This window comes from Oncorhynchus nerka, linkage group LG22 (assembly GCF_034236695.1).
Source record: "Oncorhynchus nerka isolate Pitt River linkage group LG22, Oner_Uvic_2.0, whole genome shotgun sequence".
Lineage (NCBI taxonomy): Eukaryota > Metazoa > Chordata > Actinopteri > Salmoniformes > Salmonidae > Oncorhynchus > Oncorhynchus nerka.
The window spans coordinates 17,285,245-17,861,960 of NC_088417.1; the positions used below are offsets into that span (position 1 = coordinate 17,285,245).

The 576,716-nt window shown below is 43.6% G+C and overlaps 15 protein-coding genes, 2 long non-coding RNA genes and 2 pseudogenes across 34 annotated transcripts; 13 read left to right on the plus strand and 6 right to left on the minus strand.

The window, feature by feature from the left end:
- The first annotated feature begins 4,524 nt into the window (after nucleotides 1-4,524).
- Nucleotides 4,525-10,458, plus strand: LOC115104491 (ranBP-type and C3HC4-type zinc finger-containing protein 1-like; annotated as a pseudogene).
- Nucleotides 10,459-11,195: 737 nt separating this feature from the next.
- Nucleotides 11,196-13,638, plus strand: LOC115104915 (uncharacterized). The gene is made up of 2 exons (XR_003859824.1): nucleotides 11,196-11,572; nucleotides 12,124-13,638. It is a non-coding gene; the product is annotated as an uncharacterized LOC115104915 (long non-coding RNA).
- A 9,590-nt stretch (nucleotides 13,639-23,228) lies between these two features.
- oplah (5-oxoprolinase, ATP-hydrolysing) lies at nucleotides 23,229-46,664 on the plus strand. Its single transcript, XM_065006984.1, is given in 28 exon segments — nucleotides 23,229-23,375; nucleotides 25,451-25,622; nucleotides 25,853-26,044; nucleotides 27,310-27,424; nucleotides 28,241-28,364; nucleotides 30,313-30,508; nucleotides 30,703-30,797; nucleotides 30,799-30,866; nucleotides 34,661-34,799; nucleotides 35,357-35,424; nucleotides 35,957-36,273; nucleotides 36,831-36,943; nucleotides 38,257-38,427; nucleotides 38,865-39,002; nucleotides 39,144-39,282; nucleotides 39,493-39,605; nucleotides 40,042-40,193; nucleotides 41,974-42,134; nucleotides 42,311-42,412; nucleotides 42,530-42,704; nucleotides 43,047-43,231; nucleotides 43,395-43,541; nucleotides 44,348-44,482; nucleotides 44,762-44,911; nucleotides 45,040-45,197; nucleotides 45,336-45,496; nucleotides 45,645-45,742; nucleotides 45,901-46,664. Coding segments are annotated over 27 exon segments (3,945 nt in total). The 5' UTR covers nucleotides 23,229-23,375; nucleotide 25,451; the 3' UTR covers nucleotides 46,063-46,664.
- Nucleotides 46,665-47,921: 1,257 nt separating this feature from the next.
- LOC115104916 (forkhead box protein H1-like) lies at nucleotides 47,922-53,534 on the minus strand. 5 transcript variants are annotated; one of them, XM_029626325.2, is made up of 5 exons: nucleotides 53,443-53,486; nucleotides 52,942-53,001; nucleotides 51,325-51,859; nucleotides 50,607-50,711; nucleotides 47,922-49,533 (listed from the first exon to the last, which is right to left on the minus strand). In XM_029626325.2, the coding sequence occupies exons 3-5, from the start codon at nucleotides 51,751-51,753 to the stop codon at nucleotides 48,544-48,546; spliced, it is 1,524 nt and encodes a 507-aa protein (XP_029482185.2). In that variant the 5' UTR covers nucleotides 51,754-51,859; nucleotides 52,942-53,001; nucleotides 53,443-53,486; the 3' UTR covers nucleotides 47,922-48,543. The 5 variants fall into 5 exon arrangements, with proteins under 5 accessions (XP_029482185.2, XP_029482182.2, XP_029482184.2 ...); XM_029626322.2 differs by lacking the exon at nucleotides 53,443-53,486 and adding an exon at nucleotides 53,311-53,329 and having other exon boundaries at nucleotides 52,942-52,998; XM_029626324.2 differs by lacking the exon at nucleotides 53,443-53,486 and adding an exon at nucleotides 53,311-53,326.
- A 4,604-nt stretch (nucleotides 53,535-58,138) lies between these two features.
- LOC115104917 (protein phosphatase 1 regulatory subunit 16A-like) lies at nucleotides 58,139-82,713 on the plus strand. Its single transcript, XM_029626327.2, has 11 exons — nucleotides 58,139-58,411; nucleotides 68,494-69,517; nucleotides 70,519-70,589; nucleotides 72,720-72,865; nucleotides 73,106-73,209; nucleotides 74,582-74,706; nucleotides 75,001-75,126; nucleotides 75,231-75,306; nucleotides 76,293-76,422; nucleotides 76,579-76,741; nucleotides 76,884-82,713. Exons 2-11 carry the CDS (start codon nucleotides 69,268-69,270, stop codon nucleotides 77,373-77,375), a joined length of 1,683 nt encoding a protein of 560 aa, XP_029482187.1. The 5' UTR covers nucleotides 58,139-58,411; nucleotides 68,494-69,267; the 3' UTR covers nucleotides 77,376-82,713.
- A 1,073-nt stretch (nucleotides 82,714-83,786) lies between these two features.
- si:ch211-217a12.1 (alanine aminotransferase 2-like) lies at nucleotides 83,787-98,694 on the plus strand. 4 transcript variants are annotated; one of them, XM_029626329.2, is made up of 13 exons: nucleotides 83,787-83,939; nucleotides 84,544-84,614; nucleotides 86,559-86,741; nucleotides 94,142-94,231; nucleotides 94,352-94,460; nucleotides 94,544-94,677; nucleotides 94,862-95,105; nucleotides 95,198-95,277; nucleotides 95,397-95,533; nucleotides 95,687-95,861; nucleotides 96,005-96,160; nucleotides 96,306-96,418; nucleotides 96,612-98,694. In XM_029626329.2, exons 2-13 carry the CDS (start codon nucleotides 84,567-84,569, stop codon nucleotides 96,700-96,702), a joined length of 1,560 nt encoding a protein of 519 aa, XP_029482189.2. In that variant the 5' UTR covers nucleotides 83,787-83,939; nucleotides 84,544-84,566; the 3' UTR covers nucleotides 96,703-98,694. The 4 variants fall into 4 exon arrangements, with proteins under 4 accessions (XP_029482189.2, XP_064863058.1, XP_029482190.2 ...); XM_065006986.1 differs by lacking the exon at nucleotides 84,544-84,614 and adding an exon at nucleotides 84,650-84,738 and having other exon boundaries at nucleotides 83,788-83,939; XM_029626330.2 differs by lacking the exon at nucleotides 84,544-84,614 and having other exon boundaries at nucleotides 83,788-83,939.
- A 4,111-nt stretch (nucleotides 98,695-102,805) lies between these two features.
- emc9 (ER membrane protein complex subunit 9) lies at nucleotides 102,806-114,615 on the plus strand. Of its 2 annotated transcripts, XM_029626335.2 has the most exons (7): nucleotides 102,806-103,000; nucleotides 106,281-106,348; nucleotides 110,431-110,627; nucleotides 110,806-110,882; nucleotides 111,036-111,105; nucleotides 111,256-111,350; nucleotides 113,981-114,615. In XM_029626335.2, exons 3-7 carry the CDS (start codon nucleotides 110,433-110,435, stop codon nucleotides 114,159-114,161), a joined length of 618 nt encoding a protein of 205 aa, XP_029482195.1. In that variant the 5' UTR covers nucleotides 102,806-103,000; nucleotides 106,281-106,348; nucleotides 110,431-110,432; the 3' UTR covers nucleotides 114,162-114,615. The 2 variants fall into 2 exon arrangements, with proteins under 2 accessions (XP_029482195.1, XP_029482194.1); XM_029626334.2 differs by lacking the exon at nucleotides 106,281-106,348.
- On the minus strand, nucleotides 114,325-122,307 carry irf9 (interferon regulatory factor 9). Of its 2 annotated transcripts, none has more exons than XM_029626333.2 (10): nucleotides 122,146-122,307; nucleotides 121,326-121,384; nucleotides 120,842-120,964; nucleotides 120,526-120,706; nucleotides 118,417-118,565; nucleotides 118,240-118,324; nucleotides 118,024-118,077; nucleotides 116,295-116,690; nucleotides 116,064-116,179; nucleotides 114,325-115,685 (listed from the first exon to the last, which is right to left on the minus strand). In XM_029626333.2, the coding sequence occupies exons 2-10, from the start codon at nucleotides 121,380-121,382 to the stop codon at nucleotides 115,554-115,556; spliced, it is 1,293 nt and encodes a 430-aa protein (XP_029482193.2). In that variant the 5' UTR covers nucleotides 121,383-121,384; nucleotides 122,146-122,307; the 3' UTR covers nucleotides 114,325-115,553. The 2 variants fall into 2 exon arrangements, with proteins under 2 accessions (XP_029482193.2, XP_064863059.1); XM_065006987.1 differs by lacking the exon at nucleotides 122,146-122,307 and adding an exon at nucleotides 121,478-122,126.
- Nucleotides 122,308-122,409: 102 nt separating this feature from the next.
- On the minus strand, nucleotides 122,410-135,752 carry LOC115104920 (E3 ubiquitin-protein ligase RNF31-like; annotated as a pseudogene).
- A 14,606-nt stretch (nucleotides 135,753-150,358) lies between these two features.
- LOC115104923 (carboxypeptidase A6) lies at nucleotides 150,359-191,034 on the plus strand. The gene is made up of 11 exons (XM_029626336.2): nucleotides 150,359-150,804; nucleotides 166,638-166,713; nucleotides 172,492-172,616; nucleotides 178,107-178,221; nucleotides 183,824-183,925; nucleotides 184,003-184,107; nucleotides 186,473-186,583; nucleotides 186,788-186,878; nucleotides 188,879-189,081; nucleotides 189,192-189,276; nucleotides 189,463-191,034. The coding sequence occupies exons 1-11, from the start codon at nucleotides 150,689-150,691 to the stop codon at nucleotides 189,690-189,692; spliced, it is 1,359 nt and encodes a 452-aa protein (XP_029482196.1). The 5' UTR covers nucleotides 150,359-150,688; the 3' UTR covers nucleotides 189,693-191,034.
- Nucleotides 191,035-194,442: 3,408 nt separating this feature from the next.
- On the plus strand, nucleotides 194,443-302,565 carry LOC115104924 (brefeldin A-inhibited guanine nucleotide-exchange protein 1-like). The gene is made up of 38 exons (XM_065006989.1): nucleotides 194,443-194,802; nucleotides 233,183-233,213; nucleotides 242,215-242,368; nucleotides 243,006-243,152; nucleotides 248,566-248,745; nucleotides 257,650-257,941; nucleotides 259,573-259,689; nucleotides 259,927-260,153; nucleotides 261,455-261,588; nucleotides 265,335-265,569; nucleotides 266,307-266,406; nucleotides 266,512-266,651; nucleotides 266,749-266,857; nucleotides 273,891-274,092; nucleotides 277,269-277,380; nucleotides 278,275-278,480; nucleotides 278,745-278,829; nucleotides 279,476-279,641; nucleotides 280,400-280,680; nucleotides 282,633-282,791; nucleotides 283,043-283,187; nucleotides 284,118-284,208; nucleotides 284,345-284,385; nucleotides 284,515-284,684; nucleotides 285,432-285,583; nucleotides 289,212-289,384; nucleotides 289,637-289,797; nucleotides 290,902-291,032; nucleotides 291,132-291,261; nucleotides 291,480-291,615; nucleotides 291,937-292,075; nucleotides 292,607-292,679; nucleotides 292,786-292,939; nucleotides 293,049-293,188; nucleotides 293,801-293,972; nucleotides 294,206-294,344; nucleotides 300,602-300,719; nucleotides 300,865-302,565. Exons 1-38 carry the CDS (start codon nucleotides 194,679-194,681, stop codon nucleotides 301,090-301,092), a joined length of 5,694 nt encoding a protein of 1,897 aa, XP_064863061.1. The 5' UTR covers nucleotides 194,443-194,678; the 3' UTR covers nucleotides 301,093-302,565.
- Nucleotides 302,566-303,242: 677 nt separating this feature from the next.
- On the minus strand, nucleotides 303,243-327,977 carry LOC115104925 (centrosome and spindle pole-associated protein 1). Of its 2 annotated transcripts, XM_029626341.2 has the most exons (30): nucleotides 327,822-327,921; nucleotides 327,498-327,598; nucleotides 327,240-327,330; nucleotides 326,972-327,075; nucleotides 326,545-326,625; nucleotides 326,053-326,145; nucleotides 325,473-325,867; nucleotides 323,789-323,887; nucleotides 323,021-323,112; nucleotides 322,318-322,414; nucleotides 322,107-322,164; nucleotides 321,194-321,561; nucleotides 320,966-321,084; nucleotides 319,954-320,041; nucleotides 319,569-319,689; nucleotides 318,416-318,563; nucleotides 316,135-316,266; nucleotides 315,912-316,024; nucleotides 315,547-315,696; nucleotides 315,305-315,448; nucleotides 315,098-315,211; nucleotides 314,685-314,751; nucleotides 314,354-314,483; nucleotides 313,640-313,788; nucleotides 308,357-308,494; nucleotides 308,229-308,272; nucleotides 308,026-308,089; nucleotides 307,396-307,517; nucleotides 306,709-306,865; nucleotides 303,243-305,311 (listed from the first exon to the last, which is right to left on the minus strand). In XM_029626341.2, the coding sequence occupies exons 1-30, from the start codon at nucleotides 327,865-327,867 to the stop codon at nucleotides 305,094-305,096; spliced, it is 3,843 nt and encodes a 1,280-aa protein (XP_029482201.2). In that variant the 5' UTR covers nucleotides 327,868-327,921; the 3' UTR covers nucleotides 303,243-305,093. The 2 variants fall into 2 exon arrangements, with proteins under 2 accessions (XP_029482201.2, XP_029482202.2); XM_029626342.2 differs by lacking the exons at nucleotides 308,026-308,089; nucleotides 308,229-308,272 and having other exon boundaries at nucleotides 327,822-327,977.
- Nucleotides 327,978-328,330: 353 nt separating this feature from the next.
- On the plus strand, nucleotides 328,331-332,765 carry LOC115104928 (COP9 signalosome complex subunit 5). Its single transcript, XM_029626344.2, has 8 exons — nucleotides 328,331-328,656; nucleotides 328,891-329,125; nucleotides 329,319-329,447; nucleotides 329,895-329,960; nucleotides 330,330-330,415; nucleotides 330,684-330,795; nucleotides 331,653-331,801; nucleotides 332,494-332,765. The coding sequence occupies exons 1-8, from the start codon at nucleotides 328,520-328,522 to the stop codon at nucleotides 332,582-332,584; spliced, it is 1,005 nt and encodes a 334-aa protein (XP_029482204.1). The 5' UTR covers nucleotides 328,331-328,519; the 3' UTR covers nucleotides 332,585-332,765.
- Nucleotides 332,766-335,802: 3,037 nt separating this feature from the next.
- ppp1r42 (protein phosphatase 1, regulatory subunit 42) lies at nucleotides 335,803-347,968 on the plus strand. 4 transcript variants are annotated; one of them, XM_029626346.2, is made up of 9 exons: nucleotides 335,803-335,904; nucleotides 338,673-338,911; nucleotides 341,038-341,204; nucleotides 341,805-341,943; nucleotides 343,114-343,230; nucleotides 345,100-345,217; nucleotides 345,401-345,532; nucleotides 345,794-345,932; nucleotides 346,540-347,968. In XM_029626346.2, exons 2-9 carry the CDS (start codon nucleotides 338,780-338,782, stop codon nucleotides 346,616-346,618), a joined length of 1,023 nt encoding a protein of 340 aa, XP_029482206.2. In that variant the 5' UTR covers nucleotides 335,803-335,904; nucleotides 338,673-338,779; the 3' UTR covers nucleotides 346,619-347,968. The 4 variants fall into 4 exon arrangements, with proteins under 4 accessions (XP_029482206.2, XP_029482209.2, XP_029482208.2 ...); XM_029626349.2 differs by having other exon boundaries at nucleotides 345,797-345,932; XM_029626348.2 differs by having other exon boundaries at nucleotides 338,699-338,911.
- A 1,821-nt stretch (nucleotides 347,969-349,789) lies between these two features.
- Nucleotides 349,790-352,009, plus strand: LOC115104555 (transcription factor 24). Its single transcript, XM_029625911.1, has 2 exons — nucleotides 349,790-350,541; nucleotides 351,100-352,009. Exons 1-2 carry the CDS (start codon nucleotides 350,104-350,106, stop codon nucleotides 351,205-351,207), a joined length of 546 nt encoding a protein of 181 aa, XP_029481771.1. The 5' UTR covers nucleotides 349,790-350,103; the 3' UTR covers nucleotides 351,208-352,009.
- Nucleotides 352,010-354,444: 2,435 nt separating this feature from the next.
- Nucleotides 354,445-357,939, plus strand: LOC115104556 (uncharacterized). The gene is made up of 7 exons (XR_003859769.2): nucleotides 354,445-354,556; nucleotides 355,906-355,961; nucleotides 356,180-356,228; nucleotides 356,455-356,510; nucleotides 357,030-357,085; nucleotides 357,300-357,348; nucleotides 357,572-357,939. It is a non-coding gene; the product is annotated as an uncharacterized LOC115104556 (long non-coding RNA).
- A 4,457-nt stretch (nucleotides 357,940-362,396) lies between these two features.
- On the minus strand, nucleotides 362,397-382,849 carry LOC115104930 (serine/threonine-protein kinase Sgk3-like). Of its 5 annotated transcripts, XR_010460460.1 has the most exons (18): nucleotides 382,674-382,849; nucleotides 379,151-379,430; nucleotides 375,554-375,637; nucleotides 374,986-375,058; nucleotides 374,612-374,687; nucleotides 374,223-374,298; nucleotides 373,802-373,851; nucleotides 373,553-373,610; nucleotides 372,797-372,880; nucleotides 372,563-372,694; nucleotides 369,931-370,043; nucleotides 369,204-369,240; nucleotides 368,521-368,607; nucleotides 366,741-366,836; nucleotides 366,464-366,619; nucleotides 366,154-366,243; nucleotides 363,195-366,038; nucleotides 362,397-363,086 (listed from the first exon to the last, which is right to left on the minus strand). XR_010460460.1 is itself a non-coding variant. In XM_029626350.2 (17 exons), exons 2-17 carry the CDS (start codon nucleotides 379,298-379,300, stop codon nucleotides 365,871-365,873), a joined length of 1,530 nt encoding a protein of 509 aa, XP_029482210.1. In that variant the 5' UTR covers nucleotides 379,301-379,430; nucleotides 382,674-382,849; the 3' UTR covers nucleotides 362,397-365,870. The 5 variants fall into 5 exon arrangements, 4 of the variants coding, with proteins under 4 accessions (XP_029482210.1, XP_029482211.1, XP_029482212.1 ...); XM_029626350.2 differs by having other exon boundaries at nucleotides 362,397-366,038; XM_029626351.2 differs by lacking the exons at nucleotides 379,151-379,430; nucleotides 382,674-382,849 and adding an exon at nucleotides 375,891-375,978 and having other exon boundaries at nucleotides 362,397-366,038.
- A 2,960-nt stretch (nucleotides 382,850-385,809) lies between these two features.
- mybl1 (v-myb avian myeloblastosis viral oncogene homolog-like 1) lies at nucleotides 385,810-403,341 on the plus strand. Its single transcript, XM_029626355.2, is given in 16 exon segments — nucleotides 385,810-386,253; nucleotides 391,502-391,601; nucleotides 391,809-391,880; nucleotides 392,331-392,423; nucleotides 394,312-394,532; nucleotides 394,758-394,956; nucleotides 395,067-395,141; nucleotides 396,565-396,909; nucleotides 397,011-397,376; nucleotides 397,529-397,668; nucleotides 397,799-397,913; nucleotides 398,031-398,144; nucleotides 400,199-400,303; nucleotides 400,426-400,502; nucleotides 400,504-400,615; nucleotides 400,857-403,341. Coding segments are annotated over 16 exon segments (2,289 nt in total). The 5' UTR covers nucleotides 385,810-386,230; the 3' UTR covers nucleotides 400,989-403,341.
- Nucleotides 403,342-419,073: 15,732 nt separating this feature from the next.
- Nucleotides 419,074-420,686, minus strand: LOC115104558 (ribosome biogenesis regulatory protein homolog). Its single transcript, XM_029625913.2, has one exon. It carries the CDS (start codon nucleotides 420,677-420,679, stop codon nucleotides 419,597-419,599), a length of 1,083 nt encoding a protein of 360 aa, XP_029481773.1. The 5' UTR covers nucleotides 420,680-420,686; the 3' UTR covers nucleotides 419,074-419,596.
- Nucleotides 420,687-576,716: the final 156,030 nt, after the last annotated feature.

A 576,716-nucleotide genomic window follows, 5' to 3' on the forward strand; every position in this document is an offset into this window, starting at 1 on the left:
ATTCACAAAATGGGACAAACACCAAATGGAGACTCTGCATGCAGAATTCTGCAAAAATATCCTCCGTGTACAACGTAGAACACCAAATAAAGCATTCAGAGCAGAATTAGGCCGATACCCGCTAATTATCAAAATCCATAAAAGAGCCGTTAAATTCTACAACCACCTCAAAGGAAACAATTCCCAAACCTTCCATAACTAAGCCATCACCTATAGATAAATGAACCTAGAGAAGAGCCTCCTAAGCAAGCTGGTCCTGGGGCTCTGTTCACAAACACAAAAAACCCCACAGAGCCCCAGGACAGCAACACAATTAGACCCAACCAAATCATTAGAAAGCAAAAAGATAATTACTTGACACATTGGAAAGAATTTTAAAAAACAACTGAGCAAACTAGAATGCTATTTGGCCCTAAACAGAGAGTACACAGTGGCGGAATACCTGACCACTGTGACTGACAGGAAATTAAGGAAATCTTTGACTATGTACAGAGTCAGTGAGCATAGCCTTGCTATTGAGAAAGGCCGCCGTAGGCAGACATGGCTCTCAAGAGAAGACAGGCTATGTGCTCACTGCCCACAAAATGAGGTGGAAACTGGCTTCCTAACCTCGAAGCCAAATGTATGACTGTATTAGAGACACATATTTCCCTCAGATTACACAGACCCACAAAGAATTTGAAAACAAATCCAATTTTGACAAACTATACATATCTATTGGGTGAAATACCAGTGTGCCATCACAGCAGCAATATTTGTGAACTGTTGCCAGAAGAAAAGGGCAACCAGTGGAGAACAAACACTATGGTAAATACAACCTATATTTATGTTTATTTATTTTCCCTTTTGTACTTTAACTATTTGCACATCATTACAACACTGTATTTAGACATAATATGACATTTGAAATGTCTTTATTATTTTGGAACTTTTGTAAGTGTAATGTTTACTGTTAATTTTGTATTGTTTATTTCACTAAATGTTTATTATCTATTTCACTTGCTTTGACAATGTAAACATATGTTTCCCATGCCAAAAATCCCTTAAATTGAAATTAAATTGAGAGAGAGAGAGAGAGACAGAGAGAGAGAGGGAGAGAGAGAGAGAGAGAGAATGTGACTAATTTCACTTCTCTGTTCTCCGATATCAATGGTTCTCTATTGGCATAGACAACTACCGTTATGAGCTTGTACAGAATACACATAATAGAAATACTCCTTTGACTGATCTGATTGATTATTTAGCATCTTATAGCATCTAGCATGAACAATTACTCACTTAACATGTACTGACTTTCTAATTATTGAACATACAATGCACTATACTGCATTTTCACGCTCTCTGCTAAAGTCTTTCATTTGCACACTCTCTACTAAAGTCTTTCATTTGCACGCTCTCTGCTAAAGTCTTTCATTTGCACACTCTCTGCTAAAGTCTTTCATTTGCACACTCTCTGCTAAAGTCTTTCATTTGCACACCCTCTGCTAGTCTTTCATTTGCACGCTCTCTGCTAAAGTCTTTCATTTGCACGCTCTCTGCTAGTCTTTCATTTGCACACTCTCTGCTAAAGTCTTTCATTTGCACACTCTCTGCTAAAGTCTTTCATTTGCACTCTCTCTTCTAAAGTCTTTCATTTGCACACTCTCTGCTAAAGTCTTTCATTTGCACACTCTTTGCTAAAGTCTTTCATTTGCACACTCTCTGCTAAAGTCTTTCATTTGCACACTCTGCTAAAGTCTTTCATTTGCACACTCTCTGCTAGTCTTTCATTTGCACACTCTCTGCTAGTCTTTCATTTGCACGCTCTCTGCTAGTCTTTCATTTGCACACTCTCTGCTAAAGTCTTTCATTTGCACACTCTGCTAGTCTTTCATTTGCACACTCTCTGCTAGTCTTTCATTTGCACGCTCTCTGCTAGTCTTTCATTTGCACACTCTCTGCTAGTCTTTCATTTGCACACTCTCTGCTAGTCTTTCATTTGCACGCTCTCTGCTAAAGTCTTTCATTTGCACACTCTCTGCTAAAGTCTTTCATTTGCACACTCTCTGCTAAAGTATTTCATTTGCACACTCTCTGCTAGTCTTTCATTTGCACACTCTCTGCTAAAGTCTTTCATTTGCACGCTCTCTGCTAGTCTTTCATTTGCACACTCTCTGCTAGTCTTTCATTTGCACGCTCTCTGCTAAAGTCTTTCATTTCATTTGCTAGTCTTTCATTTGCACACTCTCTGCTAGTCTTTCATTTGCACACTCTCTGCTAAAGTCTTTCATTTGCACACTCTCTGCTAAAGTCTTTCATTTGCACACTCTCTGCTAGTCTTTCATTTGCACACTCTCTGCTAAAGTCTTTCATTTGCACGCTCTCTGCTAGTCTTTCATTTGCACACTCTCTGCTAGTCTTTCATTTGCACGCTCTCTGCTAAAGTCTTTCATTTGCATGCTCTCTGCTAGTCTTTCATTTGCACACTCTCTGCTAGTCTTTCATTTGCACACTCTCTGCTAAAGTCTTTCATTTGCACACTCTCTGCTAAAGTATTTCATTTGCACACTCTCTGCTAGTCTTTCATTTGCACACTCTCTGCTAAAGTCTTTCATTTGCACGCTCTCTGCTAGTCTTTCATTTGCACACTCTCTGCTAGTCTTTCATTTGCACGCTCTCTGCTAAAGTCTTTCATTTGCACGCTCTCTGCTAGTCTTTCATTTGCACACTCTCTGCTAGTCTTTCATTTGCACACTCTCTGCTAAAGTCTTTCATTTGCACACTCTCTGCTAAAGTCTTTCATTTGCACACTCTCTGCTAGTCTTTCATTTGCACACTCTCTGCTAAAGTCTTTCATTTGCACGCTCTCTGCTAGTCTTTCATTTGCACACTCTCTGCTAGTCTTTCATTTGCACACTCTCTGCTAAAGTCTTTCATTTGCACACTCTCTGCTAAAGTCTTTCATTTGCACGCTCTCTGCTAGTCTTTCATTTGCACACTCTCTGCTAAAGTCTTTCATTTGCACGCTCTCTGCTAAAGTCTTTCATTTGCACGCTCTCTGCTAGTCTTTCATTTGCACACTCTCTGCTAGTCTTTCATTTGCACACTCTCTGCTAAAGTCTTTCATTTGCACACTCTCTGCTAAAGTCTTTCATTTGCACACTCTCTGCTAGTCTTTCATTTGCACACTCTCTGCTAAAGTCTTTCATTTGCACGCTCTCTGCTAGTCTTTCATTTGCACACTCTCTGCTAGTCTTTCATTTGCACACTCTCTGCTAAAGTCTTTCATTTGCACACTCTCTGCTAAAGTCTTTCATTTGCACACTCTCTGCTAAAGTCTTACATTTGCACACTCTCTGCTAGTCTTTCAATGTTAGGCTATCTGTCCACCAATTGAAGCTCAACAGAAGTTGGGTGATGCAACAGGACAATGGCCCAAAACACAGAAGTAAGTCAACAACCGAATGGCTTCAACAGAAGAAAATATGCCTTCTGGAGTGGCCCAGTCCTAGTCCTGACCTCAACCCGATTGATATGCTGTGGCATGACCTCAAGAGAGCAGTTCACACCAGACATCCCAAGAATATTGTTGAACTGAAACAGTTTTGTAAAGAGGAATGGTCCAAAATTCCTCCTGACCATTGATTGTGCAGGTCTGATCCGCAAACCTCGTTTGGTTGAGGTTATTGCTCCCAAAGGAGGGTCAACCAATTATTTAATTCTAGGGTTCACATACTTTTCCCACCCCACTGTGAATATTTACACGGTGTGTTAAAAAAAGACATGAAAATGTATAATTGTTTGTGTGTTATTAGTTTAAGCAGACTATTTGTCTATTGTGACCTAGATGAGGATCAGATCAAATTTTATGACCAATTTATGCAGAAATCCAGTTATTTCCAAAGGGTTCACATACTTTTTTTGCCACTGTACCTCTATTCTCTCTGACCTGTTTGTCCACTGAATTCTCTTCCTAGCCTTCCTGTGCCCTAATAACCCTAATAACCCGAGTCCTCGTCTCCTGACCCCTCAGTGGCAGCCAGCCCTCCCACCGATGACAGACAGCTGCCTCTGGAGGCCTTACCAAGCCCTACACAATATGGTTGCATTATAGGAATTAAGCTGAGAATCAGATTTTTCACTTTAAAATGTATGCCAAATGAAAAGCTATGATTGCAAAGTTAAACTATACAACTTTATATGATGGAACAAAAAGCACTGCCCGTCATTCTGTTACCAAACTTTGCATCTGTACTGTTCTTCAAGTAAATGCGTCTTTGTAACATTTTCTGTGGAAATTGTTAAAAGTAGTCCTTGTGCATATTGTATAGTTTGTTTGACTTTTCAATCATTGGTTTTCGTTTGGCATACATTTTAAAGTGACATCGGAGTGTAGGCATAATTTCGAATTGCCCTTGTGCTTCATGTGAATACTTAATAGCGGTTGTGTGTACATTAGTAGATAGGCCTAGTTTCTCCCCTTTTCAATGGCTCACTGTCCCTGCCTCTTGGTTTCTTCCTTGTCTCCACTGGTCTATAGAGGAGATGTGTGCTGACCTGACCAGGGTCATCGAGGCTGGTGACATCCAGGCGGCCTCCATCTACGCTGCCGCCCTAGCTCATCAGCAGGCAGGGCTGAAGATCCAGCCCTCTGAGAGGAGCTACGGAGAAACAGAGCTTATGGAGAGAGTTAAGAGCACTAGAGCTCCTGGGTAGAAGAAGAGAAAGTTATTGAAGAATTCAGAATATAACTTTGTAAGACAGGAAATGCATATTTTAGGAGTTGATGACGATTGTATATTTTTGTGAAATCTTGGCTGTAGTGGTCGAGGATTCTTCATCTTCCTGTTGTGTCACGGTGAAAGTGTTCCCCCACACGACCATTGACCTGCTGCTTGAGTATTGCAGTCTGAACAGCTTAAACAACGTCTATACATTTTTTTAAAGTTAAAATTTAAATACAGTCCTCTATAAAATGTATTTAGCTATAAAATAGTTTTAACATGAGAACCTTTCTGTCAACGTTTATTTGTCTTTCTGTCTGTCCCTCTGTCTCCTAGGTATTCCTGGAGTATGGCTTCCATCCGCGGGTGCAGCGCTGGGTCATCGGCCAGTGTCTGTGTGCCGAGCAGCGCTCTCTGGCATCATATTGGGTGCGCAGGGATGGAGACACGGCCTTCCTGTACCTCCTCTCCGCCTGCCAGGCCCGTCTCACATGGCAGCTGCTCCAGCAGGCCCAGGAGAGTACCCTCCTCACCCGTGCTACCCCACCTCACGGGCCCCCCAGCAACTGCCCCACATCCCAGGACTGGAGGGGTTACAGCACCCTATCACACAGACTGAGCCACAGCAGCAAGGGTGAGACTGCTAAACACGCACACAACATTGACATAAGGACCCATTGTTGGCACCCTCCTGACCAAGCGTTGTTCCTGTCCCTGTAGGTTCAAATGGAGCAGGGCCAAATGGAGCAGGGGCAAATGGAACAGGGGCAAATGGAACAGGGCCAAATGGAGCAGGGGCAAATGGAGCAGGGGCAAATGGAACAGGGGCAAATGGAACAGGGCCAAATGGAACAGGGCCAAATGGAACAGGGCCAAATGGAACAGGGACAAATGGAGCAGGGCCAAATGGAACAGGGCCAAATGGAACAGGGCCAAATGGAACAGGGGCAAATGGAGCAGGGCCAAATGGAACAGGGCCAAATGGAACAGGGCCAAATGGAGCAGGGGCAGAGAGGCTGAACATCAGTGAAATCAAAGACCTCGTCAACCTGGAGATGCCACAACTCAATGACGCACTTAGTCCCAAGAAATCAGGCCCTCAGGTACACACAAGCTCAGTACAATACCCCTTGGTAATAATTGAATAACTATTTGACTCGGCTTAATGGATTTTACCCTCAACATAACTGATACATACCTAGATGCTGTAAGTTGACATACAGTAGATATCCATCTACACACCTGCAAAGACGCTCTTGCTGTGTCTCGGGGTTGGGCCTGCCCCTCTTGTGCGTACATAAACAAGCCCATGCGGCCTGGCTGTGAGATCTGCAGTACAGCGTCCAGAGTTCTACTGTTCCTGGAAGCCACAAACCAGACCCTCTGGAGTCCACCGCATACAGCAGGAAGAAGAAACTGTCCAACAGTACCAGCAGGAAGGATGGTTTTAAGCTCATACAGATCCACACACTCCCTCACTCACTCACTCGTACACGTAAACACATTCAAATAGTGCTGATGCAAGCTGTCAGACCGTGCCTGTCACGCCCTGGTCTAAGTATTTTGTGTTTTCTTCATGTATTGGGTCAGGCCAGGGTGTGGCATAGAGTTTTTGTATTGTGGTGTGTTTTGTCTTGGGATTTTGGTATGTGTGTATAGTGGGATTGTAGCTTAGTGGAGTGTTCTAGGAGAGTCTATGGCTGTCTGAAGTGGTTCTCAATCAGAGGCAGGTGTTTACCGTTGTCTCTGATTGGGAACCATATTTAGGCAGCCATATTCTTTGGTTGTATTGTGGGTGATTGTCCTGTGTGTCTTGATGTCCTGGTTAGAGGTTAGTAGACACTTGTATAGGCTGTTTTCGGTTTTCGTTTTGTAGTGTTAGTGTTTTGTTGTGTGTTACGTTTGTTTATTAAAGATGAATCGCAATAGACACGCTGCAGTTTGGTCCGACTCTCCTTCACCATTAGAAAGCCGTTACAGTGCCGAACAGGACAGGTAGGACTCTCTGATGTAGACACACACATGCACACTCTTGCACGTAAACAGTTGAAAGTGAATGACTGTAGTTGAAAGGTTTATTAAGGGAAAGGCTTAGTAGGATAATGTAAGGGTTGAGATGACATGGGAAGGTAGGATGGGCTCTCAAAGGCTGACTCTTTTCTGTCTCTCTGTATTTTTAAGGGAGATGAGAGCTGGGGGGGCGCGGGTGCTCAAAACGAGTCCCTACTGGAAAACTTGGACCAGGACTACTGACTCACACGCTCCACGTATCATCACAGAAAGAGACTCGCACGCTCCACGTATCATCACAGAAAGAGACTCGCACGCTCCACGTATCATCACAGAAAGAGACTCGCACGCTCCACGTATCATCACAGAAAGAGACTAGCACGCTCCACATATCATCACAGAAAGAGACTCTCACGCTCCACGTATCATCACAGAAAGAGACTCGCACGCTCCACGTATCATCACAGAAAGAGACTCTCACGCTCCACGTATCATCACAGAAAGAGACTCGCACGCTCCACTTATCATCACAGAAAGAGACTCGCACGCTCCACTTATCATCACAGAAAGAGACTCGCACGCGCCACGTATCATCACAGAAAGAGACTAGCACGCTCCACATATCATCACAGAAAGAGACTCGCACGCGCCACGTATCATCACAGAAAGAGACTCGCACGCGCCACGTATCATCACAGAAAGAGACTCGTACTCTCCACTTATCATCACAGAAAGAGACTCGCACGCTCCACGTATCATCACAGAAAGAGACTCGCACGCGCCACGTATCATCACAGAAAGAGACTCGCACGCTCCACGTATCATCACAGAAAGAGACTCGCACGCTCCACGTATCATCACAGAAAGAGACTGACACACACTTTCTATATTTTTCAGCTGTAACACGATATACCCTTCTCTTCAACCCATGCAGTCTCTCTCAAGCTACTGAGCAATAGTCATTTGTCTTACGACACAACCTCAGTGACTACATTACATAGGACAGAATTGTGGCTACCTACCCTCTGACCTTGTTTGAAACAAATACTGTATGTCTAAGCAAATGAAAGCATTTTATGTTCATCTTTTTATATAGGACATTGTTAAAGGTGCTATTTTTGCATGTTTATAATAAATATTGTAACTACTGCAAGTCCATGTAGGCCATTTTTGCAGTGTGTCAACCACTTGAAACCTGTTTCAGAGGGGGGAAACAACTCTGCTGTGTTGCCCACTCTGTTCCTGTTTGTTTCAGTCTGGGTCATGAAGTTCAAAACACATTGAAAACAAACAGCAATTAAAGTTAACTCTCAATGCACAATTTCATTAATAATGAATGCATTTTGACTGAAAGTAGAACAAAAAAACATCTTATTGAATTTAAAACGTGTATTTAACTAATTAAGCAAGTAAAATGCTGTTTTGAATAAAATGAATGCCTGTGTGTTAATTGTTGTGTTTTTGTGGATCCTCACCTCCCCAGGCTACAGAAGCAGAGTAGAGAGAGAACTTTGCCCTGCTGATGATGCTAGATGGGAAGGACCCGGTGCCCAACCCAGAGGCTGTGGACTGTATGATCTGTTATCTGGACTTACAGCCTGGGGAAGGAGTCCTGCTCAGAGAGCCTCTCCACTGTTTCTGTGGGTAACACACAACATAGTGACCCCACCCCTAGTGACTCTATTGAATATACCCCTATTGACCCTACCCCTAGTGAGCATAGTGACCCCTAGTGACCCAACCCCTAGTGACTCTACCCCTAGTGAACCTACCCCTAGTGACTCTACCCCTAGTGACCCAACCCCTAGTGACTCTACCCCTAGTGACTCTACCCCTAGTGACTCTACCCCTAGTGAACCTACCCCTAGTGACTCTACCCCTAGTGAACCTACCCCTAGTGAACCTACCCCTAGTGACTCTACCCCTAGTGACCCAACCCCTAGTGACCCAACCCCTAGTGACTCTACCCCTAGTGACTCTACCCCTAGTGAACCTAGTGACTCTACCCCTAGTGAACCTGGTGACCCTACCCCTATTGAACCAACCCCTGGTGACCCTACCCCTAGTGAACCTACCCCTAGTGACCTTACCCCTAGTGAACCTAGTGACCCTACCCCTAGTGACCCTACCCCTAGGAGTGACCCTACTCCTAGTGACTCTACCCTTAGTGAACCTAGTGACCCTACCCCCAGTGACCCTAACCCTAGTGACTCTACTGAATATACCCCTATTGACCCGACCCCGAGTGACCGCCTAGTGACCCGAGTGACCCCCTACATGTCAATTGCACGCTCCCTAAAAACTTGAGACATCTGTGGCGTTGTGTGACACAACTGCTTATTTTAGTGGCCTTTTATTGTCCCCAGCACAAGGTGCACCTGTGTAATGATCAGTACCAGGATGACATGACAGCCCATTCTGTTTAATCAGCTTCTTGCTATGCCACACCTGTCAGGTGGATTATCTTGGCAAAGGAGAAATGCTCACTAACAGGGATTCAAACAAATTTGTGCACAACATTTAGCGAGAAATAAGATTTTTGTACAAATGGAATATTTCTGAGATCTTTTATTTCAGCTCATGGGAACAACACTTCACATGTTGCCTTTATATTTTTGTTCAGTATACTTAAACATACTAGCTACTTAAGCTGGTACATTGGATATTATAGACATTCTGTATAACACACTGGCTAATGCAGACCAGAAAACTCCGGACGGTGTGTCTACGAGGACACAGTCAACGTGTTCCACTGCCCCATCTGCAACAAGCACAACTGCCTGCTCTGCAAGGTACACACATCACATTTACATTCACCAATGATTTGAAAAGACCACCTCCTCTACTTTCCCCTCTCTCTCGCAGGCGATCCATGAAGAGATGGACTGTAAACAGTACCAGGATGACCTAACAGCCATGCGGAGAATGACTCAGCAGCCTGCAGAACCAGAGATCTGCTCAAGGTGACACACAATCAGACACTTTTACATGTACTTTATACCTGTAGATTGATTTCAACAAGCATTGAAGACAAGTAGAAGGAATGTTAGGGTTTTCAGGTAGTTAGACATTGCTCATATCATATTCACAGAAAACAACCCTCTCTCTCAGACCCTGGTCCTCTCCGGGGAGGCCTTGCACTGCCCTCAGTGCATTATCATTGTGCAGAAAAATGAGGGCTGTGATTGGCTGCGTTGCACTGTCTGTCACACCGAGATCTCCTCGGTCACCAGAGGGTGTCCCTGGGGGCCAGGGGTAAGAGCCTGCCTCTCCTGTCTCTCTCTGCTACATTCAGTCAAGCTCTGCTTGGTTGTGCTCTACTGCTCACCTCTAATGCAGAGATTTCCCATCTGTGTCTGCTACCGGTCTGTGTTTCTGTTCCCCCTAAGGGTCCGGGTGACACCAGCAAGGGCTGCAACATCAACAACCAAAAGTGTCAGAACTGTCACTGAGAAAGACAATAAAGGATGTGTGTTGTGAGAGTCAGATAGCTAGCAAGTTAGAATGGTAGGAACCAGAAGCCAATGTTGACCATGCAGGACAAATGTGTATGTCACTCAAAGGATTGAGGATCTCACTGCATGTTCAGCTCTGCACATTTCCTGTTTGTTTTTGATCTCTCTATAAAGTCATGCAATACTTTTCAGGGACACATTAAACTAAGTGTCATTCACCTTTTCAGCACTCAAAGCTAAAGTCTAATGCCAATGACACAGCGTTCTGTGGTTGAAACAGAGCGTACTGTGTTCTGACCGGAAATAATGCAATGTTTCTGCTTAGAAACATAATAAAAATTATCTGTTTCAAACTACATTGCGCTGTGTGTCAATTAATAGCCATTTTGGAAGTACATGAGTGTTCATGTGAAATGAATACTTTGGCATGTTCTGTTTTTGTCCTGAATGAATAAGGCTCTGTCACATAGACCGGATGTGAATACTAAAGGTTCTGTTTATTACTCACTGGCTCCTATTACAAACTCATTATGAAGGCAGAGAAAACACTGTCTGTTTTCATGGAAGAATCTGTGGAATTGCTCAGGAACTGCTGGTGTGACATTGTGCCTTAAAACAGTTTGTCAAAGCTACTAAACACGAGGCCTCACAAGACTCATCTGAAGGTCCCTGGTACCAGTTGAAAAAAATGAATGGAAGTGTGTATATATATATATATGGAGACTTGTTTTTTAATGCCAAAAATATGGGGTAAAATCAATCAATTCTTGATCTCCTTATCTCTCAGATTTAGGAGAAACACAAGAACAATGTAGGGAATGTTATTAAATGCGTTTGTATGGGCTAATAGCAGTATAGTTCAAGGGGTTTAAAATTCAAAATCAAATAGCTAAAGGATCCTTATCAGTAGCTAGTAAAAAAATGGGATTACATAATAAAAATAGTTTGATTGCATCATTTTTTACATAATTTATTTTATAAGTAGCGTACATATTATTTATTCGATGACACCTAAAAATCTATTGTGCGAGCCTATAATATATTTGACCTCAAATGCATAGTTTTGGCGCGAAATGCAATAATACAAATTCAAGATAGCAGAGAGTCGGCTCTTTCGACAATGTGACCCACGTTGAAGGGGATTTTTATCGCGCTGTTGGGCTGGGAGTAGCCCCGCCGAAAGCGCAGGTCTGTGTGGGTCCAGAGATGGTTGAAGTCCCGAAAGCATGCAGGGGAGTTCCACCGTTTCGTTTAAGAGCTTCGAATATTTTGAGAGGAATTTCGAAGTTGATTTCGTCTGAACCGAAGCGAGTTGAATCACCTGCTCCAGATAGTTGGAGCCAGGATCGCCCGGATGGGTACCAACTACCGGGAGTTAGTTGAACGCGTGGCGATTTGTCTCCGGTAAGCTAAATTCTAGTAAATGTTTAAAGCCTTTGATACCGTAAAGATATATTTTATGTGCAACCAAGCTCGCCAAAGGGCTCTGTAGTTAAAAGCCCCTATGTGACATATGTATTTTTACAGAATGTTTATTAGGACTATAGCTTTTCCCAAAGTTGGTTTAAAATCATTTTTAATAATGCAATGTTACCAAATGAAAATAACGTCCGGGTGCCTTCTGCCCTGATGAAGGTAGGCTAGTCTTCTCCAGGACCCATTGTTGTTCAAGACAGTAAGTCATTCATCAGAACCCTTTGGGGAAAAGGTTCTTCAAAGGGTTCTCCCATGGGGACAGCTGGAGAACCCTTTTAGGTACTAGATAGAAAAAACGGTGGTAAGAGTTAGGCTGGGATACAGTTTATTGATAGTCGTAGATTGAATTGTACTGTTTCAGGGCATTGTTAATGATGGTTTATGAGTATTACAATATAATTAGTAGAGCATAATAAACTAATGTAGTGGAATATGTGGGTGGAATTTCAAGTTACACACAATTTTTAATTATATTTCAGATTATTGGTGACAGGAGACTCCTACAGGACCATTGGATTCAGCTTCGGAGTTGGACGGTCCACGGTGGCAGGCATTGTCTCCTCTGTGGCACAAGCCATTTGGGACTGTCTGGTTGGTGAATACATGCCTGTCCCCAAGGAGGAAGACTGGAGGGCCATCGCTGACTAGTTCCTGGAAAGGTGGAATTTACCCAACTGTCTTGGCTCCATTGCTGGGAAATGTAGTAATCCAGGCTCCACCGTACTTGGGTTCGCAAGTCTACAACTACAAGGGTACATATTCAGTTGTACTCTTGGCTGTTGTAGATGCCTTCTACTGTTTCCGTGTCGTCGATGTTGGTGCTTACGGCAAGGGAAGTGATGGCGGGTCCCTCCGGGACTCTGCCTTTGGCCAGGCACTTCAGGATGGCACCCTGGAGATTCTACCACCTGCATCACTCCCTGGGGCTGAAGACCTGGGACCTGTTCCCCACGTCTTCGTCGATGACGAGGCCTTCCTTCCCTTTGAGACCCAACCTCGTGATAGCCCTACATCTTCACTGCTCTGACAAAATGCAGGTGGAGAAAAAAAACAATTAAGGAAGAGAATGTGTTTTTACTTTCATCTTGTCTTAGATCTGTAAAGGTGTCGGGAAGAAATAAGCAGATTAAGTCTAAATGAGATATTAATAAACAAATGAAACAACTGACTATAAAAACACAATATAAGTATTCAAGTACAGGAAAGAACGTGACAGGTATGTATGTGTGTGGTAAAAATGTAGAATTTTTTTTTTTAACTATTGAAAGAGTTGTGTATGTGTGTGTAAAAATGGCACAACTGCAGACAGATACAGGCACTACTCATAAAGCCTAGACATACTAGGGGAACTTCAGACATGGTCATAAAGAGAGAGAGGCCAGGGAACTGGAGACCTGAGGGACAGAGAGGAGTGGAGGAGAGTGAATGTGTAGCCACAATACAGGTAAACACACATTTCACCTTTAGTCTTGTAAAAGAACAACAAGAGCATCTGAATTCTCTGGTGTGTCAGCTTCAATTCAGTCAATTTTCATGCAATCTATGTACAACTAATAATGAATGCTATCCTAAGTATTGAGAAACTACTAACAAGGACATAGTAAGCGGAATAAAATTGGAAAATCTCAATAGAGGACAGTTGGAAAATCTCAGTTGCATTTCCTTGATTCCTCGCATCCTCTGTCATGTTCTGACCTTAGTTCCTTTATTATGTCTTTGTGTTTGTTTGGTCAAGGTGTGAGTTGGGGTGGGTAGTCTATGTTCTTTTTTCTATGTTGTATTTCTGTTTTTGGCCTGGTATGAGGCAGCTGTCGATCGTTGTCTCTGATTGAGAATCATACTTAGGTAGCCTGTTTTCCCCATTTTGGTTGTGGGTGATTGTTTTCTGTTTAGTGCGTATTCCTTACAGAACTTTTTCTATCTCGCTCGTTATTATTTTTGTCATTTCAGTGTTCAGTTTATTTTGTGTATTAAAATGAACACTTACCACGCTGCACCTTGGTCCTCTTCTCCTTCCACCAACGAGAAGCGTTACATCCTCTCACCTCCCGCTCAAAACCCATTGGAGGACAACCAGACAAGTCTCCTCTTCCTGTCCTTCCTTTGAGCTGATTGGCTAAATTGACTCCATCTCTGGAAGGGAAGAGAAAAACAACACATACATGCATCACATAATATGACACCATAAAAGGTGAGATTTATGTTAACTAAATACTGCTTGTATACTGTAGTTAGTGACATAAATATTGGAACAGTGTGGTAAAGTTGGTAATTCTTGCTGTTTACTCATGGAATTTGTATTTCAGATCAAAAGATGAATATGACGGGCAAATATTTAGACAGCAAACTGTTTTAGGATATTTTCTAACCCAGAAACAACAGCTATACATTTGCCTCATATTAATCCTTTGATCTGAAATACCAATTAGCCTACATAAAAATGACCTTCACTGTCGCAATACTTATAACACTACTTGTGTTGTGGAGGGAAAAAAAGTACCATTGAACTCGGCATCGAAAGCAGCTGATGAATTTGAACCTTTTCTTTGCTGAGACAGTCTCTTCAGGGTTGGCACCAGACTCATGTCAAAGAGGGTATCTTCATCCTCCTTCCTGTGAGTATCAGGTTGGGCTGCACCCCCCTCGACGGCCTTGTTTGTCTCCACGGCCACATCCTGTTCAACAAGGTCCTCAGTGACTTCCGTGAGGGTCATAATAATCTCAGGTGGTCATAGATCCAGAGATGCTTCCTCCATTTCATCATCTTCCATGGCTGCACCGGTGGTGGTCATACTTGTGGATGATGTAGACGTTGTAGAGGGTCTCGCTGCACCGGTGGTGGTCATACTTGTGGATGATGTAGACATTGTAGAGGGTCTCGCTGCACCGGTGGTGGTCATACTTGTGGATGATGTAGACGTAGAGGGTCTCGCTGCACCGGTGGTGGTCATACTTGTGGATGATGTAGACATTGTAGAGTGTCTCGCTGCACCGGTGGTGGTCATACTTGTGGATGATGTCGCTGCACGTTGTAGACTTGTGGTCTCGTCTGCTGCACCGGTGGTGGTCATACTTGTGGATGATGTAGACGTTGTAGAGTGTCTCGCTGCACCGGTGGTGGTCATACTTGTGGATGATGTAGACGTTGTAGAGGGTCTCGCTGCACCGGTGGTGGTCATACTTGTGGATGATGTAGACGTTGTAGAGGGTCTCTGCTGTCATACCGAGGGTGGTGGTCATACTTGTGGATGATGTAGACATTGTAGAGGGGGTCTCGCTGCACCGGTAGAGGCGTGGGTCTCACTTGTAAATGACGTAGAGGGTCTTGATGCACCGGTGGTGGTCATACTTGTGGATGATGTAGACGTTGTAGAGGGTCTCGCTGCACCGGTGGTGGTCATACTTGTGGATGATGTAGACGTTGTAGAGGGTCTCGCTGCACCGGTGGTGGTCATACTTGTGGATGATGTAGACATTGTAGAGGGTCTCGCTGCACCGGTAGAGGCGTGGGTCTCACTTGTAAATGACGTAGAGGGTCTTGATGCACCGGTGGTGGTCATACTTGTGGATGATGTAGACGTTGTAGAGGGTCTCGCTGCACCGGTGGTGGTCATACTTGTGGATGATGTAGACGTTGTAGAGGGTCTCGCTGCACCGGTAGAGGCGTGGGTCTCACTTGTAAATGACGTAGAGGGTCTTGATGCACCGGTGGTGGTCATACTTGTGGATGATGTAGACGTTGTAGAGGGTCTCGCTGCACCGGTGGTGGTCAAACTTGTGGATGATGTAGACGTTGTAGAGGGTCTCGCTGCACCGGTGGTGGTCATACTTGTGGATGATGTAGACGTTGTAGAGGGTCTCGCTGCACCGGTAGAGGCGTGGGTCTCACTTGTAAATGACATAGAGGGTCTTGATGCACCGGTGGTGGTCATACTTGTGGATGATGTAGACGTTGTAGAGGGTCTCGCTGCACCGGTGGTGGTCATACTTGTGGATGATGTAGATGTTGTAGAGGGTCTCGCTGCACCGGTAGAGGCGTGGGTCTCACTTGTAAATGACGTAGAGGGTCTTGATGCACCGGTGGTGGTCATACTTGTGGATGATGTAGACGTTGTAGAGGGTCTCGCTGCACCGGTGGTGGTCATACTTGTAGACGTTGTAGAGGGTCTCGCTGCACCGGTAGAGGCGTGGGTCTCACTTGTAAATGACGTAGAGGATCTTGATGCACCGGTGGTGCCCACACTTGTGTATGACGTAGAGCAGGGGTGTCAAAGTCAAATGGACGGAGGGCCAAATAAAAAAATCAGCTACAAGACGAGGGCCGGACTGTTCGAATGTTCATTGAAAAATTTTTAAATGACGCATATAGTCTAGTGAACCTAATTGAACCTACTGAAAACCTAACAAATATATTACAATATGATCAGATAAATAAAGCAATATTTTCTTATGGCTCTGTCAGTAATCTTTAATTTTCAACAGACACAAAAGACAAATTTCCTTTATATAAATATCCCCATAACATGAACATTAAATGAAAGAAACCGGTATTCAAGGCACCATCAGTAGACTATATTTTATAAAAACAATAATAGCAATTTTCTATCATCCACTCAACTGAAATATTTTTTAAATATAATTGGATTGAAATACAAAAAAATAAAGTGCAAAAATCTATTAATCAAAAACAACACTTTGTTTAAGGAGAAGTAACATGCAGTGAAAACAAATATTAAATTTTAACTTTTAAACTTGAACTGAGTAAAAACTCTAAATATGTGATTGCACAGTAATGTTCACTTGTTTGAGGTTGAGGGTGATACTTGGTGGTGTCCCATCTTTTCCACAAGTTCATCAATGTTCGGGGTAAGGCTCTGAGCTGAAGAAATCCTCAGAATTGAGTGGAGGTGTTCAGCAGTAAGTCGACTTCTGTGTGATGTTTTGTTCAGGTTCATCAAAGAAAACAGTTGTTCACACAGGTATGTGCTGCCAAACATAGACAACGTTTGAGCAGCCTGGATGCGCAGCTGGGGCATTGTGCCGGGGAGGAAACGGGCGAACTCCGCAGCACCCACTGCCGCATATTTTGCCCTCAGTGCATCATTGCATTGGAGGTCAATCAACTCCATTTGGAGGTTTGGTGGTGAGCTTTCCACGTCAACAGCAAATGGGTTACCGAGCAGTTCCAACCTGCTTTTTGTGCTTCAAAGTCAGCAAATCGGCGTCGAAAGTCAGCGGCAAGCATACCTATTTTATCAGCCAACTGTGTGCTCGGGAACGCACTGGTAGAGAGCTTCTCTTTCATGGTCTGGCAGCTGGGAAAGTGGCTCAAATTTTCTTTCCGCATCTGCGTCTCCCACAGAGTCAGTTTGGTTTTAAATGCCTTCACTGTACTGTACATATCAGAGATGACACGATCCCGACCCTGCAGCTGCAAGTTTATTGCATTCAGATGACTCGTAATGTCACACAGAAAAGCCATTTCACACAGAAACATTTCGTCTCGGAGTTGTGTTGTGTCTTTCCCTTTGCTGTCCAAGAACAGACAAATCTCCTCACGAAGCTCGAAACATCTTTGAAGCACCTTTCCTGGCTTAGCCATCGCACCTCTGTGTGATAAGGCAAATCACCATGCTCCGTTTCTAACTCCGTCAGAAATGCCTTGAACTGGCGGTGATTCAAACCTTTGGCTCTGATAAAGTTAACTGTGCGCGTGATGATGCTCATTACATGCTCCATTTTCAAGGCTTTACCGCACAACGCTTCCTGGTGTATGATACAATGATAAGCTGTCAGCTCACCTGTCGCGTTTTCCTCTTGCATCTTTTCCCGTATCTTCGCCACCAGTCCGCTCCTGTGTCCACACATCGCAGGTGCTCCGTCGGTTGTCAAACCCACGAGTTTTTCCCAAGGCAGCTCCATCTCATTTACACATCTTGACACCTCTTCATACAAATCATGCCCCGTAGTTGTGCCATGCATAGGACGTAAAGCCAAAAACTCCTCTGTCACGCTTAGGTTGGAGTCCACTCCGCGGATGAAAATTGACAACTGGGCAATGTCAGAAATGTCGGTGCTCTCATCCACAGCCAAGGAATATGCAATAAAATCTTTTCCCTTTTTCACAAGCTGCTCTTTTAGATTGATGGACAACTGGTCTACTCTCTCGGCAATGGTGTTTCTGCTCAGACTCACATTTAAAAAGAGTTGCCTTTTTTCTGGGCAAACTTCGTCACAAACTTTAATCATGCAGTTTTTGATGAAATCCCCCTCCGTAAATGGCCGGGCTGATTTAGCGATCTCTTCTGCCAAAATAAAACTGGCCTTGACAGCAGCCTGGCCTTGTGATTTGGCTTTTTTGAACAGAGCCTGTCGAGATTTGAGGCCTCGTTTTAATTCCTCTGCCTTTTGTAGCCTTTGTTCCATGTCCATATTCTTGTTTTTGTCCGCGTGTTTCGTTTCATAATGTCGTCTCAGATTATACTCTTTCAGTACCGCCACACTTTCTCCACACAGAAGACACACAGGTTTTCCAGCTACCTTCGTGAACATATACTCCGACTCCCACCTTGTTTGAAACCCCGGTTCTCAGTATCCACCTTCCGTTTTGCCATTTTTGATGGGTATCTGAAAGTTAATTTTACTGTGATGCTGACGACTGCTGTGCCAATAAATATTGAAATGAAGCAGCCTACTGCTCGGTGCGTCACCTTTGCATTGTGGGAAATGTAGTATTGGTGCGTGTAAAAGATCTGCGGGCTGCCGGCTTGCTGCGGGCCGGTTCTAATAATAAATCAAGATCATCCCAGGGGCCGTAAAAAACCTTCTTGCGGGCCGGATGTGGCCCGCGGGCCTTGACTCTGACATATGTGACGTAGAGGGTCTGGCTGTAAAATTGCCACTCGTTGCCCGAGGCACAATAAATGGATCCAGAAAAGAAAGAATGTGGCAGAAGCGCCAAGGCTGCTGGCCTGAAGCTGCTGACCCAGACCTCTTCTTCTTTTTCTCTGCCCTTCTCTCTCTCTGATACCTGTCTCTGAGTCCTCTCCACTTCCTCCTACAGTCTTCTTCTACATAGACATGAACATGATAAGCCAAACCATTACCTAGCATAACTATAGTTTTTAGAAAGCTATCATGGACATGCAGACAGGTTTGACAGAAATGGTAGCAGAATCCAGATGATGCTGCATATTTTTTTGCGCAAGGACGTTGTCGGTGTGTTCGAAGCTTCACACAGCAGCTCTATATCTTCGTAATCTACACAGGAAGGCTGTCAGATCCTAGTGCAGTTATAAGCAATGATTCGAAAACACAGAGAGTGTCATTGCGCAAGATAGTATGCATCATCATCTGGATATGTATGCAACAAAAGTTCAACATTCACCTTCTGCTACCATTTCTGGCATACATAACACAAGGTATGCACCACACCGAACGCAATGTAATTCTGGTGTACCAAAATGCAATACACTGTCGTTGTGTTCGAAGCCTGAGTGGGTCGGAACTGCTAGTTTGGTGCTCTGCAGCCAGGGTTTTCGGATTTCTAGCCTAATGACCTCTCAAAACTGTCCACAAGGTCTGAAATCTAGCCCAATATCTTTTGGGGCAGAAAGAGAGGAGTTGCCACATTTATCCAATAAACCCTTTTTCCATAACGTTATCGAGTGAATAAAGAAGGAATATCGACATAATTTGTAATGACGGAGGCTAAGAAGTTAAATGTGGTTTTCCATCAAAATATTTCTTATTTTGTGTTTAAGAATATGTCCCAAGAGAAAATATAGAGAACTCGCCAGATCATTTTCCATCAATGGATGTCGATTTAACTTGTTTGACTACTATGATTAAGCAATAAGGCCCAAGGAGGTGTGGTACGCTATAGGACCAACATACCATGGCTAAGGGCTGTTCTTAGGACACAATCCTTAGCTGTAGTATATTGTAAGAACAGTCCTTAGCCGTGGTATATTGGCCATATACAACAAATCCCAGAGGTGCCTTATTGCTTAATTATAAACTGGGTGGTTTGAGCCCTGAATTCTCATTGGCTGAAAGCTGTGGTATATCAGACCTATGACACAACGTTCATTTTTACTGCTGTAATTATGTTAGTAACCAGTTTATAATAGCAATAAGGCACCTTGGGGTTTGTGATCTATGGCCAATATACCATGGCTGAGGTTTGTGCATAAGAACAGCCCTTTGCCGTGGTAAATTGGCCATATACCACACCTCCTTGGGCCTTATTGCTTAAATACATCTGCATGCGCATAACTATAGATAAATCTGACAGGAGAGTTTGAGTGATGAGAGTTGGACAGAGGATCTCAAAATCTCTTTGCAAGGAACACTTGGCCGAAATTCAAAAAACTAATGTTAGGCTATTTTCTGGCAACTGTGCCATTGTTATGTGTCAGATGTTAAGACTACAAACCGTTATAAATGCCCTGTTTGCGAGATTGACTTATTATTTCAATAGGCATAGGCTACTGACTAAAATCTGGTGTATAATTGCAATGTAATGTTGCCTTTGTTTGCTGAGCTACATGCAGGTAGCCCACAGTAGCCTCTGATAGACCAACATCTAATTTCAGGGAAAAGTCCACAATGACTCATACATTTGTGATAGAGCTGTGACCATGATCACAATTGATAACTTCCCATTTAATTAACTAAACATGGGCATTAATAATTGCATAATAACACCGGGCTAAAACAACAATAAACGGAAGTTATAGACAATATTTTGAATAGGCTACACAAGTGGCACAAAACTCCAGAGATTGTAATTTCAACATATGTATTGTATCAAATGGTATGCTACTAGTTGCCTACAATGGCATATAAATGAATTGGCAAAAGTTGCAAGTGTATCATTCTCCACATTTAATGTCAGTTTCATTGTGGACCTTTTCCCCATAAAAGAAGCATGCAAGGGAGTTCCATAACTTCCATTTCAAATCTGAATTTGCGCAGAGCTCGAGAGCCACGAACTAAGCATGCTTTTATAAAACCCTTTGCTTCATACATTTTTCCACAAAAATCGACATTGGAATGCAGTTTACTTTAAACGTCCTCTGAGCGAATGTATCTAACCCGATCTAGTGCCCTACAGTGCATTTTACAGTGCTTTGTCGCCACTATATCAGTTCTAGCGCATTAATGTTTTATGGGAAAGAAGTTTGTCATTATCTAGACACCTATTTCTATCTAAATGGCCTACCTACAACTGGTAAAACAGTTGTCACGACATGCGAGCGTACTTCTCTGACTCAGTTGCCTGCTGTAGCGCCTACAATCTATGTGCAGCGCTCTCTCAACACACACACACGCTCCTCCGGGCCTCCACCCCAGTCACTCAGTAACACACTCAGTAACAGCCTGCTCACTACCGGATAGTCAGCAACAGCAGGTCACAGTGAAGTCGTTTTTGTTGTTGAGTAATGCCATGGCGGCCACGGGGAAATTTAGAAGTAGCCCAAAAACCGGCAACCAATACATTTTCACCCACAACATAATTTTCAAAGGTGCCCAATTTCTGAGAAAGCCATGGGGAAAATAACGGACATGGCAACTTTTCCTGCAGCTTGTGAACACACGGAGATGGCAACCCTGCCTGCAGCTCGAGAACACATGGAGATGGCTACCCTGCCTGCAGCTCGAGAACACACGGAGATGGCTACCCAGCCTGCAGCTTGTGAACACACGGAGATGGCTACCCTGCCTGCAGCTTGTGAACACACGGAGATGGCTACCCTGCCTGCAGCTTGTGAACACACGGAGATGGCTACCCTGACTGCAGCTTGTGAACACACGGAGATGGCTACCCTGCCTGCAGCTTGTGAACACACGGAGATGGCTACCCTGCCTGCAGCTTGTGAACACACGGAGATGGCTACCCTGCCTGCAGCTTGTGAACACACGGAGATGGCTACCCTGCCTGCAGCTTGTGAACATCTCCTCCAGAGCCTGAAAGATTCTGCAAATGGAAAAGCTTAATTGGAAGAAGATTAAAACCCCTGGTGATTATGCAGGTTGAGAGGAGTCATCACTGGGGTCCGATATCTATGTCCACAGATGATATTAAAAACCATGTCCCTGGTGATTATGCAGGTTGAGAGGAGTCATCACTGGGGTCCGATATCTATGTCCACAGATGATATTAAAAACCATGTCCCTGGTGATTATGCAGGTTGAGAGGAGTCATCACTGGGGTCCGATATCTATGTCCACAGATGATATTAAAAACCATGTCCCTGGTGATTATGCAGGTTGAGAGGAGTCATCACTGGGGTCCGATATCTATGTCCACAGATGATATTAAAGAACATGTGAAGGGAGGAAGAGTGATTGAGGCCAAAAGGTTGATCAGTAGGAAACGGTTAAAGAGTAATAGTTTGTGTGGAGGTGCTGACTAACGGACAATAAACTATAAAATATCAAAATAAAGAAAGTCGCACACTCCATGTGTAATCTCCCAGCAATTTAATGGGTATTTACCAACGTTTTGGCACCACTGTGCCTTCCTCAGGGTCACTGCCTTCCTCAGGGTCACTGCCTTCCTCAGGGTCACTGTGTCTTCCTCAGGGTCACTGTGCCTTCCTCAGGGTCACTGTGCCTTCCTCAGGGTGCAGCACAGTGATGCGAAACGTTGGTAAATACCCATTAAATTGCTGGGAGATTACACATGGAGTGTGCGACTATTTATTTTGATAGTTCCAAGTGTGGAGGGGAACATGATTCAGTTGAATGTGGGAGCAATGTCTTAACTCTCTTATCTTACCTCATTTGCACTCACTGTATATAGACTTTTTGTTTTCTTTTTTTCTACTGTATTATTGACTGTATGTTTTGTCTATTCCATGTGTAACTATGTGTTGTTGTATGTGTCGAGTTGCTTTGCTTTATCTTGGCCAGGTCGCAGTTGTAAATGAAAACTTGTTCTCAACTAGCCTACCTGGTAAAATAAAAAAAGGTTAAGTGATGTAATTGGGGGGGGGGGGACATAGTGCATCATTTGGTGGATGTCAGGTGCAGAGAGCAGCTTGAAAGGTTCATAGATATAAAATGAGTCTTATGCATAGGGTGTAAGACAGATGGGTGGAAGTACAGAGTGGAATGATGGAGCTTCCACAGCTGCTCCTCAACTAAGTGAACCTAATGTCGGGCTGGTGTTTTTGCTGGTCCTGGCATGGTTCTGAGGCCTGTTCAGAAATCTTGCGCCCATGAACGCGCGGTGTCAAAGGACACTTTGATAATGACTCGGGTCGTGGGAAGCAGAAATAACATGTTGACGGTTATTGTGGAGACTGAGGGTAACATATGTTACAGTAGAAATGGTTGTTGACATGCTGAATAATCTGAAGGGTGGAATCTTTCAGCATGAAATATATCAAGTTTAATGGGGTAGGGGGTTAATTTTATTTGAATGGTAGTACAGAATTGGGCAGATCACAATTGATCGTATATTCCAGCACAGTAGGTGGCGTCATGCACGTAGCCTAAACGTTTGTTTGCGGACAGCCATGTCGAAGAAGTAGAGCCCAAAGGCAAAGGGGTGGAGTGTAGTCTTTAGTAAATTAGAAACCATACTTACTTTGGTAACCAGAGCAGAGATCTCCAGCATTGAGGTGAGAGTGAGGAAGGAGAACGGCAAAGGACGATAGACGACTGGCAAGGATTTGCGACACATCGGATCATCAGTGATAAACCCAGAGCAAGAAGACTCGTAAGTAGCCCTAAAGATCGGAAAATTACCCACTCAACTTTTGAAAACTGACCGAGAAAAATGTATTAAAGCCATGCCAACCTACCACTACACCCGCAGTACAAAGTGGTCGCTCGTGGATCAGTGACTTATGAACGACCTACATAAATGGGGCAATCCGTCATTTATGACCAAAGCAATTAGGATAATAATATAGTAATTGCTGCATTGATTTATCGAATGTATTGCTCATGACAGTTTTCTGTATGAATAGAATAGTGCACAATATTGCCGATTGATAAAGACTGCATGCCTGCGATACAAACTGCATCCGTCCTCACCAGACTGCTCTCCAGTTAGCGCTTCCTCGGCGTAGTCTAGTAAACACATAATATACATAATGGGCTATAATATTGTAATATGTGCAAAACCACTATTAAGTGCACTTATTTCTTCAAATCTTCTGGTAGCATATGGTATATATTTGCTGTGGCACATGCAGTAGTGGAACCACTGAAGACATCAAAACCATGAAATAACACACATGGAATCATGTAGTAACCAAAAAAGTGTTAAACAAATAAAAATATATTTTAGGTTCTTCAAAGTAGCCACCCTTTGTCTTGATAACAGCTTTGCACACTCTTGGCATTCTCTCAACCAGCTTCACTTGGAATGCTTTTCCAACTGTCTTGAAGGAGTAACCACATGCTGAGCACCTGTAGGCTGCTTTTCCTTCACTCTGTGGTCCCACTCATCCCAAACCATCTCAATTGGGTTGAGGCCAGGTCATCTGATGCAGCTCTCCATCACTCTCCTTCTTGGTCAAATAGCCCATACACAGCCTGGAGGAGTGTTTTGGGTCATTGTCCTGTCGAAAACAAAGCGCAAACCAGATGGGATGGCGTATCACTACAGAATGCTGTGGTAGCCATTCTGGTTAAGTGCGCCATAAATTCTAAATAGTTCACAGACAGTGTCACCAACAAAGCTCCATCACACCTCCTCCTCCATGCTTCACAGTGGGAACCACACATGCAGAAATCATCCGTTCACCTACTCTGCGTCTCACAAAGACACGGCAGTTGGAACCAAAAATCAAAAATTTGGACTCATCACACCAAAGGATAGACTTCAACTGGTCTAATGTCCATTGCTCGTATTTCTTGGCCCAAGCACGTCTCTTCTTATTAGTGTCCATTAGTAGTGGTTTCTTTGCAGCAATTCAGCCATGAAGGCCTGATTCACACAGTCTCCTCTGAACAGTTGATGTTGGGATGTGTCTTACTTGAACTCTGTGAAGCATTTATTTGGGCTGCAATCTGAGGTGCAGTTAACTCTAATGAACATATCCTCTGCAGTAGAGGTAACTCTGTGTCTTCCTTCCCTTCCTTTCAGTCCTCATGAGAGCCAGTTTCATCATAGCGCTTGATGGTTTTTGCAAATGTACTTGATAAAACTTTCAAAGTTCTTGAAATGTTCCGCATTGACTGACCTTCATGTCTTAAAGTAATGATGGACTGTCATTTCTCTTTACTTATTTGAGCTGTCCTTGCCGTAATATGGACTTGGTCTTTTACTAAATAGGGCTATCTTCTTTATACCACCCTTACCTTGTCACAACACAACTGATTGGCTCAAACGCATTAAGAAGGAAAGAAATTCCACAAATTAACTTCTTAACAAGGCACACCTGTTAATTGAAATTCATTCCAGGTGACTACCTCATGAAGCTGGTTGAGAGAATTCCAAGAGTGTGAAAAGCTGTCATCAAGGCAAAAGGTGGCTACTTTGAAGAATCTAATATATAAAATAGATTTTGATTTAACATATAAAATAGATTTTGATTTAACACTTTTTTAACTACATGATTCTACATGTGTTATCACATAGTTATGATGTCTTCACTATTATTAAACCATGTAGAAAATAGTAGAAAATAATAATAATAATTGAATGTGTAGGTGTGTCCAAACTTTTGACTGGTACTGTAAATATCTCTATCTCTCCAGAAACCAGATTACTGCATCTTGAGTGAGTAGTTTTGTCCAGAATTTCAGGAGCAGCAGTTCTCTGTCCATCCTTAATTTCTTCAGGATGACAGAGACTGAAGGGAAGTTTGACTTTGCTATCGACCGTGGTGGTACTTTCACCGACGTCTTTGCCCGATTACCTGACGGCCGGGAGAGGGTCCTGAAACTGCTGTCCCACGACCCCCAGAACTACAAAGACGCTCCAACTGAGGGGATCCGCAGGGTTCTGGAGGAGGTGAGACGGAACTCTGGAGAGACGGGGAGAGGAATTAAAGGACTAAGGAATAGACAGATGAGAGAGAGGTAGTTTATGGAGAAATTAAGAGAGCCGGAAGAGTAGTTTTAGTTAAAGCTTGTGACAAGCTGAGATCAGACATGACGTCAGCAGACAAGAGGTAAACCAGTGCTTAATGTGTGATCCTCTCTAACCCCCCCTCCCCCGACTACATCCTGCTATGTTCACAGGAGACTGGGCAGGCATTTCCCAGGGAACAGACTGTGGAGACATCCCTGATTGGCTGGATCAGGATGGGCACCACAGTGGCGACCAATGCCCTACTGGAGAGGCAGGGAGAGCGGACTGCCCTCCTGGTCACAAAGGGGTTCAAGGATCTGTTGCATATTGGCACCCAGGCCCGGCCAAAGCTCTTCGATTTGGTTAGTGCTTCTCTATGGAATGGAGACTGGGTTGATGCTACAGCACAATAGAGTTTTTGCTTTGAGGGCCCTTTGTTTGGGGTGGTGAGGTGGGGGTCATGTCCTGCCTTGTCGGAGACTGACACTAATGTATTGATGAATGAATGAATGCTCACTTGAACAATTCCATACCGGCCGTGCTAATGGGACGGTTAACTGAGAGCTGATTATACTATACGCAAGTGGCAGTCGGCACTTTTCCACTATGTTGCTTGGTAATGGAATAATGTACTCTTATCATTGAAGCGTTTCAAATGATTCAGTAATGTTTAGGTAGACTCTTTCACAACAAGTTTATACTAAGCCTACAAAGTTAGTAAGTGATTCTTTAAATTAGGATCTAATACTGCTTCAGATAAAGTCCCCAATTTATTGCATCAAGGGTTTGAGAGGCAGAGCTCACAATTGTCTCTGTTTCTTAAATGAATACTTTGACATTGTTCTACTGTGTATACGTGTTTAGTTGTGTTGTAATGGGAGTGTAAGGTTGCACATCTGGAGTGTATCACTGCTCCTCAGTAGGTCTGTGTGAGACCTGTTGGAACTACAGCTGCACCCTCCCATCTCCTGCTGGGCTCACAGTACAGACATGATCTACATTCTGTTAGCAGGGACAGGTGGGCCTGTCAGGGAGCGCTAAGGGGTTGGGAGGGACGTAACAGGGACTGAATGAATACACCTTGTGCTTACTGGAAGATGTGTGGCAGCATAGAATGAAAAACACACATAGATACATGTGCATAAACAAACACTCTGTGCAGACACGGAACATGCAGCTGTCTCAGAAAAACGGTTCCATGGGCAGGTAATGGGAGGATAGGTACACGCATGGGGGTTGGTCTTGGAGTTTGTCCCCAGACCTGTGTTCTACTGTTGGTCCGAGTGAACTTTGACTGTCGAAAAGGTCACTGTGGTGACATACTGACCTAGCATATATCCAATGATATTGCAACAGCTTTGTGCTGTCCGCTGCACCTTTGGGACCAGACCCTGCCCTCTGATCATTTTTAGTTGGAGGTCCTAAGGTTTATATGTAAGTGATGACTAATACCATTTCCCAACTTTTCCTTTTCTAGGACAGCCAGCTCTTACCCAATATCAACTTCCATCATGGATAGTCAATACTGAGTTGTTTTATTAAAAGTATAAAGTTGGGAGTCTAGATTATTTGCAAGTTAGAGTAACTTAACGCTCTTTGTGTGTGTGTGTGTGTGTGTGTGAGACAGGAGGTGGCTGTTCCAGACGTGCTGTATGAAGAGGTCATTGAGGTTGATGAGAGGGTTGTCCTTAGACAAGATGGCTGCCAGCTACCCAGGAAAGAACCCAAGCGTATTGTCACAGGTAACAGCACTACACAGGAGTAACTCAATAACATCCAGGCCTTCAGCTACACAGACTCCACTACACAGTGCATTCAGAAAGTATTCAGGTCCCCTGACTTTTTCCACATTTTGTTACATTACAGCCTAATTCTAAAGTTGATGAAATAATATTTCCCCCTCAATCTACACACAATACCCCATAATGACAAAGTGAAAACCGGTTGGAATATGAGGTTGGAATAATACTGTGAAAAGGAAGATTTAGTGTAAGAGCTGTTTGAAAAGACCGCCTGAAATGTTTGCCTGTTTGGGTGGGATGGAATTGTGGCCTGCCTGGTGACATCACCTCTCTGCCAATATCAGCACATTTTCAGTTTTCCCTCCCCACTCAAACCACTCCCAGATAGTCTTAGTAAAATTCTTTCATGAGAAATTGTTCTATGCTAAGAAGCTATTTTTGTTTATTTTTTTACTATTGAGATAAAAACAGCTGCATTGGGTCTTTTACCATTTAGTCTATTACAATACCCATTTTACAATAAACTAATTATTACACAAATTTAAACACAGAGAGTGCAGTATTCTTGACCATATCCTGCAAGATATGGAAATGATATGGATATGTTTCCTGCTCCTACTGAGGCACAGACAATGACTGACAAGGAGAGCTTTTTCAACATATACAATTTTCAGATGCAAATTTCCCACAGGACTATTGCCTCCTGTATGTCAAGTTTATGACAGGTTTGAGTGGTAACTGCTTGGGTTAATAATTTGCATCCACACATACACATATACCTGTCCCTTACCTCTGCCCTGTGTCTCTGTCCTCCAGGCAGTACAGGGGACTCCCTGGAGGTGTGGCGTGAGCTGGACATGCAGCGTGTGGAGGACGACCTGAGAGGAGTCCTGTCCCGGGGGATCCACAGCCTGGCTGTTCTGCTGCTACACTCCTACACGTCAGTATACTTGCCAACCCAGACAGCAAGAGTTTCTCCCAGTTTACTATCTTTAAAGATTGTCGTTGTGTGTGTCTAGTGCCTGGTGTCAGATTACCTGTTTTTTTTGTTGTTAGATCACTGTAGTAGATGTGGAAGGTCATGAACAGTCAGTCTGAGAAGGGTAAAGGAAGACTGGCCCTCTTCTCCTTCACTGCGCTTTTTCTCCTGCCATCTCGAAAGTTGAGTTTCTCTCCGTTGTTACATGCATTCTGGGAGTTCTCATTTATTGATTTACAGGGTTCTTTCTACTCCGTTTCAAACTGTAAAGTAATTTAAAGTCGCTGGATGTAAGTACATTGTAAAGGCACCTTCAGAACTGTCCGGCTTAATGCCAGGTCTGATGACCACACAACCTTTCAACAGGATGGAGAACACTGAAAGGCTTTTCAAGAAAACACTGTACGAGTTAGTGAGTCAACTTTGCAGTTTGCCTCACAGTACTAAACTCAGCAAAAACAGAAACGTCCTCTCACTGTCAACTGCGTTTATTTTCAGCAAACTTAACATGTGTAAATATTTGTATGAACATAACAAGATTCAACAACTGAGCCATAAACTGAACAACTTCCACAGACATGTGAATAACAGAAATTGAATAATGTGTCCCTGAACAAAGGGGGGTTCAAAATCAAAAGTAACAGTCAGTATCTGGTGTGGCCACCAGCTGCATTAAGTACCGCAGTGCATCTCCTCTTCATGGACTGCACCAGATTTGCCAGTTCTTGCTGTGAGATATTACCTCACTCTTCCAACAAGGCACCTGCAAGTTCCTGGACATTTCCTGGGGGAATGGCCCTAGCCCTCACCCTCCAATCCAACAGGTCTCACCAGACGTGCTCAATGGGATTGAGATCCGGGTTCTTCGCTGGCCATGGCAGAACACTGACATTCCTGTCTTGCAGGATATCACGCACAGAATGAGCAGTATGGCTGGTAGCATTGTCATGCTGGAGGGTCATGTCAGGATGAGCCTGTAGGAAGGGTACCACATGAGGGAGGAGGATGTCTTCCCTGTAACGTATGGCGTTGAGATTGCCTGCAATGACAACAAGCTCAGTCCGATGATGCTGTGACACACCGCCCCAGACCATGATGGACCCTCCACCTCCAAATCAATCCCGTTCCAGAGTAAAGGCCTCGGTGTAACGCTCATTCCTTCGACGATAAACGCAAATCCGACCATCACCCCTGGTGAGACAAAACCGCGACTCGTCAGTGAAGAGCACTTTTTGCCAGTCCTGTCTGGTCCAGCGACAGTGGGTTTGTGCCCATAGGCAACGTTGTTGCCGGTGGTGTCTGGTGAGGACCTGCCTTATAGCATACCTACAAGCCCTCAGTCCAGCCTCTCAGCCTATTGCAGACTGTCTGAGCACCGATGGAGGGATTGTGAGTTCCTGGTGTAACTCGGGCAGTTGCTATTCTGTACCTGTCCCGCAGGTGTGATGTTCGGATGTACCAATACTGTGCAGGTGTTTTTATACGTGGTCTGCCACTGTGAGGATGATCAGCTGTCCGTCCTGTCTCCCTGTAGAGCTGTCTTAGGCGTCTCACAGTATGGACATTGCAATTTATTGCCCTGGCCACATCTGCAGTCCTCATGCCTCCTTACAGCATACCTAAGGCACATTCACTCAGATGAGCAGGGACCCTGGGAATCTTTCTTTTGGTGTTTTTCAGAGTCAGTAGAAAGGGCTCTTTAGTGTCCTAAGTTTTCATAACTGTGACCTTAATTGCCTACCGTCTGTAAGCTGTTAGTGTCTTAATGACCTTTCCACAGGTGCGTGTTCATTAATTGTTTATGGTTCATTGAATAAGGGATGTTTCTTTTTTTGCTGAGTTCATATGTTGGACAGGAACATAATGGAATGAATCTGATGTGAGAAGTCTCTCTCTCTCTGTATGTCAGGTGGTCTGCCCATGAGAAGGCTGTTGGGTCATTGGCGCGCAGGCTGGGTTTCACCCAAGTGTCCCTGTCCAGTGAGGTCATGCCCATGGTGAGGGCAGTGCCACGCGGGTACACCGTATGCGCCGATGCCTACCTCACACCTAAAATCCGCCAGTACTTGAAAGGCTTCACCTCTGGCTTCAGAGGTGGACTGGAGGTTAGTCAGTGTTTTTGTAAATAAATGTGTTTTGTTATGTTAACATAATGTTGTGTAGCTGTATTTACTGAGCACTCATAGGTGTGCAGAGAGATCATACTCTTGTGTAGCTTTACATTCTGTATAGCTACACACCTTGAAAAGACTGCCTCTCTCAACCTCCTGTACTCCCTCCGCCTCTCTCTCAACTGTAGGGTGTGAGTGTTCTCTTCATGCAGTCTGATGGCGGCCTCACTCCCATGGAGCAGTTCTGTGGGTCCCGGGCTGTGCTGTCTGGGCCCGCGGGGGGTGGTGGGCTACGCCGTCACCTCCTACAGCCAGACAGAGAACAAGCCTGTCATTGGGTTCGACATGGGGGGTGAGGAGGAGCACAGGATGTAGTGGGGGGCACAATGGAAAAGAAGGAAACGGCTAAAGGGGGAGGGGCCATATGCAGCCTATATAGCATGAGGACAAGGGAAGAGTGTAAAGGGGGGAGGGGCCATATGCAGCCTATATAGCATGAGGACAGGGGAAGAGGGTAAAGGGGGGAGGGGCCATATGCAGCCTATATAGCATGAGGACAAGGGAAGAGGGTAAAGGGGGGGAGGGGCCATATGCAGCCTATATAGCATGAGGACAAGGGAAGAGGGTAAAGGGGGGAGGGGCCATATGCAGCCTATATAGCATGAGGACAAGGGAAGAGGGTAAAGGGGGGGAGGGGCCATATGCAGCCTATATAGCATGAGGATAGGGGAAGAGGCTAAAGGGGGAGGGGCCATATGCAGCCTATATAGCATGAGGACAGGGGAAGAGGCTAAAGGGGGAGGGGCCATATGCAGCCTATATAGCATGAGGACAAGGGAAGAGGGTAAAGGGGGGAGGGGCCATATGCAGCCTATATAGCATGAGAATAGGGGAAGAGTGTAAAGGGGGGAGGGGCCATATGCAGCCTATATAGCATGAGGACAGGGGAAGAGGCTAAAGGGGGGGGGGGCATATGCAGCCTATATAGCATGAGGACAGGGGAAGTGGGTAAAGGGGGAGGGGCCATATGCAGCCTATATATCACGAGGACAGGGAAGTGGGTAAAGGGGGAGGGGCCATATGCAGCCTATATAGCATGAGGACAGGGGAAGAGGGTAAAGGGGGGAGGGGCCATATGCAGCCTATATAGCATGAGGACAAGGGAAGAGGGTAAAAGGGGGAGGGGCCATATGCAGCCTATATAGCATGAGGACAAGGGAAGAGGGTAAGGGGGAGGGGCCATATGCAGCCTATATAGCATGAGGGCAAGGGAAGAGGGTAAAGGGGGAGGGGCCATATGCAGCCTATATAGCATGAGGACAAGGGAAGAGGGTAAAGGGGGAGGGGCCATATGCAGCCTATATAGCATGAGGACAGGGGAAGAGGGTAAAGGGGGAGGGGCCATATGCAGCCTATATAGCATGAGGACAAGGGAAGAGGGTAAAGGGGGGAGGGGCCATATGCAGCCTATATAGCATGAGGACAGGGGAAGAGGGTAAAGGGGGGAGGGGCCATATGCAGCCTATATAGCGTGAGGACAGGGGAAGAGGCTAAAGGGGGAGGGGCCATATGCAGCCTATATAGCGTGAGGACAGGGGAAGAGGGTAAAGGGGGGAGGGGCCATATGCAGCCTATATAGCATGAGGACATAAAGGGGGAGGGGAGGCCTATATAGCATGAGGGGAAGAGGGTAAAGGGGGGAGGGGCCATATGCAGCCTATATAGCATGAGGACAGGGAAGAGGGTAAAGGGGGGAGGGGCCATATGCAGCCTATATAGCATGAGGACAGGGGAAGAGGGTAAAGGGGGAGGGGCCATATGCAGCCTATATAGCATGAGGACAAGGGAAGAGGGTAAAGGGGGGGAGGGGCCATATGCAGCCTATATAGCATGAGGACAAGGGAAGAGGGTAAAGGGGGAGGGGCCATATGCAGCCTATATAGCATGAGGACAGGGGAAGAGGGTAAAGGGGGGAGGGGCCATATGCAGCCTATATAGCATGAGGACAGGGGAAGAGGGTAAAGGGAGGGAGGGGCCATATGCAGCCTATATAGCATGAGGACAAGGAAGAGGGTAAAGGGGGAGGGGCCATATGCAGCCTATTATAGCATGAGGACAGGGAAGAGGGTAAAGGGGGAGGGGCCATATGCAGCCTATATAGCATGAGGACAGGGGAAGAGGCTAAAGGGGGGAGGGGCCATATGCAGCCTATATAGCATGAGGACAGGGAAGAGGGTAAAGGGGGAGGGGCCATATGCAGCCTATATAGCATGAGGACAGGGGAAGAGGGTAAAGGGGGGAGGGGCCATATGCAGCCTATATAGCATGAGGACAAGGAAAGAGGGTAAAGGGGGGAGGGGCCATATGCAGCCTATATAGCATGAGGACAGGGGAAGAGGGTAAAGGGGGAGGGGCCATATGCAGCCTATATAGCATGAGGACAGGGGAAGAGGGTAAAGGGAGGGAGGGGCCATATGCAGCCTATATAGCATGAGGACAAGGGAAGAGGGTAAAGGGGGAGGGGCCATATGCAGCCTATATAGCATGAGGACAGGGGAAGAGGGTAAAGGGGGGGGAGGGGCCATATGCAGCCTATATAGCATGAGGACAGGGGAAGAGGGTAAAGGGGGGGAGGGGCCATATGCAGCCTATATAGCATGAGGACAGGGGAAGTGGGTAAAGGCGTCAGCATGCTTCTGTTCAGTTGGCGGCTAGCTGAAGTTGTCTAGATGAACTGAACGAGTGTACTCACATAATCCCTTAAAAGACCTTCGCATGAAAAATGAGAAAAAAGCACAAATACTACTGTTTGTCCATGTTGAGACTCCGTAGCCAGTATACACTTCCTAGCAAAGAGTCAGAATTTTTCGAAGATGACTCACAAAATCGGTGATAAATTTTGACCTTTTTGCCGAGGATCTTAGTCGCGCATTTTTACATCTAAAATGTTTGTTGCAGTATTTCTCAATGAAAACATTTGCATGAAAATGAGTTGAATGACAACAAAGACTTTATTGAAGAATCCCTACTGAACAGGCAGTTAACCCACTGTTCCTAGGCCGTCATTGAAAATAAGAATTTGTTCTTAACTGACTTGCCTAGTTAAATAAAGGTAAAATAAATTTTTTTAAAAACTGTTGACCAATCATCAACAGATAGACTTTGACTACCTATCACGAGAATTTAGCTATCTCAATGGTTATACTCAACTATCACTCAAGCTTTGTAAGGCTCTGGTTAATGAAGAATTAGACAAAGTCCCAGTCTGCAATAGATCAGTCCTTTATTCAGAGAGCGCTCTGTCTTCAAAATGAGAACATAATCTTTTTGTAGCACACACACACAAATGAACTCCCATCAGTAGAATCTCCACCTCTCTTTAGGTGGGCTGTATTTTTCCAAAGTTCACATACATTGTTTATCACACTTCTGCAACATGTTTCATCATCTTCTGCAAGCCTAGCCATTTCTAACAGTTTTTCACCTCCCTAGTGTGGGGAGGCCTCTTTCCAGTTATTAGTTTCACCGTTATCACAAGTCGACAGTTCAGTTGTCCTTGAATGTCTCAACTATACCCTGCCCACACTGAGAAAATAGTAACACAATGGCCTAGTCTTAAAAAGTCTAGTCACACACATTATTGGATTATGACTCTAACACATTTCATACAATTATATGGTTTCAGGGTGGAATACTTTAGTCATTATCTTAAACATACAAATTCTTCTATCACTACTGACTTCGGCTTGCCTCCCGGGAAAAAAATTGTGTGGTTGAACAGCTGAAAAAACCCTTACCGAAGTCAAACAAACGAAAACATCACAAAATGTTGTCATAATATATGCACAAACTCTTCCAAACTGTTTCGGCTGGGAAGCATGCGGACGCCTTAAAGGGTGGCTGACTTTGAGAAGAGAGAGAGGTGTGAACTAAAGGGTTTAAAAGGAAACGATCATAGCAGGAAGCAGGAATGGTACTGATGGATGTTAGACAAAGGCTTCTTTGAAGCCCTTGATGACTAAATCTCACATTATTCACTAATACTGGGCTGAGGAAGTCCTAGCGTTCCATCATTTAGGGAAACTTGGGCTCTTTTACACTTCATGCCCCTAACAGCTACTCTGGGCCACTCTGTGCCCCCTTCAGGCACGTCTACAGATGTGAGTCGCTACGCGGGTCACTATGAGCACGTGTTTGAGGCCACCACGGCTGGCGTCACCCTGCAGGCCCCACAGCTAGACATCAACACCGTAGCAGCAGGCGGTGGCTCCCGCCTCTTCTTCAGGTCAGTCAGGACAACAGGTTCACACATAGTATGAATATGGACTTTCGGCATACTTTCAGCATGCGGCGGCAGGGTAGCCTAGTGGTTAGAGCGGTGGACTAGTAACCGCAAGGTTACAAGTTCAAACCCCCGAGCTGACAAGGTACAAATCTGTCGTTCTGCCCCTGAACAGGCAGTTAACCCACTGTTCCTAGGACGTCATTGAAAATAAGAATTTGTTCTTAACTGACTTGCCTAGTTAAATAAAGGTAAAAAATAAAAATACTTTCAGCATACTGTATGTTTACATAGACTTCACTGTACACAGTCTGTTGCTGGGAAGTATAATATCTATTTTCTCGTGTTTGTGATTTATGCTCAGACTGTTCTGCAATAGCTAAACCATTAACCCACAGTTACTACCTAGGAACTCATTAGACAAACATTGGATGGCAATGTATAACTTCCTCAGGGAATGACTGTGTATGTGGTGGAAGTCAATCTAGTCCAGTAAGTCCACAGGGAGGGAAATGTGACATTATAGTCATGACCCCTCATTCTCCCCTCTTTGTTCCCAGGTCAGGGCTGTTTGTTGTGGGTCCAGAGTCAGCTGGTGCCCATCCAGGACCAGCCTGCTACAGAAAGGGTAGGAATACTGCCCCCCACCCCGTCCCTCTCTCTGTCCCTCTCTCTGTCTCACACACATGCTCCTCTTCTTTCCTCTCCTTTTCTCTGTTGAATAGAGCTGTTACCCTTTTTCTCCCGGGTACAGATTTCTATCCTTAATCCTTTCCACTCAGTTAAATTAAAATGTACAGACATTTTAACATCTGTACGGCCGAAGCTTTTTCCTCCCTGGTCCCTTTTCCCTACCCCATCTGTAGAAAGATGGTGTGGCTGAGGGGGAAGGCTTAAAAAAGTTGGAATAACTCCCAAATTCCAACAGAAATGTGAGATTATGTAACAGCTCTGGATACAGCTCAAGTGAAGTACTGTAGTAACCTACAAAAGCATTTAGTTTTCTCCTGCTACTGTTGGTATGGTATGCTATTTATAGCATTGCCTATATTCTGAACACTTATGGTTTGGTAATACTACAGAGAAGACATCAATCTGTGAGTTGTAGTGTGGTCAAAGGCCTGATGTAATGTCCAGGTATTCCTATATGATCTTCATAGGTGGTCCTCTGACTGTGACGGATGCCAACCTGGCTCTGGGCCGCCTGCTCCCCTCCTACTTCCCCAGGATCTTTGGTCCTGGAGAGGACGAGCCTCTGTCCAACGAGGAAACCATGGAGCACTTCCAACAGCTCACCCACGAGATTAACCACTTCCTCTACACCAACCAATCCCAGAGCAGCGCCGACGGAAGCGCCCATTCAAACAACAGCAGGGTCATGAGCAGCAAATCAGAGATGAGCATGGAGGAGGTTGCTATGGGTTTTATCAGAGTGGCCAACGAGGCCATGTGTCGTCCCATCAGAGCACTGACACAGGTATTGATGGGAGGGATTATATTGATGTTTTTTTTGTGTAGTATGGTGTTTCACTAGAGACATTAGTTGAAATACTTGAATTAGTCCCATTTTCACATACAAAATAAGCAGCGGAGTTTGTTGTTAGACTACAGCAGCGGAGTTTGTTGTTAGACTACAGCAGCGGAGTTTGTTGTTAGACTACAGCAGCGGAGTTTGTTGTTAGACTACAGCAGCGGAGTTTGTTGTTAGACTACAGCAGCGGAGTTTGTTGTTAGACTACAGCAGCGGAGTTTGTTGTTAGACTACAGCAGCGGAGTTTTTTGTTAGACTACAGCAGCGGAGTTTTTTGTTAGACTACAGCAGCGGAGTTTGTTGTTAGACTACAGCAGCGGAGTTTGTTGTTAGACTACAGCAGCGGAGTTTGTTGTTAGACTACAGCAGCGGAGTTTGTTGTTAGACTACAGCAGTGCTCTGATGTTGCTGATAATTCCATGTTGAACAGAAGTTTCTGCTGCCTTTTCCAAAGACTCTCCCTCTCTCCCCCTGTCGCTTGCCCTCTCTGTCTTTCTGTGTAGGCTAAGGGTCATGACACCTCTCAGCATGTGTTGGCATGTTTCGGTGGAGCAGGTGGGCAACATGCGTGTGCCATCGCACAAGCTTTAGGTATGAAGACCGTCTTCATTCACAAGTGAGTCTTGTTTCCTGTCTACACATGTCTGAGTAGGGAGTCCTGTTTCCTGTCTACACATGTCTGAGTAGGGAGTCCTGTTTCCTGTCTACACATGTCTGAGTAGGGAGTCCTGTTTCCTGTCTACACATGTCTGAGTAGGGAGTCCTGTTTCCTGTCTACACATGTCTGAGTAGGGAGTCCTGTTTCCTGTCTACACATGTCTGAGTAGGGAGTCCTGTTTCCTGTCTACACATGTCTGAGTCCTGTATGGGAGTCCTGTTTCCTGTCTACACATGTCTGAGTAGGGAGTCCTGTTTCCTGTCTACACATGTCTGAGTAGGGAGTCCTGTTTCCTGTCTACACATGTCTGAGTAGGGAGTCCTGTTTCCTGTCTACACATGTGGTTGTGTATTCCAAGGAGGGACAGATAGAGAAAGTGAGGGTGAGCAAGAGAGGCTGGCATGAAAATGCTAGGCTTGTTGTTGGTTCCTTTCACGATGTCATTTGACAGTTTGATTCGTTACTGTACATTTTACATTTACATTTTAGTAATTTAGCAGACGCTCTTATCCAGAGAGATTTAGGGCATTCAGCTAGGTGGGACAACCTCAGTCATAATAAGTACATTTTCCTCAATAAAGTAGCTAACAGTCAGTGCTAGTAAGGGGAAAAGTTGAGTGCGAGTGAATCTTATTCAATTATTCACAGCTGTAATGGCTGCCAACGGTGCTTTCACCTAGTGTTAGCTCTGGGCTGTGAAGACCTACACAATCAAAACATCTTTGTTTCTTTATTGTTTGTTATCTATAACTTTCTTTCACTTTGTAAATGTGTAGTAGGTTGTGTATATCTCTCTAGAAAAAAAAATGTAATCGAATTCCTTTGTAGATAAGGCAGCAAAATGTGAAGACTGCAAGGAGTGTGTATACTTTCACTAGACGCTGTGTATTATAGTGTAGAAGTTGGCGTTAGGTACATTTCCCTTCTGCTGAGAGATTAGTGCTTTTTAAAGTCTGTTCGAAGAAAAAAAACATCACTTTTCGACTTCAGTTTCAATAAAACGTAAAAAAAAGATATATTGTGAATGATTTGATTTCTCTCTAGAGAAGCGGCATGTTGGGCTCACAAAAAACCCAAACTAAATTGAATTCAAGTAATTGAAACGACGTCGGTCAGTTAGTTGTTTAATAACAAAAAAGAAATACATTGGTTAATCCCTCAGCACTAGATTAAATAAAACTCAATCAATGTTCCTCCTTCTCTTTAGGTGTTACACAAGTTTATTGAAAAATAAAATAGTACATCTCTCCATCCGTCTCTCTCTCTCCCAGGTACAGTGGTGTGTTGTCGGCCTACGGCCTGGCGCTGGCTGATGTGGTGGAGGAGGTCCAAGAGCCGTGCTCTCTGCAGTACAACCCTCGCTCCTTCTCTGAGCTGGACCACAGGGTGGAGCAGCTGACCCAGCGTTGTACAGAGACCCTGAGAGACCGCGGCTTCAGCAGGTCAGACACATGAGCACTCACACACACACACACACACTCTTTTCAATCGTCTGGGTTCTATAATTAAGAAATACTGCCCGAGGAGGTGTGGTCGCTCTGGATAAGAGCGTCTGCTAAATGACTTAAATGTCAAATGTAAATGTATATGGCCAATATACCACGGTTAAGGGCTGTTCTTATGCACAACGCTATGCAGAGTGCCTTGATACAGCCTTTAGCCGTGGTATATTGGCCATATACCACAAACCCCTGAGATGCCTTATTGCTATTATAAACTGGTTACCAACATAATTAAAACAGTGAAAAGTCATTTTGGGTCATAACGGTGGTATACAGTCTGATATACCACAGCTTTAAGCCAATCAGCATTCAGGGCTCAAACCACCGGTTATAATTAAGAAGGAACCAATGCTTTCTTGTCTCTCTTTCTCTCTCAGCTCTCAGATAACCACTGAGGTTTTCCTCCACCTGCGTTACGAGAAAACAGACTGTGCTCTTATGGTGACAGCCACAGGTTACCCCGGCAACTCTCGGTCTTGTAAGTCAGGGGACTTCCGTAGTGCCTTCACTAAGCGGTGAGCACATGAACCTTTCCCCTCACTCCTTAATGTTCCTTCATGATAACAACCAATGATCTTACATCTACAACCATCTCACGGAGCCCTCATGTTCCCTCTCTACCCCTCCCTCCCTCTCTCCCTCTCTCTCCTTCCCAGCTACCTGCAGGAGTTTGGCTTCACCATCCCAGACCGGCCAATCATTGTGGATGACATCAGAGTCAGGGGCTCTGGGAAGTCCGGAATCAAATCTGTGACCAACACCAAGATGGGATCTGGAATTCTCAAAGCCACTACGGTAAAGAGATTAGTATTTGGAGGGTCACAAATCATCACAAGCACAGTTTCCTTACTGTACATCTCAAAGTAATGTCAATTTTTTCACCTGTGTTTACGGGGCTGTGAATACAGTCTCCTTTTATGTGAGTACCAAGTAGTATTACAGTATATTTAATGTATGGCTCCATCCTGGGATCCTCACAAATATATCCTCATTTCCATCCCTAAGATAACCAAGTGTTACTTTGAGGATGGTTACCTGGATACAAGTGTTTACCTGTGGGAGGAGTTGCCATGTGACCACAATATCCCCGGTCCAGCCATCATCATAGACAAGAACAGGTGTGTATTTGTCATGCTGTATCATTTAAGTGTCAGGAAGGGAGAAGGGACAAGGCTACCTTGGAGTATTTACAAATAATGACATTGCAAATACTAAATTCAGATTAGTTTTCAAGCCTAAAATAGCCACTGAATTACACCCGTTGGGTTAGATGATGCTGGCATTCTATAGCCCGGTGGTTCTCAATCCTGGTCCTGGGGACCTAAAGGGGTGACCATTTTTGTTTTTGCCCTGGGCACTACACACCTGATTCAAATCATCAACTCTTCATCAGGCTTTGATGATTTGAATCAGGTAGGTAGTGCTAGAGCAAAAATACATTTTGTTTGCCCCTTTGGGTCCTCAGGACCAGGATTGAGAACCACTGCTATAGACCAGAGTAATGTCCTCTGTAAGTACTGTTTTAGACGCTGTCATTGGGTTGTTTCCTCCCAGCACCATCCTGGTGGAGCCCAGCTGTGTGGCCCATCTGACAGAAGGGGGTGATGTGTGCATCGCCGTGGGCTCCGACCCCCACTGCCTCCTGGGAACTGAACTCAACACTGTGCAGCTGTCCATCTTCTCCCATCGCTTCATGAGCATCGCAGGTACGTTAGTACCCAGGGAGGAGGGACCGAGGGAGGGGGATGGGAAAGATGGGGAGGATAGTGTGAAAACGGATAGAGGATAACCGGTGGATAGCTGAGAGGGAAATGGATGGGAGTCGAGGATGCAGAAGAATGAGGGTTAGGGAGTGTCAAACTTGTCATGGAGAAAATCATTGCCATTTACAGTTGAAGTTGGAAGTTTATACACCTTAGCCAAATACATTTAAACTCAGTTTGTCACAATTCCTGACATTTAATCAAAATCCCCTGTCTTAGGTCAGTTAGGATCACCACTTTATTTTAAGAATGTGAAATGTCGGAATAATAGTAGAGAGAATGATTTGTTTCAGAAAGGGAATTCATCAGAGAAAATTACTTTACCCCAGTCCTCAGCAGTCCAATCGCTGTACCTTTTGCAGTCTGTCCCTGATGTTTTTCCTGGAGAGAAGTGGCTTCTTTGCTGCCCTTCTTGACACCAGGCCATCATCCAAAAGTCTTTGCCTCACTGTGCGTGCAGATGCACTCACACCTGCCTGCTGCCATTCCTGGTGCAAGCTCTGTACTGGAGGTGCCCCGATCCCACAGCTGAATCAACTTTAGGAGACGGTCCTGGCGCTTGCTGGACTTTCTTGGGCGCCCTGAAGCCTTCTTCACAACAATTGAACCGCTTTCTTTGAAGTTCTTGATGATCCGATAAATGGTTGATTTAGTTGCAGTCTTACTGGCAGCAATATCCTTGCCTGTGAAGCCCTTTTTGTGCAAAGCAATGATGACGACACGTGTTTCCTTGCAGGTAACCATGGTTGACAGACGAAGAACAATGATTCCAAGCACTACCCTCCTTTTTGAAGATTCCAGTCTGTTATTCGAACTCAATCAGCATGACAGAGTGATCTCCAGCCTTGTCCTCGGCAACACTGACACCTGTGTTAGCAAGAGAATCACTGACATGATGTCAGCTGGTCCTTTTGTGGCAGGGCTGAAATGCAGTGGAAATATTTTTGTGGGATTCAGTTCATTTGCATGGCAAAGAGGGACTTTGTAATTAACTGCAATTCATCTGATCACTCTTCATAACATTCTGGAGTATATGCAAATATCATACAAACTGAGGCAGCAGACTTTGTGAAAAGTAATATTTGTGTCATTCTCAAAACTCTTGGCCACGACTGTACAGATAAACGTTGTACCTTCAGACGTTTGGAAATTGCTCCCAAGGATGAACCAGACTTGTGGAGGTCTACAATTTTTTTTTCTGAGGTCTTGGCTGATTTCTTTTGATTTCCCCATGATGTCAAGCAAAGAGGCACTGAGTTTGAAGGTAGGCCTTGAAATGCATCTACAGGTACACCTCCAATTGACTCAAATTATGTCAATTAGCCTATCAGAAGCTTCTAAATCCATGACATCATTTGCTGGAATTTCCCAAGCTGTTTAAGTCACAGTCAACTTAGTGTATGTAAACTTCTGACCCACTAGAATTGTGATACCGTGAATTATAAGTGAAATAATCTGTCTGTAAACAATTGTTGTAGAAATGACTTGTGTCATGCACAAAGTAGATGTCCTAACCGTCTTGCCAGAACTATAGTTTGTTAACAAGAAATTTGTGGAGTGGTTGATACACTTAGGTCATTAAAACCTGTTTATGTAAACTTCCAACTTCAACTGTACCATTGCCATTTAAGTAACAGAAAGGTAACTAACTGAAAACAGCAAACCACCACTAAGTTTTCCCTGAAATCTCCATTAAATGCCCCATTGTCTCATGCATCTACAGAACAGATGGGCAGAGTGCTCCAGAGAACCTCCATCTCCACCAACATCAAGGAGCGTCTGGACTTTTCCTGCGCTGTGTTTGGTCCTGACGGAGGCCTGGTGTCCAACGCACCACACATCCCTGTTCACCTGGGAGCCATGCAGGAGACCGTCCAATACCAGGTCTGGACGATCACTGCAAGCATGACAATTCACTGCTTTAACAATCTATTCAAAGTCTGCAAAACATACTAAGCAAGTATTTGGGGAATTGGAGACATTCTCACACTAAGCCAGGAAGAGTATATTGTCATGTCTCTCTGTCCCGCTTTCCTTATTTCTATCCTTGTCATCTACAGATCAAATCCATAGGGAGCATCATGAAAGAAGGTGATGTGATTCTGAGTAATCATCCATGTGCAGGAGGCAGTCACCTCCCTGACCTCACTGTCATCACTCCGGTGAGTTTCACTGATAATAGTCCCTAGAAACATGAGGTGGAGTCGGGGGCCTGGAGCCCGGGGTGGGGGGGCCTGGAGCCCCTTATCACTATATATCGCGCTCTCTGTCCCTCTCAGGTGTTCAGGAGTGGTGTGAGTGGGCCAGTGTTCTTTGTGGCCAGTAGGGGGCACCATGCAGACATCGGGGGGATTACCCCGGGCTCCATGCCCCCCCACTCCACCTCCCTGCAGCAGGAGGGTGCTGTCTTCACCTCATTCAAACTGGTCACTGCTGGAGTCTTCCAGGAGGAGGGTGAGGAAATTCTACGGAGAGGAACCCTTATGAAAGGGAGAGCCAATATGTTGTAATATCTGCTTGGCACTGGCAGTCATTGAGATTGTGTGTTGTTATCAGTTGGCTGTATAATGTGTTGTAGCCAGGAGATGTTGGTAGCAGTGGCTTTCAGTGTAAAGCTATAGTCACAATAGGATATGTTGAGATTCACTAAACACACCATGAGACTTGTCTGACTGGCTTAAATCCTAGGAATTCAAAGCACTCCAGGAATCTGTTTTGAAATAACGTTTCCATGGCATTGTACTGATCTTTCCTTCTCTCTCTCTCTCGCTTTATTTCTTTCTCCTCCTTTGTCAGCTGTAACTGAAGCCCTCATGGCTCCGGCTCAGTACCCAGACTGCTCTGGGACTCGCAATCTCCATGACAACCTGTCAGACCTGCGAGCTCAAGTGGCAGCCAATCAGCGAGGGAGCACGCTGGTGGGGGAGTTGATTGACAGCTATGGGCTGGCTGTGGTGCAGGCCTACATGGGGTACATCCAGGTGAGGAGGACGTCACTGTGAGATTGCTTCTTTCAGTTGGGCTGTATTGTATTAGCTTTATTTGGATTCTAAGGTCATATCACATTATAAACGGAGTGGTCAGCATTCCTGTTCAGGTGTTTGTCTTTGTGTAATGTGTGTGTGTGGGTGTGTGTGATTCCAGACCAATGCAGAGCTGGCGGTGAGAGACATGCTGAAAGAGTTTGCCCGTTGCTGGCAGAAACAGACGGGCTCCTTGGAGGTGGAGGCAGAGGACTTCATGGACGATGGAACACCAATCAGATTGCGGGTCCAGATTAATGAGAACGAGGTGGGTGGAGATCTAATACTACCCATCTAGCATGGCTGGGGCACCAGATTTGTTTGTACTGGAGCAAACTCCTCTTGCTCTTTCGTGTTTGTCAGGCCTACGAATACGAGAGAAGTGTTGGTAGAAATAGACAGATCTGGCAACCAGTGTGCTACCCACCATCAAAGACTGGGCAACAACTACTGTTAATGTTAATCAACATTACTGCTCCTTTCTCGTTCCCTCTATTCCTCTCTCTCGTTCTCTCTCAATTCAATTTCAATTTCAATTCAATTCAAGGGCTTTATTGGCATGGGAAACATGTGTTAACATTGCCAAAGCAAGTGAGGTAGACAACATACAAAGTGAATATATAAAGTGAAAAACAACAAAAATTAACAGTAAACATTACACATACAGAAGTTTCAAAACAGTAAAGACATTACAAATGTCATATTATATATATATATACAATGTACAAATAGTTAAAGGACACAAGATAAAATGAATAAGCATAAATATGGGTTGTATTTACAATGGTGTTTGTTCTTCACTGGTTGCCCTTTTCTCGTGGCAACAGGTCACAAATATTGCTGCTGTGATGGCACACTGTGGAATTTCACCCAAAAGATATGGGAGTTTTTCAAAATTGGATTTGTTTTCGAATTCTTTGTGGATCTGTGTAATCTGGGGGAAATATGTCTCTCTAATATGGTCATACATTGGGCAGTCTCTCTCTCATTCTCTTTATCCCTCGTTCTCTATCCCTTGATCCCTCTCTCTCTCTCGTTCTCTCTATCCCTGTATCTCGCTATCGTACCTCCCAGGGCAGTGCAGTATTTGACTTCACAGGGACGGGGACAGAGGTGTGGGGGAACTGCAACGCCCCTCGTGCCATCACCTTCTCTGCCCTCATCTACTGCTTGCGCTGCATGGTGGGCCAAGACATCCCCCTCAACCAGGTCAGACACCGTTCACAATCTCAATCTACCACAGAACAAAGTCAGTAATGGGAAACATATGCTGGGATCATGGATACTGCAACGTTGAAGTTTGGGCTCAGTATACCAACAGCTTTAGGTTTCTTTTGTATGGAAGAGTTGCCCTTTAGGTGATATGATCACTTCTAATGACATGTCTGCACTGAATGTAGAATGAGGCAACATAATAATAATATTATTATGATATGTGAAACAGTCTCTCTATATGGAGAATGTATTAATTAAACCACTGTCTCTCAGGGCTGTCTCACTCCAATCAAGGTCATCATTCCCAGCGGCTCCATTCTCCAGCCTTCCCAGAATGCCGCTGTCGTGGGGGGGAATGTGTTGACGTCACAGCGGGTGGTTGATGTCATCTTCCGTGCCTTCGAGGTCTGCGCTGCCTCACAGGTAGGAGAGAGAGCTGCTACTGGAGAGTCCTGCTACAGTTCCAGATGGAGCAATAGTCTTGATGTTTGAGTGTTACCAGCCCTCCCTCTCTCGTTTCTTCTCTCTCACTCACTCACTCACTCACTCAGGGCTGCATGAACAATGTGACTTTCGGCAGCGAGGGGAGCGGTTACTACGAGACGGTTGCCGGGGGAGCAGGTGCTGGTCCAGGCTGGACTGGGCGGAGTGGTGTCCACAGTCACATGACTAACACACGCATCACCGACCCAGAGATTCTGGAGAAGAGGTGGGTGGAGGATTTATAATAGAGGCTTTAACCTTCTACAGTGAGAAAGGCAATGCCTTAACATTCAGTTCCATTGTAGTTGTCTTTAACCTAGTTGGCTAGCAATCATTTATTCTGTCCTGTTGATCTGATTCTCAGGTACCCTGTGGTTCTGGAGCACTTCTCCCTGCGGCCCGGCTCGGGGGGGGCAGGGGAGTACCGTGGGGGCGACGGGGTGATCCGGAAGCTCCTGTTCAGGAATAAGGTGGTCCTGTCAGTTCTGACAGAGAGGCGCTCCACCCGACCCTATGGTCTCCATGGTAATCTCTCACCTATGACCTCTCCAATGACCTTTATTAGTATGATAATGTCTGTGTAGTTTTGATTGAGTAGCTGTCTTGTAGCATGTCTTCTAGTCATAACATCTTCTATGGTTTGTTGTTCATTGTATTCTGTTCTCTCTCTTAGGGGGTGACTGTGGGGCATCAGGCCTGAACCAGCTCCACAGAGCAGATGGAAGGGTTCTCAACCTGGGGGCCAAGACCACTGTGAGCCTGGAACCTGGGGTGAGACTATACTACTGTCATGGCTGTCAGAGTTTGTCTGTGTGGCACATCTGTATGGGACTGTTGGTGTGGTGTACTGCCCACTATGGGCCTGTTAGTGTTCTTGCATTGTACTCATCTTGTCTTTTGTTCTGAGTATGTGTGTTTCTGTGTTGCAGGATATGTTTTGCCTGTACACACCTGGTGGAGGTGGATATGGTGAGGAGGACAAGCAAACAGCTGGGGATGGAAGACTCCTTAAAAAGCGCAGGCGCTTCAATGACAACTTCTCTGAGAGGGGCAGTGTGTTTGAGTATCGCATGGCACAGGAGGGTGTATGAGGACAGGCCAGGGCTGGAGGGGAAAGAGACCTAGAAAAACAGTTCCACTAAGATGAGATGTGCTGAGAGACTCTGCCAAAGATGGAGACAACATTTAAAATGCTAATGCATTCATGTCCCGTTTTTAGGCCTTGAACAATGCCTTTTTTTCCATGTCTGTAGTCAACAACCCATACTACGGTGTTTATAGGATGCTAGTGGTATGTCCTTTACAGTACTTTTGAGTTTGCACAGAGACAAACATGGAAATTGTTTCACCGGTAGGGGAGTTAATGAAACAAGTTTAATCCTCTGAAGACAGTAAACCTTTAGGCCTAGATTCATTCAGGTCAAGGGTTAACCTGACCTGTGTCAACAGTATCGTTTGTTGTATTTTCCTTTAAGCTTAGGCAGTGTGTTAAAGCTATCTGTAGACATCTAGTCTACTGCCTCTCACCACAACTGATTAGAAACAGGATGTAAAAGCAACACTAGATTATACAGTTGTATGGCTTCAAGGGTGTTAACTAACTAGACTTGAAACATTACTCTTCAAATCTGTTGATGTAACGAAGATTAGCCGACCTTTGGATCAGATGGATACAGTAAATTGCTGCATTGGATTTGTTGTGTGGAACTTTGACTTTCATTCCATTATTATACAACTAGTTTGGAGCTGGATACATGCAGATGTGATCCCAATTGAACACATTTGAAAGCTTGCCATTTATTTATTGAAAAATGACACCATTTAAAACATTCAGGAGGTTTTACAGTAGCAGTTCGAGCACAGCCCTGACATCAGGGAGCATCCCAATTGCATACTCTCCTTCTCAAAACTCATTGCTCATCCAATGCGTTGAGGCAGCAAGGAGTATGCAATTGAGTCTCCCAGAGAACCAAGGAAAGTAGTTATCAAAATTCACACACACGCCAAAATGACTGACCCCTCTAGTTTGCTGTTCTTGCACTGCCACCTTGTGTTCAGAGCACCACATGACATGTTACACAAAATAACCCGTGTCATGACGGGTCTGTGAGCTATGGGAATGAGTACATTGATTGTGCTCACAGGCCTCAGTTACAACACTAACCCCTGCATGGTGCCTAGGTTTACAGTATCCCCTCAAACTAAAGCCCAGACCCCAATATGAATTACAGGGTGTTCTGGGAGATAAGGAGACAGCAGGAGGGTTTGGGTGCGGTGAGGCTGAGAGGTCCGGGGGGGGTTCCAGGGGAAGGGGTACAGGCTCTGGGCAAGCATGCATGGAGACTAGATTGAGAGATAGTGAGCATTGCTGTTCCAGCCGCAGGAGGTTGGTTGGAGTGGGACCGCGGATCAAAGACAAGAAAAATCACAATTCCTGTGGTAAAAATGTTGGTCACACCCAAAGAGCAAGTCTGCCTCTCCTTGTCACCACTGAGCACTCACCCACACTGTATTGACTGATACAGTGGCTGGTAGCTACAGCCCTGACTGACATAGGGCATCAGGAATGACTACTCAAGCACCAGTTTTGTATACTGTTTACCTTTTTAATAGCTCTTTTAAAAATGGGTGAATTAGATCAAATTGTAGACATGACTCCAGTCTAGAAGTTATCCTTCACAGTATACAAATAAGCCCTTTAGAGCTGGCTGGGGGATTGAAGCTCAACTTTTGTCAACTGCAAATAGAGACGAGAAGGTAAGATCCAATTGTCTTGTAACACTGGCACAGCTCTAAAGGACAAAGAATACAAGGTATTTGACAAGGAACGCTGAACCCATTAACGCTAACAACTTTACTCAAGTCAGGAACAAACACTTAATTTAGGTTGCACCATCTGAACAAACAACTTCACTGGAGTAAAAAAGGGGGGTGATCCACTGGTCTCTAAACCAATGAGACAAGATGACCAACACACCACGCACACACACACAAATACAAACAGCGCACTCTTCACTTTGAGGTTTTCTAAACCTCACTTTGTTTTCCTACTTGAGGCTCTCGGCATTGGATGAGCAATGAACAGCACCCTGCCTCTTCCTACATTGACACTCAAGACTGGGAAAAAAGTCATACCCTGTAAAAGACAAGTCAACTTTTTCAATAATGCCCTTTCCATAACCTGGCTTGATGTGCAGTTTTACAATTACATCTTAAATACAACCATAAAGACAGGAGGGGAAAAAAATGACATTTTCCACTGAAAAACATTGAATAGTTGAGGTAGGCAACAAAGAGAATTCTTAAAAGAAAATGTATATATACAATAGTGAAAATAAATCCCTGTATTAAGACTGAGGTAAACAGTGGTTGTATGGTCGAGTTAGATGTTAGCAGCACATTTGAATGTACAATTGTCTTCTGTAAACATTTAATCCTATGACCTGTCAATTAGAAGTGACCAATTGATAGAGTGGACACATTTCTAGCCACGGGTTAAGCTTGTACGAATAGGTCAGTAGTATCCTTGCATTGCACTTACAATATATTTGGTGCTGGTTTGACAGTCATAGTCAATAATGGGGATGACACCTGAGAGGGGTCCCACTCTGTAGGGTATACTGACCAGCAGGCTGGTGAGACGACTGATTGGGTGGACCCAGCACATCAAACACACTCTTATTGGGCGGTACTGACTGGAGCATAGCGTCCAAGTCCATAATGAGGGGAGGGCGACCGCTGGGTAAGAGGGGCCAGTAGGCATGACCTACAAAATGACTGGATGTGACAGGAGACCCCCCATAGCCATACAGAGGCATCCCTAGTGGAATCAGAGGGCCCCCATTAAACCGCATGCTGGGCGGGGCCACGGCGTTGGGCGGTGTGTACTTGGCATACGAGGTGGGCAGCTCCCAGGGAGGGGCGGAGACTCTGCGGGCAGACTTGTGTGGAGGGAGTCTGCAGTCCTCGTACCCATCTGATCCCGCTTCTCCCTCAGGCACCCGCTTCCCTCCCTGCGACACGCCCCTCCAGTCCTCATCGGAGGAGGAGGAGGCGGGGCTGGCTGAGGCGCTGCAGGCAGTGGAGGAGTGGCGAGGGTGTGGACGAGTGTGGAGCTCCACCCCCCAGCAGTCCCTGCCAGGCTCTCCTGCAGCGCTGGCCGGCCTCAGGCTGTGAAGGAGGGAGTCAATGGCAAAGGATGAGTCCAGCTTGGGCCGGTACAGCTCCTCCTGAAGGGAGGAGTGTTGTCTGGTGGGAAAGGAGAGTAGAGCAGTGACAGGTGGGCCTGGGGGTAGAGCAGTGACAGGTGGGCCTGGGGGTAGAGCAGTGACAGGTGGGCCTGGGGGTAGAGCAGTGACTGGTGGCGGTGGGGCCGGGGGCTCTGCATCTGGCTTATGTTGGTGCCCATGCAGGATGTAAGGGGCGAGGTCCTGGGCGAAGATGGTCTCATCCTGGCGCGACACGGCAGTGTTCTGTCTCTTGAGGAGCTCCAGGGGCACAAGGCTCTCCTCCACAGCCCAGAAGTTGCCCTTCCCCTGGGGCTTACCAGGATCCTTCAATACCTACAGGGACCAGGAGTGACAGACAGCAGTGAGATCAAGAGTATAGTACAACCTGAAAACCAGTCAGACAGGATTGCCCCAGTTTCACAAAACTCAGAATAGCTAGAATGATTTACTTGATCTAAAGATTCATGAAGCACTGCAGTGACCCTTGGTAGGCTACAAATAAAATCTATTCTGTATTTATTTGGACAGTGAAGCTCAAACTTAATTTCTCTCAATACTCCAGCATTTGTGATCAAACGTTTTATATACAGTATGAGGCGACAGAGCGTCACCCTTTATTTTTGAGGGTATTTTAAAATATTTTTACTGTTTAGAAATAAAAAGCACTTTTTGTATTGAAGTCCCCCCCATTTGAAGGGGTCATAAATATTTGGACAAATGGTCAAAAGTGTAATATTTGGTCCCATATTCCAAGCACGCAATGACTACATCAAGCTTGTGACTCTACAAACTTGTTGGCTGCATTTGAAGTTCGTTTTGGTTGTGTTTTTTGGAATATGTTTTGTGTGCACAAAGATCATGCCCCCAAAACATGCTAACCTCTCACCATTGCCAATAACAGGGGATGCTAGCATTTTTTTTGGGGGGGGGGGGTGGTATGATATTTGCCTCCAACTTTCTCATTCATCATTATTTATGATTAATTCACGCTAATCTGTAATCATGGTAGCATCCATCAAGAAGTGTTCAGAAACATTCCTATTTACAATAAAAGTGACTACAAAACATTATTTTACCATTCATTAATTACACATTTCTAGAGAGTCACAAGCTTGATGTAGTCATTGCATGCTAGGAATTTGGGACCAAATACTGGCCTTTTGACTACTTTAATACATGGCAGCAAAACAGGTATGAGGAAAAACCCTCAAAAAAGGATATAAAACATTTGATCTCAAATCAAAAATGCTGGAGTATAGAGCTGAATTAAAGGTGTTTGCTTCATTGTCTAAAGACATACAGATGGGAGAGTATACTTACTTGTAGGTTGTTTGGATTTTAGAATCAAAAGTGCCTTTTTGAGCCCACTGATTGACAAACCAATAAAGACACGTAATAAGACACACCTTAACAAAGCAGTCGTAGGAAGAGAGGTTGTGTCTCACTGAGTCCCGCCAGCCCTTGTATTTCCCTTCAAAAAAAGGGAAAAGTGTACTAATCTCCTTTAGAATCTGGGGAGAGAGAAGGGAGTCCATTTACTTCAATTGGTGTCTGCATTAAAACAGACACATTATCAGACTATATTAAGATATATACGATTTAACACACCACATGATTGTAGGCATACATTGAACTTATTTACATTAATCATTCACTGTCATCATGCAGCATTTTCATAGGCCTAGAATAAATAACCTAAGATACACTGTAGGACTGCACAATCCTTGACTATACTTCTTATCAACTCAACCCACCCCAGCTGATACATCAGTGTCTGGTTTCACTGTATGCTGCTATCCTTAACAAAACAAACCAAGAAAAGCATGGCAGTGTTACTACTCTGTTAAGCGTCAAAGGATTGTCCTGTTGGTTTACTGCAATAGAACTGCATATCCCTAACCCAACAGTTTAAAAAAAAACGTATCATAAGAGAACATCCCCGATTAGACATGGTTTTAAAATAATTCAAACCCATGTAACCTTTATTTTCGGAAAAAGAACCACGATTTAAGACAAAACTGACACATAACCATGCATAATTTGGCCAAAATTGACACAACCGTTCGTATTTTGGCCAAAATGTACCATTCTAAACTCGCATGTCCACACACAAACTCACTTTACCTCAGACAAAGTAAGCTTCTTCTCTGGAGAGTTTTGGATGACCATGGTAATCATTGCGAGGTAGGAGTAGGGTGGTTTGGGGTAGCGCTGATAGTTTTTTTTCTTTCCACTTTTCGCATTTTTCTTTCCACTTTTCGCATTTTTCTCCTCGTCCCAAGATTGCTCCTGGTCTAGCGGCGTCGCTTTATCCATGGGCGCTGAGGCCAGGCTGAATTGGTCAGGGGCAGGCTTCTCGAGCCGTGGAGACTGTTGGACTGACGCCTGGATTGGGAAGTAGGGCCAGTGTTGGGCTGGAGAGCTCCGCGCTGTGTTGCTCAGAGGATGGATCTGGAAGTCAAGTTGATGATCTTGGTGGCCTTCCAGGCTAGGCGAGCGCAGGTAGAGAGCGGGTGGTGCCAGCATGCTCTGACCCCCCCGGTGCTTTGTCATGCTGATCAACCTGGGGACAGATCGGGCTGCACGATCGGACAGGAGAGGGAGGGAGTCGGCCCTTAACCCCTGGCAGACTGCTGGCTCCAGGCCGCTGGCTGGCTGCCTATTTGAAGAGCAAACAATTAACAGTTTCATGTAAATCCCGCTGTGTAATCGATGAGAGAATGGAGCGCTATCTGCGGGCAGAATGAATGATCGCCCCGGGCGGCTAGGGAGGGTCTGTGTGTGAGAAAGAGACAGTAAAACCTGTAAATAACCCCTCGGACAAACATGCCTCTTTACCACACAACGTTAATTTTGGTAATCCGCTCCAAAACTTTTACGCATCAGGTGCGCACAGGAGTGAACTTCTTATATCCGCAGAGAGAAACATCCAAATGTATTTATTTATCAGTCCACTGGAATGAATTGAATCATTAGCCCCACTTACACAAGGTGTTGGGGATCCCAGTGAGGAAGGTACCCCCCGACTTCCTCTCTTTCCTTCATTTTTAAAACTTGCTTACAGTAAGCACAGATTGTGATGTTCCAATGCCACTACATCAGTCGCCAACGTGCCCCATATAAAGGGGACAATTGAGAGCGGGGAGAAGTAGAACGAGAGGGTCCCACAAAGCAGATTGAAAAATAAACCAATAGGTATTTTTATTGAGGCTTTCATTTCATTCAATATACATAGGACCGCTAATATACAAACATTGAGGGATTAAATGGCCTGGCCCACTAAAACACATACTGACAGAAGACAGAAAATGTCAACTGAAAGATTACCTCATTGTGTTGCTGATTTCTTCATTGTTACAAATTGTCAACACCGGACAAAATCTAATCGATCACATTAGTCAATGGTAACTGCCCGATTAAGGTCCTGTATACCATATTTATTAGAAGGATAATATAATCGTATTATTTAAATATGGTAGATATTGCATAATCGGAGAAAACAAACAGGCAGACTAGGCACTGGTATAGCCTGCGTGGTTTCACCAGAATTAGGATCGATGTTCGTATTCAAGAGCAAATACACATTTTTGAGAGTTCTCAAAAACCCAGGGACCGTGCAGGAGCACACCGAGTTGAGGGTGCAGGAGCGCACAGTAGGAAGTCCCTTGAGAACATGCAGTGCACGTCCAAAGACAGTTTCTTTTGTGTAAATTAATGTAGTGCTAATGCCATAGCCCTTACCTCTCAGCAAAACAAGTTGGATTAGCCAGATTGACCCCGTCTCGTTCCTGGGATTGCCTACTATTCAGCATGTGAGGAAAACACAATGGAGGGTTGAACACCATCCATGATCGCCAAGTGATGGGGACATTCGCACCTTGTAAATACGAGCTATTGTCCGATTTATGCACAGGTTCAATTTAAATATAGGCTATGCAGAAGCCGTTACATGACATTATTATGAAGGCTGTCTAACCAAGGGAACATTTCAATTCATTAACTCTGACAGTTAGGCAGACCAATATGAGGAGAAATTTGCACGTAATAAATACATGTTTCCTACAATATGTGAAAGTGGAAAAACGCGTTTTAGCCTGTTGAGTGTATCACCTAGGCCTGACTTTTTTATGTCTTCGATTTTACCATGTAGAAATGAGCAGTCAAATGTTTCAGATCAGATATTGGAGTGAAGATAATATCGAAAAGGTACAGGAGACCGTCGTGCATTCATGCTGTCCTCACCTGGCTAGCAATCGGCTGGTACACGGTCTAATTGCTCCAATGTGACCTCTCGTTTCCAATTAGTTGTAATCAACCAACTCTTCCTGCTTCCTATTATGAATTGTGTTTTGACAGGAATTCCATGCTAAACACAATTTCAGAGTACTATGAAACTAAATATTTTAGTTTATTTGGGTATTTATAGAAGAACAACGTGATATAGTTTATAAAGACCAACTAATATTTTGTAGTCTGCTGTTCAGAAACTTGTTAGGATATGTATGTACATTTGAGTAGACATGTTCAGGTCAAAATAAATACTTCAGTACTGCTCCTTGATGACTATTAAAATTAGAAAATTAAGGGTAATAGATTATACAGTGCCCTACTTAATTAATGGGACAGTGAAGCAGTTTTTCTTATTTTGGCGCTATACTCCAAAAGTGTAGATTTGAAATGACTATGAGGTTAAATGGCATACTGTCAGCTTTAATTGGATGATATTTTCATCCATATCACGTGAACTGTTTAAGAAATCACAGCATATTTTGTACATAGTCCCGCCAATTTAGGGGACCAAAAGTATTGGGACAAATTCACTTGTACTCATATTAAAGTAGTAAAAATATAAGTATTTGGTGCCATATTCATAGCATGCAATGACATCATCCAGCTTGTAACTCTACACATTTGTTGGATTCACCTTGTTTGGTTGTGTTTGAGATGATTTGATGCCCAATAGAAATTAATGGTAAATAGTGTATTGTGTTATTTTGGAGTCAGTAAAGAACAAATTATTATTTACAATGATGCCCAACACCGGCCAAACCCAGACGATGCTGGGCCAATTGTGCGCTGCTCTATGGGACTCCAAATCATGGCCGGTTGTGATACAGCCTGGATTCGAACCAGGGTGTCTGTAGTGACGCCTCAAGCACTGAGATGCAGTGCCTTAAACCGCTGCTTTCACTCTGGAGAACATGCATCCTGTTTGCAACAACACACTAAAGTAATACTGCAAAAAATGTGTTAAAGCAATTCATTTTTTGTCCTGAATGCAAAATGTTATGTTTGGGGCAAATAAATGGATTGGAGCTAAGCACAGGCTAAATCCTAGAGGAAACCTGCTTCAGTCTGCTTTCCACCAGACACTGGGAGATTAATTCACCTTTCAGCAGGACAATAATTTAAAATACAAGACCAAATCTAAACTGGAGTTGCTTACCAAGAAGACAGTGAACGTTCCTGAGTGGCCAGTTTTGACTTATATCTGCTCGAAAATCTATGGCAAGACCTGAAAATGGTTGTTTAGCAATGATCAACAACCAATTTGACAGAGCTTGAAGAATTTGAGAAGAATAATGGGCAAATGATGCACAATCCATGTGTGGAAAGCTCTTAGAGACTTACCCAGAAAGACTTACAGCTGTTATCGTTGCCAAAGGTTATTCTAACATGTATTGACTCAGGGGGTAATGGAATTGAATTTATTAAATCAAGATATATTAGCGTCGTATTTTTCACATTTTTTATAAATGTTTGAATGTTTCTTCCACCTTGACAGTAGAGTATTTTGTGTAGATCATTGACAAAAAATTACAATTAAATCCATTTTAATCCCACTTTGTATGACAACAAAATGGGGGAAAAGTCTCGGGGTGTGAATACTTTCTGAAGCCACTGTAATCCTTTTAAGCTTCTCTGAGATACTCCCCGATACTGAGATGGACTAAAGAGAGTAGGTTTAGTCCTGCTGGGAGAGAGGAGTCGCTGTCTTTGTCCCACTGAAGCTTTCCAATAAGGGACAAATTCCATGTCTGAATCATCTACAGACCTTTCAAATACATTCTCAGTCAGGATGCACAATCCTCTGGTTTGGATAAGACTAAGACAAAATCTTTAGTTTGAGAAACAGAAATGGAGGGGACTGCACAGCATGGATGATCCACATGAACAATAACCATGCAATCCCAACATCCTATTTAAGTTATCTTGAATCGGTACACATCATGAGATGATGGCAAATCTTTCTTTTCCTGAGCCTCCTCTAGACAATGTTGCTTCAACAAGCACAGTCAATAAAATATAATTTCCCTACCGATCACAGAACAATTGAGAAAAAACATAATTCAGGATGCATCATTCCTAAAAAACAACAAGAGAAGCATCCCATTCTCTGTTCTGCTACCATGTTGTGTTTCTTTAAAAAAAAACATGTTGCTACCATGTTGTTGTCATGTTGTGCTGCTACCATGCTGTGTCTACATGTGTTGCTGCCTTGCTATGTTGTTGTCTTAGGTCTCTCTTTATGTAGTGTGGTGTTGTCTCTCTTGTCGTGATGTGTGTTTTGTCCTATAATATATATATATATATATATATATATATATATATATATATATATATATATATATATCAGTTAAGAACATGTCAGTTAAGAACAAATTCTTATTTACAATTACGGCCTACCAAAAGGCAAAAGGCCTAATGCGGGGACAGGGGCTGGGATAAAAAATGTTTAAAATATATATATTATTATTATTTATTTTTTATCCCAGCCCCTGTCCCCGCAGGAGGCCTTTTGCCTTTTGGTAGGCCGTAATTGTAAATAAGAATTTGTTCTTAACTGACTTGCCTAGTTAAATAAAGGTTAAATGTAAATCAAATAAAAAAATCTGTGTCCAAATCACTGCAGAATGTTACTCCAGTGTTGACCAGGGAGGTCAGCAGAGGTCAACAGATTACTGAGTCATCATTGTCTGCGGGTCTCAGCAGCAGATCGTCTTGGCCTGGGAGTTTTCCCAGGATTATCTATCAGTCCAACCAACCCCGAGCTGTCAGTGGAACCGTCACATAAACAGAATAGGCCTACTACATTTTAAACACATTTCTAGCACATGTTAGCTAGATCACTTCAGGTGTGTTATCTTCATTCTCTGATAGATACAATACCCTCCCCTTTCACTATTATAAAATATAACACACCTATATATTTTTTCTAGAGGTTAGAGCCTTGGGCCAGTAACTGAGAGGTTGCTGGATCGAATCCCCGAGCTGACAAGGTAAAAATCTGTCGTTCTGCCCTTGAGCAAGGCAGTTAACCCACTGTTCCCCGCACCAAAGACGTGGATTCAGAGTGGTTGGGTTAAATGCACATTTCAGCTGAATGCATTCAGTTGTACAACTGACTAGTTATCCCTCTTTCCCCTTTCTATGAAGCAAGAGAAGGGGTGGACTAGTTATTTTCATACAGCTGTTCTTTTGAATGATTTTAAAGGGAAATGTCAGAAAATGTGAGACTAAGTTTAGGTAGCTAGGATTTTGTTGTCAAATAGTTTGGTGAAGGTCATTTTACTGTATAGTTACAGTTGATATGCACTGTATGTTACATAATAAATATTGCACTAAGCGCACAGTATTTTAATTTACAGGGTTTGGTCTGAGCAATGTCGTCCTCTTGTGGCACCTTTCAATGACAACAGCCGATGTTATGTTTGAATCAGATGGCGTGTCAAGTGGAGATGAGAGTGAGAAGAATTGGATTACAGTGGAAAATGCAAAAGGAAATAAGAGAAGTAAATTGCTAGTGGACTCGAGTAAATCCAAGCGTAGTTATGACAATTTTTAGGTCGGAGTAAAGGTTTTGGATCGACGTTGTTACCTGGGAGATCCGATTGAAGTCTATAGAAATTGTGGTTTGAGGTGGCGTAGATGAGAGTAGCGAGAGGTGCGCACTTTCTTTGTGGTGTGTATTTTTGGAACAGAAGGAGCGTGCTCTGCGCCTCAAGAAGATATCGGATTGGAATGTGACGTGTGTGGCTTTTCGAAGCAGAGCGCATATCAAGGGTGTTATCTCTGGGGTGGCACTAGAAGTGAAATCAAAGGATATATGTGAAGAATTGGATCAAGTGGTTGGTGCACTCCGACTGACCCGCGTAGTAGAAGGCGCGAAGAAGCCCACTCCATCCATTCTATAGTTTAAAAAATATATATATATGAAGTCTCTTCTCCATTCACCTGTGTATTTTGATTTTATGTGATACCATGTGAGAGCCTTCATGCCCAAAACCCACGCAGTGTGATAAATGCAAAGTATTTGGTCACGTGTATGTAGATGAGCGGGGTATCGTATGCCAGCTGAGCCACATGTTTATTTTACCTTTATTTAACTAGGCAAGTCAGCGAATAATAAATTCTTATTTACAATGACGGCCTTCCCCGGCCAAACCCTAACACGCTGGGCCAATTGTGCGGCACACTATGGGACTCCCAATTACGGCCAGTTGGGATACAGCCTGGAATCAAACCAGGGACTGTAGTGACGCCTCTAGCACTGCGATGCATTTCCTTAGACCACTGCGTCACTCGGGAGGCTTCTGTAATTGCGTTGGTGAATATGCACCCGAATTTCTGAAGTGTCCTGTTCGGGTGAAGGAGACTGAGGCGGTAAGAATATGGACTGTCCAGCATGTCCTATCCGGAGGCGGTGAGAAGAGTGGAATAAATTAGTGAAGTTTAAGAAATAATGGTAATAGGAGCTGAGCATTTTGTTGGGATTTGTGGGATTAAAAAATAAATAATGTTTTTACAGCAGAGGCATTACAAGGAATGCTGTCGATGAATGCTCCATCTTTACATGCACCGGAGCCTGTTTATGGATGGGATTTGAACTGTGACTGAAGGAGTGAGATGTTTTTTTAACATTTTGTATAGCCTCGTGTTCCCACCCCATCCCGCAATGAAATATATTTTGTTTCAATACCCGGTGCAGTAGATGGCGGCAATAGACCTACACCAATAGGTGTATTCTGCCAAACAACCTTAAAAAGAAGAAGAAGAATATGACAGCGCAGCGGTTGTTATGGAGAAGCATTTCCCCGGAGGGCTGGAGAAACATTGGGGAGCTGGCGTTGGGGACAGAAAGCAGCTGATCGGTTTCAGACGGCCTGAGAACACGAGCTCGCGCTTCTGTCAGACTGAATGAACTCCATAGGTAAGCAACATGCTTTGTGTTTCATCGCCAATACATTTGAAAGTCGACATTTGAGCTACGCAAAGCAAACTTTTACCGCGACTGAATGAGGTTAGGTAAGTGAGTTGTGTTAGCAGCCTAGCGATAGCTTGGTTTCCTAATTAATTTGCATGGAAGGCATTACAAAATGGCAATGACGCACAGGTTGGCCACGGAGAGCGAGCGGTATGTTTGATGTAGCAGGTCGTTTATGATAAGCGATGTAGAAACGTTTGCCGATGACCAAGTTTAATTTAGTACGTCAGCTAACCAGCTGCATAGTTTTATGTGACTGGAGGATTAGATTTAGACTTTTGGCTGAACTAGACAGCTACCTAGCTACTTACTGCGTGTAGTGTAACCTGGCACCTAGCATGCTAGTCTCTTACCTGTAGCGTGCTAATTAAATCTGCTAACATCTACCCACAGTGAAACAGATTTTTCATAATGATTCTGCTTGCTTACTATTCAAAGTTTTTAATGTATTGGTCAGTCATCAGACATTTCCTGTTATTTTAGGAGGATAACTTGTTACATGATTGTAGACAGTTGTTAACATGTTCTATTCATGCAACAAGTTACTTGCATTTTTCAGTAGGCTAGCACTGTAAGACTGTTGTTTTGCCAGGTACCAAGTAAATAAGCATAGATAATGTATACATTTTAATGCCTTACTTTAGAATAGAAATTCAAGTCTATTGCATTTATGTATCTTGTCCATGCGTTCTTTTCCAGGTCTGACTGTATGAAATTTTGGTGTATTATATTTGTGTGTCAAGGACCAACAGGATATCAGGCCTAGAATTTATGTTATAAGAATTAAAATGACAATCGCACTTTGCACCTTATGTTGGCTGTCCCTACAGTTAATGTCCGTGCAGCAAACATTTATGATACTGGTCATAGTGGTTCCTATTTCCCTGGATTTGCATAAATTAGCATTTGATTTTGTTTTCATGAAGAAACAGTCTATTGAAAGAGAGGAAGCAGTTCACATTTCTTATTGTACTTTAGAGAGATCTGGCAGACGAGAGGTAGAGGTTACACCTACTGCATGAACTTGAGTAGTGCACACTGCTGCACTCACATGTGTACACTATCAAAGATTCTGGAGATTAACACAATAGTTTAGGCCACATTGCAACATGGTACACACACTGGCCTACGTAAACTTCTGCTCTGTGGCTGACTGGTTTTTGGTTGACTTTAAATCTTGCTAACTCTTTTGAAAGAGGGTCTTGCCACTCTAAGGTCGTTATGTTGTCTGAACAATACAGACTTCATACAGCAAGGAGAGGGAACCATACCTAACCAAACGTCTTATCCAACCATAGGATAAACAATACTAGCTCCGCTTTTCTCTGCCTATCGATGTAGACCTAACTGCTGGGGACAATGTTCAGTTTTCACAAATCTGGCTGTCACTTATCTATCTCTAACTACTGTATAGCCTAATGATAAGACAGTGAGACGGTTGGGCTGATAAGCCTTGAAGGAGTTTATAACTACTGCACCCTGACTTTGACATTTCCTCTTCCTTTTTTGCCACCTACTGAACGAAACCCATTAAAATATTGCCTTTGGGTTTGTCTCCCTCCCTCCCTCCTGCCTTCCCATTCCTCTTTACCTCCTTCACTGTCTTTCCTCCACATCCTCTTGCCTTAATTTCCCTCTGCTCTCCCGTCTGTCTTCCTCCGTCTGTCTTCCCCTGTAGCCTCGGAAGGCTGAGTGATTGTGTCTAACATGGCTAAAGGTCACTCCAGTCCACACATGACAGGACTTCTGAAGTGTCATGTGTTAGTTGCTCATTTAACCATTTTAAAGCTGGGGATGGGGGGGCCTTTAGGAAAATTGACCAGGAGATTAGACAACTGGGCAGTAGTTCAGGTGGCAGGATCATTCCAGAACACCATTGATTCAGCATTGTTAGCCTATATAAAAGCCAGGGATACAATGTACATGGGTTTGGTTCTTCCTGTCCTCTGATGGGACAGGAATGCTATTTAGGCCCAAGCTAAATCTAGCCAACATGTATGGTCAACTACCACTACCAATTGATATGTTGCTGGATTTATCATTATCGCCTATAAGGCTGCTTTAATCAGATTTCAAACTCATTTTTAGATTAAATTTGTCTCCCTAACCAATACTTAGGCCTGTTTGTTACTAAGCCTAGGCCTATGTGGAACACAGGTTCACTGTAATCCCTGTTTTTGGCCTATAAAGTCCCTTTGAATACCTTACTCTATAGGCCTTACTCTGTAACTCATGTATGCACAAATGTGTAAGTCATTTGCCTTTTCTCTTGGGGACTAAACCACACCAAACAAATATGTGTGTGAGTATTCATAGTGAGGGCCAGTCACTGAGTGATTTGTTCCACAGAACCACCGGCCCTCCCTGTCCAGGCTGAGTCATTGACAAGGTGGCTCATGTTAAGTTCCAAGCATTCACCGACCAAACTCAAAGTACACTGATGATACATGAATGCAGATGAGCAAACTAGGCCACCCAGAAGCCTATAAGCTGGTAGTGTGTACTACTGAGGTAGAGAAGAGATTCAGCAACACATGGAGGACAATGGAATCAAATAAAAAGCTTATTTATTTAAAAAAAAGTAGAACCAACGCATGTCCATTTTTGGCCTCCAGGGGTTTTTTCCACTCCTGCCGGTGATACCCAACCTGACGCATTCCTATACTAACTTGAATACTTACTGGGTAGAGTTAGGGAGTGACATGTCAAACTTTCAGTAGGCCTACCTAGTGGCACCCATTTTTAAAAGGTATGATAAACTGTCATCTGCTTGCTGCCAGAAGACAGTTTGTTTTACTATCTGGAAGTATGCCTGGTTGCATATATGAACTGAGATACAGTGGGGCAAAAAAGTATTTAGTCAGCCACCAATTGTGCAAGTTCTCCCACTTAAAAAGATGAGAGGCCTGTCATTTTCATCATAGGTACACTTCAACTATGACAGACAAAATTAGAAAGTAAAATCCAGAAAATCACATTGTAGGATTTTTAATGAATTTATTTGCAAATTATGGTGGAAAATAAGTATTTGGTCAATAACAAAAGTGTATCTCAATACTTTGTTATATACCCTTTGTTGGCAATGACAGAGGTCAAATGTTTTCTGTAAGTCTTCACAAGGTTTTCACACACTGTTGTTGGTATTTTGGCCCATTCCTCCATGCAGATCTCCTCTAGAGCAGTGATGTTTTGGGGCTGTTGCTGGGCAACACGGACTTTCAACTCCCTCCAAAGATTTTCTATGGGGTTGAGATCTGGAGACTGGCTAGGCCACTCCAGGACCTTGAAATGCTTCTTACGAAGCCACTCCTTCGTTGCCCGGGCGGTGTGTTTGGGATCATTGTCATGCTGAAAGACCCAGCCACGCTTCATCTTCAATGCCCTTGCTGATGGAAGGAGGTTTTCACTCAAAATCTCACGATACATGGCCCCGTTCATTCTTTCCTTTACACGGATCAGTCATCCTGGTCCCTTTGCAGAAAAACAGCCCCAAAGCATGATGTTTCCACCCCCATGCTTCACAGTAGGTATGGTGTTCTTTGGATGCAACTCAGCATTCTTTGTCCTCCAAACACGACGAGTTGAGTTTTTACCAAAAAGTTATATTTTGTTTTCATCTGACCATATGACATTCTTCCAATCTTCTTCTGGATCATCCAAATGCTCTCTAGCAAACTTCAGACGGGCATGGACATGTACTGGCTTAAGCAGGGGGACACGTCTGGCACTGCAGGATTTGAGTCCCTGGCGGTGTAGTGCGTTACTCCCGGGGCGGCAGGGTAGCCTAGTGGTTAAAGTGTTGGACTGACAAAGTGAGCTGACAAGGTACAAATCTGTCGTTCTGCCCCTGAACAGACAGTTAGCCTAGGAACAGTGGGTTGTCATTGAAAATAAGAATTTGTTCTTAACTGACTTGCCTAGTTAAATAAAGGTAAAAAAAAAAAAAAAATGGTAGGCTTTGTTACTTTGGTCCCAGCTCTCGGCATGTCATTCACTATCCCGTGTGGTTCTGGGATATTTGCTCACCGTTCTTGTGATCATTTTGACCCCACGGGGTGAGATCTTGCGTGGAGCCCCAGATCGAGGGAGATTATCGGTGGTCTTGTATGTCTTCCATTTCCTAATAATTGCTCCCACAGTTGATTTATTTAAACCAAGCTGCTTACCTATTGCAGATTCAGTCTTCCAAGCCTGGTGCAGGTCTACAATTTTGTTTCTGGTGTCCTTTGACAGCTCTTTGGTCTTGGCCATAGTGGAGTTTGGAGTGTGACTGTTTGAGGTTGTGGACAGGTGTCTTTTCTACTGATAACAAGAAGAGGACAGAGGGACCTCTTAAAGAAGAAGTGACAGGTCTGTGAGAGCCAGAAAGCTTGTTTGTAGGTGAACAAATACTTATTTTCCACCATCATTTGCAAATAAATTCATAAAAAAATCCTACAATGTGATTGTCTGGATTTATTTTCTCATTTTGTCTGTCATAGTTGAAGTGTATCTATGATGAACATTACAGGCCTCATCTTTTTAAGTGGGAGAACTTGCACAATTGGTGGCTGACTAAATACTTTTTTGCCCCACTGTATACCTCATCAAGACCATAAGTGAACATGAAGCTTAGCCTATATAATCACACTTGTTCAATTTCCATGAAACCTACACAAAGTGTCTAATTTCACCCTGGATAGCCAGTAGAATAGTCCTAGATATCAACTGATCAAATCAAATCTGACAAGGATAGGAAGAGATCATGCTCATATTTCTGTGAATATAACAACCTGGTGGCTCATAAGTCATTTTGAAAGGGATAGTTGAAATACATAACAAACCATAGATATGATCTCTCAAGCCTCTCCCGGGGACAGGAAACATGTAGGCACATATCGCTGAACTTTGACCCTGTGTGTACACACAGTCCTTTATAGAGTTAGTTGCAGAGTGAGCTTTTAGGACGGAAGGACATCATTGCTCATCTGTTGTAGTTCAAATGCGACAAATAAAACAAACCAAGTCGCAGCCAGTCAGTCGAACAGCGAGCAAGTCTGAGACAGACAGAACAGTATATTTACAGTACTTTAGCCGAGCAGACAGGCCCACAGGAGATTCAGTTCAATAACAGCCACGGTGTCTTCTAAACTCAGAGAATATTTTAAAAAGCAGTGAGAATGCACTCCTCGCTCTACTCCACCCAGAACCTCCCACCTCTGAACCTCACAGCTTGTTCTTGCCGAAGACTGGCTCCACCCCAACCCTACACAGAAATTACTACCTGCAAGAAAGAGTGTGTGAGGGATGAGTGGCTATTAAAAGTCCCCACACAGCAGTTTTATATCAACATCAAATTATTTCTGGGTAACAGTTAAGAGCTTTACTTCAATAGATTTCCATTAAAATGGGCAAAAATGGCTTTTTAGCTAAAAAATATTTCTCAAGCAAGTATTTTGCCAGGACTGTCTGGGAGTGGTGTTAGTGGGGAAAACTGAAAACAAGTTGTTACTGGCAGAGGGGTTTGGAACTCGTTATTGGTCTATTAGCCAATTTAATGTATGGTGATGTCACCATGGAAACCTGCTGATTTGAAGTTCCTGTGTAGATTGTGTTTTCAACCAGCAACTATCAGGAAATAACACTGAACTAATGTACAGTGGGGCAAAAAAGTATTTAGTCAGCCACCAATTGTGCAAGTTCTCCCACGTAAAAAGATGAGAGGCCTGTAATTTTCATCATAGGTACACTTCAACTATGACAGACAAATGAGAGAAAAAATCCAGAAAATCACATTGTAGGATCTTTTTATGAATTTATTTTCAAATTATGGTGGAAAATAAGTATTTGGTCACCTACAAACAAGCAAGATTTCTGTCTCTCACAGACCTGTAACTTCTTCTTTAAGAGGCTCCTCTGTCCTCCACTCGTTACCTGTATTAATGGCACCTGTTTGAACTTGTTATCAGTATAAAAGACACCTGTCCACAACTTCAAACAGTCACACTCCAAACTCCACTATGGCCAAGACCAAAGAGCTGTCAAAGGACACCAGAAACAAAATTGTAGACCTGCACCAGGCTGGGAAGACTGAATCTGCAATAGGTAAGCAGCTTGGTTTGAAGAAATCAACTGTGGGAGCAATTATTAGGAAATGGAAGACATACAAGACCACCGATAATCTCCCTCGATCTGGGGCTCCACGCAAGATCTCACCCCGTGGGGTCAAAATGATCACAAGAACGGTGAGCAAAAATCCCAGAACCACACGGGGGGACCTAGTGAATGACCTGCAGAGAGCTGGGACCAAAGTAACAAAGCCTACCATCAGTAACACACTACGCCGCCAGGGACTCAAATCCTGCAGTGCCAGACGTGTCCCCCTGCTTAAGCCAGTACATGTCCATGCCTATCTGAAGTTTGCTAGAATGCATTTGGATGATCCAGAAGAAGATTGGCAGAATGTCATATGGTCAGATGAAACCAAAATAGAACTTTTTGGTAAAAACTCAACTCGTTGTGTTTGGAGGACAAAGAATGCTGAGTTGCATCCAAAGAACACCATACCTACTGTGAAGCATGGGGGTGGAAACATCATGCTTTGGGGCTGTTTTTCTGCAAAGGGACCAGGATGACTGATCCGTGTAAAGGAAAGAATGAACGGGGCCATGTATCGTGAGATTTTGAGTGAAAACCTCCTTCCATCAGCAAGGGCATTGAAGATGAAGCGTGGCTGGGTCTTTCAGCATGACAATGATCCCAAACACACCGCCCGGGCAACGAAGGAGTGGCTTCGTAAGAAGCATTTCAAGGTCCTGGAGTGGCCTAGCCAGTCTCCAGATCTCAACCCCATAGAACATCTTTGGAGGGAGATGAAAGTCTGTGTTGCCCAGCAACAGCCCCAAAACATCACTGCTCTAGAGGAGATCTGCATGGAGGAATGGGCCAAAATACCAGCAACAGTGTGTGAAAACCTTGTGAATACTTACAGAAAACATTTGACCTCTGTCATTGCCAACAAAGGGTATATAACAAAGTATTGAGAAACTTTTGTTATTGACCAAATACTTATTTTCCACCATAATTTGCAAATAAATTCATTAAAAATCCTACAATGTGATTTTCTGGATTTTTTCCTCATTTGTCTGTCATAGTTGAAGTGTACCTATGATGAAAATTACAGGCCTCTCATCTTAAGTGGGAGAACTTGCACAATTGGTGGCTGACTAAATACTTTTTTGCCCCACTGTAATGATAACCCCCTTCACCTCTTATCTCCATGTTGATTGACAGCATTACTGGGAGAACTGTCAGCCAAAAACCGTGAGATTAGGCAGGAAGGGGAAGTTAGCGGTTTTGTGATTTAGGCCAACATAACGTGCAAAGATGTAGACATGCAGACACATGCACTTCTGTCATGCTCACACAGATCAGTGTTCACTCTGCAACTGAACAGGCTCGTGACTTTCAGCAGTACAGAGGGGCAAAAAGATGGGTGATGACACACATGCATAGAAAGTTATTAAATCCCTGGTTCACATGGTGTGTGTTCCTAGTGCGAACAGCAAACACAGGAAACCGGTTTTATGAACAAGGTTGTGGGATTGAGGACAAACACATAGACATGAAGACCAGTAGTTCTCATGTCTACATCACTGTTTTCAATGCAAAAAGTTCATTTAAAATATAGGCATACAACTGGTGTGGTGCTGTATTTTGTAAATGCTGATTGCAGTTTTATTTCGGTGGCATTGCGGTTTGTTTTTAAATAGTTTATAGTGCTTTCTTCTGCTCCTGAAGTAAAGTCCCTAAAGGGATTGTGGGGGACATGGCCTCTATCCATTCCTCTTCCAAATCTCCTTAAGTGTCTGTAAAGGATGAGTCTTCTCTCTCCGTGTTCACTGTGGTGGGGAAGTAGGCCTTGAAGGGTTACGCTACTTAATGCTCACTGATTACAAACTGTTCTGTGGTGTGTGGACACTAGACCGCCACAGTTGACTGGTTTACCATGGTGATTTAGCCTATAGCCTGTTAGCCTATGCGTCAGCAGCTGGTTTGTGTGTGTATACGGCTGCTTAGTCAGGGGAGGGGGGGGGCTGGCCCTGGCCTGTATGCTGCAGTAAATATATTTGAATAGGAATACCTGTATGCTGTGTGTTTCATGTGCCCTGACGGGGACACTTTATTAGTGTGTGAGGGTGAGTAAACATTCTGAATCCAAGGAAATCATTACACTGTGGTCTGGGCGCTGACAATGGCCAGGTCATCCTAAATATAGTTTGTGGCCACAGTGACAAAAGTGTCCCTAAAGCAAGTCTACTTATTATGAAGTGTCTTGTCATCTGCAGAGGAGGGTGTCAGGAACAGCTTGTCTTCATACTGCCAGATCTTTGATGTATTGTCCTCGTCCACCCCTCAGGTAGACCTCAGTTTGGTGTTGTTTCCCTGGTCCTGCCAGATCTTTGATGTATTGTCCTCGTCCACCCCTCAGGTAGACCTCAGTTTGGTGTTGTTTCCCTGGTCCTGCCAGATCTTTGATGTATTGTCCTCGTCCACCCCTCAGGTAGACCTCAGTTTGGTGTTGTTTCCCTGGTCCTGCCAGATCTTTGATGTATTGTCCTCGTCCACCCCTCAGGTAGACCTCAGTTTGGTGTTGTTTCCCTGGTCCTGCCAGATCTTTGATGTATTGTCCTCGTCCACCCCTCAGGTAGACCTCAGTTTGGTGTTGTTTCCCTGGTCCTGCCAGATCTTTGATGTATTGTCCTCGTCCACCCCTCAGGTAGACCTCAGTTTGGTGTTGTTTCCTGGTCCTGCCAGATCTTTGATGTATTGTCCTCGTCCACCCCTCAGGTAGACCTCAGTTTGGTGTTGTTTCCCTGGTCCTGCCAGATCTTTGATGTATTGTCCTCGTCCACCCCTCAGGTAGACCTCAGTTTGGTGTTGTTTCCCTGGTCCTGCCAGATCTTTGATGTATTGTCCTCGTCCACCCCTCAGGTAGACCTCAGTTTGGTGTTGTTTCCCTGGTCCTGCCAGATCTTTGATGTATTGTCCTCGTCCACCCCTCAGGTAGACCTCAGTTTGGTGTTGTTTCCCTGGTCCTGCCAGATCTTTGATGTATTGTCCTCGTCCACCCCTCAGGTAGACCTCAGTTTGGTGTTGTTTCCCTGGTCCTGCCTGCTATCTCGGTCTCCCTGAGTGCGTCTAGTTGACCTTCCTCTCAGCGACTCACAGGCCAGGCTAAATAATGGATGAGATGCCTGGAAAGAGCGGCTGGCGTGTATGGCCGAGACGATACCAGTATCGCGATACGACTTAGTATCGTGGCAAGGAAACAAAAAAACAAAGCTGATTTAACGTCTTTAGGAGAACAGCCCTAACATTGGAAACAAACATCATTATGTAGTCATCCAGAGTCACATGTATTTATTTTCTAAACTACAGCACAATATGTTAAATACAGTAGGTTATTAAAGGGACCTTGAGTGAGGTCTGCTTCATGTTTACATTTTTGCCACTGAAAACTATTGTGATACTGGTATCATCACATCTCTACTAATTCATTAATTTAATATGTTATACTGCGTGTGTGAAATTAGTTATGGTTCAGTTTCGAGGCAATTATCAACTGGGCAGGGCAGCAGGCCCTACCAGTCGGGGCGGCAGCAGGGGAAAAGCATTAAAAAAATGACATGTCCTCCTAATACAGAAAATATTGCGAAACTGGTGTGAGATGATACATACCTGGATAAACAGGGAGGACAGCCAGAAGGGCCACTGCTAGCCTAGCACTTAGCACCCAAACAAGTGTCAAGTACTACAACCCAACTAATTACCACCCTACAACATCCCTCCCTGATCCGTCCTCTCACACTAACCAACCACAGAGCGTGCTGTGCTGAAGCCGAGGTGGTGCTGCGCAGGGCAGGCAGGGTGTGTCAATCATTAATGAATGGCGTCCCATCTCCGGTTTCCTCAGGCAGGGAGGGAGAGTGGGACTGGTTCAAGATTGTGTACATTACGGTAACAGTGAACTCTCTCTCTGTCTCCAGGTGTCAGGGGAGGGAGGTAGAATGTTATGTATTCTCAGCAGCACAATGGATCCTTGACACGCCTTGATGCCGGACTCTTCCTGGTTTCTGAAGCACCACCTGCACTGGCCTATTACAGGACTAGAAGACTGACAAGTGATCCAATCCCATGCAGCCCCCACCTCTGACCAACCTCTGCCCTTCCATTCTCTCATACTATTGCACTCTGAATTAAGGTTCTGTGCAGTATTAGTTCAAATGTCTTTATTTTAAAAATGTTTTTACCTCGTTGATATTTTTATTTGTATTTTTTATATACCGGGACCTCACGATACAATACTTAGGTGCCGATATGTATTGTGTTTCTCATGATTCTATAGTTATTGTGATTTGATACTGTGATTTTATTTGCATTTGATGTTCCAAACATATTGCTCACCACATGTCGGCTGCAGAGAGTCTAGAGAAAGCATGATAAAATGAGTTTTGATCATTCATGGAAATAAGTGCTGAGAACATGTTGGCTCATTATTTAAGAAGAAGATGGAGAACAAGTGGTAGGATGGCGAGTACCAGTTAACGCTTCCTAGCAAGAAAATACATTACAAATCAAAAGTGGCGATTTATAATGGAACTATATAGATTTATAATAATTTTTTTAGCGGCGATATGGATTTAAGGACTGAAATATGGTTCAAAGTTATTTTTCTTCACTTTCTACTGCTAAAATCCAGAACCAGATCAGACCAGTGAAACAGGACAACAGAGGGGGGAGGGGGTGGGCATTGGCGTGGCATGGCGGAGCACGGTGAGCTGCTCTGTGAGATGGCCACGATTGGGCGTCTGAGCGCCACGGAGCGCTTGAAGCATGCCCAGAAGCGGCGTGCCCAGCAGCTAAAAGGCTGGGCCCAGATGGACAAGGACATGGCCCGCGGCGCGGGCAAGGCCGGACAGAAAAGCAACAAGAAGGGGCGCACGCGCAGGGTGGTTTTCCCCAACAACATCACTCTGCTGGAGGCTGCAGCCCGCAATGACCTGGAGGAGGGTGAGTCAGTCAGCACACGACTATGGGACGGTTTCAGAAACTGATTTTTAAGCCTAGTCTTGGGTTAAAAAAGCATGCTCAATGGAGAATCTCTTCATTAAAAGTGCTTTTAAATCCAGGATTAGGTTTAGGATAATCCATGTCTGGGAAACGGGCCATAGAGGTTTTATTCTACCAAAGGAATTCCCACTACCCCTTAGAAAAGCCTGTAGTTAACACTCACTGTTTTTCATGGCTGCTGTTCTTCAAAGTAACATGACTAGGTGGCAGGGCAGTTGCACAGCACGACCGCTCTATAAACACAAGTTACACAAGAAATCATTCATGCATATTTTACGTGAGACGCATCACACTTTTAGGCTTATCAGAACGGGCGTTTGGTTTCAATGGTGCTATTGTTAGCACACCTGATTATGGCTAATTATAGCGGAAACTTAAACTTTTGATTGCGTTGCAAGAGCAGAGGTTATCTGAAATTTATACAACAGGTGGGTCAAATCCTGCATTCTGATTGGTTAAAACCACATTCCAGACGATTCCACTGGCTAAAGCTATGACTCTTAACACATTAGTGTTCCATATCACTGTGAAATCCACTGTCTCATCAGCCCAGCCAGAGACAGGCAATGCCTAAAAGTTGATCTCCACTGTAAAACTCATCTAGACATTATTTCCTCTTTTTTTAAGACATGTATATTGTGTGGATTGTTTATTGTTAGATGTTACTGCACTGTTGGCGCTAGGGGCACAAGCGTTTCGCTACACCCGCAATAACATCTGCTAAATATGTGTATGCGACCAATCAAATTTGATTTGAAGACTAGTATTTGGTTTCCAACTGCAGAGATTTGCATAAACCTTGCTGTGTCTCTCGACTCGGTCCTAACAACACCGTTCCAATATCCTCCAAACACCGGCTTCTTGGGCAATATCACTTAACTAAGATTCATAGTGTGACTTACTGGAGTTCTAGTGAATAATGGCAATGTGTTTCTCTGCAGTGAGGGAGCTGCTGAACGGTGGAGTCAGTCCAGATCTGTACAACGAGGACGGACTCACTGCCCTTCACCAGGTACACACACACACACACACACACACACACAGTCCGACGTCTGCCCGCTTGGTCACCCTGTGTGTGTGTTTTATGTTTAGTGTGGTTCTCAACACTGTAAGTACTGTCTGTCTGTGTGTGTGTTTTATGTTTAGTGTGGTTCTCAACACTGTAAGTACTGTCTGTCTGTGTGTGTGTTTTATGTTTAGTGTGGTTCTCAACACTGTAAGGTCTGTCTGTCTGTGTGTGTGTTTTATGTTTAGTGTGGTTCTCAACACTGTAAGTACTGTCTGTGTGTGTGTTTTATGTTTAGTGTGGTTCTCAACACTGTAAGTACTGTCTGTCTGTGTGGGGTGTCGATCTAAAATCACAGTTTATGTAAACACTGTAGAATGTTTTCACACTGCTTCTAGAGCTACACATGTAACTGCTGCTCTGCTTTGGGCTGGCTCTTACATTCCTAGACCGTTGGGAAGGATAGATTGCCCTTCATAGCACTACTGGGATGTTTGGAAACGTCTACCAACACACCAACAAGAAAAGACACTGCTCTCCTTAGAAGTAAAACACACACCCTACATGTTAGCCCCCCCCCCCCCCCACACACACACACACACTGTAAATGTGTAAGAGTGGCACTAGAGAGCACAGTGCTCTCTTTATAGTCATGAAGTATTTCTTCCCTCCAGACAAAATGTCATGTGTTTACTTAGTAAAAGGCTGGAGGCCTGAACCTGTGCAAATTCAGTTTACTCGGCAGTTGACCGTAAACCTGTGTGTGTGTGTTATGCCCGTTGTGTGTGTGTTATGCCCGTTGTGTGTGTTATGCCCGTTGTGCGTGTGTGTGTTATGCCCGTTGGGCGTGTGTGTGTGTGTGATGCGTTATCCCCGTTGGGCGTGTGTGTGTGTGATGCGTTATGCCCGTTGTGTGTGTGTGTGTGTGATGCGTTATGCCCGTTGTGTGTGTGTGTGTGTTATGCCCGTTGTTGTGTGTGTGTGTGTTATGCCCGTTGTGTGTGTGTGTGTTATGCCCGTTGTGTGTGTGTGTGTGTGTGTGTTATGCCCGTTGTGTGTGTGTTATGCCCGTTGTGTGTGTGTTATGCCCGTTGTGTGTGTTATGCCCGTTGTGTGTGTTATGCCCGTTGTGTGTGTTATGCCCATTGTGTGTGTGTGTGTGTTATGCCCATTGTGTGTGTGTATGTGTGTGTTATGCCCGTTTGTGTGTGTGTGTGTGTGCGTTATCCCCGTTGTGTGTGTGTGATGCGTTATGCCCGTTGTGTGTGTGTGTTATGCCCGTTGTGTGTGTGTGTTATGCCCGTTGTGTGTGTGTGTGTGTGTGTGTGTGTGTGTGTTATGCCCGTTGTGTGTGTGTGTGTGTTATGCCCGTTGTGTGTTATGCCCGTTGTGTGTTATGCCCGTTGTGTGTGTTATGCCCGTTGTGTGTGTGTGTGTTATGCCCGTTGTGTGTGTGTGTGTTATGCCCGTTGTGTGTGTGTATGTGTGTGTTATGCCCGTTTGTGTGTGTGTGTGTGTGTGTGTGTGTGCGTTATCCCCGTTGTGTGTGTGTGTGATGCGTTATGCCCGTTGTGTGTGTGTGTTATGCCCGTTGTGTGTGTGTGTGTGTGTTATGCCCGTTGTGTGTGTGTGTGTGTGTGTGTGTGTGTGTGTGTTATGCCCGTTGTGTGTGTGTGTGTGTGTGTGTGTTATGCCCGTTGTGTGTTATGCCCGTTGTGTGTGTTATGCCCGTTGTGTGTGTTATGCCCGTTGTGTGTGTTATGCCCGTTGTGTGTGTTATGCCCGTTGTGTGTGTTATGCCCGTTGTGTGTGTGTGTGTTATGCCCGTTGTGTGTGTGTATGTGTGTGTTATGCCCGTTTGTGTGTGTGTATGTGTGTGTTATGCCCGTTTGTGTGTGTGTGTGTGTGTTATGCCCGTTGTGTGTGTGTATGTGTGTGTTATGCCCGTTTGTGTGTGTGTGTGTGTGTTATGCCCGTGTGTGTGTGTGTGTTATGCCCGTTTGTGTGTGTGTGTGTGTGTTATGCCCGTTGTGTGTGTGTGTTATGCCCGTTGTGTGTGTGTGTGTGTGTGTTATGCCCGTTTGTGTGTGTGTGTGTGTGTTATGCCCGTTGTGTGTGTCTGCGTTCCCCCTGCAGTGCTGCATTGATGACTTTGTGGAGCTGGTACAGTGTCTTTTGGATGCCGGGGCCAGTGTGAACGCCTGTGACAGTGAGCTGTGGACGCCACTTCACGCTGCTGCCACCTGTGGACACACAGACCTGGTGCAGCTCCTCGTGCAGTCGTGAGTCACATAAACACCTCAACACGACACACTAATCTACACAGTTCCAATGTACTGTGCAGAATGCGGAGGGCTTTAAAATGGACAAATAGTTTTGATCCATTCCTCTGGGTGAAGTTCAACCACTTCTTCCCTTTCTTCAGACACTATTGTAGAGTTCAGACATCCTTATCATTTCCAAGTAGGCTGTGATAACGATGTGTGTGCTTCTGGTGTAACGTTCTCCTTGTCTGTGTGCAGTGGAGCAGAGATGCTGGCTGTCAACGCTGATGGCAACATGCCCTATGACCTTTGCGAGGACGAGGCCACTCTGGAGCTGCTTGAGATGGTCATGGCAGAGCAGGGTCAGTAGGGAGACTAAAAACCAACCAGACTCAACCTCTCTTTACATTTCTAACCATACACTCACCCTCTCACCATGGCTACAGCCCTTAGCCACAACCCTGTAACCATAGCTACAGTTGAAGTTGTAAATTTACATACATCTTAGCCAAATACATTTAAACTCAGTTTTTTCACAATTTCTGACATTTAATCCTAGTAAAAATTCCATGTTTTAGGCCAGTTAGGATCCCCATTTATTTGAGCTTTTATTTATTTCATCACATTCCCAGTGGGACAGAAGTTTACATACTAATTGAGTATTTGGTAGCATTGCCTTTAAATTGTTTAACTTGGGTCAAACATTTCGGTTAGCCTTCCACAAGCTTCCCACGATAATTTTGGCCCATTCCTCCTGACAGAGCTGGTGTAACTGAGTCAGTTTGTAGGCCTCCTTGCTCGCACACGCTTTTTCAGTTCTGCCCACAAATTTTCTATAGGATTGAGGTCAGGGCTTTGTGATGGCCACTCCAATACCTTGACTTTGTTGTCCTTAAGCCATTTTGCCACAACTTTGGAAGTATGCTTGTTCATTTGGAAGACCCATTTGCGACCAAGCTTTAACTTCCTGACTGATGTCTTGAGACATTGCTTCAATATATCCACATAATTTTCCATCCTCATGATGCCATCGATTTTTCTTTTGTGAGGTGCAGCAGTTCCTCCAGCAGCAAAGCACCCCCACAACATGATGCTTCCACCCGCGTGCTTCACAGTTGGGATGGTGTTCTTCGGCTTGCAAGCCTCCCCCGTTTGTACAGATGAACGTGGTACCTTCATGCATTTGGAAATTGCTCCCAAAGATTAACCAGACTTGTGGAGGTCTACAATTATTCTTTGCTGATTTTCTTTTGATTTTTCCATGATGTCAAGCAAAGAGGCACGTAGTTTGAAGGTAGGCCATGAAATACATCCACAGGTACACCTCCAATTGACTCAAATGATGTCAATTAGCCTATCAGAAGCTTCTAAAGCCATAACATTTCCCAAGCTGTTTAAGTCACAGTCAACTTAGTGTATGTAAACTTCTGACTCACTGAAATGGTGATACAGTGAATTATAAGAGAAACAATCTGTCTGTAAACAATTGCTGTAAATATTACTTGTCACGCACAAAGTAGATGTCCTAACCGACTTGCCAAAACTATAGTTTGTTAACAAGTGGTTGAAGTGGTTGAAAAACAAATTTTAGTGACTCCAACCTAAGTGTATGTAAACTTCCGACTTCAACTGTACCTGGAAGTTGCAATCCCCTCTGAGCCTTACTGAAACCCAGTCCATGTCAAATCAACAATGGTCTGTGTGGAAGAACTCTGACTTGCTGTGTGTCTGCAGGTATAACCCAGGACCGTATAAACCGGTGTCGTGGGGCTAAGGAGATGAATATGCTCACAGATCTTCGAGTGCTGGTTCAGAATGGAGCGGACCTGAACGCTCAGGATGACAACGGGGCCACGCTGGTGAGACACTCACATTCAAATAGATGTTTTTAATTTTTTTTATTCTTCCCCTCTAATCAGGGACTGATTTTAGATTTGGGCACCAGGTGGGTACAATTCATTATCAGGTAGAACAGAAAACCAGCGGTACTCTGAACCTCGTGGTTTTGGATTTGAATACCCCTGCTGTAACCCTGAAAATATACCTGGCTGGGGAGAAAACATACCTGGCTGGGGAGATTTTCTAGTCCTGTATTATGATCATATCTTCACTTCACCACTGGGATGAAAGGTTGACTAACAATTCCCCTCCAGCTGCACATAGCGGCGGCTAACGGCTACTTGTTGGTGGGGGAGCTGCTACTGGAGCACCGGGCCAAGGTGGAGCAGAAGGACACGGACGGCTGGACACCACTCCACGCCGCCTCCTGCTGGGGACAGGTCAGTATTGTAGCACTCTGAGAACAGCCCCCTTTCTCAACGGTCATGTTATGCTAAATGGCTGGCTCACTGACCTGAACGTACTGGCGTGTCTGTTTCCCTAGATTCTGATGGTGGAGCAGCTGGTGGCTCATGGGGCCAGTCTCAACACCAAGTCTGTCCTGGAAGAGACGCCGTTGGGTAACAACATCACATGTTTACATTTGAGTCATTTAGCAGACGTTCTTAACCAGAGAGACTTCAGATAGCTAGGTGGGACAACCACATATCACAGGCAGAGAAAGTAGACCTTTCCTCAATAACGTAGCTGTCAGTAGTCAGAGCTAGAAGTGGGGGTCAAGTGCTGGTAATTTAGATGATTTTATTTTTTACATCCTGTAGTTAGACTGTGGGGATGTGATGGGCAATGACACAGAACCCTTGTATAGGTTGACTTATTACCTGTTATCTTGATAGATAATAGTCCTCAAATCAAATGTTACACACAGCATCACCATGTATCAAAATGTAAGCCTGAATGGGGAAGGATTCGACAGAAATGTCTTCTGCATTTACCCCTCTGAATCAGAGGGGTGCGGGGAGCTGCCTTAATGGACGTCATCGGCACCCAGGGAGCAGTTGTGGTTGGGGGTTAACTGTATGGGGAGGACATGTCCTGACTCCGTTGTGTTTTCTGTCTGTGGTAGATGTGTGCTGACGAGGAGGTGGGGGTTAACTGTATGGGGAGGACATGTCCTGACTCCGTTGTGTTTTCTGTCTGTGGTAGATGTGTGCTGACGAGGAGGTGGGGGTTAACTGTATGGGGAGGACATGTCCTGACTCCGTTGTGTTTTCTGTCTGTGGTAGATGTGTGCTGACGAGGAGGTGGGGGTTAACTGTATGGGGAGGACATGTCCTGACTCCGTTGTGTTTTCTGTCTGTGGTAGATGTGTGCTGACGAGGAGGTGGGGGTTAACTGTATGGGGAGGACATGTCCTGACTCCGTTGTGTTTTCTGTCTGTGGTAGATGTGTGCTGACGAGGAGGTGGGGGTTAACTGTATGGGGAGGACATGTCCTGACTCTGTTGTGTTTTCTGTCTGTGGTAGATGTGTGCTGATGAGGAGGTGGGGGTTAACTGTATGGGGAGGACATGTCCTGACTCCGTTGTGTTTTCTGTCTGTGGTAGATGTGTGTGCTGACGAGGAGGTGAGAGTCAAGCTGATGGAGCTGAAGCACAAACACGATGCCATCATGAAGAGTCATGACCGACACAAGGGCACCTTGCAGAGACGAGCCTCCAGCACTGGCAGCAGAGGGTGAGGGGGGGTTGAACAATAGAGAGAATTAGTTCAAGGTTTAAAGATGGAAGGTTAAGAGCAGATGAGGGTTTTGTTAAGACACAGGCAAAGCCTCAGCCTCTTGTCAGTTTGTAGCTGTGTCTACAGTGTGTTTGTCGCCCCCTGTCTGAGCAGTAAGGTGGTGCGGCGTGTGAGCGTCAATGAGCGTTCCAGCCTGTACCGGCGGGAGCACCACAAGGAGGCCATGGTGTGGCAGGAGAGAGGCCGGCAGGCCGAGCCGCAGGACGACGACGAGGACAGACAGACGGACAACGAGCTCCACCATCACGTTGCCATGGTGCGTTGTACTGTTACTTCTGTCATAGCAACAACACCAGGACAAACTGCTACCATGTTCAGTCGACATTGAGAATAGAGGATATGATTCAGAGTTGATAGGTGAATGTGTCATATTAATTCTGTTGCTCTGGCTTTCTCAGGCTGCAGGTACCATGTCGAGCCTGGAGAATGAGGAGGGAGCGGAGAGGAAGTCTAGTCTGGGGAACGGTGGGACGCCCCTTGCCCTCTCGGCGTCTGTCCCAGGGGAGCAGTGGAGTAGAGGCCGAAGGGACCACAGTGCCTCCTACCAGCTGAGCCCTGCCTCAGGGTCTGGGGGGGAAAGGGACAACATGACCCTGGAGAAATCCCACCAGACTCTAGCGGACCTGAAACGCCAGCGGGCTGCGGCCAAGCTCAACAAGTACCCCGCCCCACCTCTACTCCCTCCCTCAGAGGAGGAGCCTCCCTCTCCCACCCCTCTGCAGGAGGTGACCCCCTCCCGAGCCGCCCAGGAGACCCCCAGCACAGAGGTGGCATTTCCCAGCACTGTGTACTTCACTCCAGCCAGTGGGGACCCTCCCCTGCTCAAACTACGAGCCCCAGAGGAGGACACGTCCAACAACACCAAGGAGCCCTGCTGTGGAATCATGTAGAGACATACAAACACTCCCAAGCCACAATGTAGAGACACACAAACACTCCCAAGCACCCACTGCCTGACTGGAAATGAGGGGATGTGTAACACTCCTATGTGGCAAACCGATTTCAAGTCAAAACACTACGGTGACCACCAGATATACTTTTTAAGGATTCATTGCAGTTTGATTCATTCTAAGCATATTATTTGGTTCCGTCAATATGCCGTTGAATGTTTGGTCTTAACTCCATTTTAGTAAATGTAGTAGTACATTTTATCTTCTTGCACAGATTTATTTTAAACCCTCCTTCCTGAAAAATGTCAAACATTTAATATATGAGCACTTAACGTAATGTTCCTCATTGCTCCTCTGAGGGTGTGGCCAGAGGGGTCTATTTGGATCTCAGGAGACCTTATGTGGCCACCTGGTGGCTTTTTAGGCTGTGTGTAGAGACTTACAGATACCAGTATTACTCTTGCAATAGCACTGAGTACTTTCCTCTTAAGTCCCTTTTTTCATGTGTGTTTGGGGCAGTTCAATAAGAGTTCTCACACAGGATGTAGCAAGCACATACTATATGAATTGGTCATCTGACTTCAGTGAGTAAGATGTCCCTTTTCTGCTTTGAATAAGCACAAGAGCAGAATGAACCAAACCTGATTATTATGCTTTTTTTCAAGCTGATATTTGGACCAATGAATGATTTTTCCTACTTATGATTGACTGAACATGATTTGAGATGTGCACTGTAACTTGATGTGCACTATTGATTGAAGGGAAGCACGGATTATGATCGAGAGTGAGGCGATTTCCTAAAGTGATTGATACAAAAGGGTACGTGATAGCATTTATTGATCTGACAGTGCATCCTGAAAGTATTCAGACCCCTTGACTTTTTTCCAAATTTTGTTTCATTACAGCCTTATTCTAGTTTTTTTTTTTCTCAATCTACACACAATACCCCATAATGACAAAGCAAATTTATTACAAATAAAAAACATAATTATCACTTTTACACAAGTAATCAGACCCTTTACGCAGTTCTTTTTTTGAAGCACCTTTGGCAGGGATTACAGCTTCGAGTCTTGGGTAAGACGCTACAATGTCATGCTTCAACATAAGGAAGGTATTGGCCAGGTGTTGAGCAGTGCCTGGTTTCCTCCAGATGTGACGCTTGGCTTTCAGGCCAAAAGTTCAATCTTGTTTTCTTTCTTTCCTTTAAGTGCCTTTTGGCAAACTCCAAGCGGGCTGTCATGTGCCTTTTACTAAGGATTGGCTTCCGTCTGGATACTCTACCATAAAGGCCATAATTGGCAGAGTGCTGCAGAGCTGGTTGTCCTTCTGGAAGGTTCTCCCATCTCCATAGAGGAACTCTGGAGCTCTGTCAGAGTGATCATCATCAGGTTCTTGGTCACGTCTTTGACCAAGGCCCTTCTCCCCTTGATTGCTCAGTTTGGCAGGGCGGCCAGCACTACGAAGAGTGTTGGTGGTTCCAAACTTCTTCCATTTTAAGCGTGATTGAGCCCACTGTGTTCTTGGGGACCTTCAACGCTGTGGAAATGTTTTTGTACCCTTCCCAGATTTGTGCCTTGACCCAATCCTGTCTACTGACAATGCATTCGACCTCATGGCTTGATTTTTGCTCTGACATGCACTGTCAACTGTGGGACCTTAGACAGCTGTGTGTGCTTTTCCAAGTCATGTCCAATTAATTGAATTTACCACAGGTAAACTCGAAAAACCTGTTTTCGCTTTGTCATTATGGGGTATTGTGTGTAGATTGACGAGGGAAATGTTTACATAATAAGGCTGTAACAAAATATACAAAGTTAAGGGGTCTGAATTCTTTCCGAATTCACTATTTGTTTTCCAGACACACCAGTCTGTCTGACAGGGTACAGAATTGGGATTGTTTTTGAGAAGTTTATTTTTCTCATTGGTTTAAATTTGTATCACATTTAAGTGTAGACAAGTGCTTATTGCCCTACCTTTCTCCTGATCAGCATTCATCACTGTTATTAAAATGATTTAATGAACAAAAAAATAATCTGTTCAAGTGCACTAAGAAAATTGTACATTTTAATAAGTCTAAGATGCAATTTGTTAACGAGTTGTTGTTTTTTGTTTTTTCCTAAATGATTGTAAGAGATTCTTCTATTTAAATGAAGGTGTTTTTGTCATGATGTTCAATGTTCCTCCTCAGGATGACAACTTTCTCTATTTGAACACTCTGAATAGTGATGTATATGTCGTGCTCAGTGGCTACAGTAGGTTGTCCTTAACCATTCCTTCACAACAAACCTTTCCTTCCTAGAAACCAGGATCTACCTTGTTTTCTATACATTTCTGTCAGGGGCGGCAGGGAAGCCTAGTGGTTAGAGCGTTGTACTAGTAACCGCAAGGTTGCAAGTTCAAACCCCCGAGCTGACAAGGTACAAATCTGTCGTTCTGCCCCTGAACAGTCAGTTAACCCACTGTTCCTAGGCCGTCATTGAAAATAAGAATTTGTTCTTAACTGACTTGCCTGGTTAAATAAAGGTAAAATAAAATAAAAGGTGCTGTGATGACCCCGTCATTTAATTTAGACTATCTTGTTTAACCTCGTCAGTGTGATGGTTTATCAACAGTAAGTGCCTTCTGTAGCACAGGAGGTTTGAGGCACAGGCTCGTGGTAATGGCTGGAGTGGAATGGTATCAATGGTTTCTATGTGTTTGATGGTATTCCATTCGCTCTGTTCCAGCCATTATTATGAGCCGTTCTCACCTCCGCAGCCTCCACTGTTCTGTAGGGTTGGCGAAGTGAAAAATATACCGAACAAAAATATAAATGCAACATGTAAAGTGTTGGTCCCATGTTCATAAAAGATTCCAGAAATAAATGATTCCAGAAATGTTCCATATGCAAGAAAAAAGTGTATTTCTCGCTAAATGTTGTGCACAAATTTGTTTACATCGCTGTTAGTGAGCTTTTCTCCTATGCCAAGATAATCCATCCACCTGACAGGTGTGGCATATCAAGAAGCTGATTAAACGGCATGATCATGACACAGGTGCACCTTGTGCTGGGCACATTTAAAGGATGTCTCAAGTTTGTGGGAATGTGCAATTGGCATGTTGACTGCAGAAAATGACTACCAGAGCTGTTGCCAGAGAATTTCATGTTAATTTCTCTACCATAAGCCACCTCCAACGTTATTTTAGAGAACTTGTTAGTACGTCCAACCGGCCATTTTAATTATTTTTTTGTATGAGACATGGGCTTAAGAATACTTGTGTAGACATTGTCACTTATTTGTATACGTTGGGAGTCAGGTGGACAGTCATGCTTGCTCTCTTAAAGCGGCAATCCTTAACTGAAGTTTTAAGTGTTCTCACTGCCACCGTTTCAGTAACAAGCTGAGGGATGAGGCTGGAGAAATGCAACCACTCTCAAACCATCGACTACGCTATGGATGCAAGGACCATCCGTGATATCAAAATGATCGTTTTAACCACATTTTTTGGGCTATACAGTGGTTCTTTACATTTACTTTGTTTACAAACATTGGAGTAAAACAAGCTTATATTTTGGGTTCTGATGGGGTATGATAGTTGAACTAAGCTCACGAGGAATTTATACATTATATTCTTCAAGAATCAATGGGTACTTATTCATCAGTCCAAAAAATGTATGTAGTAACTAAGGAATGCCTCCAATAGATATACCGTTGAAGTTGGAAGTTTACATACACCTTAGCCAAATAGATTTAAACTCAGTTTTTCACAATTCCTTACATTTAATCCAAGTAAAACAATTCTGTCTTAGTTAGCATCACCACTTTATTTTAAGAATGTGAAATGTCAGAATAATAGTGATTTATTTCAGCTTTTTTTATCATATTCCCAGTGGGACAGAAGTTGACATGCACTCAATTAGTATTTGGTAGCATTGCCTTAAAATTGTTTAACTTGGGTCAAACATTTCGGGTACCTTCCACAAGCTTCTGACAATAAGTTGGGTGAATTTTGGCCCATTACTCCTGATAGAGCTGGTGTAACTGAGTCAGGTTTGTAGGCCTCCTTGCTCGCACATGCTTTTTCAGTTCTGCCCACAAATTTGTCCGGGCTTTGTGATGGCCACTCTAATACCTTGACTTTGTTGTCCTTAAGCCATTTTGCCACAACTTTGGAAGTATGCTTGGGTTCATTGTCCATTTGGAAGACTCATTTGCGACCACACTTTAACTTCCTGTCTGATGTCTTGAGATGTTGCTTCAATATAACCACACAATTTTCCCTCATGATGCCATCTATTTTGTGAAGTGCACCAGTCCCTCCTGCAGCAAAGCACCCCCAAAACATGATGCTGCCACCCCCGTGCTTCACGGTTGGGATGATGTTCTTCGGCTTGCAAGCCTCCGCCTTTTTCCTCCAAAAATAACGATGATAATTTTAGCCAAACAGTTCTATTTTTGTTTCATCAGACCAGAGGACATTTCTACAAAAAGTATGATCTTTGTCCCCATGTGCAGTTGCAAACCGTAGTCTGTCTTTTTATGGCGGTTTTGGAGCAGTGGCTTCTTCCTTGCTGAGCGGCCTTTCAGGTTATGTCGATATAGGAATTGTTTTACTGTGGATATAGATACTTTTGTACCTGTTTCCTCCAGCATCTTCACAAGGTCCTTTGCTGTTGTTCTGGGATTGATTTGCAGTTCTGCACCAAAGTACGTTCATCTCTAGGAGACAGAATGAATCTCCTTCCTGAGCGGTATGACAGCTGCGTGGTCCATGGTGTTTATACTTGCGTACTATTGTTTGATGAACGTGGTACCTTCAGGCATTTGGAAATTGCTCCCAGGGATGAAACAGACTTGTAGAGTCTGCAGTTTTTTTTTTCTGAGGTCTTTGCTGATCTCTTTTAATTTTGCCATGACGTCAAGCAGAGGCACTGAGTTTGAAGATAGGCCTTGAAATACATCCACAGGTACACCTCCAATTGACTCAAATGATGTCAATTAGATTATCAGAATCTTCTAAAGCCATGACATTTTCTGGAAATTTCCAAGCTGTTTAAAGGCACAGTCAACTTAGTGTATGTAAACTTCTGACCCACTGGAATTGTGATACATTGAAATATAAGTTAAATAATATGTAAACAATCCATGTCCCATTTTTGTGTGATTTTGTTGTCAGCACATTCAACTATGTAAAGAAAAAAGTATTTAATAAGAATATTTCATTTATTCAGATCTAGGATGTGTTATTTTAGTGTTCCCTTAATTTTTTTGATTAGTTGTTTTGTGTATATTGTCATGTGTTCAATGTGTTTTTACTACGTGCCCCCAGGGGAGAATAAAGACTGCTCTACTACTGCTCTCAAGCTTGTGTGAGGGAAACCCAGTGAAGAATATACTAAGGGTTTATGACAACCTAGGCCAGAGGTCGGCATTAGGCAGCCTGCAGGCCAAAACCGTTATTTCTTTTGTCTCCCCAAAGTTTTTTGCAAAAAATATTTTTGTTTTTGATTTAAAAAAAGAAGAAGATTATATTAACAATGAATAAAAAATACAAAAAATTATTCAGGAAATCTGTTCCAAGTATTGCCATGAATAACAAAAGAGACTTGATGGTGTCTCAATGTAATCAAGGTATGAAATGATTGTTATGTTCAAGTACAGTCTATTTCTGTATTTAGTTGTGGTCAATTTGCAGTGTACAAATTATTATAATTATGTTCTGGCCCCCGACCATCCTGTCCGATAAAAATTGTCCCGTGACTGAATCTAGTTGCCTACCCCTGACCTTTTGAGATTTAGATTTGAGCTATGCAAGTCAACAAATTGGAGGGATGCATATGTGCTGATTGGAGTCCCCATGGCCCATATGGAGAATACGAGTAGTAGTAGCAGTAGTAGTAGTAGTAGTAAGTAGTAAGTAGTAAGTAGTAGTAGTAGTAGTAGTAGTAGTAGTAGTAGTAGTAGTAGCAGTAGTAGCCTACTGACATAGTTTGAGAACAGTATGTTGTATGACCAACTGTAAACTGTGTGGTACATGAACGTCACTGGGCCTGGGAGAATCACATGGTTGCGTGCCCCCCATGTGAGGAGGGATCAAATGTCTTTTCCACCCACAGAGACACACACATACATTCCATCTCCTTGGACTGTATGTTCCACCTCTGCCACTCCCCTCGTAGAATGCTTGCTGATCCTAGACCATATAGGGCATATAATAAGACAGTGAAAACTGAGCACAGAACAGTCCAAACTGTGGCTGCTGGTTTTGAAATACAGCCCAGTTCATCCACTCTCGTGCGGGTCAAAGGCCAGGCAGAGTGGTTCTTATTTCGCTCCTCAGTTTTAACAGCCGCTGTTCTTGAATAGGCCAGAATTGGCCACTGGGGGCGGGGAGAAGATGTGACATCACAGACTAAGTCCAGTTCTGTCCTATGTCCTGGTTGTCAGGGTAAGGTGGAGACAAAACAACCAAAGACAGACTGACTGACTGACAGGAATATACAGAGAGAACCCTTGTGCTTTTACTGACCACTGATTGACCATTGGCTAGTGGCTACATTCACAGAGAGGATACAGTTCTCTGGTGAGTGTTGAGTTGTTTCACTGTGATTTAATTGTAGGAGCGAAGGTCTCATAGGAAAGGCATGGACTAGACTGGAGGGTTACAGAGGTTATGCAGTGTGCTGTCATGTCTCTGGTCAGACCAGAGCACTGTTAGGCATGCTGAAAATGTCTGATTTCAGCAAACCAACACATGTAACACAGGGTAACAGAGGACTGGGCCTGTAACTAATGCAAACACAATTGTTATAAAGGATATGCCTTATTTATACCAGAGGACCAGTGGAATAATCTATGTAATGTAGCATGTAAATACACACAGTTACCCTGGAGTAGTAACTATGCAATGTTACATTTTTCTTAGGACTGTTTAAATCGAATGCATTGGACGATCAGTCAAATATTTTCAGAGGAGTATTGTACTACTGACGGGTGACCTGAATATTTGCAAACTTGTCATAATCCGCAGTGTTTCTCACAGGAGTTATTTAGGACAAGGAGGAGTCAGGTTAGGATGTTGACATTGAAGGGAATGCTTTGATATTGATGTGTGCAGGGGGGTGGGTGGGAGTGTTGTTGTGGTACCAAAGTTGAAGAACATACGCATATCTAGGTACTTTCCGCAGGTCCTGGAATTGTAGGCGAACTCATGGAAAACAGAAAGGAAAGTGCTGCACACTGTTGCTCATTCTCCCAGGTGATATTTATTTACAACAACGTTTCGACCCCTAGGTCTTCATCAGGCATCCATATCCCAGGTGGGGGTGGAAGGTCCTATATATAGGAGCAGTACTCAGTGACATCCCTGCCTGAAATAGGAGGTAAAAAATGTATAACAGTTTCACAATAAACATTCAATGTATCAGAATATATGATCATATACAGGGAATGTGATCAATATTTACAGTAATATGCATACACATACAATATTCAATTAGGATGAAAAAAAAACAACACAATTCTGACATTGAAACTATAAAAACCTTTAAAAAGAAAAAGTGGGACATGACCCTGGAGTGGGGTGTGGCATCATTGTGTGTACATTTGGCCAGACAGTAAGAGTAACACTACACTCCTGGGTGGGAAGAGGAGGGCTGGGATGTCCCAGTTGAGAGCACACAGCGTGCTGTGCCACAGAGGAATTTGTAGCCCTTTCGGGGCTGTGCAATTCTGGAAAGCAATGTAAAGAGCAAAAATAGAATGTCTGCCAACACTCCTCTCCTTTTCAGTCTCCATGGCAATAATATTAATCCTTCAATGAAATTGTAATGTTTTTAACCTTTGAGCATTGAAAATCACTTCCCTAAAGGTTTTCTTATTATCTATAATTATCTTTTACAAATAATTTGTGTCACAAGAGTTCTTTAAATCCACCCCAGCTATTTGGTCAGAGTATTCTATGTAAATAAGAGCCTATGTAAGTACCTAGCTACTTAGAAAACAACAGCCCCAGAATTCCCATGTGAATCAATTACTAGAATAGTATGAAAACTGGTTTAGTTTAAACACTTCTCTGTCCATCATCTCAGGCACCCAGAACCAAATCCCACATCCATTAGTCTGTTACGAGAGACCATCATCTAGGGTCGGGGAAGTAAATAACAGAATAAGAATTAAAAGGGCATATTTGTAAACAATGGAGGAAAGTTTATATTTTGTTTTCTGATTGACAGTCGAACTAACCACATGAGACATTTATAAGTTTGATTCTTTAAGAATCAATTGCTATATCATTAGTTGAAAAGTACAGGAATGGATGTAGGCCTACAAATCCCAGATTGCCCATTGTTTACATTTTTTTTCTCTCACAGGCCTCATGCTCAGAAGCTAGCTAAAGTGAAGGGCTGGAATTTTATTTTTATTTCACCTTTATTTAACCAGGTAGGCAAGTTGAGAACAAGTTCTCATTTACAATTGCGACCTGGCCAAGATAAAGCAATGGCATTGAATAAATAGAAGGGTATCAAACATATGGAAACCACACGTTTGACTCAGCTCCATTTATTCCATTCCAACCATTACAATGAGTCCGTCCTGGTGGCTTCGCCTCTCCCTGTCTGGTATTAAATACCACAAGTCTAAACGAGGCGTGAAAACCTCCTTGTAAAAACACTGACTGTTGTAGCCAAACCGGCCGCCAGAAAGCGCTATTATTCCATAAACCACGTAAAATGAATAATAGTGCCAGCTCCCGGCAGGTTGGGCAATGACCGTTGGAGGGGGGAGTTTGTCTCTGACTGTGGCCATCCATAATCTATGTGGCCGAAAAGTTGTTTGAGAAACTCACAGCCTGTTGAAGACCTGGAACTGACGAAACGACGGTTTGGGCGCGCGTTTTGGGTGGTTATGGTAAGACATGATGACAAACACGTTTTGAATCCAGTTTATGTCACTGAAAGAAAGTTTGACTAATAGTGTAACGGATTTTACTCCGAGCCTTTCACTTGCGCACACATGTATGTAATGTGTCTTCTCCAGTGCAACGATGTTCGGATACCGCGCGCGTGCGCTCTGTTGCAACAATAATACTGGCTTTGGCAAGTACTGTACATGCTCGTGTGGTGTGCATTGGTGGGTTCACACTTCAAACTAACCAACCACTCTTCGTTATTTTCCCTCTGCACTCTCTCAAATTTCACAGAATATTTCGTGGGCTATCAGCGGAACAGAGTGTGAGCTCCAGAAACCGAACATGACTGAAAACGGACTTGGGAACCGGGTGCTTAACATGGACACCATGAACCCGAATGTAAAGCGGGTTGAGTATGCTGTCCGTGGTCCAATCGTGCAACGCGCATTGCAGATTGAAAATGAGCTCAAAGAGGTACAGTGTGTACTGTTGGACAGAGATCGAGATTTGCATGTGGCTGGCCTTTTTCTTGTGAAATAGCCCAGGTGACATGGTGCAAATTACCAGATGTACGTGGGAAGTTGCCCATTATCCAACCTAATGCAGCAGTAGTAAAATAAACTTTGCCGTAAACCATGATCGGACTGGGATGAGTAAAGACTCAAATGTAAAACCCACTGGGTTCCTCAGAAGCGTCACTTACACGCAGAATGAGTTGGGACATAGGCGATGTCAGACTTTCAGTCAACCTATTTACTAACTTTCCATGCATTGAGTGTGCACAAACACTGTCAAACAGTATAGAGCCGTGTGATGATAGTGCACTCTGGTGACATTGGCACGTAATCATAGGATCACCATTCTTTCCTTAGAGAACACACAAATATGCAAAGGATACTGATCTTTATGAGGGACTGCCCTGAAACTAATGCTCACTCTTTTGGAGAAGCTGACCCTGAACCACAACATTGTTTTAAAGGCAGTAGTCTCCTAAAGCAGTGGCTTCCAACTTTTTTCTGGTACTGTACCACCAACTGCTTTTTGCTTTGCCCGGAGTATCCCGGAAGTATGAGTGATGATTAGCTGAGAGAAATATATTATAAAAAAATTGTGGTACTGTTTTTTTGGACTTCAGTGCGGCTTTTAACTTTATCGACCATAGTCTGCTGCTGGAAAAACGTATGTGTTATGGCTTTACACCCCCTGCTATTTTGTGGATAAAGAGTTACCGGTCTAACAGAACACAGAGGGTGTTCTTTAATGGAAACCTCTCCAACATAATCCAGGTAGAATCAGGAATTCCCCAGGGCAGCTGTCTAGGTCTCTTACTTTTTTCAATCTTTACTAATTACATTTGAGTAAAGCCAGTGTCTATGCATGCGGACGGCTCAACACTATCCACGTCCACTACTACAGTGAGTGAAATCAATGCACCACTTAACAAAGAGCTGCAATTAGTTTCAGAATGGGTGGCAAGGAATAAGTTAGTCCTAAATATAAAAAATATATAAAAGCATTGTATTTGGGACAAATCATTCACTAAACCCTAAACCTAAATATTGTAATAAATAATGTTTGGAGTAACCCTGGATTATAAACAGTCATGGTCAAAACATGTTAATACAACAGTAGCTAAGATGGGGAGAAGTCTGTCCATAATTAAAGTGCTGCTCTGCCTTTTTAACAACACTATCAACAAGGCAGGTCCTACAGGCCCTAGTTTTGTCGCACCTGGACTACTTTTCAATGGTGTGGTCTGGTGCCACAAAGAGGGACCTCGGAAAATTACAATTGGCTCCGAATAGGGCAGCATGGCTGGCACTTAAATATACACAAGAGAGTTAAAATTAGTGGAGGAGAGATTGACTTCATCACCACTTGTTTTTGTAAGAAGTGTTGACATTCTGAATGCACCGAGGTGTCTGTTTAAACTACTAGCACACAGCTCAGACACCCATGCATACACCACATGACATTCCACCAGAGGTCTCTTTACAACCCCCAAATCAAGAACAGACTATGGGAGGTGCACAGTACTACATAGAGCCATGACTACATGGAACTCTATTCTAAATCAGGTAACTGATGCAAGTAGATTCAGATTTTTTTTAAACAGATAAAAAAATACACCTTATGGAACAGCGGGGACTGTGAAGAGTCACACACACACACACACACACACACACACACACACACATGGATGTTGTATTGTAGATATGTGGCAGTCGAGTAGTGGCCTGAGGGAACACACTTATTGTGTTGTGAAAAGTGTTATGTAATGTAATGTTTTAAATTGTATATAGTTGCCTTAATGTTGCTGGACTCCAGGAAGAGTAGCTGCTGACTTGGCAGAAACTAATGGACCCCAGAAAGAGTAGCTGCTGCCTTGGCAGGAACTAATTGACCCCAGGAAGATTAGCTTGTGCCTTGACAGAAACTAATGGGGATCCTTAATAAATACAAATACCCCTGAAGTACCCCCTCATGTACATTTTACCAGAAGGTATATTGTCTCAGAAGTCTTCTCAAGTACCTTCCTGGATAGGCCATGTACCCCAGGGGTCTTAGTCGTTCACTCCTAAGGCCTGAGGTGGGGATGGTTACCAAACTAGAGTAGATTGATTCAGAGTACAATTGAGTATACACTCTCCCTCTCTTTTGTCTGTGAATTGGCTCCTTCACTTGGCTACTCTGAAGCCATGTGGAGCAGTTCTCTGGGCACTGTGCCAACAGCTAAACCTTGTCGAGCAGGTGCCCATTGAGGAGGCCATGTAGGGTGCTTAGGTTTAGCAGAAAGTAAAGTTATGTCTAAAGTTCAACACCACAATATCCCCACCTGTGTTCTCCCTCCCTCCAGCCATAAAGTATGTGTAATATAGTAATATCCTTTCCATGTTTCAGTTATAACATGGTTCAAAGAATACAATGATTGCCTAATTTTAAAATTATGTTGAGATTCAACTTGACAAATGTTATTGGATATGTTATAGAAGCTTACTAGCATTCACATGGAGTGGGATATGCCCATTGCATTGGCTGGTATGCTGAGAGACTTCCTGTCAGGGCACTGGGCAGTGACACTTACTGATAACTCAGCAAAACAGATGGGACTAAGGTCAGTCTGGTTTGAAGTGGAATGGCTGATACATTCACCTCAGACTGGTCAGTCATTTATTCCTAGGCTGCATCCAAAGACTAGCATACAGTGAATGGGTTTGGAATTTTATAGCCGACTTTCCAGTGACTTTTTCCAGAAAAAAAATGCAAATTTCATAAACTGAAGTATTAGGTCAATATAATTGGGCCAATTTGTTTTGGTCAGTGCTATCCGGAATCCTTGGTACATTCCTACCTTAACCCCAACCCTTACCAAACCTTAACCCCTACCATTAGCCTAACCCTTACCAAACCTTAACCCCTACCATTAGCCTAACACTTACCAAACCTTAACCCCTACCATTAGCCTAACCCTTACCGAACCTTAACCCCTACTATTAGCCTAACCCTTACCAAACCTTAACCCCTACCATTAGCCTAACACTTACCGAACCTTAACCCCTACCATTAGCCTAACCCTTACCGAACCTTAACCCTACCATTACCATTAGAACCTAACCCTACCATTAGCCTAACCCTTAACCCTTACCATTAGCCTAACACTTACCGAACCTTAACCCTTACCATTAGCCTAACCCTTACCGAACCTTAACCCTTACCATTAGCCTAACACTTACCGAACCTTAACCCTTACCATTAGCCTAACCCTTACCGACCCTTAACCCCTACCATTAGCCTAACCCTTACCGAACCTTAACCCTTACCATTAGCCTAACCCTTACCGAACCTTAACCCCTACTATTAGCCTAACTCTTACCGAACCTTAACCCTACCATTACCTTTAACCCCTACCATTAGCCTAACACTTAACCCTACCATTAGCCTAACCCTTACCGAACCTTAACCCTTACCATTAGCCTAACACTTACCGAACCTTAACCCTTACCATTAGCCTAACCCTTACCGAACCCTTAACCCCTACCATTAGCCTAACACTTACCGAATTAACCCTTAACCCCTACTATTAGCCTAACCCTAACCCTTACCATTAGCCTAAACCTTAACCCCTACTATTAGCCTAACCCTTACCGAACCTTAACCCCTACCATTAGCCTAACACTTACCGAACCTTAACCCTTACCATTAGCCTAACCCTTACCGACCATTAACCCCTACTATTAGCCTAACCCTTACCGAACCTTAACCCCTACTATTAGCCTAACTCTTACCGAACCTTAACCCCTACCATTAGCCTAACACTTACCGAACCTTAACCCTTACCATTAGCCTAACCCTTACCATTAGCCTAACCCTTACCGAACCTTAACCCCTACTATTAGCCTAACCCTTAACCCCTACCATTAGCCTAACCTTAACTTAACCCTACCATTAGCCTAACCCTTACCGAACCTTAACCCTACCATTAGCCTAACCCTTACCGAACCCTTAACCCCTACCATTAGCCTAACACTTACCGAACCTTAACCCTTACCATTTAAGCCGACCCTTAACCCTTACCCCTAACACTTACCGAACCTTAACCCTTACCATTAGCCTAACACCCTTACCATTAGCCTAACACTTACCGAACCTTAACCCTTACCATTAGCCTAACCCTTACCGACCCTTAACCCCTACCATTAGCCTAACCCTTACCGAACCTTCACACTTACCTTAACCATTTTAAATTTCAACTTCAATGGGGTAGTGTCTCAAGGATTCCGAATAGCATGGACCAATTTGTTTTGGTGCAAGCTAGTAGCTCTGCCTGTGTGTCTGGTTGGCACAACAAGGGTCTTTTCATGATGGTGATCAATGAGAGAGTGCTTAGTTTAGCCTCAATGGGGTTTCTATGGCGACCTACCTCAATTCCCAGGCTTTGCTGTGAAGAACTGAAAATAACATTTGATCAAATGCCCTTATCCAGAGTGTCTCACAGCAAGAGCAGATAACAAGGGGATCAAAGGACATCATACAAATGTCTGGCACGGGTGTATGTCACTTTTGATACATTTGTCCAGAACTTGCAATTCATGAATTTCACTGATAAAACTATAGTGAATAGAGTTGTGTCCTGGTCTCAATTGGCCGGTCCAGAGCCCTGTTGTCAGTGCCTGGTGCTGAACAGGAGAACACAGAGCTGACCAGTGGGAGAGGGGGCAGTTCTCACACGGCGAACAGCACACTCATTGTTCCACTCAAGCGAGGGATAAGACCAAGAAGGGAAGAGCTTTGCGTCCCTTCTCGGACCTTCCCGATCAGATCTGTATGGTAGTTAGAATGAGGTGAATCACAGTAGGTTAACATAATAGGGATGTTGACTCAGTAAAATTATTCAATAGAAAGAGACCAGAGACAATGAACAGCCAGATAACAGCCAGTTTCTGTTACTTAACTGAAACAATGGAAATTAAAAATATATTTTTTACATACCGTGGTTGCCATAACATTGAAGAACTCCAACGGCGCATGATTAATTCTGAGAATCGCCCCTCACCAAAATATAACTTTCTATCCTCTGTAGTCTACCCAGGTCCTGATCTCCCCTCTGTATCTCCTGTGCCAGGCTGACTCTGTGCCAGGCTGACTCTGTGCCAGGCCTAATCTATACAGAACCTGGGGGCACAGGGCTGCTAATGAGAGAGGAGGACTGGCATGGGGGATTGGGACTGTGCGATGAGGGAATGAACCAGTCTGATTTGATTTTACATGCAGCCAATGTCAGCTGATCTGAAAGGAATGAACAGCTGATCTTTCATTATGCATGTGCCATGTGTCCCGTTCTAAGAATCCTGAGAAGTGTTTTGGGCGTGAAACTGAAGTTATTTAAAGGGCCAATTAATAACAAAGTGTGTTTTGGTAAAAATCTGAGGGATGGGCTTGGAGAAATGGAACCACTCTCAAATGTATAGACAGAGCTATGGATGCAAGGACTAACCGTTGATGATAACAACATTAGTGTTTAACCATGTTTTGAGGCTATACACTGTTTACATTTTACAATGTTTACAAACATTGGCGTAAAACAGGCTTCTATTTTGGGTTCTGATGGGGTACAACAGTTGAACTAAGCTCAGTAGGCAAGTCCAAAAATGTATGTAGCTACAGATTGCACCTTTAAATTATTATTACTGGTGGTTTTGGATAGTTGTTGTGAGGCATTCAGCTCCGGTGTCGTTCTCTGTTTGTAAAATGGAATACCTGCCGTCCCTGCCTGAACACACTGATGTCCCAGCAGTACAAACACAGCTGGGTGTCCCCCTCTCCCTTCCATTTTGATTGGCAGAAATCATGAGACACCCCCTGATATTGACCTACAGGAGGAAAGCAGGAAGGTATCATGTGGGTTTAGGTTTCAGTTGGGGGAATGAACAGAGTGCCTGTTTAGCTACACAACAAGGAAAGCAGTGTCATCTACAGTATAGACATTCCCATACCAAGATGGCTGATGTGAAGACGGAGCACTCAGACAGTCTACCACGACTACTAGGTCTACCACGACTACTAGGTCTACCACGTCTACTAGGTCTACCAAGACTACTAGGTCTACCACGACTACTAGGTCTACCACGACTACTAGATCTACCACGACTACTAGGTCTACCACGACTACTAGGTCTACCACGTCTACTAGGTCTACCACATCTACCACGACTACTAGGTCTACCACGACTACTAGGTCTACCACGACTACTAGGTCTACCACAACTACAAGGTCTACCAAGACTACTAGATCTACCACGACTACTAGGTCTACTACGACTACTAGGTCTACCACGACTACTAGGTCTACCACAACTACAAGGTCTACCAAGACTACTAGATCTACCACGACTACTAGGTCTACCACGACTACTAGGTCTACCACGACTACTAGGTCTACCACGACTACTAGGTCTACCACGACTACAAGGTCTACCAAGACTACTAGATCTACCACGACTACTAGGTCTACTACGACTACTAGGTCTACCACGACTACTAGGTCTACCACGACTACTAGGTCTACCAAGACTACTAGGTCTACCACGACTACTAGGTCTACCACGACTACAAGGTCTACCAAGACTACTAGATCTACCACGACTACTAGGTCTACCACGACTACTAGGTCTACCACGACTACTAGGTCTACCACGACTACTAGATCTACCACGACTACTAGGTCTACCACGACTACTAGGTCTACCACGACTCCTAGGTCTACCACGACTACTAGGTCTACCAAGACTACTAGGTCTACCACATCTATCAGGCTACGCAAAGAACATGTTGTCATTGTCGCGTTACACTGTTTCCACTCTAGGTCTTGTCCATCTAGTTTCTTGTATTGGCTACAAGCCTGAATGTTGTTTATCAAGCCTCTGCATTGCAGATGATATGCTCCCTGTTGTATTTTGTTTTGACCAGTATCGTGAGTTGGAATGAAATTCTGATGATAAGAATTGGAGAGGGCTATGGAGTAGGCTTGAGCAGGGACAGAATGACAGGGAGAAAAGAGAGAGAGTGAGAGGCATTGGCACAGCAACAGCCCTATTGTTTTACCCAGATCTCTCCTGCCCTCCCCAGTCTACACACAGTGGGAGTATCACAGCTGTCCCCAGTCCCTCTGTTTAACATGCTGTTGGCTTCCAGGATTATACCAAGTCCAATGGTTGAATAGGCAGGGATTTTAAACCGAGTGTAGAGTTATCATACTCATAGAGGTTGGCGAGTAAGTATTACTATTGGGGATTGTCATGCACTAAATGTGACTTCTGTTTAATTATCACAATAACCATATCTGTGTAATAACTGCGACTTTCTCTGTTTCGCAGGGGGTTGAGAAGCCTTTTACAGAGGTCATCAAGGCCAACATTGGTGATGCGCATGCTATGGGCCAGAAACCAATCACATTTCTCCGACAGGTCCGTTAATTGTTGTTCTAAAGCTGTGGTGTATTTTATATGGAAGTGTCCCATTATTATTATAGATGACTATTTACTATATATTACTACACATTACTACAACTTCTCTGTTCCCGTCAGGTTGTAGCGCTCTGCGCCTACCCAGATCTCCTAGAAGACGACAAGTTTCCAGAGGACGCTAAAAATAGAGCACGGCGCATCCTTCAGGCCTGTGGAGGGGGAAGTATAGGTGAAATAACTTACTGTAGGCAAGCAGTGTGTAAAAAACAAACACCTTTTGTTAAATATCCATTGAACTTTTATCTATTTCAGGTGCATACAGTGCTAGTCCAGGCATTGAGATCATACGACAGGATGTGGCTAAATATATTGAGAAGCGGGACGGTGGCATCCCCAGTGACCCCGACAGCATCTACCTCTCCACCGGGGCCAGTGATGCCATAGTGGTAAGACTGATGATGGCAGTAGTACTGAGTTCTTGACTTGTGCTCGCGTGACTAAAATGTTGATTACAACCAACACTTAACTATTTACTGGATCAGTAAATCATCTCTCAATGCTGAATCGGATCTTACGGCACATGACTCTCCCCTTCCGTCCTTTCTACCTCCCTCACATCTCTCTCTATAGACCATGCTAAAGTTGTTGACGTCAGGCGAGGGGAAGAACCGTACAGGGGTGATGATCTCCATCCCTCAGTACCCCCTCTACTCTGCTGCTCTGGCTGAGCTGGCGGCTGTCCAGATCAGCTACTACCTGGACGAGGACAAGTGTTGGAGCCTGGACGTTGGTGAGCTGAGGAGGGCTGTGAAGGCAGCCAGGGAGCACTGTAACCCCCGCGCCCTCTGTATTATCAACCCTGGCAACCCCACAGGTATGTGGACACAAGTTTAGGGATCTGACTCTCTTATTTTTAGACCATCTCTGTTCTGTTTAGAGAACTCTTGTCACCCATCACTGTGATAGGTCAGGTCCAGAGCAGGCAGTGCATTGAAGATGTGATCCGATTCGCTGCTGAGGAGCACCTTTTCCTGATGGCTGATGAGGTAATTTAGTAATAATACAATCTCTTCTACCTGATCTTACCCTTTCTCCCCCTTCTCTAAGGTTTTTCTTCCAGACAAGATATTCAATACATATCACTCCCTCCCTCTGTGGCTACCAGGTGTACCAGGATAATGTGTATGCGGAGGGTTGCCAGTTCCACTCCTTTAAGAAGGTTCTGTTTGAGATGGGACCAGAGTACTCCAGTGTTGTGGAGCTGGTCTCTTTCCACTCCACCTCCAAATGCTTCATGGGAGAGTAAGTCTGTAGCTACACACCCACGTATTCTCACAGATGGTGACTGACATAACTTGGCTTTATTGGGAAAAACTAACTTGACACGTCGTACAGTATGTGAATCAAGTATGCCAGTTACTGTACCATATGAATGTGTGTGTTCCTGTCATACAGGTGTGGTTTCAGAGGAGGGTACATGGAGGTGGTTAACATGGACCCTGAGGTGAAGTTGCAGCTGACTAAGCTGGTGTCTGTGCGGCTGTGCCCCCCCATCCCTGGGCAGGCCCTACTGGACCTGGTGGTCAATCCCCCTCAGCCTGACGAGCCTTCCTATGCCACCTTCATCAAGGTCAGCATACACATGATGTGGATGTTAGGATTCAGCCCTAAATGTCACATTAATATTATTACAGTGTAACAGGTGCTGTTCAGTAAAAATGTACATTGTGTCACAATTTGTTAGTATTATCCTGACCTCTGACCACTTAACAGGAGCGTACTGCCAACCTGGATATCCTGGCTGAGAAGGCCAAGATGACAGAGCAGGTCCTCAACACGGTCCCAGGGATCCACTGTAACCCTGTCCAGGGAGCCATGTACACCTTCCCCCGCCTATCACTGCCAGAGAAAGCCATCAATGCGGCAAAGGTATGTCTTTCCATCCCCCTCTTTCACCCTCCCTCTCTGTTAATTGATCTCTCCTTTCCCTGCCTGTTTCTGATGCTCAGTTGTCTGATTCTTCCTATTCCAATCCCTTCTGTGTTGTTATTCAACCTTCTTTACCTCTGTGTAGGAGAAAGGCCAGGCTCCAGACATGTTCTACTGTATGAAGCTGCTGGAGGAGACTGGTATCTGCCTGGTTCCAGGTAGTGGCTTCGGGCAGAGAGATGGAACCTACCATTTCAGGTTAGACCAGTCGCCTGTCTAGCCTGGGTACCAGTCTGTTTAGCTATCATTCCACTCCTTGTCATGTCAAATGTTTTTCATGGCAAAGAGTGGAATGATAGCTAAACAGACTGGTACCCTACCCCCAGTGATGTTCATGCTAAGAAAACATAATTTTTTATCTCTATCACACTCTCTTTCTTTCTCTGTGTAGGATGACCATCTTACCTGCAACTGAAAAGCTGAAGGTTGTATTGGAAAAGATCAGGGAGTTTCATAAGCGTTTCACAGAGGAGTTCTCATAACCCCACTCCTCTTCCCAGTCTGGTCTGTAACAAAACCCCACTCCTCTTCCCAGTCTGGTCTGTAACAAAACCCCACTCCTCTACCCAGTCCAGTCTGTAACAAAACCCCACTCCTCTTCCCAGTCTGGTCTGTAACAAAACCCCACTCCTCTTCCCAGTCTGGTCTGTAACAAAACCCCACTCCTCTTTCCAGTCCGGTCTGTAACAAAACCCCACTCCTCTTCCCAGTCCGGTCTGTAACAAAACCCCACTCCTCTTCCCAGTCTGGTCTGTAACAAAACCCCACTCCTCTTCCCAGTCCGGTCTTTAACAAAACCCCACTCCTCTTCCCAGTCTGGTCTTTAACAAAACCCCACTCCTCTTCCCAGTCCGGTCTGTAACAAAACCCCACTCCTCTTCCCAGTCCGGTCTGTAACAAAACCCCACTCCTCTTCCCAGTCTGGTCTGTAACAAAACCCCACTCCTCTTCCCAGTCCGGTCTTTAACAAAACCCCACTCCTCTTCCCAGTCCGGTCTTTAACAAAACCCCACTCCTCTTCCCAGTCTGGTCTGTAACAAAACCACACTCCTCTTCCCAGTCTGGTCTGTAACAAAACTACACTCCTCTTCCCAGTCCGGTCATTAACAAAACCCCACTCCTCTTCCCAGTCCGGTCTGTAACAAAACCCCACCCCTCTTCCCAGTCCGGTCTGTAACAAAACCTCACCCCTCTTCCTAGTCCGGTCCGGTCTGTAAGAAAACCCCACCCATCTTCCCAGTCCGGTCTGTAACAAAACCTCACCCCTCTTCCCAGTCCGGTCCGGTCTGTAAGAAAACCCCACCCATCTTCCCAGTCCGGTCTGTAAGAAAACCCCACCCCTCTTCCCAGTCCGGTCTGTAACAAAACCTCACCCCTCTTCCCAGTCCGGTCCGGTCTGTAAGAAAACCCCACCCATCTTCCCAGTCCGGTCTGTAAGAAAACCTCACCCCTCTTCCCAGTCCGGTCCGGTCTGTAAGAAAACCCCTCCCATCTTCCCAGTCCGGTCTGTAAGAAAACCCCACCCATCTTCCTAGTCCGGTCCGGTCTGTAAGAAAACCCCACCCATCTTCCCAGTCCGGTCTGTAAGAAAACCCCACCCATCTTCCCAGTCCGGTCTGTAAGAAAACCTCACCCCTCTTCCCAGTCCGGTCTGTAACAAAATCCCACCCATCTTCCCAGTCCGGTCTGTAACAAAATCCCACCCATCTTCCCAGTCCGGTCTGTAACAAAATCCCACCCCTATTCCCAGTCTGGTCCAGTATGTAACAAGACCCCACCCCTCTTCCCAGTCCTGTCCAGTCTGTAACAAAACCCCACCCCTCTTCCCAGTCCGGTCTGTAACAAAACCCCACTCCTCTTCCCAGTCCTGTCCAGTCTGTAACAAAACCCCACCCCTCTTCCCAGTCCGGTCTGTAACAAAACCCCACCCTTCCTCCTCAGAAACTGGTTGGAGAGATGGTGAAAATATCTAACTGAAAGAGTGCCAGTGTGTTACCAACACACCCCCTGTTCGAGACTCTCCCCTCTAGTGTCCTAGACTTGACATTAAAAGAGGAGCAATGTGTTAAGAAACTGTACTTTTTAGCATGGTACCTGGCATGCTGTTCTGTTTCAGCTAATTGTTTAAATTGTGTGTCAGACAGCATCTACACAGTGTACATATGTGATAATGTTTTAGTCATTTTCAGTTCATGACTATAACTGATTGTGTCAGTTGAGGGTTTTACTTGTTTTGCCTATCTAGTTTTATAGGTTATACAGCTACATTATGATCAGTCGTACTATTATCAGTAAATAGTTGGCAGAGGTGTGCTTTTATTGCATGCCAGAGGGAGTGCAATGGCTGTTGCGTTGAAAAGGATACTGTGAACTACTGTGTGTACGATGAACAGTCTGAATGTAGTTACAGTATTTAATAACCATGTTGATTTTTATCTTGAATTGTAAAAATATAAATGAAAGTGTAATTTCTATGTCTTGGTTTGCTCATGCCCTGTCTGTGCACCACATCAGTGTGGGAAGCTGAAAGTACTTCTACAAAAAAAGAGATGCTCTGGAAATGTTTATGGCAATGTCACCTACTATATTTTTTTATTTCACCTTTATTTAAACAGGTAGGCAAGTTTAGAACAAGTTCTCATTTACAATTGCGACCTGGTCAAGATAAAGCAAAGCAGTTCGACAGGTACAACAACAAAGAGTTACACATGGAGTAAAACAAAATACAGTAGAAAAATAAGTCTATATACAATGTGAGAAAATGAGGTGAGATAAGGGAGGTAAAGGCAAAAAAGGCCATGGTGGCGAAGTAAATACAATATAGCAAGTTAAAAATGAATAAATAAATAAACACTGGAATGGTAGATTTGCAGTGGAAGCATGTGCAAAGTAGAGATAGAAATAATGGGGTGCAAAGGAGCAAAATAAATAAATACAGTAGGGGGAGAGGTAGTTGTTTGGGCTAAATTATAGATGGGCTATGTACAGGTGCAGTAATCTGTGAGCTGCTCTGACAGCTGGTGCTTAAAGCTAGTGAGGGGGATAAGTGTTTCCAGTTTCAGAGATTTTTGCAGTTCGTTCCAGTCATTGGCAGCAGAGAACTGGAAGGAGAGGCGGCCAAAGGAAGAATTGGTTATGGGGGTGACCAGAAAGATATACCTGCTGGAGCGCGTGCTACAGGTGGGTGCTGCTATGGTGACCAGCGAGGTGAGATAAGGGGGGACTTTACCTAGCAGGGTCTTGTAGATGACCTGGAGCCAGTGGGTTTGGCGATGAGTATGAAGCGAGGGCCTGCCAACGAGAGCGTACAGGTCGCAGTGGTGGGTAGTATATGGGGCTTTGGTGAGCAAACGGATGGCACTGTGATAGACTGCATCCAATTTATTAAGTAGGGTATTGGAGGCTATTTTGTAAATGACGTCGAGGATCGGTAGGATGGTCAGTTTTACAAGGGTATGTTTGGCAGCAGAGGCTTTGTTACGTTTGATGTGTTTGATGTGGGTCTGGAAGGAGAGTTTACAGTCTAACCAGACACCTAGGTATTTGTAGTTGTCCACATATTCTAAGTCAGAACCGTCCAGAGTAGTGATGTTGGACGGGTGGGCAGGTGCAGGCAGCGATCGGTTGAAGAGCATGCATTTAGTTTTACTTGTATTTAAGAGCAATTGGAGGCCACGGAAGGAGAGTTGTATGGCATTGAAGCTCGTCTGGAGTGTTGTTAACAGAGTCCAAAGACGGGCCAGAAGTATACAGAATGGTGTCATCTGCGTAGAGGTGGATCAGAGACTCACCAGCAGCAAGAGCGACGTCATTGATGTATACAGAGAAGAGAGTCGGTCCAAGAATTGAACCCTGTGGTACCCCCATAGAAACTGCCAGAGGCCCAGACAACAGGCCCTCTGATTTGACACACTGAACTCTATCAGAGAAATAGTTGGTGAACCAGGCGAGGCAATCATTTGAGAAACCAAGGCTATCGAGTCTGCTGATGAGGATGTGGTGATTGACAGTCGAAAGCCTTTGCCAGGTCAATGAATACGGCTGCACAGTATTGTTTCTTATCGATGGCGGTTAAGATATCTTTTAGGACCTTGAGTGTGGCTGAGGTGCACACATGACCAGCTCTGAAACCAGATGGCATAGCGGAGAAGGTATGGTGGGATTCGAAATGGTCGGTTATCTGTTTGTAGACTTGGCTTTCGAAGACCTTAGAAAAGCAGGGTAGAATAGATATAGGTCTGTAGCCGTTTGGGTCAAGAGTGTCCCCCCCCTTTGAAGAGGGGGATGACCGCAGCTGCTTTCCAATCTTTGGGAATCTCAGACGACTCGAAAGAGCGGTTGAACAGTCTAGTAATAGGGGTTGCAACAATTTCGGCAGAATTTTAGAAAGAAAGATTGTCTAGCCCGGCTGATTTGTAGGGGTCCAGATTTTGCAGCTCTTTCAGAACATCAGCTGACTGGATTTGGGAGAAGGAGAAATGGGGAAGGCTTGGACGAGTTGCTGTGGGGGGTGCAGTGCTGTTGCCCGGTGTAGGGGTAGCCAGGTGAAAAGCATGGCCAGCCGTAGAAAAATGCTTATTGAAATTCTCCATTATAGTGGATTTATCGGTGGTGACAGTGTTTCCTATCCTCAGAGCAGTGGGCAGCTGGGAGGAGGTGTTCTTATTCTCCATGGACTTTATAGTGTCCCATAACTTTTTTGAGTTTGTGTTGCAGGAAGCAAATTTCTGCTTGAAATAGCTAGCCTTGGCTTTTCTAACTGCCTGTGTGTATTGGTTTCTAGCTTCCCTGAAAAGCTGCATATCACGGGGGCTGTTCGATGCTAATGCAGAACGCCACAGGATGTTTTTGTGTTGGTTAAGGGCAGTCAGGTCTGGAGAGAACCAAGGGCTATATCTGTTCCTGGTTCTAAATTTCTTGAAAGGGGCATGCTTATTTAAGATGGTGAGGAAGGCTTTTTTATTTTATTTTTTATAACCAGGCATCCTCTACTGACGGGATGAGGTCAATGTCCTTCCAGGATACCCCGGCCAGGTCGATTAGAAAGGCCTGCTTGCTGAAGTGTTTCAGGGAGCTTTTGACAGTGATGAGTGGAGGTCGTTTGACTGCAGACCCATTACGGATGCAGGCAATGAGGCAGTGATCGCTGAGATCTTGGTTGAAAACAGCAGAGGTGTATTTAGAGGGCAGGTTGGTTAGGATGATATCTATGAGGGTGCCCATGTTTACGGCTTTGGGGTGGTATCTGGTAGGTTAATTGATCATTTGTGTGAGATTGAGGGCATCAAGCTTTATAGGATTGTAGGATGGCTGGTGTGTTAAGCATGTTCCAGAGTAGGTCGCCTAGCAGCACAAGCTCTGAAGATAGATGTGCGGCAATCAGTTCCCATATGGTGTCCAGAGCACAGCTGAGGGCGGAGGGTGGTCTATAGCAGGTGGCAACAGTGAGAGACTTGTTTTTAGAGAGGTGGATTTTTTTTAAAGTAGAAGTTCAAATTGTTTGGGTACAGACCTGGATAGTAGGACAGAACTCTGCAGGCTATCTCTGCAGTAGATTGCAACACCGCCCCCTTTGGCCGTTCTATCTTGTCTGAAAATGTTGTAGTTAGGGATGGAGATTTCAGAATTTTTGGTGGTCTTCCTAAGCCAGGATTCAGACACGGCTAGAACATCCGGGTTGGCAGATTGTGCTAAAGCAGTGAATAAAACAAGCTTAGGGAGGAGGCTTCTAATGTTAACATGCATGAAACCAAGGCTATTACGGTTACAGAAGTCATCAAAAGAGAGCACCTCGGGAATAGGAGTGGAGCTAGGCACTGCAGGGCCTGGATTCACCTCTATATCACCAGAGGAACAGAGGAGGAGTAGGATAAGGGTATGGCTAAAAGCTATGAGAATTGGTCGTTTAGAACGTCCGGAATAGAGAGTAAAAGGAGGTTTCTGGGGGCGATAAAATAGCTTCAAGGTATAATGTACAGACAAAGGTTTGGTAGGATGTGAATACAGTGGAGGTAAACCTAGGTATTGAGTGATGATGAGAGAAATATTGTCTCTAGAAACATCATTGACACCTGGTGATGTCATCGCATGTGTGGGTGGTGGAACTGAAAGGTTAGATAAGGTATAATGGGGCGGCAGGGTAGCCTAGTGGTAGCCTAATCCCCAAGCTGACAAGGTACAAATATGTCGTTCTGCCCCTGAACAGGCAGTTAACCCACTGTTCCTAGGCCGTCATTGAAAATAAGAATCTGTTCTTAACTTACTTGCCTAGTTAAATAAAGGTTAAATAAATAAAAAATAATGAGCAGGGCTAGAGGCTCTACAGTTGTCTATATGAGTTCACAAGACGGCACAAACAGATGTGGGAGCAGGCTGTACTACAATTTACTATTTTGTACATTTTTCAAAACCATGTAAAAATGCATTATGAGGTTACAATGTATGTCAAACAATGTCCACAAGGAGGAGACGCCTCACTGCTTGAACGAATGGGGTCTAGTAACAAATGATTGGCATAATACAGAGACGCCAGTAGACTTTGACAGTCACTATTGCAACCAATCCCAAATGCAGATACTGTAGGTGGGCGGGCACTAAAACAGGAAATGTGCTCAATCGATGCAGCTTCTGCTCCATAGTGCACAATGTTTGTAAATTATCCATGTATTCAATATTTTGTTATCTTTATTAATATGCAATATTAGACAGTTGAGTTTGAATCCGGACGCTTGCTTTACTGGTCTTCTGAAATCTCATCCCAAGAAATAATATCCTTTGACGGTAAGTTGTTAGCTAGGTAGTAGCCAACTGTTAGCTATACTAGCTAGCTATCATAACATGTTTTTTTTCTCCAATATATATATAACGTTAGCTAGTATATACTTTCCCAGATCTATTTGAACTGCTACTGGCCATAACTAGCTACGTAGGCAGGCCTTTTGATCATTGATGTTGGCAAGCTAGCTTGCTGAGTACTAACAAAGACCGGCTGAAACCGAAGAGTATGAAGATGGGATAGAACTGCTTCTCCAATAGAAATTCCCGATCACACTTGTGGGCGATGTCATGGCGACGTTGGCTAGTTAAGCTCATGCGTGTGAGTGCAGGCCGTCGAATCAAAGCCATTCCGATATGAAGTCGTTTTTTACTCAATTCAAATGTAATTTCGTCACTTTCACGAGGTTGGAGTATTAACATGTTAAACTATTTAATACATTGGCTCGAATCTAGATTGTGCGCTCAGATTTCGAGAAAATTAACTAAGGAATAATTTTTCACTTCTCAAACCTTTGCCCGGTCTGTTCAGCCTCGCGACCTTGCTTGCCCCTCTGGGTTGGTAGCAGTGTTGCCAACTCGTTTTCAGGGCAAGTTGCTAGAGGCAGGTTGATTTGTTGCTAAAAGTTGTTAAATGACGTTACTCAAATTGACCGGCCATCTCGGCCAAAAATATGATTTGACATTTGTTCAGGTACAGACTCCCACTCTTTTCTGTACTTCTGGCCGTACAATTTTGATTGAGACATGTTAATTGATGTTGTAAGTTCTGTTCAAGATCAAACATTCGTCACCAACTATATTTATTGGGTTTGGCTCGTCGACTGACTACTATTCCGCCAACAATGATTTGCAATTTGCTGCTGCCTGTGCACCGGCTGAGCGCCTGCTGCTGACGTCACTCACAATGCACTTTTGCAGCCAGGCACGTGTGTTGTGACAGAGAAACGTTTTTGTGTCATTTAGATGGAAAATGCGTGCATTTTAGCGTTTGAGTCACTTTTCAGAAGTTGCTAAAAGTTCCAAATACATTTTTAAATTTAGCTAAATTTGTTGCTAGGTGCTGTTTGAAAAAAAGTTGCCAGGGTAGTCTGAAAAGTTGCCAAATCTAGCAACAAAATTGCTAAATTGGCATCACTAGTTCGCGAACGAGTTTAGAACCGGCTCTTGTAGGTGAACGTTGGGAGCCGGCTCGAATATCAGAAGAGCCGAATCTATTTCTAAAAGGAAATACAAAATTAAAATATGAATAATCAAAATAGTTAAATGAATGGAATTAACTAATTCAAAGAACGAAAAAAGAAATAAAATAATATAGGCCTAAATGCTCAAGCGCACAAACATTCGTTCTGTCTGCTCAGACTAACAGCCTCACCTGTTGTTCCTGTCAATCAGACACGCAGTGTCAACCAATGATCCAAAGATGCGCGAGGGAGGGCCGAGCCAAATCACAGTCACACACTTAGCAGCGGAGGAGAGGGGGGAAGTGAAAAAATGAGTCGAAAACACAGCAATTGGATGCGTTTTTAATAATGTAGACAATGTTAGAGCACTGTGTAGAATTTGCCAAAACAAAATATCATATAAGGCCGGTTCTACGCACAACCTACACCGGCGTATGCGAACTGTGCACCTGTTGATAATGGGATATGTAGAAGGGTGAGCCGGTCAAGGATTGATGCAGACAAGGTGGTAGATTGTACAACAAGCGACAGTTTATTACATTTACATTTAAGTCATTTAGCAGACGCTCTTATCCAGAGCGACTTACAAATTGGTGCTTTCACCTTATGACATCCAGTGGAACAGCCACTTTACAATAGTGCATCTAGGTCTTTTAGGGGGGAAGGATTACTTTATCCTATCCTAGGTATTCCTTAAAGAGGTGGGGTTTCAGGTGTCTCCGGAAGGTGGTGATTGACTCCGCTGTCCTGGCGTCGTGAGGGAGTTTGTTCCACCATTGGGGGGCCAGAGCAGCGAACAGTTTTGACTGGGCTGAGCGGGAACTGTACTTCCTCAGTGGTAGGGAGGCGAGCAGGCCAGAGGTGGATGAACGCAGTGCCCTTGTTTGGGTGTAGGGCCTGATCAGAGCCTGGAGGTACTGAGGTGCCGTTCCCCTCACAGCTCCGTAGGCAAGCACCATGGTCTTGTAGCGGATGCGAGCTTCAACTGGAAGCCAGTGGAGAGAGCGGAGGAGCGGGGTGACGTGAGAGAACTTGGGAAGGTTGAACACCAAACGGGCTGCGGCGTTCTGGATGAGTTGTAGGGGTTTAATGGCACAGGCAGGAGCCCAGCCAACAGTGAGTTGCAGTAATCCAGACGGGAGATGACAAGTGCCTGGATTAGGACCTGCGCCGCTTCCTGTGTGAGGCAGGGTCGTACTCTGCGGATGTTGTAGAGCATGAACCTACAGGAACGGGCCACCGCCTTGATGTTATTTGAGAACGACAGGGTGTTGTCCAGGATCACGCCAAGGTTCTTAGCGCTCTGGGAGGAGGACACAATGGAGTTGTCAACCGTGATGGCGAGATCATGGAACGGGCAGTCCTTCCCCGGGAGGAAGAGCAGCTCCGTCTTGCCGAGGTTCAGCTTGAGGTGATGATCCGTCATCCACACTGATATGTCTGCCAGACATGCAGAGATGCGATTCGCCACCTGGTCGTCAGAAGGGGGAAAGGAGAAGATTCAGAGTAAAGATATCTGGTACAGCGTATATACGGGCCCTTCTGTTAGCTCATGAGGAACCAGCAAAAAGAAGCCCTGCTAACTGTGCACAAGCTTTAAATACAGAACAGAAAGTAGTTTGATTCTGGAAGATCGGTTCTTCGGATTGGTTCAGGCTGGGGTGTAGTCTTTCGGCATTGGCTCAGTTGTCTGTCCGTCATCGTAGAATCCTCTTCGGGCCTGTTCTTGGTCACACAATGTTCAGCTAAAGAAGGAGATTAGGTGTGTGCGCTGTCCTCAGTCAAGGCTGCCTCTTCCTGGCTATGTGTGGGTGTCTTATCTGTGTGTCCTCGGCAGTTAGTGTGTAATGTGTGTGCGTTCCTGTCTTCACGGGATGTTGTGGCCGAACTGACGGCTAGCACCTGTGGCTAGGATGTATCCTGTTTTGACAGTGTTGTGGATGATTTAAGTGAGTGTGTGTGTGAGAGATATCCTGTATGAGTCCTAACATGTTTTACTGTGAAAATACGTTGTCTCAGTTATAGCAATGTAATAGCAGTAGGCTGGTCACCTGCATAAGAAATAGCACTTCCTTACAAATCCCTCTCTTCACATCTCCTAGGAGACGTGACACAACCTAACTTGATCCAGACACAGAAAGAAAGCTCTCTCAAAGGGACTATGAAAAAGGCACGGTATTTAAACAGAAATAGATGTATATGTATTACCACCATGTTCTCCACTCAATCCCACTATGTACTAAGTTGGCTACCAGCCACCTAGGAACTTACAACCCTCATTTAACAGAGCGGAGAACAGCAGCTCAAAATAAAAGTAAAATGATTATCCACACAAGCCAACTTTTTCCAGCGGGAAAAAGTTGTGATTCCCTCTCTTCACATCTCCAAAGAGATGTGACACAACCTAATGGGTATTCTCCTCCTCATTCTCAAAGTCTGGCAGGTCATTAGCAAGCAGAGGATACATCTGGGAAGGGGAGGAAGGGTCAATAGCTCTAGAGATAACCCTAGTGGTAAGGGAACAGATACATGGAATGCAACAGCATCCACAGAGAACTAAAATGGCAGCGAACACCGAAATGGAAACCAAAATGGAGGAAACCAGGGTTTTATATTTACCAAACGCACTCATCCAGGAGTCCCACATCGAGGTATCTATCCCAGAATGAGATTTCATTTTACCATTAAGCGTCCGCAGACCCTCCAAAGCGACCGTCAAACTACCATCCGAGGCTGTGTTATTGGGGATGAAAGTACAACACTGGTCACCGAACATAGAGCAAACTCCGCCCTTCTCAGAGAGTAACATATCAATGGCAATACGATTTTGGAAAGCCATCAGGCTGGTTGCAGCCAGTTGACCATGTACCGCTTCAAAACTCTGCTGAGTCCAATTGCCTAGTCTTTGGACGTTGTAATGTATATAGTTAATACGATCAACATTTTTGTTTACTGTGCACCACCAACAGATGGATGATTCAAACCCTGCAGCTACCTGATCTATTAACTTATACTCATCAGGCACTCCCCTAGGGATTCCAATAGCGTCTATGTAGGTGGGGTCTCCACTAGATGGGGTGGTGGCTCGCCTGGCACGTCCCCAATATCCGGGGTTCACTCTCTGGATCCGCAGGACGAGGTCCTCGGCTCCTATAGGGTAGATAGAAACAGGCAACAAGAGAGTAACAAGTGCACAGCGTCCAGTACTGTTGGAAGGTAACTTATCAAACAGGACCGTACTACCACACCACCACCACACATCTGCTCTGGATATTGGCCTGAAGCTCCCCTTAATATTAACTGTATCCAGACACCAATCCGCAGGAATCCATCCCACTTTAGTTCCTCCTCCCGTCATATTGACACAAGTAAAATTTGCCCTTGCTACCTGGTTGTATCAGGACTACTTCACCCGTTTCTGCTGCCCACTGTGGACAAAGCGAAAGCAGCTGTGGAATACTTCCACAGGAGCACAGTAGCTGCCCAGATGGGGATGCCTGAGCTGAGGCCTAAACAAGACTGCTCTACAAGGTGGAATTAAACATTTTATATGTTGAAGTGGTTTCTTGAGGCAAAGGATGTCATCATCTCTACCCTGGCCATTGTCAATGCACCTGTTGATGCTCAGACCCAAGAGGAATGGGAGGTGGTGGTGGTCACTGTGGAGATCAGTGGAGAGAGGTACAGTAAGCAGTTATTACTACATTATTTAATCCAGTATTATATATGTATATGAGCAGTAGATGAGAATGTAGTATCAGTTGACAAAACATGAACCTGAACTAATAAGTTACTGTTCTCTTCAGCTATGTGATAGCCTCAAAAATGATACTCTTGTGTCAGGGTCTGCAGCGAATCACAGCCAGCCGCCAGAGAGAAGAAAATGTAACCACAGGACATGTGAGAGTTGATGGACAGAAACCGCTGCACTTGAACCCAGGTTTAAGTTAGCCTTCAGTGATTCCAGAGCGATTGATGAGGCTCTTTAAAGAATAACCTCAGCAGTAGGGAGGGACAGCCCCATCAGTCAGCTGGCTCAGGCACCAGGGCAACAGGAAGAAGAGGGATCAGATGGAGCAGAAGCACCAGCAGTAGTGCCACAAACGTCTGCTGTTTGGGTGTTGTTCGACGAGAGCGAAACTGGGGATGCAGCAGGAAGGAATCTCAGCAGATGCCATAATGAAGGAGCCCCTCCTCCAAAGATCTGCAGATTCTCTGAGCTGGTGGAAGAACAAGGCCTCTGTCTACCCACGACTTGCTAAAGTCATGAAAGGGAGACTCTGCATAATGGCCACATCTGTTCCCTCAGAGGGTCTTCTCAAAAACGGGACAAATAATAACTGAGAGAAAAAAACGCATCAGCCCCCTGAAAGTGAGGCAGCTTGCATTTCTGAATGCAAATTTCTCATAAAAGCAAAATATGTTCCGTGTGTGTGCTGTGTGCTGCTGGTTATAACATGGCAATAAAGAAGAGAGAAAAGAGGGACCAGTTTAATGTTTTATGTGGGATGTTGCAGTTTTGCACCTTGATATTTATTTTTCTTTGATATGGTGCAATGTTCTATTATGTTGTTCAGATTGTATTAGTTTTGAATTGTTACATTTATATGCACTTTTTAATATACATTAAAAAAGTTATACTTTAAATGCAAATGTTTAATATTATTTTTCATAACAAACCAATGCATTTTTAAATACATTGTTGTTAAGGTAGTGTACGACTTCATTTAATAATTTAATTAGAATTGTTTTAACTCAATCATAGTCAAACTATCACAAACTGTTTGAATTTAAAAAATACAAAACATATATTTTTTTAAAGAGCCGTTTGGGAGCCAAAAGAGCAGTCTCTTTTTGGTGAGCTGAGCCGGCTAAATGAAAAGAGCCGGAATGCCCATCACTACTCTGTGGTGGTACTTCTTCAATGACGTATAACGGAGGTTGGCTTCCAATAAATGTTGCATTACTGCCACCACCATTACTCCACTATTTAAATACCCTACCATCTAACCCTGCACTCACTAAAACCCACCACTATTTAAATACCCTACCATCTAACCCTGCACTCACTAAAACCCACCACCATTACCCCACTATTTAAATCTATCTAGTCCTACCTCAGGCCAACAGCCTGAAAGGATGGGATTACCACCACTCAACACACCCTACCCTGTAACTCTTCTGATGTCAAGTCTCATACACCCAAATACCTCTGTAGCTGTCACCAGAACCTCAACCTGCCTCTCTTGCACTGGACACTTCTGATTCCCAGCCCCATGGGCACTCCTACAATTATACAATTAACACAGACCACTACTTTCCCCAATGCTACACATTCCTTTGTCTCATGCCCTTAGGTACACTTGTCACTTCCTAGGAACCTCCCTCCTACACACTGCTGCCAAAAGCCCATAAGCTTGACACTAATAACGTAATGTATTTCGGCACAAAAGCTTGTACAGGATAACTTACATATCCTAATCACTTTGTCGGCAAAGACTCAACATCAAAACTCAAAAGAACAAGGGAATCTTCCTCTTCAGTTGGTCAACTTTAACATTTACCGCTACCCAGTAATCACGCCTTTCACTGGCACCCTTTTCTCGAGAGCAAAACAATTCACATCTCTTGTCCCCATTAGTTTAACGCGGAGCTCCTGCTCCCTCCGACCAGCAGAAACTGGTTCCACAGCACCCAACTGTTTTCACCCTCTCTGAAACCACAAATGGATCAGCCAAAAGGCAATGGTCCACTTAAAAAAAAAAAATGTCACTCTTACTGTCACGGACTCATCTTTATCCTGACCCTCAGTGCAAGGCTCCGGCTCCGAGAACTTCACCACACCTACCCCCTCTGATACTTCGCCCTCACTCACTTCCATTTCTCCTGCTGTCTTTGACCCGGCTTATCCTTTCTACTTCTTTAACAAGGGGGCGACAAGCTAGCTAGCTAGAGCAGTCAATCGATGTCCAAAACAATGGTTTGCTGTGTGGCTTTTGATCGAACTGCTTGGGCATTCCTCCCTGGCTCTAACAATATTGGTTGGATGTATTAGTGCAGTTAAAGGGTCCTTATTGTGTCATCCAGCGAGTTTGTAATGCAAGGATTTATTACTAAATCTTATTTATTCTGTCAGCATTCATGTCATTACATCTTCTGTCATCAATTTGCTCAAATCAAGCCCTGGCTAGTGTTTTTGGCCTGGTGTTTTGCTGCATGTTCTCAGATCTGTGTATCCTTTTCTGTCTACAGTCATGGGGGAGGTTGAGTTGTCCTGTCTCGCCTATGTGAAGATGTACCTGCACGCCTGTCTGTTTCCACGGTGCAGTGTCAATGGGCTGTTGTTGTCATCCAGCCCAGCAGGTGGCGCTGTGTGTGTGACAGACTGCGTTCCCTTGCTTCACACTCACCTACCATTGGCTCCCATCACCCAGCTGGCTCTCACACAGGTAACCACCTAATAACCTGTGGTCTTTGCTGTCCAACATACAGTATGTCAGAAATGATCAAACACAAGTAGCCTAACTACTCGTTCTTACCTGGCAGTGGTGCATGTACAGTGTGGATCAGTCTTTTGGCTTGTCATGTATTTATGTGCTGTAATGTATCATACCTTCTTTGCTTCAGGTGGATGTATGGTGTGCACAGACACAGCAGAGGATTGTAGGTTACTACCAAGCCAATGCCTGTGTGTCAGACAGCAGGTGTGTGTCCCACTGTGGTTCAGCTTCACTATTGACTCTGTAGATGTTAATTTCTCTATCATGTGGTTTCAGCGGCCTGTTAGCCTGCTTATCACATGCTAATCACCTGTGTTAAACAATAACCGCTCCTTCTCTCTCCCCTTCGCTGGGCAGCCCTACGCCGTGTGCGTTGAAGATTGCAGACAAGATCGCAGAGCAGTGTAACAATGCAGTTTTGTTAATGGTAGGCATCCACTGTGGTTTTATTATCTGTAATTCCTTATTGTGTGTGTGTGTGTGTGTCCAAGCTCACAATGCAGCAGCTTTTTGGTAAATCTTTCTGATGTGTGTCTGCATCCCCTTCTCTCTAACTGTGACCTGTGTGGCTTGTCAGATTGATGGTGGAAAGATGTCTCCTGACTACAGGGTGCCTCCCATCGTGATGTATGAGCGAAAAGATACCCGCTGGACCCTCAAAGACAAACACACGTAAGATCTGGACATCTCTGCTATCCTTCTTTCAAGATAGTTAATTACCATTTGCTTTTCTGTTGATAGCACACCTCTATCAAGTACATTCACAGTAGCTGTGGCTGTAGCAGCTGTGTAGGACTACATTGTATTGAAGAGGAAGCTCGGGAGAGGGGGTGTGTGTTTCTTAACAACAGCTCGTGTGCAATCTCTAATATTAAGGAAGTCTGCTCGCTTGAGTTAGAATACCTCATGATAAGCTGTAGACCATACATTTTACCAAGAGAGTTTATCTATATTAATCGTAGCCATCTATTTAGCACCACAAAACTAATGCTGGCACTAAGACCGCCCTCAACGAGCTGTATAGAGCCAGAAGTAAAAAAGAAAATACTCACCCAGAGGCGGTGCTCCAAGTGGCTGGTGACTGATGCAGGAAAACTTAAATCCATTTTACCTCATTTCTACAAGCATGTCACCTGTGCAACTAGAGGCATAAAAAACCTCTAGATCACCTTTACTCCACACACAGAGATGCATACAAAGCTCTCCCTTGTCCTCCATTTGGCAAATCTGACTATAACTCTATCCTCCTGATTCTTGCTTACAAGCAAAGACTCAAACAGGAAGCACCAGTGACTTGCTCAATAAGTGGTCCGATGAAGCGGATGTTCAGTTAGACTGTTCCGGGATTCATCCGATGGCACTGAGGAGTTCACCAGATCAGTCACCGGCTTCATTAATAAGTGCCTCAACGATGTCGTCCCCACAATTACCGTACGTACATATCCCAACCAGAAGCCATGGATTACAGGCAACATCCTCACTGACCTAAAGGCTAGAGCTGCCGCTTTCAAGGTGCAGGAGACTAATCCGGGCGTTTATAAGAAATCCTGCTACACCCTCTGAGGAACCATCAAACAGGCAAAGGGTCAATACAGGACCAAGATCGAATCCTACTACACCGGTTCTAATGCTCGTCAGATGTGGCAGGGCTTGCAAACTATCATGGATTACAAAGAGAAACCCAGCCGCGAGCTGTCCCGTGTCATGAGCCTACCAGATGAGCTAAATACTTTCTATGCTCGCTTCGAGGCTAGCAACACTGGACCATGCATGAGAGCACCAGCTATTCCGGACGACTGTGTGATCACGCTCTCCGTAGCCGATGTGAGAAAGAACTTTAAACAAGTTAACATTCACAAGGCCGCAGGACCAGATGAATTACCAGGATGCGTCCTCAGAGCATGCGCTGACCAGCTGGCAAGTGTCTTCACTGACATTTTCAACCTCTCCCTGACCCAGTCTGTAATACCTACATGTTTCAAGCAGACCACCATAGTCCCTGTGCCCAAGGAAGCGAAGGTAACCATCGTTGGACTCCCATCTGTAGAGATTAAATGCTTTGAAAAGCTGGTCATGGCTCACATCAACACCATCATCCCAGACACCCTGGACCCACTCCAATTCGCATACCGCCCCAACAGATCCAATCTCTATTGCACCCCACACTGCCCCCTCTCACCTGGACAAAAGGAACACCTACGTGAGAATGCTGTTCACTGAATACAGCTCAGTGTTCAACACCATAGTGCCCTCCAAGGTCATCACTAAACGAAGGACCCTGGGATTAAACACCTCCCTCTGCAACTGGATCCTGGACTTCCTAACGGGACGCCCTCGGGTAGTGAGGGTAGGTAACAACACATCCGCCACAGGGGAGCGTGCTTGGTCTGTGTGGCCGCGAACGTCTCCAACACCATCAATAAGTTTGCAGAGGACACGACGGTGGTAGGCCTTCAAGTTCCTCTGTGTCCACATCACTAAGGAATTATCATGGTCCACACACACCAAAGCAGTCATTAAGAGGGCAACAACAACACCTCTTCCCCCTCAGGAGGATGAAAATATCTGCAAAAGGTTCTACAGCTGCACCATTGAAAGCATATTGACTTGCTGCACCACCACTTGTTTATGGCAACTGCTTGGCATCCGACCACAAGGCTCTACAGAGGGTAGTGCGTATGATCCGGTACTTCACTGGGGCCGAGCTCCCTGCCACCCAGGAACTCTATACCAGGTGGTGTCAGAGGAAGGCCCTAAAAATTGTCAAAGACTCCAGCCATCCAAGTCATAGACTGTTCTCTCTGATACCACACGGCAAGCGGTACCAATGCACCAAGTCTGGAACCAACAGGACCCTGAACAGCTTCTACCCCCAAGACATAAGACTGCTAAATAATTAGCCCGGGTAGCTATTTGTTAACTAACTATCGGCATTGACCCTTTTTGTCTCGATTCATCACATATGCTGCTTTTACTGTTTATCTATCCTGTTACCTAGTAACTTTATCCCTACCTATAAATACACATATCTACCTCAGTTAACTCGTACCCCGGGGAAATCGACTCGGTACTGGTACAATGTGTATATAGTCAAGTTATCGTTACTTATTGTCTATTTATTCCTCGTGTAATTATTTTTCTATTAATTCTCTTTTGTCTCACTGCATTGTTGGGAGACATTTCATTTCACTGTTAGTCTACACCTGCTGTTTACGAAGCATGTGACAAATACAATTATTTGTTAGAAAAATATAAATTTATTTGAAGTATACATTCATTAAAGATTCCTTTTCTTTCCCCAGGATAATGCTGCGGCAGTGGGAGGAGACTCGGGACATAGCCAGTCAGCTGCTGGACTCTGGAGATCACTCGTTATTAGTTGATTTTGACAGCCATTTGGACGACATCACTAGGGACTGGACAAATCAGAAACTGAATGCCAAAATAGCAGAGCTTGCCTCACCAGCCAATGGTAATGTTTGAAATAAGCTTGTAGATAACTAACTTTTGAGTAACATCTTTCAAATTTAAATAGTTGGAATTATATACAGTATGTCTTAAACCTGCTGAAACTACACATATTTAGTTAAGAATCTTATTTTTATTATTACCATCTAACAGCCAAATAAGCACATCATCCACGATATTTTCTAAATATGAAATAGATTTAATAGGATCAGGCAGAACACTGACAACACATGCATAAATAACTGAAATATTGACAGATCTGTGCAGTCTTCCACCTAACAACATTCTCAGTCCAGAGTGTGCCTTGTGTCAAACCCAGCAGCCATGTTGTTAACCCACTTACAACCATTAACAAAGCTGTGCTCATAGTTCAATGGCTGCCAATGGCATCACAACATTACGTACATCCTGACCCACTGCTTTCAGAGTGTGTAAGCTTATCAACCCATTAAACTACATCTACAAACTATTTAAAGTGATATTGTGTTCATATAAACATCGGTTCATAAGAGAAAGGAGCCCCCCCTGGATTCATTTCTATATGACGAAGAGATAAAGTATACGAATATTGTTTTTTCTCAATATAAATGTGCTGAACAAGCATTACCACTTTCAGAAACCAAAACCGCAGACAGACAAGTTGGTTTCCTGCCTTGAACAGTTGACATGGTGATGATCAAATAACTGAACTTTGGCCCTAATATGTCTTTCTGAGCCTGTTTTGGGAGAATCTCATACACTACTTACAACAGCTTTGTCAACAGTTCCGCTATCACAGACTATGTAAACAACATGAGGAGGATCCTGAAAGGGATCTGAAGCAGTACCACAGTCAGCATTCATAAAGACAGCAATAAGGAGTAAAAGTCTCTGACTCCCTATAAAAAGGCCCAATTGTGATATGTTTTTCCACTAATTGGTCTTTTGACCAATCACATCTCTTTTCACATCATCTCTTTTTCATAGCTGATCTGATTGGTCAGTAGAAAAAGATCAGAATTGGGCTGCCTATGTAAACACAGCCAAAGTGGGTTGGAAATCATTTGGACCAATAGTATAACACCAGGTGATTGGGTTGGTAAAGGGCAATCCTGAAGGCTAAACCAAAGTGATGTCTCCATTCCATGTAGTGCTATTCAGTCTAGTGGTTCATGTCTGAGGCTTGGGACTCCGTTAAATCCGTATCATGGATGTTCAGTGCGATTGAAATGTAAAACTCAATTCCGACTGAGCCGACTTATGCAGCGTTTAACCGTGAATGCAGTCTCCGCAAACGCAGGAACATTGCCTTTAAATTGCGCTGAATTTCCGCGACACGGATTGAATTGAGCCCTTGGTATCAGATCAGATAGTGCTTCAATATTGTTTTCACTCTTAATTTATACAAGATGTCCTGTGATCAGATGCTCAGGGGTAAGGCACTGGTACCAGGTTGATGGTGACATCTCCTGATTGGCTGGCTATGTCGCGGAGGTAGGTCATTGACTCCCGGAAGTCTTCAGCTTCTTTGACCTGCTGCTGAGCCCAGGGTAGGGTTATCTGGAGAAGAGGGGGTGCGTGGTTTAGTCCCTCTTTAATTCACAGTGAAACGTGTAGTTATCCTGTACTTACATAAACCTTAGTTTAAGGCAGGGATCATCAACTAGATCCAATCATTTCAAACCTTGCTTACAGTTGTATACGATCACATATCTCTTTATTACATGTGGGAATATTTTGGGAACAGACGTCCCAAATTAAAATCAGTTGGAGCTGATTTGCTGGTGTTTTTACAGTGTTTTATGTCCAACAGACAATTTGGGGGGCCGCCAGTTGGGAAACCCTGTTCTAAGGTATGCATTTACTGCACCTTTTGTTTACATTTGAACAGGTGTTACAGTTATTTATGAGTAAGTGAGGAAAAGCTTTCAGCTGTACCTGTGTGATGATGAGTTTGCTGGATGGGTCCTCTGTGGCACTGAACTCTTCTCCGAAACACAAGGTGATGCCACACTGAGGAGGGTCTCCCCCGTAACTGCGGAAGTGGTCCAGCTCTAAGGAAACACGCAGTCAGTAAATGCACATGGACTGCTGAGATATCCAATAAGGGGCCAACAAAGTAGTGGGTTATCCTCACCAAGAGAGAGTGAGCAGCACCATGTCACTCACCCATTTTGAAAGCCTCTCTGTCAAAGAGCAGCACGGGTTCCACAGCACGGTTCATCTTGTGGGGTCCCGTCGTGGTTGAATGTGGCCCTGTCCAGAACACCCGGCCCTGGCAGTAGCGCTTAGCATAGATCCCTGCCCCCGTGGAGGTCAGGATCACCCCTTTCTCCATGAAGGGCAACAGTGTGGAGAGGGCCTGGAGCTGAGGCCCGATGCCAGGGCTGGAGGTCAGGGTGGAGGGGGACTCTGGGAGGGGGATGCGTGGGAACCCACCCATCATCAGGGTGGGTGGAACAGGTGATGAGGGCAGGTAGGCGATTCGGACATCGCTGCCTATGACCTCACGTTTAAGCACCTCCTGTCCTATGTATTTCACTAAGACATGGAACGAGTCCCGTGCTGGAGTGGGAGAGAGAGAGAGAGAAGGGATGAGAGTGAATGAGAGACCGAGCAGGAATAGTTCATGTAGTATGGGCCGATTCCAGTTTAGGAAATTACGCCTTTCTTACGCACTTCTCAATAGTTGCTATTCAGACTTGCCTCACGAAGGTGCGTAACAGGCTTTGCAGGCGGGCGCGTTCTTAATAAATGTAATTCAACAGCTGAAAACCCTCCCACTTGCTGGCCAACAGATTATTTCATGGAGTTTAAATTAAATAGGGTCTCCAGTACATTTAACTTAAGCCATCCCTTTAAATACGGTGTACCTTTTTAGTTAGAATTTTGTTGACAGACTCACTAGAATATTTTGAGAGAACACATTCAGAATATTAGGGATCAATGAAAGAAAGCCATCTAGATATATGCTTATTTGTCTCCGTTTCAGTACAAATTGGTAGATCTTGTAGATTATTTAGGGTTAGGAAACTACAGTATATCTAAAACAAGTCATTTATATTTATAATTCTCTTGTCCAAACGGATTACTCATTTACCTAGCTTTTATAAAGTTGTAAATTAAAATACATGAAGAATGGTGTTATTTCTATCTGAAAAAATAAAGTAGATGTTTTTCCACTTGATTCATGGTTTCCTAGCTCCTAAAGGTGATGGAATTATGAGGGAATTAAGTCACGGTCAGAACAAGGCGTATCAGGCCTCCTTAGTGGCTCAGTGGTCTAAGACACTGCATCGCTCTGCCACTAGAGATCCTGGTTAGAGTCCAGGTTCTGTCGCAGCCGGCCGCGACCGGGAGACCAATGGGGCGGCACACAATTGGCCCAGTGTCATCTGGGTTAGGGGAGGGTTTGGCTGGCAGGGATGTTCATGTCCCATCACCACTCCTGTAGCGGGCCGGGTGCAGTAACACACTGGCACGGTCGCCAGGTGTATGGTGTTTCCTCCGACACTTTGGTGCGGCTGGCTTCCGGGTTAAGCGGGCATTGTGTCAAGAAGCAGTGCGACTTGGTTGGGTTGTGTTTCAGAGGACGCACAGCTCTCGACCTTCGCCTCTCCAGAGTACGTACGGGAGTTACAGCGATGTGACAATTAGATAACACGAAATTGGGGCAACATTTTTTTATACACACCTACATTTATTCAATCTCCACCCCAGAGAAATAGCAGGTGAATAAGCATGCTATTCTCATGCTTAAGTTTAAGGTCAAAATACGAGTAGAGAGAAAAGTGCATAAAAATGGAAATGCATTCCATTTACGTGCACTTAACTCAGGTCAGAATCGGCCCCCATGTGATTGAGAAGCTGATTTGACTTCCTTTCTGCATAGCATTACCTCCAGGGGGAGGGACGGTCTCAATCGTGACGTTCACCTGGAGCTCATCGACCGCTAGAGGAAGACAACAGAATATCAACAGCATGTCAATCAACCACATGCTATTGGAGAACTCCCAAGAGTGGAGAAACAGTTGCTGAGAGATCCAACATAAATTAACACAGAGATTCAGTGTTTGACAGACATGACATTGAGTTAGTAAGACATAAGACTTACTCCCATCGCTCTTCAGGATGACCAAGGGCTGATTGAACTGGTCTTGTTGGATGGTAAGAACACTTTCATCAATCTCCTGAACAGACTGATAAAAACACACACAAATTGACATAAACAATAGAGATACATCCCAAATGTTTCTAGAACTTGTTTCTGTCTTTAAAATGCCAGACCTACCATGGTGATTGGGGCGGTGATGATCTCCTCTTTCATCTGTTTGACCACAACCTCCTCCTCCTTCACCTCCTCCTCGCTATCTGAATCGCTGCTCCTTCTCTTCCTCCCTCCTGCTCTGGCTCGACCCTTTATTTTAACATTCCCCAACACTGAAGAGAAAAGGCACCATATGTTAGCAATTTGTTTACTGCAATTTAGCCTGCTTTGAAGTTGTCTCAACAGCTACAAAAAACTATGTGGAGTTATTGCTGCTCTGATAAAATTTGCACCGCTGACCCCTGTATGACTGTATGTCCCTTTGGACTGACTGAGGGAACTATAGTAGAGTACAGTTGTGGCCAAAAGTTTTGAGAATGACACAAATATTAATTTTCACAGTCTGCTGCCTCAGTGTCTTTAGATATTTTTGTCAGATGTTACTATGGAATACTGAAGTATAATTATAAGCATTTCATAAGCGTCAAAGGCTTTTATTGACAATTATATCAAGTTTATGCAAAGAGTCAATATCTGCAGTTTTGACCCTTCTTTTTCAAGACCTCTGCAATCCTCCCTGGCATGCTGTCAATTAACTTCTGGGCCACATCCTGACTGATGGCAGCCCATTCTTGCATAATCAATGCTTGGAGTTTGTCAGAATTTGTGGGTTTTGTTTGTCCACCCGCCTCTTGAGGATTGACCACAAGTTCTCAATGGGATTAAGGTCTGGGGAGTTTCCATGCCATGGACCCAAAATATCGATGTTTTGTTTCCCGAACCACTTAGTTATCACTTTTGCCTTATTGCAAGGTGCTCCATCATGCTGGAAAAGACATTGTTTGTCACCAAACTGTTCCTGGATGGTTGGGAGAAGTTGCTCTCGGAGAATGTGTTCTTTATTCATGGCTGTGTTCTTAGGCAAAATTGTGAGTGAGCCCACTCCCTTGGCTGAGAAGCAACCCCACACATGAATGGTCTCAGGATGCTTTACTGTTGGCATGACACAGGACTGATGGTAGCGCTCACCTTGTCTTCTCCGGACAAGCTTTTTTCTGGATGCCCCAAACAATCGGAAAGGGGATTCATCAGAGAAAATGACTTTACCCCAGTCCTTAGCAGTCCAATCCCTTTAACTTTTGCAGAATATCAGTCTGTCCCTGATGTTTTTCCTGTAGAGAAGTGGCTTCTTTGCTGCCCTTCTTGACACCAAGCCATCCTCCAAAAGTCTTCACCTCACTGTGCGTGCAGATGCATTCACACCTGCCTGCTGCCATTCCTGAGCAAGCTCTGTACTGGTGGTGCCCCGATCCCGCAGCTGAATCAACTTTAGGAGACGGTCCTGGCGCTTGCTGGACTTTCTTGGGCGCCCTGAATCCTTCTTCACAACAATTGAACCGCTCTCCTTGAAGTTCTTGATGATCCGATAAATGGTTGATTTAGGTACAATCTTACTGACAGCAATATCCTTGCCTGTGAAGCCCTTCTTGTGCAAAGCAATAATGACTGCACGTGTTTCCTTGCAGGTAACCATGGTTGACAGAGGAAGAACAATGATTTCAAGCACCACCCTCCTTTTGAAGCTTCCAGTCTATTCGAATTCAATCAGCATGACAGAGTGATCTCCAGCCTTGTCCTTGTCAACACTCACACCTGTGTTAACGAGAGAATCACTGACATGATGTCAGCTGGTCATTTTGTGGCAGGGCTGAAATGCAGTGGAAATGTTTTTTTGGGACTCATTTGCATGGTAAAGAGAGACTTTGCAATTAATTGCAATTCATCTGATCACTCTTCATAACATTCTGGAGTATATGCAAATGGCCATCATACAAACTGAGGCAGCAGACTTTGTGAAAATTGATATTTGTGTCATTCTCAACTTTTGGCCACAACTGTAGAGTGCTGCATGCATGTGGTCATGGAGTTGGCCAGTATTAAAAATCTAAATCTTCTCAACCTCGAGTGTAACTTCCTCAAACCTAAAGAATGTACATTGCTACACCCGGTCTATTCCCAGATAGTGGATATGAGGATGTGGTTATACTGTAGATTCCTACACAAGATCAAAAGATAATGGCTGGAACATCGTAAAAGAGGGGTAGAAATAAACATTGCATAACTAACTCTCACCTTGTTCATTCATCGGTACAAGGCAGTAAACTTTGTATGGTTCGGAGATGTCTAGCTGGGACCTCTCGGGGACCTCTTTGAACTCCGGGCTCTTATTGAGAGCACAGCGCAGCCGGGTCTTCCAGGAGGCAGGGTCCACACGACCCCCATCGGACAACTTCCCCTTAAACACCGCCCATGCCTATGGATGAGGCATTTAGACTCACACCTCAGGAAATAATGCCTACTGTATGTTTTAATAGATGATAAATAACAAGGGGCTACTGTAAAATGACGACTTAACGAACTAGGGATAGTACTGATAAAGTGTCAGGACCTTGAAGATGGCACCATCCTCTTCACTGCGGAAGTCCTGTTTCCCGGCGTGTTTCCAGGGGATACGAAACATGGTCTTGGCGTCATCGTCCCATATCAGGCCAGGGTACTTCCCACTGCTGACCTGCACAAGACACGGTGGGGGTGAGACCAGGACAACACTCACTCAACCCATGTCCCAGACAGACAGTACACTAACTGTGGTGGCAGATAGCCTAGCGGTTAAGAATGTTGGCCCTATAACTGAAAGGTCACTGGTTTGAATCCCTGAGCCGACTAGGTATAAAAAATACAAATCAATGGATGGGCCTTTGAGAAAGGCAGTTAACCCTAATTTCTCTGGATAAGAGCATCAGTTAAATGACTCAAATATACAGGTCACTATGGTGTACCAGCTCAGACACATCCACTGCAAACAGCTGTTAGTGCACACACATTCATTTGCTCAAAAGGAACTATTGAACAAATCATCCTCAAACACTCACCTGGTCTACCATCCAGGAGCGTAGTCTGCGGGTTGAGCGAATTCTCCCAGATGCCATAGCTGTGAAAACAGTAGAACTTTATTTCCATCTAGTCTGGCAAAAAAATATATATAATTGTGTCATACAAACTATACACATAGTATTAGGCCTACCTCAGTGGAGGCTGCTGAGGGGAGGACGGCTCATAATAATGGCTGGAACAGAGCTAATGGAATGGTATTAACCCATGTGTTTGATATCATTCCAGCCATTACCACGAGCCCGTCTTCCCCAATTAAGGTGCCACCAACCTCCTGCTGCCTACATAGGCTGATACTGTATTATATTGAGTTTGTTTGTAAGAGCAGTGCTAGCAAGATAACGAATATTGTGAGTACATGACTGATTATGTATGCGTGACGTGTGTGTAGTTCAGCTGAGGACATTCACACGGGCAAACTGCTATGTATGTTTGCACAAATAGCTACTTAAAGGCGCAGTAGTAAAGGCTAGGTTCTCATTTAATGCATATATGAGAAGCGGTAGAGCCGTTCTATGAGAGCCATTTCTATGCTTCCAGTTGCGTTTTTTTGCTCTTTTTACTTTCGGCTTTTTACATCAGCTTCAAACAGCTGAAATAACAATATTTATATGTTTTATTTATGAATGTAAGCAACTATTATGCTTAGAGCCGATACTATAATCAAATCAACTACTGAAGTCCCCATCTAAATATATCAAACTAATAAATAAACAAAATGCTAATGAAGTGTAACTCTTTTGCATAAACCTTTTCCACATATTTAGAAAGAGTGTGATGAAGGTGAATAGTTTCATTTACCTTAGGTTGCGTTTCCTCGGATTCTTCAATAGAGCGGATTATGAGCGCATAGTACTGTACTTTTGACTGGAAAATCCAGAGGCTGTTCGCCTGCCTCCCGCAGAGCAGAGGCAGGCGCTCCCTTTCCCCGAAATCACGTGACTTTAGAGAACTACAGCAGGTTACTGTTTAGACAACTGGGGGCGACATTTCACTCAAATATTGGATATTTTCTCAGAGCATATCCTGCAACTGATGAGACTAAATTGAGAACGGTCACAAAAGTAATTTTTAAATGAATAAAATACTTTATTGCATGGTATACCCTAATGTTACACTCTGTATAGTATGTGCTATTGATCTCACAATATTGACTGCCATTTTGAAGATGACAGACACCTTCCCCTTATGAGTTCTAAAGTTGTTTAGTGCTGTATTTTAAACTCATATATTTAATCCAAATAAACCAGAAAGAGATCATGTATTTCTTGTAAGTCTTCCTTTGCAGCTTTGTCCTTGTACAGAGAGGAAATTGAGATACTTACTACCTGTAGATGTGTAATTGTGAACAAAATTATTTCAGAAATCTAACGAACCATATAACAAAGCATGTTAAACTTCAATGAGATGTAATATAACAGCTAGGTTGGTAATGCTATGTGGTGGGGGGTTTGAAACCCGATGTTGTTTGCAAATAGGATACCTGTACTTTCCTTAAAATGGATAATAAATTCTTTAAAATCAATTTTCATCTCATCCGATTCATCTCATCCGAGGAACCTTTTCTCCAAGTGGAACTTCCATCAGTTTCTGTAAAGAAAGAGTCAATTACACTTTCACACAATCTGAACCACAACAAAAACACTACATCAAAATGAACATAGAAACGATTTAGTGCAAACTTCCAGTGAGGACACAAGCCTAACTGAGTGATGACTGACCTTCAGCAGTCGAGCCTTGTACACCCTGTCGTCCTCCCCCTCCCCTTGTTGCTCCTCCACCTGGTACCTCTTGCTGGCAACTGTCACCTCTTGTTGGTCGTAGAGAATAGCGGGGTCCAGGGTGTGTCCGTTGATGAGACTAACCAGATACTCTCTGTAGTGTTTACTACAATGGCACAGACAGAGACAGACAGAGTGAGAACAGCCTAACAGCCAGAAACGGTGGTTTAAAATTGATTATAGCCTGGGTGGTTCGAGTCCTGAAAGCTGTTTGGCTGACAGCCGTGATATATCAGACCGTATACCACTGGTATGACAAAACATTACTTTTTACTGCTCCAATTACATTGGTAACCAGTTTATAATAGCAATAAGGCACCTCAGGGGTTTGTGGCATATGGCCAATATACCACGGCTAAGGGCTGTATCCAGGCACTCCGCGTTGCATCATGCATAAGAACAGCCCTTAGCCGTGGTATATTGGCCATATACCACACCACCTCAGGCTTTACTGCATAAATATAATTTCATGACATATCTTCAATAGGGGAGAGTGGGGTAAGTTGAGCCACCCTTATTTCTAAGAAACCGAACACAAAATATATCATTTGGCCAACTATTTAGGAAGAGGTCATCATTTCATGGAGTCTGTGAAGGAAGAAATCACATGGAAAAAGTAGAAAGCAAGTTAGGTCCAAAAAATGGATTTTCACCAAGTCAAATTAGTTTATTGTGTTAAAGGTTTCATGATGCTTGTATCTAAACCAAAGTAGGTCATTTTAAGATTGTTCTATACATCAGTTGTGTCTCTATGAGCTTCAGTATTGGGTCCTAAACCTAGCATGAAAATGCATCCTTGTAGCTGTGTGGGATTATATCGTCAAAATGTTTGCCACGGGGTAAATTGAGCCAATGGTTGAACCAACGGCAAGTTGACGTTTTCTTCCAAGGAATAATGCAAGGCAAAGTGTTTGTTAGGTGTTAAACCTGTTAAAAGATGATTCAAATTATTAAAAGACAAAAAAGCGATTGTGATTGTGTTGAATTGTGTTTGGGAAATGAAAATACATGGTTTTGAAAAGGTAGTGGTGATATTTCATTCAGTATAGACGTTTGTAGGCGACTTAACAAGACCTGGGGTAAGTTGTGCCAAGAGGCAACTTTTTTTGGACAAATCATTTCATTTATTTTTTTACCACTATTTCTCCCCAATTGGTAGTTACAGTCTTGTCCCATCGCTGCAACTCCCGTACGAACTTGGGAGAGGCGAAGGTCGAGAGCCGTGTGTCTTCCGAAAGACGACCCCGCCAAGCCGCACTGCTTCTTGACACAATGCCCACTTAACCCGGAAGCCAGCCGCACCAATGTGTCGGAGGAAACACCGTACGCCTGACGACCGTGTCAGTGTGCATTGTGCCCGGCCCACCACAGGAGTCGATAGAGTGCAATGGGATAAGGACAACCTAGCCAGCCAAACCTGGACGACACTGGGCCAATTGTGCGCCGTCTCATGGGTCTCCCGGTCGCAGCCGGCTGCAACACAGCCTGGGATCGAACCAGGATCTGTAGTGATGCAGCTAGCACTGTAGTGCCTTAGACGGCTGCACCCCTCAGGAGGCTTTTTTGGACAATTCTGATTATTTCCAGGGATACACAACATCCTGAAATATATGTAGATATCTTTATTAGAAAGAATACTGTATTTCCCTTGAACCCCCTGAATGTAAAAAATGGCTCAATTTACCCCACTCTCCTCTACAATGAAATACAATTCAATTGTGTGTTTTGTGTGCGTGTGGGTGTAGTGCACAAACAAACAATAAGGTATTTTCAACTATGTGTGTGTGTGACTCACTTGCAGAGTCCAGCTTGTCCTGGCTGAGTTTGGACTCCACAGGGTGAGTCAATCTGCTGACCCCCCTCGTCCTTCTGCTCCATCACTCCACATGCGTCTGAGTCACACAGAAAGGAGTCAGACAGAAAGAGAAAATCAAAGTATGGGCAGAAAGAGAGAAAAAAATAGAGTAAAGTTCTCACAGATCTGGGATCTAAGAGAGGATAAACAAGAGGTCACTCTCACCAGTCTGTGTCCCATTAGGGGGGTCTGTGTTGAACTCAACAGCATTCCTCTATGGACAAAATACAAACAACTCAGCTCAGAAACACAACATTGAAATGACAACCCTTTAACGTTACCAGAACATTCCCAAAACATCCCCCCTGAAATATTCCCTGAACATTCCCAGAACATTCCCTCTGTAATGTTCCCAGAACATTCCCTCTGTAACGTTCCCAGAACATTCCCTCTAACGTTTCCCCCCTGTAACATTCCCAGGACATTCCCCCCTGTAACGTTCCCAGAACATTCCCAGGACATTCCCCCCTGTAATGTTCTCAGAACATCCCTCATCTCTGTACCTGCAGCAGGGCCTGTAGTCTGGCAGGCTCCCAGTCCCTGAGGTAGAAGAGACAGTCTCGTGGGTGATGAGCATGGAGACCTGTGATCTTACACTGGACAGTTTTACAAGCCGTCTGAGAGAGAGGGAGGGGGAGGGAAATGGGTGAAGAAGGGAAAGTGAAAAAGGAAGCAGACATGAGGATGGGAATGTATGATAAGAAAGCCCTGGGGGAAAGGGAGATCCTTCTCTCTGACAATCCATTTAGTGACAAATATGGTACTCCATGCAGTCCCTTTTATGTGACTTACAGTGTGGAAGGGATTGTTGCAGCCGCTGCAGAACTGGTATCTGCATTGGGAGCAGCTGAAGTGCATGCAGCCACCTTTGGTCAAGGCATACTGGAACCTGCAGTGAGGACAGGCTACGTAGAGAGATGAGAAGGGCCACATCATTGTGTTATAACAATTATGATGATGGTGATGAGATGGCATTGTGTGCCAGGAGTCAAGAGTCTCAAAGTAGAAGTGCTGATCTAGGACCAGGCCCTATCTGTCCAGATAATCATATTTATCATTATATAAAAAAGGAAATCTGATCGTATATCAGCAATCATACTCTTTGTGAATATGGGCCAATAACTGCAGAATGTCTAGGCTGACTGACTCACTGATGCCGTTGTCCCGCAGGAACCCGGCCAGTCCCTGTCTCTGGTAGTCAGGGTCATTCTCCCTCTTCCACAACTGGAACTGCTCACAGGATACATCCTGGTGCTGAGCTTCCCACTGACACAGAGAGGGAGAGAGGGAGAGAGGGAGAGAGATAGAGAGGGAGGAGAGAGAGATATAGGGAGAGCGAGAGAGATAGAGAAAGAGAGACAGGCATCATTATTTGGGTCCCACATACACGTGGCTATGAAATGACACTACATGGTAGGCAAGGTAACAACAGGTAACTTTTGTACTTACAGGCTTTTTGCATTGGTTACAAAAGCTCTTCATACATGTGGGGCAGGTGACTTTGAATTGGTTTCCATCATAGATAAAGCCAAAGGTGCACTGAGAAGGGAAGAGGAGGGAGGAGAGAGTGGTGAGAGTGGCGGCAGGCAGCCTGTTCCCCTGAGCGCTGAAGACATGGATGTCGATTAAGGCAGCCCCCCCCTCTCTGCACCTCTCTGATGCAGAAGACACATTTCAGTTGAATACGTTCAGGTTGGACAACTGACTAGAAATCCCCCTTTCCCTGAATGAAAAGGGAAATACAATAGAGACGTAACTGTTGATGTGATGTTGCTGGTTAGAAACCCACTCACGTGACAACACCACAGGAACATGGGATCCTTCATCAGAGCATGTTCCATCAGCTTCTTGTGGAAGAGCTCGTACACCTCACGATCCAGACAGTCTCTCAGCTAAACACACGACATCAATAACGATGTTATAAACATGAAACACAACCAGCAGCAGCTCATGATCGTCCCATTTCAATCTACCTATAGCCCTCCAAGGGACACAAAATTGTAGACGTTTTCCAAAAATGCTCAAATTGGAATTTCTGAAAAAAGAAAACAGGTAACTGCTAACTGGATCTCTCACTTCTATCTCCATATCTTCCATTCTTCTTCATCTTCTCACCTGAATGTCCAGAGTAAAGAAGTAGCTGTCCAGGTGCTCAGGGTCGTTGATGTCTGGTCCTGCACACACAGGACACACCATGTCTCTGATGTGTTTGTCTCTCACAGCGATGGTGAAGTGCTGTGTGAAACACTCGTGGCACACCGAGCACTGACACGAGGTCAGGGACTGCATCTGAGATGTACAGAGAATATATAGCATTAATCCAATAACTCACATACCGGTATTAACATCTTATAGGAAATTATATCTGAGAGAGGAGGGCACCAAAGTGAAAGTTACAGTATGTCAATTGTACTAAAGAATGACAAAACAACACGCAGTGTAATGTAGCTACACCATTCCACGCAAACTCAACCAAACCCCCAGCAGCCCACCTTGCTGTGGGGGAAGATGCTGAGGCAGCAGGGGCACTCGTTGTTGAGGAGGCGGCGGAGGAACTCCCTGTCCTGGGACTCTCTGACGGCCTGGATGACGTCCTCCAGGGAGTACTGGGCATCAGGCTCCTGGAGTAGAGACAGGGCCAGCTCACAGCGCCCCCAGCTGGGCAGCTCGTACAATGCCAGCAGGCGCCTGCACATCCTCTGAGAGGACAGTGGAGGGTAATGATGATGATGATGATGATGAACAACAATCAGATGATTTGTGTTATCTATGGCCTTGGAAAATGCAGTTTAGTTGACTTGTGCATGCTCTCTCTGTCTCTCTCAGACACACACTCTCTGCAGTACCTGCTTGTCAGGGTTCTTGGCATCAATGGGGGCCTCTGGCTGGTCGCTCCAGATGCGCTGGTGGAAGGGCTCCAGGAGGGGCCGCTGCAGCAGGAGACAGAGCCCCCCGCACCTCTCCTCCACTCAGACGCAGAGCCTCCTCACACTGCGATGCCTCCCGGAAGCCCAGAGAACGCAGCTCCCGCATCTACACAGTCAGAGTGCAAACAGCTCTTTTATATCTCTTAGTATTATGGCATTGTTGAGGGGCTTGCATTTCACTGGACGTTTACACCTGCTGTATCCTGTGCACGTAACAAATAAACGTTGGTTTGGTGCAGGTAGCCTAGCGGTTAGGATCGCTGGGCCATTAACTGAATGGTCGCTGGTTTGAATCCCTGAGCCGACTAGATTCAACATTTGTTGATGTGCCCATGAGCAAGGCATTTAAACCTAATTGCTCCTCTAAGTCTCTTTGGATAAGAGCCTCTGCTACCTGACAAAAAAATGTAACTTCAGTATACTTTGCATATAGGCTTAATTGTGACACAGACTAGCTCAGTAAGTAGCCTTGCACAAGTTGGAATGGCTCATAGGAGCACGAGACTATCTGTGTCAAGCAGAGTCACCTCTGGTCCCATTTTTACAGTCTTTGGTATGACTCGGCCTGGAATCAAACTCCCAAACTTCCAACCTCAGGGCTGACAATCTAACCACAAGGCCACAGATGGGTCTAGTGAACGCTTGGTTATTTGAGTGGATATCTAAAGTGATTAGCCATATCAGTTTTGAGTGACCATTAGGGTCAGGTGAACTGTCTGGTTCTCACCTTGGCCTGTCTGTCTCGGAGCAGCTGACGGACTGCTCTCTCAGTGTTGCCTCCTGCTGCCAGCCATGCCTGCTTGGCCTCAACCCTGGACAGCTGCACTCCCTCACCCAGCAGCACACTGGGACTCTGTTGCTCTGTCGACCCCTTATCTGTGTTATCCTGCGGCCCAGAAACCCTTGCTTTGAAGTTCTGCAAAGCTGCCGAAGCTGCCATGGCACAGATCTCATCCAGTAGGTGAGGCAGCTCTGATTTCAGCCAATCACAGGGGTTGACGTTGCTGCCCCTGGAAACGCAGAGGGCTGCGTAAACCTCCTCAGGGCCCACTCCCTTCTTCTCTCCCTTCTGAGGAAGAACATCAATTTAGAAGTTAGAATAATACCAGTTAATGTGGTTTTAATTCACATTTTGAGTGAGTTCAAAAGCCACCTACTCGTATTTGATGGATAAGCTTCAGTCCTTCATCCCTCATCAGGTTCTGTCTCTTAATGTCGATGTTTACCCTGGAAGAGATCTCCGGAGGGACCTGGAGCATCACAGGAGGCGGGACAAAGTCTTTGACTGGAGACTGCAGGAGGAGGGACTTGGGACTGGTGACTGGAGGATCTTTGCACGGCAGGTTGCACACCTCACAAACCACTGCAGGAGGAGAGTTCACATAGGTGCAGAACTGACACATCCACTACAGAGAGAGAAATAGCATGGGAGAGAGGCAGGGACGGGGAGAGATTGTGAAAGATTAAAACCAAAAAGATACGCTTGAATGATTAGATCTCACAGAACATTCCAACTCTAGAGAGTATTTAAACCACTGGGGGGGGGGTGTAACCTTTGTTTCCTTGTCTGCCGTGGGTCCTGGCGTGGGGAGTACTGGAGTACTGGGGAGTACTGGCGTGATAGAGGGACGGGTGGCCAGACGGGGGCGCTCACACACCTCACACAGTATACTGCTGCCTTGGTTCACCACCGTACAGCTCTTACACTGCCACTCTATGAAAGAGGTCAGAGAGGGTAGATAAACAGACAGCCTTATATTGATCTTAGCTTCTAGTAATGCGTGATTATTATTACTGATATAGAGGCACAGGTGACGTGAACACCTCAAACAGGACAGGTGACTGATGTGTTGTTCAAATGAACGTCACATGAAAACTACTCAACAGTTGAGACGTGTATATGAATGTGACCTGGGTTGGGTGGCGGCTGCCCCGGGTCCTCCAGATCTATAAGGGAAGCGATGGCCAGACGGGGTCGTTCACAGGTCACACACAGCGCGGCTTTCACCTCGTTGACTGTAGTGCACTGAGCACACTCCCATGAGGAAAGAGAGAGGCTAGAAAAGAGAAGAAACAAGTGAGAGGAAAGAGAGAGGCTATAAAAGAGAAGAAACAAGTGAGAGGAAAGAGAGAGGCTAGAAAAGAGAAGAAACACAAGTGAGAGGAAAGAGAGAGACTAGAAAAGAGAAGAAACACAAGTGAGAGGAAAGAGAGAGACTAGAAAAGAGAAGAAACACAAGTGAGAGGAAAGAGAGAGGGTAGAAAAGAGAAGAAACACAAGTGAGAGGAAAGAGAGAGGCTAGAAAAGAGAAACACAAGTGAGAGAGACTAGAAAGAGAAGGCTAGAGGAAAAAGAGAGAAGAAACACAAGTGAGAGGAAAGAGAGAGGCTAGAAAAGAGAAGAAACACAAGTGAGAGGAAAGAGAGAGACTAGAAAAGAGAAGAAACACAAGTGAGAGGAAAGAGAGAGGGTAGAAAAGAGAAGAAACACAAGTGAGAGGAAAGAGAGAGGCTAGAAAAGAAGAAACACAAGTGAGAGGAAAGAGAGAGGCTAGAAAAGAAGAAACACAAGTGAGAGGAAAGAGAGAGGCTAGAAAAGAGAAGAAACAAGTGAGAGGAAAGAGAGAGGCTAGAAAAGAGAAGAAACAAGTGAGAAGAAGGCTAGAAAGAGAAGAAACACAAGTGAGAGGAAAGAGAGAGGCTAGAAAAGAGAAGAAACACAAATGAGAGGAAAGAGAGAGACTAGAAAAGAGAAGAAACACAAGTGAGGAAAAGAGAGAAGAAAAGAGAAGAAACACTGAGAGGAAAAAAGACTAGAAAAGAAACACAAGTGAGAGGAAAGAGAGAGGCTAGAAAAGAGAAGAAACACAAGTGAGAGGAAAGAGAGAGGCTAGAAAAGAGAAGAAACACAAGTGCTGCGCTAGGTTGGGATACTAGGTGCGTCCTGTGTACCACATGAGTTCAATATTTTCAACTTGTGCATTGCAAAACGGTGCACTGGTACAAACGGAGGTTCATAAAAGGCAGTGCACCCTGATAGTTTTCAGGAAACCAGCCAACAGAATGACGTGCAAAATGAATATCCACAGAAGTGTTCTGTGCGTAATTTAGCGTGCCATCATGCAGGACTAGTGATTTGAAATCAGTAGCCTACTCTATATGGGAACAACCAGTTCAATGTATTGATGTCGCTCGAGATGAATGTGCCAGAAGGTTAGAAACAAACTAGATGAATTCCTGTAATGCGGCCTTGTGTGCAGCCGATGAAACCAGTAGGTCCATATGAGAATAACTTTCATCTGTTTTAATTATTAGCTTTGGTTGAACAGGTCAATAATGATCTTCTCCATGCTGCAAACTGTACTGCAGCCTTGCGAAGCAGATGTGCATCGAGTATGGAAAATGTAGTCTAGACATCTGGCAAAAACAACATAGGGCAAAACGCGTCTGGTGGACATATGGTGGAAGAAGTGAGTGATCAGGTTTGTGTGTGTAGAGTCGATTATAACACATCCTCATTTCTAACCTAAAAGCTCTTGTTAGTTTGGCGGGGGTAACCAGTGTCCTGTTGTGACCCCCGCGGTCAGGGTGAGAATGGTACAGTCTGTCACATTCCAGACACAGCCTCTGAGAACAGGTGGAGCAAGGGGCGTAGACTTGGGACATACCACAGATGGTACAGGTCTCTAAGGGGGGGTTTAAAGATGATAAGTGTTAGTTTACATATTCATGGGTAAGAATATTTAAATAAATATTGGATTAAAAGTGAGATTTGAGCTGAAATGGTCAAAGCTATGACCCATATCTTACCCTGTATTCTATCTCTCCTGTGATTGGCTCTGGACGGGTGGCGGTGGTAGATGAGGTCACATGACTGACAGAAAGGAAGAGAACCACAGGGTGGGCAGAGGAGAGAGGGAGTGGCACCGCACAGATTACACCCCCCATCTGAGAGAGAGAGAGAGAGAGAGAGAGAGAGAGAGAGAGAGAGAAAGAAAGAGGGAAAGCGGGAGAGGGAGAGAGGGAGAGAGAGAGAGGGAGAGAGAGAGAGAGAGATGGAGAGAGAGGGAGAGAAGCGCAATAAGCAATACGCAATAAGTTTGTCATCCAATGACAGTACAACAGACAGGCAGATGACATATGCCAGTGGGGTTGGAAGTGGGCAGGTTGCCAGGTAACAGACAGGTAAACTCGTACAGAGAGTGGGTGTCTGTCTCACCTGTGGGAGTGGTCGAGGCGTGTCTTAGTCCAGGACTAGCAGCCGGTTTGGGTGGAGGAGATAGCGGCTGAAGGTCTTTCCCCCTGTCCCCATGCTCCTCTCCTGGTGGGATGACCACTGCATCAGACATCAGCTCTGGTTTCTCCTGAAGAGAGCAGAATAGCCCTAATTACAACAGTAATCATAGAAACAGGTAGAAGTAGAAACAGACAAACCGATTAACCACTCGACTGTACGTTGTTACACAGACCTGATTTGTCTTCGGGAGACTAAGGGATGGGATTATATTGCTGTAGATTTCTGGGTGAGCATGTGTACCCTGACAGACAACAACAACACAGTAACACATAAGAGTTAGCAAGAGATCAAACATGGAAACTCATCTTTGTGGTTATCCTCAAATTGAGAATTAGAACAATTTAAAAAATTTAATTAGATAATAACACTCTTAGACTCTCATATGAACGTTCACCTTGATAAGCATGTCCAGTTCCATGCGCAAGGTCATGACCTCAATGGTCACTGCAGCAACCTTCCCGACGTCTGGATCTGTGACATCATCGGGGAAGCTGAGGCCGTCTGGCTGTTGATTGGTGTAACCGTAGAGAAACAGGACTGACCTGCCACCCTGTAGAAAAGATAGCAGACAGTAGAATAAACCACCGTTGACTCAAATTAGTGAAAAAGTCAACTAAAAATGCTTTAAAAATCACTGGGTACCCATGTCACGTTCTGACCTTTATTTCCTTTGTTTTGTCATTATTTAGTATGAGTTGGGGTGGACAGTCTATGTTTGTTTTTCTATGATTTGGGTATTTCTATGTTTCGGCCTAGTATGGTTCTCAATCAGAGGCAGGTGTCATTAGTTGTCTCTGATTGAGAATCATACTTAGGTAGCCTGGGTTTCACTGTGTTTGTGGGTGATTGTTCCTGTCTCTGTGTTTGCACCAGATAGAGCTGTTTTAGGTTTTCACGTTTCTTGTTTTGTTAGTCTGTTCATGTATAGTTGTCTTTATTAAAGAACCATGAATAGAAACCACGCTGCGTTTTGGTCCACCTCTCCTTCAACTCAAGAAAACCATTACAACCCACTGCTCTAGGTCTATGTCTATGACCCATAAGGCACATTAAACATTGCTCATTGATCCACTCCCTATTTGAACAATCTGACTATTTGTAGTGAAAACAATAGACTCTAATCTGTCCTATGCACAAGGAAGTCAATAATGATCCTGTAATAATAAGGAAAGGGCAGTAAGTTCCTGATAGGAACTTAGGAACTGTGTTAACTAACCTCCAGACGAGCTTCAATGCCATACAACTCTCCTTCCGTTGCCTCCAACTGCTCTTAAATGCAAGTAAAACCAAATGCACGCTCTTCAACCGATCACTGCCCGCACCTGCCCGCCCGCCCAGCATCACTACTCTGGACGGTTCTGACTTAGAATATGTGGACAACTACAAATACCTAGGTGTCTGGTTAGACTGTAAACTCTCCTTCCAGACTCATTTTAAGCATCTCCTATCCAAAATGAAATCTAGAATCGGCTTCCTATTTCGCAACAAAGCATCCTTCACTCATGCTGCCAAACATACCCTTGTAAAACTGACCATCCTACCGATCCTTGACTTTGGCGATGGCATTTATAAAATAGCCTCCAACACTCTACTCAGCAAATTGGATGCAGTCTATCACAGTGCCATCCGTTTCATCACCGAAGCCCCATACACTACCCACCACTGCGACCTGTATGCTCTCGTTGGCTGGTCCTCGCTACATATTCGTCGCCAAACCCACTGGCTCCAGGTCATCTATAAGTCTTTGCTAGGTAAAGCCCCGCCTTATCTCAGCTCACTGGTCACCATAGCAGCACCCACCCGTAGCACGTGCTCCAGCAGGTATATTTCACTGGTCACCCCCAAAGCCAATTCCTCCTTTGGCTGCCTTTCCTTACAGTTCTCTGTTGCCAATGACTGGAACCAATTAAAAAAATTACTGAAGCTGGAGACTCATATCTCCCTCACTAACTTTAAGCATCAGCTATCAGAGCAGCTTACAGATCATTGCACCTGTACATAGCCCATCTGTAAATAGCCCACCCAACTACCTCATCCCCATATTGTTATTTATTTTGTTTTATTTATATTTTGCTCCTTTGCACCCCAGTTTCTCTACTTGCACATTCATTTTCTGCACATCTATCACTCCAGTGTTTATTAGCGAAATTGTAATTATTTCGCCACTACAGCCTATTTATTGCCTTACCTCCCTAATCTTACTTAATTTGCACACACTGTATATAGACTTTTCTATTGTGTTATTGACTGTACGTTTGTTTGTTCTTTGTGTTGTTGTTTTTGTCGCACTGCTTCGCTTTATCTTGGCCGGGTCGCAGTTGTAAATGAGAACCTGTTCTCAACTGGCCTACCTGGTTAAATAAAGGTGAGAAAAAAAAGAAAATAATTGGGTTTAAAGAGGCCTGTCTCCCTCCTTTACCTTGATGGCGTCCACGGTAGCCCTGAAGACTGGGTTGTTGTGCTTGACGCTGCGCCAGTACCTGGGCCTGCTGGGGCTGGTCAGGTTACAGCCATACTTTTCCAGGATGCTCAAGGCTTTAAACAGCCGTCCAACAGACTCTAGGACCTGATGGAGGGAGGAGAGGTGGGGGAGAGGGGATCAGGAGGGCAGAGGGGTTAACAAGAATATCTGAAGGTGCAAGGCGTACAGTAAAGACAAAAATACATTTAGGGGGCAACTGGATTGGACTGAATATAAAACCTCACCTCCTCCCTGCTCTGCCCTGCTATGTTCTGTGTCACCATGGTCTGTGCTGTGATGTGGTGAAACTTGTCAGACAGGGACAGGGGAACATTGGCCATGAACTGGACATCAGTCTTCAATGCCTGGGCAGAGCCTGAATAGGACAGGAGGGACTCAGCTCTCCTCCGCACCTCCTCGAAAGGGACAGGCTGGGTACTCATCATTCACACACTGGGGGGATAGAGATATAAAATGACAGTAGGTCAACTCAGGGATGGGACTGTTGACTGATGTGCAGTAGGTAGGCCTACCGTCATTTCTTATGTATCTGGGTGTACCGTCTAGCTACTGTGAACATGGATATCTCCAAGGTAGCTCAAATGGTAGAGCGCTCGCCAAGGTAACGTTTCTAATATAAATAGTTCTGTCTGGATAACAGCTTCTGCTAAATGGCTCAAATGTTAAGTGTAAGTACATTGAAGTTTCAACTTTTGTCTCAAAATGACACGTGACACTAGATAGCTGTAAACTTTACAGTTAGCTAGCTGTAGTAGTGCATGTTCTGAAATTTAAGTGGCACATTGAGCTGGCTGGCAAGTCAATTTGTAATTATGCTCTAGCTAATGTATGACTGGCTAGCAAGGCGACATCGAAAGTTTATGATGAGAGCCAGATCAGTGCCACTTTACCTTTATCTTCTGCGTTTCCAGATGTATTTCGTGATCCAAGTCCTTTATGAATCCAACTGACTGTTATATCAAGGCAAAATGTAGCTACATTTCTAGTATCACGTCGGTCTTCTGAAGCATGTCTTCAAAAGCACAGCTAGCTAAAGTCACAACAACAGTGAAAATGTAGTTGACGCGGAAGTTGTTATCGAGAGGGGCGATGTAGAATAAACCTTGATGTACACTACCCTCTAGCGGTATTATAAATAATAGCAGTTACTGTAGTTACATTGTTATTATTTCATTATTTTAAATCAATCACTCACTCAATCATGAAAGCCACAAACTGCAGTTCACGTGTCTTCTTGGAACTGACCACAGAACACTGTGTTGGAAACATTACTTTTCATGGTTGGACTGCTTTCATTCATTATTCATAGTATTAGAAATAACTTAAATACCAGTTCAACTCTTCTGTGTGTAAGCTTTTTTAATCATCTAAGCACAATATTTGCCCGATGTACAACGTTCAAAGATTGTACTTTCTCTGTTTTACCACTAGAGGAGGCAACTGCTATTTTAATCATTACAGTTTTTTCCAACTGCTTACACAAGTTTTCAAAACTGTCTCCTTTTTTTCAAAACTCTACACAACAATTCCCAAAACTGCACACACAAAATGCAAAATGCCTCACATCTCCTTCAAAATGTAACACTGCATTCAAAATGCCATAAACACATGTCAGAATGAAGCATTTGCATCAAATGGCAAACACTGCTTTCATAATAGTACATTTTGGATATACCATGTAAACACTGTTGTTCTAAATCTAAAGCTCTTTGGTCTTTCATAGGCTTATATCTATATTTCAATACAATGTTCTACAGTGAAAGTAATGTGCTGAGAGGGGTAACAAGTACACTGTAAACACCAATGCAATGTAGAAACAGAAAATATTTATTAGGCCAAACATTACTGTTGTATACAGTAGCATACAACAAAACCATAAACATATGTAAACCAAAAGTATATTCTTTAGAATACAGTAAAGAACACAGTTTGTGTGTGTGGGGTCCCGGGGGGGTCAGTCCAGGAATTGGTAGGGGGGCAATTACATTGCTGTAATGCTAAAATAGTCATTAGATAGTTGCATACCTGTTCTCATTTCTGAAGGTTCAAATTATGGACGCCACTGTAAATCGACTCAAGTTGGGCTGGACTCTTAGTCCAGCCTCTCTCATGGTCAAACCGTGGTTGATCACATGATCAACAAGTTTTGCCCTAATCTCATCAGAGATGGCTCTCCTTCCTTCTCTTCTTTGCCCTCGTCCTCTTCCTCTCCCTCCTACTCCTTTTGCTCTCTGTCCATTGTTGGCATCCATTGTTCGAAACAGGTAATCTGACCTTTGACCTATTTATAGGCCTATACTACAGTAAAGCAGTGATTGGTTAGTGATCAGTTAAGCTATTAGTGTTTGCACATGTGAGGAGTGTGTGTGTGACCTGGTGAATAAGTGTAACATTTTGATTGGTTGTGTTTGGAAAAGGAAAGCAAGTCACTTCCTGTTCGATCTTTGTGTTTTAGGTAGATAATTGTGTGTAGTGTTTTGAAAAAAGTGTTTTATGCAATTGACAACTGAGTCAAACGCTGAGAAATAGCTTATGGTTTTAGATATTTGGTGTTTAGTTTTGCACTTTGAGTGAGAGGTTTCAAAAATCGTGTGACATGAAAAGATTTTGTGTGTAAGCAGTTGGAAAAAACTGTAATAGTGCCTTTTCATCGTGATCTGGCAAAAAGAACTCACAAGACACAAGAGTGTGATTTAAGTTTTTGCAATGACAATGATATGGTCACTGACTTGGTGACCCATATGGCAGTGGTCAGTATTAGGGCTTGAGCCATAACAACAAAATTACCTTTCTTCAGGGAAGGGCCTTTATGTGATATCTAATATCTAACTCAGGCTTGTACTGACATACACCATATGACCAAAAGTATGTGGACAACTGCTAATCGAACATCTCATTCCAATATTTGGTCCCCCCTTTTCTGCTATAACAGCCTCTACTCTTCTGGGAAGGCTTTCCACCAGATGTTGGAACATTGCTGCTATAACAGCCTCCACTCTTCTGGGAAGGCTTTCCACCAGATGTTGGAACATTGCTGCTATAACAGCCTCCACTCTTCTGGGAAGGCTTTCCACCAGATGTTGAAACATTGCTGCTATAACAGCCTCTACTCTTCTGGGAAGGCTTTCCACCAGATGTTGGAACATTGCTGCTATAACAGCCTCCACTCTTCTGGGAAGGCTTTCCACCAGATGTTGAAACATTGCTGCTATAACAGCCTCCACTCTTCTGGGAAGGCTTTCCACCAGATGTTGGAACAATTGCTGCGGGGACTTGCTTCCATTCAAGAACATGAGTGAGGTTGGGCACTGATGTTGGGCGATTAGGCCTGGCTCGCAGTCGGCGGTCCAATTAATCCCGAAGGTGTTTGATTTGTGCATGGGGGCATTGTAATGCTGAAACTGTTGCCACAAAGTTGGAAACACAGAATCGTCTAGAATGTTATTGTACACTGTAGCATTAAGATTTCCCTTCACCGGAACTAATGGACCTGAACCATGAAAAACAGCCCCAGACCATTATTCCTCCTCCAACAAACTTTATAGTTGGCACTACGCATTGGGGCAGGTAGCGTTCTCCTGGCATCCGCAAACACAGATTTGTCCATTGAACTGCCAGATGGTGAAGAGTGATTCATCACGCCAGAGAACGCGTTTCCACTGCACCAGAGTCCAATGGCAGCAAGCTTTACACCACTCCAACTGATGCTTGGCATTGCACATGGTGATCTTAGGCTTGTGTGCGGCTGCTCGGCCATGGAAACCCATTTCATGAAGCTCCCGACAAACAGTTATTGTGCTGACGTTGCTTCCAGAGGCAGTTTGGAACTCGGTTAGTGAGAGTTGCAACTGCGGGCAGACGGTTTCTACATGCTAGTCGCTTCAAAACTCGGCGGTCCCGTTCTGTGAGCTTGTGTGGCCTAATCACTTCGCGGCTGAGCTATTATTTCTTCTAGACATTTCCACTTCACAATAGCAGCACTTACAGTTGACCAGGGCAGCTCTAGCTGCGCAGAAATTTGACGAACTGACTTGTTGGAAAGGTGGCATCCTATGATGGTGCCACGTTGAAAGTCACTGAGCTGTTCAGTAAGGGCATTCTACTGACAATGTTGTCTATGGAGACAACATTGGAGAGAGAGAGAGAGAGAGAGGGAGAGAGAGGGAGAGAGAGAGAGAGAGAGAGAGTGAGAGAGAGTAGAACTAATGCGAATGCAGGTCAATTTCAGAATCCAGGCAGTTCCTCTCCTATGACTTTTCACTCTTGTTATCATAAAGTATTAATCGTGTGTTGATGCTGCTGGCGACTTGCCAAAAAGTGCCAGTAGAGCCATTGAAGATAAGATGCCTATCAATTCAATTCACTTCAATTCAAGGGGCTTTATTGGCATGGGAAAGCAAGTGAGGTAGTTAATATACAAAAGTTAAATAAACAATCAAAATTAACAGTTAACATTGCACTCACAGAAGTTCCAAAATAATAAAGACATTACAAATGTCATATTATGTATATATACAGTGTTGTAACAATTTACAAATGGTTGAAGTACAAATGGGAAAATAAATAAGCATAAATATGGGTTGTATTTACAATGGTGTTTGTTCTTCACTGGTTCGCCTTTTCTTGTGGCAACAGGTCACAAATCTTGCTGCTGTGATGGAACACTGTGGAATTTCACCCAGTAGATATGGGAGTTTATCAAAATCGGGTTTGTTTTCGAATTCTTTGTGGATCTGTGTAACCTGAGGGAAATATGTGTTTCCAATATGGTTTTACATTGGGCAGAGGGTTGCTAAGTGCAGCTCAGTTTCCACCTCATTTTGTGGGCAGTGTGCACATAGCCTGTCTTCTCTTGAGAGCCATGTCTGCCTACGGCGGTCTTTCTCAATAGCAGGGCTATGCTGACTGAGTCTGTACATAGTCAAAGCTTTCCTTAAGTTTGGGTCAGTCACAGTGGTCAGGTATTCTGCCACTGTGTACTCTCTGTTTAGGGCCAAATAGCATTCTAGTTTGTGCTGTTTTTTTGTTAATTATTTTCAATGTGTCAAGTAATTATCTTTTTGTTTTCTCATGATTTGGTTGGGTCTAATTGTGTTGCTGTCCTGGTGCTCTGTGGGGTGTGTTTGTGTTTGTGAACAGAGCCCCAGGACCAGCTTGCTTAGGGGACTCTTCTCCAGGTTCATCTCTCTGTAGGTGATGGCTTTGTTATGGAAGGTTTGGGAATCGCTTCCTTTTAGGTGGCTGTATAATTTAACGGCTCTTTTCTGGATTTTGATAATTAGTGGGTATCGGCATAATTCTGCTCTGCATGCATTATTTGGTGTTTTACGTTGTACACAGAGGATATCTTTGCAGAATTCTGCATGCAGAGTCTCAATTTGGTGTTTGTCCCATTTTGTGAATTCTTGGTTGGTGAGCGGACCCCAGACCTCACAACCTTAAAGGGCAATGGGTTCTATAACTGATTGAAGTATTTTTAGCCAGATCCTAATTGGTATGTCGAATTTTATGTTCCTTTTGATGGCATAGAATGCCCTTCTTGCCTTGTCTCTCAGATCGTTCACAGCTTTGTGGAAGTTACCTGTGGCGCTGATGTTTTTTTTTTGTGTGTGTGCTCTAGGGCAACAGCGTCTAGATGGAATTTGTATTTGTGGTCCTGGCGACTGGACCTTTTTTGGAACACCATAATTTTGGTCTTACTGAGATTTACTGTCAGGGCCCAGGTCTGGCAGAAACTGTGCAGATGATCTAGGTGCTGCTGTAGGCCCTCCTTGGTTGGTGGCAGAAGCATCAGATCATCAGCAAACAGTAGACATTTGACTTCAGATTCTAGTAGGGTGAGGCCGGGTGCTGCAGACTGTTCTAGTGCCCTCAGCAATTCGTTGATATATATGTTGAAGAGGGTGGGGCTTAAGCTGCATCTCTGTCTCTCCCCATGGCACTTGGGAAGAAACATATGTGTTTTTTGCCTATTTTAACTGCACACTTGTTGTTTGTGTACATGGATTTTATCATGTCGTATGTTGTTCCTCCAACACCACTTTCCATCAATTTGTATAGCAGACCCTCATGCCAAATTGAGTTGAAGGCTTTTTTGAAATCAACAAAGCATGAGAAGACTTTGCCTTTGTTTTGGTCTGTTTGTTTGTCAATTAGGGTGTGAAGGGTGAATACATGGTCTGTCGTATGATAATTTGGTAAAAAGACAATTTGACATTTGCTCAATACATTGTTTTCACTGAGGAAATACAAGTACAAGTCTGCTAAGAATGATAATGCAGAGGATCTTCCCAAGGTTGCTGTTGACGCATATCCCACGGTAGTTATTGGGGTCAAATTTGTCTCCACTTTTGTGGATTGGGGTGATCAGTTCTTGGTTCCAAATATTGGGGAAGATGCCAGAGCTAAGGATGATGCTAAAGAGTTTTAGTATAGCCAATTGGAATTTTTTGTCTGTATATTTTATCATTTCATTGAGGATACCATCAACACCACAGGCCTTTTTGGGTTGGAGGGTTTTTATTTTGTCCTGTAGTTCATTCCAGGTAATTGGAGAATCCAGTGGGTTCTCGTAGTCTTTAATAGTTGATTCTAAGATGTGTATTTGATTATATATATGTTTTTGCTGTTTGTTCTTTGTTATAGAGTCAAAAAGATTGGATAAGTGGTTTTCCCATACATCTCCATTTTGGATAGATAATTATTTGTGTTGTTGTTTGTTTAGTGTTTTCCAATTTTCCCAGGAGTGGTTAGAGTCTATGGATTCTTCAATTACATTGAGCTGATTTCTGTTAGGTCTGCTCTATACCAAATTAGCATACCCCCTGAGTCCCTTCCCTGTTTCACATCTGGTAGTTTAGTGGATGGGACTACCAGCTCTCTGTAACCTAGAGGGCAACCAGTGGGTCCGTCTCCTCTATACCAGGATTCTTGTAGGATGACATTTACATTACATTTAAGTCATTTAGCAGACGCTCTTATCCAGAGCGACTTACAAATTGGTGCGTTCACCTTAAGACATCCAGTGGAACAGCCACTTTACAATAGTGCATCTAAATCTTTTAAGGGGGTGAGAAGGATTACTTTATCCTATCCTAGGTATTCCTGAAAGAGGTGGGGTTTCAGGTGTCTCCGGAAGGTGGTGATTGACTCCGCTGTCCTGGCGTCGTGAGGGAGTTTGTTCCACCATTGGGGGGCCAGAGCAGCGAACAGTTTTGACTGGGCTGCGCGGGAACTGTACTTCCTCAGTGGTAGGGAGGCAAGCAGGCCAGAGGTGGATGAACGCAGTGCCCTTGTTTGGGTGTAGGGCCTGATCAGAGCCTGGAGGTACTGAGGTGCCGTTCCCCTCACAGCTCCGTAGGCAAGCACCATGGTCTTGTAGCGGATGCGAGCTTCAACTGGAAGCCAGTGGAGAGAGCGAAGGAGCGGGGTGACGTGAGAGAACTTGGGAAGGTTGAACACCAGACGACGATGACAATGTCTGTATTTCCGATTTCTTTGATGGAGTCCAGGTTCCTGATCTTTATGCCAAAGGAAGATGACCTCAGTTCTTGGATATTACAGGATGAGATAGTGAAGGCTTTGTGTTCCATAAAGTGTCCAATTTTGTTGGTTGTGTGGTTTGGCCTCAGACCAGTAAGTGAGCAGCCTATCCCCCTTATACCATTCACACATATAAATTAGGTTTGTGCCAAGCACAACAGACCTCCATCTCGCATCACTTAGATGGGTCTCAAATTCATAATCCGATACCCATTTATCAGACTAGTCACAGCTTCAGATCAGGACCCACATACGGGATGTTAAAGGAATATTACCCACTGTGACACCTTTAAAAGGTTGAGGATATGTTATCCTTGAGATGCATCAAAGTAGCTTTGAAAGGATAGCAACACCACATTTTTTTCACTCAATGATGGAAGTACAGCCCTCTTATGGAAATACAGAGATGGCTTTGTGTCCCACCTCCACCTTCAGTGTAATACAATATCTGTGCTAAGTTCCTATATCTGTGTTTAGTGTTGTGTGATGTAGCTACCATTGCAGGATGAATCATTCTCAGAATGGTGGGTGAATGTCCAAACATGTTGCTCTTGACAACATCACACCAACCCTGGGTGAGCTAACCTCAACCATCTATCTTTGTGTTCATCATCTCAATGTCTGAGTAGACAGACCTCAGCTGTTACTCTCCTCCCTCTCTCATCCCACTCGCTAAACTCATACTATGTTTCAGAATCCCACACAATAAGTGACTGTGGGTAACAGCCATGAAGGGCAACCATGAAGGTTTGAGTCCTTTTGAGTTCTGCCTTTTATATCTGACACTTCAAAAAAAAAACGATGGTCTTTTATGCTGCCCTTTCATATTTTTAATACTAGTGACAGACTCACTGGTTTCTATTACCAGAGAGCTTCATTGTGTGTGGAGATGGAAGGCAGGGGATGGCAGATGTCTTTATGCTAACACCTCTTTTCCTGTCAAACCCCTCTGACTCTCTCTCTCTCCTTTCCCCAAGCTGTTGTGTTATGTACCCCCTACATCTCTATATCCAGGATCAGGGTGAAACAACTTCTCTAACCACTGAGTGAATCTCTGGATCTAGTCTAGTGTGTTTCCAATCAACTCTGATGTCCCTAATGTTGAGAGAATATTTCAGGACCTCAAAAGGGCTTCAGAATTCAGGCCCCTAGCTAGCGCAACTAAAGCAAGCCCTGTAAATCCCCATGAAACCCTGAGTAACGACATTGCTGAATTTCATCACATTTAGGGATGAATTTCTTCTACCCTTCCTCCTTCAACAATGACCATGACGGATTTTTCGCACAATCAATCCTTACACTCACTCACTCACTCACTCACTCACTCACTCACTCACTCACTCACTCACTCACTCACTCACTCACCAAACCCTCCCCCCAAAAGGTCAAAGGTTGTAGATGTGTACTCACAGTCCGGCTCAGACTTAATCTCTGACCCAGCAGAGCAACAGGGGGTTTGGACATAAAGAACTGCAGTCACCCCCAGAGCATAGCAGAGTCAGTCTGACCAGAGGCCCCCTCAGCGCATGCCCACAGCCCCAGGCCAACAGAGACATATTAAAGAACTCATTCACACCCTAGTTTCCACTCACAACACACTGTCCGCCTGAGAGAGAAAACACTCTAATTTACTGGCCCCCAGTGCCAGCAGTGACATTTTATCCGTACCAGGTTGTATAGAACCTGGCTCTGTGAGAGCCAGAGTGAGTGGATCCTCCACATATCCCACAAACCACAGGAAGAGCTCAACTGTACACCGGAGCACTGCGTTCCTGTGCTTCAAAAACAACATGGAAACCACAGTGACTCCCAGAGAGGTAGCAGTGACCTCCCTCTACATCTCAAGAGTCTTTGACTGACCAACAAGTCACGGCTCAGTTTTACTGCCAGTCCGCCAAGCAAGCAACACAGTCTTCATATATGCAACATATTTGTGTCCTCCCACAACCCAGAACATGATATATACACACTAATAGTCTTATGAATATGCTACTGTATGTGTGGCTGTCAAGGTACTCAAAAACACTTCCGCTGGGGTTTTCTGTTATTTTGTAAACTGGCTATGGGGTATGTCACTGGCCCTTTGCATTGACCATATTGCTCTACTAAATGTACCTGTGAAGATCACAAAAGTAGGAGGATTTCAATGATGTATTTTCAATGGACGTCCGCTAAAACACATACCACTCTGCCTTTTATACCTGTCCAAACTGACCAGTTCACATTTTGATTCAATGCTTCTGACAGGCAAAAATGACTCTTCTGTTTCTCATGAACGTGTTTTTCTCTTTGAATGTGGCGGACATATTTTGTTCAAATAGGCCGGTGGAATGTGCCAAAGCATGTATGTACCAAATGCAGAGCATGCTACACATCGGTGTCAGACGGGCTGAGTTCCAATTATGATTCCATGATCACATTATATCTTCAGGAGGAAGAACGCCCAGCACCCACACTCATTCATGCACCCTAAAAATCGATGTTTTATTTTACAGTGAGCATAGCTGTCAGTCACTCTAATAGTATTTTATTATTCAGCACCTGAGAGATAATGGATGTTCACACTCAACTATCAGATTCTGACCCCATTCTTTTTTGGAGGTATGATTTGCAGTCAACTCGGTGAGGAGTGGTACTCACAGAATGATTGATTGAAAAACCATTACATTTCACAACAAGCACACCAGGGGCATCATCCCCAAACGGTGTCTTGTGGAATCACTTTTTCTGGAGATATATTTCAGTTATATCCAATTGTAATTGCTGCATGGGAAGAAGTTCTCCATAAGTTACTTTACACTAAAAATGAATATATAGACACCAACTTTTGCCACGATAATTATTTTAATTTTTTATTTTACCTTTATTTAACTAGGCAAGTCAGTTAAGAACAAATTCTTATTTTCAATGACAGCCTAGGAACAATATTATGAATATTAAGGTAGTAGAACGATGCCTTCTACCAATGTAGAGAAGCCATACCGTTTTCTATTACATGTACAAAGCTTCTCTCCTTCAGCTCACTGTCTGGGCAGGAACCAGAGCATTCCTGTCTGTATCTGTTTGGGGTGAATAAAGTGTTGTACAGTAATCAGGTGTAAAACAGGTGGAGCAGTGTTGACATAGGAGAGAAGCATGTGAGAAATGTGCTGCTGCCATGCAATCACAAAGGGAAAAGCCAGGCGGTTGATTTAGACCTTTAATCACAGTGCTGGATGATAAGTATAGGATCAAACGAAGGCACGCGATGCCTGGAATAACTGGGAGAGCCACCTAAAGCCTACATAGGGATTCCTGGTGGAAACATGCCAACGCAGTAGCAGTAGGCTGGGATGGATGCCCCAATCATCAGGCCAGACAGAACTGTATCATCTTCAATGGGTCTGGCGATTTGATGGATCGCTGGGTAGCTACTATGCATTCGTAAAGTATTCACACTCCTTGACTTTTTCCACGTTTTATGTAAATGTGATATTTTCATTTTTATTTGTAATACATTTGCAAAATTTTCAAAAATAAATATGTTTTCGTTTTGTCGTTATGGGGTATTGTGTATAGTGTGATGAGCAAAAAAGTACGATTTAATCCATTTTAGAACAAGGCTGTAACGTAACAAAATGTGGAAAAAGTCAAGTGGTCAGAATACTTTCACTGTAAGTTATTTCACAACAATCTAGTATTTCTAGCTCTATCTGAACATTTGGGGAGATATTCTGTTCTCGTCCCAGTTCTAACATAGGGTCTGGCTTCACTCATTCCCCCATAGTCTGGGGCACACATTGACTGACTGATGGACTGATTAAATGGAACAGATCTCTATTGAACTCAGGGCTGGGGACAATTACATTATTCCAGTCCAGTCAAGGATTGAAACCCCACAGATCTCTGTTTCCATTGAGACATGTTTATAATGTGTAGAACTGCAGAAAATTAGCTTTAAAGCTGCAATTTTCTCTCTCTGGCAACAAGAGGGGTGTGAACAGTTTCTGGTTACATGGGTTGTGACGTTGGTGTTTGTTACTATAAATTACATTATCCAGCCCGTCCTTTGCCACCTAGGAAATTTGTGTATGAAACCTTCTCAAATAGTATATGAATACCCTTGTAGGGTCTATGATTTCCGGTCTTAATTAGGGTATATTAATATATAGACTTAACAGTCTTAATTAGGGCTCCTAAGGGGCGTAGCGGTCTAAGGCACTGCATCTCAGTGCTAGAGGCGCCATCACAGACCCTGGCTCGATTCCAGGCTGTATCACAACTTGCCGTGATTGGGAGTCCCATAGGGTGGCGCACAACTGGCCCAGCATGGATAGGGTTTGGCTGGGGCAGGCCGTCATTGTAAATAAGAATTTGTTCTTAACTGACTTGCCTAGTTAAATAAAGGTTACAAAATATAAATATTTCAGTGTGCAGGAGCTCAGCAAACACTGAGTGGATTCATTTTTTAATTTAAAAAAGTGTTTTACAGAGTAGGCCTACAGAAAGGACATATGAAGGTTACCACTTCAGCTGTGCTTTATAAATATGCGTAAGGCTATGCTGTCAAAATAGTTGCTTACTAAAACTGATAAACAACTTATATATTTTTTAAATTGGCTACTGTATGGATAAACATTCTAAGGGTGAAATTGGGGTGTCAATATTGGGAGGGGGAAGAACAGTAGACGGGGGTCCTCCCCCTGATCTATATACAGTGCCATTCAAAAATTTGGACACACCTACTCATTCAAGGGTTTTTCTTTATTTTTACTATTGTCCACATTGTAGAATAATAGTGAAAACATCAAACTTATGAAATAGCACATATGGAATCATGTAGTAACCAATAAAGTGTTAACCAAATCAAAATATATTTTATATTTCAGTTTCTTCAACGTAGCCACTGTTTGCCTTGATGACAGCTTTGCATACGCTTGGCATTCTCTCAACCAGCTTCATGAGGTAGTCACCTGGAATGCATTTCAATAAACAGGTGTGCCTTGATAAAAGTTCATTTGTGGAATTTCTTTCCTTCTTAATGTGTTTGAGTCAATCACTTGTGTTGTGACAAGGTAGGGGTGGTATACAGAAGATAGCCCTATTTGGTAAAATACCAAGTCCATATTATGGCAAGAACAGCTCAAATAAGCAAAGAGAAACAATAGTCCATCATTACTTTAAGACATGAAGGTCAGTCAATCTGGAACGTTTCAAGAACTTGCAGTCACAAAAACCATCAAGCGCTAAGATGAAACTGGCTCTCATGAGGACTGCCACAGGAAAGGAAGACCCAGAGTTACCTCTACTGCAAAGGATAAGTGTGTTAGAGTTAAGTGCACCTCAGATTGCAACCCAAATAAATGATTCAAAGAGTTCAAGTAACAGACACATCTCAACATCATCTGTTCAGTAGAGAATGCGTGAATCAGGACTTCATGGTTGAATTGCTGCAAATAAACCACTACTAAAGGACACCAATAATAAGAAGAGACTTTGCTTGGGCCAAGAAACACGAGCAATGGACATTAGACTGGTGAAAATCTGTCCTTTGGACTGATGAGTCCAAATTTGAGATTTTCGTTCCAACCGCCGTGGCTTTGTGAGACGCAGAGTAGGTGAACGGATGATCTCCACATGTGTGGTTCCCACCGTGAAGCATGGAGGAGGAGGTGTAATGATGTGGGGGTGCTTTGCTGGTGACGATGTCAGGGATTTATTTAAAATTCAAGGCACACTTAGCCAGCATGGCTACCACAGCATTCTGCAGTGATACTGCAGACATCTGGTTTGTGCTTAGTGGGACTATCGTTTGTTTTTCAACAGGACAATGACCCAACACAACTCCAGGCTGTGTAAGGGCTATTTGACAAAGAAGGATAGTGATGGAGCACTGCATCAGATGACCTGGCCTCCACAATCACCCGACCTTAACCCAACTGAGATGGTTTGGGATGACTTGGACCGCAGAGTGAAGGAAAAGCAGCCAACAAGTGCTCAGAATATGTGGGATCTCCTTCAAAACTGTTGGAAAAGCATTCCAAGTGAAACTGGTTGAGAGAATGCCAAGACCGTGCAAAGCTGTCGTCAAGGCAAAGGGTGGCTATTTTGAAGAATCTAAAATATATTTTGATTTGTTTAACACTTTTTTGGTTACTGCACAATTCCATATGTGTTGTTTCATAGTGTTGATGTCGTAACTATTGTTCTACAATGTAGAAAATAGTACAAATAAAGAGCAACCCTTGAATGAGTAGGTGTGCCCAAACTTTTGACTAGTACTGTAGATATATATATATATATAGTTTTAAACGCATTTCCTGCAATTCTACACAGTTTGACATGACTTATTATCCCTCTCTTGAGGTTTATTTTGAGGGGTATATGGAGGGGGATTTTGAAAATACAGTATAAGTGAAAGGATAAGTGTAAATATTTATTTTAGGAATAAACAAACTTCCTGCATTTCAACACATTTTGCCATGGTGCAGAGAGAAAAATGTGCGGTTTTATAATGCTATTCTATACATTTTGTCATGAGTCTGAGATAAAATGTTGCAGTTTTAAAGCTAATTTCCTGCAATTTGACACATTTTGCCATGAGGCAGAGAGAAACATTATCTGTTTTAAAGTAACTGCCCTGGAAACATCTCACTTTTAACAGTTAACATTCTGTTAACTGATACCCAAATCATGTTGATGACTTATCCTATACTCTTATTTGTGGCCAATGCATAACCACCTCAAGCTTCTATCTCAAACAGACCATTTAAAAAATGCTTGCTATTTCCTCGTAGAGGATGATGCCATTGCATGAATATGTTTTATGACAGGTATACGCCCACACCATACCAACACAGAAAAGCTGCTTTTTAAAATACTTGATTAACATTTTTTGGAAGGAAACTATTTCACTCATATTGTAACCACAGTGCCTTCAGACTGTATTCATACCCCTTGATTTATTCCACATGTTGTTGTGTTGCAACCTGATTAAATAAATACCATTTCTCACCCATCTACACACAATACGCCATAATGACAAAGTGAAAATATGTTTTTAGACATTTTAACAAATGTATTGAAAATAAAATACAGAAATATTTTACATTTACATTTAAGTCATTTAGCAGACGCTCTTATCCAGAGCAATATCTCATTTACATAAGTTTTCCCACCTCGGAGTCAATACCTTGTAGAAGCATCTGTTTTCACTTCATTATGGGTTATTGTGTGTAGATGGGTCAGAAAAAAAACATTGAATCCATTTTGAGTTCAGCCTACAACACAAGAAAATGTGGAATAAGTCAAGGGGCATGAATACATTCTGAAGGCACCAGAATTATAGATCATATTTCATAGACATATGGAAACAGTGGAAAGTTAAATTGTATTTATTTATTTTACCTTTATTTTACTAGGCAAGTCAGTTAAGAACAAATTCTTATTTTCCATGACGGCCTAGGAACAGTGGGTTAACTGCCTGTTCAGGGGCAGAACGACTGATTTGTACCTTGTCAGCTCGGGGATTCGAACTTGCAACCTTTCGGTTACTAGTCCAACGCTAGGCTACCCTGCCGGTCGACTTTGTGCATGAATGCAAAAAATAATGTCTATTATTATATCAATGCACCATCATACCAGGTAATTTAATACTTACATTTTTTATTTTTTATAAATGGAATAATATCTGTTCTCCAAAATGTATTTAAAGACCCCAATAGTTATTTTTTTGTTAGAGTTAGTTCTTTGTCAGGCATGCCCATCCACACTGCTCTGGCCAAACTGACGTTTCTTCTCCGATAGAGCACCGCCAGGCAAAGCCTATTTTGCAAGAAGCATATGGTCCTGTTCACAGTGTAACTAAACGATGCTATCGATTTAAATAACTCGCTTCGGTAACACGCTATTTGGGATAATCGGGAAGTCCCTACCCCATTGAAGTTGACATTTCAAATGGTTAAGGTATCGGTTAATGTTAGGGTTAGGTAGTAAGGGTTAAGGTTAGGGTTAGGGTTAAGCTAGGTGTTACGGTTAAGGTTAGGGGGGTTCAGTGTATAAACGTCCCAAGAATACAGCATAGCACTATTCGTATCCAAACGGGATAGGGATCCATTTACCGACCTCCTTGACACACACCGGGTCACGTGACAGATCCTGCACATTTAAAAAAGAACGGGATATCCTTCAATTCACACCAGGGCTTCACCGAGGTGGTTAAATGACTCCCCGGTGCCAGTTGACCGACTTTCGCACCTCCGCAGCCCTTTTGTGCAATTGTCAGAGGAGCGTCAATGGAACAACGCGCTGAACGCACCAACGACATATGAGACTTCATAATCAAACCTGTTGACTGGGGCCCCGTCCTAATTTTTGTCCCCGTTTATATTCTTATACGAAGTTGATCTACAGTCTGCAGAGAAATCAAATTGGAGGGCGAAAAGTGGGGCTAACCTCTGTCATTATTAATATTTGCTCGGGATGGCAGTTAACTTTAGATGCGCAGTTCAAGCCTTAGTTTTACTGGGCTGTGTGATTATCCTCAGTAACGTGCTATGTCCCGTTGGTGCGTACCTCTACAACAACCGCTATGCAGGGTAAGTGAGGATTCTCATTCATTTCTGTGCTTTGTGACTGGAAGATAAAGTTGAATCCTGAGCTCTCATTCGTGTTGAAGACTTGAAGTTGAACACCTATGAGGTAAAAAAAGAAGAAGGGTAAAACATAAAAGGAATTATCTGTATTTTAAAGGGGCAATCAGCAGTTGCTACATCCATTTTTGGATTCATTCATTCATTAAATATAGCCTACCCATTGATTCTGGAAGATTATAACATAGGCTATAAATGAGTCATGAACTTAGTTAAACTGTCATATCCCATCAGAACTCAAAATATAACCTTTTTTTTCTCCAATGTTGGTAAACAAAGTAAATGTCAACAACCACTAAAAACATAGTGAAAACAATGCATTTGATATCATGGATGGTAGCCATCCATAGCTTCTTCTACGAAGAGTGGTTAGGCCTACATTTCTCTAGCCCCATCCCTCAGCTTTTTACCGAAACAGAGGCGGGGAGTACGCTTTGTTATCGTTTCTACTTTACTGATTTAAGTTGGTCTACTGAAAGTAATTCTATCCTCAGATTAAGCATGGGGTTTACTTCCCCTCATCTCCTGTTGAAAAGAGATGGATGTTCCAAAGCAACTTTGTATGTGTGACTGCACGTTTTTCTCTCCTATGGATAGTAAATCATCCTCGCTGGAGACACGTGTTTTCTACTTGGTCTATTCGAGACATATGGGACACCAAAATGTTATGATGGATGTAAGATAAGCCTATAGTTGTCACGTTTTGGCCCCACAGCTCTTATGATAAGTGCTGGCTAGTTAGAGATGCAGCAATTGCAGTTGATACCAGACAGATCAGGGAAAATGGAACATTGGGAGACAGCCTCTTTTGGGACAGAGAACCTCAGCAGAGAACCTAGCTGTGTTGAAGTTCTGGAATTCACAGAGTTCCGTCAAGGTGCATGGGGCACACCGAGGGGGCACAGTGGGAACATTTTGGGCGCCTGAAGCACATTGGGGAACTGAGGGATAGTTTAGAGTACACTTTTGGCAATTTTGGAGGGTATTCCTGAGCAAGTAATTGCTCTCCTCTAGGCATAATTTCAGGGAGCTTTGGGGTAGTTTTGGGAGGCACAGCAGGATCCCATCTGTCCTTCGATAGCCCCACCCCCCTCTTTCCCCTGCATCCTGGACTTGTTCCAAAAGCCCCGGTAACCCACCCAAACCCTAGCTGCTCAGCACAGACCATCCCACTTTATCAAGGTAGGAAAACCAGGGCAAGGAAACAAGACTCCCGACGCTGACACTGTAGGGAACTCTGTGCCGTTCTGTTCAGAATTCCTTATACTGTATGATAGTGGGTGTTGTCCCACTTAGTTTTAATCTGTTGAAGGATTGCACAATGAGCCTTTAGTCTTAAGGACTAAATGGTCACTATTGTTGTTAAATCTTTGTGATTATATGAGTTTACTTTCGGTAATTATCATGTCTCCTGTTGGTTGAGCATGGTCTAATACCAGTGTTTCCCCTAGGATTTTTTTCAGCAGAGGTGGTAAAGTTAGCATGGGGGGGGGTAGTGAGCGTGGCCAATTGCACGGTTTTAAAGCTAATTCCCTGCTAATTCTACCCGTTTTGCTCTGCAGCGGAGAGAACATTTTACAGTTTTAAAGCTAGTTTCCTGCAATGCAATGTAATGCAATGTGTAATAGGGGTTTTCTATTCCAAATGACAGCGTGCCGTGTAAAGGCACGGGGACGAAGACCAAACAAACACGTAACAAAACACAGGGTTGAAACCCAAACTAAAGAGCGAGGAGCACCTCCAATAAATACACAATCGCACATTGATTATCACATGGGACGAGACCTGTAATCATCTGCACCATATACGTGGCACGAAAGCCAAAACAACATAGCACAGGTTCTCACACGACCAATGGACATAGCAACAATAATCAACAGGACAATGGTGAACAAAGGCCACACTCATACAATTACTAATCAATGGGAATAGGGACCAGGTGTGCGTAATGACAGTTCCGGAGGGATCCATGACAGTACTCTGCATTTTTGGACACTGATTATGGCCGATTACATTGCACTCCACAAGGAGACTGCGTGGCAGGCTCACTACCTGTTAAGCGAGTGCAGCAAGGAGCCATGGTAAGTTGCTAGCTAGCATTAAACATATCTTGTAAAAAACAATCAATCTTAACATAATCACTAGTTAACTACACATGGGTGATGATATTACTAGTTTATCTAGCTTGTCCTGCGTTGCACATAATCAATGCGGTGCCTGTAAATTTATCATTGAACCACAGCCTACTCCAAACGGGTGATTTAATAAGCACATTTGCGAAAAAAGCACTGTCGTTGCATCAATGTGTACCTAACCATAAACATCAATGCCTTTCTTAAAATCAATACACAAGTATATATTTTTTAAACCTGCATATTTAGTTAATATTGCCTGCTTACATACATTTATTTTAACTAGGGAAACTGTGTCCCTTCTCTTGCATTCTGTGCAAGTCAGGGTATATGCAGCAGTTTGGGCCGCCTGGCTCATTGCGAACTGTGAACTGTGACCATTTCTTCCTAACAAAGACCGTAATTAATTTGCCAGAATTGTACAAAATTATGACATAACATTGAAGGTTGTGCAATGTAACAGCAATATTTAGACTTAGGGATGCCACCCGTTAGATAAAATACGAATGGTTCCATATTTCACTGAAAGAATAAACATTTTGTTTTCGAAATGATTGTTTCCGGATTTGACCATATTAATGACCTAAGGCTCGTATTTCTGTGTGTTATTATATTATAATTAAGTCTATGATTTGATAGAGCAGTCTGACTGAGCGGTGGTAGGCAGCAGCAGGCTCGTAAGCATTCATTCAAACAGCACTTTCCTGCATTTGCCAGCAGCTCTTCGCTGTGCTTCAAGCATTGCTCTGTTTATGACTTCAAGCCTATCAACTCCCGAGATTAGGCTGGCAATACTAAAATACCTATTAGAACATCCAATAGTCAAAGGTATATGACATACAAATGGTATAGAGAGAAATAGTCCTATAATAACTACAACCTAAAACTTCTTACCTGGGAATATTGAAGACTAGTGTTAAAAGGAACCACCAGCTTTCATATGTTCTGAGCAAGGAACTTAAAACGTTAGCTTTATTACATGGCACATATTGCACTTTTACTTTCTTCTCCAACACTGTTTTTGCATTATTTAAACCAAATTGAACATGTTTCATTATTTATTTGAGACTAAATTGATTTTATTAATGTATTATATTAAGTTAAAATAAGTGTTCATTCAGTACTGTTGTAATTGTCATTATTACAAATATATATAAAAATCGTCCGGTTAATCGGTATCGGCTTTTTTTTGGTCCTCCAATAATCGGTATCGGTGTTGAAAAATCATATTCGGTCGACCTCTAGTTGAAACCCAAACAAAAGAGCGAGGAGTACCTCGAATAAATACACAATCACACAATGATTATCACACGGGACAAGACCCCTAATCATCTGCATGATATACGTGACACGAAAGCCAAAACAACATAGCACAGGTTCTCACACGACCAATGGACATAGCAACAATAATCAACAGGACAATGGTGAACAAAGGGCACACTTATACAATTACTAATCAATGGGAATAGGGACCAGGTGTCACGCCCTGACCTTAGAGAGCCTTTTTATTTCTCTATTTGGTAAAGGTCGGGGTGTGATTTGGGTGGGCATTCTAGTTTTTCCATTTTTTTGTTGGCTGGGTATGGTTCCCAATCAGAGGCAGGTGTCTATCGTTGTCTCTGATTGGGGATCATACTTTTACCTTTTTTCCCACCTTAGTTTGTGGGATCTTGTTTTCGTGTAGTGCCTGTGAGCACTCCAGTCGTTACGTCTCGTTTGCTGTTTATTGTTTTTGTTGGTGAGTTTCTTTATTAAACATGTGGAACTCTATGCACGCTGCGCCTTGGTCCGATCCATCATTAAACGATCGTGGCACCAGGTGTGCATAATGACTGTTACGGAGCGATCCGTGACACTTATGCTGTGTTCTTATGCTATCTGAGTGATTCAAACATTATAACAAAATCCATCGAGGCCCCATACCATGCCATTTTCTTTCTACGTACTTTATATCTGGTTTTAGTTGTTTAAGTTTACACTGAAAATGATCAAAATCATGACATTACCCTGAGGAAGGCACAGTGACCCTGGGGAAGGCACAGTGACCCTGGGGAAGGCACAGTGACCCTGAGGAAGGCACAGTGGTGCCAAAACGTTGGTAAATACCCATTAAATTGCTGGGAGATTACACATGGAGTGTGCGACTTTCTTTCTTTTGGTATTTTATAGTTTATTGGCCGTTAGTCAGCACCTCCACACAAACTATTACTCTGGGTGTGCGCCAGCTCACGTTCTTTTTATGTAAGTTTACACTGAACACATTTTACCATTCCGAAACAAAATATTATTATTATTAATATATATTTTAGTTTTTTTGCAGTGGCAGCCACAATTTGTGTGCTGAGGCTAAATGCATAAAGGGGAAACCCTGAATACAGTACACTTGTCAGATCTTGATATTGTGATACAGAAGGACTATGTGCCCCTATTCCCTCAACAATGGGGCATACAGAGTTGGGTATATTGAAGGTGGGCCTACAGTACAGAGTGGAGCGATAATAGAATTTCTCCCGGTATCCAAAAGGACTACAGAGAAGTACCTTCTGTCTTAGTGCCAAGGGCTCAGTTAAAAGGTTACTGCCATAGAGAGAGCTGAGTGAAATGTCAGATTGACAGCTTAAAAGACAGCTTTAGCCTAGAAAGAAATGCTACCAGTGCACAGCAGGCTTTAAAGACACACTGAGTGCCAGCATTTTGACAGAGAGTCTATGATCCATGGGGATCGCTATGACAAGGAAAAGATGGGTCAATTTGGGTGACGATAAAACACATTTCAGGAGTAGAACTAGACTGCAGCCTTGGTGGATTGTTTTGAATTCTATAGGGTGCACTTTGTCATATGATGTCATTGTGGCTAAAATCTGACTAAGAAGTCGTTATTATTCAAAATGCCATTGATAATGTATCACAGGGAAACAAAAGAGAAAGCCACTATCTGTTGTTTCAGAAGCAGCATGTATGGGCATAGAAACATAGAAATGAAATGGTGTATTGGACATTGCATGAGCTACACAGTTTTCAAGTTTGGGGTGGAAAGGGATTTTGCCCTGCTCTAACCTGTAGGCAATGAGGCTGCGTGTAGCATTGGGGACAGGCTGTTGGTGGCATTTCTTGTGGCCGCTGGAGTGGGGTGTAATGCCCCTTTGTTCCTTCTCTCCCTCATCCCTATAAGCGGCCCTGGGCCACCTTTGTTTAAGGGGGCCACAACACCATGTGTCACAGTGTGAAAGACCTGGTGGAAAATGGAAACATGATAGAGAAAGGCATAAATAGACAGAGGGAGAGAGAGAGTGCTATATGGAGTGAGGAAGAGAAATAGAGAGAGAGAGAGAGCGAGAGAGAGAGAGAGCTATAGGGAGTGAGGAAGAGAAATAGAGAGAGAGAGCTATAGGGAGTGAGGAAGAGAAATAGAAATAGAGAGAGAGAGCTATAGGGAGTGAGGAAGAGAAAGAGAGAGAGAGAGCTATAGGGAGTGAGGAAGAGAAAGAGAGAGAGAGAGCTATAGGGAGTGGGGAAGAGAAAAAGAGAGAGAGAGCGAGAGAGAGAGAGCTATAGGGAGTGAGGAAGAGAAATAGAGAGAGCGAGAGAGAGAGAGAGCTATAGGGAGTGAGGAAGAGAAATAGAGAGAGAGAGCTATAGGGAGTGAGGAAGAGAAATAGAGAGTGAGAGAGAGAGCGTTGTAGGGAGTGAGGAAGAGAAATAGAGAGGGAGAGAGAGAGAGAGCTATAGGGAGTGAGGAAGAGAAATAGAGAGAGAGAGAGAGAGAGAGAGAGAGAGAGAGCTATAGGGAGTGAGGAAGAGAAATAGAGAGAGAGAGCGAGCTATAGGGAGTGAGGAAGAGAAATAGAGAGAGAGAGAGCTATAGGGAGTGAGGAAGAGAAATAGAGAAAGAGAGAGAGAGAGAGCTATAGGGAGTGAGGAGGAGAAATAGAGAGAGAGAGCTATAGGGAGTGAGGAAGAGAAATAGAGAGGGAGAGAGAGAGAGCTATAGGGAGTGAGGAAGAGAAATAGAGAGAGAGAGAGAGCTATAGGGAGTGAGGAAGAGAAATAGAGAGAGAGAGAGAGAGAGCTATAGGGAGTGAGGAAGAGAAATAGAGAGAGAGCTATAGGGAGTGAGGAAGAGAAATAGAGAGAGAGAGAGAGAGAGAGAGAGAGAGAGCTATAGGGAGTGAGGAAGAGAAATAGAGAGCGAGAGAGAGCGCTATAGGGAGTGAGGAAGAGAAATAGAGAGAGAGAGAGAGCGAGAGGGAGAGAGAGAGAGAGAGAGAGAGAGCTATAGGGAGTGAGGAAGCGAAAAAGAGAGGGAGAGAGAGAGAGAGCTATAGGGAGTGAGGAAGAGAAATAGAGAGAGAGAGAGCTATAGGGAGTGAGGAAGAGAAATAGAGAGGAAGAGAAAGAGAGAGAGAGAGAGAGAGAGAGAGAGCTATAGGGAGTGAGGAAGAGGAAAGAGAGAGAGAGAGAGCTATAGGGAGTGAGGAAGAGAAATAGAGAGAGAGAGAGAGAGAGAGCTATAGGGAGTGAGGAAGAGAAATAGAGAGAGAGAGCGCTGTAGGGAGTGAGGAAGAGAAATAGAGAGAGCGCTGTAGGGAGTGAGGAAGAGAAATAGAGAGAGAGAGAGAGAGAGAGAGAGAGAGAGCTATAGGGAGTGAGGAAGAGAAATAGAGAGAGAGAGAGAGAGAGAGAGAGAGAGAGAGAGCTATAGGGAGTGAGGAAGAGAAATAGAGAGCGAGAGAGAGCGCTATAGGGAGTGAGGAAGAGAAATAGAGAGAGAGAGAGAGAGAGAGCGAGAGGGAGAGAGAGAGAGAGAGAGAGAGAGCTATAGGGAGTGAGGAAGCAAAAAAGAGAGGGGGAGAGAGAGAGCTATAGGGAGTGAGGAAGAGAAATAGAGAGAGAGAGCGCTGTAGGGAGTGAGGAAGAGAAAGAGAGAGAGAGAGAGAGAGAGAGAGCTATAGGGAGTGAGGAAGAGGAATAGAGAGAGAGAGAGAGCTATAGGGAGTGAGGAAGAGAAATAGAGAGAGAGAGAGAGAGAGAGCTATAGGGAGTGAGGAAGAGAAATAGAGAGAGAGAGCGTTGTAGGGAGTGAGGAAGAGAAATATATATATATATAGAGAGAGAGCTATAAGGAGTGAGGAAGAGAAATAGAGAGAGAGAGAGAGCTATAGGGAGTGAGTGTAACCGATGTTAAATGGCTAGCTAGTTTGCAGTGGTGCGCGCTAATAGCGTTTCAATCGGTGACTTCACTAGCTCTGAGACCTTGAAGTAGTTTTTCCTCTTGCTCTGCAAGGGCAATGGCTTTTGTGGCGCGATGGTTAACGATGCTTCGAGGGTGGCTGTTGTCTATGTGTTCAGAGGGTCCCTGGTTCGAGTCCAGGTAGGGGCGAGGAGAGGGACGGAAGCTATACGGTTACAAAGTTCATATTATGAGTTCCCACAGGAATGTAAACATTGATTCCAAGAGCTTGGATATAGCCTAATGAGAGCTGTCTGTGACAGGTACTGAACTATGCCAAGTCCCATTTGTGACACGGCTTCATTAAGAGTTTATAGGGAACAGTTGTTTCCGTTTAGTTGAAATACCACACTTATACATCCATACAGTTAATAGTTTCATTTAAAATGTAATTTAAACCGGACGGGAAATGGATTCCTATGCAAAGCTTTACAGTACAGTATGAATCTGGTCGCTGACTTGATTTACTCTGTGGATAAATATGAAAGCCAATCCATGAAAGCTTAGGTGGTTGATATGGTTTCAGTTAGTCAAACACAAGGGATAGATGTGGGACTAGCAGACTGGATTCCTTCTTATGATGTTGTTGTCTTTATGACGGTATCGTTAGTGTAGATACATTCTCAGTGTGTCTAGGGATTGCCTTTATATCCTATGAAGACAGGAGATTCAGATGCAGTGTTAGACAAATGAGAATAAGAATTGACTGCTAGCCCCAATGGAACATCAGAATCAGATGAAGTGTTTTTCATTCATCTGTTTCCCATGTTTACACCTGAAAGGAATTGCCAGGGCTTCAAACAGTCATATGATTGACGTTGTTTGCTACTGAATCTAATAATGTGTTATGGATTTTGAGGTTATTTTCACCAATGTGTTTCATAGTCAGGGTCAGGGCTCTAAATTGCGACCCTATTGGTCGTACATCCTCCTAACTATTTTGCTGTGTGACCTGGAATTTAGATTTAGCACCATTGCGCCTAGAGAAATATCCACCCAGATAATAAGCTCCACTGAATGGGAAAATGATATGTGCCGTTGGGAGCAAAGTTGATATATTTGTATTGTCCGGTGTGTGCAAAGTCAATAGGCTAGACTACATTGTATAATTTCACCTCACCTGTGAGAGTAAACAGAACATTCAGGAACTCTTGGAGGACAGTGGATTGGAAGTTGATGAAGGTGCTTCTTCTTTGTTAAAAAAAAGTATGTGTTTCAGCTCTCAGCCACAGTTTTCAAACCTATAGTTTTATAGGCTTTAGGCTCTTTTCCTCAGTCTAACAGGTGGGAAAGTTAAGAAGGGTTTTATATATTTCTACATTGTCTTTATGGGTCCAGGGACCAATCAAAATAGGAATAGAAAAACAAAACATGATGTGATTGGTAAATTAGTATAAAACATTTGACCAATAGCAGGCCAATTTGAAATATATAAAAACCCACTTCATTTGCCGCTCTGTAAACCCTTTCTTACCTGGAAAGTCCGGTAGCCCCAGTGCTCACTTCCCTTTGCACCTCACCTGTGAGAAGTATGATGCACACGGGCAAGTCTGATTAGGCTTCACTGTACCAACTGTGAGCAGGGCCTACTATATAGCCCAGCCCCTAAACCGTCATGCTTCACCCCTTTACACTTGTCTCTAGCCCAAACCAGTTGTCTCTAGTCTAAACTGCTAGTCTCTAGCCCAAACCACTTGTCTCTAGCCCAAACCACTTGTCTCTAGCCCAAACCACTTGTCTGTAGCCCAAACCACTTGTCTCTAGCCCAAACCACTTGTCTGTAGCCCAAACCACTTGTCTCTAGCCCAAACCACTTGTCTCTAGTCCAAACCACTTGTCTGTAGCCCAAACCACTTGTCTGTAGCCCAAACCACTTGTCTCTAGCCCAAACCACTTGTCTCTAGTCCAAACCACTTGTCTCTAGTCTAAACTGCTAGTCTCTAGCCCAAACCACTTGTCTCTATCCCAAACCACTTGTCTGTAGCCCAAACCGCTTGTCTCTAGCCCAAACCACTTGTCTGTAGCCCAAACCACTTGTCTCTATCCCAAACCACTTGTCTGTAGCCCAAACCACTTGTCTCTATCCCAAACCGCTTGTCTGTAGCCCAAACCACTTGTCTCTATCCCAAACCACTTGTCTGTAGCCCAAACCACTTGTCTCTAGCCCAAACCACTTGTCTCTAGTCCAAACCACTTGTCTGTAGCCCAAACCACTTGTCTGTAGCCCAAACCACTTGTCTCTAGCCCAAACCACTTGTCTCTAGTCCAAACCACTTGTCTCTAGTCTAAACTGCTAGTCTCTAGCCCAAACCACTTGTCTCTATCCCAAACCACTTGTCTGTAGCCCAAACCACTTGTCTCTATCCCAAACCACTTGTCTGTAGCCCAAACCACTTGTCTCTATCCCAAACCGCTTGTCTGTAGCCCAAACCACTTGTCTCTATCCCAAACCACTTGTCTCTATCCCAAACCACTTGTCTCTATCCCAAACCACTTGTCTCTATCCCAAACCACTTGTCTCTATCCCAAACCACTTGTCTCTATCCCAAACCACTTGTCTGTAGCCCAAACCACTTGTCTCTATCCCAAACCCTTGTCTGTAGCCCAAACCACTTGTCTCTATCCCAAACCACTTGTCTCTATCCCAAACCACTTGTCTCTATCCCAAACCACTTGTCTCTATCCCAAACCACTTGTCTCTATCCCAAACCACTTGTCTCTATCCCAAACCACTTGTCTCTATCCCAAACCACTTGTCTCTATCCCAAACCACTTGTCTCTATCCCAAACCACTTGTCTCTATCCCAAACCACTTGTCTGTAGCCCAAACCACTTGTCTCTATCCCAAACCGCTTGTCTGTAGCCCAAACCACTTGTCTCTATCCCAAACCACTTGTCTCTATCCCAAACCACTTGTCTCTATCCCAAACCACTTGTCTCTATCCCAAACCACTTGTCTCTATCCCAAACCACTTGTCTCTATCCCAAACCACTTGTCTCTATCCCAATTCTATTTATTATTATTTTTTTATTTTTTTTCACCTTTATTTAACCAGGTAGGCTAGTTGAGAACAAGTTCTCATTTGCAACTGCGTCCTGGCCAAGATAAAGCATAGCAGTGTGAACAGACAACACAGAGTTACACATGGAGTAAACAATTACAGTTTTTCTCATTTGCTTTGGTGCATTTTTCACATCATCCCTAACATGTGCAAAATAATAAGTGCATTTCTCAGAACAATTTGTACAAACTGCAATATACAATAGATATGTTTCTAAAGCTAGTCAGTCACTAAAAATCCTTAGTACATCTCTCAAAAGTAAATATTCATGCCAATGATCATGTCAGGGTCATCAGAATGATAAGTCATTCAGTCATTGTTCACGAACAAGGTCGTCAAAATGTTTAGGCATGTTGTCAATGTAACTGTGTACTTTGACAGTATTACCTGATGTAAACTTAGGCTACAGTTTGGATGACCGTTACTGTATTGAAAATGCACAAGGCTGCACTTCTATGGCATATATCAATTTCAACAGTACTATTTACATATTACTGTATGTGGGTTATTGATTGAAAAAGACTGGACAACCCAAGGGGCACAAAGGAAAAACAACTAAATTAGAAAGAAACACAGGAAACCACCCCTAAGGCACAACTTTGCCCGCAGCACTGTTGTGCTGTCTCTACACATCCAGACGTTCCTGTCTGTCGGCCCACATATTCTCATCCACATCACACCGGATATTTTCCCTTCCAATGCAACGTGGAAAGAATCTTTTGGAATGCCTTATCCATCCTCTGCAGGCGTCTACTGTGATGTCCTCACATGCTGCATCCATTGCAGCCAGCAGGGTCATCTGTGTGTGTGGCTGACGATCGTACACCTTCCACCTCCATGCTGAAAATAACTCCTCAATTGGGTTAAGGAATGGTGAATAAGGTGGGAGGAATTCTATGAGCATCCTCGGGTGGGTCACAAACCATTGCCTTATGATGTTTGATCGATGGAAACTCACATTATCACAAATGACCACGTACTTTGGCAAATCCTCTCTAAACAGACCCCTCTCATCATCAGAGATGAGAGCCCTGTAGAGAGTCTCTAAAAGGTTGAGTAGATGCTGGGTGTTGTATGGCCCTATAAGGGGGATATGGGTTAGGACACCATGCTCCGAAATAGCAGCACACATGGTGATATTTCCTCCCCGTTGGCCTGGCAAATCCACAGTAGCTCTGTGACCGATGATATTCCGACCCCGCCTTCTGCATTTGGTCAGGTTGAAGCCAGCCTCATCCACGTATACAAAGTTGTGAGAGGGTTCACTTGATTCCAACTCCATTATACACTATATCCCAGAACACACAGTTGAATTTGTTTTGGTAAGGAAGAGTGACATAAAATGTACATATATTGCATGTTCCTTCCACAGCAATGGAAATGTGTGCAGTTTATGCTTACTGTACTATGTATCACTATAAAATGTTGCTGTAAAGTAGTTCCATAGATATATGTTTTACCTGTACATACTGGTACCGTAGCTCCTTAACTCTGTCCTCATTCATGCTGTTCATTGGGGCTCCTAACCAGTGCTACCAATGAACAAAGTTCAAAGGGAAATTCAGTACAATGATATACAGTAGTAGGCTAAACAATATGTTTGGTTTTATATATTTATATTTTTTACAATGATATACAGTAGTAGGCTAAACAATATGTTTGGTTTTATATATTTATATTTTTTACAATGATATACAGTAGTAGGCTAAACAATATGTTTGGTTTTATATATTTATATTTTATTACAATGATATACAGTAGTAGGCTAAACAATATTTTGGTTTTATATATTTATATTTTATTACAATGATATACAGTAGTAGGCTAAACAATATGTTTGGTTTTATATATTTATATTTTATTACAATGATATACAGTAGTAGGCTAAACAATATGTTTGGTTTTACATTTTCTCATCAGAGTTGTGAATCACAGCTAAGGCTTACTACTGGCATTCTTTATTTTCCTGAAATCTCACCAGGTATGTAAAGGTTATGTTAAGTTCACCTTGTCTACATTTAGATGTTTTCAAATGATGTAAATGTGTGTGGTATGTCTTTAGTTTAATGCTTGGATCTTAATGTACATTCATGTTATTTAAGACCCCTGATTCTCAAATGTCTCAATTGAATCTGTGTTGTAAAAACAAATCTCTGCCCCATCACATCACCTGTGTGTGGGAACACAAGATGCTGTAACACGATCCTATAATGATCTGTCAGCGAAATTGTTTGGCACTGGTATGACCCTGTCATCTATCCCAGATCTTACACTCAAACAGGACCCAGCCCTTCCCTTAACCCTCTCTCTCGCAATGAAGTGTCATTCTCCAGTCGTGTGAAAAGGGAGAATGCATTAACTCTGACACTATGGCTGAGAAATGTCATAGAGTGATGTGCTCTTAGTGAAGTAATTTATAATCTGACTGAATTCATGAAACTCTTTCATCCTGACTGTGGTTTGTATAGGGGACAGATGACTTCCAGACACAGATAGGTGGGCCTTATGAGGTAGTTAGTAGCTCCAGTACCACACCCTCCACCTACTCTAGGGAGTCCTCAGCCGCACAAAGATCCTCTCACCTCACTAGGGAATTAAAGATGCCTTATAAAGATTTTGTATAATTTCCGACAGTAGTTTTGAAAGTAACCCTCAGGAGCCCAAACCGGTCCCCGAAAATGTTGCACAATTGTTCACAACGTCACCAATTTCTTGTGATATGTTCTGTGCTGAAAAAAAAAGATAAATACAAATAAATAAATCAAATCCTGAAATTCGTAAACAATGTTACGAATTTGTAAGTGCTTAAGATCCTGTTCAATCTCTTTAGAAATGGAAAGGAGAACGATAGGAGCGACGCTATCATACTGTACTGTGTAGTACAGTGTTCCCAAACTAGGGATTGTGACCCCATGTGGGGTCGCCTGATATGAAAGTGGGGTCGTGGGAGAATTTCCCAAATCCTAAAGAAAGAAATATACACTACCATTCAAAAGTTTGGGGTCACTTAGAAATCTCCTTGTTTTCCATGAAAACATAAATGAAATGAGTTACAAAATGAATTGGAAATATAGTCAAGACATTGACAAGGTTATAAATAGTGATTTTTTATTGAAATAATAATTTGAACTTTGCTACCGTCAAAGAATCCTCCATTTGCAGCAATTACAGCCTTGCAGACCGTTGTCATTCTAGTTGTTAATTGGTTGAGGTAATCTGAAGAGATTTCACCCCATGCTTCCTGAAGCACCTCCCACAAGTTGGATTGGCTTGATGGGCACTTCTTACGTACCATACGGTCAAGCTGCTCCCACAACAGCTCAATAGGGTTGAGATCTGGTGACCGTGCTGGCCACTCCATTATAGACAGAATACCAGCTGACTGCTTCTTCCCTAAATAGTTCTTGCATAGTTTGGAGCTGTGTTTTGGGACATTGTCCTGTTGTAGGAGGAAATTGGCTCCAATTAAGCGCCATCCACAGGGTATGACATGACGTTGCAAAATGGAGTGATAGCCTTCCTTCTTCAAGATACCTTTTACCCTGTACAAATCTCCCACTTGACCACCACCAAAGCACCCACAGACCATCACATTGCCCCCACCATGCTTGACAGCATCTTTTCATTTTTCTGCTTCTCATGAATGTTATTCTTTGTGATCCGAACACCTCAAACTTAGATTTGTCTGTCCGTAACTCTTTTCTTCCAATCTTCCTCTGTCTAGTGTCTGTGTTATTTTGACCATCTTAATCTTTTCTTTTTATTGGCCAGTCTGAGATATGGCTTTTTATTTGCAACTCTGCCTAGAAGGCCAGCATCCCAGAGTCGTCTTTTACAGGTACTATTTAATGAAGCTGCCAGCTGAGGACTTGTGAAGCGTTTGTTTCTCAAACTAGACATTCTAATGTACTTGTCCTCTTGCTCAGTTGTGCACCGGGGCCTCCCAGTCCTCTTTCTATTCTGGTTAGAGCCAGTTTGCGCTGTTCTGTAAAGGGAGTAGTACACAGCGTTGTACGAAATCTTCAGTTTCTTGGCATTTTCTCACATGGAATAGCCTTCATTTCTCAGACAAGAATAGACTGAAGAGTTTCAGAAGAAAGTCCTTTGTTTCTTTCCATTTTGAGCCTGTAATCAAACCCACGAATGCTGATGCTCCAGATACTCAACTAGTCTAAGGAAGGCCAGTTTTATTGCTTCTTTAATCAGAACAACAGTTTTCAGCTGTGCTAACATAATTGCAAAAGGGTTTTCTAATGATCAATTAGCCTTTTAAAATTATAAACTTGGATTAGCTAACACAACGTGCCATTGGAACACAGGAGTGATGGTTGCTGATAATGGGCCTCTGTACACCTATGTAGATATTCCATAAAAAATCATCCATTTCCAGCTACAATAGTCATTTACAACATTAACAATGTCTACACTGTAATTCCCATGGTGAATGGCTAGGCCTGCTACGCTATGAAACAACACACTATTGCAGAGACTTTGATATTAACGGATGCAATTGATATGGTGAAAACAACATGTGAGGAGGCAGAGGCACAGAAACTCACATCAATATCTTTGTCAGATAACACTGTTAAATAAAGAATTTATGCTCTGAACGATTAAAAAACTCCCCAACTGATGTTCTCCAATTGGACGTTAGCTGTGAGGTCTGAGATGCCCATGAATTGAATTGTGGGGAATTCTATTCACAAGAACATGTATTTCTGTCTCACGATTCCCGAGCATGAAACGGCATAGGGGATGTTCAGTGTGCTGCGTGGCTATACTGATAAAAAACAAATGCTATATGGAATCGAACTGTGGGTTCCAACTAATGCAGGACGACGGCAGGCCTCTGTACTCTAGTTATAAATGTCTCTTCCTCTGCCAGATGGATGCATTGTATGATAGACAAGAACAACTGGCGGCAAAAGAGTTGAGCATCTGTGGCATTGTGTTGTGTGACAAAACAGCACATTTTAGAGTGGCCATTTATTGTCCCCAGCACAAGGTGCACCTGTGTAATGATCATGCTGTTTCATCAGCTTCTTGATATGCCACACCTGTCAAGTGGATGGATTATCTTGGCAAAGGAGAAATGCTTACTAACAGGGATGTAAGTACGTTTGTGTACAACATTTTAGAGAAACAAGGTTTTTGTGAGTCTGGAACATTTCTGGGATATTTTAGTTATGAAACATGGGACCAATACATGTTGTGTTTATATTTGTTTTCAGTATAGTAACTCCCTTTATAGTAGAAGCAGCATATAGAACATGTTACTTAACTTACCTGCTTCCCTCTGCTTCTTCAGTGATCAAGTCTTCAGGATAACTTACCTGCTTCCCTCTGCTTCTTCAGGGATCAAGTCTTCAGGATAACTCCCAGCAACAAAGAGGAGGTTCAGGTGCTGAAGAAACTCCTGGGAAACATCAAGGTAATGATGTCTTGTGTTCAATAGTCTCTCTCTCTCTCTCTCTTTCTTTCTCTCTCTCTCTCTCACACACACACACACACACACACAATTAAACCAGTCATCACCCCTGATGATTATGACAGAGTGGTTGTTTAAAACCCCCTGAGGTCGATGTCCTCGCCACGAGGGAATCTGATTTACAGCATTAAAAAATAATTATAAAAATCTGTTAGTTTAAGATAGAGATTTGGATTTTTGCATTGGATGCGTCTCTATCCACTGCATTTGCCTACGTCGCACTTCAGTATCTGCCTACGTCGCACTTTCGCATCTGCGGTGAAAGGTGACAGAGCTAAAGCGGTGTTTGTCAGACCATGAGACATCCTGAAAATCAGTCTTCTCACAAAATTGTCTGTAGCGTCCGAATGGTTTGGTCTACAAACTACTATGACCCCTCTATGGAAAGATGAACACGATGGTGTCAGGAGACTCGTCTGAAGTTGGTACTTCTGTCTGTAGCGTCCAAACCGTTTGGGCCACACACTGATATGACCCCTCTGTGCAAAGGTGTGACTCTCATGTACATGTCAGTTGTTTTGCTCTTGTACACCCACCAGGCCTCACAAGACTTGTCTGAATGTCTCCCTGTACCAGTTGGAAAAATTTATGGAAATATACGGTGCCTTCAGAAAGTATTCAGACCCCTTGACTTTGTCCACATTTTGTTACGTTACAGCCTTATTCTGAAATTGTTTTTTTTTTCAAATTCAAACCTCAGCAATCTACACACAATACCCCATCATGTCAAAGCGAAAAATATTTTTTTGTAGTTGCAATTGTTTTTTTTTTTAAATACCTTATTTACGTAAGTATTCAGACCTTTTGCTATGAGACTCAAAATTGAGCTCAGGTGCATCCTGTTTCCATTGATCATCGTTGAGATGTTTCTACAACTTGATTAGAGTCCACCTGTGGTAAATTGAATTGATTGGACATGATTTGTAAAGGCACACACCTGTTTATATAAGGTCCCATAGTTGACAGTGCATGTCAGAGCGAAAACCAAGCCATGAGGTCAAAGGAATTGTACGTAGGGCTCCGGAACAGGATTGTGTCGAGGCACAGATCTGGAAAAGGGTACCAAAACATTTCTGCAGCATTGATGGTCCTCAAGAACACAGTGGCCTCCATCATTCTTATATGGAAGAAGTTGAGAACCACCAAGACTCTTCCTAGAGCTGGCCGTCCGACCAGCCTCAGCAATCTGGGGAGAAGGGTCTTGGTCAGGGAGGTGACCAAGAACCAGATGGTCACTCTGACAGAGCTCTAGAGTTCCTCTGTGGAGATGGGGAGAACCTTCCAGAAGAACAACCATTTCTGCAGCACTCCACCAACCAGGCCTTTATGGTAGAGGGGCCAGACGGAAGCCACTCCTCAGTAAAAGGCACATGACAGCCTGCTTGGAGTTTGCCAAAAGGCACCCAAAGACTCTCAGACCATGATAAACAAGATTCTCTGGACTGATGAAAACAAGATTGAACTCTTTGGCCTGAATGCCAAGCGTCACGTCTGGAGGAAATCTGTCTTCATCCCTAAGGTGAAGCATGGTGGTGGCAGCAACATGCTGTGGGGATGTTTTTCAGCAGCAGGGACTGGGAGACTATTCAGGATCGAGGGAAATATGAACGGAGCAAGGTACAGAGAGATCCTTGATGAAAACCTGCTCCAGAGCATTCAGGACCTCAGACTGGGGTGACGGTTCACCTTCCAACAGGACAACGACCCTAAACACACAGCCAAGACAATGCAGGAGTGGCTTTGGAACAAGTCTCTGAATGTCCTTGAGTGGCTCAGCCAGAGCCCGGACTAGAATCCGATCGAACATCTCTGGAGAGACCTGAAAATAGCTGTGCAGCAACCCTCCCCATCCAACCTGACAGAGCTTGAGAGGATATGCAAAGAAGAATGGGAGAAACTCCCCAAATACAGGTGTACCAAGCTTGTGTGCGTCATACCCAATAATAGGAGGAACACTTCAGAACAATCTTCCTTTTTATATTTTTTGGGGCCTATCTGTTGTTCCATGTAGTGAATCTGTTATTCAATGTATGGACTAATGGCAGTAAGGACAAATTCCTGTTCATAAAAAAAAAATTAAAAAATGTATTTTTATTTTATACATCATGTGATCATAAAATGCAAAATCAAATAGCTAAATTATCCTTGGTATGACCTTCTTAAAACAATTCCATATAGCTTAGTAGAATGGTAAAATCGGCCAAGATAAAACCATCAACATAGAACCATAGTAAACATACTGTAGTTAGTGTACATTCTTCTTCTGGTTAATTTTACAGAGAGGTAAATGAGGCAGTTCACGGTGCAGACATAAAGACATCTGGTTCATTGACCTTCGCAGTTGGAAAAACCTTCAGGCTCATCGGAGAAGGCGAGAAAGTGTCTGCTGTGGCCTGTGACATTCCCAATACCATTTGGGAACAATTACACAGTAATGCCAGGAACACCGGCGACCTTCCTACTCTTTCCTTCCCTTGAAGATAAACTCCCAGCAGTGGTACTGATGTTATTAGTGAAGTATGAAAATAGGCCTGGAACCTGCCTGGGTGGTCAAGGTTAATATATGAAAACTGAGTCGAATTGATAAATTCACGTTTGCCCATGAATCCCGCTTTAGAATGTTTTGGGCAGTGGTGGGATATGTTGAGCAGTGTTTGTCAGTGGTGGGATTTGTTGAGCAGTGTTTGTCAGTGGTGGGATATGTTGAGCAGTGTTTGTCAGAGGTGGGCTGTCTTTAGTTGGTTTGGCTTTGGCTGTTATGGACTGTGTTGGGTCGTATTTCACTGCTAGGGCCTATTTGATAGTGTTTTAGATATGTTTGGGGTGTGCTGGGAACTGTTTGGGCTGCTATAGTTATCCTTAGCCAGGTTCAGATAGCTACAGATGTAGGATCTTAATTTGATCACCCCTTTTCAGGAGAAATGTCATGCAGGACATTTTAAACATTTAGTGTATTTGAGGTTTAAAAATGATTTTGAATGTCTCAACCCCTACAATAATGTCCATTAATTATAATCAACATTATAATTCACATTTCCTGTTGCTGCAAGATTAGAAGTGTAGCAAACTGGCTCAAATTATGATCCTACATCTGTGTTAGGGTTCAGGTTTGGGCTGAACTCTCCTGACAACCAGAAATACTAGCTCAAAGAAACAAGGGACAGATAGGGTTGAAAGGTCAACTGACCCATAAAAGCCATGATTTTTTTGTTCTGATGGCTAAATCGCTGGTAACCATAGCATCTCCCACCTGTAGCACACGCTCCAGCAGGTATATCTCTCTAGTCACCCCCAAAACCAATTCTTTCTTTGGCCGCCTCTCCTTCCAGTTCTCTGCTGCCAATGACTGGAACGAACTACAAAAATCTCTTAAATTGGAAACACTTATCTCCCTCACTAGCTTTAAGCACCAACTGTCTGCTAAATGACTTAAATGTAAATGTAAATGTAACTGTCAGAGCATCTTACAGATTACTGCACCTGTACATAGCCCACCTATAATTTAGCCCAAACAACTACCTCTTTCCCAACTGTATTTAATTAATTTATTTATTTTGCTCCTTTGCACCCCATTATTTTTATTTCTACTTTGCACATTCTTCCATTGCAAAACTACCATTCCAGTGTTTTACTTGCTATATTGTATTTACTTTGCCACCATGGCCTTTTTGCCTTTACCTCCCTTCTCACCTAATTTGCTCACATTGTATATAGACTTGTTTTTTTTACTGTATTATTGACTGTATGTTTGTTTTACTCCATGTGTAACTCTGTGTCGTTGTATGTGTCGAACTGCTTTGCTTTATCTTGGCCAGGTCGCAATTGTAAATGAGAACTTGTTCTCAACTTGCTTACCTGGTTAAATAAAGGTGAAATAAAATAAAATAAATAAAATAAATAACCAGATATTGTTTGGTGGACCCCCCCATGTTTGTCTTGGTCTGGCCCGAGTCTGTGTCTAAGGAGGGACAGTGGGCCTGAAGACCTTGGAGATGGGGGCTACTGTTTGGACAGCTGCTGTTGAGACATGTTTTTCTTAGTTTATCCGCGTTGCGCCGCGACGTCCTCTGTGCCAAAGTCACCCTCCTCACCTTCACAGAGAGACTGAAGCCAAACAGAGAGAGTAGGCCCTTGAGTGTCACAATATTTAATTGTTGATTCTCATAAATGGATGCATGTCCACAAAAATACTGAATATGTTGTGCTGGAAATTGTGATATAAGTAAAGATGTTCCCATCCGTATTTTGAATTGTTGATACTGAGACTGTCAAGTGCCACCTCTTATGATAGGTCTGTCTAGTGTCAAATGATAGATTCGTCTAGCTTCTCCTGAATCATAAACACTCCAAATGAATTTCATCTTTTGTAGGAGCCAAACGTCTACAGGCCCACTACCTTTCTTTACTCCTTGTCAGGATTGCCATAAACTATAACAAAACTACCTCAGTTTAAAGGTATCCTACAACCTCAAATAAAATCATGTAAACAATGAAGTGATAAAGGATCTAATCCACTGGGATTATATTTCCTAATAAAGCCAAGGAATGCATCTATAAGAGCTTTTACTGTAAACTATTATTGAAAACCATAACTTGGATCATAGGAGGGCTTCGTAGAGTGAACCATGTTATCTGGTAGTGATACACAAGTGATGCTTGGGCATGTGCTGTTTGATTTGTGAGACCAACAAAGAGATGGAGATGTGGAAACATTTACAATAACAATAGTGCTCTTGCTCATTTGGAAATGCAGCATATAAATTGCAACCTTATCCATTTATGTTGACTTGGAGTAGCAGAGAAAAGCTGAGGGACCCCATACCATTCTCATGTGGAACGTTTTTTTACCCCTTGTAGCTTGAAGTTTATTTCAAAGCGGGTGCATGGCTTTCTGTTAACTATTAAATTAATGATCTCTTAATAGGCATTTGTGCCAGTCTGTATGATTCTACTCCCGTGCTGAAACGAGAGCCAGCTGGAGCTATGAAACGCTCAGTTCCCGTCAAAGTAAATCACTGAATCGCTTATTCATGCTCCCAAAAAGTTTTCTTTTAGAGCATGGTTGGTTATTATCTTTATGTTAAACCTTGGTTTTGGAGAGCATCAATGGCTAGTCCAGGGTCGACATATCTGTGTTTATTTTTCTGCTAATAGCTGGCTAATGTGTAGGTTATACCAGCTCCAGCTAGCGGTGCTATCTCTTGGCAGGAACTGAAAGGAGAGGCTTTGCTGGCTGCTAACCTGGGGTCAAACAGCAGGGTGTGGGATGTAGAAGGCAGAGCGATGGCTTGACTGGGCTGTTAATTGTGTGTGGTGTGTGTGTGTGTGTGTGTGTGTGTGTGTGTGTGTGTGTGTGTGTGTGTGTGTGTGTGTGTGTGTGTGTGTGTGTGTGTGTCGTCATCCGAATTCCCTCATTCCCTTGACCTGCCCGTCAATCCGTAACCCACAGCATTGATCTACACTCCAGGTCATAGTGTGCCGTGGAGAACAGCCTTGAATGTTAAAGCTTTGCTATTGTCCATCTCCCCAGAAGCCCTGGGTTTGTTAGCAGGAGGAACTGTGGGTTCAGGAAGGGGAGCAAGGTTGTTTGGGTGGTGCAGAAGTGTCTCACCATGTCACCATGTCTGTGTGTGTCCATAGATCCCTATAACTAACTAACTCTATCTCTGTGTCTCGGTCTCTGTCTCTGTCTCTCTCTGTCTCTCTATCTCTCCCTCTCAGGTGGACCTATGGCAGCCCAACAGTGCCTCTCTGATCCGACACAAAGCCACTGTGGACGTGCACGTGAGACGGAACGACACACGAGGGCTACGGACACGCCTCCAGAAAGAACACATAGATTTTAAGTAAGGGCTTAGAGACTATTCCATATTTCACCCTGAACAGTAAAGACAATGACCATAATAATACCAGAGCCATTCCTAGCCCGGTGCCCCCCCTGCCTCACCACTCCCCTGTCGTTAACCCATCCACCCCCACAGGAAGAGAAACATCTGTTCGCCAAAAAGGGTGTCGCGAGGTGCCTTTTCAAAGCATACGTGCACACACACACACAAAACACACACACAAAACACGGACTTACAACCCTATTTGCTTTCAAAAGCAGCCCTTTCATCTTTTCTCACCATCAATCATCACAATGATGGAGTTTATCAAAGAAGCCACAGCCAGAAATACTCCCATTGTCATCCATATCCTCAGGGAAGACTTTTTACTCCTCTCTCTCTCTCTCTCTCTCTCTCTCTGGCTCTCGCTCTCTCTTGCTCTCGCTCTCTCTGGCTCTCTCTCTCTCTGGCTCTCTCTCTCTGGCTCTCTCTCTCTGGCTCTCTCTCTGGCTCTCTCTCTCTTTCAATTCAATTCAATTCAAGGGGCTTTATTGGCATGGGAAACGTGTTAACATTGCCAAAGCAAGTGAGGTAGATAATATACAAAAGTGAAATAAACAATAAAAATTAACAGTAAACATTACACATACAGAAGTTTCAAAACAATAAAGACATTACAAATGTCATGTTATGTATATATATATATATACAGTGTTGTAACAATGTACAAATGCTTAAAGTACACAAGGGAAAATAAATAAGCATAAATATGGGTTGCCCTTTTCTTGTGTGCAACAGGTCACAAATCTTGCTGCTGTGATGGCACACTGTGGAATTTCACCCAGTAGATATGGGAGTTTATCAAAGGTGGATTTGTTTTCGAATCTGTGTAATCTGAGGGAAATATGTCTCTCTAATATGGTCATACATTGGGCAGGAGGTTAGGAAGTGCAGCTCAGTTTCCACCTCATTTTGTGGGCAGTGAGCACATAGCCTGTCTTCTCTTGAGAGCCATGTCTGCCTACGGCGGCCTTTCTCAATAGCAAGGCTATGCTCACTGAGTCTGTACAAAGTCAAAGCTTTCCTTAATTTTGGGTCAGTCACAGTGATCAGGTATTCTGCCACTGTGTACTCTCTGTTTAGGGCCAAATAGCATTCTAGTTTCCTCTGTTTTTTTGTGAATTCTTTCCATTGTGTCAAGTAATTATATTTTTGTTTTCTCATGATTTGGTTGGGTCTAATTGTGCTGCTGTCCTAGGGCTCTGTGGGGTGTGTTTGTTTTTGTGAACAGAGCCCCAGGACCAGCTTGCTTAGGGGACTCTTCTCCAGGTTCATCTCTCTGTAGGTGATGGCTTTGTTATGGAAGGTTTGGGAATCGCTTCCTTTTAGGTGGTTGTAGAATTTAACGTCTCTTTTCTGGGTTTTGATAATTAGTGGGTATCGGCCTAATTCTGCCCTGCATATATTATTTGGTGTTCTACGTTGCACACGGAGGATATTTTTGCAGAAGTCTGCATGCAGAGTCTCAATTTGGTGTTTGTCCCATTATGTGAGGTCTTGGTTGGTGAGCGGACCCCAGACCTCACAACCATAAAGGGCAATGGGCTCTATGACTGATTCAAGTATTTTTAGCCAGATCCTAATTGGTATGTTGAATTTTATGTTCCTTTTGATGGCATAGAATGCCCTTCTTGCCTTGTCTCTCAGATCATTCACAGCTTTGTGGAAGTTACCTATGGCGCTGATGTTTAGGCCAAGGTATATATAGTTTTTTGTGTGCTCTAGGGCAACGGTGTCTAGATGGAATTTGTATTAATGGTCCTGGCGACTGGACCTTTTTTGGAACACCATTATTTTGGTCTTACTGAGATTTACTGTCAGGGCCCAGGTCTGACCGAATCTGTGCAGAAGATCTAGGTGCTGCTGTAGGCCCTCCTTGGTTGGTGACAGAAGCACCAGATCATCAGAAAACAGTAGACATTTGACTTCAGTGACTTTTGACTTTCCAGTGCCCGTGCAAATTCCCGTGCAAATTCGTTGATATATATGTTGAAGAGGGTGGGGCTTAAGCTGGTATCCCTGTCTCACCCCACGGCCCTGTGTGAAGAAATTGGTTTTTGCCCATTTTAACCACACACTTGTTATTTGTGTACATGGATTTTACAATGTCGTATGTTTTACCCCCAACACCACTTTCCATCAATTTGTATAGCAGACCCTCATGCCAAATTGAGTCGAAGGCTTTTTTGAAATCAACAAAGCATGAGAAGAATTTGCCTTTGTTGTGGTTGGTTTGGTTGTCAATTAGGGTGTGCAGGGTGAATACATGGTCTGTCGTACGGAAATTTGGTAAAAAGCCAATTTGACATTTGCTCAGTACATTGTTTTCATTGAGGAAATGTACGAGTCTGCTGTTAATGTTGTTGGTTCCAAATATTGGGGAAGATGCCAGAGCTAAGGATGATGTTAAAGAGTTTTAGTATAGCCAATTGAAATGTTTTGTCTGTATATTTTATCATTTCATTGAGGATACCATCAACACCACAGGCCTTTTTGGGTTGGAGGGTTTTTATTTTGTCCTGTAGCTCATTCCAGGTAATTGGAGAATCCAGTGCCTTCTGGTAGTCTTTAATAGTTTATTCTAAGATTTGTATTTGATCATGTATATGTTTTTGCTGTTTGTTCTTTGTTATAGAGCCAAAAAGATTGGAGAAGTGGTTTACCCATACATCTCCATTTTGGATAGATAATTCTTTGTGTTGGTGTTTGTTTAGTGTTTTCCAATTTTCCCAGAAGTGGTTAGTCTATGGATTCTTCAATTACATTGAGCTGATTTCTGACGTGCTGTTCCTTCTTTTTCCGTAGTGTATTTCTGTATTGTTTTAGTGATTCACCATAGTGAAGGCGTAGACTCTATGTCTCTATGTTTTTGGTTGGACAGGTTTCTCAATTTCTTTCTTAGATTTTTGCATTCTTCATCAAACCATTTGTCATTGTTGTTAATTTTCTTCGGTTTCCTATTTGAGATTTTTAGATTTGATAGGGAAGCTGAGAGATCAAATATACTGTTAAGATTTTCTACTGCCAAGTTTACACCTTCACTATTACAGTGGAACGTTTTACCCAGGAAATTGTCTAAAAGGGATTGAATTTGTTGTTGCCTAATTATTTTTTTGGTAGGTTTCCAAACTGCATTCCTTCCATCTATAGCATTTCTTAATATTACTCAGTTCCTTTGGCTTTGATGCCTCCTGATTGAGTATTGCTCTGTTCAAGTAGACTGTGGTTTTGCTGTGGTCTGACAGGGGCTGACTGTGAACACTCTGAGAGACTCTGGGTTGAGGTCAGTGATAAAGTAGTCTACAGTACTACTGCCAAGAGATGAGCTATAGGTGTATCTACCATAGGAGTCCCCTCAAAGCCTACCATTGACTATGTACATACCCAGCATACCCTTTCTCTGGCTCTCTCTCTCTCTGGATCTCTCTCTGGCTCACTCTCTCTGGCTCTCTGTCTGGCTCTGGCTCTGGCTCTCTGGCTCTCTCTCTGGCTCTCTCTGGCTCTCTCTGGCTCTCTCCTCTCTTTCTCTCTCTTTCTGTCTCCTCTTTCTCTCACTCACTCTTGCTCTCTCTTGCTCTCTCTTGTTCTCTCTTTCTCTCTCTTCTCTCTCTCTCTCTCCTCTTTTTCTCTCTCTCTCTCCTCTTGCTCCTTCTCTTGCTCTCTCTTTCTCTTGCTCGCTCCTCTTTCTCTCGCTCTCTCTCTCTCTTGCTCGCTCTCTCGCTCTCTTACTCGTTCTCTTTCTTTCTTGCTCGCTCTCTCTCGTTCTCTTTTGCTGTCGTTCTCTCTTTCTCTCTCACTCTCCTCTTGCTCTCTCTCTCTTGCTCTCTCTCTCGCTCGCTCTCTCATGCTCTCTTGCTCTCTCATCTCTCCTTGCTTTGACTATTCATAGATGTATATTTCCTCAGTATGGGCCGGGGAGCCATAGAGATCTGAGGCTGGTGGGGTGATGGGTTTCAGTATTTACAGTCTGAGAGCGTTTGGGGGATAATTTGTATTAGATGAAAAAAGCTATGGGTGATGGGTTCACATGAGAGGGGACTAAAATCCCGCATCTTAGCTGGGAAATACAATTGTATGTAGTTATTCATAAAATGTCGTGCATTCAAACACTTTGATTTATGTCCACATTTTTCTGTTTTGTCATCCTGTGGTCAATGTTAGCTGAGCTAGACTATGACAAAACTACTCTCATCTCATTTGTGAAGAGAAAAGTTTTCTCAAAGAATGTCAAAGACAGATGTGGCCTTTCCTGATGTTATGAGAATAGTTTTGACCAAATAAGTGTCTCTGCACACTAGGACACGCTGTCTCTCCACGCTAGGACACGCTGTCTCTCCACGTTAGGACACGCTGTCTCTCCACGCTAGGACACGCTGTCTGTCCAAGCTAGGACACACTGTCTCTCCACGCTAGGACACACTGTCTCTCCACGCTAGGACACGCTGTCTCTCCACGCTAGGACACGCTGTCTCTCCACGCTAGGACACACTGTCTGTCCAAGCCAGGACAGACTGTTTCTCCACGCTAGGACACACTGTCTCTCCACGCTAGGACACGCTGTCTGTCCAAGCTAGGACACACTGTCTCTCCACGCTAGGACATGCTGTCTCTCCACGCTAGGACACGCTGTCTGTCCAAGCTAGGACACGGTGTGTCTCTCCACGCTAGGACATGGTGTCTCTCTACGCTAGGACACGCTGTCTCTCCACGCTAGGACACGCTGTCTGTCCAAGCTAGGACAGACTGTCTCTCCACGCTAGGACACGCTGTCTCTCCACGCTAGGACACGCTGTCTGTCCAAGCCAGGACAGACTGTCTCTCCACGCTAGGACACGCTGTCTCTCCATGCTAGGACATGCTGTCTCTCCACGCTAGGACACACTGTCTGTCCAAGCTAGGACACGTTGTGTCTCTCCACGCTAGGACATGGTGTCTCTCCACGCTAGGACACACTGTCTCCCCACGCTAGGACATGCTGTCTCTCCACGCTAGGACACGCTGTCTGTCCAAGCTAGGACATGGTGTCTCTCCACGCTAGGACACGCTGTCTCTCCACGCTAGGACACGCTGTCTTTCCACGCTAGGACACGCTGTCTGTCCAAGCTAGGACACGGTGTCTCTCCACGCTAGGACACGGTGTCTCTCCACGCTAGGACGCGCTGTCTCTCCACGCAAGGACGCGCTGTCTCTCCAAACAAGGACGAGCTGTCTCTCCACACAAGGACGAGCTGTCTCTCCACGCAAGGACGAGCTGTCTCTCCACACAAGGACGAGCTGTCTCTCCACACAAGGACGCGCTGTCTCTCCACACAAGGACAAAGTCACTGGTCTCTCAGCTTAGTTTTCTTACTTGAATAAACAAAGTTATGATAAGAGGAAGATCATCAAGACTAAAATGTATTTTTTTTAAAACCATGACCCTAAAACACACTGACGCTCCTCTCGCCACAGGGTGTACATATCTAACCTTCAGAAGGAAATTGAAAATCAGACGGGACATCGTTCTTCCCGCAAGAGGAGGTCTGAATCCCAATATGACTATGAGGTGTACCACTCTCTGGAGGAGGTAGGTGGGAGACACACACACATACACACACACACACTTTTCACCCCAAACCCACAGCTCTTTGCTGTTTATTTCTCTAGAGAAACCTGGAGTCTATGAGATGTGTGCATTTGCATCCAGCTTCCTGAATGTTGAATCTATGATCCCCATTGTCACGGCCCGAATGCATTCCACTGTGAGATAGGGGGAACCAGGGAGCCTTTCCAACTGCCTTCACCAACCCATCATTACACACACATACACACTCACAGGACTGAGACGCACGCACACACACACACACATCAATGATCTACGATTTACACTGCTCATACATTTATACAGAAGGCAGACCGTATCAGTTGGTTTCAGTATTCAAAACAAATGTATTTATATAGCCCTTCTTACATCAGCTGATATATCAACGTTATGTACAGAAACCCAGCCTAAAACCCCAAACAGCAAGCAATCCAGGTGTAGAAGCATGGTGGCTAGGAAAAACTCCCTAGAAAGGCCAAAACCTAGGAAGAAACCTAGAGAGGAACCAGGCTATGAGGGGTGGCCAGTCCTCTTTTGGCTGTGCCGGGTGGAGATTATAACAGAACATGGCCAAGATGTTCAAATGTTCATAAATGACCAGCATGGTCAAAATATAATAATCACAGTAGTTGTCGAGGGTGCAACAAGTCAACACCTCAGAAGCAAATATCAGTTGGATTTTCATAGCCAATCATTGAGAGTATCTCTACCGCTCCTGCTGTCTCTAGAGAGTTGAAAACAGCAGGTCTGGGAAAGGTAGCACGTCCGGGGGGAACAGGTCAGGGTTCCATAGCCACAGGCAGAACAGAATCTGGAGCAGCAGCACGGCCAGGTGGACTGGGGACAGCAAGGAGTCATCATGCCAGGTAGTCCTGAGGCATGGTCCTAGGGCTCAGGTCCTCCGAGAGAGAAAAAGAAAGAGAGAAAGAGAGAATTAGAGAGATCATACTTAAATTCACACAGGACACAGGATAAGACAGGAGAAATACTCCAGATATAACAGAAGGACCCTAGCCAACCGACACATAAACTACTGCAGCATAAATACTGGAGGCTGAGACAGGAGGGGTCAGGAGACACTGTGGCCCCATCCAATGATAGGGCACAGGGCCAAACAGGCAGGATGTAACCCCACCCACTTTGCCAAAGCTCAGCCCCCACACCACTAGAGGGAAATCTTCAACCACCAACTTACCATCCTGAGACAAGGCTGAGTATAGCCCACAAAGATCTCCTCCACTGCACAACCCAAGGGGGGGCGCCAACCCAGACAGGAAGAGCACGTCAGCGACTCAAACCACTCAAGTGACGCACCCCTCCTAGGGACGGCATGGAAGAGCACCAGTAAGCCAGTGACTAAGCCGCTGTAATAGGGTTAGAGGCAGAGAATCCCAGTGGAGAGAGGGGAACCGGCCAGGCAGAGACAGCAAGGGCGGTTCGTTGCTCCAGAGCCTTTCCGTTCACCTTCACACTCCTGGGCCAGACTACACTCAATCATATGACCTACTGAAGAGGTGAGTCTTCAGTAAAGACTTAAAGGTTGAGACCGAATCTGAGTCTCTCACATGGGTAGGCAGACCATTCCATAAAAATAGAGCTCTATAGGAGAAAGCCCTGCCTCCAGCTGTTTGCTTAGACATTCTAGGGACAATTAGGAGGCCTGCGTCTTGTGACCGTAGCGTACGTGTAGGTATGTACGGCAGGACCAAATCGGAAAGATAGGTAGGAGCAAGCCCATGTAATGCTTTGTAGGTTAGCAGTAAAACCTTGAAATCAGCCCTTGCCTTAACAGGAAGCCAGTGTAGGGAAGCTAGCACTGGAGTAATATGATGAAATATTTTTGTTCTAGTCAGGATTCTATCAGCCGTGTTTAGCACTAACTGAAGTTTGTTTAGTGCTTTTATCCGGGTAGCCGGAAAGTAGAGCATTGCAGTAGTCTAACCTAGAAGTAACAAAAGCATGGATTTTTTTTCCTGCATCACTTTTGGACAGAAAGTTTCTGATTTGTGCAATGTTATGTAGATGTAGCTGTCCTTGAAACAGTCTTGATATGTTCGTCAAAAGAGAGATCAGGGTCCCGAGTAATGCCGAGGTCCTTCACAGTTTTATTTGAGACGACTGTACAACCATCAAGATTAATTGTCAGATTCAACGGAAGATCTCTTTGTTTCTTGGGACCTAGAACAAGCATCTCTGTTTTGTCCGAGTTTAAAAGTAGAAAGATTGCAGCCATCCACTTCCTTATGTCTGAAACACAGGCTTCTAGGGAGGGCAATTTTGGGGCTTCACCATGTTTCATTGAAATGTACAGCTGTGTGTCATCCGCATAGCAGTGAAAGTTAACATTATGTTTTCGTATGACATCCCCTAGAGGTAAAATATATAGTGAAAACAATAGTGGTCCTAAAATGGAACCTTGAGGAACACCAAAATTTACAGTTGATTTGTCAGAGGACAAACCATTCACAGAGACAATTTGATATCTTTCCGACAGATAAGATCTAAACCAGGCCAGAACTTGTCCGTGTAGACCAATTTGGGTTTCCAATCTCTCCAAAAGAATGTGGTGATCGATGGTATCAAAAGCAGCACTAAGGTCTAGGAGCACGAGGACAGATGTAGAGCCTCAGTCTGACGCCATTAAAAGGTAATTTACCACCTTCACAAGTGCAGTCTCAGTGCAATGATGGAGTCTAAAACCAGACTGAAGCATTTTGTATACATTGTTTGTCTTCAGGAAGGCAGTGAGTTGCTGCGCAACAGCTTTTTCTAAAAGTTTAGAGAGGAATGGAAGATTCGATACAGGCCGATAGTTTTTAATTTTTTCTGGGTCAAGGTTTGGCTTTTTCAAGAGAGGCTTTAGTACTGCCACTTTTAGTGAGTTTGGTACACATCCGGTGGATAGAGAGCCATTTATTATGTTCAACATAAGATGGCCAAGCACAGGAAGCAGCTCTTTCAGTAGTTTAGTTAGAATAGGGTCCAGTATGCAGCTTGAAGGTTTAGAGGCCATGATTATGTTCATCATTGTGTCAAGAGATATAGTACTAAAACACTTGAGTGTCTCCCTTGATCATAGGTCCTGGCAGAGTCATGCAGGACCAGAACAACTGAGCATTGGAGGAATACGCAGATTTAAAGAGGAGTCCGTAATTTGCTTTCTAATGATCATGATCTTTTCCTCAAAGAAGTTAATGAATTTATTACTGCTGAAGTGAAAGCCATCCTCTCTTGGGGAATGCTGCTTTTTAGTTAGCTTTGCGACAGTATCAAAAATAAATTTAGGATTGTTCTTATTTTCCTCAATTAAGTTGAAAAAATAGGATGATCGAGCAGCAGTGAGGGCTCTTCGATACTGCACGGTACTGTCTTTCCAAGCTAGTCGGAAGACTTCCAGTTTGGTGTAGCAGCAGTGAGGGCTCTTCGATACTGCACGGTACTGTCTTTCCAAGCTAGTCGGAAGACTTCCAGTTTGGTGGAGCAGCAGTGAGGGCTCTTCGATACTGCACGGTACTGTCTTTCCAAGCTAGTCGGAAGACTTCCAGTTTGGTGGAGCAGCAGTGAGGGCTCTTCGATACTGCACGGTACTGTCTTTCCAAGCTAGTCGGAAGACTTCCAGTTTGGTGTGGCGCCATTTCCGTTCCAATTTTCTGGAAGCTTGCTTCAGAGCTCGGGTATTTTCTGTATACCAGGGAGCTAGTTTCTTATGACAAATGTTTTTAGTTTTTAGAGGTGCAACTGCATCTAGGGTATTGCGCAAGGTTAAATTGAGTTCCTCAGTTAGGTGGTTAACTGATTTTTGTCCTCTGACGTCCTTGGGTAGGCAGAGGGAGTCTGGAAGGGCATCAATAAATCTTTGGGTTGTCTGAGAATTTATAGCACGACTTTTGATTCTCCTTGGTTGGGGTCTGAGCAGATTATTTGTTGCGATTGCAAACGTAATAAAATTAGTCCAGGATTATGAGGAAAAACATTAAGAGCCACAACATTTATTCCATGGGACAAAACTAGGTCCAGAGTATGACTGTGGTAGTGAGTAGGTCCAGAGACATGTTGGACAAAACCCACTGAGTCGATGATGGCTACGAAAGCCTTTTGGAGTGGGTCTGTGGACTTTTCCATGTGAATATTAAAGTCACCAAAAATTTGAATATTATCTGCTATGACTACAAGGTCTGATAGGAATTCAGGGAACTCAGTGAGGAACGCTGTATGTGGCCCAGGGGGCATGTAAACAGTAGCTATAAAAATGATTGGGTAGGCTGCATAGATTTCATGACTATAGAAGCTCAAAAGACAAAAAAATGTTTTGTTGTAATTTAACATTTGCTATTGTAAATGTTAGCAACACCTCCGCCTTTGCGGGATGCACGGGGGGTATCATCACTAGTGTAACCAGGAGGTGAGGCCTCATTTAACACAGTAAATTCATCAGGCTTAAGACATGTTTCAGTCAGGCCAATCACATCAAGATTATGATCAGTGATTAGTTCATTGACTATAACTGCCTTTGAAATGAGGGATCTAACATTAAGTAGCCCTATTTTCAGATGTGAGGTATCACGATCTCTTTCAATAGTGGCAGGAATGGAGGAGGTCTTTATTTTAGTGAGATTGCTAAGGCGAACACCGCCATGTTTAGTTTTGCCCAACCTAGGTCGAGGCACAGACATGGTCTCAATGGGGATAGCTGAGCTGACTACACTGACTGTGCTAGTGGCAGACTCCACTAAACTGGCAGGCTGGCTAACAGCTTGCTGCCTGGCCTGCACCCTATTTCATTGTGGAGCTAGGGGAGCTAGAGCCCTGTCAAGCACATTTCATATCTTAAGTCTCTAATGTGATACATCTTGAACCTTTTGAAGTGGGCCAAAAACATCCCTTTACATTCATCATTTGTATGTAGCATGGCCACACTGTTCTCCACACACCATTCTAGAGAGGGGGAAATACTTTCCACTACCTTCGTCCAGGGCTGTTAGATTAAGGGTCTGTATAGTTCAGTATGTTCGATTAAGGGTCTGTATAGTTCAGTGTGTTAGATTAAGGGTCTGTATAGTTCAGTGTGTTAGATTAAGGGTCTGTATAGTTCAGTATGTTAGATTAAGGGTCTGTATAGTTCAGTGTGTTCGATTAAGGGTCTGTATAGTTCAGTGTGTTCGATTAAGGGTCTGTATAGTTCAGTGTGTTAGATTAAGGGTCTGTATAGTTCAGTGTGTTAGATTTAACTGAGTGGGTGTGAAGACACATGGAAGGAATTGAATGGTTATATTACCAAAAGGGGGACCTACGTGCTATCAGCTCCAGGATAAGTGTGTGTGTGCGTGTCAGTGTGTGTGTGTGTGTGTGTCGATTCCCCCATGGAATTAGCTACAACAAAGATTTACTGCCGTGCTGCCTGGCGTGAAATGTGCAAGGCCTACTTTTATAGGATGGCCTATCCTGGTGACTTGTTATCTGATAGGCTGGCCTACCCTGGTGCCTTGTTATCTGATAGGCTGGCCCATCCTGGTGCCTTGTTATCCTCATTCTAATGGCTAAATGACCATATCATGAGTCTTTTAGCTTTTTGAGTTTCTCTACTCAGATCCAGAGTTGGATGTTTGAGATGAACAGGACCCATCCTCACCTGGTGGACATGTTCTCTATAGGGAGGTCATATGAAGGCAGGCCCCTCTATATACTTCAGGTAGGAGACACACACACACACACACACACACACACACACACTATGCTGGTTAACTGACTGTTGTCCTGTCTTGTTAGCTAGGAAAGAGAACACGGTCCTATAAGAAGGCCGTGTGGATAGACTGTGGGGTCCACGCCAGAGAGTGGATCGGACCAGCCTTCTGTCAGTGGTTTGTCAAAGAGGTAAGTTCCTTTCGTCTGCCTTGACAAGTCCTTGAGGGAAGCAGTGTCTGCTCTGCTGTTTTTACCTTGCTTTCTAATATGAGACTTGTCCAGGACTGTGGTCCTGGAGGCTGGAGGCTGTGCACCTCTTAAAACAAGTTCAGACACAGGACAAACCATTCCCTAAGGGAGAGGAATGCTAAAAATAAAAAAATCTCAATATTAGGGAAAATTTTTGATTATTTTTGTTACTTACTGCAGGCAACATTGTAAATCACAGTGTTTGAACCTTTTTAAACCTGTGTTCCTCTGTAGACAAATTAGTCCATAAGTGAGTAGTTTCACAATCCAAATTATCTAAACAACACTTTGGTTGTTGAACGTCTCCAAAATAATAGCTGGGAAAGCTGCTGCCTGCTGTCTGTCTCTGGTGCTGTCTGTATCTGGTGCTGTCTGTATTTGATGCTGTCTGCTGATGTCTGTCTCTGGTGCTGTCTGTATCTGGTGCTGTCTGTCTCTGGTCCTGTCTGTCTCTGGTGCTGTCTGTCTCTGGTCCTGTCTGTCTCTAGGCCTGTCTGCTGCTGTCTGTATCTGGCGCTGTCTGTATCTGGTGCTGTCTGTATCTGCTGCTGTCTGTCTCTGGTCCTGTATGTCTCTGCTGCTCTCTGCTGCTGTCTGTCTCTGGTGCCGTCTGTCTCTGGTGCTGTCTGGTGCTGTCTGTCTCTGATGCTGTCTGCTGCTGTCTGTCTCTGGTGCTGTCTGGTGCTGTCTGTCTCTGGTGCTGTCTGCTGCTGTCTGTCTCTGGTGCTGTCTGGTGCTGTCTGTCTCTGGTGCCGTCTGTCTCTGGGCCTGTCTGTCTCTGGTGCTGTCTGTCTCTGGTGCCGTCTGTCTCTGGTGCTGTCTGTCTCTGGTGCTGAATCACTACTATATGCATCAGTCAAACTCTCTTGTCAACATAGTGAACATCTGTCAAATGTAATTGCACAATGTTGTAGACATTTCAGAGGGCCTGTTCAAGATTAAAACAATGTGAAACATTGTGTAACCTTTGGCTCTTGAACACACCCCGGACGTTCAGTTGCATCCAATCACCACCAGCATGACTTATCAATATCCTCTGCAGTTCAGATAATTTGTTGAACTATCATAACTACCACACACACACACACACACACACCCAGTACACACACCCAACACACACACACACACACACACACACACACACACACACACACACACACACACACACACACACACACACACACACACACACACACACACACACACACACACACACACACCCAACACACACACATCCCAACACACACACACATTTCTGGCTGTACTCTGTTGTATCCTGTCTCTGTTTGGAACCGTTACAACCATTTCAACAGAGAGCAGGGAGAGTGAAGCGTCACACATGATTAGGTCAAATGGAATCCACCCAAACTAGCTTGAAATGCCAGACCTCTACTATAACATTGATAGACCATAGCATATCATGTCTAGCAGGGGGTTATGTAACTCCAGATGAGTGCGTACAAGGAGGGTATTGAGAGACATTGAGAGTTACTCTTATGACGGAGAAGACCAATGTGCTGTGGAGGTAAGTAGCGCTAATATCTAACTTTGGCCACTTGGGGGCAGAGCTCTGTCTCTCTACAAGTCTACAGAATCAGATTAACCTTGGCCTGAGCCTGATTACCGTGAAGGTACAGCATTACCTGACCAACAATCTGCTTTCTCCAATCTTCCACTGGAGCCTGAGTCAATTAACCCACTCCTGGGGTAACGTCTGTCTGTCTGTAGTAGCCCTCTACCACAGTGACACTGTTCAGTCACAGGTGTGTCTTATCATTGGCTAATCCTCTGCCATTACCCCACTGGTCCCCTCAAACAACCCACTCCTGGGGTAACGTCTGTCTGTCTGTAGTCGCCCTCTACCACAGTGACACTGTTCAGTCACAGGTGTGTCTTATCATTGGCTAATCCTCTGCCATTACCCCACTGGTCCCCTCAAACAATTATTGTAAAGACATACAATGGAGTGTGACCACTCTTGGGATAGTTTGGGATTGTTATGTATCTGCGTCCAGTATGAAGGAAGGTAGCGGCCGTTTTTATCCTAACCGACTTGTGCATTGTTATTTTTTTTTACTTATGGGTGGTCCCAGGAATCGAACCCACTATGCTCTACCAACTGAGCTACAGGTGACCACTTACTGCCTACATTCTCCATTCCCACTCCACACTACCTTAGTACTATTAAATATGAATTATTATTCACCAACTGGAAAGCATTCTGACCGGTGAAATACACATATAGCTTATGGTTCATTGTGATCCTGTTACCTGTCATGGTATTATAAACCTGTTGTTGTTGTAGGCTCTGCACTCCTACCAGTATGACTCTGTGATGAGACGACTGATGAACCAGCTCAACTTCTACATCATGCCTGTCTTCAACGTTGACGGATATCACTTCAGCTGGACTACGGTAGCTACAAATACCCCTCTCTCTCTCTCTATCTCTCTCTCTCTCTCTCTCTCTCTCTCTCTCTCTCTCTGCCCTAGCTAGCATTTGACACAACATATGTATTTAAGGAGACATGTTATTAAAATCTTCATAGCTACTTTGTGTCACTGTTTGCACCGCATTTGGACAGACTATGGTTGCCAGTAGTAATTATTTTTGCCCCAGGATCGTTTCTGGAGAAAAACCAGGTCCAAAAACGCCAAGTACCACTGCAGAGGTGTTGACGCCAACAGGAACTGGAAAGTCAAGTGGTGTGGTGAGTTTCTTTTTTAATCTATCCTGTATGGAGGCCCCAATAATGAAACTATTTGAGACACAGTGCTGTGTGTGTGTGTGTCTCCTCTCTCTGTCCTCTGGTTTTCCTTCCCATACTGTTGGGAGATGTCTCCTCTCTCTGTCCTCTGGTTTTCCTTCCCATACTGTTGGGAGATGTCTCCTCTCTCTGTCCTCTGGTTTTCCTTCCCATACTGTTGGGAGATGTCTCCTCTCTCTGTCCTCTGGTTTTCCTTCCCATACTGTTGGGAGATGTCTCCTCTCTCTGTCCTCTGGTTTTCCTTCCCATACTGTTGGGAGATGTCTCCTCTCTCTGTCCTCTGGTTTTCCTTCCCATACTGTTGGGAGATGTCTCCTCTCTCTGTCCTCTGGTTTTCCTTCCCATACTGTTGGGAGATGTCTCCTCTCTCTGTCCTCTGGTTTTCCTTCCCATACTGTTGGGAGATGTCTCCTCTCTCTGTCCTCTGGTTTTCCTTCCCATACTGTTGGGAGATGTCTCCTGGCGCTCTGCCTGCTTAATTAGTGTAAGCTGTGGATTAAATGTTTGTGTGGTGATGACACCACCCGTTTGATATGATTTTGGTGGTGCTGGGCTGGGGGTGGTGGGGTCCTCTGGGGGGGTGAGCTGGTAATTCATCACTCAGGGAGGGAGGTTGTTTTCATGTGTGGTAATTGGAATCTGAAATGAGAAAGGGTAGATATTTACAGCAAGAAAAGAGAAGGAGAGAAAGGGTAATGTAGGGTAATATATAAGGGCGCAACAGGGTAATATAGAAAGAGCATGTGATACTAATTATCTCCAAGGTCTGTACAAGACAGAGGCAGGTGTTAAAGATATTCTCACATGTAGCAGATATGGCAATAGGCCCTGAGTTTTTCCTGACCACGGGACCTAACCAGGAAAACTCTGGGCCCTTAAATCAAACCTGCTACAGTACATTAGATTATCCAGCTGCTGTAAATGCAGGCTAGAATACAGTAAAAGATCCACTGCCTTGACCTTTAAACTTTAACCTGACCAGGAAAACTCTTGGCCCTAGCTATCGCATGAAAAGAGGCCCTAATTATGAGAATAGGCAAATGGTTACTGAAGCATTTGTTTTTTTCTGGGAACCAATCATAGACTCTCAATGTTGGACGATACCAGGGGTAATTTTCTGTCTAATTTGAATCCGTTAATTAATTTAGGATATTGTTTATCACGCTGTTTGAACTATACATAGACATGGCTCATTCCCTGTTGGATTTGTATATGCAAATATTAATTAGATCCAGTGTTTTGAGGTGCTGCTTGTTGCTCACGGGCAAATCTCTTAGATCAGCTCAGTCTTGTCTGTCAGCAGGTTACACCAAATTGAGTTTCTCACATTTATTTTTGGATTACTCATTTACACCATTCAAGGAGACATACTGTGGTTGGAGGGTTTTGTATATTTGTGGATAGAATACATGCATATTGCAAAGCTATGAGAAAGAGAGAGAGGCCATTTTGTGAGTTATCATGTATAAAACAATTGTTAGCAGGCAACAGTGTGACAGTTGGTCCCAATAACATTTTGAATTGATAAAATGTCAACAGGCTGTGTGGAATAAAAATATGTCCTGGTGTGTTTCTGATGTTGTACCTCCCATTTACCATGAACAATTTTGTCATCTAGCAGACGGCAGACACTCTCACCCTGAGCAACTTACTTTACACCAAATGCACTGAAATAAGGAAGCTGAAACAGCGGCATTCCGACATTTTTGTGTATGGTATCCTCTGCAATTTTTGGTATATGTATGTGTTGTGTAAAACGTTCATGTATTTTAAATTGTCACATAAAATAAAATCAAACCTAACCCAATACTAATATCCTATAAAAAAATGTTTTGGGTATAATTCCAGTATAAACTTGTGTATCCTCTCTGTATGTACACCCCTTAATGCTGTATGATCATACTAAGTAACAGTACCTTCCCTGTTGTTGTTCCCCCTGCCAGAGGAGGGTGCATCCTCCCAGCCCTGTGATGACACGTACTGCGGACCCTTCCCCGAGTCCGAGCCGGAGGTCAAGGCGGTTGCCAAGTTTCTGCGGAAGCACAAGAAGCGTGTCAAGGCCTACATCTCCATCCACGCCTACGCCCAAATGTTGCTCTACCCCTACTCCTATAAATACGCCACCATTCCTAACTTTAACTGTGTGGTGAGAGGCAGATCTGTGACCACAATCAATCAATGAATCAATGTTGTTGCAACACATATTGGAATTGAATAAATCATTGTAATGTAATGATTGTTTAACCCCTCTTACAGGAGTCAGCTGCACACAATGCAGTGACTGCCCTGTACTCTGCCTATGGAGTGAGGTATAGATATGGACCTGCCTCCACCACCCTGTGTGAGTAAAACATACTCTCTACTTCCTGATAATTACCTTACTTCAGCAGAACACTGGAAAACACTCCGAAAACTTTGATTGCATAATATTAAGATCAAATATTAGAATTCCTCCCATACACATGTTTACCTGTGGTAAAATCCCCTACTTGAATCCAAACTGTTTTATTTGATCTGACTCCAACAGATGTCAGCTCAGGCAGCTCCATGGACTGGGCCTATAGGAACGGGATCCCTTATGCCTTTGCCTTTGAACTGCGGGACACAGGCTACTTTGGCTTCCTGTTACCTGAAGCCCTGATCAACCCCACCTGCACTGAGACTATGAGAGCAGTGAAGACCATCTCATCAGGCCTACTGAAGAAGTGTGAGACAGGGATGCATGAGCTGGACAGGGAGAGATATCCATATCTTTGAGATATACAGACAATTATCTCTGCATCTGCTAGTAAATATCTACGGGCGGAGGGTTATTGTGTCAAAAAGGATTATGCAAGCCTTAAAGGGATAGTTTGGGATTTGATCTACTTACCTAGAGTGAGATTAAAATGTTTATGTATCTGCATGCAGTTTGAAAGAAGTTGCTAACTAGTGTTAGGGCAATTGCTAACTTGCTTTAGCGCAATGACTAAGTCTATGGGAACAGCTAGCATGCTAGCTGTTCCTATAGACTTCCAGTCATTGCGCTAATGCTAATTAGCATTGTCTCTTGAAATTATCTCTAACGTCCTTCATATTGGATGCAGATACATACAAATCCCGAGCTATCCCTTTAATGTTTACCCAAGAGTGGTCACACTCCCTTTTATGTCTGTATGTTAGAGGCTATAATAGTGGTACTTGAAAATGACCTCAAACAATTATTTAGAGGTCAGATGACATAACTTCACCTTGAACTAAAATAACTCGACTATTTACAAAGTGTACAGTGGACATAAGCACTTGAATGCCATTTTCAAGAGACTGATATTGCATTTCACAGCACTTTTTTAAAACCAAGACTTTCCCCTGAACTTACTGTTTTCACCCTTCAAAACTGCTCTATTTGTCTTCCAAATGTATTTGACATTAATTGCGGTAGAACATCAGCTTATTTAGCAAAGCAAATTTAGTTTATATGGTACAAACAACAAGAATGCCTGTAGTATCATTAAAGGGATTGTTCACCCAAATTACAAAATGACATATTGGTTTCCTTACCCTGTTAGCAGTCGATGGACAAGGTATGACAGCACTCGAAGTTTCAGTTTTGTTAAGCTGGCCAGTGTTTTGAAATACTAACTTTTATCTAATGCAAGTCAATGGTACATATATTAACATTTTCACGCTTCATGTCCAAGTCATCCTAAAGTATCAAAAATGTATTGTGTAACTCAATTAACTTACTAACAGATCATTTGGACATGAAGCGTGAAAATGCTAATATAGCTACCAGTGACTTGCAATAGATTTTTCCACTAATGCAAAAAAAGTTAGCATTTGAAACAGTGGCCAGTTATACAAAACCAAAGCATGGGTTGCTGTCATACCTTGTCCATAGACTGCTTAACTGGTGAGCAAATGTGTCATTTGAGGGAACTTTTCCTTTAACAAACTGCCTTCAAATGGACTTTACATCTCTTTATGCTTTTCAGTTGCTGACTTATATAGTCAGTGGTAAAGGACACATTTCTATTATTTTTTAAAGAGGAAATGTTTACTTTTGATAGAAAGTGCCCAGGACATTTACTGAATTGTAATAAACGGTATTTCATTTTTACGAGGTTGTCACATGTGGATACTTTCGTTGTCATTACTAACATTATACATATTTGAATAACATAGTTTGACGTAACAGGAGTGTAATATCATGTGTAACAGAGTTCACAAGGTCAAAAAAACATATTGGCTCAACCTCCTCCCAATCTTGTCTCTTGCAGTTTTTTTTGTTGAGAACTGTCTGCTTTTGTTATTTCCATAGAAATGAGCAAGTGTCTGTTTTCCCCTGTAAGTCTAGCTTGTTATTAATTCATTCTAACAAGACCCAGCATGCCGTGTTTCTGGGGCCCTGCAACTACACACTCATATACCACCCTGTTTAATCCAATCATTGTGTATTTGTGCAAACAGTTGCTGCCCACTCTCACAATTGACAAAGATTAATTTGGAGCAATTATTATTCCAATTTGATGTGGATGACAAAGATGACTTGGCACCAGATAGATCAGAGTTAGGTTTCTTTCTACTTCTAAAGTTGTTGTTCTCCCTCCCTCACCCCGCCACCCCAAAACACTCTTGGTCACAACACTAAATCATTAATGAAGAAGGATCCTTGTACTGAATGTTTTGTCTGTCTCTTAGCTAGACATCCTGTGTGTGTGTGAGAGACTGCATGTGTGAGACTAGTAAGAATGTAGTGGGATTGTTCCTCTTGCCTCCCACCTGGGTGTAAAGTGCTAGTAGTTGCTCTGGAAAAGCAACCGAGACACAGAGAGACGTTCATCTTCAAAATTGTCAGGTGATGTTCCAGTATTGACAGATTTAGAGATGTCAGGGTTTTTCCATTCCAGGTTTAAATAAAAGACTAAATGCTTTGCTACCACAATATTATTTCTCTATCATATAGTTTTTAACTGACGCAAAATGGTAAGGTAAGAGTGCAATTTCAATAGCAGCACTTTGTGTGCCAGTGAGCAAATCACAGCATTTAGCTTCAATTGTACTTCAGGTACTCTCTTCCATAGTGCCCCCCTTAGCTGACACTGCAGTTTTGGTTGCCTTTCACTTCTCAACAAGTAAACAACATCATGGCTCACTTTCAAGAGTGCAGCATCACCGTCCCTTTGGTGAAACGACTTGACTGCAGGGACCAAACAAAGGAAAAAGCTGGAGTAGTATTTGGTTCAAATCACATGAAATCAAAAATCACATCAAATTTGATTGGTTACATACATGTGTTTAGCAGATGTTTATTTTGGGTGTAGCGAAATGCTTGTACTTCTAGCTCCGACAGTGCAGTAATATCAAACAAGTAATATCTAGCAATTACACAACATATACCCAATACACACAAATCTAGCAAAGGAATGGAATTAAGAATATAAAAATATATGGTTGAGCAATGAATAAGATACAGTAGAATAGCATAGGATACAGTATATACATATGAGATGGGTAACACAAGATATGTAGACATTATTAAAGTGACTAGTGTTCCATTTATACAAGTGGACAGTGATTTCAAGTATATGTATCTAGGCAGCAGCCTCTATATGCTAGTGATGGCTGTTTAACAGTCTGATGGCCTTGAGATAGAAGATGTTTTTCAGTCTCTCGGTCCCAGTTTTGATGCACCTGTACTGACCTCGCCTTCTGGATGATAGTGGGGGTGAACAGGCAGGGGCTCAGGTGGTTGTTGTCCTTGATGATCTTTTGGCCTTCCTGTGAAATTGGGTGCTGTAGGTATCCTGGAGGGCAGGTTGTTTTTCCCCGGTTATGCATTGGGTAGACCGCACCATCCTCTGGAGAGCCCTGCTGTTGCAGGCGGTGCAATTGCTGTACCAAGCGGTGATACAGCCTGACAGGATGCTCTCGATTGTGCATCTGTAAAAGTTTGTGAGGGTTTTAGGTGACAATCAAAATGTCTTCAGCCTCTAGGTTGAAGAGGCGTTGTTGCGCCACACCACACTGTCTGTAGTGAGTGGACCATTTCAGTTTGTCAGTGACGTGCACGCCGAGGAACTTCAAGCTTTCCACCTTCTCCACTGCGGTCCCATCTATGTGGATGGAGCGTGCTCCCTCTGCTGTTTCCTAAAGTCCACGATCATCTCCTTTGTTGTGTTGACATTGAGTGAGAGGTTATTTTCCTGGCAGCACACTCCCAGAGACCTCACCTCCTCCCTGTAGGCTGTCTCGTCATTGTTGGTAATCAAGCACGTTAGTTGTGCTTAGTTTAATGAGTGTTTGTTAGATTAAACATTAAAAAATACATTTTGTTTTCATTTGTTGTTTTGTTTGATCATTTAGGGCCTTATGCAGGAAGTCTGATGTGTGCCTCATTGTGCAGGTGTTTTTCTTCGGGATGGCCCCCCTGTGATGTCAGATAGATCCCCTCTCTGAGTGGTCTGTCCAGGTAAGTGTCACCTCTGGTTGAGAGGACCCAGGGTTCTACAGAGTGCCCTTTAGGTTCCCCAGTAGGAGGTTGTCTTTAACCCAGCATGCCTTAGTAAAGGTGTCACAACACATGACCATTGCCTAGATGTGTATGACCTTATAATGTGAAAAATGGCCTTACAGTTCAATGTTACAGAATGGAGACTCACAGGTTCTTGTCAAGCTCTGCTGTTGATTTTATGTTTGATAGCCCCTTATTATTTACATGAAATATTACCAGAAATAATCCCAATACTTAACTAATCAATAGTTAAAAAAAAGACTATCTAAATATCATGGCTCTTAACCAGTGGTGTAAAGTAATGAAGTAAAAATACTTTAAAATACTACTCAAGTCATTTTGGGGGTATCTGTACTTTACTATATATTTTTACAACGTTTAATTTTACTTCACTACATTCCTAAAGAAAATAATGTAATTTTTACTCAATATATTTTCCCTGACCCCCAAAAGTATTTTGGATGCTTAGCAGAACAGGAAAACGGTCCAATTCACAAACTTATCAAGAGAACATCCCCACTGCCTCTGATCTGGCAGAATCCCTAAACACATGCTTCATTTGTAAATGTTGTCTGCGTGTTGTATTGTGCCCCTGGTTATCCTTAAATAAAATAAAATAATACAATTGTGCCATCTGGTTTGATGAACATAGCCAATTTGAAATTATTTATAGTTGTACTTAGTTGTATATTTTTGCAATTACATTAACTTTTGATACTTAAGTATATTTAAAACCAAATACTTTTAGACTTTTACTCAAGTAGTATTTTACTGGGTGACTTTCACTTTTACTTGAGTCATTTTCTATTAAGGTGTCTTTACTTTTTCTCAAGTATGAACGTAATATCATGGTTAGGTATACTATATTTATTAAAAAGGAGACCATCGTGCGCTCACAGAAGTTGCGTATACTATTCATATACCATTCACACACGCACATGGACAAACACGCACACGGACAAACACACACACAGCCCCTCGCTCTCTCTCTGTATTTCCGCTCCTTGAACCGCTGCCTGGATCATCCTGCTGCCTCACTGCGGCCAGTTTTAAAGTGCGTGACGTCGCTTCCTTTCAACATGGCGCAGCTAGGCAGGTTGCTAATGGAAATCTGAGGGATTTACCCCACCTTCTGTCTTTATTTATGTCTGTATGTTAGAGCAACTGCCGCTGTCATCTCGAACAGAATACATCGGTCTGAAACGACTGCTGCCCTTTGGACAGGCTCCTCGCCCTAATTCCGGTGCGTCATGTATGAGGGCAAAAAGACGAAAAACATGTTTTTAACAAGAGCTTTGGAGAAGATCCTGGCCGACAAGGAGGTTAAAAAGTCTCATCATTCACAATTGCGCAAAGCCTGCGAGGTGGCACTTGGTAAGTTCTGGCATTATCACAATCTGAGGTTGTCATTGATTTGCCCACGTCATACATCTCTGCTTATCCTGCTTGATAGGTTTTCGGCTGCTACAATGTCGCAAAAATCTTCATAGAATCTGTTGGCAACATTGTAGAGCTAAACGGGTTATGTGGCTTTTCGCCCGATAATTTAGGAGTTATTCTGGTGAAGGATGGGATATAAGTGTTGAATATACAACTATCGAGGTTGCATTATAGGATCGGAGATAATCATTGTTTAGTTACTATGTGAATACGGAAATGGTGCAAGTGACAGGGGTGGGTGCCTCCTTTGACATTTGCAAGCTGCTACACTAGTTTATTACGCATGTAACTGATAATTCAGCCCTTTTGAAATAAATAGACAGCTATTACCTGAAAGCAAACTGGCACTGTTATTATTACCAATGATACAACCTAATGGAACTGCATTTGTCTGCAAGTCATAGGCTGTAGGCTACGGCCACTCGTAGCCTCTATAGCTACAATTCTTCCTCCAAGAAGAAGAAGCTACCGACAATGTTAATTTCAAATGAATCATATTTCATTACATTGTTAGGAGATATGTGAAAATAATTTAGCCTCAACACTTTCACTTTTTCTGGTGGGATCTTGTGTGTCATACGAAGCAGTGTCTGTCTGCTCTGCTCTGGATATCCAGACTGCCCTGCGTGGCTGGAGAGGGAGTGGTGTTGAAAGAATGTGGCCTATCGCCTGGCAGTGAATGTTGGCGACTGTGGTATCTTTGGAGACTGGATCTGCGTTTATGTCCAGGTCTGGGTTGTCCCCAAAAACACCTGCACCACGGCGGGCAAGTGGCAGATACTTTTGGCCATGTAGTGTATGTTGACACCTGCTCGTCGAACATCTTATTCCAAAATCATGGGCATTAATATGGAGTTGGTCCCCCCTTGTTGCTATAACAGCCTCCACTCTTCTGGGAAGGCTTTCCTCTAGATGTTGGAACATTGCTGTGGGGACTTGCTTCCATTCAGCCACAAGAATATTAGTGAGGTCAGCCACTGATATTGGGCCTGGCTTGCAGTCGGCATTCCAATTCATCCCAGAGGTGTTCAATGGGGTTGAGGTCTGGACTCTGTGCAGGCCAGTCAAGTTCTTCCACACCAATTTCAACAAACCATTTCTGTATGGACCTCGCTTTGTGCACAGGGGCATTGTCATGCTGAAACAGGAAAGGGCCTTCCCCAAACTGTTGCCAAAAAGTTGGAAACACAGAATTGTCTAGAATGTCATTGTATGCTGTAGTGTTAAGATTTCCCTTCACTGGAACTAAGGAGCCTAGCCCGAACCATGAAAAACAGCCTCAGACCATTATTCCTTCTCCACCAAACTTTACAGTTGGCACTATGTATTCGGGCAGGAAGCGTTCTCCTGGCGTCCTCCAAACCCAGATTCGTCCGTCTGACTGCCAGATGGTGAAGCGTGATTCATCACTCCAGAGAACGAGTTTCCACTGCTCCAGAGTCCAATAGCGCAAGCTTTATACCACTCCAGCCGACGCTTGGCATTGTGCATGGTGATCTTAGGCTTGTGTGCGGCTGCTCGGCCATTGAAATCTATTTCATGAAGTTCCCAGATGAACAGTTCTTGTGCTCACGTTGCTTCCAGAGGCAGTTTGGAACTTGGTAGTGACTGTTGCAACCGAGGACAAGTTTTACGCGTTACGTGCTTCACTACTCTGCGGTCCCGTTCTGTGAGCTTGTGTGGCCTACCACTTCGTGGCTGAGCCGTTGTTGCTCCTAGACATTTCCACTTCACAATAACAGCACTTACAGTTGACCAGGGCAGCTCTAGTTGGAAAGAAATGTGATGAACTGACTTGTTGGAAAGGTGGCATTCTATGACGGTGCCACATTGAAAGTCACAGAGCTCTTCAGTAAGGCCATTATACTGACAATGCTTGTCTATGGAGATTGCATGGCGGTGTGCTCAATTTTAATACACCTGTCAGCAACCGGTGTAGCTGAAAAAGCCAAATCCACTCATTTGAAGGGGTGTCTACATACTTCTGTCTATATAGTGTATCATGTTACATTATCAGCATGGCATCATTCACACTCGCAGCAGGTGCATTAAGCAGAGGCTCGTCTTTACACTATAGCCTTACCTCCATTGGTCCTATGCCGGGTTGCTTTATGTTGGACATAGAAAGAGGAAGGCTCAACTACACTTTACGTGAATCATTTTCATCAGTCATGCAACTCAGAACAGGTTTTGTCCTGATAGTTTCTGGTCCGTGTCTCAACACCAGGAGGCCTTTTGGGATCAAGTTAGGCTCTCTTCTGCTCTACCAGTAATCTGACACTGCTGGTGAAACAAATTGGCCCACCTTTGTTGTTGAGCAGCCAGTGAGTCGAGCCTGTCTTTGTCTTACTGTACCTGTCTCAACGGTTTTGGGGGATAGGGAATGCACAATACTAGACTACATTGGTATTAGCCAATATGCAATGATATTATAATGTTATTACACTGTTAGTAACACCATTGAGTATTCACTACATGTCAGCATGTTTACTAAAACTTGCTCTTTTAATGTAAATGATCTGAACTATGATAATACAAATAGTTTATCAGACATCTTTGTATTCTTTCCCTATTGTCTTACATAGGCTACTGGGTTTATATGAGGATTAGGCTATGTACTTCCTGGAGTTGTGTGAGGTTATCTTAAGTAGGAGAAGAGTTCATAGTAGGAACAACGCTCCCCCTGCATTCATAAAGTGAATAGCCCAGATTAGTCAGAGCACCACAGTGTGTGGGTGTTTTAAGAGCCGTGAGTTTATCACTGCTTTATTATGCTGGAGGCCTGTGTCGTGGAGGCCTGTGTCGTGGAGGCCTGTGTCGTGGAGGCCTGTGTCGTGGAGGCCTGTGTCGTGGAGGCCTGTGTCGTGGAGGCCTCTGTGTCGTGGCCTATAAATATTACACATTCTAAAGGTGTGCCTGAATTCGTTGTTTTATTTTTATGATAACCAGCTGTGATTCTATTTAACCGCGTATTGGAGGCATGGATGGACATTTTGAAGGCTGCTCATCCTAAAACAATGAGAAACTTTGAGTCTGAAGTAACCACTTCCTGTCTAAACAACTGGGTGACCCATTACCAGTGACTTACATAATCTCTCCTCTTGCCTTGAGGCACAGAGACATCTCAGAGAGAATGCCATTACTTCCAGTCTACTGACCTCTCAATGACAGTCCCTCTGATCATGATACATTCAGTCCTCACTGTCCCCCTCATTGAGACACGTTGTACACACTTCCAAGACAATCCCAATCCCTACCTACTACCCCTAGTCCCCTACACGCTACCTCTAGTCCCATACACACTACCCCTAGTTCCCTACCTACTACCCCAGTTCCCTACCTACTACCCCTAGTCCCCTACCTACTACCCCTAGTCCCCTACACACTACCTCTAGTCCCCTACCTACTACCCCTAGTTCCCTACCTACTACCCCTAGTTCCCTACCTACTACCCCTAGTACCCTACCCACTACCCATTGTCCCCTAGCCCTAGTCCCCTACCCACTAGCCCTAGTCCCTTACCCACTAGCCCTAGTCCGCTAGCCCTAGTTCCCTAGCCCTAGTCCCCTATCCACTACCCCTAGTCCTCTACCCACTACCCCTAGTCCCCTACCCACTACCCCTAGTCCCCTACCCACTACCCCTAGTCCCCTACCCACTACCCCTAGTCCCCTACCCATTACCCCTAGTCCCCTACCCACTAGCCCTAGTCCCCTACCCACTAGCCCTAGTCCCCTACCCATTAGCCCTAGTCCCCTACCCACTACCCCTAGTCCCCTACCCACTACCCCTAGTCCCTACCCACTACCCCTAGTCCTCTACCCACTAGCCCTAGTCCCCTACCCACTAGCCCTAGTACCCTACCCACTAGCCGTAGTCCCCTACCCACTAGCCCTAGTCCCCTACCCACTAGCCCTAGTCCCCTACCCACTAGCCCTAGTCCCCTACCCACTAGTCCTAGTCCCCTACCCACTAGCCCTAGTCCCCTACCCACTAGCCCTAGTCCCTTACACACTAGCCCTAGTTCCCTACCCACTACACCTAGTCCCCTAGTCCCCTACCCACTTTTCCTAGTCCCCTAGTCCCCTAGCCATAGTCCCCTAGTCCCCTAGCCATAGTCCCCTACCCACTAGCCCTAGTCCCCTACCCACTAGCCCTAGTCCCCTACTCACTAGCCCTAGTCCCGTACCCACTTGCCCTAGTCCACTATCTACTAGCCTTATGCTGATACTGAATAGGCAGTGTTGTTCAAAGGCATTGCATGTTACAGCCCTATTTTAACTCTTCTTGTAGCTTTGTGATCTTCATTGTAACACTATCCAAGCATTTGTTTTGTTTTGATGAAAAACGTAAGTTGTCAGCCTTAGATTTAGTTTGTTCTCATTTTCACTGTGAACTTGACCTTTGCTGTTGTATAGGGATCCATCCTGCGTCAGCTTACATAGTGAAAGGTTCTCACATTGTCACAGAGGCAAAACAGTGACGGAAGCAGGAGTACATTCATCCTAAAATCAGAGTAGGAAGAGAGACTCTGGAGACATCAAAGATGCCTAGGTGCAGTAGCTGGCGCTGTCCTCCTATTCTGAGAATGCGGTTTATGGTCCATTTGATTCATGATGAATAAATAGTTTGCCCACACCGGGCTGACTTCCAAGTCCGTAACCAATATGTGATTTTTCTGCAGTGAGATAAATCAGCATATTTACATCCTCCTGAAAACAACCCCAAGTATTTTGGTGCTTGCAGTATGGACTAAATGGGCTAAAAAAAATATAACAGATGCTCTCTGTCACTCCATTGGAAGGTGAGGTAGAGATACCATAATGCTTGTAAACACCTACCTGACACTCTCCAAACAGTTACGGGGGAAGGGGAGGGGCTACTGTGTTGTTTTCAGACCAAGTTGTTGGATCAACTTTAAACCCAGACGTTGAGTCACGTGGAGGGAAGGAGCTGCCAGTCGCAGCGAGGTCAGGGCTCTTCCAGAGGTCAGAGCTCTTCCAGAGGTCAGGGCTCTTCCAGAGGTCAGGGCTCTTCCAGAGTTCAGTAGGGCCGCTGCACATTTCTCTCATTCCACAGTCCTCCGCTTTCCCAGCTCACTGCAGCCTGTGAATACATTCAGTCCGCACACACACAAGGGCCTGCTGCGGGGATATAGCAGTCTGTCCACAGTATATGCCTACACTGTGCAGTCTTATGCAGTCTTAATCTGGCTTATATACAGTGTATAGCCGTGTATAGCCGTGGTTTCATGAACTTGGTCATATCTAGGATACGTCACTCTGGAACCAGTACAATGTAGAGAATCATTGTACCATCCAAACCGCTGTGAAATATGTTTTCAATAACCCAAAATATAGTATTTTCAGCTGTTTGAAGCTGGTGTACAAAACCCAAAGTAAAATACGCAAAAACAAAACATAAGAACGGGAAGCATAGAAATAGGGTACATAGAACAGATATACCGCTTCTTACACTTGATGTCAATGAGAATGACAGATCTATAACTCACATTTCTATATGAATTTGGTCAGGTCGCCCAAAAATGTAGATATTGTAGCTTTAATGTTACTGAATCAAGACTGTATATATTATAACTATAGCAGTAACTACGAATCCTTTTAAATTAAGCTGTCACGTCCTGACCATAGAAAGCCTATATTTTCTATGGTAGAGTAGGTCAGGGCGTGACTAGTGATTTTAGTCGTTATTGTTCTGTATTGTTTTGGTGAGTTTCTATATTAAACATGTGGAACTCTGTGTACGCTGCGCCTTGGTCCGATCATCATTATTACGAAGAACGTGACAGAATATCCCATCACAACGGGACCAAGCAGCGTGCCCGGGAGGAGATGGCATCCTGGTCTTTGGTGGAGATCAGGGAGAGAATATCCTGGACTTGGGAAGAAATAATGGCAGGAGACAGGAGCCTGCCATGAAACCAGCGAAGGAGGGACAGCGACAAAGTCGGGGAGGAAGGCCACAGAAACCCCAATAAATGTTTTTGGGGGGGGGCACATGGAGCAGTCGGCAGAGCCGAGGAGTGAACCAGAGCCAGTCTGGGAGAAGAGGGAGAATTTGGAGGAGAGAGAAATGGGGCGGCAGCGTAGCCTAGTGGTTAGAGCGTTGGAGGAGTAGCCTAGTGGTTAGAGCGTTGGAGGAGTGAACCAGAGCCAGTCTGGGAGAAGAGGGAGAATTTGGAGGAGAGAGAAATGGGGCGAGTTCAAACCCCCGAGCTGACAAGGTACAAATCTGTCGTTCTGCCCCTGAACAGGCAGTTAACCCACTGTTCCCAGGCCGTCATTGAAAATAAGAATATGTTCTTAACTGACTTGCCTGGTTAAATAAAGGTTAAAAAAAATAAAAATAAAAATAAATAAAAAATGGGAGAGTTGTTGAGTTGGTGGAGGATGCACGGTATTTGCCCTAAGGAACGTGTTGTCAGTTTGGTGCCACCTGAGTCAGCTCCCCGTGCCTGCTCCTCGCGCTCGCCCTGAGGTGCATGTCACCAGTGTACTACCAATGCCGGCCCCACGCACCAGGCTTCCGGCGACAGTTCCCAGTCCAGAGCTTCCGGCGACAGTTCCCAGTCCAGAGCTTCCGGCGACAGTTCTCAGTCCAGAGCTTCCGGCGACAGTTCCCAGTCCAGAGCTTCCGGCGACAGTTCCCAGTCCAGAGCTTCCGGCGACAGTTCCCAGTCCAGAGCTTCCGGCGACAGTTCCCAGTCCAGAGCTTCCGGCGACAGTTCTCAGTCCAGAGCTTCCGGCGACAGTTCCCAGTCCAGAGCTTCCGGCGACAGTTCCCAGTCCAGAGCTTCCGGCGACAGTTCCCAGTCCAGAGCTTCCGGCGACAGTTCCCAGTCCAGAGCTTCCGGCCACAGTTCCCAGTCCAGAGCTTCCGGCGATGTTTAACAGTCCGGAACCTCCTGAGACGGTCCCGAACCTTCTGTGATGGTAAACGGTCCCGGAACCTCCAGTTCCATGGCCGGTGCCTTCCCCTGCGCCGATGCCCAGTCTAAGCACGGCGTCCAGTCCAGCTCCAAGGCCAGAGTCTTCTTCAGCGTTGGTGCCAAGTCCAGGCACAGCGTCCAGTCCTGCTCCATGGCTGGAGCTTTCCCCTGCGCCTAGGTCCAGTCCAGGCACAGTGTCCAGCCTGTGTCCATGGCTGGATCCGCAGGATGAGTGGGTACTTCGTCCCACACCAGAGCCGCCCCCGATGCTGGCGGATGAGCGGGTACTTCGCCCCCCACCAGAGCCGCCACCAACACTAGACACCCCCCCTAACCCTCCCTTTTTGTTTCAGGTTTTGCGGTCGGAGTCCGCACCTTTGGGGGGGGGGTACTGTCACGTCCTGACCATAGAAAGCCTATATTTTCTATGGTAGAGTAGGGCATGACTAGGGGTTTTAGTCTAGTTTATTATTTCTATGTGGGGTTCTAGGTTTATTTTCTATGTTGGGGTTTGGGCATGATTCCCAATTAGAGGCAGCTAGTATCGTTGTCTCTAATTGGGGATCATACTTAAGTTGTATTTTTTCCACCTGTGGGTTATGGGATATTGTTTGTGTGTAGTTGCCAGCGTGCGCTGCATTTGACTTCACGTTTCGTTATTGTTCTGTATTGTTTTGGTGAGTTTCTTTATTAAACATGTGGAACTCTGTGTACGCTGCGCCTTGGTCCGATCATCATTATTACGAACAATGTGACATAAGCAATGTGAGCTGAACCATAGTAGATCTCATTTCATTCATATGTTGCGGAAAAGAGGCGTGCAACACATTTCTAATATGCTGCTTAGGAACCTTCCCAAAAGTAAGGTTGACATGAACAACGTTATGGAGCAACTACTATGGCAAACTGTTTTCCTCCTGAGTGTGGATGGTAATGAAGATGAAGCTATATATAAGTATGAACAGAATATATGATGTAGTATTCAGGAAGAATGTGTGCGCTGATAGCAGAATACAATTCCTTAAAAGGCCTTCCGGGAATGTTTTTCTCTCCGAAAACTTTTAACAGCTATCTACAGCCTGTTATGGCCTATTTTTGTCACATATGTACTTTTGTCATTTGTTTTGCCACACCCAACCACACACGGTGGGTACATTTTATGTGGCCCTCAATCAGTCAAAGGAATTTCATGGACAATATTTGAATACTTGTTATTAACCATGTGTTTCCATATATTTATTGATTTGATTTGATTTCTTTACCCCTTTTTCTCCCCAGTTAATAGTTAGTCTTGTCCCATCGCTGCAACTCCCATACGGACTTGGGAGAGGCGAAGGTCGGGAGCCGTGCGTCCTCCAAAACACGACCCCGCCAAGCCGCACTGCTTCTTGACACACTGCTCGCTTAACCCGGAAGCCAGCTTAACCCGGAAGCCAGCTTAACCCGGAAGCCAGCTTAACCTGGAAGCCAGCTTAACCTGGAAGCCAGCTGCACCAATGTGTCGAAGGAAACACCGTACAGATGGCGACCGAAGTCAGCGTGCATGTGCCCGGCCACCACAATGAGTTGCTAGAGCAACACCCCTAACCAGGACAATGCTGGGCCAATTGTGTGCCGCCTCATGGGTCTCCCGGTCGCGGCCGGCTGCGACACAGCCCGGGATCGAACCGGGATTTGTAGTGATGCCTCTAGCACTGCGATGCAGTGCCTTAGACCGCTGCACTTCTCGGGAGCCCGTTTCCATTTATTTCACTCAAAGTTTGTTCTGAACAATTGTGGAGTATTGAGATGTATAATTCATGCCTAAGAGCAATGATCTGTGTGTATCCAATGTGGTGACGCAGGCTTCCAGGACAGAGCAGTTTTAACATTACCATCTGCCAACATGGTGATGAATATTCATCCAAGTGGGATGTTTTTGCCGGTCTGTAAAATCTAAGTTCAAACCAAAGGTAAACTGTGATGGTTGTCTCTGGTTGCATTCTGTAATAACATGTCATTTCAAGTTATTTATTGAAGGCACTGTACCAAGCCCACAAGTGTTAGATAGCAAAAACGTGCGCTGGCCACGTGGTCATTAGGGTCACCTTCCACTGGGAACAGTACACTTCTGGTCATTAGGCCCACTGAACATATGCCCTCATTAGGCCCACTGAACATATGCCCTCATTAGGCCCACTGAACATGATAAGCCCAATAAGGGATCCAAATTCTTATTGCAGCTTTTTCATTGCGACTCCCAAAGGACCATGTTCATCAGTCCACGGTAAGACAAATTATCTATAAATGGAGAAAGTTCACCTCTGTTGCTACTCTCCCTAGGAGTGGCCGTCCTGCAAAGATGACTGCAAGAGCACAGTGCAGAATGCTCAATGAGGTTAAGAAGAATCCTAGTGTGTCAGCTAAAGACTAACAGAAATCTCTGGAACATGCTAACATCTCTGTTGACGAGTCTACGATACGTAAAACACTAAACAAGAATGGTGTTCATAGGACACCACGGAAGAAGTCACTGCTGTCCAAAAAAAACACTGCTGCACGTCTGAAGTTTGTAAAAGTACACCTGGATGTTCCACAGCGCTACTGGCAAAATATTCTGTGGACAGATGAAACTACAGTTGAGTTGTTTGGAAGGAACACAACACTGTGTGTGGAGAAAAAAAGGCACAGCACACCAACATCAAAACCTCATCCCAACTGTAAAGTATGGTGGAGGGAGCATCATGGTTTGGAGCTGCCTCAGGACCTGGACAGCTTGTTATCATTGACGTAAAAATTAATTCCCAAGTTTATCAAGACATTTTGCAGGAGAATGTTAGGCTATCTGTACCCCAATTGAAGCTCAACAGAAGTTGGGTGATGCAACAGGATAATGACCCAAAACACAGAAGTAAATCAACAACAGAATGGCTTCAACAGAAGAAAATACGCCTTCTGGAGTGGCCCAGTCCTAGTCCTGACCTCAACCCGATTGATATGCTGTGGCATGACCTCAAGAGAGCAGTTCACACCAGACATCCCAAGAATATTGCTGAACTGAAACAGTTTTGTAAAGAGGAATGGTCCAAAATTCCTCCTGACCATTGATTGTGCAGGTCTGATCTGCAACTACAGAAAATATTTGGTTGAGGTTATTGCTCCCAAAGGAGGGTCAACCAGTTATTAAATCACATAATTGTTCCACCCTGCACTGGCAATGTTCACACGGTGTGTTCAATAAAGACATACAGTATAATTATACATACGTATAATTGTTTGTGTGTTATTAGTTTAAGCAGGCTGTGTGTGTGTGTCTATTGTGTGACCTAGATGAAGTTCAGATCAAATTTTATGACCAATTTATGCAGAAATCCAGGTTTTTCCAAAGGGTTCACATACTTTATCTTGCCACTGTATAAAGTAGACAACGTTTCATCATATTCCTAACATTAGGAAAATAAATTCAATAACCAAGGGGAGGCCTAGCCAAACATGGAATACCTAGCTGTATGAAGTTGAGACGCCAGGGAGCCAGTGCTACCAGAGCATGACTATGGATGAGAGAGTAAATTAGTGTTATTTTTACTTTCAGACTTCTGGAAATATTCACTGTTGCTCTGTTTCTCGCGTAAATGGAGACAGATCGGTGTGTGTGTGTGTGCGTGTGCGTTCTGTAATTTTTGGTTGCAACTTAAAATATGGAGTGAGTAAATTGTCCAAGACTTGGAGCACATGGACTGAAGTGCAGGCAAGTGTGTATGTGTGTGTGTGTTTGGGAATGGAGTCTGGCCAAGCCTGGCCTACCACAGGGTATTGTTTTTAGTGTGAATGTGGTGAGTTTAATTTGGTTTGCAGGCTGGCTCTCCCTCAGTGAGGAGCATATGTTGGGCTCTGGGCTGTCTAGAGCGAGAGAAGAGAAGAGGAGTGAGTGGATGGGATGGAAGGGGAGAAAAAATTAGAGGGGGGAGAGGAGAGAAGGGGGAGAGGAGAGAAGGGGAAGATGAGAAGGGGGAAGATGAGAAGGGGAGAGGAGAGAAGGGGAAGATGAGAGGAGGAGAAGGGGGAGAGAAGGGGAAGATGAGAGGAGGAGAAGGGGGAGAGAAGGGGAAGATGAGCGGAGGAGAAGGGGGAGAGGAGAGAAGGGGAAGATGAGAGGAGGGGAAGATGAGAGGAGGAGAAGGGGAGAGGAGGAGAAGGGGAGAGGAGGAGAAGGGGAGAGGAGAGAAGGGGGAGAGGAGAGGAGAAGGGGGAGAGGAGAGAAGGGGAGATGAGAGGAGGAGAAGGGGGAGATGAGAGGAGGAGAAGGGGGAGAGGAGAGGATGAGAAGGGGGAGAGGAGAGAAGTGGGAAAGGAGGAGGAGGGGAGTGGAGAGGAGAGAAGTGGGAAAGGAGGAGGAGGGGAGTGGAGAGGAGAGAAGAGAAGTGGGAAAGGAGGAGGAGGGGAGTGGAGAGTAAGGGAGAGGATACCGAGGAGAAGAGCTCTCTTTTTCTAGCCTAATCCACCCTAAACCACTGATTCCTATGATTACCAGTGTTCAATAGTGTTAAATAACATTAATATGTGAAAATAATATTTTTTGTGAACAAATATTTCATTTTGTTGTTAAAACAAGGTTGGTAGAAACATGTGAAAATAATTTTTAGAAATCTGTTGCAGCTCAAGTCTACTACAAAATTCTCAATGAAATGCTCTTTCTCTCTGGGCTTGCTGGCAGGCTAGCTAGGGAGCTAGCCAGCCAGCACACAATAATACAAAAGTCAATATCAGCATGTGAAGTAGCTAGTTAGCTTAAAACCGCCTATACAAACTGCAGTATCTCACTGAGTTCAACTTGCAGTTCGTCTCTGCCACTGAGCTATAAACGGCGTCTCTGCCCAGAGCGAGAGCAACGTGACCTTACTTTCCCACAGATACTTTTGAGGTGATGGGGAAACTCCGTTACAATCATATTAACGCACCTTGTGTACGTTGCACATAATTCGTCAATGGGTCGTGCGGTGCATTCTGGGTGATTCTGGGACAAGGACAAGCTCTCCTTCAAGGAGTGAATTGTAGTCAAAAAAGTAGCATGGATTTCGTGAACAAGAAGTACAACACTGCAAATATTTTCCAAGATGTGAGATAATGAACTTGTTCTCTGTAATATCATTTAGCTTTGGAATTGTGAGATTACGTACTTTTGAGGAAAATAGGCAGGTTTCTCTACTCATACCCTGACTTTGAGAAGGGATTGCGTGATGATTAGCTTAGTAACTGCATGATGCAGCGTGACAATGTGAATGCGATGGGTCGACAGTCAGTGGGTGGGGCGTTTCTCCATTCATTGCCCAATGGGATTCCTATCTCCTCCTTTCTGTATCATCTCTGTTTCCCACAGACACACAGGGCCCATTGCGACATGGTACTTGAAGGAGAAACTGAGTTGAATAATTTGGTACACTGTTTAGATTGAGCACATTAAGCAAACTATTGACTTTGTCATGATGATATAAACAGATGGATGTGTTCTAGACACGCCCATACCATCTATTGGCTGATTTGGGGTGCTGGTAATTGTTTTAAAAGCGTTATAAAATGTGATAATGTGTTATCCCCTATCTCCAGTGATGATAATTATGTAGCTATGACGCGTTCCTAGACGATTTCCTGATTTTCACAGACGGACCACTCAGAAGTTAAATCATGGAATCGTTTATTTTACCCATTAACAGAACATAGTCTTTCTCCAAATTGACAGGAGTTTCCTGATTTTTATTTCTGGATGTGGATTATCCCTTTAACTGCTCATATAGGCAGATAATCGCGCCACAGACAGACAGCTTAGTAGTTTAATTGTAGACCCAGTAGACACCCCATGGTGCACTCCTGTCTCTGCCCCACCAGGCTGTGTGCAGACAGGCAGCTTAGCTCAGATGTAAGCTAGCAGGTTCATTACTACTCACATCATTAGCAGGGAGAAAGTCAACCTCTTATAGCCCAAACTAGACCTGATAATGAAATGAACAAGTTGGGAGGAAATTTAGCTAATACTCTACAGTTCCTCTATGTTGGGTTTTTCTGTATCGCACCTGTCAAAATATTTTGTTACACTGATACCCCAAACATCCATAATACATGAATGATCCGTGCAAATGCCTCATTCAATATAAGGAGAGGTGATGAAATAATGATGTTTCAGCAGCCAACAAAGAGATGAACGGAGGGAATATTCTCCTCTTTCTCTTGTCATTTGGTGGTGTTGGAAGAGTTAAGATGCTGATATTTATGCAGATCCTGCCATCTGTGTGCATCTGAGGTGGGCTGATACAAAGCTAACGAGTTACCATACATCACCCTAACTAAAGGAGATGGTGAGAGAGGAGGATCAGGAAGGGAGGGAGGGACTGAATGGTGAAGAAAGAGGGATGGAGGAAGGGAGAGCGAGTAAGAGAAAATTGAGGGAGAGAAGAAAGGAGGGTACTGACATATAGAGAGCAAGTGAGGGAGGGAGAGAGAGAAAGAGTAATTGAGATAAACAGAGAGAGATGCCAGCCTGGGCCCCATACTGAGCAGGTTTGAAGGAGTAGGTGGTTGATGAGAGTTGGCCCTTTGGATTCCTGATCAAAAACAAAGACCTCAATAACTGTGTAATAATCAAGGCCTGGTGCAGCAGAAAACCATCTCCCATCTCTCCACTATGGCAGTCAGTCAGTGTAGTGATTCCCAGCATGATTAGACAGGGGCTTTAGCAGGCCTGCGTGAGTAGGCTGGAGGCCCGGGAGTCCATGGGGCTCCAGGCCCACAACACACATTAGGTAGTCCAGACAACCTCTGGTAGCCAGGGTTTCCTGCCTCTCCACTCTTCTCCTCTCCCAAATTTAATTACCGCAGTGCAATCTTTCCTTTGACCCAACACAATGGAAATGTCAGGGGGCTGACTTTCCCCTGGTTCGCCATGACAGCTGCAGCTGCCCTCTGTTTACCGATGCTCAGGGGAGAGATTGAGTTGGAGGTTGCCACCTACAAACAGATTTAGGATCGGATTACTCAACCCTGGTCCTAATGTTAAGCTTCATTGTGTGAGATAATACACAGCCAAAAGTATGTGGACACCTGCTCATCGAACATCTCCTTCCAAAATCATGGGCATTAATATGGAGTTGGTCCCCCCTTGTTGCTATAACAGCCTCCACTCTTCTGGGAAGGCTAGACGTTGGAACATTGCTGGGGGGACTTGCTTCCATAACAGCCTCCACTCTTCTGGGAAGGCTTTCCTCTAGACGTTGGAACATTGCTGGGGGGACTTGCTTCCATAACAGCCTCCACTCTTCTGGGAAGGCTTTCCTCTAAACGTTGGAACATTGCTGGAGGGACTTGCTTCCATTCAGCCACAAGAGCATTAGTGAGGTCGGGCACTGATGTTGGGCGATTAGGCCTGGCTCACAGTCGGTGTTCCTATTTGTATTTATTATGGAACCCCATTAGCTGCTGCAGTTACACAATTTTAAAAACATTACAATACATTCATAACAGATTTCACAACACACTAAGTGTGTGCCCTCAGGCCCCTACTCCACTACCACATATCTACAACACACTAAGTGTGTGCCCTCAGGCCCCTACCCACTACCACATATCTACAACACACTAAGTGTGTGCCCTCAGGCCCCTACTCTACATATCTACAACACATACTCTACTACCACATATCACAACACACTAAGTGTGTACCCTCAGGCCCCTACTCCACTACCACATATCTACAACACACTAAGTGTGTGCCCTCAGGCCCCTACTCCACTACCACATATCTACAACACACTAAGTGTGTGCCCTCAGGCCCCTACTCTACTACCACATATCTACAACACACTAAGTGTGTGCCCTCAGGCCCCTACTCCACTACCACATATCTACAACACACTAAGTGTGTGCCCTCAGGCCCCTACTCCACTACCACATATCTACAACACACTAAGTGTGTGCCCTCAGGCCCCTACTCTACTACCACATATCTACAACACACTAAGTGTGTGCCCTCAGGCCCCTACTCTACTACCACATATCTACAACACACTAAGTGTGTGCCCTCAGGCCCCCTACTCTACTACCACATATCTACAACACACTAAGTGTCCCCTCAGGCCTCTACTCCACTACCACATATCTACAACACACTAAGTGTGTGCCCTCAGGCCCCTCCACTACCACATCTACAACACACTAAGTGTGTGCCCTCAGGCCCCTCCACTACCACATATCTACAACACACTAAGTGTGTGCCCTCAGGCCCCTACTCCACTACCACATATCTACAACACACTAAGTGTGTGCCCTCAGGCCCCTACTCTACTACCACATATCTACAACACACTAAGTGTGTGCCCTCAGGCCCCTACTCTACTACCACATATCTACAACACACTAAGTGTGTGCCCTCAGGCCCCTACTCTACTACCACATATCTACAACACACTAAGTGTGTGCCCTCAGGCCCCTACTCCACTACCACATATCTACAACACACTAAGTGTGTGCTCTCAGGCCCCTACTCCACTACCACATATCTACAACACACTAAGTGTGTGCCCTCAGGCCCCTACTCCACTACCACATATCTACAACACACTAAGTGTGTGCCCTCAGGCCCCTACTCTACTACCACATATCTACAACACACTAAGTGTCCCCTCAGGCCTCTACTCCACTACCACATATCTACAACACACTAAGTGTGTGCCCTCAGGCCCCTACTCCACTACCACATATCTACAACACACTAAGTGTGTGCCCTCAGGCCCCTACTCCACTACCACATATCTACAACACACTTAAGTGTGTGCCCTCAGGCCCCTACTCTACTACCACATATCTACAACACACTAAGTGTGTGCCCTCAGGCCCCCTACTCTACTACCACATATCTACAACACACTAAGTGTGTGCCCTCAGGCCCCTACTCTACTACCACATATCTACAACACACTAAGTGTGTGCCCTCAGGCCCCTACTCCACTACCACATATCTACAACACACTAAGTGTGTGCTCTCAGGCCCCTACTCCACTACCACATATCCACAACACACTAAGTGTGTGCCCTCAGGCCCCTACCCCACTACCACATATCTACAACACACTAAGTGTGTGCCCTCAGGCCCCTACTCTACTACCACATATCTACAACACACTAAGTGTGTGCCCTCAGGCCCCTACTCCACTACCACATATCTACAACACACTAAGTGTGTGCCCTCAGGCCCCTACTCTACTACCACATATCTACAACACACTAAGTGTCCCCTCAGGCCTCTACTCCACTACCACATATCTACAACACACTAAGTGTGTGCCCTCAGGCCCCTACTCCACTACCACATATCTACAACACACTTAAGTGTGTGCCCTCAGGCCCCTACTCTACTACCACATATCTACAACACACTAAGTGTGTGCCCTCAGGCCCCCTACTCTACTACCACATATCTACAACACACTAAGTGTGTGCCCTCAGGCCCCTACTCTACTACCACATATCTACAACACACTAAGTGTGTGCCCTCAGGCCCCTACTCCACTACCACATATCTACAACACACTAAGTGTGTGCTCTCAGGCCCCTACTCCACTACCACATATCCACAACACACTAAGTGTGTGCCCTCAGGCCCCTACCCCACTACCACATATCTACAACACACTAAGTGTGTGCCCTCAGGCCCCTACTCTACTACCACATATCTACAACACACTAAGTGTGTGCCCTCAGGCCCCTACTCCACTACCACATATCTACAACACACTAAGTGTGTGCCCTCAGGCCCCTACTCTACTACCACATATCTACAACACACTAAGTGTGTGCCCTCAGGCCCCTACTCCACTACCACATATCTACAACACACTAAGTGTGTGCCCTCAGGCCCCTACTCCACTACCACATATCTACAACACACTAAGTGTGTGCCCTCAGGCCCCTACTCCACTACCACATATCTACAACACACTAAGTGTGTGCCCTCAGGCCCCTACTCCACTACCACGTATCTACAACACACTAAGTGTGTGCCCTCAGGCCCCTACTCCACTACCACATATCTACAACACACTAAGTGTGTGCCCTCAGGCCCCTACTCCACTACCACGTATCTACAACACACTAAGTGTGTGCCCTCAGGCCCCTACTCCACTACCACATATCTACAACACACTAAGTGTGTGCCCTCAGGCCCCTACTCCACTACCACATATCTACAACACACTAAGTGTGTGCCCTCAGGCCCCTACTCCACTACCACATATCTACAACACACTAAGTGTGTGCCCTCAGGCCCCTACTCCACTACCACATATCTACAACACACTAAGTGTGTGCCCTCAGGCCCCTACTCTAATACCACATATCTACAACACACTAAGTGTGTGCCCTCAGGCCCCTACTCCACTACCACATATCTACAACACACTAAGTGTGTGCCCTCAGGCCCCTACTCTACTACCACATATCTACAACACACTAAGTGTCCCCTCAGGCCTCTACTCCACTACCACATATCTACAACACACTAAGTGTGTGCCCTCAGGCCCCTACTCCACTACCACATATCTACAACACACTAAGTGTGTGCCCTCAGGCCCCCTACTCCACTACCACATATCTACAACACACTTAAGTGTGTGCCCTCAGGCCCCTACTCTACTACCACATATCTACAACACACTAAGTGTGTGCCCTCAGGCCCCTACTCTACTACCACATATCTACAACACACTAAGTGTGTGCCCTCAGGCCCCTACTCTACTACCACATATCTACAACACACTAAGTGTGTGCCCTCAGGCCCCTACTCCACTACCACATATCTACAACACACTAAGTGTGCTCAGGCCCCTACTCCACTACCACATATCCACAACACACTAAGTGTGTGCCCTCAGGCCCCTACTCCACTACCACATATCTACAACACACTAAGTGTGTGCCCTCAGGCCCCTACCCACTACCACATATCTACAACACACTAAGTGTGTGCCCTCAGGCCCCTACTCCACTACCACATATCTACAACACACTAAGTGTGTGCCCTCAGGCCCCTACTCCACTACCACATATCTACAACACACTAAGTGTGTGCCCTCAGGCCCCTACTCCACTACCACATATCTCTACAGGCCCCTACTCCACTACCACACAACACACTAAGTGTGTGCCCTAAGTGTGTGCCCTCAGGCCCCTACTCCACTACCACATATCTACAACACACTAAGTGTGTGCCCTCAGGCCCCTACTCCACTACCACATATCTACAACACACTAAGTGTGTGCCCTCAGGCCCCTACTCCACTACCACATATCTACAACACACTAAGTGTGTGCCCTCAGGCCCCTACTCCACTACCACATATCTACAACACACTAAGTGTGTGCCCTCAGGCCCCTACTCCACTACCACATATCTACAACACACTAAGTGTGTGCCCTCAGGCCCCTACTCCACTACCACATATCTACAACACACTAAGTGTGTGCCCTCGCCCCTACTCTACTACCACATATCTACAACACACTAAGTGTGTGCCCTCAGGCCCCTACTCCACTACCACATATCTACAACACACTAAGTGTGTGCCCTCAGGCCCCTACTCACTACCACATATCTACAACACACTAAGTGTGTGCCCTCAGGCCCCTACTCCACTACCACATATCTACAACACACTAAGTGTGTGCCCTCAGGCCCCTACTCCACTACCACATATCTACAACACACTAAGTGTGTGCCCTCAGGCCCCTACTCCACTACCACATATCTACAACACACTAAGTGTGTGCCCTGCCCTCAGGCCCCTACTCCACTACCACATATCTACAACACACTAAGTGTGTGCCCTCAGGCCCCTACTCCACTACCACATATCTACAACACACTAAGTGTGTGCCCTCAGGCCCCTACTCCACTACCACATATCTACAACACACTAAGTGTGTGCCCTCAGGCCCCTACTCTACTACCACATATCTACAACACACTAAGTGTGTGCCCTCAGGCCCCTACTCCACTACCACTATCTACAACACACTAAGTGTGTATCTACACCACATATCACACACACTAAGTGTGTGCCCTCCCCCTACTCCACCCACATATCTACAACACACTAAGTGTGTGCCCTCAGGCCCCTACTCCACTACCACATATCTACAACACACTAAGTGTGTGCCCTCAGGCCCCTACTCCACTACCACATATCTACAACACACTAAGTGTGTGCCCTCAGGCCCCTACTCCACTACCACATATCTACAACACACTAAGTGTGTGCCCTCAGGCCCCTACTCTACTACCACATATCTACAACACAAAATCCATGTATATGTGTGTATATTCATGTGTCTCTGCCTATTTTGGTGTTGTTTCACAGTCCCCGCTGTTCCATAAGGTGTATTTTTATCAGTTAAAAAAAATCAGATTCTACTGCTTGCATCAGTTACCATGTAGTCATGGATCTATGTAGTTATGTGCGCCTCCCATAGTCTGCTTTGGACTTGGGGACTGTGAAGAGACCTCTGGTAGCATGTCTTGTGGGGTATGCATGTCTGTCTGAGCTGTGTGCTAGTTGTTTAAACAGAGAGCTCGGTGCTTTCAACATGTCAATACCTCTCACAAATACAAGTAGTGATGAAGTCCATCTCTCCTCCACTTTGAGCCAGCAATGCTTTTAGTGTTTTACATATTTAGGGCTAACTTATTCCTTGCCACCCACTCTGAAACTAACTGCAGCTCTTTAAGTGTTGCGGTCATTCCAGTCGCTGTAGTAGCTGACGTGGATGGTGTTGAGTCATCCGCATACATAGACACACTGGCTTTACTCATAGAGACACTAGCTTTACTTTACTCTAAATGAGTGCTTATTAGTAACTGGGTTAAGCAATTTCATAAGTGTGTCAAGTGCAACGTCTGTTTGCTCCTTATTACACCTCACGGACCAACAAATATTCTTTACATCAACAACATAGGAATCACTACAAAACTTATTGTATGACCTCTTATACACTATATTAGGCCCAGCCTTTGGAACTTTGCTTTTCCTAGATATGGCTACTATATTGTGATCACTACATCCGATGGATCTGGATACTGCTTTCAAGAACATTTCTACAGCATCAGTAAAGATGTAATCAATAGATGTTGTTGATTTCATTCCTGTGCTGTTTGCAATGACCCCGGTAGGATAACTGATAACCTGAATCAGGTTGCAGGCACTGGTTACAGTTTGAAGCTTTTTCTTGAGTTGGCAGCGTGATGAAAGCCAGTCAATATTTAAATCCCCCAGAAAATATACCTCTCTGTTGATATCACATACATTATCAAGCATTTTACACGTTATCCAGATACTGACTCTTAGCACTTGGTGGTCTATAGCAGCTTCCCACCAGAATGGGCTTTAGGTGAGGCAGATGAACCTGTATTTAGAATGAGATCCTCTCTAATCTTTACAGACATCTGGTTCAGAATATAAACAGCAACACCTCCACCACTGGCATTTCTGTATTTTCTGTAAATGTTATAACCTTGTTACTACCACTGTATCATCAAAGGTATTATCTAAGTGAGTTTCAGAGATGGTCAGAATAAGAATGTCATCTTTTACTAGCAAGTTATTAATTTAGTTTCTTAAGCTACATATGTTGACGTGGGCTATTTTGAGCACTTTTCTGGTATGTTTACTTGTTTTCATTGCTTTACTGGGAAGCTTAGCAGCAGTAGATATTCCCATGTTATATATGTTAGTGCAGGGTGAGCTGCCCACGGTGGACTTCCTACTAGGGCACACCGCCTCAGTGCTAACCTGCATAGATCTGGTTCATAGGCACAAGATTGCTGCATACTAAAGCTTTAGGATCAGCAGAGGCATTCAGGCCAGTTAAAGGGACATAAATTAGGTTACTTACATTGTGTCTACCAATGCCCCTGGTGTAATGTACATTTGCTAAAGCATTGTGATGACTCAGTGACACAATGGTAGGGATTAAGTGAGCTGGGCTTTGAGTCATTGATAAGTCATTGTCTCAACGCAGCCTTATAATGCTGTGAAAGGATCTAGGACCCCAAATGATTTGGGTGGATCCCATCCTCCTTATAAAGCTTGTTTTGTTTCCAAAAGGTATAGAAATTGTCCACAAAAGTTACACCCATTAAGCTACTATAATCACGTAGCCAGTTTTGAAGAGAAAGAATCCTGCTAAAGTGTTCAATGCCACGATTCAGAGAGGGCACAGAGCCACGATATGGTGGGTCTTTTATGAGTGTCTAGCAGAGAGTCAGTCAGCTCTTTAAAATCCAGATTCAACTGTTCAGAGCTGCCCTTCATAATGTCATTAAAACCCACATGGACTACGATAGAATCAATGTCCATGTCCTGGCGTAGGACATTCGGGAGCAGCTTAGTAATGTAATTTACTTAAGCTCCTGGGATAGGACATTGTTTTTGCACCAGGAACAGTCACATTTCTTACCACGGCGCTGCCCAAAATCACAGCTGGCGAGAAGGACTAGGAAATCCACCCACTCCCATGCTTCACAGGATGGTGCAGGCCTCCGAGAGATGGAGAAGCCCCGCTTGATCCAGAGCAGGGACGGAAGGTTTCTGACGTCGACCTCAAAATCATAGGGGAATGAGTAGGAGTAGGCACAGCGACCGCAGACACAGGTACGCCCAGCGACGACGGTGCAGGTTGATCAAGCTCCAGGGTGGCGAAACTATTCGTTGTTTGTATTCGCTCCGGCCCTCTCGTTGACATTGTAGACTGCTTTGCGGGAGGCCGCTATCGTCGTCTTCCATGGCTCGTGACATGCCACCATCGTTGATTGCCATGCTCCTCTTGCTGTGCTCCTTAGACTCCGCTATCAGATGGGGGAGGAGAGCCAGGAGATGGCTCCCCTGGCGAACAAACTCTGGGCAGCAGTGACCAGTCGGATAACAACAAATGACAAGACTGAGATGCATCCAACATGCACAAACGCCGTCCAGCCACCGGCGTAGAAATGGTAAACATTCCACTCATTCCACTCAATTGCCGCATTGGAACTCTGAGTGATCCAGTTTGTCCTGAAACAAAGCGTAGTAGATACAGCCCCTACAGCGCTGGAACTCTGAGTGATCCAGTTTGTCCTGAAACAAAGCGTAGTAGATACAGCGCTGGAACTCTGAGTGATCCAGTTTGTCCTGAAACAAAGCGTAGTAGATACAGCGCTGGAACTCTGAGTGATCCAGTTTGTCCTGAAACAAAGCGTAGTAGATACAGCGCTGGAACTCTGAGCGATCCAGTTTGTCCTGAAACAAAGCGTAGTAGATACAGCTCCTACAGCGCTGGAACCGTACAGACAAAGTAGGCTCCATTGGAAAACTAATCTGGGACTAACTTCATTAGCTTAATGGCTAACGTTAGCCGCTTAGCTAGGTTAGTGGCTCTTTCAAGCCATTCTACAGCCAATTCATCCCAAAGGTGTTCAATGGGCTTGAGGTCAGGGCTCTGTGCAGGCCAGTCAAGCGCTTCCACGCCGATCTCGACAAACCATTTCTGAATGGGCCTCATTTTGTGCACGGGGCATTGTCATGCTGCAACAGGAAAGGGCCTTCCCCAAACTGTTGCCACAAAGTTGGAAGCATAGAATTATCTAGAATGTCATTGTATGCTGTAGGGTTAAGATTTCCCTTCCCTGGAACTAAGGGGCCTAGCTCAAACCATGAAAAACAGCCACAGACCATTATTTCTCTTCCACCAAACTTTATAGTTGGCACTATGCTTTCGGACAGGTAGTGGCCTTCTGGAATCCGCCAAACCCAGATTTGGCCGTCGGACTGCCAGATGGTGAAGAGTGATTCATCACTCCAGAGAACACGTTTCCACTGCTCCAGATTCTGATGGCGGTGAGCTTTACACCACTCCATCCGACGTTTGGCATTGCACATGGTGACATTAGGCTTGTGTGCGGCTGCTCGGCCATGGGAACCCATTTCATGAAGCTCCCGACAAACAGTTCTTGTGCTGACGTTGCTTCCAGAGGCAGTTTGGAACTCGGTAGTGAGTGTTGCAACAGAGGACAGTCAATATTTTTTTCAGCACTCGCCGGTCCCGTTCTGTGAGCTTCTGTGGCCTACCACTTTGTGGCTTAGCCGTTGTTGCTCCTAGACCTTTCCACTTCACAATAATAGCACTTACAGTTGATCGGGGCAGCAGGGCAGAAATTTGACTTGTGACAAACTGACTTGTTGGAAGGGTGGCATCCTATGACGGTGCTACTTTATAAGTCACTGAGCTCTTCAGTAAGGCCATTCTACGGCCAATGTTTGTCTATGGAGACAAACACATAGTTTTGTGTATATATAGTGTATCTGACCCTGGGCCAGTGGTTAAAGAGCATCTGAGAGAGACTGATCTGCATGTGTGCACACATTTGTTTATGTTTTATTATTATACATTTTTTATCTTTTGATCCGTGGGGGGCTTTTGAACATTTCTTTGGATTCCTCATGTTTAACTCCTTGTTCAAAAAAACATTTGGTCCAAATCGGATGTTACTGTAGGTAGTATATTTATTGAATAGTATATAAATCCTATAGATTAAAATGGCCAGTTTGGGTGCAATCGATTAGCTTAATTTCTCAGAGATCAAATTATATTTGAAACAAAACAATGTTTCAGGAATGCTAATCTTATCTGTTTCTATCTGTCAAGCCTCTTTCTTGTGTTTTTAGGGCTCAATGCCCAGATAAACTGTTCTTATGGCACTCAGTGTTATTAGTGTGTCTACATTTAAATATCTCCTTCCCTACCAGTCAGCCTCTATAGCAACACTATTCTGTCCAATATGCTGTGTATTGATCTTTGTAGCCTTGGGGGGAGGGAAGAATCACTGGATTAGTGAGGCAAGTGAAGCAGAGATGAATGAATGCTGTGTTTATATATACACACACAGAGAGAGCGAGAAGAGAGAGTGAGAGAGGTGCCGCCGCCGTGTCTTCGGTGTTTCAATCTGCATTGGATTCATGACAGATTCAGATGGGTGGAATGCCTTTGATATGGAAATGCCACTGCTGGAGATGGATGCTCTCACACCCACACACACAGCTCAGGTGTCTCAACCTGAGAATGAGATTGACCTGTGACCCCCTGATGTGTGTGCATGTGTGTCACACGTAGAGCATGAGAAAACAGTCTGCTGTGTCCTGACCTGTCTATGGTAGGAGGTTATGTCCTTCCTTCCCCCTATCCTCCTGCCTTCTTCCGTGTGTGCGTGTGTGCGTGCGTGCGTGCGTGCGTGTGCGCGTGTGTGTGTGTGTGCATGTCACTGCCAGGGCGGGAGCTGCTTATTGAATTAGTAGTGTTGATCAAACAGCTTGAGTCAGCAGGAATCCTTTTCCAGGTGAAGTAGTCAGCCCATAGAAATAGATTGTAGCCTTCCAGCCGTGGCATCGCTGTGTGCCAGCTTGTACGCATCATCAAACTGCTCATCTGCGTGTGCTTGCTCCCAAATAAACCTTCCAATACCTATTCAATACCCTTAGAATAAAGGAGGATTGGAGGTGAGCTTTCAAACAGGACTTTGTCTTTTTAGCTTGAGTTTCTTGAATCTGCAATCATTGCAAATCATGAGAAGAGACTTTTAGTTTGTTTCTTACTGTGACCACTGGTCAGCCCCTTGTTGTCAGGCAGTTGTTGTATCAGACATTCAATACAATCCTTAACTATCAAGTAGCCAGCACATAGTTCTGAGTGGGGTGTGTTCATTGCAGTGTCTCAGTGACGAGCCTGTCATCTGAGGAAGGCTGTTTCTCTCAGGAAATGTGGTCTGTTCTGTTTGCTCCTGTCATAAAAGCCCCTCAGTTTCTCTCAGGAAATGTGCAGAATGTACAGTATGAACAGAGGTGTTTATAATGTGGTTGTGCTATCAGATCAGGGAAGGTAGGATCAACGTACTAAACAGATCAACCTCTGTAACCATCTCACCCATTGTTTACGGCCAGTGTGTGTGTGTTATTGTGTATCAGAGAGAGGGTATTCCTGGTTTGCCTCCTCTCTATTCAATGTAAACAAGTTTGCTATCCTTAGCAGCACAGTAGCTGCTGTAGTGAAGTAAATCCTATTTAAAAATCTACCCTGCTTGCTGTTAGACTGTGGCTAAGGCCCTACCATTATCTAAAGCATATTAAGTGTCAGTGGAGACCAATGAGTTTGATGTTGTTTATGAATTTCAGGAAGCGTTCTGGTTCTCCATTGGCCAGGGAGAGGACAGCAGGTATTGTGTAGATGAATAATATCAGTTTCCAGTTTAAGGGGAAGTTCATGTGTGTATGTGTTTCTGTCTGTTTGTATCTTTGTGAGTGTTTTCCTGTGTGCAGGGTATTATAGCTAGTGGTAATACCGTTCCATCCACACCTAGTGAGTCCAGGCAGTGAGACTGGTGTACAGGGAGGCTCAGTCTTTACACTGACATTGTTTGACAGGTTTTTAAAAAACGTAAAAAAGCAACACCTCACGGAACAACGCCTCTCCCCATGTGACCCACTTGTTGTGTGTATATAATGACATGTATGTGTAACTGATAGATACACACACACACACACACACACACACACACACACACACACACACTGCATGTTAATGTTTTTAAATGTATGTAAATTGTAAAAAAAAAAAAAATTGTCATGTGTCAGACCCCAGTAAGACTAGCTGTTGCCATTGGCGTCAACTAATGGGGATCCTAATACATCATATCAAATCAGGGAGTTCTAAGCCCTCTTTACACTGACATTCTGTTTGACAGAGTGACAGCCCGAGGGGGTGTTAAAGGGCATGACTGTCCTCTTGGATACTGGGGACGAAGCGGCTGTACAGACAAATCTCACTCGTACTTAGATAGCATGGAGAGATGACTGCAGGGCTGGAGCCTGGGCTGACACTCTAAAGGCCTAGTTTCAAGTAGGATAGCAGCCTACACAAGAAATAACTAATAACCATCTAGATGCCACCTTGATACACACATACAGTCTAGAGGTCAACCGATTAATCGGAATGGCCGATTAATTAGGGCCGATTTCAAGTTTTCATAACAATCGGTAATCGGCATTTCTGGACACCGATTTGGCCGATTTTTATAATATGTTTTATTTTTTTATTTAACATTTAAAAAATCATATTTGATACCTTTATTTAACTAGGCAAGTCAGTTAAGAACACGTTCTTATTTTCAATGACGGACTAGGAACAGTGGGTTAACTGCCTTGTTCAGGGGCAGAACGACAGATTTTTACCTTGTCAGCTCGGGGATTCAATCTTGCAACCTTACAGTTAACTAGTCCAACTCTCTAACCACCTGCCTCTCATTGCACTCCACGAGGAGCCTGCCTGTTACACAAATGCAGTAAGAAGCCAAGGTAAGTTGCTAGCTAGCATTAAACTCATCTTATAAAAAACAATCAATCAATCATAATCACTAGTTAACTACACATGGTTGAGGATATTACTAGTTTATCTAGCGTGTCCTGCATTGCATATAATCGATGCAGTGCGCATTCGCAGAAAAAGGACTGCCGTTGCTCCAATGTGTACCTAACCATAAACATCAATGCCTTTCTTAAAATCAATACACAGAAGTATATATTTTTATACCTGCATATTTAGCTAAAAGAAATCCAGCAGGCAATATTAACCAGGTGAAATTGTGTCACTTCTCTTGCGTTCATTGCACGCAGAGTCATCCGACCATTGATATGGTCGAATCCGGAAACTATCATTTTGAAAATAAAACGTTTATTATTTTCGCATATATGCATATGCAATAATAATAAACGTTTTGTTTTCGAAATGATAGTTTCCGGATTCGACCATAATAATGACCAAAGGCTCGTATTTCTGTGTGTTATGTTATAAGTCAATGATTTGATAGAGCAGTCTGACTGAGCGGTGTTAGGCAGCAGCAGGCTCGTAAGCATTCATTCAAACAGCAATTTTGTGTGTTTTGCCAGCAGCTCTTCACTGTGCTTCAAGCATTGCGCTGTTTATGACTTCAAGCCTATCAACTCCCGAGATTAGGCTGGTGTAACCGATGTGAAATGGCTAGCTAGTTAGTGGGGTGCGCGCTAATAGCGTTTCAAACGTCACTCGCTCTGAGACTTGGAGTAGTTATTCCCCTTGCTCTGCATGGGTAACGCTGCTTCGAGGGTGGCTGTCGATGTGTTCCTCGTTCGAGCCCAGGTAGGAGCGAGGAGAGGGACGGAAGCTATACTGTTACACTGGCAATACTAAAGTGCCTATAAGAACATTCAATAGTCAAAGGTATATGTAATACAAATGGTATAGAGAGAAATAGTCCTATAAATACTATAATAACTACAACCTTAAACCTCTTACCTTGGAATATTGAAGTCTTATGTTGAAAGGAACCACCAGCTTTCATATGTTCTCATGTTCTGACATTAACTTTTTTACATGGCACATATTGCACTTTTACTTTCTTCTCCCACACTTTGTTTTTGCATTATTTAAACCAAATTGAACATGTTTCATTATTTATTTGAGGCTCAATTGATTTTTATTGGTGTATTATATTAAGTTAAAGTAAGTGTTCATTCAGTATTGTTGTAATTGTCATTATTACAAAGAAATTGTTTTAAAAAATCGGCCGGTTAATCGGTATCGGCTTTTTTAAAAAGTCCTCCAATAATCGGTATCGGCTTTTTAAAAAGTCCTCCAATAATCGGTATCGGCGTTGAAAAAAATCATAATCGGTCGACCTCTAATCCCGACGACACACAGAGCGTAAATATATATATATTGATTGCGATTATTCTCGAATGAGTGAGCGTTCATGTGCAAAGGATTAGCATTTCAATTGTTAAAATTATCAACTTTGTAGTGTCTCATCTCAGTTGACCCCCACTTCCCTTTTTGTCCACCAAGCCGCAATACCGGTTTATCCCACTAGGGGAACTCCGTTATCATTTCCTGTTTACTGTTTGTTTATGCATTTCTCTGAATTACTTAGTTAGTAAATAAATGATTTAAGACAATTGATGTATGAATGACTCATAGTGAAGACTGGGTTTGTGCAGATAACCAACAATTTATGACGTTTGGAATGAGACCAACGTGAGGTAAAATAAATAATTCATTCAATTAAGAAGACTATTTGATCAGATATTAAAATATATCTGAAAAGTTGTATTTGGAAAATTATGATTTTGTAATCTGAATATTTTCCTTGTGGCCAGACGGAAGCCACTCCTCAGTAAAAGGCACCTGACAGCCCGCTTGGAGTTTGCCAAAAGGCACCTAAAGACTCTCAGACCACGAGAAACAAGATTCTCTGGTCTGATGAAACCTAGATTGAACTCTTTGGCCTGAATGCCAAATATCACGTCTGGAGAAAACCTGGCACCATCCCTACGGTGAAGCATGGTGGTGGCATGCTTCGTGGGGATGTTTTTCAGCGGCAGGGATTGGGAGACTAGTCAGGATCGAGGGAAAGATGAACGGAGCAAAGTACAGAGAGATCCTTGATGGAAACCTGCTCTCAGACTGGGGCGAAGGTTCACCGCAGGAGTGGCTTTGAGACAAATCTCTGAATGAGCCCGGACTTGAACCCGATCGAACATCTCTGGAGAGACCTGAAAATAGCTGTGGAGCAACACTCCCCATCCAACCTGACAGAGCTTGAGAGGATCTGCAGAGAAGAATGATAGAAACTCCCTAAATAGAGGTGTGCCAAACTTGTAGCGTCATACCCAAGAAGACTCAAGGCTGTAATCGCTGCCAAAGGTGCTTCAACAAAGTACTGAGTAAAGGGTCTGAATAGTTATGCAAATGTGACATTTCCATTTTTTATTTGTAATAAATTAGCAAAAATGTTAAAATTCCTGTTTTTGCTTTGTCATTATGGGATATTGTGTGTAGATTGATGAGGGGGGAAAAAAACAATTTAATCCATTTTAGAATAACTCAACTCATTATGTTTGTCACTCACTCACTCGGTCATCAGCATTGTCATGTGTGATTGGTAGGCTACTGGTGGGAAAGCATGCCTCTCACTCTGCCTGGTGTCCTTTGATTACCACTCAAGCCCAGAATACACAGAACAACATAAAACACAGAACAACATAAAACACAGAACAACATAAAACACGAACAACATAAAACACAGAACAACATAAAATACAGAACACATAATACACAGAACACATAAAACACAGAACACATAAAACACAGAACACATAATACACAGAACCACATAATACACAGAACAACATAATACACAACCACATAATACACAGAGCCACATAATACACAGAACCACATAATACACAGAACAATATAAAAACACAGAACAACATAAAACAAAGAACAGATAAAACACAAAGCCTGTCAGCTCTCAGCAGAACCACAGAACCAGGTTAGTGCACAGACATCAATACAGGATGATAAATATGACTTCTAATGTGTTGTTTTTAGTGCTGCTTGGTGAATGTTGTGGATTGTGGAAGAGATTTTATATTATAGGGCAGAGAGACAGGCAACAAGAGGTGAAGTTAGTCACATTACATTTTCCCTGTTAATTGGCTGTATTCATAACAGCTTTGGGAGACAAAAGGGCTGTCATGGTTCACTTGCTGAAAATGAGATGCAAATTAATAATAGGTCATCCTATTGTGTGTGTGTCTGTGTGTGTGTGTGCGTCTGCCTGTCTTTGTGTCTGTGTGTGTCTGTATGCATCAGAGTCGTGTGGGTGTGTGTCTCTGTTGAATTCAGGTATTGGGAGGGTTGAGGCACCAAATCGGGCAGCCACTTCCACATGAATAAAAACTCCCTGGGGTGTCCAGGATGTTACTCTGTCTCACTGAGGGCCCTGGTTAGCTCTTACCGTTGCCATGGTTTCAGCGCTCAACGCCACTGGTGACAATTACTCGTCAACACTACCTACACATTCAACTAATGACATGATATAGCTGACAGTGAAGATGACTACCCCGACATTCCAATCCAACACTTTTTGTGTGTGCCTTGGTTTAAACAACTGTATGCCCAAGAGATGATCCAATACAGGGCTGATGTATGCCTGTTGAATAGATATCACTACATTATTTTGACTCCTTACACTCTCTTGCATATGAATCTGTCTTTATGAAACAGAAAAAAGCTATGCAGTGGATATGCTGTCTGAAGGATTCATATATTTTTTATTTGAAGGGTCTTGGTGCAGTCACAGTAGCACAGAGCCACTGTTTTATCTCCGCTACTCTCTCCCAGCAAGGACTGAGTCAACACGGCTCTGTTACAAAGGTCTGTCAGCCTGTGTTCTAATGCTGCTATGGGCTTCAAACAGTCGTGACCGCGAGGTCAATTTCTGGGGGTGATGGTGCTGAGCTGGAACAAAAATGTGCACACTGAAAGGCGAGAACAAATCTATAGGCTACTCCTCGTGAAATATGTACAGTGCATTCCAAAAGTATTCTGGCCCCTTCACTTTTTCCACATTTTGTTACGTTACAGCCTTATTCTAAAATTGATTAAATTGTTTTTTTCCCCCCTCATCAATCTACACACAATACCCCATAATGACAAAGCAAAACAGGTCTTTGACAATTTAGCTAGTTTATTACAAATAAAAAACGGAAATGTCACATTTGCATAAGTATTCAGACCCTCTACTCAGTACTTTGTTGAAGCACCTTTGGCAGCGATTACAGTCTTGAGTCTTCTTGGGTATGACGCTACAAGTTTGGCACACCTCTATTTAGGGAGTTTCTATCATTCTTCTCTGCAGATCCTCTCAAGCTCTGTCAGGTTGGATGGGGAGCGTTGCTGCACAGCTATTTTCAGGTCTCTCCAGAGATGTTCGATCGGGTTCAAGTCCGGGCTCTGGCTGGGCCACTCAAGGACATTCAGAGACTTGTCTCAAAGCCACTCCTGCGGTGAACCTTCGCCCCAGTCTGAGAGCAGGTTTCCATCAAGGATCTCTCTGTACTTTGCTCCGTTCATCTTTCCCTCGATCCTGACTAGTCTCCCAATCCCTGCCGCTGAAAAACATCCCCATGAAGCATTCCACAACCATGCTTCACCGTAGGGATGGTGCCAGATTTTCTCCAGACGTGATACTTGGCATTCAGGCCAAAGAGTTCAATCTAGGTTTCATCAGACCAGAGAATCTTGTTTCTCGTGGTCTGAGAGTCTTTAGGTGCCTTTTGGCAAACTCCAAGCGGGCTGTCATGAACCTTTTCCTGAGGAGTGGCTTCCGTCTGGCCACTCTACCATAAAGACCTGATTGGTGGAGTGCTGCAGAGATGGTTGTCCTTCTAGAAGATTCTTCCATCTCCACAGAGGAACTCTGGAGCTCTGTCAGAGTGACCATCAGGTTCTTGGTGACCTCCCCGACTAAGGCCCTTCTCCCCCGATTGCTCAGTTTGGCTGGGCGCTCTACGGACAATTCCTTTGACCTCATGGCTTGGTGTTTGCTCTTACATGCACTGTCAACTATGGGACCTTATATAGACAGGTGTGTGCCTTTCCAAATCATGTCCAGTCAATTGAATTGACCACAGATGGACTCCAATTCAGTTGTAGAAACATCTCAACGATGATCAATGGAAATAGGATGCACCTGAGTTTAATTTCGAGTTTCATATCAAAGGATGTGATTACTTATGTAAATAATTTATTTCTGTTCTTCTTTTTAATTGCAAAAATGTATCAAAAACTGTTTTCCCTGTCATTATGCGGTATTATTTATAGATACATTTTTTTATTTAATCAATTTTAGAACAAGGCTGTAACGTAACAAAATGTTGGAAAAGTGAATGGGTCTGAATACTTTCCGAATGCACTGTATGTGTCAGGCACTAGCAGGTTATGAGCTATTCAGTGAGGTGCAGAGGTCAGATACGTGAGCATGTCTTGATCCACACTAGAATGTGTAATGAGTAGTTCATCTGCTCTTCAACAGCACATTATGGACCCCCCCCCTTTCCTTACCTCTCCTAATAAATATGTGTTGGTCTGATGTAATTAATAAGGAGCATCCAGACACTGCACGTGATGAATTTATTAAATTGCTTCTTCCAATTATTGATAAACCTTTTAAGAAACAGACTTTTAGAACTGTTAAGCCTCCATGGATTGAAGAGGAATTTAAAAACTGTATGGTTGAAAGAGATGTGGCAAAATGATTGGCTATTAAGCCTGGCTGCACATCTGACTTACTGCAAATTGAGAAATAATGTGACTAAACTCAAGAAGAAGAAAAATAAACTGTATTATGAAGCCAAGATCATTGATATAAAGAATGATGGAAAAACCTTTGGAGGACTTGAAATGAAATGATGGGCAGAAAGACATTCAACTCCATTTTCATCAAATCGGATGACTTATCCACTAAACCATTTGATGTTGCCAATTATTTGTATGATTATGTTTACTTCATTGTCAAAGTGGGTCAACTTAGGCAGGAAACTACTGAGAGCTGCTGAGGATGGTAGCTGACTCTATATTCACTCCTATTTGTCATATCTTTAATCTGAGCCTAGAGGAAAGTGCTTGTCCTCAGGCCTGGATTGAAGCCAAAGTCATTCCTCTACCCAAGAATGGTAAAGCGGCCATTACTGGTTCTAACAGCAGACCTATCAGCTTACTGCCAGCTCTTAGCAAACTGTTGGATTTTATTTATTTGCTACTAAACACAATACCATTTCTCTGTAAACAGATGAACAACAGACTTTCAGCATGCTTATAGAGATGGGCACTCAACATGTACACAAATGACTGATGATTGATTGAAATACATTGATAATAAGAAGATTGTGGGAGCTGTATTATTCGTTTTCAGGGCAGCCTTTGATATTATTGACCATAACATATGTGTTATGACTTTTCAACCTCTGCCATATCGTGGATTCAGAGTTATTGATCAAACACAGAGGGTTTTCTTTAATGGAAGCTTCTCTAATGTCAAACATGTAAAGTGTGGTGTGTTGCAGGGCAGCTCTCTAGGCCCTCTGCTCTTTTCAATTTTTTACCAATGACCTGCCACTGGCATTAAACAAAGCCTGTGTGTCCATGTATGCTGATGATTCATCCCTATCAGCAACCACAGCTAGTGAAATCCCTGCAACCCTAAACAAAAAGTTTCAGTCAGTTTTAGAATTGGTGGCCAGTATTAAACTGGTCCTGAGCATGTCTGAAACTAAGAGCGTTGTATTAGCTGCAAATCATTTGCTAAATTCTAGACAGCTGAATCTGGTAATGAACGGTGTGGCTGTTGAGCAAGTTGAGGAGACTAAATTACTTGGTGTTACCTTAGACTGTAAACTGTCATAGTCAAAACATATTGATTCAATAGTTGTAAAGATCAAATCAAATGTTATTTGCCACATGCGCTGAATACAACAGGTGTAGACCGTGAAATGCTTACTTAACCAACAATGCAGTTCAAGAAATAGAGTTCAGAAAATATTTACTAAAAAAACTAAAGATTCTCCCATCTCCACAGAGGAATCTGGAGCAAAGGGTCTGAATAATTATGTAAAAAGGTATTTCAGTTTTACATTTGAATACATTTGCACCCCAAAAAAAATTGGGTATTGTGTGTAGATTGATGTGGGGGGAAAAGCAATTTCAATTCATTTTAGAATAAGGCTGTAACGTAACAAAATGTGGAAAAAGTCAAGGGGTCTGAATACTTTCCGAATACACTGAATGTGTAACTTTTAGATGCGCGCACACACACGCAGACACCCACACACACACAGACACCCACACACACACTACATGTTAAGGTGTGTAAATTGTAGTCTTGTCTGTAATGTCTTTTTCGTTTTGTGTCGGACCCCAGTAAGGCTAGCTGTCGCCCTAGTAAAATAAAATCTAAATCTCTCATTTCTCATCCTCTCTTCCTCTCCCCCTCACTCGCTTTTCCTCCTCAACTCTCTCCCTCTCTCTGGTTCCTTATTCTTTCTTAATTCCATTGATGCCTCCCTCTCTCTTTCTCCCTCTTCTCTGTCTCTCTTTCTCCTCCCTCTCTGTATCTGAAGGTTATTCCTCCGCTGCGTCTCTTATCACTGTTGACTCTCCTCCCAGGGTAAGGCTTTAGTCCACATTGCCTTCTTGTTCCCTGCTTAATCACTGCCTCTTAGTCATACTAAAACTACCTCACTGGGGCTTTACAGCCCCTGTATAATAAAACTACCTCACTGGAGCTTTACAGCCCCTGTAGAATAAAACTACCTCACTGGAGCTTTACAGCCCATGTAGAATAAAACTACCTCACTGGAGCTTTACAGCCCCTGTAGAATAAAACTACCTCACTGGAGCTTTACAGCCCCTGTAGAATAAAACTACCTCACTGGAGCTTTACAGCCCCTGTAGAATAAAACTACCTCACTGGAGCTTTACAGCCCCTGTAGAATAAAACTACCTCACTGGAGCTTTACAGCCCCTGTAGAATAAAACTACCTCACTGGAGATTTACAGCCCCTGTAGAATAAAACTACCTCACTGGAGCTTTACATCCCCTGTAGAATAAAACTACCTCACTGGAGCTTTTACAGCCCCTGTAGAATAAAACTACCTCACTGGAGCTTTACAGCCCCTGTAGAATAAAACTACCTCACTGGAGCTTTACAGCCCCTGTAGAATAAAACTACCTCACTGGAGCTTTACATCCCCTGTAGAATAAAACTACCTCACTGGAGCTTTACAGCCCCTGTAGAATAAAACTACCTCACTGGAGCTTTACAGCCCCTGTAGAATAAAACTACCTCACTGGAGCTTTACATCCCCTGTAGAATAAAACTACCTCACTGGAGCTTTACAGCCCCTGTAGAATAAAACTACCTCACTGGAGCTTTACAGCCCCTGTAGAATAAAACTACCTCACTGGAGCTTTACATCCCCTGTAGAATAAAACTACCTCACTGGAGCTTTACAGCCCCTGTAGAATAAAACTACCTCACTGGAGCTTTACATCCCCTGTAGAATAAAACTACCTCACTGGAGCTTTACAGCCCCTGTAGAATAAAACTACCTCACTGGAGCTTTACATCCCCTGTAGAATAAAACTACCTCACTGGAGCTTTACAGCCCCTGTAGAATAAAACTACATCACTGGAGCTTTACATCCCCTGTAGAATAAAACTACATCACTGGAGCTTTACAGCCCCTGTAGAATAAAACTACCTCACTGGAGCTTTACAGCCCCTGTAGAATAAAACTACCTCACTGGAGCTTTACATCCCCTGTAGAATAAAACTACATCACTGGAGCTTTACAGCCCCTGTAGAATAAAACTACCTCACTGGAGCTTTACAGCCCCTGTAGAATAAAACTACATCACTGGAGCTTTACATCCCCTGTAGAATAAAACTACCTCACTGGAGCTTTACAGCCCCTGTAGAATAAAACTACCTCACTGGAGCTTTACAGCCCCTGTAGAATAAAACTACCTCACTGGAGCTTTACAGCCCCTGTAGAATAAAACTACCTCACTGGAGCTTTACAGCCCCTGTAGACTGAAACACACACACACACACACACACACACACACACACAGAGAGAGAGTAGCCAGTCATAGAGACAAATAGCAGTGGGAGAGAAAGACAAACCAGAAAGATCAAGGGAGCGGCCCTCTACACAGACAGACTGGTGTAGAATGGGATGAAAGCTTGACATGCTAATATGTCTTCAGATCAGTTGTCAGATCTGTTCTACAAGGACACAACACGGTTTCAGACAGCCACCCTCTAGTCTATATTACTTGTTCATAAATGCCCCCTTTATTTGGTATGTAACTGTATCTGGAGTACAAAGAGCTTTCAAGAGGAAATATTACAAATGATTCAATGACTGCCTGTGATCGACTGGTGATTTATTCTATTCCTACTAGACTGTAAAGTGGTCCTGAAAGGAAAAGGGAAACCAGTGTTGTGCGCTAGCTTGACTCTCAAGTAGATTTTGTAATATGAATAATTAAGCTGTCACTATTTGAATGGCCTTTTTAATAACAAGAGGGCAGTGTTCTTTGGAGTGTTGCTATGTGTTTTAATACACTTCCTAAACTGCTGTGAAAATTGGCATACACACACGTCACACACGCACACGTTTCCTCCCCTTGATAATAGTGTAACGACCATGGGTTTATAAGCGCGGAAATCGGCTCTGCACATGAGCATGCTTTTACGGCACAGTCGATAGCGCACCGGACCTTGGGCTCGAAGGTCGAGGGTTCGAGACCTGCTCCCTGCTGTTTCATTACAATACTCATGATTTGATGCCACCTGTATATCAGTGTGTGAATTAAACCCAGGCTTTGATGCCACCTGTATATCAGTGTGTGAATTAAACCCAGGCTTTGATGCCACCTGTATATCAGTGTGTGAATTAAACCCAGGCTTTAATGCCACCTGTATATCAGTGTGTGAATTAAACCCAGGCTTTGATGCCACCTGTATATCAGTGTGTCAATTAAACCCAGGCTTTGATGCCACCTGTATATCAGTGTGTGAATTAAACCCAGGCTTTGATGCCACCTGTATATCATTGTGTGAATTAAACCCAGGCTTTGATGCCACCTGTATATCAGTGTGTGAATTAAACCCAGGCTTTAATGCCACCTGTATATCAGTGTGTGAATTAAACCCAGGCTTTAATGCCACCTGTATATCAGTGTGTGAATTAAACCCAGGCTTTAATGCCACCTGTATATCAGTGTGTGAATTAAACCCAGGCTTTGATGCCACCTGTATATCAGTGTGTGAATTAAACCCAGGCTTTAATGCCACCTGTATATCAGTGTGTGAATTAAACCCATGATTTGATGCCACCTGTATATCAGTGTGTGAATTAAACCCAGGCTTTGATGCCACCTGTATATCAGTGTGTGAATTAAACCCAGGCTTTAATGCCACCTGTATATCAGTGTGTGAATTAAACCCAGCCTTTGATGCCACCTGTATATCAGTGTGTGAATTAAACCCAGCCTTTAATGCCACCTGTATATCAGTGTGTGAATTAAACCCAGGCTTTCATGCCACCTGTATATCAGTGTGTGAATTAAACCCAGGCTTTAATGCCACCTGTATATCAGTGTGTGAATTAAACCCAGGCTTTGATGCCACCTGTATATCAGTGTGTGAATTAAACCCAGGCTTTGATGCCACCTGTATATCAGTGTGTGAATTAAACCCAGGCTTTGCTGCAGAGCAGAGTGAATACAGCATCAGGCAGAGCACAGCGGCACAGCACCCAGACTCCTCTCGCCGAGTCTAGAACAATGATTGGGTGTGTTGTTGTGGCTCACACAGTCACCAAGCATACATGTAGGCCAATGGTTCCCCAACTCTTTATAGTCCCGTACCCCTTCAAACATTCAACCTCCAGCTGCATACCCCCCTCGGCAATGTTGGGTTGTATGGGAGAGTATGTCTTAAATCATTTCCCACACAGTCTGTGCCTGTACTTAGTTTTTATGCTAGTGAAGGCCGAGAAGACAAGTAGAAAAACAAAATGTATAGCCGATTGAAATATAAATGGACTGTTTGAAAATGTGAATCACGTTGTTATTTGGCGTACAGCGGACGGCATTGCACGTACCCCAGTTCTAAGGTATTGTTTCTCTTTATTCAACCCGCCTGCCACCCACCCACCTTGTAGCCACACAGTATTTAATGACCCTAAACTGTCCGCCCTGCTGATATAACTGCGGGGGCTGCAGGTTATGAGTCAACCCAGGCATCGCTAACTTCCTAATGAATGTGTGTAACCGGTGTGAAATGGCTAGCTAGTCAGCGGTACGCACTAGTAGCGTGTCAATCGTTGACGCCACTTGCTCTGCAATGGCTGAGGCTTTTGTGGAACGATAGGTAACAATGCTTCATGGGTAACTGTTGTCGACGTGTGCTGAGGGTCCCTGGTTCGAGCCTAGGTTGGGGTAAGGAGAGGGACGGAAGCAAGACTGTTACGTGAGTGCGTGCTTACGTGTGTGCGTGCTTACGTGTGTGCGCATGTAAGTGTGTGTGCATGTAAGTGTGTGTATCCCTTTGAGAATGTCACTATTCACAGTATGCATACAGACGTTGAAGGTTCTTCTAGCCAATCCTTGTCCTAATAGGTTCTTATCCTCTTCAAGCATGCATTAACACTTCACTCTGACTCTTCAGACATTCACTAGGAGCCGTGGATATGAGAGAGGGAAGATAGATCCGCTAGATGCAGGCTCCTTACCGCTGCCTGGCCCTGCTATCTGCTATTCCCAATGGTGTCATTAGTTTAGTAAAATACTGCAGAATTTACTCTCATCCTTGGCTGTTATTTCAATGTTTCTAACTGTCTCCCTCCCTCTCTTTCTCTCTTTTTTTTCAGAGGAAATAAAGGAAGAGTCTGAAAAATTAAGGTAAGTTGATTTGAATTCAGTTTCACAGAGATATATCCTGGTTACGCCCCGTGTGCATATTTTAAAAGATCTGGAGATTAAAGAGCCATAAGTTTAATAAATTGTGACAATAATATAATAACAAAACTCATAAGTAACAGAATGGCAGAAGTCTTACCAGACTTAATACATATCAATCAAACAAGGTTTATTCAAAATAGACACTTACAAACAAACACAAAAACATGATTCAGTTTAATACCATACGCAAAAAAAAAGAAGATATATATGTATCTATAATGGCTGTTGTGAATGGCCTTTTCAATTCAAAACTTTGGAATCTTTCAAATCGTATATAGATATCCTAAACCAAAAATATACACATAATAATCGTATATAGATATCCTAAACCAAAAATATACACATAATAATCGTATATAGATATCCTAAACCAAAAATATACACATAATAATCGTATATAGATATCCTAAACCAAAAATATACACATAATAATCGTATATAGATATCCTAAACCAAAAATATACACATAATAATCGTATATAGATATCCTAAACCAAAAATATACACATAATAATCGTATATAGATATCCTAAACCAAAAATATACACATAATAATCGTATATAGATATCCTAAACCAAAAATATACACATAATAATCGTATATAGATATCCTAAACCAAAAATATACACATAATAATCGTATATAGATATCCTAAACCAAAAATATACACATAATAATCGTATATAGATATCCTAAACCAAAAATATACACATAATAATTGCTTTAGAAAGGGGCACAAGACACAGATGTCCTCTCTCCCCCCTCCTGTTTGCACTGGCAATTGAACCTCTTACAGCCATAATTAGACAGGACCCAAATGTAACAGGTGTCAGTATTGGTAAACATGAATGTTTATTAAACTTATTTGCAGATGATCACCTGATCAATATTGAAAACTCAATGCCTCCCTTGGTAAAAAAATTTTTTAAAATCAGAATACTTAAAAATCTCAGGATATAAAATGAACGTGGAAAAAAACGAAATAATGGCAATAGGAGATCTACAGCAATCCTTTAAGTGGACCACAAAAAAATATAAAATACTTAGAATATATAAAGACAACTTTATCCCATTACTCAACAATATGAAAGCAGATCTAATAATGGAACAACCTTCCCATAAATCTTACAGGTAGAATAAAGATCTTCAGAATGGCATGGCTCCAAAAGATTGTATATTTATTCTCGGTAATAAGAATTACCCCACTGAAGACATTCATTAAAAAAGTATACTTGGTCTTACAAAACAAAACAAAAATAAATACATCCTAGTTAATTTAGGTGATTTTCTTGTTTCCTTTCACTTGCCCTTGAGTTTAGTGTAAAGAGTGTGTCTGTGTGTGTGACCTCCAGTGTGTTTTTGTTTGTCTCTCAGCCTGGTCTACTTCTAAAAGCCCTTTTCCCTGTCATTAATGGACCCCTGCCTAGTGCCTGGCTCTAGCCTGGGAGGGAGGGAGGGAGGGGGATGGCGACAACTAGCGTTACAGGGGTCTGACGCATAACGAAAAAGACATTACAGACTAAATACTACGATTTACATATATTAACATGTAGTGTGTGTTTGTGTCTGTATCTAACAGTTGCATATACATGTCAGTACATACACTCAAAAAGTAGGCTGGATTTCGCCTGGGAGAAGGAGAGTTTTTGTGTGTGTTTGTGGAGCTTTGCTGCCTGGTAACTGGGTCAGTGGAATGAAATGTACCATGAGTGCCACTCCTTTCCTCCTCATCCTTTCTTTCTCTCGCCATTTCCATCCCTCTCTCAAGATTCAGGACTCGATATAGACTTGAGACTGATGAATTGAAATTATCTGGCCAGATCTTGTAATGTTTTGTCACTCATTTTGTGGCACAGAGTCACAGTGGATTAGGCTACTCTCCACCCAACCAGAGACCGTATCGTACATGCAAAAAACAACAACAACAAAAAACAGGTTTGCTAGTGAAGCGCACACTCGGCCCTTTGATTCGACCAACAAACTGTCAATCCACACATTTCGGGTAACCTACAGTAACGCAGTGAGAAGGTTTTGGGGGGGTCACAAGTGTGAAATTGCATGGGAAAAATACAGAAATTCACACATATTTTTATAGGCTAGATAACCTACCATTTGTATTCTATATTTATACCTTTGTTTATTCGATCTGGTTACTAAGGCCTCCGGCATTGCACCAAATATCGTAATCTATGCTTCAGAGACAAAAAATGTAGTTGTGTTGACTGTTGATTAATGACCAGTCATCAGCATTGGCTCGTAAATGCTGGCGCACGTATCCAGATTAGTGACCAGAAAGCACTTGTTTACCTTTCTCCGGTTTGCCTAGCAAAAGCAGTAGCCTACCTACGTTAATATTATCCATATAAAATTCAGTTTAGCAATCTGCTACGGACTCATCTTTGCCAGAACAATAGGCTAGTGATTTCATTGATCATTTTCCTATTTCAGATAGGCCTAGTTTGGGTGGGTTAAAAGTATATGCCTCAGTGGTGGTACGGTATGTTTAAAGATAGCTGTAGCATCGCACTGCCTGGGCTCCAGAGAAGTGCGTGCGAAGGGGTCGAGAGCTTTGAACCACTCCTTTTTGTGGATCACGAGTCAAAAAGTTAGAGAACAACTGGACGAACAGATTGCTGATGTACAGCTATAGAATCGGTGCAGTGCAAACGTCAAATTGTAGGGAGAGAAGATTGACATAAATAAATATGCAGCTCAAAAGATTGTTTGGTGGTCAAGAGCATTAATTGTTTACTTTGCATGCTCACCAGCAACGGGGTTTCAAGCAACAATACTAGCATAGGCCTAATGGTCTTTTGGTATATCAAAATTGCTTGAAATTGATAATTGAGTTATGAAGCTTGCATTTGGAATTTGTTGATACAATTAATTATTACACAATCAAATTGTGTTGTAGACAAAATAATGAAAATGGATGTCTGGTAGCCTCAATAAATAGACAATAATTTAGTGTCCAATTTACAGTAGCTATTACAGTGAAAGAATACCATGCTATTGTTTCAGAGTGAACAGTTATGAACTTGAAAATGTATTAATAAACCAATTAGGCACATTTGGGCAGTCTTGATACAAAATGTTAAACAGAAATGCAATGTCATTGGATCAGTATAAAACGTTGCCCACAAACTGCCATCTAGTGGCCAAAATCTATATTGCAGCTGGGCTGAAATAATTCATTACGGCCTTTCTCTTGCATGGTACAAAAAAAGCACAATCTTTTTTTCTTTGTATTATCTTTTACCAGATCTGATGTGTTATATTCTCCTACATTCATTTCACATTTCCACAAACGTCAAAGTGTTTCCTTTCAAATGGTGTCAAGAATATGCATATCCTTGCTTCAGGTCCTGAGCTACAGGCAGTTAGATTTGGGTATGTCATTTCAGGTCCTGAGCTACAGGCAGTTAGATTTGGGTATGTAATTTTAGGTGAAAATTGGGGGAAAAAGGGGGTGGATCCTTTTTAAGGTCCTCACCTTAAAGGTACCTGAAGTACAGAGTATCAAAATCCTGAGACATTTGAAAAAAAAAACATGTTTAGGTGGGTGCAATAGCAGATATAACCTTATGTCTCTGAAATGTCAATCTGGGTTTTGAATACATAAATTATAGAATAATACTATTTTACCAAAATAGAGTCAGAACACATCAGCAAATCCATTAAGACATGTATTATGGTCATTAGACAAATTACTGCCATCACTGAACAACGATGTGACATTTGTTGTTTTGATTGCGTGCCATTATTGGCGACGAAGGGGTTCTGATTGGTCCGTCTGTATTTGTTCAAGCTTGTGATTGGATTGCAGATAGAACTTTCTAGTTGTTGATTTCTTTGACTTAAAATGTACTTTTTCAAAAATATAACTTTACGGATATATAAAGAACCAAGATCTATTATATGTGACTAACTCATTTGACACAAATGTCAGATAGAACCTTATGGTCTATACGTTTGTAGTTCAACAAGTCATTGCATGTGTAGATTTTTTTTTTACTTGACTTGAGACTTGACTTGCTCTTAGAATGCACGACTTGGACTTGACTCACGACTTGGACTTGACTCACGACTTGGACTTGACTCACGACTTGCACTTGACTTGTACTTGACTCATGACTTGGGACTCTTCTTGGACCTTGAGACTTGACTTGTGACTCGAATAGTGACTTGGTCCCACCTCTGCTATGTACTCATCGTCACATACTATTTAGCACACACCATTTAGCACATTCAACCTATACTGTAGACCATATAGCCCATCTATCCTATTTAAAAAGGACTGAAGACGTAAACAGATAACTTGTTTCCATTTAAACATATTTATTAGTGAAACCAAAGTGCTGTAACATATATTTAAATTAAATAGCCTAGTACACACACCAAAACAAATGTTCAAATCGAAAGGCTATTGCACAGAAAAAAACGTGGACAGTCGGTTGCATGGCAAATTCAGAACGCTGGACAGCGACATTATAATCTGAAGCACTGATCATTGAGAACGAGATCAAGATCAGAATGACTGCTAAGGCTTGGTCCATTAATTAAATTAGGTAGCCTAGCCTACAAAACTAAAGCAATACATATGTTCAAATCAAAAGGCCTGATTAACATGCCATCATTAACGCAGCCACATCCCGAGTCCTTGGTGCTGTGACACATTCACCAATGTTAAACAGTTCTGTTTTCAAAGATGTATCCCACGATGCAATACTCGTGATCATTTTAAGGATAACAAATACGACTTCACTTACGTTTGAATACCACCGCAGCAACTTCACTATTCGTCATCTTCCCCAATTAAGTAGGCTAGTTGTGTTATTTGGCTACGTGAAGAGAACCAGGCCCACATCTTCAATGCCTTGTGGAAAAGTGTGCATCGATTTCTACTAGATGAAGAGGCGAAATGAGTCCTGGCTTTTAAACCATACATGATTTTAGAAAATGTACATACTATAAAACATTAGATTTTCACATACTGAGAATGCGTTATGCGGGATTGCGTTTTATCTCGCTATTCATTGATTTTGGTAGCACATCCACATTTCAAATTGATCAGCTGTTGTCAAAGCCAAAATCAGTATGACATCCGGGCATTTAAAGTATAGATCGATTTTAGAAATGTTGCATACTATTAAACTTAATTTTTTGGCATAATCAAATGGCCTACTAAGTATGGGTATTCAGACACGGCCAATATCTAAGCTTTTCCTCACAAATTCCATGCCCAAGATGACTTTAGGTGGGGGAGGAGTGAGGGATGTAGTAAGTTTTTATATACAGACACCTTACCTAACCTTTCGCAAAGTTACCCTGGCTTTCGGGTTTTTAGAAAAATACGAAAAAACACCCATAACATCACTTATTCTCAAGGATCTTTTGTAAGCCAAAAAGTGTCAAAAGTTGTAAGACCAGAAGCAACGTGTTAGCATTCTCTAGTCTCCATAGATGTATGGCTCAACCCCATTTCATGTACATTATGAATATGAGCAGGCTAATCCTGTATGTTGCTTATTAGAGGGAAGAACACATGCTGAGCAGAGAGGGACTGTGACTCATAGAATTAGCATAAGTAGAATGGACATTTCCATTCAAAACAACATTATGTGATGAATGGACTCGACGGGAGACCATATTATATTTGAAATGCCCACATCGCCTCTCAAAATTCTGTATGCTTCCTCTTCTCCTTTTCCCCTTTGTCTCTCTCTCTCTCTCTCTCTCTCTTTCTCTCGTTCTCTCGTTATCTGTCCCTCTTTCTTTCTCTCTCCCTCTCTATCCCATGTCCCACTGCACTTTGCGAGGTCATCACTCTAAAGAAGCTGAAGTCATCCTTTCTCTCTGCCAAGACACAAACAACACAGCCCTTCACCCCTCTTCCTCGCTCTGTCACTCTCTCTCTCCCTCTCTCTTCCTCCTTCTCTCCCGCCATCCTTGGCTCAGAGCTCAGTGCAGTTTGGGTGTGGTTGTTCTGATGGATAATGTTTTACCGTACAGCTAAGGACCCCTGGTTTAGATTTATAATGTTTTAGGGTACAGCTAAGGACCCCTGGTTTAGATTTATAATGTTTTAGGGTACAGCTAAGGACCCCTGGTTTAGATTTATAATGTTTTAGGGTACAGTTAAGGACCCCTGGTTTAGATTTATAATGTTTTAGGGTACAGCTAAGGACCCCTGGTTTAGATTTATAATGTTTTAGCGTACAGTTAAGGACCCCTGGTTTAGATTTATAATGTTTTAGGGTACAGTTAAGGAACCCTGGTTTAGATTTATAATGTTTTAGGGTACAGTTAAGGACCCCTGGTTTAGATTTATAATGTTTTAGGGTACAGTTAAGGACCCCTGGTTTAGATTTATAATGTTTTAGGGTACAGTTAAGGACCCCTGGTTTAGATTTATAATGTTTTAGGGTACAGCTAAGGACCCCTGGTTTAGATTTATAATGTTTTAGGGTACAGCTAAGGACCCCTGGTTTAGATTTATAATGTTTTAGGGTACAGCTAAGGACCCCTGGTTTAGATTTATAATGTTTTAGGGTACAGCTAAGGACCCCTGGTTTAGATTTATAATGTTTTAGGGTACAGCTAAGGACCCCTGGTTTAGATTTATAATGTTTTAGCGTACAGCTAAGGACCCCTGGTTTAGATTTATAATGTTTTAGGGTACAGCTAAGGACCCCTGGTTTAGATTTATAATGTTTTAGGGTACAGCTAAGGACCCCTGGTTTAGATTTATAATGTTTTAGGGTACAGTTAAGGACCCTGGTTTAGATTTATAATGTTTTAGGTACAGTTAAGGAACCCTGGTTTAGATTTATAATGTTTTAGGGACAGTTAAGGACCCTGGTTTAGATTTATAATGTTTTAGGGTACAGTTAAGGACCCCTGGTTTAGATTTATAATGTTTTAGGGTACAGTTAAGGACCCTGGTTTAGATTTATAATGTTTTAGGGTACAGCTAAGGACCCCTGGTTTAGATTTATAATGTTTTTTAGGGTATTTATAATGTTTTTACAGCTAAGGACCCCTGGTTTAGATTTATAATGTTTTAGGGTACAGCTAAGGACCCCTGGTTTAGATTTATAATGTTTTAGGGTACAGCTAAGGACCCCTGGTTTAGATTTATAATGTTTTAGGTACAGCTAAGGACCCCTGGTTTAGATTTATAATGTTTTTAGCTAAGGACCCCTGGTTTGATTTATAATGTTTTAGGGTACAGCTAAGGACCCTGGTTTAGATTTATAATGTTTTAGGGTACAGCTAAGGACCCCTGGTTTAGATTTATAATGTTTTAGGGTACAGTTAAGGACCCCTGGTTTAGATTTATAATGTTTTAGGGTACAGCTAAGGACCCTGGTTTAGATTTATAATGTTTTAGGGTACAGCTAAGGACCCCTGGTTTAGATTTATAATGTTTTAGGGGTAAGGACCCTGGTTTAGATTTATAATGTTTAAGGGACAGTTAAGGACCCTGGTTTAGATTTATAATGTTTTAGGGTACAGCTAAGGACCCCTGGTTTAGATTTATAATGTTTTAGGGTACAGCTAAGGACCCTGGTTTAGATTTATAATGTTTTAGGGTACAGCTAAGGACCCCTGGTTTAGATTTATAATGTTTTAGTGTACAGCTAAGGACCCCTGGTTTAGATTTATAATGTTTTAGGGTACAGTTAAGGACCCCTGGTTTAGATTTATAATGTTTTAGCGTACAGCTAAGGACCCTTGGTTTAGATTTATAATGTTTTAGCGTACAGCTAAGGACCCTTGGTTTAGATTTATAATGTTTTAGCGTACAGCTAAGGACCCCTGGTTTAGATTTATAATGTTTTAGGGTACAGCTAAGGACCCCTGGTTTAGATTTATAATGTTTTAGGGTACAGCTAAGGACCCCTGGTTTAGATTTATAATGTTTTAGGGTACAGCTAAGGACCTCTGGTTTAGATTTATAATGTTTTAGCGTACAGTTAAGGACCCCTGGTTTAGATTTATAATGTTTTAGGGTACAGTTAAGGACCCCTGGTTTTAGATTTATAATGTTTTAGGGTACAGCTAAGGACCCCTGGTTTAGATTTATAATGTTTTAGCGTACAGCTAAGGACCCTTGGTTTAGATCTACGATCCATAAAGACAAACAGCACTCACAAATATGACTTTATCCTTGGTTTTATTCCATAGCAACAGTAACAAGGATGTGATTTTGGCCACAAAGGCTTTTGACAGTATAAAGACACAGAGCAGAGACCATTATTATCAGGTGTATGACATCATGGATCTCTTCTCCTAAAATAGATGAGGGGTAGATTAATTGCAGGCACCTTTCTTTATAAGAGTTGGCTGATTACAGTGCATCAAATTGAGCTGCATAAAGAACATGCATAAAGACAGAAATAGTACACTGTCAGTAGTGTGTTAGCTTCTGCCGAGTCCCCAACAACTGGACAACTGGTTGTCAGGGGAAATGGAAAGAGAGCATGTGACACGGCTTCCCCTTTTGGACCTTAACAAGGTGACACTCCGTCTTAACTCCTCTACATTTGCTGGATTGGTTGAACAGTGCAGAAGAGAACCTCCCCCAATAGTTTATTTTCTTCTCGTCAACACCAGTATGTAGGGGATCTCGTTTCAGACGTTTCCTGCTACGTTTCCCGCTACGTTATGTTAATAGTGTGTGAATGCCAGAAATAAATACAGCTTCAACTGATGTTTTTATCATGCTTTGTGTCGATGACAGAATACCAAATCAAATTGAATTTGTCACGTGCCGAATACAACAGGTATAGATAGACCTTACAGTAAAATACTTACTTACAAGCCCTTAACAAACCATGTAGTTTTAAGAAAAATACCCCCAAAAAACTAAGAAATAAAAGTAACAATATGTATATGTACTATGAGCTCGGTTTTCATTTTTTGTTCTCTCTCCAGTCCTCCTCCAGACAGCAAATCGGATTCCAGCACTCTTCCTCCAATCAAATCAAAGACCAGCTTCGTAGAGGCCGACAAGTACTTCCTGCCGTTTGAGTTGGCATGTCAGTCCAAATGTCCCCGCATCGTCATCACATCACTAGACTGTTTACAGGTCAGTAGTAGAGGAGGTCAACACGTGAACCCTGTGTGTCTAAAACTGGCTGCATGTTTCTTCCCTTCACCGTAATGACATGTCAAAACAAATATGGTCATTTGGTTCAGGACTATATTGATATTAAATCATACACACAGCTTGGAGTCATCTAAAGTTATTTAAGATTCTGTGCAATATCTAACTGGAATTTCATGTTGACCTGAAATAAATAAATGTTGTATTTACACAGACAGACTCAACGTTCAGTGACACTGATTCACAGTGGACTTCATGATGTTTTGGGGTGTTTTCTGAATGAAATGTAGAAGTTGGGTTTATCTCATCTCTGTTAAAACACAAGTCAAATCTTGCGTTATTTGGTCAGTGATTAACTACTGGGTCTATATGTGTTAGAAATGGAGAGAAATGAAGAGCTCCGCCTTCGCAAAAGGAAACTCAGACAAAGCCTTCGCCCAATCCTGATACTTCCAAATGACCAGTGACGAAAACAAAAAGGCCGGAACTAATGCAGCTCGGTATCTCACACATCCCATTCAGTCCTGACAGGTTCTTCTGTCTCCACGCAGAATCTTCCCACGGGAGATTAGTGTCTATCTGACTGTGTGGTTTTGTGTGTTTGGTGTTTTCCCTGTAGAAGCTGATAGCGTACGGCCACCTGACCGGCAGCGCTCCAGACAGCACGGCCCCTGGCAAGAAGCTCATCGACAGGATCATCGAGACCATCTGCGGCTGCTTCCAGGGACCACAGACAGATGAGGGGGTGCAGCTACAGATCATCAAGGTTGGCATCTGCGGTTATTTGGTCTGCAAGTGTGTTTTGGATATTGTGTGTTCTGCTGTTAGATTCTATTCTTGCCTGCATGGTGATTATTTAGAATGTAGAATTGTGTTATCTGTTTCTACCATGGCATTGTTGAATTCTCATTTCTGATTGGCTTAAAGGGCATTCGGGAGCGTGCATTATTTCCCTACTAGGTCTAGAATATTTCCCTACGTTAGAATTCAATGTCTGTAGTTCATTCTTACATGTTTGAGCTGCTTTTGAAAGCAATAATCGAAATGAAAACATTATTGGCATTGTTTAAATTCGATTTTCATAATAGCAAGTTCAAATTTATGAAATGTTATTTGTCACATGTGCCGAAAACAACAGGTACCTTACCTAGACCTTACCGTGAAATGCTTAATTACAAGCCCTTAACCAACAATGCACTTTCAAGAAAATATTTACTAAATAAACTTTTTTTTTTAAGAAAAAAAAGGAACCCAATAAAATTATAATAATGAGACTATATACAGGTGGTACCGGTACTGAGTCAGTGTGCGGTGGTACAGGTTAGTCGAAGTCATTTCTACATGTAGGTAGGGGTGAAGTGACTATGCATAGATAATAAACAGCGAGTAGCAGCAGTGTAAAACAAAGGGGTGGGAGGGGGTCAATGTAAATAGTCCAAGTGTCATTTGATTAATTGATCAGCAGTCTTATGGCTTGGGGTTAGAAGCTGTTAAGGAGCCTTTTGGACCTAGACTTTGGCACTCCAGTACCACTTGCCATGCGGTAGCAGAGAGAACTGTCTATAGTGACTGGAGTCTTTGACAATTTTATGGTCCTTCCTCTGATACCGTCTAGTATATAGGTCCTGGATGGCAGGAAGCTTGGCCCCAGTGATGTACTGGGCTGTATGCACTACCCTCTGCACCGTCTTGCGTTCGGATGCCGAGCAGTTGTTATACCAGCCGGTAATGCAACCGGTCAGGATGCTCTCGATGGTGAGGCTGTAGAACGTTTCGAGGATCTGTGGACCCATGTCAAATCTTTTCAGTCTCCTGAGGTGGAAAAGGCGTTGTCGTGCCCTCTTCATGACTTTCTTGGTGTGTTTGGACCACAATAGTTTGTTGGTGATGTTGACACCAAGGAACTTGCAGCTTTCAACCTGCTCCACTACAGCCACATCAATGTGAATGAGGGCGTGTTCGGGCCTCCTTTTCCTGTAGTCCACGATCAGCTCCTTTGTTTTGCTCACGTTGAGGGAGAAGTTATTGTCCTGGCACCACACTGCCAGGTCTCTGACCTCCTCCCTATAGGCTGTCTCATCGTTGTCGGTGATCAGGCCTACCACCGTTGTGTCGTCAGCAAACTTAATGATGGCTCTGGAGTCGTGCTTGGCCTGATGGGTTGGTTAGCTAAACTAGCAAGTCTGTTTGGTTACCTAGGCAACTACTGTAGCTAAACTGCATGGCAAAAAGTATGTGGACACCTGCTTGTCGAACATCTCATTGCAAAATCATGGACATTAATATGGAGTTGGTTCCCCCTTTGCTGCTATAACAGCCTCCACTCTTTTTTTACATTTTATTTTATTTCACCTTTATTTAACCAGGTAGGCAAGTTGAGAACAAGTTCTCATTTACAATTGCGACCTGGCCAAGATAAAGCAAAGCAGTTCGACACATACAACGACACAGAGTTACACATGGAGTAAAACAAACATACAGTCAATAATACAGTATAAACAAGTCTATATACGATGTGAGCAAATTAGGTGAGATAAGGGAGGTAAAGGCAAAAAAAGGGCATGGTGGCAAATTAAATACAATATAGCAAGTAAAACACTGGAATGGTAGATTTGCAGTGGAAGAATGTGCAAAGTAGAAATAAAAATAATGGGGTGCAAAGGAGCAAAATAAATAAATAAAATAAATACAGTAGGGAAAGAGGTAGTTGTTTGGGCTAAATTATAGCTGGGCTATGTACAGGTGGCCAAAGAAAGAATTGGTTTTGGGGGTGACCAGAGAGATATACCTGCTGGAGCGCGTGCTACAGGTGGGTGATGCTATGGTGACCAGCGAGCTGAGATAAGGGGGGACTTTACCTAGCAGGGTCTTGTAGATGACATGGAGTCAGTGGGTTTGGCGACGAGTATGAAACGAGGGCCAGCCAACGAGAGCATACAGGTCGCAATGGTGGGTAGTATATGGGGCTTTGGTGACAAAACGGATGGCACTGTGATAGACTGCATCCAATTTGTTGAGTAGGGTATTGGAGGCTATTTTGTAAATTACATCGCCGAAGTCGAGGATTGGTAGGATGGTCAGTTTTATAAGGGTATGTTTGGCAGCATGAGTGAAGGATGTTTTGTTGCGAAATAGGAAGCCAATTCTAGATTTAACTTTGGATTGGAGATGTTTGATGTGGGTCTGGAAGGAGAGTTTACAGTCTAACCAGACACCTAGGTATTTGTAGTTGTCCACGTATTCTAAGTCAGAGCCGTCCAGAGTAGTGATGTTGGACAGGCGGGCAGGTGCAGGCAGCGATCGGTTGAAGAGCATGCATTTAGTTTTACTTGTATTTAAGAGCAATTGGAGGCCACGGAAGGAGTGTTGTATGGTATTGAAGCTCGTTTGGAGGTTTGTTAACACAGTGTCCAAAGAAGGGCCAGAAGTATACAGAATGGTGTCGTCTGCGTGGAGGTGGATCAGAGACTCACCAGCAGCAGAGCGACATCATCGATGTATACAGAGAAGAGAGTCGGTCCAAGAATTGAACCCTGTGGCACCCCCATAGAGACTGCCAGAGGTCCGGACAGCAGACCCTCTGATTTGACACACTGAACTCTATCAGAGAAGTAGTTGGTGAACCAGGCGAGGCAATCATTTGAGAAACCAAGGCTGTCGAGTCTGCCGATGAGGATGTGGTGATTGACAGAGTCGAAAGCCTTGGCCAGATCAATGAATACGGCTGCACAGTAATGTTTCTTATCGATGGCGGTTAAGATATTGTTTAGGACCTTGAGCGTGGCTGAGGTGCACCCATGACCAGCTCTGAAACCAGATTGCATAGCAGAGAAGGTATGGTGAGATTCGAAATGGTCGGTAATCTGTTTGTTGACTTGGCTTTCGAAGACCTTAGAAAGACAGGGTAGGATAGATATAGGTCTGTAGCAGTTTGGGTCCAGAGTGTCCCCCACTTTGAAGAGGGGGATGACCGCAGCTGCTTTCCAATCTTTGGGAATCTCAGACAACACGAAAGAGAGGTTGAACAGGCTAGTAATAGGGGTGGCAACAATTTCGGCAGATCATTTTAGAAAGAAAGGGTCCAGATTGTCTAGCCCGGCTGATTTGTAGGGGTCCAAATTTTGCAGCTCTTTCAGAATATCAGTTGACTGGATTTTGGAGAAGGAGAAATGGGGAAGGCTTGGGCGAGTTGCTGTGGGGAAGGCTTTCCACTAGATATTGAAACATTGTTGCTGGGACTTGCTTCCATTCAGCCACAAGAGCATTATTGAGGTTGGGCACTGATGTTGGGCAATTAGGCCTGGCTTGCATTTCATCCCAAAGATGGTGAAGCGTGATTCATCACTCCACAGAATGTGTTTCCACTGCTCCAGAGTCTAATGGCGGCGAGCTTTACACCAGTCCAGCCGACACTTGGCATTGCGCATGGTGATCTTAGGCTTGTCAGGCTGCTCGGCCATGGAAACCCGTTTCATGAAGCTCCCGACGAACAGTTATTGTACTGACGTTGCTTCCAGGGGCAGTTTGGAACTCGTTAGTGAGAGTTGCAACCGAGGACAGACGATTTTTACATGCTACGTGCTTCAGCACTCGGTGGTTCCGTTCTGTGAGCTTGTGTGGTTGAGCCGTTGTTGCTTCTAAATGTTCCACTTCACAATAACAGCACTTACAGTTGACCGGGGCAGCTCCAGCAGGGCAGAAATTTGACTAACTGACTTGTTAGAAAGGGGGCATCTATGACGATGCCACGTTGTAAGTCACTGAGCTCTTCAGTAAGGCCATTCTACTGACAATGTATGGCTATGGAGATTGCATGGTGGTGTGCTCGATTTTATACACCTGTCAGCAACGGGTGTGGCTGAAATAGCTGAATCCACTCATTTGAAGGGATGTCCACATACTTTTGTCTATATAGTGTGTCTAGTAAACTTGGTAGCTACTTCAGTGGATGTTGAACACAGCCATGGTGTTAAAGGGACTCAGGGCTCTATGCGTTCTCTGGAAAATAATGCAACTCCGTGGACGGTCAGTTCAACTCTGCTAGCGCGTCGTGGAACACAACTTCCACGTTGTTCATTATTTTCCATTGAATGCATAGCCCCTCGTTGATTATCCCTCACTTGTACCATGGCATTGTTGAATTCTCGTTTCTGACTGGCCTGAAGCGCACACTAGAATTCAGTGGCTGTAGTTCATTCTTACATGTTCTATGTTTGAGCTGCTTTTGAAAGCAAAAGTCGAATTGAAAACATTATTGGCATTGTTGAAGTAGATTTTCATAATACCAAGCCAGAGTTGATGGTTTGGTTAGCTAAACTAGCAAGTCTGTTTGTTACCATGGCAACTACTGTAGCTATCTAGTAAACTTGCTACCTATTTCAGTGGATGTTGAACAGATTTTTACCTGCAAATGAACACATTTCTCGTGGCAAATATGTTAAATTATAGTCATGGTATAAAATGAATAATTAACTCGGGGCTCTTTGCGTTCTCTGTAAAATAATGCAACTCTGTGTAAGGTCAGTTCCACATCATACTTTCTTTTCCATAGAATGCATAGCCCCTAGTTGATTATCACTTACGTGGTGAGTCTGTACGTGTGTGTTACTTTCATCTGTAGAGAGGAGGGTAGTGGTTGAGGGAAGTGCACTAAGCAGTAGATAAGAGAAGTACACTGAGGTTAGTGCACTTAGCATTTGTTGAGTGAAGTGCACTCAGCAGGGAGGTGTATTAAGAAGTGATGACTGGCAGGAAGTGCACTAGTCATTGGTCTAGTCCTGACTGTGAGTCAGAAGGTCTGTTCTGAGATGGTCTGGCACCGCTGCGTTCTCTCTCAGTACAGTACTCCTCGCTGTGAAACAGCAGCCCAAATCTCAGCCTCTACCCGTAATCTGCTGTCAACTCAGCTTGGCTCAGCTCATCCCGCTATAGCTGTGTTTGTGTAACTGTGTCTGTGTAGTTCTGACTGGGAGGTGGGTGGCCAAGGGATCAGAGATGTGAGATGCAGAGGACTATACTACTCGCGCTGTAGGAGTATCTTTCACACAAATAATGCTGAAGCACCATGATAGACCTTGATAAACCATGATGAACTCTTTCTCTCTCTCTCTCTCTCTCTCTCTCTCTCTTTCTCTCTCTCTCTCTCTCTCCCCCCCCATTCCTTCACTCCCTCCCACCAGGCCCTGTTGACGGCTGTGACCTCCCAGCACATAGAGATCCATGAGGGCACAGTGCTGCAGGCGGTCAGGACCTGCTACAACATCTACCTAGCCAGCAAGAACCTCATCAACCAGACCACGGCCAAGGCCACGCTCACTCAGATGCTCAATGTCATCTTCGCCCGCATGGAGAACCAGGCAGTAAGTCCCTCTCTGAGACACTGACAATGTCCACAGTAGCATAGCACTTAGAATGCACTTAGAATGCATGGCGCCCAATACATGGCTTTGTGGCTTGGTTTTAAGTGGTGTGTTGGTGTGGATATAGAAACAGAGCTACAGACAGATAGAGATACTGTACTGAGGAGAAAAGGGAAGAGAAGGTGACCCTTTATTTGAGCATGACATAGCAGTTGAATAAGGAGTCGTAGGGGTTTATGTGTCAGGTGACATAAAACTGTCCTGTCTTGACTGACCACACATAGCCTCCGTTTCCGTCACGCTGATGACAGCGTAGCATAGACTTTCTGACAAGAGGTCCAAGTAAGGTGTCACCCTGAAAACAAAGTTTGCTCTAATATCATCTGTTTCTTTTCGATTGACACTTCTTTCCCCCCTCACCCCCCACCCCCCTCACCCCCCCACCCCCCGGACACATAGCTTACAAATCACAAGATATCTTGGTCTCTGGCCTCGAGAAAACGTGACCGCCAGGTAAAGACTACAGGACTGCCTTGACTTGCCTGATCTGAACTCTGAACTCTTCTCTGTGTTCCCATTCAGTTCCATCCATCAGTCCATTCATCCATCTCTCTTTCTCCTCCTCTGTTCCAGCTATGGGGCAGAAGTGCATTGTGGTTACTCTGTGCTTGCTGGGGCAGACGTGCATTGTGGTTACTCTGTGCTTGCTGGGGCAGACGTGCATTGTGGTTACTCTGTGCTTGCTGGGGCAGAAGTGCATTGTGGTTACGCTGTGCTTGCTGGGGCAGACGTGCATTGTGGTTACGCTGTGCTTGCTGGGGCAGACGTGCATTGTGGTTACTCTGTGCTTGCTGGGGCAGACGTGCATTGTGGTTACTCTGTGCTTGCTGGGGCAGATGTGCATTGTGGTTATGCTGTGCTTGCTGGGGCAGACGTGCATTGTGGTTATGCTTGCTGGTGCTTCAGTTCAGTTGCCTGGGAATCATTATCTTTTCTTCAGCACTGATTACCATTTGTATTCATAAAATGCTTTCACTCGTCTTTGTGTTTGTGTGTGTGTGTGTGTGTGTGTGTGTGCTCGCGTGTTCATACCAGCCGACAGAGCCTTTCAAATGTTTTTCTGTTTGCATTGTGTGTGTTTGGGCTTACACTCTTGATTTGAAAATACACACACACACACATTTCCCACCTTCAGAAATTATATGTATTGTGGCTGTGTGTGTATTCTCATTAGCTGGCAGAATCTCATCTCGCTGCGTTTGTCTGGGATTGTTACTATTGGAGTAATTCGATTTTGATAGATTCATTCATCCCTTTTAAATAGAGGGTCATATTATTGAATCTGAGAGTTGTTAGAATTGAATGGTAAATGTAATGCCATCAGTATAGTAGAGAGAGCAGTATCGTTGACACAATGGCTTCTAGAGCAAGACAGTTTGAGAGCAGCATTTACAGTAAACAAATGGAGTGTCTCCTCCATTTCTGTGTGTCACTGTGTGTGTGTGTTTGTCACTGTGTGTGTGTGTGTGTGTGTGTGTGTGTGTGTGTGTGTGTGTGTGTGTGTGTCACTGTGTGCGTGTGTGTGTCACTGTGTGCATGTGTGTGTATAATGTGTGTCATGTCTAGCTACCATAGATATAATGGTGTGATATGACAGTGCCACATCTGATTGGAGGACTCTCACTCCTACCTGGAGTGGGACAGTGATCTGCATTCTGAACACATCTGATTGGAGGACTCTCACCCCTACCTGGAGTGGGACAGTGATCTGCATTCTGAACACATCTGATTGGAGGACTCTCACCTCTACCTGGAGTGGGACAGTGATCTGCATTCTGAACACATCTGATTGGAGGACTCTCACTCCTACCTGGAGTGGGACAGTGATCTGCATTCTGAACATATCTGATTGGAGGACTCTCACCCCTACCTGGAGTGGGACAGTGATCTGCATTCTGAACACATCTGATTGGAGGACTCTCACCCCTACCTGGAGTGGGACAGTGATCTGCATTCTGAACACATCTGATTGGAGGACTCTCACCTCTACCTGGAGTGGGACAGTGATCTGCATTCTGAACACATCTGATTGGAGGACTCTCACCCCTACCTGGAGTGGGACAGTGATCTGTATTCTGAACACATCTGATTGGAGGACTCTCACCCCTACCTGGAGTGGGACAGTGATCTGCATTCTGAACATATCTGATTGGAGGACTCTCACCCCTACCTGGAGTGGGACAGTGATCTGTATTCTGAACACATCTGATTGGAGGACTCTCACCCCTACCTGGAGTGGGACAGTGATCTGTATTCTGAACACATCTGATTGGAGGACTCTCACTCCTACCTGGAGTGGGACAGTGATCTGCATTCTGAACACATCTGATTGGAGGACTCTCACCCCTACCTGGAGTGGGACAGTGATCTGCATTCTGAACATATCTGATTGGAGGACTCTCACCCCTACCTGGAGTGGGACAGTGATCTGCATTCTGAACACATCTGATTGGAGGACTCTCACCCCTACCTGGAGTGGGACAGTGATCTGCATTCTGAACACATCTGATTGGAGGACTCTCACCCCTACCTGGAGTGGGACAGTGATCTGCATTCTGAACACATCTGATTGGAGGACTCTCACCCCTACCTGGAGTGGGACAGTGATCTGCATTCTGAACACATCTGATTGGAGGACTCTCACCCCTACCTGGAGTGGGACAGTGATCTGCATTCTGAACACATCTGATTGGAGGACTCTCACCCCTACCTGGAGTGGGACAGTGATCTGCATTCTGAACACATCTGATTGGAGATCTGACTGAACACATCACCTCTACCTGGAGTGGGACAGTGATCTGCATTCTGAACACATCTGATTGGAGGACTCTCACCCCTACCTGGAGTGGGACAGTGATCTGCATTCTGAACACATCTGATTGGAGGACTCTACCTGAGTGGGACACCTACATCTGGAGTGGGACAGTGATCTGCATTCTGAACACATCTGATTGGAGGACTCTCACCCCTACCTGGAGTGGGACAGTGATCTGCATTCTGAACATATCTGATTGGAGGACTCTCACCCCTACCTGGAGTGGGACAGTGATCTGCATTCTGAACACATCTGATTGGAGGACTCTCACCTCTACCTGGAGTGGACAGTGATCTGCATTCTGAACACATCTGATTGGAGGACTCTCACTCCTACCTGGAGTGGGACAGTGATCTGCATTCTGAACACATCTGATTGGAGGACTCTCACCCCTACCTGGAGTGGGACAGTGATATGCATTCTGAACACATCTGATTGGAGGACTCTCACACCTACCTGGAGTGGGACAGTGATCTGCATTCTGAACACATCTGATTGGAGGACTCTCACCCCTACCTGGAGTGGGACAGTGATCTGCATTCTGAACACATCTGATTGGAGGACTCTCACTCCTACCTGGAGTAGGACAGTGATCTGCATTCTGAACACGTCTGTCTGGATCTGTTAGTCAGCATGACCTCTAGACTAATGTCCTCTCTTGATTTAACCTTTATTTAGCCAGGAAAGGGGTTGAGAACAAATTCTGTTACTTTAATAATCTGATAATGCCCCATGTTTTATGTTGTGTGTAGGAATTGGGGGGAAATGACTATAGGCTGGTGTTAGAGAAGATGTGTCATTCACAATCTTATTGGTAGTTGTGTAATACTGTATTTGCTTCCATTCCTGACCTGTGTCTTTCCTCTGAATCATGCTTACGTCATCGTGTGGCTCAGTTTTTCCACTTCTTTTAACATGATTTTGTAGTACACCTACACATGCACCTGGATTCATACTGTGTAGGGGGCTGTTATATATTCATACTGGTTAGTGGGCTGCTATAGGGAGCTGTTATATATTCATACTGGTTAGTGGGCTGCTATAGGGAGCTGTTATAGATTCATACTGTGTAGTGGGCTACTATAGAGAGCTGTTATAGATTCATACTGTGTAGTGGGCTACTATAGAGAGCTGTTATATATTCATACTGGTTAGTGGGCTGCTATAGGGAGCTGTTATAGATTCATACTGTGTAGGGGGCTACTATAGAGAGCTGTTGTAGATTCATACTGTGTAGTGGGCTACTATAGAGAGCTGTTATAGATTCATACTGGTTAGTGGGCTGCTATAGGGAGCTGTTATATATTCATACTGGTTAGTGGGCTACTATAGAGAGCTGTTATAGATTCATACTGTGTAGTGGGCTACTATAGAGAGCTGTTATAGATTCATACTGTGTAGTGGGCTACTATAGAGAGCTGTTATAGATTCATACTGTGTAGTGGGCTACTATAGAGAGCTGTTATAGATTCATACTGTGTAGTGGGCTACTATAGAGAGCTGTTATAGATTCATACTGTGTAGTGGGCTACTATAGAGAGCTGTTATAGATTCATACTGTGTAGGGGGCTACTATAGAGAGCTGTTATAGATTCATACTGTGTAGGGGGCTACTATAGAGAGCTGTTATAGATTCATACTGTGTAGTGGGCTACTATAGAGAGCTGTTATAGATTCATACTGTGTAGGGGGCTACTATAGAGAGCTGTTATAGATTCATACTGTGTAGTGGGCTACTATAGAGAGCTGTTGTAGATTCATACTGTGTAGTGGGCTACTATAGAGAGCTGTTATAGATTCATACTGTGTAGTGGGCTACTATAGAGAGCTGTTGTAGATTCATACTGTGTAGTGGGCTACTATAGAGAGCTGTTATAGATTCATACTGTGTAGTGAGCTACTATAGAGAGCTGTTGTAGATTCATACTGTGTAGTGGGCTACTATAGAGAGCTGTTATAGATTCATACTGTGTAGTGAGCTACTATAGAGAGCTGTTATAGATTCATACTGTGTAGGGGGCTACTATAGAGAGCTGTTATAGATTCATACTGTGTAGTGGGCTACTATAGAGAGCTGTTATAGATTCATACTGTGTAGTGGGCTACTATAGAGAGATGTTATAGATTCATACTGTGTAGTGAGCTACTATAGAGAGATGTTATAGATTCATACTGTGTAGTGGGCTACTATAGAGAGATGTTATAGATTCATACTGTGTAGTGGGCTACTATAGAGAGCTGTTATAGATTCATACTGTGTAGTGGGCTACTATAGAGAGCTGTTATAGATTCATACTGTGTAGTGGGCTACTATAGAGAGCTGTTATGTATTCATACTGTGTAGTGGGCTACTATAGAGAGCTGTTATAGATTCATACTGTGTAGTGGGCTACTATAGAGAGCTGTTATAGATTCATACTGTGTAGGGGGCTACTATAGAGAGCTGTTATGTATTCATACTGTGTAGTGGGCTACTATAGAGAGCTGTTATAGATTCATACTGTGTAGGGGGCTACTATAGAGAGCTGTTATAGATTCATACTGTGTAGTGGGCTACTATAGAGAGCTGTTGTAGATTCATACTGTGTAGGGGGCTACTATAGAGAGCTGTTGTAGATTCATACTGTGTAGTGGGCTACTATAGAGAGCTGTTATAGATTCATACTGTGTAGTGGGCTACTATAGAGAGCTGTTATAGATTCATACTGTGTAGTGGGCTACTATAGAGAGCTGTTATAGATTCATACTGTGTAGTGGGCTACTATAGAGAGCTGTTATAGATTCATACTGTGTAGTGGGCTACTATAGAGAGCTGTTATAGATTCATACTGTGTAGTGGGCTACTATAGAGAGCTGTTATAGATTCATACTGTGTAGGGCTACTATAGAGAGCTAGATTCATATAGAGAGCTGTTATAGATTCATACTGTGTAGTGGGCTACTATAGAGAGCTGTTATAGATTCATACTGTGTAGTGGGCTACTATAGAGAGCTGTTATAGATTCATACTGTGTAGTGGGCTACTATAGAGAGCTGTTATAGATTCATACTGTGTAGTGGGCTACTATAGAGAGCTGTTATAGATTCATACTGTGTAGTGGGCTACTATAGAGAGCTGTTATAGATTCATACTGTGTAGTGGGCTACTATAGAGAGCTGTTATAGATTCATACTGTGTAGGGGGCTACTATAGAGAGCTGTTATAGATTCATACTGTGTAGTGGGCTACTATAGAGAGCTGTTATAGATTCATACTGTGTAGTGGGCTACTATAGAGAGCTGTTATAGATTCATACTGTGTAGGGGATACTATAGAGAGCTGTTATAGATTCATACTGTGTAGTGAGCTACTATAGAGAGCTGTTATAGATTCATACTGTGTAGTGGGCTACTATAGAGAGCTGTTATAGATTCATACTGTGTAGTGGGCTACTATAGAGAGCTGTTATAGATAGATTCATACTGTTATGATTCATACTGTAGTGGGCTACTATAGAGAGCTGTTATAGATTCATACTGTGTAGTGGGCTACTATAGAGAGATGTTATAGATTCATACTGTGTAGTGGGCTACTATAGAGAGCTGTTATAGATTCATACTGTGTAGTGGGCTACTATAGAGAGCTGTTATAGATTCATACTGTGTAGTGGGCTACTATAGAGAGCTGTTATAGATTCATACTGTGTAGTGGGCTACTATAGAGAGCTGTTATATATTCATACTGTGTAGAGAGTTATAGGCTACTATAGAGAGCTGTTATAGATTCATACTGTGTAGTGGGCTACTATAGAGAGCTGTTATGTATTCATACTGTGTAGTGGGCTACTATAGAGATTCATACTGTTATATATTCATACTGTGTAGCTGTTATAGATTCTACTGTGTGGGCTACTATACTGAGTGGCTACTATAGCTGTTATAGTATTCATACTGTGTAGTGGGCTGTGTACTATAGAGAGCTGTTATAGATTCATACTGTGTAGTGGGCTACTATAGAGAGCTGTTATAGATTCATACTGTGTAGTGGGCTACTATAGAGAGCTGTTATAGATTCATACTGTGTAGTGGGCTACTATAGAGAGCTGTTATAGATTCATACTGTGTAGTGTAGTGGGCTACTATAGAGAGCTGTTATAGATTCATACTGTGTAGTGGGCTACTATAGAGAGCTGTTATAGATTCATACTGTGTAGTGGGCTACTATAGAGAGCTGTTATAGATTCATACTGTGTAGTGGGCTACTATAGAGAGCTGTTATAGATTCATACTGTGTAGTGGGCTACTATAGAGAGCTGTTATAGATTCATACTGTGTAGTGAGCTACTATAGAGAGCTGTTATAGATTCATACTGTGTAGTGGGCTACTATAGAGAGCTGTTATAGATTCATACTGTGTAGTGGGCTACTATAGAGAGCTGTTATAGATTCATACTGTGTAGTGGGCTACTATAGAGAGCTGTTATAGATTCATACTGTGTAGTGGGCTACTATAGAGAGCTGTTATAGATTCATACTGTGTAGTGGGCTACTATAGAGAGCTGTTATAGATTCATACTGTGTAGTGGGATACTATAGAGAGCTGTTACTGATTCATACTGTGGGCTACTATAGAGAGCTGTTATAGATTCATACTGTGTAGTGGGCTACTATAGAGAGCTGTTATAGATTCATACTGTGTAGTGGATACTATAGAGAGCTGTTATAGATTCATACTGTGTAGTGAGCTACTATAGAGAGCTGTTATAGATTCATACTGTGTAGGGGATACTATAGAGAGCTGTTATAGATTCATACTCCAGATTACTGTAGTGGGCTACTATAGAGAGCTGTTATAGATTCATACTGTGTAGTGAGCTACTATAGAGAGCTGTTATAGATTCATACTGTGTAGTGGGCTACTATAGAGAGCTGTTATAGATTCATACTGTGTAGTGAGCTACTATAGGGAGCTGTTATAGATTCATACTGTGTAGTGGGCTACTATAGAGAGCTGTTATAGATTCATACTGTGTAGTGGATACTATAGAGAGCTGTTATAGATTCATACTGTGTAGTGAGCTACTATAGAGAGCTGTTATAGATTCATACTGTGTAGTGGGCTACTATAGAGAGCTGTTATAGATTCTGTTATAGACTGTGTAGTGGGCTACTATAGAGAGCTGTTGTAGATTCATACTGTGTAGTGGGCTACTATAGAGAGCTGTTATAGATTCATACTGTGTAGTGGGCTACTATAGAGAGCTGTTGTAGATTCATACTGTGTAGGGGGCTACTATAGAGAGCTGTTGTAGATTCATACTGTGTAGGGGGCTGCTATAGCTTGGCTGAAGAACAAATATTATAATGTTTTCCATTGTATTCTGTTAGAAATGTTTATGATGTGTATATTTATAGCTTCATATCCAAATGAAAATAAACAACATCTCCAGATTACTTTGGGCCTGTGGAGGAATCATATGAAGACAACTTTCTCTCGATGTAATTCAACATCTCCTCATCAATACACATCAAATCAACATCAGTGACACATCAACCAGGAGAACATGCAGTATTTTAGACCAGATATACTATGTCTCCTGTTCTGCACTGAAATATCCCAGTTTATATAAGCATGTGAGCTGCTCTGCCTCATACTTGTTTTGACAGCATGTCATTCATAAACACATGTTAGACAGACCTGATGTTAAGATCCATGCTGAATATGTGTTCTAATGTCTCTGCCTGGAAAGATGGGATTCCAAACCTGCCGTGTGTTGCTTCCTGATCTGACATCGGGAAGTGTTGCTGCTTGGCATTGGGGTGGAAATCCCTTAGGGAATCTTTGAGAGGGAATTGATATAATGACTTTGTGTACATTGTGTTAACACATTTCTGTGTGTGTGTGTGTGTGTGCGTGTGTGTGTGCGTGTGTGCGTGCATTTGGCTTTGTCTGTGTGTGTTTGGTTGTATGTGGCTACGCTGGGTTGGCCTGGGTCTGGCTGTGTCTGTGTGTGGGTCTGCCCGTCTGTACCCCTCTACCCCCTCCGTAGCTCCAGGAGGCCAAGCAGATGGAAAGGGAGAGGCCCCGGCAGCACTCCCAAGTCACCCAGGAACAGGAACCGGACTCACCCCAGCTCCAGCAGCACGTCTACCTCCCAGCCAAGGGCCCTCCCCGGGAGGCCAACGGCCCCACCACCCCCTCTACACCCACGCCCACTTCCACCCCCACCACTCCTACCCCAACCCAGGGGGCCACGGAGGAGGAGCAGGGGGAACATGGGATGAATGACTCTGAGTTCAGCACAGCAGAGAACCATCAGACAGAGGCAGCAGCAGCACAGTGTGAGTTTCACCTTAGAAGACAGACAGACAGACAGACAGACAGACAGACAGACAGACAGACAGACAGACAGACAGACAGACAGACAGACAGACAGACAGACAGACAGACAGACAGACAGACAGACAGACAGACAGACAGACAGACAGACAGACAGACAGACAGACAGACAGACAGACAGACAGACAGACAGACAGACAGACAGACAGACAGACAGACAGACAGACAGACAGACAGACAGACAGACAGACAGACAGACAGACAGACAGACAGACAGACAGACAGACAGACAGACAGACAGACAGACAGACAGACAGACAGACAGACAGACAGACAGACAGACAGACAGACAGACAGACAGACAGACAGACAGACAGACAGACAGACAGACAGACAGACAGACAGACAGACAGACAGACAGACAGACAGACAGACAGACAGACAGACAGACAGACAGACAGACAGACAGACAGACAGACAGACAGACAGACAGACAGACAGACAGACAGACAGACAGACAGACAGACAGACAGACAGACAGACAGACAGACAGACAGACAGACAGACAGACAGACAGACAGACAGACAGACAGACAGACAGACAGACAGACAGACAGACAGACAGACAGACAGACAGACAGACAGACAGACAGACAGACAGACAGACAGACAGACAGACAGACAGACAGACAGACAGACAGACAGACAGACAGACAGACAGACAGACAGACAGACAGACAGACAGACAGACAGACAGACAGACAGACAGACAGACAGACAGACAGACAGACAGACAGACAGACAGACAGACAGACAGACAGACAGACAGACAGACAGACAGACAGACAGACAGACAGACAGACAGACAGACAGACAGACAGACAGACAGACAGACAGACAGACAGACAGACAGACAGACAGACAGACAGACAGACAGACAGACAGGGACACACTCAGACTCACAAATATAGGCAGTATAGGCAGTCATGTTCAAGGTCAAACCGACAAAGAATTTCACTCTCGCTCAGTACTTTGCAGTGTGTTTGAGGAAAGACGTTTCCAGGGGTATTGTGCTCGGCTAGTACCTTGGCTGCTTTAGACAGTAACAAAGCCTCAACCTTTACATTTTTGTGCACTCAATATTGGCAGAACTCTGGGACAAAATATTTTGTCTGTGTTAAATAAGCATTTGATGAGACAGCTTTCTCTTTAGGTGGTAATGCACTCGGCGGTAATGCACTCGGTGGTAATGCACTCGGTGGTAATGCAGCTCATAAGTGCTTTCATTAGTGACTGACTGAGAGAAGGCATAGAAAAGAGATTGAGAGTGAGAAAAAGACTCATCCAAAGATTCAATAATCATTTTGTTTCCAAATTACTCACTGCTTTCAACACAAACACACATCCACGCACAATGTCTCCAGGGAAGATGTGGTAGCTGATACCAGTGACTACTGTTTATCGGGTCAACATTGACAATTACAGTATCAAAGGCTAATGCTCAGTCTCACTCAGAGAAAACACTTTCTTTACTCAATCTGTCAATTCACTGTTTCCCATCTTACATTTTTTAAGTGTATTCGGGTTCTTTTAAATGGACTTTGACTAAAGTTTTACTTGTGTTGTGTTCAAGGTGCTGCTCAGCGTGACCAAGAGACAGCAGTAGAAGAGGAGGAGCCTAACTATGAGGAGAAAGCCCAGGAGATCGTCCAGAGCATCCTACAGGAAGTCGTCAACACCATCGTTGGAGGTAACTCTATGCATCTGAAATCACATTTGTGTCTGCGGTCAGTTACGTCAACAATGGACTTTTGTTGATATAAAATAATTTTAGAATGAGAAGTCTGGAGAGTTTAGGCATTACTGTGTGTTTACTTGTTTGTCCTATCTAGAAAGAGAGAGAGCTGTGTGTCTCAGTGCTATTTTGACCCTTGCATACTAAACCACTCCAAAGGGTACTGCCTGAACCCTGCTCATCTGTGTTCAGATGCCAAGGAGCCTGCTAGCGAGACCAAGCAGCCCACAGAGATTATGGAACCCGCTGAGGTCATCACCAAGGTAACAGAGGTCACAGAGGTGGCGGAAGACGAGGGGGCGCTGGGCAGCGACAGCGAGAATGTCCATGCCAACGGAATCCCCGGCACGCCCATCTCTGCCAGCTTCACCCCGTCGCTGCCCGACGACAGGCTGTCTGTCTGCTCCAATGATACACAGGTGAGAGGGATTGACCTGACTGTCACCACGGCGACACACTTTGCTCTACAAAGTGATTTTGTGCTAGCACGGGTGTCTGTTTTAACAGACAAATAAAACTGTTTAAATACCCAGTCTGATAACTTATTCTTTTTCTTTGCATTTAAAGGGCTTATCAATTTGTAAAAAGGAACATGGAAGTCATTAGTAACATGAGGAATTAAAGAGCTGAGGGTTATTCAATCCCTCTGCTGCTGCAGTCATAAAGGGAAAGGGGGATCTTCTGCATTTAACCCAACCGTCTTCTAGTCTGCTGGGGTTGATTCCAACATGATTCATAGATGATTTCCTCTCAATCCCTCTGCTGCTGCAGTCATAAAGGGAAAGGGGGATCTTCTGCATTTAACCCAACCATCTTCTAGTCTGCTGGGGTTGATTCCAACATGATTCATAGATTATCTCCTCTCAGTTCCTCTGAATCAGAGTGTCTGTCTTCCAGTCTGCTGGGGTTGATTCCAACATGATTCATAGATTATCTCCATCTCAGTTCCTCTGAATCAGAGTGTCTGTCTTCCAGTCTGCTGGGGTTGATTCCAACATGATTCATAGATTATCTCCTCTCAGTTCCTCTGAATCAGAGTGTCTGTCTTCCAGTCTGCTGGGGTTGATTCCAACATGATTTATTATCTCAGTTCCTTGAATCTCCTCTTCAGTTCCTCTGAATCAGAGTGTCTGTCTTCCAGTCTGCTGGGGTTGATTCCAACATGATTCATAGATTATCTCATCTCAGTTCCTCTGAATCAGAGTGTCTGTCTTCCAGTCTGCTGGGGTTGATTCCAACATGATTCATAGACTATCTCCTCTCAGTTCCTCAGGTTATTAATAGCGATATTTGAGCACTGTAATTATCTACACTCTAGAACCAAAAAGGGTTCTTCAGCTGTCCCCATAGGAGAACCCTTTGAAGAACCATTTTTGGTTCCAGGTATAACCCTTTTGTTTCCAGGTAGTACCCTTTTGATTTCAATGTAGAACCCTTTCTACAGAGGGTTCTACCTGGAACCAAAAAGGGTTCTACCTGGAACCAAAAGGTGTTCTCCTATGGGGACAGCGAATAATCCTTTTTGGAACCCTTTTTTTCTAAGAGTGTACGATTTACAGTCTTACACGATCAAGGTTGAACAGATACATTAATTGGAAGCATTTATTTCACACTCTTTTTGTCAAATGGGGAATTCATTTTGGATGATAATTGACTCTTGATAATTGACTCTTGATTAAACTTTTTTGATGTAGACCATCTGTTTGTGTTTCTGCATTAGGAGTCGGGGGCGACCACAGGCCCAGTACCAGGTGCTAAGTTCTCCCATATTCTCCAGAAGGATGCCTTCCTAGTGTTTAGATCGCTCTGCAAGCTGTCTATGAAGCCTCTGTCAGATGGACCGCCAGACCCAAAGTAAGTTGAGTTCCTGTATCAGGAATCTTATTATTGCTTGGTTTTAGAGAATTGAATAGAGGATCAGTAGATGTATTACCCTAGTAAATAGGCTATTACAGGTTTATTTTTGGAGTGTGTTCCTTAGTTGAATCATGTCTTGTGGAGGGTAGCCTAGTTATTAGTTGGGAGTGTTGTGATGGTTGGTGTGTGTTTGGATGAAGCATCACTTAGGTGATTATTGGTTCTGTATCGCTTCCTGTGCTCCCTGTTTTTTCTCCCTCTGTAGAACAGGAAATTACAAGGGAAAAATATCTAATCAGATTTGGCTTTGATCCAATATAAGGGAGATTACATTTCGGTGTTCTTCTGTATGCATTTCCCAGCCCGTTACAGCCAAAGAAGCATCTGATTTGCTGGATCTGATAGCAGTTTTTACATAACAGGATTTCCTGAATCTGGTTTCTGTATGGTAACTCAATTCTGACTGTCTCAGTCTCCCATCGCCATCATTCTCCCAATGGCCCATGTGGCCTAACACTCTATCCGCATTGGCTAGTGAGAGTTCTGGCCCAGTGTTCCTGTAGTGTTGTCAGAGTTCTGTTTAAGAACACTGTCTAAGAACACGAAAGATGTTCCGTCTTCTAGACAATGGTGGAATGGATCCCTGTTTATCACAGGCCTTTGTCAGGGGTGACAGGGAGGATGGCTGTGCCACCAGAGGAAGGCCTGTGGTCAGTGTCTGTAAGACAGAACGCCTTTTCACCCACAGACAGATTTACTCCATGACTGGCTCTGGTGATACCCGGACGACACACAGGAGACCTGCTTTATAGCTGTGTAACTTACAACAGATGCTTTGAACATGTCTTTTTAGGGATTACGAATCAGTATTGAATCTTGCTGTTGTAATTTGTTAATAAAAGATTAAAGTTTGACATATTACCTTGTTTTTTTGTCACCTCAAATTGGCTTTAAGGAAGCACACCGACAGTCCTCAACAGTCAAATGGGGAAGGTATCAAACTCCAAGGCTACATGGCATGTTCAGTTCCACCCACTGACTATGAACACCACACATATGATTTATGTTTTGCATATATACATTTAAAAATGTTGAAAACATGCCCTAGGTAATTTGTCGTGTTTTCATGGCTCAGGTATGTTTTGTTCCTTTGGATTTTCTATGGTTCAAATGGTTGATTTGTTATTGTACTGAAAATGTACCCTGCTTCCCTTTTCCGGGCCAAGCTGAAATGATAAAGTTGTCAGGTTTCCCCTGCGCTGCAGGCCCCTTGACTTTTTACATTTTGTTACCTTGCAGCCTTATTCTAAAATTGATTAAATCGTTTTTTTTATTCATCAATCTGCACACAATACCCCATAATGACAAAGCAAAAACATGTTTTTATACATTTTAGAAAATGTATTTAAAAAAAATAATTACTTAAATATCACATTCACATAAGTATTCAGACCCTTTACTCAGAACTTTGTTAATGCACCTTTGGTAGCGATTACAGCCTCACGTCTTCTTGGGTATGACGCTACAAGCTTGGCACCTGTATTTGGGTAGTTTCTCCCATTCTTCACTGCAGATCCTCTCAAGCTCTGTCAGGTTGGATGGGGAGCGTTGCTGTACAGCTATTTTCAGGTCTCCAGAGATGTTCAATCGCGTTCAAGTCCGGGCTCTAGCTGGGCCACTCAAGGACATTCAGAGACTTGTCCCGAAGCCACTCCTGCGTTGTCTTGGCTGTGTGCTTAGGGTCGTTGTCCTTTTGGAAGGTGAACCTTTACTCTGAGGTCCTGAGCGCTGTGGAGCAGGTTTTCTTCAAGATCTCTCTGTACTTTGCTCTGTTCATCGATCCTGACTAGTTTCCCAGTCCTTGCCACTGAAAAACATCCCACAGCACGATGCTGCCACCCAAGCTTCACTGTAGGGATGGTGCCAGTTTTCCGCCAGACGTGACACTTGGCATTCAGGCCAAAGTGTTCAATCTTGTTTTCATCAGACCAGAGAATCTTGTTTCTCATGGTCCGAGAGTCTTTAGGTGCCTTTTGGCAAACTCCAAGTGGGCTGTCATGTGCCTTTTACTGAGAAGTGGCTTTCGTCTGGCCACTCTACCATAAATGCCTGGTTGGTGGAGTGGTGCAGAGTTGGTTATCCTTCTGGAAGGTTCTCCCATCTCCACAGAAGAACTCTGGAGCTCTGTCAGAGTGACCATCGGGTTCCCTGACTAAGGCCTTCTCCCCCGGTTTCTCAGTTTGGCCGGGAGGCCGGCTCTAAGAACAGTCTTGGTGGTTCCAAACTTCTTCCATTTGAGAATGATGGAGGACACTGTGTTCTTGGGGACCTTCAATGCTGCAGAAATGTTTTAGTACCCTCCCCCAGATCTGTGCCTCGACACAATCCTGTCTTAGAGCTCTACGGACAATCCCTTTGACCTCATGGCTTGGTTTTTACTCTGACATGCACTGTCAACTGTGGGACCTTATATAGACAGGTGTGTGCCTTTCCAAATCATGTCCAATCAATAGAATTTAAGTCTCATAGCAAAGGGTCTGAATACTAATGTAAATAAGGTATTTCTTTTTAAATTTGCAAACATTTCTAATAGCCTGTTTTTGCTTTGTCATTATGGGGTATTGTGATGTCATTATGGGGTATTGTGATGTCATTATGGGGTATTGTGTGTAGATTGAGAGGGACATTTTTTATAACACATTTTAGAATAAGGCTGTAAAATAACAAAATGTGGAAAAAGTCAAGCGGTCTGAATACTTTCCGAATGCACTATATTTCTGTATGCTACATTAATATCAGTCTGTCTGTGGAGGAGGGCTTGGGAGCATTACAGATAGGAAGCCAGTCACTGCAAATAAATACATATTTTGGGTTCATACTCCTCCATCATACAGCTGTTTAGGAATACGGGTCGGACTTATGGATAGGGGAAATGGACAATATAATTATCTAACTATAATGATCTATTACGGAAATATGCCTTCTCTACATTGTAACATATGGTGTTTGTATGTGCAGATCTATAATTGGAAATGTTATTGGAAAAAGGAAAACAGCTCCAGCTCATCTCGCTAGGTCAGGCTGTTAGTATAGAGGTGGACATTAGGCGGACATCCCAGATCCCCTGACTGCCACCAGACCATTAGGATTCTCTGTCAGTTGTGGGTCAACCAGGAAGTGCTGCTAATAACTGATGAATCAGATGGTGTCTCACAGAGCACCTGTTATTGATGCATTTCTGTCAGGGGTGGGCTGGCCATCTGGCATTTCGGCCTAAGTGCCTGAATAACTTGTTGTTTTTTGTTGTTGTGGAAAATGATAATTATCTGGCTAATAATGGGATCCTCAAGGGAAAATGGGCCAGTGTAGGGGCCTCAAGAAAAAAGAATTGTCCGGTGTGTTAGAAATGCCTGGGCCATTTTTGGTCCTAGTCCACCCATGATCTCTGTCTTCATCCCACAATAATAAATACATTATCAGGGGTCACTTCATGTGCATATTAAGCTGATTGATGGCATATGGTATAAATCAAGGGAAAGTTCAGCAGGCACAACGTTTTGGAACGTTCAGATATAAATATGCTGGAACAAACATCTCTGACATTTAGAATAAGGAGTCACATAGGCTCTATTCATGGCATTTCTATCTACAATGTTTGGCTACTGAACATATAAAGAATTCTTATTCCTGTTGCACTTGAATGTTAGAAGTCTGAATCGATGCCTCTTTCGGTCTCCTGCCAGGTCCCACGAGCTGCGCTCCAAGGTGCTATCCCTCCAGCTGCTGCTGTCCATCCTGCAGAACGCTGGGCCCGTCTTCAAGACCAACGAGATGTTCATCAACGCCATCAAGCAGTACCTGTGTGTGGCGCTGTCTAAGAACGGCGTCTCCTCCATCCCAGAGGTCTTCTCGCTCTCGCTCTCCATCTTCCTCACCCTCCTCTCCCACTTCAAGACCCACCTCAAGATGCAGATTGAGGTAGCTACCTAACATTTAGGTTTTTCCTCTGTCGCAAAAGATTAAGCTGCTGATTTAGTTTTTTTGTTCCATTATGGGGGACTAACTGAGCTACCTGACCAGCTATTAGTCCAAATAGTATTTCTCTTCCTCCCCAAAGTCACAAACCATATATTCCTCTTTCATATTGCTTCTAATATTCCTCCTTTCTTGTCCTACTTGAAAACCCATGAACATGCAGGCCGAGACACTGTTCTGTTCTGTCGCTGAATAGCTGTCCTATCCCCAAATTCCAATCTCTCCTGTTCCCTCTCCCAATGTTGTAAACCTCTCAGCTCTCAATACAGCAGGCACCTGACACAGGTGATTAATGGGAGATGAAGTTTATCAGAGGGGCACAGTAATGTAGTTCTGTCTCAGTGCGATTGAGTTTCAGTATTACCTGTTAGCTGTTGCTTCTGATTTGTAGTCCATTTCCACAGTTGTCTGGTTGTAATATTTCCTCATGCTGAAGTTGATGACTTAATCTACCCGCGACTGTTTGTGGCCATGAAGGAAATCATGGTATTTTCCGGAGACAGATGTTGCTGGTTGAGATGTTATGATTTCACAGTTGAACGGTCAGCCTGCAGTGAGATGTATGTGTTTATGGCTTTGTTACAGTGGATAGTTCTGTAAATGAAGATTCATGAAGCTTTTCTCCTCTCGGCCTCTTTGTGTCCTCATCTTTAACTGTCACGGTTTGTTTTGCTGCGCAGGTGTTCTTCAAGGAGATTTTCCTGTACATTCTGGAGACGTCCACAAGCTCCTACGACCATAAATGGATGGTCATACAGACCCTCACCAGAATATGTGCAGGCGAGTGTGTGTGTGTGGTGTCAATTTGAAATGCTCTCGGTGGTACAGCGCATCAACGTCAATTACAAGTCAAGTACCAACTGTCCCTCATGTCTCCTCTCTCAGATGCCCAGGGTGTGGTGGATATCTATGTGAATTATGATTGTGACTTGAATGCTGCTAATATCTTTGAGAGGCTGGTGAATGACCTCTCGAAGATCGCACAGGGCCGGGCAGGCCACGAGCTCGGCACAACACCACTCCAAGTAAGACTGACCAATGGCTATAGAAAAAAAAATCTTTGTGTATTTGGTACATGTATATTGCTCTAAAGTTGATGTAACATTTCTCTGTTCCCACCAGGAGTTGACCCTGAGGAAGAAAGGCCTGGAGTGTCTGGTGTCCATCTTAAAGTGTATGGTAGAGTGGAGTAAAGACCAGTATGTCAACCCCAACTCCCAGACCAGCCTTGGTAAGAGACTGACCAAACTTCAGTTACCCTGAGGCTGGTGGGGAGAGGTGTGCCACTGGGTTGGATTTAGATCCTGAGGAAAACTGTTTAGCTATTCTTCAAGTGCACCGTTCTGCCTGCTCCTTTGTGGAGGATCAAAGGGTTTGGATGCACAGTTGGAGTCCTCCACTATTTGGAGTGTATTTGATATATTCCACTTACATCACTGACTTCCCACATCCCAGAACTTCAATTCTCCATTTCAGCAATGGTGGCACCCTAGAGTGTGTATTTACCATATTTATAGCCGCTGATGCATGGGGGCATATTGTGCTTATCTACCCTTTCCTGTAGAATGGTAAAACTAGGAGCAAAGGGAAGACGGCCAAGGCTTTACTCTCAGTCAAACCTGCCTGAGGCTACCGTTCATCACTAGGGTTAACTGGGGTTAGAGGGAAGAGTGGTATTCATCAATACAGCTATAGCATATTCCCTGAGACAGAAGACTAGCCATTAGCATTCATCAGTAGCCTACAGATTGTACAGACCCTGAGAGGGAAGGCTAATTCAAGACTGTACCCTGAGAGAGAAGGCTAGCGTTCATCATTATGGCTAGCACAGACCCTGAGAAAGAGATCGATGGCTAGCATCCATCAGTGTGGCTAGCCCAGTCAGACCCTGACAGGACAGTCTCTCCCTCAGCAGCACTGAAAGGCTAATACAATACAGGCATGCTAATACACCAGGGCAGGGCAGGCTAACTCAATACCCTGAACCGACTGATGAGGAAAAGCCATGGTGCGAAAGACAGACCCTCTGTCAGTGCTCCTGGATAAGACCCCTGGCTTGCTTCAGAATGAGCTGAGAGGAATCAGTCCTGTTCGATCCTTTAACCAAGTAGGAAGGGAGGGCTCTAATGAAGGGAGGGAAAGAGAGCTTTAACGAAGGCAAGGAAGGAAGCAGGGAAGTAGAGGCTCTGAGAGGGGTGCCAGATATCCCCACATATCCCCCTAGAGAGGAGGCTAGCCTCAGGCTACCTTCTGGCACTCAGAGAGCTAACTCTACCAAGTCACGGAAGGCAGCAGAACTAACAAACAGCATTACTGCTACAGGGGTTAGTGTTAGTCACCATGCTGAAGTCACCATACAGCTAGTGCCAACTCATTTAGTGACCATGCCGAAGTCACCATACAGCTCGTGCCAAGTCATTTAGTGACCATGCTGAAGTCACCATACAGCTAGTGCCAACTCATTTAGTGACCATGCTGAAGTCACCATACAGCTCGTGCCAACTCATTTAGTGACCATGCTGAAGTCACCATACAGCTAGTGCCAACTCATTTAGTGACCATGCTGAAGTCACCATACAGCTAGTGCCAACTCATTTAATGACCATGCTGAAGTCACCATACAGCTAGTGCCAACTCATTTAGTGACCATGCCGAAGTCACCATACAGCTAGTGCCAACTCATTTAGTGACCATGCCGAAGTCACCATACAGCTAGTGCCAACTCATTTAGTGACCATGCTGAAGTCACCATACAGCTAGTGCCAACTCATTTAGTGACCATGCCGAAGTCACTCATTTAGTGACCATGCCGAAGTCACCATACAGCTAGTGCCAACTCATTTAGTGACCATGCCGAAGTCACCATACAGCTAGTGCCAACTCATTTAGTGACCATGCTGAAGTCACCATACAGCTAGTGCCAACTCATTTAGTGACCATGCTGAAGTCACCATACAGCTAGTGCCAACTCATTTAGTGACCATGCTGAAGTCACCATACAGCTAGTGCCAACTCATTTAGTGACCATGCTGAAGTCACCATACAGCTCGTGCCAACTCATTTAGTGACCATGCTGAAGTCACCATCACAGCTAGTGCCAACTCATTTAGTGACCATGCTGAAGTCACCATACAGCTAGTGCCAACTCATTTAGTGACCATGCTGAAGTCACCATACAGCTAGTGCCAACTCATTTAGTGACCATGCTGAAGTCACCATACAGCTAGTGCCAACTCATTTAGTGACCATGCTGAAGTCACCATACAGCTAGTGCCAACTCATTTATGTGACCATGCTAGTGCCAACTCATTTAGTGACATGTATGTCATTTGTGACCATGCTGAAGCTGCTGTGACTAGTCTCCTCGCTTTTAGGTTACTTCAAACAAAATGTGTTTTTCTGAGTCAGTGAAAGTGCATCCTAATTATGCAATTTTCCATGTAGATACTGTAGCTCAGCTAATGCATTGTGTTTCTGAAAACGTGTTTTTACATCATTACATAGATAATACCTCTCCACTTTCTCTTAATTTCGGTCTTTTCCTCTTTGTTCTCTGGTTGGCTGACTTCACAGGAAGAGCAGGTAATGGCAGAAAGGTGTGGAGTGTTTGGTAGACTGGTTGCTGTTGCAACAGTAGGGGTCATTGGGACCTAGATAGAGTGTGGAGGGGGCTACGGTGGCTGTGACTAGTACTGTGAGTGTTATTTAGATGCCTTATCTACCTTTCATTTGCATAATCTCATGTTACTTGCTTTCAAACGCTGTAGGTTCTGGATAGATTTTGAGTTTTTTAAGTCAGCTCTGTGTACAATATGGGAAAAAACACCACTGGTTATACTGTACATTGTGATTTAGTAAACTTTGAAGAGAGTTTTGCTACCTTGGCTGTGCCACCCTCCTCTCTCTAACCTGGCTGTAACACCCACCTCCCTCTATCCTGGCTGTGCCACCCTCCTCTCTCTAACCTGGCTGTAACACCCACCTCCCTCTACCCTGGCTGTGCCACCCACCTCCCTCTACCCTGGCTGTGCCACCCACCTCCCTCTACCCTGGCTGTGCCACCCTCCTCCTCTATCCTGGCTGTGCCACCCTCCTCTCTCTATCCTGGCTGTAACACCCACCTCCCTCTACCTTGGCTGTAACATCCACCTCCCTCTACCCTGGCTGTGCCACCCACCTCCCTCTACCCTGGCTGTGCCACCCTCCTCCTCTATCCTGGCTGTGCCACCCTCCTCTCTCTATCCTGGCTGTAACACCCACCTCCCTCTACCCTGGCTGTGCAACCCTCCTCCTCTATCCTGGCTGTGCCACCCTCCTCCTCTATCCTGGCTGTGCCACCCTCCTCTATCCTGGCTGTAACACCCACCTCCCTCTACCCTGGCTGTGCCACCCTCCTCCCTCTACCCTGGCTGTGCCCCCACCTCCCTCTACCCTGGCTGGTCCACCCTCCTCCTCTACCCTGGCTGTGCCACCCTCTACCCTGGCTGTGCACCCTCCTCCTCTACCCTGGCTATGCCACCTTCCTCCTCTACCCTGGCTGTGCCACCTTCCTCCTCTACCCTGGCTCTGCCACCCTCCTCCCTCTACCCTGGCTGTGCCACCCTCCTCCCTCTACCCTGGCTGTGCACCCTCCTCCCTCTACCCTGGCTGTGCCACCTTCCACCTCTACCCTGGCTGTGCCACCTTCCTCCCTCTACCCTGGCTTTGCACCCTCCTCCTTCTCTACCCTGGCTGTGCCACCTTCCTCCTCTACCCTGGCTGTGCACCCTCCTCCCTCTACCATGGCTGTGCCACCCTCCTCCCTCTACCCTGGCTGTGAACCCTCCTCCCTCTACCCCGGCTGTGCCACCCTCCTCCTCTACCCCGGCTGTGCCACCCTCCTCCTCTACCCTGGCTGTGCCACCCTCCCCCCTCTACCCTGGCTGTGCCACCCTCCTCCCTCTACCCTGGCTGTGCCACCCTCCCCCCTCTACCCTGGCTGTGCCACCCTCCTCCCTCTACCCTGGCTGTGCCACCCTCCGCCCTCTACCCTGGCTGTGCACCCTCCTCCCTCTACCCTGGCTGTGCCACCCTCCTCCCTCTACCCTGGCTGTGCCACCCTCCTCCCTCTACCCTGGCTGTGCACCCTCCTCCCTCTACCCTGGCTGTGCCACCCTCCTCCTCTACCCTGGCTGTGCACCCTCCTCCCTCTACCCCGGCTGTGCACCCTCCTCCCACTACCGTGGCTGTGCCACCCTCCTCCTCTACCCTGGCTGTGCACCCTCCTCCCTCTACCCTGGCTGTGCCACCCTCCTCCCTCTACCCTGGCGGTGCACCCTCCTCCCTCTACCCTGGCTGTGCCACCCTCCTCCTCTACCCTGGCTGTGCCACCCTCCTCCTCTACCCTGGCTGTGCCACCCTCCCCCTCTACCCTGGCTGTGCCACCCTCCCCCTCTTCCCTGGCTGTGCCACCCTACTCCCTCTACCCTGGCTGTGCCACCCTCCTCCCTCTACCCTGGCTGTGCACCCTCCTCCCTCTACCCTGGCTGTGCACCCTCCTCCTTCTCTACCCTGGCTGTGCCACCCTCTTCCTTCTCTACCCTGGCTGTGCCACCTTCCTCCCTTTACCCTGGCTTTGCACCCTCCTCCCTCTACCCTGGCTTTGCACCCTCCTCCCTCTACCCTGGCTTTGCACCCTCCTCCCTTTACCCTGGCTTTGCACCCTCCTCCCTCTACCCTGGCTTTGCACCCTCCTCCCTCTACCCTGGCTGTGCACCCTCCTCTCTCTACCCTGGCTGTGCACCCTCCTCCTCCTCTACCCTGGTTGTGCCACCATCCTCCTCTACCCTGGTTGTGCCACCCTCCTCCTCTACCCTGGTTGTGCCACCCTCCTCCTCTACCCTGGCTGTGCCACCCTCCGCCCTCTACCCTGGCTGTGCACCCTCCTCCCTTTACCCTGGCTTTGCACCCTCCGCCCTCTACCCTGGCTGTGCACCCTCCCCCCTCTACCCTGGCTGTGCACCCTCCTCCTTCTCTACCCTGGTTGTGCCACCCTCCTCCTCTACCCTGGCTCTGCCACCCTCCTCTACCATGTGCTCTGCTCTATGAAGTTGTTGAGTGGAGGAAGCACACTGCCAGCTCACATTACCCTGATGGTGTCCTGAATGTTTTAGAGAGTTTCCGATGGGTAATTAGATCCCTTACCAACGTACAATGTCTCTTACAGCCATACAACCACCATGGACCTGATTCACCCACAGAACAGTAGCATCAGACCTGCTTGTTCTGCCCTGTTCTGTCCCCTCAGGCTACACACACAGAACTACCTCCATGTTACACAACACTACCTCCATGTTACATGCTACACAACACTACCTCCATGCTACACAACACTACCTCCATGTTACACAACACTACCTCCATGTTACACAACACTACCTCCATGTTACACAACACTACCTCCATGTTACACAACACTACCTCCATGTTACACAACACTACCTCCATGTTACACAGCACTACCTCCATGTTACACAACACTACCTCCATGTTACACAACACTACCTCCATGTTACACAACACTACCTCCATGTTACACAGCACTACCTCCATGTTACACAACACTACCTCCATGTTACACAACACTACCTCCATGTTACACAACACTACCTCCATGTTACACAACACTACCTCCATGTTACACAACACTACCCCCATGTTACACAGCACTACCTCCATGTTACACAACACTACCTCCATGTTACACAGCACTACCTCCATGTTACACAGCACTACCTCCATGTTACACAGCACTACCTCCATGTTACACAACACTACCTCCATGTTACACAACACTACCTCCATGTTACAACACTACCTCCATGTTACACAACACTCCCTCCACTACCTCACTATTGCTGAACTCCCCAGAGACCTGGATCTAGAAACTCAAGGCTGAACCCCCCCTACTGGCTAAAAGATTGATGAAAAACAGTACCAGTCAAAAGTTGGGACACACTTACTACTTCCAGGGTTTTTCTTTCTTTTTAATATTTTCTACATTGTAGAATAATATTTAAGACAGAAGATAGTCCTATTTGGTAAAATACCAAGTCCATATTATGTCAAGAACAGCTCAAATAAGCAAAGAGAAACGACAGTCCATCATTACTGTAAGACATGAAGGTCAGTCAATCTGGAACGTTTCAAGAATTTTGGAAGAGGATAAGTTCATTAGAGTTACCTGCACCTCAGATTGCAGCCCAAATAAATACTTCAAGTAACAGACACATCTCAACATCAACTGTTCAGAGGAGACTGTGTGATTCAGGCCTTCACGGTCAAATTGCAGCAAAGAAACCACTACTAAAGTACACCAATAAGGAAGAGACTTGCTTGGGCCAGGAAACATGAGCAATGGACATTAGACTGGTGGAAATCTGTCCTTTGGTCTGATGAGTCCAAATTGGAGATTTTTGGTTCCAACCGCCGTGTCTTTGTGAGATGTAGAGTAGGTGGATGGATGATCTCCGCATGTGTGGTTCCCACCGTGAAGCATGGAGGAGGAGGTGTGATTGTGTGGGGGTGCTTTGCTGGTGACACTGTCTGTGATTTATTTAGAATTCAAGGCACACTTAACCAGCATGGCTACCACAGCATTCTGCAGCGATATGCCATCCTATCTGGTTGCGCTTAGTGGGACTATCATTTGTTTTTCAACAGGACAATGACCCAACACACCTCCAGGCTGTGTAACGGCTATTTGACCAAGGAGAGTGATGGAGTTCTGCATCAGATGACCTGGCATCCACAATCACTCGACCTCAACCCAATTGAGATGGTTTGGGAAGAGTTGGACTGCAGAGTGAAGGAAAAGCAGCCAAGAAGTGCTCAGCATATGTGGGAACTCCTTCAAGACAGTTGGAAAAGCATTCCTCATGAAGCAGGTTGAGAGAATGCCAAGAGTGTGCAAAGCTGTCATCAAGGCAAAGCGTGGCTACTTTGAAGAATCTCACTTTTTTGGTTACTTCATGATTCCGTATGTGTAGTTTGATGTCTTCACTATTATTCTACAATATAGAAAATAGTACAAATAAAGAAAAACCCTTGAATGAGAAGGTGTATCCAAACTGTTGACTGGTACTGTATGTTTCAATTGAAAACGTTTAGTGTTGGCTTATTTGGCTGTGCTGGATTGCTGATTGCGTTGGGGTCCTAACACCAACTACGGTTTTTACTCATCTCTATCAGACCATTGATTGTTCAATGTTCTTCTCCCTCCCCAGGTCAGGAGAAGCCCTCGGAGCAGGAGACCAATGAGACGAAGGCCCCAGAGACCATCAACCGTTACGGAAGCATCAACTCCCTGGACTCCACAGCCTCGTCGGGCATCGGGAGCTACAGTACACAGATGTCAGGGACAGACAACCCCGAGCAGTTTGAGGTTCTCAAACAACAGAAGGAGATCATCGAGCAGGGCATCGACCTGTAAGCCAGACTAGTGCTGCTATACTGTATACCTGAATATATATTCACCTTGTGCTGTATAGACAGCTAAATACATTCACCTTATCCTGTATAGACAGCTGAATATATTCACCTTATCCTGTATAGACAGCTGAATATATTCACCTTATCCTGTATAGACAGCTGAATATATTCACCTTATCCTGTATAGACAGCTGAATATATTCACCTTATCCTCCTTATAGACAGCTGAATATATTCACCTTATCCTGTATAGACAGCTGAATATATTCACCTTATCCTGTATAGACAGCTGAATATATTCACCTTATCCTGTATAGACAGCTGAATATATTCACCTTATCCTGTATAGACAGCTGAATATATTCACCTTAGCCTGTATAGACAGCTGAATATATTCACCTTATCCTGTATAGACAGCTGAATATATTCACCTTATCCTGTATAGACAGCTGAATATATTCACCTTATCCTGTATAGACAGCTGAATATATTCACCTTATCCTGTATAGACAGCTGAATATATTCACCTTATCCTGTATAGACATCTGAATATATTCACCTTGTACTGTATAGACAGCTGAATATATTCATCTTATCCTGTATAGACAGCTGAATATATTCACCTTATCCTGTATAGACAGCTGAATATATTCACCTTATCCTGTATAGACAGCTGAATATATTCACCTTATCCTGTATAGACATCTGAATATATTCACCTTAGCCTGTATAGACAGCTGAATATATTCACCTTGTACTGTATAGACAGCTGAATATATTCACCTTGTACTGTATAGACAGCTGAATATATTCATCTTATCCTGTATAGACAGCTGAATATATTCACCTTATCCTGTATAGACAGCTGAATATATTCACCTTGTACTGTATAGACAGCTGAATATATTCACCTTGTACTGTATAGACAGCTGAATATATTCACCTTGTACTGTATAGACAGCTGAATATATTCACCTTATCCTGTATAGACAGCTGAATATATTCACCTTTATCCTGTATAGACAGCTGAATATATTCACCTTGTACTGTATAGACAGCTGAATATATTCACCTTGTACTGTATAGACAGCTGAATATATTCACCTTATCCTGTATAGACAGCTGAATATATTCACCTTGTACTGTATAGACAGCTGAATATATTCACCTTGTACTGTATAGACAGCTGAATATATTCACCTTATCCTGTATAGACAGCTGAATATATTCACCTTATCCTGTATAGACAGCTGAATATATTCACCTTATCCTGTATAGACAGCTGAATGTATTCACCTTGTACTGTATAGACAGCTGAATATATTCACCTTGTACTGTATAGACAGCTGAATATATTCACCTTATCCTGTATAGACAGCTGAATATATTCACCTTATCCTGTATAGACAGCTGAATATATTCACCTTATCCTGTATAGACAGCTGAATATATTCACCTTATCCTGTATAGACAGCTGAATATATTCACCTTATCCTGTATAGACAGCTGAATATATTCACCTTATCCTGTATAGACAGCTGAATATATTCACCTTATCCTGTATAGACAGCTGAATATATTCACCTTATCCTGTATAGACAGCTGAATATATTCACCTTGTACTGTATAGACAGCTGAATATATTCACCTTGTACTGTATAGACAGCTGAATATATTCACCTTGTACTGTATAGACAGCTGAATATATTCACCTTATCCTGTATAGACAGCTGAATATATTCACCTTATCCTGTATAGACAGCTGAATATATTCACCTTGTACTGTATAGACAGCTGAATATATTCACCTTGTACTGTATAGACAGCTGAATATATTCACCTTATCCTGTATAGACAGCTGAATATATTCACCTTGTACTGTATAGACAGCTGAATATATTCACCTTGTACTGTATAGACAGCTGAATATATTCACCTTATCCTGTATAGACAGCTGAATATATTCACCTTATCCTGTATAGACAGCTGAATATATTCACCTTATCCTGTATAGACAGCTGAATATATTCACCTTATCCTGTATAGACAGCTGAATATATTCACCTTATCCTGTATAGACAGCTGAATATATTCACCTTGTACTGTATAGACAGCTGAATATATTCACCTTATCCTGTATAGACAGCTGAATATATTCACCTTATCCTGTATAGACAGCTGAATATATTCACCTTATCCTGTATAGACAGCTGAATATATTCACCTTATCCTGTATAGACAGCTGAATATATTCACCTTATCCTGTATAGACAGCTGAATATATTCACCTTATCCTGTATAGACAGCTGAATATATTCACCTTATCCTGTATAGACAGCTGAATATATTCACCTTATCCTGTATAGACAGCTGAATATATTCACCTTGTACTGTATAGACAGCTGAATGTATTCGCCTTATCCTGTATAGACAGCTGAATATATTCACCTTGTACTGTATAGACAGCTGAATATATTCACCTTATCCTGTATAGACAGCTGAATATATTCACCTTATCCTGTATAGACAGCTGAATATATTCACCTTATCCTGTATAGACAGCTGAATATATTCACCTTATCCTGTATAGACAGCTGAATATATTCACCTTATCCTGTATAGACAGCTGAATATATTCACCTTATCCTGTATAGACAGCTGAATATATTCACCTTATCCTGTATAGACAGCTGAATATATTCACCTTATCCTGTATAGACAGCTGAATATATTCACCTTATCCTGTATAGACAGCTGAATATATTCACCTTATCCTGTATAGACAGCTGAATATATTCACACCCAGAGGTGCACAACTCCAGTCCTTCTAGTGAGGGAAGTTGTCCTGTTTGTTGTCCTAGGTTTAATTTCTCACTGGCACTTAATTTATCAATTAATGCCATTGATTAATTTGCCAATTATGAATGAGTTAGTTCATGTAATTAGGACAACATATAAATGATAGACTATGGCTCTGGAAGGCAACTTCCTTCTCCACCTTAGTAAGCATACTGTAGTAAGCATACTGTAGTAAGAATACTGTAGTAAGCATACTGTAGTAAGCATACTGTAGTAAGCATACTGTAGTAAGCATACTGTAGTAAGCATACTGTAGTAAGAATACTGTAGTAAGCATACTGTAGCACTGTCTCTGTTCTCTGCTCCGTGGTCAGGTTCAACAAGAAACCAAAGAGGGGTGTCCAGTACCTCCAGGAGCAAGGTATGCTGGGAACCACCCCGGAGGACCTCGCTCAGTTCCTGCACCAGGAGGAGAGGCTGGACTCGGTAAAGAACCTTTTGAAATCTGTTTAACCAATCTACTTCAGTTATCTGCATTTCATTTGACTTGTGTGGATCCAAATAAACCCACTCTACCTCATTCAGCTCTGTGCTCTCTGAACCTTTCACCTTTTAACCTGTCCATTGTGATTTAGTAGTGTAGAGTGGTTGTTGCGAATGTAACAGCTAATAGGGGATCTGGGTGGTAAATACACGAATACCCATTCTAGCTCATTAAACTCTGGGTTTACACAGTTCTCTCTCTCATCCGGCCTCCACACAGCTGCAGGCCCAGAGCAGAACACATCCATCCCATAGAAACACCAAGGCTCTTAGCTCCTAATGCTGAACTGCCAGCATTATCATCCCACTCCAAGAGGATTCCTACGTCCTCCACCGAGTGCACATCAATTTATATTTTAACGAGTGAAGCACTCTCCCGGTTGATTGGCTGGCCTCGGGGGGGTTTGGTTCGGTGATAATCGGCACTAAAGTGTGTTCATAACATCTGCTTTGGAACAAGAGGCCCTCAAACAGCTAGCCAGAGAGACTAGTCTGACAGCACTGGGAGAGAACATAGTCCTTTCCTCTCAGTTGGCTGTGCCTCTGAGGGAAAGGAGATGCTTGTTAGGACAATATGTGTTCATTGGCTTCCAATGTGTAGCACATGCATTAAAGAGTCAAGCGAGTAAGCTGTTTTTCTATAACACTCAATATCTATTGATTGAACTCAATGTCATTGCATCGACCTCTTCCCTTTCTCTGTCCCCTCGCTCTCTCTTTCTCCTTCTCTGTCTCTGTCTCTCTCTCTCTCTTTCTCTGTCTCTGTCTCTCGTGTCTCTGTCTCTGTCACTCGTCTCTCTGTCTCTCTCTTGCTCTCTCTCACATCCTACCTCTCAGACTCAGGTGGGCGAGTTCCTGGGGGACAATGATCGCTTCAATAAAGAGGTCATGTATGCCTACGTGGACCAGATGGACTTCCAAGGCAAGGACTTTGTCTACGCTCTCAGAACGTTCCTCGAGGGCTTCCGTCTCCCGGGAGAGGCTCAGAAGATTGACAGGCTCATGGAGAAATTCGCTGCGAGATACCTAGAATGCAACCAGGGGTGAGTGTGGAGTGGAATGTACTAGTCTTAGTATTGTGGATTTGTAGACTAGAAGAAGATTTCATTTGTGATGTCAAGCACATTCAAGGACATTGAATGCCAGGAGTCAGATTGCTCTCTATTATCAAGTCAGTGCATTCACTAAATATCTGTGTTGTCTCGCACAAATGCATCAATTCTTTATTCAGCTCTATGTTTCTCCTCTTTTCTCTCTTTCTCTCCTTCCTCTCTCCTCTCTCTCTCCTCTCTCTCTCCTCTCTTCAGGCAAACTGAGTTTGCGAGTGCAGACACTGCGTACGTCCTTGCCTACTCAATCATTATGTTGACAACAGACCTTCATAGTCCGCAGGTAAGACCGCAGCCGGAGACAGTTTCTGGGAAGATGAACTGACAGAAACAATCACCTCAGCTGCGTTTAGCAGACATTTATCCATGGCAGACACACAGGGAAAGCAATGCTAGCTGATGCAGACAGATAAACAGACAAATAGGCCGGCGGACAGACATGCAGGCAGACAGACAGGCAAATAGGCAGACAGACAGGCAGGCAGAGATGCAGGCAGGCAGACAGATCAACAGACAAATAGGCCGGCGGAGAGAGACGGACAGACATGCAGGCAGACAGACAGGCAAATAGGCATTCAGACAGGCAGACATACAGGAAAATAGACAGACAGACAGGCAGGCAGAGATGCAGGCAGGCAGACAGATAAACAGACAAATAGGCCGGCGGAGAGAGACGGACAGACATGCAGGCAGACAGACAGGCAAATACGCATTCAGACAGGCAGACATACAGGAAAATAGACAGACAGACAGGCAGGCAGAGATGCAGGCAGGCAGACATACAGGAAAATAGACAGACAGACAGGCAGGCAGAGATGCAGGCAGGCAGACAGATAAACAGACAAATAGGCCGGCGCAGAGAGACAGACAGGCTGGCAGACAGACAGGGTATGGTTATGGTAATACATCTCATATTTTACTTTTCAAAGGTGAAGAACAAGATGACTAAAGAGCAATACATCAAGATGAACAGAGGGATCAACGACAGCAAGGATCTACCGGAGGAATATCTGTCTGCCATCTACGACGAGATCGCAGGGAAGAAGATCGCTATGAAGGAGACCAAGGAAATGACTCTGAAATCCAACAAGCACAGTGCGTATCTCTGTTCCTCTGTGTCTGCCAGCACAACTGTGTCATTACAGACTGAAATTGAGCGTGTCAAATATGATTTTGTTCAGACGTCAAGATGTGAAATGCCTATTTTGCGGCGTAATGGATCTTTCTCAAGTAATCAGCTTTAGATGTAACCGACGAGAGTCATCTGATATCTTTGTGGAGATCATAGAATTCTCATAACAATCAAAGAGATATAAAGGGGATTAAGATATAGTTTGATTAGATTGTATTACTGATCTGTGGAAAAGTTTGAGATAGTCTCTGTTGTTCAATGAGAAAGTTTGAGTGGATTATTTTCAGTTATAAACTGGGGGTTCGAACCCTGAATGCTGATTGGCTGAAAGCTGTGGTATATCAGACCGTATACCACGGGTATGACAAAACATGTATTTTTACTGCTCTAATTACATTGGTAACCAGTTTATAATAGCAATAAGGCACCTCGGGGGGTTGTGATATATGACAAATATACCACGGCTAAGGGCTGTATCCAGGCACTCTGCAGATGTCGTGCTTAAGAACAGCCCTTAGCCGTGGTATATTGGCCATATACCACACCCCCTTGGGCCGTATTGCTTTTGTTCAAGTGTCTTCCTCTCATCTCCTCTATGATATGCACTGATCTGAAAATATAGGCAAAAGCTAAATGGAGGAAGCCTTTAATCTGATCCTGGTTCAGGTGTAGCCGAAAGAAGTTTGTTGATGTTTTGGCTTTCTCTTTGTTCCTGGATCAGGTGTGGCCAGTGAGAAGCAGAGGCGGCTGCTGTATAATGTAGAGATGGAGCAGATGGCTAAGACAGCCAAGGCCCTGATGGAGGCTGTCAGTCACGTCCAGGCTCCCTTCACCAGCGCCACACACCTGGAGCATGTCAGACCCATGTTCAAGCTGGCCTGGACCCCGTTCCTAGCAGCCTTCAGTGTGGGCCTCCAGGACTGTGACGACACTGAGGTGGCTTTTCTCTGTCTGGAGGGAATACGCTTTGCCATCCGGATAGCCTGCATCTTCACCATACAAGTAATCTAGTTAGCACGCTAACACTGTATGTGTTCAAATGGTGTGTTTCCCAAATATTATTGTATTGTATTTCTTACGTGTTTTTGGCAGGGACAATGTACCACAACACATACAGTGGGGAGAACAAGAATTTGATACACTGACGATTTTGCAGGTTTTCCTACTTACAAAGCATGTAGAGGTCTGTAATTTGTATCATAGGTACACTTCAACTGTGAGAGACGGAATCTAAAACAAAAATCCAGAAAATCACATTGTATGATTTTTAGGGTAAATAATTTGCATTTTATTGCATGACATAAGTATTTGATCACCTACCAACCAGTAAGAATTCCGGCTCGCACAGACCTGTTAGTTTTTCTTTAAGAAGCCCTCCTGTTCTCCACTCATTACCTGTATTAACTGCACCTGTTTGAACTCGTTACCTGTATAAAAGACACCTGTCCACACACTCAATCAAACAGACTCCAACCTCTCCACAATGGCCAAGACCAGGGAGCTGTGTAAGGACATCAGGGATAAAATTGTAGACCTGCACAAGGCTGGGATGGGCAACAACTGTTGGCGCAATTATTAGAAAATGGAAGAAGTTCAAGATGACGGTCAATCACCCTCGGTCTGGGGCTCCATGCAAGATCTCACCTTGTGGGGCATCAGGTGAGGGATCAGCCCAGAACTACACGGCAGGACCTGTTCAATGACCTGAAGAGAGCTGGGACCACAGTCTCAAAGAAAACCATTAGTAACATACTACGCCGTCATGGATTAAAATCCTGCAGCGCACGCAAGGTCCCCCTGCTCAAGTCAGCGCATGTCCAGGCCAGTCTGAAGTTTGCCAATGACCATCTGGATAATCCAGAGGAGGATTGGGAGAAAGTCATGTGGTCTGATGAGACAAGAATAGAGCTTTTTGGTCTAAACTCCACTCGCCGTGTTTGGAGGAAGAAGAAGGATGAGTACAACCCCAAGAACACCATCCCAACCTTGAAGCATGGAGGTGGAAACATCATTCTTTGGGGATGCTTTTCTGCAAAGGGGACAGGACGACTGCACCATATTGAGGGGAGGATGGATGGGGCCATTTATCGCGAGATCTTGGCCAACAACCTCCTTCCCTCAGTAAAAGCATTGAAGATGGGTCGTGGGTGGGTCTTCCAGCATGACAACGATCCGAAACACACAGCCAGGGCAACTAAGGAGTGGCTCCGTAAGAAGCATCTCAAGGTCCTGGAGTGGCCTAGCCAGTCTCCAGACCTGAACCCAATAGAACATCTTTGGAGGGAGCTGAAAGTCCGTATTGCCCAGTGACAGCCCCGAAACCTGAATGATCTGGAGAAGGTCTGTATGGAGGATTGGGCCAAAATCCCTGCTGCAGTGTGTGCAAATCTGGTGAAGAAACACAGTAAATGTATGATCTCTGTAATTGCAAACAAAGACTGTACCAAATATTAAGTTCTGCTTTTCTGATCAAATACTTATGTCATGCAATAAAATGCAAATTAATTACTTAAAAATCATACAATGTGATTTTCTGGATTTTTATTTTAGATTCCGTCTCTCACAGTTGAAGTGTACCCATGATAAAAAATTACAGACCTCTACATGCTTTGTAAGTAGGAAAACCTGCAAAATTGACAGTGTATCAAATACTTGTTCTCCCCACTGTACATCCTAGAGTATAAGAAGTGATGCGTTGGACCACATTTGGCTGACAGCTCATTTACATTCGCCAGGCAGCTGAACATATAAACATGACCACATTATGTACAAACAGACATTTAAACCCATTGATCTTATGACATACAGACACTTGAACAAAAATCAAATAAAAACTGCACATAGCCCACTTATTATACCTATTTGTGTCTTTGTATGTCTCAGCATGATCTAAAAGTTTATGGAGAGAGTAAAGCAGTACTCTCTCTCTCTCTCTCTCTCTCTCACACGCACAGCTGGAGCGGGATGCGTACATCCAGGCCCTGGCACGGTTCACCCTGCTCACAGCCAGCTCTGGCATCACTGAGATGAAGCAGAAGAACATCGACACCATCAAGACTCTCATCACCGTCGCCCACACAGACGGAAACTACCTGGGCACCTCCTGGCACGAGGTCTGGACCCGCTGCCCACTTTTCATCTCATTTTTCAGTCTAGTAATCAGTAGTAGCTGTTATAGCATCTCTGTCAGTATTGCTGTCCTATGTTATATTGTAGAATTTTGTCTCCATTTTGTTTATTTTGATGTGGAACCAATGTGATAAGTATGTTTCTCTGTCAACTAATTAAGACTAATGAGTAGATATATCTGTGCAAATGAATGAATAAATAAGTGAATGTATGGGTGCCCCCCACCCCCCTACAGATAATGAAGTGTATCAGTCAGTTGGAGCTGGCCCAGCTGATCGGGACGGGGGTTAAGGCCAGGTACATCTCAGGGACGGTTCGGGGGAAAGAGGGCTTCATCACCAGCACCAAGGAGCAGAGCAACGATGAATACCTGGGCCTGGGTCAGTGCTTATCCCTTTAATACATGTTTTGGTTATAAACTGGTTAAATAAACGGTAGTTAACAAGCTGGTGATGTGCTTGATGCTGGAGATGCTTGGTAACATGCTTGATGCTGGAGATGCTTGGTAACATGCTTGACTCTGGAGACGCTTGGTAACATGCTTGACTCTGGAGATGCTTGGTAATATGCTTGACTCTGGAGATGCTTGGTAACATGCTTGACTCTGGAGATGCTTGGTAACATGCTTGACTCTGGAGACGCTTGATAACATGCTTGACTCTGGAGACGCTTGATAACATGCTTGATTCTGGAGATGCTTGGTAACATGCTTGACTCTGGAGACGCTTGGTAACATGCTTGACTCTGGAGACGCTTGGTAACATGCTTGACTCTGGAGATGCTTGGTAACATGCTTGATTCTGGAGATGCTTGGTAACATGCTTGACTCTGGAGATGCTTGGTAACATGCTTGACTCTGGAGACGCTTGGTAACATGCTTGACTCTGGAGACGCTTGGTAACATGCTTGATTCTGGAGACGCTTGATAACATGCTTGACTCTGGAGATGCTTGGTAACATGCTTGATTCTGGAGATGCTTGGTAACATGCTTGACTCTGGAGATGCTTGGTAACATGCTTGACTCTGGAGATGCTTGGTAACATGCTTGACTTTGGAGATGCTTGGTAACATGCTTGACTCTGGAGATGCTTGGTAACATGCTTGACTCTGGAGATGCTTGGTAACATGCTTGACTCTGGAGATGCTTGGTAACATGCTTGACTCTGGAGATGCTTGGTAACACGCTTGACTCTGGAGATGCTTGGTAACACGCTTGACTCTGGAGATGCTTGGTAACACGCTTGACTCTGGAGATGCTTGGTAACACGCTTGACTCTGGAGATGTGACTGACTGTCCTGTGGTCCACAGCAGGTGGGACAGTAGACCGGAAGCAGATCCTCAGTATCCAGGAGTCCATAGGAGAGACCAGCTCCCAGAGTGTGGTGGTGGCTGTAGACAGGTAGTTACTGTAGTAGTCTCTTATAGATCCTGCTGTATTACCACTGACTGCTTTGGGGTCTTAACTCTGCCATTGTTCTATCATGTGAATAAATGTACTGTAAATGTTTTAAATATGATTGATTCTGTTCTTGCAGAATATTCACAGGTTCTACCAGACTGGATGGTAATGCAATTGGTGAGTGTTCTAAATCGGAACAGAATTCAATTACAGTGTTTGATCACATCCTTACCCGATGTGGATGTATTGGCATTGTACCATGGCTGTCCTGATGGTTGACTAACACTGGTTTCTCTGTGTTTTCAGTGGACTTTGTGCGCTGGTTGTGTGCTGTGTCTATGGATGAGCTGGCCTCGCCCACACACCCCCGCATGTTCAGCCTGCAGAAGATAGTGGAGATCTCCTACTACAACATGGGACGTATCAGACTGCAGTGGTCCAGGATCTGGGAGGTCATTGGAGACCACTTCAACAAGGTGGACATCTTGGGATTTATTTCTCTGCTTAAAGCAGGGGTCCACAACTCTGGTTGTCAGGGATAGCTGTTTTTTTCCCCTCCGCATTAATTGATCAATTCATGTTGTTGGCTAGATCAGTGTTTCCCCAACTCCAGTCCTCGAGTACCCCCTAACAGAACATGTTTTTGTTGTATCCCCCCGGACAAGCATGCCTGACTCAACTTGTCAAGTAGTCATCCAGCCCTAAATGAGTTGAATCAGGTGTGTTTGTCCGGGGCTACAACAAACATGTGTTCTGTTAGGGGGTACTGGAGGACCGGAGTTGGGGAAACACTGGGCTTGAAAGTCCACACACCTGATTAACCAGGTGTTAATCAGTCTTTGTAACATTGCCCTCAGCAACACATAGCTTAAAGAATCTAATCTAAGGGCTTTAGTACTTCACTGATTTCTGCTGTGTTTCTGAAGTGTGGCATGTCTTATTTTGCAAGTCATGTTTCTGACTGGGGTCTAGTTTATCAGAGAACACACAAAGTGATTTGGAGAGGACAGAAGTGTTAAAATAGGCTATTACCCTTGCAAAAAAAGATTGCAGTTTTGAAACTGCAGTAAAAGTGCAGTAACTGCAGTCAACTGTGGTATTTTGGACGCAGTAGTTGCAGTGTACTGCAGTTATACTGCACTCTAACTGTAGTTACACTGCAAAATTACTGCAGTAAGTGAGTGGGGTAGAGATGTTAAACTTCTTTCTGTCTATATGTTCAGGTTGGATGTAACCCCAACGAGGACGTGGCTATCTTTGCTGTGGATTCTCTCCGGCAGCTGTCCATGAAGTTTCTAGAGAAGGGAGAGCTGGCAAACTTCAGATTCCAGAAGGACTTTCTGAGGCCTTTCGAGCACATCATGAAAAAGAACAGGTAAAGGGGATGTTGCCTTAAACGTTATTCCTGATTGACTCCTGTGATTCAATCAGGTTCAAGCATTTCACTACACCCGCAATAACATCTGCTAAACACGTGTATGTAACCAATAACATTTGATTTGAGTGTGTTTGTGTGCACGTGTTTAGCATAATTGCATGAATATGATTGTGGTTGTGCTTGCTTAGGTGCGTGTATGGTGGTACATATACACACAAGCTGGTTGCCTAGGCGCTTGGCTGTGGTAGTCTGGCGTCACAAGGTCGGTATTGTATTTTACCTCTGTGGTTCACATTTCAGCACCTATCTCGCTTTGCGCTGCAGTCAGCCAGTCTCCCTGTACTCCCTTACGGAAAAACGCACACTCATTTTGTGTGATCACATGTGAAGTGTTCCAAAAACACATGTGAAATGTGGTCTTTCTGTAAGGGCTGAGTCACTGCTCTGTGTCAAACACCCACCCAGCTCTCTGAGGAGGAGCAAACAGACAGTCAGAACTAGGGCTGTGGCTGTCACGAAACTTTGCCAGTCGGTGATTGTCAAGCAAATAACTGTCGGTCTCACAGTAATTGTCCGTTAATTAACAAACACATTTAGCATCTCCTGGCTTCCACACACAGCCTACAAGCCACTGATGCAGACCTTTGGAACATCTAAATTTGACAAAGTCTAATAAATCCATGTTATATAGCCTACACCACAATAAATCCATGTTATATAGCCTACACCACAATAAATCCATGTTATATAGCCTACACCACAATAAATCCATGTTATATAGCCTACACCACAATAAATCCATGTTATATAGCCTACACCACAATAAATCCATTATTAACGTAACGATGTCCGCTGAGAGTCAGGAAGCAAGTTCAGGGAGTGAATACATTTAACAGATAAATGAACAAAACAAGAAACACAAACAGCACACCGACATGGAACAGGAACAATGATGACTGGGGAAGAAACCAAAGTAAGTGACACATAAAGGGCAGGTAATCAAGGAAGTGATGGAGTCCAGGTGACAGTACCCCCTCCCAGGCGCATTGGGCTCCAGCCGCAGGATGCCAATCACAGGGACGATCCCCGGGATCCGGAGCAAACCGGCCATCTCCAGTGAGGCGCAGAAACCTGAAGAACCGGCTGAGGAGTGAACCTGATAAGCCGGCTGAGACCTCCCCGGTTGCCTCGGCTGAGGGAACCTGTTCCACCAGCTTCGGCATGGGAGCCTATCGAACCGGCTGAGGCCTCCCAGGTAGCTCCGGTTTTGACACCCGGACCCGACATCACCTCCAAAGAAAACACCAAAAAACCCAGATGCTTCCCTTTGGTGAATCATCATTCTGTAACGATGTCCGCTGAGAGTCAGGAAGGAAGTTCAGGGAGTGAATACATTTAACAGATAAATGAGCAAAACAAGAAACACAAACAGCGCACCGACATGAAACAGGAACAGAAACGATGACGACTGGGGAAGAAACCAAAGGAAGTGACATATAAAGGGCAGGTAATTAAGGAGGTGATGGAGTCCAGGTGAGTGTCATTATGCGCCTTACGCTGGTGACAGGTGTGCGCCCTAACGAGCCGTCTGGTGACCTAGAGGCCGGAGAAGGAACACACGTGACTGCCAAATGGTTGTGGGCTACACTAGTTCATTTAGCATACAAGATTTGCTTAGAATTCCATGGCATTATTTTATAGTATGAAGAATACAATTGAACGAAGCTGAATAAAATATAAATATTTTCTCCAAATGATTTGAGGGAGTGTGCACGTGTGGCTATTCTGTGTTGTACGGTTAACAAAGAAATAGGTACTCCTATATGCTTAATTTAGAGTTATTAATATAACTTTAGTTGTTCTACAAATGTTGGGCTATATGTTTTGATGTGTAATATATTGTTAGGCTGCATGATGAGACTCTAATGATGATTTGAAAAAAGGCATGAGCTCTGCTTTGTTTTTTTGTACACATTTCATTAGTTTCTCATTCACAATTTGACAAGCACTTGATAAAGCCTTGAATTTCACGGCAGCATCCCCTTTGTGGCCCTAATGCACCCTAAAAAAATCCATGCTTCTTGCGGCCAGTGGTGTCCTTCTCCTATCACTTGATCGGGTCTTTCTCACAGGCTACAAGTGAAGACAGACACATCGGGGACGCAACTGCACACGTCCTTATCCAATTCCGAAGTGCGTATTGAAGATATTGGAAGAACTGTCCATCCACATTTACTTTTCGTCAGCCAACAAGACGAGTAGGCCTAACGAACAGCAAAAGCCCTAGCCTATGTCCATCTACTATCCCCCATAGTACAAAAGTTGACCTATTCTGTGCGAGAAATAAATATTCCCAACATAGTCTGGGCAGTTGTGGGATGCAATATATCCCAAATTAATTAATACAACCACTAGCATCAAAAAAACTTTGACGCAATGTGGCCGACGCAACAGATCAGAACATTTAGCTTAAAATGCTGATAAACTATTAGGCTATTTCTTCACATTATAAGGGCAGCAATGCGCACATGCAGTAGCCTTTAAGCGTGAATGTACAATTAGCTGAAAACACCATTATCAAAAGTGACTGCAAATGTGATTATGCATGTAATGCTTTCAATTTAAAGGTGCATTGAGGTGTGTGACTATGATTCTAAAAAGTCGCCAAAAAAAGGGGAGTTTCTTATGATGGGCATCATTCACAAGTGATAATATATAATTCACAGGTGATAGGCTCATATTGTCACCCAGCAGACTATTCTTGATTTTATCTTGTCATTACATATACTAAATAATATATATGTGTGATATCTGATTTGATTTAGAATGGACCATTATCATGCACCTGTTTCGAAGACATTTGAATTGATGTCAGAGTGATTAGAGGGACAATAGAGTGCCGAGTACCAGGCAGTTAGAAGGCTTTGTAGGCTACTAATGACCAGCAGCAGAATCAGAGCTTGGAGAAGCCTAATTACCGTGACTAAACGGTCACATGGAATTTGACTGCCTTCATGGCTCGTGACCGACGGTGCGGCGGTTATACGGTCACTGCAACATCCCTAGTCAGATCTAACCCGAGATGGAGATTGTGATTTTATATAATATCTCTTCTTGGTTTTGAACACTAGAATTGCACTCTGGCAACTAAATCAAAGACAACAGAGTTGAAGTTGTGACACAGATGCAGTTGATTCAAATTGGAGTTAAAGGCTGTTTTCATTGATGTGAAGGAGCACTACCAGTCCCAAATCCAACCACTGGTTTACTGTGAGAAGAGTGTTACAGCTCAGAGGAAGTGGCAGGGAGCCACGTAAAGCCACGGACGCCCTGTGGTGCTGTGTGTTCATTAGACTCAGTGTGTGAGAGTACTTTTGTGCAGAGGCTGGTCCTCTCTCATTCTTCAAAGCACTCTGAAAAATAGACCAGCTCTTTGCTATGACAACAGTCACTATCGGAAACCAGTATGTCATAACATCCAAAAGGGGGAAAATGAGAAGGGCTGAATAAAGGGCTGTAGCAGGGGTACTTGTACTTTGACTGCTACTGCATTATTGATGATCCTCCTCATAGTCCAACGTTCTTTCACATACTGTATAACCCATATGTCCTCCTGCTCCTCCAGATCTCCAACAATCAGGGACATGGTGGTGCGCTGCATAGCCCAGATGGTCAACTCACAGGCGGGGAACATCCGGTCGGGCTGGAAGAACATCTTCTCAGTGTTCCACCTGGCTGCCTCGGACCAGGATGAGAGCATCGTAGAGCTGGCATTCCAGACCACGGGGCACATCTCCAGTGAGTTACTAACACACACACACCTCGGACTAAGAACTTTCATATCTGATCTGTTCTGTCTCTATCTTATAATATGTTATTTTCAATATGATGGTTTCACTGTTAGATTAATATTTAATCCTCAAGTTGTTTATTTTAGTATTTTTGATGACAGGGCCATGGAATGTAATTCTGATTGACAGAGCAGTTAACTTTAGTCATCAGAATCCAATTTGATCCATTTCCTCTGATCTTCATCTGTTCTTATCTCAGCGAATGTATTTGAGAAGCACTTCCCAGCCACCATAGACTCCTTCCAGGATGCAGTCAAGTGTCTGTCTGAGTTCGCCTGCAACGCCTCCTTCCCCGACACCAGCATGGAGGCCATCCGCCTCATCCGACACTGCGCCAAATACGTCTCTGACAGGCCCCAGGTCAGTTACAAACAAACACTGGACTGGGTTTATTACCAGGTTTCATAGTTAAGACCTGAACCCAAATCAGTCATTGCTGAACATCAAATGGTACTGCCCATAGTTGTTCATGTTAGACCATGACTGGTCCCCAAACATTCATATTTCTCTTGTGACTTACCAGCTAAACATTGTAAGTCACTCTGGATAACAGCATCTCCCAAATTAGAGATATATCCGTGTATATAAAAAAATATAAAAAAATGTTTTACCTGTATTCCACCTAAAAGGAAGCGATTCCCAAACCTTCCATAACAAAGCCATCACCTACAGAGAGATGAACCTAGAGAAGAGTCCCCTAAGCAAGCTGGTCCTGGGGCTCTGTTCACAAACACAAACACACCCCACAGAGCCCCAGGACAGCAACGCAATTAGACCCAAACAAATCATGAGAAAACAAAAAGATAATTACTTGACACATTGGAAAGAATTAACAAAAAAACAGAGCAAACGAGAATGCTATTTGGCCCTAAACAGAGAGTACACAGTGGCATAGTACCTGACCACTGTGACTGTATATATACACTACCAGTCAAAAGTTTGGACACACCTACTCATTCCAGGGTTTTTATTTATTTTTACTATTTTCTACATTGTAGAATAATAGTGGGGACATCAAAACTATGAAATAACACATATGGATTCATGTAGTAACCCAAAAAGTTTTTAACAACTCAAAATATATTTTATATTTGAGATTCTTCAAAGTAGCCACCCTTTGCTTTAATGACAGCTTTGCATATGAACATGTACCATGTTAGAAAATATGGTGCTTACTGCCAGTACTTTTCCCCAAGGTCTCTTGTCTCTACCCTCCAGCCCCACTGCCTGCTTTCTGTTTGTTTATGTGGGGTGGTGTGTGGGGGTGGACAAGAGGAGAGGATTAGGTGTGTGTGTGTGTGTGTGTGTGTGTGTGTGTGTGCATGGGCAGTGGGGCAAATTCAGGGAAAGCCTCCAGTGAACCGTACAGCTTAGACCGTTAAAGCGTTAGTGTTTGTCGGCATGTCCGTGTGTGTGTGTCATCTCCGGGCATGGTGGTAAGCAATCCTGTTTTCTCTCTGGCAGGCGTTCAAAGACTACACCAGTGATGATATGAATGTAGTCCCAGAGGACCGGGTGTGGGTGAGAGGGTGGTTCCCCATCCTCTTTGAGCTGTCCTGCATCATCAACAGGTGTAAACTGGACGTCAGGACCAGGTGAGAAGAGTTTCAGTCCTGTGCCATCCTAGATGGGAATATTAAGTCTGAACTGATGGTAAGGGTGTACTGTTGAGTAAATGTGTGTATGTGTGTCAGGGGTCTGACGGTGATGTTTGAGGTGATGAAGACCTATGGACACACCTTTGAGAAACACTGGTGGCAGGATCTGTTCAGGATCGTCTTCAGGATCTTTGACAACATGAAGCTGCCTGAGCAGCAAACTGAGGCAAGTCTCTACATCCCAAATACCCATTCATCAAAGACCCAGCTTTATCTCCTGTGGAACCAATGCCTATTTCCATATGTACACCATTGGTTCCACAATTTACAACACCAATCCCTGGGTACAACTAGTATCCAGTACCAATTGCAACAATGACTAGATTATGCCCAGAGGCACTGGTGTAACCGTTGTAACCCTTCTGTGGTGTTTTGGTCTGCCAGAAAGCAGAGTGGATGACGACGACCTGTAACCACGCACTTTACGCCATCTCTGACGTGTTCACGCAGTACTTTGAGTCTCTCAGTGATGTCCTGCTGGATGACATTCTGGCACAGCTGTACTGGTGTGTTCAGCAAGGTGAGGACAGACAGATACCTTCAGTCCTGGGTTTATACTGAGTACACCTCCATTCAGTCCTGGGTTTATACTGAGTACACCTCCATCCCTCTTTCTTGTGCATATTTTCTCTCCTTTTTTCTTTAAGGTGTGGGTCATTTTTTGGTTGACTGGATAAGATGGAGGTAGAGAGTATAGATAGAGAGTGTAGTGTAGCAGTAGGATGGATTTGAACCCATGTTGCAGCGGTATATGTGATCCAGATGCGTATGGACTGCTAAACCAGCAGTCCCTCACTTATTCTCTCTCTTTTCTTGACTCCTCCTCTCCCTCTCGGCCTAGATAATGAGCAGTTGGCCCGGTCAGGCACCAACTGTCTGGAGAACGTGGTCATCCTGAATGGAGAGAAGTTTACTCCGGAGACCTGGGACAAGACCTGTAACTGCATGCTGGACATCTTCAAGACCACCATCCCACACGCGTAAGATACTGATGCAGGCTTTATTCATGTCGCTGAGATTCATCTGGGAATATTGTCTGTGATGATTGTGTTATTGATGACCATAGTGATAGTAAACATGGAGAGCACCGAGTCATATTTATTTTTTTTATAAAAAATTTAAAATCCTTTATTTAACTAGGCAAGTCAGCTAAGAACAAATTCTTATTTTCAATGACGGCCTAGGAACAGTGGGTTAACTGCCTGTTCAGGGGCAGAACGACAGATGTATTTTTCCTTGTCAGCTCAGGGATTCAATCTTGCAACCTTTCGGTTACTAGTCCAACGCTCTAACCACTAGGCTACCTGCCGCACCAGTATAAACTTCATATGAAGACACATCCAATAAGAAGGGACGGGAGAGGTGGTATTTAATGGCCGTGGTCACTTCTACCATTGTTTAGTTAACAGAGTGATATCTGACTGTCTGTGTATGGTATAACACTGTCATGCTGTGTAAAAGTAGAGTAGCACTGTCCTGTCACATATCGTACCTCTCTGCCCTCTTGTCAGGCTGTTGACATGGAGACCAGCAGGAGCAGAAGGAGATCCCATGACACCACAGGACATATCAGACAGACAGCTGGTATGTTTCAAACCCTGACTGGTGTATCTCTTATGCCAGATTAGACCGTACAGCAACGTAACCCAGTACCATGCAGACAAAATAACTTCTGCCCATGTGCCCTCAGGACTCAATTTCCCAGAAGTCTGTGGACATCCAGTCCCATTCCGAGGACCAGCATTCAATCAACAGCGCAGAGAGGGTTGCCATGGAGACCCGGCGGCAGAGTCAGTACAGCACAGGCATTTATGAGGACGGCCCCAGAAACAGGACCCCAATAAGTTAGTGTCTCTCTCACTTTTACCATTTTTACGCCTTGTGCAACTGGAGTGTTTTTCAACCTTATGCTCATTATTTGTGTGTGTGTGTGTGTGTGTGTGTGTTCCACAGAGATCCAGGAGCAGCGGTTATTCTCAGCCTTGCTCATTAAGTGTGTGGTGCAGTTGGAGCTGATCCAGACCATAGACAACATGGTCTTCTTCCCTGCGACCAGCAGGAAGGAGGATGCGGAGAACCTGGCTGCTGCACAGGTAACGGCTCACTCCCTCTGTGGAGGATGAGAGGTATCACTGCTTCAGAACTTTCGGGAAGGACACATTTCTTGCTAAAATGTTTGTTTTTGCCAGATTAATTTTCAATAGTTTGGTTGGATGGACTGATCATTGAAAATGTTAAATGTATCTACTGCAGCGTTTCTACTGCAAAGTTTGGGAAACGCTGATGTACTATACAGTGGGGCAAAAAGAATTTAGTCAGCCACCAATTGTGCAAGTTGTCTAATGATTGTGTATGTATGTGTTGGTTGTCTAATGGTTGTGTATGTATGTGTTGGTTGTCTAATGGTTGTGTATGTATGTGTTGGTTGTCTAATGGTTGTGTATGTATGAGTTGGTTGTCTAATGGTTGTGTATGTATGTGTTGGTTGTCTAATGGTTGTGTATGTATGTGTTGGTTGTCTAATGGTTGTGTATGTATGAGTTGGTTGTCTAATGATTGTGTATGTATGAGTTGGTTGTCTAATGATTGTGTATGTATGTGTTGGTTGTCTAATGATTGTGTATGTATGTGTTGGTTGTCTAATGGTTGTGTATGTATGTGTTGGTTGTCTAATGGTTGTGTATGTATGTGTTGGTCCTCTCCAGAGAGATTCTCTGGACGCAGCAGACGTACTTGTGAAGACCCAGGACCAGGGAATGTACCACTATCTGACCTCAGAACAGCTGTTCAAGCTGCTGGACTGTCTGCTGGAGTCCCACCACTTCGCCAAAGCCTTCAACGCCAACAACGAGCAGAGGACCACTCTCTGGAAGGCAGGTGGGTCACTGCACCAGAACAGAGGCGGTTATACCAGCATCCATCTATGGCTCTGCAGTGCACCACTCGAGGAATCTGCTAGAATGACATGAAGTAGAAGAGTGATGTTATGAATCTCAAATGGAATTCTTTGAACAATTGGCACAATGTCCCTCGTTTGTACTCCCTAATTGTGATGGGCCTCTCTGTGACTGTAACGGGCAGTAACCACTCTCTCTCTCTGTCTGTTCCAGGTTTTAAAGGGAAGTCAAAGCCCAATCTGCTGAAGCAGGAGACCAGCAGTCTGGCGTGTGGCCTGAGGATCCTGTTCCGGATGTACACTGACGACAGCCGTCAGACTGCCTGGGAAGAGGTCCAGAGACAGCTGCTCAAGTAAGGAAGGACCGCCACGCCCCACCACCATATCACTGAATGGCGCCTGTCAAACTAAACAAATGCCCTCTGCAGTTCTTTTCTACTGCTTCCTGCTGTTGTTCTGCTCCTCTCCCTCTCACTAACGAGCCTTTCACCATGTCACGACAATCCCTGATCATCCTCTCACTGCACACACAAACCTCCCTCATGGAGCAGTGTGTGATTGGAGTCATACGGAGGAAATTACTGTATTTTCACATATGTCTGGAGGATGCCCAGAATGTGCTCTAGATTTACAAAAATATTTTACAACTAATTTGCTGCTTTGTTGTGGGTGGAACTCTCTGCAAACATTACTTTTATTGAAATCCTATAAATGGACTGTCTGGGGTATTTAAGAACCAGGCAGCAGGCAGCTATCTACCAGAATAAACAACTTTCATAATTTTTCATGAGGGGGAGCAAGGGCATGTCAGACGCCTGTTATTTATGAAGGGCTGCTTGGAGAGGACAGGCTGCTGGGAGAGGACAGGCTGCTGGGCGAGGACAGGCTGCTGGGAGAGGACAGGCTGCTGGGAGAGGGCAGGCTGCTGGGAGAGGGCAGGCTGCTGGGTGAGGGCAGGCTGCTGGGAGAGGGCAGGCTGCTGGGAGAGGACAGGATGCTGGGAGAAGACAGGCTGCTGGGAGAGGACAGGCTGCTGGGCGAGGACAGGCTGCTGGGAGAGGGCAGGCTGCTGGGAGAGGACAGGATGCTGGGAGAGGACAGGCTGCTGGGAGAGGGCAGGCTGCTGGGTGAGGGCAGGCTGCTGGGAGAGGGAAGGCTGCTGGGAGAGGACGGGATGCTGGGAGAGGCAGGCTGCGGGCTGCTGGGGAGGGCGGGCTGCTGGGAGAGGCGGGCTGCTGGGAGAGGGCGGGCTGCTGGGAGGCGGGGTGGGGGGACGGGCTGATGGGAGAGGACTGGCTGCTGGGAGAGGACGGGCTGCTGGGAGAGGGCGGGCTGCTGGGAGAGGGCGGGCTGCTGGGAGAGGACGGGCTGCTGGGAGAGGACGGGCTGCTGGGAGAGGACGGGCTGCTGGGAGAGCGCAGGCTGCTGGGAGAGGACGGGCTGCTGGGGGGGACGGGCTGCTGAGAGAGGACGGGCTGCTGAGAGAGGACAGGCTGCTGGGAGAGGACGGGCTGCTGGGAGAGGACGGGCTGCTGGGGGGGACGGGCTGCTGAGAGAGGACGGGCTGCTGAGAGAGGACAGGCTGCTGGGAGAGTGCAGGCTGCTGGGAGAGGACAGGCTGCTGGGAGAGGACAGGCTGCTGGGAGAAGACAGGCTGCTGAGAGAGGACAGGCTGCTGGGGGAGCGCAGGCTGCTGGGAGAAGACAGGCTGCTGGGAGAGAACAGGCTGCTGGGAGAGGACAGGCTGCTGGGAGAGGACAGGCTGATGGGAGAGGGCAGGCTGCTGGGAGAGGACAGGCTGCTGGGAGAGGGCAGGCATTGATCAGTCCATGTCATTAGAGGGGAGCAGAGTTGAATGGGGGGGTGGGTACGCATCTCGATACGACACCGGTGCTCTGTCCTGACCCTGACCACAGCTGTCCGAGGGACTGAGACAGAGTCACGCCTCTGTTTACTAGGGAATAGAGAAGTCACAGTCGCCGACGCAAAACGGAATTATCCACCAAACCGAGAGTGGAATCAATAAATTGGTCCTGAGAGAGAATGACTGAGTCAGATTGTGTTGATGTCTCGCCAACAGTCGATGACTCCCACTCTCTCCACTCATTTAGACAGCCTGTCTAAATGTGACAGCTATCTGAAATGTCTGGAATGGATAGTGGGTATTGTATATGGATCCACAAACAGACAGGATGCCGTTGTTATTACCGAGTCAACACAGTTGTCATCGCCTTGTCTCTTTTAGAGGATAACCAAGTAGCTATCATCTTGTCTCTTTCCGATTCACTTTGTATTAAAGGCAGTGTCTAGATTAGCAGGAAACTTTTAGGTTGTCGGTCTCTATGTGCATTCGTGTGTGAGGGAGAGAGAGACAGAGAAAGAAGGGGGAGAGACAAAGGGAACACTCACTGAATTGCACTGTCACAAAGATGCGCAACAAACTGACACACACCACACAAACATAGCAGGGCATGCTAGAGGAGACTGCAGTAGCAAACTGACACACACCACACAAACATAGCAGGGCATGCTAGAGGAGACTGCAACAGCAAACTGATAGGGAGGAGACTGCAGTAGCAGGGGCAGCAAACACACCACACAAACATAGCAGGGCATGCTAGAGACTGCAACAGCAAACTGGAGACTGCAGTAGCAAACTGATACACACCACACAAACATAGCAGGGCATGCTAGAGGAGACTGCAACAGCAAACTGACACACACCACACAAACATAGCAGGGCATGCTAGAGGAGACTGCAACAGCAAACTGACACACACCACACAAACATAGCAGGGCATGCTAGAGGAGACTGCAACAGCACATAAGGGCATGCTGACTGCACAAACACCACACAAACATAGCAGGGCATGCTAGAGGAGACTGCAGCAGCAAACTGATACACACCACACAAACATAGCAGGGCATGCTAGAGGAGACTGCAGCAGCAAACTGATACACACCACACAAACATAGCAGGGCATGCTAGAGGAGACTGCAAACTGCACACACTGACACACAAACATAGCAGGGCACTAGAGGAGACTGCACACAAACTGAGACACACAAACATAGCAGGGCATGCTAGAGGAGACTGCAGCAGCAAACTGACACACCACACAAACATAGCAGGGCATGCTAGAGGAGACTGCAGCAGCAAACTGACACACACCACACAAACATAGCAGGGCATGCTAGAGGAGACTGCAACAGCAAACTGACACACACCACACAAACATAGCAGGGCATGCAAGACTGCAGCAGCAGATACACACCACACAAACATAGCAGGGCATGCTAGAGGAGACTGCAGCAACAAACTGACACACACCACACAAACATAGCAGGGCATGCTAGAGGAGACTGCAGCAGCAAACTGACACACACCACACAAACATAGCAGGGCATGCTAGAGGAGACTGCAGCAACAAACTGAGACACACCACACAAACATAGCAGGGCATGCTAGAGGAGACTGCAACAGCAAACTGATACACACCACACAAACATAGCAGGGCATGCTAGAGGAGACTGCAGTAGCAAACTGACACACACCACACAAACATAGCAGGGCATGCTAGAGGAGACTGACTACACACCACACAAACAAGCAGGGCATGAGAGGAGACTGCAGCAGCAAACTGATACACACCACACAAACATAGCAGGGCATGCTAGAGGAGACTGCAGCAGCAAACTGATACACACCACACAAACATAGCAGGGCATGCTAGAGGAGACTGCAACAGCAAACTGACACACACCACACAAACATAGCAGGGCATGCTAGAGGAGACTGCAACAGCAAACTGACACACCACACAAACATAGCAGGGCATGCTAGAGGAGACTGCAGCAGCAAACTGACACACACCACACAAACATAGCAGGGCATGCTAGAGGAGACTGCAACAGCAAACTGACACACCACACAAACATAGCAGGGCATGCTAGAGGAGACTGCAGTAGCAAACTGACACACACCACACAAACATAGCAGGGCATGCTAGAGGAGACTGCAGCAGCAAACTGATACACACCACACAAACATAGCAGGGCATGCTAGAGGAGACTGCAGCAAAGCAAACTAGCAGGGCACACACCACACAAACAACAGCAGGGCATGCTAGAGGAGACTGCAGCAGCAAACTGACACACCACACAAACATAGCAGGGCATGCTAGAGGAGACTGCAACAGCAAACTGACACACACCACACAAACATAGCAGGGCATGCTAGAGGAGACTGCAGTAGCAAACTGATACACACCACACAAACATAGCAGGGCATGCTAGAGGAGACTGCAACAGCAAACTGATACACACCACACAAACATAGCAGGGCATGCTAGAGGAGACTGCAACAGCAAACTGATACACACCACACAAACATAGCAGGGCATGCTAGAGGAGACTGCAGCAGCAAACTGACACACACCACACAAACACTGACACACCACACAAACAGCAGGGCATGCTAGAGGAGACTGCAGCAGCAAACTGACACACCACACAAACATAGCAGGGCATGCTAGAGGAGACTGCAACAGACTGATACACACCACACAAACAAGGGCATGCTGCTAGAGGAGACTGCACAACAAAGACACACCACACAAACATAGCAGGGCATGCTAGAGGAGACTGCAACAGCAAACTGAGACACACCACACAAACATAGCAGGGCATGCTAGAGGAGACTGCAACAGCAAACTGACACACCACACAAACATAGCAGGGCATGCTAGAGGAGACTGCAGCAACAAACTGACACACACCACACAAACATAGCAGGGCATGCTAGAGGAGACTGCAACAGCAAACTGATACACACCACACAAACATAGCAGGGCATGCTAGAGGAGACTGCAGTAGCAAACTGACACACACCACACAAACATAGCAGGGCATGCTAGAGGAGACTGCAGCAGCAAACTGATACACACCACACAAACATAGCAGGGCATGCTAGAGGAGACTGCAGTAGCAAACTGACACACACCACACAAACACACACCACACAAACATAGCAGGGCATGCTAGAGGAGACTGCAGCAGCAAACTGACACACCACACAAACATAGCAGGGCATGCTAGAGGAGGCAAACTGAGACACACCACACAAACATAGCAGGGCAGCAAACTGACACACACCACACAAACATAGCAGGGCATGCTAGAGGAGACTGCAGCAGCAAACTGATACACACCACACAAACATAGCAGGGCATGCTAGAGGAGACTGCAGCAGCAAACTGACACACCACACAAACATAGCAGGGCATGCTAGAGGAGACTGCAGCAGCAAACTGACACACACCACACAAACATAGCAGGGCATGCTAGAGGAGACTGCAACAGCAAACTGATACACACCACACAAACATAGCAGGGCATGCTAGAGGAGACTGCAACAGCAAACTGATACACACCACACAAACATAGCAGGGCATGCTAGAGGAGACTGCAACAGCAAACTGATACACACCACACAAACATAGCAGGGCATGCTAGACTGCAGCAGGAGACTGCAGCAACAGCAAACTGACACACACACAAACAGCAGGGCATGCAAACATAGCAGGGCAGCAAACTGACACACACCACACAAACATAGCAGGGCATGCTAGAGGAGACTGCAGCAGCAAACTGACACACACCACACAAACATAGCAGGGCATGCTAGAGGAGACTGCAGCAGCAAACTGACACACACCACACAAACATAGCAGGGCATGCTAGAGGAGACTGCAACAGCAAACTGATACACACCACACAAACATAGCAGGGCATGCTAGAGGAGACTGCAACAGCAAACTGATACACACCACACAAACATAGCAGGGCATGCTAGAGGAGACTGCAACAGCAAACTGATACACACCACACAAACATAGCAGGGCATGCTAGAGGAGGAGACTGCAAACTGACACACACCACACAAACATAGCAGGGCATGCTAGAGGAGACTGCAGCAAACTGACACACACCACACAAACATAGCAGGGCATGCTAGAGGAGACTGCAGCAGCAAACTGACACACCACACAAACATAGCAGGGCATGCTAGAGGAGACTGCAGCAACAAACTGACACACACCACACAAACATAGCAGGGCATGCTAGAGGAGACTGCAGCAGCAAACTGACACACACCACACAAACATAGCAGGGCATGCTAGAGGAGACTGCAGTAGCAAACTGACACACACCACACAAACATAGCAGGGCATGCTAGAGGAGACTGCAACAGTACTGCAGGTTTGATTATGGCAGTGTTCTAAAATAACTAAACAGATTTGGGAGGTGACTAGGTCATGGAGTGTAGGGGAACTGGAAGATGAGAAAGAGAGGAGGTGGAGGGATGAAGGGCTGGCAGATGGCGGTTCTGAGGAAAGGTCCAGGGTGAGGGCTAGAGGGAAATGCTGAGGTCATGGCTGCTCCTCTCCCTGTGGCTGGTGTAGTCAACTCATCAAACAATTTCACGTTGGCAGTGAAATAAGTCTGGGTGCTAATTAATTAGTGAATCGCATCTTAATCCTGTGTCACTGAAAAGTTTTCATATGGCAAATGAGTCATGTTGTTATGATCCCTTCCTATTTCCCTCTAGTGTGTGCAGTGAGGCAGTAGCCTACTTCCTGACTCTAACATCAGAGAGCCACAGAGAAGCCTGGACAAACCTGCTCCTCCTCTTCCTCACCAAGGTCCTGAAGATCAGTGATGACAGGGTAAGGATCTCAACCATTAACAACATTGACAGGCCATTGATCTGGTCAGGTCATTGTCAGTGACATGTTCAAGGAGACCTAACTCCGTCTTTGTATGGATATCAATCTGTATGTAGATGTTTTATCTCTGTCTCTTGGTCCCCAGTTCAAGGCCCATGCGTCCAGGTACTACCCTCTGCTGTGTGAGATCATGCAGATTGATCTTATCCCAGAACTGCGGTCCGTGCTGCGGAAGTTCTACCTACGCATCGGGATCGTGTTCCAGATCGCCCAGCTACCTGACACCTCCCAGCCGGAACAAGAACCAATGCCAGAACCAGGACTGGAAGTTGAGGTGGAGAGAGGGGAGGTGGCTGGAGAGGAAGCCCAGTGATGTTCCACTTGTAGCGGGCTGGCACCGAGACCTCTGGATAGGGATGCCTGGAACTTGGAAGTCCTCCTCCCCTCTTGCCTTGGGTTTGTCTACAAACCCTTTAGGACTATGGTCTCCCATCCCCCAGGGTACTACAAAGGGTGCATCTGACCATACTTCACCCCCTCTGGATTTGGCAGTTACCCAGAATCCCCCAGTACAGGAAACTGCCAGGGATCTCTACTGTGAACCTAACTGGTCATGTGACAGGAAATGCCCCCTCATTTCAGAGTAGGTTGAAGTTGCCCCTAGAAACTGATCGATGGCCAGTTTTTGCATCCCCTTGTGGTTAAGGTTAGAATATTGGGAGGTCAAGCTGATCTTAGATCCTATGAGCAACTTCTACCCGAAGCCCCTCGTATCACTGGAAGAATGGCTTGGCATTGTGTGAAGATCTGATTCTCCAATTCTACTGACGACTGCAGAATAACTATGATTATACAATTGGCCTACCCACCTTTCTGACTCCGAAGAGTCAAATATATTTCAAAAAGGTACTGCTTCTTGACATGACTGTGTCCTTACAAGCTACTCTTGAGAATGAAATGGATACACATACATCATGCAATGCAAATGACGAATATTCAGTAATGTGAAATGTGACATTCTTACTCAATAATAATTCAGATATTTTCCTGGCTGCACCACTGATGGCTAACGTTAACACCAATAGCCCTGTGGATTAAAAATTAACTACAGAAATGGCGCTTTGTAATGTAATCTCATAACACTGGATTTTATTTTGTTATTTTTTTCTGTATTCTGCTGCACTTGATCTCTTTATTGAAGATTTTTGCTTTTGTGATTATTTATTTTGACTGAACCATCTGTCCTGCAGTTTGTAATTGAACAACGACATGGCAGAAAGTTCTGGGTAAATGATTCCATTTGATATGTTCTGAGACTAACTGATAGTCGATAACTGGGACTCCTCCTAAAACTGGACAAAAGGAGAGCAACTACGGGCCGTTCAGGAGGTTAACGTTCAAGATAGAAATGTAGTGTGTAGATATGATTGTCATATACTACAAGGAATTATCAGCTCTATATACAACATTTCTATCTGCAATGCTTCTGAATAGGCCCCTGGTGTGAGCTGCTTCTGAATCACTGGTCTGTTTCCATGTTTCAAGTTAGTTTCCACTCTGTGTACAAATTTGAATAAATTCATAATATATTTAATATCCTTTTTCTTTTGTTTGGGGACATGCTGTATGTATAGAGTAAATTACGAATAATGTTAATTGTGGTTTAAAAGAAGACTTGTGAATGGGACGCATTCCTTGCTCACGGATGTAGAAAACAACATGTATATGGTACAGCAATGTAAAGTTTTCTATGTTGAAAAAAGACTTCTGTACAACTTTCTGTACAAAACTGGTCATCATCCGACATTTTAATCAGGTTATAGGTCAATAAAGTTTTTGAACTTGATTTGTTCGGCCGTTTTGATTTGATTGGACTATATGGGTCGTTCCACCAATTCCACGCCTTTTTGAGAAGTGTGACTTGGTCCACCCCCCCAAAAAAATTCAACATTCTGTCAAAGAGCACATGTTCAACTTCATAAAAAAACAAGTATTCCCATCTCAAGAGGTTAAATAAGTTACTAATAAAGTAACAGGGTTGATGATTTAATCTTCAAACTCATCCTTGATGACTTTAAATGCGTGTGGTTGTATTGTTTTAAATTGTCACATCTCTTAAATCAGCCATAAATCCCTTCGTGACCAGGGGAATGGAAGCTTGTGTGCAACAGGGAGTGGCAATTGAATGCAAGGAAAAAAATAGGAACTTGCTGGGTAACAGGTTTGACGTCATGCGCGACCCACTCAGTTTTCCAACACAAAACACCAGAAAATTATTTGACTAGATGTTCAATGTCACTTTTGAAAACAATAGTTAAGGAATAGTTTCACCATATTACAACTAGAGTTCAGTTCACATAACAGGGTTGACCTTAAAATGAGGGACAGATGTATGATGGTGAAAACTTGGGATTAAGTAGACTGAAATCTTCCTAGAAGTGAAATGGGTTTGACAGAGGGACATGTCCATATGCTGAATTTATTACAGAATTATTCAACCGTCCATGTGGTCTATATTAAAAAAGGGCACTTCATTTAATATAACAGGCTTTTAAAATTCAATATTGGTTCACAATTTCTTATTAAAATATCAAAGGGACGCAAAAGACCCATATGAGTCTGCCTCACAAGGAACGGACTAAGCTTCAAGGACCAGCCTGGAGAAAGGCAAGATTATTAAAATAATTTATTTTTTAAAACCTGAATATTTCTCTCTCTCATATCTTTACTTGATACATACAAACATTTCAACATCAGATTCACATTTCACGTTTTAAATATACATTAATTTTGCCAAAGTACATTCAAAAGATTAGCAGACCAGACCAGAGCCTAGCCATCATCCACACCGTAGCCCTTCTGCAGTGTCTCAAAAGATTAGCAGACCAGACCAGAGCCTAGCCATCATCCACACCGTAGCCCTTCTGCAGTGTCTCAAAAGATTAGCAGACCAGACCAGAGCCTAGCCATCATCCACACCGTAGCCCTTCTGCAGTGTCTCAAAAGATTAGCAGACCAGACCAGAGCCTAGCCATCATCCACACCGTAGCCCTTCTGCAGTATCTCTGAGTGGTGCAGCCTGTCTACTGGCTTCACTCTGAGCAGAGCAGACACTCACTGACGCTGCCCTGCTCCTCCTCACTACACGGAGCCATTGTAGCTGGAGTACCAGTCTCTTTAGCGATCATTCCACTCCTTGCCAAAGAGACTGGCCATTCAGCAATCTTCAAATATGAACATTATATCATCACTAATGAGCTCGAAGAGATCAGATGATTTGATCCTGATTTTCTAACCCTCACAGCTATCCTCCAGTCACAATGTTTAATGCAAATGAGACTGATTGGAAAACTTCATTCATACATGCGATTGGAAACATTGGGCTTTCTGACGTAATATATGTCATTGTAAACATGAGGATTTACGTTTATTTCATGTTTACCACCAGCCAATGTGATCGCGTCACACCCGGGAAGCTCTCGCCATTCAAAGTTCCCCAGCAGTTCATTGTGAATGATGTAGCCTATTTCATATCCAGCAAGCAAGAGCAAGGCACTTCTTTCTTCAAATATTTATATATTATTTTGAGAAACACCCAAAACTATATTTTCTATTTCTCAAAATAAGTGACCAAACTATTGTATATTGCTACTGCTGGGACATTGGGCTAGGCTACTGGTTCAAGAGCTATAAAAGGACTACAGAGGATGGAAAAGGGCCCAGTGGAGATGCCAGCTGAGATGCATGAATTGCACAAGAAGGGAACAGTGAAGACAGATGTGTAAATTTGAAATGAATCCACAGGCTGGGCTATTAATCCACCAATTTTAATTCTATATGGCGTCAAATTTGCACGCACCTCATGTTCCAGAACGTTGCCATGGAAAATATGAATGTTGTTTCCAACTACCAATCAGCAACTGCGCTGTAAATCCGGCTGCATATTGAACGTTGAGATTGCCCAAAAGGCCAGTCTCTTTGGCAATGACAAGGAGTGGAATGTTCGCTAGAGACTGGTACCCAGGCTAAAGCCGTTGTATACAGAGACTGAAATATCTCTGCTACTACCGCGCTCATCTCCATTAGGACGTCCCCTCTGCGGGCTTTATATCTTCAAAATGGACACATACATAAGCTACATTCATAGTTTTTTCAGAGTAAAAAGCACAAACATGGATGTTTTTTTGCGCTCATCTGATCCCGAGACAGATATAGCCCATGTTCATTTTGTAAAATGAGAAATAGGGATCGACTGCATATAGAAAATACACCTCTTTGGCTTTGAAATCAAGGGCACAGACTTTAGTCAGAAGTAGTGCATTAGAAAGGGATCCTATGTGTAGATGAGGTCAACAGACCTAAAAAGGTCACAGGTCATCCATGGTAGGTGGAGGGCCCGTCCCCGTCCAGGATGTCTCTAGTAACCGGCCTCTCTCTCCGGTTCTGACCAGTCCCTAACCTCTTCAGTGGGTCCGATGTGCCAGGCCGCAGCCAGGGCTCCGTGGCAACCGTCTCCACAGACACACACCTGTCCGGGTGGTATGGGGTGGACCGCAGCGAGAGGTGGTCTCCTTCATCGGCTGACAGGCCTCCTGGAGACCAGAAAGCCTTGTCATTCACACAGAAAGACACCTGATGGTCCAATCCTAACGTGAGATACCTAGATCTGCATTTATGTCATTTATTTTAGAAAGGAATCTACCAAAAAGCCTCTTATGTTGCAGCAGTGAATGATTTGCAGTTCTTGGTGCGTTAAGGATGAGGACAACCTTGTCCTCTCTACCTCTATTCAGTTATATATAAAGCACAGGAGGCTGCTGAGGCGAGGACACTCATAATAATAATAATAGCTGGAATGGAGTGAATGAAATGTTATTAAACACATTGAAACTGTGTATTTGACGTGTTCAATACCATTGTATTCATTCTGTTCCAGCCATTACTATGAGCCCGCCCAATTAAGGTGCAACCGGCAACCTGTGCTCTATAGCCATGCCATCATAGAACGCTCTTCCACTAGAGGTTACTGTATGACAGTGCCTCTCCTCTTTCTAAAGATCTAGTTTAACTATACTGTATATATCAATATGAATATATATATACAGTACCAGTCAAAAGTTGACACACCTACTCAATCAAGGGTTTTTCTTTATTTTTACTATTTTCTACATTGTAAAATAATAGTGAAGACATCAAAACTATGAAGTAACACATATGGGATCATGAAGTAACCAAAAAAGTACTAAATAAATTTGACCAAGAAGGAGAGTGATGGAGTTCTGCATCAGATGACCTGGCCTCCACAATCACCTGACCTCAACCTAATTGAGATGGTTTGGGATGAGTTGTACCGCAGAGTGAAGGAAAAGCAGCCAACAAGTGCTCAACATAAGTGGGAACTCCTTCAAGACAAAATAAAAAAGCATTCCTCATGAAGCTGGTTGAGAGAATGCCAAGAAAGTACAAGCTGTCATCATGGCAAATGGTGGCTACTTTGAAGAATGTTGTTTAACAGTTTTTTGGTTACTACATGATTCCATGTGTTATTTCATAGTGTATGTCTTCACTATTATTTTACAATGTAGAAAATAGTAAAAATAAAGAAAAACCCTGGAATGAGTAGGTGTGTCCAAATGTTTGACTTTTGTTGTCTCTTGGCGTCTTTCCAATATAGAAATATTTTTATTTGGGCTCCCGAGTGGCGCAGCGGTCTAAGGCACTGTGTCACTGCAGTCCCTGGTTCGAATCCAGGCTGCATCACATCCAGCCGTGATTAGGAGTCCCATATGGCTGCGCACAATTGGACCAGCGTTGCCGGGGTAGGCCGTCGGGGTAAATAAGAATTTGTTCTTAACTGACTTGCCTTGTTAAATAAAAAGGTTAAATAATTACATATTTTTTAAATGTAGAATTGAATGTCCTTGTCAATAACTGTTCTGTACTTTAATGTAATAAAGTAAACCACAAAGACATGTGATGTCGCTCTCACCTGATCTCCAGTTGTGGTCGTTGAAGTCATCCAGTCTGCGGATGAGTCTCTGGTTGCGGTCCTTAACCCCCTCAATGTTCAGGCTGGCCACAGAGAATAGAGACTGGGCATCCGGTTGGCCCTCGTCATCCCTCTGACCACCAGGAGTCACCATGTCCTGGACCATAACATGGAAACATCACAACATCTCTGAGTACAGCAGGTTACTAAAGATTACGGGTTACTAAAGACTACAGAGAGAATATACACTTGTCCATCACACAAACTGTTCACATCCCTCTTGTTAGTGGAGAGAACATTTTGTAGGTCTTATGTCTTCATGCGATATCTGAGTGACTCAACAAAATCGATGGGCTAAAACATGTTAGCTAACATGGGCTAGTTGATAAACTGGACATTTCTGCAATGACTGACATGAAGAGGAAAACTGCTGCTACACTACCCAGCTTGAGCGAGTTGAAAGCCTGATCGTTCCTTCCCCCCATGAAATGTGTTTGTTCATCTCCCCTTAACTTCTAATTCTAAAACCTAGAAAAGAGGGACGGTTGTGTTTTATCTTCACTAGAATCCTTTCCCCAATGCCTGTCTCAAATGGTGGACATGAATGGACTCATTAAAGAGCTGTTGAAATGGCACTAATTATGTGATGAGGGCTCTTTCTTTCACTCCTCTGGAATAGACTCTTACATCCTCAAAGTCTCTTCTCCTGGCAGGCCTCCTGCTCTCCCTCTCCTGGGCTAAGGGCTGTCTGGACCTCAGGTTAAGAGCTTGCGTTGGGGATGGGGACCCTGCGTCACCATTGGGGTAATCTGAGGACACGGCACAGTAACACATTTACAAACAAGCAAGGTTGGATGACTGAATTGCTATTACTCCAAGTCTCTTTAAAATGAACATGCTACAGCAGTGGTAAAAATATGCGGGCAATATTGGGGGGTTAACACTATAGCAGCTGCAGCACATTCCCTTCCTACCTTCCTCTCTCAGTCCAGTCTTGCTAAACCCACCATGCAGCTGGCACAGGCTCTCTGCCCTCTCGCAGGACTGGCACCAGCTGTGTGGGTGCCATTGGCTTCACATGTGCCGTGTTGGCACTGGCAGCTACCCAGATCGTGCCCAATGCCCCTCCCCTCAATTGGCTGTAGTGTAGCGCGTGTGTGTGTTCATCCCATATCCACTTCATTGTAATATTGTACCCAAATGTATCACTATTCATTTCTTTCCAGTAAGCACGTCTTCAGGAGAATATTTGTTCAGTCACCGACAACACCAGGCCACACCTCTAAATAAAACAGGCTGTATGCCCAGCAGGCTCACCAATAAAAGCGCTCTCTGACTCCAATAAAGAGACTCTCTGGTGGTCTTGGCCTGGCTTCTCCCTCTGACAGGATAGACACAGAATAAAAGCCAGTCAGACACCTATAAAAATCTCAGTCTGGACAAAGTCAGACATGAGTTTCCCCAGCCAGGAGTGGCCAGAGGAAGCTGGCTCAGATGTAACAAGAGAACAGTGAACTCACAGGATGATAACGAGGCTGTCGCTCCACATACGGCTCAAAGAAGTCTGTCAGGATGGGAGAGACACATTAAGAACAGTGTGTGTCTCTCGCTCTCTCTCTCTCTCTCTGTCTGTGCGTGCGAGACTGACCTGACTCTTCTCCTCTTCTCATGTTCCTGATCCTGCGTTGTTGCTCCCTGAGCAGAGCCTGCTGCTGGATGTCCAGACTGTGTTCATCACTGGGGGGGTCAGGGTACACATGATGCACCTCCTCACGAGATGCGCTGTCTATAACACACACACACACACACAGCTTAGTCCCTGCCTTCAGGATTACCACCTCCTCACCATGACACAGATGTCAGGCAGTGCAGCGGTGGTCATGTGTACGGATGCAGCACTAATGGTGGATGCAGATTAGCCTATCACAGTGGATTTTCTCCCACACCAGCCAATCAGAGGGACTCTCTCTGGCCAGTGTCCACTATGATGAGAGGCTAAGCTCTGTATTACAGTATAGGCTCAGCTGCGGCCAAGATTAAACTGATAGTCGACCTCTAACAGAAAACATCCTTTGTCCTCAACCCCTCCATCAGTCTACACTGAGTGTAAAAAACATTAGGAACTTTAGGAGCTCTTTCCATGACAGACTGACCAGGTGAATCCAGGTTAAAGCTATGACCCCTTATTGATGTCACTTGTTAAATCCACTTCAAATCAGTGTAGATGAAAGGGAGTAGACAGGTTAAAGAATGATTTTTAAACCTTGAGACAATTGAGACATGGATTGTGTATGTGTGCCATTCAGAGGGTGAATGGGCAAGACAAAATATTTAAGTGCCTTTGAACAGGGTATGATAGTAGGTGCCAGGCGCACCGGTTTGAGTGTCAAGAACTGCAAAGCAGCTAGGTTTTCCACACTCAACAGTTTCGCATGCGTTTCAAGAATGGTCCGCCAACAAGCATAGAAGTCAGCATGGGCCAGCATGCCCTGACAAATCAAGGCTGTTCTGAGGGTAAAAGGGTGTGCAAGTCAATAATATGAAGGTGTTCCTAATGTTTTGTACACTCGGTGTATACGCTGAGGCAGTGCCATGGTGACTCAGCTACTCCGCAGTCTAGACACTGAGCAGTGAGCTGCAGATGGACTGTAAGGAACATAATTGTTGTGTCAAGACATGACAACCATACTTGAGCGTGACTGTACCCCAACTTCTCCGCAAAGGAGAGGAAGACATAGGCCGGCTCTGAGGTAGGCTTCTGGAGAGCTATAGTACTGGAGGCAAGAGATGTTCTGCTCACACACAACAGCAATGTGTTTCCACTCACTGGAGTATACACACACTGGCGGACTTGCCATTAGGCAGAGGCGGCAATTGCCTCAGGCCTCGAATCAAGGTGCCCCGTAAGCTGGGCATATTGTTTTATATATACAAATAAGAAATCTACAATGCTCCACTTGAGGCATAATAAATAATAAAAACAAATCCCCACCCAAATCGGTCTGTTTAAGATAGAGATGTCTGTATTTTTGTCGACCTTCCGAATCTCAGGTGGAAGGTGGCCGAGCTACAGAGGTGTTTGTCAGACCAGGAGACAGCATCCCGAAGATGCTCATGAAAACGTCTGTAGCGAACACAATGGTGATCTCCGTTTTGCTCTCTGTCCCCCACAAGTGCCATGGGACTCGTCTGAAGGTACCGGGCTGAAAATTGAATCTATGTGAATAGGGCATTTCCATGTAAAAGGTATAAGGGTAATTCCACAGCAATAACAATTAACATTTTCCTGCGCTTTCTTATATCTATCAGATATAGGACAGACTTCAAAACATAATTCGTTTTGATATTATTTTTGACTGTTATTCAATGCGTTTCTATGGGCTAATAAGGCCAAATTCAATGTTACATCAAATCATTTTTATACTACAGGGGTCCTAAAATTCCAAATAAAACAGCTAAATGATCCTTGGTATGACCATCTTAAAACAATTCCATATGTTAGCTTAATAGAAACCTAGCTCCAGGCCCTTAGACTCTAGGAGGATACAATACGCATTTATTTAGTAAAAAGACTGCTGATAATATTACCATTGTCGTCAAGGCAGAGGACATGTATGTGTAGCCCATGTATCTGATGCTGTCTGGCTAAAAAGATTATGGTATGTCATACTATTTTGGGCCAGACAGAATCAGATACATGGGCTACATATGGTAAAACAGCGGGGCACTGTTTCGCTTGATAGGATGCTTTCTCTGGTGAGATAGTTTCAATCACTTGCGAATTGAAGCAAAATTGGCAGGTGCATAGTGCACTGTTCGGATGCTGGAATTATTTTGGATGAATGTACAAAAAGTAACCTACATTTTGAATTGATTTGTTTGACAATCAGATGAAAACATCATGACTGGTTGTTGTCATGGCACATTAAAAGGTAATACACTTGTACAATTAAATTACTTGTCTTTACTACAAATTCCATAAATCAAATCTGGGGAGGGATGGAGGCTCAGAATGGCCTCTACCGCCGGCATCCAAATCACAAAATCTGCCCCTGTATACATAATAAAAGGCATACAATGTTGTCATCACTCTGTAATGTACAGGCACACTAATGTACAGACCCTTCGCTAAGCCAGCCCCAGAATTTTGGCCAACCAATCACAGCGCTCCAATGGATAGCAACTGTCGTCCTCGGACAAGCTCATGTTAGCCAGAAGCACATGATAGCCATTACAAAAACTGAGAACGGTCATCTAAAAACAAATGGTTTAAATGGCTAAATAATGTAACAGTGCACCAGTGGTACTTGCTACTGTGATTCCTGAAACACAGAGCCTGTTGGAGTATTTTTAGATCCTGAAATGATACTTTTGTTACATTGTTTGCTAGCTCAGCTGGTTTGCTAGCTAGTTATCAGTCTTATTGACCCCCCAACATTGCTAACACTAGCTAGGTAGCTAGCAAGTTAATATACTTTGTCTTTTCTAAATGTAAGCTAGCTATGAATAAAACCATCTGCTGTCGACATCAGGATATGATTTGTGAGAGCACTAATTAGCTCCAAAAGGGGCTAGTAACTTTGGCTTCATGCCAACAGTGCTTTCAGAATCTTCCAGTGGCTAGCCACACTACAACCTTCATTTGACCGTGTTCCCCTGAAGCAATTGTAATGACAGTCCACCACAACATACCAGAAAACCTCCTGATTAGCAAAGGGTAGGTTGTCTGTGTTCAACATTTTGAGATCATTGTGAGGGGATTTCACCAGTGGTTAGATGGGGGAATTGGGCCTCTGGCGGGAAGGTTGTCTGAGGTTGCAACAGTAACCGAGTGGGACGGAGGGGATCAATTGTTGTGGGGAAGGGTCAATTTTTGTTGTACACGTAGATAGGACTTGGGCTCGTCTAGCACCTACTTGGGAATGTTTGTGTGTGTCTATGTGTTCTCTGGACCCTCAAATAAACTCAGCACTGGGAATCCAATCAAAGGCAATTTCCTTTGTTTCAGCCCTGTGTTCTCTCCCTCTGTGTTTATGCGTCCAAACTGTCCGTTACCGATGGATGGCTTTTAAGATGAGTCAACCCATGACCTCATGAGAGTAATGCCATAGCGTGGCGGAGAGGAGACTTGATGAGGGCTGCACATCCAGCCAAGCTAAACAGAATAGTTGAGCCATGATGCCAGGGTAGTTCAGTATGGTGTGTTTCATTTAGCTCCATCAACAGCCAACGGCATCATAGCAGAAGGATTCCTGACCATAAACAACAGGATTCCACAATGACAGTCACCTTGGCAACTAGAGAACACAGAATCCCTCAACAACAAAAAAGATCTTAGATTAAATTTACAGAGCAGATGGGCAGCAGCAGGAATGAACTAAGCCTTGGCAATGGATCATAGAGTTTATCTTATAGAAAAAAAAAATGAGTATAGGCTTGTAATTGCATGGGATGTACAGTGCATTCGGAAAGTTCAGGCCCCTTGACTTTTTCCGCATTTTGCAGCCTTATTCTAAAATGGATTAAATATGGTTTTCCCTCATCAATCTACACACAATATCCCATAATGACAAAGCAAAAACAGGTTTTATACATTTTTGCAAATGTATAAAAAAATTAAATGGGGAAATCACATTTACATAAGTATTCAGACCATTTCCTCAGTACTTTGTTGAAGCACCTTTGGCAGCGATTACAGCCTCAGGTCTTATTGGGTATGACGCTACAAGCTTGGCACACCTGTATTTGGGGAGTTTCTCCCAGATCCTCTCAAGCTCTGTCAGGTTGGATGGGGAGCATCACTGCACTGCTATTTTCAGGTCTCTTCAGAGATGTTCAATCAGGTTCAAGTCCGGGCTCTGGCTGAGCCACTCAAGGACATTCAGAGACTTGTCCCAAACCTACTTCTGCGTTGTCTTGGCTGTGTGCTTAGGGTTGTTGTCCTGTTGGAAGGTGAAAATTCACCCCAGTCTGAGGTGCTGAACACTCTGGTGAAGGTATTCATCAAGGATCTCTCTGTACGTTGCTCCGTTCATCTTTCCCTCAATCCTGACTAGCCTCCCAGTCCCTGCCACTGAAAAACATCCCCACAGCATGATGCTGCTGCCACCACCGTGCTTCACCGTAGGGATGGTGCCAGGTTTCCTCCAGATGTGACGCTTGGCATTCAGGCCAAAAGTTCAATCTTGTTTTCATCAGACCATCAAATCTTGTTTCTCATGGTCTGAGTCCTTTAAGTGCCTTTTGGCAAACTCCAAGCGGGCTGTCATGTGCCTTTTACTAAGAGGTGGCTTCCGTCTGGCCACTCTACCACAAAGGCCTGATTGGTGGAGTGCTGCAGAGATGGTTGTCCTTCTGGAAAGTTCTCCCATCTCCACAGAGGAACTATGGAGCTTTGTCACAGTGACCATCAGGTTCTTGGTCACCTCCTTGACCTCCTTTATTTGAACTATTTTCCACATTGTAGAATATTAGTGAAGACATCAAAACTATGAAATAACACATGTGAAATCATGTAGTAACCCAAAAAGTGTTAAATAAAATCGAAATATATCTCATATTCTTCAAAGTAGCCACCCTTTGCTTTGATGACAGCTTTGCACACTCTTGGCATTCTCTCAACCAGCTTCACCTGGAATGCTTTTCCAACAGTCTTGAAGGAGTTCCCACATATGCTGAGCACTTGTTGGCTACTTTTCCTTTACTCTGCGGTCCAACTCCTCCCAAACCATCTCAATTGGGGTGAGGTTGGGTGATTATGGAGGCCAGGTCATCTGATGCAGCAGTGAAGGGGTCTGAATACTTTCAGAATGCACTGTATGCTGTCAATTAACCTCTATATTTGATCTGGGGAGGGCATCAATAAGAGAATGAGAACTGAGAGAGAGAAGACATGTCCAGTTATAGTATAAAGAGTGTGTCATTGACTTACCTCTGTATTTGAGCTGGTTGAACTCCCTGATGTTCTGCATGTTGACATGGGCATCTGGAGCAGCCGTTCCAGAGTTGGGTCTTCTGGACAACCCCTGGGCTCTGATGAGTGCCATCTCAAACACGTCCCCATGGGGGCGCCCTCTGCGCCTGGGCACAACACAGAATGGAACATCAACACGCCACAGTCGCCCCTATAAAATATGTATGTTTTGTTTGCAACCATACACCGACGAGCATACAGCTTACAGAACAAACAAGTACCTGGTAAATCAGTTTTTCTCAATTAACATGGATTACAGTGTATTGTTCCAGGGATGAGTCAGAATAAAGCTATAGCACCTGGGCCTGTGGATGTTCAACACTTTCAAGTGTTTCTTTTAGACCCGAAGCAGGCATGATGGGCTATTCAGCATAGGTTGCTTATACGACCTGAGGAAAGCCTTCTAATTGGCAGAGGCTCAAATATGTATTCTCCAGTGCTCTTAAGGTGCACTAGTGTTTGAATACATGCAGCACTTTGAAGAACCATGCGTGACCAAAGCAAAGTTCTGTTCTTGAAGCCAAGGGCATTCACCATTCATGAAATGTCTGTTCCTCCTGAACATACACTGGGCAATAAGGGCAAGACTGTTCAAGGTAAATGGTTAAGATTTGTCAACGTGACCTACTGTGGCCCTGGTGTTACTGTAAAGGGTGTGTCTGTCCTGCCTACCTGGTGGAGATGGGTGTGTCTGTCTCCTCTCTGTCACTCTGCAGCAGCTGCCCCTCCAGCCGTCTCTGTTCACTCCGCAGCTGCCTCCGCAGCGTGGACAACTCACTGATCACACCCTGCTGCTGGTCCTCTGGCAGGGAGATGGACAGGTAGAGACAGACAGACCGTGGAGAAAGGGAAAGAAACATAGTTGAGAGAAGATATCAGTAAAGGCAGGTCTTTTCTCCAGTATTTATTTGAGTGGTCTATCTCAGTGCTAAGGCAAAAACCTAAATGTGCACACAGGGGGGGGGGGGCAGGAACGAGTTTGGGGAACCCTGCTCTATCTAACCTGTGGCTCGGAGCTGGTTTCTCCTGGCAGGTACAGGTGGAGAGTGTGGTGCTGACATAGAACGCTCCTGGGGACACAAGGAACAAGGAGAGTGAGTGTGTATGTGTGTTTGTGTGTGTCTCTGCAGGGGTTAGGGGTAAGGTTAGGGTTAGGGTTGAGCCAGGGTGTGGACATGAAGCCTCTGCCCAGGCTTTGCTGAAGCATCGTACAACGCCTGGATCGGTATTTTACGTATCAGCTTACAACATCATAGGTTATAGCAATCTGGTGCCCGACTGCACAGTCCATTAAGTGGCACACAACCATTGTTAATTGCATGCCATGTCTGAGCAGGCGAACGCGACCAGGGTTATGGCTAGGGTTAAGCCAGGGTGTGGACATGAAGCTAGGGTTAGAGTGACTAAGTTACTTACAGACAGGGCCCTAGAGGAGAGCTGACTGACAGCAGAGGGAGGTCTGGGAGTGAGGTGCTGCTTCCCCAGTCTCTTCTGCAGGGCTGGGATAGGTGGTGACGGATCCCTCTGACTCTGCATAAAGGACATGGCACAACTCCCACTCAGACGGCTAACAACACCAAGTAGTTTCTACAGTATCCAGTCTCTTCTGAACATGTTACACACCTCTTCATTTCGTGCATGTCTTTCCCTCTCAACCTGCTGTCTCAGGGTCTTGCTCTCACGCTCTTCCTCCTCCCTGCTCTTCCTGTCCGCCTCCTTACGGCGCTCCTCAGCCTGGCGGATCAGCTCTTCATTCTTGGCACTTTGCTAAAGCAGGGGAAAATACAGAATCCAGTTTCAATACTTGCATCCTTCAACCAATGTGGGTTCATGTATCTAATCAAAAATGATAACCTCCTCCCCACCTCGACCTCCTTCCGTTTTCTCCTCTGCTGCTCCTCCTCAAACTCCTGCTGGATAAGAACCCTCTGCTCTGCCAGCCTCTTCTCCTCCCTCTCCTCCTCCATCCTTTCACGGTCCCTCTCGATCGCTTCCTTCCTCCTTTTCTCCTCGATCTGTCCATCACAAAACAAACAGCACTGGTCATCAGTCTGACCGTGGTCTGTGAGCACAGCCTGGATGGGCTCTTTTTAACACCTATCAAGAACCTTTGTGGTTCTTGTTTGATCCATAGTATCCACAGATCAATAGCATGGATCCATTATTACTCTTGTGGAGCCAGTGGAGGTGTTCTCCCTGTGTGTAGGCTGAGGGCTGTAGGGCCAAGTACCTGCTGCTTCAGGTAGTCTTTGTATGTGTCCTGATCCTGGAGTTGCTGTGGAGTAGGCTGATCACTGAACACGTTGCTACGGGCGAACTGGGACGTCTGGGCAAAGGAGAAACCTACAGGGACGGATGGAGAGGGGTGACTCATCAATTCACACACACATACATACAAAAGACCAGGACAGTGAAAACTGACATTTACAGAGTGCCTGTGAGAGTTGGGCTACCTGATATTCCCCTGGGGGTAAGTCCCCCTCCACCTCCAATCCTGCCTACAGAGCCCGGCGGCCATCTCCTGTCCCTGGACTCTGGGTTTACGTACACCTCCTTGTTGATCCTGTGCATTCTGTTCAGATCACCTGGAAACATGGAGGCATCGTTATCAGCTACAGAGAGACTTTCAATGTAGTGGTGACTCACAGCTTACGCTACAGTGCCTCCTCACACCAGGGCCAATGCAATGACAACAGAGATGTTGACAGAGAAATAACCTGGAGGCTTACATGCTGACCACAACGCCGGCGTTGCGTGCATTGCAAAATAAATGTACACATACATGTTATTCAATCATTGCACCAACACTGCTTGCGCGTGTCAACGAACTTGGTTCTATTTGTGACGCTTGACGCGCTGCAAGTCCGGCCTCTCCCATCTCCTCATTGGTTTTTAGGAGCATATATCCATGTGGGTGATTGAAAGATGAACTGAGGTCCACACTCCAGTCCAGTCGGTGGTGGTAATGCACCTTAAAGTTGGTTGCCAACCGCCATATAAAGTCCAAAGAAGAAGAAGAAGCCTGAAGGAGGAGAGATTACTAGAAACAAACTCGGTTTACCCCTTTATCCTTGGATTAATTGTCGGAGTAGAGGACCTTGTGCATTTCAGGCTTAAATAACAACCCAATGTTTATATACCAGAACAAATTAGCCAGCAACAGCAAGCTAGCTATCTAAATTGCCATAAATGTTTAATGCTTTTTGACCTGTCCCCAAATTAATACAGTTGGTTCAGAGTTTGTTTGGATATTTCAACCTGCATATCCTGGTTCGCATCTGGTGTGGGTGGAAAAAATCAACACGCGCGATGGAGCGGTGTGGTCAGCATTCTAGACTAAATCAAGTGACTGAAAACTAAGGTTTCATAGACAAATTCAGAGAAGTTATCATTTTGGTTTTTACAGTTGCTACGTATGTGAATAAACCTAAATCTAACGGTAGACAGAGCAACTAAAGAGGACTAACGACTATGATAAACTCAGCAAAAAAAGAAACGTCCCTTTTTCAGGACCCTGTCTTTCAAAAGATCATTCTTAAAAATCCAAATAACTTCACAGATCTTCATTGTAAAGAGTTTAAACACTGTTTCCCATGCTTGTTCAATGAACCATAAACAATTAAGACACTAACAGCTTACAGACAGTAGGCAATTAAGGTCACAGTTATGAAAACTTAGGACACTAAAGAGGCCTTTCTACTGACTCTGAAAAACACCAAAAGAAAGATACCTAGGGTCCCTGCTCATCTGCGTGAACGTGCCTTAGGCATGCTGCAAGGAGGCATGAGGACTGCAGATGTGGCCAATCCAATAAATTGCAATGTCCATACTGTGAGACGCCTAAGTCAGCGCTACAGGGACACAGGACAGACGTGTAACAGACAACGTGTAACACCTGCACAGGATCGGTACATCACACCTGCGGGACAGGTACAGGATGGCAACAACAACTGCCCGTGTTACACCAGGAACGCACAATCCCTCCATCAGTGCTCAGACTGTCCGCAATAGGCTGAGAGAGGCTGGACTGAGGGCTTGTAGGCCTGTTGTAAGGCAGGTCCTCACCAGATATCACCGGCAACAACGTCAAATATCCGTCATGGTCTGGGGGCGGTGCGTCACAGCGTCATCGGACTAAGCTTGTTGTCATTGCAGGCAATCTCAACGCTGTGAGTAACAGGGAAGACATCCCTGGTGGTACCCTTCCTGCAGGCTCATCCTGATATGACCCTCCAGCATGACAATGCCACCAGCCATACTGCTCTTTCTGTCCGTGATTTCCTGCAAGACAGGGATGTTAGTGTTCTGCCATGACCAGCGAAGAGCCCGGATCTCAATCCCATTGAGGGTGAGGGCTAGGGCCATTCCCCCCAGAAATGTCCAGGAACTTGCAGGTGCTGTGGTAGAAGAGTGGAGAAACATCTCACAGCAAGAACTGGAAAATCTGGTGCAGTCCATGAGGAGATACACTGCAGTACTTAATGCAGCTGGTGGCCACACCAGATACTAACTGTTACTTTTGATTTTGACCCCCCCCACTTTGTTCAGGGACACATTATTCCATTTCTGTTAGTCACATATCTGTGGAACTTGTTCAGTTTTTGTCTCAGTTGTTGAATCTTGTTATGTTCATACAAATATTTACACATGTTACGTTTGCTGAAAATAAACGCAGTTGACAGTGAGGACGTTTATTTTTTTGCTGAGTTTATATAAATTAAAAAGGTGACGTACTGATGAGATTTCCCCTGTCGTCTTTGAGAGGGGCCCCTCCTCCCCCCTTCCCCCAGGGATCATAGGCCTTCATCTCAGCCTCGATCTTGGCATCATAGCGATCCCTTTTCTCCCTCTCCTGTCTTTTTCGCTCCTCTCCTTCCTGGATCTGTGGCCAGAGGGGGGAAGATGCCATCAAGTACTGGTCATTAAATTTTTTTTTTTAAATATCTGAGTTAATTTGAGAGATAAGAAAAAGTCAATCTATTCAATCTGAGCTCTACAGTATGTAGGAAATGAAATGTGTTCCTCTTTTTTACTGCCCTTGTGATATTCCTGCTGTATTCCCTTTACCTTGGAAAAGTGCTGACTCCACTCTCGCCTGATCTCTTCCTGTCAAAATATTGCAGTCTGTCACTAATCTGAATCATTGGTTTCCTGTTCCTCTGGCATCAGCAAAGGGAAACAAAACAGTCTGACGCCGCTAGCTAGCAGAGTTAGCATCTCACTAAGCCGCCCTCCACCTTCACTCTCACAGGGTCATGTTCAGTAGCGCACAACACAGCAAAACATTTTGATATTTTCCCAAATATGCAGTTATTGGTCCACATAATAATGCTGTGATGACTAAGAAACTGGATCAATATTTAATGGTTTATTCTTCACTAAAACTGGACTTAGTCAATCTTGGCCAGTTGTGAGTCCACAGAGATGGCCAGCAGAGAGAGAGAATGGGTGAAGGAGAGAGAGGGAGTCAGTAAGGTGAGGTAGGGGCAAGAGGACAGACTTTCCTCTCAGTCTTTTATCACACTAATGAGAGTATGGCTAACACACCCCTCCATCACTCTTACCCCGCCTCCATACCACAGCTGGGGAGAAATTGAAGCCCAGACACAGCCCTTAGCCATGGTATATTGGCAATATATCACAAACCCCCGAGGTGTCTCATTGCTATTATAAACTGGTTACCTGCGTAATTAGAGCAGTAAAAATAAATGTTTTGTCATACCCGTCGTATACGGTCTGATATACCACGGCTTTCAGCCAAATCAGCAATCAGGGCTCAAACCACCCACTTTATAATGTATCATAATGTCCTGTGATATTGTTTATGTCAATGGGATTTTCCCTTGTTTAAACAATGTTTAAATACATTTTACAATGTGTAGCCTACCTGTTGTCTCAGTGCTTCCTTGTAGTTCAACACACTCTCCTTGGACTGCTTGGGCCTCTCTCCTATCGCCCCAACACCCCGCCCAGCTCCAGGGAGGGCCACAGCATGCGGATAGGCTCCTCTGGAGAAAGACATTCAAACATTATGGGTAACCATATCAACACAATACCCCTAGTTGTGAGAGACATATAGCCTACACACAGCTCTCAATGCTTGCTTAGGGTGCCCTCTTCTGTTTCTTTAAATAACTCAAACCTGAAGATGTGTTACTTAGCAATGAGCTGTATGAAAACAAAGTTGTGTGATTGTGTGTGAGTGGGTGACTTGTGTGCAGGTCTCCAGACAATGTGGAAAGGTATGGAATTCCTGTACTAAGGACACCCACCGGGCCCCTTGATGTCCAGGTGGAGGCATCATTCCTGGAGGCAGATTTGGGAAGACCATGGGCTGCCCTCCACCTCCTTGAGGTCCATCTAAAAGGGAAAGATAGGAGAACACTATATCAGTTGGATATCAAATCAACACACACACACCAAAAAAAAAGTGTCCAAAACATTGTCAGACCTTTACTGAATTAACGAATGCAGCTACAACGGGTGTTCTCAAGCTAAGTTAGTAGATTGTCATGTTTTGGCACAGAACAGCAGCACTCAGGTCTTTGCCCGACACACACACACACACCCCTGGATCAGAAGAGGCTGGTGAGGGGAGGACAGCTTATAATAATGAATGGAATGGTACCAAGCACATGGAAATCAGGTGTTTGTGTTTGAGACCATTCCATTCATTCCTTTCCAGTCTTACTATGAACCTGTCCTCCCCATTTAAAAGTACAACCAGCCACCACTTCCCTGGCTGGATACCTTCCCATTTGATCAAGTATAGTGAGTATTGGCTATTGAACAATAAGAGGTATTTCTCCAGAAGTGAAGCATATTGGATGCAGTTGCTCACATACATCTGGACTGGGAGTCTGTGGAACTCATTTCCAATAAGCTGTCTGTCCATGAGCCGTATAAATCATGAGTGGGTCATATGAGCGTCATGGGAAACAGTGCCAAGCCCTGTTGGCCCATGATCTGGTGACATAGTGGCTTCATAATAAAATGGTAATGACCCTCCATGGAGAGTCTCGGGGGGTTTATTTAAGGCTTGGTGGATTACTCATCGCAGACAATGGAGTCAACATATATTACCAAGAGATTTCAATGACAGTGAATCACAATTGTCTGTAATAAATCTGTCTAATTCTAAGGATAGCCAGATCCTAAAACTCAGAGTGCACAATATCACAAAATAAGAAGAGAGAAAAGGATTATGGTCAAATCCTGTCACGAGGCCTCTTTACCAAAACACAGTACAGTATATTTTTCCCAGTTGTTAACTGAGATACTAACAGTAGAGCAGATTTTTGTCCAGGGGATTCCTTGCTCCATAGTAGTAATAGGCCTCATCATACGGAGTCCTGTAGGCATCAGTTAGAGTGGGCGGCAATGGAGGAGGTAAGCTAGCAATTCTGGAAAAAGCAACACACACACACAATTCTAGTATACACATTCAAAAAACACAACAACAACTGACCAAGTAAAGATTTACTTTTGTTACCCCATCTTGTTTCACTGTACCTTGGGGCGACTATCTCTCCCAGGGTACTAGAGAGGCTCCTGTGGAAGTCTTCATTGAGAGGGGCACCCCCAGGCACCCCCATGCCTGCCCCTAATCTCGCTCCAGTCCCCATCTCTAACCGCGGCCCCCCTGCCCCTGTTAGATGGCCCAGGATGTTAGTGTAGTCCATTGGAGGGGAGGGGAAGGCAACACGGGGCCTACCAGGGGGACCGCTCTCCTCTGTGCCCGCCTCGGGCAACTCCTGGTGAGGCCTAGGGCTAGAGTTGGTCCCCAGGGCGTCCAGGCCTACTCCGGGTCTATAGGGGATGTCACGTCTCCGGCCCTCATATTCGCGGTTCACCGCCCCAAACTGCATAATGCGGTCAGGCTGGGAGTACACGTGGAAAGAGACTATGTGACTCATGTGGGCAAAAATTATGGAACACTTGAATACATCAGAGTGAAAGTTTAGTCACCATATATGGTAAAGTACAAAGTAATTCAGGGGCAGAAATATATTAATCGATTATCAGTGTAATTGATTCAGAGCGATGTGAAATGTGCTGATCATGCCATTGTTGTGAGAAGGGCTACTTTCCAAAAGACTTGACAAGCTAGTCAGACATGATGCAAAGTCTTCACTGAAAACATAAAAACCCAAGTCAAAACAGTTACTGGAAATGAGTGAACAAACAAACATCTTGTTATGACATATTTGTTTGTTTCTCCAGAGCTTGAAATTCATGATTTACATTCTGGCAAAATGTAAGAGTACACATCATTACAACATTGTTACCACCACAGCATATTTGTTAAGTCATGACCTTATATTCTCTTTCATATGGTTAACCATACTTTCATAACCCAAATGTCATACAGTATGCATTTCAAGGACAATACAGTACCTCAAAAAATATTAACAAACCCTTTTACCTGTTTCTCTGGGTCAATCGCCCCAGTGGCAGCAACCCTCAGCTCAAGATCCTTCTCTCTAAAAAAAAATCAAATATTGAAACAATTTTTAAACACTATTCACTGACATTCACGGTTTATAACCCAACATAGGGCCCTGGTCATATCTAACAACCAACTTGACCCATACGGGTGTGAAAGATACCATGAAATCTCCCCATGTTAAACTCACTTCTTTTTGTTCCTCTGCCCCTCAGCCATCTGTTCCAGCAGCTCCTGTCTGTAGCGGTCCTTACGCCTCTGTGTGGCCACATCCCCCTCTGTTTCCCCTGAGAAAAATCCCAACACATAACAAATAGCCGTTCAACTTAACAAGCGTGTGTTAGAGCAGGGATGGGTAAACTGTTTGGCTCGAGGACCACATCGGGATTTCAAAATTCAACGGAGGGCCGCACAAATTTTTTGGGGACCGATTTGTTTGTCAAAATCTATTTGTGGGTCAGAAAAAGGGAAGTTATTTGACAATATCAAATATATAAGTCCATTATAATTTCTAAGTTTTAGATGTTCAAGTTTGGTATGGAGTATTTTTTGGTACCCAAAATAATAATTCACCCCCCCAAAAAAATGATCCAGCAGCCGTAGTTTTCCCACCCGTGTTACAGCGAATGACGTTTCACATATGTTAATTAAATTAACTTTAAAATGTCCCAGACACACAGTACTGCTTTATACAAAATACAAATTGTACATTACACATTCAACATAATACATACATTACAGGTTACCCATCATTCACATTACGCACTTCTCATATGGCCACATACATAACACATCTAATGTTATTAGTTACAGCTACCGGTATATAGATATAGCCTACCTGTATCTAAAGATCAGACCTGAACACACACATGCATTAAATGAGTGTCTCCTACCGATCATGAGTCCAGTGAAAAACTGGGCCTTGTCCTTGTGGGCTGCAGACCTAGATCTCTCGGCGGTCTTCATGGCCGCTGGCATCACAGCACTGGAGAACAGTTACACCGTTACATAGACAGACAGTAGCTAGGTAAACGTCTGCAGCTCAGTTCACCCAATCAATGAACCACCTCATAAAATACATGGCCTAGCCAATCAGTACTGCTCGCAGCCCCACCCAAGTCAACCCGCACCACCACCAGCACCTCACACACTACCACAACAGATCCCCGTGTCTGACTGCAGTCTTCTCTTTACCCAGTGACCCAGACACTAAAGAGTAAAGACCCATCACAGTCAAATCAATGCAGCTCCCCTGATGGAATTGAAGTGAGTGTCTGCCTGGGGCTAAAACCCAAACCTCAATGAGAGGGAATGCTCTCTTACACAGCTTATTGAACAGTGGTTATATTTAGAAGCACAGAAATGGCATGACAATCAAATGCAATGGAAGAACAAAATATTTTACACAGGAATGCAATGAATAAACAAGCCTGGGAGTCGGGACTAAAGATAAATCTTGTACATTACAGTTCTGCTTCCTTTGTAGTCTTCCTCAACAATCAATACAGGAACAGATCAATAGAGAGGTTTTATACACGTGATGGCCAACTCTGCTAAAGTGATTACCTTAGTGGCCATTTAATACATTTGCCCTCAATTTTAGTTAAGGAAACAGGCCCTGACTGATCTAATGAGTTTAATTCCAGTGGGTCACTCAGTACTTGGGTTTTGGTGTCACCGACTGGGACTTTCTGATCCGGTCTCTGAAGTTCTCTTCATGGACAACAGGCGGCTCCACCTCCCTCCTCTCCCGCAGAACTCTGCCATAGAAAGAAAATACTCTGTTAAAATGACCGTTTTTTTTATCTCAATATCAAATAATTTCTAGATAACAATTAAATACCTTACTGTGATTATTTTCAATTAACATTGTCAAAAAGAAAGAAAAATTGCTTCTTAGCAAAGATCAATTTCTCAAGGAAGAACTTTGCTCGGACTTTCTGAGAGTGGAGGAGAAACCTGAAAATGAGCTGATATTGGCAGAGAGGTTTGGAATCCTCTTTCTTATCAGTCTCTTAACTAATTTCCCACCTGGTGTTGCCACCAGGCAGGCCAAAACAGGCTGAAAATTCAAGTGGTCTTTTAAACTGCTAATACACCAACAGTGCATTATCATAATTTTCACAATATTATTCCAACCACAGTGTAGAAATAGATATATATATATATATATATATATAAAACACAGAAAGATCATGTTTTTGACTGCACTGGGCCTTTAAACAGGAAGATTACAATGATCGCTATATATTTACACAGTGTACAGAACATTTAGAACACCTTCTTGAGATGCGCTCCCCCCAATGCTTCCTTCCAACAGGTGTGTCAAGTTGGCTGGATCTCTTTTGGGTGGTGGACCATTTTTGAGACACAAGGAAACGGTTGAGCGTGAAAAACCCAGCAGCATTAGTTGGATGCAGTCGATGATGTAGAGTACAGGATATACGTATGCATACAAGATGAATAATGTATATATTGTTACTTACCCTACATTATTAATCTCATATGCATACGTATATCCTGTACTCTACATCATCGACTGCATCCTTATGTAATACATGTATCACTAGCCACTTTAACTATGCCACTTTGTTTACTTTGTCTACATACTCATCTCATATGTATATACTGTACTCGATACCATCTACTGTATGCTGCTCTGTACCATCACTCATTCATATATCCTTATGTACATATTCTTTATCCCCTTACACTGTGTATAAGACAGTAGTTTTGGAATTGTTAGTTAGATTACTTGTTGGTTATCACTGCATTGTCGGAACTAGAAGCACAAGCATTTCGCTACACTCGCATTAACATCTGCTAACTATGTGTATGTGACAAATAAAATTGGATTTGATTTGATTTGAGATGCGCTCCCCCCAATGCTTCCTTCCAACAGGTGTGTCGAGTTGGCTGGATCTCTTTTGGGTGGTGGACCATTTTTGAGACACAAGGAAACGGTTGAGCGTGAAAAACCCAGCAGCATTAGTTCTTGACACAAACCAATGCGCCTGGCATCTACTACCATACCCTGTTCAAAGGCACTTAAATCTTTGGTCTTTCCCATTCACCCTCTGAATGGCACACATACACAATCCATGTCTCAATTGTCTCAAGGCTTAAAATCATTGTTTAGCCGGTCTCCTCCCCTTCATCTAACATGTGACTTCAATAAAGGATCATTGCTTTCACCTGGTCAGCCTGTCATGGAAAGAGCAGGTGTTCATAATGTTTTGTACACTCAGTGTATTTCTTTACAGCGGCAGGTAGTTTGCCGACAGAAAAAAACCATAGCTTATAGATGGGGTAGTGCTGGATCTGATCAACTCTCCTGTGAAGCACCTGTCAGGGTTGTGATGAACTATTCTCCTCTCTCTTCTCCCAGTGTACTCTGGCTCTCGGCTCCACCTGGATCTCCCCCGCTCCAAGAACTCAAACTCCTCTTCTTCCTCCTCCTCAGAGTTGTACTCATCCCTGTGCCTGCTTCTCCTCCTGGGCCTCCTTCTCTCCCAGTGCTCCAGGAACTCCTCTGGTCTGTGGTGCTCCCAGTGCCTCCGCCCTCGTGGGGCCTGACCCTCTGTCCCCATCCCCCTGTCGGTTAGGGTGGCAGCGTTCCTCCTGGATGGGAGTCGCTCCCAAGGCTGGCCTCCATGGTTAAGCTCAGTGTTATGCTGGGCCTCTGGTATGGCTGGGGGAGAATACAGTACAGTTGGACTCACAGTCTCCGGGGCCTGCACCTGTGAATCAGGAAAGAGATGTGTTAAATGTTCAAAATGTGGCAACATGCTGTAGGATCTTAGTCAAATGTAGCCAATAAACAGGAGACTCAAACATAAACTTATTAAAAACACATTGAATAGGTAGAGATATTTTCATAAAAAACACATACATCTTATTCTAGGTATGCATAATCTATTGTTACCTGAGAGGCATTTGAAAGTAGTCTCTTTATTTGCCCTGACTGTCCATTAAGGAAGAGGTTGTATTCCTTGTTTCTTTCATCTCTTAATTTGTCCTGGAGAAAGACAACACAAACTTGCCCATCTTCAAATCACAAGCCATTCAGTTGTTTAAAAAAAATATAAATTGAACAATATTTTATTTTGCTTTATTTTACCAGGTAAACCTGATGCTAAGTTAGCTACAGAATGCCAGCATACACAAGTGTCAACTAAATTTGTTTCTGTGGGACACCAAATCTTATCTTGCACAATCAACATTGGGAAACAAATGTAAACTACTGTACTATATCACTCCTTAAGTCATTCTAAGGTAAAAGGGCCTCTCGGTGCAATGAAAGAGGGCTTGGTCGGTATGTTAGCCTGGCCATGGCGACCTGGCATTCTGTTTACTCCCACTAAAATATGTCCCACACACACACACACACACACACACACACACAGTAAATGGCTACCTTGGCAAATCTCCTCTCACCGATGGGTAAGGAGAGGCCTTGAGCCTGTGGGCCGGGTTCACCAGCATGCAGATCCTTTTTCTAAAGTTAGAGATTGGAAGGGTCAGTGTGACACGTGGAATAACAAAAGGGGGACAACGATCTGTTTTAATACACTGTCCTGTAACGATGGATCCAACCCAAACTCTGTTCTTCAAAGGAACTTCCATTTTAAAGGCTACTTTCAATAACACCGCAGCTGATGTGATGTGGACAGTTAGAGAAGGGGATTCCCTACCTTTCTTCCCTCGCCAGTAAATTCCTGAAAGTTTTTGTGAGAACTAAGAAAATGCAGTTAGAAACTTACGGTTATTTTTGTTATACCCATCATGGTACCTTAGTAAGGAACAGTATAATAGATTGTGTTCTAAACAGAACTACAGCAAACCTGAGCCATATATCGTCTGTAGTCCAAACGAAGCTCTTGCTTGAGTTTTTGCTTCTTCTGCTCATATTCTGCTCCCAACTGCAAACTTAATCCTGGGCTCTCCTCTGGAAAAAAAATCTGACTTTAATCATGAATAAGTGCTGCATATCACTAGCAATTCCACAGAAACACAACAAACCACACTTTGCCCCATGACAATTCAAATCAAACTGTATTTGTCACATTCCTGACGATGGTGGTGGTCATAGAACCATAGGCTACACTGTACCTCTTCCAGGGTTTGGATGTCCTCTTTGAGTTGATGCCCAGTCAAATGGAGCAGCGTTCTCCTTTACAGAGTTTACATTGTCTGACTTTGTCTGTTGCAGTGGAAAAATAAAGATAATATTGGCCATTTACTTCAATCATTTATGTAATTAAATCACTGACAACATTTGAGGAAAGCTTTTAACATGAAACTAACATTTGGCCAAACATTTGGAGTTTGCTGACCATTACTCATTATTACATTGGCACAATTACACACCTTGATTGTCATGTAAGGTGGTTCCTCCTCTTCCAAACATGCCCTCTCTTTAGCCACTTTGGCTGTATGTTCCTCCAAAAAACGATCTAGGTTATCCATTTCTGCATAAAATACAAATACATGCTCGAAATGAGGAAAAAGCTAGGATAGAGCATCCATATTTCCGTTGTTAGGCAACCAGGATACACAAAGCTAAATGGCTAACGTTAGCTAATTTGAATTACAGTCCTTGCGAATGTTAGAAAGTTGTCCCAAAACTATTTTTTTTCTTCTTCATGCAACACGTTAAGGGGAATATTAACCCAAACCAACATGGTACCTTACCGCATGAACAATCTTTGTGAAGTGCGCTATCTGAATGAATGACCATCAAGTGGTTTCGCCAGTTCAGCAGGGTCGCGAGACTTCGCACCGCCACAAGAAATTCAATACGTTTTTTTATCAGGTTGTTTTTAAGAATCGAAAATTGTGCTTCACCACTCTAACAATAGTAACACATTGACATTATTTGGCTTTCAAATCTAAATTAAATGTACTAATTACTTTGTTTCCAAATAACAAATCAGTAAAAAGCGTCTGCATTTCAAACATTCCCCAGAAGATGTCAGTATTTCGATTTGTATCACATCGTCTGCTGTGTTGTTTGGACTCAACCATCACGTCAATGGGTGTTTTATTGAGCTGTTGGTGAATAAAAGCATGAGTTTATTTGTTAAATTCCATACATTTCTGGGCTAATTTGATAGTTTTCTATGTAGCTATAGTCATGAACTGAACATAAATATCACCTAATATTTTATATTTTGAAACGTGCATGTCCTCCTTTCCCACAGCATGGTACAGACCAGTGTCATGGCTCCCCGAACAAGTAGATGAGCAAGGGATACCGGTTTTTTGATTATGTTATAATTAGCTAGCTAGAGTTTTTTTTATTCAGCGTTTGATAGCACTCTAGTTCTATCTACCTTTTTTCTCTGGTATTACGTTATATTTTAGAGAGGTAGTAAAACCAGTTTATCAAAATGGCAGGGAGTAGCATGGCACAGAAAACATGGGAGCTACAAAACAGTATGCAGGAAGTTCAGAGCATAGATGAAATCTATAAATATGACAAAAAACAACAGCAAGAAATCCTTGCTGCGAAGCCATGGACAAAGGAGTAAGTATACATTTTATAGATTGTCAGTTGCTTTTCTTTGCAACTGCTTGCTAGTTCATTGTTGGACTGAGTTAACGTAGCTTTACCAGCTAGCTTCTAGCTAAATTGGCTAGCTAGTTAGCATGTCAACAATGGAAATTCTCCCTACATTGCTAGCTAGCTGCACTGGCAATGACAAATGCATGTCATTATAACTTATGCATAATTCACACTACTATGATTTCTGTCCCGTAGTCATCAATACTTTAAGTACTGCAAGATCTCTGCTCTGGCGCTGCTGAAAATGGTGATGCACGCCAGGTCCGGAGGCAACCTAGAGGTGATGGGACTGATGCTGGGGAAAGTGGACGGGGAGACCATGAACATCATGGACAGCTTTGCCTTACCAGTGGAGGGCACAGAGACCCGGGTCAACGCGCAGGCTGCGGCTTATGAATACATGGCTGCCTACATTGAGAATGCCAAACAGGTATTATGACTGACTCCTGGAAGGGAGGGATGTGTTTTTCGTCCTCAATGGTGCAGAAAAGGATTGATAAAACATATTATATTTTAGTGAGAACTGTTTATCACAAGGGTAACATAGTTTCAACATAGTGTCCATTATCTCTTAATGGACACTCTTCATTGACTTGATGCTGATGCCATTTGTGAACTGTCAGGTTGGTCGGCTGGAGAACGCCATTGGCTGGTACCACAGTCATCCAGGCTACGGCTGCTGGTTGTCAGGTATCGATGTCAGCACTCAGATGCTCAACCAGCAGTTTCAAGAGCCCTTTGTGGCAGTGGTGGTGAGTACAGTGAAAGATCAACCTTAGCATATAGTTCAGTAGCTCAATACCTGCGAAATACACGTTTGAATTTTCCATTTGCATTTCCTAAATACGGTACTTTGGTTTTCTTTTTGAATTTGCAGGTACAAAGTAATGCATGAGTAACTGAGAGGGGTGCAATTAGGTTTAGGCATCCCTTTAGTGGTTGTTGATGTATGGTAGTCGTTCACCAAGAGGCATGGGCAAATATTTGGCTTTTGTAACTGTAGATGTTATTTGCACTTGATTGGATTCGCAGTGCTCCAGTCTCAAGGGCATAGGGTAATTAAGTGTGTTCTTTGAATACACTGGCAGCAGTAGTTAAGAAAAAAACTTCACACCTGGTGGCCGGCTTGGGGTGATCTCTAGAGACTGTCTGACCTCAGAATGCATTTTCCTGTTCTACTGTATCTGTTTCCCTCCCAGATTGACCCCACTCGCACCATATCTGCAGGGAAAGTCAATCTTGGCGCCTTCAGAACATATCCCAAAGTAAGGAGTAAAATGTGTTTATTGCAATTATTTCAGTCTTTAGCTCTATTACGTTAGACAAGTTGGGTACAAAATTACTGCAGAAGATATTCCACTCATAAATACATAATATATTTTTTGTACAGTTTTTTTTTACCCATACAACATGGAACACTTATTTTTAAGGTTTTCTTGTATCTATAATAAATAATATTATGATTAATTGTCAATCTTGTGTAAACTTGTGTTAATTGTCTCCATTCCTTAATTGGCTAATTCCTTAATGGATAGCTGGGTGTCTCTATCAAATTGGGCAAATATTTTAAGACCACATTTCCTCTCTCTAAATATCAATTTATCAATGAGTCTAATAATTGTCTGTGTTTTCAGGGTTACAAACCTCCTGATGAAGGACCCTCTGAGTATCAGACCATTCCCCTGAACAAGATCGAAGACTTCGGTGTGCACTGCAAACAGTGAGTCCTGTTGGACATTTAACTGGCAGAATGTTTAGGCACACAAATAATCTTAAGCATTATCTTGCAAATTGTCTATGTATAACCATGACAAGTTACTTCAAATAAAAACATGTGTTTAGGTTGATGTAGCCTATAACACAAGTTCAAGTTATTATGTTTTAATAATGCCTTCGTAACACTGTGGTAAATAAAAAGGTAATATATTCTTCATTTAATTGACATTGTGTAATTATTCATTAAGTGCCATGGGGTTTTGTTTGTTTAGGTATTATGCCCTGGAGGTGACTTATTTCAAGTCTTCCCTCGACCGGAAATTACTGGAGCTCCTCTGGAATAAATACTGGGTCAACACTCTGAGCTCTTCAAGTCTTCTGACGGTAAGTGTTTGGAATATAACTCTATATCAAGCAATGTTCAAGAACACTTTACAATGAGATATCTAACAACTCAATGCAGAATCAAGGAGCAGCTGAAGTAGAGGTCTTGCATATGAATAAAAATCCCTCTGTTTATTTAGATTGTTATTAATAGCCATTTTATGTTTGTTTTTTTAAAGTCTGTAAACAGATTTACAAAAATGGGTTAATTAATATGACTGAGGCCACCACGTTAACCTGCAAACACATAATCTACACGTTGGAGATGTGACACAGTTGTCACTGTGGTTTACTATGGATCATCTCCCTCATTGCCAGTACATTCTAGAGATTGAAAGCCCCAGTGAATTCCCATTGTGGATGCCGCCGCTCTGGCTAAACAGTCTAAAGGCAGCGGACTATCCAAACAGTGCACTCTGGGCATTCTGGATTAAGATGGATTGACTAGTTGTCAGGAATTGGCTGCTCCATTGGCAAAGGGCTTTGTCAGTGACTACACTGTTACCACAGTCTGGGCCCCTGTCATTGTCTCCTAATTACCTGCTCCGTGGAAAACACGGCCTCACCTTAGGCAAACCTTTTCACGATCCCTTTTCACGGCGACTTGGCAAGCCATTTAAGCCTTTATCAAGTTCGGCATACTTGTATTGAATGTCCCAGTAGCGGTGAAGAAAATAGTTGGTGGTGAAATTGTGCGTGAACATTCTCGTGTGTGTGTGTGTAAAGAAAGCCCACATACGGACCAGTATATACGCTACTGCTTCCACGCACTTTGATGAACTTAATCGTATACTTTCGTCTCATGACAATATAACATATAGGTACATAATCCAATGTGTGTGACCTTATGTCCGCAGAATTCAGAATACACCACAGGCCAGGTGTTTGACCTGTCTGAGAAGCTGGAGCAGTCGGAGGCTCAGCTGGGAAGAGGAAGCTTCATGCTGGGCCTGGACACACACGACAGGAAGTCTGAGGACAAACTGGCCAAAGCTACACGAGACAGGTAAGGCAACACAGTTTAGATAATGTTTATTAGGCATTTTTGGCTAACTTATTGATTTGGCATTCAGTACCAGACCTCGGGTTATTTAGTGATTGATTCATAGCGTGATTCTCTAATATTGTCATGGTCAATAGTTTGTTGACATAGAAGCATACATCACCATATGTTTTGTTTAGGCGGAGGTATTGACTGACTGGAGTGTTGATAATTCCTCATTTACTGTTACTTTGATGATGATTGCTGATGTTATTGAAAACCGTAAACCAATGCTGTTAAACTCCACAGTAGTGAAATAAACGGCTGACAAAAACAAAATCAATTGTCATTGATCTGTCTTATGATATTGTCTGATGAACACCATCAATGTAAAATCTAAATCTCTGGTCTGCTTAGGCCTTTAAGTTATCCAATATCCCTATTATTGCGATTTGTTTTGCAACCATTTTGATCACAAATTATTTGTGTGTAGATGTGATACGAATGATTAGTTACTGTTTTAGCTGGTGGCATGTCCTACCTAACTAATCAATGTCTGCTTATTTATTCAAGCTGGGATTTCTTGAGTTTCTCCCATGAATGCAACACCTATCTGTTTATTAATCTGCCCGGTCTGTTGATTGATAGGTAATCTGTGTCACCTCTTCATGTCCAGAGCGAAACTTCACTTTCCTTTTTTCCCCTGGCTATTCTAGCTGCAAGACGACCATTGAGGCGATTCATGGTCTGATGTCTCAAGTCATCAAGGATAAACTCTTCAATCAAATCAACACGTCTGCCAACTAAGCCCGAAACGGCCCAAGTCGAGTTCACGCCTCGTATGTGTGTGTGGGTGTGTATTACTGTGTATGTTTAGCATTTAGATTCTTGTTAGCAGAATGATCTGTCACTTATTATCTGAAGAAAGTTAGTGAATGATTGATCTCAACCTGTGTGCACGTAAATAAATAGTGGTGTTTAAAGTGTATCTACGTTCGGTATTTATTTCCTTGACTAAAGTTTTCAGTGAAGTATTCCTGAGGTTGATGAACCATATTGTTTTAACTTAATTGCTTTTCTTTAAGTATACACAAAATAATGTAGATTTCTTCTTTTTGAATGCTTGCAGACATTTGAATGGTATGCTCCTTTGGGTTCAACATGACACCGTGCTGTTCCATTGTCATGTCCCATGGCTGCTTGGCATTGGCTGGAGTAGAGTACAACCTAACACTTTAACAAAGACCATGGTTACATATTTCTCCATTAAAAAAATCTACAACCAGTTAGCCAGTCATTTCAACTCTGGCCAATCATAGCATTACATAATGGAACAACAAACTCAAGCTGCTGCATCGGCTCAAACGTAAACACTGGCTGGCATGGTCGAGATATCTCCGTGGAGTGGCTCTCGGGGCAGGTTGTCTCAATGGTACACAGTCCTTCAGGGTGACGGAGTCGTCAAGCTGCGCCGCTGCAATGATGCAGCACAGAGACAGGAGCCATGCACACAAGTCTATTCACACAACCCGTCTGCTCTTCACAGCAGCTCTGGCACAGTTTCATGCAATAATACTTTTTTTTCTTGTAGTATTGTACTGGAGGGATGTATATTTTCGATGCAGCATTGCAGAGGCATTGAACCATATTTTGGGCTGATTGAATGGGTCTCTGTATTTTGTCATGTACATGGGCTTTCGGCACCAATTCTTGTAATGATTTTCTTTTTACATTATTATAGTAGGTGAAGTGTGTATCCTAATGTGGTGTTTCAGAAATAGGAAACTTATTGAATACTGTTTAATGCAATTTGAGAATTTTGGAATTAACAAGAGTGAACAATTGGCTTTCCCCTCACATGGTCCATTGAATCCACTGTAGCTAGTGGTTTTGCCAAACCATTAAGTGCATTACAGTACTGTTACTGTAAGAGCTAAGTACTGTTATGGCTAGATGCTCTACGAGTATATGGAATGTGCTTTCTTAGTAATGGTTTTACCTAATGCAAGGTTTGTAAAAGGATCATTTAAATATAAGACCAGTGTTCCGTACTGAAAGGATTTGACTTAGGCCTGCATGTAAATCTTATGATCAACACCAGATGAACATTTCTATGCAACAGTGGAAACTAGTAAATGTGAATTCCAATGAAAGACAAGCAGTCAATACTATTGCAATGTAAGTTACATTTATTTTCATTAAGCATACATTAAATATGCTTCCTATTATCCAAATCGTCCATGAAACAGTGAAATTCCATCTAATTTTGTGAATTAATTGAAAATTAATTGGAATAATAAACAGGGGTGATGTAATACTGATTTAAAAAACTAACTGTAGTTCTGAGAACAGACGATTGATAAGGCTAAAGATGAATAGCTATTTATCACTAGGCCCTTATAGGCCCTGTTTACTTTGGATCTCAGAACACGATCAACAAGCATGGTGTAGTGAAGGGGGTTGGAACTCACTGGTTGCCCTAAAGGGGAGCTATGTTTGGGGGGAAATAAGGGCCCATAGCGCTACATTTCCTCCCTGCCAAGTGCTCTGCATGCATAAGTGGAGACAAGTCATTCAGTCGCAGGAAGCCCGGGCCCTGACATTATATAACAATGCACGGGTCACTGCTGAGACTCACTGAGCCAATCGCACTGTGGCCCCGGCCTGCTTGGCGTGTTATACACAGTATTACTGGGAGCAATGTGATCTTGGCTGGAGAGAAGGGGAGAAGTGGGACAGCATTCAGCCCAGAAAGTTGGAGAAACTGATAAACATGGTGTCGGGTTACCTCATGTACAAGTCCGCAGGCAATAGAGGCCTGACCTCAGGGGTAGCTGCAAGATCTTTACTAAATTCACTCTGTTTTACTGTTTATGTGTGTATGTCTGTCTGCCTTTCTGTCTGTTTGACATCTTCCACACTCTTTGATCTTTATTTAACATTTGACCTCATATAATCGTGGATCATGGACATAAATTGTTTTACATTTCACCACTGAAAAGGCAAAACAGTTTTAATTTCAGAGATCAATACCACACAAGTAGCTGATCATCAGAAAGGTACATAAAATACTACATGATTAATGGTGTTTGAATGGAATTGTTTACTGGCTATTTCTGAAGAAAGGAAAAGTGCTGAATGGAATTTAGCTTGTTTGATTCTGGCTTTCTCTATATTTATCCAATATTTATTTTTATATACTCAGCCAGAAAAGTCTGGCCCAAAGGTAATTAAGTGTGAAATGCAATCCAATTCACAAATATTTTGGATGCATATATAACAATTTGGAAGATCTAGATACAAATGGCAAAAAACTGTGGTTCACAGAGAAATGAACAATCTAAAGGAAGTGTTTTGTTTTCTTACCTGAATGCTGACTGCAGCAATAATGTAATGCACTGCACAGCCAATTAATTTCTGCCAAAGCCATGTAATTCATCTCCACTTCCTTTGTGAATTCCTATGTTTGTTCTAGATCCAGTTACGTTTGGGTTCCTTTTTAACTGAAATGTACTATAAGAAAAAGGAAATTAATTTATATCCTCAAGTTTTGGGGCACGGTAATTTTTTTTCACATTAATAACGGCCTGTGTTTTGGTCATTTTTCACAAAACTCATAATCGGGGGGGGGGAAAGTTTTGTAGTTAAATATAACAGAGCGTTGACAAGAATTACATGCGTGTATACAGACAACCATTGCAAGTAATTAGTAATGAGCACAATAGCAATCTATCTATCTATCTTTCTGACTGCAACTGCACATGGTGCACAATTTGATTGACGCTTGTGTAAACCATAGACACAGTTTGTAAACAGCTCATGCTCGAAAAACTCAAATAAATCAGTGGTTGTTAATTAGCGTACTTGTAAGCAATCTGTTACTATTCCAATATAGTAGAGAAAGGAAATTAACATTATCTGCATAAAATATATATTTATTGCATAGGAAAGTATGCAGATGAACTGCGCAGTCCTCTCCGCACGCTCATCTGTGTTGTTCCCATGGCAACTATTCCCAACAAGGATATCCACACACGAGTGTAAACTTTCACCTCATCTCACCCCGCATCTTTAGCATTAGTTTCTTTTATCGCCAAATTACATGGACACGTGCATATACTACAGTGGTAGGTAGATTTGTATGTACTTTGAAAGCCTATTTTTTGGCTGGCTATCGCTGACAGCTTTGTTGAAAGGCTAAAGTTAGTTGCCTTGCTAGTGTGTTGTTTATGTCTACCGTTATCTACAGTACTAGTAACAGTAGTAGTAACAGTTAGCTAGTTAGCTAACGTTAGTTGCTACAGAGCATTTATGTATGTGGCTTTGTGTTTATCCTGTAAGTTAACTGCTGCTTGTGTCAGTTGTTTTGAACGTGATTAACTGCTGTCCATCCAGTCCCGAGGGCTTCACTGACCTTGCAGCTGCACAGTGGAGATCTTATCTCAATCAATCAGAGGCTCTCCATGTCAACTCAGCCTCATGCCCAGAGATCAAGTTTAGAAAAGACTTGCTGTCACATTCAGATCTGTGTGTGCATGTATTTCTCTCTCAACAGAAGTGTGCGCATATCACTGGAACTGAGGCAGAGAGGAAAATGAATACAGTCTTGTTCAGGTGGCCTGCTTGAGGAATAGATGGCCTGCTTGGGGAATAGATGGCCTGCTTGAGGAATAGATGGCCTGCTTGGGGAATAGATGGCCTGCTTGAGGAATAGATGGCCTGCTTGGGGAATATATGGCCTGCTTGAGGAATAGATGGCCTGCTTGGGGAATAGATGGCCTGCTTGAGGAATAGATGGCCTGCTTGAGGAATAGATGGCCTGCTTGGGGAATAGATGGCCTGCTTGAGGAATAGGTGGCCTGCTTGAGGAATAGATGGCCTGCTTGAGGAATAGATGGCCTGCTTGGGGAATAGATGGGCTGCTTGAGGAATATATGGCCTGCTTGGGAAATAGATGGCCTGCTTGGGGAATAGATGGACACCTTTAGGAATAGATGGCCTGCTTGGGGAATAGAGGGCCTGCTTGAGGAATAGATGGCCTGCTTTGGGAATAGATGGCCTGCTTGGGGAATAGATGGACACCTTGAGGAATAGATGGCCTGCTTGAGGAATAGAGGGCCTGCTTGAGGAATAGATGGCCTGCTTTGGGAATAGATGGCCTGCTTGGGGAATAGATGGACACCTTGAGGAATAGATGGCCTGCTTGAGGAATAGATGGCCTGCTTGGGGAATAGATGGACACCTTGAGGAATAGAGGGCCTGCTTGAGGAATAGATGGCCTGCTTTGGGAATAGATGGCCTGCTTGGGGAATAGATGGACACCTTGAGGAATAGATGGCCTGCTTGGGGAATAGATGGACACCTTGAGGAATAGATGGCCTGCTTGGGGAATAGATGGACACCTTGAGGAATAGAGGGCCTGCTTGAGGAATAGATGGCCTGCTTTGGGAATAGATGGCCTGCTTGGGGAATAGATGGACACGTTGAGGAATAGATGGCCTGCTTGGGGAATAGATGGACACCTTGAGGAATAGAGGGCCTGCTTGAGGAATAGATGGCCTGTTTTGGGAATAGATGGCCTGCTTGGGGAATAGATGGACACCTTGAGGAATAGATGGCCTGCTTGGGGAATAGATGGACACCTTGAGGAATAGATGGCCTGCTTGGGGAATAGATGGACACCTTGAGGAATAGAGGGCCTGCTTGAGGAATAGATGGCCTGCTTTGGGAATAGATGGCCTGCTTGGGGAATAGATGGACACCTTGAGGAATAGATGGCCTGCTTGGGGAATAGATGGACACCTTGAGGAATAGATGGCCTGCTTGGGGAATAGATGGACACCTTGAGGAATAGATGGCCTGCTTTGGGAATAGATGGCCTGCTTGGGGAATAGATGGACACCTTGAGGAATAGATGGCCTGCTTGGGGAATAGATGGCCTGCTTGAGGAATAGATGGCCTGCTTGGGGAATAGATGGCCTGCTTGAGGAATAGATGGCCTGCTTGGGGAATAGATGGCCTGCTTGAGGAATAGATGGCCTGCTTGGGGAATAGATGGACACCTTGAGGAATAGAGGGCCTGCTTGAGGAATAGATGGCCTGCTTTGGGAATAGATGGCCTGCTTGGGGAATAGATGGACACCTTGAGGAATAGATGGCCTGCTTGGGGAATAGATGGACACCTTGAGGAATAGATGGCCTGCTTGGGGAATAGATGGCCTGCTTGGGGAATAGATGGCCTGCTTGGGGAATAGATGGCCTGCTTGAGGAATAGATGGCCTGCTTGAGGAATAGAGGGCCTGCTTGAGGAATAGATGGCCTGCTTTGGGAATAGATGGCCTGCTTGGGGAATAGAGGGCCTGCTTGAGGAATAGATGGCCTGCTTGGGGAATAGATGGCCTGCTTGGGGAATAGATGGCATGCTTTGGGAATAGAGGGCCTGCTTGAGGAATAGATGGCCTGCTTGGGGAATAGATGGCCTGCTTGGGGAATAGATGGCCTGCTTGGGGAATAGATGGCCTGCTTTGGGAATAGATGGCCTGCTTGGGGAATAGATGGCCTGCTTGGGGAATAGATGGACCTAATTTCCACTAATTGAGTGCCCATCCCACCTTTGCACCTCTCATCCTTTCTGGTGTAAAGCCAGTTGTGAGAATAAAAATGACCAGCTAATGCTTTTAGCAGCAGTTACCGGTACTGACTTTGACAAATGCTATCAGCTTCCTTTTATACACATTCAGTTTAATTTAGACATAGATATATTCCACTTTACTTCAATGAGCACCTAATATCACAAATATTTAATTGATGAAATATATATTTTTGAAAAGGACAAACATTTTCTGTGGCATAACTCCAATAACATGTATTTTCCTTCTGACTCGTCTCTTTACAGCTAGTTCATGTGTTTCCCTTGTTCAGATGTTTCTGGTGGTTTTTCTGTGAGCGCTTGGCTGAAGCTGAGAAGGATCCACTCTGAAGCAGTTTCTGTAACGAGCCATCATGGTCCGCCTCACCATGGATCTGATTGCCAAATCCAGCAACCATTTCAAAAACAAGAGAAGCTACTCCCTCCCAAATTACCTCAAGAAACTCACTCATCTGAACTTCTCCAACAGGAACATAGAGGACATTGTAAGTATGATATCACAAGACATAATACTGTTACCTAAATTAATATAGGCTAGCTATGTTTTGTTTCTGTGCTTCTCTCTTTTAGCTTCTAATGGTAGGGATTAGGGATGCACCAATATGACATTTTTGGCCGATACCGATATCCAATATTTTCCTTGCCAAAAAAAACGATACCGATAACCAATATAAACATTTTTAGGGGCCTTTTATGTATTCTAGTACAGTTAAATAGTTGAAACACACACACACACACACACACACACACTGACCAGAAAGTTATTTTGTTGGCATTTACGTATGTCCCATTACCAGTCAAACTTAATCAAAACCTATTTCTTTCACTTACTTGCTCATGCCCAGAGATCAAGTTTAGAAAAGACTTGCTGTCACATTCAGATCTGTGTGTGCGTGTATTTCTCTCTCAACAGAAGTGTGCGCATATCACTGGAACTGAGGCATGTGTGCATACCACTGGAACTGAGGCATGTGTGCATACCACTGGAACTGAGGCATGTGTGCATACCACTGGAAATGAGGCATAGAGGAAAAGGAAGTCTTGTTTAGATGGCCTGCTTGAGGAATAGATGGCCTGCTTGAGGAATAGATGGCCTGCTTGAGGAATATATAGCCTGCTTGGGGAATAGATGGACACCTTGAGGAATAGGTGGCCTGCTTGAGGAATAGATGGCCTACTTGGGGAATAGATGGCCTGCTTGGGGAATAGATGGCCTGCTTGAGGAATAGATGGCCTGCTTGAGGAATAGATGGACACCTTGAGGAATATATGGCCTGCTTGGGGAATAGATGGCCTGCTTGGGGAATAGATGGACACCTTGAGGAATAGATGGCCTGCTTGGGGAATAGATGGACACCTTGAGGAATATATGGCCTGCTTGGGGAATAGATGGCCTGCTTGGGGAATAGATGGACACCTTGAGGAATAGATGGCCTGCTTGAGGAATAGATGGCCTATTCAACAAAACAAGTGCTGTTTCGTTGTTCATTTGTTCAGTCGTTTCATTTTCAACCAGGATTTCATCACACATGTCAAACAGTGAAGTTTCAGCTCTGTCTGTCCGTAGCCTCTCTTCCTCTGTGCGCACTGTCACTGTGTCCGTTTCCATCTTGTCCAGCTGTCTCTGTAACATTTCACGTAAACCCTGTTTCTTGTCTGCATCGAAGTAGCGGTCCTTGTTCCTAGCATCGAGCATGGTGGCGACACGGTAAAGAGGCTCAGAGAGAATACCACCGAATCACTTGTTCACAGCCTCGAGTACTTTTGTAAAGTTAACCCCACGGTCTGTCTGTAGTTTTGTTGAGCAGGCGTTTCAGTGCCATGACAGAGGGTTAGCTTATTTCTCCAGTCAGTTGTTCAAATGGTGCTAGGAGTGTGTTCGTGTTTCCAAGTTTTAAACATGTTTTCAAATGCCATTGAAATGGCAGCAGTGGAATGAGAACCAGCACATTCTTGAACATGCAATACGGCTCTTCTCAGTACGAAATCCTCGTTGACCCACTGTGCTGTCAGACTCCGCATGATCATGGGGCTGCCGTCGCTGATCCAAATGTCAGTCGTGAAGCTAATAGCAGTGACGCCCTTAGCAGTAGCTCATAGATGTGCGTTTCAACAATACTGTGTAACTCTGGTAGGGCAACATCTGAAAAATAGCGCCTACTTGGTATTGTGTACCGGGGCTCGAAACTTTGGACATTACATTTTTGCATCTGAGCTCTTAGAGTGTGCGGCTCTACTTTATTTTCAAGTCATTACGTCATCTACCTACGTTATATAGGTATGCACGTCATCTACCTACGTTATATAGGTATGCACGTCATCTACCTACGTTATATAGGTATGCACGTCATCTACCTACGTTATATAGGTATGCACGTCATCTACCTACGTTATATGGGTATGCACGTCATCTACCTACGTTATATAGGTATGCACGTCATCTACCTACGTTATATAGGTATGCACGTCAGATTTGACATCAGTTTTGCACATCGGCGTTAAACTAGACATCGGGCCGATGTTGGCATTTTTAGCTAATATCGGCCGTTTCCGATATGCTTACCGATATATCGTGCTTCCCTAGTAGGGATATTATGTTTGTTTGTTGCAGGACGATCTCTCCATGTGCAGAAATCTCACAGTCCTCTACCTGTACGACAATCAGATCAGCCAGATCTGCAACCTGGGTTTTGCCTCCAACCTCACTCACCTATACATGCAGAACAACAACATCACTCACATAGATAACCTCTCCGGCCTGCAGAAGCTCTCCAAACTGTGAGTAGGAGCTTGTCCAGTTTAAATGGATCCATAGAGATTTTGGCAATGAAGCCCGTTATCTTCTTCCTTGGCGATAAATGAACTCGATGATACCATTTTTATGTCGCTGCGTGCAGTTTGAAGGAAGTTGCTAACTAGCGTTAGCACAATTTCTAACTAGTGTTAGCACAATAACTGGAAGTCTATGGCAACAGCTAACATGCTAGCTGTTCCTGTAGACTTCCATTCACTGCGCTTACGCTACTTAGCATTGGCTTGTGAAATTCTCTCTAAATTCCTTCATACTGGACGAAGAGGTAAAATCCAGAAGTGCATCTATCTCTGGGGAAGTAGATAAAGTGTTTAATTGACAAAATCCCAAAGTATCCCTTTTAATGTATGACGTCTGTGGTAAAGCTTTGGAGATATATTCAACTGTCTCTGACTGTCTGTGTGCATGTGTCCATGTTTCTCCATTCGCCCATGTTTTTGTCTTGGCGTGCATGTGTGTATATCTCTTACGTTTGTGTGTGTGTGTGTGTGTGTGTGTGTGTGTGTGTGTGTGTGTGTGTGTGTGTGTGTGTGTGTGTGTGTGTGTCTCTCTCTGTGCCATATCAGGTACCTGGGGGGAAACAGCATCACGGTGGTGGAGGGGTTAGAGGAGCTGGGGGAGCTGAAGGAGCTCCACATGGAGGGCCAGAGACTCCCCAGTGGAGAGAAGCTGCTCTTTGACCCCAGGACTCTCCTCTCCCTCGCTGTAAGACACACTAAAGCTTACTGTATGCTTCCCAGTCTAAACAGTGTGCGCATATATTCTAAATACATTTTGTAACATTTATGTTCGTTTTTGTGTTCGGCAGCATTTGGCAGGTTTTTTTTAGCTGTTCGAGCACACATTTTTTCTTGAGGCAAGCCGAAGTTCTGTAGCCGAAGTCTACACCCCTTCGTTGGTGATTGATCAACAGTAGGGATTCTTCAATGACGTGTTGGTTGTCATTCAACGAGAGATGACTAGTTTTCATGCACACTTTTTCACTTGAGAAATACTGCACCGAACATCTTAGATGAAAAATTGCACGACTAAGACAGATTCCTTGATTTATCTTAGATCGATTCGGACTATTTTGAGGAAGTGTAGCTGTATGTTGTTGCTAGGCCATCTCAAGAGGGACAAAAAGTAATATTGGCACTTTTTTCCTGTTTTTCAAGAAAATGTATTTTTAAGGGAGTATGCGAGGCACAGACGTTCGCTTTGCCTAGCCGAGTTCTGCTAGGAGCAAGACAAACCTCGTACGCAGACGCCTTAACACAATAAGACCATATACGTATGTTCACGACCTGCATTATGTGCTTGTCTGGCAAAGGTCTCTAAAAGTGGTATTGTACTGGGTTTGATGATGTCAAAGAGAGCTTTCTGGTCTCACAGATCAACCATGGCTGTTTACCCCTCGGGCCCTGGATTAACAAACTGCAAATCTCACCTTTTTCTTTATTTTGATAATTAAAGAAATTGCAGTGCAAATGTTAAAGCTCCCACTTTTTATCAACGGCTCTAGTTAAAGGGACTGAAACTAAGACGGGTATCAAATTTCAACAGCAGTATTTAATAGAACCAATTTTTTATTTATTTATTTTACTAGGCAAGTCAGTTAAGAACAAATTCTTATTTTCAATGACGGCCTAGGAACAGTGGGTTAACTGCCTGTTCAGGGGCAGAACGACAGATTTGTACCTTGTCAGCTCGGGGGTTTGAACTTGCAACCTTCCGGCTACAAGTCCAATGCTCTAACCACTAGGCCACCCTGAACCAATATAGAACCAAAGCAATCTGGTGAACCATTTTACAGGTGTACTCAAGGGACAATAATATATACTGGTTGTAAATATTATTCAAGTAGTTTTTCAAATGTTTCACTTATCTTTGCAGGAATCTCTAGGTGTCTTGAATATCAATAAGAACAACATAGATGATGTCAGAGATCTTGCCATTCTAAAGAAACTCACACATTTCTTTGCTGCAGACAACCAGCTACAGGACATGCAGGTAAGAGCTCCTACGTTTCCTCATTAAAAAAAAACTACAGCTACTGATGGAGTTAGCTAATACCAGTCACTACTTACTCTACGTGACAAAAATGTCAACTGTGAGCGTACCGTGCAATCGAAAAAGAACCCCCACCACATCACAGAAACGATGTGTGCCGTGATGTATTCAAATCAACACGCTGACTATAAACAGATCAGGGTAACATGAACATAGCAGCGCTGCTCTCTGTAAGTGATGTGTGAAATGATATGGAGAGCAGGGTGCTAAAGAACCAAATCCTGCAAATCCCGCCAGAGGTTCACAGTCTCTGCGACTCGCACAAGGTCAGAATTATTCAACAAATCAGCGGCCTGGTCCCCCAGGACCTCCTTTGCTGACAGCTTTAAACAAGCGCAAGTTTCTCTCCTTCCTTAGGAGGCTGATTTTTCCTCTTTCTCTGTGAGTACAGCATTTGATACCTCCTCCCCAGCAGCACCACTAAACTTGATGGGAGATTCATTTGAAGCAGAGATACGGTTTCTGTTCAATGTGTTGACCTTGAAAAACGACCTGCTGTGCGTTCCTGTGGCTCCACTTCTGAGGAAAATAATTGTTCTCTCTCTATGGATCTGAAAGGCTGGATGGTTGAATTCTTTTTAAAAGGATGTCTCTTCATCCATGCTATAATATCACTTTGGGACACAGCATTGAAGCACAATGTTAGCGTGGGTAACATTGGCACTCAACACAATGATATTCCACTGAGCAGAGCAATCTTCTGCAGGTAATTGCTGTACATGTGTCAGAGGGAGCTCTCATGTTCTCATATTTAGTGGATATCTCCTTTAATTTATACAACCCCTCTGCCATTATTGATCCTGCAAAGACAGCACCGTGAAGGATCAATCCCGCCTTCAACCCAGTGTGGTCAGAATCCCGAGGAAGCATTATAGATTTTAAAAATATATTATGACAGGCAGTCAGCCAGGGTGACAAATGGGCTGGTATCTACCGAGGCCGTTCACACGGCACGGGGTAGAGAGGACCAGAGAGGACGGACTAATTTAATCGCTGGTCAAATACAGGTTCGTAACTGGCCTATCATTAAATCCAGTGAGAAACCAGGGCCCAGCAGTTTAGCGCCGTGCAGTGCTCGTCCAGTCCGGGCCGCTCTAGTCTCCGCGCTCCCGCAGGGGATGCAATTTGGCGCTGAGCCACTCCTCGCAAAGGCCCTTGTGAGTGACAGCCCTGACACGATCATTTATCAAAGCCTGGGAGCGCGCCGCACCAAAGGGGTCCCCTCTGAACTGATTGCAGCGCGGGCTGGAAAAGTGTAAGCGCTTTGGCCGAGACAGGAAGGCAATGAACAATCAGAGCGCGTCCAGAGAGTATACATATTTCCAGGCTTGGATTAATGTGCCTTTAGATAAACACACATTGCAGGACAGGCAACACGCTAGAGGAGCCCTTGGAAGGTGCCCGCAGAGAAAACTTGTTAGTCACACAACAACATTGTTTAAATGTTGTTGTTTTTTAACTGCTGATGTGTTGTTTACACCTTTTCCCTTGGATTTTTCTCTTGGCAGTGCTACCTTTGATTTTTTTTGTTGATAGTATGATTTTCCCACTGGAGAGTGGTTTGTTGATTTACGTTAATTATATGACATCTTATTCATTGTGGAAAGTACAGTCCGTAGACACATTATATATGGATACTATAGAGTGCTCCATTTTCACTTCCTCAAAGGTTAAAGTGCCATTTTGTTTCCCGCACTTTGTCATGTAAAGACTACAGAGACTCTGCAATATAGTGTCTGACACCTTTACATTTGTAAGTACAGTATGTAAAGCATAAGTCTCTCTGTATTTTTCTTGTATTCTATTTAGGATATAGAGTTGGTGTTCAGCCAATGGCCTCAGCTGCATCGAATGGATTTGAGTGGAAATCCTGTGTGCCACAAACCCAAGTACAGAGACAGGCTGATAACTGTGTGCAAAAGCCTGAGTGAGAAAATAGTTGTGTACATCCACCTAATGATCATAGGAATTTCATTATGCATTTCACATTAAATGATTTTTCAATAACTAATGCCTTTTACGTAATTCTCTACAATTACAGAAAATATATCAGCTCTATAACACACAGGACGTAATTTAATTGTAGATGATGATAATGTTGTTTTTGCAGACGAACTTGATGGGAAGGAAATTAATGAGTTGTCCAGGCAGTTCCTGATTAACTGGAAAGCGTCGAAAGACGCCAAGAAAAAACTGAAAGATGAAAGAATCATGACAGGCCAGATCACCTATCCCTTTACTGGTAAGATAATGTACTGTTATATATTTTTACATCATTCTGCTAGAGACATATACACATATCTAAGAAATATTTAAAAAGAGACACTCACTTTGCACTTTTGAAACGTGCATATCCCATGTTACATCCTCACAAACGTTGCTCCAAGGCGCACAACGCTCTCCCTACTCTGGTCCTGCTGTCTGTATGTCCGAAGTATCGTTAGAACTGTGACAAGGTGTATGTATGACTTGCTTTGTATGACTCGCTTTGTTTGTGTTGCAGCAGACTTCCACATGGGCCCCCATCCTTCATCCAAATATAACTGTGCCAACGTCCTGGGAAAGAGGAATCCTCCGGGGTGTGGGAGACCCAGCAGGAAGGTCCGCTCAGAACACTCACAACTGGACAGCGCAGCAATGAGGTGCCGTAACAATCTATAGTCCTATCACCCAGTGCAGCAGCAAAGGTTTTCACATCAAGATATCATCAATGCCTGTCACCAGTACAATCAATACAAAATGTTTTATTTGGTCATGTATTGTTACAGACAGTCTTAATACATCCATATGGGACACAAAAGAAACATTCAGTGTTTTTAAACTTTTCAATATGACAGATTTAGAATACAGTGGCTCTTCCACCCATGTCTGATCATTGATTAATTTCTTCTTTAATTCAGACCAAAATTAGAGGCAAATGTATATTGTATCTCAGTTGAAGTAAGTGATTTTAACATCAAGACGTTTAACTTAACTGCTTGTTTCCTTCCATTTGTATATACATGCTTGAGGAATGGCCTGCTATTAATTAGTCAAATGCTCTTCTTTCTTTTCATGCAAATAAATAGTTGCCTTCCCTGCTGTCGGCCTGGTGTTGACCATCAGTATCATATGAACCATTCATTCAGGGCTTCCTCTTTAATAGCTAATTTACATATATTGCTTTCTACTTTTTCATACCACTCAAATATGAAGTATGAAGAGGCTGATGATCACTTACTAGTCAGCTCTCTCTCTCTGTTCTCCTAGGCCACGGAACGTGAAGATCCCAGTGAGTGCGGGGCTGCTTAGTGATGTGGCCGACAATGCTAAAGTCTGCGGCCTGTAAGACGGACATGCCAGCTCTGCTAACACACATTCACTCTGGTGACCCTCTCACATACACTCTGGTGACCCTCTAACACACACGCACACATAATATACACTCTGGTGACCCTCTCACATACACTCTGGTGACCCTATAACACACACACACACATAATATACACTCTGGTGAACCTCTCACATACACTCTGGTGACCCTCTAACACACACACACACACATAATATACACTCTGGTGACCCTCTAACACACACACACACACATAATATACACTCTGGTGACCCTCTAACACACACGCACACATAATATACACTCTGGTGACCCTCTCACATACACTCTGGTGACCCTCTAACACACACGCACACATAATATACACTCTGGTGACCCTCTAACACACACACACATAATATACACTCTGGTGACCCTCTCACGCCTAAACTTTACCTTACAGAAAACACATAGCCAGTGCTTGACTTGGGCAGGAGCTCACTAGAGCTGAGTACCAGCACCTAAAATGTTCTACTGCATCTCTTATAGAATATTAACTAGAAACTATTGTGGAACTCCTGCAACTAAATATAAACAGTTCCGGGACCCAAAATGATTATCGGCACCTATTCCAGCCCAAGTCAAGCACTGCACATAACCTCCCACTGCTATCACCACACATCAGGGGTGGACCTGACCCCTAACACACTCAATATGAAAGAGTCTACACTATGGTCTTTCACTGTCAGGGACTGATGGACTGCAGTAGAGGCACTTTATGGTCATAATATATATACTACCTTTGAAGTATTCTTAAAATATTATGACAGAACAATAGCTGCCCTATAAAAACAGTGTCTGATATTATATCTATGTTTTTTTGGCCTTTGCCTGTTTGATGTTTGTTTTGTGTACCTGAGTGGACTTGATAAGAATTTTACAATACCTGGATTTTAGAGTGTAAGATCTGATGTGTCTATTTATGAAATGACTGAATGCCAAATAATGGTGTTTGTGTGTGTCCATGCTGGGAAGTACAACTCACTTCATACAAATGGCTTTATTGGATTTTTACAAATACCATTTTCACCAATTTGGAAGTTATATCCCAGAACTCTATGTCAAATAAGTCCACACCGCAAATCCCATCTGAGTTTGTGTTTTATACAAATTAAATAACGTTAAAAAAATAATAATTTGAGTATAACCGCTATCTGTGTCCTTGATAGTGTAGTTTGTCTTTTTCCCCCTGCTGTATTAATTACATGTTTTGTGGGACACCGACCGTGTGTAATGATGTCAGATATGCACTTAATTGCCCAGCATTGTCATAAATTATTATTGTAGAATAAATGGTGAAGGTTTTAATTGGAACAGGAACCTTCTTGTTTTTTTGTTGTTTTTTTTTCAAACAAAATAGTCATTGCAGAGCATCATATTATTTGACAAAAAAGCGTGATAGCCTAATGTCACTCCTTGCAGTCACTCCCTCATAATGTGGAAATAATACTCGCTGAGAGAGGAGTAAAATTGCTTTGGTTATTGTATTATCCCCTGTCTAAATTCACCCCCGAGCGTCTGAATGTGTTTTTAAAGACATGTCGGAGTAACCCCTGAAAGATGTGGGGTAATTAAGAAACGAAGCTTACTTAACCCTCTTTGCTTTACCTCATAATTAGTGGCCCGGAGCAATACTGTTACTCCATCCTTACAAAAACATTTTTTATTAAGAACAGTCTGAGGATATGCATGTTATGAATAATTCCATTAATTAATTTGCCGACATCTCCGTTTTCTGACCCTGGAAATCAGAGTGATTAATTTATGAGTCTCGCAAGTATTTCCCCATACATGCCTGTTGATTGCACTGTTTAGAGTTTATTTATTAGCTGTTTAATGGAAATTATACTATTTTGTGACCTGCAACTCAAGGCACCCTGGCAATTAGTCAATTTTGCATATCACCCTAACCCTAGTCTTCTTGTCATCATGGTCTGTTGCAACCATTGGAGTCTGCAACAAGTATTAGTACCAAAATATTAGGGACTGTTTATTTGGGCAGGTACCTGATATAGGCCTCTTGTAGCCTAGTGGGAAGCAATGACAGAGCACTTGGGTAGGAAGGCAGGTAGGCTAAGGCATATAATCAGTTCATTACCCATATGATGTTAATAACACATATGTCCCCTCTTTATTGATGTGACCAAAGGCTATGACAAAAAATACATGGTTTTGGGAGAAGTACCGTCCCCCAAAATTAGTTTGCTAGAAGAAAAACGTCTCCGGCGTTGAAAAGAGGTCTCTCCACTCTCCCCTTCGACAGAAACATGTTGCGAAAGGGAAAAGAGCAGTAAGTCTCTCTCACTGGCAGGGAGTCTTAAGGGCTTGTGATTAATTACTCTGGAGTGAAAAAGTTGTCAGCTCTTTGTGTATGCAATATATTAGAGGCTCCTCAGGTGAGCGCTACGTACGTGGACATCCCCACTGCGCACCTTCTTCCACGACCGCGCCTCTTTATAAAGATTATCCGGACTTGGAGCGGCACGACAACTTTTCTCCATCTCGTATTGGAGCAGCAGTGGAGTCTGTGGTGCACTATAGATTCTCTTCGCATTGCCTTGATGTCGTTACTCAAGACAAAGCTTTTGGGTCAATTTGAAGGTAAGCTCTCCATATTTTCATTGACGTCATGGCTTGGAATACCTTCAAAGTAATATTATTTTGTTTCAGAGGGTTTTGATTTCTTGATAACAGCATCATCATCAAGCAGAGTCGGTTATGTAAACATATTAAGTTACGCTGTGAAACTAGGCCAATGATGGAACATGCACAATAATTGGTAACGATTTACAGTAGTCTGCATCACACCAAATAATGATTAAATTGCCACATATATAGTAATAGTGCTATTTATGATAAAATTCGCATTCTTATGTCAAATTGAACTTGGGAACGCAGCCTTCTTAGGTTAAGCACACGTTGGCCTCAATGTGATTATTTTTCCGTTTTATTGCAATAATGAAGGAACAATGTTGTTATGCCATGTTGATAGTGAAAATGTAGCTTAATGAATGCTTTATATGTGTAATGTAAATTGACCAATAGGCATAATTGGATATATCATTTGTTTCAATACAGACGTTCCACTAATCTTTTTCTAAACACATGAATATTCAATGGAATGTTTAGTCATACAGAAGATCAAAGTGCAAACACATTTCAAGGCAAGGGTGAAGATTTTGTATGCCTTTATTTATTTTCAGCAACCTACGTGGCCTGTTACAGATCTAATGCATTTACGCACACTAATCTACTGGTGAATAGGCCTACATTAACGTTATATTTTTTTGTAGGCAAATCTAAGATTTATTCAAAAAAATGAAATACAGATAACTTGTTTTCTTTCAATCTGGGTGTTTTCAGTTTGTTTAGGAATTAGACATCTGGAAATGTACATTCATCAACAAGACATTTGTTACCCGTCAGGTTAATAAGTGCTCCCTATGCTTGGAAGACAGACGATCCGCATGGATAGTGGAAATGGCCCAGTGACAGTTATGGATGAGAGTCCCACATCTAGCCCCAGCCCCAGTCCTGACATGCTGACCACCGACAGTCGGCGTCCAGAGGCCCTGCAGCTCTCCAGGGTGGTCCAGGCCGGTGGGCTCTGTGGCAGAGGACGGCCGGCAGCAACCAACGCAGCGCGGGAGAGGAGTCGAGTGCAGACCCTGAGAAGCGCGTTCCTTGAGTTACAGAGGACTCTGCCGTCGGTGCCACCGGACACCAAACTGTCCAAGCTCGACGTGTTGATTTTGGCCACCACGTACATTGCCCATCTGACTCAGACCTTGCAAGAGGAAGGGATGGATGAGGGAGATAGCACTAGACAAACAGAGGCCTTACGCTCGCTGAAAGGTGATGGTTACCTGCACCCTGTGAAAGTAAGTAGACCCGGCCATTACATTTAGATTTTTAATTGATTTCGAAATGACATTTGAAACTAACCTGCCAAAGTGTTTCTGTGTGTAATAATTGTGTTGTGGTGAGATAATTGTATTTTCAGCTCTATTCGATATACCACATAATGGAATAAAAAATCATGATACTATAAAAATAGTAGGTTAATAATAACAACAATAATCATAATTTACATTAAATTAACATTCAAATCGAGCATAAGATAACTCTGGTCTAAGGCCTAAGTGATAATACCCTAATTATGAACATGAGATGGTCAATCATGCAGGCATAAAATGCATTTAATAATGCACCACTTTTTATATCACAGAGATCTTTAACACGAATAGGCTTCATCGTATGATTAATTATTAATTCAATGATATAGAGCGGAATTGTTATTCTTGAAAGCACCAATTTGCACCATAAATGATGTTCAATTAAATATTTAAAGCAATATCTTACACAATTTCTCATTTCAGGTGCATTGAAATTAGTCAACTGCACTCACTAGAGGATGTGTTCTCTTTTTATCTCAACAGAAGTGGCCGATGCGATCCAGGTTATACGTCGGAGCCAGCGGTCAGTTTCTGAACAATTCAAAACAGACAGAAAATCGAGGTGAATCATCGTCAACCTCAAGGACATAAATCTTTCCATTGCATAAGGAACTTCTCATTCAGACGACCATTAATTATGAAGACTCTTTCAGCAGAATCCACCCATGAGGACTTTTGAAATGAATAGCAGACCGTGGTTCGTCGCCTGACATTATACTTTTTATTCATCAAACAATTGAAGTATCTGCTTTTGACGTTTCATATCATGTAAAGGGGGCAGTCACGAGACAGTCAACTCTTGCAATTGTAGGAAACACATTGTAAATTAATATATTATGGGATTTATGTATATAACATTTGAGAAAGCCTAAATAGTGTTTCTCTGTTGTTATTTTGGCCTTGCTCTGCTCTGTTTTCTGCAGTTATGTACTTGTTGGAGGTATTACCGTGTATACTTTTATTTTAAATTCCATGTGTTGGGTAATGATCTTTCGGGCTTGACTTGTTGGCTATGCACTTTCAGTTAAAACATTTGCACTAAATGCATGTGTGAATAACTTAACATCTGTCATGTGAAGTGGTCTGTCAATCTCAACAATGGTAGGAGCCTCTTCATCTCCCCTTCTTTCTTACGGAAATGGTTGTAAATGTGTTTGTTGATAATGTCTTGAGAAATAAAAATAATGACATGTCTCCCACTCCGTAGGTTGTAAATACGTTTACTGAGATGTATTAGTTGTAAGTGAATAAACATGTTCTCTCATTGAAGACAAGCTATATCTTTTAACAAATCAAGAGGGATTCCATTTTATTATTTGCCTAAAAAGGAATTATGAGTAAACATTATTTGGCAATATGACATTTTTTTGCCTGCATGTATTGACTCAGATAAATATATTACACTGGAAAAAAATAGAAACGCCACATGTAAAGTGTTGGTCCCATGTTTCAAGAGCTGAATAAAAAAATCTCAGAAATGTTCCATACTGTAACGATCTGGGTGTAGTGGTTGCGAAGTTAGGCGCAGGAAGCAGATAGTTCAGGGTCGTGCTATTTAATGCACAAACGGCGAACATCAGCCACTCCACGAAACACAGGGCGCACATTAAACAAATGCCTCAAACACGGGGACTAAAACAGTCCAGAGAAAAACCCACGCTCGGCAACCACGTTAACCTCCAACGTGCACACAAGCAACACAAACAATCCCGCACAAAGAGCAGGCGGGCCTACTGGTTAACATAGCCCGACTAATCAGCCTACACACAAAACAGGTGAAACCAATGAACAGAAAGGGGGAAAAGGATCCGTGGCAGCTAGTAGGCCGGTGACGACGACCTCCGAGCGCCACCCGAACAGGAAGGGGAGCCACCTTCGGTAGGAGTCGTGGCACATACACCAAAAATCTTAAGTTTTGTGCACACATTTGTTTACATCCCTGTTAATGATCATTTCTCCTTTGCCAAATTAATCAAACCACCTGATATGTGTGGCATATCAAGAAGCTGATTAAACAGCATGATCATTACACAGGTGCACCTTGTGCTGAGGACAATAAAAGGCCACTCTAAAATGTGCAGTTTTGTCACACAACACAATGCCACAGATGTCTCAAGTTTTGAGGGAGCGTGGAATGTCCACCAGAGTTGTTGCCAAAGAACTGAATGTTAATTTCTCTGCCATAAGCTGCCGCCAACATCGTTTTCGAGAATTTGTCAGTACGTCAAACCGGCCTCACAACCGCAGACCACGTGTAATCACGCCAGCCCAGGACCTCCACATCCGGCTTCTTCACCTGCGGGATCGTCCCAAGTAGGTGGGCCTGGCTGCCAAGTGGGTGGGCCTATGCCCTCCAAGGCCCACCCATGGCTGCTCCCCTGCCTAGTCATGTGAAATCCATAGATTAAGGCCAAATGAACTTATTTAAATTGACTTTGAAACTGTTGCATTTTGCATTTATATTTTTGTTCAGTGTAGTTAAATATACTTTACATAATAGTTATGTCTTAGAAGGCTTCTTGATAATCATGCTTTGGTGGTTTTTATTAGACCTGTTATGTATTTTACACAAATGCACAATTTTGCAACCAAAACACACTCTTCATAAAACTTTTTTTTTTCCATGTCTTGGCCATAATTATGCAAGGCACATACATGGAATGTATATTTATAGGCACTAAGCCTATTCATAATACAAAAGTGTGTTTTATAGTGTGACTATAGGCCACTTTTGAGATAATTCGGGCATTATGAAGTTGAAATCGAATTGACCGAAATCAATTTAGAAAGTCCACTTTTATGTCTTCAGACACCATTACATTGCTGAAATGTGCAAATTGGAGACTTAGCCTAATAATTCAAAAGAATAACTAAAAAAAATTGTCTCTCTTGATGAAACTGGGTGTATTCAGAGAGGAAGAGGCTAAGTGATGGGTTTTACTCTACCCAAATCTGTTCACAAAGTGAGGAATTTCTGTGTGGAAGTCAATGAGCGTCAAAATTATTCAACAAAACATTTAATTGGTAATTTGCTATGTGAGAATTATTTGATCGAATAGAAGTTTGGAAATGGTTAGGTTGTTATGAATGCACTGATATAAGTGGACGCAGGTATTGGAGTTGTGTCTGTTGTCTTAGAGATAAATTGAGGATTCATCACAGATATGGGGCGGCAGGGTAGCCTAGTGGTTAGAGCGTTGGACAACCGAAAGGTTGTAAGTTCAAACCCCCGAGCTGACAAGGTACAAATCTGTCGTTCATATCAGGCAGTTAACCCGCTGTTCCTAGGCCGTCATTGAAAATAAGAATAAGAATTCTTAACTGACTTGCCTAGTAAAATAAAGGTAAAATATATATATATAACCAGTTTTAGCATGGACATTGCCATTGAGGGCATCCACCATTTTAAAGTAGTCAACTGGGTGGGGATTGCTATGAGTTGGGAGCAATCAGCCAATGAAGAAGAAGAAAATGGAGATAGTGTAAATGGCACAGATGCTATGATGGCACAGATACAATGAGTCCTATTCTGTTGGTCACACACCTATCTGCCCATTCATTGGTCCCACCTGATCTCGCCGGTCACTTAACTATAACTATGTCACTATAATAGACAATCTTTGGTGTAGTGTGATTTTGGTAGGGTTACTATCTGGAATCCTTGGGGCGTCCATACGTAACCCTAACCTTACTTTCTACTTTTCCTAAATCTAAACCCGTTCAATTTCAACTGGGAAACGTCAGACATGGGAAATCCCAAGGATTAGTGCCCGTGTGACGTGAGCTCAGACTGCGCATGTCAATAAAGACAAACTGGAAGTCCTTTTCTCTCTCTCTCTCTCTGGAAGAAGAACGGAGGAGGACGCATGGAGTCTTCGTGCGCTCTCACCAAGATTACTTTTATGACAAATACTTGTTGAAATTCCCGTTTATTCAACCGGTAGGTAGCTAATAACATTAGCTAGTCGGCTTTATTTAATAATAATGCAAATCGGTGTTTTTAACTAGTGCGATTTATTTTTTAAACGCTGGCTTAGGTTAGCCCTGTTAGCTAGCTTGAACTTCAGTGCAATGTTACCGGCGTAGAAATTCAGATCTTTTTCAGCCCTTAAAATGGTTTCAAAAGAACTTTTATGTTAAATTCAATTTATATGGTTGTATGCTTATCGTGGTACCGCTTCTGCCTGGCTCACAGTGCTCGACGGCCACACATCCAATGCATGCCACTGACCACGTGTTCATTGACCGCAAGAGTTTGCAGGCCCCTCAACGTAGCTAGGCCAGGCAAAACATACTGTTAAAGTATGAATACTGGCTATCGAACGGCGTATCTCATTGTATTTTTATTATCATTAACTAGTACTCATAACTAGGTATTTAACCACTGATCTCCCCACGTTTATGCTCGAAATTGGCGCATACCGCACCCAACTAACGTTCTGCAGTAATGTGTCGGTGCATGTGGGCTGGTGGTAAATCTAGCAGTTATTTATTGAAAACTTGCCCAAGTTGCCATTTGGGAGCCTACTACCAACATGTCTGGTCATGTGAATAGAATGGATCCATAACTTCACATAGTCAAAGAAGGTCATGACTCGACAAACTGTGTTAGGTTATTTGGGCATAAACGTCCCCACAGTATTGTAATAAATCATACTGGCAGCTGCTTGTCCCAGATCCGATGATAAGTGGTCCCTTTGGCATTTTGGCGCCTATTGTTAGTAACGTTACTGTCCACCGACTCTGACCAGGGTTAACGGGTCATAAGGCCGCGGTGGTCTGGGAATTGTCTTCACAATGACTTCATTGGGATTCACGACTTTGGCCCTTCAAAGGAGTAAAGGTCTTGGTAAGAGTCGTGACCTGCTGTTGAACCTTCATAGCAGAGGCTGTAGTGTGTGCGCTGGGCTCCCGAGCTGTCATGTGCCCCATGACCCGAAGTTCATCACTCATTGGCGGTCTTATTGAAGTCTTGAGTGCATTGGCTATTCCTTCAGTACAGCTTATCCATGCAATATGGAAATCAATAGCTCCACAGTCCTAAAGGGCAATTACTTGGCAGTACTGTTTTATTTGATGACGCAGCAGGTCTCACTTTTCGATCACCCGCGTTACACTTAATGAGCCAATGTGGTCATTTTTCTTTTTCCATCTGACCAGAATGGGGTGTGGCTGAGACCATGACTATATGAATCGCATAAATAATTGAACCTTCCATTTGGCAAACCCAACAGCTGTGTAAGCTGATTTCTGATGTATTCTACATAAATGTGTTTTTGTTTCTTGTAGTTGGATGGGGATTAATGGTTCCAGACATGCATACGGGCTTATTTGTTGCACTCAAGGTGAGTTCAATTTTGTTCCAAGATTTTGAAAAGGCATCTCTGGTCCGATAGTACTGAAGTTGTGATGAGTTCTCATTTTTGCCGTTTACCCATCTGACTAAATTAGATTGCTGAGATTGTGACTAACTGAACCACCAGTATTATCACTGACCATACTGTCGTAGATCTGATTGACTATTCTTGATGCAAAGTTAATTGTCCCCCCCCCCCCTTCACAGGTTGTCTTTCAGGGATCGATGGTGCTGGATGCATTACTGTGGTACCGAGGTGCGTCCATTCCTAACTATAAGCTGTGCTCTGCTAGTCGGTTGTTTTGCTGGTACTGTGATGACTTCACACTTTGCCGTTTACCCATCTGACTAAATTGGGGTGTTGAGACTGTGACTAACTGAACCATCAGCATTATTCTAAGGAGATAATATAATTTCCAAACCACCATCTCTCAATTGGAGACAAATGCTCATCAGGATAACAATTAGTTTTTGTCCCACAGACTTGATGGACTGGCAGGGTGCTGGAGATGCTGTAGGAGGATCATCTAGTCTTTTGGTGAGTTAGGCCTAACTTAGGGGCAGGCAACTGTACTCTGCCGTGGGCCTATTTATTGTGCCGGGGGAGGGCAGGAACATAATTATAATTTTGTGTACTACAAATTGACAATGAAGCACATTATATTTGAAAAATAAAAGTTTATACCTAGATTACATTGAGACATGGATCATATTTTTATTTGTGGGGAGACTCAGATTTCCTAAATTGAATGTATTTTTAGCTGAATTCCCAGTAATTTGTGCTGTACATTTTGGGGTGCTGCCTGTTGCTGACCCTTGGCCTATACCTTTTCTCCACTGACATTATACAACTAGCCCAATTGAGTTGGCTGTTTGAAATCTGTTTTCCCTTTGGATAATGTTGATACTGGAGTTGTGATGAGTTATCATTTTTGCCGTTTACCCATCAGACTATTGGGGTGCTGAGAATGTGACTAACTGAACTACCAGTGTATTCTGACATATTTTACATTACATCTATCAAATGATATTAATTTGAACATGTGTTCTATCCTAGATTTGATTGGCTCGCATGTGGACTGGAGACTCTGAAGATGTAAATCTTGCCCCGTGGTGAGTTTCCTCCTGAGGGCCAAACCTGATGTGTACGTCTTTTGGCGAAAGTGCATGCAACTGGAGTTGTGATGAGTTCTACATTTTGCCGTTTACCCATCAGACTTAATTGGGGTGCTGACAATGTGATGAACTGAACTATCAGAATAATCTCCTGAATATTTTGCCTAACTACAATCAAATTATATGCTAATAGACTGTTCTTCGATCCTAGATTGATGGCCCAGTATGTGGAGTATGAAGATCTATATCTCAACCCCGTGGTGAGTTTGTCTGAGGGCTAAACATAGCCAAGAAACTGTTTTCCTTGGGTCTGTTCTGCTACTGGAGTTGTGATGACTTCACACTTTTGCCGTTTACCCATCTGACTAAATTGGGGTGTTGAGACTGTGACTAACTGAACCACCAGCATGATCATTTAATAGCTGAACCTGCCATCCATGACTAAAAATGAGGTTTACTGAGACTTTTTTATTTTTTTTGTAGGTTTGTTGGACCTGCAGTAGATGAGTGTCTTATGGTGAGTTCCTTCCTGGTTTCAGGTGTCCACTTTGAACTGTTCAGCCATTTTACTGGAATTGTGATCCCTTTTCTGACACGCTTCTGCTGATTTACCCTCCTGACAAGCCATTAATCTGACTTACCAGCACTATAAACTATTGTAGAACGTTAAAGTAGTTGTTGCCAGCAAGTCTCTTTTAATTAATCTCGGCATTAGTCTTAATTACAGTTGATTATCAATTAAGAAACTGGTATGTGACCATGTCTAAATAAAGTCAAATGATTTTTTTTTGTCCCGATTTTTATTCTGCCCTGTTATGATACATGTTAATAAACTTTTATAGTACATTGTGTTCTTCTGGCTTCATTGAAATGTTGTCTAAGGACTAAATACAATTTTACCTTGAAATTCTATTGTAAGCTACTTGTTACCCAGAATAAACCCTAATCTTAGCACCGAACCATACGTAATGGAAGTTTACCTAGCTGTCCTGGTCCTACACAGTGATGTAGCTGGCTGTGTAGGTGTTGACTAAAGTGTAGGATGCTCTGATAGAGCTGCTCCTGGGTCAGTTCTCTCCTGTGGAGTGCTTCCAGGTCACAGGGAAACACTGAGCTAATGAGCGCTGAGGCCCGTGGGTAGAGGGAGCAGGCCCTAGACCAGGGGTGGGCAAACTTTTTGACTCGCGGGCCACAATGGGTTCTAAAATTTGACAGAGGGGCCGGGCCAGGAGCATTTGGAGGGAGTGTTTGGGCCGGATATACTAAAGCATTAAATGTAGTGTGTGCAAACCTCATAGCACAGTAAGAACACTACAACCCAATTTATTAACTGTCTTTCAAATGTGAAAGATAGCCCTTATCAGTTAATAAATTTGTCTCAAGGAATATGCAAGATATGGCATTTACATACTATTTCGCAGATACTGGGAGGAGGAAATGTAAATAGATTAAAATAACATACGCAGTGATTTATCAAGATTGCGTCTGTTTTTAATAAGTTTCAATCGAAGGTGCAAAGTTAAAGAAATCAACATTTATTGAAAAATGGAATCACTTTCAACATTCAAAACATATTATTACACAACGAAATACTCAAGCTCAATAATATCTACTTGTGTTAAACTCCGCAAAATCATGGATGGATTGTCCTGACCGCGCGCTCTATAAACTCGCCACGGACGCCCTCGCCTTCACGCGCAAACAGTACACGTGTATCGTTGCCAAGCACACAGACATAGGCTGTATTAAATATCCTACCTGCAGCTGAAAATTTAAATTAAGAGCGATGTGCGGCGTGTTAATTAAGCTACTGTACCGCTGCTGTGCGTAAATGCGCATTGCTCTTAATTAAAAGACGCACTTCCAAACTTTCCATATGCATTTTTTCATAACACAGCAGAAAAACACAATTTCAGTGGGAACAGTGTTATTGGTCTCCCTTTTTTGCCAGTGCATCAAAGTCTGGAGTTAGTTTTGTTGTGGCAATTCTCAGGACAGATCTGAGGTGTTGGTCAGTTAACTTGGATCTGTGATGGGCTTTGTTGATTTTCATGACGCTAAACGTCTGCTCACACACGTAGCCGCCCGTTCTTGTGTTGACTGCTTGCTAGCATAGTTTGCATGCTTCGTGGCAAAGTGACGGCTGATATTGTACTCTTTGAAAACCGCAACAGCTTCTTGGCATATCAGACATACAGCCGTTGATCGGACTTCAGTGAAGAAGTATTTTGTTGTCCACTCCTTATTAAACACTCGGCATTCGCTGTCCACTTTCCTTCTCTTTGGTCCGCTCATTTTCACAGAAGGGCTTAATGGTGACGTGAAACGAAGTGAAAATTAAAGTGAAATAAAGAGAAATACGCGCCACTCCAACAACGGTCAATGTGTTTTGAGTGCGCCATCTATTGGGGAAACGTGGGCATTGCAGGGAAAGGGGAAAAAATGAGGTTTTTACTATAATTTGGACAAGTTCGGCGGGCCGGATTAAAAAGCCTAACGGGCCGTATGTGGCCCGCGGGCCGTAGTTTGCCCATGTCTGCCCTAGACCAACTATCAGGATCTCTTCGCTACACAGACTAACTAGAGCAAATACTTTGATGGCCAGGATACTCTTGGCTGTAGCCATTACTAGAGGGCCCCTGTAGAAATGATCCTCAGCTAAACCCTCGGGATCAATTGGACTGCTACAACTACCAATGGTGCAGTTCTGGAGGGGTTTGTTCTTGTGCTGTCAGTTATCCAGGCTGTGTGAAGGTAGTGGTGATTTGAACATTTAACTGCTACAAATATGGCAACGGTCCTGGGTGTCCTACCATGTTTGAGAGGAGTTCTCACATGGTGCTCTCTCTATCCAATAACTTGCTCCTCAGAGACAGCAAGGGAGATAAAAAAAAACATTTTATTTTAACTGGGCAAGTCTGCTAAGAACCAATTATTTGCAAACCTGGACGACAATTGTGTGCTGCCATATGGGACTCGTGATGCGGCCTGTATTCGAACCAGGGACTGTAGTGACGCCTCTTGCACTGAGATCCAGTGCCTCAGACCGCTGCACCACTTGGGAGCCCAAATGACTATTGGGACATTTGTGGCAGTTATATCTTGCTGATATAGACTTTGTTTGCCTGAAGATGTCACAATTCAAAAAGAAAAGCAGAATTTACTGTGAAATCAACAGGCAATGCACAATAACGAATAGTGGGAACGGGCTTTCAGATCATAGTTATGTGCTTTTTATTTTGTTGTGCCCCTGATGAAATGGGGTACATTACTTTTCAATCTGACAACACTGAAAAGATTTCCCAAACGATGTCTTGTTTACAGCTGCACTAGGGTCAGATTAAGACACTGCGGCGCTGGTGCGACATAAGGCTCGGAAAACCTACCTCAATCCAGGGATGAGAAATGCATTGTACTCCGAATTGTCCCATTAACAGTCCCTGCCCAACTGTTACACAAGAACACCTGCTACCACATTGGTACCCATGGATCTTCTCTGCTACAAGGCTCATATCTGTCTGGATCACCAGGCCGAAAGGCCTCAGCCAGCTGGGCAGGGACTGGGTGCATGTCCTACACAATGGTCAACATGGCTGGTAGCTAAAACAAAGGGTGCTTCAGAAGAGAATTAGTAGCCTTCCTGGACCAGAACTGGGCAGCCCCCCCGTGTAAAAATACTCTGACCTACTACCTTAACATTGAAGTACTGTATTCACCAGTACTATATTTACCGCTACTGTTTCTTGTCCATCCTGAATTGGTGCTGAAGCCAAAGTAGAGGGGACCTGAAGGCATCTCGTCTATTCTCGGGCTGGGTTTGTTTGGGCAGCAGCCTGTGGGAGCAATTAACTGCTTCCTCTGGAAAGAGTAAATAGTCTTCCCTTCCTGTTTTTCCCTACATAAGGCACACGCCTAAATACACAGTTGGCTCAGAGATTTGATATTTCTGCAGTCCAGAATACATTGTCAGTAGAACTCCACACTGGCAAAGACAATGTGTTATATGATAAAATGCTTCAAATTGCTCACATGGAATGGCATTGTTGTAGAATCACCACATTAGACAACACAATAAGGACACTCATTGGGGGCACATTTATCAAGTGATGTAGTCCAATACATTTGAAATCATAATGTAAATTGAACATTAATGAACACCACAGTGAAAGCCAACAATGACCAACCGCTGTTCCCAGCACTACACTGTCAGTCCTGGGGGTCTTGTTTGAGGGGGCTGTGGACTGCCAGGGTGCTGAAACTGGATGGGAAAGGACATCTGTTTGTCAGCATCCACTCTACCCGTTGTGTATCACAGGTGGGGCCATAATGTTTCTTCATTGTTTTGACAAGACAACACATCAGCTACAGTTGAATAAGACTGGCCCCCAGGCTACAAAGTAAGCAGGGCTCAGCACCTGACATCGTGTCCTTGCAGCATGGATGTTGGCCGTGCCTGCTCCGTGCTCACCCCGAGACAGCGAGGCATACGTCTCACCCCATGGCCAGCCAGGCCCAGGCTGTACGTCATCAACCTAAAGGCCAAATCAAACAAAATGCGAACAAGCATTGCTATGTGTAGATGCAAGAAAAAAAAACTTGCTTTCTAATTTGAAGCGCATGCCGCTTTGACGACGGTGATGCTCTGTGCCCTTCTGTTTTCTGTCATTCACTACCGTGGATTCTGATTCCAGTGTGTACAGGCGTGTTCCGTTTACAAGGGAACCATAACACTCAGGGGGGGTTGTCTTGCCGTCACCTGATTATTTGAGGAACATGCAAGGTACCTACACGTCTGCTAAGAACAACACAGGAACGAGGCCCTCAGAACAAAGATCCCACTGTGTGCATCTTGCGACTCAACTAATGGCGGTTTCTTACACTTATTAACATATATGTTTAGTAACGTGAGCTCGTTGTGTTAAATTCTTCCAGAAGACTATGTCAACAGAATATGCAAATACTGGCACTGAGAATCACTGCTCTCTCAGGGGTAATGCCTGGACAATGTTATTGGAGGGGACAGGAACACCTAATATCTCACCCAGGGGCACTACTGCATGGCTGGCTACTCAAACGTCTGTTTTCACCACTTCCCCCACTGGGGTTGGGCTCCAAAATTGTGTGTTGAAAAAGGAAGAGAATATTCATAAATGTCTTAGTAACCTTTTCTAAGGAGATAATCGAAGTCACATCTATTGAAAAGAAAATCATGACTTGCAATACAAATCAAATGTTATGTCACATGCGCCGAATACAAAAAGGGTATAGACTTTACAGTGAAATGCTTACTTACAAGACTTACCAATAATGGAGTTAAGAAAATATTTAATAAATAAACGAAAGTGTCAACAACAGAAAAGTAGAACAATAAAGATGCTATATACAGGGGGTACCGGTACCAAGTCAATGTGCAGAGGTACAGGTTAGTCAAGGTCATTTGTACATGTAGGTAAGGGTAAAGTGACTGCATAGATAAACAGCGAGTAGCAGCGGTGTAAAAACAAGGGGGTGGGTGTCAATGTCAACTTTGGGGCTTTCCTTTGACACCGCCTGGTATATAGGTCCTGGATGGCAGGAAGCTTGGCCCCAGTGATGTACTGGGCTGTACGTGCGCATTACAAAATGTTTGGGCAAAATTACCATTATGATACATTTACCAGAATGTGAACCTACCTCTGAGAAACAGGGTGGCAGACTGGTACCTGAGGGCCTGGGAGGATGGACTTTCAGGACATCCAGTGCTTTGACATGGATAAGCTCTACCAGATGCTTGTCGGTTTCAAAACCGTATTGTATTTAAACAACAGCTACATGTAAGCATGGCATGTGAGGCTACTTCATCAGATATCATTCAGGGACAGAGCCAATTAGTGGCGTCATTCTCACCTCCCAGCACATGGAACCACGGGGAAACTCAGAGATCCAGGGTGTCCTCAGTGAACGGAGGGAGGTGTGTAAACTTCAGGATCACATTCGCCTGACTTTGTGTGTATTTTCTCTACCAGGGAGAGACAACAAATCTCATGGGGAGTGACACAAAACGTCAATTCGGGTATGTTCCAAATTCAAGATTTGAATAGGGTAATGGGAGATGTGTTGGACTTACTGACTGAAATAGTGCCGTAGCTTTGAGGGGTCACGGAGCACAGTCACCCAATCTAGGATCCAGTTCCATTAGGTCAGAAGGGTTCACACTGATACAGAACAGATACACAGCCTCACTCTGCTAGGGATCTGAAGGGAATATGAATTTGGGTGATATTAGTTGACTTTATAATATATAGCTAAATCAAATTGGACAGATATAACCATCAGTTATTTATCATAAGAGCTTCCTGTCATCTATGAAGGTCTGCTTCTCACGTCACCACATTCCTGTGGATACAGGGTTGCCTAGGTTACCCCCTCTGGACCACATGACGCAATCCCAGTAGCTACACTGACAGCACATTGAAAGCTCTCGATGGCTAGCCTACCACTAAACTTACGTTGAATGGTTTGCAGTCTTCAGCAAGTTGAAGAGCTCCACTAATGTCTAAAGACAAAACAGACTCTTTCAATAGGAAAACATGTTCAATTTTCTGTTACTGACAAACTAGCTAAGCTAGTTACCTACAGCTTTCAGCCACAGAGACCTCAGTAGCTAGCACGGGACCTGCACGGGACCTGCACCTGACAGTCGCAGCCGCCGGCCACCTGAACATAAGAACTGCGCGCGTCTGTAGAGTACAGACAAGACAACCAGCCAAGTCACCCATCTCCATATACAGTGCATTCAGAAAGTATTCAGACCCATTGTCTTTTTCCACATTCTGTTACATTACAGTCTTATTCTAAACTCTTTCAGAGTGAACATCGGGTTCTTGGTCACCTCCCTGACCAAGGCCCTTCTCCTCTGATTGCTCAGAATGATGGAGGCCAGTGTTCTTGGGGACCTTCAATGCTGCAGACATGTTTTGGTGGCCTTCCCCAGATCTGTGCCTCGATACAACCGTCTCAGAGCTCTATGGACAATTCCTTTAACCTCACGGCTTGGTTTCTACTGACAAGCACTGTAAACTGTGGGACCTTATATAGACAGGTGTGTGCCTTTCCAAATCATGTCCAAACAATTGAATTTACCACAAGTGGACTCCAATGTAGAAACAGCTCAAGGATGATGAATGGAAACAGGATGCACCTATGCTCAATTTTGAGTCTCATAGCAAAGGGCCAGAATACTTCTGTTTATTTATTTTTAATACATTTGCAAAAATGTCACAAAAAAAAAAAAAAACTTTCCGCTTTGCTATTATGGGGTATTTTTTATTTAATCCATTTTAGAATAAGGCTGTAACGTAACAAAATGTGGAAAAAGTCAAGGCGTCTGAATACTTTCCGAATACACTGTACATCCTAAAACACACTACATAGTTGTTTCATTCTTATTTTGTGTACAGGACTTCTCATCTAAAGCATTATATTGAACAATGAGGACTTGACCACACTCACTACCTAGAAATTGTGTGAAAACCCAAATTGGTGGTTGAGGATTTGAGTAATATTAAAGCAAGATTAAGAGATGTAAGCTATAATACAGACAGGCAAGCAACCAACATAGCTAGAAAGCAATCAGATGGCTCAGCATCTGTTTGCAAGGTAAAGTCATGGATGGAGCCATCACAGAAAAAGTCTATGAACTTCATCAAAATATGAACTGAAATGACCTTTGTCAACACAAGACTCTATTCAGTGACCTCTCAAGTATTCTCCCATTGAGAAAAAAAAAGAACCATAAGCCATCTTTTAAAGAGAGAAGAGACAAAACACAATTCCTTTCAGCTGTTCTTCTGAGAGAATATAATATGTTCACTGTCATTTCATTAAGGCCACAGTCTGTTTTTAAAGTGGAACAGAAATGATTGAGGAAGTTGTTTCATTCCTCACTTACACTTTTAAAGCTAGAATCCTTAGTTGCTCCATACTCATTGATTATTGAAGAATACAACTCACGAATGCCTCATGAGCTTAGTTCACCTGTTGTACCCATTAGAACCCAAAATAAGTTTGTAAACAATGTACATGTAAAAAACACCATATAGCCTCAAAACTATACATTTGATATCATGGATGGTCAGTCCTTGTATCCATAGCGGTCTATGAATTTGAAAGCGGTTACATTTCTCCAGCACCATCCCGTAGCTTTGTAGAGAGAAGTGGAGAGCACAATGCCTTGGTAATGTTTTAATGAAGGATTCTAGTTCTAAACTTGGATTTTATTTGGGGGATTAGTTTTACCCATCCCATCCTGAAAAGACACTGAATGTTTATCTTTTCTTCAAACCAAAAGGACCAACATTGACACCACTTTTTTGTGGATCAACATAAAGCCAACAAACAATACGTGTCAAGAAAGATGGCCTTACATTTCTTAAAAATACATTGTTATATAAATAGGTAAAAATAAAGATTTGACACACTGCAGCCCAAACCATATTCATAAGTGCTGTCTGATCACAACTTCTGCTCGCTTTATGGGTTCATCCACAGTATGAGTTCCCTTTTATTCAAAAGAATCTGGACAGGTTAAGGCACTGTTCTTCAGTCCTGATCCTGGAGACCAGCAGGGTGGGCAGGCTTTCCTTCCAGCCCAGCACTAACACACATGATTAAACTAATCGACAAGCTCTACTGGGTTGGAACAAAAGCCTGCATACCCTGTGGATCAACAGGACCATGATGGAAGAACACGGAGTTAAGTCAATTTCACAGAACTCTGGGGCAGGGACTCACAGCGAGTCTTTCATAGAAAGGAGTCATCGGAGGGTGGTGCATAGGAGAAACCTAGGAAGGCATCGTCAGCCTCCATCACGATGGCGTTGACTATGGAATCTTCAGTATAGCACACAGAGTTTGTAACAGTCTCGCCTGTGAATTCTGGATCAAAGTTTGTGATGTCATGAGGAGAATTCTGCAAAATAGGGGGAAGAAACAACATTCAGTTCATTCATGCCTATGGTCTGGTGTCTTACATATCTGTGTGTATCTGTGTGATCAGAATCAGATTTAATCCTGAGAACATTTACCACATTGGGAGTGAATGGAGGTGGAACCTTCCTCTGTTCCAGGTCATCCCAGTTGATCTCTGAGAAGAAGTAGTGCGCTTTGATCTCATTCTGAAAAATATATAGAATACAATTCATGTTTAGGTTCTAGAATGTTATTTACTTCATACTGATAAGTGGTGTAATGCAATCCATCTGCCCACGAGAAATGAACACTGCAGCTATTAAGAAACTCCTTGTCATGACAATATTTCTCCACCAGAGGGAGTCAGATGCCATCAGCTATGGCAATACACTAGTCACAGTTGTGAGACTGATGCTGACCACTCACAAAATCATCTCTGGAGCCCAGTCTGTGTGTGCCGTCCTTCTCCAGTAGAGCCTGCAGGAGGGACCAGGCCGTGTTTGACGCTCCGGGACGCATCATCAGGGGCTTGTGAAGGATGTTGTCATACATCTCATGGGTGTCTCTGCTGTAGAACGGAGGCTGTGGAACAGAGGGGAGACAGCTGTATTAGCGTAAGGGCAGCGTGTGATCAGGCAGCATGTCAAGGGTGCACGGACAGTAAATGTTGTTCCGGTTTTCATTGTCTACAACAGTAACTCACCAGGCCAAAGAGCATTTCATAGAGCACTGATCCCAGACACCACCAGTCCACTGTGTTGTCATACGGTTGTTTCCTCAGGACCTCTGGAGCTAGGTACTGGGGAGAGGACAGAGTTACACACATTAGCATTAACTGGCCTATTCAGTCTCAATCCAGAACAGTGGTCTAGACTAGGGTTGCAAAGGAAGGGCCCTTATCACATGTAAATGTAAGATATATAAAATAATCAAATAAGATTTTCAAATAAAACAGAATGACAAATGATCTTAAATATAAACCATCAACTTAGTGAATACCAGTGTTTAATAACATTTTGAACACTGTTCGCCACACAGATGGCCCATTATCCTCAGTCAGCACTAAATAATCTATCGTCATTGTGGAATTTTGGACAGAGTAGCCCACTTACAAATTTCCTCACTTTCTCAATAAGGTCGGTCAGGAACGAGTAAAACAATCAAATCACAAGCATTCTCTACTTAAAAAAATGAAAATGACACTGCCATTCATGAGAGATGTGTCTAGAGGAGTCAGCTGGTAAAGGATTTCAATCTATAGTAACTCAGGTAATATATACTTTATTTTTTGTACTTTTTACCCCCCAATTGTCGTGATAGCCAATTGGTAGTTACAGTCTTGTCCCATCGTTGCTACTCGGGAGAGGCAAAGGTCAAGAGCCGAAACACAACCTTGCACAGCTTCTTGACACACTGCTCGCTTAACCCGGAAGTCAGCTGCACCAATGTGTCGGAGGAAACACCGTACAACTGGCCACCAAAGTCAGCGTACATGCACCCGGCCCGCCACAAGGAGTCACTAGAGCGCGATGGAACAAGGACATCCCAGACCAGCCAAACCCTCCCCTAACTCGGATGATGCTGGGCCAATTGTGCGCCGCCTCATGGGTCTCCCGGTCGCGGCCGACTGACACAGCCTGAGATCGACCTCGGGTCTGTAGTGACGTCTCAAACACTGTGATGCAGTGCATTAGACCACTGCGCCACTCAGGAGGCCAGGTAATATATACTTTAATAACTTAAATGTATTCATATATACTGTATTCATTTTATTGACTTTTTTCACAACTGCCACCAGTTTTACGCCAAAACATTTACAACAGACATGTTAAATAGGTGCATAAAAAAGGATTTCACCAGAGTTCCTGAATGAAATATCCTTCATATTTATTCATGTATTTAACATGTCTGTTGTAAATGTTTTGGCGTAAAACTGGTGGCAGTTGTGAAAAAAGTCAATAGTTTAAAGATTTGCAGAGTGAATAAAAAATGATGCATTCATTGATTAGATGCTTTTTCTTTATTAGGCTGTTTTCTCTGGAACCATATAGTTTATCTACAAGAAACTCATTGACAATATGGACACCGATATAGAAAATGAACAGTATAAATATATTATTTAAAAAAACGTTATTCAAGTATATATTACCCAAGTTACTATAGATTGCCATAGAGTCAGGTAACTTTGGTAAATTACTGGTAGCTTTGTAACCCTATTCTAGAGATGAAAAGGTTCTTACATACACTGCCCTGGAAAACATTACTCAAGCCCATTCTATACATACTACTGTATATGGCACTTAAAATGGAGACAGGCATGTCAAGTTATTAACCACTTTCATGCCTCCCTCTTCATTATGTACAATTTCCTTTGTTAATAATTAGTAGTGACTTGACACTAAATTGTGACATGTCATGTGAACCACACGGCAGCAAAAAGAACACGTGGCATTAAATTGACCATACTAAACGCTTAATGTTACCTCGGGTGTCCCACAAAATGTGCTTGTCGTCTCGGCTTGGGAAATGCCTTCCTTGCACAACCCGAAGTCAGTCAAAACTATATGTCCCTTTAAAGAAGGGGAGACAGGGAACATTTTAGACACTGTTCGCCACACAGATGGCCCATTATCCTCAGTCAGTACTAAATAATCTATTGTCATTGTGGAATTTTGGACAGAGTAGCCCACTTACAAATTTCCTCACTTTCTCAATAAGGCCGGTCAGGAACGAGTAAAACAATCAAAATCACAAGAATTCTCTACTTAAACTGAAATTGCCGTTCGTGACAGATGTCAGCTGGTGAAGGATTAGGCTTCACCACAGATGCTTGGATTGGTTTGTTTGGTACATTCAAATTCACATCTCATAATTTGTTCCACTGACTTGTAGTAAACACTTAGTAAGGGCTTTACTAAAGTACAACTTTTAACTAAGGTTAAATTGAATTGCAGAATTATTTGGGGTAATGTAAAAATACAAGGTAGACTACAGCCATGGGAGGATGCTTCCAGTTTCAAGAAACATTTGTATGTGAACAGCTGTTTGTAAACAAACAGCCTGCATAAGTTTTGCTAGTGCAGGTTGTAATGAACACAGCCCTAAGCTACTACACATAGAACGGACTACTTACGCACTGCAAACCGAGTTAGGATGTCACACTTACTTCAGAGTCGAGAAGGATATTTTCTGGCTTCAAATCTCTGTGAAAAAAATACATCTCATGAACATTCATTATCCAAAGTCACTGTTATTGGATAATAGAATTGTGCTTAATGGATTACAATGGCTATTGTCTCACTACTTCTGGGAAAGTGGCCAATTGAACAGCAAGAGGGTATCAAAACAATCAAATCATGAAAAGAGGGGTTATTTAGTCCTAGTGATATGCATCCAGACATGATCCAGTTGATTATAATGTACATGATTAACAGAACCAGCATTACACTAAACTGAAACCACAGGCAGATTGGATGGCTTGAGGTACTTGTTAAGGGAAAATTGCCCTCACATGTCAATTAATGTATGATTATACACGTGCAACCGTGACGTTTGACTTAATGAAAATTACTACAGTGGACGGCTTTAAATAGGAACACTTCAATGTTCACAAAGATCCAGGAATTTCCCATAAGATGCCATTAGAAATGGGACTTTTCCCAATAATTGAAAAGGGTGTGTTGCATGCACTGCTCATTCAGGATAGTTATTGTGGAAAACTGTGTTTTACAGCATAGGAAAATTCTCTACTACAGACCTCCAGCAGCCAGCTGGTGTACCAGAGCAATGACAACTGGGCCTTTGTAACACAAACTGGATTTGAACCTGGGTCTGTTAGCCTGTTGAGTGAAAGCCCATAAACATTGTTACATACGCACAAACAACCCACGTACCTGTAAACTATATTAAGAGAATGCAGATAGCCCAGTGCGCTTGCCATTTCTGCGATGTAGAACTTGGCTCTGGGTTCCGGAAAGGTCTGTTCTTTTTGAAGATGGAAGAAGAGCTGGAATCATAGAGGACAGTGAGACAGTTCCAAAGGACATGGTGAACTAATAGGAGCATGCTCCGTGAGACAGTTCCAAAGGACATGGTGAACTAATAGGAGCATGCTCCGTGAGACAGTTCCAAAGGACATGGTGAACTAATAGGAGCATGCTCCGTGAGACAGTTCCAAAGGACATGGTGAACTAATAGGAGCATGCTCCGTGAGACAGTTCCAAAGGACATGGTGAACTAATAGGAGCATGCTCCGTGAGACAGTTCCAAAGGACATGGTGAACTAATAGGAGCATGCCGCGATACAGTTCCAAAGGACACAGTGAACTAATAGGAGCATGCCGTGATACAGTTCCCACCACTCATTTTGGCACCTTAGTAAATATGAGCAAAACAGGCTGTGAAAAAAATGTCTTTGCTGTGGTTAGAGTGTTGGGCCAGTAACCGAAATGTTGCTGGATCGAATCCCCGAGCTGACAAGGTAAAAATCTGTCAATCTGCCCCTGAGCAAGGCAGTTAACCCACTGTTCCCCGGTAGGCAGTCATTGTAAATAAAACTTTGTTCTTAAGTGACTTGCCTAGTTAAATAAAGGTTAACAATTTTTTAAAATTACAAATTCAATTATCCTCTTGGTCTTTCATTCAAAAATCAAACCTTAAAATGATTGAAAGAAATACATGAAAACAATATTTTCCTCCCAAACGTGTGCCACAATTATTGGCACCCCTAGAAATGACCACCTACATAACCTCAAGTTGTTTGGGAGGGTTGCCATAAAAAAGCCTTTGCAGTCATTAAACAACAAACTCAAGCCTACAGTTTGCCAAACGTTACTGGATCTTTCAATGGGACCGGGTTCTATGTTCAGATGAGACCAAAATAGAGCTTTTTGGAAACAAGCATGGTGTAGACAGAAAGATAGCCATGCAGAAAAGTACCTCGTCCCCACTGAAGTATGGTGGTGGATCTTTGATGTTGTGGGGTTGTTTTTCTTCCAAAGGCCCTGGACAACTTGTTAGGATACATGGTATCATGTACTCTTATCAAGTACCAGCAGATATTACATCAAAACTAGACTGCCTCTGCTAGGAAGATTAAACTGGGCCGTGGTTCTATCTTCCAGCAGGACAATGATCCAAAGCACACCTCAAAATCAAAACAAAAACTGTTCACAGACCACAGAATCAAGGTATTACCGTAGCCATCCCAGTCCCGACCTAAACCCCACAGAAAACGTGGACCTCGGAATCTGAAGAGATTCTGTATGGAGGAAAGATCCCTTGCCATGTGTTCTCCAACCTCATTACAGGAGAAGACAGAGCTGTTATCTTGGCACAAAGTATTGAATGAACAGGTGCCAATAATTGTGACCTTTGAGAAAAATATGATAAGAATTTTTTTTTCTTTGAATTATTTTACTTTAATTAAAAAGGTTAGATTTTTTAAAATGAAAGATCAAGAGGATAAACAAATATATTTTTTTAACAGTACATTTTGCTAATATTTACCAATGGGTGGCAATATTAGTGGAGGGCACTGTATTTCCACAATATTTAGCCCAGGTTGCTAACAATTGTAGCAGAGTCATGACACACAGCCATGGGTCAAAGTTCCTGCCCCGTCTGCAAATTCCACATCACTATTACAATTGTCTCAAGCCGCACGTTGAGGGGATTAACTGAGTGCCTGAATACTAGCATCAACATGACATGAGCTACGAGATTAGCCTCAGCTTCCTGGAAAAACACCATGTGTAGTTTACCTGCACTGCCAGTTCCCAGATTCTGTGATTTAGGAGGAGATATCTAGCATAGTTCCCCCCAGCTAAAGCACATACTGATGACAACGGTAATCAGAGACGTTAACTAAGGCACATAGCCTTCAGATCTGGAATATCCATAGGCCTCTGTAGCTTTTTGTAAAGATATCTGTAGTATTTCAATACAGTCTAAATATTTTTACAGACTTGCCATTATACCAATGTTAGAGAAACATTACAAACCTTCCATATTGTCTCAACCACTCTTGGTTTTGGCTCTTTTTGACAGTCCCAGAATGGTATGTATAAAAATGCAAATAAATATTTTTACAAGAGTTAAATTGGCCAACACTGCACTAGTGGTCAGGAGGCATTTATTCAAATGTGGAAATTCAGCTCTCTCCAACTGCACAGTTCCTTTTTTTGAAAAGGAGGCGTTGAGCTTCGAAATGTACGAGTTTATCAACACCTACTATATAGCTAAAACAAGTATAGCTTAAAACGAGTATAGCTTAAACCAGCGCTTCTCAAATGGTGGTTTGGGAGTGGATCGCAACAGATTATGTTTGGATAGTGTATGAACTGTCTATAAACTTTCAATGTAATTTCTATTTAATCTGGGTCTGTGGAACCAGCCCCAACGTTTATAAAGGGTCCTTGCCCTCAGGTCAGGGCTCATATCCCAAGGCTTTTTAGCAGGTTTCCTGTGCTTTGACCTCAGTGACTCAACAGTGTGTCTATTATGAATAACAGTGAAACTACTCACTTCTCCCCCGTTGACAAAATCCAAGACGAAGTACAACTGGTCAGTGGTCTGGAAGGAATAATGCAAGCCGACCAGGAAAGGGTGTTTCATGTTCTTCAGTAGCACATTGCGCTCCGCCATGATGTGTTTTTGCTGTTGGAAACAGGAAACATTTTACTATTGGGGTGAACGTACAAATAACATACCCAACATCGAGAAACATGTCCAATTCAATAATACTCTGGAATAAATTACCTCTCTCCTGTTGAGGATGACCCTTTTCTGCAGGACCTTGATTGCGTAATACTTTCCGTCCAGTTTCCGTTTAGCAAGGAGAACCTTCACGCGGGCGAGAAGAGACAGCATGGTGGACTCGCTGTTAAACCCCCCCAGTTACCATAGCGGGGACAATACGGTACAAACAATGAGGCAGTGGAAATCCAGAACTGTAAGACGATCACTTCTCAAATAGAAAGGCTATCTAATAATAGACAAAGTAGTAAACCTTTTCGTTACCACACTGGAAAGACCAAACTAAATACCTGATCGTTTCAATATTCATTGTTTGTGTTGCTGTGATTCTCTTTTGAGTGACCTACTTCAAGACCCAAGACCAGAGGTGTCAAACTCATTTCACGAAGGGCTTAGTGTCTGCAGGTTTTTGGTTTTTCCTTTCAATTAAGACCTAGACAACCAGGTGAGGAGAGTTCCTTACTAATTAGTGACCTTAATTCATTAAACAAGTCCAAGGGAGGAGCGAAAACCCTCAGATACTCGGCCCTCTGTGGAATGAGTTTGACCAAGACATTATAACGGCTGTAATATTAGAGTTGCAAAACTTTCAATAAAATCCCTGGTTTTCCTGAAATCCTGTTTGGAGAATTCCAGAATCAGGAGGAAATGAGCAGGAATACCAGAATCATCCAACCAGGATATCTGGAAAAGCAGGGTATTTATTGAAAGTTTTTTTGCAACCCTGCGTAATGTACTGTATTATACATAATCACATACCTTTCCAAAGCTCCCCTTTCCAATGACTTTGAGAAAGTCAAAGTCTGTGGGCTTTGCACTGAAATGTGGAAAACAAAAAAAGGTTAGCAAACAAAAGTATCTAGAAATATATTTTTAGAACAAATGAATGGCTATGACAAGGCCTGCAAAGTTTACTTGGAGGAAAAAGACATCCAGAAAGCACACACATTTTCACAGGTAAAACAGAAATATCTGCAGGCCTCAATTTAATGTGAGACTATAACCTACTGTGGATTTCCAGACGGTCCCAGGTTAATATTTCTGAAGGTAGAGCCGTTCTGTAAAACAGAGATGGAACAGATTATCTGTTAAAAACACAGGTTTAACGCAGGTTAAAAAGTGAGGCCATAGGATCTAAACCTTTATTCTGCCAGAAGTCTCAAGGGGTTTGAACTACACATACTGTACAGAATGACAATGCTGATAATGCAATATACGAATCTGCTGCATTATTACGGTTGTATAATGGAATCAATGATCCCACATTGAAAATACAATATCCAACACAGAATATTTCAAGTACTCATTCGTGCTGTATCAGAGCAGAGATGTTGGTCAACATTTCTTCATTTGAAAGGCATGACCGCTCAATCTTTGAAAGAGTCATATCTCCTTCCCTCAGACATCATACTGTCCTGTCATCGCCTACCTTGTCATCTTCGTCTTCTGATGGGTCTGAGAAGTTTTGAGATTTGTCCATCTGCAGGAACGCTCTGACATCAGGCCTGTCAGATCGTTGGCGAGAGAGAGGTCACATGTTAGGGGTCTGACAGACACACACAAAGCCACAGCTTTTAGAAAAGCGCTTGTTAAACATCACTGGTTTAGGAGATACTGCCATAAAACAGGGTTAGATCCTCCCTTTGTCACAGACCTAGGATCAGCCGATCATCCCCAGATCCTAACCATACCCATTAGGGAAGAAAACGCTAAACTGACCTTGGATACAGATTGATTTGTCAAACCATCAGAGTAATGTGCAATAAATCGGGTCGTTTTTAAATTAATTTACCGTAAAGTCAGTTGTACAATACTTACTGGTTTCTGAGCTGAGGATGTGAGACCAGTCTTTGAATGAACTCATGTAAACCTGTTCTTCTTTGCTTGATAAACTCTAAAAGAAAATGGAAAATGTTATAAATAGTATATTTAATATTGACCCTGTATTCATTCAATGAAAGACAAGTTCTAGACACAAAATCACTTAGTTGTTCTGGTTTAGTTTCATATTATCCATAATCCAGTTTGTCATGTGTACATGATCTAATTTGTTAAACATTTAAAATAAAAAAATACTGGGCTGAAGTACAGAGGAGAACAGAGGGGCATGTATTGATTTCTGATCTACTAAAAACATTGAGTGCAGTTACAGGTACTTTTACCAGACAATGTCAGATTAATCAATATGTCACCTGGGTCAAAGTTGTCCCCAAATATTCTCTTTGGTGGGATTTTCAAGTTCAAAGATGGAAACTGTTTCCTCAACTGCACAAAACAAAAAAGACAGACAAATCAGATTATATCAAAGATGAGGATAGGCATGTCATGGGGACCAAAATTACTCTCCATCTCTACCCCAACCATGAGAGTTGAATTACCTAATTTTCGAAATGTCAACTATACACAAATCCACAGTAATAGTGTCTAAATACAGTGAGTAATATAACGTGTGTGAAACGTCATTAACACGTCTTACAACATCAACTCCGTAAGTTTCACCTCGAGTCAAAAATTTGTTTTTTAAACAAAGAGCTAAGACCTTCAATGTTAAAACATCTGATAAGGTAAGGGATTCTGTTTTGATAAAAACCAAGCTTGGCCCAGTTTAGTCAGCTGATCTCTGATGAAATGGTTTAGTAAGAAAGGAAGCCTGCAGTCTTATTACAACACGTATTTGTTACACAGGAACACTTCCATGTAGCAGAAAAGCTATAAAATATATATTTGTCCTCCGAAGAGGGAATAAAAAAATAGACTTACTGTGTTGTAGAGCTTGTCAAACTCTGCGTATCGCCTGAAGACAAACCACTCATGTCTTCCTACATTGACCATCACTTTGTAAACCTGGACAAATGTAGAGGGAAACACATTAGTATAAATCTAGACAAAAGACACGATGCCCTACTTTCTATAGACACTGTAATACTGCAGTCTGCAATACAGCCTGTTGAACAGCTGTTGCCACAACAACACTATAAAAGCATCCCCATACTAGGTTCGTCTTGCTCCTAGCAGAACTCGGCGAAGCAAAAGTTTGTACCTCGCATACTCCATACCTTCGGTTGAAAAACGGAGAAAAAAAAAGCAGCAATATTACCGTTTGTCCCTCTTGAAACACCGGCGCAACAACATTGCTTGATTGATTGCTTCTGTGGACAGGTGTCTTTTATACAGGTAACAAGCTGAGATTAGGAGCACTCCCTTTAAGAGTGTGCTACTAATCTCAGCTCGTTACCTGTATAAAAGACACCTGGGAGCCATAAATCTTTCTGATTGAGAGGGGGTCAAATACTTATTTCCCTCATTAAAATGCAAATAAATTTATTACATTTTTGACCTGAGTTTTTCTGGATTTTGTTGTTGTTATTCTGTCTCTCACTGTTCAAATAAACCATTAAAATTATAGACGGATCATTTCTTTATCAGTGGGCAAACGTACAAAATCAGCAGGGGATCAAATACTTTTTCTATACAGAAATAACAAAACAAATGCAGAAAAATTGCCATGTAACCAGGTCAGAAATCCCAACCCAAGGTTCACAAAGCTCCCACGTAGGGAAATGATGCCTGCGAGAAGAACACTGTGGTTTCAGGATATTCAGTGTTTATTTATTTTACCTTTATTTAACTAGGCAAGTCAGTTATTTTCAATGACGGCCTAGGAACAGTGGGTTAACTGCCTGTTCGGGGCAGAACGACAGATTAGTACCTTGTCAGCTCCGGGGTTTGAACTTGAAACCTTCCAGTTACTAGTCCAACGCTCTAACCACTTGGCTATCCTGCCGCCCCGGTGTGGGAGTGGAAAATTGTGGGGATACAGTGTTCAAGTAGTCCATTTGTAACTCCACTCACTATTGTAGCTGTGTAGTCTGTTAGTGTTGATCAAATCAAATTGTATTTGTCACATGCACCGAATACAACAGGTGTAGACCTTAAAGTGAAATGCTTACTTACAAGTTCTTAACCAACAATGCAGTTAAGAAAATAACTTAAATGGTTAGTTCATGTGCGGGGCACTGGTGCGGAGGTAATTATGTACATGCAGGTAGAGTTATTAAAGTAGATGATAACAGAGAGTAGCAGCGGGGGGTGCAAATAGTCTGGGTAGCCATTTGATTAGCTGTTCATGAGTCTTCTGGCTTGGGGGTAGAAGCTGTTTAGAAACCTCGTTGACCAAGACTTGGCGCACCGGTACCACTTGTCGTGCGAAAGCAAAGAGAACAGCCTATGAGTAGGGTGGCTGGAGTCTGACAATTTTTAGGGCCTTCCTCTGACACCGCCTGGTATAGAGGTCCTGGATGGCAAGAAGCTTGGCCCCGGTGATGTACTGGGCCATACGCACTACCCTCTGCAGTGCCTTGCGGTCGAAGACCGAGCAGTTGCCATACCTGTTAGGATGCTCTCGATGGTGCAGCTGTAGAACCTTTTGAGGATCTGAGGACCCATGCCAAATCTTTTCAGTCTCCTGAGGGGGAATATGTTTTGCTGTGCCCTCAACACAATGGTCTTGGTGTGCTTGGACCATGTTAGTTTGTTGGTGATGTGGACGCCAAGGAACTTGAAGCTCTCAACCTGCTCCACTACAGCCCCGTTGATGAGAATGGGGGCGTGCTCGGTCCTCCTTTTCCTGTAGTCCAATCATCTCCTTTGTCTTGATCACATTGAGGGAGAGGTTGTTATCCTGGCACCACACGGTCAGGTCTCTTGACCTCCTCCCTCTAGGCTGTCTCATCGTTGTCAGTGATGAGGCCTACCACTGTTGTGTCATCAGCAAACTTGATGGTGTTGGAGTTGTGCTTGGCTGTGCAGTTATGAGTGAACAGGGAGTAAAGAAGGGACTGAGCACGCACCCCTGAGGGGCCCGTGTTGAGGATTAGCGTGGCTGATGTGTTAATACCTACCCTTACCACCTGGGGGCGGCATGTCAGGAAGTCCAGGATCCAGTTGCAGAGGGAGGTGTTTAGTCCCAGGGTCCTTAGCTTAGTGATGAGCTTCGAGGGCACTATGGTGTTGAACGCTGAGCTGTAGTCAATGAATAGCATTCTCACATAGTTGTTCCTTTTGTCCAGGTGGGAAAGGGCAGTGTGGAGTGCAATATATATTGAATCATCTGTGGATCTGTATCCAAATTAGAGTGGGTCTAGGGTTTCTGGGAGAATGGTGTTGATGTGATCCATGACCAGCCTTTCAAAGCATTTCATGGCTACAGACGTGAGTGCTACGGGTTGGTAGTCATTTAGGCAGGTTACCTTAGTGTTCTTGGGCACAGGGACTATGGTGGCCTGCTTGAAACATGTTGGTATTACAGACTCAGATAGGGAGAGGTTGAAAATGTCAGTGAAGACACTTGCCAGTTGGTCAGCGCATGCTCAGAGTACACATCCTGGTAATCCGTCTATCCCAGCGGCCTTGTGAATATTGACCTGTTTAAAGGTCTTACTGACATCGGCTGCGGAGGGCGTGATCACACAGTCGTCTGGAACAGCTGATGCTCTCATGCATGTTTCAGTGTTAATTGCCTCGAAGCGAGCATAGAAGTAATTTCGCTTGTCTGGTAGGCTCGTGTCACTGGGCAGTTCTCGACTATGCTTCCCTTTGTAGTCTGTAATAGTTTACAAGCCCTGCCACATCCAACAAGCTTCGGAGCCGGTGTAGTACGATTCGATCTTAGTCCTATATTGACGCTTTTCTTGCTTGATGGTTCGTCAGGAGGGCATAGTGGGATTTCTTGTAAGCTTCCGGGTTAGAGTCCCGCTCCTTGAAAGCGGCAGCTCTACCCTTTAGCTCAGTGCGAATGTTGCCTGTAATCCATGGCTTCTGGTTGGGGTCTGTACGTACAGTCACTGTGGGGACGGGGTCCTCGATGCACTTATTGATAAAGCCAGTGAATGATGTGGTGTACTCCTCAATGCCATCGGAAAAATCCCAGAACATATTCCAGTCTGTGCTAGCAAAACAGTCCTGGAGTTTAGCATCTGCTTCATCTGAGGGGCTTGACCTCTGACCTGAGCTGTGATCTGGCAAGCTTAATGTTCCAGTTGGTAGCTTGCTAGCACTCACATGACTGCTAGCGCCATCTTGAAAAGGGGCATTTGGTAGGTCCCTCTCTTACATTTTTCTAAGTAATGAGAAAGCTCGGGAGGAGGCAATGTTGAAAAGTAATCTTTAGGCATTTTGTACTTTTCTTAAAATTAAGTTTTGTAATTGACTAAAACAATGAGACAAAAAAAATGTGTTTGAAAAGTTCAAGTTTTTGCTGTGAAACCAAGGTATCCAGGGGTTATTTTCCCCCCAAGGTGGGCGGGCCGCAACATTTAATCTAATTCCGACTGGGAGTGTACTAAACTCATTACTTACAGTGTAGCGCTTCTTCTTGTCCCTCTGCTCATTGTAGCAGGGAATGCTGACATTGGGGTAGCAGGGAATGCTGACATTGGGGTAGCAGGGAATGCTGACATTGGGGTAGCAGGGAATGCTGACATTGGGGCAGCTGGACTGCTCCTCCATCCTGAGCAGGAGCGGTCAGAGTTCAGAGGTTTAAGGGTCAACAGGTCAAGCCCCTCAGCACTCCTACACAGCGTCCAGTCCTGGACAGAGCTCACATTGACGACTGGACCATCCCCATCCTGGTTCACTGCTGTGTACAAGAGATGAGAGTGATTAGACTATAGATAGAAATTTACTCTAGAGAAGGGATACTGCTCTAAATTCCATATAAGAGAATGAGCATACCTGCTCTATCATGTTACATTTCTACCTTACAACCCTCTTAACGTTTCAACCACCTGAATAAACCCTAAGCTTAGCGCCCACACATTGATCCTGTGTGGAGCTGATTGCAGAGCACTGTCAAATGGATCCTCAGCAGTTGTGGAGGGAGCTGGTGGTTCTAGCTGCTAGCGTGGCAGAGAAGAAACCACACTGGGGTCAGTGAGCAGCAACATCAACAGCAGGCTCATCTCATCCTGGGCAGACAGACATTAGGCTACCCTGCCAGGCCTCCCCCTGTTACACTCCCATTCAGTTTCTCACTTGTTACTTAGCCTATACAGCCACTATGACCTGTTAAATTCTTCCCTCACTATTATCCACCACCTCACTTCATCTCATCTCCACATTTTCACCTCTCCTCTTCCCCACATACCTACAATCCCTTCCTACCCCACCCTCTCCCCCCCAATAGGCAGACCCAGAGCTGCATGACCTCCTTCTCACCTCTTATTCCCTCTCACCCACACACCCTCACCCTCTTCCCTACTCCCCTCACCCACTCCCCTCCCCACACACCCTCTCGCCCCACACCCCCAAAAACACCACACCCACCCTCTCTCCCCTACACATACTCACCACCCTCCTCTCACCCCACACACCCTCCCTTCCCACACCTACACCCTCCGTCACCAAATTCACCCACCCCACACATATAAACCCTCATCCCGCTCGCCCAACCCCCTCCCCAAAAAAAACACCCACATACACACCCGCCCTTCCCACACCCACCCTCCCTTCCCACACATACACACACCCTCCCTCTCGCACCCACCCCCCACCCACTCTCCATCGCGCCCAACCCACCCTCTCTTTCACCACACACACACACCGTCCCTCTCGCTGCCCACACACACGCTGGGTCTGTGACATTCTCCCTGGCTCCTGTCAGAGTGTGGAGGACTGGAGGTATTTATAGATAAACTTCAAAGATTCAGCGGAAGGTGCACAGGCTAGTAAGAGACCTTTAGGAAGCTGCCCAGTGGGACCACCAAGACAGGAAGAGGGCCATTATAGAGACCACTCTCTACAAAGGTCGTAGTAGCCTATATGGAAGTAATCTTGAAGACCTTATTCGTGTTCAGATTTGTTAACGTTTACATGCTGATTGCGTCAGGTCTGTTATCTTGTTAGAAACAAAGCTCTTTGTTTGGTGGCGCGACGCTGTGACTGTGCCTTTGTTTCCGAGTGAGGTCAGCTAGCATGTTAAGTCATTTCTTTCAGGCCCTGGCATTGTGTGCTCGGTGTAGGCTATAACATGCTGGTAGAGTTAGTTTAACTGTGCTGTACCGAATGTCCCGAGTCGAGAGATCTAATTCAACTCACGTAGTAGTAACGACATCAAGGGAGAAAGCCTGTTAAAATGCACAAGTGCAGGGATCGTCAGTTCCAAACTCAATTCAAATTCACATCTATGCAAGCCTGGCAAAATGACTGCGGGTCACCAGGCAGAATCCGCTTTTTAACATACCAGAAATACTTTTGTTCAAAAGAGAAATAAACTACCCGCAGTCTAATCTATAGCATACTCCTTCATTTGGAATGCAGAATATTCTTGATGAATCCGCAACCTCAAACCCATATTACAGTGATACACATGATCACATAGGGGGAAATCAGACTTTAGCCCAAGTTTGTGTTCAGGGGATTTAGGTCACTAAATAAATACATCAAAAAGAAAACGAATCCTCACATTCTACAACAAAAACACATTCACTGATTGCCAGATGTTGTGCGCTTTGTTACAACACTGGGCTTGAATTAACTTGTGCTGACAAGCTCAAATGTATTGCTATCAGAAATAACCCTCCTCTTCCAGGTTTGTTCATTACATTTACATTTAAGTCATTTAGCAGACTTGTTCAGACACACATCCCTGCGTTCTGGACATCCTCTGAGGATGTTGAACAATCTGAACGGCATCATTTGTAGGAGTCTCAGCAGCACACCGTATCTTGTCAGCGGTTAGACCGAGAGGTCAGGAAACTCTTGATAAACAGAAGTGAAAGAGCAACCAGGCGTGGCATGAACCCAGTCAGTAAGCTGTGTAGACATTAGGGGACATACACCCCTGGTTAGGTAGGCTCCTCTTCTCTGCTGGTATGAAAGGATGGCCATGGCACAATAGTATTTTTTACAGACAGACCTACGTGTTGTTTAATTGGTGAGAGATCTAGGCTATTTGTTATGCAACAGTATGGATTATGTCTAAAACGCCGACTACCGTTAGCCTGTGGGCTAGAAATGAGCAACGAGACACTAATCTACAATATACAAACATCCTCTCCCAGGGAGGAATTGATAATGAAAGGTTTCGCTCTAAAAAAAAGGGAGGTGTGAGACTAGCCTAGCGTGAGCCTAACCAGTCTGACTAACCAGGCTGTAATATACAAGTCATCGGTATATACAGCCTGAAACGAATGCCTGCAAAATCGTGTTAACGTTCCTTACAGGCCAGAATGTTGAATACAATGACATTTAGACTTACTAGTTGTTACATTTTAGCCTACATACAGTCCCATCATAACAAGAGTGAATTCTCAATCTCAACAGCATTGACGTGAAATTACAAGTGGAAAAGTAACGTTACACACAGATGTTTTCACATTGAAGACATCTGGGTGTTCCATGAACAGACAGACAGGAAAGAATAGGGGTATAATTATTAGTCCAAACAGTTGCAGAGTTTGTTCGGTCCCTCTCCGTTTACTTTCGTTTAAAAAACTTTTTGCAACAGAATCGGCGTAATTTTTTATTGAACCTTTAAATTAACTAGGAAAGTCCGTTAAGATCACATGTGTGTATAATGAATACACCCAGGACTTTAAAAAAAGTGTTTGTTAGTTGAAAAATGTTAGGTAAAGAGAGAGCGCTGGGCTCGGTTTCTCAAAAGCATCTCAAGAACTTAGCCTTACGATGCTTTTGGGAAACCAGGTCCTGTAAATTGCTGTTACTGAACATATATTTCTAACTGAATAAAAAGTTACGTAATGACACCATTTAACAGCTTTAGGGCTGTAGATGGCACAACGATATTGAGGCAATGATATTCGGTGAGTTGCATAGACATCTTGTACTACAACATTTCAGAAAAGTATACGTGTAAACATACCTCCAACTAACTCCAATGACGTGTCGGTAAAAACCGAGGACAAAATCCGGTGAATTTGACTCAACTATGGGAAACGTACTCAACGGTAAAGCGTGTACTTTCTACCATCCACTCCGAGCTTCAGTGGAGGGGTAGCTCGAAACAGGAAACATCTAGAGGTTTGTGCTCAAATTCAAATGAAATTAGTCACGGGACCACACTTCAAGAGGATGAAAACATTTAGGTGGAAACATTAGCAAACAGTACCCCCCCCCCCTAGCGGTGGAACGTGGGCAAGGCCACAACCGCCCACTGCATGTATGTAGAGCGTCATCTTTAATGGCTATTAAAGGTCTGTCTGCCTGTTTGGTCATTTCTTGTAACTTTTGCTCTATTCTACTCAATTGTATTGTATTATAAATATATTATGGTCTCGTCTGTTGTGTTATTTATATTCTGTAATTATATTCTTTGATAGTTAGAGCACATGGATGTCCAAGTCCTATCTAGCAGGTGTCCCTTCCATTCTTGAAATTGTCTCTACATGCTTGGCGGTGCTTATATCATAACTGTGAAGGTTGACCTCTCACTGACAGGAGGCTTGGTGACAGGAAGAGAGCAGTCCTGCAAGCTGCAGCGGTACCTTGAGGTCAACATTAAAGTGCTCCAGGAAAGTGGACATCTGCCAAGGAACTATACTTGGCCCTGCCTCCCTCTTCAGGAAATATTGACTCATCTGTCAGATATGTCCTCAACCGGTACCAGTAGATAAAACTAACCTTCTTATCATCGCTTTATGAAGGAATGTTCATGATGAAACATACCACACTTCTTTCCATGTAACTACAGTCATACTGACTGGCTCTTCCCATGGCTATAATAGTGGCCTTTGTATTTAAGCCTATGGGTGGATATCTATTGAGATAAAGCTCACCCAAAGTAGGCATGTGTATTGTAATGAATTAGCTAGTTAAACAGAGGACTTAAGAAATTGGTATTTCCACTTTAAAACTGGATCCAACATACAGTGACTTCGGGAAGTATTCAGACCACTTCACTTTTTCCACATTATTTTACAGCCTTATTCTAAAATGGGTTAAAACAATTCTCCACTCATCAATCTACACACAATACCCCATAATGGCAAAGCAAAAACAGGTTTAGACATTTTGGCAAATGTATTAAAAATTAAGCACTGAAATATCACATTCACATAAGTATTCAGAGCCTTTACTCAGAACTTTGTTGAAGCACCTTTGGCAGCGATTACAGCATCGAGTCTTCTTGGGTATGATGCCACAAGCTTGGCACACCTGTATTTGGAAAGTTTCTCCCATTTTTCTCTGCAGATCCTCTCAAGCTCTGTCAGGTTCGAGGGGGAGCATCACTGCACAACTATTTTCATGTCTCTCCTGAGATGTTCGATTCGGGTTCAAGTCCAGGCTCTGGCTGGGCCACTTATGGACATTCAGAAACTTGTACCGAAGCCACGCCTGCGTTGTCTTGGCTGTGTGCTTAGGGTCATTATCTTGTTGGAAGGTGAACCTTTGCCCAGTCTAAGGTCCTGAGAGCTCTGGAGCAGGTTTTCGTCAAGGATCTCTGTACTTTGCTCCATTCATCTTTCGAGCCTAACTAGTCTCCCAGTCCCTGCCGCTGAAAAACATCCCCACTGCATGATGCTACCACCACTCTCCACCGTAGGGATGGTATTGGCCTGGTGATGAGCAGTGCCTGGTTTCCTCCAGACATGACGCTTGACATTCAGGGCAAAGAGTTCAATCTAGGTTTCATCAAACCAGAGAATCTTGTTTCTCCTGGTCTGAGAGTCCTTTAGGTGCCTTTTGGCAAACTCCAAGCGGGCTGTCATGTGCCTTTTACTGAGGAGTGGCTTCCGTCTGGCCACTCTACCATAAAGGCCTGATTGGTGGAGTGCTGCATAGATGGTTGTCATTCTGGAAGGTTCTCCCATCTCCACAAAGGAACTCTGGAGCTCTGTCAGAGTGAAAATCGGGTTCTTAGTCATCTCCCTGACCAAGGCCCTTCTCCCCCGATTGCTCAGTTTGGCTGGGTGACCAGCTCTTGGAAGAGTCTTGGTGGTTCCCAAGTTCTTCCAGTTAAGAATGATGGAGGCCACTGTGTCCTTGGGGACCTTCAATGCTTCAGAAATGTTTTGGTACCCTTCCCCAGAGCTGTGCCTCGACACAATCCTGTCTCCGATCTCAACGGACAATTCCTTTCAACTCATGGCTTGGTTTTTGCTTTGACAGACACTGTCAACTGTGGGAGCTTCTATAGACAGGTGTGTGCTTTTACAGATCATGTCCAATCAATTGAATAGTTGGACTCCAATCAAGTTGTAGAAACATCTCAAGAATGATCAATGGAAACAGGATGCACCTGAGCTCAATTTCGAGTATCATAGCAAAAGGTCTGAATACTTTGTGTAAATAAGTTATTTCTGTTTTTTATTTTTTTAAATAAATGTGCAAAAGTTTCAAAACCTGTTTTCACTTTGTCTTTATGGAGTATTGAGATTGACATTTACATTTACATTTAAGTCATTTAGCAGACGCTCTTATCCAGAGCGACTTACAAATTGGTATAAGACTAACGTAACAAAATGTGCAAAGGGTGAAGGGGCCCGAATACTTACCGAATGCATTGTTCATGTAGGTTTACCGTACTCAAATTATGTAACGTCAAAGTAGTTGTACACAAGGGGGCAGCAGAACGTCGTTTGAAATAGAGCTGTCATTCCACGGATGATGTCATACATACAGTAAGTACTCTATGTGCCAGGATCTGAAGTTAAGAAGTTAATAGTACTACAGAAGGCATACTGTTTTGTTGTTATTGTTAAATTGTTTTGTTATAAAAACGTCCATAATCGGCTCGTTTTGACAACAACATTGTGTGAGGATTGTAGAATCAACGGACAAAAAATATAAAATAATATATTTTGTCACCATCCTCCGGATGATTGCAATGACACAATGACTCCTATGTGATGACAATATTGTCGTATTAATATTATCAGGTTCATTTGCGCTCAACGCAACACGCGCTTTTTGGAGCGCTCCCCCGATTCTGACCAATCAGGTGCGAGGCCGCCTGCGCAGATTGAAAGACTCTTCTAGAAGGAGGCTGGACGCGAGATTCGGCGGGATGGACAAAAATCAGACTGCGAGACAACAAAATAGAAGTGCAGTAAACAGTGAGAGGGAGAATAGTGTTGAGGCTACAAGGCGGGTTACAGCTAGATAAATATGTTCACATCCTGTTCGATCGGATTATGACATTACATGCATCGTGGTGACATGCAAAAGATAAGCAGACTCGTTTTTTTAAATATACGATTGCACACATTTCCTACAGCGAGAACGAGTTTGACATGGAAGTGAAGCGCTAGCCAGCAGACGTAGCACTTTATTTTCACTGTCATAAAATAACCTGGAAGATTATAGACATCGGGTGGTATGGAAAACTGTCCATAGAGATCACATAATTCGCTTTTTATATGGATTTTAGCCCAACTACAAATAGAGGATATTTTTAAAAAGCGTTGATCAGCTGTCAATATGGCCGAAATAAAGTCGCTCAGGTGGGTGATACATTGTTGCTAAAGTTACCATTCATTAGGCTACTTACTAGCTACATTTTATTGTTTCAGATATAATACAAAAGTGATCGTTGCAACAGAATAGTTATATTAAGGAAACTTACTCTGAACCCCTGCTCTTTGCATGGCATTATCTTATTAAGCCAGATGTCACGTTGATTTTGACACATCACGAACACCTGCTCTCAGTCACATTGTAGCATTTTAGGATAGTGAAATTCAGTAGGCTACAGTACAGCCTAGTTATGCCTATAAAGGTTCATTCAAATAATTGTATAATTTAATTAATACGTTATTTGGCAGGATGTATGTGAAAAATGCATGATTATAGAACAGTCAGTATGCATGTGGCACAAAATGTCTCACTGATTATGTCCTGTCAAGGCCTGCGGCACGAGCTTGATAACCAATACAGTTGCTTATTTTGTAGTAAGCTAGGCTATTTCCTAAATTGCTAATGATACCATTGATAAAAAAATCAAAATAAACTTTTGATTTGAGTTGTCGGGTGGGTTATGTAACTGCTTTGGTCGGTATTGTGGCCTATTTTGGGGCTCAATTCAACACCCATTCATTGACATCTAGCCCCGAACAGAAAACATGGCTTTGTATCATGAGAACGACTATTATTGAACAGGTAGAGCGCTTGCTATTTTCATCCCAGGGTACATTATTGTTGTTGTTTATAAGATTGGGTCATGGCCCAGCCCAGCCATCTTATTTTAGAATGAACATTATTGTTGTTGTTTGTAAGATTGGGTCATGGCCCAGCCCAGCCATCTTATTTTAGAATGAACATTATTGTTGTTGTTTATAAGATTGGGTCATGGCCCAGCCCAGCCATCTTATTTTAGAATGAACATTATTGTTGTTGTTTATAAGATTGGGTCATGGCCCAGCCCAGCCATCTTATTTTAGAATGAACATTATTGTTGTTGTTTATAAGATTGGGTCATGGCCCAGCCCAGCCATCTTATTTTAGAATGAACATTATTGTTGTTGTTTATAAGATTGGGTCATGGCCCATGGCCCCCAGCCATCTTATTTTAGAATGAACATTATTGTTGTTGTTGTTTATAAGATTGGGTCATGGCCCAGCCCAGCCATCTTATTTTAGAATGAACATTATTGTTGTTGTTTATAAGATTGGGTCATGGCCCAGCCCAGCCATCTTATTTTAGAATGAACATTATTGTTGTTGTTTGTAAGATTGGGTCATGGCCCAGCCCAGCCATCTTATTTTAGAATGAACATTATTGTTGGGTTGGCCCAGCCCAGCCATCTTATTTTAGAATTTATAAGATTGGGTCATGGCCCAGCAGCCATCTTATTTTAGAATCATTATTGTTGTTGTTTTTAGAATGAACATTATTTTAGAATGAACATTATTGTTGTTGTTGTTTATAAGATTGTTGTTTATATATTAAGATTGGGTCATGGCCCAGCCCAGCCATCTTATTTTAGAATGAACATTATTGTTGTTGTTTATAAGATTGGGTCATGGCCCAGCCCAGCCATCTTATTTTAGAATGAACATTATTGTTGTTGTTTATAAGATTGGGTCATGGCCCAGCCCAGCCATCTTATTTTAGAATGAACATTATTGTTGTTGTTTGTAAGATTGGGTCATTGTTTTAGGACAAAGGGAGTTAATATAGGTGTATGTATTTAGAAAAAGCACCTTTTTGTTGCTGTAGTCTAAATCCAACAGTGTGATTGTTTTGTACACCATTCTACCCTGTTGTGTGGGTACATGATGGGGAAATCCCCAATGACAAAAAAGTCCCAGAGAGTCCCAAAAAATGGTACACAGAGCAGGCTACTACTGTAGGCTAGGCATCTATTGTTTTCACAAATCAGAATGTTCAGTTAATTACATATATTAATGCTAATGCTTTGGTTATTAAATAGACAGAGCACTAATGTATTAATTTATGGAGATATTTTCCCTCTTGAGGTAGGGCCAGAGTGATGCAGCTGTGTGTTATTAGTATTCATGAGTTTGAGCCTGTGAATGGCTGAATGAACTATTGGTTTATCGGCTGATTGGAACCTGCTCACTGCCCTTAAACACACAAACATGACAATTCTGTCATTTCTGTCTGAATGAACAGCTCAGTGGCGCGTGTGTGTATCCCTCCACCCCCTACCCGCCTAGACCCTACCCCCTTCAGGGGGGCCCATCTGGGGGTGAAAGGGGAGGGCCAGGGTGGGGGAGGATGGTCCTCCGCCTCTCCCTCCTGCTTTACATTTCACATGGAAGTTTAAATTGAAGTAACGGGTGGAAACACATTGACAAAGACAGTATTGCAGTTTTATATTTTATTCACATGCTAAATGAGGGATTGAAAAAGCATATGAAGAGGATGACACGTTTAGGATCAGTTTGATTTAGAAAATATATTTTTGTGCCTTCGCTAACATCATACACATTCATTACATAGGTTCATTCGTTACATAGGTATTAGACAGAGATTAAGCTAATCTGACCACTACAAATGAAGAACTAGTGTGTGAGGGAAAGTGGGCCTCAAACAGTGCAGGCTCGCTCAGGCACCTTAGCCAAGTTCTTATATAAGAAATCATTTCAATCCCCCCGGGTTGGTTTTGAAACTCCTGTTTAGTTCAGCCTGGACCGTTAGGGCTGACCTATTAGTTTAGCCACTCCCTGACCTGCCTCCTCGCAACACACACACACACACACACACACACACACTTTTATGCCACACATACACACACCTATATGCCACACACACAAACACACATACCTTTATGCTACACACACACACACACCTATATAGGACAAAGAGCCTGTTGATGTAGAATTACCCAGCCACTTCTACCTCTCTCTTTCCTGTAGTGAGGGAATTATGATGACATTTTATTGGCATGTCCCAGTCAGCACTGAAGAAGCCCTTTCATCACAGGCCAGTACTGAAAACCTGTGGGAGGCCTTGTTCTACCCACCACAGTGTGTGTGTGTGTTCCAATATTTGTGTGTTCATGTGCTCTGCTGGCTCGTGCAAGTGTTTCTCAGAGGCCAAAACAACAGCCATATTTAGGAACTTTGTACTTTGACATTTCTTTTAGAAGAAAAGGAGTGCTGTAAATCCACCCGAATGTTCATCCCAACCAGGACGATTGCATCATGCTGAATATTGTATAGAAATTATTGCTTATTTTGCACATTAGAGAGCCATTTTTATTTTACCAGGTAAGTTTACTGAGAACACATTCTCATTTACAGCAACAACCTGAGGAATAGTTATCGGGGAGAGGAATGAGCCAAATGTAAACTAGTGATGATTAGGTGGCCATGATGGTATGAAGGCCAGATTGGGAATTTATCCAGGACACCAGGGTTAACACCCCTACTCTTACAATAAGTGCCATGGGATCTTTAGTGACCTCAGATAGTCATATCACCTGTTTAACGTCCCATCCAAAAGACAGCACCCTACACAGGACAATCACCTTTCCAATCTTTTTTTTTTTCAAGACCAGAGGAAAGGGTGCCTCCTACTGGCCCTCCAATACCACTTCCAGCAGCATCTGGTCTCCCATCCAGGGACTGGCCAGGACCAACACTGCTTAGCTTTAGAAGCAAGCTAGCCATGGGATGCAGAGTGGTATGCTGCTGGCAAATGCTACACAGGCATGTTAATGTTACAAAGGCTACTGAATGCAGGCCTTGTCCTTCAGACTCCAGATTGTATGGGGCTGTGGCTGACCTTGATCAATTACCAGGGGAGCTTAACCTTACTGTACAATTAGAGTACATTTAGGCCCATATGTTTCTGTGGTATTGCCCAACATCAGACTCTTACTTGACAGTATCTGGAATACAACAAGGGCAACAGCTCAGTACATCTGTTGGCAGCTGTGGTGTAGCTCTCATCAGTTAGAACAGTGTCAGTGTGAACTTATAGGTTAGGGTTGTTCTGTGGTTACTCTGGGCAACCGGTGTCCTCAGCTTCCTTCCTGTTTGTTTATTAGATGTTCTACCCCTGGCACAATGTGATGCCATGAAGGAAGTGTTGCCCAGCAACAAGACATTTCCATGGACAGATTTAAGTTTGCACAACTACTCTCTGGTGACACAGTTTAATATTAGAGAAGGACCAGCTGTGTCCAGTATTACAGCACAGTTTCACATTAGAGAAGGACAAGCTGTGTCCAGCATCACAGCACAGTTTCACATTAGAGAAGGACAAGCTGTGTCCAGCATTACAGCACCGTTCCACATTAGAGAAGGACAAGCTGTGTCCAGCATTACAGCACAGTTTCACATTCGAGAAAGACAAGCTGTGTCCAGCATTACAGCACAGTTTCACATTAGAGAAGGACAAGCTGTGTCCAGCATTACAGCACAGTTTCACATTAGAGAAGGACAAGCTGTGTCCAGCATTACAGCACTGTTCCACATTAGAGAAGGACAAGCTGTGTCCAGCATTACAGCACAGTTTCACATTAGAGAAGGACAAGCTGTGTCCAGCATTACAGCACTGTTCCACATTAGAGAAGGACAAGCTGTGTCCAGCATTACAGCACAGTTTCACATTAGAGAAGGACAAGCTGTGTCCAGCATTACAGCACAGTTTCACATTAGAGAAGGACAAGCTGTGTCCAGCATTACAGCACAGTTTCACATTAGAGAAGGACAAGCTGTGTCCAGCATTACAGCACAGTTTCACATTAGAGAAGGACCAGCTGTATTATAGCTTTGACCCTTTTTCAACCTAGGCATAGAGACCGCCACAGCCAGGCATCATTATGTCTGATCTAGCGGGGAATGGGAGGCTAGGCTACTCTAATTATGGTTAGGAATGTCCTGTTTAATATGAATCTCTGTGCCGTTTACAGCTGCATGCCACTCACTGAGAATACTGCCAATCTTGCCTCACTATGAAGTACTCTGTGCCTGCTCAATCCATTGACATCTGATTCAGTTTTAAATTGGGCAGTTATTTGTAGTGGGGTATCGGTGGGTTGGTGCTGTATGTGACTCAGTTGTGGCATGAATAATGCCTATTCCTGTTTTTGTATTTTTCTGTTTTAATTATGTCAATTATGTTGATTTAATGAAATGTGAAGAGTAATGATTTGATTATAATGAAGTGATATGAGTAAGCTTAGTTTCATGCAGTCGTTTTTCTGAACAGTTATCTGCCCTCTTTCCCCTCCATGTCTCTTTCCTCTACCTCCCTCTCTCTCTCTTTCTCCTTTTCAGTGAGTCTGACGATGAAGATCTACACTCCACAGATCCTGAGGGTAAGGACAAGAGCAAAGACAAGAAGATACTGTGCAAAGTCAAATGGTCTTGTGACGAGGTGGGTCAAAGTAGATAGAATATGATTTATTTTGTAAATGTGTGCTGTATTGTTCAACACTGTTGGTTTATCATTTAATTTATCATGATATGAAGGAAGCCCCATGGGGCGTTTACTTTTCTGAAGTACTGGAGATACAGGAAGGTTGGCTCCTCACCTCTCTCTCTCTGTCTCTCTCTCTGTCTCTGTCTCTCTCTGTCTCTACAGGATGAGAGGCTGAAGAAGTTAGTGGAGCAGCATGGAACAGACTCCTGGAAATTAGTAGCTAATCATTTCCCAGTAAGTGGTACAACTGTGTCACACTGTTAGAAAATGGTGTTCTGAGGGAAAATGGCGGGGATGCAACTCAATATTAGGAAGGCGTTCTTAATGTTTTGTACACTCCAGTACGTTATCTGGATAAGAAAGGTGATAAGACTGGTCACAGGTGTTGTGTAAGGAATGGGTTATTAGCCAGTGTGTGTGAATAACTGTAATAACACATGGTGTTGTGTAAGGAATGGGTTATTAGCCAGTGTGTGTGAATAACTGTAATAACACATGGTGTTGTGTAAGGAATGGGTTATTAGCCAGTGTGTGTGAATAACTGTAATAACACATGGTGTTGTGTAAGGAATGGGTTATTAGCCAGTGTGTGTGAATAACTGTAATAACACATGGTGTTCGTGGGATGGGGGGGTTGTGTGTTACTGAGGTGTCATGCTCTGCTTTGTGTCTGTCTTGTCACAGGGGAGGACAGATGGCCAGTGTCAGCACCGCTGGCAGAAAGTGCTCAACCCAGAGCTGGTGAAAGGACCCTGGACAAAAGAGGAGGATCAGAAGGTAAGTGGAGATGGGAGTTACCCCAACCTGGCCTGAGTGAGGGGGGAGTAGAGGGAAAGAAATGGGAAGGGAGGAGGGGAAGAGGTAGAAAAGGAAGGGCTTTATTGGAGCAGGTCATTGATAATACAAACAAGCTGCAGTATAAACATAACAGACCTTCCTCTTGTAATCTGAAACATTGAAAGTAACATACAGTACACACGTTCCTCTCCTGCGCTGTGTCCCCGTCGGCAGGCCCTGCAGTAGTTTCCATTGACTGCAAACATCCCACTACCTCATGCTTTTAAACAACTTAAACAGCCTCTCCCTGGTCGTGAGACCCTCCTCAGCCAGGCTGTAGGCTCATATCTCTCATAGTTGGAAGGTGAACAATGCATTCCTTAAATAAAACTACATGATGCCTTGCCTGCTGGAATGTCAAGATTGGGGTCTTGCTCCTCCAACATCTAGGCTTCACATCACATGCCAGTGATAGGATTGTTCTGGCTTGCCCTTCGTGACATGCTAGAAGTAAGATATTGTTTATTTATTTTATTTCACCTTTATTTAACCAGGTAGGCTAGTTGAGAACAAGTTCTCATTTGCAACTGCGACCTGGCCAAGATAAAGCATAGCAGTGTGAACAGACAACACAGAGTTACACATGGAGTAAACAATTAACAAGTCAATAACACAGTAGAAAAAAAAAAAAATGGGCAGTCTATATACAATGTGTGCAAAAGGCATGAGGAGGTAGGCGAATAATACAATTTTGCAGATTAACACTGGGGTGATAAATGATCAGATGGTCATGTACAGGTAGAGATATTGGTGTGCAAAAGAGCAGAAAAGTAAATAAATAAATAAAAAAAAAAACAGTATAAAAACAGTATGGGAATGAGGTAGGTGAAAATGGGTGGGCTATTTACCAATAGACTATGTACAGCTGCAGCGATCGGTTAGCTGCTCGGATAGCTGATGTTTGAAGTTGGTGAGGGAGATAAAAGTCTCCAACTTCAGCGATTTTTGCAGTTCGTTCCAGTCACAGGCAGCAGAGTACTGGAACGAAAGGCGGCCAAATGAGGTGTTGGCTTTAGGGATGATCAGTGAGATACACCTGCTGGAGCGTGTGCTACGGATGGGTGTTGCCATCGTGACCAGTGAACTGAGATAAGGCGGAGCTTTACCTAGCATGGACTTGTAGATGACCTGGAGCCAGTGGGTCTGGCGACGAATATGTAGCGAGGGCCAGCCGACTAGAGCATACAAGTCGCAGTGGTGGGTGGTATAAGGTGCTTTGGTGACAAAACGGATGGCACTATGATAGACTGCATCCAGTTTGCTGAGTAGAGTGTTGGAAGCCATTTTGTAGATGACATCGCCGAAATCGAGGATCGGTAGGATAGTCAGTTTTACTAGGGTAAGCTTGGCGGCGTGAGTGAAGGAGGCTTTGTTGCGGAATAGAAAGCCGACTCTTGATTTGATTTTCGATTGGAGATGTTTGATGTGAGTCTGGAAGGAGAGTTTGCAGTCTAGCCAGACACCTAGGTACTTATAGATGTCCACATATTCAAGGTCGGAACCATCCAGGGTGATAATAGCGCTGGCTAGTGTGAGACTGCTGAGAGATATCATCACATGTTTGGCTCCATGATAGAAGCGCTATGGCACCGAGTTCTACTTCTTCATTCTGGACATTCTCTACGACGTTGCCAATGATGATGTGGCAGCTCTGTTTGTGAAGTAAGGGGCTGTAGTGGAGTTTCATAAATGGCCTATATACCTCCAGTCATAGATTAAATATTAAACAGTATAGATATTTTTAGAGGTCCAAAGGAATCCCTGTCTGGATTGCATTGTTAGAAGTCACTTACAATTCCCTGTCTTCCTTGTTTGTTTGTGTGTGTAGGTGATCGACCTGGTGCACAAATATGGCCCCAAGCGCTGGTCGGTGATCGCTAAGCACCTGCAGGGACGCATCGGAAAGCAATGTCGTGAGCGCTGGCACAACCACCTGAACCCTGAAGTAAAGAAGTCCTCCTGGACCCAGGAGGAGGACTGCATCATCTACCAGGCCCACAAACGCCTGGGCAACCGCTGGGCTGAGATCTCCAAGCTGCTGCCTGGAAGGTAACATCATGATATACTGTACAGTTCCATGCCTGAGGACGTGGGCGGTTGCAACTCAATAGAGTAAAAGGAATTCCCTTCTTCTCCTTGTCTGATCTCCTTCAGTACGGTGATGGCTCCAACTGGTGGTGCCATATTGCTTACAGCTACATTATTGGTAAAAGGGTTGGGCCTAGGGCACAAGGTTTGTTCAGACCAGTCTAAAATGTCATGTCACGCTTATAGGACGGACAATTCCATTAAGAACCACTGGAACTCCACCATGAGGAGGAAGGTAGAGCACGAGGGGTATCTTCAGGAGGGCTGCAGGGGATTCTGCTTTGACCATAGGGGGGTGAAGAGAAGTCACCACAGACCCTGTGTCCCCCAACCAGACACCCCCCACCACGGGCACAGCCCTCTGGGCATGGAAGGACCAACACAGGTGAGACACGGGTCTCTCAGTTCAGATCCTCTGCATAGGTTTGTCTTGATCATTCGGTTTGTTTGAGTTTTGAAGGCTTGTTGTTGATGGGTCTGTCCTGTGCTTTGTAGCTCGGGGGTTACCCTTATAGCCCTCACTGTGGCCAACTGATGGACAGCCTCCAAGACTCCTCCAGCTACTTATCGGTGAGTGACCTGTCCCTTACAACTGACCCAGAGTCAGGTTTGTTGTTTCCTCAAAATGTGCAACATTTGGACTGAAGAAAGGGCATCTGATCCTAAATCAGTAGACATGTCGTTCAATCCTGTCCACTTTCCCCATCAGATACTTTCCCACTCTACTACCTTCAGCCTGCACTTTTTATTAATCAGTCTCTCAATCAAACAACTGAACGATCTGCCTGAATCCTTGCTTCTTCTGTGTCTTTTAACATGTGTGGATTGGTGTTAATCTGAATAAGCCTTTGAGTCTGACTTGAGTAATTTGCGAGTACATTTGTTGTCTCCTTCCTTCCGTGCGTTCCTTTTCCTCACTCCCTCCGTCCTGTCCTCCTCTCCTTCCCGTGTGTGTTTATTCCAGCCGTCCTGCCATGACGACCCAGACAAAGAGCAGAGAATTAAGGAGCTTGAGCTTCTGCTTATGTCAGCAGAGACCGAGGTCCGGAGACAGGCCCAGTGCCGAGGCCCATGTGTAAGGACACACTCTCTGTGTGTGAGCTCCTAGTTGTACTGTAGTGTTGTCGTAGTAGCCTACCCATCTCACCCCTCTCCCCACACACCCGTTAGTTGTGCTTCCTAGTTCTACCCCTTCCACCCCCATTTACAGTGCTTCCTGCCAACCCGCTATGCGGCCGCCAACATAAACCTCCTCTACCCTCCCTCCCTCCCTCCAACCTCTTATTCGCTCTTCACAGCAGTAGTGCACCGTGTGTCACTTCAGCCAGCAGTTTGGTTTGGAACCAAACGTCTTTGATTTTAATTTAATTTTTCATCTCTTTTTTTCACTCTTTTTTTTTTTACCCCAAATTTGCTTCTCAACCGGAATCCCCTCTGAGACCAGCCTTGACTTTTCCTTTCTTCATTTTTCTATTCACTCCATCCATGTATCTGATTTTCACCTGCATTGAAGATCAAACTATTATGATGATGTCAGTGGTTCAGATGTTATCTGATAAATCTCTTAGTGCAGTGCAACCCATGCTTACCACTGACTATTGTCACCCCACTTGTACAGTGTGTGTCCTGCCCTGTACTCTCCCTTCTTTCTCTCACACCATGCCAACATCTCACACCATGCCAACATCTCACACCATGCCAACATCTCACACCATGCCAACATCTCACACCATGCCAACATCTCACACCATGCCAACATCTGGCTTTCACTAGGGGCCTAAAGAGTTCACATGAAGTTTGAAGTTTAAAACTGAGGGGTTAAATTTGGCAGTTGGGAGATCAGGTTTGGGGTATACATTTGGGCTTTCCCCTTATCAGCTCAACTTACATTGAAACTTCTTTGAAATGTCATTGGCCCAACCCTGACCTGTACAGTAGCCCTGGTTGATCCTGCCACCACAATCCACCCTAATCCCAGTTTCTTCTCCCCTAGAATGTGGAGCGTTACTCCAGCTGGGCAGACAGCGTGTCAGACGACACCATGACCACCAGCAGCAGCAGTCTGGAGGATCAGGCTGAGGGAGGCTGGAGGGGGGCAAAGGAGGGCCGGGGCCCCCCGAGGGAGCAGGCTGAGGAGGGCTGGAGGGGCCCAGAGGAGGGCCGGGGCCCCCCGATGGAGCAGGCTGAGGAGGGCTGGAGGGGCCCAGAGGAGGGCCGAGGGCTCCAGGTCCAGCACCACGTCTCCCCCAGTAAGTTCCTGTCTGTGGAGGCTAATTCCGTGCTCTCCACCTTGCAGACCATCCCAGAGTTCGCAGAGTCCATGGAGCTCATCGACTCGGTGAGTGTGTGTAGATGTGAATTTGGTGTCTGTGTGTATGTGGCAGTGTGTGTTTACATATACCAGACCCAGAGTATGGATGTATTAAAAATCCATTGTAGATGTGTCTGGCTCTACAGGACCCTATGACGTGGAGCGAGGCGTCCAGCTTCGACATGTCTGAGGCGACTACCCCCCCGAAACAAACACAAGGGGGCTACGCACCCCAGGGGAGAACCACAGAGGGGATGAGGTACGCAGTTGACCACCCCAACGGCATCTCCACCAAGCACTGTGCCCCCATGGGTCAGGGGAAGGCCCCCCCACACACCCCGAACAACATGCCCAGATCGAGTTTACCTACCCTGGGGAGGAGGATGAGGGGGGACCAGTCCCCTGATAGGAGTTGCCCATCCTTCTTAGACTCACCAAGCACCAACTCACCCAAGAACACCCCCACGAAAGCACTGCCCTTCTCCCCCTCCCAGGTAAGACTGATGCTAGAAATTAGATCAAGCTAAAGCATGATGGCATAATGCATCTGGCTCTGGTAGTACAGTCTGTTAAAGATGATTACTTTACACTCCCACTTTCTTCTCCATCTCCCTTCTCTAACTGTTGTGATCATGACTTTCTCCAGTTCTTCAACACATCAGGAGGAGAGCATCTGAGCTTGGACAATCCAGCTCTGACCTCCACCCCGGTCTGTGACCAGAAGTGTCTCCTCAACACACCCTTCCAGAGGGAGACCACGCCCAAACACCAGAAAGAGAATGTGGGGTAGGAGGCGGCTACAGGTTCCTCCATATCTTCAAAATAGCTTTTAATTGGCTATATTACATGTGTGTTGATGGATTGATCTCTTCATTTTAGCAGGTGTTGTAAGAATATCTCTCTTTGTCTCACTCAGTTTCAGGACCCCTAAGATCCGTAAGTCCATCATGGTTCCGACTCCCAGAACTCCTACTCCGTTTAAGAATGCCCTGGCCGCCCAGGAGAAGATGCATGGGCCACTAAAGATGGTGGTCAGTGTAAAGTTGCTCTGTCTGTGCCTAAGTATTTATAATTGAATGTGTGTGCTTAAGAGTGTAAGTACTTTGTGACAGTGCTCGTATTAATGTAAGTGTGTGTGTATATTTCAGCCCCAGTCCCTGGCCTTCCTGGAGGAAGACCTCAGGGAGGTGCTGAAGCAGGATATTGGATCAGACATCTTCACCAGGGAACTACAACCACATTTCATGACATGGAAACATGACGTAAGTGTTTTTTTTTTACAGAACTGTAGTTGTTAGTGCTGGCTGTCTTGGTATCCAGTCTAGAGGTCAACCGATTTCAAGTTTTCATAACAATCGGTAATCAGCCTTTTTGGATGACGATTATGGCTGATTACATTGCAATCCACGAGGAAACTGTGTGGCAGGCTGACCACCTGTTACTCGAGTGCAGCATTAAAAGGACCTTGTGGCTGCAAGGAGCCAAGGTAAGTTGCTAGCTAGCATTAAACTTATCTTATTTAAAAACAATCAATCTTAACACAATCACTAGTTAACTACACATGGTTGATGATATTACTAAGTTAACTAGCTTGTCCTGTGTTGCATATAATCAATGCGATGCCTGTTAATTTATCATCGAATCACAGCCTACTTCAACTTCGCCAAACGGGTGATGATTTAACAAAAGCCTATTGCCGAAAAAAGCACAATCTTTGCACAAATGTACCTAACCATAAACATCAATGCCTTTCTTCAAATCAATACACAGAAGTATATATTTTTTAACCCGCATATGTAGTTCAAATAAATTCATGTTAGTAGGCAATATTATCTAGGGAAATTGTGTCACTTCTCTTGTGTTCAGTGCAAGCAGAGTCAGGGTATATGCAACAGTTTGGGCCGCCTGGCTCGTTGCAAACTGTGAACTAATTTGCCAGAATTCTACATAATTATGACAACATTGAAGGTTGTGCAATGTAACAACAATATTTAGACTTAGGGTTTCCACCCGTTCGATAAAATATGGAACGGTTCTGTATTTCACTGAAAGAATAAACGTTTTGTTTTCGAAATTATAGTTTACGTATTTGACCATATTAATGACCCAAGGCTCGTATTTCTGTGTGTTATTATATCATAATTCAGTCTACGATTTGATAGAGCAGTCTGACTGAGCGGTGGTAGGCAGCAGCAGGCTCGTAAGCATTCATTCAAAAAGCAGTCCTTCATTTGCCAGCAGCTCTTTGCTGTGCTTCAAACATTGCGCTGCTTATGACTTCAACTCCCGAGATTAGGCTGGCAATAATAAAATGCCAATAAGAACATCCAATAGTCAAAGGTATATGAAATACAAATGGAAAAGAGAGAAATAATTCCTATAACTACAACCTAAAACTTCTTAAAAGGGGATATTGAACCACCAGCTTTCATGTTCTCATGTTCTGAGCAAGGAACTTAAACGTTAGCTTTTATACATGGCACATATTGTGTTTTTGTATTATTTAAAGCAAATTGAACATGTTTCATTATTTATTTGAGACTAAATAGATTTTATTTATGTATTATATTAAGTTAAAATAAACTTGTTAATTGGGCGGCAGGTAGCCTAGTGTTTAGAGTGTAGAGGAGGCAGGTAGCCTAGTGTTTAGAGTGTAGAGGAGGCAGGTAGCCTAGTGGTTAGAGTGTAGAGGAGGCAGGTAGCCTAGTGGTTAGAGTGTAGAGGAGGCAGGTAAGCCTAGTGGTTAGAGTGTAGAGGAGGCAGGTAGCCTAGTGGTTAGTGTAGAGGAGGCAGGTAGCCTAGTGGTTAGAGTGTAGAGGAGGCAGGTAGCCTAGTGGTTAGAGTGTAGAGGAGGCAGGTAGCCTAGTGGTTAGAGTGTAGAGGAGGCAGGTAGCCTAGTGGTTAGAGTGTAGAGGAGGCAGGTAGCCTAGTGGTTAGAGTGTAGAGGAGGCAGGTAGCCTAGTGGTTAGAGCGTTGGACTAGTAACCGTAAGGTTGTAAGATCGAATCCCAGAGCTGACTAGGTAAAAATCTGTTGTTCTGCCCCTGAACAAGGCAGTTAACCCACTGTTCCTAGGCCATCATTGAAAATAAGAATTTGTTCTTAACTGACTTGCCTAGTTAAATAAAGGTAAAAAATCAAATAAAATTCAGTATTGTTGTAATTGTCATTATAACAAATATATAAAAATTGGCTGATTTTAAAAAATCTGTATCTGCTTTTTTTGGTCCTCCAATAATCGGTATCGTCATTGAAAATCATCGTCGGTCGCCCTCTAATCCAGTCTAACCAAAACCTTGTCCCTGTTTCCTTCCAGGTGGATGGGCCAGCCAGGAAGGTGCGTAAGTCCCTGGTGCTGGACTCCTGGGGGAAAGACTGTCTTAACGTCCAGCTATTCCAGGAACAGCGCAATAATGCACAGGTGTGTTCTGGGAACTAATCAATCAGACTAGTCAGTCAACCAATGAACCAACCAACCAACTAATCAATCAATTAATCAGTCAACCAACAAATTAATATCTACCCCTCCTTGCCCCCCTCCAGGTCCCAGAGGAGAGTCTCCTGACCAGCTCCTTACTGATGACCCCCCTCCCTGAGAGAGACAGAGAGGAGCACCCTGCACCCCTCGTCTGGGAGGAAGGGGTCCTGTGCCCCCCTACTCCAACTCCCCAGCCCCCGCAAGAGGAAGAACCCCCCTTCGGTCAGAATGTCCCACCACGATTCACTTAGACAGGTACACACAGACATGTCTCTTAGGTTTTAATCCTAACTAACCTCACATTATTGCTCCTCAGATGATTTATATAATGATGGAGAGAGGGAAAATATTGTCTGTCCAAATTACACAGTGTGTTGGGTTCAGCTGGCCACTTTTTAGTAAAAATGTATTTATTGAGCATCAAGGTCTTGGCTGTCACAAGAGGATAGAAGGGTTGAGAGGTGGGAGAGATAAATCCTCTCTTCTTCTCATGCAGGTAAAAAGCGAGTGGGAAGCAGTGGTTTATGGGAAGACTGAGGACCAGCGGATCATGACAGAGCAGGCCCGGCAGTATCTGGGTAGTACCTACCCATCCTCCGCCTGCACCTCGAGGGCCCTCGTCCTCTGAGGCCTATGTCACCCCACACACTACACCCGTGCGGCAGAGTTGCTATGTAAACCACGCTCCTTCTCCTAACGACTCTTAGCATACTTAGACAATCTGGTGTAGGCAACTCAAATCATTTTGAAAGTTGTGTATTGATAAGATCCCTAAGTGAACACTCAAGTGTACCACAGAATACTTTACAGAAAAAGCCAAGTCAAGCCTTTTTTTCTCAGTCACACTACCCAAGAACCTTGACGTCTTTGATTTGAGTTTTTGTAGCCATAAATTCCTTGGTTTGTCTTTTGAATACACACAAGCCTAGCCATGTAACAGGTTTGTACAGATAAGAAATACTTGATTTTCTGCACTATAATGTGTTAAAATGGAACAATCTGCACATACAGTAAGTAGTAAGCTGTAGAAATAGACTGATTATTACTAGCAGTGGCTGAGTCTCATATTGTTCATATATTGTTTAAATAAAAATGAAAAAAATCTGTTTTATGATGTAATATTACACGTATATGTATATTTTCTAACTTGTTTGTAGAACTACCCTGTACTGCTACACCTGTTGTTTTGAAGTCTTAGGAGAGAGACAGAGCGCTGTCTGTATGGCACTACTGAGTTGGGGTTGGCTGCAGAGAAGCCATCAGTGTTGAGGTGACTGGATAGCACTTGTGATGTGACTGTATTGTTTCAAAACGCAATCAAGTTTCCGTTCCAAGGCCATACTTTCCTTTTGCAGTCTCAAGTTGAGACATTTGTTGAATGTATTTCATAGCGTGAAACTGCGAAGAAACTCCAAATGGAAGGGTACTTTTTCCCCCCATATTTTATTTATTATCTGTATTCTAAAACATAGATATTAATATAAGTGTAAATTGAACACATTCTCCTTTGAGAAATCTTCCGAAAGCCTTTCCCTGCCCCTAAGATTTGATCTGTCAGTTCTACTTCTTACCTTCTATTGATCTAGGTTGTGTTTGGGGAAGGGTACACTGATCCAAAATCAGAATCCAGTTGTCATGTTTGCTACTGATCAATAGTGCTCAGTGTGCTAAAACGACCATGTTTAGTTGAGGGGATCCTCCTGTTCGCATGAAGGCTGTATGCTCTATTTATTCAATGTTTACTCATTTATTTATTTAAATACAAAGATAAATGATCAAATCGTTATATTTTCTTCTTATCAGAAAAGGATTGGGCTACCTTTCACCTAATCTCTCCAAATTAGACATAACAAGCAAACATGCACTGCCACGAATTCCTTTTTATTCACTAATTATTTAATCAGATTGAGTTAATTACCATTCGTATAGTGACATCACTGAGTTGTTATTGATAGAACAGTTTCCCCTGGAATCAGTTAGTTTTTTTGTAGCAGGACCCAGTCTCTAATCATAGACAAATTGCACTTTGCTCATTGTTTTAAGTGTTGTTTCGTTCATTTGTTTGAGAGCATGACCTAGCTCCTTTTATGTGTGTGTGTTTTGGTCATTTTTTTCAAATCCAATGCCGTTAGATGAATGTCTCACTACATGTGACAATTGAACATTGACCTAAATAGGTATAGATGGAGCTGCTTGATGTATGTTTTTACATGGCATGTAAAGATTGAGCTTTTTGTAAAGATGGAAATATTGTAAAGATTAAGCTTTTTTTAATATTTTTTTTTTAGATCAATTGTTTATCAGTAATAATCACCAGGACAATATAAGATTTTCAACAGACAAAATATTATTTTTTGTTGTATGTCTTCATGTGACAATGCAGTTTTCTATAGCTCTGATTGGTTACCTCTGTAATAAAAGGGGGCAGCAGAGTATCTATGGTCCCTGTGGTGATGGTTGGTGTCATTCGTTCCAACGGTCTTCCAGCTGTTTAGAATCGGAATTATAATTTGGATTATAATCTGGATTATCTAGCATTAAGTGTGTTGGAGAATAAAAAGGGAATCTCCTCGGGAGAGTTCACAAGGAAACATCATGTATGTTCACCCTCTCTGAGCTCCACAGAGCTTCAGTCTCTGATCTTTCTTATTTTCCTTCATCGGCTACACTAAATGTGTATGTTCTGTTGGTTGGTTTGACTTCAGTATGTTTGGTTTGTAACATGTTTGTATGTTAATACTTGGACATCTAACCCTATGTTATGAGGAAATGAAGTACATTTATAGTAGTTGTTGTCATAATCATGCATGAACAACAAGCAATACGCTGGACCTTTCCAGTACCATGTTTGTACAGTAATCAGACGTAACACTTGTCTTGTTTTCTGCTGTAATCGTAACCAGGCAACACAGAATTCCTGCCAACTGCAAATGGAACCATGTACTTAATATGGAATAGTAATAAAATGTTATTGCATTGCATTTGTGGTTCTTTGTTATTGTGTCATGTAATCGCAATATGATGTCGCACCTTTAACACTTCAGTGTTAATCACATGTCTAACCTCCTGGTTATCCAAATACCTTCTGTATATCCCTTCACCGTCCAGTGGAAGGACTTCTCTGTTCCCTGTCCAACCCTGTCAGGTCCTGATGGCAGTGGATTAACAGTGGCTGGGGTTGACTGCAGGCCCGACCCCCGTTCCCTGCCCTGTTTATATGTACCCCTGTCTGTGGTGTACTTGGGGTGCCGTCAGCTTGGCCTGGGCTCACCATGGACACAATCCCCCTTCCGTGTGTGTGCTTGGGGGTGCCGTCATCTTGGCCTGGGCTCACCATGGACACAATCCCCCTTCCGTGTGTGTTTGGGGGTGCCGTCATCTTGGCCTGGGCTCACCACGGACACAATCCCCCTTCCGTGTGTGTGCTTGGGGGTGCCGTCAGCTTGGCCTGGGCTCACCATGGACACAATCCCCCTTCCGTGTGTGTGCTTGGGGGTGCCGTCATCTTGGCCTGGGCTCACCATGGACACAATCCCCCTTCCGTGTGTGTGCTTGGGGATGCCGTCAGCTTGGCCTGGGCTCACCATGGACACAATCCCCCTTCCGTGTGTGTGCTTGGGGATGCCGTCATCTTGGCCTGGGCTCACCATGGACACAATCCCCCTTCCGTGTGTGTGCTTGGGGGTGCCGTCATCTTGGCCTGGGCTCACCATGGACACAATCCCCCTTCCGTGTGTGCTTGGGGGTGCCGTCAGCTTGGCCTGGAGTCTGCGGACACGAGCCCCCCTCCACCAGGACAAGATGCCTCTCCACAGGGTCAGCTGCTGGCCCTAAATACGCCAAGTCATCCGTGACTTAATGCCCCTGGGCCCCATTGTCCCCAGGGCCTGTTGCTTTTACATCCCCATCCACTCAATTGCCTCAAGAGGAGGGGTACAAGGCCCAGCGACTTGCCTTTTGTTAGGGAAGCATGAGCAACACACAAATATCCACTACATCAATCTATTTTCCCTTGCCTATGGCTCTTTTCTGGGCAGGATTTATTACCATTTTCATTATTTTATTTAACTTAGTCCTGCATGTTGGAGCTCGGAGCCTAAGATTTTCACTGTACCCTGCAACCCTGTACATGTGACCACTAAACACTGAATCTGATTTGAGTTATTGTTGCTTTCAGACGGTCTGTGCTCAGCCTTGAGACACGTCAAAGGATAAGTGCCTTTTAATTGGTTGCTGGCAGCAGCCTGTAAAGTGTTATGTTTACTGAGTGTATTGTTTTGGTTCTGCACAGTGCACCTCTTATTGACTTAGCTTGGCCACACATGCACTTGTTGCATATCACTACAGATATGTGTAAACTATACAGTGTATTGACAGCCATGTATTGTGGTAGTAGCACTCAATCAATGAGTAACAAATTCAGTGATTTTAGAGAAATACATTTTACATCAATGAAATGTAACATACTGTTCTATTTATTATAGTATGTGCTTTGGATGTGGCCTAATGTACAGAGGTGCGCAATTGCAAACCTTGCTGTGTGTGTGTCAGTGGTGACCCGTCATTCAGGGCAGGTGTTTTTTTGTGTGCCTGTTTTGCATGTTATTTTGGCATTGATACGTGTCATATATCAGTTTGCAAACAATGTAAAAAATAAAATAAAATAAAAACTTACAAGTTAATGAAGCAGCATACAAACATGGTATTTTTTTGCTTTATTGACTAAGGCAGCTCCAATATGCAGGTGTTTCAGCCTAGCTCAGTGCTTTCTGTGGTGGTGGGTCAGCCAGCGGAAAATACAGAGCGTAGGGGTTGGTCATGTTCTCTAGTTGTGCTGGGACTGTCACTCATGGGGACACTACGTCACTGCAAAATCTACAGGGAGAGGTTTAAAATTCAAGCCCCTTGGGTGATGCTGTAGATTTACCTTAGAAGTGCCCATCCAAGAAGGCTCAAGGTCATTGGCCACAGATGAAATTACGTAAAATCACATATCTACCGTTGCTTTGATTGTACTGATCATGTCAACATTATACTTTCAAAGTCTTAGCTAGAAAGCTAGACAAGCAGCCATCGTCATGAATCAAGTCCACAGTCTACTGGAAATCCTTTCAATCCTTGTCATATGAAGATAAATGATAGACAAAACTTGTCGGTGCTCATCGGCCATTGGACATAAACATTACACAAGTTGGAAATGGCAAATTCAACAATGAGTGGTTTGAAAGGAATCCGTAGCTAACTGAAAGCTTTGCAAAGCAATCACTACTGTAGGCTGCTATTTGGTGGAGAGGGTGTGTGGTCGAGGTCTGGGTTTAAGGGTCTCTTTTTCCAAGCTTAAAAGGATAAACATTCACATGCAGAACCATGGGCCAGAAAAAGTTGAATACATTGGCCATAGTGTCCAGCATGACTTCTGCTGCACTGAAACAACTGGAAACTCAGAACTGGGAAATATCAGACTTCAGTGAGTTCAAGACAACTGGGAACTCTGGAAAAAAAAACATTTTGAACAGTCATCCAACTCGGAATTCCAAGTTCCAGAGCTCCAACCTGAAGATCACTGACATCATGATTCAACCTTGTTTTTCTCTGAGTTCCCAGTTGTCTTGAAAGCACCATACATCCAGAGAATGCCAGACTTTGATGACAATGTTTGATGACAAGTGAGCACAGCTGCTGCATAAATTATGTAAGATGTCAGGGAGATATACTGTATCTAATTTAGCCTACTGTCCCAACTTTGTTGTGCACATGTAGCCTATAGCCTGTTTTGGAGAAATGTACTCATTGAATATTGCAAGAGCTTTTATTGTCTGCTTATAGGCCCCCTTTATTTATCCTCCAGTTCTGACTTGGTGTACAGGGATAATACTGTAAGAACAGCCCATGTCCTGAATTCTGCCGCTGTACATTTCAAAAGTTTCGTTGCCAGACAAGGCTCCACTGATAGCCAGGTGTAGTGGTGGTAAGGTGTTGGGATTGCTGTTGGGACAGATTTATATAGGCCCTTACAGTTTGTGGGCAACGTTTGTCACCGTTATAGTGCAATTAATGTATTGTTTAGTGTTGTGTTGTGTTGTGTTGTGTAGTGGCTTTGCTGGCATGCATCTAAAATATTTTTGGGCAAATTTTCCCCACCAAGATTTACATGCTAAAATCTCCACTGGTGTGTGTATGTTCATTGCAGAGAGCTCGAAGGAGCAGCATGTGAAAAGTGTCCCTGGCCCCTCCACATACACCCACACACTCAACACACACACATCCGTATACACACTGACACTGCCAGCCTTTGTGTATGCCAGACAGCAGATGGCAGCCATTATAGCACTGACAGGGCAGTCATCTGTCAGGCACCCTGTTAGACTCCCCCTGAACACACAGCACAGCACACCACTGAGTGGATGGGGCACTTTAGGCGGGAAAACCAGTGTGTGTGTAAACATATGCACTGGGTGTGTACTTGTATGTTTTGGAACCTGGCCTTTCTGTTGTAAATAGGTCCTAGTTTCCACTCTCCCTGTGTGTGTCACTGCTGTGAGGTTAAACAGGCTCACATACGAACACAAGCACATGATATGCTAGTGGAGCCTACTGCCTGACTACACATCTTTGCCTACAAACAACAGATACATAAAGAGGGCTCTGTGTGTGTTATTTAATATCTTGAATAGGGCTTGGGGTGTCAAGGGGCCCTGGTTGAATGAGCAGGGAAGACAGAGTGTATGAGGGGTACAGACTCTGTTCACCCGGGGTGGGGCAGGCTCATTACTGTCCTGTATAGCATCTGTTGCTCCACAGGTGAGGATGGGAGAGAACCCCCCCCAGCCCCCTGGGTCCCATAAGAGTGGGGCCTCTGTCAGGTGAGGGAGGACCAGTGGGACACATAAACAAAGGCACACTGTCACCCGTGGATATCAACCACATCCACAATAATCCTGATAGCAAGGCTGTGGCGGGCCTCCAGCATCAAACATCCTATGGGGCCTCCGGCATCAAACATCCTATGGGGCCTCCAGCATCAAACATCCTATGGGGCCTCCGGCATCAAACATCCTATGGGGCCTCCAGCATCAAACATCCTATGGGGCCTCCGGCATCAAACATCCTATGAGGCCTCCGGCATCAAACATCCTATGGGGCCTCCGGCATCAAACATTCTATGGGGACTCCAGCATCAAACATCCTATGGGGACTCCAGCATCAAACATCCTACAAGGCCTCCAGCATCAAACATTCTATATCACATACTAAGAAATTAGGAAGATTTGTGTGTGAACACCCAATTGTGAAGAAGATCAAGATGTTGTTCTTACACCATTTCTGCCTCCCTCTGAACAACACAGGGGTTTAAACTGACCATACAACTGGTAATAAGTTACAGAATGGCTTGTGGCTTTGGCTTTTCAAATGTCTACCTTGTTAACCAGCATTCATCCAAGTTTAAAAAAATATTTATTTATTTATTTATTGAATATCCGAAACATACAATATACTTGCAGTGAAGCCGCTCAACAACTACATCATACCAGTCATCTAACAACTACATCATACCAGTCATCTAACAACTACATCATACCAGTCATCTAACAACTACATCATACCAGTCATCTAACAACTACATCATACCAGTCATCCAACAACTACATCATACCAGTCATCCAACAACTACATCATACCAGTCATCTAACAACTACATCATACCAGTCATCTAACAACTACATCATACCAGTCATCCAACAACTACATCATACCAGTCATCTAACAACTACATCATACCAGTCATCTAACAACTACATCATACCAGTCATCTAACAACTACATCATACCAGTCATCTAACAACTACATCATACCAGTCATCTAACAACTACATCATACCAGTCATCTAACAACTACATCATACCAGTCATCTAACAACTACATCATACCAGTCATCCAACAACTCATACCAGTCATCATACCAGTCATCTAACAACTACATCATACCAGTCATCTAACAACTACATCATACCAGTCATCTAACAACTACATCATACCAGTCATCTAACAACTACATCATACCAGTCATCTAACAACTACATCATACCAGTCATCTAACAACTACATCATACCAGTCATCTAACAACTACATCATACCAGTCATCTAACAACTACATCATACCAGTCATCCAACAACTACATCATACCAGTCATCTAACAACTACATCATACCAGTCATCTAACAACTACATCATACCAGTCATCCAACAACTACATCATACCAGTCATCTAACAACTACATCATACCAGTCATCTAACAGATTCCCATTCAGAGTGACACACAGAAGCATCCAGGGTCAATGCCCTGCCCAAGGGCATTCCCCTAAGTTAGCACTACTGCTAGATAGTGCCATTAGACTCAGTATCTAGCCATACATTCTTAGAAAAAAAGGTTCCAAAAGGGTTCTCTGGCTGTCACCATATGAGAACCCTTTCTGGTTCCAGGTAAAATCATTTTGTGTTCCATGTGGAACCCTCTGTGGAAAGGGTTCTACAGGGAACCAAAAAGGGTTCTTCAAAGGGTTCTGTTTCTCTATGATGTGTTACATTAAAGAATAAAGACAGACACTCATGTCAAGTTCATAGCCATGTTCAAGTATTGTACACGTCCCTACATATGGGGTCAGGGGAACCGCCCAGTTAGTCGATTACCTATCAACTAGACTCTGTAACATCATATTTTTCAACAGAAAGTGCAAAAATAACAGCACATTAAGTTCTTAACAGTCAAGTCATAAGAAATAAAAAATACATTACATTTTCTTTTTACTTCAGTCGTAGTCTTTCTCTCTTTTTTGTATTTTTATTACAGAAGACAAGTTAACACAGTCCCTTGCTTACAGAGTAAGCCTTTCCGGTGGCTTACATAGCCGACCCACGGGGAGTAAGTATGGGCTCTGGTGGGTAGGATTAGGGCCACGAGCTGGAGAGCTTGGTGGGGTAGAAGCCTCCCCCTCAGTTGGCTCATGTCTCAATTGCCGTTAGGCCTGGACTGTGATGCAGCTCATCTAGGTGAGTGTATGGTGTGTTCTGGTTTGTTGTCTGCTCTGCTATGCACACATCCACCCGATTGTAACGATAGCGGGAGCCACCGACACCCACGTGGTGCAACTTGCTGTAGGTACGTGCCCAGCTACCAAAGTCATGTGTGGTCTCCTGGCAGCAGTTTCATCCTTATCGTTTTACCCACCGGTAGGTCTCGAGCAGTCCAGTCATAGAATACCTTAGCGAGCTGCTTTCTGTGGCACAGTTTGTCCATGACGCCAACCGTGACACAGGACTCAAGTATCTGGTTGGCTATGGGATGCTAGTCCTCAGACGTCTGGACAGAAGGCGTTGCGCTGGGCTGCTGTCCATGTTTTCGGGTGGGTGTGTTCCTCCACTGTAAGATGGTTTTCCAGGTGTCATTGCTGTCACGCAAGACCAAGGGTAACAGGTTTTTATCAGGGGTCGTTGCTGTCACGCATGGCCTTGAGTAACAGGTTTTTATCAGGGGTCGTTGCTGTCACGCAAGACCAAGGGTAACAGGTTTTTATCAGTGGTTGTTGCTGTCACGCAAGTCCTTGCATAACAATCTTGACAGCTGACTACCTTGCCATTTGCCTTTGGGTGCCTTGGAGAGGAGGTCACGTGGTCAAACTCCCATTCTGAGGCGAAAAGCTTGAACTGTGCAATGAACTCTGGGTCATTATCCGTGATGACCTTGTCAGGCTGGCCTTGCCTTGCAAATGGTGTCTTACAGCGCTTTATGACTGTCTCTGCAGACAAGTCAGGGAGCAGTTCAATTTCCCAAAAGTCTGAGTAGTGATCAACGATGAGAAGATCATTTTGTCTGTGGCTGATTAAGTCCATGCTGGCGATCTGCCAGGCCCTTGTGGGCAGTTCGTGCAACATCATGGTTTCCTTTTGCTGTTCATGAGCATACTCGTTGCATGTGGTACAGCTTCTGACAAAGTCTTTCATTTCTGCTTGCATGTTTGGCAGTATAATGTTTCACGAGCCTGGCGGTAGCATGTGTAACCTCCAACGTGACTGGAGTGTGTGAGCGTAAGCATCTCTGTGATTTGGGGATAATGACCTTCTGACCTCTGAACAAGATGCCATTTTGCACACTCATCTATTCTCGAAAGGTCCAGTATTCTCTCACTGTGAGAGGTGTCTCCTCTTCCAGGTACGGCCAACCTGTGAGAACCATGGACATCAGCAACTGTAAGGTGTTTGTCCAGCCCTGATCTGGGCTAGGCGGTGATGTTCAAGTAGTCTTCCTGATTGATCTGTTGAACCTTTTGTTGTTCCTGCTGTAGCAAACAGATGTCATGTCACTGATAGGCAATGTCTCTGCCTGTACATGGTGCTGTTGCCCTGCTCAGTGTGTCGCTGATGTACAGTACATCTCTGGTCCCAGCTTGTAGATGACCTACAGGCTATAGTTTTGCAGAGTCAGGCGCATGCCTTGAAGCCTCTTGGGTGTGTTGAGGAGAGGTTTACTGAATACGGCAATGAGTTGTTTGTGGTCAGTTTCAGCGGTGACCAGCTCTCGACCATATAAGTAGTGATAGAAGACGATGCTGAGGCACTCTTTCTCAATTTGTGCATAGTTTTGTTTTGCGGGGGTGAGCGCTCTCGAGTCAAACACAATGGGCTGGCCTTCCTGAATAAGGCAGCATCCAAGTTCACTTTGGCTGGAGTCACTCTGGATTGTGACAGGCTTCATGACGTCGTAGTAGCGCAACACTGGCATGGATGAAGCCAGAGATTTCATCTCTTGCACTGCGGCCTTGTGCTTGAATAGCCAGTGCCATGTTGTGTCTTTGTCCAACAGCCAGTGCAGAGGCTCACAGACTGCTGATAGGTGTGGCATGAACTTTGCAAGATAGTTTGCAAAGCCGATGAAACACTGCACTCCTTTTGCATCAGACGGGTTTGGCATGTCGAGGATCGCTCTGACCTTGTCTGGGTCCAGCTTCAGGCTTTCGGCTGAGAGAATGTGGCCATGGAAGTGGACGTCTTTCACCTTGAACTGCAGCTTCTTCAGGCCAAGGCGAAGCTTAACTGATCGGCAGTGCTCCATCAGTGCCAGGAGCTTCACAATGTGGTTGCGTACTGCTTCTTCGTCTGTTACACCACAGCCTACGATCAGGACATCATCGTCAATGGGTTCAATGCCCTTGAGCCCAGCCAGTAACTCGTGCTGCTTGCGTTGGTATACCAATGCGCCACGGAGACACCAAACGGGAGCTTGAGTCAGCGTTACCGTCCTCAGGGGGTCCAGAAGGTAGTCATGAAGTTGCTTTCTTCATCCAGCTTACATTGCAGGAATGCATCTCAGGCGTCCACCAAGGGGATGGGGATAGGGCTGAGGACATCCTTCAGTGTCGGCATGATGTAGTGGGATCGTTTCAGTGCTTGGTTCAGATGCTTTGGGTCAATGCAGACTCTCAGCTTCTCTGTTTTTTTCACTATGACCATATTGCTGATCTAGTCAGTTGGTTCAGTCACAGATGTCATGTGGCCATCGGCCTCATACTTGTCCATCTGGGTCATCACAGCCATTTTTATTGAAATGGGCACAATGCGAGGAGCACACTGGACTGGAGTGATGCTCTCATTCAATTCAAAGTGTACTTCCCCGGGTACTGATTCAATGGGCACGTTGAATACATTGTCATATCTGCTGAGTAGTTTTACTTTGGACAGGGGTTCATGCTGGACATGCTCCACCATGTGCAGGTCATTTGGTAAGGTGAACTCCAGCTTGTGTTTATGTCCCCGAATGTAAATAACACATTCGGTCTCAAAGGTGCCCATAGAACTCATTAGCTCTCCTGAGTACAGCTTTAGTCTAGTATCGCTGCAAGAGATGTGTGTCAGGTGCCAGATATATTTTGTCTTTGTAGCTCATTACATGGCACGTAGTACCGGAATCCAATTGACATTGTTGCAGCTTGTTGTGTAACCCTAGTGTCACAAACCATTTCTTACCTCTTGTGTGTACAGCCCTCACTCACCCTTCTTTTGAGACATACTTTTATAAAGTGATTATTAGTTCCACACGCTCTGCATGGTTTGCCATAGGCAGGGCAGTGCTCTTTGCCTCTAGCATGTGCATTTCCACAGTATTTGCATGCTCTGGGGCAGTATGTGTTTGCCGTTGGTGGTGAATTGTTCTGCCTCAATTGGTTTTGTCTGAATGTTTGCCTGGCAACAGTGTGAACACTATCCGCGTGAGTGCGTGGGGTTTCCATTTCCATTGCTCTCGTTCTCATGTCAGTGACTCAGCAGTGCGGGACATTTCAATGGCAGTAACTAATGTTAGGCCTTTCTCTCTTAGTAGACGCCGACGAGTGTCCTCATTTGCAATCCCAAGTACTATGTTGTTACAAATCAGTTAATCTTTCAATCCCCTTTATTCACAAGTATCAGATAGTACTGACTCAAAATCTTCCTGTTTGCAGCTTAAAAAGAAAAAACAAACTTGTAAATGACATTCCTGGCGTGTTTGAAGTAATTCTCCAATGCATTCAGTATGGCGTTTGCATCACCCTGTTGTCATGCTGTGAAGGTGAGATTGTGCCTGTAGATGTGCTTGCTGCCCATTTTAAGCTCCTCAGAGTTTCCAAATTAGTATTCCAGTCCCTTGTGAGAACCATGGGTTTTGGTGGCGGAATGTTTGCTGCCATAGCGATGGAATAGGAGATGAGATGTATTTTCCTTCAGCCATCGAGGTAGGTAGTGATGCTAGCTAGCCTGCTAACAACGAGTTGATCACTGGTGTGACTGACGTTAGCAGTAAACAACGAGTTGATCACTGGTGTGACTAACGTTAGCAGTAAACATCACTGGTGTGACTGGCGTTGATCAGTTGATCAGTGTGACTAACGTTAGCAGTAAACAAGTTGATCACTGGTGTGATCACTGGTGTGACTGACTAACGTTAGCAGTAAACAACGAGTTGATCACTAGTGTGACTAACGTTAGCAGTAAACAACGAGTTGATCACTGGTGTGACTAACGTTAGCAGTAAACAACGAGTTGATCACTAGTGTGACTAACGTTAGCAGTAAAGCAGTTGATCAACTAACGCAGTAAACAACGAGTTGATCACTAGTGTGACTAACGTTAGCAGTAAACAACGAGTTGATCACTGGTGTGACTGACGTTAGCAGTAAACAACGAGTTGATCACTGGTGTGACTGACGTTAGCAGTAAACAACGAGTTGATCACTGGTGTGACTAACGTTAGCAGTAAACAACGAGTTGATCACTGGTGTGACTAACGTTAGCAGTAAACAACGAGTTGATCACTAGTGTGACTAACGTTAGCAGTAAACAACGAGTTGATCACTGGTGTGACTGACGTTAGCAGTAAACAACGAGTTGATCACTAGTGTGACTAACGTTAGCAGTAAACAACAGTAAAGTTGATCACTGGTGTGACTGACGTTAGCAGTAAACAACGAGTTGATCACTGGTGTGACTGACGTTAGCAGTAAACAACGAGTTGATCACTAGTGTGACTAACGTTAGCAGTAAACAACGAGTTGATCACTGGTGTGACTGACGTTAGCAGTAAACAACGAGTTGATCACTAGTGTGACTAACGTTAGCAGTAAACAACGAGTTGATCACTGGTGTGACTAACGTTAGCAGTAAACAACGAGTTGATCACTAGTGTGACTAACGTTAGCAGTAAACAACGAGTTGATCACTGGTGTGACTAACGTTAGCAGTAAACAACGAGTTGATCACTGGTGTGACTAACGTTAGCAGTAAACAACGAGTTGACCACTGGTGTGACTAACGTTAGCAGTAAACAACGAGTTGACCACTGGTGTGACTAACGTTAGCAGTAAACAACGAGTTGATCACTGGTGTGACTAACGTTAGCAGTAAACATCGGCGTGTGTTCGCATATGGAACGTAACTGCCTCTATACTGTGCTTAGCTACAAAAAATAACAAATGTGTGGTTTTCGAGACACTTCTGATACCATGTTTCTGTATGGTAAGTTAGATAAAAGAATGAAGACAGACACAAATGTTCAATTGCCATGTTCAAGTATTGTACAAGTCGCTACATACGGGGTCCGGGGAACAGCCCAGCTAGTCGATTTACCTATCAACTACTCTGTAACAGGTTCTCCTATGGGGACATCCAAAGAACCCTTTTGGGTTCAAGATAGCACCTTTTTTTCTAAGAGTGTAGATTCACATATTAGGCAGGGAGATGGTCCCTGTTAGAATAGATCCTTACATGGAACAAATACCAACTGATCAAAAGACACATCACTGGGCTGGTGGACCGGGCATGTACATCTGATTGATATAGGTCAAGGTTAGGATTAGGATTAGAGAGTTTGACTTTGAGTCCTTCCAAAGGATACATTCTGTGTGGAGTCCAGTGAGAGAGCTGTTTTACCGTTGCCCTGGCAACCTTCACAATAAAGATGCCATTTCCTTTGGCATGAGTGTAAAGCACGGTTTGATGATTTTTATGAAAAATACATTCCTGGCTGATGTTGCGTTTCCCACAAATTACAGTTGAACAATTTATAGTCAAAAGAAAATACATCAATGATTGAGTGCATGTTGCTTTCGAATGTCGTAGTTGCTAAATAAAGAATACAGCCTAATAAGGATGACAACATGGAACAGAAAAGCACAGGTAGACTCATGGAACATTATTTGGCTAAAGTAAACACAGTTATCTTTATAAAATATAGTCATACATCTTATTCCTCTTTGATTATTAATAAAAATACTCCCCCCCCCCCCCCCCCTTTTCAACCCCTCAATTTATGTCTTGCTTAATGTCACAACTTAATCACGGAAGCTTTATATACATGATTCATCTTTCTTGAACACTTTACAGAAGAGGCAGGGAAGTAGTTAACCTCACTCCAGCTCTTAAATTATGCAGCCAGAGGACCAACTGACTAGCAACAGTGCTTTAACTATTGCAACCCTACCTGGCCCCAACAGGGGTGGGGCTGTGGATGGGATTGGGGATGGGGCTGGGGCTGGGACTGGGGATGGAGTGGTGGATGGAGCTGGGGATGGGGCTGGGACTGGGGATGGAGCTGGGGCTGGGCATGGGGTGGTGGATTGGGCTGGGGATGGGGTGGTGGATGGGCTGGGGATGGGGATGGGGTGGTGGATGGGCTGGGGATGGGGTGGTGGATGGAGCTGGGGACGGGGCTGGGGATGGGGTGGTGGATGGGGATGAGGCTGGGACTGGGGATGGGGTGGTGGATGGGGCTGGGACTGGGGATGGGGCTGGGATTTGGGGCTGGTATTGGGGTTGGGGATGGGGCTGGGGCTGCCTGTTAGGGAGACAAATCCTGGACTTCAGTATCAGTATGGGGCCCTCTCTCTTCCCCTCGGCCTCCTCTGGCCCCCCTCCTGCTGCTGCTCTGCTGGCTCTGCGGAGAGCTTGGGGTGTGCTGGGGGACAACACGGACACAACAAACACAAAGGACTTGTTTATTACCGCTGACCCAAATTCCAGCGTTCCACACAGACAAGACAAGCACAGGGCTGTTCAGGGGGTTCGCTCAGAGTGTGTGTTTGTGTGCATTTGCATGTGCGTGATTGTGTGTGTGTGTGCAAGCTTTCACAGTTTAAGGAGCAAGGTTCACCTCCACACACACATAAGGTGGGGCCAAGTTACATGCCCACATACTGGGATAAGTCAAATGTATGATCTTAGATAATATCTGAAACAACATCCAACAATTGTCTGCTTATATTTCCTAGCTCACTGTGGGTATTTCAGTCAGATTATACAGGCAGTTCTGTTTCACTGATTGACATTATGAAACACAATACTTTTAGAGGGAAAGAGGGATCCCTCATCACCCCCCTGAACCTATGGCTGTGATTGTGAGCCCCCACTGTGTTGTGTGAGGGAACAGCAGTACAGTGAGAGGGAATTGATCAGAGGAGATAGGGGTGGTGGGGTGGGGGTCTTAATCTCTGTGCTTTGTCAACTAATGAGGGATGAGAGAGGGGCCACCTGTTCTGGGCGGAGTGGAGTGGGAGGGGGTGGAAAAGGGTTTGGGGGGTGTGTGTGGGGTGGGAGCAGCTGCTGGCGTGTGTGTGTGTTGTGTACACACACTTGTGGAGGGGGGTTTGATTGAGGATAGGATTGTGTGTGTGTATATGTGTATATTTGTGTGTGTTTTGGGCGCGATGTACTCAGCCAGTACCACCTGCATACGTGGCCTGAGCTGAACACCGTCTTGCTAAACTGGCTCATCATCCTGAGAACACAAACAGAGGTGTGTCAGTGAATGGGTGGGATTACTGCTGTGACTCTTCTCTCCTGATATCCCTCTGTCCTGTCACGAACCTCAGGTAAGCAGCTAAAGAGGCTATTCTAACCTGCCATACTGTTCTGTAAGTCAGCAGAGCTATTCTTTATAAATGGCAGGGATGGACAATCTTATCTCTGCGAGCAATGCTAGGGCAGATTTTTGTCCCAGCCAAGTAAATAGAATATCTTGTTGCACATTCAGAGATGGAACGTTGCTTTTGCCTAACATAACACAATGAAACACCCGAGGGGGTGTGGTATATGACCAATATCCACGGCTAAGGGCTGTTCATTTACACGACGCTATGCGGAGTGCCTGGACACAGCCCTTAGCCGTGGTATATTGGTCATATATCACAAACCCCTGAGGTGCCTTGTTGCTATTATAAACTGGTAAGTGTTTTGTAATAAGTGTTTTGTCATACCCATGGTATACGGTCTGATATACACCGGCTTTCAGCCAATCAGCATTCAGGGCTCGAACCCCCCAGCTTATAATTTCCACTAACCACTAACCTGGTGGCTCAGATCCCCGATATGCGAGGCGGGACGTATCCCTGTTGTCCATTCTGCAACCGCCCAAACCACCGGGCCTCCTCATCTTTACACAGAGGCAGGATGACCTCACCCCGGGTCAGCTTCAGTTCATCTGGGGCTTGTAGCTGCGCTTTACCACCATCTAGTGAATAGATCAGGAAATGCATCTCAAATAAATGCTCAGGTAACAAGACAGATATACAGTATATCACAAAAGTGAGTACACCCCTCACATTTTTGTAAATATTTGAGTATATCTTTTCATGTGACAACACTGAAGAAATGACACTTTGCTACAATGTAAAGTAGTGAGTGTACAGCTTGTATAACAGTGTAAATTTGCTGTCCCCTCAAAATAACTCAACACAGCCATTAATGTCTAAACCGCTGGCAACAAAAGTGAGTACACCCCTAAGTGAAAATGTCCAAATTAGGCCCAATTAGCCATTTTCCCTCCCCAGCTCACTTTTGTGATATACTGTATAGTATCACAGGAGGTTGGTGGCACCTTAATTGGGGAGAACGGGCTCGTGTTAATGACTAGAGGGGAATAGTTGGAATGGTATCAAAAACATAAAACACATGGTTTCCAGGTGTTTGATGCTATTCCATTTGCTCCGTTCCGACCATTATTATGAGCCGTTCTCCCCTCAGTAGCCTCCTGCGACTTGTATGCATACACAGCAGTGTCCCAAGTTTCAGATCTCAGCAAGGCAAAATCCCAGGCTCACATGGCTGTTTCTTTTCTGTGTGTGGGTCTCTTCTTGATTGGTGTGTCCAGGTGTAACGTCCTGGCAAGGTGATAGTTGTGTCCAGGTGTAACGTCCTGGCCAGGTGAATGGAAAGCTAACCTGAAAAGGCCAGTTCAGTGTGCTGGGCTGTCTGTTTCTCTGGGGCCAAATGCCTGTTTTATATAACCACCAGCACAGCTAATCTGATTAGCAGGCCTACCTCCTTTAAGCCTACTGTGTGTTTATCGGGAAGAGCATTCATAGCATCTCTATTCTTGGTCATTAGGCCTACATGCAATGCACGAGAGACAGACAGACAGACAGACAGGTTCTCTGTTTATATCATCATATGATACTACTAAACAGGGTCAGTGTAGGAGTAGGCTTTATCTGTGTCCAGGAAACCGTTTCTTATCAATAACTTTACAGCATTGCCTGTGTGCAGAACAATTTGTAGAATTTTGGCGCAGACCTCTGCTGATTCCATCTGGCTCTTATTGCTTGACTTGACTGAGGCAGTCTTCTACTATAGCACATCCCTACTTTCAGCCACAATGTTAGATTCCAAAGCATTCCTCTACAGGAGCATAGTGAAGGAGAGTTCTGTTCACCCCTCCGTCCCCTCTGACCCAAAGTGTTGCACACCCCACTGCTCCTCATTGGTCTGTACTGGTATTGGTTTAAATAACCTGCCCAGGGACTGCGTTTGAAAAATTAGCAGGCTGACTAAAACTATCACTTTTACTGAAACGTTGATTAATGTGCAGTCCCTGTAAAAATAAACTCAAACTCATGTGGCATTACTGTCTGTAGCTGGATCACATGGAAATTGTGAACTTACTTGTGTATAGCATTGTAACTTTATCTTGTTACTTTTTAAAATATTATCTATTTGCATATTTCCTTACTTTTAACTGCCTTGTTGGTAAAGAGATCATCAGTAAGCATTTCATGGAAAAGTCTACACTTGTATTCAGCACATGTAAAAAAACAAAAAAACAAACATTTGATTTGCTATTGTGCTCAGTGAAACTACAATGTACTGTTTGTTGCCTTATATTCTTATGATAAATCACACAAAAAACACCATCTTTATGAAGTTGATTTTAATTGTGTTGAAAAATATCAAACATAACTCTCTGTACCCAAATGTTACACATTTTTACAACAAATTGTTATTTATTTTACCTTTATTTAACTAGGCAAGTCAATTAAGAACAAATTCTTATTTTCAATGACGGCCTAGGAACAGTGGGTTAACTGCCTGTTCAGGGGCAGAACGACAGATTTGTACCTTATCAGCTCTGGGGTTTGAACTTGCAACCTTCCAGTTACTAGTCCAATGCTCTAACCACTAGGCTAGCCTTGTAGACACAAGGAAAATCATCACCATATACCATTTTTACACAATGTCATGGGTGATCTATTTTGCATGACGGGACAGAAGCCCCTCCCCCCTATTGCACCTGACCTGCATTAAGGGGAGACAGCCCAGGGACACATCACTCCCAGCAATATGCAGGTGGGAAACATAATGAAGATGGCAATTCATACTGTGCAGTCTGAGACAAGGCTCTTGTGATGTATGACATACAAAGTTTAAAATGTTCCCCTTTAGCGTTTCCCAGCTCCTTTTTTACCTCCAGGTGGTCCTTGACCTTTACCCCCTGCTCTTCCTTTGCCACCACCTCCTTTACCCTTTCCACCTCCACCCTTTCCCTTTCCAGAGAAATTACCACCCTTGCGTCCCTTCTTCCCCCCCTTCCTAAATTTCGCTGCAGACTCCTCTCGGTCATCCTCTCGCATTTGTTTGTTTACAGCTTTGTTGACGTCCAGACGAGGTTTCTTACTGTCCATCACCTTGAGCAGATCCAGCTGCCTCTGCTTTTCACTGGAAAAGTTACCGATGACAGGCTGGAATTTCCTCTTCTTCCCGGTGTTTCTGGGAGCTTTCTCCTTCGGTAGGCGGTCTTGGAATTTACCTGCGGAAGCTGTGGATACCTTGGCCACATTGACAGCCCTACTCAGGTCAGTTGTGGATTGCTGCGCGGTCGGTGTGAGTCCAACACCTGGTACTTTGATCTTCTGTGCCCTGGCTATGTTCCTCAGGCGATGCAGCTCGTTTTTTGCAACCTTCTCCTTCTTGGCTTTGTTCCGTTTGGCAAATTGGTCCTCGTTGGGGTCGGCTGTTTCGGGGACCTCAATTAGCCACTCTTTCGTGCCATCATTAACACGCTTGTAGCCCCAACGCCGCTTCCACTCTTTGGCAACATCGTCCCATACCAGGTTAGTTTTCTTCTTCTTTTGGATCCCCTTCAATTTGGCGAATTCCTCCCATTTGGTAGGAGGCCTGGGCTTCGGTGGGGGCTTCTCTCTCGGCAGTGCAGTGGTCGGCTCGGGTAGTTTGACTACGATTACCTCCTCTACTCTCTCTGTGGGATGCTTCCATATCTCGTTGATCAGGAGCTGCGTGTTGTCACGAGCTAGCGAGCGCAGGAAATCGTCTTTCTTCTGTTCACGGAACTGTCGAATATCAATACGGTTCTTGTCGTATGCGACCAGGTTTCCGATGTCAAACTCAAGGTCCAATTCTTTTTGAACGGTGATACTTTTGAGTTTTTCAGCCTCATCTTGTTCAGCTTTAGCAAGCACGTCTTCTATACTACACGCAGCCATTTTTGGAAGCATGTCCGACATACGTGGTTCATGTCACGTGAAAGGTCACTTTAATTTATTTCCGGGTTAAAATGTCCCCATTCGAAAAATAATTCCTCATGCCCACGCGGTGGAGACATTGTCTTACTTTTCTCGTTGCCATGATTACAATTTCTGTTTGTTTAAAATCCAGTCTCATGAACAAAGTGATTAGTTTGATTATAATACTTGATTCTATCATTATCTGAATGTCATATTACTTCATGTTTAGCATTTCTTAGTAATAAAAAAAATGGTCAATGTCCATAAACGCCACACTGTCTTTAGTCCTACTGACTGCTCAATGCTCTTCTCCTTCAAGACTCAATGGACTGAAGGTGAGAGGTGTGAAAAGAGGATACTCAATGTCCTGCTGACTTGGTCATAAATGTGTGGATGGATGAGTGTTAAGCCAGGAAGTGAGTCGTCATTGTGTGTACTGTGTGTGTGTGTCACTTCTGAATAGACCCCACCAGGGACCTGAACATGTCATGGTTGATCCATTCCAGGATGCAGTGTATAGATCAGACTCATCAATAATCAATCTGCGATCTTCTCTCATTGATCTGATCTTTCAACACCTGTTCGATTTAGTTTCCTTATTCACTTCATCATCTAAGCAGAGGAACATTTCAACAGAGATCAGGTAACCATGGAGTTAGATAAAAACCTATTGCCTCACAATCGTTATAGGGGACTCCATAGACAATATGGGACTCACTACTCACCATGCTTGTCTTCTAGGTAGAGAGAGAGAGATTCTTTGTTAAGGGACTGTATGTTATTTATAATGAGGGATACCTAGAGAAAATCTGACCTCTCTGAAATGAAAATGGATGTCCCTCCCTTCAGTAAAGTGTTTTTTTTTACCCGACCCAAACCTGAACACTTGATAAAAAATAAGAATGACCCTCCCCTATACCCCAAATAATAGCCAGAAGGTTGTGGATTTGCAGACCACTTTAGACAAGGGTAGAGGTTAAAAGATATCCATTATAATAAAAACACTACATTAACCTATCATCTTATTTGTGGTCTGATTAAAAAATAGCCTTTTATAAATGGATTTCATGCAATTCTACATGATTTGACACGACTGTAGACAACCATCACCTTTTTAATCCCACAACAGAGCATGAGAACGAATGGGCGCATGCTGCAACACTGGAAGCCTTGTGATTTCTATACAGCCCATTGTTAAAGAGGATAGTTTGTAACAGTGCTAAAGTTGACTATCAACTGTAAACATTTGGCGTAATAGAACCAGTTATAACTGAAGTATCTGATCAATGAATATAAGAAAAATAAATTTGTTGTTTAACACAGTAGCTGCATATCAGGCATGCCTATGTACACTTGTAACTTTTTCATTTGGTAAACTGTCAATTTCTAACTTATTATATTTCATTCCACGATATTGTTGTTACAAAATAGATTTGTTTTGACTGTGATTAGGGTATGGGAATATCTGCTAGGCTAAATTAACAAACTAGGCATGCATAGCTAGCATGATCCTCAATAATATATATTTCTTAAACGCAGGCAATAGCCTTGAAATAATAATAATAATATAGCCTTAATAATTATTTTTAGCTACTGTTGTATCGTGTTTTAACCATGACAGTTTACAATCCAGGGTTACTCCAAGCAGTTTAGTCACCTCAACATGCTCAAATTCCACATGATTTATTACAAGATTTAGTAGAGGTTTAGTGAATGATTTGTCCCAAATACAATGCTTTTAGTTTTAGAAATATTTAGGATGAACTTATTCCTTCCCACCCACTCTAGAACTAACTGCAACTCTTTGTTAAGTGTTACAGTCATTTCAGTCGCTGTTTTAGCTGACATGTATAGTGTTGAGTCATCCACATACATAGACACTCTGGATTTACTCAAAGCCAGTGGCATGTCATTAGTAAAGATTGCAAAAAGTAATGGGCATAGATAGCTGCCATGGGGAATTTTTGATTCTACTTGGATTATGTTGGAGAGGCTTCGATTAAAGAACACCCTCTGATGCAGCTGTACATGCATTCGTAAATCAAGACCTTTCTTAAGTTGGGCTCTGGGATGGTGCAACTGTTGAGAATGTGAGCCTATGGTTGTGTGAAAGGGTTGGTATGAAAGGGTTGAGAATGTGAGCCTATGGTTGTGTGGGGGAAAGGGTTGAGGGTATATGTGCGTATCACACAACTGTTGAGAATGTGAGCCTATGGTTGTGTGGGGGGAAAGGGTTGAGTGTGTATGATTGTGGGGGTATATGTGCATATCACACAACTGTTGAGAATGTGAGCCTATGGTTGTGTGGGGGGAAAGGTTTGAGTGTGTATGATTGTGGGGGTATATGTGCGTATCACACAACTGTTGAGAATGTGAGCCTATGGTTGTGTGGGGGGAAAGGTTTGAGTGTGTATGATTGTGGGGGTATATGTGCGTATCACACAACTGTTGAGAATGTGAGCCTATGGTTGTGTGGGGGAAAGGGTTGAATGTGTATGATTGTGGGGGTGCATGTGCATATCACACAACTGTTGCGAAGGAGTAGAAGATGTTAGGGACAATATAGGATGATTCACAATTGTTTGCTAATATAATAATTGCTTGCAATAATGTCATTTTGGTAATGGTGAGACTGGTGAGAGTTAAAATCCTTTGCATAAATTGCCTCCCATTATTACAAATATTAATAGCTAATTATGGAAAATAAGAAACAGGATTTTTAATATATATATATATATATAGATATATAGATTGCTATATATAATACAAATTGAGGTGAGGGTGATGTATTTGGTGGTTGATCTACTTCTGTTCTGTAAATGGAACTGTGCTCTTTTCGAAGGATGGATCCCAGTCTTTTCAGGGCTATGGGATACGGGGGGTCGGGGGTGGCCTGCCGGGCATTGGGATGACAACCCAACTCGGGACGAGGAGGGCTTTTAGCGGTTGGAATACTGGGGACCAATTGGAGGTTTACTTAGTAGCAATGCAAATATCAAGGTACAGCTATATGGACACTCAATCATCATGTTACTTTTTAATGGTATGTTTACAAACATATTTTGATAAATATAATTGAAAGTTGTCTCATTATGGTAAGTGATGAAATAAGTATAGCCAGTTACTATTGTAATGACTTAGCAGATAATAAGAAAAGACGATCAGTATTTACCTGGCTAAAAGAGAAGGAATATAATATCTATTGTTTACAGGAAACTCATTCAACAATTTTAGATGAAGTTTTGTGGAAAAAGGACTGTGGGGGAGGGGGGGGGGGGAGGGTGATATATTTACTCTCATGGGCAAAGAAATTCAGAAGGGGTGATGGTTTTAATTAACAGTAATTTTGATCCAAATGTGCAAATTGTCCAAACAGATTATCAAGGTAGATGGATTATTTAAAATATGTTATTGGACAATAAACAGATATGGCTTATTAACCTATACAGTCCAAATAATGACAATCCATGCTTTTTTGAAAAAATACACAAGAATATATCAACTCTACAAGCAACACTAGACTCTATTATTATGGTGGGAGATTTTAATATGGACACTTAAATACCCTGACCTAGTGAGATATACATGTCGGAGGCTTTATCAAGCTAGTCGTCTTGACTACTTCTTATGCCATTCTCTCTGGAACCAAAAGTTAAAAACGTGTTGATAGGTGACAGAATGTGGTCAGATCATCACATAATTGGCATATATATTACTCTTACAGAATTTCCACGTGAGCGAGGATATTAGAAATTTAATTAAAGCCTGCTAGATGATAAATTGTTTAGAACTAGGACAGAAGAATGTATAACTGACTTGTTCAGACATAACATAGGTACAGCAGATCCCCTTATTGTATGGGACACTTTTAAATGGGCCTTTAGAGGCTGTGCAATTCAGTACTCATCTATAAAACAAAAGCAATTTAGATCAAAAGAGTCCATTTTAACAAAGGAAATTGAAGGCCTAACAGTACAGTTAGATAGCAATAAAAACTGTACCATAGAGGCTCAGAATAAGTTAGAGGAAAAACAAAAATAAATGGAGGAACTTATTCAAGAAAGATCCAGTGTAATATATTATAAAAATAAAGCCAACTGGATGGGATATGGGGAAAAATGCACCCAATTATTTTTCAATCTTCAATGTAGAAAACAAATGTATTGAAACTGGTTAGAAATGATGGAGTCACGCATGATTCACATAATGATATTTTGAAAGAGGAAGTAAAGTACTTTAAGAATATGTTTTTGTTTGTCTCCTCCATCTCCTTTAACTGAAACTAATTGTATGGATTTTTTCCCTAATAATAATAATGTAAAATGAACATCTGTACAGAAAGACTCATGTGAAGGCCAAATTACAGAGGAGGAATTTCTTGATGCAATTAAATCCTTTAAGGCTGGGAAAACTCCAGGGCTGGATGGCATACCAGTGGAAGTATACAAAACATATTTTTGATATACTCAAAGGACCATTATTAGCATGCTTTAACCAGTCCTATATAAATGGTAGATTATCAGACACGTAACAAGGTCTGATATCATTATTACTGAAACAGGACCCAAGTGGTATATATAAAGATCCAGTCCATAGGTTTTTTACATGGACGATACATTGGAGATAATATAAAACAAGTACTGGAAACAATAGAATACTATGAAATCAAAGCTGATTTTGAAAAGATGTTTGATGAAGTACGACTGGAGGTTATATATAAATGCCCTAGAATATTTCAATTTTGGGGAATCTCTTATAAAATGGGTTAAAGTTATGTATGATAGTTTTTTAACCAGAGGTGTAAAAAAGTAAATAATGGCTACATCTGAGAAACTTTTAAATGATCTAGAGGAGTAAAACAAGGTTGTCCACTATCAGCATATCTATTTATTATTGCCATCGAAATGTTAGCTGTTAAAATGAGATCAATATTAAGGGATTAGAAATACGTGGCTTAAAAACTAATGTGTCATTGTACGCTGATGATTCATGTTTTCTTTTAAAACCACAATTAGAATCTCATCGTGGCCTCATAGAGGATCTGGATACTTTTGCTATTCTCTCTGGATTAAAACCAAATTATAATAAGTACACTATATTACGTATTGGATCACAACAAAATGCTAATTTTACATTACTGTGTAGTTTACCAATTAAATGGTCTGATGGAGATGTGGACATACTCGGTATACAAATCCCAAAAGAAAGAAATTCTCTCACTCCAATACATTTTTATAGAAAGTTAGCAAAAATAGATAAGATCTTGCTACCATGGAAAGGAAAATACCTGTCTATATGTGGAAAAATCACCCTGGTTAACTCTTTAGTAATATCACAGTTGACCTATTTGCTCATGGTTTTGCCTACAAATAGTGACCTGCTTTTTAAATTATATGAACAAAAAATATTACATTTGATTTGGAATGGCAAACCAGACAAAATTAAAAGGGCCTATTTATATAACGAATATGAATTCAATGGGCAGAAAGGATTAAATATTAAAGCATTAGACCTCTCACTAAAGGCATCAATCATACAAAAGTTATACTTAAATCCAAACTGGTTCTCTAGTAAATTGGTAGGAATGTCTCATCCTATGTTCAAGAATGTCCTTTTCCCCTTTATTCAGATAATACCTGCTCATTTTCAGTTGTTTGAAAAGGAAATCATCTCAAAAATATTGTTATTTTTTAAACAAGTCTTAGAAAGTTGGTTGCAATTTCAGTTGAATCCACCTGAAAAGAGAGAACAAATAATACAACAAATATTGTGGTTAAACTGAAATATACTAATTGATTAAAAAAATATATATATTTTTTTCTAAGAAACTTTAAAAAAAGGTATAATTTTAGTGAATGATATCATAAATAGGACTGGTGGAGTTATGTCACACATGCAGCTAACACAGACATGTGGAAATGTCTGCTCTAACCATAACCATTATGACCAACTAATTGTAGCATTACCACAAAAATGGAAGAGGTAAGTAGAAGGGGAAAAAAAGTAAGGAACTTGCATGTTGTCCCTGCATTTTGTAATCTATCTTTGTTCCATAGTGTAGTTTCTTCTTATTTTTATTCAGTTTAGTCACATGATTTCTCAATTTGCAATACATTTGCAAATGGGTTGTGCAGCCAGACTTATTTACCATTCCTTTTGCCTCATCCCTCTCAACCATACCATTTTTCAATTCCTCATCAATACACAGGTATTTAATAGTATTTAAAGTAATTTTCTTAATAAGTACATGCTTATTAGTAACTGGAATAAGGAATTTCATAAATGTGTCAAGTTCAGTGTCTGTTTGCTCCTCATTACACACCACGGACCAACAAATATTCTTTACATCAACAACATCCACTATATTAGGCCAATCCTTCGGATCTTTGGTTTTCCTAGATATAGCTACTATATTGTGATCACTACATCCAATGGATCTGGATACGGCTTTCAAGCAAATTTCTGCAGCATTAGTACAGATGTGATCAATACATGTTTTCATTCCTGTGCTGTTTGTAATGACCCTGGTAGGTTGACTGATTAACTTGAACCAGGTTGCAGGCACTGGTTACAGTTTGAAGCTTTTTCTTGAGTTAGCAGCTTGATGAAAGCAAGTCAATATTTAAATCCCCCAGAGAATATACCTCTCTGTTGATCTCACATACTGTCTCGGCTGCCGGAAGAACGGGACCAAGGCACAGCAGATGTTGAGTTCCACATATTTAATTCAAAGAGAAACTTAAACATAAAAAAATGAACAACTAAAGGGTGACTACGTGGTGCACCTGCACAAACACAAATCAATATCTCACAAACACAGGTGGGAAAAATATCTACTTAAATAGGATCCCCAATTAGAGACAACGATTACCAGCTGCCTCTAATTGGGAATCATACAAAACACCAACATAGAAAATATAAGCTAGAACACAACATAGAAATTCTAAACTAGAATACCCCCTAGTCACGCCCTGACCTACTACACCATAGAGAAACAAGGGCTCTCTATGGTCAGGGCGTGCCAGTACCCCCCCCAAATGTGTGGACTCCGGCCGCAAAACCTGAAACCAAATGGGGGTGGTTATGGGGGTGACTAGTGTTGGTGTCGGCTCCGGTGCGGTTCGTAGCCTCACCCCAGATCCCGGATCCGACCATGGCGCCGGGCTGAACGCTGTGCCTGGACACTGGGCATCTGCGCAGAGGAGGGCTCCGGCCCTGGAGCTGGGTTGGACGCTGTGCCTGGACTGGGCATCTGCGCAGAAGGAGGCTCCGGCCATGGAGCTGGGCTGACCGCCGTGCCTGGACTGGGCACCGGCGCAGAGGAAGGTTCCGGCCATGGAGCTGGACTGGACACCGTGCCTGGACTGGGCATCGGCGCAGAGGAAGGCTCCTGCCCTGGAGCAGGACTGGAAACCGTGCCTGGAAGCTCTGGACGATTGACCGTCGCTGGAGGTTCCGGACCGTGGACTGTTGCTGGAGGTTCCGGACCGTGGACTGTTGCTGGAGGTTCCGGACCGTGGACCGTTGCTGGAGGTTCCGGACCGTGGACCGTCAGACCGTGTCACGCTCTTCAGCACGACTGTGCTGCAGCATTCTCATTGCTACCACCTCTCTCCGGAATCTTTCATCGAATTCCTCCTCTGACTCCAACACAGGCTCTGGCACTCTCCGCTGCTCGACCGCCAGCTCCATGTGCCCCGCCCAAAAATAATCTTGGTGTTTCTTTAGCAGCGGACTGACGACACGCTCCGCATGGCGAGAGGAACCGGTACAGGACATACCGGGCTGAGGTAAGTAGAAGGGGGAAAAAAGTACCATGATAGTTTGTTGGTGATGTGGACACCAAGGAACTTTAAGCTCTCAACCTGCTACAGCCTTGTCGATGTTAATGGTATTGCATCATCTGTGGATTTGTTGGGGCGGTTTGCAAATTGAAGTGGGTCTAGGATTTCTGGGATAATGGTGTTGATGTGAGCCATGACCAGCCTTTCAAAGTAGTGGCCTTAAGTCAAATTAAAATGAAAACTGTTTAAGCCTTCTCAAATGAACCTACTTTCACCACTCGTGCTGTCCTTCTCCACAGCTGCTGCTCCATAGTGATGTAAGTTATGTAAATTACTTGAATATGGCTTATTGTGAGGTCAGTAACTGTGATAAATAGCTTCATTATGGGCACATGAAACATATATTTTTTTCTTAAAATCAATTATAGCAGTAGCAAGCTTACCTCCGGTCCTCCTCATCTTCGTGCTCTCCCTCTCAACTGAACATCAGTAGACCTAGCCCACGTGCACAGATATTATTTCTTTACAAATAAAACATTATTTTCAGATGAAGCCTTTGACTCGCCACCTAAAGTGACACCGTACACAGGGCAGTCATTGGTTAGGCAGAACAAAAAGGGTTTACATCAGCAAGAGCAGGGCAGGCCAGGGCTCATGATTGGGAACTCCTATCCATTGCAATGTGTACTGCAGTGTTGCCTAGTTTTATATACACCATCCCAGCAGTGCAAACACTCGGGAAGGAAGTACTTTTTTCTTAGAAATACAACTTTGTTCTGTCCTTCTCCAAGGATGCTCTTGGTATAGCCTACAGTATAGGCTATGGATTATTTGATTGAGACCACACTAGGCACACTTGATATAGCACACCCAGCAGAGAGTCAGGGATGAGGGGCAGCATCAGGCACACATCCAGATACTATCATAAGCAACTAATTCTCAAATATGACATTTAATCGATTACAAATTACATGACCCTCCCCTGGACAAAAAAATTATAATACTAAACCCTCCCCCTGACTGAAATTGAAAAAGCTTGACCCTCCCCCATTTTCATCCGGGTAACAATTGTACATATTTCAACTGCTCCTTAAGTCTACTACTACAGCATATTTATACTGACATTCAGCCACAATGTTGGATTCCAAAGCACTTCTTTACATGAAGAGCATAGAGAAGGAGAGTTCTGTTCACCCCTTCCTCCCCTCTCTGCCTCCAAGTATTGAACACACCCCATCTGCCATGCACGTGCCTGGGGAAACCTAATACATACTGTCCGATCGATCGATATTCAGGAACAATAGCAACAATAGCAGGCCTTCAGAGACAGATGCTTTTTCTATACATCGGCAGGACAGAAGGGTGGCGTCGGGGAAGCTCAGGGGAGATGGTGTGCGTCTCTTTGTTAACAACAGCTGGTGTGCGATCTCTCATATTAATAAGGAAGTCTTAAGGTTCTGTTCTCCTGAGTTAGAATACCTCATGATAAGCTGTAGACCACACTATTTACAAAGAGAGTTTCCATCTATATTTTTTTTATAGCTGTCTATTTACCACATTAAATCGATGCTGGCATTAAGACTGCACTCAAGCAGCAAATTGTATTTGTCACGTGTCGAATACAACAGGTATGAAGTTCAAGAAATAGAGTTAAGAAAATATTTACTAAATTAGCTAAAGTAAAAAAGAAAAAGTAACATTATAAAATTACATAAAATTAGGAGGCTATACCAAGTCAATGTGCGGGGGTACAGGTTAGTCGAGGTAGTTTGTACATGTAGGTTAGAGTAAAGTGACTATGCGTAGGTAATAAACAGCTAGTAGCAGCAGTGTAAAAACAAATGACCTGGCCTCCACAATCTCCCAACCTCTACCCAATTGAGATGGTTTGGGTAGGGTGGCCGTTTTATTAATTGTTCAGCAGTCTAATAGCTTGGGGGTAGAAGCTGTTATGTAGCCTTTTGAACCTAGACTCTTGCCGTGAGGTAGCAGAGGCAACAGTCTATGAGTTGGGTGACTGGAGTCTTTAACAATTTTTTGGGCTTTCCTCTTACACCGCCTTATATACAGTACCCGTCAAAAGTTTGGACACACCTACTCATTCAAGGGTTTTTCTTTATTTAAAAAAAAAATTCTACAATGTAGATTAATAGTGAAGACAACACTATTAAATAACACATATGGAATCATGTAGTAACCCTAAAAAGTGTTGAACAAATCAAAATATATTTTTTATTTGAGATTCTTTAAAGTAGCCACCCTTTGCCTTGATGACAGCTTTGCACACTCTTGGCATTCTCTCAACCACCTTCACCTGGAATGCTTTTCCAACCGTCTTGAAGGTGATCCCACATATGCTGAGCACTTGTTGGCTGCTTTTCCTTCCCTCTGCGGTCCAGCTCATCCCAAACCATCTCAATTGGGTTGAGGTTGGGTGATTGTGGAGGCCAGGTCATTTGATGCAGCACTCATCACTCTCCTTCTTGGTCAAATAGCCCTTACACAGACTTGAGGTGTGTTGGGTCATTGTCCTGTTGAAAAACAAATGATAGTCCCACTAAGCGCAAACCAGATGGGATGGTGTATCGCTGCAGAATGTTGTGGTAGCCATGCTGGTTAGTTGTGCCTTGAATTCTAAATAAATTACCAACAGTGTCACCAGCAAAGCACCCCCACACCATCACACTTCCTCCTCCATGCTTCCCGGTGGGAACCACACATGCAGAGATCATCCATTCACCTACTCTGCATCTCACAAAGACACAGCGGTTGGAACCAAAAATCTCAAATTAGGACTCATCAGACCAAAGGAAAGATTTCCACCGGACACTAATGTCCATTGCTCGTGTTTCTTTGCCCAAGCAAGACTCTTCTTCTTATTGGTGTCCTTTAGTAGTGGTTTCTTTGCAACAATTCGATCATGAAGGCCTGATTCACACAGTCTCCTTTGAACAGTTGATGTTGAGGTGTGTCTGTATTTATTTATTTGGGCTACAATTACTGGTAACTAATAAACTTATCCTCTGCAGCAGAGGTAACTCTGGGACTTCCTTTCCTGTGACGGTCCTCATTGAGAGCCAATTTCATCATAGCGCTTGATGGTTTTTGCAACTGCACTTGAAGAAACTCTTGCCATAATATGGACTTTGTCTTTTACCAAATAGGGTATACCACCCTTATCTTGTCACAACACAACTTATTGGCTCAATTAAGAAGGAAAGAAATTCCACAAATTAACTTTTAACAACGCACACCTGTAAATTGAAATACATTCCAGGTGACTACCACATGAAGCAGGTTGAGAGAATGCCAAGAGTGTGCAAAGCAAGTTCTGCAGGCTCTAGTTTTGTCTAATCTTGATTATTGTCCAGTCGTGTGGTCCAGTGCTGCATGGAAATATCTAGTTAAGCTGCTGTAACGACTTCCGCCGAAGTCGGCTCCTATCCTTGTTCAGGTGGCGTTCGGTGGTCGACGTCACCGGCTTTCTAGCCATCGCCACTCCATTTTTCATGTATCCATTTGTTTTGTCTTGTTCCCTTGTTCCCTAACTGGTTTTCATTCCCCAATCAATATACATCTATGTATTCCTCTGTTCCCCATCATGTCTTTGTGTAAGATTGTTTGTGTTACGTGTGTATTGTTGACATGCCAGACTGGCTTGTTTTTCTGTGTTATTTTTTCACGAAGATGTTTATTGTTAAACATAATTCTTGTGACTGTTTTGCTCGTTTTTTACTTTTGCCTAAATAAAGTGTGCGCCTGTTCACAAATCTCTGCTCTCCTGCACCTGACTTCGCTACCAGTACGCACACATCTGACAGCTGCAGCTGGCCCAGAACAGAGTGGCACGTTTTCTCTTCATTGTTATTAGAGGGCTGATATAAATACTATACATGCCCATTTCTCTTGGCTAAGAGTTTAGGAGAGACTGACTGTATCCCATCTTTTTTTAAATAAGAAACAATGTGTTGGAAATCCCAAATTGTTTTCATAGTCAACTTACACTTACACTCTGTGTATATAGCCAAGTTATTACCTGGTACCTTGCGTATATAGCCAAGTTATTACCTGGTACCCTGTGTATATAGCCAAGTTATTACCTGGTACCCCGTGTATATAGCCAAGTTATTACCTGGTACCCTGTGTATATAGCCAAGTTATTACCTGGTACCTTGTGTACATAGCCAAGTTATTACCTGGTACTCTGTGTATATAGCCAAGTCATTACCTGGTACCCTGTGTATATAGCCAAGTTATTACCTGGTACCCTGTGTATATAGCCAAGTTATTACCTGGTACCCTGTGTATATAGCCAAGTTATTACCTGGTACCCTGTGTATATAGCCAAGTTATTACCTGGTACCCTGTGTATATAGCCAAGTTATTTCCTGGTACCCTGTGTATATAGCCAAGTTATTACCTGGTACCCTGTCTAACTTGGCTATATACACAGGGTACCAGGTAATAACTTGGCTATATACACAGGGTACCAGGTAATAACTTGGCTATCATTACTCGTGTTTTTATTCTTTGTGTTGTTATTATTATTTTATTTCTCTATTTCTTTTCTGTCTGCATTGTTGGGAAGGGCCCGTAAGTAAGCAGTTCAGTGTTATTTCACCTTCATTTAACCAGGTAGGCTAGTTGAGAACAAGTTATCATTTACAACTGCGAAAACTTAGTCTACACCTGTTGTTTACGAAGTATGTGACATACAATTTGATTTGAGACAGGATTTTCTAGGTTGACCCACATGTCCTTGAATACAGATTTGCCTGTAGCTTGGCCTTCTCTTCTCCCACTGCTCACCATGCCTGTAGCTTGGCCTTCTCTTCTCCCACTGCTCACCATGCCTGTAGCTTGGCCTTCTCTTCTCCCACTGCTCACCATGCCTGTAGCTTGGCCTTCTCTTCTCCCACTGCTCACCATGCCTGTAGCTTGGCCTTCTCTTCTCCCACTGCTCACCATGCCTGTAGCTTGGCCTTCTCTTCTCCCACTGCTCACCATGCCTGTAGCTGTAGCTGTAGCTGGCCTGAGTGACAGAGTGGGTCCATCTGTGGCTTCCACCTGATTTACGTCCACTCTTACAGTACACTTAATTACCTCAGCCACCAGAGAGCACTAGTGGAAAATTTTGAAGACTTGCCCCTATCGTCAGGAAAGCAGCTGTGTTGAGATGCCAAAGCTGACCTGAAGTTGAGGGGAAGAGAGAGAGAAAGGAGGGATAGCTGTCGGTGAAATCTCTTTTTGTGAGCCTAATCAGCATGGAGTAGAACATGATTTTTTTTATTTACCAGGAATCTCTTTCTTTCTATCATCAGGGGGGATGAACTGTAGGCCTTTCTGCAGCTGGGGACTCTTTGTCAACAAACTGTAGATCCTTTAAAATGCATGATGGGAACCCTTTGCTGCTCATTAAGGTATTATTACTGGTGTCCTCAAAATCTTCTGTAAATCTATAGCTTGTCTCGACAGGGTAATCAGTCTGAGTCGTAAATAAAAAAGCTCATTCAGAGTGGGGAAAATTCTCGCATGGCATCCTCAATGAAAGCCTCTTTGGATCCAAACCCACTCTACAAGCGTATTGTGAATGATGGACAAACTAACCATAGTAAATGAATGATATCTACTCCATTATACTGTATGGCTGCGTTTACCCAGGCAGCCCAATTTTCCACTAATTGGTCTTTTGACCAATCACAGAATATTTTTTTCAGATCTGATCTGATAGACGTTTGGTTGTTTAGCAACAAAACTGAGGCATGCGCAACTATTGGGAAAAACAGACGAGTTTGGCTTAGATTGTTGACAACGTGCAAAACATGTTTTGTCTCCAATGTTTCTTGAAAACATAAATACATTTGCACAATGAGCACTAGTTGTCTCTCAAATACATCATTACAGTTGTTGGTTAGCTAGCTAGTGAATTCTTTGCCATATTAGCATTGACATGAAATCAGTCAAGACACCTCGAAACAAGACATGGAATCAATAACAAGATGAAACTAGCCGAAATGAGCCACTTGAGATTCCCCACATGGCAGCTTCTTGTCATTGGTGCTGGCTATCTGGCCATCCAGAATCACAACAACACGCTGACTTCTGCCCCATGGAAGAGCACACATCGTTTTCCTGCCGTTGTCAGCTAACTCCTCTATTGGTCAACTCCTGTAAAACGCAGCTTATGTGGCTTTTGTCAAACCATTTTTTTTTATTTTGAAAGCATTTCTTTTCCCCTCCCAACTCAGACCACTCCCAGACAGTCCTAGCACAATTCCTGCTTGAGAAATAGCTTTTTTTGTTTCTTTTTGACCATTTTCATTGAAAACAGTCACTGTAATGTACTTAATTGTTAACCAGAAATAATTTGATATTGAGATAAAAACTGCTGTGTTGGACCTTTTTAAAGTGGACTTCTTCTAATCAGTTTGTCAGCTTAAGGCACAGCAATTTACCTGTTGTACTTTGAGACCCTCTAAACTAAAGCATGTTGAAATCAACTCACTGTCCTTGTCTTTTCAGGGTCTGTGTATTGGCTTTTGGCAGTATACTGTAGCTGATGCTCAATAAGGCTATTTTCCTCGTGCTTGGCAGTGATGATCCACATACGCTGCACCGGCACACTCCGGTAAGACGAGGGGGGGGGCGGTCTGTGCGTATTTGTCAACAACAGCTGGTGCACAGAATCTAAGGAAGTCTCTAGAGTTTGCTCGCCTGAAGTAGAGTATATTGTGATAAATTGCAGGCCACACTACTTGCCTAGAGAGTTTTAAGCTATACCTTTCGTGGCTGTTTATTTACAACCACAGACAGATGCTGGCACTAAGACTGCACTCAGACAGCTGTATAAGGAAATAAGCAAACAGGAAACCCCTCACCCAGAGCCGGCACTCCTAGTGGCCGGAGACTTTAATGCAGGGAAACTTTAATCAGTTCTACCAAATTTCCATCAACATGTTAAATGTGCAACCAGAGGGGAAAAAAATTCTAGATCACCTGCACTCCACACACAGAGACGCGTACAAAGCTCTCCCTCGCCCTCCATTTGGTAAATCCGACCACAACTCTGTCCTCCTGATTCTTGCTTACAAGCACAAATTTAAGCAGGAAGCACCAGTGACTCGGGCTATAAAAAAGTGGTCAGATGAAGCCGATGCTAAACTACAGGATTGTTTTGCTAGCACAGACAGGAACATGTTCCGTGATTCTTCCGATGGCATTGAGGAGTACACCACATCAGTCACTGGCTTTATCAATAAGGGCATCGATGACGTTGTCCCCACAGTGACTGTACGTACATATCCCAACCAGAAGCCATGGATTACAAGCAACATTCGCATTGAGCTAAAGGGTAGAGCTGCTGCTTTCAAGGTGCGGGACTCCAACCCGGAAGCTTACAAGAAATCCTGCTATGCCCTGCATCGAACCATCAAACAAACATCAATACAGGGCTAAGATTGAATCATACTACACCGGCTCCGACGCTCGTCTTTTGTGGCAGGGCGTGTAAACTGTTACAAACTACAAAGGGAAGCACAACCGCGAGCTGCCCAGTGACATGAGCCTACCAGACGAGCTAAATCACTTCTATGCTTACTTCGAGGCAAGCAACACTGAGGCATGCATGAGAGCATCAGCTGTTCCGGACGACTGTGTGATCACGCTCTCCATAGCCGACGTGAGTAAGAACTTTAAACAGGTCAACATACACAAGGCTGCGGGGCCAGACAGATTACCAGGACGTGTGCGCCGGGCATGTGCTGACCAACTGGCAGGTGTCTTCACTGACGTTTTCAATATGTCCCTGATTGAGTCTGTAATACCAACATGTTTCAAGCAGACCACCATAGTCCCTGTGCCCAAGAACACAAAGGCAACCTGCCTAAATGACTACAGACCTGTAGCACTCACGTCCATAGCCATGAATTGCTTTGAAAGATTGGTAATGGCTCACATCAACATCATTATCCCAAATATATTAGACCCACTCCAATTGTCATAGCACCCAAATAGATCCACAGATGATGCAATCTCTATTGCACTCCACACTGCCCTTTCCCCACCTGGACAAAAGGAACACTTACGTGAGAATGCTATTCATTGACTACAGCTCAGTGTTCAACACCATAGTACCCTCAAAGCTCATCACTAAGCTAAGGATCCTGGGACTAAACACCTCCTTCTGCAACTGGATCCTGGACTTCCTGACGGGCTGCCCCCAGGTGGTGAGGGTAGGTAACAGCACATCTGCCACGCTGATCCTCAACACTGGAGCTCCCCAGGGGTGCGTGCTCAGTCCCCTCCTCTACTCTCTGTTCACCCATGACTGCATGGCCAGGCACGACTCCAACACCGTCATTAAGTTTGCAGACGACACAACAGTGTAGGCCTGATCACCGACAACGACGAGACAGCCTATAGGGAGGAGGTCAGAGACCTGGCCGGGTGGTGCCAGAATAACAACCTATCCCTCAACGTAACCAAGACTAAGGAGCTGATTGTGGGCTACAGGAAAAGGAGGACCGAGCACACACCCATTCTCATCAACGGCTGTAGTGGAGCAGGTTGAGAGATTCAAGTTCCTTGGTGTCCACATCAGCAACAAACTAGAATTGTCCAAACACACCAAGACAGTCGTGAAGAGGGCACGACAAAGCCTATTCCCCCTCAGGAAACTAAAAACATTTGGCATGAGTCCTGAGATCCTCAAAAGGTTCTACAGTTGCAACATCGAGAGCATCCTGATTGGTTGCATTACTGCCTGGTACGGCAATTGCAATTGCTTGGGGCAAAGCTGCCTGCCATCCAGGACCTCAAAACACCAGTCGGTGTCAGAGGAAGGTCCTAAAAATGGTCAAATACCACAGCCACCCCAGTCATAGACTGATCTCTCTACTACCGCTTGGCAAGCGGTACCGGAGTACCAAGTCAAGGACAAAAAGGCTTCTTGACAGTTTTTACCCCCAAGCCATAAGACAGGTAATCAAATGTTTATCATATATGCATAGTCACTTTAATTATACATTCATGTACATACTACCTCAATTGGGCTGACCAACCAGTGCTCCCGCACATTGGCTAACCGGGCTATCTGCATTGTGTCCCACCCACCACCTGCCAACCCCTCTTTTACGCTACTGCTACTCTCTGTTCATCATATATGCATAGTCACTTTAACCATATCTACATGTACATACTACCTCAATCAGCCTGACTAACCGGTGTCTGTACGTAGCCTCGCTACTGTATACAGCCTGTCTTTTTACTGTTGTTTTTATTTCTTTACCTACCTATTGTTAACCTAATTCCTTTTTTGCACTATTGGTTAGAGCCTGTAAGTAAGCATTTCACTGTAAGGTCTGTTGTATTCGGCGCACGTGACAAATACACTTGGATTTGATTTGAATACTCACCCAATCTTACAGCAGTCATCTGTGGAAGGAGCAGAGAAAATAGAGGGATGGAGAGAGGCAACAATGTTGAGACGTTATATCTCTTTTCAATTTGATCAAGTTGTGCCCATTATCAAGACATGGGTAGATGGTGTGACAAAAAATAAGCTATATTTCCATTATAATTTTTTATTTTAAGAAGCTGGAACTTTAATCTCTGTATACATACAGACTGATGGTGTTGCCCCCCAACGGTGCTATTATTTTTCTTTTTGGACCCCAACGGTGTGAGACTCGTCAGAGCCAAGGTTCTGACAGCCATTGAAATGAGCCTACCGGTGATGCCACTATATATACGTACTGCAGGTAGTGTGAGGAGGGGAATCTTAATGAGGCACTTAAGAGGCTAAACACACACACACGTTTGTTTTACTATCCTTGTGGGTACCAAACCCCAAACCCTAAACCTAACCCTAAACATAACCCGTAAGCCTAAAATAGTATGTTTTCTTGTGGGGACCAGAAAATGTCCCCACTTCTCAGAATTGTCCTTGTTTTACTGTCCTTGTGAGGACTTCTGGTACCCACAAGGATAGTAAAACCAACACACACACACTCTACACACAATCCAAAAGTCTCTAAGGAAAAGAATGCTATAGCGCCTTCTTTTGTTGTTCAAACAGCATCAGCGAGTCAGCTCGTTGTATCATTTATATTCAATACAGTGGTTTGTATAGATTAGTACAGGGTGCTCTGTAATTACCACAGGGTCCTCCACAGGGTGCTCTAATTACCACAGGGTGCTCCACAGGGTGCTCTGTAATTAACACAGGGTTCTCTATAATCATCACAGGGTGCCCTGTAATTACCACAGGGTGCTCTGTAATTACCACAGGGTGCTCTGGGTGCTCTGTAATTAACACAGGGTTCTCTGGGTGCTCTGTAATTAACACAGGGTTCTCTATAATCATCACAGGGTGCTCTAATTACCACAGGGTGCTCCACAGGGTGCTCTGTAATTAACACAGGGTGCTCTGTAATTACCACAGGGTGCTCTGGGTGCTCTGTAATTAACACAGGGTTCTCCATAATCATCACAGGGTGCTCTGTAATTACCACATGGTGCTCCAAAGGGTGCTCTATAATCACCACAGGGTGCTCTGTAATTACCACATGGTGCTCCATAGGGTGCTCTATAATCACCACAGGGTGCTCTGTAATTACCACATGGTGCTCCACATGGTGCTCTGTAATTACCACAGGGTTCTCCATAATCACCACAGGGTGCTCTGTAATTACCACAGGGTTCTCCATAATCACCACAGGGTGCTCTGTAATTACCACAGGGTTCTCCATAATCACCACAGGGTGCTCTGTAATTACCACAGGGTGCTCTGTAATTACCACATGGCGCTCCAAATGGTACTCTGTAATAACCACAGGGTGCTCTGTAATCACCACATGGTGCTCCACACGGTGCTCTGTAATTACCACATGGTGCTCCACAGGGTGCTCTGTAATTACCACATGGTGCTCCACAGGGTGCTCTGTAATTACCACATGGTGCTCCACAGGGTGCTCTGTAATTACCACATGGTGCTCCACATGGTGCTCTATAATCACCACAGGGTGCTCTGTAATCACCACAGGGTGCTCTGTAATTACCACATGATGCTCCACATGGTGCTCTATAATCACCACAGGGTGCTCTGTAATTACCACATGGTGCTCCATAGGGTGCTCTATAATCACCACAGGGTGCTCTGTAATTACCACATGGTGCTCCTTAGGGTGCTCTATAATCACCACAGGGTGCTCTGTAATTACCACATGATGCTCCATAGGGTGCTCTATAATCACCACAGGGTGCTCTGTAATTACCACATGGTGCTCCACAGGGTGCTCCATAGGGTGCTCTATAATCACCACAGGGTGCTCTGTAATTACCACACGGTGCTCCATAGGGTGCTCTATAATCACCACAGGGTGCTCTGTAATTACCACACGGTGCTCCATAGGGTGCTCTATAATCACCACAGGGTGCTCTATAATCACCACAGGGTGCTCTGTAATTACCACATGGTGCTCCACAGGGTGCTCTGTAATTACCACACGGTGCTCCATAGGGTGCTCTATAATCACCACAGGGTGCTCTGTAATTACCACACGGTGCTCCATAGGGTGCTCTATAATCACCACAGGGTGCTCTGTAATTATCACAGGGTGTTCTGTAACACTATGCTAGTTATGAACCTGTCTCTATATACTCTGTCACGAGACCATTCTTCCTGGCTCTTGAGATGGTTATAATAGAGGTAAACAAAGACTGCAAGTAGAAAATTCACCACCAGTTGACGTAAACCAGCATCATTGAATACGAACTCATGTGCAAATATAAAGTGGTATGGTGTGTGCATGCTCTGTCAAAGCCTAATTTCTACAGCAGTATAGAGTAGCATATATGTACTGTATGAGCATCATTGTTGAGGATCAGGGATGTGAGCACGGGCTTATACTACCATTTAAGGTCAGACTGCCATGTGTTGCCTATGGTGCCTTTCTCAGTCTCTCACCTAAACATCTTGTGAGTGGTGACACCTTGCAGGAGCTTCCAGCCATCATGATCTATGACTCACAGCAGAAACATGGAATCTAAAGAGCATGCCCAAATTAGCCGGCTGCTTTACACTTCATACAAGGGCGCAACTTTCACTGGGGACGGGGGGGACTTGACCCCCCTCCCCACATTCTGAAATTGCATTTTTGTCCCCCCCAGATTTATCATTGCACTGTGATACAAAAAGCGGCTTCAGTGTGCTTTAGGACCATGCGGACGCCTCAGAGTGGACGGGCAGGCTATTTTGCGGTTTCAGTCGGCTGGATTAAGGACCGCACGGATACCACAGAGCGGACGGACAGTCTGTGTTATTATAGGACCAGCACGATGCTGCTGTCTTCATCTGCGGTCTTTGTGTGTTGCGCTTTTTCTCCAGGTCGTAAAAGCAAGCAGAGCAGAAACTGGCTACTTTTTATTTGACTGATTTAGCTGGCAAGGTAACAGCTGTTTGACTTAACGGGAAAAAAGGTATTTATTCCCAGTGCTGAGCTAGTAGTGTAACTGACAACGTTAGCTAATGTTTTATCCCCTCTCAACTGAAGTTCTGTCTGAAGAGAATTAACTAGCTAGCTATCTAGTAGCTACCACAGCCAGTTCAGCTCTAGCCTCTAGCTATCTGTCAGGTAGTAGCATCAAACAGCTGTTGTGTGTATGGAAATGTTTTGTAGCTTTTTTGTCCCGTTTTAACAAGTAAATTAACTTGGCAATTTTTCGCCAGTTGATGTACCATTTGGAGCTAATCAAAAGTTGGCTAACGTTAGCTTACTAGCTAGCTCACTAACTTTAGTTATTAATTCTTGCCTCAATCACACTAGATCTGAATCAAACGGTGAACCAAGTGGCCAAACGATTGAAGATCGATATTCCGATTTTTTTGACAGTGCAATGTCGAGTCAGTAAAACAATGTAACATTATTGATATGTCAGTTTCCCTAGCTAATTCCCTAAAGGAATGTTCCATCTTTAATTGATGGGTAGGCTACAGTCTGGGATATGGGAATAATGGTCATTTCAGTTATTGAACCATTGATTCTATTCTTGAATAATATAATGTATAAATGTACAGCAAGGTCATTCTTTGTCATGCCTCATCTGAGCAGGATCAGATGGTGACGGAGTCTCAGCAGGTTCAGGCAACCAGGGAAGACCAGTCTGTGACGGAGCTGAGATGCAGCAAACACTGGACCAACCAGAAGCTTCAAAGATTGAAACAATTTTACGACAGTCTAACAAACCTCAAGTTGATTTTCAAACTGTATCAAGGGTTAATAGAGGCTTAACGATGTATGTGAAGAAGACATGGGAGACACTATCTGTGATGATGATGATGAATAGATACAGACATATTTGAATACCCAGTCATGTTCATATAATCTCAGACATAAATTACTGCAGTTTAAGACTATCCAATCAATTGGTCGAAAGAAAGACTACTCTTGGTTGACCAAGATTTATTTTAGTCGGGGACAACCCTAGTAGAAATGCAGGAAATTAGCTTTACTGTAGATGCCCAGGTTATGCCCCCCACTTCTAAAACAAAAGTTGTGCCCATGATTTATATTACAGCTGACCCACTATCACCTGGAGAGAAAGAGAGCGATGGAGACAAAGAGAGAGAGTGAGAGAGAGATGGAGACAGAAAGAGAGAATGAGAGAGAAAGAGATGTGGAGACAGAAAGAGAGAGTGAGAGAGAAAGAGATGTGGAGACAGAAAGAGAGAGTGAGAGAGAAAGAGATGTGGAGACAGAAAGAGAGAGTGAGAGAGATGTGGAGACAGAAAGAGAGAGTGAGAGAGAAAGAGATGGAGACAGAAAGAGAGAGTGAGAGAGCAAGAGTGGAAAGAGTGAGTTAGGGAGGGGGTAGGAGAGAAAGAAAAGTCCTTCAGGAGTTAAGAGAGAGAGACAGGCAACGGATGGTAACGCAGGTGACCAGCTGTTGACAGAAGTGACCAGCTGTTGACAGTGACAGAAAAGCAGGTTGTGTGTAAGTGAAGCGTGTATATAGTTACCGTATGGATTGCATAAGTTACTGTGAACTATTTGGCTCGGAGACCTAATAGACATGAGAAGTAGAACTGCCCATTAGAGAAGGTGAAGCAGGCCATTAGACAGAAGTCCTGGAGGACTAGTGATTGGCTAGGGAATCCAGTCTACACAGTTGGTTTTCCAGGTCTAAATTAGATAGCAATTAAGAGAAAAGAAGGAAAACCAGCGGACACTGTGGTCCTCCACAAGTTGACTTTCTCCAAAGCTATAAGGACGACAGTCCGTGATGGAGGAAGCATCCTGGTGGATTATGGGTAAAAGGACAGTGAAGACACATACTACAAGCTAAACTCTCCTATTCCCTCACAATGCAAGGTCAACATATACTGAGTGTACAACACATTAAGAACACCTTCCTAATATTGAGTTCAGAACAGCCTGAATTTGTTGGGATATGGACTCTACAAGGTGTCGAAAGCGTTCCACAGGGATGCTGGCCCATGTTGACTCCAATGCTTCCCACAGTTGTGTGAAGTTGGCTGGATGTCCTTTGGGTGATGGACCATTCTTAATACACATGGGAAACTGTTGAGCGTGAAAAACCTAGCATTTTTTGTCTTGCCCATTCACCCTCTGAATAGCACACATACACAATCCATGTCTCAATTGTTGCAAGGGTTAAAAATCCTTCTTTAACCTACAGTATTTCCTCTCCTTCAACTACACTGATTGAAGTGGATTTAACAAGTGATATCAATAAGGGATCATAGTTTTCACCTGGTCAGTCTATGTCATGGAAAGGGCAGGTGTCCTTAATCTTTATATACTCACTGTATAGAAAAGCTCCCAATCCATCGCAGTGGTCTTCACTCCACGTCCGTAAATAGAAGTAAACAGTACAGTAGGGTCACTCTGAATCGACTCTTTAGATGGCTCTCAGGAGAATTACGACAAAAAAGTGAAATCACTTCAGTGGCTTGGGGCTGCTTGGCAGACTGATTTAGTGGCACTGGCTTAGTATAGATTTAGCAGCACTCTTACCGATAAACAGTAGAATACCTGACACTATGAGTCTAAAATGTGTCTTTGACTTGAGTCAATAACCAGATTGTGCTGGAAGGAAGCAAACGCCAGTCATTAGCTCTATGACAGCTGAGGTCAGAGCCTGTACTGATCTAGTGTGACGTGACCACACCTTGTTTTTCTCTGGTCAATATCTCATGACTACCTGCTGCTTCCGAACCACTTCCATGCTGGCACGACAGCTCACACCCTGAAAGGGATGAGTGAGAACACAAACCACCTCCTCCACTGTTGCGCCCTCTCTCTATTTAAGCACATTACACAGATTTCACAGATTCATGGTACGTTGTGCCAGCTCTTGTAACTTCAAGCTTAATATGTCATAATACAGGAACAAATAAGGACAAAAGGTGAACCTTTGTTTGGTTGATGAACCTTTTTACTGTAACAGAGAGGATTACACCTCTGTCACAGTGTTGTGTGTCTGTTCTGTTGTCGTTGTGTGTAGGAGGTGCTGGGGGACAAACAGCTGGGGTCTCCCTTAAGTACTGTGGCGGCCGGTAAACACTACAGAAGCTGCTCCGGTTGTGGACAGCATCTCACCAAACCTGGCCCGGTTCCTAGAAACCACACAGCATGGAATGGAGAGTCCTTGAGATAACATTCCAAGTTTGGTGTGAGTGCGTGTAAGGGAGAGAGCGAGTGTGTGTGTGTGTGTGTGTGTGCTGTGGGTTGGCATGCGCGTGATTGAGTTTGTGTGTGTGTATGCACTTGTGTATGTGTGTGATTGGACTGCAGTATTATCCATTGACTCCATGCTGGGGCTTGGAAGCGGAGAGAGAGTTGGTCACTGGCTGGGATCACAGCAGTTACCAGAGGTCATCCCTCAGCCCGTTACTCTACACTGTGGGAGCTGACTTGGATGACATCATACAGAAGGAACACTCACAGACCTCAGTCAATGCCCCTACAACACACTAAGGTCCACTTGCTCAACCCCACAAGTTCAGTCAAAGTTTGGTTGATGTAAGAACAATCCCTCTCCTAGCTCAGTTTATATGATCCCACTTCTTGTCCACCTCTTATTTGTTAAAACCCTGGCCTGCCAGTCATTGGAACGACAACCAAACTTGGGATGGGGGATGTTTTAGCGGGTGGAATAGTGGAGAACAATTGGAGATTTACTTAGTAGCAATGCAAATATCAAGGTACAGCTATATGGAAACTTTTTAATGGTAAGTTTACAAACATATATTATGATAAATAGAATTTAAACTTGAATCTCATTATGGTAAATGGTCAAATCAGTGAAGCCACTTATAATTGTAATGAATTAGCAGATAATATGAGAAGACGATCAGTATTTACCTGGCTGAAAGAGAAGTAATATAATATCTATTGTTTACAGAAAACTCACTAAACATTTGAAATTGTGTTTTGTGGGAAATGGACTGAGCAAAGAAACTCAAAAGGGGTAATGATATGTCCAAACAGATCTGCAAAGTAGACGGATTATTTAAAAAAACGTTATTAGACCATAAACAGATTTGGCTCATCTATAATGTCCAAATAATGATGATCCACGCTTCTTTGAAAATATATATAATAATTTATCAAGCCTACAAGCAATACAGGACTATTATTATGGTGGGAGATTATAAGTGTGGTTTTAAATACCTCGATGGACAGTACATTTAATCACACTACAAACTATCAGCCTCATGCACTTAAGGAAATCACGAATGTCATGGATATGTTGGAACTAGTGAATAAACTCAGCAAAAAAATAAACCTCTTCTCACTGTTAACTGCGTTTATTTTGTGTGTAAATATTTGTATGAACATAACAAGATTCAACAACTGAGACAAAAACTGAACAACTCACAGAAATGTGACTAACAGAAATGGAATAATGTGTCCCTGAACAAAGTGGGGGGGTCAAAATCAAAAGTAAGTCAGTATCTGGTGTGGCCACCAGCTGCATTAAGTACTGCAGTGCATCTCCTCCTCATGGACCAGATTTGTCAGATTTGCCAGTTCTTGCTGTGAGATGTTACCTCACTCTTCCACCAAGGCACCTGCAAGTTCCCGGACATTTCTGGGGGGAACGGCCCTAGACCTCACCCTCTGATCCAACAGGTCCCAGACGTGCTCAATGGGATTGAGATCCGGGTTCTTCGCTGGCCATGGCAGAACACTGACATTCCTGTCTTGCAGGAAATCATGCACAGAACGAGAAGTATGGCTGGTGGCATTGTCATGCTGGAGGGTCATGTCAGGATGAGCCTGCAGGAAGGGTATCACATGAGGGAGGAGGATGTCTTCCCTGAAACACACAGCGTTGAGATTGCCTGCAATGACAATAAGCTCAGTCCAATGATGCTGTGACACACCGCCCCAGACCATGACGGACCCTCCACCTCCAAATCTATCCCGCTCCAGAGTACAGGCCTCGGTGTAACGCTTATTCCTTTGATGATAAACGCAAATCCGACCATCACCCCTGGTAAGACAAAACCATGACTTGTCAGTAAAGAGCACTTTTTGCCAGTCCTAACTGGTCCAGGGTTTGTGCCCATAGGCGATGTTGTTGCTGGTGATGTCTGGTGAGGACCTGCCTTACAACAGGCCTACAAGCCTTCAGTCCAGCCTCTCTCAGCCTATTGCGGACAGTCTGAGCACTGATGGAGGGATTGTGTGTTCCTGGTGTAACTCGGGCAGTTGTTGTTGCCATCCTGTACCTGTCCCGCAGGTGTGATGTTCGGATGTACCGATCCTGTGCAGGTGTTGTTACACGTGGTCTGCCACTGCGAGGATGATCAGCTGTTCGTCCTGTCTCTCTGTACCGCTGTCTTAGGTATCTCACAGTACGACATTGCAATTTATTACCCTGGCCACATCTGCATTCCTCATGCCACCTTGCAGCATGCCTAAGGCACATTCATGCAGATGAGCAGGGACCCAGGGCATCTTTCTTTTGGTGTTTTTCAGAGTCAGTAGAAAGGCCTCTTTAGTGTCCTAAGTTTTCATAACCGTGACCTTAATTGCCTACTGTCTGTAAGCTGTTAATGTCTTAACGACCGTTGTTTATGGTTCATTGAACAAGCATGGGAAACAGTAAACCCTTTGCAATGAAGATCTGTGAAGTTATTTGGATTTTTACGAATTCTCTTTGAAAGACAGGGTCCTGAAAAATGGATATTTCTTTTTTTGCTGAGTTTATATGGAGGCTTATTAAATATCCTGACCTAGTGTGATATACATGGTGGAGGCTCAATCAAGCTAGTGTCACGCCCTGACCTTAGAGAGCCTTTTAATGTCTCTATTTGGTTTGGTCAGGGTGTGATTTGGGATGGGCATTCTAGGTTTTGTTTTCTATGATTTTGTGTTTCTATGTTTTGGCCGGGTATGGTCCTCAATCAGGGACAGCTGTCTATCGTTGTCTCTGATTGGGAACCATACTTAGGTAGCCCTTTCCCTCCTTTCTGTGTGGGAAGTTGTCTTTGTTTGTTGGCACTATAGCCTTAAGCTTCACGGTTGTTTTTGTATTGTTTATTGTTTTTGTCGGCGTCATCATCCAAAATAAAAAGGAATATGTACGCTCACAACGCTGCACCTTGGTCCAGTTCTTTCGACAGCCGTGACAGCTAGTTGTCTTGACTACTTTCTTATGTCATTCTCGCTGGGACATTTTTAAATGTGCTTTTAGAGACCGTGGCAATTCAGTACTCATCTTTAAAACAAAAGCAATTTAGGTCAAAAGAGTTCATATTAACAAAGGAAATAGAAGGACTAACCATAGAGGCACAGAATACGTTTGAGGGGGAATAAATGGAGGAACTTATTCAAGAAAGATCAAGTGTAATATATTATCAAAATAAATCAAACTAGATGGAATATGGGGAAAAGGCACCTAATTATTTTTTAATCATCAACATAGAAATGCTACCAAAAATAATTTACTGAAACTTGTCACACATGATTCACCAAATTATATTTTGAAAGAGAAAACAAAGTATTTCAAGCATATGTGTATATTTGTAAACAACAGCTGGTGTACAAAATCTAAGAGTAAGGAAGTCTCAAGGTTTTGCTCGGCCGAGGTAGAGTATCTCATGATAAGCTGTAGACCACACTATTTACCTAGAGAGTTTTCATTTATATTCTTCGTAGCTGTCTATTTACCACTACAAACCGATGCTGGCACTAAGACCGCACACACTGAGCTGTATACAACCATAAGTAAACAGGAAAACGCTGGCAGTTTAATGCCGTGAAGATTAAATCCGTTTTACCAAATTTCTACCAGCATGTTAAATGTGCAACCAGAGGAAAAAAAACAGAGACGCGTAAAAAGCTCTCCCTCGCCCTCCATTTGGCAAATCTGACCATAATTCTATCCTCCTGCTTACAAGCAAAAACAAATGCAGGAAGCACCAGTGACTCGGTCAATAAAGAAGTGGTCAGATGAAGCAGATGCTAATCTACAGGACTGTTTTGCTAGCACAGGCTGGAATATGTTCCGAGATTCTTTCGATGGCATTGAGGAGTACACCACATCAGTCACTGGCTTCATCAATAAGTCCATCGATGATGTTGTCCCCTCAGTGACTGTACGAACATACCCCAACCAGAACCCATGGACTACAGGCAACATCTGCACTGAGCTAAAGGGTAGAGCAGCTGCTTTCAAGGAGCGGGTCTCTAACCCGGAAGCTTATAAGAAATCCCACTATGCCCTCCGACGAACCATCAAACAGGCTAAGTGTCAATACAGGACTAACACTGAATCGTACTACACTGGCTCTAAGGCTTGTCGGTTGTGGCAGGGCTTGCAAACTATTATAGACTACAAAGGGAAGCACAGCCGCCAGCTGCCCAGTGACACGAGCCTACCAGACGAGCTAAATTACTTCTATGCTCACTTCGAGACAAGCAAAACTGAAGCATGTATGAGAGCATCAGCTATTCCGGACGTCAGTGTGATCACACTCTCTGTAGTCGATGTGAGTCAGACCTTTAAACAGGTCACAAGGCCGCAGGGCCAGATGGATTACCAAGACGTGTACTCTGAGCATGCATGGATTAACTGGAAAGTGTCTTCACTGACATTTTCAACCTGTCCCTGACTGAGTCTGTAATACCAACATGTTTCAAGCAGACAGCCATAGTCCCTGTGCCCAAGAACACTAAGGTAACCTGCCTAAATGACTACCGACCTGTAGCACTCACATCTATAGCCATGAAGTGCTTTGAATGGCTGGTCATCAACACCATTATCCCAGAAACCCCAGACACACTCCAATTTGCATACCGCCCCAACAGATCCACAGATGATGCAATCTCTATTGCACTCCACACTGCCCTTTCCCACCTGGACAAAAGTAACACCTATGTGAGAATGCTATTGATTTACTACAGCTCAGTGTTCAACACCATAGTGCCCTCAAAGCTCATCACTAAGCTAAGGACCCTGGGACTAAACACCTCCCTCTGAAACTGGATCCTGGACTTCCTGACTGGCCGCCCCCAAGTGGTAAGGGTAGGTAACAACACATCAGCCACGCTGATCCTCAACACAGGGGCCCCTCAGGGGTGCGTGCTCAGTCCCCTCCTGTACTCCCTGTTCACTCATGACTGCACGGCCAGGCACGACCCCAACACAACAGCCTGATCACCGACAATGAGGAGACATCCTATAGGCAGGAGGTCAGAGACCTGGCTGTGTGGTGCCAGGATAACAACCTCTCCCTTAACGTGATCAAAACAAAGGAGATGATTGTGGACAACAGGAAAAGGAGGACCGAGCCCACCCCTATTCTCATCAACGGTGCTGTAGTGGAGCAGGTTGAGAGCTTCAAGTTCCTTGGTGTCCACATCACCAACAAACTATCATGGTCCAAACACTCCAAGACAGTTGTGAAGACGGCATGACAAAGCCTATTCCCCCTCAGGAGACTGAAAAGATTTGGCATGGGTCCTCAGATCCTCAAAAAGTTCTACAGCTGCACCATTGAGAGAATGGTTGCATCACTGCCTGGTATGGCAACTGCTTGGCCTCCGACCGCAAGGTACTACAGAGGGTAGTGCGAACGGCCCAGAACATGACTGGGCCAAGCGTCCTGCCATCCAGGACCTCTATACCAGGCGGTGTCAGAGGAAGGCCCTAAAAACCCTAGTCATAGACTGTTCTCTCTCCTACCGCATGGCAAGTGGTACCGGAGCGCCAAGTCTAGATCCAAGAGGCTTCTTCAAAGCTTCTACCCCCAAGCCATAGGACTCCTGAACAGCTAATCAAATGGCTACCCACAGCCCGCTCTCCCCTCTTTTACGCTGCTGCTTCTCTCTGTTTATTATCTACACATAGTCACTTTAACTCTACCTACATGTACATATTACCTCAATTACTTCAACTAACTTGTGCCCCCGCACATTGACTCTGTACCGGTACCCCCTGTATATAGCCTCGCTATTGTTATTTTTCTGCTTCTCTTTAATTCTTTGTTGTTTTTATTTTTTATTTAACACTTATTTGACTTAAAACTGCATTGTTGGTTAAGGGCTTGTAAGTATGCATTTCACTGTTAGGTCTTCACCTGTTGTATTCGGCGCATGTGACAAATACAATTTGATTTGATTTGGAATTAAGATGAGGGGTGGTAGGGTTAGGGGAACATACTTTTATATATTTTATGTACGGTGCATTCGGATGTATTCAAAAAACGAAACAGAAATACGCTTTTTACATCAGTATTTAGACCTCCTGTTTCCATTGATCATCCTTGAGATGTTTCTACCAGTTGATTGGAGTCCACCTGTGGTAAATGATTTGGAAAGGCACACACCTGTCTATATACAGTGCCTTGCAAAAGTATTCACCCCCTTGGCATTTTTCCTGTTTTGTGGCATTACAATCTGTAATTTAAATTGATTTTTATTTGGATTTCAATGGACATACATAATTACAAATAAAATAATTATAAATACATGGCCCTGGTTCTGTTCACATGTTTATTATATAAACCACACCACTGGCAGTTAATATGCATCACACAACTCCACAACCCCCATCAGTTCACATGTTTATTATATAAACCACACCACTGGCAGTTAATATGCATCACACAACTCCACAACCCCCATCAGTTCACATGTTTATTATATAAACCACACCACTGTCGGTTAATACGAGACACACAACTCCACAACCCCCATCAGTTCACATGTTTATTATATAAACCACACCACTGGCAGTTAATATGAGACACACAACTCCACAACCCCCATCAGTTCACATGTTTATTATATAAACCACACCACTGGCAGTTAATATGAGACACACAACTCCACAACCCCCATCAGTTCACATGTTTATTATATAAACCACACCACTGGCAGTTAATATGAGACACACAACTCCACAACCCCCATCAGTTCACATGTTTATTATATAAACCACACCACTGGCAGTTAATATGAGACACACAACTCCACAACCCCCATCAGTTCACATGTTTATTATATAAACCACACCACTGGCAGTTAATATGCATCACACAACTCCACAACCCCCATCAGTTCACATGTTTATTATATAAACCACACCACTGGCAGTTAATATGAGACACACAACTCCACAACCCCCATCAGTTCACATGTTTATTATATAAACCACACCACTGTCGGTTAATATGAGACACACAACTCCACAACCCCCATCAGTTCACATGTTTATTATATAAACCACACCACTGTCGGTTAATATGAGACACACAACTCCACAACCCCCATCAGTTCACATGTTTATTATATAAACCACACCACTGGCAGTTAATATGAGACACACAACTCCACAACCCCCATCAGTTCACATGTTTATTATATAAACCACACCACTGGCAGTTAATATGAGACACACAACTCCACAACCCCCATCAGTTCACATGTTTATTATATAAACCACACCACTGGCAGTTAATATGCATCACACAACTCCACAACCCCCATCAGTTCACATGTTTATTATATAAACCACACCACTGGCAGTTAATATGAGACACACAACTCCACAACCCCCATCAGTTCACATGTTTATTATATAAACCACACCACTGGCAGTTAATATGAGACACACAACTCCACAACCCCCATCAGTTCACATGTTTATTATATAAACCACACCACTGGCAGTTAATATGAGACACACAACTCCACAACCCCCATCAGTTCACATGTTTATTATATAAACCACACCACTGGCAGTTAATATGAGACACACAACTCCACAACCCCCATCAGTTCACATGTTTATTATATAAACCACACCACTGGCAGTTAATATGAGACACACAACTCCACAACCCCCATCAGTTCACATGTTTATTATATAAACCACACCACTGGCAGTTAATATGAGACACACAACTCCACAACCCCCATCAGTTCACATGTTTATTATATAAACCACACCACTGGCAGTTAATATGAGACACACAACTCCACAACCCCCATCAGTTCACATGTTTATTATATAAACCACACCACTGGCAGTTAATATGAGACACACAACTCCACAACCCCCATCAGTTCACATGTTTATTATATAAACCACACCACTGGCAGTTAATATGAGACACACAACTCCACAACCCCCATCAGTTCACATGTTTATTATATAAACCACACCACTGGCAGTTAATATGCATCACACAACTCCACAACCCCCATCAGTTTACATGTTTATTATATAAACCACACCACTGGCAGTTAATATGAGACACACAACTCCACAACCCCCATCAGTTCACATGTTTATTATATAAACCACACCACTGGCAGTTAATATGCATCACACAACTCCACAACCCCCATCAGTTCACATGTTTATTATATAAACCACACCACTGGCAGTTAATATGAGACACACAACTCCACAACCCCCATCAGTTCACATGTTTATTATATAAACCACACCACTGGCAGTTAATATGAGACACACAACTCCACAACCCCCATCAGTTCACATGTTTATTATATAAACCACACCACTGGCAGTTAATATGAGACACACAACTCCACAACCCCCATCAGTTCACATGTTTATTATATAAACCACACCACTGGCAGTTAATATGAGACACACAACTCCACAACCCCCATCAGTTCACATGTTTATTATATAAACCACACCACTGGCAGTTAATATGAGACACACAACTCCACAACCCCCATCAGTTCACATGTTTATTATATAAACCACACCACTGGCAGTTAATATGCACACACAACTCCACAACCCCCATCAGTTCACATGTTTATTATATAAACCACACCACTGGCAGTTAATATGAGACACACAACTCCACAACCCCATCAGTTCACATGTTTATTATATAAACCACACCACTGGCAGTTAATATGAGACACACAACTCCACAACCCCCATCAGTTCACATGTTTATTATATAAACCACACCACTGGCAGTTAATATGAGACACACAACTCCACAACCCCCATCAGTTCACATGTTTATTATATAAACCACACCACTGGCAGTTAATATGAGACACACAACTCCACAACCCCCATCAGTTCACATGTTTATTATATAAACCACACCACTGGCAGTTAATATGAGCATCACACAACTCCACAACCCCCATCAGTTCACATGTTTATTATATAAACCACACCACTGGCAGTTAATATGAGACACACAACTCCACAACCCCCATCAGTTCACATGTTTATTATATAAACCACACCACTGGCAGTTAATATGAGACACACAACTCCACAACCCCCATCAGTTCACATGTTTATTATATAAACCACACCACTGGCAGTTAATATGAGACACACAACTCCACAACCCCCATCAGTTCACATGTTTATTATATAAACCACACCACTGGCAGTTAATATGAGACACACAACTCCACAACCCCATCAGTTCACATGTTTATTATATAAACCACACCACTGGCAGTTAATATGAGACACACAACTCCACAACCCCCATCAGTTCACATGTTTATTATATAAACCACACCACTGGCAGTTAATATGCAGACACACAACTCCACAACCCCCATCAGTTCACATGTTTATTATATAAACCACACCACTGGCAGTTAATATGCAGACACACAACTCCACAACCCCCATCAGTTCACATGTTTATTATATAAACCACACCACTGGCAGTTAATATGAGACACACAACTCCACAACCCCATCAGTTCACATGTTTATTATATAAACCACACCACTGGCAGTTAATATGAGACACACAACTCCACAACCCCCATCAGTTCACATGTTTATTATATAAACCACACCACTGGCAGTTAATATGAGACACACAACTCCACAACCCCCATCAGTTCACATGTTTATTATATAAACCACACCACTGGCAGTTAATATGAGACACACAACTCCACAACCCCCATCAGTTCACATGTTTATTATATAAACCACACCACTGGCAGTTAATATGAGACACACAACTCCACAACCCCCATCAGTTCACATGTTTATTATATAAACCACACCACTGGCAGTTAATATGAGACACACAACTCCACAACCCCCATCAGTTCACATGTTTATTATATAAACCACACCACTGGCAGTTAATATGAGACACACAACTCCACAACCCCCATCAGTTCACATGTTTATTATATAAACCACACCACTGGCAGTTAATATGAGACACACAACTCCACAACCCCCATCAGTTCACATGTTTATTATATAAACCACACCACTGGCAGTTAATATGAGACACACAACTCCACAACCCCCATCAGTTCACATGTTTATTATATAAACCACACCACTGGCAGTTAATATGAGACACACAACTCCACAACCCCCATCAGTTCACATGTTTATTATATAAACCACACCACTGGCAGTTAATATGAGACACACAACTCCACAACCCCCATCAGTTCACATGTTTATTATATAAACCACACCACTGGCAGTTAATATGAGACACACAACTCCACAACCCCCATCAGTTCACATGTTTATTATATAAACCACACCACTGGCAGTTAATATGAGACACACAACTCCACAACCCCCATCAGTTCACATGTTTATTATATAAACCACACCACTGGCAGTTAATATGAGACACACAACTCCACAACCCCCATCAGTTCACATGTTTATTATATAAACCACACCACTGGCAGTTAATATGAGACACACAACTCCACAACCCCATCAGTTCACATGTTTATTATATAAACCACACCACTGGCAGTTAATATGAGACACACAACTCCACAACCCCCATCAGTTCACATGTTTATTATATAAACCACACCACTGGCAGTTAATATGAGACACACAACTCCACAACCCCCATCAGTTCACATGTTTATTATACAAACCACACCACTGGCAGTTAATATGCATCACACAACTCCACAACCCCATCAGTTCACATGTTTATTATATAAACCACACCACTGGCAGTTAATATGAGACACACAACTCCACAACCCCCATCAGTTCACATGTTTATTATATAAACCACACCACTGGCAGTTAATATGAGACACACAACTCCACAACCCCATCAGTTCACATGTTTATTATATAAACCACACCACTGGCAGTTAATATGAGACACACAACTCCACAACCCCCATCAGTTCACATGTTTATTATATAAACCACACCACTGGCAGTTAATATGAGACACACAACTCCACAACCCCCATCAGTTCACATGTTTATTATATAAACCACACCACTGGCAGTTAATATGAGACACACAACTCCACAACCCCCATCAGTTCACATGTTTATTATATAAACCACACCACTGGCAGTTAATATGCATCACACAACTCCACAACCCCCATCAGTTCACATGTTTATTATATAAACCACACCACTGGCAGTTAATATGCATCACACAACTCCACAACCCCCATCAGTTCACATGTTTATTATATAAACCACACCACTGGCAGTTAATATGAGACACACAACTCCACAACCCCCATCAGTTCACATGTTTATTATATAAACCACACCACTGGCAGTTAATATGCATCACACAACTCCACAACCCCCATCAGTTCACATGTTTATTATATAAACCACACCACTGGCAGTTAATATGAGACACACAACTCCACAACCCCCCATCAGTTCACATGTTTATTATATAAACCACACCACTGGCAGTTAATATGAGACACACAACTCCACAACCCCCATCAGTTCACATGTTTATTATATAAACCACACCACTGGCAGTTAATATGAGACACACAACTCCACAACCCCCATCAGTTCACATGTTTATTATATAAACCACACCACTGGCAGTTAATATGAGACACACAACTCCACAACCCCCATCAGTTCACATGTTTATTATATAAACCACACCACTGGCAGTTAATATGAGACACACAACTCCACAACCCCCATCAGTTCACATGTTTATTATATAAACCACACCACTGGCAGTTAATATGAGACACACAACTCCACAACCCCCATCAGTTCACATGTTTATTATATAAACCACACCACTGGCAGTTAATATGAGACACACAACTCCACAACCCCCATCAGTTCACATGTTTATTATATAAACCACACCACTGGCAGTTAATATGAGACACACAACTCCACAACCCCCATCAGTTCACATGTTTATTATATAAACCACACCACTGGCAGTTAATATGAGACACACAACTCCACAACCCCCATCAGTTCACATGTTTATTATATAAACCACACCACTGGCAGTTAATATGAGACACACAACTCCACAACCCCATCAGTTCACATGTTTATTATATAAACCACACCACTGGCAGTTAATATGAGACACACAACTCCACAACCCCCATCAGTTCACATGTTTATTATATAAACCACACCACTGGCAGTTAATATGCATCACACAACTCCACAACCCCCATCAGTTCACATGTTTATTATATAAACCACACCACTGGCAGTTAATATGAGACACACAACTCCACAACCCCCATCAGTTCACATGTTTATTATATAAACCACACCACTGGCAGTTAATATGAGACACACAACTCCACAACCCCCATCAGTTCACATGTTTATTATATAAACCACACCACTGGCAGTTAATATGAGACACACAACTCCACAACCCCCATCAGTTCACATGTTTATTATATAAACCACACCACTGGCAGTTAATATGAGACACACAACTCCACAACCCCCATCAGTTCACATGTTTATTATATAAACCACACCACTGGCAGTTAATATGAGACACACAACTCCACAACCCCCATCAGTTCACATGTTTATTATATAAACCACACCACTGGCTGGCAACTCCACAACCCCCATCATTCACATGTTTATTATATAAACCACACCACTGGCAGTTAATATGAGACACACAACCACAACCCCCATCAGTTCACATGTTTATTATATAAACCACACCACTGGCAGTTAATATGAGACACACAACTCCACAACCCCCATCAGTTCACATGTTTATTATATAAACCACACCACTGGCAGTTAATATGAGACACACAACTCCACAACCCCCATCAGTTCACATGTTTATTATATAAACCACACCACTGGCAGTTAATATGCATCACACAACTCCACAACCCCCATCAGTTCACATGTTTATTATATAAACCACACCACTGGCAGTTAATATGAGACACACAACTCCACAACCCCCATCAGTTCACATGTTTATTATATAAACCACACCACTGGCAGTTAATATGCATCACACAACTCCACAACCCCATCAGTTCACATGTTTATTATATAAACCACACCACCATCACAACTCCACAACCCCCATCAGTTCACATGTTTATTATATAAACCACACCACTGGCAGTTAATATGAGACACACAACTCCACAACCCCCATCAGTTCACATGTTTATTATATAAACCACACCACTGGCAGTTAATATGAGACACACAACTCCACAACCCCCATCAGTTCACATGTTTATTATATAAACCACACCACTGGCAGTTAATATGAGACACACAACTCCACAACCCCATCAGTTCACATGTTTATTATATAAACCACACCACTGGCAGTTAATATGAGACACACAACTCCACAACCCCCATCAGTTCACATGTTTATTATATAAACCACACCACTGGCAGTTAATATGAGACACACAACTCCACAACCCCCATCAGTTCACATGTTTATTATATAAACCACACCACTGGCAGTTAATATGAGACACACAACTCCACAACCCCCATCAGTTCACATGTTTATTATATAAACCACACCACTGGCAGTTAATATGAGACACACAACTCCACAACCCCATCAGTTCACATGTTTATTATATAAACCACACCACTGGCAGTTAATATGAGACACACAACTCCACAACCCCCATCAGTTCACATGTTTATTATATAAACCACACCACTGGCAGTTAATATGAGACACACAACTCCACAACCCCCATCAGTTCACATGTTTATTATATAAACCACACCACTGGCAGTTAATATGAGACACACAACTCCACAACCCCCATCAGTTCACATGTTTATTATATAAACCACACCACTGGCAGTTAATATGAGACACACAACTCCACAACCCCATCAGTTCACATGTTTATTATATAAACCACACCACTGGCAGTTAATATGAGACACACAACTCCACAACCCCCATCAGTTCACATGTTTATTATATAAACCACACCACTGGCAGTTAATATGCATCACACAACTCCACAACCCCCATCAGTTCACATGTTTATTATATAAACCACACCACTGGCAGTTAATATGAGACACACAACTCCACAACCCCCATCAGTTCACATGTTTATTATATAAACCACACCACTGGCAGTTAATATGAGACACACAACTCCACAACCCCCATCAGTTCACATGTTTATTATATAAACCACACCACTGGCAGTTAATATGAGACACACAACTCCACAACCCCCATCAGTTCACATGTTTATTATATAAACCACACCACTGGCAGTTAATATGCATCACACAACTCCACAACCCCATCAGTTCACATGTTTATTATATAAACCACACCACTGGCAGTTAATATGCATCACACAACTCCACAACCCCCATCAGTTCACATGTTTATTATATAAACCACACCACTGGCAGTTAATATGAGACACACAACTACACAACCCCCATCAGTTCACATGTTTATTATATAAACCACACCACTGGCAGTTAATATGCATCACACAACTCCACAACCCCCATCAGTTCACATGTTTATTATATAAACCACACCACTGGCAGTTAATATGAGACACACAACTCCACAACCCCCATCAGTTCACATGTTTATTATATAAACCACACCACTGGCAGTTAATATGAGACACACAACTCCACAACCCCCATCAGTTCACATGTTTATTATATAAACCACACCACTGGCAGTTAATATGAGACACACAACTCCACAACCCCCATCAGTTCACATGTTTATTATATAAACCACACCACTGGCAGTTAATATGAGACACACAACTCCACAACCCCCATCAGTTCACATGTTTATTATATAAACCACACCACTGTCGGTTAATATGAGACACACAACTCCACAACCCCCATCAGTTCACATGTTTATTATATAAACCACACCACTGGCAGTTAATATGAGACACACAACTCCACAACCCCCATCAGTTCACATGTTTATTATATAAACCACACCACTGGCAGTTAATATGAGACACACAACTCCACAACCCCCATCAGTTCACATGTTTATTATATAAACCACACCACTGGCAGTTAATATGAGACACACAACTCCACAACCCCCATCAGTTCACATGTTTATTATATAAACCACACCACTGGCAGTTAATTAATATGCATGTTTATTATATCACACAACTCCACAACCCCCATCAGTTCACATGTTTATTATATAAACCACACCACTGGCAGTTAATATGAGACACACAACTCCACAACCCCATCAGTTCACATGTTTATTATATAAACCACACCACTGGCAGTTAATATGAGACACACAACTCCACAACCCCATCAGTTCACATGTTTATTATATAAACCACACCACTGGCAGTTAATATGAGACACACAACTCCACAACCCCCATCAGTTCACATGTTTATTATATAAACCACACCACTGGCAGTTAATATGAGACACACAACTCCACAACCCCCATCAGTTCACATGTTTATTATATAAACCACACCACTGGCAGTTAATATGAGACACACAACTCCACAACCCCCATCAGTTCACATGTTTATTATATAAACCACACCACTGTTTATTATATAAACCACACCACTGGCAGTTAATATGAGACACACAACTCCACAACCCCCATCAGTTCACATGTTTATTATATAAACCACACCACTGGCAGTTAATATGAGACACACAACTCCACAACCCCCATCAGTTCACATGTTTATTATATAAACCACACCACTGGCAGTTAATATGAGACACACAACTCCACAACCCCCATCAGTTCACATGTTTATTATATAAACCACACCACTGGCAGTTAATATGAGACACACAACTCCACAACCCCCATCAGTTCACATGTTTATTATATAAACCACACCACTGGCAGTTAATATGCATCACACAACTCCACAACCCCCATCAGTTCACATGTTTATTATATAAACCACACCACTGGCAGTTAATATGAGACACACAACTCCACAACCCCATCAGTTCACATGTTTATTATATAAACCACACCACTGGCAGTTAATATGCATCACACAACTCCACAACCCCATCAGTTCACATGTTTATTATATAAACCACACCACTGGCAGTTAATATGAGACACACAACTCCACAACCCCCATCAGTTCACATGTTTATTATATAAACCACACCACTGGCAGTTAATATGAGACACACAACTCCACAACCCCCATCAGTTCACATGTTTATTATATAAACCACACCACTGGCAGTTAATATGAGACACACAACTCCACAACCCCCATCAGTTCACATGTTTATTATATAAACCACACCACTGGCAGTTAATATGAGACACACAACTCCACAACCCCCATCAGTTCACATGTTTATTATATAAACCACACCACTGGCAGTTAATATGAGACACACAACTCCACAACCCCCATCAGTTCACATGTTTATTATATAAACCACACCACTGGCAGTTAATATGAGACACACAACTCCACAACCCCCATCAGTTCACATGTTTATTATATAAACCACACCACTGGCAGTTAATATGAGACACACAACTCCACAACCCCATCAGTTCACATGTTTATTATATAAACCACACCACTGGCAGTTAATATGAGACACACAACTCCACAACCCCCATCAGTTCACATGTTTATTATATAAACCACACCACTGGCAGTTAATATGAGACACACAACTCCACAACCCCCATCAGTTCACATGTTTATTATATAAACCACACCACTGGCAGTTAATATGAGACACACAACTCCACAACCCCCATCAGTTCACATGTTTATTATATAAACCACACCACTGGCAGTTAATATGAGACACACAACTCCACAACCCCCATCAGTTCACATGTTTATTATATAAACCACACCACTGGCAGTTAATATGAGACACACAACTCCACAACCCCCATCAGTTCACATGTTTATTATATAAACCACACCACTGGCAGTTAATATGAGACACACAACTCCACAACCCCCATCAGTTCACATGTTTATTATATAAACCACACCACTGGCAGTTAATATGAGACACACAACTCCACAACCCCCATCAGTTCACATGTTTATTATATAAACCACACCACTGGCAGTTAATATGCATCACACAACTCCACAACCCCCATCAGTTCACATGTTTATTATATAAACCACACCACTGGCAGTTAATATGAGACACACAACTCCACAACCCCCATCAGTTCACATGTTTATTATATAAACCACACCACTGGCAGTTAATATGAGACACACAACTCCACAACCCCCATCAGTTCACATGTTTATTATATAAACCACACCACTGGCAGTTAATATGAGACACACAACTCCACAACCCCCATCAGTTCACATGTTTATTATATAAACCACACCACTGGCAGTTAATATGCATCACACAACTCCACAACCCCCATCAGTTCACATGTTTATTATATAAACCACACCACTGGCAGTTAATATGAGACACACAACTCCACAACCCCATCAGTTCACATGTTTATTATATAAACCACACCACTGGCAGTTAATATGAGACACACAACTCCACAACCCCCATCAGTTCACATGTTTATTATATAAACCACACCACTGGCAGTTAATATGAGACACACAACTCCACAACCCCCATCAGTTCACATGTTTATTATATAAACCACACCACTGGCAGTTAATATGAGACACACAACTCCACAACCCCCATCAGTTCACATGTTTATTATATAAACCACACCACTGGCAGTTAATATGAGACACACAACTCCACAACCCCCATCAGTTCACATGTTTATTATATAAACCACACCACTGGCAGTTAATATGAGACACACAACTCCACAACCCCCATCAGTTCACATGTTTATTATATAAACCACACCACTGGCAGTTAATATGAGACACACAATCCACACCCCCACAACATGTTTATTATATAAACCACACCACTGGCACACACAACTCCACAACCCCATCAGTTCACATGTTTATTATATAAACCACACCACTGGCAGTTAATATGAGACACACAACTCCACAACCCCCATCAGTTCACATGTTTATTATATAAACCACACCACTGGCAGTTAATATGATCACACAACTCCACAACCCCCATCAGTTCACATGTTTATTATATAAACCACACCACTGGCAGTTAATATGAGACACACAACTCCACAACCCCCCATCAGTTCACATGTTTATTATATAAACCACACCACTGGCAGTTAATATCAGCATGTTTATTATATAAACCACACCACACAACTCCACAACCCCCATCAGTTCACATGTTTATTATATAAACCACACCACTGGCAGTTAATATGAGACACACAACTCCACAACCCCCATCAGTTCACATGTTTATTATATAAACCACACCACTGGCAGTTAATATGAGACACACAACTCCACAACCCCCATCAGTTCACATGTTTATTATATAAACCACACCACTGGCAGTTAATATGAGACACACAACTCCACAACCCCATCAGTTCACATGTTTATTATATAAACCACACCACTGGCAGTTAATATGAGACACACAACTCCACAACCCCCATCAGTTCACATGTTTATTATATAAACCACACCACTGGCAGTTAATATGAGACACACAACTCCACAACCCCATCAGTTCATGTTCACATGTTTATTATATAAACCACACCACTGGCAGTTAATATGAGACACACAACTCCACAACCCCATCAGTTCACATGTTTATTATATAAACCACACCACTGGCAGTTAATATGAGACACACAACTCCACAACCCCCATCAGTTCACATGTTTATTATATAAACCACACCACTGGCAGTTAATATGAGACACACAACTCCACAACCCCCATCAGTTCACATGTTTATTATATAAACCACACCACTGGCAGTTAATATGAGACACACAACTCCACAACCCCCATCAGTTCACATGTTTATTATATAAACCACACCACTGGCAGTTAATATGCATCACACAACTCCACAACCCCCATCAGTTCACATGTTTATTATATAAACCACACCACTGGCAGTTAATATGAGACACACAACTCCACAACCCCCATCAGTTCACATGTTTATTATATAAACCACACCACTGGCAGTTAATATGAGACACACAACTCCACAACCCCCATCAGTTCACATGTTTATTATATAAACCACACCACTGGCAGTTAATATGAGACACACAACTCCACAACCCCCATCAGTTCACATGTTTATTATATAAACCACACCACTGGCAGTTAATATGAGACACACAACTCCACAACACCCCATCATTTCACATGTTTATTATATAAACCACACCACTGGCAGTTAATATGAGACACACAACTCCACAACCCCCATCAGTTCACATGTTTATTATATAAACCACACCACTGGCAGTTAATATGCATCACACAACTCCACAACCCCATCAGTTCACATGTTTATTATATAAACCACACCACTGGCAGTTAATATGAGACACACAACTCCACAACCCCCATCAGTTCACATGTTTATTATATAAACCACACCACTGGCAGTTAATATGCATCACACAACTCCACAACCCCCATCAGTTCACATGTTTATTATATAAACCACACCACTGGCAGTTAATATGAGACACACAACTCCACAACCCCCATCAGTTCACATGTTTATTATATAAACCACACCACTGGCAGTTAATATGAGACACACAACTCCACAACCCCCATCAGTTCACATGTTTATTATATAAACCACACCACTGGCAGTTAATATGAGACACACAACTCCACAACCCCCATCAGTTCACATGTTTATTATATAAACCACACCACTGGCAGTTAATATGAGACACACAACTCCACAACCCCCATCAGTTCACATGTTTATTATATAAACCACACCACTGGCAGTTAATATGCATCACACAACTCCACAACCCCCATCAGTTCACATGTTTATTATATAAACCACACCACTGGCAGTTGAGACACACAATTCCACAACCCCATCAGAGACACACAACTCCACAACCCCCATCAGTTCACATGTTTATTATATAAACCACACCACTGGCAGTTAATATGAGACACACAACTCCACAACCCCCATCAGTTCACATGTTTATTATATAACACCACTGGCAGTTAATATGCACACAACTCCACAACCCCCATCAGTTCACATGTTTATTATATAAACCACACCACTGGCAGTTAATGAGACACACAACTCCACAACCCCCATCAGTTCACATGTTTATTATATAAACCACACCACTGGCAGTTAATATGAGACACACAACTCCACAACCCCCATCAGTTCACATGTTTATTATATAAACCACACCACTGGCAGTTAATATGAGACACACAACTCCACAACCCCCATCAGTTCACATGTTTATTATATAAACCACACCACTGGCAGTTAATATGAGACACACAACTCCACAACCCCCATCAGTTCACATGTTTATTATATAAACCACACCACTGGCAGTTAATATGAGACACACAACTCCACAACCCCCATCAGTTCACATGTTTATTATATAAACCACACCACTGGCAGTTAATATGAGACACACAACTCCACAACCCCCATCAGTTCACATGTTTATTATATAAACCACACCACTGGCAGTTAATATGAGACACACAACTCCACAACCCCCATCAGTTCACATGTTTATTATATAAACCACACCACTGGCAGTTAATATGCATCACACAACTCCACAACCCCCATCAGTTCACATGTTTATTATATAAACCACACCACTGGCAGTTAATATGAGACACACAACTCCACAACCCCCATCAGTTCACATGTTTTATTATATAAACCACACCACTGGCAGTTAATATGCATCACACAACTCCACAACCCCCATCAGTTCACATGTTTATTATATAAACCACACCACTGGCAGTTAATATGAGACACACAACTCCACAACCCCCATCAGTTCACATGTTTATTATATAAACCACACCACTGGCAGTTAATATGAGACACACAACTCCACAACCCCCCCATCAGTTCACATGTTTATTATATAAACCACACCACTGGCAGTTAATATGAGACACACAACTCCACAACCCCCATCAGTTCACATGTTTATTATATAAACCACACCACTGGCAGTTAATATGAGACACACAACTCACAACCCCCATCAGTTCACATGTTTATTATATAAACCACACCACTGGCGGTTAATATGAGACACACAACTCCACAACCCCCATCAGTTCACATGTTTATTATATAAACCACACCACTGGCAGTTAATATGAGACACACAACTCCACAACCCCCATCAGTTCACATGTTTATTATATAAACCACACCACTGGCAGTTAATATGAGACACACAACTCCACAACCCCCATCAGTTCACATGTTTATTATATAAACCACACCACTGGCAGTTAATATGAGACACACAACTCCACAACCCCCATCAGTTCACATGTTTATTATATAAACCACACCACTGGCAGTTAATATGAGACACACAACTCCACAACCCCATCAGTTCACATGTTTATTATATAAACCACACCACTGGCAGTTAATATGAGACACACAACTCCACAACCCCATCAGTTCACATGTTTATTATATAAACCACACCACTGGCAGTTAATATGAGACACACAACTCCACAACCCCCATCAGTTCACATGTTTATTATATAAACCACACCACTGGCAGTTAATATGAGACACACAACTCCACAACCCCCATCAGTTCACATGTTTATTATATAAACCACACCACTGGCAGTTAATATGAGACACACAACTCCACAACCCCATCAGTTCACATGTTTATTATATAAACCACACCACTGGCAGTTAATATGAGACACACAACTCCACAACCCCCATCAGTTCACATGTTTATTATATAAACCACACCACTGGCAGTTAATATGCAGACACACAACTCCACAACCCCCATCAGTTCACATGTTTATTATATAAACCACACCACTGGCAGTTAATATGAGACACACAACTCCACAACCCCCATCAGTTCACATGTTTATTATATAAACCACACCACTGGCAGTTAATATGCAGACACACAACTCCACAACCCCCATCAGTTCACATGTTTATTATATAAACCACACCACTGGCAGTTAATATGAGACACACAACTCCACAACCCCCATCAGTTCACATGTTTATTATATAAACCACACCACTGGCAGTTAATATGCATCACACAACTCCACAACCCCCATCAGTTCACATGTTTATTATATAAACCACACCACTGGCAGTTAATATGAGACACACAACTCCACAACCCCATCAGTTCACATGTTTATTATATAAACCACACCACTGGCAGTTAATATGAGACACACAACTCCACAACCCCCATCAGTTCACATGTTTATTATATAAACCACACCACTGGCAGTTAATATGAGACACACAACTCCACAACCCCCATCAGTTCACATGTTTATTATATAAACCACACCACTGGCAGTTAATATGAGACACACAACTCCACAACCCCCATCAGTTCACATGTTTATTATATAAACCACACCACTGGCAGTTAATATGAGACACACAACTCCACAACCCCCATCAGTTCACATGTTTATTATATAAACCACACCACTGGCAGTTAATATGCATCACACAACTCCACAACCCCCATCAGTTCACATGTTTATTATATAAACCACACCACTGGCAGTTAATATGAGACACACAACTCCACAAGCCCCATCAGTTCACATGTTTATTATATAAACCACACCACTGGCAGTTAATATGCATCACACAACTCCACAACCCCCATCAGTTCACATGTTTATTATATAAACCACACCACTGGCAGGTAATATGAGACACACAACTCCACAACCCCCATCAGTTCACATGTTTATTATATAAACCACACCACTGGCAGTTAATATGCATCACACAACTCCACAACCCCATCAGTTCACATGTTTATTATATAAACCACACCACTGGCAGTTAATATGAGACACACAACTCCACAACCCCCATCAGTTCACATGTTTATTATATAAACCACACCACTGGCAGTTAATATGCATCACACAACTCCACAACCCCCATCAGTTCACATGTTTATTATATAAACCACACCACTGGCAGTTAATATGAGACACACAACTCCACAACCCCCATCAGTTCACATGTTTATTATATAAACCACACCACTGGCAGTTAATATGAGACACACAACTCCACAACCCCCATCAGTTCACATGTTTATTATATAAACCACACCACTGGCAGTTAATATGAGACACACAACTCCACAACCCCCATCAGTTCACATGTTTATTATATAAACCACACCACTGGCAGTTAATATGAGACACACAACTCCACAACCCCATCAGTTCACATGTTTATTATATAAACCACACCACTGGCAGTTAATATGAGACACACAACTCCACAACCCCCATCAGTTCACATGTTTATTATATAAACCACACCACTGGCAGTTAATATGAGACACACAACTCCACAACCCCCATCAGTTCACATGTTTATTATATAAACCACACCACTGGCAGTTAATATGAGACACACAACTCCACAACCCCCATCAGTTCACATGTTTATTATATAAACCACACCACTGGCAGTTAATATGAGACACACAACTCCACAACCCCCATCAGTTCACATGTTTATTATATAAACCACACCACTGGCAGTTAATATGAGACACACAACTCCACAACCCCCATCAGTTCACATGTTTATTATATAAACCACACCACTGGCAGTTAATATGAGACACACAACTCCACAACCCCATCAGTTCACATGTTTATTATATAAACCACACCACTGGCAGTTAATATGAGACACACAACTCCACAACCCCATCAGTTCACATGTTTATTATATAAACCACACCACTGGCAGTTAATATGAGACACACAACTCCACAACCCCCATCAGTTCACATGTTTATTATATAAACCACACCACTGGCAGTTAATATGCATCACACAACTCCACAACCCCCATCAGTTCACATGTTTATTATATAAACCACACCACTGGCAGTTAATATGAGACACACAACTCCACAACCCCCATCAGTTCACATGTTTATTATATAAACCACACCACTGGCAGTTAATATGCATCACACAACTCCACAACCCCCATCAGTTCACATGTTTATTATATAAACCACACCACTGGCAGTTAATATGAGACACACAACTCCACAACCCCCATCAGTTCACATGTTTATTATATAAACCACACCACTGGCAGTTAATATGAGACACACAACTCCACAACCCCCATCAGTTCACATGTTTATTATATAAACCACACCACTGGCAGTTAATATGAGACACACAACTCCACAACCCCATCAGTTCACATGTTTATTATATAAACCACACCACTGGCAGTTAATATGAGACACACAACTCCACAACCCCCATCAGTTCACATGTTTATTATATAAACCACACCACTGGCAGTTAATATGAGACACACAACTCCACAACCCCATCAGTTCACATGTTTATTATATAAACCACACCACTGGCAGTTAATATGCATCACACAACTCCACAACCCCCATCAGTTCACATGTTTATTATATAAACCACACCACTGGCAGTTAATATGAGACACACAACTCCACAACCCCATCAGTTCACATGTTTATTATATAAACCACACCACTGGCAGTTAATATGCATCACACAACTCCACAACCCCCATCAGTTCACATGTTTATTATATAAACCACACCACTGGCAGTTAATATGAGACACACAACTCCACAACCCCATCAGTTCACATGTTTATTATATAAACCACACCACTGGCAGTTAATATGCATCACACAACTCCACAACCCCATCAGTTCACATGTTTATTATATAAACCACACCACTGGCAGTTAATATGAGACACACAACTCCACAACCCCCATCAGTTCACATGTTTATTATATAAACCACACCACTGGCAGTTAATATGAGACACACAACTCCACAACCCCCATCAGTTCACATGTTTATTATATAAACCACACCACTGGCAGTTAATATGAGACACACAACTCCACAACCCCCATCAGTTCACATGTTTATTATATAAACCACACCACTGGCAGTTAATATGAGACACACAACTCCACAACCCCCATCAGTTCACATGTTTATTATATAAACCACACCACTGGCAGTTAATATGAGACACACAACTCCACAACCCCCATCAGTTCACATGTTTATTATATAAACCACACCACTGGCAGTTAATATGAGACACACAACTCCACAACCCCATCAGTTCACATGTTTATTATATAAACCACACCACTGGCAGTTAATATGAGACACACAACTCCACAACCCCCATCAGTTCACATGTTTATTATATAAACCACACCACTGGCAGTTAATATGCACACACAACTCCACAACCCCCATCAGTTCACATGTTTATTATATAAACCACACCACTGGCAGTTAATATGAGACACACAACTCCACAACCCCCATCAGTTCACATGTTTATTATATAAACCACACCACTGGCAGTTAATATGAGACACACAACTCCACAACCCCATCAGTTCACATGTTTATTATATAAACCACACCACTGGCAGTTAATATGAGACACACAACTCCACAACCCCCATCAGTTCACATGTTTATTATATAAACCACACCACTGGCAGTTAATATGAGACACACAACTCCACAACCCCATCAGTTCACATGTTTATTATATAAACCACACCACTGGCAGTTAATATGAGACACACAACTCCACAACCCCCATCAGTTCACATGTTTATTATATAAACCACACCACTGGCAGTTAATATGCATCACACAACTCCACAACCCCCATCAGTTCACATGTTTATTATATAAACCACACCACTGGCAGTTAATATGAGACACACAACTCCACAACCCCCATCAGTTCACATGTTTATTATATAAACCACACCACTGGCAGTTAATATGCATCACACAACTCCACAACCCCCATCAGTTCACATGTTTATTATATAAACCACACCACTGGCAGTTAATATGAGACACACAACTCCACAACCCCCATCAGTTCACATGTTTATTATATAAACCACACCACTGGCAGTTAATATGCATCACACAACTCCACAACCCCCATCAGTTCACATGTTTATTATATAAACCACACCACTGGCAGTTAATATGAGACACACAACTCCACAACCCCCATCAGTTCACATGTTTATTATATAAACCACACCACTGGCAGTTAATATGAGACACACAACTCCACAACCCCCATCAGTTCACATGTTTATTATATAAACCACACCACTGGCAGTTAATATGAGACACACAACTCCACAACCCCCATCAGTTCACATGTTTATTATATAAACCACACCACTGGCAGTTAATATGAGACACACAACTCCACAACCCCCATCAGTTCACATGTTTATTATATAAACCACACCACTGGCAGTTAATATGAGACACACAACTCCACAACCCCCATCAGTTCACATGTTTATTATATAAACCACACCACTGGCAGTTAATATGAGACACACAACTCCACAACCCCCATCAGTTCACATGTTTATTATATAAACCACACCACTGGCAGTTAATATGAGACACACAACTCCACAACCCCCATCAGTTCACATGTTTATTATACAAACCACACCACTGGCAGTTAATATGCATCACACAACTCCACAACCCCATCAGTTCACATGTTTATTATATAAACCACACCACTGGCAGTTAATATGAGACACACAACTCCACAACCCCCATCAGTTCACATGTTTATTATATAAACCACACCACTGGCAGTTAATATGAGACACACAACTCCACAACCCCCATCAGTTCACATGTTTATTATATAAACCACACCACTGGCAGTTAATATGAGACACACAACTCCACAACCCCCATCAGTTCACATGTTTATTATATAAACCACACCACTGGCAGTTAATATGAGACACACAACTCCACAACCCCCATCAGTTCACATGTTTATTATATAAACCACACCACTGGCAGTTAATATGAGACACACAACTCCACAACCCCATCAGTTCACATGTTTATTATATAAACCACACCACTGGCAGTTAATATGCATCACACAACTCCACAACCCCATCAGTTCACATGTTTATTATATAAACCACACCACTGGCAGTTAATATGAGACACACAACTCCACAACCCCCATCAGTTCACATGTTTATTATATAAACCACACCACTGGCAGTTAATATGCAGACACACAACTCCACAACCCCCATCAGTTCACATGTTTATTATATAAACCACACCACTGGCAGTTAATATGAGACACACAACTCCACAACCCCCATCAGTTCACATGTTTATTATATAAACCACACCACTGGCAGTTAATATGAGACACACAACTCCACAACCCCCATCAGTTCACATGTTTATTATATAAACCACACCACTGGCAGTTAATATGAGACACACAACTCCACAACCCCCATCAGTTCACATGTTTATTATATAAACCACACCACTGGCAGTTAATATGAGACACACAACTCCACAACCCCATCAGTTCACATGTTTATTATATAAACCACACCACTGGCAGTTAATATGAGACACACAACTCCACAACCCCCATCAGTTCACATGTTTATTATATAAACCACACCACTGGCAGTTAATATGAGACACACAACTCCACAACCCCCATCAGTTCACATGTTTATTATATAAACCACACCACTGGCAGTTAATATGAGACACACAACTCCACAACCCCATCAGTTCACATGTTTATTATATAAACCACACCACTGGCAGTTAATATGAGACACACAACTCCACAACCCCATCAGTTCACATGTTTATTATATAAACCACACCACTGGCAGTTAATATGCATCACACAACTCCACAACCCCCATCAGTTCACATGTTTATTATATAAACCACACCACTGGCAGTTAATATGAGACACACAACTCCACAACCCCCATCAGTTCACATGTTTATTATATAAACCACACCACTGGCAGTTAATATGAGACACACAACTCCACAACCCCATCAGTTCACATGTTTATTATATAAACCACACCACTGGCAGTTAATATGAGACACACAACTCCACAACCCCCATCAGTTCACATGTTTATTATATAAACCACACCACTGGCAGTTAATATGAGACACACAACTCCACAACCCCCCATCAGTTCACATGTTTATTATATAAACCACACCACTGGCAGTTAATATGAGACACACAACTCCACAACCCCCATCAGTTCACATGTTTATTATATAAACCACACCACTGGCAGTTAATATGAGACACACAACTCCACAACCCCCATCAGTTCACATGTTTATTATATAAACCACACCACTGGCAGTTAATATGAGACACACAACTCCACAACCCCCATCAGTTCACATGTTTATTATATAAACCACACCACTGGCAGTTAATATGAGACACACAACTCCACAACCCCATCAGTTCACATGTTTATTATATAAACCACACCACTGGCAGTTAAAATGAGACACACAACTCCACAACCCCATCAGTTCACATGTTTATTATATAAACCACACCACTGGCAGTTAATATGAGACACACAACTCCACAACCCCCATCAGTTCACATGTTTATTATATAAACCACACCACTGGCAGTTAATATGAGACACACAACTCCACAACCCCCATCAGTTCACATGTTTATTATATAAACCACACCACTGGCAGTTAATATGAGACACACAACTCCACAACCCCATCAGTTCACATGTTTATTATATAAACCACACCACTGGCAGTTAATATGAGACACACAACTCCACAACCCCCATCAGTTCACATGTTTATTATATAAACCACACCACTGGCAGTTAATATGAGACACACAACTCCACAACCCCCATCAGTTCACATGTTTATTATATAAACCACACCACTGGCAGTTAATATGAGACACACAACTCCACAACCCCATCAGTTCACATGTTTATTATACAAACCACACCACTGGCAGTTAATATGCATCACACAACTCCACAACCCCCATCAGTTCACATGTTTATTATATAAACCACACCACTGGCAGTTAATATGAGACACACAACTCCACAACCCCCATCAGTTCACATGTTTATTATATAAACCACACCACTGGCAGTTAATATGAGACACACAACTCCACAACCCCCATCAGTTCACATGTTTATTATATAAACCACACCACTGGCAGTTAATATGAGACACACAACTCCACAACCCCCATCAGTTCACATGTTTATTATATAAACCACACCACTGGCAGTTAATATGAGACACACAACTCCACAACCCCCATCAGTTCACATGTTTATTATATAAACCACACCACTGGCAGTTAATATGAGACACACAACTCCACAACCCCCATCAGTTCACATGTTTATTATATAAACCACACCACTGGCAGTTAATATGAGACACAACTCCACAACCCCATCAGTTCACATGTTTATTATACAAACCACACCACTGGCAGTTAATATGCATCACACAACTCCACAACCCCATCAGTTCACATGTTTATTATATAAACCACACCACTGGCAGTTATCAGTTATGAGACACACAACTCCACAAACCCCCATCAGTTCACATGTTTATTATATAAACCACACCACTGGCAGTTAATATGCATCACACAACCCACAACCCCCATCAGTTCACATGTTTATTATATAAACCACACCACTGGCAGTTAATATGAGACACACAACTCCACAACCCCATCAGTTCACATGTTTATTATATAAACCACACCACTGGCAGTTAATATGAGACACACAACTCCACAACCCCCATCAGTTCACATGTTTATTATATAAACCACACCACTGGCAGTTAATATGAGACACACAACTCCACAACCCCCATCAGTTCACATGTTTATTATATAAACCACACCACTGGCAGTTAATATGAGACACACAACTCCACAACCCCCATCAGTTCACATGTTTATTATATAAACCACACCACTGGCAGTTAATATGAGACACACAACTCCACAACCCCCATCAGTTCACATGTTTATTATATAAACCACACCACTGGCAGTTAATATGAGACACACAACTCCACAACCCCCATCAGTTCACATGTTTATTATATAAACCACACCACTGGCAGTTAATATGAGACACACAACTCCACAACCCCCATCAGTTCACATGTTTATTATATAAACCACACCACTGGCAGTTAATATGAGACACACAACTCCACAACCCCCATCAGTTCACATGTTTATTATATAAACCACACCACTGGCAGTTAATATGAGACACACAACTCCACAACCCCCATCAGTTCACATGTTTATTATATAAACCACACCACTGGCAGTTAATATGAGACACACAACTCCACAACCCCCATCAGTTCACATGTTTATTATATAAACCACACCACTGGCAGTTAATATGAGACACACAACTCCACAACCCCCATCAGTTCACATGTTTATTATATAAACCACACCACTGGCAGTTAATATGAGACACACAACTCCACAACCCCCATCAGTTCACATGTTTATTATATAAACCACACCACTGGCAGTTAATATGAGACACACAACTCCACAACCCCCATCAGTTCACATGTTTATTATATAAACCACACCACTGGCAGTTAATATGAGACACACAACTCCACAACCCCATCAGTTCACATGTTTATTATATAAACCACACCACTGGCAGTTAATATGAGACACACAACTCCACAACCCCATCAGTTCACATGTTTATTATATAAACCACACCACTGGCAGTTAATATGAGACACACAACTCCACAACCCCATCAGTTCACATGTTTATTATATAAACCACACCACTGGCAGTTAATATGCATCACACAACTCCACAACCCCATCAGTTCACATGTTTATTATATAAACCACACCACTGGCAGTTAATATGAGACACACAACTCCACAACCCCCATCAGTTCACATGTTTATTATATAAACCACACCACTGGCAGTTAATATGAGACACACAACTCCACAACCCCCATCAGTTCACATGTTTATTATATAAACCACACCACTGTCGGTTAATATGAGACACACAACTCCACAACCCCCATCAGTTCACATGTTTATTATATAAACCACACCACTGGCAGTTAATATGCATCACACAACTCCACAACCCCCATCAGTTCACATGTTTATTATATAAACCACACCACTGGCAGTTAATATGCATCACACAACTCCACAACCCCCATCAGTTCACATGTTTATTATATAAACCACACCACTGGCAGTTAATATGAGACACACAACTCCACAACCCCCATCAGTTCACATGTTTATTATATAAACCACACCACTGGCAGTTAATATGAGACACACAACTCCACAACCCCCATCAGTTCACATGTTTATTATATAAACCACACCACTGGCAGTTAATATGAGACACACAACTCCACAACCCCCATCAGTTCACATGTTTATTATATAAACCACACCACTGGCAGTTAATATGAGACACACAACTCCACAACCCCATCAGTTCACATGTTTATTATATAAACCACACCACTGGCAGTTAATATGAGACACACAACTCCACAACCCCCATCAGTTCACATGTTTATTATATAAACCACACCACTGGCAGTTAATATGAGACACACAACTCCACAACCCCATCAGTTCACATGTTTATTATATAAACCACACCACTGGCAGTTAATATGCATCACACAACTCCACAACCCCCATCAGTTCACATGTTTATTATATAAACCACACCACTGGCAGTTAATATGAGACACACAACTCCACAACCCCATCAGTTCACATGTTTATTATATAAACCACACCACTGGCAGTTAATATGAGACACACAACTCCACAACCCCCATCAGTTCACATGTTTATTATATAAACCACACCACCGTCAGTTAATATGAGACACACAACTCCACAACCCCCATCAGTTCACATGTTTATTATATAAACCACACCACTGGCAGTTAATATGCATCACACAACTCCACAACCCCCATCAGTTCACATGTTTATTATATAAACCACACCACTGGCAGTTAATATGAGACACACAACTCCACAACCCCCATCAGTTCACATGTTTATTATATAAACCACACCACTGGCAGTTAATATGAGACACACAACTCCACAACCCCCATCAGTTCACATGTTTATTATATAAACCACACCACTGGCAGTTAATATGCATCACACAACTCCACAACCCCCATCAGTTCACATGTTTATTATATAAACCACACCACTGGCAGTTAATATGAGACACACAACTCCACACCCCCATCAGTTCACATGTTTATTATATAAACCACACCACTGGCAGTTAATATGAGACACACAACTCCACAACCCCCATCAGTTCACATGTTTATTATATAAACCACACCACTGGCAGTTAATATGAGACACACAACTCCACAACCCCCATCAGTTCACATGTTTATTATATAAACCACACCACTGGCAGTTAATATGAGACACACAACTCCACAACCCCCATCAGTTCACATGTTTATTATATAAACCACACCACTGGCAGTTAATATGAGACACACAACTCCACAACCCCCATCAGTTCACATGTTTATTATATAAACCACACCACTGGCAGTTAATATGAGACACACAACTCCACAACCCCCATCAGTTCACATGTTTATTATATAAACCACACCACTGGCAGTTAATATGAGACACACAACTCCACAACCCCCATCAGTTCACATGTTTATTATATAAACCACACCACTGGCAGTTAATATGAGACACACAACTCCACAACCCCCATCAGTTCACATGTTTATTATATAAACCACACCACTGGCAGTTAATATGAGACACACAACTCCACAACCCCATCAGTTCACATGTTTATTATATAAACCACACCACTGGCAGTTAATATGAGACACACAACTCCACAACCCCATCAGTTCACATGTTTATTATATAAACCACACCACTGGCAGTTAATATGAGACACACAACTCCACAACCCCCATCAGTTCACATGTTTATTATACAAAACCACACCACTGGCAGTTAATATGCATCACACAACTCCACAACCCCCATCAGTTCACATGTTTATTATATAAACCACACCACTGGCAGTTAATATGAGACACACAACTCCACAACCCCCATCAGTTCACATGTTTATTATATAAACCACACCACTGGCAGTTAATATGAGACACACAACTCCACAACCCCCATCAGTTCACATGTTTATTATATAAACCACACCACTGGCAGTTAATATGAGACACACAACTCCACAACCCCCATCAGTTCACATGTTTATTATATAAACCACACCACTGGCAGTTAATATGAGACACACAACTCCACAACCCCCATCAGTTCACATGTTTATTATATAAACCACACCACTGGCAGTTAATATGAGACACACAACTCCACAACCCCCATCAGTTCACATGTTTATTATATAAACCACACCACTGGCAGTTAATATGAGACACACAACTCCACAACCCCCATCAGTTCACATGTTTATTATATAAACCACACACCACTGGCAGTTAATATGAGACACACAACTCCACAACCCCATCAGTTCACATGTTTATTATATAAACCACACCACTGGCAGTTAATATGAGACACACAACTCCACAACCCCCATCAGTTCACATGTTTATTATATAAACCACACCACTGGCAGTTAATATGAGACACACAACTCCACAACCCCCATCAGTTCACATGTTTATTATATAAACCACACCACTGGCAGTTAATATGAGACACACAACTCCACAACCCCCATCAGTTCACATGTTTATTATATAAACCACACCACTGGCAGTTAATATGAGACACACAACTCCACAACCCCCATCAGTTCACATGTTTATTATATAAACCACACCACTGGCAGTTAATATGAGACACACAACTCCACAACCCCCATCAGTTCACATGTTTATTATATAAACCACACCACTGGCAGTTATATAAACCACACCATGCAGTTAATAGACACACAACTCCACAACCCCCATCAGTTCACATGTTTATTATATAAACCACACCACTGGCAGTTAATATGAGACACACAACTCCACAACCCCCATCAGTTCACATGTTTATTATATAAACCACACCACTGGCAGTTAATATGAGACACACAACTCCACAACCCCCATCAGTTCACATGTTTATTATATAAACCACACCACTGGCAGTTAATATGAGACACACAACTCCACAACCCCCATCAGTTCACATGTTTATTATATAAACCACACCACTGGCAGTTAATATGAGACACACAACTCCACAACCCCCATCAGTTCACATGTTTATTATATAAACCACACCACTGGCAGTTAATATGAGACACACAACTCCACAACCCCCATCAGTTCACATGTTTATTATATAAACCACACCACTGGCAGTTAATATGAGACACACAACTCCACAACCCCCATCAGTTCACATGTTTATTATATAAACCACACCACTGGCAGTTAATATGAGACACACAACTCCACAACCCCCATCAGTTCACATGTTTATTATATAAACCACACCACTGGCAGTTAATATGAGACACACAACTCCACAACCCCCATCAGTTCACATGTTTATTATATAAACCACACCACTGGCAGTTAATATGAGACACACAACTCCACAACCCCCATCAGTTCACATGTTTATTATATAAACCACACCACTGGCAGTTAATATGAGACACACAACTCCACAACCCCCATCAGTTCACATGTTTATTATATAAACCACACCACTGGCAGTTAATATGAGACACACAACTCCACAACCCCCATCAGTTCACATGTTTATTATATAAACCACACCACTGGCAGTTAATATGAGACACACAACTCCACAACCCCCATCAGTTCACATGTTTATTATATAAACCACACCACTGGCAGTTAATATGAGACACACAACTCCACAACCCCCATCAGTTCACATGTTTATTATATAAACCACACCACTGTCGGTTAATATGAGACACACAACTCCACAACCCCCATCAGTTCACATGTTTATTATATAAACCACACCACTGGCAGTTAATATGATCACACAACTCCACAACCCCCATCAGTTCACATGTTTATTATATAAACCACACCACTGGCAGTTAATATGAGACACACAACTCCACAACCCCATCAGTTCACATGTTTATTATATAAACCACACCACTGGCAGTTAATATGCATCACACAACTCCACAACCCCCATCAGTTCACATGTTTATTATATAAACCACACCACTGGCAGTTAATATGAGACACACAACTCCACAACCCCCATCAGTTCACATGTTTATTATATAAACCACACCACTGGCAGTTAATATGAGACACACAACTCCACAACCCCCATCAGTTCACATGTTTATTATATAAACCACACCACTGGCAGTTAATATGCATCACACAACTCCACAACCCCCATCAGTTCACATGTTTATTATATAAACCACACCACTGGCAGTTAATATGAGACACACAACTCCACAACCCCATCAGTTCACATGTTTATTATATAAACCACACCACTGGCAGTTAATATGAGACACACAACTCCACAACCCCATCAGTTCACATGTTTATTATATAAACCACACCACTGGCAGTTAATATGAGACACACACAACTCCACAACCCCATCAGTTCACATGTTTATTATATAAACCACACCACTGGCAGTTAATATGAGACACACAACTCCACAACCCCCATCAGTTCACATGTTTATTATATAAACCACACCACTGGCAGTTAATATGAGACACACAACTCCACAACCCCCCATCAGTTCACATGTTTATTATATAAACCACACCACTGGCAGTTAATATGAGACACACAACTCCACAACCCCCATCAGTTCACATGTTTATTATATAAACCACACCACTGGCAGTTAATATGATCACACAACTCCACAACCCCCATCAGTTCACATGTTTATTATATAAACCACACCACTGGCAGTTAATATGAGACACACAACTCCACAACCCCATCAGTTCACATGTTTATTATATAAACCACACCACTGGCAGTTAATATGAGACACACAACTCCACAACCCCATCAGTTCACATGTTTATTATATAAACCACACCACTGGCAGTTAATATGAGACACACAACTCCACAACCCCATCAGTTCACATGTTTATTATATAAACCACACCACTGGCAGTTAATATGAGACACACAACTCCACAACCCCCATCAGTTCACATGTTTATTATATAAACCACACCACTGGCAGTTAATATGAGACACACAACTCCACAACCCCCATCAGTTCACATGTTTATTATATAAACCACACCACTGGCAGTTAATATGAGACACACAACTCCACAACCCCCATCAGTTCACATGTTTATTATATAAACCACACCACTGGCAGTTAATATGAGACACACAACTCCACAACCCCCATCAGTTCACATGTTTATTATATAAACCACACCACTGGCAGTTAATATGAGACACACAACTCCACAACCCCCATCAGTTCACATGTTTATTATATAAACCACACCACTGGCAGTTAATATGAGACACACAACTCCACAACCCCCATCAGTTCACATGTTTATTATATAAACCACACCACTGGCAGTTAATATGAGACACACAACTCCACAACCCCATCAGTTCACATGTTTATTATATAAACCACACCACTGGCAGTTAATATGAGACACACAACTCCACAACCCCATCAGTTCACATGTTTATTATATAAACCACACCACTGGCAGTTAATATGAGACACACAACTCCACAACCCCCATCAGTTCACATGTTTATTATATAAACCACACCACTGGCAGTTAATATGAGACACACAACTCCACAACCCCCATCAGTTCACATGTTTATTATATAAACCACACCACTGGCAGTTAATATGAGACACACAACTCCACAACACAACTCCACAACCCCATCAGTTCACATGTTTATTATATAAACCACACCACTGGCAGTTAATATGAGACACACAACTCCACAACCCCCATCAGTTCACATGTTTATTATATAAACCACACCACTGGCAGTTAATATGAGACATGTTTATTATATAAACCACAACTGAGACACACAACCACAACCCCCATCAGTTCACATGTTTATTATATAAACCACACCACTGGCAGTTAATATGAGACACACAACTCCACAACCCCCATCAGTTCACATGTTTATTATATAAACCACACCACTGGCAGTTAATATGAGACACACAACTCCACAACCCCCATCAGTTCACATGTTTATTATATAAACCACACCACTGGCAGTTAATATGAGACACACAACTCCACAACCCCATCAGTTCACATGTTTATTATATAAACCACACCACTGGCAGTTAATATGAGACACACAACTCCACAACCCCCATCAGTTCACATGTTTATTATATAAACCACACCACTGGCAGTTAATATGAGACACACAACTCCACAACCCCCATCAGTTCACATGTTTATTATATAAACCACACCACTGGCAGTTAATATGAGACACACAACTCCACAACCCCCATCAGTTCACATGTTTATTATATAAACCACACCACTGGCAGTTAATATGAGACACACAACTCCACAACCCCCATCAGTTCACATGTTTATTATATAAACCACACCACTGGCAGTTAATATGAGACACACAACTCCACAACCCCATCAGTTCACATGTTTATTATATAAACCACACCACTGGCAGTTAATATGAGACACACAACTCCACAACCCCCATCAGTTCACATGTTTATTATATAAACCACACCACTGGCAGTTAATATGAGACACACAACTCCACAACCCCCATCAGTTCACATGTTTATTATATAAACCACACCACTGGCAGTTAATATGAGACACACAACTCCACAACCCCCATCAGTTCACATGTTTATTATATAAACCACACCACTGGCAGTTAATATGAGACACACAACTCCACAACCCCCATCAGTTCACATGTTTATTATATAAACCACACCACTGGCAGTTAATATGAGACACACAACTCCACAACCCCCATCAGTTCACATGTTTATTATATAAACCACACCACTGGCAGTTAATATGAGACACACAACTCCACAACCCCCATCAGTTCACATGTTTATTATATAAACCACACCACTGGCAGTTAATATGAGACACACAACTCCACAACCCCCATCAGTTCACATGTTTATTATATAAACCACACCACTGGCAGTTAATATGAGACACACAACTCCACAACCCCCATCAGTTCACATGTTTATTATATAAACCACACCACTGGCAGTTAATATGAGACACACAACTCCACAACCCCCATCAGTTCACATGTTTATTATATAAACCACACCACTGGCAGTTAATATGAGACACACAACTCCACAACCCCCATCAGTTCACATGTTTATTATATAAACCACACCACTGGCAGTTAATATGAGACACACAACTCCACAACCCCCATCAGTTCACATGTTTATTATATAAACCACACCACTGGCAGTTAATATGAGACACACAACTCCACAACCCCCATCAGTTCACATGTTTATTATATAAACCACACCACTGGCAGTTAATATGAGACACACAACTCCACAACCCCCATCAGTTCACATGTTTATTATATAAACCACACCACTGGCAGTTAATATGAGACACACAACTCCACAACCCCCATCAGTTCACATGTTTATTATATAAACCACACCACTGGCAGTTAATATGAGATCACACAACTCCACAACCCCATCAGTTCACATGTTTATTATATAAACCACACCACTGGCAGTTAATATGAGACACACAACTCCACAACCCCCATCAGTTCACATGTTTATTATATAAACCACACCACTGGCAGTTAATATGCAGACACACAACTCCACAACCCCCATCAGTTCACATGTTTATTATATAAACCACACCACTGGCAGTTAATATGAGACACACAACTCCACAACCCCCATCAGTTCACATGTTTATTATATAAACCACACCACTGGCAGTTAATATGAGACACACAACTCCACAACCCCCATCAGTTCACATGTTTATTATATAAACCACACCACTGGCAGTTAATATGCAGACACACAACTCCACAACCCCCATCAGTTCACATGTTTATTATATAAACCACACCACTGGCAGTTAATATGAGACACACAACTCCACAACCCCCATCAGTTCACATGTTTATTATATAAACCACACCACTGGCAGTTAATATGAGATCACACAACTCCACAACCCCCATCAGTTCACATGTTTATTATATAAACCACACCACTGGCAGTTAATATGAGACACACAACTCCACAACCCCATCAGTTCACATGTTTATTATATAAACCACACCACTGGCAGTTAATATGAGACACACAACTCCACAACCCCATCAGTTCACATGTTTATTATATAAACCACACCACTGGCAGTTAATATGAGACACACAACTCCACAACCCCCATCAGTTCACATGTTTATTATATAAACCACACCACTGGCAGTTAATATGAGACACACAACTCCACAACCCCCATCAGTTCACATGTTTATTATATAAACCACACCACTGGCAGTTAATATGAGACACACAACTCCACAACCCCCATCAGTTCACATGTTTATTATATAAACCACACCACTGGCAGTTAATATGAGACACACAACTCCACAACCCCCATCAGTTCACATGTTTATTATATAAACCACACCACTGGCAGTTAATATGCATCACACAACTCCACAACCCCCATCAGTTCACATGTTTATTATATAAACCACACCACTGGCAGTTAATATGCATCACACAACTCCACAACCCCCATCAGTTCACATGTTTATTATATAAACCACACCACTGGCAGTTAATATGAGACACACAACTCCACAACCCCATCAGTTCACATGTTTATTATATAAACCACACCACTGGCAGTTAATATGAGACACACAACTCCACAACCCCATCAGTTCACATGTTTATTATATAAACCACACCACTGGCAGTTAATATGAGACACACAACTCCACAACCCCCATCAGTTCACATGTTTATTATATAAACCACACCACTGGCAGTTAATATGAGACACACAACTCCACAACCCCCATCAGTTCACATGTTTATTATATAAACCACACCACTGGCAGTTAATATGAGACACACAACTCCACAACCCCCATCAGTTCACATGTTTATTATATAAACCACACCACTGGCAGTTAATATGAGACACACAACTCCACAACCCCCATCAGTTCACATGTTTATTATATAAACCACACCACTGGCAGTTAATATGAGACACACAACTCCACAACCCCCATCAGTTCACATGTTTATTATATAAACCACACCACTGGCAGTTAATATGAGACACACAACTCCACAACCCCCATCAGTTCACATGTTTATTATATAAACCACACCACTGGCAGTTAATATGAGACACACAACTCCACAACCCCCATCAATTCACATGTTTATTATATAAACCACACATTTACATTTACATTTAAGTCATTTAGCAGACGCTCTTATCCAGATCGACTTTCAAATGTGCATTATATGACATCCAGTGGAACACTGGCATCTAAATCTTTTAAGGGGGGTGAGAGGGATTACTTTATCAGTTCCTGTTTATTCCTTAAAGAGGTGGGGTTTCAGGTGTCTCCGGTTAAGGTGGTGATTGACTCCGCTGTCCTGGCGTCGTGAGGGAGTTTGTTCCATTATATGGGGGCCAGAGCACTGAACAGTTTTGACTGGGCTGACGGAACTCCAGTGGTAGGGAGGCCCAGGCCATCAGTGGATGAACACAGTGCCCTTGTTTGGGTGTAGGGCCTGATCAGAGCCTGGCAGTTACTAGGTGACCACAACTCCCCTCACAGCTCCCATCAGCACCATGGTCTTTAGCGGATAAACCACACAACTGGAAGCCAGTGGATCAGAGAGCGGAGGAGCTCCACAACCCGTGATCAGAACTTGGGAAGGTTGAACACCTTCCCAATCGAGGTCATATTGACACACAACCGCATTGTATCATCATTTGGATATTTTATTAGGGAACACTACCACTGTGAAGTGTTAATATAGACACACAACTCCACAACTCCTAAAGAATGCTTTTTTAAAAGCTTTGGCAAAGTCCACAAACTTAGTTACTCTCTTCGTAACAGATTCTAGTTTTGGAAACAGAAAACTGTATTGAGATAAAATGTTTATTATGAGAAAATTTGCAGATGTTGGCAAAAATCCATCTTCTCCTACTGCCAGCCACTGGGTTCCCCTCATCACCATATTTGGTAGTATAAACCACACCACTGGATGTTACATTTATACATCCGGTGAAACATCTTGCTCATTGTTCCATCTGTGGTTGGGGTTTAGCATAGGGACATCCCAAGGATCCCTGATAGCATCATCCCTCAGGGGACATCGTCAAGTCCTCTCACACAGCTAGTTAGCTGGACAGCTTGCACTCATCACAGAAATGGCGATTGGCGAAATGTGAATAAGGAACAGTCCCTACCAAGTGACATGTTTTTGGTGTCTCTGAAAACATTTGAATGGTGGAGTTTGAGGACTACCCTTACTAAAGAGCAAAAATCAACAGATTTCACTGGCTTCACTAAAAAGTTATAACATTACCACAACTTTGAACTTCTTAGCACATGTTTATTTTAAACATTTGGGCATTGCATCCATTGTTTGTCACGACACCCATGACACTTTACGTAAATGGCCTGTGCTCATTTTATTGAGCTGGCAAGCGTCTATCCACTCAGTACTCATCAGTCAGAAGCATTAAGACGAAGAGTTAGTTCACTCTCCTCTCCGACTGGTGTGGACATTGGCCCAGTTCACATGTTTAGTTATATAAGGCAAGATGGCAGTTAGCCATGGGGGACAAATAACGAAATGTACAAAAAAGTCCAATTCTATCATAAAGAACGGTTTTTATGATAAACGTCATCTTTGCATCTTATATTGGTCCATTTCAATGGATTTAACAACCCCACGAAATATCGGCCAACATGTTTATTTATAAACCACATAAACTGGCTTTACTGTCCAAAGAACAGGTTACAAGTGAACAAACCCCCATCAGTTCAGGCAGAATGTTTATTGATAATACCAACCAGTTGTCAGTAATAATATGTGGCACAGTGGTGTAGACAGATAACTTCCTATCATTCAAAAGTTAGGTAGCAACCTAAGGTGACAACAATGCCTACCATTGGCTGTTAGACTCCAAGAAAAATAACAGACCCCGAATTCAGTTCAAAACAATGTTTGATCACTATAAACTGTCAACTGGCAAGGCTTTAAGGTCTCAACAAGAACTGGTTTGCACCATTGTCAGCTTTGACAGGGCACAAACATATAAACCCTTCCTGAGGACCAGTTTCTTGGCCCTAACGTTCACATGTTTATTATATAAACCTCCAGCTCAGCTTCTGATTATATACGGACAGACCCGGGAGTTAATATGAGACGCCTGGGCCACCACTGCCTTGGCTGTGTCCCCTGGCTGCAGCCTGGCGGCCTCCAGCCACACATCCTCACTCTTGGCAGTTAATATGAGACACACAACTCCACAACCCCCATCAGTTCACATGTTTATTATATAAACCACACCACTGTCGGTTAATATGAGACACACAACTCCACAACCCCCATCAATTCACATGTTTATTATATAAACCACACCACTGGCAGTTAATATGCATCACACAACTCCACAACCCCCATCAGTTCACATGTTTATTATACAAACCACACCACTGGCAGTTAATATGAGACACACAACTCCACAACCCCCATCAGTTCACATGTTTATTATATAAACCACACCACTGGCAGTTAATATGAGACACACAACTCCACAACCCCCATCAGTTCACATGTTTATTATATAAACCACACCACTGGCAGTTAATACGAGACACACAACTCCACAACCCCCATCAGTTCACATGTTTATTATATAAACCACACCACTGGCAGTTAATATGAGACACACAACTCCACAACCCCCATCAGTTCACATGTTTATTATATAAACCACACCACTGGCAGTTAATATGAGACACACAACTCCACAACCCCCATCAGTTCACATGTTTATTATACAAACCACACCACTGGCAGTTAATATGCATCACACAACTCCACAACCCCCATCAGTTCACATGTTTATTATATAAACCACACCACTGGCAGTTAATATGAGACACACAACTCCACAACCCCCATCAGTTCACATGTTTATTATATAAACCACACCACTGGCAGTTAATATGAGACACACAACTCCACAACACCCCTATCAGTTCACATGTTTATTATATAAACCACACCACTGGCAGTTAATATGAGACACACAACTCCACAACCCCCATCAGTTCACATGTTTATTATATAAACCACATCACTGGCAGTTAATATGAGACACACAACTCCACAACCCCCATCAGTTCACATGTTTATTATATAAACCACACCACTGGCAGTTAATATGAGACACACAACTCCACAACCCCCATCAGTTCACATGTTTATTATATAAACCACACCACTGGCAGTTAATATGAGACACACAACTCCACAACCCCCATCAGTTCACATGTTTATTATATAAACCACACCACTGGCAGTTAATATGCATCACACAACTCCACAACCCCCATCAGTTCACATGTTTATTATATAAACCACACCACTGGCAGTTAATATGCATCACACAACTCCACAACCCCCATCAGTTCACATGTTTATTATATAAACCACACCACTGGCAGTTAATATGAGACACACAACTCCACAACCCCCATCAGTTCACATGTTTATTATATAAACCACACCACTGGCATATAAACCACACCGGTTTGCAACAGCAGGAAAATATTCCTGCAGCAACAGGAATTGTGAAATAATATGTGGATTATAATTGATGGGGATTTTTGTAGGAGTTGATACATTTTTCATAAGAGAAAATCAAGTCTGAAATTTCAACCTTTTTATACAATACAAGTGAAACATTTCCTGAATTGCAGGAAAGTTCTCCTGCAACAGGGTGATAGAATTAAGATCCTACATATGCACATAACCCTTCAGTTCATATGTAGTACGCCCCGTTTTAAGTTCATGTTCATCACAAATCCCCTCTCTCTCCTACTCATAAACCCTAGTTCATAAACCCTGGTAAACCTGACAGCATGACAAATCTCCACTGGCTCTCTGTAGTTCTAAAAGTGTAACTATCCCATCCTTCCAACCAGCCCTGCGGTTACTAACTTTTTCCAACCCTCATAATCAGATTCTTGAATGAGAACACAAAGAAACGGAAATATGAACTTTGCCAAAAACCTTTATAATGTGTCATTCCCATCAGATCCCTGTGGATATGGACCTTTTGAAGCTGCATGTAAGCGATGGTAATGAGCTGGTCCTTTAATGGACTATACGTGAGGGGCATCCAGGGCCGGTATTGATCCTCTCCTAATTAGCTCATAGGTAGGTGTACATAGGTGTATAATGAGAGTGATACTGAGCCGAATGAACACAGACAACCCCTGATACCTAAAAAAGGGAATAGTTGAAAATTAGAGGGGGAGGGTTCACACAAGGGGGAAGAGTTTAAATGTTACACAAGGGCTGAATAACATCAGCCATATATGTTTCTATGAGGAAATATATAAATGAGAAATGGGCAAATTACAAATGTGTTGTTAAACGTTAAAGAGCTAGCGATTAACCCTATTTTAGAGCATTTTGCTTGGAGAAACACATGGCATGCTCCAACGCTGACAAAACCTTCATACAGTTCATCAAAGACAATGAAGCTTATAGCATCAAAGTGCTGCTCAATGTGATGCTACCCATTTTGATGACATTGGACCATGGGGAATAGGAAGGAAAAGAAGCAGAGGAGAAATAGTATCTCACCAAATGTGCATTTTGACAAGTGACAAATTGGTATTTTGAGAGACAAACAAAGTACTATTTTCCTTTCTCTCTAGGTCTCTCTCTCACACTCTGACGTTTGAAAGCAGCTCTGGACGGTGCACACTTTAAAATACGACCCATCAGCATCTCACTGTAGGATTGACCTTTTTGAGGATTAAAATAGAGCAGACATTTTTCACTTTTTCATCTGTTAATTTAACTTCAAAATGTCTTAATCAGTTGTCAACGCCAAAGATGTCTTTTAGTCTAGTGGGAAGATGCTGTCACAGGTTCAGTGATGGTTGGTAACAGAAATAAGCACTCTAAGGATAGCTACACTTGATCATGTTAGCTCAGAGGTTGGCTTTAAGGAAGGAATCTTGCCATTTTCTTCAACATCTTCTCTAACACTGGTCTCCAATAAAGTCCCCTGTGACCAGTGTGCCCAGAATGACATCTTTATGTGTCATTCTGAGACGCTGTGGCTCCTTCCTACATCATGTGTTGTTGTGGCATGTCAGAGCTAGGGATCCTCATTAGCCAAAGGGCAGAAGTCACCTTCCACCAGCAGCCATCATCCAGACTGCTCTGCTCCCTGGTACTTACTCCTAACAAGGTGTCAATGCCGTGCTAGCCTACGTGACGGGCCCTGCTAAACGATACACGCCATCTCTGTGTGCTCTGATCCATACGAAGACAACAAGCATTGACACTATTTCCCTATAAGCGGTGCATGTGACACGTTTTGGTGACATTCACTGTTTTATTCACCCTCTTAATGAGTGTGTGGGCTATTGCTTCACTGTTGGCCTTTGTCCCCTGTTGGCCTATAAGTCCTGTGATGTTTGGGTCCCAAACTTGACCATGTGATCAATATTGTGCCGTTACTAATGTAAACCAAGCGCTAAGCTACATTACCCTTGGGTCTGAGTGACGTGTTGCCACATTTAGTAATTGCGGGCCCCATTCACTCTACCGCTGTCTCCTCCCTGAACATGACAGATGCCCAAAATATAGATCCAGAGGCACTTTCCTTGGCTGTAAATAAATTCCTTGCCCCCCCCCACCCAGCAAGATAATTCTTTGCAGCGGCGACCAGTCATGAGCCACACATTTTTAGCTAAATAAGTAAATAAAAAAATGAAATACTTTTTTTTTTTGGGGGGGGGTTTAACTGTTTTGCATGTTATTTTGGCATTAATACGTGTCATATATCAGTTTGCAAACAATGTAACAAAACAAATCATTGAGTTAATAAAGCCGTACACAAACATGGTCTCTTTTTTGCTTTCTTGAGTAAGGCAGCTCCAAAATGCATGTGTTTCAGCCTAGCTCAGTGCTTTCTGTGGTGGTTGGGCAGCCAGCGGAAAATACTGAGCGTAGGTGTGGGTAATGTTCTCCAGTTGCGCCATGATTAGCTCAGTGTTCTGTCACTCGTGGGGACAGTAAGTCACCTCCAAGTCTAAGGGTTGAGACAGGAAACACAGGGATATATACACCAGGGATAATAAGTGACACCTGGAGGGGGTGGAGACAATCACAAGGCAGATGAAACAGATCAGGGTGTGACATGCTGTACATTTCAAAAGTGCTAAACAAATAGTTATACTGGCTACGTCAGTCCTAGCTCGCTCATTAATGTCTTCATTGAAATTACGGATTGCCTCTTATCCGCTTGTCGTCCCCTTATGCCATAGTTTGTACATCTCAATTTTCATTAGAAACCACATTTGTTTTAGCAAGTCAGCCATATCAGCTATGTTATTTTAAAAGGCAGTAAATGAGGCTGAATTAACTGTTTCACTGCCAGACAAGGTTCCGCGGATAGCCAGGTGTAGCAGTGGTGAGGTGTTGGGACTCTGCTGTTGGGACTCTGCTGTTGGGACAGCTTTATGTAGGCTTTTTGTCACTGTTATAGTGCAATTAATGTATTATTTAGTGTTGTGTTGTGTAGTGGCTTTGCTGGCATGCATCCCACTTTTTACATTTTTTTCCCCACCAATATTTACATGCTAAAATCGCCACTGATTATTTGTGAAGATGCAGGTTTTCTACAAGCATACTTATACACTGCAAATTAAATTAATCAACATTTGGCTTCCTATTTTTTAAATGGTTTATTGTAATTGAACAGTAGACTATATTATGTCCTGTTGGCTTCGTGAGGTACCAGTTGACTGACTGCGATTCTCTGGGGAGGTTAGCATAGGGGTGGAGGGGGAGGGAGAGACTCGTTACTCCGCACTATATCTGGGAGGAAATATGTGTGGTTCCAGCCGTGACGCAGACTGAGAGAGAGAGAGAGAGAGAGAGAGAGAGAGAGAGAGAGAGAGAGAGAGAGAGAGAGAGAGAGAGAGAGAGAGACCAGTTCGACTCTCAAAAGACCAATTTGTCACTTGTCAAAATGCATATTTGGTGAGGAACTATTTCTCCTCTGCTTTTTTCCTTCCTATTCCCCATGGTCCAATGTCATCAAAATGGGTAGCATCACATTGAGCAGCACTTTGATGCTGCAAGCTTCAGTGTCTTTGATGAACTGTGTGAAGGTTTTATCAGCTTTGGAGCATGTTAATCCCTAGCTCTTTAACGTTTAACAGCACATTTTGTCGTTTGCCCATTTCTCATTTATACATTTCTTCATACAACCATGTAGAGAGAGAGAGAGAGAGACGGAAAGTAAATCCCCACTGTGCACAGATGTCAATTCAATGTTTATTCCACATTGTGTCTTAGCAATTTCATTGAAATGACGTGGAAACAACATTGATTCAACCAGTGTGTGCCCAGTGGGGCGGGTCCCCCTGCTTGCGGACGACTTCAATTCAAATGAGCTGGGATCAGTTGGGTTGAATTTGATGTGGTGGCAGCGAACAGTGACAGTGAACTGGGTGGGAAGAGAGAAAAAAGAACAACTTCTTATTTTTGAAAAACAGGACTCAACAGGATTTTGATAAAGAGACCTGGGCCCAGTTTCCCGGAAGTGGTGGAATTTAGGCTTATGAGTGTTTTTAAAGATGCATAATTCCTACAACAGCCGATGATGTAACATGCGTTTCCCAAAACACCATGCAGAAAGAAAGCTGCGTCGTTGAAGCATGTGCCGATGCTGATAGAAAGAAAGGAAGCGCTGCTCTTGGATCAGCTTTCTCCGTTCACACCATACCGTAACATTATAATTATTCCACAATACAGCGTTGTACGAGATCTTCAGTTTCTTGGAAATTTCTTGCATGGAAAAGCCTTAGTTTCTCAGATAAGAATAGACTGACGAGTTTCAGAAGAAAATTATTTGTTTCTGGCAATTTTGAGCCTGTAACCAAACCCACAAATGCTGATGCTCCAGATACTAGTGTAGTCTAAAGAAGGCCAGTTGTATTGCTTCTTTAATCACCACAACAGATTTCAGCAATGTGCTAACATAATAACAAAAGGGTTTTCTAATGATCAATTAGCCTTTTAAATTGATAAACTTGGATTAGCTAACACAACGTGCCATTGGAACACAGGAGTGATGGTTGCTGATAATGGGCCTCTGCACACCTATGTAGATATTCCATAAAAAATCTGCCATTTCCAGCTACAATAGTCATTTACAACTTTAACAATGTCTACACTGTATTTCTGATCAAAAGATGAGCTTTTCTTTCAAAAACAAGGACATTTCTAAGTGACCCCAAACTTTTGAAAGGTAGTGTATATTTTTTGCGGGGAAAGCCTGGCTTCCATTGGCATCCATGAATACACACCACTGACTTTAAGTCCACACTAGCTGCTTTTCAAACTTAAAGACACCTCAGGATTCTCTCATATGAAAACACAACCACAACAACACACACAATTTAACACTTTGGCATCAGCAACAACTATCTCCGTGGAAACACTCACAAGCGCTTCACACTTAAATTAATTCAACATAAAAACAAATCTGTTTACTTCATGTTATCCCCAATCATGAGATCAAAAACAGCATAAACACTCTGCCAGTCCCTTTGTGACATCACCAGAGTTTCGCTTCGCTGTGCCTACCGCCAATCAAATTCCCAGGTTTATTTTATGTTCTCTCTTTTTCTCTCTCTCTCTCTCTCTCTCTCTCTCTCTCTCTCTCTCTCTCTCTCTCTCTATGAAGCTCAGCCTTTTAACAGATAATTCACACACTATAGTTGAGCGATGTGATTAAATTGCTCATTGTCTCAAAACAAGTGTACAGGGAGGGAACACTCACTGATGGCAGCAAGGCCTCATTTGCATTTTCTACTCCAAGTAAAAGCTGATGAGTCATTCTTACAGATGAGTGGGAACAGTCAGTGGATGCCAGTGTTCCTATTTGGGGTGTATGGATATTATTATGGACTGGGAAGAGGAGTATGACTGACTCCTGAGGGGTGTGACGAGGCAGCAGCTAGATATTCCTTGTCGTTAGGTTGGCCTGGGACAATGTGTTGTGTTCATGGTTGGTTGGTTTGGTTGGTCTCCTTTTCCTTCTGCCTAGCTTGTGAGATGAGGTCACTAACCTTAGTCCAACTAAGCCAAAAGCACCCCAGGGGCAAATGTGACTAGCTTATATCATAGCACACACAACTCTGAACTTGTATGTGTACTGAACACATTCCCATACACATCATCACATAAAATCATCTCAGATCAAGTGTTTAACAGTTGCAGAACCAGAACAGACTATATGTCCGCAAGCATTCAGAGTGTAACTCTAAATCCCTTATCAAATCAGTGTGTAACTGCGGAAAACATCATTCTTATTAGCTTCTGTCCAGGAACATCGACTGAGGGAAGCCCACAAGAGTTGACCGTTCACCTGGAACCTGCGTGGGCGTAGCTGCACAGCCCAGTGAACTGAACAAATCAGAAGAGATTGAAAAACCTACACTTTAATTACAACATACTGCAACAACAAACTTTGGGCCAGAGTTGTTTATGTGGATGAATGTTCTCATACAACAAGCTCTCACAGTCTCACTGCAGAATTAGACATTCATCCACGTTCTCCAAACATCACATTTCAAAATTGTACCTGCTGCTCTGTATCATTCAATTTCTCCAAACATCACATTTTTAAATTAAGGGTTAAGTTTTGGCATTCATTCCAAATGGTTACGATAAGGGTTAAGTTTTGGCATTCATTCCAAATGGTTAAGGTAAGGGTTAAGTTTTGGCATTCATTCCAAATGGTTAAGGTAAGGGTTAAGTTTTGGCATTCATTCCAAATGGTTAAGGTAAGGGTTAAGTTTTGGCATTCATTCCAAATGGTTACGGTAAGGGTTAAGTTTTGGCATTCATTCCAAATGGTTAAGGTAAGGGTTAAGTTTTGGCATTCATTCCAAATGATTCAGATAAGGGTTAAGATTTGGGGAGTGGTTTAAAACCAACAAAAAAAATCAGTTTCCTTGACTTGGATCAGAACACCTTCTGATCCAGTCATGGGATTACACCCATCCACCACTCCCGTCCAAAAAGCCTACTTGGTGGTAATAGCGCTCACTGTTGCCCCCAGTGGGCGGTTCTGAAGGCATTTCCCGACGTCCTCAGGACGTGGATAGATGTCCAATTTCGACGTCACTCTTGAACGACCTGGCTGCCACAAAGGCTAATCAAATTAAAAGTTATTCTGTGTTTTGGTCGATTGTTGATGCGTTTTTGTGATGATTAAAGAACCAGAGCATTTCTTTTACAAACCCACACTTCTGTCTGTTCCTCTGTCGTGGGATAATCTATAAAGCCCGTCGTTTATGAGTCACACACTTATATTGAACGAAGAGGAGCTGCAGTGGCCTCTACACAAAGTTAATTGTTTCAAGGATACAGAAAAAACCCGTTAAATAACTTTTAAAACATAATCAAGGAACCTCAACAGTCAGGATTACAAATAGGTGAGAAAAAGCAGTACCTCCTAACAATGCACTTGTACTCTACATTTGACTAATTCTGCAGACACTCTTATCCAGAGAAACGTACAATAATGAGTGCATACATTTTCGTACTGATCCCCAATGGGAATCGAATCCACAACCCTGGTGTTGCAAACGCCATGCTCTGCCAACTGAGCCACACGGGACCCCATACTACTTAAACAGATTATGTCTTGTACCTGTCTAGTGTAACTCATTTTTTGTCAAAGCCAGATATTCTACCAGGGTTGTGATTAGAATCTATTGAATACTTGATTGGGACAATTTACTTCGCTTACTTTGTCTAGATATCACGATCTCCTTGCATGAAGTTGTATGCACCTTGACCTTCTTGGCTTTGAGGTCTGATTTCCCCTTATCCTGACAACTTTACTTAATTTTCCTATCGAGGAAGTCCAAAGTAGACAACTGGAAACAACATGATGAACAATGATAAGCATCATTTGAATACTCACAGAAAACAACCTTGAATTGAATGCATTTCCCCCATTTTATATGCAATGACTACAATGTCTAACATCAATCTTGGCACAGATACCATCGTCAACAGATAGCACAGATACCACCGTCAACAGATAGCACAGATACCACCGTCAACAGATAGCACAGATACCACCGTCAACAGATAGCACAGATACCACCGTCAACAGATAGCACAGATACCACCGTCAACAGATAGCACAGATACCACCGTCAACAGATAGCACAGATACCACCGTCAACAGATAGCACAGATACCACCGTCAACAGATAGCACAGATACCACCGTCAACAGATAGCACAGATACCACCGTCAACAGATAGCACAGATACCAGCAACAGATACCAGATACCACCGTCAACAGATAGCACAGATACCACCGTCAACAGATAGCACAGATACCACCGTCAACAGATAGCACAGATACCGTCAACAGATAGCACAGATACCACCGTCAACAGATAGCACAGATACCACCGTCAACAGATAGCACAGATACCACCGTCAACAGATAGCACAGATACCACCGTCAACAGATAGCACAGATACCACCGTCAACAGATAGCACAGATACCACCGTCAACAGATAGCACAGATACCACTGTCAACAGATAGCACAGATACCACTGTCAACAGATAGCACAGATACCACCGTCAACAGATAGCACAGATTCCACCGTCAACAGATAGCACAGATACCACCGTCAACAGATAGCACAGATACCACTGATACCATTTTTGGAGTCTTTAAAGTGTCTTGACAATGGAAGGTATTCAGCAGTTTGGCTGAAAAATGTGTATTTCTCCATAGCATAATATTGTACTGTAAACGTATACTAATTTTAAGTCTATGCCTTTAGTACTTTGTGTTTCAAATAGCCCACAAACACAATTCAAATGCTGTATTTGCTTAAAAGTACTCAACATAATCTGTTACCTGTGGCACAAATTGTAACCATGCCATGGGCAATTACAGGTAACTATGAGCAGTTGCTACAATTCATGGAGGTGTTTTATTATGCTTAGTAAATATTCAATCAATATCAATTATTTTAATTGAAGTAATGAATTGCTAAAATGCCGCATGGAGGTACTCTATCTATATAAAATATCAATTTGTTTGACTGTGTTTATTGCCTGGAGATACATCAACATTTAGTCAAATAAGATTGAAATGGCCATGCAACCATTATTAACAATCACAATATTGACGCACAGTGATTGACGCACAGTATTGACGCAGAGTGATTGACGCACAGTATTGACGCACAGTGATTGACGCACAGTGATTGACGCACAGTGATTGACGCACAGTATTGACGCACAGTGATTGACACACAGTATTGACGCACAGTGATTGACGCACAGTATTGACGCACAGTGATTGACGCACAGTGATTGACGCACATGGAGGTACTCTATCTATATAAACGTATCAATTTGTTTGACTGTGTTTATTGCCTGGAGATACATCAACATTTAGTCAAATAAGATTGAAATGGCCATGCAACCATTATTAACAATCACAATATTGACGCACAGTGATTGACGCACAGTATTGACGCACAGTGATTGACGCACAGTATTGACGCACAGTGATTGACGCACAGTGATTGACGCACAGTGATTGACGCACAGTATTGACGCACAGTGATTGACACACAGTATTGACGCACAGTGATTGACGCACAGTATTGACGCACAGTGATTGACGCACAGTGATTGACGCACATTACATTTACATTTACATTTAAGTCATTTAGCAGACGCTCTTATCCAGAGCGACTTACAAATTGGTGCTTTCACCTTATGACATCCAGTGGAACAGTAGTGCATCTAAATCTTTTAAGGGGGGTGAGAGGGATTACTTTATCCTATCCTAGGTATTCCTTAAAGAGGTGGGGTTTCAGGTGTCTCCGGAAGGTGGTGATTGACTCCGCTGTCCTGGCGTCGTGAGGGAGTTTGTTCCACCATTGGGGGGCCAGAGCAGCGAACAGTTTTGACTGGGCTGAGCGGGAACTGTACTTCCTCAGTGGTAGGGAGGCGAGCAGGCCAGAGGTGGATGAACGCAGTGCCCTTGTTTGGGTGTAGGGCCTGATCAGAGCCTGGAGGTACTGAGGTGCCGTTCCCCTCACAGCTCCGTAGGCAAGCACCATGGTCTTGTAGCGGATGCGAGCTTCAACTGGAAGCCAGTGGAGAGAGCGGAGGAGCGGGGTGACGTGAGAGAACTTGGGAAGGTTGAACACCAGACGGGCTGCGGCGTTCTGGATGAGTTGTAGGGGTTTAATGGCACAGGCAGGGAGCCCAGCCAACAGCGAGTTGCAGTAATCCAGACGGGAGATGACGAGTGCCTGGATTAGGACCTGCGCCGCTTCCTGTGTGAGGCAGGGTCGTACTCTGCGGATGTTGTAGAGCATGAACCTACAGGAACGGGCCACCGCCTTGATGTTAGTTGAGAACGACAGGGTGTTGTCCAGGATCACGCCAAGGTTCTTAGCGCTCTGGGAGGAGGACACAATGGAGTTGTCAACCGTGATGGCGAGATCATGGAACGGGCAGTCCTTCCCCGGGAGGAAGAGCAGCTCCGTCTTGCCGAGGTTCAGCTTGAGGTGGTGATCCGTCATCCACACTGATATGTCTGCCAGACATGCAGAGATGCGATTCGCCACCTGATCATCAGAAGGGGGAAAGGAGAAGATTAATTGTGTGTCGTCTGCATAGCAATGATAGGAGAGACCATGTGAGGTTATGACAGAGCCAAGTGACTTGGTGTATAGCGAGAATAGGAGAGGGCCTAGAACAGAGCCCTGGGGGACACCAGTGGTGAGAGCACGTGGTGTGGAGACGGATTCTCGCCACGCCACCTGGTAGGAGCGACCTGTCAGGTAGGACGCAATCCAAGCGTGGGCCGCGCCGGAGATGCCCAACTCGGAGAGGGTGGAGAGGAGGATCTGATGGTTCACAGTATCGAAGGCAGCCGATAGGTCTAGAAGGATGAGAGCAGAGGAGAGAGAGTTAGCTTTAGCAGTGCGGAGCGCCTCCGTGATACAGAGAAGAGCAGTCTCAGTTGAATGACTAGTCTTGAAACCTGACTGATTTGGATCAAGAAGGTCATTCTGAGAGAGATAGCGGGAGAGCTGGCCAAGGACGGCACGTTCAAGAGTTTTGGAGAGAAAAGAAAGAAGGGATACTGGTCTGTAGTTGTTGACATCGGAGGGATCGAGTGTAGGTTTTTTCAGAAGGGGTGCAACTCTCGCTCTCTTGAAGACGGAAGGGACGTAGCCAGCGGTCAGGGATGAGTTGATGAGCGAGGTGAGGTAAGGGAGAAGGTCTCCGGAAATGGTCTGGAGAAGAGAGGAGGGGATAGGGTCAAGCGGGCAGGTTGTTGGGCGGCCGGCCGTCACAAGACGCGAGATTTCATCTGGAGAGAGGGGGGAGAAAGAGGTCAGAGCATAGGGTAGGGCAGTGTGAGCAGAACCAGCGGTGTCGTTTGACTTAGCAAATGAGGATCGGATGTCGTCGACCTTCTTTTCAAAATGGTTGACGAAGTCATCTGCAGAGAGGGAGGAGGGGGGAGGGGAGGAGGATTCAGGAGGGAGGAGAAGGTTGCAAAGAGCTTCCTAGGGTTAGAGGCAGATGCTTGGAATTTAGAGTGGTAGAAAGTGGCTTTAGCAGCAGAGAGAGAAGAGGAAAATGTAGAGAGGAGGGAGTGAAAGGATGTCAGGTCCGCAGGGAGGCGAGTTTTCCTCCATTTCCGCTCGGCTGCCCGGAGCCCTGTTCTGTGAGCTCGCAATGAGTCGTTGAGCCACGGAGCGGGAGGGGAGGACCGAGCCGGCCTGGAGGATAGGGGACATAGAGAGTCAAAGGATGCAGAAAGGGAGGAGAGGAGGGTTGAGGAGGCACATGGAGGTACTCTATCTATATAAACGTATCAATTTGTTTGACTGTGTTTATTGCCTGGAGATACATCAACATTTAGTCAAATAAGATTGAAATGGCCATGCAACCATTATTAACAATCACAATATTGACGCACAGTGATTGACGCACAGTATTGACGCACAGTGATTGACGCACAGTATTGACGCACAGTATTGACGCACAGTGATTGACGCACAGTGATTTGTCATTGAATTTGACAAGGGTTAACCCATAACCCATGCCTATACACCAATATACTTCACTAATATACTACACTAGTATACTACACTAATATACTATACTAATATACTACACTAATATACTATACTAATATACTATACTAATATACTATACTAATATACTACACTAATATACTATACTAATATACTACAATAATATACTATACTAATATACTACACTAATATACTATACACCAATATACTACACTAATATACTATACTAATATACTACACTAGTATACTTTACTCTAATATACTACACTAATATACAATACTAATATACTACACTAATATACTACACTAATATACTATGCTAATATACTACACTAATATACCACACTAATATACTATACACGAATATACTATACACTAATATACTACACTAATATACTACACTAATATACTTCACGAATATACTACACTAATATAATACACTAATATACTACACTAATATACGACACCAATATACTATACACTAATACACTATACTAATATACTATACACTAATATACTATACTAATATACTATACTAATATACTACACTAATATACTATACACTAATATACTATACACTAATATAGTATTCTACTATACTATACACTAATATACTACGCTAATATACTACACTAACATACTATACACTAATATACTTTACGAAAATACTATACTAATATACTATACTAATATATGACACTAATATACTATACACTAATATACTATACTAACATACTATAAAATAATATAATATACTAATATACTAAACTAATATACTATACACAAAATACGACACTAATATACTACACTAATATAGTATACACTAATACAGTATACTAATATACCATACAATAATATACTAAACTAATATACTATACACAAAATACTACACTAATATACTACACTAATATAGTATACACTAATATACTTCACTAATATACTACACTAATATACTATACTAATATACGATACACTAATATAATATACACTAATATACTACACTAATATACTATCGTTGAGTACTTTACCTCTCTATCTCCAAAAGGTTTGTTTGAGTCCCTAACCTGCGTTCTCACTTCTCATCACAGTATATACAGAGGAGTATGAATCTCTAATTGATGAAGTCTGATACGTAGACACCTTCACCCTTGGTGACATTTACTCCTAACAAATTGTATATGTTTGATGCCACTCAGCCCAGAGCAAGATGTCACTGAAGCTTCTGGCAATCACTTACACTGATGACTTCCAGCAACAGGTGAAAAGAACCAGTTCACTTAATGCAATGAGAGAAGCTCTGAGTGTCTTATCGCTTTCCCCCCTCTCTCTCTCTCTCTCTCTCTCTCTCTCTCTCTCTCTCTCTCTCTCTCTCTCTCTCTCTCTCTCTCTCTCCCTCTCTCTCCCCCTCTCTCTCTCTCTCTCTCTCTCTCTCTCCAATTCAAATTACTTTATTGGCATGACATAACAATGTACATATTGCTAAAGCGTACTTTGGAAATTAAGTGATTCATTTACAATATTGACATAATTACAATAATAATAATCAACGGGACAATCAGTAACACCAATAATCAAGGGTATAATAACCATACATAGGACATGTGCAGGTTGGTTGGTCTGTGAGACACTGTCCCTCAACTGATGGCAGGCAGCAATATAGTGCGTTGCCAACCCACAGCTCTCTGCGTTCTGCCCCAACGGGACGGGTAGCCTATTCTCATCAGAAAGGTATTTGAAACCTTGAATAGGGGTTTTCAATGTGGGGAAATTACACTCTCTAATTGTTTTATAGTTTATAAATGTTGTCAGGAAATGTAGCTCTGTCTCAGGTTCTGCTGTGGTGCAGTGGTTGCACAGACTTTCCTCTACAGGGAGCCAGGTTTTCCAGGCTGTACTTTGTCAAGATTTTTCTAAGGTTTTGATCAGTAACCATGGTCAAATAGTTTGTCATGGTGTACTGTCGATTTACGGACAGATATCACTGCATTTTGCTGTGTTCTTGTGTCTGTGTTTCCCAATAGGTAATGTAGTTTTGTTGTGACTGTGTTGTAACTTTTGTTGGATGTTCTAGTCCTAAAGCATCAGTGCTTTAGTAGAACAGGTTTGTGAACTGAGCCCCAGGACCAGTTGGATGAGGGGATTATTTTCTTGGCTCAGCTCTTGGCATTGCAAGGCTTGGTAATGATATGAGATGGACTCACTGTATTTGAGATGTTTCCAAAACTGAATTGCTCTTTTTTTGTTTTTATTATTAGTGGATATTGGCCTAATTCTGCCCTGCATGCATTGTTTGTAGTTTTCATCTGGACATGTAGGAGAATATTACAGAACTATTCATGCAGGGTTTCAATGGGGTGTTTGTGTTGTTTTGCAAGTGGACCCCACACCTCGCTGCCATCAAGTACAATTGGTTCAATGACACATTCAATTTGTTTTACCCACATATTAGATTTTTTTTTTTCGTAACCTTTATTTAACTAGGCAAGTCAGTTAAGAACAAATTATTATTTACAATGACGGCCTATAGTTTGTCGTGGTGTACTGTCGATTTACGGCCAGAATTTTGCTTGTGCCTGTGTTTCCCAATAGGTAATGTAGTTTTGTTGTGACTTTTGTTGGATGTTCTAGTCCTAAAGCATCAGTGTGTTAGTAGAATAGGGTAATGGGTAATCCGGATGACACTGGGCCAATTGTGCGGCGCCCTATGGGACTCCCAATCACAGCCGATTGGAATTCAGCCGGGAATCGAACCAGGGTCTGTGGTGACGCCTCTAGCACTGAGATGCAGTGTCTAAGCCCCTGTGCCACTCGGGAATTATTTTTTTAATGGCGAAAAATGCCCTGCGTGCTTTCGCTCTCAGTTCATTCACTGCCTCATTTAGGTGTCCAGTTGAGCTTTTTTGTTTTACATAAGTAATTAGTGTGTGCAGTACTCTATATACACTAAGTGTACAAAACATTATGAACACCTGCTCTTTCCATGACAGATTGACCTGGTGGATCCAGGTGAAAGCTATTATCCCTTATTGATGTCACTTATTAAATACACTTCAATCAGTGAAGATGAAGGGGAGGAGACAGGTTAAAGAATGATTTTTATGCCTTGAGACAATTGAGACATGGATTGTGTATGTGTGCTATTCAGAGGGTGAATGGGCAAGAACTGCAACGCTGCTGGGTTTTTCACCCTCAACAGTTTCCCGTGTGTATCAAGAATGGTCCACCATCCAAAGGACATCCAGCCAACTTGACACAACTGTGGGAAGCATTGGAGTCAACATGGGCCAGCATCCCTGTAGAACACTTTCGACACCTTCTAGCGTCCATGCCCCAACGAGTTGACGCTGTTCTTAGGGCAAAAGTGGGTGCAACTCAATATTAAGAGGTGTTCCTAATATTTTCTTCACTCAGTGTATATTGTACCAATGAAGAACTTTGGTCTAATTCCCTGAGATCTGAGTCTTTTTGGGGTTTACTGCTAGGGCCCAGGTCTGGCAGTACTGCTCTAGCAGGTCCAGGGTCTACTGTAGGCCATGTGCTGTGGGTGACAGCAAGCACAGGTCATCTACAAAGAGCAGGCATTTAACCTGTGAAATGTGGAGACTAGGATTTTTCTAGAATAGGGGCCAATTCTTGTTGTAAATATTGAAGAGCGTGAGCCTGAGATTGCAACCCTGGCAAAGGCGCCGCCCAGAATTCTGTTCTTTTCTTTCCAATTTTAATGCTGCATGTATCAATGTCATATGTTTAACCTCCTACTGTAATGCTCCGGGTGTCGTGGGTGTGGAGTCAAATGCAGGAGACAGAGTTCAATGCTGTGCGTCTTTTACTAGCACCAACGCAACACAGGGTGCTCACAAAAGTAAATGTTCCCAAACACAGGGGAAAAAGTACAATTGAAAAAATCACAACAAAGCACGTACCTCTTACAACAGAGCCGAAGGTTTACAATGAAATAATCCCGCACAACAACCAGGCGGGCCGGCTGTCTAATAAAGACAAACTAATTAAACCATGAACAGGTGCTACCACTAAACATACAAGGAGGGGGAGGAAAAACAATCAGTGGCAGCTAATAGGCCGGTGATGACGACCGCCGAGCGCCACCCGCCCGGGAAAGGGAACCACCCTCGGTCGGACTCGTGACACCTACACCACTTTCAATAACTTTGTAGAACATTCCTGTATGCCAAATAGAATGTAATTATTTTTGGAAGTCATTAAAGCAAAGCATAAATATGGCTCTTATTGTGGGGGACATATCTATCAGGGTGGAAATATGATCAGTCGTGCCATGTTTGGCTTTTTCTCAAGTTCATTGTGCTTATTAAGGAAGTTTAGAACTCTTACATTTATAGTACAGAGTGGTGTCCCGACACGCTAACTCCCGGCGGACGTCCTCTCGGAGACCACACCTGTAGTGGTCCATAAGGGCCCTGTCGTTCCACCCAGATCCGGCTGCCAAGGTCCGGAACTCCAGCGCGTAATCCTGGGCGCTCCTCTTCTCCTGCCTGAGATGAAATAGTCGTTCTCCCACCGCTCGGCCGTCTAGAGGGTGATCAAACACGGCACGGAAGCGGCAGGAAAACTCTGTGTAGTGCTCCCGCGCTGAGTCTGGGCCATTCCAGACTGCGTTCGCCCACTCCAGAGCACGACCCGTGAGGCAGGAGATGAGGACACTCACCCTCTCTGCTCCTGAGGGAGTGGGTCTGATGGTGGCCAGGTATAGCTCCAGCTGAAGCAGAAACCCCTGGCAACCCGCCGCCGCTCCATCATAAGCCCTCGGTAGCGTCAGACGGAGGGTGCTGGAGTCGGGAGATGGGGAGTCCGGAACCGTGGGTGCCGAAGGTGGAGAGAGGAGACTACTCCTCTCCCATCTGTCCATTCTCTCCATCACTTGATCCATCGCGGATCCGATCCGATGGAGGACGGTGGTGTGGTGGAGAACCCGTTCCTCCATCGATGGGAGAGGGTTGGCTGCTGCTCCTGCTGACTCCATCAATCAGGTAGGTGCGGGATTCTGTAATGCTCCGGGTGTCGTGGGTGTGGAGTCAAATGCAGGAGACAGAGTTCAATGCTGTGCGTCTTTTACTAGCACCAACGCAACACAGGGTGCTCACAAAAGTAAATGTTCCCAAACACAGGGGAAAAAGTACAATTGAAAAAATCACAACAAAGCACGTACCTCTTACAACAGAGCCGAAGGTTTACAATGAAATAATCCCGCACAACAACCAGGCGGGCCGGCTGTCTAATAAAGACAAACTAATTAAACCATGAACAGGTGCTACCACTAAACATACAAGGAGGGGGAGGAAAAACAATCAGTGGCAGCTAATAGGCCGGTGATGACGACCGCCGAGCGCCACCCGCCCGGGAAAGGGAACCACCCTCGGTCGGACTCGTGACACCTACACCACTTTCAATAACTTTGTAGAACATTCCTGTATGCCAAATAGAATGTAATTATTTTTGGAAGTCATTAAAGCAAAGCATAAATATGGCTCTTATTGTGGGGGACATATCTATCAGGGTGGAAATATGATCAGTCGTGCCATGTTTGGCTTTTTCTCAAGTTCATTGTGCTTATTAAGGAAGTTTAGAACTCTTACATTTATAGTACTACAGAACACCTTCCCAAGGTTACTGTTCACACAAATGCCTCTGTAATGGTTAAGGTCAAATTCATCTCTGTTCTTAAAGATTGGGGCTATGAGTCCTTGGTTCCAGATGTCAGAGAAATAACCTACACTCAGGATCAAATTAAACAGTTTTAATGTAGCCAAAAAACATGTTGCACTAGTGAATTTGTTTGCATGCCTGATCTTTTGAGGAACAATGCAATTTGGCTGTGATCAGACAGAGGTGTTAGTGGCTCGAGAGAGAAAGGGTCAATGTCTGTAATCATATAGTCTAATGTGCTGTGACCAAGATGTGAGCAATATGTGAATCTCCTGAAAGAGTCCCCCTGTAATGTATCATTGACAAAGTACAGACCCAGGCTTCGACAGAGCTCCAAGGCTTCGACAGAGCTCCCTGGCTTCGACAGAGCTCCAAGGCTTCGACAGAGCTCCCTGGCTTCGACAGAGCTCCAAGGCTTCGACAGAGCTCCAAGGCTTCGACAGAGCTCCCAGGCTTCGACAGAGCTTCCAGGCTTCGACAGAGCTCCCAGGCTTCGACAGAGCTCCCAGGCTTCGACAGAGCTCCAAGGCTTCGACAGAGCTCCAAGGCTTCGACAGAGCTCCCTGGCTTTGACAGAGCTCCAAGGCTTCGACAGAGCTCCAAGGCTTCGACAGAGCTTCCAGGCTTCGACAGAGCTCCCAGGCTTCGACAGAGCTCCAAGACTTCGACAGAGCTCCAAGACTTCGACAGAGCTCCCAGGCTTCGACAGAGCTCCCAGGCTTCGACAGAGCTCCAAGACTTCGACAGAGCTCCAAGACTTCGACAGAGCTCCCAGGCTTCTCTCTATCTCCCTCGCCCTCTGTCTATTCCACTCTCTCACATGTTTTTTCTCTTTTTATATCTATTTCTCTCTTTCTGCTCAAATCTCTCTCTCTCCATTCTGTCTTTCTTTCTTTCTTTCTTTCTTTCTTTCTTTCTTTCTTTCTTTCTTTCTTTCTTTCTTTCTTTCTTTCTCTCTCTGTTTGTCTGTCTCTGTCTCATTTAAACTGAAATATGCCTCTAAGATTTATACATTCATATCTCAGTCATCTGAGTGATTATATTAGTTTTATTTGGCTAATTTAAGTGATTGATGCTGGGCTCTGGAACCTGGTAAAACATAGTCAATCTCAACCATTCAATGAAATTAGACTGCATGTCCAGCTGAATCAAACTCTGCATTTTACCCTGTCCCTCATGACAGTCTTTATTACAGCTATCCAGTTTAACCAACTATGTCGCTCGACTGATCATTAACTGATAGATGTGCTGTCTTCAGATGATCACAGAGAGTGAGACTGTGGTAGAGAGAGAAAACGAGCAGAGATGACCCCAGAGTTGATGAACAGCAATTAGAGAAGTAGCTCTGCAGTCTTTTCTACGCCTCACCACATGTCACCCTCCTCACATATTACCTGGAGTGGAAGAGAGAAAGTCGTGAAATGTGTCATCATAAAACTTCCTTCATGAAGTATAAATCATGAAGAACCCATCGTATCATTTGATACACTAATAAGACTAGCACTACGATGGTTCTAAGAATATCAAGATTTGTCTCTGGCTAGAGTTAATCAAGGTAACTTTTGTTTCGAACTTTAAAACAGGCACGTCTTCTTCAGTCATAAATGCTCCTTTACTTCATCACATTTGGCCAAAACATCACCCTCCAGAAGTTATATTGACAACTTTATTGGATAAAGAGGATTGCGATGTCAGGATTTCTTGTCCCCATTTGTGTCATCTTGTGATCCTACTGCATTCTACTCATCCATAAAGTTACTGGGCGAAAACATATAAACACAACCCAAAACATTCATGTTTAGCTCATTTGACTGTTTTAATGCAGCTTTGACCTTGTACTCAGAATAGCCTATGTACTTGTTTTCCCCTCACTGGGCAGCATCTTGTGTAACACAGCGTAGTGCATCCGTTACGCACTGTGGGACAAACACTCACAGAGCGATCATCTGCAAAGACTGATGGGAATTATGCAAATCAGCTGTGACTGAAGGGGACACTAAACATCCGGGATCACCACATGAGCGTGAGACGTATGGTTGACAATGTTTCGCAGACTTGGCCTCTGATGTCACTGTGATAAGGTCTTGACCACTCATAGCCAAAAAGTGTTTCTGAAGTAAAGCTGACCTGGGAAGAGCCAAAGTAGACAAAGGAACTTGAAGCTATGCTTTAAGGGCTGATGTGTGGTCAGTTTTGTGTTTAACCCCACATGCTCAAGATTAGGGTTTACGAAGGGTAAACTGATCCTATATTTGTGGAAAGACAAGGGGCGTCCTATTGGACTGCAGTTGGTAAGAATACAATCTCAGTTCTGATGCAGTTGTCCGCCATCTTCATGTGCCCTCCTTGTCACACTCTGACCATAGAGAGCTTTTTATTCTCTATGTTGGTTAGGTCGGGGTGTGACTAGGGTGGGACATCTAGGTGATTATATTTCTACGTTGGCCTGGTATGGTTCCCAATCAGAGGCAGCTGTTTATCGTTGTCTCTGATTGGAGATCATATTTAGGCAGCCATTTCCCCTTTGTGCTTTGTGGGATCTTGACTATGTATAGTTGCCTGTGAGCATTATAGCAGCTTTACATTTCTTTTTGCATTTATTGTTTTCTTTGAGTTTCACTTAAAAATAAAGAGGATGGAGCCATACCACGCTGCATCTTGGTCCACTCATTGTAACGATAGTGACAGAAGATCCCACCAACAACGGACCAAGCAGCGTGCCCAGACGAAAAGCCAGGAGTGGAGGACACCCTGGACGTGGGAAGAGATTATTGCAGGAGATAGAAGCCTGCCATTGGAGCAGGCGGAAGCAGCGAGGGAGCAACAGCGACGACACCGGGGTTCGCGGCCACGGCGGAAGCCCGAGAGGCAGTTTCAAATTTATTTCAGGGAGGGGGCACACGGAGTGGTCGGCGACGCTGAGGGGTGAGTCAGAGACCGAGGAGGAATATTGGGACAGATTGAGCGAGAAGTGGGCGGCGAAAGTTGAGGGGAGTGAACCAGAGACTGTCAGTGAGTTGAGGGAGAATGTGGAGGAGAGAGAAATGAGAGAGTTATTGAATTGGAGGATGCACAACATTTGCCCTAAGGAGCGTGTAATCGATTTAAAGCCACCTGAGTCAGCTCTCCGTACTCATCCTGAGAAGTGTGTTAAAGTTCCGGTACAAGTAATGCCGGCTATACGCACCAGGTCTCCAGTGCACTTCCACAGTCCAGTACGTCCTGTGCCTCCTCCCCGCACTCGCCATGAGGTGCGTGTTACCAGCCCGGTGCCACCTGTACCGGTCCCACGCATCAGGCCTCCAGTGCGCCTCCACAGTCCAGTACGTCCTGTGCCTCCTCCCCGCACTCGTCATGAGGTGCGTGTCACCAGCCCGGTACCACCTGTACTGGTCCCACGCATCAGGCCTCCAGTGCACCTCCACAGTCCAGTACGTCCTGTGCCTCCTCCTCGCACTCGCCCTGAGGTGCGTGTCACCAGCCCGGTGCCACCTGTACTGGCCCCACGCATCAAGCCTCCAGTGCGGCTCCACAGTCCAGAGCTTCCGGCGACAGTTCCCAGTCCAGACCTACCGGTGACAGTTCCCAGTCCAGAGCTTCCAATGACAGTTCCCAGTCCAGAGCTTCCGGCGACGTTCCCAGTCCAGAGCTTCCGGCGACATTTCACAGTCCGGAACCTCCAGCGACGGTCCGCAGTCCGGAACCTCCAGCGACGGTCCGCAGTCCGGAACCTCCTGAGACGGTCCGCTGTCCGGAACCTCCTGAGACTGTCCGCGGTCCGGAACCTCCTGAGACAGTCCACGGCCTGGAACCTCCTGAGACGGTCAACGGTCCGGAACCACCAGCGACGGTCTGCAGTCCAGAGCTTCCTGCGACGGTCAGCAGTTCAGAGTCTCCAGTGTCGGTCGGCAGTCCAGAGCCTCCAGCGACGGTCGGCAGTCCAGAGACTCCAGCGACGGTATGCAGTCCAGAGCCTCCTGCGAGGGTTTCCAGTCCGGAGCCTCCGTCGACGATCCATGGTCCGGAGTCCCCGGCGATGATCTACGCTCCAGTTCCTCCGGCGACGATCCCTTGTCCGGTTCCTCCGGCGACGACCCCTGGTCCGGTTCCTCCGGTGATGACCCACGGTCCGGTTCCTCCGGTGACGAGCCACGGTCTGGTTCCTCCGGCGACAATCCCCACACCAGAGCCGCTATTGAGGATGACGTATCCACGAGCGAAGTGGAGCCGCCCCCAACGGTAGATGCCCACCAGGACCCTCCCCTATTGAGTCAGGTTTTGTAGTCGGAGTCCGCACCATTGAGGGGGTGTACTGTCACGCTCTGACCATAGAGCGCTTTTTATTCTCTATGTTGGTTAGGTCGGGTTTGACTAGGGTGGGACATCTAGGTGATTATATTTCTATGTTGGCGTGGTATGGTTCCCAATCAGAGGCAGTTGTTTATCGTTGTCTCTGATTGGGGATCATATTTAAGCAGTCATTTCCCCTTTGTGCTTTGTGGGATCTTGACAATGTATAGTTGCCTGTGAGCACTATAGCATCTTCACATTTCGTTTTGCATTTATTGTTTTCTTTGAGTTTCACGTCAAAATAAAGAGGATGGAACCATACCACGCTGCATCTTGGTCCACTCCTTGTAATGATCGTGACACCTCCAATATAGGTTCAGCTCAGCAGTCACTATTTGCCATTTTGTTTACTTCCATAATATCAAATATGAAGTCACAAGAGTGCAAACGTGGAATGAGAAATAATGAGAAGAGGCTATGAGAGCAAGTTCTAAGTCACATGCAAATAAATGACTGCAGTCCTGAAACTAAGATTCAATTGTGACGTCATCACACAAAAGACCGATTCGAGACTCACAAAGTTCTGAGACTTGGTGGCAGGCAGCGTGCGCTGTGGATAGGAGAGGAAAATGCCACACGGCATCGACCGCCCTCACCAAGACATGATGGAGGAGAAACATCTTCATTATTTTTCCCACTTAGTTGTCGACAAACACGTCATACACATTCCTATAGACACCTTCGTGACTGTGACCTTAGAAAAACAAATCAACTACAATCACTTCCAGTGAATGATTAAGTCCTATTATCAAGAAATAAACAAGTTATGTAATATAGGAATTAAAGCGATCTCATTTGAATGGTGTTGATATGCTTTGACACGGACATCACTGGTTAAACGAGTCTCTGCAGATGCATACCCAGATCAGACACCCAGATAAATGGAGTTTCCTAAGAGAACTAAATCTGATTATTAGTAGTGCACTGCCCACTGTTGTGAGGCAGAAAACGGGCCTATCTGACCGAAGTCTGACTGAAGCCAGTCTGCGGTGGCTTCACGGGAGTCACAGAACAATGAGGAGGAGAGGAAGGCCAGAAATAGATAGTGTATTATTGGGAAAAAATTGGGTGAAAACAATTTTGTGCAGAGCTGTGAGTGACCTACATTTTTCTTTCAATTTCCTTCACAGTATCCCATCCATGTTCACATTTAAATCAAATCAAATCAAATCCAATTTTATTTGTCACATACACATGGTTAGCAGATGTTAATGCGAGTGTAGCGAAATGCTTGTGCTTCTAGTTCCGACAATGCAGTAATAACCAACAAGTAATCTAACTAACAATTCCAAAACTACTGTCTTATACACACAAGTGTAGGGGGATAAAGAATATGTACATAAAGATATATGAATGAGTGATGGTACAGAGCGGGATAGGCAAGATACAGTAGGTGGTATCGAGTACAGTATATACATATGAGATGAGTATGTAAACAAAGTGGCATAGTTAAAGTGGCTAGTGATACATGTATTACATAAAGATGCAGTAGAGTAGATGATATAGAGTACAGTATATACGTATACATATGAGATGAATAATGTAGGGTATGTAAACATTATATTAGGTAGCATTGTTTAAAGTGGCTAGTGATATATTTTACATCATTTCCCATCAATTCCCATTATTAAAGTGGCTGGAGTTGAGTCAGTGTGTTGGCAGCAGCCACTCAATGTCAGCCTCCTGAGGTTGAAGAGGCGCTGCTGCGCCTTCTTCACGATGCTGTCTGTGTGGGTGGACCAATTCAGTTTGTCTGTGATGTGTATGCCGAGGAACTTAAAACTTACTACCCTCTCCACTACTGTTCCATCGATGTGGATAGGGGGGTGTTCCCTCTGCTGTTTCCTGAAGTCCACAATCATCTCCTTAGTTTTGTTGACGTTGAGTGTGAGGTTATTTTCCTGACACCACACTCCGAGGGCCCTCACCTCCTCCCTGTAGGCCGTCTCGTCGTTGTTGGTAATCAAGCCTACCACTGTTGTGTCGCAGAACGCACCCTTGTGGGGCCCCAGTGTTGAGGATCAGCGGGGTGGAGATGTTGTTGCCTACCCTCACCACCTGGGGGCGGCCCGTCAGGAAGTCCAGTACCCAGTTGCACAGGGCGTGGTCGAGACCCTGGGTCTCGAGCTTGATGACGAGCTTGGAGGGTACTATGGTGTTAAATGCCGAGCTGTAGTCGATGAACAGCATTCTCACATAGGTATTCTTCTTGTCCAGATGGGTTAGGGCAGTGTGCAGTGTGGTTGAGATTGCATCGTCTGTGGACCTATTTATAGCTGTAGATTCACATAGGAAGGCTATGTGCAGCCCCGGCATGCAGAATATATCAATGGAAATCTTAAAATAGGAAAGGACAGTATAATATATAAACTCAAAAAAAGAAATGTCCTCTCACTGTCAACTATGTTTCTTTTCAGCAAACTTAACACGTGTAAATATTTGTATGAACATAACAAGATTCAACAACTGAGACAAAAACTGAACAACTTCCACAGACATGTGACTAACAGAAATGGAATAATGCAAATGAGGTGTATCAAAATCAAAAGTAACAGTCAGTATCTGGTGTGGCCACTAGCTGCATTAAGTACTGCAGTGCATCTCCTCCTCATGGACTGCACCAGATTTTCCAGTTGTTGCTGTGAGATATTACCTCACTCTTCCAACAAGGCACCTGCAAGTTCCCGGACATTTCTGGGGGGGAATGGCCCTAGCCCTCACCCTCCGATCCAACAGTTCCCAGATGTGCTCAATGGGATTGAGATACGGGCTCTTCGCTGGCCATGGCAGAACACTGACATTCCTGTTTTGCAGGAAATCACGCACAGGACAAGCAGAATGGCTGGGGGCATTGTCATGCTTGAGGGTCATGTCAGGATGAGCCTGCAGGAAGGGTACTACATGAGGGAGGAGGATGTCTTCCCTGTATCGCACAGTGTTGAGATTGCCTGATATGATTGCAACGCACAGCGTTGAGATTGCCTGTGCTTCTCCACCTGCATTGCTTGCTGTTTTTTTTTTTTGGCTGGGTTTCTGTACAGCACTTTGAGATATCAGCTGATGTAAGAAGGGCTATATAAATCCATTTGATTTGATTTGAATGACAACAAGCTCAGTCCGATGATGCTGTGACACACCGCCCCAGTCCATGACGGACCCTCCACCTCCAAATCAATCCCGCTCCAGAGTACAGACCTCGGTGTAACGCTCATTCCTTCGATGATAAACCGGAATCCGACCATCACCCCTGGTGAGACAAAACCGCGACTCGTCAGTGAAGAGCACTTTTTTCCAGCTCTGTCTGGTCCAGCGACGGTGGGATTGTGCCCATAGGCGACGTTGTTGCGGGTGATGTCTGGTGAGGACCTGCCTTACAACAGGCCTACAAGCCCTCAGTCCAGCCTCCCTCAGCCTATTGTGGACAGTCTGAGCACTGATGGAGGGATTGTGCGTTCCTGGTGTAACTCAGTTGTTGTTGCCATCCTGTACTTTTCCCGCAGGTGTGATGTTCGGATGTACCGATCCTGTGCAGATGTTGTTATACGTGGTCTGCCACTGCGAGGACGATCAGCTGTCTGTCCTGTCTCCCTGTAGTGCTGTCTTAGGCGTCTCACAGTACGGACATTGCAATTTATTGCCCTGGCCACATCTGCAGTCCTCATGACTCTTTGCTGCATGCCTAAGGCTGTTTTTCAGTCAGTAGAAAGGCCTCTTTAGTGTCCTAAATGTTTATAACTGTGACCTTAATTGCCTACCGTCTGTAAGCTGTTAGTGTCTTAACGACCGTTCCACAGGTGCATGTTCATTAATTGTTTATGGTTCATTGAACAAGCATGGGAAACAGCATTTAAACCCTTTACAATGAAGATCTGTGAAGTTATTTGGATCTTTAATAATTATCTTTGAAAGACAAGGTCCTGAAAAAGGGACGTTTCGCCGGAGTGAGATCTGGATTAGCATTTCACTCTATTCATATCATCAAGCTCCGCTGTATTCACATCCTAATTGGCATTATTAGGGTCACTAGAGATCTCCACCAATCCCCTGGGAGAATCATAGAAACAGGAAGTAATGATAGCAGATGGAGAGAGAGCCAGAAACACCTCACATCCAAACACTGCAGCGTGAACTACCCCCTCAAGAATGATTTAAACAAACAAACCAAGTGCAGAACTTGGAGTCTATTTCTGATGTCAATAATGAGAGCTTGCGTGTGTGTGTGTGTTCGTGCGTGTGTGCATGTGTGTGTGTGTGAGTGAGATCCGGCTTACCTACATTTAAAGTTGTAACAGAGGGTATTCATCAGGACAGAGTACTGAGTGGCTTGCCCTAGAGGTCTAGAACCAATACACAGAGACATTTTAGCTCCTGAATGGCTGGGTTCACCAAGGGGAATTACAGTGGACTGTATTGAAGATTAACACCAAATACAATAACTATTGAACATTTTCCCATGGATTATAACAGATTGTGACTGACAACTGGGAGTTGATATCTAATGAATTCAGCTGTTCAAAATCATGTGATCAGCAAGCCTACCTGTACATAATTAATCTACCTGTCCTCAAGGATGCTTGTGGAGAATTGTATTTGACACTGGTTTATTTTGAGCATTTACCTGGAGTGTGCATGTAATTAACCAAACAAAGCAGGGACATGATCTGTAAAATGTCAAAGAAATACACAGCGATGAATCACTCAAGAGCCTAAAACGACAGCCAGAGGGACAACAAACAAACAAACACACACACACAAACACACAAACAAACAAACAATCACACAAACAAACACACAAACACACAAACAAATACACAAACAAACTAACAAACACACAAAAAACAACCAAACAAACACACACACAAACAAACACACAATCAAACACACACAAACAAACACACAAACAAACAAACACACAAGAAACAACCAAACAAACACACAAAAACAAACAAGCAATCTAGTTATTAGTGTTGCACCACTTCACAGTGAAGTGCAATGTACCTGCAGTCTGTTTCACATGACAATTATGAAAGCAAATGATCATAATTTAAGCGGCATCTGTTGCCATGGTGAATTAGTGTCCTCACTTAAAGCTATTTAATGTAGCCGATGCTCTCCAAAGACTTACAGCGAGCCAGTGTCTCTCTGTCTCCCATAGTAATGTCCTTGTAGTCAGTCTCACTACTGTGTCGGATCAACTTCTACCATACTGTAGAAAACATGGCAAGTGATTCCATCATTTCTGCCTTGAGCCCTTCCTGTGTTGTATCACATGGTGTATTGGTGTTGCAGGAATTAAATTCCTCTATGTTTTAATACCCAATTAAAATTAATCACTCTGTCAATTCACAAGAGTTTGTAAGACCCTTATTTGTATAAAATGGGCAGAGACCAGTCTTTGAAATCAACCAGCTGCGTTTATTCTCGTGAGTACTGAACATGATACAATTCACAACAGATTATAAACTGAAAATGACGTCATTAGGTTTCGAACTGTCCCGTCTCTCCTCCACTCTGGTACAGTGGCAGTATAGTTCTCAAGCCTTCCTACATCGTCTCCCACCAATTTAGATAATTTAGGACCAAGCCAAGGTCTTCCTCTGTAGATAAGTATTCTAGCCAGTCTGACGATAAGTTCATTCGTTTCTACCAAGGAACAGACAGTCATTGTTCTAATTCTTGATTATAATTACACACATTATATTCAGTACTAGGATTAAAAGAAAATTCATACATCTATACAGTAACATAATAGTATTCTGATGAGTCAGTCCTGATTGAAATGTATACATAATTAGTCATTATTGATAAAAAAAATTCCCTTAACAATTGGTTGGTTGATTTGATAGTGAGGTTGATAGTGAGGCAAGTTAATTTTGCGTCGCCCGGTGCGCCGGTTGGGCCGAGTTTGGTCGTAGCATGAAATCTCCACCTATCCGGGGCACTGGGCCATGGAACATGAACTCGCCCATTGATGACTGAAATCGCTTGCACCTCCTGTCTGACATGGTGGTGTGTTCTATTTGTGTCGGACAGCATGTGCTTCTTATGATGGGAACTGACACCTCCCCTGGAGGAGAGGGGGGGAAGAGATGGAGAGAGAGGAGGAAATAACTACTACACACAGTGTAGTACGATGAAGATTCTAAGATTCTAAGGGACAGTGATTCCCTTAGACATTTTCCTCAGCAGGGGGTTGAGGGCCTCTAAGCAGGACCTTGGGCTACATGCATCAAAATGTTACATTTACAGTTAGTCAATAGAGGCAAAGATATTTTACACGAGGGACGAAAGAGCTAGGAGGGGGATTCTTCTACATTACTCTAAGGCTAGGGTCTCCAACTACAATGCCGCTACAACACCTCTACAACACCGCTACAACAGAGCTAAAACACTGCTACAACACCGCTACAACACAGCTACAACAGAGCTAAAACACTGCTACAACACCGCTACAACACAGCTACAACACAGCTAAAACACTGCTACAACACCGCTACAACACAGCTACAACAGAGCTAAAACACTGCTACAACACCTCTACAACACCGCTACAACAGAACTAAAACACTGCTACAACACCGCTACAACAGAGCTAAAACACAGCTACAACACCGCTACAACAGAGCTAAAACACCAATACAACACCGCTACAACACTGCTACAACACCGCTACAACAGAACTAAAACACTGCTACAACACCACTACAACAGAGCTAAAACACTGCTACAACACCGCTACAACACAGCTACAACAGAGCTAAAACACTGCTACAACACCTCTACAACACCGCTACAACAGAACTAAAACACTGCTACAACACCGCTACAACAGAGCTAAAACACAGCTACAACACCGCTACAACAGAGCTAAAACACCAATACAACACCGCTACAACACTGCTACAACACCACTACAACAGAACTAAAACACTGCTACAACACCACTACAACAGAGCTAAAACACTGCTACAACACTGCTACAACACTGCTACAACAACGCTAACACACTGCTACAACACCACTACTTTTATTTATTTTACTTTTATTTAACTAGGCAAGTCAGTTAAGAACAAATTCTTATTTTCAATGACGGCCTAGGAACAGTGGGTTAACTGCCTGTTCAGGGGCAGAACGACCGATTTGTACCTTGTCAGCTCGGGGTTTGAACTTGCAACCTTCCGGTTACTAGTCCAAAGCTCTAACCACTAGGCTACCCTGCCGCAGCTACAACACCGCTACAACACCACTACAACACCATCTATCACCGCTACAACACCACTACAACACCACTACAACACCATCTAACACCGCTACAACACACCTGTAACACCGCTAAAACACCACTACAACAGAGCTAAAACACCACTACAACAGAGCTAAAACACCACTACAACAGAGCTAAAACACCACTACAACAGAGCTAAAACAGCACTACAACACCGCTAAAACACCACTACAACACCGCTAAAACACCACTACAACAGAGCTAAAACACCACTACAACAGAGCTAAAACACCACTACAACAGAGCTAAAACACCACTACAACAGAGCTAAAACAGCACTACAACAGAGCTAAAACACCGCTACAACACCACTACAACACTGCTAAAACACCACTACAACAGAGCTAAAACACCACTACAACAGAGCTAAAACACCACTACAACAGAGCTAAAACACCACTACAACAGAGCTAAAACAGCACTACAACAGAGCTAAAACACCACTACAACACCACTACAACACCGCTACAACACCACTACAACACCATCTGTCACCGCTACAACACCACTACAACACCGTCTAACACCGCTACAACACCGTCTAACACCGCTACAAAACCACTGTAACACCGCTAAAACACCACTACAACAGAGCTAAAACACCACTACAACAGAGCTAAAACACCACTACAACACCATCTATCACCGCTACAACACCACTACAACACCGTCTAGCACCGCTACAACACCACTGTAACACCGCTACAACAGAGCTACAACACCGCTACAACACCATCTATCACCTCTACAAAAGAGCTAAAACACCGCTACAAAACCACTGTAACACCGCTAAAACACCACTACAACAGAGCTAAAACACCACTACAACAGAGCTAAAACACCACTACAACACCGCTACAACACCGTCGAACACCGCTACAACACCACTGTAACACCGCTACAACAGAGCTACAAAAGAGCTACAACACCGCTACAACACCATCTATCACCACTACAACAGAGCTAAAACACCGCTACAACAGAGCTAAAACACAGCTACAACACTGTCTATCACTACTACAACAGAGCTAAAACACCGCCACAACACCATCTATCACCACTACAACAGAGCTAAAACACTGCTACAACACCGTCTATCACCGCTACCTCAGAGCTAAAACACCGCTACAACACCACTACAACACCGCTACAACACCACTACAACACCATCTATCACCGCTACAACACCACTACAACACCGTCTAACACCGCTACAACACCACTGTAACACCGCTACAACAGAGCTACAACAGAGCTACAACACCGCTACAACACCATCTATCACCTCTACAAAAGAGCTAAAACACCGCTACAAAACCACTGTAACACCGCTAAAACACCACTACAACAGAGCTAAAACACCACTACAACAGAGCTAAAACACCACTACAACACCGCTACAACACCACTACAACACCGTCTAACACCGCTACAACACCACTGTAACACCGCTACAACAGAGCTACAAAAGAGCTACAACACCTCTACAACACCATCTATCACCACTACAACAGAGCTAAAACACAGCTACAACACCGTCTATCACCACTACAACAGAGCTAAAACACCGCTACAACACCGTCTATCACTACTACAACAGAGCTAAAACACCGCTACAACACCACTACAACACCGCTACAACACCACTACAACACCATCTATCACCGCTACAACACCACTACAACACCGTCTAGCACCGCTACAACACCACTGTAACACCGCTACAACAGAGCTACAACAGAGCTACAACACCTCTACAACACAGCTACAACACAGCTACAACACTGCTACAACACCGCTCAACACCACCGCTAGAACACCGCTACAACAGAGCTAAAACACTGTCTATCACCGCTACAACACCACTACAACACTGTCTAACACCGCTACAACATCACTGTAACATCGCTACAACAGAGCTAAAACCCCGTCTATCACAGCTACAACACCACCGCTAGAACACCGCTACAACAGAGCTAAAACACTGTCTATCACCGCTACAACACCACTACAACAGAGCTAAAACACTGCAACAACACCGCTACAACACAGCTACAACAGAGCTAAAACACTGCTACAACACCGCTACAACACAGCTACAACAGAGCTAAAACACTGCTACAACACCTCTACAACACCGCTACAACAGAACTAAAACACTGCTACAACACCGCTACAACAGAGCTAAAACACAGCTACAACACCGCTACAACAGAGCTAAAACACCAATACAACACCGCTACAACACTGCTACAACACCGCTACAACAGAACTAAAACACTGCTACAACACCACTACAACAGAGCTAAAACACTGCTACAACACTGCTACAACACCGCTACAACACTGCTACAACACCGCTACAACAGAGCTAAAACACTGCTACAACACCGTTACAACATAGCTAAAACAATGCTAACACAGAGCTAACACACAGCTACAACACAGCTACAACACCACTACTTTTATTTATTTTACTTTTATTTAACTAGGCAAGTCAGTTAAGAACAAATTCTTATTTTCAATGACGGCCTAGTGGGTTAACTGCCTGTTCAGGGGCAGAACGACAGATTTGTACCTTGTCAGCTCGGGGGTTTGAACTTGCAACCTTGCGGTTACTAGTCCAAAGCTCTAACCACTAGGCTACCCTGCCGCAGCTACAACACCGCTACAACACCACTACAACACCACTACAACACCATCTATCACCGCTACAACACCACTACAACACCACTACAACACCATCTAACACCGCTACAACACACCTGTAACACCGCTAAAACACCACTACAACAGAGCTAAAACACCACTACAACAGAGCTAAAACACCACTACAACACCGCTAAAACACCACTACAACAGAGCTAAAACACCACTACAACAGAGCTAAAACACCACTACAACACCGCTAGAACACCGCTACAACAGAGCTAAAACACTGTCTATCACCGCTACAACACCACTACAACACTGTCTAACACCGCTACAACATCACTGTAACATCGCTACAACAGAGCTAAAACCCCGTCTATCACAGCTACAACACCACCGCTAGAACACCGCTACAACAGAGCTAAAACACTGTCTATCACCGCTACAACACCACTACAACAGAGCTAAAACACTGCAACAACACCGCTACAACACAGCTACAACAGAGCTAAAACACTGCTACAACACCGCTACAACACAGCTACAACAGAGCTAAAACACTGCTACAACACCTCTACAACACCGCTACAACAGAACTAAAACACTGCTACAACACCGCTACAACAGAGCTAAAACACAGCTACAACACCGCTACAACAGAGCTAAAACACCAATACAACACCGCTACAACACTGCTACAACACCGCTACAACAGAACTAAAACACTGCTACAACACCACTACAACAGAGCTAAAACACTGCTACAACACTGCTACAACACCGCTACAACACTGCTACAACACCGCTACAACAGAGCTAAAACACTGCTACAACACCGTTACAACATAGCTAAAACAATGCTAACACAGAGCTACAACACAGCTACAACACAACACTACTTTTATTTATTTTACTTTTATTTAACTAGGCAAGTCAGTTAAGAACAAATTCTTATTTTCAATGACGGCCTAGTGGGTTAACTGCCTGTTCAGGGGCAGAACGACAGATTTGTACCTTGTCAGCTCGGGGGTTTGAACTTGCAACCTTGCGGTTACTAGTCCAAAGCTCTAACCACTAGGCTACCCTGCCGCAGCTACAACACCGCTACAACACCACTACAACACCACTACAACACCATCTATCACCGCTACAACACCACTACAACACCACTACAACACCATCTAACACCGCTACAACACACCTGTAACACCGCTAAAACACCACTACAACAGAGCTAAAACACCACTACAACAGAGCTAAAACACCACTACAACACCGCTAAAACACCACTACAACAGAGCTAAAACACCACTACAACAGAGCTAAAACACCACTACAACACCGCTAAAACACCACTACAACAGAGCTAAAACACCACTACAACACCGCTAAAACACCGCTACAACAGAGCTAAAACACTGCTACAACACCGCTACAACACAGCTACAACAGAGCTAAAACACTGCTACAACACCGCTACAACACAGCTACAACACAGCTAAAACACTGCTACAACACCGCTACAACACAGCTACAACAGAGCTAAAACACTGCTACAACACCTCTACAACACCGCTACAACAGAACTAAAACACTGCTACAACACCGCTACAACAGAGCTAAAACACAGCTACAACACCGCTACAACAGAGCTAAAACACCAATACAACACCGCTACAACACTGCTACAACACCGCTACAACAGAACTAAAACACTGCTACAACACCACTACAACAGAGCTAAAACACTGCTACAACAACGCTAACACAGAGCTAACACACTGCTACAACACCACTACTTTTATTTATTTTACTTTTATTTAACTAGGCAAGTCAGTTAAGAACAAATTCTTATTTTCAATGACGGCCTAGGAACAGTGGGTTAACTGCCTGTTCAGGGGCAGAACGACCGATTTGTACCTTGTCAGCTCGGGGGTTTGAACTTGCAACCTTCCGGTTACTAGTCCAAAGCTCTAACCACTAGGCTACCCTGCCGCAGCTACAACACCGCTACAACACCACTACAACACCATCTATCACCGCTACAACACCACTACAACACCACTACAACACCATCTAACACCGCTACAACACACCTGTAACACCGCTAAAACACCACTACAACAGAGCTAAAACACCACTACAACAGAGCTAAAACACCACTACAACAGAGCTAAAACACCACTACAACAGAGCTAAAACAGCACTACAACACCGCTAAAACACCACTACAACACCGCTAAAACACCACTACAACAGAGCTAAAACACCACTACAACAGAGCTAAAACACCACTACAACAGAGCTAAAACACCACTACAACAGAGCTAAAACAGCACTACAACAGAGCTAAAACACCGCTACAACACCACTACAACACTGCTAAAACACCACTACAACAGAGCTAAAACACCACTACAACAGAGCTAAAACACCACTACAACAGAGCTAAAACACCACTACAACAGAGCTAAAACAGCACTACAACAGAGCTAAAACACCACTACAACACCACTACAACACCGCTACAACACCACTACAACACCATCTGTCACCGCTACAACACCACTACAACACCGTCTAACACCGCTACAACACCGTCTAACACCGCTACAAAACCACTGTAACACCGCTAAAACACCACTACAACAGAGCTAAAACACCACTACAACAGAGCTAAAACACCACTACAACACCATCTATCACCGCTACAACACCACTACAACACCGTCTAGCACCGCTACAACACCACTGTAACACCGCTACAACAGAGCTACAACACCGCTACAACACCATCTATCACCTCTACAAAAGAGCTAAAACACCGCTACAAAACCACTGTAACACCGCTAAAACACCACTACAACAGAGCTAAAACACCACTACAACAGAGCTAAAAACACCACTACAACACCGCTACAACACCGTCGAACACCGCTACAACACCACTGTAACACCGCTACAACAGAGCTACAAAAAGAGCTACAACACCGCTACAACACCATCTATCACCACTACAACAGAGCTAAAACACCGCTACAACAGAGCTAAAACACAGCTACAACACTGTCTATCACTACTACAACAGAGCTAAAACACCGCCACAACACCATCTATCACCACTACAACAGAGCTAAAACACTGCTACAACACCGTCTATCACCGCTACCTCAGAGCTAAAACACCGCTACAACACCACTACAACACCGCTACAACACCACTACAACACCATCTATCACCGCTACAACACCACTACAACACCGTCTAACACCGCTACAACACCACTGTAACACCGCTACAACAGAGCTACAACAGAGCTACAACACCGCTACAACACCATCTATCACCTCTACAAAAGAGCTAAAACACCGCTACAAAACCACTGTAACACCGCTAAAACACCACTACAACAGAGCTAAAACACCACTACAACAGAGCTAAAACACCACTACAACACCGCTACAACACCACTACAACACCGTCTAACACCGCTACAACACCACTGTAACACCGCTACAACAGAGCTACAAAAGAGCTACAACACCTCTACAACACCATCTATCACCACTACAACAGAGCTAAAACACAGCTACAACACCGTCTATCACCACTACAACAGAGCTAAAACACCGCTACAACACCGTCTATCACTACTACAACAGAGCTAAAACACCGCTACAACACCACTACAACACCGCTACAACACCACTACAACACCATCTATCACCGCTACAACACCACTACAACACCGTCTAGCACCGCTACAACACCACTGTAACACCGCTACAACAGAGCTACAACAGAGCTACAACACCTCTACAACACAGCTACAACACAGCTACAACACTGCTACAACACCGCTCAACACCACCGCTAGAACACCGCTACAACAGAGCTAAAACACTGTCTATCACCGCTACAACACCACTACAACACTGTCTAACACCGCTACAACATCACTGTAACATCGCTACAACAGAGCTAAAACCCCGTCTATCACAGCTACAACACCACCGCTAGAACACCGCTACAACAGAGCTAAAACACTGTCTATCACCGCTACAACACCACTACAACAGAGCTAAAACACTGCAACAACACCGCTACAACACAGCTACAACAGAGCTAAAACACTGCTACAACACCGCTACAACACAGCTACAACAGAGCTAAAACACTGCTACAACACCACTACAACACCGCTACAACAGAACTAAAACACTGCTACAACACCGCTACAACAGAGCTAAAACACAGCTACAACACCGCTACAACAGAGCTAAAACACCAATACAACACCGCTACAACACTGCTACAACACCGCTACAACAGAACTAAAACACTGCTACAACACCACTACAACAGAGCTAAAACACTGCTACAACACTGCTACAACACCGCTACAACACTGCTACAACACCGCTACAACAGAGCTAAAACACTGCTACAACACCGTTACAACATAGCTAAAACAATGCTAACACAGAGCTAACACACAGCTACAACACAGCTACAACACCACTACTTTTATTTATTTTACTTTTATTTAACTAGGCAAGTCAGTTAAGAACAAATTCTTATTTTCAATGACGGCCTAGTGGGTTAACTGCCTGTTCAGGGGCAGAACGACAGATTTGTACCTTGTCAGCTCGGGGGTTTGAACTTGCAACCTTGCGGTTACTAGTCCAAAGCTCTAACCACTAGGCTACCCTGCCGCAGCTACAACACCGCTACAACACCACTACAACACCACTACAACACCATCTATCACCGCTACAACACCACTACAACACCACTACAACACCATCTAACACCGCTACAACACACCTGTAACACCGCTAAAACACCACTACAACAGAGCTAAAACACCACTACAACAGAGCTAAAACACCACTACAACACCGCTAAAACACCACTACAACAGAGCTAAAACACCACTACAACAGAGCTAAAACACCACTACAACACCGCTAGAACACCGCTACAACAGAGCTAAAACACTGTCTATCACCGCTACAACACCACTACAACACTGTCTAACACCGCTACAACATCACTGTAACATCGCTACAACAGAGCTAAAACCCCGTCTATCACAGCTACAACACCACCGCTAGAACACCGCTACAACAGAGCTAAAACACTGTCTATCACCGCTACAACACCACTACAACAGAGCTAAAACACTGCAACAACACCGCTACAACACAGCTACAACAGAGCTAAAACACTGCTACAACACCGCTACAACACAGCTACAACAGAGCTAAAACACTGCTACAACACCTCTACAACACCGCTACAACAGAACTAAAACACTGCTACAACACCGCTACAACAGAGCTAAAACACAGCTACAACACCGCTACAACAGAGCTAAAACACCAATACAACACCGCTACAACACTGCTACAACACCGCTACAACAGAACTAAAACACTGCTACAACACCACTACAACAGAGCTAAAACACTGCTACAACACTGCTACAACACCGCTACAACACTGCTACAACACCGCTACAACAGAGCTAAAACACTGCTACAACACCGTTACAACATAGCTAAAACAATGCTAACACAGAGCTACAACACAGCTACAACACCACTACTTTTATTTATTTTACTTTTATTTAACTAGGCAAGTCAGTTAAGAACAAATTCTTATTTTCAATGACGGCCTAGTGGGTTAACTGCCTGTTCAGGGGCAGAACGACAGATTTGTACCTTGTCAGCTCGGGGGTTTGAACTTGCAACCTTGCGGTTACTAGTCCAAAGCTCTAACCACTAGGCTACCCTGCCGCAGCTACAACACCGCTACAACACCACTACAACACCACTACAACACCATCTATCACCGCTACAACACCACTACAACACCACTACAACACCATCTAACACCGCTACAACACACCTGTAACACCGCTAAAACACCACTACAACAGAGCTAAAACACCACTACAACAGAGCTAAAACACCACTACAACACCGCTAAAACACCACTACAACAGAGCTAAAACACCACTACAACAGAGCTAAAACACCACTACAACACCGCTAAAACACCACTACAACAGAGCTAAAACACCACTACAACACCGCTAAAACACCGCTACAACAGAGCTAAAACACTGCTACAACAACAACACAGCTACAACAGAGCTAAAACACTGCTACAACACCGCTACAACACAGCTACAACACAGCTAAAACACTGCTACAACACCGCTACAACACAGCTACAACAGAGCTAAAACACTGCTACAACACCTCTACAACACCGCTACAACAGAACTAAAACACTGCTACAACAACAACAGAGCTAAAACACAGCTACAACACCGCTACAACAGAGCTAAAACACCAATACAACACCGCTACAACACTGCTACAACACCGCTACAACAGAACTAAAACACTGCTACAACACCACTACAACAGAGCTAAAACACTGCTACAACAACGCTAACACAGAGCTAACACACTGCTACAACACCACTACTTTTATTTATTTTACTTTTATTTAACTAGGCAAGTCAGTTAAGAACAAATTCTTATTTTCAATGACGGCCTAGGAACAGTGGGTTAACTGCCTGTTCAGGGGCAGAACGACCGATTTGTACCTTGTCAGCTCGGGGTTTGAACTTGCAACCTTCCGGTTACTAGTCCAAAGCTCTAACCACTAGGCTACCCTGCCGCAGCTACAACACCGCTACAACACCACTACAACACCATCTATCACCGCTACAACACCACTACAACACCACTACAACACCATCTAACACCGCTACAACACACCTGTAACACCGCTAAAACACCACTACAACAGAGCTAAAACACCACTACAACAGAGCTAAAACACCACTACAACAGAGCTAAAACACCACTACAACAGAGCTAAAACAGCACTACAACACCGCTAAAACACCACTACAACACCGCTAAAACACCACTACAACAGAGCTAAAACACCACTACAACAGAGCTAAAACACCACTACAACAGAGCTAAAACACCACTACAACAGAGCTAAAACAGCACTACAACAGAGCTAAAACACCGCTACAACACCACTACAACACTGCTAAAACACCACTACAACAGAGCTAAAACACCACTACAACAGAGCTAAAACACCACTACAACAGAGCTAAAACACCACTACAACAGAGCTAAAACAGCACTACAACAGAGCTAAAACACCACTACAACACCACTACAACACCGCTACAACACCACTACAACACCATCTGTCACCGCTACAACACCACTACAACACCGTCTAACACCGCTACAACACCGTCTAACACCGCTACAAAACCACTGTAACACCGCTAAAACACCACTACAACAGAGCTAAAACACCACTACAACAGAGCTAAAACACCACTACAACACCATCTATCACCGCTACAACACCACTACAACACCGTCTAGCACCGCTACAACACCACTGTAACACCGCTACAACAGAGCTACAACAGAGCTACAACACCGCTACAACACCATCTATCACCTCTACAAAAGAGCTAAAACACCGCTACAAAACCACTGTAACACCGCTAAAACACCACTACAACAGAGCTAAAACACCACTACAACAGAGCTAAAACACCACTACAACACCGCTACAACATCGAACACCGCTACAACACCACTGTAACACCGCTACAACAGAGCTACAAAAGAGCTACAACACCGCTACAACACCATCTATCACCACTACAACAGAGCTAAAACACCGCTACAACAGAGCTAAAACACAGCTACAACACTGTCTATCACTACTACAACAGAGCTAAAACACCGCCACAACACCATCTATCACCACTACAACAGAGCTAAAACACTGCTACAACACCGTCTATCACCGCTACCTCAGAGCTAAAACACCGCTACAACACCACTACAACACCGCTACAACACCACTACAACACCATCTATCACCGCTACAACACCACTACAACACCGTCTAACACCGCTACAACACCACTGTAACACCACTACAACAGAGCTACAACAGAGCTACAACACCGCTACAACACCATCTATCACCTCTACAAAAGAGCTAAAACACCGCTACAAAACCACTGTAACACCGCTAAAACACCACTACAACAGAGCTAAAACACCACTACAACAGAGCTAAAACACCACTACAACACCATCTATCACCGCTACAACACCACTACAACACCGTCTAACACCGCTACAACACCACTACAACACCGTCTAACACCGCTACAACACCACTGTAACACCGCTACAACAGAGCTACAACAGAGCTACAACACCACTACAACACCACTACAACACCATCTATCACCGCTACAACACCACTACAACACCACTACAACACCATCTAACACCGCTACAACACACCTGTAACACCGCTAAAACACCACTACAACAGAGCTAAAACACCACTACAACAGAGCTAAAACACCACTACAACAGAGCTAAAACACCACTACAACACCACTACAACACCGCTAAAACACCACTACAACAGAGCTAAAACACCACTACAACAGAGCTAAAACACCACTACAACACCGCTAAAACACCGTTACAACATAGCTAAAACAATGCTAACACAGAGCTAACACACTGCTACAACACAGCTACAACACAGCTACAACACCACTACTTTTATTTAACTATGCAAGTCAGTTAAGAACAAATTCTTATTTTCAATGACGGCCTAGTGGGTTAACTGCCTGTTCAGGGGCAGAACGACAGATTTGTACCTTGTCAGCTCGGGGGTTTGAACTTGCAACCTTGCGGTTACTAGTCCAAAGCTCTAACCACTAGGCTACCCTGCCGCAGCTACAACACCGCTACAACACCACTACAACACCACTACAACACCATCTATCACCGCTACAACACCACTACAACACCACTACAACACCATCTAACACCGCTACAACACACCTGTAACACCGCTAAAACACCACTACAACAGAGCTAAAACACCACTACAACAGAGCTAAAACACCACTACAACAGAGCTAAAACACCACTACAACACCACTACAACACCGCTAAAACACCACTACAACAGAGCTAAAACACCACTACAACAGAGCTAAAACACCACTACAACACCGCTAAAACACCACTACAACAGAGCTAAAACACCACTACAACACCGCTAAAACACCACTACAACAGAGCTAAAACACCACTACAACAGAGCTAAAACACCACTACAACACCGCTAAAACACCACTACAACAGAGCTAAAACACCACTATAACAGAGCTAAAACACCACTACAACAGAGCTAAAACAGCACTACAACAGAGCTAAAACACCACTACAACACCACTACAACACCGCTACAACACCATCTGTCACCGCTACAACACCACTACAACACCGTCTAACACCGCTACAACACCGTCTAACACCGCTACAACACCGTCTAACACCGCTACAAAACCACTGTAACACCGCTAAAACACCACTACAACAGAGCTAAAACACCACTACAACAGAGCTAAAACACCACTACAACACCATCTATCACCGCTACAACACCACTACAACAGTCTAAAGCACCGCTACAACACCACTGTAACACCGCTACAACAGAGCTACAACAGAGCTACAACACCGCTACAACACCATCTATCACCTCTACAAAAGAGCTAAAACACCGCTACAAAACCACTGTAACACCGCTAAAACACCACTACAACAGAGCTAAAACACCACTACAACAGAGCTAAAACACCACTACAACACCGCTACAACACCGTCTAACACCGCTACAACACCACTGTAACACCGCTACAACAGAGCTACAAAAGAGCTACAACACCGCTACAACACCATCTATCACCACTACAACAGAGCTAAAACACCGCTACAACAGAGCTAAAACACAGCTACAACACCGTCTATCACTACTACAACAGAGCTAAAACACCGCCACAACACCATCTATCACCACTACAACAGAGCTAAAACACTGCTACAACACCTCTACAACACCGCTACAACAGAACTAAAACACTGCTACAACACCACTACAACAGAGCTAAAACACAGCTACAACACTGCTACAACACTGCTACAACACCGCTACAACAGAGCTAAAACACTGCTACAACACCGTCTATCACCGCTACCTCAGAGCTAAAACACCGCTACAACACCACTACAACACCGCTACAACACCACTACAACACCATCTATCACCGCTACAACACCACTACAACACCGTCTAACACCGCTACAACACCACTGTAACACCGCTACAACAGAGCTACAACAGAGCTACAACACCACTACAACACCACTACAACACCATCTATCACCGCTACAACACCACTACAACACCACTACAACACCATCTAACACCGCTACAACACACCTGTAACACCGCTAAAACACCACTACAACAGAGCTAAAACACCACTACAACAGAGCTAAAACACCACTACAACAGAGCTAAAACACCACTACAACACCACTACAACACCGCTAAAACACCACTACAACAGAGCTAAAACACCACTACAACAGAGCTAAAACACCACTACAACACCGCTAAAACACCGTTACAACATAGCTAAAACAATGCTAACACAGAGCTAACACACTGCTACAACACAGCTACAACACCACTACTTTTATTTATTTTACTTTTATTTAACTAGGCAAGTCAGTTAAGAACAAATTCTTATTTTCAATGACGGCCTAGTGGGTTAACTGCCTGTTCAGGGGCAGAATGACAGATTTGTACCTTGTCAGCTCGGGGGTTTGAACTTGCAACCTTGCGGTTCCTAGTCCAAAGCTCTAACCACTAGGCTACCCTGCCGCAGCTACAACACCGCTACAACACCACTACAACACCACTACAACACCATCTATCACCGCTACAACACCACTACAACACCACTACAACACCATCTAACACCGCTACAACACACCTGTAACACCGCTAAAACACCACTACAACAGAGCTAAAACACCACTACAACAGAGCTAAAACACCACTACAACAGAGCTAAAACACCACTACAACACCACTACAACACCGCTAAAACACCACTACAACAGAGCTAAAACACCACTACAACAGAGCTAAAACACCACTACAACACCGCTAAAACACCACTACAACAGAGCTAAAACACCACTACAACACCGCTAAAACACCACTACAACAGAGCTAAAACACCACTACAACAGAGCTAAAACACCACTACAACACCGCTAAAACACCACTACAACAGAGCTAAAACACCACTATAACAGAGCTAAAACACCACTACAACAGAGCTAAAACAGCACTACAACAGAGCTAAAACACCACTACAACACCACTACAACACCGCTACAACACCATCTGTCACCGCTACAACACCACTACAACACCGTCTAACACCGCTACAACACCGTCTAACACCGCTACAACACCGTCTAACACCGCTACAAAACCACTGTAACACCGCTAAAACACCACTACAACAGAGCTAAAACACCACTACAACAGAGCTAAAACACCACTACAACACCATCTATCACCGCTACAACACCACTACAACACCGTCTAGCACCGCTACAACACCACTGTAACACCGCTACAACAGAGCTACAACAGAGCTACAACAACACCGCTACAACACCATCTATCACCTCTACAAAAGAGCTAAAACACCGCTACAAAACCACTGTAACACCGCTAAAACACCACTACAACAGAGCTAAAACACCACTACAACAGAGCTAAAACACCACTACAACACCGCTACAACACCGTCTAACACCGCTACAACACCACTGTAACACCGCTACAACAGAGCTACAAAAGAGCTACAACACCGCTACAACACCATCTATCACCACTACAACAGAGCTAAAACACCGCTACAACAGAGCTAAAACACAGCTACAACACCGTCTATCACTACTACAACAGAGCTAAAACACCGCCACAACACCATCTATCACCACTACAACAGAGCTAAAACACTGCTACAACACCTCTACAACACCGCTACAACAGAACTAAAACACTGCTACAACACCACTACAACACTGCTACAACACTGCTACAACACCGCTACAACACCGTTACAACAGAGCTAACACACTGCTACAACACCACTACTTTTATTTATTTTACTTTTATTTAACTAGGCAAGTCAGTTAAGAACAAATTCTTATTTTCAATGACGGCCTAGTGGGTTAACTGCCTGTTCAGGGGAAGAACGACAGATTTGTACCTTGTCAGCTCGGGGGTTTGAACTTGCAACCTTGCGGTTACTAGTCCAAAGCTCTAACCACTAGGCTACCCTGCCGCAGCTACAACACCGCTACAACACCACTACAACACCACTACAACACCATCTATCACCGCTACAACACCACTACAACACCATCTAACACCGCTACAACACACCTGTAACACCGCTAAAACACCACTACAACAGAGCTAAAACACCACTACAACAGAGCTAAAACACCACTACAACAGAGCTAAAACACCACTACAACACCACTACAACACCGCTAAAACACCACTACAACAGAGCTAAAACACCACTACAACAGAGCTAAAACACCACTACAACACCGCTAAAACACCACTACAACAGAGCTAAAACACCACTACAACAGAGCTAAAACACCACTACAACACCACTACAACACCGCTAAACACCACTACAACAGAGCTAAAACACCACTACAACAGAGCTAAAACACCACTACAACACCGCTAAAACACCACTACAACACCACTACAACACCGCTAAAACACCACTACAACAGAGCTAAAACACCACTACAACAGAGCTAAAACACCACTACAACACCGCTAAAACACCACTACAACAGAGCTAAAACACCACTACAACACCGCTAAAACACCACTACAACAGAGCTAAAACACCACTACAACAGAGCTAAAACACCACTACAACACCGCTAAACACCACTACAACAGAGCTAAAACACCACTACAACAGAGCTAAAACACCACTACAACAGAGCTAAAACAGCACTACAACAGAGCTAAAACACCACTACAACACCACTACAACACCGCTACAACACCATCTGTCACCGCTACAACACCACTACAACACTAACACCGCTACAACACCGCTAACACCGCTACAACACCACTCTAACACCGCTACAAAACCACTACAACAGAGTAACACCGCTAAAACACCACTACAACAGAGCTAAAACACCACTACAACAGAGCTAAAACACCACTACAACAGAGCTAAAACACCACTACAACACCACTACAACACCGCTAAAACACCACTACAACAGAGCTAAAACACCACTACAACAGAGCTAAAACACCACTACAACACCGCTAAAACACCGTTACAACATAGCTAAAACAATGCTAACACAGAGCTAACACACTGCTACAACACAGCTACAACACCACTACTTTTATTTATTTTACTTTTATTTAACTAGGCAAGTCAGTTAAGAACAAATTCTTATTTTCAATGACGGCCTAGTGGGTTAACTGCCTGTTCAGGGGCAGAACGACAGATTTGTACCTTGTCAGCTCGGGGGTTTGAACTTGCAACCTTGCGGTTACTAGTCCAAAGCTCTAACCACTAGGCTACCCTGCCGCAGCTACAACACCGCTACAACACCACTACAACACCACTACAACACCATCTATCACCGCTACAACACCACTACAACACCACTACAACACCATCTAACACCGCTACAACACACCTGTAACACCGCTAAAACACCACTACAACAGAGCTAAAACACCACTACAACAGAGCTAAAACACCACTACAACACCGCTAAAACACCACTACAACAGAGCTAAAACACCACTACAACAGAGCTAAAACACCACTACAACACCGCTAAAACACCACTACAACAGAGCTAAAACACCACTACAACACCGCTAAAACACCGCTACAACAGAGCTAAAACACCTACAACACCGCTACAACACAGCTACAACAGAGCTAAAACACTGCTACAACACCGCTCACCAACACAGCTAAAACACAGCTAAAACACTGCTACAACAGAGCTAAAACACACTACAACAGAGCTAAAACACTGCTACAACACCATCTACAACACCACTACAACAGAACTAAAACACTGCTACAACACCCTACAACAGAGCTAAAACACAGCTACAACACCGCTACAACAGAGCTAAAACACCAATACAACACCGCTACAACACTGCTACAACAGAACTAAAACAGAGCTAAAACACTGCTACAACAACGCTAACACAGAGCTAACACACTGCTACAACACCACTACTTTTATTTATTTTACTTTTATTTAACTAGGCAAGTCAGTTAAGAACAAATTCTTATTTTCAATGACGGCCTAGGAACAGTGGGTTAACTGCCTGTTCAGGGGCAGAACGACCGATTTGTACCTTGTCAGCTCGGGGTTTGAACTTGCAACCTTCCGGTTACTAGTCCAAAGCTCTAACCACTAGGCTACCCTGCCGCAGCTACAACACCGCTACAACACCACTACAACACCACCACTACAACACCACTACAACACCACTACAACACCATCTAACACCGCTACAACACACCTGTAACACCGCTAAAACACCACTACAACAGAGCTAAAACACCACTACAACAGAGCTAAAACACCACTACAACAGAGCTAAAACACCACTACAACAGACTAAAACAGCACTACAACACCGCTAAAACACCACTACAACACCGCTAAAACACCACTACAACAGAGCTAAAACACCACTACAACAGAGCTAAAACACCACTACAACAGAGCTAAAACACCACTACAACAGAGCTAAAACAGCACTACAACAGAGCTAAAACAACAACACCACTACAACACTGCTAAAACACCACTACAACAGAGCTAAAACACCACTACAACAGAGCTAAAACACCACTACAACAGAGCTAAAACACCACTACAACAGAGCTAAAACAGCACTACAACAGAGCTAAAACACCACTACAACACCACTACAACACCGCTACAACACCACTACAAACATCTGTCACCGCTACAACACCACTACAACACTAACACCGCTACAACAGAGCTAACACCGCTACAACAGACAAAACCACTGTAACACCGCTAAAACACCACTACAACAGAGCTAAAACACCACTACAACAGAGCTAAAACACCACTACAACACCATCTATCACCGCTACAACACCACTACAACACCGCTAGCACCGCTACAACACACTGTAACACTACAACAGAGCTACAACAGAGCTACAACACCGCTACAACACCATCTATCACCTCTACAAAAGAGCTAAAACACCGCTACAAAACCACTGTAACACCGCTAAAACACCACTACAACAGAGCTAAAACACCACTACAACAGAGCTAAAACACCACTACAACACCGCTACAACACCGTCGAACACCGCTACAACACCACTGTAACACCGCTACAACAGAGCTACAAAAGAGCTACAACACCGCTACAACACCATCTATCACCACTACAACAGAGCTAAAACACTACAACAGAGCTAAAACACAGCTACAACACTGTCTATCACTACTACAACAGAGCTAAAACACCGCCACAACACCATCTATCACCACTACAACAGAGCTAAAACACTGCTACAACACTATCAACCTCAGAGCTAAAACACCGCTACAACACCACTACAACACCGCTACAACACCACTACAACACCATCTATCACCGCTACAACACCACTACAACACCGTCTAACACCGCTACAACACCACTGTAACACCACTACAACAGAGCTACAACAGAGCTACAACACCGCTACAACACCATCTATCACCTCTACAAAAGAGCTAAAACACCGCTACAAAACCACTGTAACACCGCTAAAACACCACTACAACAGAGCTAAAACACCACTACAACAGAGCTAAAACACCACTACAACACCATCTATCACCGCTACAACACCACTACAACACCTAAAAACACCGCTACAACACCACTACAACACACTAACACTACAACACCACTGTAACACCGCTACAAAGAGCACAACAGAGCTACAACACCACTACAACACCACTACAACACCATCTATCACCGCACAACACCACTACAACACCACTACAACACCATCTAACACCGCTACAACACACCTGTAACACCGCTAAAACACCACTACAACAGAGCTAAAACACCACTACAACAGAGCTAAAACACCACTACAACAGAGCTAAAACACCACTACAACACCACTACAACACCGCTAAAACACCACACAACAGAGCTAAAACACCACTACAACAGAGCTAAAACACCACTACAACACCGCTAAAACACCGTTACAACATTAAAACAATGCTAACACAGAGCTAACACACTGCTACAACACAGCTACAACACAGCTACAACACCACTACTTTTATTTAACTATGCAAGTCAGTTAAGAACAAATTCTTATTTTCAATGACGGCCTAGTGGGTTAACTGCCTGTTCAGGGGCAGAACGACAGATTTGTACCTTGTCAGCTCGGGGTTTGAACTTGCAACCTTGCGGTTACTAGTCCAAAGCTCTAACCACTAGGCTACCCCTGCCGCAGCTACAACACCGCTACAACACCACTACAACACCACTACAACACCATCTATCACCGCTACAACACCACTACAACACCACTACAACACCATCTAACACCGCTACAACACACCTGTAACACCGCTAAAACACCACTACAACAGAGCTAAAACACCACTACAACAGAGCTAAAACACCACTACAACAGAGCTAAAACACCACTACAACACCACTACAACACCGCTAAAACACCACTACAACAGAGCTAAAACACCACTACAACAGAGCTAAAACACCACTACAACACCGCTAAAACACCACTACAACAGAGCTAAAACACCACTACAACACCGCTAAAACACCACTACAACAGAGCTAAAACACCACTACAACAGAGCTAAAACACCACTACAACACCGCTAAAACACCACTACAACAGAGCTAAAACACCACTATAACAGAGCTAAAACACCACTACAACAGAGCTAAAACAGCACTACAACAGAGCTAAAACACCACTACAACACCACTACAACACCGCTACAACACCACTGTCACCGCTAAAACACCACTACAACACCGCTAACACCGCTACAACACCGTCTAACACCGCTACAACACCGCCTAACACCGCTACAAAACCACTGTAACAGAGCTAAAACACCACTACAACAGAGCTAAAACACCACTACAACAGAGCTAAAACACCACTACAACACCATCTATCACCGCTACAACACCACTACAACACTAGCACCGCTACAACACCACTGTAACACCGCTACAACAGAGCTAAAACAGAGCTACAACACCGCTACAACACCATCTATCACCTCTACAAAAGAGCTAAAACACCGCTACAAAACCACTGTAACACCGCTAAAACACCACTACAACAGAGCTAAAACACCACTACAACAGAGCTAAAACACCACTACAACACCGCTACAACACCACTACAACACCGCTACAACACCACTGTAACACCGCTACAACAGAGCTACAAAAGAGCTACAACACCGCTTACAACACCATCTATCACCACTACAACAGAGCTAAAACACCGCTACAACAGAGCTAAAACACAGCTACAACACCGCTAAAATCACTACTACAACAGAGCTAAAACACCGCCACAACACCATCTATCACCACTACAACAGAGCTAAAACACTGCTACAACACCTCTACAACACCGCTACAACAGAACTAAAACACTGCTACAACACCACTACAACAGAGCTAAACACACTACAACACTGCTACAACACTGCTACAACACCGCTACAACAGAGCTAAAACACTGCTACAACACCGCTCTCACCGCTACAACAGAGCTAAAACAACAACACCACTACAACACCGCTACAACACCACTACAACACCATCTAACAACACCACTACAACACCGTCTAACACCGCTACAACACCACTGTAACACTACAACAGAGCTAAAACAGAGCTACAACACCACTACAACACCACTACAACACCATCTATCACCGCTACAACACCACTACAACACCAACAACACCATCTAACACCGCTACAAACACACCTGTAACACCGCTAAAACACCACTACAACAGAGCTAAAACACCACTACAACAGAGCTAAAACACCACTACAACAGAGCTAAAACACCACTACAACACCACTACAACACCGCTAAAACACCACTACAACAGAGCTAAAACACCACTACAACAGAGCTAAAACACCACTACAACACCGCTAAAACACCGTTACAACATAGCTAAAACAATGCTAACACAGAGCTAACACACTGCTACAACACAGCTACAACACCACTACTTTTATTTATTTTACTTTTATTTAACTAGGCAAGTCAGTTAAGAACAAATTCTTATTTTCAATGACGGCCTAGTGGGTTAACTGCCTGTTCAGGGGCAGAACGACAGATTTGTACCTTGTCAGCTCGGGGGTTTGAACTTGCAACCTTGCGGTTACTAGTCCAAAGCTCTAACCACTAGGCTACCCTGCCGCAGCTACAACACCGCTACAACACCACTACAACACCACTACAACACCATCTATCACCGCTACAACACCACTACAACACCACTACAACACCATCTAACACCGCTACAACACACCTGTAACACCGCTAAAACACCACTACAACAGAGCTAAAACACCACTACAACAGAGCTAAAACACCACTACAACAGAGCTAAAACACCACTACAACACCACTACAACACCGCTAAAACACCACTACAACAGAGCTAAAACACCACTACAACAGAGCTAAAACACCACTACAACACCGCTAAAACACCACTACAACAGAGCTAAAACACCACTACAACACCGCTAAAACACCACTACAACAGAGCTAAAACACCACTACAACAGAGCTAAAACACCACTACAACACCGCTAAAACACCACTACAACAGAGCTAAAACACCACTATAACAGAGCTAAAACACCACTACAACAGAGCTAAAACAGCACTACAACAGAGCTAAAACACCACTACAACACCACTACAACACCGCTACAACACCATCTGTCACCGCTACAACACCACTACAACACCGTCTAACACCGCTACAACACCGCTAACACCGCTACAACACCGTCTAACACCGCTACAAAACCACTGTAACACCGCTAAAACACCACTACAACAGAGCTAAAACACCACTACAACAGAGCTAAAACACCACTACAACACCATCTATCACCGCTACAACACCACTACAACACCGTCTAGCACCGCTACAACACCACTGTAACACCGCTACAACAGAGCTACAACAGAGCTACAACACCGCTACAACACCATCTATCACCTCTACAAAAGAGCTAAAACACGCTACAAAACCACTGTAACACCGCTAAAACACCACTACAACAGAGCTAAAACACCACTACAACAGAGCTAAAACACCACTACAACACCGCTACAACACCGTCTAACACCGCTACAACACCACTGTAACACCGCTACAACAGAGCTACAAAAGAGCTACAACACCGCTACAACACCATCTATCACCACTACAACAGAGCTAAAACACCGCTACAACAGAGCTAAAACACAGCTACAACACCGTCTATCACTACTACAACAGAGCTAAAACACCGCCACAACACCATCTATCACCACTACAACAGAGCTAAAACACTGCTACAACACCTCTACAACACCGCTACAACAGAACTAAAACACTGCTACAACACCACTACAACACTGCTACAACACTGCTACAACACTGCTACAACACTGCTACAACACTGCTACAACACCGCTACAACACCGTTACAACAGAGCTAACACACTGCTACAACACCACTACTTTTATTTATTTTACTTTTATTTAACTAGGCAAGTCAGTTAAGAACAAATTCTTATTTTCAATGACGGCCTAGTGGGTTAACTGCCTGTTCAGGGGAAGAACGACAGATTTGTACCTTGTCAGCTCGGGGGTTTGAACTTGCAACCTTGCGGTTACTAGTCCAAAGCTCTAACCACTAGGCTACCCTGCCGCAGCTACAACACCGCTACAACACCACTACAACACCACTACAACACCATCTATCACCGCTACAACACCACTACAACACCATCTAACACCGCTACAACACACCTGTAACACCGCTAAAACACCACTACAACAGAGCTAAAACACCACTACAACAGAGCTAAAACACCACTACAACAGAGCTAAAACACCACTACAACACCACTACAACACCGCTAAAACACCACTACAACAGAGCTAAAACACCACTACAACAGAGCTAAAACACCACTACAACACCGCTAAAACACCACTACAACAGAGCTAAAACACCACTACAACAGAGCTAAAACACCACTACAACACCACTACAACACCGCTAAAACACCACTACAACAGAGCTAAAACACCACTACAACAGAGCTAAAACACCACTACAACACCGCTAAAACACCACTACAACACCACTACAACACCGCTAAAACACCACTACAACAGAGCTAAAACACCACTACAACAGAGCTAAAACACCACTACAACACCGCTAAAACACCACTACAACAGAGCTAAAACACCACTACAACACCGCTAAAACACCACTACAACAGAGCTAAAACACCACTACAACAGAGCTAAAACACCACTACAACACCGCTAAAACACCACACAACAGAGCTAAAACACCACTACAACAGAGCTAAAACACCACTACAACAGAGCTAAAACAGCACTACAACAGAGCTAAAACACCACTACAACACCACTACAACACCGCTACAACACCATCTGTCACCGCTACAACACCACTACAACACCGTCTAACACCGCTACAACACCGTCTAACACCGCTACAACACCGTCTAACACCGCTACAAAACCACTGTAACACCGCTAAAACACCACTACAACAGAGCTAAAACACCACTACAACAGAGCTAAAACACCACTACAACAGAGCTAAAACACCACTACAACAGAGCTAAAACACCACTACAACAGAGCTAAAACACCACTACAACACCACTACAACACCGCTAAAACACCACTACAACAGAGCTAAAACACCACTACAACAGAGCTAAAACACCACTACAACACCGCTAAAACACCGTTACAACATAGCTAAAACAATGCTAACACAGAGCTAACACACTGCTACAACACAGCTACAACACCACTACTTTTATTTATTTTACTTTTATTTAACTAGGCAAGTCAGTTAAGAACAAATTCTTATTTTCAATGACGGCCTAGTGGGTTAACTGCCTGTTCAGGGGCAGAACGACAGATTTGTACCTTGTCAGCTCGGGGGTTTGAACTTGCAACCTTGCGGTTACTAGTCCAAAGCTCTAACCACTAGGCTACCCTGCCGCAGCTACAACACCGCTACAACACCACTACAACACCACTACAACACCATCTATCACCGCTACAACACCACTACAACACCATCTAACACCGCTACAACACACCTGTAACACCGCTAAAACACCACTACAACAGAGCTAAAACACCACTACAACAGAGCTAAAACACCACTACAACAGAGCTAAAACACCACTACAAAACCACTGTAACACCGCTAAAACACCACTACAACAGAGCTAAAACACCACTACAACAGAGCTAAAACACCACTACAACACCGCTACAACACCGTCTAACACCGCTACAACACCACTGTAACACCGCTACAACAGAGCTACAAAAGAGCTACAACACCGCTACAACACCATCTATCACCACTACAACAGAGCTAAAACACCGCTACAACAGAGCTAAAACACAGCTACAACACCGTCTATCACTACTACAACAGAGCTAAAACACCGCCACAACACCATCTATCACCACTACAACAGAGCTAAAACACTGCTACAACACCTCTACAACACCGCTACAACAGAACTAAAACACTGCTACAACACCACTACAACACTGCTACAACACTGCTACAACACCGCTACAACACCGTTACAACAGAGCTAACACACTGCTACAACACCACTACTTTTATTTATTTTACTTTTATTTAACTAGGCAAGTCAGTTAAGAACAAATTCTTATTTTCAATGACGGCCTAGTGGGTTAACTGCCTGTTCAGGGAAGAACGACAGATTTGTACCTTGTCAGCTCGGGGTTTGAACTTGCAACCTTGCGGTTACTAGTCCAAAGCTCTAACCACTAGGCTACCTGCCGCAGCCGCAGCTACAACACCACCGCTACAACACCACTACAACACCACTACAACACCATCTATCACCACTACAACACCATCTATCACAACAACACCACTACAACACCATCTAACACCGCTACAACACACCTGTAACACCGCTAAAACACCACTACAACAGAGCTAAAACACCACTACAACAGAGCTAAAACACCACTACAACAGAGCTAAAACACCACTAAAACACCACTACAACACCACTACAACACCGCTAAAACACCACTACAACAGAGCTAAAACACCACTACAACAGAGCTAAAACACCACTACAACACCGCTAAAACACCACTACAACAGAGCTAAAACACCACTACAACAGAGCTAAAACACCACTACAACACCACTACAACACCGCTAAAACACCACTACAACAGAGCTAAAACACCACTACAACAGAGCTAAAACACCACTACAACACCGCTTAAAACACCACTACAACACCACTACAACACCGCTAAAACACCACTACAACAGAGCTAAAACACCACTACAACAGAGCTAAAACACCACTACAACACCGCTAAAACACCACTACAACAGAGCTAAAACACCACTACAACACTGCTAAAACACCACTACAACAGAGCTAAAACACCACTACAACAGAGCTAAAACACCACTACAACACCGCTAAAACACCACTACAACAGAGCTAAAACACCACTACAACAGAGCTAAAACACCACTACAACAGAGCTAAAACAGCACTACAACAGAGCTAAAACACCACTACAACACCACTACAACACCGCTACAACACCATCTGTCACCGCTACAACACCACTACAACACCGTCTAACACCGCTACAACACCGTCTAACACCGCTACAACACCGTCTAACACCGCTACAAAACCACTGTAACACCGCTAAAACACCACTACAACAGAGCTAAAACACCACTACAACAGAGCTAAAACACCACTACAACAGAGCTAAAACACCACTACAACAGAGCTAAAACACCACTACAACAGAGCTAAAACACCACTACAACACCACTACAACACCGCTAAAACACCACTACAACAGAGCTAAAACACCACTACAACAGAGCTAAAACACCACTACAACACCGCTAAAACACCGTTACAACATAGCTAAAACAATGCTAACACACTGCTACAACACAGCTACAACACCACTACTTTTATTTATTTTACTTTTATTTAACTAGGCAAGTCAGTTAAGAACAAATTCTTATTTTCAATGACGGCCTAGTGGGTTAACTGCCTGTTCAGGGGCAGAACGACAGATTTGTACCTTGTCAGCTCGGGGGTTTGAACTTGCAACCTTGCGGTTACTAGTCCAAAGCTCTAACCACTAGGCTACCCTGCCGCAGCTACAACACCGCTACAACACCACTACAACACCACTACAACACCATCTATCACCGCTACAACACCACTACAACACCATCTAACACCGCTACAACACACCTGTAACACCGCTAAAACACCACTACAACAGAGCTAAAACACCACTACAACAGAGCTAAAACACCACTACAACAGAGCTAAAACACCACTACAACACCACTACAACACCGCTAAAACACCACTACAACAGAGCTAAAACACCACTACAACAGAGCTAAAACACCACTACAACACCGCTAAAACACCACTACAACAGAGCTAAAACACCACTACAACAGAGCTAAAACACCACTACAACACCACTACAACACCGCTAAAACACCACTACAACAGAGCTAAAACACCACTACAACAGAGCTAAAACACCACTACAACACCGCTAAAACACCACTACAACACCACTACAACACCGCTAAAACACCACTACAACAGAGCTAAAACACCACTACAACAGAGCTAAAACACCACTACACTAAAACACCACTACAACAGAGCTAAAACACCACTACAACACCGCTAAAACACCACTACAACAGAGCTAAAACACCACTACAACAGAGCTAAAAACACTACAACACCGCTAAAACACCACTACAACAGAGCTAAAACACCACTACAACAGAGCTAAAACACCACTACAACAGAGCAAACAGCACTACAACAGAGCTAAAACACCACTACAACACCACTACAACACCGCTACAACACCATCTGTCACCGCTACAACACCACTACAACACCGTCTAACACCGCTACAACACCGTCTAACACCGCTACAACACTAACACCGCTACAAAACCAGAGCTAAAACACCACTACAACAGAGCTAAAACACCACTACAACAGAGCTAAAACACCACTACAACAGAGCTAAAACACCACTACAACAGAGCTAAAACACCACTACAACACCACTACAACACCGCTAAAACACCACTACAACAGAGCTAAAACACCACTACAACAGAGCTAAAACACCACTACAACACCGCTAAAACACCGTTACAACATAGCTAAAACAATGCTAACACAGAGCTAACACACTGCTACAACACAGCTACAACACCACTACTTTTATTTATTTTACTTTTATTTAACTAGGCAAGTCAGTTAAGAACAAATTCTTATTTTCAATGACGGCCTAGTGGGTTAACTGCCTGTTCAGGGGCAGAACGACAGATTTGTACCTTGTCAGCTCGGGGGTTTGAACTTGCAACCTTGCGGTTACTAGTCCAAAGCTCTAACCACTAGGCTACCCTGCCGCAGCTACAACACCGCTACAACACCACTACAACACCACTACAACACCATCTATCACCGCTACAACACCACTACAACACCATCTAACACCGCTACAACACACCTGTAACACCGCTAAAACACCACTACAACAGAGCTAAAACACCACTACAACAGAGCTAAAACACCACTACAACAGAGCTAAAACACCACTACAACACCACTACAACACCGCTAAAACACCACTACAACAGAGCTAAAACACCACTACAACACCGCTAAAACACCACTACAACAGAGCTAAAACACCACTACAACAGAGCTAAAACACCACTACAACACCGCTAAAACACCACTACAACAGAGCTAAAACACCACTACAACAGAGCTAAAACACCACTACAACACCGCTAAAACACCACTACAACACCACTACAACACTAAAACACCACTACAACAGAGCTAAAACACCACTACAACAGAGCTAAAACACCACTACAACACCGCTAAAACACCACTACAACAGAGCTAAAACACCACTACAACACCGCTAAAACACCACTACAACAGAGCTAAAACACCACTACAACAGAGCTAAAACACCACTACAACACCGCTAAAACACCACTACAACAGAGCTAAAACACCACTACAACAGAGCTAAAACACCACTACAACAGAGCTAAAACACCACTACAACAGAGCTAAAACACCACTACAACAGAGCTAAACACCACTACAACACCGCTAAAACACCACTACAACAGAGCTAAAACACCACTACAACAGAGCTAAAACACCACTACAACAGAGCTAAAACACCACTACAACACCACTACAACACCGCTAAAACACCACTACAACAGAGCTAAAACACCACTACAACACCGCTAAAACACCACTACAACAGAGCTAAAACACCACTACAACAGAGCTAAAACACCACTACAACACCGCTAAAACACCACTACAACAGAGCTAAAACACCACTACAACAGAGCTAAAACACCACTACAACACCGCTAAAACACCACTACAACACCACTACAACACCGCTAAAACACCACTACAACAGAGCTAAAACACCACTACAACAGAGCTAAAACACCACTACAACACCGCTAAAACACCACTACAACAGAGCTAAAACACCACTACAACACCGCTAAAACACCACTACAACAGAGCTAAAACACCACTACAACAGAGCTAAAACACCACTACAACACCGCTAAAACACCACTACAACAGAGCTAAAACACCACTACAACAGAGCTAAAACACCACTACAACAGAGCTAAAACAGCACTACAACAGAGCTAAAACACCACTACAACACCACTACAACACCGCTACAACACCATCTGTCACCGCTACAACACCACTACAACACCGTCTAACACCGCTACAACACTAACACTACAACACCGTCTAACAGCTACAAAACCACTGTAACACCGCTAAAACACCACTACAACAGAGCTAAAACACCACTACAACAGAGCTAAAACACCACTACAACACCATCTATCACCGCTACAACACACCTGTAACACCGCTAAAACACCACTACAACAGAGCTAAAACACCACTACAACAGAGCTAAAACACCACTACAACACCACTACAACACCGCTAAAACACCACTACAACAGAGCTAAAACACCACTACAACAGAGCTAAAACACCACTACAACACCGCTAAAACACCACTACAACAGAGCTAAAACACCACTACAACAGAGCTAAAACACCACTACAACAGAGCTAAAACACCACTACAACAGAGCTAAAACACCACTATAACAGAGCTAAAACACCACTACAACATTTAAAACACCACTACAACAGAGCTAAAACACCACTATAACAGAGCTAAAACACCACTACAACAGAGCTAAAACAGCACTACAACAGAGCTAAAACACCACTACAACACCACTACAACACCGCTACAACACCATCTGTCACCGCTACAACACCACTACAACACCGTCTAACACCGCTACAACACCGTCTAACACCGCTACAACACCGTCTAACACCGCTACAAAACCACTGTAACACCGCTAAAACACCACTACAACAGAGCTAAAACACCACTACAACAGAGCTAAAACACCACTACAACACCATCTATCACCGCTACAACACCACTACAACACCGTCTAGCACCGCTACAACACCACTGTAACACCGCTACAACAGAGCTACAACAGAGCTACAACACCGCTACAACACCATCTATCACCTCTACAAAAGAGCTAAAACACAGCTACAAAACCACTGTAACACCGCTAAAACACCACTACAACAGAGCTAAAACACCACTACAACAGAGCTAAAACACCACTACAACACCGCTACAACACCGTCTAACACCGCTACAACACCACTGTAACACCGCTACAACAGAGCTACAAAAGAGCTACAACACCGCTACAACACCATCTATCACCACTACAACAGAGCTAAAACACCGCTACAACAGAGCTAAAACACAGCTACAACACCGTCTATCACTACTACAACAGAGCTAAAACACCGCCACAACACCATCTATCACCACTACAACAGAGCTAAAACACTGCTACAACACCTCTACAACACCGCTACAACAGAACTAAAACACTGCTACAACACCACTACAACAGAGCTAAAACACAGCTACAACACTGCTACAACACTGCTACAACACCGCTACAACACCGCTACAACAGAGCTAAAACACTGCTACAACACCGCTACAACACCGTTACAACAGAGCTAACACACTGCTACAACACCACTACTTTTATTTATTTTACTTTTATTTAACTAGGCAAGTCAGTTAAGAACAAATTCTTATTTTCAATGACGGCCTAGTGGGTTAACTGCCTGTTCAGGGGAAGAACGACAGATTTGTACCTTGTCAGCTCGGGGGTTTGAACTTGCAACCTTGCGGTTACTAGTCCAAAGCTCTAACCACTAGGCTACCCTGCCGCAGCTACAACACCGCTACAACACCACTACAACACCACTACAACACCATCTATCACCGCTACAACACCACTACAACACCATCTAACACCGCTACAACACACCTGTAACACCGCTAAAACACCACTACAACAGAGCTAAAACACCAATACAACAGAGCTAAAACACCACTACAACAGAGCTAAAACACCACTACAACACCACTACAACACCGCTAAAACACCACTACAACAGAGCTAAAACACCACTACAACAGAGCTAAAACACCACTACAACACCGCTAAAACACCACTACAACAGAGCTAAAACACCACTACAACAGAGCTAAAACACCACTACAACACCACTACAACACCGCTAAAACACCACTACAACAGAGCTAAAACACCACTACAACAGAGCTAAAACACCACTACAACACCGCTAAAACACCACTACAACACCACTACAACACCGCTAAAACACCACTACAACAGAGCTAAAACACCACTACAACAGAGCTAAAACACCACTACAACACCGCTAAAACACCACTACAACAGAGCTAAAACACCACTACAACACCGCTAAAACACCACTACAACAGAGCTAAAACACCACTACAACAGAGCTAAAACACCACTACAACACCGCTAAAACACCACTACAACAGAGCTAAAACACCACTACAACAGAGCTAAAACAGCACTACAACAGAGCTAAAACACCACTACAACACCACTACAACACCGCTACAACACCATCTGTCACCGCTACAACACCACTACAACACCGTCTAACACCGCTACAACACCGTCTAACACCGCTACAACACCGTCTAACACCGCTACAAAACCACTGTAACACCGCTAAAACACCACTACAACAGAGCTAAAACACCACTACAACAGAGCTAAAACACCACTACAACAGAGCTAAAACACCACTACAACAGAGCTAAAACACCACTACAACAGAGCTAAAACACCACTACAACACCACTACAACACCGCTAAAACACCACTACAACAGAGCTAAAACACCACTACAACAGAGCTAAAACACCACTACAACACCGCTAAAACACCGTTACAACATAGCTAAAACAATGCTAACACAGAGCTAACACACTGCTACAACACCACTACTTTTATTTATTTTACTTTTATTTAACTAGGCAAGTCAGTTAAGAACAAATTCTTATTTTCAATGACGGCCTAGTGGGTTAACTGCCTGTTCAGGGGCAGAACGACAGATTTGTACCTTGTCAGCTCGGGGGTTTGAACTTGCAACCTTGCGGTTACTAGTCCAAAGCTCTAACCACTAGGCTACCCTGCCGCAGCTACAACACCGCTACAACACCACTACAACACCACTACAACACCATCTATCACCGCTACAACACCACTACAACACCATCTAACACCGCTACAACACACCTGTAACACCGCTAAAACACCACTACAACAGAGCTAAAACACCACTACAACAGAGCTAAAACACCACTACAACAGAGCTAAAACACCACTACAAAACCACTGTAACACCGCTAAAACACCACTACAACAGAGCTAAAACACCACTACAACAGAGCTAAAACACCACTACAACACCGCTACAACACCGTCTAACACCGCTACAACACCACTGTAACACCGCTACAACAGAGCTACAAAAGAGCTACAACACCGCTACAACACCATCTATCACCACTACAACAGAGCTAAAACACCGCTACAACAGAGCTAAAACACAGCTACAACACCGTCTATCACTACTACAACAGAGCTAAAACACCGCCACAACACCATCTATCACCACTACAACAGAGCTAAAACACTGCTACAACACCTCTACAACACCGCTACAACAGAACTAAAACACTGCTACAACACCACTACAACACTGCTACAACACTGCTACAACACCGCTACAACACCGTTACAACAGAGCTAACACACTGCTACAACACCACTACTTTTATTTATTTTACTTTTATTTAACTAGGCAAGTCAGTTAAGAACAAATTCTTATTTTCAATGACGGCCTAGTGGGTTAACTGCCTGTTCAGGGGAAGAACGACAGATTTGTACCTTGTCAGCTCGGGGGTTTGAACTTGCAACCTTGCGGTTACTAGTCCAAAGCTCTAACCACTAGGCTACCCTGCCGCAGCTACAACACCGCTACAACAACAACACCACTACAACACCATCTATCACCGCTACAACACCACTACAACACCATCTAACACCGCTACAACACACCTGTAACACCGCTAAAACACCACTACAACAGAGCTAAAACACCACTACAACAGAGCTAAAACACCACTACAACAGAGCTAAAACACCACTACAACACCACTACAACACCGCTAAAACACCACTACAACAGAGCTAAAACACCACTACAACAGAGCTAAAACACCACTACAACACCGCTAAAACACCACTACAACAGAGCTAAAACACCACTACAACAGAGCTAAAACACCACTACAACACCACTACAACACCGCTAAAACACCACTACAACAGAGCTAAAACACCACTACAACAGAGCTAAAACACCACTACAACACCGCTAAAACACCACTACAACACCACTACAACACCGCTAAAACACCACTACAACAGAGCTAAACACCACTACAACAGAGCTAAAACACCACTACAACACCGCTAAAACACCACTACAACAGAGCTAAAACACCACTACAACACCGCTAAAACACCACTACAACAGAGCTAAAACACCACTACAACAGAGCTAAAACACCACTACAACACCGCTAAAACACCACTACAACACCACTACAACACCATCTATCACCGCTACAACACCACTACAACACCATCTAACACCGCTACAACACACCTGTAACACCGCTAAAACACCACTACAACAGAGCTAAAACACCACTACAACAGAGCTAAAACACCACTACAACAGAGCTAAAACACCACTACAACACCACTACAACACCGCTAAAACACCACTACAACAGAGCTAAAACACCACTACAACAGAGCTAAAACACCACTACAACACCGCTAAAACACCACTACAACAGAGCTAAAACACCACTACAACAGAGCTAAAACACCACTACAACACCACTACAACACCGCTAAAACACCACTACAACAGAGCTAAAACACCACTACAACAGAGCTAAAACACCACTACAACACCGCTAAAACACCACTACAACACCACTACAACACCGCTAAAACACCACTACAACAGAGCTAAAACACCACTACAACAGAGCTAAAACACCACTACAACACCGCTAAAACACCACTACAACAGAGCTAAAACACCACTACAACACCGCTAAAAACACCACTACAACAGAGCTAAAAACACCACTACAACAGAGCTAAAACACCACTACAACACCGCTAAAACACCACTACAACAGAGCTAAAACACCACTACAACAGAGCTAAAACACCACTACAACAGAGCTAAAACAGCACTACAACAGAGCTAAAACACCACTACAACACCACTACAACACCGCTACAACACCATCTGTCACCGCTACAACACCACTACAACACCGTCTAACACCGCTACAACACCGTCTAACACCGCTACAACACCGTCTAACACCGCTACAAAACCACTGTAACACCGCTAAAACACCACTACAACAGAGCTAAAACACCACTACAACAGAGCTAAAACACCACTACAACAGAGCTAAAACACCACTACAACAGAGCTAAAACACCACTACAACAGAGCTAAAACACCACTACAACACCACTACAACACCGCTAAAACACCACTACAACAGAGCTAAAACACCACTACAACAGAGCTAAAACACCACTACAACACCGCTAAAACACCGTTACAACATAGCTAAAACAATAACACAGAGCTAACACACTGCTACAACACAGCTACAACACCACTACTTTTATTTATTTTACTTTTATTTAACTAGGCAAGTCAGTTAAGAACAAATTCTTATTTTCAATGACGGCCTAGTGGGTTAACTGCCTGTTCAGGGGCAGAACGACAGATTTGTACCTTGTCAGCTCGGGGGTTTGAACTTGCAACCTTGCGGTTACTAGTCCAAAGCTCTAACCACTAGGCTACCCTGCCGCAGCTACAACACCGCTACAACACCACTACAACACCACTACAACACCATCTATCACCGCTACAACACCACTACAACACCATCTAACACCGCTACAACACACCTGTAACACCGCTAAAACACCACTACAACAGAGCTAAAACACCACTACAACAGAGCTAAAACACCACTACAACAGAGCTAAAACACCACTACAACACCACTACAACACCGCTAAAACACCACTACAACAGAGCTAAAACACCACTACAACACCGCTAAAACACCACTACAACAGAGCTAAAACACCACTACAACAGAGCTAAAACACCACTACAACACCGCTAAAACACCACTACAACAGAGCTAAAACACCACTACAACAGAGCTAAAACACCACTACAACACCGCTAAAACACCACTACAACACCACTACAACACCGCTAAAACACCACTACAACAGAGCTAAAACACCACTACAACAGAGCTAAAACACCACTACAACACCGCTAAAACACCACTACAACAGAGCTAAAACACCACTACAACACCGCTAAAACACCACTACAACAGAGCTAAAACACCACTACAACAGAGCTAAAACACCACTACAACACCGCTTAAAAACACCACTACAACAGAGCTAAAACACCACTACAACAGAGCTAAAACACCACTACAACAGAGCTAAAACAGCACTACAACAGAGCTAAAACACCACTACAACACCACTACAACACCGCTACAACACCATCTGTCACCGCTACAACACCAACAACGCCGTCTAACACCGCTACAACACCGTCTAACACCGCTACAACACCGTCTAACACCGCTACAAAACCACTGTAACACCGCTAAAACACCACTACAACAGAGCTAAAACACCACTACAACAGAGCTAAAACACCACTACAACACCATCTATCACCGCTACAACACACCTGTAACACCGCTAAAACACCACTACAACAGAGCTAAAACACCACTACAACAGAGCTAAAACACCACTACAACAGAGCTAAAACACCACTACAACACCACTACAACACCGCTAAAACACCACTACAACAGAGCTAAAACACCACTACAACAGAGCTAAAACACCACTACAACACCGCTAAAACACCACTACAACAGAGCTAAAACACCACTACAACACTGCTAAAACACCACTACAACAGAGCTAAAACACCACTACAACAGAGCTAAAACACCACTACAACACCGCTAAAACACCACTACAACAGAGCTAAAACACCACTATAACAGAGCTAAAACACCACTACAACAGAGCTAAAACAGCACTACAACAGAGCTAAAACACCACTACAACACCACTACAACACCGCTACAACACCATCTGTCACCGCTACAACACCACTACAACACCGTCTAACACCGCTACAACACCGTCTAACACCGCTACAACACCGAGCTAACACCGCTACAAAACCACTGTAACACCGCTAAAACACCACTACAACAGAGCTAAAACACCACTACAACAGAGCTAAAACACCACTACAACACCATCTATCACCGCTACAACACCACTACAACACCGTCTAGCACCGCTACAACACCACTGTAACACCGCTACAACAGAGCTACAACAGAGCTACAACACCGCTACAACACCATCTATCACCTCTACAAAAGAGCTAAAACACTACAAAACCACTGTAACACCGCTAAAACACCACTACAACAGAGCTAAAACACCACTACAACAGAGCTAAAACACCACTACAACACCGCTACAACACCGTCTAACACCGCTACAACACCACTGTAACACCGCTACAACAGAGCTACAAAAGAGCTACAACACCGCTACAACACCATCTATCACCACTACAACAGAGCTAAAACACTACAACAGAGCTAAACACAGCTACAACACTATCACTACTACAACAGAGCTAAAACACCGCCACAACACCATCTATCACCACTACAACAGAGCTAAAACACTGCTACAACACCGCTACAACAGAACTAAAACACTGCTACAACACCACTACAACAGAGCTAAAACACAGCTACAACACTGCTACAAACACAACACTACAACAGAGCTAAAACACTGCTACAACACCGCTACAACACAGTTAAACAGAGCTAACACACTGCTACAAAACCACTACTTTTATTTATTTTACTTTTATTTAACTAGGCAAGTCAGTTAAGAACAAATTTTATTTTCAATGACGGCCTAGTGGGTTAACTGCCTGTTCAGGGAAGAACACAGATTTGTACCTTGTCAGCTCGGGGTTTGAAAACACCACTACTAGTCCAAAGCTCTAAAACACCACTGCCGCACAACACCGCTACAACACCACTACAACACCACTACAAACACCACTACAACACCACTACAACACCATCTAACACCGCTACAACACACCTGTAACAACCGCTAACAACTACAACAGAGCTAAACACCACTACAACAGAGCTAAAACACCACTACAACAGAGCTAAAAACACCACTACAACACCACTACAACACCGCTAAAACACCACTACAACAGAGCTAAAACACCACTACAACAGAGCTAAAACACCACTACAACACCGCTAAAACACCACTACAACAGAGCTAAAACACCACTACAACAGAGCTAAAACACCACTTAAACACCACTACAACAGAGCTAAAACACCACTACAACAGAGCTAAACACCACTACAACACCGCTAAAACACCACTACAACACCACTACAACACCGCTAAAACACCACTACAACAGAGCTAAAACACCACTACAACAGAGCTAAAACACCACTACAACACCGCTAAAACACCACTACAACAGAGCTAAAACACCACTACAACACCGCTAAAACACCACTACAACAGAGCTAAAACACCACTACAACAGAGCTAAAACACCACTACAACACCGCTAAAACACCACTACAACAGAGCTAAAACACCACTACAACAGAGCTAAAACACCACTACAACAGAGCTAAAACAGCACTACAACAGAGCTAAAACACCACTACAACACCACTACAACACCGCTACAACACCATCTGTCACCGCTTACAACACCACTACAACACCGTCTAACACCGCTACAACACCGTCTAACACCGCTACAACACCGTCTAACACCGCTACAAAACCACTGTAACACCGCTAAAACACCACTACAACAGAGCTAAAACACCACTACAACAGAGCTAAAACACCACTACAACACCATCTATCACTACAAACACCTGTAACACCGCTAAAACACCACTACAACAGAGCTAAAACACCACTACAACAGAGCTAAAACACCACTACAACAGAGCTAAAACACCACTACAACACCACTACAACACCGCTAAAACACCACTACAACAGAGCTAAAACACCACTACAACAGAGCTAAAACACCACTACAACACCGCTAAAACACCACTACAACAGAGCTAAAACACCACTACAACACTGCTAAAACACCACTACAACAGAGCTAAAACACCACTACAACAGAGCTAAAACACCACTACAACACCGCTAAACACCACTACAACAGAGCTAAAACACCACTATAACAGAACAAAACACCACTACAACAGAGCTAAAACAGCACTACAACAGAGCTAAAACACCACTACAACACCACTACAACACCGCTACAACACCATCTGTCACCGCTACAACACCACTACAACACCGTCTAACACCGCTACAACACCGTCTAACACCGCTACAACACCGTCTAACACGCTACAAAACCACTGTAACACCGCTAAAACACCACTACAACAGAGCTAAAACACCACTACAACAGAGCTAAAACACCACTACAACACCAACACCGCTACAACACCACTACAACACCGTCTAGCACCGCTACAACACCACTGTAACACCGCTACAACAGAGCTACAACAGAGCTAAAACACCGCTACAACACCATCTAAATCACCACTACAAAAGAGCTAAAACACCGCTACAAAAAACCACTGTAACACCGCTAAAACACCACTACAACAGAGCTAAAACACCACTACAACAGAGCTAAAACACCACTACAACAGAGCTACAACACCGTCTAACACCGCTACAACACCACTGTAACACCGCTACAACAGAGCTACAAAAGAGCTACAACACCGCTACAACACCATCTATCACCACTACAACAGAGCTAAAACACCGCTACAACAGAGCTAAAACACAGCTACAACACCGTCTATCACTACTACAACAGAGCTAAAACACCGCCACAACACCATCTATCACCACTACAACAGAGCTAAAACACTGCTACAACACCGCTACAACAGAACTAAAACACTGCTACAACACCACTACAACAGAGCTAAAACACAGCTACAACACTGCTACAACACTGCTACAACACCGCTACAACAGAGCTAAAACACTGCTACAACACCGCTACAACACAGTTACAACAGAGCTAACACACTGCTACAACACCACTACTTTTATTTATTTTACTTTTATTTAACTAGGCAAGTCAGTTAAGAACAAATTCTTATTTTCAATGACGGCCTAGTGGGTTAACTGCCTGTTCAGGGGAAGAACGACAGATTTGTACCTTGTCAGCTCGGGGGTTTGAACTTGCAACCTTGCGGTTACTAGTCCAAAGCTCTAACCACTAGGCTACCCTGCCGCAGCTACAACACCGCTACAACACCACTACAACACCACTACAACACCATCTATCACCGCTACAACACCACTACAACACCATCTAACACCGCTACAACACACCTGTAACACCGCTAAAACACCACTACAACAGAGCTAAAACACCACTACAACAGAGCTAAAACACCACTACAACAGAGCTAAAACACCACTACAACACCACTACAACACCGCTAAAACACCACTACAACAGAGCTAAAACACCACTACAACAGAGCTAAAACACCACTACAACACCGCTAAAACACCACTACAACAGAGCTAAAACACCACTACAACAGAGCTAAAACACCACTACAACACCACACAACACTAAAACACCACTACAACAGAGCTAAAACACCACTACAACAGAGCTAAAACACCACTACAACACCGCTAAAACACCACTACAACACCACTACAACACCGCTAAAACACCACTACAACAGAGCTAAAACACCACTACAACAGAGCTAAAACACCACTACAACACCGCTAAAACACCACTACAACAGAGCTAAAACACCACTACAACACCGCTAAAACACCACTACAACAGAGCTAAAACACCACTACAACAGAGCTAAAACACCACTACAACACCGCTAAAACACCACTACAACAGAGCTAAAACACCACTACAACAGAGCTAAAACACCACTACAACAGAGCTAAAACAGCACTACAACAGAGCTAAAACACCACTACAACACCACTACAACACCGCTACAACACCATCTGTCACCGCTACAACACCACTACAACACCGTCTAACACCGCTACAACACCGTCTAACACCGCTACAACACCGTCTAACACCGCTACAAAACCACTGTAACACCGCTAAAACACCACTACAACAGAGCTAAAACACCACTACAACAGAGCTAAAACACCACTACAACACCATCTATCACCGCTACAACACCACTACAACACCGTCTAGCACCGCTACAACACCACTGTAACACCGCTACAACAGAGCTACAACAGAGCTACAACACCGCTACAACACCATCTATCACCTCTACAAAAGAGCTAAACACCGCTACAAAACCACTGTAACACCGCTAAAACACCACTACAACAGAGCTAAAACACCACTACAACAGAGCTAAAACACCACTACAACACCGCTACAACACCGTCTAACACCGCTACAACACCACTGTAACACCGCTACAACAGAGCTACAAAAGAGCTACAACACCAACACCACTACAACAGAGCTAAAACACCACTACAACAGAGCTAAAACACAGCTACAACACCGTCTATCACTACTACAACAGAGCTAAAACACCGCCACAACACCATCTATCACCACTACAACAGAGCTAAAACACTGCTACAACACCTCTACAACAACAACAGAACTAAAACACTGCTACAACACCACTACAACAGAGCTAAAACACAGCTACAACACCGCTACAACAGAGATAAAACACCACTACAACACTGCTACAACACCGCTACAACAGAACTAAAACACTGCTACAACACCACTACAACAGAGCTAAAACACTACAACACTGCTACAACACCGCTACAACACCGCTAAAACACCGCTACAACAGAGCTAAAACACTGCTACAACACCTGCTACAACAACAACATAGCTAAACAGAGCTAACACACTGCTACAACACCACTACTTTTATTTATTTTACTTTTTTATTTAACTAGGCAAGTCAGTTAAGAACAAATTCTTATTTTCAATGACGGCCTAGTGGGTTAACTGCCTGTTCAGGGGCAGAACGACAGATTTGTACCTTGTCAGCTCGGGGTTTGAACTTGCAACCTTGCGGTTACTAGTCCAAAGCTCTAACCACTAGGCTACCCTGCCGCAGCTACAACACCGCTACAACACCACTACAACACCACTACAACACCATCTATCACCGCTACAACACCACTACAACACCACTACAAACACCGCTACAACACACCTGTAACACCGCTAAAACACCACTACAACAGAGCTAAAACACCACTACAACAGAGCTAAAACACCACTACAACAGAGCTAAAACACCACTACAACACCACTACAACACCGCTACAACACCATCTGTAAAACACCACTACAACAGAGCTAAAACACCACTACAACACCGCTAAAACACCACTACAACAGAGCTAAAACACCACTACAACAGAGCTAAAACACCACTACAAAACCACTGTAACACCGCTAAAACACCACTACAACAGAGCTAAAACACCACTACAACAGAGCTAAAACACCACTACAACACCATCTAAAACACCACTACAACACCACTACAACACCGTCTAAAACACCACTACAACAGACTAAAACACCACTACAACAGAGCTAAAACACCACTACAACACCGCTACAAACATCCACTACAAAAGAGCTAAAACACCACTACAACACCGCTAAAACACCACTACAACAGAGCTAAAACACCACTACAACAGAGCTAAAACACCACTACAACACCGCTAAAACACCACTACAACAGAGCTAAAACACCACTACAACAGAGCTAAAACACCACTACAACAGAGCTAAAACAGCACTACAACAGACTAAAACACCACTACAACAGAGCTAAAACACCGCTACAACAGAGCTAAAACACACTACAACACCGTCAACACTACTACAACAGAGCTAAAACACCGCCACAACACCATCTAACAGCTACAAACAGACTAAAACACTGCTAAAACACCACTACAACAGAGCTAAAACACTGCTACAACAGAGCTAAAACACCACTACAACACAGCTAAAACACTGCTACAACAGAGCTAAAACACCACTACAACAGAGCTAAAACACTGCTACAACACCGCTACAACACAGTTACAACAGAGCTAACACACTGCTACAACACAGCTACAACACCACTACTTTTATTTATTTTACTTTTATTTAACTAGGCAAGTCAGTTAAGAACAAATTCTTATTTTCAATGACGGCCTAGTGGGTTAACTGCCTGTTCAGGGCAGAACGACAGATTTGTACCTTGTCAGCTCGGGGTTTGAACTTGCAACCTTGCGGTTACTAGTCCAAAGCTCTAACCACTAGGCTACCCTGCCGCAGCTACAACACCGCTACAACACCACTACAACACCACTACAACACCATCTATCACCGCTACAACACCACTACAACACCATCTAACACCGCTAACACAACACACCTGTAACACCGCTAAAACACCACTACAACAGAGCTAAAACACCACTACAACAGAGCTAAAACACCACTACAACAGAGCTAAAACACCACTACAACACCACTACAACACCGCTAAAACACCACTACAACAGAGCTAAAACACCACTACAACAGAGCTAAACACCACTACAACACCGCTAAAACACCACTACAACAGAGCTAAAACACCACTACAACAGAGCTAAAACACCAAAACACCACTACAACACCGCTAAAACACCACTACAACAGAGCTAAAACACCACTACAACAGAGCTAAAACACCACTACAACACCGCTAAAACACCACTACAACACCACTACAACACCGCTAAAACACCACTACAACAGAGCTAAAACACCACTACAACAGAGCTAAAACACCACTACAACACCGCTAAAAACACCACTACAACAGAGCTAAAACACCACTACAACACCGCTAAAACACCACTACAACAGAGCTAAAACACCACTACAACAGAGCTAAAACACCACTACAACACCGCTAAAACACCACTACAACAGAGCTAAAACACCACTACAACAGAGCTAAAACACCACTACAACAGAGCTAAAACAGCACTACAACAGAGCTAAACACCACTACAACACCACTACAACACCGCTACAACACCATCTGTCACCGCTACAACACCACTACAACACTAACACTACAACACCGTCTAACACGCTACTACAACACCGCTAAAACACCGCTACAAAACCACTGTAACACCGCTAAAACACCACTACAACAGAGCTAAAACACCACTACAACAGAGCTAAAAAACACCACTACAACACCATCTATCACCGCTACAACACAACAACACCTAGCACCGTACAACACCACTGTAAACACCAGAGCTACAACTACAACACCATCTAAACACCACTACAACAGAGCTAAAACACCACTACAACAGAGCTAAAACACCACTACAACAGAGCTAAAAACACAACACCGCTACAACACTGCTACAACAAACACCACTACAACAGAGCTACAAAAGAGCTACAACAAACACCACTACAACAGAGCTACAAAACACACAGCTACAACACCGCTAAAACATTTTACTACAACAGAGCTAAAACACCACAACACCAACACCATGACAACAGAGCTAAAAACACCACTACAACAGAGCTAAAAACTGCTACACCAAAGCTCTACAACAGAGCTAAAACACAGCTACAACACCGCTACAACACTCTAACACCGCTAAAACACCACTACAACAGAGCTAAAACACCACTACAACAGAGCTAAAACAGCTAAAACACTACAACACAACAGAGCTAAAACACCACTACAACACCACTACAACACCGCTACAACACCATCTGTCACCGCTACAACACCACTACAACACCACTAACACCGCTGTTACAACAGAGCTACAACACCGCTAACAACAAAACCACTGTAACACCGCACTAAAACACCACTACAAACAGAGCTAAAACACCACTACAACAGAGCTAAAACACCACTACAACACCATCTATCACCGCTACAACACCACTACAACACCGTCTAACAGCACCGCTACAACACCACTGTAACACCGCTACAACAGAGCTACAACAGAGCTAAAACAACACCACCTACAACACCATCTATCACCTCTACAAAAGAGCTAAAACACCGCTACAAAAGACAAAAACCACTGTAACACCGCTAAAACACCACTACAACAGAGCTAAAACACCACTACAACAGAGCTAAAACACCACTACAACACCGCTACAACACCGTCTAACACCGCTACAACACCACTGTAACACCGCTACAACAGAGCTACAAAAGAGCTACAACACCGCTACAACACCATCTATCACCACTACAACAGAGCTAAAACACCGCTACAACAGAGCTAAAACACAGCTACAACACCGTCTATCACTACTACAACAGAGCTAAAACACCGCCACAACACCATCTATCACCACTACAACAGAGCTAAAACACTGCTACAACACCGCTACAACAGAACTAAAACACTGCTACAACACCACTACAACAGAGCTAAAACACAGCTACAACACTGCTACAACACTGCTACAACACCGCTACAACAGAGCTAAAACACTGCTACAACACCGCTACAACACAGTTACAACAGAGCTAACACACTGCTACAAAACCACTACTTTTATTTATTTTACTTTTATTTAACTAGGCAAGTCAGTTAAGAACAAATTCTTATTTTCAATGACGGCCTAGTGGGTTAACTGCCTGTTCAGGGGAAGAACGACAGATTTGTACCTTGTCAGCTCGGGGGTTTGAACTTGCAACCTTGCGGTTACTAGTCCAAAGCTCTAACCACTAGGCTACCCTGCCGCAGCTACAACACCGCTACAACACCACTACAACACCACTACAACACCATCTATCACCGCTACAACACCACTACAACACCATCTAACACCGCTACAACACACCTGTAACACCGCTAAAACACCACTACAACAGAGCTAAAACACCACTACAACAGAGCTAAAACACCACTACAACAGAGCTAAAACACCACTACAACACCACTACAACACCGCTAAAACACCACTACAACAGAGCTAAAACACCACTACAACAGAGCTAAAACACCACTACAACACCACTAAAACACACTACAACAGAGCTAAAACACCACTACAACAGAGCTAAAACACCACTACAACACCACTACAACACCGCTAAAACACCACTACAACAGAGCTAAAACACCACTACAACAGAGCTAAAACACCACTACAACACCGCTAAAACACCACTACAACACCACTACAACACCGCTAAAACACCACTACAACAGAGCTAAAACACCACTACAACAGAGCTAAAACACCACTACAACACCGCTAAAACACCACTACAACAGAGCTAAAACACCACTACAACACCGCTAAAACACCACTACAACAGAGCTAAAAACACCACTACAACAGAGCTAAAACACCACTACAACACCGCTAAAACACCACTACAACAGAGCTAAAACACCACTACAACAGAGCTAAAACACCACTACAACAGAGCTAAAACAGCACTACAACAGAGCTAAAACACCACTACAACACCACTACAACACCGCTACAACACCATCTGTCACCGCTACAACACCACTACAACACCGTCTAACACCGCTACAACACCGTCTAACACCGCTACAACACCGTCTAACACCGCTACAAAACCACTGTAACACCGCTAAAACACCACTACAACAGAGCTAAAACACCACTACAACAGAGCTAAACACCACTACAACACCATCTATCACCGCTACAACACCACTACAACACCGTCTAGCACCGCTACAACACCACTGTAACACCGCTACAACAGAGCTACAACAGAGCTACAACACCGCTACAACACCATCTATCACCTCTACAAAAGAGCTAAAACACCGCTACAAAACCACTGTAACACCGCTAAAACACCACTACAACAGAGCTAAAACACCACTACAACAGAGCTAAAACACCACTACAACACCGCTACAACACCGTCTAACACCGCTACAACACCACTGTAACACCGCTACAACAGAGCTACAAAAGAGCTACAACACCATCTATCACCACTACAACAGAGCTAAAACACTGCTACAACAGAGCTAAAACACAGCTACAACACCGTCTATCACTACTACAACAGAGCTAAAACACCGCCACAACACCATCTATCACCACTACAACAGAGCTAAAACACTGCTACAACACCTCTACAACACCGCTACAACAGAACTAAAACACTGCTACAACACCACTACAACAGAGCTAAAACACAGCTACAACACCGCTACAACAGAGATAAAACACCAATACAACACCGCTACAACACTGCTACAACACCGCTACAACAGAACTAAAACACTGCTACAACACCACTACAACAGAGCTAAAACACTGCTACAACACTGCTACAACACCGCTACAACACCGCTACAACACCGCTACAACAGAGCTAAAACACTGCTACAACACCGCTACAACACCGTTACAACATAGCTAAAACAGAGCTAACACACTGCTACAACACCACTACTTTTATTTATTTTACTTTTATTTAACTAGGCAATTCAGTTAAGAACAAATTCTTATTTTCAATGACGGCCTAGTGGGTTAACTGCCTGTTCAGGGGCAGAACGACAGATTTGTACCTTGTCAGCTCGGGGGTTTGAACTTGCAACCTTGCGGTTACTAGTCCAAAGCTCTAACCACTAGGCTACCCTGCCGCAGCTACAACACCGCTACAACACCACTACAACACCACTACAACACCATCTATCACCGCTACAACACCACTACAACACCACTACAACACCATCTAACACCGCTACAACACACCTGTAACACCGCTAAAACACCACTACAACAGAGCTAAAACACCACTACAACAGAGCTAAAACACCACTACAACAGAGCTAAAACACCACTACAACACCACTACAACACCGCAAAAACACCACTACAACAGAGCTAAAACACCACTACAACAGAGCTAAAACACCACTACAACACCGCTAAAACACCACTACAACAGAGCTAAAACACCACTACAACACCGCTAAAACACCACTACAACAGAGCTAAAACACCACTACAACAGAGCTAAAACACCACTACAACACCGCTAAAACACCACTACAACAGAGCTAAAACACCACTACAACAGAGCTAAAACACCACTACAACAGAGCTAAAACAGCACTACAACAGAGCTAAAACACCACTACAACACCACTACAACACCGCTACAACACCATCTGTCACCGCTACAACACCACTACAACACCGTCTAACACCGCTACAACACCGTCTAACACCGCTACAACACCACTGTAACACCGCTAAAACACCACTACAACAGAGCTAAAACACCACTACAACAGAGCTAAAACACCACTACAACACCATCTATCACCGCTACAACACCACTACAACACCGTCTAGCACCGCTACAACACCACTGTAACACCGCTACAACAGAGCTACAACAGAGCTACAACACCGCTACAACACCATCTATCACCTCTACAAAAGAGCTAAAACACACAAAACCACTGTAACACCGCTAAAACACCACTACAACAGAGCTAAAACACCACTACAACAGAGCTAAAACACCACTACAACACCGCTAAAACACCACTACAACAGAGCTAAAACACCACTACAACAGAGCTAAAACACCACTACAACAGGGCTAAAACAGCACTACAACACTGTCTAACACCGCTACAACACCGTCTAACACCGCTACAACACCGTCTAACACCGCTACAAAACCACTGTAACACCGCTAAAACACCACTACAACAGAGCTAAAACACCACTACAACACCGCTACAACAACACTACAACACCATCTATCACCGCTACAACACCACTACAACACCGTCTAACACCGCTACAACACCACTGTAACACCGCTACAAAAGAGCTACAACAGAGCTACAACACCACTACAACACCATCTATCACCGCTACAACACCACTACAACAGAGCTAAAACACCACTACAACAGAGCTAAAACACCACTACAACAGAGCTAAAACACCACTACAACACCACTACAACACCTCTAAAACACCACTACAACAGAGCTAAAACACCACTACAACAGAGCTAAAACACCACTACAACACCGCTAAAACACCACTACAACAGAGCTAAAACACCACTACAACACCGCTAAAACACCACTACAACAGAGCTAAAACACCACTACAACACCGCTAACACACCACTACAACAGGGCTAAAACAGCACTACAACAGAGCTAAAACACCACTACAACACCACTACAACACCGCTACAACACCATCTGTCACCGCTACAACACCACTACAACACCGTCTAACACCGCTACAACACCGTCTAACACCGCTACAACAGAGCTACAACAGAGCTACAACACCACTACAACACCACTACAACACCATCTATCACCGCTACAACACCACTACAACACCACTACAACACCATCTAACACCGCTACAACACACCTGTAACACCGCTAAAACACCACTACAACAGAGCTAAAACACCACTACAACAGAGCTAAAACACCACTACAACAGAGCTAAAACACCACTACAACACCACTACAACACCGCTAAAACACCACTACAACAGAGCTAAAACACCACTACAACAGAGCTAAAACACCACTACAACACCGCTAAAACACCACTACAACAGAGCTAAAACACCACTACAACACCGCTAAAACAACACTACAACAGAGCTAAAACACCACTACAACAGAGCTAAAACACCACTACAACACCGCTAAAACACCACTACAACAGAGCTAAAACAGCACTACAACAGAGCTAAAACACCACTACAACACCACTACAACACCGCTACAACACCATCTGTCACCGCTACAACACCACTACAACACCGTCTAACACCGCTACAACACCGTCTAACACCGCTACAACACCGTCTAACACCGCTACAACAGAGCTACAACAGAGCTACAACACCACTACAACACCACTACAACACCATCTATCACCGCTACAACACCACTACAACACCACTACAACACCATCTAACACCGCTACAACACACCTGTAACACCGCTAAAACACCACTACAACAGAGCTAAAACACCACTACAACAGAGCTAAAACACCACTACAACAGAGCTAAAACACCACTACAACACCACTACAACACCGCTAAAACACCACTACAACAGAGCTAAAACACCACTACAACAGAGCTAAAACACCACTACAACACCGCTAAAACACCACTACAACAGAGCTAAAACACCACTACAACACCGCTAAAACACCACTACAACAGAGCTAAAACACCACTACAACAGAGCTAAAACACCACTACAACACCGCTAAAACACCACTACAACAGAGCTAAAACAGCACTACAACAGAGCTAAAACACCACTACAACACCACTACAACACCGCTACAACACCATCTGTCACCGCTACAACACCACTACAACACCGTCTAACACCGCTACAACACCGTCTAACACCGCTACAACACCGTCTAACACCGCTACAAAACCACTGTAACACCGCTAAAACACCACTACAACAGAGCTAAAACACCACTACAACAGAGCTAAAACACCATTACAACACCATCTATCACCGCTACAACACCACTACAACACCGTCTAGCACCGCTACAACACCACTGTAACACCGCTACAACAGAGCTACAACAGAGCTACAACACCGCTACAACACCATCTATCACCTCTACAAAAGAGCTAAAACACCGCTACAAAACCACTGTAACACCGCTAAAACACCACTACAACAGAGCTAAAACACCACTACAACAGAGCTAAAACACCACTACAACACCGCTACAACACCGTCTAACACCGCTACAACACCACTGTAACACCGCTACAACAGAGCTACAAAAGAGCTACAACACCGCTACAACACCATCTATCACCACTACAACAGAGCTAAAACACCGCTACAACAGAGCTAAAACACAGCTACAACACCGTCTATCACTACTACAACAGAGCTAAAACACCGCCACAACACCATCTATCACCACTACAACAGAGCTAAAACACTGCTACAACACCTCTACAACACCGCTACCTCAGAGCTAAAACACCGCTACAACACCACTACAACACCGCTACAACACCACTACAACACCATCTATCACCGCTACAACACCACTACAACACCGTCTAACACCGCTACAACACCACTGTAACACCACTACAACAGAGCTACAACAGAGCTACAACACCGCTACAACACCATCTATCACCTCTACAAAAGAGCTAAAACACCGCTACAAAACCACTGTAACACCGCTAAAACACCACTACAACAGAGCTAAAACACCACTACAACAGAGCTAAAACACCACTACAACACCATCTATCACCGCTACAACACCACTACAACACCGTCTAACACCGCTACAACACCACTGTAACAACAATAGAGCTACAACAGAGCTACAACACCGCTACAACACCATCTATCACCTCTACAAAAGAGCTAAAACACCGCTACAAAACCACTGTAACACTAAAACACCACTACAACAGAGCTAAAACACCACTACAACAGAGCTAAAACACCACTACAACACCGCTACAACACCGTCTAACACCGCTACAACACCACTGTAACACCGCTACAACAGAGCTACAAAAGAGCTACAACACCGCTACAACACCATCTATCACCACTACAACAGAGCTAAAACACCGCTACAACAGAGCTAAAACACAGCTACAACACCATCTATCACCTCTACAAAAGAGCTAAAACACCGCTACAAAACCACTGTAACACCGCTAAAACACCACTACAACAGAGCTAAAACACCACTACAACAGAGCTAAAACACCACTACAACACCATCTATCACCGCTACAACACCACTACAACACCGTCTAACACCGCTACAACACCACTGTAACACTGCTACAATAGAGCTACAACAGAGCTACAACACCGCTACAACACCATCTATCACCTCTACAAAAGAGCTAAAACACCGCTACAAAACCACTGTAACACCGCTAAAACACCACTACAACAGAGCTAAAACACCACTACAACAGAGCTAAAACACCACTACAACACCGCTACAACACCGTCTAACACCGCTACAACACCACTGTAACACCGCTACAACAGAGCTACAAAAGAGCTACAACACCGCTACAACACCATCTATCACCACTACAACAGAGCTACAACAGAGCTAAAACACAGCTACAACACCGTCTATCACTACTACAACAGAGCTAAAACACCGCCACAACACCATCTATCACCACTACAACAGAGCTAAAACACTGCTACAACACCGTCTATCACCGCTACCTCAGAGCTAAAACACCGCTACAACACCACTACAACACCGCTACAACACCACTACAACACCATCTATCACCGCTACAACACCACTACAACACCGTCTAACACCGCTACAACACTACTGTAACACCGCTACAACAGAGCTACAACAGAGCTACAACACCGCTACAACACCATCTATCACCTCTACAAAAGAGCTAAAACACCGCTACAAAACCACTGTAACACCGCTAAAACACCACTACAACAGAGCTAAAACACCACTACAACAGAGCTAAAACACCACTACAACACCGCTACAACACCACTACAACACCGTCTAACACCGCTACAACACCACTGTAACACCGCTACAACAGAGCTACAAAAGAGCTACAACACCGCTACAACACCATCTATCACCACTACAACAGAGCTAAAACACAGCTACAATACCGTCTATCACCACTACAACAGAGCTAAAACACTGCTACAACACCGTCTATCACTACTACAACAGAGCTAAAACACCGCTACAACACCACTACAACACCATCTATCACCGCTACAACACCACTACAACACCGTCTAACACCGCTACAACACCACTGTAACACCGCTACAACAGAGCTACAACAGAGCTACAACACCTCTACAACACAGCTACAACACAGCTACAACACAGCTACAACACTGCTACAACACCGCTACAACACCACCGCTAGAACACCGCTACAACAGAGCTAAAACACTGTCTATCACCGCTACAACACCACTACAACACTGTCTAACACCGCTACAACATCACTGTAACATCGCTACAACAGAGCTAAAACCCCGTCTATCACAGCTACAACACCACCGCTAGAACACCGCTACAACAGAGCTAAAACACTGTCTATCACCACTACAACACCACTACAACAGAGCTAAAACACTGCTACAACACCGCTACAACACAGCTACAACAGAGCTAACAAAACACTGCTACAACACCGCTACAACACAGCTACAACAGAGCTAAAACACTGCTACAACACCGCTACAACACAGCTACAACAGAGCTAAAACACTGCTGCAACACCTCTACAACACCGCTACAACAGAACTAAAACACTGCTACAACACCGCTACAACAGAGCTAAAACACAGCTACAACACCGCTACAACAGAGCTAAAACACCAATACAACACCGCTACAACACTGCTACAACACCGCTACAACAGAACTAAAACACTGCTACAACACCACTACAACAGAGCTAAAACACTGCTACAACACCGCTACAACACTGCTACAACACCGCTACAACAGAGCTAAAACACTGCTACAACACCGCTACAACACCGATACAACATAGCTAAAACAATGCTAACACAGAGCTAACAACACCACTACTTTTATTTATTTTACTTTTATTTAACTAGGCAAGTCAGTTAAGAACAAATTCTTATTTTCAATGACGGCCTAGTGGGTTAACTGCCTGTTCAGGGGCAGAACGACAGATTTGTACCTTGTCAGCTCGGGGGTTTGAACTTGCAACCTTGCGGTTACTAGTCCAAAGCTCTAACCACTAGGCTACCCTGCCGCAGCTACAACACCGCTACAACACCACTACAACACCATCTAACACCGCTACAACACCACTGTAACACCGCTACAACAGAGCTACAACAGAGCTACAACACCTCTACAACACAGCTACAACACAGCTACAACACAGCTACAACACTGCTACAACACCGCTACAACACCACCGCTAGAACACCGCTACAACAGAGCTAAAACACTGTCTATCACCGCTACAACACCACTACAACACTGTCTAACACCGCTACAACATCACTGTAACATCGCTACAACAGAGCTAAAACCCCGTCTATCACAGCTACAACACCACCGCTAGAACACCGCTACAACAGAGCTAAAACACTGTCTATCACCGCTACAACACCACTACAACAGAGCTAAAACACTGCTACAACACCGCTACAACACAGCTACAACAGAGCTAAAACACTGCTACAACACCGCTACAACACAGCTACAACAGAGCTAAAACACTGCTACAACACCGCTACAACACAGCTACAACAGAGCTAAAACACTGCTGCAACACCTCTACAACACCGCTACAACAGAACTAAAACACTGCTACAACACCGCTACAACAGAGCTAAAACACAGCTACAACACCGCTACAACAGAGCTAAAACACCAATACAACACCGCTACAACACTGCTACAACACCGCTACAACAGAACTAAAACACTGCTACAACACCACTACAACAGAGCTAAAACACTGCTACAACACCGCTACAACACTGCTACAACACCGCTACAACAGAGCTAAAACACTGCTACAACACCGCTACAACACCGTTACAACATAGCTAAAACAATGCTAACACAGAGCTAACAACACCACTACTTTTATTTATTTTACTTTTATTTAACTAGGCAAGTCAGTTAAGAACAAATTCTTATTTTCAATGACGGCCTAGTGGGTTAACTGCCTGTTCAGGGGCAGAACGACAGATTTGTACCTTGTCAGCTCGGGGGTTTGAACTTGCAACCTTGTGGTTACTAGTCCAAAGCTCTAACCACTAGGCTACCCTGCCGCAGCTACAACACCGCTACAACACCACTACAACACCATCTATCACCGCTACAACACCACTACAACACCACTACAACACCATCTAACACCGCTACAACACACCTGTAACACCGCTAAAACACCACTACAACAGAGCTAAAACACCACTACAACAGAGCTAAAACACCACTACAACAGAGCTAAAACACCACTACAACACCGCTAAAACACCACTACAACAGAGCTAAAACACCACTACAACAGAGCTAAAACACCACTACAACACCGCTAAAACACCACTACAACAGAGCTAAAACACCACTACAACAGAGCTAAAACACCACTACAACACCGCTAAAACACCACTACAACAGAGCTAAAACACCACTACAACAGAGCTAAAACACCACTACAACAGAGCTAAAACAGCACTACAACAGAGCTAAAACACCACTACAACACCACTACAACACCGCTACAACACCACTACAACACCATCTGTCACCGCTACAACACCACTACAACACCGTCTAACACCGCTACAACACCGTCTAACACCGCTACAACACCGTCTAACACCGCTACAACACCACTGTAACACCACTACAACAGAGCTACAACACCGCTACAACACCATCTATCACCTCTACAAAAGAGCTAAAACACCGCTACAAAACCACTGTAACACCGCTAAAACACCACTACAACAGAGCTAAAACCACTACAACAGAGCTAAAACACCATACCTTCTCTGCTATGCAATCTGGTTTCAGAGCTGGTCATGGGTGCACCTCAGCCACGCTCAAGGTCCTAAACGATATCTTAACCGCCATCGATAAGAAACATTACTGTGCAGCCGTATTCATTGATCTGGCCAAGGCTTTCGACTCTGTCAACCACCACATCCTCATCGGCAGACTCGACAGCCTTGGTTTCTCAAATGATTGCCTCGCCTGGTTCACCAACTACTTCTCTGATAGAGTTCAGTGTGTCAAATCGGAGGGTCTGCTGTCCGGACCTCTGGCAGTCTCTATGGGGGTGCCACAGGGTTCAATTCTTGGACCGACTCTCTTCTCTGTATACATCAATGAGGTCGCTCTTGCTGCTGGTGAGTCTCTGATCCACCTCTACGCAGACGACACCATTCTGTATACTTCCGGCCCTTCTTTGGACACTGTGTTAACAACCCTCCAGGCAAGCTTCAATGCCATACAACTCTCCTTCCGTGGCCTCCAATTGCTCTTAAATACAAGTAAAACTAAATGCATGCTCTTCAACCGATCGCTACCTGCACCTACCCGCCTGTCCAACATCACTACTCTGGACGGCTCTGACTTAGAATACGTGGACAACTACAAATACTTAGGTGTCTGGTTAGACTGTAAACTCTCCTTCCAGACCCATACCAAACATCTCCAATCCAAAGTTAAATCTAGAATTGGCTTCCTATTTCGCAACAAAGCATCCTTCACTCATGCTGCCAAACATACCCTTGTAAAATTGACCATCCTACCAATCCTCGACTTTGGCGATGTCATTTACAAAATAGCCTCCAATACCCTACTCAACAAATTGGATGCAGTCTATCACAGTGCTATCCGTTTTGTCACCAAAGCCCCATATACTACCCACCATTGCGACCTGTACGCTCGTTGGCTGGCCTCGCTTCATACTCGTCGCCAAACCCACTGGCTCCATGTCATCTACAAGACCCTGCTAGGTAAAGTCCCCCTTATCTCAGCTCGCTGGTCACCATAGCATCTCCCACCTGTAGCACACGCTCCAGCAGGTATATCTCTCTAGTCACCCCCAAAACCAATTCTTTCTTTGGCCGCCTCTCCTTCCAGTTCTCTGCTGCCAATGACTGGAACGAACTACAAAAATCTCTTAAATTGGAAACACTTATCTCCCTCACTAGCTTTAAGCACCAACTGTCAGAGCATCTTACAGATTACTGCACCTGTACATAGCCCACCTATAATTTAGCCCAAACAACTACCTCTTTCCCAACTGTATTTAATTTATTTATTTATTTTGCTCCTTTGCACCCCATTATTTTTATTTCTACTTTGCACATTCTTCCATTGCAATACTACCATTCCAGTGTTTTACTTGCTATATTGTATTTACTTTGCCACCATGGCCTTTTTTGCCTTTACCTCCCTTCTCACCTAATTAGCTCACATTGTATATAGACTTGTTTTTTTTTTTGTTTTTTTTTACTGTATTATTGACTGTATGTTTGTTTTACTCCATGTGTAACTCTGTGTCGTTGTATGTGTCGAACTGCTTTGCTTTATCTTGGCCAGGTCGCAATTGTAAATGAGAACTTGTTCTCAACTTGCTTACCTGGTTAAATAAAGGTGAAATAAAAAATAAATAAAAAAAAACACCACTACAACACCGTCTAACACCGCTACAACACCACTGTAACACTGCTACAACAGAGCTACAACAGAGCTACAACACCGCTACAACACCATCTATCACCTCTACAAAAGAGCTAAAACACCGCTACAAAACCACTGTAACACCGCTAAAACACCACTACAACAGAGCTAAAACACCACTACAACAGAGCTAAAACACCACTACAACACCGCTACAACACCGTCTAACACCGCTACAACACCACTGTAACACCGCTACAACAGAGCTACAAAAGAGCTACAACACCATCTATCACCACTACAACAGAGCTAAAACACCGCTACAACAGAGCTAAAACACAGCTACAACACCGTCTATCACTACTACAACAGAGCTAAAACACCGCCACAACACCATCTATCACCACTACAACAGAGCTAAAACACTGCTACAACAACGTCTATCACCGCTACCTCAGAGCTAAAACACCGCTACAACACCACTACAACACCGCTACAACACCACTACAACACCATCTATCACCGCTACAACACCACTACAACACCGTCTAACACCGCTACAACACCACTGTAACACCGCTACAACAGAGCTACAACAGAGCTACAACACCGCTACAACACCATCTATCACCTCTACAAAAGAGCTAAAACACCGCTACAAAACCACTGTAACACCGCTAAAACACCACTACAACAGAGCTAAAACACCACTACAACAGAGCTAAAACACCACTACAACACCGCTACAACACCACTACAACACCGTCTAACACCGCTACAACACCACTGTAACACCGCTACAACAGAGCTACAAAAGAGCTACAACACCGCTACAACACCATCTATCACCACTACAACAGAGCTAAAACACCGCTACAACACCGTCTATCACTACTACAACAGAGCTAAAACACTGCCACAACACCATCTATCACCACTACAACAGAGCTAAAACACTGCTACAACACCGTCTATCACCGCTACCTCAGAGCTAAAACACCGCTACAACACCACTACAACACCGCTACAACACCACTACAACACCATCTATCACCGCTACAACACAACTACAACACCGTCTAACACCGCTACAACACCACTGTAGCACCGCTACAACAGAGCTACAAAAGAGCTACAACACCTCTACAACACAGCTACAACACAGCTACAACACTGCTACAACACCGCTACAACACCACCGCTAGAACACCGCTACAACAGAGCTAAAACACTGTCTATCACCGCTACAACACCACTACAACACTGTCTAACACCGCTACAACATCACTGTAACATCGCTACAACAGAGCTAAAACCCCGTCTATCACAGCTACAACACCACCGCTAGAACACCGCTACAACAGAGCTAAAACACTGTCTATCACCGCTACAACACCACTACAACAGAGCTAAAACACTGCTACAACACCGCTACAACACAGCTACAACAGAGCTAAAACACTGCTACAACACCGCTACAACACAGCTACAACAGAGCTAAAACACTGCTACAACACCGCTACAACACAGCTACAACAGAGCTAAAACACTGCTACAACACCTCTACAACACCGCTACAACAGAACTAAAACACTGCTACAACACCGCTACAACAGAGCTAAAACACAGCTACAACACCGCTACAACAGAGCTAAAACACCAATACAACACCGCTACAACACCGCTACAACAGAACTAAAACACTGCTACAACACCACTACAACAGAGCTAAAACACTGCTACAACACCGCTACAACACCGTTACAACAGAGCTAAAACACTGCTACAACAACGCTAACACAGCTACAACACCACTACTTTTATTTATTTTACTTTTATTTAACTAGGCAAGTCAGTTAAGAACAAATTCTTATTTTCAATGACGGCCTAGGAACAGTGGGTTAACTGCCTGTTCAGGGGCAGAACGACCGATTTGTACCTTGTCAGCTCGGGGGTTTGAACTTGCAGCCTTCCGGTTACTAGTCCAAAGCTCTAACCACTAGGCTACCCTGCCGCAGCTACAACACCGCTACAACACCACTACAACACCACTACAACACCGTCTAACACCGCTACAACACCGTCTAACACCGCTACAAAACCACTGTAACACCGCTAAAACACCACTACAACAGAGCTAAAACACCACTACAACAGAGCTAAAACACCACTACAACACCATCTATCACCGCTACAACACCACTACAACACCGTCTAGCACCGCTACAACACCACTGTAACACCGCTACAACAGAGCTACAACAGAGCTACAACACCGCTACAACACCATCTATCACCTCTACAAAAGAGCTAAAACACCGCTACAAAAACCACTGTAACACCGCTAAAACACCACTACAACAGAGCTAAAACACCACTACAACAGAGCTAAAACAACACTACAACACCGCTACAACACCGTCTAACACCGCTACAACACCACTGTAACACCGCTACAACAGAGCTACAAAAGAGCTACAACACTGCTACAACACCATCTATCACCACTACACCAGAGCTAAAACACCGCTACAACAGAGCTAAAACACAGCTACAACACCGTCTATCACTACTACAACAGAGCTAAAACACCGCCACAACACCATCTATCACCACTACAACAGAGCTAAAACACTGCTACAACACCGTCTATCACCGCTACCTCAGAGCTAAAACACCGCTACAACACCACTACAACACCGCTACAACACCACTACAACACCATCTATCACCGCTACAACACCACTACAACACCGTCTAACACCGCTACAACACCACTGTAACACCGCTACAACAGAGCTACAACAGAGCTACAACACCGCTACAACACCATCTATCACCTCTACAAAAGAGCTAAAACACCGCTACAAAACCACTGTAACACCGCTAAAACACCACTACAACAGAGCTAAAACACCACTACAACAGAGCTAAAACACCACTACAACACCGCTACAACACCACTACAACACCGTCTAACACCGCTACAACACCACTGTAACACCGCTACAACAGAGCTACAAAAGAGCTACAACACCGCTACAACA

Bases quoted from the DNA above. Each gene is read 5' to 3' on its own strand.
- LOC115104916 (XM_029626320.2), bottom strand. From the start codon at position 53,045: ATGGTGTTCAACCCTCCATTGTGTTTTCCTCACATGCTGAATAGTAGG. The intron at 50,712-51,324 runs GTAAAGTGAGTT...CTCTCTCCCCAG, and splicing joins AGAAGCTTACTTTGTCTGAG to ATTCTAAAGGAGATTAGTAC. The intron at 49,534-50,606 runs GTGTGTCTTATT...TGGTCCCTGTAG, and splicing joins CCTACGACTGCTTTGTTAAG to GTATTGAAGGATCCTGGTAA.
- LOC115104917 (XM_029626327.2), top strand. From the start codon at position 69,268: ATGGCGGAGCACGGTGAGCTGCTCTGTGAGATGGCCACGATTGGGCGT. The intron at 72,866-73,105 runs GTGAGTCACATA...GTCTGTGTGCAG, and splicing joins GTGCAGCTCCTCGTGCAGTC to TGGAGCAGAGATGCTGGCTG. The intron at 75,127-75,230 runs GTCAGTATTGTA...CTGTTTCCCTAG, and splicing joins CCGCCTCCTGCTGGGGACAG to ATTCTGATGGTGGAGCAGCT.
- si:ch211-217a12.1 (XM_029626328.2), top strand. From the start codon at position 86,174: ATGTGGCCGAAAAGTTGTTTGAGAAACTCACAGCCTGTTGAAGACCTG. The intron at 94,678-94,861 runs GTAAGACTGATG...CTCTCTCTATAG, and splicing joins GGGCCAGTGATGCCATAGTG to ACCATGCTAAAGTTGTTGAC. The intron at 95,862-96,004 runs GTCAGCATACAC...ACCACTTAACAG, and splicing joins CCTATGCCACCTTCATCAAG to GAGCGTACTGCCAACCTGGA.
- emc9 (XM_029626335.2), top strand. From the start codon at position 110,433: ATGGGGGAGGTTGAGTTGTCCTGTCTCGCCTATGTGAAGATGTACCTG. The intron at 110,883-111,035 runs GTGTGTGTCCCA...TTCGCTGGGCAG, and splicing joins GCCTGTGTGTCAGACAGCAG to CCCTACGCCGTGTGCGTTGA. The intron at 111,351-113,980 runs GTAAGATCTGGA...TTCTTTCCCCAG, and splicing joins ACCCTCAAAGACAAACACAC to GATAATGCTGCGGCAGTGGG.
- irf9 (XM_029626333.2), bottom strand. From the start codon at position 121,382: ATGGCATCTGGGAGAATTCGCTCAACCCGCAGACTACGCTCCTGGATG. The intron at 116,691-118,023 runs GTAATGCTATGC...CTCCCACTCCAG, and splicing joins GACCGTCCCTCCCCCTGGAG to CACGGGACTCGTTCCATGTC. The intron at 115,686-116,063 runs GTACAGCTGAAA...CCTCTTCTCCAG, and splicing joins GCAAACTCATCATCACACAG to ATAACCCTACCCTGGGCTCA.
- LOC115104923 (XM_029626336.2), top strand. From the start codon at position 150,689: ATGGCAGTTAACTTTAGATGCGCAGTTCAAGCCTTAGTTTTACTGGGC. The intron at 184,108-186,472 runs GTAAGTTCCTTT...TTGTTGTTGTAG, and splicing joins GTCAGTGGTTTGTCAAAGAG to GCTCTGCACTCCTACCAGTA. The intron at 189,277-189,462 runs GTGAGTAAAACA...TGACTCCAACAG, and splicing joins ACCTGCCTCCACCACCCTGT to ATGTCAGCTCAGGCAGCTCC.
- LOC115104924 (XM_065006989.1), top strand. From the start codon at position 194,679: ATGTATGAGGGCAAAAAGACGAAAAACATGTTTTTAACAAGAGCTTTG. The intron at 233,214-242,214 runs GTAAGTTGATTT...TTCTCTCTCCAG, and splicing joins GAAGAGTCTGAAAAATTAAG to TCCTCCTCCAGACAGCAAAT. The intron at 265,570-266,306 runs GTAGCTACCTAA...TTTGCTGCGCAG, and splicing joins ACCTCAAGATGCAGATTGAG to GTGTTCTTCAAGGAGATTTT.
- LOC115104925 (XM_029626341.2), bottom strand. From the start codon at position 327,867: ATGGTCATTCATTCAGATAGCGCACTTCACAAAGATTGTTCATGCG. The intron at 327,076-327,239 runs GTACAGTGTAGC...TTTTTTTTCCAG, and splicing joins ACATCCAAACCCTGGAAGAG to AGGAGAGCCCAGGATTAAGT. The intron at 315,697-315,911 runs GTACTTGGCCCT...TGTGATGGACAG, and splicing joins AAGACTACCTGAAGCAGCAG to ATCGAGGAGAAAAGGAGGAA.
- LOC115104928 (XM_029626344.2), top strand. From the start codon at position 328,520: ATGGCAGGGAGTAGCATGGCACAGAAAACATGGGAGCTACAAAACAGT. The intron at 329,448-329,894 runs GTGAGTACAGTG...TTTCCCTCCCAG, and splicing joins AGCCCTTTGTGGCAGTGGTG to ATTGACCCCACTCGCACCAT. The intron at 331,802-332,493 runs GTAAGGCAACAC...TGGCTATTCTAG, and splicing joins GCCAAAGCTACACGAGACAG to CTGCAAGACGACCATTGAGG.
- ppp1r42 (XM_029626346.2), top strand. From the start codon at position 338,780: ATGGTCCGCCTCACCATGGATCTGATTGCCAAATCCAGCAACCATTTC. The intron at 341,205-341,804 runs GTGAGTAGGAGC...GTGCCATATCAG, and splicing joins CTGCAGAAGCTCTCCAAACT to GTACCTGGGGGGAAACAGCA. The intron at 341,944-343,113 runs GTAAGACACACT...TTATCTTTGCAG, and splicing joins GGACTCTCCTCTCCCTCGCT to GAATCTCTAGGTGTCTTGAA.
- LOC115104555 (XM_029625911.1), top strand. From the start codon at position 350,104: ATGCTTGGAAGACAGACGATCCGCATGGATAGTGGAAATGGCCCAGTG. The intron at 350,542-351,099 runs GTAAGTAGACCC...TTATCTCAACAG, and splicing joins GTTACCTGCACCCTGTGAAA to AAGTGGCCGATGCGATCCAG.
- LOC115104930 (XM_029626350.2), bottom strand. From the start codon at position 379,300: ATGGAGGAGCAGTCCAGCTGCCCCAATGTCAGCATTCCCTGCTACCCC. The intron at 373,852-374,222 runs GTAGGCGATGAC...TCTGTTTTACAG, and splicing joins CAGAAGACGAAGATGACAAG to AACGGCTCTACCTTCAGAAA. The intron at 366,244-366,463 runs GTGAGTGGTCAG...TATATTTTTCAG, and splicing joins TGGGCTCCAGAGATGATTTT to AATGAGATCAAAGCGCACTA.
- LOC115104558 (XM_029625913.2), bottom strand. From the start codon at position 420,679: ATGTCGGACATGCTTCCAAAAATGGCTGCGTGTAGTATAGAAGACGTG.